General features: G+C 37.5%; 3 protein-coding genes and 1 long non-coding RNA gene across 13 annotated transcripts; 1 reads left to right on the top strand and 3 right to left on the bottom strand.

Annotated features, from left to right (window-relative positions):
• Positions 1-21,746: 21,746 nt before the first annotated feature.
• TNNI3K (TNNI3 interacting kinase) lies at positions 21,747-300,933 on the top strand. 8 transcript variants are annotated; one of them, XM_021096470.2, is made up of 25 exons: positions 21,747-21,881; positions 22,479-22,587; positions 34,310-34,395; positions 36,221-36,318; positions 55,861-55,971; positions 107,029-107,127; positions 110,880-111,018; positions 116,863-117,007; positions 117,094-117,198; positions 120,794-120,888; positions 121,487-121,636; positions 136,257-136,343; positions 136,916-136,972; positions 138,047-138,139; positions 138,223-138,280; positions 138,406-138,600; positions 139,338-139,442; positions 195,474-195,526; positions 196,513-196,565; positions 200,250-200,382; positions 213,797-213,906; positions 241,975-242,034; positions 245,533-245,702; positions 296,726-296,805; positions 300,402-300,933. In XM_021096470.2, the coding sequence occupies exons 1-25, from the start codon at positions 21,842-21,844 to the stop codon at positions 300,476-300,478; spliced, it is 2,508 nt and encodes an 835-aa protein (XP_020952129.1). In that variant the 5' UTR covers positions 21,747-21,841; the 3' UTR covers positions 300,479-300,933. The 8 variants fall into 8 exon arrangements, with proteins under 8 accessions (XP_020952129.1, XP_020952132.1, XP_020952130.1 ...); XM_021096473.2 differs by having other exon boundaries at positions 296,706-296,805; XM_021096471.2 differs by lacking the exon at positions 136,916-136,972 and having other exon boundaries at positions 21,748-21,881.
• Positions 219,471-234,468, bottom strand: LRRC53 (leucine rich repeat containing 53). Its single transcript, XM_084959121.1, is given in 5 exon segments — positions 219,471-221,428; positions 221,431-221,886; positions 225,025-225,540; positions 231,229-232,044; positions 234,381-234,468. Coding segments are annotated over 5 exon segments (3,834 nt in total).
• On the bottom strand, positions 296,928-304,727 carry LOC146402854 (uncharacterized). Its single transcript, XR_014807976.1, has 2 exons — positions 304,294-304,727; positions 296,928-303,472 (listed from the first exon to the last, which is right to left on the bottom strand). It is a non-coding gene; the product is annotated as an uncharacterized LOC146402854 (long non-coding RNA).
• Positions 304,728-319,753: 15,026 nt separating this feature from the next.
• On the bottom strand, positions 319,754-431,971 carry ERICH3 (glutamate rich 3). 3 transcript variants are annotated; one of them, XM_084964685.1, is made up of 15 exons: positions 431,715-431,971; positions 398,933-399,026; positions 395,934-396,059; positions 391,827-391,898; positions 389,895-390,023; positions 384,429-384,587; positions 379,928-380,146; positions 367,233-367,413; positions 359,099-359,285; positions 351,750-352,051; positions 346,813-347,049; positions 338,636-339,085; positions 328,962-329,093; positions 322,689-324,957; positions 319,754-322,035 (listed from the first exon to the last, which is right to left on the bottom strand). In XM_084964685.1, exons 1-14 carry the CDS (start codon positions 431,735-431,737, stop codon positions 322,724-322,726), a joined length of 4,545 nt encoding a protein of 1,514 aa, XP_084820811.1. In that variant the 5' UTR covers positions 431,738-431,971; the 3' UTR covers positions 319,754-322,035; positions 322,689-322,723. The 3 variants fall into 3 exon arrangements, with proteins under 3 accessions (XP_084820811.1, XP_084820812.1, XP_084820813.1); XM_084964686.1 differs by lacking the exons at positions 359,099-359,285; positions 367,233-367,413; positions 379,928-380,146; ... (4 more) ...; positions 398,933-399,026; positions 431,715-431,971 and adding an exon at positions 356,551-356,775; XM_084964687.1 differs by lacking the exons at positions 359,099-359,285; positions 367,233-367,413; positions 379,928-380,146; ... (4 more) ...; positions 398,933-399,026; positions 431,715-431,971 and adding an exon at positions 356,302-356,684.
• Between the last annotated feature and the right edge of the window lie 5,226 nt (positions 431,972-437,197).

The following is a 437,197-nucleotide window of genomic DNA, read 5'->3' as shown; positions in this document are numbered from 1 at the left end:
CTTTTCACTTGTTACAACTGCAAATGTTTAAATCCAAAAGAAATATTTTCTGTGACTTCAGTAGAGAAGTAGCAGTTTGCAAAATTATCCATGTTTCTTTTATCTATAGTTTCTATCTCTACATATCTTTAGACTACAAGCATGCTAGTTTCCTAAAACATAAAAATTAAGAAATAAGCAAGAACAAAACTTTTTTAGCCGTGTAAGTTCAGTAGGATACAGTCTAATTTATCTGTTTTATTTACAGTGATCTTGAAGTTATTTCTATTAGCCATAAATATTCAAATTGAATTATGTATTTGTATATGTACCTGCCTGCTTCATATCTCTCCCACTTACTTAAAAAAAAAAAATCAATAGGCATCTCTGTTTAGAGAGCTCTTATCAATACTGAGGTTTTCCATCTAGATAAATGTCCTGATCATTAACCAGATTGCTCAAGATAAAAACCTAGAAGTGATCTGTGACTCCTCACATACTTTCCCTCAACCATTTAATCCACTTCTTCAATAAGCAGTCTGCACATCGAAAACACAACCAAAATTCAATTCTCTTCTCTCACCCCTTATTTAAGCCACCATCCACTGTTATCTGAGAAAATGCAATATAACATCTTTTTGTGCACAATAAAATAAACCATCATCTGATTTTTATAATTGCACTTGAAGATAAAGTTGCAGAGAGACTGTAAAAGAAAGCTATTTTAAAAGATCAGGCATTGAGAGAAAAAGAATATTGGGGCCATCTCAACTTTGCTACAGTGATTTGATCTGTATTTATATCTCATTTTGCTTCCCCTGAAGACTGCTTTTTAGGATGCCTTTCTAATTCTACACCTCTTTTTCCGTGAAATGTTACTTGATTATAGTCTGCAATCTTTTCACCATACATGCTGGTGAAAAACTTCATCTTTTTCATGTTTGTTATATGTAATCAGCAGTCTAGTGAATTTTGCTTCCGTTTTAGATATAGGTGACATTAGCAAACTTTCATTCTAAGCCCCCATTGATGTCTAAGCCTTCTCCCAAATATCTGTGAATTCTGGAGAGCTCATATTTTCATGATCCCCTCTTGAATTTAAGCTTTCAATTCTGGTAATTTAGTTCTGTTTTGAAAGTGATTTTTCTCACAATTCTATGTGTTGACTTTTTTAAAAATATGTTATTCATTGTTTGTCTCAGACTTTCCCTCTTTTCCATACTTACCAACGTAGCCCGCTCCCTCCAGGAAAGAATATCTCTTCTCATACAAGTTGTGCATTTAGCACATTTCTCTGAATAATTGCAGCTATGGTGAGAGGTGGTGTGAGGAAGGAGGAGACATATTGGATCAATTAAAATGCCAAATTGAATAATTATGCTTATTGTTAGAAGTCCTTTGGCATCCTTATCACTCCAGGAATTTCTTCACTGACCATTTTATTGAATTTAAAATTACCATTTTTTTTTTTCCTTTTTCAGGGCTGCACCCAGGGCATATGTAAGTTCCCAGGCTAGGGGTCAAATCAGAACCACAGCCACAGCAACTTGGGATCCGAGCTGTGTCTGTGACCTACAGCCCTGCTCATGGCAACACCGGATCCTTAACCCACTAAGTGAGGCAAGGGATAGAACCCACATCCTCATGGATACTAGTCGGGTTCACTACTGCTGAGCCACAATAGGAGCTTCCTAAAAATACCACTTTAAGAGCTCTTTGTTCCCTGAAAATTCCCTTGCCCTTATATATATATATATCACATAGACTATCTCTGGAAAGTTGAATCCTCATTCTAATAGGTTCTGCTCTCTCCAGACCTTATTCCAAACACTAGGCTAATTTCACATATTCAGACACAGGATGTTGACCAGAACCTAAGGGCCTTTCATTACTGAGATACACTTTCAGTAGAAGGATTTATAGATATAAATAAACCTCTTATAAAGGTACTGTCTGTAACCTTAGTACAGCCAAAAAAGTCCTGTTGTTAGTGACTGACTGGACACCTGTTACTATAATCCTTTTCTAAGTAATAACTTCTGCTGCATATTATTGGATGATGGTTAACAGAGATTATGGGAGGAGGCTAAACTTAAAGTATGCCAAGAATAGTATTACATAAAGAGAATTTTTGTTTATAAAAAATGGAGTTCCAGTTGTGGCTCAGCGGAAAAGAATCTGACTAGCATTCACGAGGATGCAGGTTTGATCCCTGGCTTCCCTCAGTGGGTTAAGGATCCAGTGTTACTGTGAGCTGTGGTTTAGGTTGCAGGCGTGTCTCAGAACTGGCATTGCTTTGGCTGTGGTGTTAAGCCAGTGGCTGCAGCTCCAATTGGACCCTTAGCCTGGGAACCCCCATATGCCATGGGCATGGCCCTAAAAAGACAAAAAAAAAACAAAAAACAAAAAAAAGCAATGTATCTTACTATATCACCTGAGATTGAAACATCTTATTTTCTACTCTCATGAAGTCAGACTGCTCTGTAGGGCTCTGTAATCTTGTCGGTGTTTCTGCTGTAGTATTCTAGTTATTCCAAAGAAGCTACAACTTCTGAAATGGGTTCTAGGAATATACTATATTATTCTTGAAGTTGCCTGTCCTCAAATGAGCATATATTTTGAGTTTTCTAAGTAACCATTATTTAGCAATAAGATTATTAATGTGTGATTTTTTTTGTAACTTTACATTCTTGTGAACAAGGAACTCTAGAAGTTCTGTCTTCTCTCGGGTATCAACAGTTTTCCCTCTCTGCTGTATCATTCTCATCAGTACTGTTATTTTTCTAATTAAAAAAAGAATTATTTCTTGATCTCATTTCCTTCAGCTATTACTTCATTTATCTGCTGCCTTTGCTAAAATTTCTGGGTAAATTATCTGAACTTCAATTCTCCAATACCTTTTCTACCATTAACTCCTCAACCTAGTTCGGCCTTTACCTCTCTATTTCCACTCCACTAAACTTGTTCTTCTGAGGATATCCAGGGCTCTTCATTTTTATAAATACAGAAAAATCTTTGTACGGTGACAAATAGACTTGGTATCATGATAATCATTTTGTAATGACTAGAGATATTGAATCAGCATATTGTACATCAGGAAATAGCCTAGTGTTATATGAGTCCATTATACTTTAAAAAACCAAGCAAATAAACAAACGTAAAGGAAAAGAGATCAGATCTGTGGTTACTGAGGGCACAATGTGAGGGGAGGGGATAGAGGATGATGGTGGTCAAAAGGTGCAAACTTCCAATTACAAGATAAATACTAGGGATGCAACACACAATATGATTAACATAATTAACTTTCATAATTATATATGAAAGTTTTAAGTGAGAAAATCCTGAGTTCTCATTACAAGGAAAAATATTCTTCCCTTTTATTTTGTATCTATATGAGATGACTACTGTTCACTAAACTTATTATGGTAATCATTTCATGATATATGTCATTCAAATCATTATGCTAAATACCTTAAGCTTATGGAGTAATATATGTCAATTATGTCTCAGAAAAACTGGAAGAAAAATAGTCCAATATCCTTTCTACTTCTCACCATCATTTTTGTTCAGCAGCATTTGTCTCAAGTGATCATGCCTTCTTTAAAATGCATTCTTCATTTGGCTTCAAGGAACCCCACAGTACTATTTCTTTTCCCAACTCATTCATCCCTCTTTTCAAGTCCTTAACTTATGCCTCAACATCATTCTTACCTCTTATCACTACAAGGTCACAAGTCTTTGTGTTTAGGTTTTTTACCCATATTCATTCCTTTGGGATATCATTCACATCATCAATGTGCTATCAGCTCCACAATCTATGTTTCTAATTATCTAAGTGTAATTCTCAAAACTGTTAAAAATGGAACACTCCTACCAATTGTGAGCATGCATCAGAATGCCTTTTAATTCATTAAGGACTAAATCAGTAGGACAGTGAAGTTACTTTTATATTGTTTCAGATGTTACAAGAAAGAGTTTATGCAATATTAGAAATAACTTTGCTCAATAATAGAGTGAATTGTTCTATGAGATGTTAAGCTTCCTAATGCCAGAAGTATTGAAGCAAAGTGACTGGAATACAGTTTACCCAAGAGTTTTCCTAGGAAATTCTTACTTTGGTAAAAGGTAGGATTAAATAATGGCTGCTGTTTGAGTGTCCTGAAAAGCAGCATCAGAGATCTAATTTAGAGTGCAGTATGTATCCTAAGGAGTACCCTTGGGACTAATAATTGTACAAGGAAGGGAAAAGAAGCAGGCTCAGGAAGAAGGGAGAAGGAAGCTATGAAGCAGGCCCAATGACAGCCTATTCTTTTTCCCCCTTGCTTTTTAGGGCCATACCTGCGGCATATGGAACCTACCTGGTTCCCAGGCTAGGGGTCTAATTGGAGCTAAAGCTGCCAGCCTACACCACAGCCATAGCAACACGGGATCTGAGCCGCATCTGCGACCTACACCACAGCTCATGGCAACACCAGGTCCTTAACCCACTGCACGAGGTCAGGGATCAAACCCACATCCTCATGGATCCTAGTCAGGATCGTTTACTGCTGAGCCATGAAGGGAACTCCAACAGTGTTGATTAGATTATCTCAGAAGGCATTCTGGTACTAGAATTACACTTTAGTGCTATGCTGAGTGGGACTGAAATGGTCCTGACTTATATTATGGCACATCAGTCATCACTGGATATGACTTGGGAAGGAGTGTCTTGGGCAAGATAGTCTTGGGAAGGAGTGTCCAGGGCAAGATAGCTCTTTGTGGCTGAGGCAGCATCTGTGAATGGGGCTGACTGCCAAAAGGTGTCTGCTGACAGTACCCCGACTAGTAGCTGATAATAACCCATTCATTGAAGAAAAATGTGGGTGCCACACCACAGTGTCCCCACAATAACCTGTGAGGTCCAACCCCAAACCAGTGTTTCCTTTTTATGTGCAACTATTTTAATAAGACATCGCATGTTCTAATTCAAGTTGAATTATGATGAATACAAACTAGGCATGCAATATTGTACATAGAGGAGTCAATCAATGATGAAAGAAACTCTGCTTTAGTAGATATGTCAGTCATTAACTTATAGAAGCATTTTTTTATAATACATGTCACAAATCTACATGATAATCCCAAGTGCCAGATTTTACTTTTGAGTAGCTGAGCAAGCTAAAATATTCATAAATTCACAGGAGCCAGATGGCTTCCCACTGAATATGCATTTGAATGATTCCTGTACATTATTTATTCCAAGGAGTGCACAAAATACACCATCATCATAGCAGGGACTCCTAATAAGATTGTTTCAGAAGGGAATCAAGGAGTAACAGGTGTCCAGTGCTAACCATATTTGGGATTGAGCTTTAAGTCCATGTGTGTTTGAGAATTGCTAAGAGCAAAATCAGTGTAGTTAACTTCTCAGTAGTCTTTGAAATATCAGGAATCTGAAATAAGGGAGTTTCAGCAATAATGACTAACATTAGATAAACAAGAGAGTTAAACTTTGCAAAGATTTTTTTAAAAAAATAATTTGGGCCTCTAAAAATTCATTTAATAAAATTATTAACCATTTTTAAGCTGATCAATATTTGGGGAGGGTGTGTGTATTTATTTTTCTTTTGAATATGAAATCTCAGATGTGAATTTAAAATGAAAACATAGTTTCTTAAAAATATTTTGGAAAAAAATGAAATGAAAAGTTTCCGATTATTTTTAATTTTTAATTCGTATTGTTTTCCCTTCATTGAAGTCTAATTTTCTCTTTTTAGAGTTTCCTCTTCTATAGAGATATGTTTATCATTGCCATCTCTCAAGTACTTACTCTTTTTTCCTTTATGGTAAGCAATCAGAGTTGTTTATAAACCTTACTTGATAATTCCATTCACGTCAGTCAGTGAGTATCTGCTTCTGATGCTTATTTTATAGCTCATGTTCCCATGTTTCTTGTACGTCTGATTGTCTGTGATTGTCCTCTGCTCAATGCTCTCAGTAAAGTATCTGTAGTAGGACCACCAGACTCCTCCAGGGGCTTTGCGTTTGCTTTCGTCAGGAGACTGGGAAGACATTACCAATTGGTAACAATCTTAAACTAAGTTCAGCTGAGGTTCTGTAGTCTACCAGGATCTACATTTCCACAGAAAAATTATAGTGAGCATATTTATGCCCATAATTTCTTAGGGACCTTATTTTACTTTCTTTTTAATTTCTTCTGCTTTGCTTAATGCCAAAGCAGCCTTTTCCACAATTCTTTTGATCTGGAGGATAGCATGACAGATTTACTTCTGGTTGATCCTTAATCTGAAGGCATATTTTAGGGGGAGTTCCAGCTTAATATATGAAAGATCTCTAAGAATCCCCAACACTTGGGAGCCCTGGGCTACCGTCTAATTATTTGGAACATAAGACCAAATGTGTATTTTTGGCAAATGCCTCAAGGCAAACATGTATTCCATATTCCACTTATATTCCCAGGTTCAAAATTTTCTGTAAAATGGTTTATATATACTTTGTTATTATTTTTATTTCATTTTTTTGCAATTATTATTTTTATATTTATATTATTTTCATTTAGAATTTGAAAATCAATCTAGTCTCATTCATATGAAGCATAAATTATAATCTTTATTTAATCGATTTATTATTCAACATTTTCCCTACAAAGTATTTTTTTTAAGTTTCATTGAACTGTAGTTGATTTACAATGTTGTAATAATTTCTGCTGTACAACAAAGTGACTCAGTCCTACATATACACATATTCTTTCTCTTTCCAATTCTTTCCCCACATAAATTATCACAGACTATTGGTTAGAGTTCTCTGTGCAATACAGCAGGTCCCTGTTGGCCAATTATTTCATATACCTCAGTGCGCATACGCCAGTCCCAAACCCCTAGTCCATCCCTCTTTTAATAATAGAGGGAAGGTTATGTTAGTGGTGGGGATAGTACCAATAGATGGTGTATTTTTTCTAATCGACACTATGGTCATGGAATGTAATGATCACAGAAATGCTAAACGTAGGAAAGGATAGAAAGAAAAAAGTGGGATAAGGTAACCCATCTAGAACCTCATCCCTTTATTCTATATTAAAGAAACCATAGAATGAGGTAGACAACCCAGCACCTAGCAAGATGTCTATCATCGAGATGATAAACTACTTTAACACTTCTACAGAGGAGGTCGGAGAATGCATAAGCAGACAAGAGATGTGTTCAGTGTAGGTGCTTTGAGGTAGGAAATTAATCTACATAGTTCCTTTAAAAATAAGATTATAGATCAAACTGATAAATAATGTAGACCACTGTTGGGCCCACTCTGACTTCAAATTATTAAACATATGTTAACTATGTATCAGGGCCTTTGCTAGACACTAAGGATATTTTTTCTTGCTCTCAGGATTTTCTAGTCTAGCAAATGATAAGATGAGGGAAAAAAAGCCATTGCAATAACTTGTTATAAGAGCTACAATAAGCAACTACAGGGAGTTATGGGGGCATTCAGCATAAGGGACTAACAAAACTACATGGTTAGGAAAGTCCTCTCAGGGGAAGCGACATTTATACTGAGAACTAAAAGAAGAATAAGAATGGCCTGTTTATATTTCTTTGATTGTTTTTGTGGGAGAAGGGACTGGGAATAGGGGGGAGGAGAATGTCCAAGGGAATGCATTTTAACAATGGGAACAGTGTTTGTGAAGATTAGTAGGAGAGAGTGCCTTGACATAGGTGGGTCTGAAAAAGGCCCAGTCTGAAGTATAATGTCAGAGAGTCAGACTGGTTAAGGGGAATGACTAAACTTCAGGCTAACTTACAGTCTTTAATGAAAATGTCCAGGTACCTTCCTAGAAATTAAAATGCTGAAAAAAAAAAAAAAGATAGATAATCTCTTTCAGAGAAGAAGAAAGGAAGTGATGTAATAGTAGCAGTGGTGGTGGTGGTGGTGGTGGTAGTCACAGTGTGTGTGACGAGTGAGGGTAGTCATTCCAGTATTTGGCTACCAAGTGACAAAAGTTGATTCTAGAGTCTGTTGAACAGAAATAAATAGAGTCAAAAAAAATAAATAAATTAATAATCCAGTGCCTTCCTGCAGATCACTTCCTAGTAAAACTATAAATTAAGGAAAAGTGGTGATTCATGTGATAACTTTGCTTAACCATGAGTGGTTCATATTAAACTGCTTAGAAATGAAACAAAAAGAAACTGGGGAAAAGAAAGTTTACAAGCAAATTAGCATAGTACAATATTTCACAGAAGCATATTTATTTTGAACCTGAAAAAAAACATTGATTGATTTCAACACTTTAGTGTTTAATCTTGTATTTTATATTATCTTTAAGCACATACTCCTGGGAAATGTTTTTGTTTAAACATGGATAGCTACCTTTTATCTTTATAAGACGTTATCATGATCTGTGGTGAAGTAAAAATTCAGTATGCAGGTGACATTTTTATTAATATAGAATTGATACCACATATGATATTATTATATAAATTTGATTTGAAGAGAAAAACGAATGTGTTTATGTGGTTTGCAACACAGTAGAAAGCTATATAATAGGAAATAGCATCGGTAATAACCAAAATACTTACATAAATGCATTTTTTATTGCCCACAATCAGACATTAGATAAAGCAATGAAACAAACTTCAGAATTTTCCAGTAAGCGAAAACAGAGTATAGTTTCCTAGTTAAGCATAAAGCTTAACACAGGGAAAAGTACAAAATTGGATAGTGTTTTAGATTGGTTCCCTGCTCTAGCATTAACTCATATGATCTACATTAAGCCAAAAGTTAAGGTATATGAACACCAAAGGCCACTGGGCAATGTTCGTCTCACATTGTTTGTTAAAATTTAATAGAAACCCTTTTGCAAGTTAAAAGGTAAAACAAAACATCTAAATTGATTAAAAATGTGCTGCCCATTCAATTATGATATCTAGAAAAATGTAATGGGATTATTAAAGGAGCATTTAGAGAATATGTACAATTACTGCTTTTAGCCAGAACAAATGTATTTCATAACCCATTTCTGCAATTCCAAGAAGAGTTTTCTGTCTTTGGTTGTTCTTTCTTTCATGATAATTAAGTAGGTGTCTAGCACTGAATACTGCATTTCAAATGTAATCTTGATAGATAAGAAGCAAACTTCTTATTATCCTCTTTATGCCATGATGCCTCTGTATAAGCCACCGAGTTTCCTTGCCATAATGTACCACGAATTCATATATAGTTTGCATATTCTTCTCACTAATAGACACTGGCTTATGCTACTCTTCAGGTGCTTCTCTCCTCTGATAATTAAGGTTTTTTTTAGCCTTTCCAAGCTGTCTTGGTTTGACTTATTTTTCCTTTTGAAGCACATCTTTCCTGTTCCTATTTTCCACCACTGTTATTGCTTTATGTACTTTCTTTGTCATTTGGTATTTATAACTTTGTCTAATTTAATCTCATCAATTGTTAATCTCAAAAAATCAAGATTAAATTTAAATTACTTTGATTCCATTAGTTTTGTTTAATTTGTTTTGCTGTGAAGAGCAATAATAGGGATTATAATGAACATAGTTTTATAATTTCTCTGAATTCTCTTAAGCGATATAATAATTTAAATTTTGTCCAAGCTCTCAATTTATCATATGTTCAAACTTAAATAGCTATTTCTGTTCCCAGATTTTAAAAGCTCTACAAGAAGCAAAGCCTAAGTCATGCTATGTTCAAAAATCAATTTGTAGCCAGCCCCTGTAACACTTTCATAGTTAGTAATTTTTTACACCTTTTGTAGACACTCAATCAAAATCTGCTTTGTGGGGTAACTGATATTTTTGAATATAAACTTAGGGATATATATATATGTGTGTGTGTGTGTGTGTGTGTGTGTATGTGTGTGTGTGTGTGCATACTTACTTTATGGACAAGCTGTGTCCAAATCACTTTTGGAGTTTTGTTCTTTTCTAATTTAAGGGACTAATCCCAGTGGATTCTGATGTAGCTGATCATGAATAAGTCCTGGTAATTGTAGTGTTTATAAAAAGCTCCCTGAAAGTCTGATCTGTGAACTATTGCTAGAGCATCAAATATCTTGCATAAATGAGTAATGCTAGCAACTCCAAGTAATGCAAAGATCTCTTAAGATATAGGTACATTTTTAAAGAAAGATGAGGAAAATAAAAAGATTAAAAATTATTTAAATTATATTTGCATGGAATTTCAAAATGTTGCAGTGTTTTGTCTACAGAATTGGCAATGGGTTCATCTATATTCACTTTACTTCTGTTCCAGACCCGCACAATATTTCCGTTACTGAAGGGATTGATTCTACTCAATTCAGTTGGTACAATCCAATTCAGTTTAGCTCAATTCAATTCAATCCAATACAATTAAATTTATAATCTATATCTGCCAGGCACTGTGCTAGGCTGTTGGGAATGCAAAAATGAGTAAGTCATAATTTCTGCTTTTAAGTTACCCCAGCCTAATAGGAGAGACAAATACATAATTCTGTCTTCTGTAATAGGTTTTTCAATAAAATTAGGAGTTGCATTCATACGGGTTTAACTCAGAGTTGGACTTAAGAATGTTGTCAGTTCTACTGAAGAAATAAAAATATAATGTGTGTATATATGTATATAATGTATGCATTCATATGTATATATCATCTATATGCATATGTATATGTAATTGTAGTACTTACTTGCCAAATATAAATATGTTTGACTATCAAACTGGAACAGGTTTAACAGCCACCCTTAATAGCATTAAAGGATGCTGCCATGCATCTTAAAATGATTTGTGAATTAGTATATGTCCAGACACAATAGAAAACATGAGAATTATGGAATAGTTCAAAGAGAGAAATAGATAACTTTTGTGATTAGTTAATAAGTTGGCCATTATGTAGCTAAATGATATGGTTGCCTTTCAGCATCATGAGAAATGAAAGTTTCAAAAAGATGATCGTGGAGTAATTTACTAAATTTGAATTGATGACAAGCATTCATCTCTCATTCTCACATACCTAAGGCCTCACAAGTTCCAATGCTTTATAGCCCTTCGCTGTAGGCTCCATCACTTCCCCTGGATGCACATATGTAGCAGGAAAATACGGGGACAATTTTAAGTAACTGTGTAATCAGACTTAGACCTCAATTTGGAAACCTCTGGGCGGCAGTTAGGAAATGGTATCACATAGTAAGCCAACTTAAACAACTGGACTTAAGACTTGGGATTTAAGTCTGCTAGATTCCACCATGACTTAACATACCTGGTCATGGAGGTACCCAACTTTCATCATTTGCTTTAGATCTCAGGAGATATGATCTTTAGTCATAAGGTTTGTATTATGGATGGTAGGAGTAGGGATCCTTGGGCAGTGTAGAGGTGCTTCTAACAATTTCTATCACTCTAATTCATAAAAAGCCTCTCTAGTATAATTAACTATTTTTAAAGATTTTTAGACTGAGCTAAATCTAATTTACTTCCTTTATCCCCCATTAGTATGAAACTCAAGTGCCCACAATTATGGGTTCAAGAGACGAAGCAGGGTACTAGATACAATGAGAACAAGAAGAAAATGAAATAAATAATTTATGAGGTTGTAAGACTCCTCCAAGGTGCTGACACCTAAATTGAGTCCTAAAGTAGATATACTTCTTCTCATGGGACTAGTACAGGCAAGAATAGTAGAGACAATCACTCTTCATATTACCAAACTGGGAAAGTAAAATACACACTTATTTTAAATGTGTGGTCACTTCTAAAAATGGCTTTACCTAAAAAAAAAGTCTATAAATTCACAAAAATTATAATCCACTCTTGATAATCCATACTAGAGAAAGGGAGTAAAATTGTGAAGAAAACATATATAACTTCTTCATGATTCTAATTGAAAACATAATTTTTCAATATATCTTGGATTATTAAACTTGAACACTAGATGGGGAGGATATGTTATTTGGATGCCACTAAAATGAGGTATAAATCTATTAGGACATGTGTTGACTATGTAAAACTGAAAGCCCTTAACTTGGGCTTATCGAAAGTCTGCCTGGCAGTAAGGAGACACTGAAACATCATTTGCCATAACAAGTCCCCTAATAATTGGCTTCAGAGACAATAGACCCTGCAAGAAGAAACCAGAAATTGTGTGAATTTATAAGCTGTGGCTTTCTGTTAATTCACCCAACCAAAAGTATTGTCCATTAATGGAGCTGTGTGTAAATGTTGACTTTATTGTACCCCTAAAACTTTACACTAATTTAACCATAGCATTCCTTTTAATTTATATTCAAGATATTTAAGATCTATCACTTGTGATGGAACATGATGGAAGATAATGTGATAAAATATATATATGTATGAATGGGTCACTTTGCTATACAATAGAAATTGACGGAACAATGTAAATTAACTATAATGGAAAAATAAGATTATATGTATACGAAAGTTTAGCTATGAAGGGAGCCAGCCTAGCTCTACAACTATAGTGTAAATTGAATAGAATATATTTTAGTATAACATGGGTAGATTATATTTTACCATTGAGTCAATGACAGTTCTGGTTGGTGGGATACTGAGCTGGACAATGTGAGCAGAAGGGAGATCAAGAACCTTTGAGCAAATGCCAAAGGCGGATGCCATTTCTGACACTGACATGATAGCAAATGGGGAGGAGGGGTCATGAAAGTGTATAGCATGATAACCGTTATCACTGTTGCTCCAGCAAGAAGATAGAGGGGATGTAACAAAAATAATGATGACTGTGCTTGGACAGACTACTTGCTGAGATTGTTTTTGCCTGGAGGGACTAAGCAAAGGACTGGTCATATGGAATCACTCAGCAGACTCTCTAATAACCACATGTTATATAGATCCATTTTTTTGAAACTTCAAGTAATTTATCCTACCTAAATCAAATTAGTTTTCATTTTGAAGAACAGCCACAAGTGAATAATTGAGAAGTAAAAAGAAAACTAACTCAATTAAACAGAACTACTTTTGTTTCCCTTCTCCACCTGTTCTTTTCATTGTTTTTGAATGATAAACCTCAGACATGGAAATGTTATTTGCCCAAATACAACGATTAGTTATTTATTATAACCATAGTTATAACACAATGTAATTTCCTTAGTAGGCCAACTGACTCTTAGAAGGTGAGAAAGAAAGATGAAGAAGGAATGGAAGTAGCCTGACTCATGAAGTTTAGATTGTTCAAATAGTTTTAATGCCTCAAAGAACACTTTTCCAATTGATATCTAGGCTTTATTGATGTATCTTCTCATCACGAATCATGTTTAACTCTATCATAAGACGGATGCTTTATTACAGTTGCCCACTTACATATCTATCCCGGGCCTGGGTGAACTCTTTGGAGTACCTGGTACAGAACATGCTTATTGATTGAATAAATGTATCAATCCACCAATGAAAAGTTGAACTGGCAATTGAATGAAGTCCTATCAGTTTGGGAGAGAAAATTTTAGGCAATGTCAGAGGTGTTACTATTTAATTTAGATTATTTAATAAACTTGCCTCATGTTAATCCAGCAAAAGGGAAGACACAAAAAAGATAAAGATCTTTGCAATTTCAGTTGTAGTATAATGGAAACAAAAATAGGGATATTTTTCTTTCTCTAATATACTCTCACATAGATACTGAGACCAACTGTTTAAATTACTGTGGTATTGATTTTTCCATTTACTTTTATTATTATATATTCACAAGTCCTATTCATTGTTTAGGATTAATCTGAATATTACCTCAAAAAATGTTCAGATGCATAATGGTGATTTATGGTTCCATTCAACATGCTATAAATTTAGATATTCTAGTGGAAAAGAAAGGAAATTTGTTTTGCAAATAAGAATATTATAAATTATTCTTTTCTATTGCAGAAATACATTGTTTAAAAAGAAATTTTAATTGAATAGGTGTAGATAACTTATTGCTCAATTTTTCTTTTAGATAACTTTGTTTCAATATAATTAATGTTTATTAAGAAGAAAAATGAAAACTAATTAATAACTCTAGCTTATTATGTTTAAAGCAATGCTTCTTTTACTTGTCAATCAGATATAACACATCAAAAATTTAAACTTTCCAAAACTTATGCACATTTTAACAAGAACCCATACACAATGGAAGAATTATCTAGGTTTTAGGTTTAAATGAATTCACAATCCTAAATGTGATAAGAATTGTTCTAGGTGAATCAGTTTGATTTCATAGGATACATGTTCTCCGTAATGTCTCTGTTAGAATCATAAAGGTAGAAGTGTCGAGGTCAAATTTGTATTTTTCATCTTGAAAGCATCCTTTTAAATATTTATGAAGAGACTAGTATAAAATATAAATTGCAGATGCACAAGTGTAGATTGGGATAAATAAATCATATGGATCAACAATAAAGGAATTCAAAAAGAATGTAAATAGGCTTATTGAAGGAGTTTTAGAACATATCTATGTATGTGCTGAAGTGTTCTGATAAATCAGTTGAAAGATGAAGGCATTAACATTAGATTTAGGCAATTCGATAGCAAATGAAGATTGTCCACAAGAAATAGCTGAAGAAATAAAGTGTTTACTAAATCTACCCTGACATCGTGAATGAAAACACACACACACACACACAAGTGTAAAAGAAAAAGAAATACTTACTATTAGTTATGTATTCCTTAGAGAAGGTTTTTCTGTGTGTTATAAATATTCCCGGAAAAACTCAAATGGTCTTATTAAGGAATTACTGTTTTTGGTCTTATTTACTTATTATTTTATATTTTCCTCAATTTTAAAAAATTAATAGGCCTTTTTGTTAGGATAGTTTTAGATTTATAGAAAAGCTAAGCAGAAAAGACAGAGCTCCATATACTCCTTCCTTTCCTACCCACCTTTCTGCTACTGTTTGTCCTACTATTAACATCTTAAGTTGGTTTGGTATATTTGGTCACATCGATAAGCCAATATTATTTTTAACTATTATTATTATTTATTAACAATGTTATTTTAACTAAACATTATTTTAACTAAACATTATTAAATATAATAAACAACATTATTATTAACTAAAGTACATAGTTTATAGTAATGTTTTCAAGTTCTGTGTTTTCTTCCAAATGTGTAATGTCAAATGTCTACCATACAGAATAATTTCACTACCCTAAAGATTCCCTATGCTCTGCCTATTCCTCCCTCCCCTTCTTCCTTCTCGCCTAGCAACAACTCATATTTTTACTGTCTCCATTGTTCTGCCTTTCCCAAAATGTCATGTAGTTTATAGCCTTATCTGACTGGCCCTTCCACTTACCAATATTCATTTAAGTTTCTTCTATGACATTTCTTGGCTTGGTAGCTCCTTTCGTTTGTTGCTGAATAAATTTTGGTTGTATGAATGTACATGCACATTTGCTTATTTATCAATTCACCGGTGAAAAGACATCTGGGTTGCTTCTACGTCTGTGATCACTTTTAAAATGTAAAACTATATATGCACAGCCAAATCATCTATTGCCTCACTGATTACCATAGGATACAATCCTTTGAGAATCTGAAATAATCTTTTTTCCTTATTACAGTTTTCTCTTACGTGGAATTCAAAGGCTCAAAAACTTGCCAATGAGTATGCCCCTCACTTTAAGCCAGGTTAAAATACTGCTTCACGAAGTATGTTTCAAGTAGCTTCTACATTAGAACCACTAGGGGGTGCTTATTAAAATTCAGATTCCTAGGTCCTACTCCTGATCTATTGAATCAAGATTTCAGAATTTGAAGGCCCAGTTTCTTTCTTTCTTTATTTCAAATTTTTTTTATTATTATTTTTTACATGTATACATACTTTTTGCTCACATTACATGTTCCATCATACATGACTAGACAGAGTTCCCAGTGCTATACAGCAGGATCCTATTGCTAATCCATCCCAAAGGCAATATTCTGCATCTATTTACCCCAAGCTTCAAGTCTCTCCCACTCCTACCCCTTCCCCCTTGGCAACCACAAGTCTATTCTCCAAATCCATGACTTTCCTTTCTGTGGAAAAGTTACTTTGTGCCATATATTAGATCCCAGATAAAAGTGATATCATATAGTATTTGTCTTTCTCTTTCTGACTTCACTCAGGATGAAAGTCTCTAGTTTCATTCATATTGCTGCAAATGGCATTAGTCTGTTCTTTTTTATGGCTGAGTAGTAGTCCATTGTGTATATATACCACATGTTCCTAATGCAGTTGTCTGTCAATGGACATTTGGGTTGATTCCATGTCTTGGCTATTGTGAATAGTGCTGCAATGAACATGCGGGTTCATGTGACTTTTTCAAGGAGGGTTTTGTCTGGATATATGCCCAAGAGTGGAATGCAGGGTCATATGGTAGTTCTATGTATAGTTTTCTAAGGTATCTCCATACTGTTCTCCATAGTGGTGGTACCAGCTTACATTCCCACCAACAGTGCAGGAGGGTTCCCTTTTCTCCACACCCCCTCCAGCACTTGTTATTTGTGGACTTATTAACGATGGCCATTCTGACTGGTGTGAGGTGGTATCTAATGGTAGTTTTGATTTGCATTTCTCTAATAATCAGCGATGTTGAGCATTGTTTCATGTGCTTATTGGCCATCTGCATATCTTCCTTGGAGAAATGTCTATTCAGGTCTTTTGCCCATTTTTCAATTGGGTTGTTGGCTTTTTTGCTTTTGAGTTGTATAAGTTTGTATATTTTAGAGATTAAGCTCTTGTCCATTGCATCATTTGAAACTGTTTTCTCCCATTCTGTAAGTTGTCTTTTGGTTTTCTTTTTGGTTTCCTTTGCTGTGCAAAAGCTTGTCAGTTTGATGAGGTCCCACTGGTTTATTTTTGCTTTAATTTCTTTTGCTTTGGGAGACTGACCTGAGAAAACACTTGTAAGGTTGATGTCAGAGAATGTTTTGCCTATGTTCTCTTCCAGGAGTTTGATGGTGTCTTGTCTTATATTTAAGTCTTTCGGCCATTTTGAGTTTATTTTTGTGCATGGCGTGAGGGTGTGTTCCAGTTTCATCTATTTCCATGTAGATGTCCAGGTTTCCCAGCAATACTTGATGAAAAGACTATCTTTTTCCCATTTTATGTGCTTTCCTCTGTCAAAGATTAATTGACCATAGATGTCTGGGTTTATTTCCGGGTTCTCTATTCTGTTCCATTGGTCTGTATGTCTGATTTGGTACCAGTACCACACCGTCTTAATGACTGTGGCTTTGTAATACTGGGAGAGTTATGCCTGAAGTCTGGGAGAGTTATGCCTTCTGCTTGGTTTTTGTTCTTCAAAATTGCTTTGGCAATTCTGGGTCTTTTGTGGTTCCATATAAATTTTGGGTGGTTTCTTCTAGTTCTATGAAAAATATATAAAATAAATCAATAAAACCAAGAACTGGTTCTTTGAAAATGTCAACAAAATTGACAAACCTCTGGCTAGACTCACTAAGAAGAGGAGAGAAAAAACCCAAGTAAACAAATAAGAAATTAAAAAGGAAAAAATCACAATGGATACTGAAGTAATACAAAAAACCATACGAGAATAGTATGAAAATTATATGCCAACAAATTTGACAATCTAGAAGAAATGGACAACTTTCTAGAGTCTTACAGCCTGCCAAAACTGAACCAAGAAGGAACAGATAAACTGAACAGACCGATCACTAGAAATGAAATTGAATATATCATAAAAACACTCCCCACAAATACAAGTCCAGGACCAGATGGCTTCATAGGCGAATTCTAACAAACAAACAAAGAGGAACTTGTGCCCATCCTCCTTAAACTTTTTCGAAAGGTTGAAGAAGAAGGAACACTCCCAAAGACATTCTATGATGCCACTATCACCCTAATTCCAAAATCAGACAAAGATACCACCAAAAAAGAAAACTATCAACGAATATCTTTGATGAATATAGACGCAAAAATTCTCAACAAAATTTTAGCCAACCAAATAAAACAAATATCAAAGAGATCATACACCATGACCAGGTGGGATTCATCCTGGGTACACAAGGATGGTTCAACATATGCAAATTAATCAACGTCATACACCACATTAACAAAAGAAAAGTCAAAAATCATATAGATGAAGAAAAAGCATTTGACAAAGTCCAACATCCATTCCATGATCAAAACTTTCACCAAAGTGGGTATAGAGGGAACATTCCCTAACATAATCAAAGCCATTCATGACAAACCCACAGCAAATATGATACTCAATGGAGAAAAGCTGACAGCCTTCCCACTAAAATCTGGAACAAGACAAGGATGCCCACTCTCACCACTGTTATTCAACATAGTACTGGTAGTCCTAGCCACAGCAATCAGACAAACAAAAGAAATAAAAGGCATCCATATAGGAAGAGAAGAGATAAAACTGTCACTGTATGCAGATGACATGATACTATATATAGAAAACCCTAAGGACTCAACCCAAAAACTACTTGAACTGATTAACAAATTCAGCAAAGTAGCAGGATATAAGATTAACATTCAGAAATCAGTCGCATTTCCGTATGCTAACAATGAAATTTTGGAAAAGAAATACGAAAACACAATACCTTTTAAAATTGCACCCCCCAAAAACCCAAATACCTGGGAATACACCTGGCCAAGGAGGTGAAAGATTTATATGCTAAGAACTATAAAACATTAATCAAGGAAATTAAAGAAGATGTAAAGAAATGGAAAGATATTCCATGCTCCTGGATTAGATAAAATGATATTGTAAAAATGGCCATACTACCCAAAGCAATCTACAGATTCCATGCAATCCCTATCAAATTACCCATGACATTTTTCACAGAACTAGAATAAGCAATCCCAGTTTTTATTTTTTTATCAAAGCTCCTTGGCATCTACTCTGAGAAAGTGATCCACTTTTGTAATTAGGTTGTATTTTTGATAATATGTGAGATAATAATCCTTTCTCTATTTCTGGAAATCTGAGGACCGAGAAGAGTAGGGTTCAATTTAGAGTACATTAACAATTCAGGGTAAAAGGAAATAATTTTTACAGAAATGTACAGAGTGGGTGGGGAAAATATTTCCCGCCTCCATTTGGATTCCCTCCAGCATTCTTCAGGAAAGAATAGCAGAATTTTTACCTGGATCATTTGCGTATTCCATCCTTTTTCACCTCCCTGAAGGCACCCAGCAGAATTACTCCATTTCCCTCAAACCTATGACCTAGACTCACAGTCATAAAAGGGCTTATAGACAGTGCTCCTTTGGAAGTAGGAAATTCAATAACATTTAGTATTTTAGGTATTGAGATTATCATTTTCACTATTTTTAGCAAAAATTTATTGCCTTGGGGTGTAGAAAAATTCAATAGAGTTCCTGATTGGATTTTCAAAGTCATAGCAGAAATTGTAGCTTTGAAAATTAAAGCTTTCATTTGTAAGAGCCAGCCTTTCTGAGAGAATAAAATGATTTTCAAAAATTTAAAGAAAAAAATCCTAAAAATCAGTGCACTAAATTTATGTACCAAAGAAGAAATCAGAAAGATAATGCAATATGATATAAGAACTAACTTTTCCTTCATTGGTAGAGGAAATACACACACACACACACACACACACACACACACATACACACACACACACACATGCTGGTCTAAGATTTGAAGTGGTGGAGAAATAACTAAGAAAGAGAATCAGGAAAAATAGATTTAGATGTCCTCAAGAAGGTCTAGAGTCCTACCCCCCTCCCCTTCCCTGTTCCTCTGGATTGATGAAAACCATCAATTTTAGTGAAATCTGAGAGGGGAACTGGTGCATTACTTCCCATGGTGTAGCCCTGAGAGATTACAAGCCTCCTCAAGAAGACCATCCAGTACAGTCTTTAGAACTGCAACAGAATGTTTGGTGTTCAGTACCAAGCACTGAGGAAGTCAGGTGCCTAGGCCAATGGACCTTAGGGCAGCATGTCCAGGGCCAACAAAGATTTTCTGACCTGAAGGTATGGGGGTCACAGAAGTGCTGAGAGAAAGCTTATGTATCTAAAGATGTCTGACCTTCAAACAAGGAAAATGCGGAGGTTCCTGGATTAAGTAGCCAGAGACCCTCAGAGCATAGCAGACGTCAGTGGCCATGGAAACATATCCTGAGGGGGAGGTAGGAGAGTTAAATCCAGGGGAGGAGCCCAGGAGGTCAGATACCTAGTTCTCCAGCTATATCTGATCAGTATGGAGACCCATCCTCTGGAACATAGATTACCTTTGCTGAGAACAAGTGGGGAATACCAAATGTGTCTAAGCATTTCCTTCAAAAAGAAAGAATTGTATGAACATTCAACTATAATAAATATGAAATTCATACCTATTACATTGAAACTATTGCCTTTAAAAGGCTATAGTGAATGTCAATATTCAAATTTATTTATTCTAGGTATAATTACTTTACCCAAAAGAAATATATAGTTAAAATCAGATAAGTTTTTTTTTTTTCTTCATAGGCCACACCACGGCATATGGAGTTCCCAGGCCAGGGGTCAGATCTGAGCTGCAGTTGCAACCTAAACCACAGCTTTGGCATTGCTGGATCCTTAACACACTGTGCTGGGCCATGGATCCAACCTGTGTCCCAGCTCTCCCCAAATGCTACCAATCCCTTTGTGCCATAGCGGGAACTCCAAAATCAGATAACTTTTTTTTTCCGTTTATTTTCCATTACACTCTGAGTTGATGTTAATAGAAATATGCATATGCAAAGAAAAATGCCCCCATGAAATCAGTGGAAGGTGAATGAAAGAGGAATTATGGGAGACATCAATAATACTATTTAGGAGTTTCTGCTATGGCTCAAAGGGATAAGAATATGATTGCAGAGGCTCTGGTGGCTGTGGAGGCTCAGGTTCAATCCCTGGCTTGGTGCAGTGGATTAAAGGATCCAACATTGCAGCAGCTTCAGTGTAGGTCACAGTTGCAGCTTGGATTCAATCCCTGGTCTAGGAACTTCATAGGCCATGGGTGTGGCCTTACAAAAAAATAACAATATCTAACTTGGACTTTAGAATCATATTGACTCAAAATAGATTCCAGATTCTTCCACCTACTAGCAAATCTGGATTTTCTCATCCATACTATGGGAATAATACATACCTTGCAGGATTGTATGAGGTATATGTGACAAAATATATGTAAAGCATTTAGACTAGGCACACTGTACGCATTCCATCTAATTATTTGTAGTCTTAATGTTCTTGTCATTGTTATTTTATGAATTGCTGTTTGTAGAACTCAGTGTCTTAGATTCTTATCTATGAGTCAATACAATCAGCATGTGGTGTAAATTAATCACGGTCTACATTGAGAATTTCTTCTTACAAAAACAATTTTATAGCTCTAATAGAGGCCAAATTTACATGTGTTTCTGTTAGTAGCAGGTCATAGAATGTGGGTTTCCATTATTTATATATATTTTAGAGACAAATTCTATCACTAGTAACTTTCAACTTCCATTTCTTTGGCTCAGGAGAAATGATCCTGAGAGAAGATCTAGGTAATTTTAACAGTCCTTTGTGAACCCCAGATGCAACTAAATTATTCTCTAGACTTACCTGTTAAAGAAATGGCCCATCAAGGTTTGTATGAGTAGATGATCAATTGATGGATGCAAATAATAGTATGGAAACATTTACTATTATTTTTGATAGAGCTCTTTTAAATAGACTGATTAGTTCCCTTTATGATTTCACCCTTGAAAGCATAAACTATTTTGTTCTTTGTCATTGTTGCATGACATTTCATTTGACAGTCAGCTTATTTTTAGCCAGACTATCAAAGTATTTTTCAACTGCACTGTCACCGCACTTGAACTTGGAATCTTGTAAGCTGAAGAACTGCACTGGGAGAAAGAAGACATTTCTAACAAATGGGAAATTATAAATCAAGACCAACCCAAACTTGTACTGGTAATTATCTTATATCTTTAAAAGTAATATATGGTTCAATAGTAGTTATAGATAATTAATTAACATTTCACTGGAATGTCAATTTTTATACAGAGGATATGACAACATATGTGAAAGTGTTAAGATTATCTGAACTCAAATTATTTTTGTATGAAAGGCCTTTAGAAAAAAATCAGAAAATTTCTTATAATAGTATATTAGTTACTAGATATAATGTTATAGAAAAATGGAATATTGCTGAATATAGGAATTTTAGGATTATATCTTAAGTGTGTAGTATTTAAATGCTAAGAACTCATGTCTAGCAACTAGAGATTGCTATAATTATAATGCAATAAAAATCAAATGAAATAAGTCAGATATATTCTTCTATGTAAATATATCATCCAATATCAAATGGGTTCTTAATTACTGCAATTCAATATGATTGCATTTTAAATATAAACATCTGCATTATAAACTCACAATCAGTAATTTAAATTAAGTATTGTAGAGTTCAGAATAAAGAACAGAGTTTTAATTACTTGTACATTATGCTCTGTATCTACATTTGCAAAGCATAACCATTAATCAATCCTATTTGTTTTTCTTTACTAGATGAATGGAAGAAGAAAGTCAGTGAATCTTATGTTATTGTAATAGAAAGATTAGAAGATGACCTGCAGCTCAAAGAAAAAGAGCTTACAGAACTGAGGCATATATTTGGGTAAACTTGTCAGAGTTATTTCTTTGTATGTGCCCTCTAGTTTTTAGATATATGTGTATTTTAAAACACAACCTATGTAATCTCATATGTTAGTGGTCATATTCTAAGCCTTAAAATGTAAGATTATCTCTTCCTGACTATTTATATAGCCCCTAAAATGCAAATATCTTATTTCCTTAAAATATGACTTGCCTGTTCTCATCACTAAAGTTTAAAAAGAGAGGGACCTAAGGGTAGCCTTTGAATACTAACTGTTGCTGATCTGAATAATCTTCTCTAGAAGTAAATCGCTCTTGTAAGACATACTAGCGACAAATAGTAAGGCTTCTTTTCCCAAATGGTGGGAGAATATTGGCCACATTTTTCTTTTTGGACTACAAGGGTAAGTCCAATTTTAACAAACTCTTTGGTCTCTTGACATTGAAAGGTTGTCCCTTAATGAAACTGAGTATCATTCTGCCTTTGAACAATCATATAACAATGTGTAATATTGGCTTCAGGCTTTCACTGGGTTTTGTTCCATGATAACAAGATAACAAGATACTATGTGGCGTAGTATCACAACCTTGTAAGACATGAAATGTTCAGAAAAGAGGGGCAGGGCCCTTATATAACGAGCAAACTTCTGGAGAAATTGAATCTGGCATGGAGAAACTAGATGCATTTTGGAGCGTCAATTTAAGTTAGCTGACTGACTGAGGAAAAGTTCCATCTAGGCCGATTAGCCATATTCACTTATAGCTGAGTTATTCATGTAATGCACTTATGACAAAGAATGCTCTCTATTTTACTTGGCAAATAAGTAAAGCAGTGGACAAATGGCATGATATTTTTCAAAAGAAATTTCAGATATAGCAAACATACAAAGCTCATATAACCAGCAAATGAAATTATCAGTATATAATACAGTTTACATAAAATTTGTCAGTGGGTTAATAAGGCCTTCAAAGTATTCAATTTATGGTTTGGGAAACAGTTGATTCTCCATGTTATTTAGCCCAAAATGATTAACTCAGTTTTGACACTGATGAGATACCCTGGGCTGACTTTTGCAAGAATTATCACGTGCTCACTTATGGAAAACACTTTAAATTCCTGTAGAGATGTGACTGACACTCTGGTATAATAGATTTATACATACATATTAATTTTGTTGGAAAAGAGATATGAATGTAGAACTTAATCATAAGCCCTCCAGCTCTTATTGACTCAGATAAATATGCTGAGTGAAATGTGCTTAAATTGGAGATTTCCCTCAACTTTATAAAGTTAGAACCTCATTTATTTATTATTACTTTTAAATTTGGGAAGTATTGTGCAAATATGTCAAAGCTAATTTAAACAGACATGTCCTTTTAAGGATTAAGCTTGAAATGCAGGTTTTTTTCTCACACCAGAGCAGCAACAAGCAGCTGTTTCTACAGGTCCTGCGACAACTGACTTTTTCTGTATTTCCACTATATGTGATAAATGTGACCTCATTTTTGCTGATTAATATTTGGGATAAGAGGCAGTAATCAGTGTCAGGGAGATTATAGTTCCAAATATATTGTGACAGCTATATTCAAGGTGTTATTCCAGACAAATCAAATGCAAACCATTATTTAATACTCACCATGACCCTGTGTGATAGATAATATTAATTCTGGTGTATAGTAAACTAAGGACTAGAGATGTTGACTATTACCAAGATCATATGGTCATTGCGTGCTGGATTTGTGATTTGTAGTGAGGTCTGCCTGACCTTTTCCTACTATGCCCCAGTTGTTGCTCCTGAAGTTCACAATCTGGTTGAGGGGAAACACATAGATAAATAACTCACAGAAGATAGTCTATGACAAGTGCTAGCTGGAAGGAAAAACAAGATGATTTTCAAATACAAAAAAAAAAAATTATGTCTTGATTTATTCATTGGTTTTGTAAAGCATTCCAGATAGAAAGCATAGTTAAGTAATGATATATACCAAGAATGGATGAGTACTGTGGAAGGGCTACTGGAAGCAAGAACTTTTCCACAGAAAAGAAAATCACAGACTTGGAGAATAGACTTGTGGTTGCCTGAGGGGAGGGGGGGAAGAGAGGGAGAGAGATTGGGAACTTGGGGTTAATAGATGCAGACTATTGCTCTTGGAATGGATTTGCAATGAGATCCTGCTGTGTAACACTGAGAACTATGTCTAGATACTTACAATGCAGCACGACAATGGGAAAAAAATTATATATACATATATGTGTAACTGGGTCCCCATGCTGTACAGCAGGGGAAAAAAAAGTGTATTGGGGGAAATAACAATAAAAAATAAATTTAAAAAGTAAATAGATAAATAAATTCATGCATACAAATAAATTAGATTGAATTCAGTTGACAATAAAGAGGAGTACATATTTCGTTAGGTGTATGTCTATATAATATCATTTCAACATTAATTATATAGATATCATCAAAGAGTCTTCTCAGGGAATGTTTTCTCATTTCTTAAATGTTAGGAGAAAGAGTTCAGTTCAGATGATCAAAATTTGGGAGGAGGAGAAAGTATTTGACTGGGAGATGTTTTAAGGGAATTTTTAAAGTGAAAGATCTATTTTGCATGTTACCTAAGTGGTGTTTACTTGACTCTATGTATTCATTATATATTCACAGAATTGTATATTACAAAGACTACATTTTATAAGTAAATTGATAAAAAGTTTAAAAAAAGAAAACCTAACATCTTGACCATTTTATCTGAGTTGAGTAAGAAAGCTGTGTCAGTGTAAAGGGTTCACAGCCTTACTTGTTTTAAATTCAGTTTCTTTCATTTACAAGCTATATATCTTTGGATATGTTACTTAATCTTGAGTCTCATTTGAATTTGTAAAATGAGGTTAATAATAATGACCTCACAGGACATTCGAAAAATGATGTCAAATGCTGAGTACAGGGCAGTAAGCATTGAATAATTGGAGGCTTACATTATCATGATTGATTGGACACATAAGGGCAGTTTGAAAGACTGAAGTCTTTATTATCAAAAGAGAGTAACAAACAGTTTATTAAAAGTTAAGTGAGAAAGTTAGGATAAAGTGTTTTTATATCAAAAGGATGTTTTCAAAAATAAAAATGTAAAATGTTAGAACAATTCAAGATAATGCCAAAATCTGGAATATAACTTTCAAAGATTGTGATCAATAGATATTTGAAGAATTTTTCAGACTAGAGTGTTAGAAGGGTCATCAAAATGGATGTCAAATTCCAAATTCCAAATAGGGCATTTTAAGCATAAGAAGACTGGTAGTTTGGTGCTGAAGCCATTAAAGAGGCTACAGAATGATGTCCCAGTAGCCAGAAGAAATAATAATGAGGCTGAGGAGAGAATTGCACACTGCCTAGAATCCTGTTTCTCGAAGGGATAATGACCTCCTATAGTAAAGTAGCCAGCAGTTCTTGCAAAAATTTTATATTCTATGATTCCACTTCATATCAAAGGAATCAGGATCTCTAGGGATGATTTCCAGAAACCTGAATTTTTAACAAGCTCCCCAGGTAATACTTTGCATACTAAAAATCATACTTCAGCTAAAGTTTGAAAACTGTACTTCTAGAAAGATATCTAAGTTGCACTGAGAACTCTGCCTGAGGTGATATCAATGAAGGGATGAGGAACATGAAAACAGAAAGCAGGCAACTAGTATGGTCTACAGAGTCAAGGGAGCAAACAAACAAACAAAACCAGACTACTCTGCTTTCTCTGATTCCATCAAGGCAGATAGCATCATCGGAAAGAAAGTCAATCCTGCCTAGGGCAAAGTTCTAAGGATTTTCTTTTCTCTAGAATAAAATGATGGATGACAAGGAAAGAGAAGAATGGGGTAGTAAGAGTATAAGTTATTTTACTCAATGGCTCACACACTAACATTTTAAGAATAGTTGGAAAGTTTAAGCACAATATATGAGATCACATTTAATTGAGTTTCTGGGACATTTTAGGTGTTAAATCTTAGAATCCTTCTTTCTCCTTTTTTTGATTCTTTTTATAATGTGAGGAGTACTTCTGTGATAGACAGCTGTGTTATGCTGCTTGACATCAGGCTTTCTCCAAACATGTACATAGCAGGAAAACTGTATAAGTTACCTAAAAAGAAGAATTTAATATTAGAGTCATAAGTGGAGGATCACTAGGTTTGTCTGGGGCTTTTGGGTTGTTTTTGTTTGTTGACAGGTTTCTTTATAGCGTTCATGATAGATGCTAATCCCATTCATTAAAAGAGATTTTCTGCATGATAAAGCAAAGCTTATGTCATCTCAAATGCACAGTCTATATTTTGGGTATAGCTTTAACCTACAATATAGTACAGAGCAGTATAAATATTACTAAAGACAAAAACAACTAAACCGTTATCTTACTTATGCCAGTTTATAGCATCTTTGAAATGAGAGTTTGATCTGGGCAAGAAAATGAGTGGAAATTGAATGTTCCTTCATCTTCCACAATATAGTTGCATTTACTCATGACTTTGAACATTTGTTGAAATAATGGATAAGAGATTGGAAGATATGAAGAAATAGAGGAGGCAGAAGGAAAGACAGAAGTTGTACACTGGAGTACATTGTGTGATTATTTCCTCCCCTGTGGAAATAATCTTTATGTTTATCAGTATAATAGCACGTATTATCTGGTGTTGTTTTTATCCATTAGCAGGTCTGTCTAACCTCTGGTGTATATACTCACTAAAGACAGCTTTTTTTGTCTATTTAGCATTATTTATATTTGTATTTACTTGTAATACCTATTTTCATAGCACTTGAAAGGAAAACAAATTAACAGCTTAGTGCCTACCATATGCCAGACATGCTATTAAGTATTTTAATATGCATTAGCTCATGTAATCTTAAATGGAAATGTGTATATGTAAAGTGCTTTGAGCACAATGACTGGCACATGGTAAACACTCAAAAATGTTAGTTAAAAACCAATTGTCATTGTTTATGGTCACATCTTTCTGGAGTAGGTATTGCAGTTACCATTTTATACCTGAAGAAAACAAAGTTAATCAAATTAACTGGCATGAACTAAGTTATACAACCTAAATAGTTGGCTGGGGATTGCACGCAAATGTCCTTAATTTCAAATGTATACTTTTTATGACCTTAGCTTTTACTGGGAGGGGTAAAGCAGTATGGATATGCATTATCTTTGAAAACTTTTCATTTTCCCCATGCCACTCTACAATTGTACTATGTCCTGTGTATTAGAACTGTCCCTACATATGGGAATAGAAGCATGTATTTTACCATGCTGCACCTACGCCTTGGTGGTGAGTGAACCCTTCCATGATCTTTGAAAACCACTTACATGGTGGCTTTCCACATGCAACTTTTAAAAGGCTTCCAAATTAAATTGTTTTGTTTCAATGTTTTTAAGCCTTTAGAAATTTTAAAACTATGTTTTTTTTTCTGATTTCATTGCCAAGCCTTCTTTTTATCTGCTTAATCTGTAGCATGAAACATAAACCTCTATGAGGAGACTCCAAAGAAGTAATACTTTTTCAATGCTATGACTTTTCAATAAAATAAGAAGAACCCTTTTTTCCCCTCCTTTGTAATCTATTTTGGGATTGAGTAGATATACCTTGATCAATAATGGTAACATTTCCCTTTGAAATTAACATTTCCCTTTGAAATTAAGTAGGTTAATAAATGAACAAAAGCAGTCAAAAGAATGCTATGTTCCATGGGAAAGCAGTTGCAATATTTAGAGTAATTGAAAAAGAAAAAGAGAAAAGAGAAAAAAAATAGTTTTTCTGAGATGTACCTTCCTGTTTATTTTTTCCCTGAGAAGTTCCTCTGGGCCCAGCTACAGTCCATCATCTTTATCCTCCAAATGAAATACCTTTCAAAAATCTTCTTTTTCAAAACTGTAACTGGTTCTGAAATTTAGCTATTATAAAATGAATAGCTCCAGAAACATTGGAAGTGGACCTTACCTAGAAAGAGTGAAATTCTCTATCAAGGTGTTAAGTAGAATATTGAAGAACAAAATTCCATCTTATAAAAATAAAATTGAGTAAAAGGATTATTTGGCATGTTTGGTAGGTGGATTGTGCTAATTGGTAGGTAGAAGTTGCATGAGTTCAAGGAGAACAGAATTCAAGAGAAGAACCAAAGTAACAGACTGCATCTCAGTTTCAACAAAGAACTCTGTAGGATTGTGCTAATTAGTAATGAAACAAAAAACAAACAACAGCAAGATCTTAAACCCAAAAGTAGAGAATTCACATTGCCCCAAGACTGTCTACCTCTTTATTCCTTTTCTTGCGTGTCTAGGTAGAACTAGTTATGGATAATAATTTTATAAGAATATCTTATAAAAAGCTTATGAAGCAGTTTGATCTCAAACTCTCTTTCTGTCTCTGTCTGTGTCCCAGTCCCTTTCACTGTGTCCCAGTCTCTCTCTCTCTTTCTCACTAGCTTGATACCTCACTCCTACTTACTGTCTGTCCCCACTTTATCCCTCCCATCCCTTACTGCCTCCATCTTCCTTTCCTACTTTTATATCCCCCTTCTCAAATGCAAAGCAAAACAATAAAAAAGTTAAAATAATCAATACAATGCTTTCAGTGCTTTGATAAAAATAATTATTATAACAGCTGATATTTACAAAAGTCTAATCTATTTAAACCTCACAATAACACAATGATGTAAGAATTAGTATTATCCCAACTTCACCATCCTTAAGTGTTTTTACTTTATCTGCCACTATAGCTCAGTAATCATTTATTGTATGAGTGAAAGAGTGGCTATGCTTCAAATTGTTAGTTTGAAAATTTGATCCGGGAGATAGCAGACAAATATGTTCCTGGATATTTTTTGTGGCTGTATCTTGGGAACAGATCTTATTGATGATTTTTCAGCCATCAAGAATTACACAAGAAGTTATAACCAGCCATTTGAAACCTAAATTATCAATTTTGGAATCTAGCTGATCCATAAAAAATTTTTACCTTCTTTCTACTTTCTTGGCCTTTACCTACATTTCAGCCAATGAATTAATTTAAGAAATATATCTACCTAACTGAACATTTTGGCTTTGGCCAAAGTGTTCAAATGTTACTTTTTAATAAGTTTCCATTTCTGATCATGTCAAATATCTTCTTGAAAGGATGAGGTCGTGAGAAGTTTAATTGGATCACAGAACTGCATACTTTTCCAGATAAAAGGTAAAGGCTAAGGAAAGAGTTCATTATGCTACAAGAATGAGAGTAACCTTTGGGCACAAAACTACCATTTTTAATGATTAAGGACAAAATTTACTATCAGAAATATAGTCATAATTGTGACTTCATTTTAATTAGGAACTTCATTCATGCCCCAGCAAGTACTGTGAACTCATTAGGATATGTTAGGTTACAGTTTGGCATGGCAGGTGATGAAAAATGTAAGGGGAAATTAAAAAACAAATTGAGCTTAGGGTATTAGAATACATAGGTGGTGCTCAGTTGGCAGTGAGTTTGACATACACAGTTCCTTTAGAGGAGGCAAAAGATGAGAAAATGAAATATCTCTCCTGGGAATGATTGCTTTAAAATCCTGAATTTTTTAATTGCATGTATCAAAATAGAAACGTTGGACAAGAAGTTTACGGGAAGTGAGAATTAGGATTCAAATATAGTCCCAAAGTAACTCTCATTAAAAATTACCTACCAGTTATTAAAGTTAAGATAAAAATTTTAGTGTTAAAATTGCATTTGACTGCCAAACACTGTGGGGGTCTATTCTCTGTTTATTCATTTTGTTGGCATTAATGAAAGTTGTATGAGTTCAAGGAGAACAGAATTCAAGTGAAGAACCAAAGTAACAGACTGCATCTCAGTTTCAATACAGAACTCTGTAGGATTGTATACAGATTGATTCAGTTATGATTCACTTATGAAAAATGATTCACTTATGAATGGTCAAATTTAGTGTAGGATTTAGTTAAAAATGATTATTAAATAAAAATTCTCTAATATAATTCATGCTTTCAATTCTATTTGTATAAACAGTAGACATTCATTTAGTGTTTTGTTGTTGTTGTTTTTCATTTTCTTTTTATGGCCGTACCAGCAGCATATGGAAGTCTCAGGCTAGGGGTCGAATCAGAGCTGCAGCTGTCAACCTACACCACAGCCACAGCAACACTAGATCTGAGTTGCACTTGCAATCTATGCTGAAGCTTATGGCAACGCTGGATCCTTAACCCACTGAGCGAGGCCAAGAATCAAACCTGCATCCTCACAAACACTGTGTCGGGTTCTTAACCTGCTGAGCCACAGTGGGAACTCCTCAGTGTTTTTGTTTTTGGTTTTTTAATAAAGCAATGGACTTTAGTATCTTATCTTTCTTTGCAAAGCTACTTGGACCATTAGAAATTAGAACTAATACTAGGGTCTGTTGCAAGATTCTATCTAGTATGTATATTCCTAAGACCGATGCATTTAAAGGATCCAGGAATTAGTGAGTAGTTTCTATTGACTAGACTGTTGAAAACAACCTGAAATGAGCATGAAGAACAGAGGTGGAGGGAGTTCCCGTCGTGGTGCAGTGATTAACGAATCCCACTAGGAACCATGAGGTTGCGGGTTCGGTCCCTGCCCTTGCTCAGTGGGTTAAGGATCCAGCGTTGCCGTGAGCTGTGGTGCAGGTTGCAGACTTGGCTCGGATCCCATGGTTGCTGTGGCTCTGGCGTAGGCCGGTGGCTACAGCTCCGATTAGACCCATAGCCTGGGAACCTCCATATGCCGCGAGAGCGGTCCAAGAAATGCCAAAAAAAAAAAAAAAAAAAAGAACAGAGGTGGAACACATAGTAGGTGTTCAGTAGGTGTTGGGCCAGATTGATTGAGTGCATCGTCAAAGTTAGATCATGGAATAAGAAAGCAATTGAGTCTGCCTTCTCAATACAATGATTTTCAGCACAGCCTTTCTTTCCCCTCCCTTAGATTTTTGTTGTTCTCTTAATACCTTCACTGTTGAAAATAGCTTCCCCATAGTAATGATGTTACTGGACTTGTATCATAAAAGTATGATTCTAGTAGTTGCTCTGAATCACTGATAGGTGCTAGGTAGATGTTACAGCAGTAACAACTTGGTGGCTATTTTAAAAAATATGTGAAGACTGGATCAGATACTTTCTAGGAGCCTAAGAGTGAGCATAAAATGCATATATCTATAGAAATGATGGTCAAAATAAGGAAATTTTATAGGTTGTGCAGTGTGAGAGGTTGAAAAGGTAAAACTTGGTTTGCAAATTGTACTGAAATTCTATCAAGACTTAGACCAAAAAAGGAAAGTTTTACATTCACAGTAAACTTGATAGTAATAGTAATGATAACATATTGTGTGCCAGGTACTGTAGTAAGCTTTAACTTTATTTATTCCTCACAAAAACGCAACGTTATATCTATCATTTTAATCATCTTATAACTGAAAAATATGAGGCTTAAGGAGGTTAAATAACTTGCCAAATTGGAGAAAAAGGAATAAACACTATTTAAAAGACAGGAACAAGGTAGGATTTCAATCCCGGTGTAAATATCAGGACCAAATTTTAATACCTATATTGCTGATATCGGATTTTTTTCCATTTTTAAAGCATCAAAATATGGCAGGTATTGCTGTATAATATTAGAGATACAAACTGGAAAACTAATTTTTCTCATAGGTTTATTACTACAGAGGAGCTCTCAAGCTTTTTCTTATTTCAGTATTTGACATTCAGTTCATTTTAGTTAGCTGAAAAGAAAGTACTTTCTTCTCTCTTTTTCTCTTAGGCTGAAGATTATATAGTTCTTTACATTTAGCAGAAGCCTTCCCTCTCCTGCCCTACTCCAATATTTTGTTTTCTGTCTTGTGTTCTTATTGTGTTTTTCATTTGCTGGATAATGGGAGGACCAAGAAAGAAAAGCCAAAGCCACTCAGAGTTTCTGAATCACCATCAGTCAACATCTTCAGTTGCTAGCTATAGCAATAATTCTTTCCCTTTTTATTTATGGACACTAATTTCCTGCAAACTTTAAGAGAAAAATCCAATCTACTAGCTTTAAAGAGAGAGTTCAGCTCTTTAGAAAACCTGTATTATTTGAAATTATAACCATGGAGAAGACTTCTGTAAATGCATTTCCAAATCTTAGCTGCTGAGTGTTCTTTGTTTAGTACTACCTATTTAGTTGAACTTCTCCAAGACACCTATAATACAATTGGCTTTGAGAATTTAGATGCCTAGCTAAGGCAAAGGCCACATATTTCCAAGAACCATATTATTTTGTAAAGTTATTGTTCATATCATAAAATAGTTATACCATTTCCTATTAGGCTCATTTGAGTAGACATTTAAAATAGCGGTATTTTCATCAGAATTTTTTTCTGCATTGTTTATTGAGCTGGCAGAACATGCAGACAAAAGTAAGTTAAATTCTTAACTATTTTTCATGAAATCCTGGGTTCCTTGCTATATCATATTACCAACATTTGTAAAAATGACTTCTTGGAGTTTATTTTATGTCTTTATGTCATTCTAAAGCCAGCTGAGGTGCATTTCTCAATATTAAGTTAGCACGTCTATGGACTTTGCTACTGGGAAGTTGAACATGGAAAGCAAGAAGGTTAGAAGGGTGGGAAAGTACTGGAATATCCCCATGTCAATGAAAACAAACCACTGGACTTGCCATCACTAATTAAAGCATTTCACTGAGATCCTTTGATATCCCTAGAATTAGAGGCTTCTCTTTTTAGCAGCACACTAGAGAATAACACCTTTTCTTTTTCTATTTTAAAATTTCCATTAGCTTTTGAAATTCCTAACTGGGTGCCTTGATGCTAATGTCCTGAATTTATAGTACCTTTCAAGTGTAAGTACTTTACAAATGATATGGAAGGCTCATTCACCAAAGACTATGCTATCTCACTAAAGCTGCTGGAAATTTAAATAGGCAGGAGGCAGCTGGAAATTAACCTGGGAGGCTAAAATATGATATAATTTCTACTGAAAAATATCCTGGGAGTACCAGTGACCTCAAGAGGTCAAGAATTTTAGCTTTACATTTTTTTCAAAGGCTACCTATGGCTCTCTAGGGCCCTTCTGGGGCAACGGCCTTTGTTCAGACAAAAGCAAGGATTTTATTAATTGAATCACTAACACAACTTCTTTTCTCACCTGGGACTGTATCATAGTACCCTAGCAGAGTTTAGACCTTCTTTATCTGTGATATCTGACCCAGGCAGAGTACAAGGAAACTTTGCTTCAGGCAGAATTTGTATTACCTTGGGTTTGTATTCCTTTCTCCAGTCTTATCAAGTGCTATTTTTTTTTTCTTTTTGGAGAGAATTTCTTGAAACTTTCCATAAATAGATGAGATTTTTACTGCGAGAGAAATGAGTTTACTTTCAAATATCTGTGTTTTCTATTTATACATAAATTTTAATTCATCAAGGTGCCCTGAGAAGTTCAAACTATACATAGATCTTAGAACTTGTATGAGAGTCTCTAATTTAAACTTGGTCTTTCAAAGTTTTAATATTATTTTCTCTTGATTTTAATTATTCTTCAGGTACAGGTATATTCTCAATCCTTTTTCTAGGTACAAAAGAATCCTAGAAGATATATTTCTGAATTTGTAGTAACAAGAGTCCCTATTATAGTTTTCCAAATAAAAATGATAAACTAAAAGATGAAATTTATAATCACTTGTAAAAAAATTTTTTTTTCAGTTCTGATGATGCCTTCAGTAAGGTCAATTTAAATTACCGCACAGAAAATGGTCTGTCTCTACTTCATTTATGTTGCATTTGTGGAGGTGAGTACTTAAAACTCAATACATTATAAGCTATAAATTTTATGTATATGTAAGTTATATGTATATACGGTCAGTGATTTGAACTGCTTAATAGTCTATAAGATAATTCTGTTGGTACTCAAATTTCTCTTTTGCTTTGTCCCTAGAAGCCTGAAAACCTTCAGTTGAAGAAGTAACTAACTTCCAGGCAGATATTCCAATTGATTTAGCTATGAATTTAAGTCCTGTTGCACTCCTACCTTGAACCAAGTCAATTAGTTTGCTTGGATATTTTTAAAAAAGCATTTTGAGTGTTGGGCATGCTAGACATAGATTAGGTTAAATTCAGAAGCATTTAAAGCATTACCCAAAATACCATCAAGCAATTGCTTCACAGTCTGTGGTAAATTATGTGGAACGTAATAAATGCCAAAGATAAAATTTCAAAGTGAAGTTGATTTAAGTGAAGATAAGAACTTAATTTGGCTCCTACTTTATTCTGTTTTGTCCATTAATATTATCCCAAGCACCTAGGATAATGCTTGGCATATATTAGGTACTGACTTGATGAATGAATAGGGTTTTTTTGTTAATTCAAAATAGTGTCCTTTGAACTCAGCTTGTAAAAAACCACTAATGTGTAAGTATTGGCTCTAAACATATCCCTTAACCATTCCTTGCAAACTGAGTAGACTCTACATAACAGATCTTCCGAATTTAAACATCTCTTCCCAACTTTAGTCATTTCCGCCAGATTTCTCTAATGTAAATAAGCTCTTCTAGATGTGGTGTATATGCACAATGGAATTCTACTCAGCCATAAAAAGGAACAAAATAATGCCATTTGCAGCCACATGGCTGGAACTAGAGACTCTCATACTAACTGAAGTAAGTCAGAAAGAGAAGGACAAATATCACTTATATCTGAAATCTAATATATGCCACAAATGAACCTTTCCACAGAAAAGACACTCATAGACTTAGAGAACAGACTTGTGGTTGCCAAGGGGGAGGGGGAGGGAGTGGGATGGACTGGGAGTCTGGGGTTAATAGATGCAAACTATTGCATTTGCAGCAGATAAGGCATGAGATCCTTATCAGGTCACTTGTGATGGAACATGATAGAGGATAAGGTGAGAAAAAGAATATATGTGTGTATATATATATATGACTGGGTTACTTTGCTGTACAGTGGAAATTGACAGAACACGATAAACCAACTATAATTGAAAAGAATAAAAATCATTAAAAATAAAAATAAATAAAAATAAAATAAATAAATAAGCTCTGCTAATGAAGTTTTGAGGACTCCAATGAACTAGATTTTTATCTAAGTTTTTTCACAAATAGTTTATTAAATTGAATTTTTCATGTTTTTATACTTTAAAACATGATAATAAAAACACCAAAGATGTTAACACAAATGCATTGAAATACACAGCATTGATGGAGTTCCTCCTGTGGTGCACTGGGTTAAGAATCCAACTGCAGTGGCTCAGGTCGCTGCAGAGGAGTGCATTCGATCCCTGGCCTAGCACAGTGGGTTAAAGGTCTGGCATTGCTGCAGCTGCAGCTGGGATTCAATCCCTGGCCTGCAAGCTTCCATATGCTGTGAGTGTGGGCTTAAAAAAATATATACGTCATTGATACAAAGTGTTATAAGTGTAGTAGAAATGTTCACTACTAAGTAAGGCTATCAATTAATAGAAAATTTTACAAATAGCGCACAGAACAGCGGTCTGACATTTTCATACATCAGTATGACGTTTATCATTAAGTTAAAGATGGATGCTAAGTCACTTAATGTATCCGCACAATTTAACCTTTTTTCATTTTTCTCTCTAAGGCAACAAGTCCCATATTAGAACCCTTATGTTAAAAGGTCTCCGCCCGTCTCGACTGACAAGAAATGGATTTACAGCCTTGCACTTGGCAGTTTACAAGGTACAAGAGTTTTGTATTATAACAAAGGATGATATGTATCTTTGGCCATCTTTTTTTTTTTTTTTTGGCTAATTTGATTACTAATTTGTAATCATGGAAAATATTCAGAGTAACCAGAGCATTATATCACTGGATAGACTAGAGACTTCTAACCAACTCTTTGTTGACCAGTTCTAATGAAAACACCTTCTTTTTACTGCTTTCCATGTTTATTTCATTTAATTCTCACAAGAATCCTGTAAATAATGGTATTATAATCTCCAGGGTTACATGGTTAGCTAATGGTTAGCTAGAATTTAAGACCTGGCAGTTTGGTTCTCTCTCCAGAGCGCTCCTTCCCAGACCAAGCCATCTCTATGCAGAAGAAGATAAAGTTTCATTTGAAGATGGAAGAGTGCATTGACCTTCCGCATGGTTTCCTTAATTTAAAAAATATCTCTAGAGTTCTCTTTAGAACTTTATGTTATTTCTACTACTTTTGCTTTGATTGTTTGTTTCCTTACATCAATCCCTTGTTTCAAAATAATCTCAGTACCTGATCAGAAAGTAAATATAAAAGTAGATTGGAAAAGTTGGGATACTCAGTATTGGGATAGATCCTAGAGATGGTCATAAATATGAATTTATATAATATATAAATTAAATATAAATGTTCATTTTCTGATCATAGTAAGTTTCTACTTAATGCTTATTATCAGCTAAATATACTACTTTTATATACATTATTCCTTTAAGCATTAAAATAAGTGAGTTGCATATTACTGTTTATTTTATGGAAAAGGAAATTGAAGATTAAAATTGGATATTAGTAAATATTAGAATAATTATCTGAATCAAGTACAGTTGTCTCATTGTTATATTGCGTATTTTGTTCTTTCTCATTCTCATGAATCTCTGACAAGATTTTATTTCAGTTTTGTATTGCAGGTGTAGTGGTAGAGGGGGCAGGGGCACTACCGTATCTGGATCACTTTGACTTTGCTCTATAACCCTCCCCAGCTTTTGGAATGTTTATCATTGTGGGGGAAGAGAGCTGTATTTTCCCATGATTCAGATTCACATATTCCTGTGATTTATCATGAAATGCTCTAATGTTCACCCTTTCTCAAGCCCAGTCAATGCCTAGTCAGTTTTTCCAATTCCTTCTGGAAGAAAGTGTCAGTTAAGTGCTAAATTGTCTTTAATAGCTACTGATCGTCCTACAGAACTTGAATGGAGACTGAGTTTAAGGTGTAGGAAACAGTGTCTAATGACAGCTTTTCTGCTGAATGACAGGAGGTGAAAGTAGAAGAGCTCCAAGGAATAGGAAGCTGGTGATGGACAGTCAAGGCACTATTGTAAAACCATGAATTCTAAATCTTGTATGGCAGATTCTTTCTATACTAGTTCATTTTCCTAAGATTTAGCATGGCACAACCATGATGGGTTCTGAATGATTTAGTGCTTCAGTCTTAAGAAAATATATTTCTTCCACCTCTGTTTATCAAAGCTAAATTTCCATTTTTAGAGTTCCCTTTGCTCTAATTCTTCTGTTTTCCTTATATTTTACAGAAGGATATATGGACTATAACTTTTTAAGTAGCAAACAAATTTAGAAACTCAAGATATAAGATAGGGAAAAATTCTTGAGGCCATAATAAAATGTATGATTACTCTACTTATTTCTTAACAAAGATAAAACCAAATTAAATTTACCATTCTACTTTAAACGTGGAAACAATGTACAGTAGCCATTCATACTACTGCTGTAATAAGTCCAGTTCTAATTATACCTTCCCTAGACTACAGCAATAGGTATCTGATTCATTTTGGGCTGTAGTCTTCTTCTCCCCTATATTTTAATGAACTCTTACTTTAATGTTATTTTAAAAAAATAATTTCTGACTATTAACAAGAAACTCCTCTATAGACTTTACCCAGATTTTCTAATTGTTTACATTTTGTCACATCTCCATCATATCACTCTTATTTTTTTTTCTGAATCATTTGAAAGTAAATTGAAGACAACATTACCTATTGCTACTAAATAGTTCTATCTTTATTTCCTAAGAGGAAATTCACTTACATGATCAAAAAACAATTATCAAAATCAGAAAATATAACATTGATATGATACTATTTATCTAACCTATAGTCCAAATTCAAATTTGGCCAGTTATCCCAATAGTATCCTTTGTAGCTGTTTATTTTTTTGTTGTTTAGCATTGAATCCAGCATTATGTATTTTTAGTTTTCTTCTCTCTCTGTAATCTCCTTTAATCTGAAGGAGTTACTCTGCCTTTCTTTGCCTTTTTTTGATCTTAATATTTTGATACATATAGGACAGTTATTTATAAATAGTTCTTTGAATTTTTATAAATATTACAATTAAGCTTTATTCTTACTACTCACAATATGAATAATGTAATTTTCACATCTTTTTATGGGCCACATTCAATTAAACACTCTCAGATGCCAGACCTGTCTCAAAGGTAAGTATTTTTTTTACCAGAGGTGGCATCTCTGTTTCCATTAGTAAGAACAGAGCAGATATATAGCTTTTTAATGCCATGTGGTTAGTTAGCTCTCATACTTTTTTTTTTTTTGCTTTGTTTCTGTTTGGTTAAGAGATTAGATTTATTGAGGTATAATTTATACACAATACAATTCACAATTTTAAGTGTACAAGTTGGTGACTTTTAAAAATGTATATATTCATGTGCCATCATTGTTATCGTGATATAGGGATTTTCTGTCATACACAAAAGCTCCTTCATACCTTTATGCAGTCAGTTCCTTCCTTCTGTTTTATTGTAGCATTTATAATTATTTGTTCATTTTGAAATTTCACATGTTGAACTGTGAACTTTGAGCACTGGGAGTCTTTTTTTTTTTCTGATTCCTAAGTGTATAATACCTGTAAAATATCCTTGGTAAGTACTCTTGAAAAATTAGTGAGTATCCAAACATTAGTATAAATATTATTTGATATTTATTATTGTAATAATATATCTTAATAAAGACTGTAGCTTAATAGCCAGACTACTCATGTTCATATCTCAGTTCTGAGACTCAATTATGTGCATCTTTAGGTAAATTAATCTTCCTTTGTCTCTCTGAAATGAAGCTGATAGAATTATCTATTTCATCGGATAGTTTACAGTTTTTAAAAAAACAATATGCAGAATAATATGCAGCAAAAAAACCTAGCACAAAGTAAATACTTAATGAAAACTAATTATTATTGGTGAACTTTCATTGCAACAAACATTTATCAGAGACCTAATGTGTCAGCAATTTTACACAGAAAAAAAAGAAAAGAAAAGAACCGTGTTCCCTGGATACTTGCATTCTGAAGATATATGAATATGTATTCCTAACAGCATCGAAGCAGTAAAGTCTATGCTTAATATCAATGGACTATCCTATGCCATATAAAATTAGCACCTCAGAGTTCGCGTCATGGCTCAGTGGAAACGAATCTGACTAGGAACCATAGGGTTGTGGGTTTGATCCTGGCCTCGCTCAGTGGGTTAAGAATCTGGCATTGCCGTGAACTGTGGTGTAGGTCACAGACATGGCTCATATCTGGTGTTGCTGTGGCTTTGGTGTGGGCCGGCAGCAACAGCTCTGATTAGACCCCTAGCCTGGGAACCTACATATGGCGCGGGTGTGGCCCTCAAAAGATGAAAGACCAAAAAAAAAAAAAATTTTGCACCTCAAATGCATGTATTTGTTCATACATTATAATCATGAACAAAAACCATTTAATTAGTAAATAGCTCAAGGCACAGTACACTCTTTGGAAGACAGTGTTAAAACTCATGGCTGTAAAACCATACCTCAAATATCATTTTTTATAATATCAGAATATTTGCAAATTTGTATTCAAAGATGACTAGATTGTCATTAATTTTACCTGGAAATTTAGCTTACACAAAGATCAGATAAGTAGGAAGTAAAATGCCACCTCTGTCATCTTCCTTTTCTTATTCCATTAGTAGTATATATTCAACCTGCAGTTTCATCACAGGGATTTTTATATCATGTCCATTTTTAAGGATCAATTTAGTTAAAATTAGATATTAAAATCTACAAATCCACTGAATTTGGCCTATACAAGTTATAATTCTTCCTCAAACATTAAATGCTAAAAAAGAGTGATGGGCAAATCTCAATTTCTCTCTATTTGGAATTCCATAATTTATGTCTTAATAACATGTGATTGAGTGATATGTGAACTGAGATCACTAGTGCAAATTTTCATGTTATATATTAGTAAAATTTTATTATTTTTATATATAAATAAATATAAATGGAATTTCTAGTATTTTCTTTTTACACTCTAATGAATTTCCTTACAAGACTCCTATCCTATTTGCATTCCACCTTGAGGCATACTTCTATAGATGGATCTAAATTATACTTCTAAAATGAAACACATGACTTTGGGGGAAAAATTAAGACTTGTATAGTTTCATATATTTTAAATAAGGATGTTAATGAACAAAAGCTTATTAGATCATCTAGTTTAACCTCACACATACCTCTCCTTCAATACCTAGACAAACTATTTCATGAAATTTCTTAAGTCAATGAAAAGTAGCATTTTGATTAGTCAACTTTTCTTCTGGCATTTCATATGATAAAAGCAGTTGTTGAATGGGCATTTATTCCATCCTAAGGTTATCTAGAAAAATCTAATTGCAGCCATTCAGAAGAAGTCCTTTTATATATTTATTATGGAGGGGAAGGACAAGGAAGCAGGGAAAATTTTAAGCATTTATTCTTTATTCTGTCTCGGTCACTAGACTTATGTTCTTATTACTACATAACTTGTCTTTCAGAAAACTCTGTTTTCTACTCCTTGTGATTCATAGCCTAGAAACCACCGTATCTTTTTTTGCTAATTATTTTTCCTTCCTTTGCACATGTGTTTGATTGCAAAGTTGGGTTTTTGGGTTTTGTTTTGTTTTATTTTCCGACTATCCTAAATCTAGGACCTTTGGCATATGTTTCATAGTCTCTGAATTATCTATTTAGATCAAATTTTGCTACTGATATTTTGAATTGGATGATTCCTTATGGGGAGCCATTCTGTGCATTGTAACATGTTTGGCAGCATTCCCGACCTCCATTCTCTAGAGGTCAGTGACCATTTCTCCCATTGATAGTTTTGCCACCAAAAATGTCTCCAAACATTGCCCCAGGAGGACATCACCCCCACTTAGAAACCACTAATTTAGAGAGCAAAGCAAATTTATATATATATTTAAAATCCAAGCTGCATTTTTATTTAAACAAAAAAAAGTTTACTCATTAAAGATTGTATGTTCCCCAGATGGGAGTTTGTTGAGATAATAAAAATTCTCTAAATAAACAAAAAATATTCTCAAAAAAATCTCACTTTTTGTGTACTTAATGTCCAGTTAAATTACAAGTTTTTGTTGATTCTTTGAAAAGATCAACAAAACTGATAAACCTTTAGACAGACTCATCAAGAAAAAAAGGAGAGGGCTGAAATCAATAAAATTAGAAATGAAAAAGGAGAAGTTACAACTGAAACCACAGAAAGAGAAAAGATCATATGAGACTACTGCAAGCAACTATATGCCAATAAAATGGATAACCTAGAAGAAATGGAAAAATTCTTAGAAAGGTATAATCCTCCAACACTGAACCAGGAAGAACTAGAAAATATGAATAGACAATCACAAGTACTAAAATCAAAACTATGATTTCAAAACTTGCTTTTTTGTACACAACTAATTTTATTATTTTTTAATGTTACAAAGGCTTCATTTATTATTATTATTATTATTAAAGTATAGTTAATTTACAGTGTTTCTTCACATTCTGTTGTGCATCAAAGTGACCCAATCACATACATTTCATTGCACTGTACAATAGGGTCCCATTGCCCATCCATTCCAAACATAACAGTTTGCATCCAAAAAGCCTCCCAAATACCCATTCATCCTTCTCTCTCCCCTTTCCTCACTGGGAAACTCAAGTCTGCTCTCCCTAGTCATGATCTGTTTCTGGGGGTATTTTTTGTTGTTGTTTTTTTTTTTTTTTGGATAGGATCATCTGTTCCATATTTTAGATTCCACAAATAGGTGATATCATATTGTATTTGTCTTTTTTTTCTGGCTTGATTCACTTAGTATGAGAGTCTCCAGTTCCATCCATGTTGCTGCAGATGGCATTAGTTTGTCTTTTTTATGGCTGAGTAATATTCCATTGTATATATGTACCACATCTTAATCCAAACTATGGCTGAGTAGTATTCCATTCTGTATGTATACCACATGTTCCTAATCCAGTCGTCTGTTGATGGACATTTAGGTTGTTTCCATGTCTTGGCTATTGTGAATAGTGCTGCAGTGAACATAGGGATGTATGTATCTTTTTCAATGAAAGTTTCTTCTGGATATATGCCCAGCAGTGGAATTGTTGTATCATATGGTAGTTCTATATTTAGTTTTCTGAAGTATCTCCGTATTGTTTTCCATAGTGGTTGTACCACTTTACCTTCCCACCAACAGTGAAGGAGGGTACCTTTTCCCAACACCCTCTCCAGCATTTGTTATTTGTTGACATGTCAGTGATGGTCATTCTGACTAGTGTGAGTGTGGTACCTCATTGTAGTTTTGATTTGCATTTCTCTTCAAAAAAAGACCAAATTCTTCACAGGTAAATGTTATCAAAGAGAAAAGTTAATACCTATTCTAATGAAAGTCTTCCATACAACTGCAGAGAAAGGAACAATGCAAAGTGTATTCTATGACCATTACCCTGATACCAAAACCAGACAAAGATGCCATATAAGAAGAAAATTATAGGCCAGTATCACTGACAAACATAGACACAAATTCCTCAACAAAATATTAGGAAGCTGAATCAGCAATACATTAAAAGGACCATACACCATGGTCAAATGGGATTTATCCCAGTCATGCAAGGATTTTTCAATATCTGCTAATCAGTGTGATACACCACATTAACAAGGTGAAAAATAAAAACCATACAGTCATCTCAATAGATGGAGAAAAAGCTTTTGATAAAATTCAACACTCATTTATGATAAGAACTCTCCAGCAAATGATCACAGAGGGAACCTACCTCAATATAATAAGCCCATATATGACAGATCTACTTCTAACATCATATTCAACAATGAAAATCTGAAAATACTTCCTCTAAGATAGGAACAGGACAATGATATCTGCTCTTGCCGCTTTTATTTAGCATAATTTTGGAACCTATCCATGGCCATCAGAGAGGACAAAGAAATAACAGCAATCCAAGTTGGAAAGGAATTAAGATTGTCAGTGTTTGCAGATGGATACTGTAAATAAAAAATCCTAAAAATGTTACCAGAAAATTGCTAGAGCTCATTAATGAATTTGGTAAAGTTGCAGGATGCAAAATTAATACACAAAAATCTCTTGCATTCTTATACAGTAGCAATGACAGATCTATAAAGAGAAATTAAGGAAATAATCCCATATATCATCACATCAAAAAGAGTAAAATACCAGAGTTCTCACTGTGGCACTGTGGGTTAAGGATTTGCCTTTGCCACAGCTGTGATATAGATTGCAGCTGAGGCTGATTCAATCCCTGGCCCAGGAACTTCCATATGCTACAGGAGTGGCCAGAAAAGAATAAAATAAAATAACATACCATAAAATAAAATAAAATAACATACCATAAAATAAAACAAAATACCTAGAAATAAACCTAACTAAGGAAACAAGAGACTTGTACTCTTAATAGTATAAGATGCTGATGAAAGAAATCAAAGATGACACAAACGGAAAGATATATCATGCTCTTGGGTTGGAAGAATCAGTGTTGTCAAAATGACTATAATACACAAGACAGTCTACAGATTCAGTACAATCTTTATCATAGTACCAGTGGCATTTTTCACAGAACTGGAACAAAAAAATTTCCAATTTATATGGAGCTGGAGGAATCAAGCTCCCTGATTTCAGACTATACTATAAAGCTACAATAATCAAAACAGTATGAATGTGAGAAAAAAGAATGTATACATGTGTGTGTAATTGGGTTACCATGCCGTACAGTAGAAAAAAAAAGTAAAAGATTAAAAAAAAAAAAAACCACCCAGTATGATACTGATGCAAAAACAGAACATGTAGATCATTAGAACAGATAGAGAGCCCAAAGATAAATGTACACACCTGTGGTAAACTAATCTGTGACAAAAGAAAAAAAATATGCAATGAAGAAAAGACAGTCTCTTCAGTAAGTGCTGCTGAGAAAATTGAACAGCTACATGTAAAAGATTGAAATTAGAACATTCTTTAATACTGCACACAAAAATAAACTCAAAATGGATTAAAGACTCAATGTAGGCCAGACACTGTACAACTCCTAGAGGAAAGCAAAGGCAGAACACTCTTTGACATAAATTGCAGCAATACTTTTTTGATCCACCTCCTAAAGTAATGAAAATGCAAACAAAAATAAACAAATGTGACCTGATTAAACGTAAAAGCTTTTGCATAGCAAAGGAAACCATTAACAAATAGAAAGAAAAGACACCCCACAGAATTAGAGAAAATCCTTGCAAACAAAGCAACTGACAAGGGAGTAATCTCCAAAATTATACAAACAACTCATAAAGCTTTATATAAAAAAAGAAGCAAGACAATTACAAAAAAAAAAAGTCAAATGATCTAAACAGACATTTCTCCAAAGCAGACATACAGATGGCTAAAAAACACGTGAAAAGATGCTCACTGTCACTAGTTATTAGAGAAATGCAAATCAAAACTACATTGAGGTATCACCTCACACCAGTCAGAATGGACACCATCAAAAAGTCTACAAACAATAAATACTGGAGAGGATGTAGAGAAAATGGAACCCTCTTACACTGTTGGTGAGAATGTAAATTGGTGCAGCCATTATGGATAACAGAATGGAGCTTCCTTAAAAGACTGAAAATATAACTACCATATTTCCCAGCCATCTCCCTCCTGGGCATATTTAATTCGAAAAGGTACATGCACCACAATGTTCATTACAGCACTGTTTATAATAACCAAGACATAGAAGCAACCTAAGTGTCTATGGACAGAGGAATGGATAAAGAAAGTGTTGTACATACATAAAGTGGGATATTACTCAGCCCTCCCAAAATGAAATAGTGCCATTTGCAGCAACATGGATGAAGCTAGAGATTATCATACTGAGTGAAGCCAGACAGAGAAAGACAAATAAAGCACTTATATGTGGAATCTAATAAAAATGACATAAAAGAACTTATAAAACAGAAACAAACTCATAGGCTTCAAAATCAAACTTATACTTATCATAGGAGAAACTATGGTGGGAGGAATAAAGTAGGAGGATAGGAATAACATATACATGCTACTGTATATAGGTAATTAACAAAGACTGACTTATATAGCACAGGGAAATCTACTCAATAGTCTGTAAGAAACTATATGGGAAAAAAGAATGTATATATGTATATGTACAACTGATTCACTTTGCTGTACACCTGAAAATAATACAACTTTGTAGTAAACTATAATTTACTACAGTAAACTATAACCCCACATAATAATTTTAAAAATAAAATAGGGGAAAATTGCAACTTTTAAACCCTGTTTAATACTTGACCCTTACTTTAGTTACTAGGTAACATTTATACTCATAAATAAGAAAAATCATTAAGATGGATTTTTTTATACAAATACTTGTTCTTAGTAACCAAATATTTCATAACCTCTTTATAAATTAGCATGTTCTCAGTAAAAAGAGAATGGAATGCTAACTGAAGATGTTAAGTATCCTTCAGTTCTAATGAGGGTCAGCACTGTTCCCTTCAAGAACCTTCCCTGACCCTTCCCAAGTCTGGATTAGCTACTCCTCCAGTGCACTCTCTTAGCATCTTTTACTTACCTTGTACTAGAAATGATTCTGTATGTCATTACCCAGTTACTTCTCTACATTTTCCTCTAGATTAGGGGTCACAATCTCACATGCTTTCAGTTAATGAGACAGGTAATGTAAATAAATGAAGATGTTAGATAATACAGAAAAGTTAAATGCGAACTAACACCCAGAGTCATTTTTTTTTTTTTTTGAGATACAAAATGTGGTGGACACTGTGGCAAGTTAGAGAACTCATACTCTTTGTAAAGAAAGGTAGCAGTCAGTATTCAGGACTAGTTGCCATATGGGAATATCAGCACAGTACTAGAACGAATTTCAGAGAATCAGAAATTATATGAAGTTTACTAATATATTTTTTTGGCCATTAATTCATGTTTTTAGTTGTAAATACATGTACATTCAGTATACATCACCACTAATATCTTTTCCCCTTGATGCCTGTTTGTAATCTCTGATAAGAATTATGAGTACTACCAAGGCAGGGACTGGATCTAAATTGCTTATCATCTTATTCTAACCACTGCAATCAATTCTTGGTGTATATTCATCAATATATATGTGTGGCATAAATAAATGAATGATATTTATATGGTGACTAGGAAGACAAAAAGTACTTCAAAGAAGGAAGAATCTTAACATTAGACAAAATATTGTGCTGTTTTGGCCATTAGAATCAGAAATTAGGAAATTGTCAAATTTCTCTATAAGGGATATTTTAGCAAATTTGTGAGAGTAAAAAGAATAAAAATAGATTAAAAATGAATGGAGTTAGGAAAATGGAGGCAATGAATATTGACTGCTTCTTCAAAAGGCAAGATTGGACAGTGTCTTGATAAGTGGTAGGGTCACAGAAAGATTTCTACAATAGTATTTTTGGTCCTTTTTAAGGTCTTGACAGTTTGGATAAACATAAAAATTCACAGTCTGTTTAAATTTTTTAGTTAAAAAATAAAATATAAGGTAAAGCAAATTAAAGAGATTGTTATATTCAATTCGCTTTTTAAAACGGCATGTATTTGCATTCTCCCAAACTCCCGGAGATTTTGATTAGCCCCTCCCTGTTAAATCATCACTATATTATTGAAAGAGAAGACAACTATTCAAAGGCCAGTTGGAGGCAGCCCATAGGAAGAAAGTGATTATGGGAAACTGGAAAAGGATCAGCAGAGGGGATTATAAAAAAAATAGGTCAAATGCAAATTTGGAGACATTGTCCTTAAAAGAGTATAGGTACTCAATCTGAGAGTGTGTTCCTTCTCTTTTTTCTTTCTTATTTTTTGCAAAATCTCAGGCAGAGTCAAGTATTTCCATCACAGTGAAACCTTTAATAATTGATATCTTTTGTGAAGATAAATTCAGAATTATTTCAACAAGAGGCATGTAGGTGTGAACCTTCATGAGAAGTTATTTTTATACTGATTAATGGATCCTTTCATTGGAGATGTCTATGATGCATGAGGTAGCTCTAGTCCATTAAATTTTTATGCCTAGAACTAAATACATTTCATACTGAAGCCCCACATCATCCCTTGTCCTAGAAGAAAACCTAAGGTTCTTTAAAGACTATAAAACTGCTAATATTACTTTTCTCTTTACAAACATATCAGGCTGTAACAAATGCTGTGTTGGGTTAATTGGGTTGATGAAGACAAAGTACTTAGAGAAGCACATTATTAAAATATTTATTTATAATCTCTGTTTTCATACTCAGAATTTCAGTCTTCTTTCCAAACCAAATTCAGCTCTGCCTTGGAGCTTGATGTGACCCTTCAGGGAATGCTAAAATATCAGAGTTGGATAGGATATTACAGAAAACAGTTTAGCCCAACTCTGTAATCATATAGGTAAAGAAATGGAGGTATTTCATGATTAAACATCTTTGAGAACAATGTGAATTGAGACGTAAGGTGAATATTCTCTTAGAGTGAGCTCAGTCTTGGAGGCAATACATTTAATGTAAATATGTAAACTTATACTTGTAAGGATATAGGGTGTACAGACATTTACACATACATTATACAATTTTATCTTCATTGCAATTCTGTTAGATACAGCAGATATTAGATCCCTTTTTGCGAAGAGCACGTGGCCAGGGCTTGCACATGAAAGGCAAAAAATGGGGCAAGGAAGAGTGGTTGGCAGTGGAGAGTAATGTATTTTATTTTATTGAGAAAAGCAGAGGGTTCAGATACAAAACCTCAATTCAAATCCCAAGTCAGTTTTGATTCAAATGCACATTAACAGAAAACATTTTATGATACAGTATGCTAGTTTAGTTCTTGAAAAGCATACTCTGAAGGGGATTTAGGATTTAGGGATTTTTGTGAAAGTGACACCTGTGAAAGGAAAAGGAAGCAGGGTTGGTCAGGGGGAGCTGTCAGATCACAATGCAGACTTGCTAAAATCTCTATAGCCCAATTGGAAATCAGAGCAAAAATTGCCTGAGGAGTGTCACATTGAGTGGACATGGCTAGGCTATTGTACTATCACCTTTCTCAGTCACTTACTGAGGCCCTGAAAAAATCCTAATCTCAGCTAAAATGCTGCAGGAAAACTATAAAAACCTAGCTGAGGGAGGCTGCCGGCTAACCGCGCTCCTGACACACTCTCCTTTGAAGGGAGATCTGAATGACACATCTCTACATCTGCCAGACATGGGGAAATGCTCATGGTTGTATATTAAATAAAAAAAGGGAGATTACCTACCTCTACATGTAGTGTGAGCTCAATTGTGTACCTAATAACTGATAATAAAAAAATCATGTGTCAAACATTGTGTTAAATGCTTTACATTATTCAATTCACTCCTCACAGCTCTATGAGACTGATATTAATATTAACTTCACTTTTCAGGAAAAAAAAAAAAAAAAACCCTCAGCTCAAGAGGTTAAGAAACACGTTCCAAATGTAGGAAGAGGCCATCAGCCTGAAAACATTGGTTTGCTTTGCTGTGCTAGTCTTTGTTCTATCTAGTTTATGAAGGTATTATACTTAGGAAAAAGAATGAAGAGAAATAAACACACATAAATGATAAAAGTGATTTTATGGTAGGACTACAGGTTGTTTTTAATAACCTGTTATTTGTTATTTCACTTTATTTTCTAAATATTCTACTATAAAATATTTTGGTTATCTATTGAGGCATAACGAACCACTGCAAACATAGTCCTCTAATACAAAATCATTTTATGATTATCATGGACTCTCAGTTCAGAAATTTAGACAAAACATGGTGGAGATGGCTTGATTCTGTTGCACAATGTTTAGGGCCTTAGCTGAGAAGACATTAATGACTGGCAGTTACTCCATCAGCTGGGAAATGGGATCCTCTGCTTGGCTTTATGTGTCTGGTGCCTGGGCTGGGATGACTATAAGGCTGGTCTCAGCTGGGTCATTTGATTGGAGAACCTTTATATGCTCTGTACCCTTTCCAAGTGGCCTGGTCTTCCTTACTGCATGGCTGCCTTAAATTGATCAAACTTCTTATATGGTAGCTTAGAGCTTCAAGAGCAAGTTTCCAGAAAACAAGAAGGAAGCTATGTGGCTTTCTATGGTCCAGCCTGGGAAGAAACATAGCTCACTTCTGTCATATTCCTTGGTCTCAATCCACCCAGATGCAAGGAGAAGGGACACAGATTTCACATCTAAATGGGAAGATTGTAAATGAATGCTTGCTATTTTTTCATTCTTCCAGAGGACATATTTCCAAAATAATAAGAAAGTAAATTTTAGACATTAAACAGTCCCAGTTTTAGTTTTTATTCTGCAGTAGAATGAACAAAAACCTAGTGGGGTTTGTGTGTGTGTGTGTGTGTGTGTGTATTTTTCTTAATTTATGTAATTTGTTGGTAGAGAATCTTAGTTCTCTCTGACACTAATAGTTACTTTTCCTGGTTTCTTTTATAACAACATTCACTGAGCTAGCAACAGGCAAGATAGTAGATGCAGTAGAGTTTTATGCATAAGACAAAGTTGGAGTTGATACCACTACAAAAAGTTTTCATCCATTTACATAAATCTTCAGAGGTCTGTAGTACCCCCAATTCTATTCTCCTTAAGGAGACAGCTGGACCGATTTTTTTGTCCAAACTTCATTCTTCCACATAAGGAGTTTCCTTTGTTAAAAATAATTATTGTACACATGAATGCATTATAGATCCTCATTTACCCCACACTTCAGAAGGCCTCTGTGTGTCCCACTGAATAATAATGATGTAAATCTGGCTGAGCAGGAAAACCTCAGTTTCCTGGAATACCATTCTCAAGGCAAGTTTTAAGTCTTTCATTTAAAAAAGATTTGCCCTCACATAGGTTTTATATATTGCAAAGTGCAAGCCATGTGAGATTAGCTTTATAATACTTAGAATTTGCCTAATGTTTTTATTTTCTATGAATTTCCTTTTCAGGAGCTATAAATTACTCCATTAAGAAACATTATTCCTGTGGAGTAGGGGAGATATATTCAGGACCTGTCAGTTAAATACAACAAAGTACAATAAAAATTCATCCTCTCAACTTTTCCCTTGAGATTCGAACCAGGGAAACTATGGAAAGTCAAAATGAAGCATGAATCTTGTAGTCAAACAGACCTGAGTTTGTATCTAGCTCTAAAACTTACAAATTATTTAAAGTTCTGCAAGTATTTAAATTCTTGAGCCTGACTGTCATCAACATAAAGTAAGGGTTAATAATATTTTCTTCAGAAGAAAATTGTGACTCTTGAAAGAGATGATGTAGGTAAAACATTGTACATGATACTTAGCCCATAGTAAACAATTTTAAAGTAGCGATGATTTTTTTTATATTTTAGCATATTTTGGTAAGATGAGAGTTCTATTTTTATAGTGTTTAATAAAAACATATTTAAATCAACCAGAGGTCACTTTGAGAAATCCAACCAAAATACAAAAGTATAATTTAGTACTTTTAACTTTTGATCTCATCATTTGCCTATTCTGAAGGAATCATACATACTTTCTCTTAAACTACACAAATTCTGGCTAGATAAGAAAAAAATAAAGACAGTTGAGGAAAAGATGAATATGTTTATAAGAATCTGCCTGATAGATAAATATCTCATATGCTCCATGATTTTCATATAATTTATTTTAATTTAGCCTAGTGTGGTGCTTGCCATAAGGTAGGTATTCATTAATATTTGTTGAAGTAGAATATCCATCTTTTACTGATTTGTATGAGTTCTTCATGTATTTAATATACCAACCACTTGTCAGTTTTATATGTTGTGAATATTTCTCCAATTTGTCATTTATCTTATAATATTGTGTTTTTCTAATACTTCCATGTTTTCAAAAATTTTTATTTCCTTTTATTTAAAAATGATTTTATGCTTGAAATACCTTCCTTACCTCCCTGCATTTAAATGCCTGTTCATCTGCAGGGAAAAATATTTTAGGTGACGTCTTCCCATTTTTCTCAGAGATTGTGCATGTCTTTAGCCCTCACCATTTAAAGTTAAAAAGTTATTGGTGAGGTGGGAGTAAATTCCTGTCAATTCTTTTTTTCCGGAGATGGTAGAACTAGTGGACATTTCCTAATTTCCAGTACTGATTCAGAATTTTCTTATGTCTTATTCCTTTGATTATATACATCACTAACTTGTGAAGCAGAAGTGAAGTGTGGTGAGGAGGTCAAGGGAAAGGAGAAAGAAGAGCTAGATGATGGAGTCAAATCAATAATCTTTTTGAGGAGTTTCCACTTATACTGATCCCTAGACTTCCATGTCCAGTGATAATGAGTTTATTGAGCATTGTTTTGCCAGATACCTTTTAAGCACTTTATATGCATTGTCACATCAGTTGTGGGTATAGTGTTTACATGTGTATCAAATAAGGTGGATACATTTATTATCCTTTTTTTATAACCAAGGAAATTAGTGCAAAGGGGTTATATAACTTGCCCTAGATTACACAGTCATTAGCAGAGCTAGAATTCTAATTAGGAGCCTAATTCTAGTAACCACAATCTCCTTTTTCCTTTTTACCAGCTGTACCTGCCACATATGGAAGTTCCTGAGCCAGGGGTCAAATGTGAGTTACAGCCATGACCTACATCACAACCACAGCAGTGTCAAATCTGAGCCACATCTGTGACCTATGCTACAGCTTGTGATGACACCAGATCCTTAACACACTGAGCAAGGCAAGGGATGGAACCCACAACCTCATAGAGACAATGTCAGTTCCTTAACCTGCTGAGCCACAACAGAAATCCTAGTACCCACAATCTTAACCCTGCGTTTTAAGTATCTCAAACTTAACATGTGAAAAACAAAAGGTTTTATTTCTACCTCAGAAACTACATTTTCCTGATTCTTCTATCAGTTATTCTCTTGCTATATATTGCACTTGTAAGAAATTTGAACACCCAATACAATGGCACGCAAAGCCCTGCAAAGTCAGATGCCTTTGACCTTATCTCTAATTAAAAAACACCTATAATCAACACTGGCCTTAAACACACTTAGCTTATTTCTACCTTAGGATTGTTGCACTAGTTACTCCCTGCCCTTTAATGTCAGTTCTCAAAATCATGACTTGAATTTTCCCTTTTTGATATTTTCCATTTATTGCAAAATTCACCTACTTTTTCAGTGGAGTTTTCCCTGACTACTCAATTTAAAGAAGCTATTTTATCATTTGTCATATTCATTTTATAGCCATTGGTACATTATGACACTGCTGCAGGCCCACACCACAGCCATAGTGACAGGGGATCCAAGCTGTGTCTGAGACCTACACCACAGCTCATGGCAATGCTGGACCCTTAACCCACTGAGCAATGCCAGGGATCAGACCTGCATCCTCATAGATACTAGTTGGGTTCATAACCCTCAGAGCCACAACGGGAACTCCCCGCATTTTCTTACTAGTTTATTTTCTCTCTTTCCTCTCACATCTATACATAGTAAAAAATATAAGCTCCATGAAAGCAGGGGTTTAAGTGTTTTACTCACTGCATTGTCCCACTGCTCAATGTTTCAACACATATGATATGAGCATATTTATATATTCAAGAAGTATTTATTGAGTATATGAAAGGTTTATTGAAAAGGAGAATAAGCTGGTCAAAACTGTATGTGAGAAAATTTATCTGGTATAGAGGATGGACTGCAATGAAAAAAGGCTGAGTCAAGGATATAGGAGGCTATGTAAAGTGGAAGATGATATCAGAAATAAGGAGAAATGTGAGAAGTACTAGTGAGTTTATACCAGCAGAATTCTGAAACTGACTGAGTTAAAGGGACTCAAGATCATTTGGAATAGGAAAGTGCCATTCAGGGAACTATATCCAATCTCCTAGGACAGACCACGATGGAAAATAATATTTAAAAAATAATGTGTGTGTATGTGTGACTGAGTCACTTTGCTCTACAACAGAAATTGGCACAATATAAAGTAAATCAACCATATTTTAATTTTAAAAAAGTGTCATTAATATAAGTAAGGAATGCTAGAGATGACAAATCATATTGAGAAAATTATGAGGAATATTAACAAGAGCAATTTTTAATTTTTAATGATTTTATTGGTGGGCAGGATATATGGGATTTGGACTTAGCAGAGAAGTCAAAACCAAAAATGAAGTTATCACATTGTGTAATTGCCAAAGGTGGCATTTAGACTGAGAAAATGGGGAGTTCCCCTTGTGGCACAGCGGAAACAAATCCCAGTAGGAACCATGAGATTGTGGGTTCGATCCCTGGCCACGCTCAGTAGGTTAAGGATCCAGGGTTGCTGTGGCTGTGGCGTAGGCCCATGGCTCTAGCTCGGATTAGACCCCTAGCCTGGGAACCTCCATAAGCCGTGAGTACAGCCCTAAAAAGAAAAAAAAAAAAATGGCTTAGGGCTAAACTCCTAAATCACTCAATTTTTGGAGACAGAAACAAAGATGCAAAGGGAAGGAAACCATAAATATATGGTTTTAGGAGGCAAAAGATATAAGGATTTCAGGAAGAAAGAGATACTCTGTAAAGAGGAGAATAATTGACATTGGATTTGGTAAACAGAGGTTACCTTCTGAGACTGAGGAGGTGATTTCAGGACTGTGGTGAAGTCTTTAGTCTCAGATGATTTCTCTTAATACAAATCAAGAAAAGGGGGAGAATAAATACTCATTACTGAGAAGGGATAGTGTCAAAAAAAGATTCAGAGTATAAGGAGTATGGTGAACTCTGTTGGTATTTATGCAAGATTTGGGTGTACATGGCTAGAGATTATTAAAGAAATGAATTCAAAACTGTCATCAGTGAGTGTCAATAACTTTTTCCAGAAACTTTGAAAATAAAGGCAAGGATATAGATAAAATTAACTTAGCTTCAGTGGGAAAATCGTGTGTATTTTTTTTTTTTTTTTTTTTTTTTTTTAGAATGGAGAAAACATAAGTCTCTAGACTGAGCAGAAGGAGCCAGTGGAATAGTAAAGAAAGATGAAATCTTTATTTAACTTTCTTGCTAGAGCAGGTATGCAGAGTGGGGACCTTGGAAACTATAACATTAATTTTTCTACTTGAAGTTCTTTGCCAAAAGTTTTTCAATTTGTTACTTTCTTCTAGACCTTCACTTAGTGTAACAGTATTAAGAAGTCAGACTTTGTTTTTCAGTGGGAGGATTTTCTGAACCAGTAGTCTTTGGAATTATATGTATGTGCATAAATGCAGTGGCCTACCCCAGGAAGACTTGACTTTCTTGCCACGGGTGTGTCTGAGAGATCGATGGTCCAAGTGTTATAGAAGTTGTGCTGTGAATTCTTACTTTAAGGGAGAGTTAAACATGGAGACCTTTCTTTGCATTCCCTTACAAATCTGTGATATAACTCTACATTATTCTTTTGAGTGTTCTGATTTATGAAATGAGCTCTATAATAGTAATTTTTCATCAGATTATGTAGAGAAATATTTAATTTTTAATTTTTTATCAACAACTATTTTTGAAGTCCTACCGTGTGCCAGTATTGAATGCATATGAAAGGTTAATTACATAATAAAAATTCAATGAATGTTAATTTCTATTAATATTATTAAAAAGTTCTGTGTCTCTCCAAGACAAAAACACAATGCAATAATAGTATGAAGAAAGTAAGGATTACTTTGGTCATTGCATAAGTTACTGTAACTTAAATGCTCAAACAGTGCTTCAAACGTTTTCACTAAGTGTGAAAACGTTTTCATGAGTCAAGAAAGGAACTACTGCCTAATTATGTATAGGGCCCATGACACATATGTGTTAAGGAAAAGCAATTATTGAACTACCATGAAATGGTCCACTGCACCCAGTTGCTGGAGAAAACACATTTATTGGAGTGACCTACATGTAAGACTGAGTTGAGCTTGCAAGAGCCTCACCATAGGTAAATGTCTTTTCTGTCTTTCATGGTCAAGTGGTAGAAGATTGATTATAATGGAACAGCCTGTCATTTGTTCCTCCATTTCAACCATCTGAAAGCTGCTGTCTGCTTTCTCATGTGATCTTATATCAGAAATCGTACTTAAGTTTTCTTTGAGCGCCTGAACTGGCTGACAGTCAGGGAATCAATACAGACTGTTGCAGGGTGTTCAAACCTGCTATTAAGAGAAAAGTAAAACTAAAGATGTGTTTCCTTACAGGATAGTGCAGAATTGATCACTTCTCTGCTTCACAGCGGAGCTGACATACAGCAGGTTGGGTATGGCGGCCTCACTGCCCTGCATATTGCTACAATTGCTGGCCACCTGGAGGTAAGTCACACCTTGATCACCTGTGAAAACAAACCTGCCTTTTCGGATTATTGTTTTCAGATGCTGGTTTTCAAGATTCTAGGAGTTGGCTTAATTTTTACCTGCTTGACACACATATTTCTTTTGGAGATCATATTGAGCTATATAAAAATCCTCTTTTGATAGTTCAGTCTATTTTGTAACAGTGTAATCAAACATCAGTTAATATAAAGATAGTTGGATATGCAGAGGCTGTATAGTAGTGATAAATAGCATAGGTTTTAGAGTCAGGCAGCTCTTACCGTACCTTCTGACACCTCTGTTTTCTTCTTTTATAAAATAGAAATAGTGATAGGGCTATTATAATGATTAAGTAGATAATCCATATAAAGCACTTCGTAGATTACTTCATTCAGGGTAAGGACTCAAAGAAAGATTAGTCATTAATTCATTCACTCACACATTATTTGATTTATTAAGCATCTGTTGTATACCAGATACTGTTCTAGTTGCTGAGGTAACAGTAGCAAGTAAAACAAGCAATTTTCTGGAATTTAGTTGTAGAGAACAAGACAGACAATAAGGAAAAAAAAGTATTACATAATGTTATTAGAGTGTACTAGAAAAATAATAAAATGAGGTAAAACAAAAAACAGAATGGAGAAGTGGGCACCATTTAAATAAGCTATGTAATGAAGCTATTTATAGTATATATAACAGCACATGCAAAAGCCCTGAGGCAGAAAATAGCTAAGTGTATTTGAGGGGTAGGAGTGAGCCAGAGTTATTGCTGTGGTATGAACTAGAGGTAGAGTGTAGAAATGATGTTAGCTGATGATAACAAACAAGAACAGACATGTTTTAAAGCCACAGGGGGAACTCTGGATCTTATCTTAAATTTAACTGTTGAAATATTAATTTAATACATGCAAAGCAGTTTAATTTACATTATTTAATTTACTTTGCAAATCTTGAAATAATTTTTATTATCACTGCTATTTAATAGATATAAAACCAATAGATATAAAGTAATTAGTTAGAGATCACAAAGCCATTGAGAAAAAAAGCCGTGTCATTTCCTGTTCATTTTAGTCAAACTCCCATGATTTTCATGCTCTATTGATTGTAGTGACCACATGTAAGCTCAAAAATGTAGTAAATGAGTAAGTATCTATTTCTCCCTTTTGGTCATGTTGCAAGTTAAAGTGTACTTTATTCACTAACACACACACACAACTCTGAACAAATGAAGCTACATATAAAGTCATACATATACCTATAGAATGGGGATAAGTCAGCTCCCTTAAAAAATGTCACTTCAGGGATCTTACATTAATAAATATTAACATATCTCAATGGGAACAAAATAATTTCCTTCACGTTGATATTTCTACCCCTTACTATATAATCTTATTTGCCAGAAGATAAATGTTTTTGATGATATTCATCATAAATATAAGTGAATTTTATTACTTAAAAGGAGAGGGGAAATCCCATTAAAATCACTTAAATATAAATGTTTAAAAGAAAAAAGAAACCATCTGGGGTCAGTGATAAAGTAAATGGAAAGTAAATATGAAGAAGTCTTGGTAGAAGAATTGATGAGGTAGATAGACATTAAGTGAAATATATTGAACCTCTTAATGCCAGGAAAATGAAAGAATATGTTTTGCAAAACAAAATTCTTTTTGTCTAGTGCTAGGCTGATTATATTTGTGAGCGATAGAATTACCACAGGGTCAAAAGCAAGGTGGTTAAGAGCTTGGTCTCATCTTCTATTCAAATAACTGTTCTCTTGTTTTGTAAATCATAGTGTGGAAGAAAGTATCATATCTATTCTACCAGCCTTAGGGAAAAATTGACCAAAATAATTCCAAATTGGTCTCTGTCCTTGTCTTGCGGTTCTCTATGGGTTCTCCAACTTCCTTCATTAGCTGTGCTATAACATTCAATCACTTTTATAGTTAATCATGGATACTACAAAAAACAGGTATATATGCATTAGTCTTTATTCTCTTTATATCTAATGGACTAATTAAGTTTCAGATCAAATAATAAAGGAAAATGGGCCAAAAATCCTGAAAGCATCATATTCAAAATGCAGAACTTTTTTCTTTGAATTATTTCTTTTAAAGCTATTAATTGCAATAAATACCCACTTTTAATATATTTTCCACCACACTCATTCATTCATTTAACATGTATTTTTGAGCCTCTACCTTTTCCTGGTACTGTGCTAGTATATGGGAATGATATAGGAAAATATGACAGAGTTTTCCCCCCCTAAAGACTTTATAATATAGCTAGGCACACAAAATGAATACACAGGAATATTTATATAGGCAACTCAAAAGTAAAATAGCATTATAGTTATAAGTATGGAAGAGGAAAGAATACACAGGAATGTTTATATAGGCAACTCAAAAGTAAAATAGCATTATAGTTATAAGTATGGAAGAGGAAAGAGTCAAAGATAAGAGTGGGTTTGATAATTAGAAATATCATTACATAGCAAGGAATGGCAAAGAAGACAAAATTAGAAGTGTTTGGGCCTCACTGGAATTTGAGATCAAGGTGGAGTAGAATGGTTAGGGAAGAATTTATGAGACAAGGTTGGAAATTGGGCTGAACTTTGAAGAGTAATAAGAACTGAACAGAGAAAAGAAGAGGAATCATGTCTAAAAATGAGAAGGAAAAATAAGCCAAGTACATTTAGGGGAGTGAATAGAATGATAGCATGAAACAGATTGTGGAGAGTCCATGTAACATTTGAATGTTCCAAATGGACCAGACTAAGGAAATTGAAAATGGAAGTCCAAGGAATAAAATTTAATTCAATAAGCAATTATTATATTTTATGATGTACAGTCCGCAAAGCTAGATAGTATGTAAAGAGAGGCATAGAAGGCGGAAATTCCCTTTATTTAAAGATGCTTACAGCCAATAGGAATTTTCCAAAGGGAAGTAAGCTATTGAGACTCTTTTGGTAAGAGAAAGATTGGAGATAGGATAGATAATGTATTGAAGAGGAGTTCTTTGACCTCAGTATGGAATCCAGAGTGATGATATGATGATTTAACAGACAAAGATAAAGGATTGGGTAAAGGATTCAATTCTGAGGAAAAATCAGTTATCTCCAGATATGTTAATTTACTGATAACATCCAGATTTTCAAGTGGAAATGTTTGTTAGCTATTTAGTAATATACAACTAGCATTCATTGGAGAAACTGGGACTTAATGTAAGTTTTTGGAAATATTTATGATATTTGAAACCCTAACAGTAGCTGAAAGTTGGCTAAAGACTGAGTCTAAGAGAACATTCACAGAGATTTGAGGAATTATTGAACAGTGAATGAGGAGACAAAGAAAGATTGGTCAGAGTGGGATGAGGAAAACATCCCACTCTGCAGTACATATTGCAATAAGTATTGCAGTATGTATCAAAATAATTAGGGGTATAAAACATTTCAATAGATGAAACATCCTGGTTATCAAATTGTGCAGAAAGGTTGAGTACAATAGGATAAGATATATATAATAGTATTTACTTACTATACCAAAAACGTAGATGCTTATTCCACTCCTAGCTTTTAGTCTTAGTTAGCTGGCAATGTGGCAGTGGATCAGTGGGAGCTTCCTTTCATTATTAGTCACTTTCTTTTATTGCCCACCTTTTTCTTTGAAACAATAACCGATGCTAAATCTGACAGTCCTCTTTGTCTGCACATATCAAATTCAGACCCTCCATTAGTGTCTCAAGTGTGTGTCCTCCCATAATTGTGAATTCTATTAAACAATCTTACAATAAAATTTGCATTGAGTAGGCAGCTGTCTTCTTCAATAATGGAAGAGAACATGTGCCGCACCTTCCTAGACATACTGGCTGCAATTTGAGACTCAATCTTGGATTTACTTTGCTTTGAAAAGCAGGCAAACATTGCTTATGCCAGATTTCACTACTTCTCCCTGCCTGATTTATCTGTCCATCAACACATATGTGTATACTGCTTGATATAAGGCATAAGATCCTGTCAGCATAAACATAACATTAAACATTATTCTCCCCTTTGAGTCCAGGGGGCACATGAGTCATACACTCTCTCAAGCATGGAAGATGAGAAATATTAGCTAACATTTGTCACTTGGTTCTCCTGTGAGAGAGTTACCATTAGATTCAGTTTACCAGTGAGGAAACTGAGGATCACAGAAGTTAAATGACTTCCATAGGACCATGCAGATAATAAACAAATGAGATGAATAGGCCTCAAACATGATTATTGGACTTCAAATCTGTAGTCTTGTAAATAAAATAACAATGACTCCATTTGACTCTTGTGTGTACTGCTAAAACAGGGCTCACAGCCATAAGACACAAAACAAATATTCAGAAAACAAAACATGGATATGTTATTATCCAAGGCCCAGATATTGCTACATGCACAATTAACGCAATGTAAATTGATTCAAGTATAATTTTATAAGGTATTTAGTAAATGGACACCAGAACCCATGGAGATACAGTGTATGTCTGTAAGCATTGAACACACACAACACACCTACCCCCTCCATCCACACACACACACACAACACACATACACAAGTGTAAAACACTTTATACTTAGTCAAATATCTCTTTAAAAAGCTGTTACACTTTATATTTCATGCAGTAGTTTCTGCAGTTATCAGGAGACAAATCAATTATCTGCAGCTTTAGACGACTGAATAGCAAACAGAAGAGCATGTCAGGGATGATGTAATATATAATGTATAGGGATTGTGGAGTGTTTAATTTTTCACAGAAATGCATAGTTTCGTATATACTTTATGCAGATGATAGTATCATTTTCATAGTTGAATTTATCTTATTCTATCCCATATTTGAATTGTAAGCACTTATTCAAGCAATGCTTCAGAAATGCTTCCCAGTTATTTTGGAATTTATTTCTGATTTCAAGGAAATGTTGATGTTGTTCCAGTTCATTTTTAACTAAATCATCTGAATGTTACAGGGGAGAGTTCTGTTTACCAAGAAGCTTCTGACTCTTATTTCTTTTCAAATGGCTTGAGTTTTCTTCCCAAAGGCACGAAGAAGTGAATGGTTGGAATTTTAAAATGTGGTCTGTCTCTCTCTCTTTAGGGAGAAAATGTTCTCATGAGTTTTGCAACTGAAAAGTATCAGATATGCCTCCAATTTATGAGTAGGCAATAATACCTCATGAACTTCATTTAGAATCTGAAAATTGACTTAATCCTCATTTGACATTTTTATCCTCATTTTCCATATGTAAAAAAACAAACAAAACCAAAAACCAAAACCAAAACCAAAAACAAAAAAACAACTGAGGTGCGAAGAAGGTAAGTAACCTGTGCAAGGTGACAGAGCTAATCATTGGTAGAGGGGGTGTTTACATGCTGTCTAGTGTCACAGCCAACTGTCACTCATGATACTACACTGCCCTCTTCTAATTCAAACAACCACCTTTCAGCTCACCTGACCAGAATTTAAGTTTGGAAATGGTAGATATAACCTTAGAATTTAAATGTCAGGGAATTTCGTGCTCTATTCTCAGCTCTGAATTGTCTCAAAAGCTAAAGCACATGAGGATGTTCTGGTACCTATTTACATGAACGCCATTCTCCTAAGTTCTATTTCTTATCTCCGATATTTTTGCATTACATTTTTAACAACTCTGTTGAGATAAAATTCATATGCCATGAAATTTATCCATTTAAAATATAAAATTCAGTGTTTTTTTGGCACATTTACAGAGTTGGGCAATCATCACCATAATCTAATTTTAGAATATTTTTGTCACCCTAAATGGAAACCCAATATCCAATAGCCATCACTTTATCGTACAACAGAACTTGATGAAACATTGTAAATCAACTATAATTTAATAATAATAATAAATAAAAAATTAATTTTAAAAAGCTAAGTAAATCTATACTATGGAATTTTTTCACGAATAAAAGAGAATGAAGTACTGATACATGGTAACTATAGATGAACCCTGAAAATGCCAATGACCTGTGTATGATGTTGTGGTAGGAGGGGTACAATGGACTTAATCATCTTTGGTCATCCATGATTATTCATGCTTATATGTGTACTGGGCAAAAAGGTATTAATTTTATATTTTTATAGTTATTGCCAAAAAAAACTTTCAAAAAGTGGATTTGTTTACATTTTACAGTGTGAATACCTGCTTTTCTTTGCATAAAACAGCAATATTTATTATTCTTTGCCAATTTAAATAACTAATAAAAATCTTGTTAAGTTTTATTTAAAGAATTGAGGGTTTTTTAATTGATGTACTATGGATTCTTTATATTCCTTATCCTAGAGGCTCTTATTTTTATATTAATTTTTTTCCTGATTCAGAAGAGATCTTTATATATAGAGGAATTAAGCTTTGTCATATGTGTTGCAGCCTATGTTATTAGTTTCTTCCTTGATTATTTTTTATATATGTTTTCAAATTTACGAGACCAGAGTTTAAGTCTTTCACCTTGTGGCCTCTGCTTATTCCTAAGTATTTTATCTTTTTATTAATACAAATAACATTGCATTTTTTTAATTGGTTATAGTTTGTATACAGGAAAATTACTAATTATTGATTTCTAATTTTATAATCATAGAACTTATTAATTTTTCTTATTATTTCTAATAGATTTCTTAGGTAAGGCTTTTGTATATTCCTGGTCGACGATTAAATTTCCTAGATGTTATAATAAATTTGCTTCCTTACAGTAATTAAAATCTTATTTTTCTTTTTCCTAATTGCATTGGCTGATGTTTCTAGACAATTGTAATTCTTCCATTGAATGGTCTTACACTCTCAATGACACAGTTGCTTATAGCGCATTATTCTCTTAGATTGCTACTGAACTTTTTTGCTAATATTTGTAAGTGAGGTTAGACTATGGTTTTCTTTTCTTTTTTATATTATTAGTTTGCTAGATTTTCTATAACAAAATACCACAGACTAGATGGTTTAAATAACAACTTATTTTCTCACAGTCTGGAAGCTAAAAGTTCAAGATTAAGGTATAGGCATGTTTTGTTTGTTCGGTAGCTTCTCTCCTTGGCTTGCAGATGACTGTCCTCTTGCTGTGTGTTCACATGGTTGTATCTCTGTGCATGCGTACCTGGTGCCTCTCTTGCTCTCTGTGTCTTCATCTTCTCATCTTATACTGATACCAGTTACACTGGGTTAGGGAGCCCACTAAATTATGTCTTTAAAGATCCTGTCTCTGATTATGATTACATTCGGAGCTACTGGGGTTTGGGGCTTTAACATATAAATTTGATGAGGTTCAGGAAGAGCCCATTCAGTCCATTACAACTTTTTTTTTTGCACTTTAGAATAAATGTTGTGCTGGATCTGTAAAAAGAGCTAAGAAACTCTCTCCCTGTATGTCTGTCTCCATGTATCTTTCTCTGAGATTCTGGCATGTAAGTCTATGTGATTTCACACTATGCAGCACTGTTACCTTATCTCTAATTTGTCCCCAAATTTTGCAGAGGAATAAGCCCAATATGCACATCATGGGCTACCACAATTCAGGGATAAAAGGCATAGGCAAGAGCCAAATATACCAGTCTATGCACATCAGTATAAATTATTGCTTAAATATCACTCTTGTGAATGCCGTTAATGATTGATTGGTATGCTTATCATCATTCATTGGTGTTAGGTTTATACTTGGGTCTGAGTAGTCATCTGCAGTTCTGTGATGCCAAAGCTTGAGAAAGCTTCATGTCAAATGGTTAAGTCTGAGATAAACACACAGTCTGAAATAACTGAGACCTGATTTAGGAACACTCTATCTTCTGTGGCATTCAAAAGTAGATTTCCCAGAAGCTGAAACCAGAAACCCTGTGCTCCAATTATTGAATGTGTCCTCTGTTACAGAATACTGTTTATTAAAGACAAGAAGGCAGTCTCCTACTGTCTAGGATTTTGGTCTGGAGATTGAGACAAGATCATAGATCATGCATCATAATCAGTAATTTTATGGTCTCAGAAGCAATGCCTTAAGTATGGAGCAATTGTAAGGGTGATGTAAGGGGACGCTAGCTGAGTGTCACTTTTTTTGGCACTCAAGATTCTATCTTTGCCATAGATTCTAGCAACTATTATTAAACCTTAAGTATTACTTTCAGATAAAGTAGAAGAGCATAAACAGGAATGCTTTATAGGCTAATAAAAATGTAAATGAGATGTTCATCAGCTTGCTACCCTGGAAAATGATGAAAGAAACATTACTTGAGAGATTAGATTCAAAGATTATTGCTAATCAAATCAATCCGAATTAAAAAATCCCTCTGTTAGCATTCAGTATTTTTTTTATGATTTTGCCTCTCCATGTCAGCCCTTCTATACACTGAATTGATTCCAACAACTTAGGTCCTTCATACAGTAAAAAAGATAGGTAGATAGAGAGATAAAATTATTTTTATATATCATATATCATTTATATATAAATTATGTAATGCAGTGTATCAGCTGGTAGAAAAAATTTCTTTGCTAGGTATTGAGCAGTTGATAAGTAAAAACAATATATTTTGATGCATCTGCATTTAATTTCTTTTCCTATGCCATACTCCCTACCAGGTATTTAAAGGCCGAGTTTTGTTTCGTTTTGTTTTGTTTTTGCTTTTTAGGGCTACACCTGTGGCATATGGAGATTCCCAGGCTAGGGGTCAAATCTGAGCTACAGGTGCTGGTCTACGCCACAGCCACAGCAACACAGGATCTGAGCTGCATCTGTGACCTACACCACAACTCACAGCAACGTTGGATCCTTAACCCACTGAGCAAGGCCAGGGATCAAACCCGCAACCTCATGGTTCCTAGTTTGATTCATTTCTGATGAACCACAATGGGAACTCCAAAGGCTGAGTTTTCAATCAAGGTTTCTTCTGTAGCTTACTCATGTCACATCCCCAGAGTTTCAGAGCCTCCAAGCTTCCTATGTCTCAGGAGGGGAAAATTTACTACTCTTATTCCCCTCAATTAGGAATACATTGAAAGACCAATATTTTCTACCTCAACTTCAAATCCAGTAGTAAGTAGATAATAGTAAAGTAGATTGTGGGTGCTCACTACTTTCTCTCAGGGATGATTCATTCTGGGATGGTATTTAGGGAGTAGAGCCTTTTACGTGTTTTATCTTCTCCAAACGTTGTGTGAGTAATTCTCCTTGATGACTTCCTTAGGTGGATCTCAAAAAAACAAAAAACAAAAAAACAACCTTGAAAACCTTGCTGAGGTTACATGGGAGTGAGAGGCTAGAACCCCCATGACTGATTCTAAGCAGCTGCCATCTCTTACAGCTTCTCTTTTCTGAGGTGCACCTTAAAAGCACTCAGTACCCCTGCCTCTAGTCACGTGTTCTTACACAACTGACTATGGACAAATATATCTATTATATAGCATGGATCAATTAAGGAAGGCACAAGCCTACTGGGGTAACTGTGATACATAACCCCTTGAAGCATCTTTGACTTTGTTGCCTTTTTCCTTTTTTTCTGTGCCCTAAAGCAGGCTACTAACTCCCTAATCTCTGGGCTGAGCTGTCCCACAGTTACTGCCGATCTCCCCACCTGGACAGGTCCTTCCAGGAGTTGAAGAATCATTCTTATAATTCTCTCCTGAAAAGGTATATGTTGACTATCTAGCAAAGTTGGAGGAAATTTCAAATTAAATAAGAAAAAGGGCAATGGATACAAATTTTTTGTCTAGAACTACCAGGAATATTCCTGAAGTTTCCATGTGGCTCAGCAAAAATGAACCTGACTAGTATCCATGAGGATGCAGGTTCAGTTCCTGGCCTCACTCAGTGGGTTAAGGATCTGGCTTTGTTTTGAGCTATGGTGTAGGGTGCAGATGAGATTTGGATCCTACATTGCTGTGGCTGTGGTGTAGGCTAGCAGCTATAGCTCTTATTCTACCCCTAGCCTGGGAACTTCCATATGTCCCAGGTGTAGCCCTAAACAAATATAACAAACAAAAATCCTAGTGGTAGTTCCTATGTTGCCTCAATCTTCTGTACATTCATACTGTCATAATCCCCCTGGACTTCCTGTAGTAGTACTGACTTATAAGGCTATCTCCCAATCTTTTACAGTTCAGTTCATTTCTGAAAATGTACCAGGTTCTTTAAAACATGGCTTTGTTAAAATCGCTTCTCTGACCAAGAACCTTGGTAACTCCAAATGCAGCCGTCATAGGATTAAGTGGCATGAGCCAGTTCTCCTACCTCATAGCCATGAGGACCCTCTCAGCCATGGGTTCTCACATTCTTTGTTTTGCAGCCCATTCTCTAAATTAAATTAAGTACCCCCCCTTATATGCCCTGTACTTTTTATCATATCATAACCTCTTTATAGTTTACCTCTCCCACCCATCCTCAGAGTTCAGCTGAAACACCACCTTCATCAACTGCTGGATCCCTCTAGCTTGAGATGTTTCCATGCTCTTAATCAACACAGCTCTTTATACATGTAGCACTTAATACTGTCTGTTTTCATAAATGTTGTGTTACTTGATTATTATATATTTTTCTTGAGCATAGGAATTGCATGTTAAAATCTTTACAGCCCTCACAGGTACAAGTTTTGTGCTTTTTCATATAGTATACATTGTTAATAAATGTTTGTTAAATGACTAATGACAATTCAAGTGTTGTTTTAGAAATTATACAAAATGAGTAAGATTATTTCTCCTCTCAATAAATGCAGAAGAGATTCTAATGATACCTTTCATGAAGAAAGTAGCTTATGAAATCACAAGCAATTTTCCCTAATAGCTTCATATAAGTTACTCTATATGTTCTGTAAAATGAAGTTTTATGATCAAGTTTTGTCTTTAAAATTTTTCTCTATCCATTTAATACATCATTTGACCAATTTAAAATATAGGTGAGGAACTTGGTCTTCGTATAATGATGAAGCGTGATACTAACACAAGAGAGTAGTGGAGTTTAAATTTAATTCTACTACACAAAAAGGAAATCCAACATACCTGTAAGGGAGCATTCACTGTTAGAGCTGCATGTCTCTCTCTGTGACGTGGCTGAACTTTCCTAATCTCTATTCTAATCAATAATGTTGTCTCCAATCTAACAGGAAAATTGTGTTCTTTGGCATAAAATCAGTTATTGATTCATGGTCCTGTGCTGTCACTCAGCCTTACCATTGATAGCTTGTGATCCATTTTGAACTGTCAGGATAAATAAAGATCCTTGTATTATTTATATCTGCTTCCCCCCCCTTAATCTAATACTTAGAGAATCATTTATATGTCTAGACCCTCTCCAGTCTGATTTTGTATATTTTACTGTAATTGGTTGCCAAATCGAATACACAACTTTTACACTGATTGTACTGAAAAGGATTGAATGTATCATTTCAAAAAGGGACAGTGGACTGGTTTAGATGGTAATGCTCACATGAGCAAGTATGACAACACAAATCCTTGAAAATCCATTCAACAAACTCTGGAATTATTTTATTGTAAAAGCCTCTGGATTTTTTAGCTTGTTGTCTTGTTTCTATTAGATATTTGCTTCTAACTTTTCTGGATATTCCATATGAGTCTCCTGTGAATCAGGCAAACTTAGCATTTCTAGCTAAGTAAGTACACTTTGAGCACTTCCACATATGAGGTAATATACCAGGTATGGGATTACAGGGATTAGGGTAGGTATGCATTCTTTGCTGAAAATATTTTGCCATTTTACATTTCTTTCCTTTTCTGAGAGATCAAGTCTGAGCCCTCAGTGGAACTCTGGAATTGTTGAGATTGTGTCTAATTTAAGTAACTAAGCCTTTGAAATCTCTCTGAGCTTATATAACATTTATAATCGAACAAAACGCAGCACCAATATGTGAATAATGAATTCACCTTCGAAATGCTACTGTCAAATTATGATGAAAATGTTTTGCATTTTAGGCCTTAAGAGTTTGTATATGTTATGATCCAGCAAATCCACTTTTAGAAATTGATTTTATGGAAATAATAAGAAATTGAATTGTAAGGGTGCCTATGCAAAGTAAGTAAGTAGAACAAGCTAAATGCCTGGCAATAAACATTGATTAAATCAAGAAAGTATATGGGCACAGCGGGACACTGTGTAGTCATTAAACATGACATTGTCCAAGATTATGAATTGACATGGAACGAGGTAAACAAGGACATGTGAAACCTATCATATTATTTAATCTTACTTATTACTTTTAATTTGTTTTCTTTTTAGTTTATCTTATTACTATAATGGATACATTTTCTTAAAAATAAAACTTTACAGAGATGGCTACATAATTAATAGTTATATACCTCTCCCTATTCATTGTTACCCTAAGGTAACTGCTGTTCATATTTTGATGGATATTCTTCCAGATTTTTCATATATATTTTTTAAACATAGAACCATACTAAATGCTTCTGAAGTATTTTTTACTTATTGAAAAAATACTTTGGACAGCTTTACAACTGTGCAATACATTATTTTATTCTTTTTAAAATGTATTTTTATTGAGAAAGGTGTCATGCATGTAAAAGATTATGTATAAACATACAAGAGCTTCTTCACAAGAGCTTTATGTGATATTCTGTTTCATCTCCTTTCGCTAGAGTAATCATCTCTCTTCCTCTCTCTACTTACCATAACTATTCTCTTGCTTTCCTAAATTTATGTTCCTAGATATTACGTATATGTATGTATATGTGTATAACACGAATTATATTGTTCTTAATTTTTTGTTCTTGAACACTGTGTAAATGTAATCACAAACATAAAATTTTTATGACTTAGTTCTTTTTTTTACATTAAGTTTGTAAGGTCCATGTTAATTTTTATAGCTGTAATTCATTTATTTTCCCATTATTTATTCAGTTTACTCTTAGTGGATATGTGAGTTGCTTTAAATAGTTTGCTATTATAGACAATGTTGTATGATAGTTTTTGTATTTGTCTCCTAGGGTATTATCACAAGATCTTCCCTAGGACATAAATCTAAGATTAGAATTACTAGATTATAGAGTATGTGAATGTGCAAGGAATTGAACTATTTTACAGTCCTACCCAGTGGATAATTTAATATATAAGTGTTTTCTTGCTTCATATCCTCACCAGCCTGTGTATGGTAGACTTGTTTTTTTTCACCCCAAAGCTGGTGGGTATGAAATAGTATCACATTTTAGTTTTTATTTGCATTTATCTGTTTACTTATGAGATCGAACATCTCTGATATGTATGCAGCTATTAGAGTTTTCCCTTTTTGTGAAGTGCCCCTTTTATATTTTTCTATTGAAATGTTAGTCTCTTTTAATTGATTTGTACAAACTATTTTTGATGTATTATGAAAAAGAAGAATAATAGCATTTAACATGTATGCAGGGCTTATTGTGTGCCAGCAAATGTTCTAAGCATATTACACAAATTAATCTTCTTTTATCTAGGGAATGACATCATTAGTCTTGTTTCACAAATTAGGAAATTGAGATATAAAAAGGTGAAATAACTTAATAGCTAGTAAGTTATACAGGTAGTGTTCTAGCCTAGGTTATATGACCTCACAATCCATGATCTTAACCACTGTTCTAAAATGCCTCTCCTTTCTCCTTTGTGGCTACATATGTGCTACAAATAACTTCCCTAATTCATGGTTAATGTGTGTATATAATGTTCAAGAATCCCCCAGGCTCAATTTCATGAAGTTATTTTCTTATTGCTTCCTCTTTAAATTTTATGGTTTATCTTTAATATTAAGTGTTTTATCCATCTAAAATTGATTGCAGTTTATGGTGTGAAGTATGGGTCCAACTTAATTTTTTTCTATGTTCAGTTGTATCAACAAAATTTATTGAAAAGCCCCTACATTTTCCTTATTGATGATCTACAGTACCAACTCCTAGATATATCAGGTAGCCATTTAATTGTGACTCTGTTTCTAGATCTTTATTCTGTTCAGTTAGTCTATATGTCTCTTTGTGGAACATTATCACATCATCTTAATTGCTAGTCATAGAAAAAAGTCTTAGTCTATCAGAGTATTCAAACATCACAAATTAGTGCTTTTAATTTTCTATACTATCAATAGTGCTATGTTCATTTTCATTCATGATATTAGATATTTTGGTTATATTTTTACCTGTCAGTCTCATCACATATTTAGCAATTTTATAAGTCATTCCAAAGAAATGATTTCTGGCTTTGTTGTTTCTCTATTACATGTTTGTTTTCTTTTTCACCTACTTCTGCTCTTACCTTCCTTTATCTTATCTTCAAACTTATTTGAATTATTTTTTGCCATTTGTTTTCTAATTTATTAAGATGGATATATAGTTTAACTCATTGTTAGCTTTTTTCTAAAACCTTTTAAGGGTATAAATTTCCACATTTATTTTGACTATATTGTTCAAGTTTTGATATATCATATTTTGTTATTATTCAGTTCAAAATATTTTATTCTACTTTGAGTTCTTTTTGGCCCACACATTATTTAAAAGCAGGTTTCAGACAAGACACCATCAAACTCCGGGAAGAGAACATAGGCAAAACATTCTCTGACATGAACCTTACAAAAGTTTTCTCAGGTCACTCTTCCAAAGCAACAAAGGAAACCAAAAAGAAAACAAAAAGACAACTTACAGAATGGGAGAAAATAGTTTCAAATGATGCAACTGACAAGCACTTAATCTCTAAAATACACAAACAACTTATACAATTCAGTGTCAAAAAAAGCCAAAAACCCAATGGAAAAATGGGCAAAAGACTTGAATAGACGTTTCTCCAAGGAAGATATGCAGATGGCCAACAAGCACATGAAAAAACGCTCAACATCCCTGATTAGTAGGGAAATGCAAATCAAAACTACCATGAGATACCACCTCACACCAGTCAGAATGGCCCTCATTAATTAAGTCCACAAATAACAAATGCTGGAGGTGAAGTGGAGAAAAGGGAACCCTCCTGCACTGTTGGTGGGAATGTAAGCTGGTATGACCACTAGGGAGAACAGTATGGAGGTACCTTAGAAATCTATACATAGAACTATCATATGACCCAGCAGTCCCACTCTTGGGCATATATCTAGACAAAACTTTCCTTGAAGAAGACATGCACCCACATGTTCATTGCAGCACTATTCACAATAGCCAAAACAAATATCCGCTGACAGATGATTGGATTAGGAAGATGTGGTATATATACACAATGGAATACTACTCGGCCATAAAAATCAACAAAATAATGCCCTTTGCGGCAACATGGATGGAACTAGAGACTCTCATCCTGAGTGAAGTAAGTCAGAAAAACCATTTGATATCACTTGTATCTGAAATCTAATATATGGCAGAAATGAGCCTTTCCACAGAAAAGAAGATTATGGACTTATGGTTGCCAGGAGGGAAGTGGGATGGATTGGGAGCTTGGGGTTAATAGATGCAGGCTATTGCCTTTGGAATGGATTAGCAATGAGATCCTGCTGTGTAGCACCGAAAACTATGTCTAGTCACTTATGATGGAGCATGATAATGGGAGAAAAAAGAATGTATATACGTGTGTGTGTAACTGGATCACCATGCTGTACAATAGAAAAAAAATGTATTGTGGAAATAAAAAAATATTAAAAATTTAAAAAAGAACCACTGTTGTAAAAACTTAAATAATAAATAAATAAAAGTAGGTTTCCAACTTTACAAACAGTATTTTTATGTAGCCATTTATTAATTTTTTGATACAGTGATGGATTTTTTTGTATTTTTTAAATTTTATTGGAATATAGTTGATTTACAAAGTTGTGTTAATTTCAGTTGCACAGCAAATTAAATCAGTTATACATATACATATATCCACTCCTTTTCAGATTCTTTTCCCATATAGGTTATTACATAGTATTGAGTAAATTACTCTGTGTTAAACAGTAGGTCCTTGTTACCCATCTATTTTATATATAGTAGTGTATGTATATATCAGCCTCAACCACCTGTTTTATCTCTCCTTCATCTCATGTTTCCCCTTTGGTAAACATAAGTTTGCTTTTGAAATATCTGTGTCTGTTTCTGTTTTGTAAGTTCTATTGTATCATTTCTATTAGAGTCCATGTATTAGTGATCTCATTTGCTATGTGCCTTTCTCTGGCAGACTTACGTAGTGTGATAGTTTCTAGGTCTATCTGTTCTGCTGCAAATGGCATTTATGCCATGCTTTTTAAGAGTTGTGTAACATTCCATTGTATATATGTACCACATCTTCTTTAGCTATTCATCTGTCCATAAACATTCCATGTCTTGGTTATTGTGAATAGCGCTGCAGTGAACATTGGGGTGCATGTATCCTTTCAAATTATGGTTTTCTCCAGATAGATGCCCAGGAGTAGAATTGCTGGATCATATGATAGTTCTATATTTAGTTTTTTAAGGAACCTTCATATTGTTCTCCATAGTGGTTACACCAGCTTACATACCTATCAACAGTGTAGGAGGGTTCCCTTTTCTCCACACCCTCTCCAGCATTTATCATTTGTGGACTTTTTGATGATGGCCATTCTGACTGGTGTGAGGTGATACCTCATTGTAGTTTTGATTTTGATTTCTCTAATAATTATTGATATTGAGCACTTTTCATGTAGTTTTTGGCCATCTGTCTTCTTTGGAGAAATGACTCTTTAGATCTTCTAACCATTTTTTTTTAAGTAGTAATGCTACTTTTTTATATAAGACTGTATGAGATGTTTATATATTTTGGATATTAATCCCTTGTCACCTGGTTGCTTTGTTGGCAAAGATTTTTTTCGCAGTCTGTGGGTTGTCTTTGTTTTGTTAATAGTTTCTTTTTCTGTGGAAAAGCTTTTAAATTTAATTATGTCCCATTTTTTTTGTTTTAATTTTCATTATTTTGGGGGGGGTGGATCAGAAAAGATACTGCTGTGATTTATGTCAGAGAATGTTTTGCCTATGTTTTCATCTAGGAGTTTTATAGTATCTGGCATTATGTTTAAGTCTTTAATCTATTTTGAGTTTATTTTTGTGTATGGTGTTAGACAATGTTCTATTTTCATTCTTTTACATGTAGCTGTTCAGTTTTCCCAGCACCAGTTATTGAAGAGACCGTCTTTTCTCCCACCCTTTTCTTACTGATTTTTAAGAAGATTTGCGCCATGGTCAGAGAGTTTCATCATTAGTTTTCCCATTTGAAATATATTAAGTGTTTCTATATGGACCAGTGTGTAGTCAATGTGAATATATTTCATGTGTTCTTTAAATGAATATGCATTATGCAGTTGTTTGTTACCTGTTTTGTATGTGCTAATTTGGTCAAGTTTCCATGTCCTTCTTCTGGGGGGGATTATTTTATAAACTATATGTTAAAATCCCCCACTATGATTATGCATATGTTTCTTGTTTTAATTCTATAAGGTTTTACCTAAAATATTTTGATGCTATGTGTTATCAGGTATGCAGGTGGTTATAGTTTCCTGGGGAAATGATCCTTTCATCACAATGAATTGACCTTTATCTTCAGCAATGCTTTACTTTACCCATGAAGTCTAATTTTTCTCATAACATTGTAGCCATACCAAATTTTCCTGCCTAGATTGATTGGGCATATTTTTTTTATCCTTTTGTTTAAGCCTTTATAAATATACTTTAGATGTATATCTTATAAATAGCATATAGTCAAATTGTATTTTATCCTACCCAAATATTCATTATTTTAATTTAAAGATTAATCCATTTGCATTGTTAGTACTTATATATTCAGTGTTAAATCTACCAACATGTTTTGTACTTCCATTTATTCCATCTTTTTTTAATGCCAAAAATTAGGTATCTATATTTGTAACAGTCTGTTTCCTGCACTTTATTCCTTTTTTTTAACTCAGTGACTTTTATTATATTTATAGTTGTATAACCATCATCACAACCCAATTTTATAACATTTCCTGGATGCTATTCTGTTCTACTTTTCTGTTTGTTTGTTGTATGTCAAAATAACTCTCTTCATTGCTGACGCTTTATAGTGAGTTTGATATCCAGGGGTATAAATGTGCTAATCTTGTTCTTAAGATTTTTCTTTGCCATTTTTGGCCTTTAAATGCATTATAAATTTAAAAATCAGATTGTCAATTTCTGTGACAATACCTCTGTGGTTTTTTTTCATTTATTTACTTTAATCCCAAATTCAAAACATACTCACCCTTTCCAATTTCCCTCCAGAAGTCATATTTCATTACTACACCATGATTTTATTCCAGGAGCTCATCAAATAAATCAAGTCCAAGTATGGATGAGGAACCTTGAGTTCAATGACTCTACTATTTTTTTATCTCTATCTGAATTCCTATGAACTGAAGAGTCAAGTTATCTTCCTTTCGTGTACCCAGGATACACTGGTAAACTAGGCATAGATTATCACAATAGACATACCTGTTCAAAAAGTAGAAAATGAAGGCACACAATAGATAACTTGATATTGGTGTCACAGAGACCATACACCACAATAGTCAGGGAATGAAAACTGCAGTAAATGACTGTAGTGAGTTATGACGTCTCTTGGTCATTTATATAATTTTGAATTTAAGCATTAAAGTAGTAAATTGTGAATATATTTTATTTAAATATAAATGTACAACTGCCATGCCATGTATTAGCTAATATTTCATCATTCAACTTTGGAATTAAAGCATCTAAATTTTTAAAGGTATCGTAGATATGGACTAGATAAGGTCGTAGGTATTTGGCTAAATCATCTTCTCCTATGGCATTCTCTCCTTTTAAATCCTCAGATTATATTATAATTTTATATTTATCAAGTTTGGGTTATGAAAACTGACATTCTCCCATGTACTATATAGAACATGCTTCTCTGTACCTTATATGGGAGATGCATGGGAAATAATACATAAGATCAACAAAATAGTAGACAGCTTATGGCTAATTAAAGTCCGCAAAATATTTTCATTTTTTAATTTAAATTCTGAAGGAATCAAAAAGTGTCCATCTTGGCTTGTAAAAGAACATCAGTATCCCTTCTAACAGTGCTATAAATAAGACAGCAACTGGCAGATTTAGTATTGATCTGTGTTTAATTTAAACTTGTTTTGGAATATAGGGAAAGTAGTGAGAGGTAAGTGACAGCTTTGAAGAGATATATAGTCTAAAACTCTGTACAACATCACTCATTTTAAATTAAGACTTGATATTTTTCTTTCTGAATTAGATCAGGTGGAAAGATATAGAGTAAGTTCTTGTTCTGCAGAGAGGGGGAAAACAGAAATAAAGAACACCTGACTTATTGATTTTGTGAAACATGTCAAATTATTTGCCACTTTAAACATAGCAGCCTCTAACCTGAGGTGTGCTGACTGATGATGAAAACCTTATGTGTCTGGTTGCTTATGGTTATTGGCTTTTACACCTTAGGACATAACATTGAAGTTTATTTTTCATCTAGATAATTTATCAATATATGTGTGTGTAATACTGTTTATTTTGCAATTTTTATCATGCTGCTAGTGTGAGCCCAATATTTTATAAAGCTGTATATCACATAAGTAGACTTCAGCATTTTTGAAAAAGTTTGATACAGTAGATCTCCATACTGACAGTATGTCATTGGCTACAACTCTTGAGAAGAAAATATAACATAGATTAAGTCACTTGTCTATGAAAACAAATTTTATTGAGTGTTTTCAAAGTGCCAGTTATTTTCAAAGCACTTTTTATTGATTATCTCTTTATATTCTCACAATGACTCTGTAAGATAGGTGACATTGTTATCCTTATTTTATAGATGTGTAAACTAAGTCACCCTATTTGATGTGGAAACATTTAAGGTGGAGGGAACAGCATAAACAAAGTCATAGAGGCAACAGACATTATGGTGTATATGGGGGAAAACTAAAGTCTGGACTTTAAAGTTTAAGATAAGGGAGTTTGGAAGTATGATACTGGAGAGACAGGCAGTGGTTCTCTTATGGAAAGACTAGGTAGGTATTTGGCTAAATCATCTTCTCCTATGGCATTCTCTCTGATGGGGTTGGATGGCAATATTTATTATATTGCATTAAATTGAATTATTTGCTGATATTGGCATAAATACAATGAGTTGAAAATGTACCGAATGACAAAGAAAGATTTTATTCTTTTTTCTTTACATTCAAAAAGCTTTCCAAACTTTCTAGGTAATTTTACAACTTAGATTTCTGTATATTTGTTTTCATTTTAAGTTCACAATTCCATCAGCTTTAGAACAATCTTCTTAACTTTTATTAATTTTGTGAGGAGGGATTGAATAGACTCTGTCATAATTTCTGAAAAACGAAAACCTGAGCAACTCATTGGACATCTAGGGACATGGTAAGAAAGAGAAACATTTTTGAAAAGATTTACTTGTCCAGAGATGCATTAAATCCAGTCTTTGGACTACAAGAATTGTTTTTGTATGAAACATCAACTTTTAAAAGGCCTAGAACATTCATATAGTTATATATTTCAGTGTATTTATATAGCTATATCAGTATCCCAACTTTCTAAGGGTTTTTTTTAAGCACAACTGATACCTGACCTCCAGCCAATGTTAGTTACTATTCCTGATAGAAACTCCTTGAGTGGAATTACAGAATTATCATTTCAGTATTAGAGCTGAAGATTGAATCACATAGGTGATTTGCCAGAGGGCAACATGAAAGTCAAGAGAGTGCCTAGAAAGGCGCATAGAGCACTGAAATGTTAAACCCAAAGCTTTGGTGCGCTATGTCTAATAAAGAGCACACTTCTACCAAGATATTACACTTGAATTCAACATGATTTCTCATAATTCCTATCCCAGCTTTGAGCAAACACCAATCATGAAGCAGTATGCCTATTGGTAAAAAATGCGGTTAAGCTCTGGAGACAAGTTCAGTAAAGTTCCAAGTTTCAATTTTACCGTGTACTAACTGGTTAGCCTTGGGTGAGAGTGGGGTGATTATCTCTAACCCTAAATTTCCATCTCTCTAACCTAATCATGATAACAGGATTTACTTTTTATGTTGTTGTGAGGAATAAATGTAATAAAAGAGCCCAGTCCCATAATTGGTATTAATATATGCAGGTTCTGTTCTCTTTATTCAGCATAAATATGCTGATAAATTGTGATTGTGTATTTCAGTGGCAGTGTATATAGGAATTCTGTTAAAGATATGACTACCTATAAAATACAAAATAGTCCCTTTTTTTGTTTTATTTTGTTTGTGAATGCTTAACATGAGATCTACCCTCAACAAATGCTGAAGTGCACAACACCATATTTTTAACTATGGGTACTATATTGTAAAGCAAATTTCTAGAGAGTGTTCATCCAATGTAAGTGAAACTTCATATCAGTTGAAAACTTCCCATTTGGAACCCACCAACCCTTGGGAACCACTATTGTGTTCTCTACTTGTTAAGCATTTGTCCATTTTAGATACCTCATGTGGGAAGAATCACACAGAATTTGTCCTTCTGTCCTTCTGGTTTATTTCACTTAGCATGATGTCCTCCAAGTTCATGCATGTTGTTGCAAGTGGCAATTTTTTTTAAGACTGAATATATTCCATTGCATATATCTGTCTAATTTTCCTTATCCATTCATATCTTATCTTGATGGATATTTAGGTTATTTCCATATATTGACTATTTTGAATAGTGCTACAGTGAACAAGGGAGAGAGCTGTTATCTCTTTGAATGTCTATCCAGAAGTGGAATTGCTGAATCACATGGTAGTTTCATTTTTAATTTTTGAGAAATATCCATACTTCCATAGCTGCTGCCAGAAGTAAACAAGTGCTCCTGTTTTTCCACAACCTCACCAACACTTGTTATCTTTATTAAAATAGCCATCCTAACAGGTATAAGGTGATAATCTCATTTTGATTTGCCTTTCCCTGATGATATTGAGCAATTTTTATATCCATGTTGACTAATGGTATGTCTCCTTTGAAGAAGTCTTTTGCCATTTTTTAAGCAAATTGTTTGTGTTTTTGCTATTGCATTCCTTGCATATTTTAGAAATTAGTCCCTTACAGATACATGGTTTGTAAATATTTTCTCCCATTCTGTAGGTTGTATTTTCATTCTGTTGATTATTTCCTTAGCTGTGCAGAAGCTTTATGGTTTTATATAGTTCCACTTGCCTGTTTGTGTTTTCATTACCTGTGCTTTTGATGTCATTTTCAGGAAGCTCTAGGGAAGTATCAGGAATGTGTATTGGCTTGATTGTGGTGATGACACCATGAGTGTTTATATATGCCCAAACTCATCAAATAGTACACATTACATGCAGTTCTTTGTACAGAAATTATACCTCAGTAAAACTGCTTAAAAATAAAATGTTTACACATTTCCCTCTTATCTGTGTTGGTTAGGAGTGATATAGAAAACTGGGAGTAGCCTAGATAATTCTTAAAATGGTAAGATCGGTAAAGAGATGGACATCAATCACATTAAATGCTCAGGTGGAGAAAAGTTCTAACAGAGGAGAGTTTAGATTCACAGAATAGTTACAAGTCCTCCAAACAGAACTGAGGGCAGAGAATTGACCCACTGTGTTCTGGGAGATGAAGTCTTTGACCCTAATATGGCAGAGCCACTCACCAGAATCTGTCTTCTTTCTTTTTTCCTGTATGTTCAGGAAGACTTAACATCCAGTCTCTCTGGCAGTTTGGTGTGACCTCACGACTGAGCACTCAATGAAAGTGAGGTGCACCATTTCCAGGTATAGCTTCCCCAAACCTCTTTAGCTGCTCCTTCGTACATGTTTCCCCTTTTTGTTAACTAGAATGAACTCCACTCTCAGAGGAACCTTGGAAAACATTTGGTGAAAACGGCAGAAATTTCTAAACAACTCTGTGGAAAGGGTCTGTTATGCCAGTTTGTTTACCTGTTGATTATTGGTACATGATCAAGAAATAAACTTCCACTGTATTTGAAACATAAAATATGTGGGTCTAAGGGGTTTTTTTGTTTGTTTTTTTGCTGTGGCATGCAGTGGCTTGATGTGGGATTCCAAGACCAGGAATCGAACCCAGGTCACAGTGGTGAAAGTGCCAAGTCATAACCACTAGACCACCAGGGAACCAATGGGTCCAAGCTTATTACAGTACTTCCTGTTAGCTATCATGTTATAGAAATTAATTACAATGACATGGTAATGGGATATATTGAAACTTACAGTATACTGAAGTAAGACATATACTGCCCATTTTTGTGGGCCTCCTCACTCCATGGAGAAAGGAGTTGAAAGTGGTAAAGCCATGGCAAGAAATTGAGGACTATATCTCTGGATTGTGTTTAAGTCAGATCATCAACTTAGACATTGATTCTCAGGCAGGGTACAACTGGTTACATGTTCTTTGAGAGCCAGATTAAAGTGAAGGAACTGTGGGAGCCTATTACAGGACTCATGGGAAGAAGACTCTCACAGACATTAAGTTCAAGATGTTTATCAGAGCATGTTTTCAGGATCAACACCAGTAGGTAAGGGTAGAAAGTAGGACTGAGCCAGGGAGAAACTGGACTGTGATGCAGTCTCAACAAAAGCTCAGTCAGTCCCATAGAGCACGCTGAAGGTAGGATGGCCTTTGGAGTTTTTCAAGTTGGAATGAGGAGGCTAGGCTTTTATATTGGGAAAATCACCATTCAATAGACTCTGGTTACAAGGCAGCTCTCTTTAGCTAAGGGAAATCTCCAGAGGGATGTACTATAGGCCAAGCATTATTCCTAGCAGCTTAGGTAATACGTTCTTCAGACATTACAAAACTTCTATCAAGTGATCAGGACCTAGATTTAATTGATTAATTGAAAACATGTTGATAAAAGGGAACACTTGCATTAAAGTGCATACCAGAGATGATTTTTTTCACCTTTATAATTACATGCCGATAATTCTTTTTTTTTTTTCATTTTATTGGAGTACAGTTGACTTTCAGTATTGTATTAGCTTCAGGTGTACAGCAAATTGAATGTTTTGTTTTAATGTAACATTTAAATATGTATTTATTCATCATTCTTTTGACAGGAGGACAAGACCTTTACTTTAAATACAAGTCACTAGGTTGGTATTCAGAAAGCTCTTTACTGCTTAAATAACACCGAATAGATGAGTTACAATTCATTGTTTTAGTTCCTTTTAATGAAGAAAGAATTTAAAGGTATATGCAAAGTAATATGAGTATAAAATTTGGTAATTTTTTATCACTACTTTTTTATTGGTATATTTCATTAGCTTCCATTAATACTCATATAAATTTTATATATATACATACATATATATATATATATATACACATACATATATATATATATATACAAGAAAACTGGCATTGTCAGATTTGGGATGAGATATGACCGATTTTTAGAAAAGCAAGTGGTTCAAATAAGAGAAAGTGAAATTCTAGAAAGATACCCACCAACTGCAAATGTTTGAGCAATATGTCAGTAGTCTCTGCTTTGTTGTATAAGTAGCAGTGACTTTGGGAAAGGCTATGTAAGCTCCCACTCCAGTTCTTGTTGCTATGCTGATTTTCTTCAGTTTTATTGAGGCATGATTGACAAGTAAAAATTGTATGTATTTAAGCTGTACACCATGATGTTTTGCTACACATACATAGTATGCCACAATCCAGCTAATTAACATATCCATTACCTTACAATTTTTGGGTGCGATCAGAATACTTGAGAGCTACTCTCTTAGAAGATGTCAAGTGTACAATACATTAACTGTAGTCATCATGCTATGCATTAGATCTCTTGAACTTATTCATTATATAACAATCTTTACTCTCTAACATCTCCCTATTTCCTCCACCCCTTTAGCCCCTGGTGACCACCACTCTACCCTCTGTTTGATTTTTTTTTTTTTTGAGTCATTCATAAGTGAGATCATGAAGTATTTGTCTTTCTGTGTCTGATTTAATTCACTTAGCAGTGTCCTCTAGGTTTATCCATGTTGTTGCAAATGGCTCAATTTCCTTTTCCTTAAGTCTAGATAACATTTTCATTGTATATTATTTATTATTTTCTTTGTCTGTTAACCTGTTTAAAGGCATTAGGTTGTTTCCATATCTTCGATGCTATAAATAATGCTGCAGTGAACATAAATGTACAGATATTAGTTTGAGATAGTGATTTTATGACCATTGAATATATACCCAGAAGTGGGATTGCTGGATCATATGATAGTTATATTTTTAATTTTTGAGGAATTGCTCCAATTTACATTCCTGACAGCAAAGTGCTGGGGTTCCCTTTTCTCTGTATGCTCACCAACACTTAATCTTTTGACTCGTGATATCCACCATACTAATAGGTGTGAGATAATATCTCATTGTGGTTTTGATTTGCATTTCTCTGATTATTAGTGATGTTAAGCATCTTTCATATACCCATTGTCCATTTGTGTGTCTTCTTTGTAAAAATTTCCATTCAGATCTTTGTCCATTTTTAAATTGACTTATGTGGGATTTTTTACTGTTGACTTATATGATTTATTTATGTATTTTAGATATTAGCCCCTGATCAGATATATGCTTTGCAAACATTATCTCCCATTCCTTAAATTCCCCCTTAATTTTGTCAATTTTTTCTTTTGCTGTACAGAATTTATTAAGCGTGATACTGACCACTTGTTTATTTTTGCTTTTGTTGTTTGTGCTTTTGTGCCAGATCCAAAAAATCACTGCCAAGACCTAGTCAGGGCAATTTCCCTTACGCTTTCTTCTAGGGATTTTATGGTTTCAGGTCTTATGTTTAAGTTTGAATCCATTTTGAATTGATTTTTTTGGTGTATAATATAAAATAAACATCCAATTTTATTTTTTGTATGTGTATATCCAATTTTCCCAATATCATTTATTGAAAAGGCTATCCTTTACCCATTGTTTATTCTTGCACTGTTGTCAAAGATTAGTTGAACATGTATGCATGGGTTTATTTCTGGGTCCTCTATTCTGTTCCATTGGTCTGACTGTTTTTAAACTGGGTTTGATTTTCATCACTTTGTAATTTAACGCTTTGAATTCAGTAAGTGTGATACCTTCAGTTTTGTTCTTACTTAAGATTGCTTTAGCAATTTGGGCTCCTTTGGTTTCCATATACATATTGTTTTTTCTATTTTTGTGAAAAATGCCATCAAAATTTTGATAGGGATTGCATTGAATTTGTATAGTGCTTTGAGTAGTATGAACATTTTAACCATTTAATACTTCCATTCCCTGAATGTGGGATATTTTTGCATTTATTTGTGTCTTCAGATTTTTGTACAACTGATTTATGTATGTTTATTTTGTGTCTCGCATTTTTTTTTAATTACTGATTTTAGCAGTTCTTTTTTGTGTGGACTCTTAATTTAAGAGTTTCTTTATATAAGGCCATGTCATCTGCAAACAGTCAATTTTACTTCTCTGATTTGAATACTTTTTATGTCTTTTTCTTGACTAGTATCTGGCTAGAACTTCCAATATTATATTGAATAGAAGTGCCCAGAGTGGACATCCTTGTTTCAGATCTTAGAAGAAAAACTTTCAGCCTTTCTCCACTAAGCATAATGTTGGCTAGTTCTATATAGTCTTTATTATGTTGAGGTACCTTCCTTCACTGCCTGAATATTGAAACATTTTATCATAAAGGGATGCTGAATTTTTTCAAATACTTTTTCAAGATTGTATGATTTTTACCCTTCATTTTGTTAATGTGGTGTATCACATTTATTGATTTGTGTATGTCAAACCATCCTTGCACCCCTGCAATAAATTACACCTCATGACAGTATGTGATTCTTTTAATGTACTGTTAAATTAGGTTTTCTAGTATTTTTTGAGGATTTTTTTTCATGTATACTCATTGGGGATATTGACCTGTAATTTTCTTCCTTTAATGTTATTATCTGGCTTTGGTACCAGGAAAATGCTGGCCTCATAAAATCAGTGTAGAAGTGTTCCCTCCTTTTCTCTTTTTTGGAAAAGTTTGAGAAAGATTAATATTAATTCTTTGAGTATTTGATAGAATTCACCATTTATGACATCTGGTCCTGGACTTTTGTGTGGTGGGAAGTTTTTGATTACTGATTTAATCACCTTACTCATTATTGGTCTGTTCAGATTTTCTCTTCCTTTAGTAATCAGTCTTGATATGTTGTATGTTTCTAGGAATTTATCTGATTATTCTGGGTTATCAATTTATTGTTATATAGTTTTTAATACTGGTCTCTCATGTTTCATTGTATTTCTCCAATATCATTTGTACTGTTTTCCCTTTCATCTGATTTTATTTATTGAAGCTTCTTCTCCTTAATTAGTCCAGATAAACATTTGCCAAGTTTATCTTTTCAAAAACCCAACTTTAGTTTCATTGATTTTTTTTGGTCTCTATTTCACTTATTTGTAATCTTATCTTTCTTGTTTTCTTCCTTTTGCTAATTTTGGACTTAGTTATTCTTCTGAGTTCCTTGAAGTATAAAGCTACATTGTTTATTTTAAATATTTATTTTTTGTTAATATAGGCATATATTACTATATACTTTCCTCTTAGAATTGCTTTTGCTGCATCACAGTTTTTGGCATAGTGTTTCCATTTTTGTTGGTTCCAAGATATTTTTTAAATTTTCCTTTTGATTTCTATTTTGACCATCATTTTCATATACATAAATTTTCCAGTTTTACTCCTGTAATTACTTTCTAGTTTCAGACCATTGTGATCTGAAAAGATATTCATATGATTTCAGTCTTCTTAAAATTGTTGACTTGTTTCATGATCCAACACACTATCTATCCTGGAAAATGGCTCATTTGCACTTGAGAAAATATGTATTCTTCTGCTTAGATGGAATGTTCCATACCTGTCAGTCCATTTGGTGTAAAATGTATTTCAAGTACAGTGTTTCCTTATCAATTTTTGGTCTGGATGGAACACTCATTGTTGAAAGTGATTATTAAAGTTACTATTATTGCATTGCTGTCTATTCCTCCCTTCAGAGGTATTAATATTTGCCTTATATATTTGGATACTCCAATATTGGTGTGTTTGTGTGTGTATATATTTGTGTGTATGTGTGTGTGTGTATATATATCCATATCACATACTTTGTTTATCTGCTTGATAAATTGCTACCTGTGTAATTAAATAATGACCTCCTTCACCTTACATTACAGCTTCTACATGAAGTCTGTTTTGTCTAATATAAGTATAGACACCCTTACTCACTTTTGGTTTCCATTAGCCTGGAAGGTCTTTTTCCCTACCTTCATTTTCAGTCTGTGTATCCTTAAAGCTGAGGTGAATCTTTTATAATTGTTATTATTATCATTATCATTATTATTATTATTAAAGACAGTTTTTAAAGCAGTTCTAGGTTTACAACAAAATTGAGAGAAGGGTACAGAGTTTTATCAGACAGTTCTTGCCCTCACAGATGCATAGCCTCTCACATTATCATCATAACTCTCCAGAAACATGGTGTTATTATTTACCAAGGATAAACCTGTATGACATATCATAATTGCCCAAAGCCTGTAGTTCACCTTAGGATTCAGTGGTGGGATTTTACATTCCATGAGTTTGAACAAATGTATAATGACATATATCTATCTTTATACCATACAGTGTATTCACTGACCTAATAATCCTCTGTGTTCTGCCTATCTCCCTCACCCAACTTCCTACCTCTGACAATCACTGACAGCTTTTATTTTCTCTATAGTTTTTACTTTTCTAGAATGTCGTATAATTGGAATCATATAGTATGTATATTTTTAGGGTGTTTATTTCATTAAGATTCCTCCATGTCTTTTTATGATCCGATAGATCATTTATTTTAGCACTGAATGATATTCCATTGTCTGGATGTACCAAAGTTTGTTTACTCATTCATCTACTGAAGGACATGTTGGTTGCTTCCCAGTTTTGGCAAATATGGATAAAGCTACTGTAAACACCTCTATTCAGGTTTTTGTGTAGATGTAAGATTTTAATTCCTTTGTTAAATAGCACAGAGTATGATAGCTGGATCATATGGTAAGAGTATGTTTAATTTTGTGAGAAATCAACAAACTGTTTTGTATGTTGGCTGTACTATTTCACATCCTCATAAATGATATATGAGAATTCCTGTTGCTTCACTTTCTGACCAGCATTTGGGGGTGGTTTTGACCATTCTAATAGGTTTGTACTGGTATCTCATTGCATTAGTTTGCATTTCCCTAATTATATGTGATATGAAATATCTTTGCCTATGCTTATTTTATGTCTGTATATCTTCTTTAGTGAGGTGCCTGTTAAGATCTTTGGCCATTTTTTTATTTATTTTTCATTTTCTTATTGCTGGTGTTTAAAAGTTCTTACTATATTTTAGATAAAAGTTTTTAATCAGATTTGTCATTTGGAAGTATTTCCATTGTCTTTTAATTCTCTTAAAGTTGCCTTTAACAGAATAGACATTTTTAATTTTAATTAAGTCTAATTTATTGATTCCCTTTTTGTGGTTTTGTCTTTGGTATTATATCTAAAAAGGAATCATTATACTCAAGGTCGTCTAGGTTTGTTCCTAGATTATCTTCCAAGAATTTTATAGTTTAGTTTTTCCTTGTTAAGTCATAGATTCACTTTGAGTTAATTTTGTAAAGGATGTAGCATATGTGTCTAGATTAATTTTTTTGCATGTGGATCTACAGTTGTTCCAGCAATATTTGTTGAAAAGACCATCTTTGCTCCATAGTATTGCCTTTGCTCTTTTTTCAAAGATAAACTACCTATATTCATGTCTGTCTGTTTCTGATAATTTCTAGTTCATATGAAAATATTTAGAAATATATTAATACAGAAGAATATAATATCTGAAACATGACAAAAGTAGACACAAGCCCTTCTTTCCATAGTAGACTCTCAAGGCACATTTTATGAAGGTATCAAGAGCAGTAGATTGTTTTTTGTATACTTGGGACATTTCTGTTATCTGGACCGAATTTGAGATTTCTTTGTTCTTAGGACATAGGTCCTGCCACAGGTCTAAAAATGAACTTTTGATGTCTTTGTTTGAGCCTCTCCTCTGAATACTGAAATTTTGTGCACAGAAAATTCCCTGCTTCTTATATAAAGTTATTTGCTAAATGATGAATATAAAATATTTTGTGTATAGGTGTGTGTTGTGAAGGAATTTACAGACTTCACAGCTTTCTGACCTAATCATAGTAATTAAAATCTAAGCTAAAAATCTTTGTATTTTGCCTCTCTGACTTTGTAAAATTAACAACCTTGGATAACTTCTGTGATTTCCATTTCATATTGTATGTGTTAACATTCTATCAGTTCCCTGTTCCCTTGCTCTTTTAAAAGATGAACAGCTTTTCTAGGGATATCTGATCATTATACTTCTTGTGTTGAAATGTACATGTTTATTCATTTATTTTTTAATTCATGAAGCAGATGGTCATAAAGAGCAAGTCAGGAGGGAGATGTAAATACAGAGAAATAATGGGACCTTTCTTTTACAGATTTTTTGTTTTTTGTCTTTTTGTCTTTTCTAGAGCTGCACCCACGTCATATGGAGGTTCCCAGGCTAGGGGTCTAATCAGAGCTATTGCCGCCAGCCTACGCCAGAGCCACAGCAATGCCATATCCAAGCAGCATCTGCAACCTACACCACAACTCAGGGCAACACTGGATCCTTAACCCACTGAGCGCAGCCAGGGATTGAACCTGCAACTTCATGGTTCCTAGTCGGATTTGTTAACCAGTGAGCCACGATGGGAACTCGTAGATTATTAAAAATAAGATAAATCAGGAGTTCCCGTTGTGACACAGCAGAAACGAATCCAACTAGGAGCCATGAGGTTGCCGGTTTGATCCCTGGTCTTTCTCAGTGAGTTAAGGATCTAGCCTTGCTGTGAGCTGTGGTGTAGGTCGCAGACGCTGCTCAGAAATGGTGTTGCTGTGGCATAGGCTGGCAGCAACAGCTCCGATTAGACCTCTAGCCTAGGAACTTCCATATGCTGCGGGTGCGGCCCTAAAAAGACAAAAAGACCAAAAATAAATAAATAAATTAGATAAATCACCATCAACCTTACTTGTTACAAGCAGTCACCTGCCTAAGAGACCAACAGCTGGAGGTCCTTCTGGCTTCTTAGTGGTCCTCTATCCCCAGATATACATGTCCTACAGTGTATATCATTGGCTGGTTTGGGTCCAGGGCAACACATCCATGTAAGATACAAGGTTTATCACAGAATGTCTTCATGGAGTTACAGCAGAGATGACTTCAGGGAAAAAACAAACAAACAGGAAAAACTAAGGAAAATTAAAAAAAGGTGTCTTCTGCTGAGGTTATTTATGTCTGATCTTATCTTTGCCAGTTTACTGGAAAAGTGATGAGGTCTTTATTTTCAATACAAATAAACACAAAGAATTTAGATTAAGGAAGGAGGAGGGATTAGGCCAATTCCTAATTATTCTGGACGATTTTCCAATTGGCAAAATGTCCAAGCTAACCTTACCACAAAAAGACAAAGTCTTTTTGTCCATTTCTGTCTTCATTGTGACCTTGACTGGACAGGTAGGAAAAGAAGAAATCATGACGTCTGATCTTTTTATCAGTCCCCAATTAAAGATTCTAAAGAGAGGAAGGTTAGAATCTTAATAAAAATAAAAGTCAGGGATTACTGGTGTACTTCCCAACTCTACATGGACAAAATGAGTCCCTGTCCTGTACTGTAGAATCTAGGATTCCTCTAGTTTTTATATATTTGGGACTTCTTTCACCTTTCTCTTGGATAACTCCAATGCATCCCCCCAACCAGGATTTTATTACATCATCTTTTGGGGAGTCACTTCTCCTGTCCAATGTCTCATCTTTGCCCTCTAGTGTTAGATTTAGTGTTAGAATACTAGAATACAACTCTCATTATGTTAATATCATATATTTATTTGTCTCTCACCCAAGACAATAAATTCCTTACAGAATCAGGCGTCTCTGTCTCCTATGTTTGGCACAGAATAGGTGTTAGAGGTTTGTAAGTGAATGACTGGCTGACTCAGTCTGAAGTTGCCCAGGGGTCACAATTTCCTTACACCAGTTCCCAAGTCTGGTCTCTGTTTAGGCTTCTTTCCTGTCTTGATCTTGTCAGAATTCTTCCTAAGCCGAGACTCCTGGTTTCTAGAGGCTCATTGAGGTTAACAGATTGCCCAGAAGATAATCTTCTGCGTGCTAGACTATATTAGTGCATTCAGGACTCCCAACTACTAAGATTCCTGCACAGATTTAGCCCTCAGAGTTGCCCCATTGGAGCTAAACTTGCTTGCCTTTACACATGGAACAAGGCATAATTTGGATCCCCTGCCGTCTTACTTCCTATTCTGTCCTGGTTGGAAGTTGCCCTCTAGGCTGTTTACAGGGCTGATGTTCTAACCAAAGAGCTGAGGAAATGAACATTTACGAAAGATTTGCTTTAGTCAGGTCTTTTGCTTATTTTGTTATTGTATCATCTAATTTATCCTCACATAATTTTATTGATGAGAAATCTGAAGCTCAAAAAGAAAAAAAATGAACTATTTTGCACCAAATCACACAGCTATGAAGTATCAGAGTCTAAATTCTAACTCCAAAGACTGAACTCTTAATCAATTTCCTTTAGATCCAAAGAGAGAGGACCTTTGGAATGATTACTCAGGGAGGATCAGGAAGAAAATCCACTGCTTAATATATATTCATCAATATTTCTACTTCTAAATTTGGCTCTTTGTTAAAAGATTATTCTAAGGACTCATCAGTAAGATAAATCTGTTGAAAATTATACTTCCTATTATCTTTTAGCTTTTATTTTTAACTCAGTAACAAAGAAAATTTTGTTAAAAATATTTCATTGGAGACTATCACTTTTTTGTCATTTTTCCCTATCTTATGGGTTATGTTATTTACTTCAGCTGCTCTCTTGGGACCTAAAGATTATGTTTCGATGTATTGCTTTCTTTTCTCATCAGAAATGTTTATATTATTGCTCTGTTTATAGATTGGACTAGTCAATTTACTTCACATATTTACTGTTTACATAATTTGCAAATCTCAGTGAAAAAACAATACATGGAGCCCCTTGTTTAAAAAATGGGGATAATTTCAAGATAGCAACAGCATATCATTAAAATAAGTATGGGATCATTTTAAGCATGGGATCCTATGTGGCTACATAGGTTGTACACCATGATCTTGGCCCTAGTTCTCATGCAATTTTGTAAATATTGATGAAATTATTTTAGCAAGAAAATTACCAAATTATAATTAAATGGAAGACTAAGTATGGGAAATTGCATTTAAAATTGTTTCTGTTCTCCCTAATTTGATTAGAGTGTGTGTGGAAGGGGGGAAGCATACTTAGTTAAATAGTAATAATGATACTCCACAGCTTCTTAAGCTATGTGTTATATTTTGCTAGAGCTTAGGAAAATTATGTGGGTCATTCATGGTTTATAGTTGGGAAATAGGTCAAGGAAAATGAAAGCAATTTGAAATTGTGTTTTAGGTCTCTACTTCATTGCTTGTCCAATAATGAAAGAGTCACAAAACCCCTTCCTCTACACCTCCACTAATTGTGACAAAACACAAGCTTATGGAAGGATATTTCTGGAAAGAAGGCACAACTTGTTGGAAATTCTCTCTTATATGAATGCTGCATACACTCCATGATTTACATACAAAGTGTTTATGGAAAGAAATTAGGTTTTGTTTTGATTTAGTAATGGGAATTTGTCACATAGTGAGGGAGAGCTCACAACAGCAATTTTACAAGTAAAGGTGTCTTTAGAGAAGAAAAATTAATCAGAGACAGTGAAGGCTCCCTTACTGGCTTAGTTTAAATACTTTTCCTAAGCCTGGTGTTTAAAAACATCATGTCCTTTCATCCAGAAAAGAGCCATTATAGAATGAATAATATATTTATTGTGCATTTAAAATATATCACAATTTCCCAGGCTAAAATATATTATTATTACATATTTCAACCAACAAATGCCTACATTTGTATATTACAATGTTAATAAACTGGGCTGAAACTTGATTGATAAATACTGTAGCTTTGGTTTTCTCAGTATATTTTTGACAGATATGACCGAGTTTTAGTTTCTTTTTTTAATTAGATCTGTAAGAAAACAAGATAGCTTGCCCCATTATTATTGCTTTCCTACAGGCAATTTTGCAGCTATGATTATAAATAAACTTCTATTATCAAGTCTTATTTCCCAAAAGACACACACACAAAAAAATCCATCATGTGTTTTCCCTTGTGTGAGTTTCATAGTTTCTGGCAATATGTAAACCTTAAGAGTTCATGTTCCTTGTTTAGACTTTTTAAGGCTTATCTTGACTTATAGAACTTTTCATTTGTTATTCTACAAATTTTTCTTCAAGGTATTATAGTATAGAAAATGTAAAAATTTGGGAAGAACAAATCAAATCAGTAAGTGCTTACTGCTTATTGAGCATTTGCACTCAAGAATGTGGGCTAGTTTTAGTAGAAATTGATGGAAATATAAAATATAGCTTTACATGTCATCTAGGAGCTTGCAATCTGGTAAAGAAATAAAAAATTGGCATATAATAATGTACTTTCATTCTTTCACTCAATTATTTGACAGATATTTACTGAGGAGCTAATAGGTTCCAAGATCTGTATTGGACACTGGTAATTTAATGTGGGTAAAACCTAGCCTCGCAGAGCTTTACAAACTAGTAGAAGACACAGGCAATCAAAGAATCATGCAAACAAACATAAATCTGCCGCTGTGATAAGAGATGTGAATGTCACCATGGTTCTATACCTAAGAGAGGGTAATTTGGTCTCCCTTCTTCTGCCCTTTCCCTTTCAGCCTATTCAGGCAAGCTAGCCTGAGTGAGCCTTTTAAAATATATTTTATTTAGAATGTGGAAAACTGTAACTTCCACCTTTTTCTTATTTGTTGTTTTTCAGCCTTAAATTGCTCAGACATACCAGACATGCTCCTGCCTCAGAGGCTTTGCATTATTCTTCTCTGTCTAGATTGTGCTTTTTTTAGTAAATGACTATATTACTCCCTTATTTTCTTAAGAATCTGGTTCAAATGTAATTTTCTCAATGATGTTTTGCCCAGATTATCCTATTTTAAATTGAGACATCAAATCTGTAGTACTCTATAATCTCTTTCTTCCTATATTTCTCTATAGCACTGATCAACAGCCTATCATTTATCTACTTTGCTTTACTATCTCCTGTACTAAACTATAAGCTCAGCTTTTGTTGTTTTCTTTGCATTGTCCTCAGTTTGTAGCACAGGGCCTCCAGGCATGTAGTAAACATCTAATTAACATTTGTTAAGTGAGTAAGTCCATAGTCCTGGAGGTTGGGAGAAGACCTCTGAGGAACTGATCATTTAGCTTGTAACTCAGGAATTTAAGTAAATGTTAATCAAGTAAAAAGAAGAAATAATCATGATAGTAGCAGTGGTGATAATAATAATTACCTTTAGTGCTCACTACATATGTACTAAGTGTTTTACATATATTAACCCTTAATCCTTAAAAGTAGGTAAGACTATTACCTCTATTTTATGGATGAGAAGTTGATACATGGAGGGAGCCTTCTAAGTAGAGGCAATAACATGTATGAAAATTTTTTGACTGTAGGAAATACAGTGAGGAGACAGAGTGTCTGTGGGTGGAGCTGGTATAACTAGGAAATATAGTGGTCAAGGAAAAACCTGGAGAAAAAGTTAGGGGTCAGGTAACCAATGGACTTATTTGTAGAGTGACCACATATACCTAGATTCCTCAGGAAAGTGCCTGTTTATGTCTGGTGACCTGTTGTAATTAAGTGAACCCCCTTTTACTCTCAACATCTCCCTGGGTTGGATCATAAACTGAGTTAAGGAATTCTGTCCCTCTCCTAAGAGCATTGAGAATCCCTTGAGAAGTGATAATATGACCACATTTCCTTTCTGATAAAATAACTCTAGCTGCCATGTTTAAAATAAGGTGAATCAGAAAAATTTATGCAGGCAGATATATTTGGAAGCAATCATCTATAATGTATAATTGCCTGGGTGTGGGTGGTATTAGTAGAGATGGAGAGACAGAACAGATTTGTAAAATATTTAGAGGGTAAAATCAAATTAATTTGTGATAAGTTACATATGATGGGGATGTAAGAGAAAATGGTGTCAACAAAAACTCCTATGTTTCTGGTCTCAGCAACTGGATAGAGGATTTCCAGTTCATTGTAATGGGGAACAATTAAAAAATATTGCGTGTGTGTGTGTGTGTGTGTGTGTGTGTGTGTAGAATGGGAGGGGGAGGGTTTAAGATCAAAAAAGTGAAATTTTTAAATGTTAGGTACATAATAAGTGATCAAATAAGATTTCTAGTTGGTGAATAGCATTTATTGTTTGGATATGCCAGTGTTTATTCACCTGTTGATGGACATTTGAGTTTCCAGTTTTTAGTGTTTGTAAGTAGGGCTGCAATGAAGATTTCTGTATAAGTATTTGTATAGACATGTGCTTTTATTTATCTTGGGAAAATATTAAAAATAGAGTGGCTGGATCATTGGATATTTTTTAAGAAATTGGAAAACTGTTTCCAAAGTGTTTGTACTTTGACAAACTGTTGCTCTATTTCTTATTCCTAACCAAGGTTTCAGTTATTGCATATCCTCAGCAAGATTTGGTACATAAATCTTTTAAATTTTAGCTATTCTAAAAGGGAATGAGAGGTATTTCTTTGTGCATGTAATGAGCATTTCCCTAATGGCTAATGAGTTAAAGCATATATTCCCCTGCTTATTTGCCCTTTGTGTATCTTCTTTGGTGGAGTGTCTGGTCAAATATTTTGCCCGTGTTATTCTTTGATTGAAAAAGACTTTATTTCACCATTGTGTCTAGAAGGTATTTTCACTAGATATAAAATTCTAAGTTACAGGGTTTTTTATTTTTTAACTTTAGTACTTTAGAATTATTTCTCTACTATCTTCTTATTTACATTAGCTCTGAAAAGAAATCTGGGTTTTTTGTTTGGTTGTTTTTTTTGGTTTGGTTTGGTTTAATTTTTGTCCCGCAATTCATTGTGTGTTTTTTATTTTTTGTTTTTTCTGGCTCCTTTTGAGATTTTCTCTTTATCACTGATTTTTAACAATTTAATTACAATGTATCTTAGTGTAGTTTTCTTCTTCTTTCTTGTATTCAGGGGTTATTGAATTTCTTAATCTGTGTATTTATAGTTTTCATTAACTTTGGAAAAAAATTTTTTACTTCACCCACAGTACATGAAAATTCCCTGGCCAGGATTGAATCCAAGCTGCAGCTGCAACCTATGCTGCAGCTGTGGCAATGCTGGATCCCTAACCAGGGATTTGACCCTCTGCACCAGGCCTCAGCAGTGATTTGAGCTGCTTCAGAGAAAACACAAGATCCTTACCCTGCTACACCCCAGAGGGCACTCCAAAGTTTCGGCCTTTTTTGTTTATTTTAGTTTTTGGTTTTTTGCCATGGCATGGCATGCAAAAGTTCTGGGGCCAGGGATCAAACCCATACAGCTGCAGGGACAACACTGATCCTTAACTCACTGCACTACTGAGGGACTTCTGGAAATTTTTCTCCCATTAGTTCTTTAAATATTTTTTTCTGTCTCCCCCTCAATTACATGTACATTAGGCTGTTGAATATTGTCCAAATCCTCAGTGACATTCTTTTAGTTTTGTAAAAATTCTCTTTTCTCTCCATATTTTATTCTGTAGTGTTTCCATTGTTTACTGTTCAAGTTTACTGTTTTTTCTGTAATGTCTAATATGTTACAAATCCATCAAATATATTTTTATCTCCCATATTATATAGCATTCATCTCTAGAAATTTGATTTTGGTCATTTTTATGTATTTTATGCCTGTACTTAACTTTCTAAACATATGGAATATAGTATTAAAAATATTTTATTGTCCTTATTTAAAAATTCTACCACCTCTGTCAATTTGGGATAAGTTTTGATTGATTACTTTTCCTCTTTATTATCAGTCATATTTTCTTGCCTCTTTGCATTCCTATTAATTTCTGATTGAAATCCAGACGTTATCAATTTATTTTGTTAGGTGCTAAATATTTTGAATTCCTGTAAATAATCTTACAGCATCACCTTCATCCCTACTTGGATGCAATTAACTTACTTAGAAACAATTTGCTCCTTTTAGATTTTCTTTTAAGATATGTTTAGTGAAATTTGAACAGTGCTCAGTGCAAGGCTAATAACCAACTACTGAAGGAAGACTCTCGTGAGTATTGTACCCAATGCCCCATGAATCATATAGCTTACCAGTCTGAGTGGTGAGAATAGGCATTATCCCTAGACTTGTCTCACCACTGGGTGTTACTATCACAAATCTCTTGTTGGTTCTTTTCCCGGTCAAGTCAGTAGTTTCCTCACAAGCACACACTTTATCCTCTAGGGGGACTCTCTGCAGATACTTGGGGTTAACCTCTTGCACTCTGTTTTATGAACTCTAGCCACCTCAGCTTCTCCACACTAGTCCCTGTTACTCTATATTAGATGCAAGAGAAAGTCTCTAAGGAGCTTTTTTAAAATGCAGATTTGTAGTGTCTACAGATTCTAATTTAGTAATTGTGGAGAGGGTATCTATAATAAATTTTCTTATAAGCCTCCATGTGACTCTAAAGCCATCAGGATATTTAATCACTCATCTCAGTTCAGCAAACCTGGAGATCTAAAAAGATTTCATGAGGCAAGTAGATTTTGAACTAGGTTTTAAGAAATAGAATTTGGCAGACATATGTTCTGTGCTAGCTACTATCAGATGATCAAATAGGTTTGAGGGATGAATGACTTAACTGATCTTCCCTTTTCTGCTTAGCAAACTACTTCAGCGCATTCTCTCTCTATAGGTTCCTCTATCTTTCTCAGACCAAATTTATAACTTATACCTCCTTTCTTTTGTTATTATAGCCCATATATTATATCCATCAAATCCATATTTATTTTTTCTTTTTTAAAAGTTTTATTGAAGTATAGTTGATTTATAATGTCATAATAATTTCTGCTGTACAACAAAGTGATTCATTTGTACATGTACACACATTCATTCTCTTTCAGATTCTTTTCCCACATGGATTACCACAAAATATTGGGTAGAGTTCTCTGTGCTCTACAGCAGGTCCCTGTTGGTCAGTCATTCCATAAACCTCAGCGTGCATATGCCAGTCCCAAACCCCTAGTGCATCACCCCCTACCTGTCCCCTTTGTTAACCATAAATTTTTCTAAGTCTAGGAGTCTGTTTCTGTTCCGCAAATAAGTTCATTTGTATCTTTTTTTTAGATTCCACATATGGGGATATCATATGATATTTGTCTTTCTCTGTTTAACTTACTTTGCTTAATATGATAATCTCTAGGTCCATTCATGTTGCTGCCAATGGCATTATTCCCTTCTTTTTATGGTAATATTCCATTGTGTGTGTATGTGTGTATCACATATTCTTTATCTATTCCTCTATCAATGGACATTTAGGTTGCTTCCATATCATGGCTATTGTAAATAGTGCTGCAGTGAATATTGGGGTACATGTATCTTTTCAAATTATGGTTTCCTCTGGATAAATGCCCAGGAGTGGGATTGCTGGATCATACGATAGTTCTTTTAGGGTTTTTTTTGTGGAATCTCCATACTGTTCTCTGTAGTGGTTGTACCAATTTACATTCCCACCAACAGTGTAGGAGGGTTCTCTTTTCTCTAAACCCTTTCCAGCATTTATTGTTTGTAGACTGCGTGATCATGGCCATTCTGGCTGGTGTACAGTGGTACCTCACAGTAGTTTTGATTTGCGATGTTGAGCATATTTTCATGTGTTTTTTGGACATCTCTATGTCTTTTGTTTTGTTTCTTCCACTAACCTGTATATTCCTTTTGAGCAATTAATTTATATTTGATCCCCAGAACCTAGCATAGTGCTTAGAAAACTTAGGTGCTCAAAAATATTTCTTGATTTGAACTGTTGCTCCTGTTAATATTCACAACTGGGTAGTAGGTAACTATTTTAAAGTAGAAGTCAGTTGTGATCTGAATGTTTTTAGTAATGAATTGCACATTAGCTAACTTAGCACAGTAGTACATTAGCTAACTTTCACTGCATAAAAAAGTGTCCTAAAATTTTGTTTAAGCTACATTTATTATCTTGCCATTTTTGTAGCTCAGGAATCCCAGGGTGCTTTAGCTGGGTCTCCTGGCTTAGAGTCTTTCATAGGGTTTCAAGTGGGGCTGTAGTCATCCCAAGGACTGAAATTGAGAGACTTTTATGCTCACTCATGTAGCTGTTGGCAGGCTTAGGTCATCTCTGTCTCTTATCCACAGACATTGATGTCTTGCCAGGTGATCTTATTCATAGGAAAGCTCATAATAAGACATATCTGGCTTTCATCAGAGAGAATGATGGAGAGATCAAGAGAGGGCAAATAAGATGAAGTCACAGTCTTTTTATAACCTAATCTTGGAAGTGAGGTTCTATAACTATTCTATATATAGAGAGATCCTCATATATAGCCTCATGTATAGCATTACCACTTATATTTTATCAAAGACAATAACAAATATATAAAGAGGTGGATTTATAGAGGGGTTATACATTATGTCTGGAAGATATAGGCCCTATTAACCTTGGAAACTTGGCATGATTCTATGCTAATGTTATTTTATTTGGCCCAGTGTCTTTTCTTAGAATCAGGGTACCAGCAGGTAGATACAGCGGCAGGTCTATTCTCCAAAAACTAGCAACTCTTTTTTGTTGAAAAATGATTTCCAGTATGCATTCTCTTGATGTCTAGCATTCCAGTGGCACCTCCAACTTATTCGTCGAAACAGGAAAGAATGCTAAGCCCAGGCCCCCTATAACCAGCTGCCACCCAACCCAATTCTATCATAGTACCTATGCTGAGTACTTATGCTGAGTTTATTAAGTAAACATTTGAAAAAACTGTTTGAAATGTTTGAGAAACTGGAATCCCAGAACATTTTGGGATTTTTTTGGCAATGCAAGTATAACATAGCATAGGCATTTGGTATGTGGTCTCCGAAACCAGCTAGCCTGGGTTTCTTTGAATCCAGCTTCTATCATTTGCTCCCCATGTGAAGGTATTTAGAAATCTGAGCTTGAGTCCCACCCACGGTTACTTCTTGGCCCTTTATGTTTCTGAAGTCTAAACTACTTGAACAGATTTAATGTTGTATTTATTTTCATTTTTGTTGCAGGCCTCAATTATTCGTCACTCTGTATTTATCTTAGTTTAGCATGACCAGTGAAATGGTTAATAGATTTACCACCATTATCCCTACTCTTTTCTTTCCTGATAATAGGTCTCTAACTGAATGACGTGTTATTCTTTTAATAAATTTCTTATCTAGAAAGAAAATTATCTATAATCGATTTCTATACCTGTCAATTTATAGTGTTTCATAATCAGATAAAATATTTTTCTGACAGTGGATTTACCAATACCATTGTGTCACTTGTTCTAAGTTATTACAGACCAACATTTTCGATTATGTCGTTAAAGAGCCTGTAGGATATAATTGATTACCTACATCTGCCGTTCTAAAACAAATTAAGGTAGTATCTTGCAGTTCATCAAATAGCGAGTTTTCTGGCTTAATTAATGAGGAAGCTCCAAAAGAGGAGCACTAAATATCCCACCTATTATTCTTGTAACAGGACTAATCCCTGGGCCTGATACGTAATTGTTGATGTTGTCTTCTTTGTTTTTAAATTCTATCTGTTGGAATTAATTGATCATTGAAATAATTTTTAGGAGGACACTTATTCTTTTTATCTAAGAGCCGAAATCTTTATGTGTCCCTTTGTATGTTCCATTAGTTGACTACAGCTCACCTTCAAAGTGTAACTCTGAAGTTAATTTTTCAAGTAGAGGCAAATCACATGTTTTTGACAGGCGACTTGGTCTGGATAACAGAAGTCATGCAAAAACTCTTTTTCTCCTAGCACTTGCACCCCTGCATGATGATGATGATGTCCAGTATGTGCAGGGTGGGGAGGACATCAGTGGGAGGGAGCCTGACTTATACTATAATTTTCAAGTCTCTATAGTTGCAATATAGTGGAAAATGTTGGGCCTTTGGCAAACTATAAAAATAAATCTCATAAGAAAAAATGTGGCTTTTGAAATGCATAGAACATGATATATTCATAACACAGTGAACATTGAAAGCCTGTTTTCTCAGCCAGGGATTTTAAAATAAGACCCTCCACATAAGGAAATGCTGCAAAAAAAGTATATCTATAAGGAAGAAAATAGCACGGCAAGATGATGATTAGCTGGAAGGCTCAGAAAAATTTGCCCCTCTTAAAAAATTCCTCTTCTGTGAGCTTCCTTACCAGGCATTCCTTTGTTTTCTTTTTCTTTCTTGGATGACTCTTAGCTTTCCTTTGATGGCTCCCTTCCTTCTGACATTTTAGCCATAAATATCCCACAAATATCTCTTCCTACCTTACAGAAGTGATGCTATCTCCTAGCTTCAATTATTACTTCTATAAAATGATAACACTTGAATCCCCAGCCTTGACATCATGGCTTCTCATCACTTTTCTTTATTTACCCAGCTTTTCAACTTATATTCTCATCATTTCTTGAGAAGTCATAAATTTCTATAATCAATAGAATTCTTTTACTATATGTATATAAGTTGATATATCTTTAAGCTCTATTTCTACAACCTGAGAATATAGAGCATCCCTTTAATTCCTTTGATAATATTATCTTGTGAAATCATTTTCTGAGTATTTTTGGACCAAATTTAATTTTAACCCAAGATAATAAGAGAGAGATTGCATAAGAGAACCTCATTTCTGTGACAGCCTGAAGAAACTATTTTCCAATAAGTTTCTGTATTCAAATATTTAATTAGAGCTATGTCAGGCTTAAAAAAAAAAGTCATTATGAAAATATTCAGCCAATGTTTTAAGTGAAAATCTCTGTAACTACATGATAGAGAAGTCTTGTCTAGCAGCTGTAATGGTGTCAAGAAGTCAGTATATAAACTTAAAAATAAAAAAATTATTCAGAAAATAGAGCGTAAAGTCAAAAGAAGTGCTTGTTCAATCTAAAGCAATGCTACCATCTAAAATGCTAAGTAATGTAAGCCTTGAACACAAATGGATAAGCAATTATTAGTATTTTTAAATTGGCGTAGATTTTGGTAGTTGTTTGAAATTTCTAGAATTATGTTCACATCTGGATTGAAAGCTTGACCCCAATTGAAGCAGCTTGGTGCTGAATAAGATCACAGTGAACTTCCAAGGGGAATTGGAAGAAACTAGCTCTGACAAGTAATTAATCTGAGAGACAAAAACTAGAGATGATGTTCATACTTCCTAAATTCATAAAGTAGACAAAATGTCATCATCATGCTCATTTCCCTTGCAGGCTCCCTCTTTTACGGTCATCATTTGTTGATAGTGTCCATCATGTCTTCCCATCCCCAATATGCAGAGTCACATGATTCTACCATCTTAATGTCTCTAAAACCCATTCTCCATCTCCAGGCTACTACTTCTTCCTCAGATCATTTGTATCCTTATATCTGTCTTTTTAACTTATTGCAATACCTGACTAACTGATCATCCTGTTTCTAGCCTTGCTCCCTCTTTAATCCATTTACTATGCTACTCCTAGAAGGATCTTTTTAAGGTGCAAATCATAATGTGCTTTACTCAAACTTAAAAACTCTTGGTGAATCACCATATGGAAAATTTTTAAGAATCCTAAACTTCTTGTTGTAGTATATATGATGCTTCAAGATCCCTGACATATAACTTCTACTTGAAATAAGATTTAATTTTTTTTTTAGTCATCTGCAAATAATTACAAAGTCAGGATCATTCTTACTGATAGACTGCCTATGTAGCTGTCCTTGAAAATCCCTGAGTATCAACATTGACCGAGAGCTACATTCCTATAGAGGGCTCTGAGATGACACAGAATTGCTAGCTGTCCCCAAATAATAACAGACATAAGGAGAAAAACAGTATGGGGTAGTATGGTGCTTTGGATTCCAATAGGTCTTGCTTTCCCTTAAAACTGTATAATTCTTTTGTTTGTTTGTTTGTTTGTTTTGTTTGTTTTGGCTTTTTAGGGCTGTACTGGCAGCATATGGAGGTTCCTAAGCTAGGGGTCAAATACCTATACCACAGCCACAGCAATTCAGGATCTGAGCTGCATCTGCACCTTACACCACAGATCATGGAAACGCTGGATCCTTAACCCACTGAGCAAGACCAGGGATCGAACCTTCATACTCATGGATGCTAGTCAGATTTGTTTCCACTGAGCTATGACAGGAATTCCAACTATATAATTCTTAACTTTATTGTTCCTACTTCTTAAATGGTTCTTTTAATAGCAATTCCATGAGATTGTTGTGAGCATTGAGTGAGATATTTTTATTTAGCTTATAGCTTTTCACAAAGCACACATTTAAGAAATATTAGCTCCCTTTGACTTCTAATGCTTCATCCATATTGTCAAAAATCAAAGAGCAAGTGATAAAGTTGAGATCAGTGCAGGAGACTATATAAACCCACGGTGGAAGTAGTTGGGAAACTAAGTGGAAATATATAACTGGACTAATAGTGGCTAAATAGGGTGGACCCTGTGTTAGAGGAAGTCTGGGAAAAATCATATGCTACTGGAGAGAGAAGTGTGTGTGTGTTGTAGAAATAGTAGCAATAGTAGTAATAGAAGCAGCAGTTGTAATAGTGATACATGAAATGTATAAAGCAAAATGGCTAATAACTACCACTTATTGAGCACTTACTCTGATGTACCAAGCATTGTCCTAAATGCTTTGCATGTATTAACTTAATTAGTGCAAGATGATTAAAGCAGACAAAGGAGATCAAAAAGAAACACAAGTGCCATGAAGAAAAAGCAACACCTAAGAAACACTTAGGAAATGAACAGAGAGTCACCTCTATAGAGGAACAATAAGAAGTTGGCAGAGAGGTAAGGATCAAGCATAGGGGAACAATAAGAACTTGGCAACTTGGCAGAGAGGTAATGATCAAACTGAAAGATGGTCATGTCCATTAATCTAAGGGAGGATAGGAGCTTAAAGAGAAGACAAATAGTAACAAAGTCTGGAGAAATGATAAAGTAAGGAAAATACTCACATGTCACTTGGAATTGATAATTAGGAGGCCTCTGATGTCATTTTCCAGAGAAACTTCCCTCAAATGCTGAGGCCAGCCAGACTGTAGTTGGGCTGAGGAGCGAATAGAAGGTGAGGATATGTGAACAAAAAGTGTAGAATGCTCTCAAGAGAAGGTTGCAAAGTTTAGGAGAGAGGGTGGTGGTTCGATGGGATGCAACTGAAACTGGCTATTGAAAGTTAGAACTGGAAAAAAAAAAGTTAGAACTGGAAATAACTGAAGAATATCAAATCTAAATCAACTTCCATTATTAATATCTTTGGGATCATTTTGAATTCCTAAGGCATAAACTTGAGAAAACATTTTTCTCTATAGCTTTGCTAATACAGATTTTTCCACTAAATGGAAATATGTGTTATCTTCATGGTTCTGCTACCTGTAAGTCTGAATTATAAAGGTTAGATAAAGACATACAGAAGAGAAAACTGTAGCTTTAAACAAGCTATAAATCCTAAGTAAAACATCAGTGTAAGTATGAAGGAAGACTCCAAAGAAGTCATAGGAAATGAGATATCACTTAAAGCAAAGAAAAATTTAATTTCAAAGTGTATGTATTTATTGAAAGTCTACTAGGTATAAGACATTGTGTTTAATTTTGGCAATTTCAACTCTGATTGATTGCCATTTTATTCCATGTAGAATTTACCTTACTCTTCTTTCTCTTCTATGGGACAGTTATTTCCTCTTGATAATGGTTATTTTTTTTCTTCTTCATCACTGTCAATGATTTTCATAAATGAAATGGGGGGGTCAAATGGAACCAAGTCAACACATTAAAGTCATACTGTAGAAGGAAACATAAGCATGAACAATGAGGACCTTTGCTCCTGTAGACATTATTTTTTAAGTCCCTAGAATTTTAAATGATAAGATCTGCCTGTTTTCATTAGGATTAAATTCCAGTGGCTCATGTGATAAATCTTTGTACCTGGAGTCAAAACTTCTTACACTCCATTGAGACAAGTTTAGAACATGAAGAAAAAAAAAAGTAGTTTAAAATTTTGTATAATAGTGCTTTAAACACAGGGATAATTAATGCAAAGATTGAGTTGTGAAGATAAATAGTATGAGCATATAAAGAAATGATTAACATGGTAAAGTGTTTGTGAAATGTTGAGAACCTGGGAACTGAGCTTGGGCTTAGGACTGGGTATGTTACAGGCAGAGAATGAGAACAGAGGCTTTCTAGGAAGAAAGAGAAGAAATGTATAAATGAGTGTTTAAATTATAACCTGGAAGTTGAAGGGACTCTTTTTTTTTAATATATTTTTTTTTTATTTTCCCATTGTACAGCAAGGGGGTCAGGTTATCCTTACATGTATACATTACAATTACATTTTTTCCCCCACCCTTTCTTCTGTTGCAACATGAGTATCTAGACATAGTTCTCAATGCTATTCAGCAGGATCTCCTTGTAAATCTATTCTAAGTTGTGTCTGATAAGCCCAAGCTCCCGATCCCTCCCACTCCCTCCCCCTCCCATCAGGCAGCCACAAGTCTCTTCTCCAAGTCCATGATTTTCTTTTCTGAGGAGATGTTCATTTGTGCTGGATATTAGATTCCAGTTATAAGTGATATCATATGGTATTTGTCTTTGTCTTTCTGGCTCATTTCACTCAGGATGAGATTCTCTAGTTCCATCCATGTTGCTGCAAATGGCATTATGTCGTTCTTTTTTATGGCTGAGTAGTATTCCATTGTGTATATATACCACATCTTCCTAATCCAATCCTCTGTCGACGGACATTTAGGTTGTTTCCATGTCCTGGCTATTGTGAATAGTGCTGCAATGAACATGCGGGTGCACGTGTCTCTTTTAAGTAGAGTTTTGTCTGGATAGATGCCCAAGAGTGGGATTGCGGGGTCGAAGGGACTCTTAATTGGAACTTTGAGAGAGTCAACTGGCAAGTCTTTAAAGGGTAAGATATGAAGTAATTCCCTAGTATCAACGTAAAGAGCTCTGATCCATTTTTTTGTGCTTATAAAACAACCACATAATGGTAGGCACTTTGGTGTGCTTATCTTTCCACCAGTAAAGTATACCAAGTTACTAGCCTATATTTGAATCTTGCTTATTTAATAGTAATAATACTGATTTATATGTCAGTTATACAAATCTAAGTATGATAAAGTTCATTTCTTTAAAGAGTTTAAAGATTATTAAGGTATCTTCTCTATGATAAGACTTGTTTCTAGTGTACTATTTCACTAAGTAGTTTTGTTATTGTTTTGGTGGAAAAAACCAAAATCATATATTTTCTCAAAAAAAATTTTAGCACAGCAGAATTTTGTGTCCTGCGAAAATCGTAATGGGACAATATAGGTAAAACTCCCAATCACAGTAACTGGAGTGGAACAGGCACTTGGAATTTGCTAAAAGTTAATACAAAATAAATGATCAATAAATGTCTGTTCAGTTATTTAAAATTTTTATCATATGATTGAGTCCAAATTATTAATGTTTAAATTCCCTTATGATTGATAGTAGTTTTTGTTTTGTTTTGTTTTGTTTTGTTTTGTTTTACTTTTTAAGGCCACACTCATGGCACGTGGAAGTTCCTAGGCTAGGAGTTGAATTGGAGCTGCAGCTGCCAGCCTACACACAGCCACAGCCACAGCAACACCAGATCCAGATTCGAGCTGTGTTTGCAACCTACACCACAGCTCACAGCAATGCCAGATCCTTAACCCGCTGAGTGAGGCCAGGGATCAAACCCAGATCCTCATGGATACTAGTTGGATTTGTTTCCACTGCACCACAATGGGAACTCCTATTCCTATTTTTTAACTGGAAATGCAATCCAATTCAACAATTATTTGGGTGCTTATTATATACTTAGCATAGTGGTAAATAAACTAGAATCGGTTTGTGACTTTGCTGGGGCTTCATGTAGTGGAAAGAAGGTGAAGTTGAACCCTCTTTCAGACTCTGGAGTAGGGGAAGCATGGTTAAAATGATTTAATAGGTATATATTCTAGCCCAAATATTAATATGTGTGCATTTGTCCTAGCCACATGACAGGCATATTTATATATCCCAGTACATTATAATCCCATAAGGTTACTAAGAGATATACTCCACAGGATGACTTGAAATATCAAAAGAATGAATAAATGCATTCAACTCATATAAGCAACCTGTGAAATTATTGAGATAATTCTTTTGTTCATTGTTCTCAATGGTTAAATATTTCCTTGAATTTTAAAATAAACTAAATAAGGCCTACTGTTCAATTATGACTCTGTGTGGTTTCATTAAAGCTTACATTTTGACAGTTTCTCTGAAGGCCAACACTTCATAATTAATGAATGTTCAGCCAAAAAATTGACCTTATGAATGACTGGATAAGTGTGAACTTAGGAGGAAAAAATGCTTTGGACTATGTACTGAAATCTGAGAGCTGTTATCTTTTAGAATGAAAGTTCTGGAACCATGCTTAAGAAATTGGTTCTATATGGTAATATTTAAGAGCCTTTGTTGCAATAAAAATTCATGCTGTCTACTTTATTTTATGCTATATTTAAAATAAGGGAAATTGTAAAAAGCTTCATTTACCTTGATCATTTGTGACATCCTTTAAAAGTACCTAAGATTGAACTCCCAGGCATGTGAAGTCTAAGATACCAGGCGTTTGATGTAAATGGCTCCAGCATTCATTTCCAAGCTGAATCTACAAAGTTTCTACTGACAGAAGTCTTCCTCTTATCTGAGATAGAGTCAGTTAGTTCATTTACTTAAAGGTTAGTATTAATGAGATCAAGGTCACAGGAGGAACCTGATGGAAAGAAACTTTGAATTCAGAGAGACCTAAATTTGAATTCCAGTTTTGCTCTTACTAGTTGTATCACCTCAAAGAAGTTGCATAGCCTCCCTGAGACTCAGTTACTACACATTTAAAATGGGAGAGTAGCACCTATCTTTCTGCATTTTAGAGTAAGACAGAGGCAATCCACTTGTCATTTACACACTTAGGTCAGGGTCTCATGCGTAACATGCCCTCAATAAATGTTAATTGTGGTTTTAATTTTTCACTAGAAAAAACAACCTACTCTACACATTGTATATTCTACTGAACATTATTCAGCAATATCCAGATATCAGCAAAGGCATTGTTTTGGGAATGTACAGAAGCCTAAATATCTGCTCATTATATTTTTAGACCCACCAGAAATTTCAGCTGTTCCAACAAGAATTCCTTATCTCTTTATATGGCAGTTACAATCAGTTCTACTACTACCCCAGTGATTGTGTTAATTGTGAGAATAATCATGTAAAGTAACATTGTTTTAGCTCATATCTGCTCAATAGATTGTGTATTGATACATGAATAATGTATCAGACGATTGAATGAATGACCAATTTAAAACTATAGGGCACTTGGAAACAAAACTTGAGACGAGAGACTAGAGATTCACTTCCCTGCCAGCACTGACTTGCTCCATGACTTTGAAAAATTTCCTGATTCATCTGATCTTCAGTTTCTCCCTTTTCAAAACATAGTGGTTTGTTATTCAATGTCCATGACCCATTGTTCTGAAAGGCTATGATTTAGTCAAGAAGGGAACTTGACTTAGGAGGCAGTTTGTTTCTAGGAACAGAAGAGGTGTTGAAGTATATGTTCCTTGAGCTCCTAGAGCCCATCTTCATGTTCTCTCTTCTAAGTCTGATAGACTTTTGAGTTTTTTTTCCAAATGTATATTATTTTACCAACTGAAGAATAGAGACTGTATTAGGAAAATTCACAGTGAAAATGGACACATCTGGAGGAAGTAATTTCAATCAGTTCTCCAGAGAAAAGAGGCTTTGGTAGGAGAAGAAATCAGAAGGATCAGCAGATTTTTTGGCCATCTATGGCTTTCAATGAAGACAGTTGGCAATAGCTCCTGTAATTTTTTCACTTGTTCATTCATTCATTCATTCATTCAACAAATTCTTGTTAAATGATTACTATTTGCAACATGCTATGGTAGAATTAGAAGGATGAATTGGATATACACCTTGTCCTTAAAGAATTTTCTCTTTAATAAGGATGATAAGGCATGTATGCAAAATTTTAAATTATTCTAAATGGCTTGAAACAAAGTTACATGAGATTTAAAAAATAGAAAGAGGAGTTCTCATCATGGCTCACGAGTCTGACTAGCATCAATGAGGATGCAGATTCCATCCCTGGCCTCACTCAGTGGGTTAAAGATCTGGCGTTGCCATGAGCTATGGCGTAGGTTGCAGACTTGGCTCGGCTCCTGAATTGCTGTGGCTGTGGTGTAGGCCAGTGGCTAGAGCTCTGATTTGACCCCTAGCCTGGGAACCTCCATATGGTGTGGGTGCAGCCCTAAAAAAAACAAAAAAGACATAAAATATAGGAAGACAATTTCAGTAAGTCGGTCAGCAATGAAAGAAGGGAAATTGAAAAATCTTGGAGGAGAAGTCATTTAACTTGGGTTTAAACATCTGTAGATTGGGCAGAAAAGAACTTCTGACTGAGGAAATAATGTGAACATAGACTTAGAAAAGTAGGAAATGGAGTGCAGTTTGATCACACAGTTGGATTTATGAAAGAGAGTAATGGGAAACACATTTCAAAGAATACCATGATATTGATAGGACCTTGGATGCCAAAGTAAGGGGTTTGTTTTCTATTTTCTATGCAACAGCAAGCTGTTGGAGATTTCAGAGGAGAGAGATGGAAGAAAATTGTGTTTTAGGGTGGTGACTCCTGAAAGAAGAGTTGTGCATTGTAGTTGTAAAATGAATTTGAGGGGCAGATGCCCCAGTGAATCTCTTAACTGCAGCTGTCTTTGTTGTCCAGGCTGCTGATGTGCTGTTGCAGCATGGAGCTAATGTCAACATTCAGGATGCAGTTTTCTTCACTCCATTACACATTGCAGCTTACTACGGGCATGAACAGGTAAGGCAAGATGGTAGGATTTCCAAAGCCTGGGGGATCAGCTAAGTGCTCCAGGCTTTTCATGAACTGTACTAGCTTCAAAGAAAGGATATTTAAGATATCCTTTGAATTATTTTTGCCCTCTTCTTATCAGTTCCACCCTTGAGGAGCTTTTGTAGATCCACAGAAACATTGCAGCTACCGAATTATTCATTTTTACTGACTACTTTAGCACACAAGGGAGGCAGTAGAGTATGTAGGTGAGTGTGTAGCTATAGGGATCAGCCTGAATTGAAAAATTACTAGCTTTATGACCATGTATAGGATACATAATATCACTGATCTTCAGTTTCTTTATCTATAAAATGTAGAAAATATTAATGTTCCTACCTGATAGGTTTGCTGTTACTATGAGATGTTAAAGTGTTTGACAGACAGTAAATGATGTGATGATGTTAATGAGAGTAACAAAACAAATCATAAAGCCCATTCCAAAAGTCCTCTGAGAAAAGGTGACTTCAGAAACTGGGTTTTCTCTTTTCTAGTGACCTGGGATGTGGTCAGCTGAAAAATGTGTACCACAATATGTTCACATTCTAATCTGTGGAACCTGTGAATATTACCTTAAAAGATACTGCGCAGGTGTGATCAAGTTAAGGATCTTGAAATGGGGATATTATCCTAGATTATCTAGATGGACCTGATGTAATCACACGGGTCATATAATAGGGAGCAGGAAATCCAGGTGAGTAACAGGAGATGTGTTAATGCAAGCAAGAGGTTACAGTGATGCAAGGAGCCACAAGCTGAGGAATGCAGGCAGCTAGTTGAAGCTGAAAAGGAGATGAAAGCCTCCAGAGAGAATGAAACATTCTGATACCTTGATTTTAGACTTCTGAGCTCCGGAACTATTAGAGAATAAAAATGTGCCTTTGTAATCCAATAATTTTGTGGTAATTTGCTACAGTGGCAATTGGAAACTAATATATGGAATAACATAAACTGAAAAAAATCACTAAATGTGCTTTAAATGAATAATTTTCTTTAGGTATATAGTTACATGACAGATACATATTTATAAAATTTGATAATCTGTAATGAAGTAATAATATGTATAGAATGCTTTAAAGTTTACAGTGTAGCTTCATTCAACAAATAATTTCATTTGACATTCATGACAACCTTACAAACTTAATGAGAGTTACCATGCGAGTAAACTCATGCGATGGACAGACAAGCACTGTGTTAAGACCTTTATGTAGATTTTTTTCTAATTTTGTCACAAATCTAAAATTAGCTGTTATTTGCCCACTTCTTCTCAGTGATACACATAGAAACTTAACTCAGATCAGGAAACATACCAGAGTCATTTAGCTAATAAGTAGAAGAGCTGAAATATGTGTTCAGGTCTGTCTGATCCCAAAGCCCACATTCATTTTGTTATACCAAAGGGCCTCGCCTTGTCCCTCTTCTATCAGTGAGAGAGATCATAAAGTCCAGGCCATTTACTTAGATGGTAGAACTAGAATTCAAGGCCAGGTGTTGTCATTCCAAAGTCCATTAATTTTTCAACCTTAACTGATGAAAGACAAAAATTTTATATACTGCTTTCATTTAGCTATGCTCAAGGGACTCAATAGAACCAAATAAGACAGAAATACAAATGTAATTGGATGACCAAAATTTAACTGTTCATTTGACATCCCATTTTCACTCTTCCTCATTTTATATCTCTAGATCTCTAGTCTTACTCAGTTATACAGCAGAATTATACCTTTTACCTTCATAGAGGTCATGCCATTGCACTGTCTGAGGATCCCAAGCCGAAAATCACACTTTTGTCTCTGTGCAGTTCTAGTCATTGTGCCTTTATTCCTTTGCTGGATGCCGTATGCCTGGACACTCTCAGACCTGTAAAGCGTGACCTATAGCCAGAGAAGATTGCTCATTTCACTGATGTGTTGTTACTCAGAGCGCACTGGAGTGCACTGGAGAGCTGGGCAACTGAAAATGCTTTTGAAAGAAAGGGTCTAAAAGCTCAGGTGATGAAAAAATTCCATACTTTTCTGACTTCAGGTACAGACAGGATATACACAATGCACATTATTTGTAGAGTCATCTCTTTGACGATTAACCTCATCACCCAGCAGAAACATAAAAAGCTTCTCTGCATGTTGAGAGCTAAATTTGTTTACTTTCCCTGAATATATAGTCACATTCTTATAAAATTATGCTAAAATATGGATGGCCTTTTTATGATAAGGGACTCACTTTCTATGTGCACAGACAGCACATAAGTAATTTATGGATGCTATTGTCATTTGCTAAAAAATATGCTGACAGGTGAACAGTACATTCAATATATTAATGTGCCATGTTTCTTGCTCTTTGTTTATTTACGTATTTTTAAGTGGAAGAGTAGATGTTTTGTACCAAGACCAATATTTCCTAGGTATATAGTAATAGTGCCTAATAGACAATCGATTTCAAAGACAGTTTAAATCTGTCCATTATAAAGACACACAATCAGAATTTATGGAGTCTGCGTAAGTGGAAATAGCTGCTTAGGAGTGCAGGGTTCCTGAGAGTAAATGTCTACTGTTCAGATTTCCCATGAATTAAGTATTAGTCTGCCCATTAGCTGACAACTGGATAAAATACACATGTTCCACACTGGTGCTACCACTTCTGCTATCATTCATTGAGTACCAGGCATTTTTCTAAGTGCTTTACATGTAATAACTTACTTAGTCCTCACAACAACCCTTTGAGGTAGAACTGATAATCATTCCCATCTTAGCAGTGGAGAAATTGAATTTTCAAAAGCCAAATAATTTATTCAAGGTGACACAACAGATAAGTAGAAGCCTGATTTCAGAACCATTGTTCTTTACCCACTGCACTCAGTAGGAGGTTGCACCACATCCTACCCAGCTCATTTTTCACCTAGAATTTCTACCAAATATGGATCATATTCTTGAGAGGTTTCTGCCCAAGATATATTTATTTGCTGCCATAAAATAGTTTTAGAGCTTGAATTCACTTTTATGCTGATGCCTCAATGGTCACGACTTTTGAGGAGTCCTCTCATAATTGTTGTTTTAATGGCACGTATTCATCCTAACTTGTCTCTTGGGATCACTGTGATGACTTTGGGAATTCCAAGGGGAAGCAGTGGCAAGTTTAGAGAAATTATTTGGAAGGTTCCTAAGTGGATATGTAAATAATTTGAAAGGATCCCATAAATTACCTGAAACAACCCCTGGAATACTTCTAAGTTGATTATGACTTCATGTCTCTTTGCCCTTTTGGACATGAAAAACAGCTAATTTGGGAAAATGCTGAGGGCCAGTGTGGCTATCTCCCATTTACTCAAAAATCCAAAAAAGATCCCAGAACCCCAATAGCAAGATGACCATTGGTGACCTATGCATGAAGTTGCTGTGAAAATCAAGAATCAAGCAAACACTGCTGGCTCTGGCCAGAGGAGACTTTAGAAAAGATCAGTCAGAGAAGATTTTGGGTGACTTTAGAGTAGGTTATTTATGGACAAAGAAGATCTAACCCTGAAATTGCTCCAGCTTTATATTTCCTGTGAGGTGATAAAGTCATAAATTCCTGCTGTTTAGGCCAGTTAAGTTAGGATGTTCTGTTACTGCTAGGCAAAAATTATTTAAGAGAAGGCCTTAATGACATGTCTTCTTCCAAACTGCTGAAAGCATTGCATTATTGTTTGACAATTGACACTAATTTCAAATGAATGGACCTTTTAGGTAACACGCCTCCTTTTGAAATTTGGCGCTGATGTAAATGTAAGCGGTGAAGTTGGAGATAGGCCCCTCCACCTGGCATCTGCAAAAGGATTCTTTGATATTGCAAAACTCTTGGTAGAAGAAGGCAGCAAAGCAGACGGTAAGATTACGTTTAGTATTTTGCTGTCTTTTACTTTATGTGTACTTTTTTAGTTCTAATTTACTGATTTACTAAAAATAAACTTGAAGCTATTTGATCCTGTTCTCATATACTAATTTGTTCCACAAGTCATAATTTATTATTTTTAATATATTAATTAAACCTTTATGTTAATCCTTCTTTATATATTTTAGCTCAACTCTTAATGAATTAGGCATTGCAATAAAAGTAAAGGGTTTTCCTAAATTATTCCTACTTGTTATTCACTAATATTTTTTTAAATTGAGGCAAAATTTGCATATAGCAGAATTCACAAATACTAAGTGAATATTGACTTAAAGGAATATTTGTTTAGGGATATACTCATGTAAAAGCCACACAGATCAAGATATAGACAAATTTTCATCAGGAAAGTTGAACTCTGAAAAGTTCCTTTGTGCCTGCTTCTTAGTAAATAGCTTTCACCACCAAAAGCAATCAAAATTCTATTGCCAAGGGTTATTTTTTTCTGTTCTTAACATTGATGTAATTTTGTGACTACTTTCTTCTGATCAATAAGACAGTTTTGACTTTTATTTGTGTTTGTTGCATAATCATAATTTGCCCTTTTTCATTACTGAAGATTGTATGAATTTTGCATAATTTTTTATGTGTTTATCCATTCTCCTTCTAATGGAAGTTTGAATGTCTCTAGTGTTCGCCTTTTGTGAATATAGCTGCCAGAAACATTCAATTTTTTTGTGTATATGTGTATTAATAGCTCCAGAGTCAAAGGGTATGCACATGTTTAACTTTTTGTGAAATTTCAGACCATTTTCCAAAGCATTTGTACTGTTTTTCATTCCCACAGCTATATATGAGAGTTCTAGTTGCTCCCCACATCCTCCCCAACTTTTGATAATAGCATTAGTTTTAATAGAAATAGAGTGTTATCAGGTTGGGAGGACAAAAGCTTTAGAATACACAGAAAGATTTTAGAGGCAGTTAATAGAATAGAATTTCCTGCAACTTTTCTTTAATTATAAAATGAATTTTTGAAAATTGATTAAAATTATTGAAGAGAGTTCTTTCTTTCTCTTATCTTTCTCACAAATTATTTTTTGACACAGATTCACTCAGAGTTACATCCTGTCGTTAAATTCTCTCAGGCATATCCAGCATTCTTCTTTTGACCCCCACCCCCACCCCAAGAGACCTAATTAAAAGCCAAGCTCTAAGAAGTACTGGGCTTTGCAGCAGCAATGATGCATATTTCCAAAAGCGTAAGGTTGTCAGAGCTCTAAAACAGCCATTTCCTTGATCCAAAATTGAGATTGATACTCAGCCAGTACAGCTAATCAATGTTTTCATCTACTCATAAAGAAAACACAAAGGCTCCCAGAGACAACTATGGCAAGAGGCTAGAGCAGTTTCATTTCCATGTTGAAAACAGGACCATTCTATTTGAAAATGTTTGAGAAACATGGTTTGTATTGTTTTCTGAGCCAGTGTGCAATAAATCAGGAATTCCCTCTATAGCATTATCATAAACAACCTGTGTTGTCAGGATGCAAGAAATGCTGTTCCTTAGACCTTGTTTAAGCAGTCTCTTTGATTCTTTTGGTTTCAAATAGGCAGAGGTACACCTGTGTGAATCACTGAACACATAACTGTTTTTGAAACTGCCTCACTCTTCCAAGGGGTCAGGAACCATTCATATTTTCCCTTCTATTATCAGTACCAACCTCAGTTTTTTATTCCTCTGCGCAACTCCAAAGCTCAGTGGTGTCAAAATGAGTGTCATTTATGATCAGCATGTCTCCAGGATCAAAGGACTCTTCTAAAAAGGCATTGAAATGTGTACTGCACCCGTATTCCCCGTACATACCAGCATCATATGATATGGTTTTTAACATTTTCTTTCTGACTCACCCAAGCACTACATGCATGCTACTCAATCATTTAAAAAAATCAAAAGACAACATGACTCAGATTTTTAAGTATTTTTATTTCTTTCCTATGCACACTTGATATTTAAGATATTGGTTTGCACTTCAACCAATGGAAAATAATAAACCATGAGATCTTTCCTGCTGATGGACACTGCACAAGATTTATTATCAGTTAGTTCACTTATTCCAAAATATAGATAAGCCTCCACATGATTTATTTTGATCTGGACCTTGCCTGTGGTGAATGGACATAAGGGAAGAGTAAATGAATGACCCCAAAGGGAACACAATTTGAAATCTGGTATTTACAGTATGTTTCCATGGCAACAGAATGTCACAGATGAAAATAAATTCAGGTTACAAAATTAGCCAAAATGTAATTCTGAACTCATGTTCAGCATGTTTGGAAGGCTGACCCATTGAGTCACATATGTGGTCTTCTCCCTCTTACCTCTTAGGGCAATGAAAAAGGAGAAATGTAATATTTATTGAGATTAAAAAAGTCAAAATATTGCCGGACTCCATAAGGAGAAAATATTAATACTGTTTTCACAAGTTATCATTTTGATAAAATTAAAAATAGAAAATTTAAAATTCAGAACCTATTAGTTTTTTGCAATCTGAATGTTAAATGCTCTAGTTCTCTTAACACAGAACTGGATATTAGAGAAAGTCACAAAAAATGTCTAGGGCATGGTCAGTAAAAAGAAGTAATTTATTTTTAAAAAATATATCTTGTCAGAACTATCACACAGATTTGTTACTGAAAATTTACTTGTTGAAGTTCCCGTAGTGGCTCAGTGGTTAATGAATCTGACTAGGAACCATGAGGTTGTGAGTTCGACCCCTGCCCTACTCAGTGGGTTAAGGATCCGGTGTTGCCGTGAGCTGTGGTGTAGTTCGCAGACATGGCTCGGATCCCAAGTTGCTGTGGCTGTGGCTCTGGTTAGACTCCTAGCCTGAGAACCTCCACATACCTCAGATGCAGCCCTAGAAAAGACAAAAAGACAGAGAAAAAAAAAGAAAATTCATTTATGACACACTTGGAGTTGTTTTAGACAGCTAATGGGATGTGCTAACAGTGCTGGGTTAATGCGCAAATATTTATTTTATCTTTAAGATCCATAAGCAGAAATAAGAAAGATACCTATCTACCTATCCATTCATCCAATCTTTCTTTCAAAAGGTATTACTGTACACATACTCTATTTTTAAAGTAGAGGACGAGTCACCAAATATTTTCCTAATAATGATTTACATGTATTGCTTTGCTTGAGATTCCTTTATTTAAATCTCTCAATAAGATGTTAAGTTAGAGCAGAGAGTTCCTCATGGCTCAGCGGAAACAAATCTGACTAGCATCCATGAGGTTGATCACTGGCCTTGCTGAGAGGGTTAAGGATCCGCTGTTGCTGTGAGCTGTGGTGTAGTCACAAATGCAGTTTGCATCCCACGTTGCTGTGGCTGTGGTGTAGGCCGGCAGCTACAGCTCCGATTGGACCCCTAGCCTGGGAACCTCCATATGCTATGGGTGTGGCCCTAAGAAGACAAAAAGAAAAAAAGATATTAAGTTAGAACAAGTAGAATATCCTTCATACATTTAGTTTTCCTCAGATAACATAATATATACACTTTTTGTCTTTGCAAATTGGTCCAGGACAAAATAAAGAGATCATAAGAACTGAAGCAGAACTACAAGTGTGTATGTGTGTGTATACATACGCACATACATAAATGTGTATATGTATATGTGTGAGAGAAAGAGAGACTCTGAGTTTGGTCCAGATTTCTCCTGGCTTATCACTTTGTTTCATATTTATATCTTCTTTGATGGGAAGAATGTATAGGCCACTGCAGGTAATTCACCAAGTAAATAATTTGCTTTGAATCTCATTGATTGAACTAGAGAAGAATAATGTTGGGTGGAGCCAGGGATGGCCAAAGGAAAATTATAAAATAATGGGATATCGTGCTGCATTCTGCTTTACAATGTCCCCTCTGGACCTCAGGAACTCTTATGTGACCTCCTGATGCCTGGGCTCCCTACTGGTCTCAAGCATCGACTCATGGTATTGACTTTCCTTGGCTTCCAACAGAATGTGAACAAAGGAAAAGTATCCTAAAAAGGAAGATAATCAAAACAACTAGGAACATCCCTCTAAAGAAGTGTGGCCTTCTGAGTCACTCATTAATAGAAAAGATTCAAAGATTTATTTTTAAATAACAGTCTTGGGAGGACGAGTTCACTAACTTTGTTAAAGATTTCCCTTTGGCTTAAAATCTTGCAGGACAATAAAATAAGAATCACTGTTTACAAATATAGTGGCAGTAATGCCTAAATCAGTGTTTATTAAATATTAAATGGGGTTTACACTTGCATATTTTTAAATTAACTATTATATTGCCTTTCTTTTCCTTCTTATCCTTCATGGTTAAAAAAATCTTTTCCTTCAATTCTTTTGTCTCTATAGGTAATTTATATTATAGATATATATGGGAATGGATGGGGTTTGCTAAGGGGTGTTATTGTTCGTTTTGAATAAAGCATCCTGTCCACATGGACAAAGTAATAAAATAATAAAGCAAATGGCTCTGAAACAATTGATCCAGTTATTTTTTTAAAAATTGTGCTAAAGCAAATCCAGAGTTTAGCAGCATGGTCGTCACTTAGTATTACTTCAGGCCTGTAATTACTGACTATTCAACTAGATTTTAAATTATTCCAGGGCATAGACTCTATGCATTTATAGCTTATTGTCCTTGAAACTTAGTGCATTTCTAACACGGAAATTAGTAAAAAGGGAGAGTAGACATTTTTATTAAATGACTAATCTGTGACAGGCATCATGCTACATACTTTCCAGAAATTATCTCCTTTAATCCTTCAGCATCCCTGATGCAACAATACTGTTACTATATCCACTGTTACTGATAAGAAATCAAAATTTCAAATACCTAACGCAGTGCCTTGTGCATAAGGATCATTTAATACTTGCTGAGGAATGACTCCGTGTCAGTCTGGTGTTCTTATTTACAATGTTGGAAACTAAGGCTTACTAATAAAAGTGTAAGGGGAACATACTGAAGGATATCACTTAATACATAGAATCGTCCCCAGGACAGCAAGAAAGCCCGGTTTGGAATTCTCACAGTGAAGAATGGTGTCCAAAATCACACCCCAAAACTAATCCTCTGCAGACATTGCCACCCTGCTAGGCACATACCTCAACTCTAGTGTTTCTGGCACTGACAATGCAAGGCATCCAGTCTGTGGCTGGAATCATCACTCTCACTGGAAATCATATGGAGATACTCCACTGCTGTTACTTTGCCAAGGTAGAATATACTCTGATTTGTGTGTTAACAGGTCTGATTTCAGGGTCTGAAATCATGTGTTGATTAGAAGAGCCTATAGATAAGTGTCCAACCAGGGCATGGTTAAAGGTGAAAGGGTCATTATTGAAAATTAATATGCTAGGATCTGTTAACTCCAAGCTCCCAATCCTAGTATACTTTTTACTGGGAAAAAGTACTCTGTCCACAATCTGAAATTTTTAACATCTTCTGTGGGGAGAGGAAAGAGGGAATCAATCTGAAAGGAGGTACTTGTGGAAATAAGGCCATGAGTACCTTTTTGATACTTACCACGATTCCATTGTGTGAGGTAGATGTTATTAGAGCATTCCGTAAATTTATGGGAGCTAAAGGAAAGCCTGCTTAACATGATAATAGGCTATAGAATAGAATTATAACTTTTTTAATTGGTTGCACTTAATTTCCTTTATTATTATTATTAATTGGCAATTTCCAGGAGTCTCTCGGGCACTTAGGAAAGTCTCTGACACTACACGTGAGAGGGCTGAGAAATAGAGGACACCAGATAATATACCTTTTCCTTTCTTGTTGATGACAGTGAATGCTCAGGACAATGAAGACCACGTCCCACTCCATTTCTGTTCTCGCTTTGGACACCACGATATAGTGAAGTACCTGCTCCAGAGTGATTTGGAAGTTCAGCCACATGTTGCTAATATTTATGGAGACACCCCTTTGCACCTGTGAGTATTATGTATCATTTCATAGGTGCTCCAGGTATACTGTGTTTACCTTCTTCCTATTCTCAAAATGTTTCCTGTAACTCTAGGGCATGCTACAATGGCAAATTTGAAGTTGCCAAGGAAATCATCCAAATATCAGGAATCGAAAGTCTGACTAAAGAAAACATCTTCAGTGAAACAGCTTTTCACAGGTAAAAGAATATTTAAAAGCAATAGCCACTTAACAGAGCTAACACCCTAGAAACCTGAAGTTGTGCACATAAAGCAAGAATGAATAGTGGCAGATGTTACAATCAGAGAGCAAGAGCAAAGGGTGGGCAGAGGACAAGGAGCCCAAACTAGATGCACAGAAGAAAAGGTAGAGGCAGATGCTGCAGTCAGTACAACAGATGGGGCTAGAGCCAGATGCTGCCTTCCTGGCAGCAGCCACAAAGACAGGGACTGATGTTGCCAAGGCAACAGGCATATCAACATCTGTAAGCATATTGCTTCTATTCCACTCCACTCTGCAGAAAGCTGCCAAAAGGGGCAGTGCCCATAATCCTCCTTCGACAAGAATCTCATTACCAGAATTCATCAGCATCAAATGTGACATTTTTTCCTTACCACTTAAACCTTATGTGCAAATGTTTCTACCTATCTAAGACATCCATCTGTCAGCCTTTAAAAGCTTAGTCAGGTTGGCCACTGAGATACCTAAAAAGGCATCAGCTCCTTGCTAGGAATCCATGAGAGTCCTTTCAAGTGTGTGTTCTGGAAAAGCACACTGAAGGAGCAGCTGGGTTTGGAAAAGTTGCAACAAAGAGAGAAAGGGAGAGAAAATGTTGATAAAAGCTCAAGAGGCATAACTCACTAAAATATCCAAAAGGAAGGCAGATGTTTTATAAAATTTAAAACCTTGTTAATAATCTATTATTTTGCTTATATAAATAAAAACTTAGTTACCTGAATTTAGTAAACCTTATAAATATAAAATTATTTACCTACATATTACAGATCTCTTGGCTAGTTTGCAACTTCTAAAAATGCATTTGAAACTATCATGTTATTTACATAGTGTTTGTACTATGCTGGTGAATGATAGAAGTAAGAGACTCCTTTTTTCATACTAAAATTAAGCATTAGGCATCATCCTATCAAATTTCACTTGGATTTCCAGATTTTTCTTATCAACCAAAGAGGTCAGCCAGTAGGAAGGTGAAGAAAACTGCCATTTATGGAACAGTGAATATGTGCTGGATGTTATCTTATTTAATTCTCAAAACTATGTTATGAAGTTAGATTTATTATCCCTCTTTTACCAATAAGAAAGTTGAGATTCAAGAAAAGTAAGTAACTTGCCAAAGATTCATATGGCTAGAAAATCATATATTAAATGCCTGCTGTGTTTTTATATACCTTCATGTTCTAGTATCAAAATATTTTGTCTATTTTCTACACACTCTGTAACAAAATAGATGCAAAAACTCTTCAGATCATACCTTCAGTCAAAGTGGATCAGTAGAACTTGTCCATAAAGGGGACAGTTGGCAGAACTGATATGTATGGGTTGCTAGTGTCCTCTTTCCCCATTAGGTCATGCTTGTTAAGGCTGACATCTCAAGCTAGTTTCCAAATCGTTTTGCTGCTCTGTGTATATAAACTGAAATCAACTATAATTAGAGGGCTATTGTCACCTCCAGAAGATTGTCTGTGTGACAAGATTACTGAAGTGAGTTAAAAGTGTGTGTCCAGTTGTTTTTATTTTGTTCAAGTTTGTGGCTACTAGGAATAACATATTAATATTTTATTCTGTTCACTTTAAGTACTTATTTATAAAAGAGACTCTCCTTTTACATGAGGAATTCCCTCTATTATGAATTTTTTTTTATGTACAAATCACAGTGATTTGCACATAGTCAGCACTCAATACATCTGTTATTATTTTCAAATGTCTGTATGTACACACACTTTGATACTCATATTTGTATATATTCAGAACTCATCATTTCCTGTAAATGGTTTCTTTCAAAAGAGGCAGTGAGGCAATTTAAACAATGAAACATTAAAAGTATAATATTAAGGATCCTATTTATAATACAAATAACTAATAGTGGTATGATATATTATACTGAGATGGTGGCTTTTTATTCACTCATTTATTTAAAAAAGCTTTATTAAGGACTTGCCTTGTATTGATGCTGGTAGGAATATTAAGATGACAGAATCCATTTCCTCCTTAAGGAAATACTGTTGTAAGGTATCACAGTAAACAGAGGTATATCGATTACCATAACACAATATGAAAAGTGTCATAAAACTGAAATGACAAGGAAGCAGAGATAGCAATGAACTCAGCCTTTGGTTCATGAGAAGCCTTCATAGAGGCAACAACAGTTCAGCTAGATAAATAATTGCCTTTCTTTAAAGAAAACAATAATATTCCATTAAAGAAAGAGGATTTGGAGAACAGACTTAACCGTTGCCAAGGGGAAGGGGGAGGGAGTGGGGTGGATTGGGAGTTTGGGGTTATTAGATGTAAACTATTACATTTAGAATGGATAAGCAATGAGGTCCTGCTGTATGTAGCACAGGGAACAGTATCCAGTCTCTTGGACTAGAGCATGATGGATGATGGGGGATAATAGGAGAAAAAGATACACACACAAACACACACACACACACACACACACACACGACTAGATCATTTTGCTGTACAGCAGAAATTGGCACAATACTGTAAATCAACTACACTTTAATTTTAAAAAAATTTTTAAATAAAAAAGGGATTTGGGCAGAGCCATCCCAGGAAGAGGAAATAGTAAGACCCAGTGAACTATCTCTTCTAGAACAAGTCTAGAGGGAATAAAACCCCACTGTTTTCCTGTATTCCCCTACAACACTCAATACCTTACTTTGAAACACAGAACACCAACTGTTCTGTGTTTTTCCTACACCAAGAAGTTCTCCAATTCTCTGCAAACACCGAGTGGGTGTCCTACAATTCAGTTCAGTTCTGGCACTGTCTACCTGCAATTAGCATCAGATCTCACAAGACTGGCCCTCCTCCCCATCAGATGCAATTACAAGTCTAGCTTGCCACCTAAATCTATCGGAACCTTCCTAGGTTCCCCCATTCCATTCAATTCCCTGCAGAATACCAGTCCCCTTCTATGAAAAGAATTAATATCGTAGGAAATGTTTATGTTAGAAATTTTACAAAACACCTTTCTTGAAGGCCAGAATCTTTAGAGTTGTTTTGCTATATGTACTTGTTTTTTCTCTTATCACCTCTTTCTCCTCTCTCCTTCCCTCCTTCACTTTGTCTATTTAGCAATCTTACATAAACTCCATCTAGAATAGCCTGGGTGAATCAGGACTTTTTTAGTTTTCCAGTGCTGTCATAACTAAATGCCACAGACTGGGTGTCTTAAACTCCAAAGGTTTATTTTATGGTTCTGGAGCCTGGAAGTCCAAGATCAAGTTGTCAGGTTTTATTTCTTCTGAAGTCTCTATGTTTGGATTGCAGATGACCAGCTGCCTTTTGTGTCTTCACATGATTATCTCTCTGTTGGTATCATCTATATACTGACTGATCTTCCCTTATTATAAGAATACCAGTCATATTTGATTAGGGCCTACCCTAGTTATTCCATTTTCACTTAATTACCTCGTAAATTGTATCTCTTTGAATTATAGTCACATTGTAAGGTTATAGGAATTAGGGCTTCAGTATATTGACTTGGAGGGCACACATTCAGCCCATAACAGAGGGCTTCTAATTTCCCTATGTTAATTTTTTTGCAGTGCTTGTACCTATGGCAAGAGCATTGACCTGGTTAAATTTCTTCTTGATCAGAATGTCATAAGTATCAACCACCAAGGAAGGGACGGGCACACAGGTAAGACTGTGGTGAGAACAGCACCGCTTTCTGATGTATGTCAATGCTCAAGTGTGCTCTAGAAGGAGGGAGCAGTAGGAGTGATCAACCCCAAAGAGGAGGAATATTTTATCAATGACATCATTAAAAATGATGGTGCATGGTGATAATAAAAATCAGATTGACTTTTGGTCAGTTTCATTATTGCGCTAAATTATCTACAGTCATCGCACTCATCATGGCCTGTACCTGGAACAGACTGATCACACTGCCTTGCCCTTTTGTTTGCTGCTGAAGATAAACACTTGTTTGAGGTCTTTGTTCTTTAATTTTTACAAGACACTAACTTTTTTTTTGGTAATTGCAGTGGCTGTATAAATACTAGAAATTATGCTAAGCAAAAGGTAGTTTGTATAGAAGATCAACTAAAAGAAGATACTTCTTTTCCTTAAAGTACATCTTGTTTGCTCAAAGATAGAATTAATTTTTTGTCAAAGAAATCAACTCTTGTTCTATATCTCTGGCAACAAATCTATTATGTGGTGATGACTGTCTTTTGAAAATTGGGGCTCAGTTTTCTTCTTTTCTTCTTTCACAGTTTCATTCTGTTTTATTATAGGATTGCACTCTGCTTGCTACCATGGTCATATCCGCCTGGTTCAGTTCTTACTGGATAACGGAGCTGATATGAATCTGGTAGCTTGTGATCCAAGCAGGTCTAGTGGTGAAAAAGAGGAGCAGACATGTTTGATGTGGGCTTATGAAAAAGGTATACTTTTCATCATTGCATCTCTGTAGTGATAACATTGAACTGTGTGCACAGGTCATGTCAATACATCAATAATTTTTTTTTACCTTACATGACTTCTACACTCCCATTTCCTCTGGAGATTGTTTTTGTGCTACTGGGGACTTCGATCAAAGAGTGCAATAGGGAAGGCAACTCTTGGGCTGCAGATGGGCTGGAGGCATTCCCGATACTGGCGTTTTAAAAAGAGAAGGAACTGTCTTCCTAAGTACTAGAGAAACAACTGGGTAATGATAGTTACTTTCTTAGAGTACATGCAAAACTAGTCTTTATCTCTTATAGAGGAGAATTTTGATGTGGATTCAAATTTTTAAAATGAAATTAATACAAAGAAAGAAAGGAAGTATTTGTCAGATCTAACCCTGCTAACAATACCTGCATTAGAAAAAGTAAGGGAGCCAGTGTTTAGTGCTTGCATGCAACTTTGAGCTCAAAATGGTGAAAGCTTGGGCTTTGATATGCAAACACCTGGGTTTAAATCAAACCATGTTGTTTGATCTTAGGCCAATTACTTATTCTTGCTGAACTTTAGTTTTTTCATCTGAAAGATGAGGACAACAACAACTGTTACTTCATAAGACTATAAAGATTAAATGAGATAATAAGTCCAAATTGCTTACAATAATGTCTGGCATAAAGTAAATACCTAATAATTGGTATTTTAGTAATGATAACAGTGGTAATAGTAGTAATTCTTAAATAAAGATGACTAGTAATGAATTCTTCATCTTAAGGGAGAGGAAACTAGAAAAGCAGAAGGTAAAATAGCATCTTATGGCTTATTCCTCTTAAGCTATCTCTACATAAACTCCAACAGAGTTTAAATTTTCAGGATGACATGGAAGAGTATTGAAGTCAGAAAACTACAACTAAATACTATGAAATATATCAGACTTTGATGCCTGCATTATCTCACTTTGATGCCTGCATTATCTCACTAGGATGTTTAAAGTATGTAAACAAGTATTTTTATCTTTTTAAATGCTGGAATCTTAGAATACCATACTTAAAAAGAGCAAGTCCTAAGGTGGATGATTTCTTAGGCTACCAAGATGATCTAAAAGGTTTTCTGCCTGAAGTAAGACAAACAAGTCCATTAATGAAAGGAGAGATGAAATTTGATGGATAGAAATAGCTATTGTAAGCACAGAGACAAGGAGAAAGAAAAGCATACAGGTCTGAGGACTGCTAGTGAAGAAATGATATAGGAGTTACTTTACTCGAGAGAAGTGAACAGACATGGAATAGCAAAGAATGAGTTATATATAGGCCTGTTATGTTTTTTTACTTTTTTGAGTATTGTAGAAATACACACACACACACACACACATAAAGTTTGCACATTATTAGATCAATAAATTTTCAGAAACTGAGCTCACTCAGCATCCAGAGGAAGAAATTGAACATAGCACCCAAAAGCCCCACTTAAATTGTCTTCCACTCACTCCCCAGAGAGAGTGCTACTGCCTTCTTGGGATATAGGCTAGTTTTGCCTCTCTGTGCATAATATAAATGAAATGCTATGGTATTTATGTCTTTAGATCTGGCCTCTTTTGACCAACAGTTTGTGAGAGCCGTCCATATTGTTGCCAATAGCTCTAGAGTGTTCATTCTTATGTGTGGCACTATGTTTTTAATTGTGTCACTATTTATTCATTCTGCTCTTTCAGAGCATGTGCATAATTTTTGGTTGCAGGCTATTAGGAATACAGTTGCTATACAGGTATATGTCAAGTACACATCTTTTGATATTACTCATCAAAAAGATGTAACTGCCTTCTACTTTGTATAAAAGAAAGTCCAGGTAGTTTTATATTTGGGTATCAGTTAGAAAATCTTACATATTCTGAAGCCTCAGGAGGCCTTACTAAATTCTAGTTACATTGCATTTATTTGAGTGATTCTTACACAACATCTCTCAAGAAAAAGACTGTTTACAAAGCATTCTTCTTCTGGAAGACAGCTCAGAAATAGCTGCTGCAGCTAGATCTTCACAGGGGTTGACTTTGTTTGTTTTTAGTTGATTGAGAGCGATAGTTGAAAACTGGTTTTACTTTCATTTTTTGTGCAATTCCACACTTTATCAAATAGTGAATCATTGTGTAAGCGCCTAAGATTTCCTACCAAATGACAACAAAAATCCTTTAGCTTAGAGGATTTACCCACTGGTCTCCGCAACATATGCCATACTTGTCACCCTTATTTGTTCAACTAATGTGCCAGGCATCAGTGTTGCATTTCATTATTACTATGAATTTTAACAAATTGAATGTTGCTACTCAGGAGACAGATGGATGTTTTGCATATGTTCTAGGGCAGTGCAAGTCAAACCAACAAAATTCAATTGTTGCTATTTTCTCTTGCCAGAGAAATGTTGCATTGTTTTCATGTGTTCAGGGGGGATTGAAATGGCCTTGTTAAAATATTGTCAGCAGTGCACTGTTCCTGTTTTCTGTGGATAAATAAATGCTTTTCTTTCCCCTTCAAAGAGGGAGTCACCAAATTAATTGATAGGGCTTACTAAGGATTTTCGTGAGCAACTTGGAGACAGAGTTGAAAAAGCGCTAAAATTTCACTGGAGTTCTTTCCTTATGAAATAAGGAAGACGTAAAAGTGGCCGCATCATGGTTTACCCTGTACCCTCCCCAGTCCTTAGAGAGAACCCAGAAGAGAGCTTTATAACCAGGTCTGACTATTTAAAAAGGAATACTTTTGGACAGGCTCCATTTGAAAAGCTGATCATAGTCTACCCTCTTAATAGAAAACTTGGAGGCTTTCTCAACAGCATTCATTTCTGTTTGAATCTAGAGTAAATTGTGCATCTGTCCAAAACCAGATTTTTAGCTGACCCTCTCTGCTATTCTAATGTAGCACATTCAGAGGTACTTTGGAGTTCTGAAAGAATTATCTACCTATTTTCAAATATTTTTAGAAGAGTTTACTCACTGTGGCTCCCAATGGGATCAGGTATGAAGAATATTTTCCATTTACATAGCCCTTTTGACCTAATGATATCAAAATCAACCTTGGAAATAATTTTCCTTGTGACCTTGTTTCTATACAAAAGCCTGTTGGTTAAGTTTCAATATTTCTCTGCCGAACTGCTCAGAGCTTCAATTTCCAAGACTTAAACTGTTTCCTCTCCCCAATCTGTCCTCCCTCTTCTTTTCTACTGTTCCATCAGAGAGTATCCATAGTTGTCTCACTCATTGGGATTTGTCTGCCCTTTTCCTGGGGTACAAAGGACTTATATGAATCAATTTAAATTGGCCAGAAAAAAATAGCCAGCACCCTGCTTATGTTCAAATCCTCTACCCTAATCACCAGTATGGAAAACCCATTGAAAAGACCTACACATAATCTTACATCCATCGCATTAAAGATGAAACTGCCGAATTGAAAAGAACTCAGCCAATTAGAATTGAACACACAGCTCAATAGTGTGTCTGGCAGTTAGATTTGAAAAGGCTGCCTTTGACAAAGAAAAGCACTCCTTTATGTCAGGCTGTTTAGGGTCAGAAAATAACCCAAGCTAGAACAGAACTAAAAACTTCTTATTTGCTTCAGTACTGACACCAGTTAAAGTAATTTACAGAGGCTCCTATTCCAATATCTAATTACCCAGAATACAATATTTGTATACAGCAGAACCACTCTAATTCACAGTGACAGGGAGCTGCAGTTGGAGAATTAGTGAGTAAGTGAGCAAAAACAATAAAAATCAAGGCTCCTGTATCATGATATATACTTTGTTCATTCCTTTTGACAAGTGTAGTATGCTGTGAATTATTTATGGTAAATGTACCATAGTGTATTCTCTAAAAGTAATGAAGTCTTACAGTCCTGAGTTTCTTCAGTTTTCAGCCAATGAAAAAAAATAGCCAAGAGATAAGGATGAGGGAGGAGTAGAGGGAAGGAGAGGTGACTTCATTACATTTTTTGATAAATCTTCATCCATGAATTATAAATTCCCAAACTTCTACATTGAATTCTTACCTATTTGGAGTTAGTTACTTATTTTAATGAATCTAGTTTAGTGTTGGATAGGTAGAGGAAGGACTAAACAAAAGATTTAGATGAAATTTCAATATCTATGTACAATTTTATGTATATTAGTTACCTTTTTATATGTTTAGTTAACTCTCCCTTTTAAAAATAAATAAATAAGGAGTTCCCATTGTGCCTCAGCATTAACAAACCCAACTAGTATCCATGAGGATGAAGGTTTGATACCTGGCCTCACTCAATGGGTTAAGAATCCGGTGTTGCCATGAGCTGTGGTGTAGGTCACAGATGTGGCTCAGATCTAACATTGCTGTGGCTGTGACATAGGCTGGCAGCTGCAGCTCTCATTTGACCCCAAGCCTGGGAACTTCCATATGCAGCAGGTGCAGCCCTAAAAAAAGAATAATAAATAAATTAAAATAAAAAATAAAATAATAACAACTCTCATTAAATGGGAAGAAATTTTGTGCTTGTGGGGGATAATATGAAAACAATTTTGAGGCATAATAACTATGTGAGAAGCTACATACATTAATGCAAATAGTAGAAGAGAACTTATATTCATTAATCACCTATTACGTATGCATATATTAAATGTATATAATTTAATTTTCAAAATAACCCATTTAAAGTGGCGTTGCCTTTATGTTACAGATAAGAAGTGTGAGACTTAGAGCTATTAAGTCACACTAGCCGAAACCACACAGCTCTTAGAAGAGCTGATATCAGAGGTCTGTCTTATTGCAGAGTTCAACCTCTTGCCACCTCACTCTAGAATCAGGTAGATCTAAGTCCACATTCCATTCTTATTACTTAATGACCTCGGACAACTTATTTAACCTCTTTGATCCTTAATTTTCAAATTTAAAATGAGTAAATTAATTACCACTTCACAAAATTCCGCTGAAATTGTGTAAATGTCCGGATCATAGACTTTCAATAAAAGCAGTGCTATCTGTTATTATTAAGTGCATAGCAGAGATACAGTCATACTGCTCAAAGCTTCTAAATCACATGATCTTTCCTGATTTACAATATGCTTAGTGTCCAGTAAGAAATATGACATATTGACATATTAGGATAATGGATATCCTCTTTAAACCTTCTAATTAAGCATTTTATCCCTGCCAAACACCACTGGACAAACCCAGAATATGTAAAATTTGCGTTATTTTGTTGTATTTATATTTCTTATTTATGACTTAACACTATTCATTTTAAAACTTAAAATGTAGAGACTACAGCAAGATCAAAGAACTTTTGAAAATCCACTCTAATTATTATGAAAGTAATTTAAAAATCATTGTTCTAATATAAGTAAATTGCATGTAAATATGTAACATAACATTTTAAAATCTTAGTACAAATTTGCAAATCTCTTTACTACAGCAGGGTTTTCCCCCTCAGTTGTAGGGAAGTACAAAGATGCTGAGGGCATGTTTTCAATCCACCATACCATCTGATATGCTGGGTCCCTTTACTTGGAAATCTGAGGAGTATGTAAAAATCAACAAGTCCAAAATTGAACTTAATATCTTTTTTGTCCTCATTAGTCAGGTTCGTCTACCATATCCTTTATTCTTATGTCATTTAATGACATTCACTTAGTCACCAGAGACAGAAATCTGGGTTAATGACTGACTGCTTTTTCCCCCTCAACCCCATTTTCCCCATGTGCATTCAATAAAAAACTCTTATTTTACTTAATATTTACATTTTGAATCCATCCTTTTTTCTTTGTTTTTCTATCACTGTTTTGGTTCATAATCTTATCATCTTTCTCCTGATCCATTTTAAAACCTGTTAACTACTTTTTTTTTTTTTTCTTGTCTTCAGCATCTTTTGAATCCATTTTCTAACTGTAGTCTGAAAGATGTACCCAAGGTGTGAATAGAGCCATGTCATTCCCCAGCGTAAAATCCTTCACTGACACACTATCACTTGTGGGAAAAAATACTTCAGTTTATAATCATGGCATACCTGGTGCCCTTCCTACCTCTCAAACTTCATATCCAGTTACTTCTGTCATATGAGTGACCCCACATGCTACAATCATCTTCACCTTCCCTAGATCACCAACATTCACTGGGGGTTCTCTCTATGCCAAGCATGTTCTAAGTAGCATTATCTCCTTGCCTGCACAATAACCCTGTGGGACATTATCTATTCAAATGATAGTTACACAAAATCACTTGCTCCTCCCTACACATGTCATTCCATGCTTGCAAGCCTTTTCTCATGCAGGCCTCACTTTCTCTGCACCCTTCTACCCTCCCTACCCCACTCCATTCTTTACATTTCTGATTTCTGCTTAGCCTTAAAGACTAACTTTAGGGATCTTCACTTCCAGAAAGTCTCACCTGACATTCCAGCCTAGAACACATGCCCTGCCTTTAGGTCTCATTGTACTATTTGTTCATATCTATCTCTCATGTTGAAACACTCTCTCCTCTACCAAAGTGTAAACCTTTTGAAAACAAGCATTTAGGCTACTAATCTTAGTCTTTCAAAAACTTAACTCTATGACTGATTCCTAATAGCTGCTCAATACACATTTGTTGAAGTAAAATAGAGAATGAGAAGATATTTGTCATAACATTCTATTCCATGTCTCACTAAATGGCATCTGATCAGTCATAATATAGTTGATCTTTTCAAGAATACTAATTACTGCTATTTTTTTCTTGTAGGAATTTTTTGAAATATCACAGGTTTTTTTTATTAACTGCTCAAACCTAATATTCAAATTAATAGAAGATTTTTATAAATGTTCTAAATAAAGCTCTTTTTTCTATTCATTGAAACTATGAACATTTTTCCTCTGGCTAGAATGCTTTTCTTCTTCCTTTTTGCTTCATCAACTCATGCTCATCTTTCAAGATCAGCTGGAAAGATAATTCCTCAAGAAACTCACCTCTGAACCCTCCAGCCTACTGTAAAATAGCACCGTTATGCACGTTCATGGCATCCCCTACCCTCCCTTCATAGAGCTTGGCTAAGTGAAATTCGAGTGAACATTTATGTCTTTTTTTCTTTTCTACCTCACAACATTCATTACAATAGCAATTTTGACATTAAACTCCTATAATTGATACTGTTCTTCAAAAAATGTGTGAATAAACCTAATATGTGATAGACACTATCCTAGGAACTGAGATAAAAGAGCAAGTGAAACTGACAGTATTCCCTGCTCTTAAAAAGTTTGCATTTTTAGCAGAAGAGACAGGGCATAAGCAAGAAAACAAATAGAAACAATTAGGTAATAATAAGTAATGTGAATAAAATAAATAGGAAACAAAAGGGTGAGTAAAAAGTTGAAGGTCACTAGAATATAAAATGGGAAAAAGACAGACTCTTCAGCAAGTGGTGCTGGCAAAACTGGACAGCTGCATATAAATCAGTGAAACTAGAACACACCTTCACACCATACACAAAAATAAACTCAAAATGACTTCAACACTTAAATGTAAGACAAGACATCATCAAACTCCTAGAAGAAAAAAATAAGCAAAATATTCCCTGACATCAACTGTACAAATATTTTCTTAGGCCGGTCTCCTAAGGCAACATAAATACAAACAAAAATAAACCAATGGGACCTAATCAAACTTACAAGCTTTTGCACAGCAAAGGAAACCACAAAAAAAAAAAAAAAAGAGGAGTTCCCATTGTAGCTCAGCAGAAACAAATTTGACTAGCAACCATGAGGACACAGGTTTGATCCCTGGCCTTGCTCAGTGGGTTAAGGATCTGTCGTTGCCGTGAGCTGTGGTGTAGGTCTCAGACTTGGCCTAGATCCCACATTGCTGTGGCAGTGGTGTAGACCTGGTGGCTACAGCTCCATTTTGACCCCTAGTCTGGGAACCTCCATATGCCATGGGTATAGCCCTAAAAAGACAAAAAAAAAAAAAAAAGAGACAATCTATGGAATGGAAGAAAATAGTTTCAAATGATGCAACTGACAAGGGCTTAATCTCCAAAATATAGAAACAACTTATACAACTCAACAACAAAAAAACCAACAACCCAATTGAAAAATGGGTAGAAGAGCTGAGTAGACTTTTCTCCAAAGAAGATATACAGATGGTCAACAGGCACATGAAAAATGTTCAGCATCACTAATTATTATAGAAATGCAAATCAAAACTGCAATGAGGTATCACCTCACACCAGTCAGAATGGCCATCATTAACAAGTCAACAAATAATGAGTGTTGGAAAGGGTGTGGAGAAAAAGGAACCCTCCTTCAGTGTTTGTAGGAATATAAATTGGTATAACCACAGTGGAAAACAGTATGGAGTTTCCTCAAAAAACTAAATATAGAATTACCATATGATCCAACAATCCCACTCCTGAGCATCTATCTAGACAAAACTTTTATTGAAAAAGATACGTGCACCCCTGTGTTCATTGCAGCACTATTCACAATAGCCGAGACACAGAAACATCCCAAATGTCCATTGACAGATGAATGGATTAAGAAAATGTGGTATATATACACAATGGAATACTACTCAGCCATAAAAAAGAAAAAAATAATGCCATTTTCAGCAACACGAATGGAACTAAAGACTCTCATACTAAGTGAAGTAAGTCAGAAAGAGAAAAACATACTATATGATATCACATATCTGGAATCTAATATATAGCACAAATGAACCTATATACAATAAAGAAACAAACTCATGGACATGGAGAACAGACTTGTCATTCCAGGGGGAGAGAGAGGGAGTGGGATGGACTGAGAGTTTGGGGTTAGTAGATGCAACCTATTGCATTTGGAGTGGATAAGCAGTGAGATCCTGCTGTATAGCACAGGGAACTATATCTAGTCACTTGTAATGGAACATAATGAAGGATAAAGTGAGTAAAAGAATGTATACGTGTGTGTGTGTGTGTGTGTGTGTGTGTGTGTGTGTGTGACTGGGTCACTTTGCTGTACAGCTAAAATTGACAGAACATTGTAAATCAATTATAACAAAAAAAAATTTTTTAAGAAGTCACAGAGGGCTTCCCTGGCAAGATGTTTGAGCTGGTCTCTACTGGGAGCTCAACAAATATTTGGCAGGAAAAGGAAGGGGAAATAAAGGTAAAATGGGAAGGGAGAAAAAGAGGAAAGTGAAATGCTAAATGACTCAGTTTGTATATAATTTCCTTTTGGCAAAACCATTCATCCTTGTGGATTATCTCAAGATAAAGGAGGACTGGGGCATTCTTGTCTACACCTGTTGACTAAGGGACATAAATCCTGGGGTGAAAGGGGGCCTGTCCCCTTGCTTGTGATATAAAATTAAAATATCTTTCAGGGAGTTCCCGTCGTGGCGCAGTGGTTAACGAATCCGACTAGGAACCATGAGGTTGCGGGTTTGGTCCCTGTCCTTGCTCAGTGGGTTAACGATCCGGCGTTGCCGTGAGCTGTGGTGTAGGTTGCAGACGCGGCTTGGATCCCGCGTTGCTGTGGCTCTGGCGTAGGCCGGTGGCTGCAGCTCGGATTCAACCCCTAGCCTGGGAACCTCCATATGCCGTGGGAGCGGCCCAAGAAATAGCAAAAAAAAAAAAAAAACTTTCAGATTTAAGTCATGAGAAGGTGTAGCAAGTCTGGAATTGTTGTTGCCTCTGATTTAGTTGACAGTGTGTGGGACCAGGACCGTCAGAAAGAAAATCAGTCATCGAAGAGCAAACATCAGGAGCCATCCTCTGATCCCACTTCTCAGTGCTACTGGAAAGTGGGTTTATAGCATGATGGGAAGGGGGTTAGCAAAATATTGAACAAAATCTCATCTATATTGTTGCTCTGAGAGTTTTATTTTTTGAGGCAGGTATAAAGAATGGCCCAGGCTATTCCTTTGATGATCTGAGCATATGGTGCATATGAGGTCAATGAGCATTTCTTGGCTTCTGTCATCGAGATGAAATCTCCATGTTTTATACTTACTTCTGGACCCAGAGGGCCTCTGAGTCACAAAGTCAGGGAGAAGATCTTAGCAGTGGTGTCATTCACCATTTAATCTTCAAATCTAGTTCTTAAAATGATTTTCATAGAAAACTTTCTTCTATGTTCTTAATTTCTCATAGCAGTGAACAGCCTTCATTGTTTCTAAGATGAAATGGTAGGGACATGAGACAACTTTATAGGAAAGAATAATATTTGTACTTTTCCTTTTTGAATAATTATGAATCCTGTCTTGTGTACATGGCTATGATGTAGATATTAAACTGTCCAGGTAACAGCCCTTTGGATGAACTTACAGCCTTAAAGAATAATCTAGGTTTTAAAATAAAGAGCCATTCAGAAAGTTTGGATGGAAGGAAAATCACTCAAATATGAGTAACAAAAGACCACAAGAAGACAGAGAGAAAGCATGGCATTTGGGGAATTCAGACAGGACTGGAAGAGTGGGGAGCAGGAAATAAAAGGATCTTCAAGCCAGCAGAAGAGTCCCATTTGCCAAAACCCTCAGGGACATCCATGAATACTACTCTCAAAGTGCAAATCATTATTATAACTGTACTAGGCTAATAACGTAGCAACCTCCTATTTGAGTAAAATACTTGGATGTAGATAGTAAATTCTTCGATATGGGACAACATTTTATTTAGTTAGTGGAAGTTTGATTATGTCTGGATGTGTTCCATTAGTGTGCCTCTGTTATCTGGGTATATCCATTATCAGGAATTTGACTTACAAGCCCATGTGGTGAGTTCCATCAAGGCATTTTTCTGTTTAAATCCTCATAGCCAAGTTTTAGGACACTGAGCCCTAGTGGTTTTCAGGTTTCTTTGCATACACTGGTAGTTTGTCAAGAGCAGCTATAGCAGAAGAGAATTTCCCATACACATTGCCTCCACCCACAGTGAGCAGGAGGTGGGAAATCAGACAGAGATGCGTTCCAGAGTAGAGGGGGCCTCTTGGCATTTTCCTGGCAGCCTCACACTTATCACCAGCCAGAACCCAGGCACTCATTAGGCTCTTGATGAAAAGCATCCTAAAGAAAATGCCAGCAAATTGTGCCACTGTGCTGGCAGGAAATTAAAACTGCTCAGAGCAAGTAGAGCCAAGAGAGCTGTTGAGATGAAAGGTAACATCAAGGGTGTGATCACTGACTCACACAGGCGTTCAGGATTCAAGATGTGGCTTTCTGCTTCGCTAGGGAAAGTGGGAGGCCCTCTTGGCTGTCAGGCACAGTCAGTCCAGCAGAGGGGCTGAAACAGGCAGGGAGGGCGGGATTCTGTGAATTAAGGTTTTTGTGCTTGGGTAAATGCTTGTGGTTTGAGTTATTTTCTTTCCCCAAAGGAGCCTCTCCTAGGAAAAATAGAAATAAGAAAAATTGTTTTTGATTTGTTTTGCTTTTCCTAGTCCCAAACACTTAAAGATCAAATTAGTTAAGAGAGCAACTCCAAAATCACCACAGGTCCTGTTAAAGTTAGGGGCAGAGAGTGTGGAGAGGAGCAGACAAAATCTTAGAACCTAAGAATCCAGCAACAGGACCAGTGAAGTGTTGTTTTTATTCCAGAGGACGTTCTTGTTGGTAGTGCTAATTTATCCTGAGGCTCAAAGGCCATCAGCAATGGGAAAGAAGAGCTGTACCAACATGCAAACAAAGATTTTCATATGACTGAGGATAGCAGGCAAAGCAGTAGCCCCCAAAGATGCCCAGGTCCTATGCCCTAGATCCTGTGAGTAAACTGCCTTACATGGCAAATAGCAAAGGGGAATTAAGGTTGTAGATGGGATTAAGGCTGCTGACCAGCTGACTTTAAGAGAGAATAAACTAGATTTTCCGAGTGGACCCAAAGTAATGAATGACAGGGATCCTTAAAGGTGGAAGAGGGAAGCAGAAGCCAAAGCCAGAGTGATATGATGTGAGAAGGACTTAGCCAGCCATTTATGGCCTTGATGATGTAGAAAGGGGGCCTCAAGCCAAGGAATGCTGTGCCTCTGGAATTTGGAAAAGGCAAGGAAATTGATATCCCTCTAGGGCCTCTAGAAGGATTACAGCCCTGCCAACATCTTGATTTTATACTAGGGAGGACTTCTGACCTCCAGAACTATAAGACAATAAAGTTGTATTGTTAAAGCCACTAGATTTGTGGTAAATAACATAGCAGCGATAGAAATTTATATATATCAGTATTTAGAAAAATTATCTGAAGTTCCAAAAATGAGTTTCCAAGTTCATTTACAATTTGGGGGTCAAAAGCAGTGAAAAGATTCAAAAGGCATATTCATGTGTTAGGACTGTTAGGCATATTACATACATAATCTCACTTCATCTTTACAACAGCCTTAGGAAGATGCATCATCAGTTCTAATTTGTAAACAGGGATATTTTTAAAAGCAAAAACAAATCATGTCTTTCAATTCATTGAAATCCTCTAGTAGTCTCCCTTCTCATCTGCGTTAAAATCCAAACTCCTTATCCTAACCTTTAACTCTATAAAGCTACATCAGTAGTAACAAAGTCTGGACTGCTGATTAGTATCACCTGGGACTTTGAAAAGCAAATCTCAGGTCCCACTACAGAATTTTTCAATCAGAATCTGAGAGCAGAGGCTAGGAATCTGTGGTTTAACATGCACTCCAAGGGATCCTTATATGTACAGTAAAATTTGAGAAGCACTACTCCACATGATGTGTGCTTACCTACTTCTCCAGCCAAGTCTGGTACCACTCATCTTTGACTGAGATGCTCCAGCCACATTGGCTGTCTTTCATTTTCTGAACATGTCATGTTTTCTTCCATTTGGGGATCTTTGCATCATTCCTTCTTTCTGCCTGTTAGGCTCTTCCTTTAGAAATTTACTTGTTGGCCAATTTCATTCATTTTGAGGTTTCCCTGATTGCAAGCACACAGGAGTCCAAAGAAAGAGTATTAAGACTGACTCTTCATTATTTCATTATAACCTATGTCTGTGATTTAAGAGCAATCACAGATCTGCAAGTCATGAAGAGAAGGAAAATGGACACTTGCTGTTAACTCTGTAGATATCAGTTTTGCTATGAGTTTTAACAATTATGATCACATTTTTTTTTCTTTGAGGAATTTGGACTTGGAATGTTACATTTGAAAAAGCTTTTAGTGCTGATAAATATCTTAATCATTCCATCTTATGATCTTGAGTACCCTATTGATTTTAATGATTTCCGAAAGGAGGGTTTAATATGCAGGCACAACTCACAGCATATACTCTATACATTAGCTAGGTGTATTTAAACCAGTGTTAACCATGAACCCTTCGTGATGGGTAAGCACTTATACTTTTGCAGTTTCTAAATTTTAACCTTACAAAAATGAGTTCTGTTGCATTTCATAAGTCTCTTGGCAGGGTATTTAAGATCGACTTTGCTTCTTGTATAAATTAGCTACAGTAGAAGATTTTTACAGTTAAAGCCTAAAATAATATCAAAGTTCAGTTCTATTGAAAATTATTTGTCAGAGGAGCATTTAGCATTTTTATCTTTATAATAAAATGTGCCTAGTGCAATTAACAAACTCAATTAACAATTAAAGGTGGTGTTACATAATAGAAATTTATTTCTAAGTCATGGAACAGTCCAGGATGGGTGTTTCTGGCAGTGGATGGCGTTCTCCCCTCCTATATGGTGTAGAGACTCCTGCATCCAGCCAGCAGATAGAGTAGGGAAAACCTACTTCCTTCTTCAGACCTGGAAGTGATATCATTTTTGCTCATATTGATTTGATGAGAATTTATCACAAGGCCACAGTCAGATGCATGAGGCATAGGGAGTGGTTGTCCCTGGGTGGGCAGTCATTCCCAGCAAAAGACTAACTCTGTGAATGAAAAATATAAATATGAGCAGGCAGCCAGCTGTCTCCTGACACAAAAACCCATGTAAATAACCTGTTTTTATTTTTGTATTTTTTTAAAGTTTTATTGGAGTAGGGTTGGCATACAATGTTGTGTTAGTTTCAGGTATATAACAAAGTAAATCAGGTACACACATACATATATCCACTCCTTTTCAGATTCTCTTCCCATATAGGTTATTACAGAATATTGAGTAGATCTTAATGCCTTGCTATACTACATTTGCCCACCACCTGTAATGCTCAGTTGTAACAAACCCGTCTCTCTTTCCTGGTTGCCATATGTCTTTCACCTTTTTAATGGTGTTCTTGTTTAGATACTCCCATAGCGCTTGATATTTACTCATTTAGAAATTCTCATCATTCTTATTATTTGTTCAATTACGCTAAACTTCTAAAGGTCGGACCGTGATTGCCTTGTTCGTTGTATCCCCCATACACCAAAAATAGTACCTTGTATATAGTAGAGTCTTTTTTTTTTAATTGAAGTATAATTGACTTATGATATTATATCAATTTCAGGTGTACGACTTAGTGATACAATAATTTTATACACTACAAAATGGTAGTAGGGTCTTAATGAATTATTTTGAGTGAATGAATGCAGTAAGATCCTATTACAATATATTACCTCTTAAGATTCATCTTATGTTTCAAGCTACCTCTGGTCATTTTTGGATTAGTCAGTGAGCTGAATAAATCAAACAAAAATTAAGACCCTTTGTCCTCTTTGTCTTTTTATAAAGGGCATGATGCAATTGTCACACTCCTGAAGCATTATAAGAGACCTCAGGATGAACTGCCCTGTAATGAATATTCTCAACCTGGAGGAGGTACCCCCTTTCTTATTCAATTTTCCGTTGTTAGTGCAATATTGTGCCTAAAAGTAAACCTGTATTTCTGTTACCATCATTCTGGGGCTAGGGAGGAAGGCATGTCAGTTTATCTTTAAGAGAATTTATCTCTGGGTAAGGCTGAAAAAAAGAAGCCTCCACTAAGGCTACTTTCTAACTCAGCAATCTGCAGTTCCTCCAAGTTTCACATTCCCTGGACTTGATGTTTAGGAAGCTGGTACATGACTGGGAAGGCCTGGGTAAGATGAGAGCAGTCATTTTCCATTTCAGTAACCTATTAAGGCAGGACAGAGAATACTCAAATGCAGACACAAATTAAATCTACTGGAGTCTGCCTTGGATTTTTATTTTTAATCATTTTATGTACTCTAAATATTAAACACTTGCTATACAGTTTCAGTATCTAGAGAAAGACCTGGGCTTGAGCTATAGTCTCACTTGGTGTTCTTAGTAAATTTCTTTTGTCACCTGCTTCTTTTTATAATGTTTAACTTTTATGTAGAAAAAAAAATGTTCGCTACTTTTAGCTCTATAATATATTTTATTTCTAGATGGCTCCTATGTGTCTGTTCCATCCCCTCTGGGGAAGATTAAAAGCATGACAAAAGGTATTTTAATATGAGATAATTGTTATATTTTATTGCCTCACACATGATAACTCTCTATTTTGTTTTACATATTATGAATGATGACTATTTTGCAAGCATAAAAAATATTATTAACAGACCATTTTTCCCATGATTAACTTCATCTGCTATGTTACTTTGAAGGTATACCATTGAAAATTTCATTAGTATTAAAAGAATATCAAATTCTTATAGATATTTACATTTTTAGTGAAATATAAATTATAAATATTTTTGTCTTTAAGTAGAATTTGGAAAGGTTTGTCATAGGGAGAAAAATGAACAAAATTATTTTTCAAAAGATCCCATACAAGTAATACTTTAGGAACTTTTTGTTTTTGTTTTTTTTGTTTTGTTTTGTCTTTTTGTGTTTTTAGGGCTGCACCTGCGGCATATGTAGGTTCCCAGGCTAGGGGGTCTAAGCAGAGCTATAGCTGCCTGCCTACACCACAGCCACAGAAACACCAGATCCAAGCTGCATCTGTGACTTACACCAAAGCTCACGGCAACACCAGATCCTCAACCCACTGATTGAGGCCAGGGATCAAACCCACAACCTCATGGTTCCTAGTTGGATTCATTTCCACTGCACCACAACGGGAACTCCATTTTAGGAACTTTTTGAATTTATGTCACGCACAGAGATTAATACCACTGAATCAAGAAAATAAAAGATATTCAACTATAAATTTATGTTTAGCTAATTAGAATTTGATGTTTTTTAAAATTATTTTTCATTTTGGATGTTTCTTCTCAGTAATTCATATGCTTGTTTCCTAATTGGCATCTCTTTGAGGCTTAGTTTATGGATATTTGACTAAGCTTATTGTGATAGAGTACAGGGATTGACCATATAAGACTCTTTACCATGATGCTTTTAATGCAGGGGCATGGGGATCATTTCTGGTAAGGCTTTCATATCTCCAAGTAGTCAATTACAGTTGGAAAATTAAATGTTACCAGGGAATGATGTTTTTAGCTCAGTTTATATGTGCATATGTGTGTGAACATCCACGTGTGTGCTTTTTAACTTAAAAAAATAATTCCTCTTTTCAGAGAAGGCAGATGTTCTCCTCCTAAGAGCTGGATTGCCTTCACATTTCCATCTTCAGCTCTCAGAAATTGAGTTCCATGAGATTATTGGCTCAGGTAACCTAAGAAAATACTACTGTGTTTTCATTTAACGGGCCCAAAATAGTGTGTGTTTACTTGTTTCTCTTCAACAATTATAGGTTCTTTTGGGAAAGTATATAAAGGACGATGCAGAAATAAAATAGTGGCTATAAAACGGTAAGCAAGCAAATGAGAAAATTTAGCATGCGAGTAGAGTTGTGAACTTGGAGAAGCATGTGCCTGGTGTGCCCTGTTTTTGGTTCATCTGTTGACTGAAGATTTCCTGTTGCTGCCATTTCCAGTTATCGCGCCAACACCTACTGCTCCAAGTCAGATGTGGATATGTTTTGCCGAGAAGTGTCCATTCTCTGCCGGCTCAATCATCCCTGTGTCATTCAGTTTGTGGGGGCTTGCTTGAATGATCCCAGCCAGTTCGCCATCGTCACTCAGTATATATCAGGGGGTTCTCTATTCTCCCTCCTTCATGAACAAAAGAGGTATGGTCTCTGACTGACATTTTAGCATGCCACTGGAATTACAGTTGTAACACCTCACAGGCTTTCTGCTTAGTTGAGCCTTTGCCTTCTGGAATCTCTGAGTGCTAGAAAATGTGGCATTTTAAATATGGCTAATAATTTATAGCCAGTAACTGGTTTTAATGAGTAGAAATAGTTCTGTGCTTTCTTAACAGGAATCCAGTTTGAGATAAATTCAAGGAATTTCAATTCATAACTGAAGTTTTTAATAATTGGACTAAATCCAACATCCCAGTAAAATAGATATATGTAAGTTCAGAATAAAATAATTATGGGGGGTCCACAGTATTTATTTTAAAAAGTTTTAAGAAAGAATGGTCTTATACAAATCAATTTGAATTCATTTCCTAGATCTATGCATATGATCATTAGAATGTGGTTTTTACTCGGTAACTAAAGTGGATTTCATTTTTATGTTATTGCAAAGAAGTTAAAAATAATATTACGGATATTATAAATCAAGTCAAATATTTAAATAAGAGTGGTTGGTATCTGAATTGATCTATAATTAAGCATTATCTGATATACAAAAGCTATTTTTCCAGATTTGTTGAAATTTTAGCTTAACTTTCAATAAAGGAGAAAAAAGGCTGAAATGATACAGAATAACATATCACACACACTACTGATTTCTTTTAGAAAGATATGGTATCAGCTTTGAGCATTTTATCCTCATTAAATCTGCTTTTAAATCCTAGGATTCTTGATTTGCAGTCTAAATTAATTATTGCAGTAGATGTTGCCAAAGGTATGGAGTACCTCCACAACTTGACGCAGCCAATTATACACCGTGACTTAAACAGGTATTTTCCCCCCAAGTAATAAACTTTGAATTGTGTAACTGACTAGGCACCTAAGATAGAGTACATCAAAGATACATTTTAGATTTATTGCAGATCAGAGTCTTCTACTCTGTGGGTAAGGGGACAGGCTACCATAGGCTAGGCGATAGAAAGTTTTGTCATTGTCTTTTACAGAAATAGAAAGCTGTATAACTGCCTCTCAGGGATCTTTTAAGTCTACAGAAAATGTCCAGAAAGATAGTGATGTCTGTAAGATTCATCAGCTATCTAGTTTTCAGGCCAGTAAAGTCAGATCAAGAATTGAGATCAATGACCATTATAGAATGTCATGTCTCATGCAATGTCAGGTATTATAGGAGGATCTGATATAAGATTATTTGAAATGCTACTTTTGTGTTATTTTGATATTTACCTTATAATAATAAACTCAGCCAAAACACAGCAGCTCATTTACCTGGTTATCCTGTGCAGATGTTTTCATGTGGAATGGAGACTTGAAACAAACAGAATTAGAGTATTTTGGTGGTGGAACCTCAAGGGTTTTCAATTTAAAAATATATATATATACAGTGAATGCTTTCTGCAAGCAAAGTCTTACAGGAAGACTAGTACACAAAATAAAGCAGCTTTAGTTTAAGGCAGAGGGTATGACAGAGAACTCTGTTCATTTACCATTTCCCACTGCCAAAGAGAAAGATCCTTGGGCCATATCTCTGGAATCCCAAAGGTACCGAGGAGAAAAGCTGGAAAACCACCAGTCTGATAAACCACTAGTTTATGAAACAAGCCAGATTATTCAAAATAAGTAACTTTCATTTCATGATTGTCAGTAAGGTTCAAATAAATACCATGTATGTTCCTTTATATAAGGTCCTCAGTTCTGCAACTACTGAATATTAATTAACTACTCCATTCAGTCATTTGTTGAATAACTACTTGGGTATCTATTATGTTTAAAGGCTTTAAACTTGGCACAGTGGAATTTGCAAGGTGAAACTGCCATAGATTCCATCCTTATGGAGCTTTGATGCTCTAGTCAAGGAAAAATACCTAAATACATTTTAGGTATAAAATAACAAATTCTTTTAAAGATATAATGATGTTTTCTATAAAACTTCAAAAAGAAGAATATTAATTATTTCAGAGAATTTTAGAAAAAAAACTTCATGGAAGAGGTAACATTCAAGCTTGGCCCTAAAGGATGGATAGAATTTGGAAGAGATTCTAGGCTTTGGGAAGTTGTGAAGAAAATAGAAATTAGAAAATTAAAGGCGTATTTGGGGAGTTCCCATCATGGCACAGCAGAAACAAATCCAACTAGGAACCATGAGGTTGCAGGGTTCAATCCCTGGCCTCGCTCAGTGGGTTAAGGATCCGGTGTTGCCATGAGCTGTGATGTAGATCACAGCATTGCTGTGGCTCTGGTGTAGGCTGGCAGCTACAGCTCGGATTAGACCCCTAGCCTGGGAAGCTCCGTATGCCATATGTGTGGCCCTAAAAAGACAATCAATCAATCAATAAAGGCATGTTTAGGAGCACAGAATAGTTTCACTTTAATGGATGAAATTCATAGATATATGTAGTGTATGAGGTAGACTATCAAGAAAGAAAAATAAATTGGAACAAGAGCACAGAATTTAGTGAGAGCTAAAGTAGGGTAGTTTAGACTTTGTTCTGTAAACAAGAAGGAAGCACTGAGGGTTTCCTTTTATGGGAAGATTAATCCAGCATCCTTGTAAAAGATCAGCTTGAAGGGAAAGTCAAGAAACTGGTGAAATAGTTGTGGTGATCTAGATAAATAGTGAAAAGCAGAATTTCACTAGTGGAAGTGGAAATTAAAGGAAGAGACATATATGAAATATAGGAGAGATAAAATAAATTAAATATGAGAATGGTTGAATCTTAGATATTGTACGTGAACACATAGAGTTCCTCAGTCTACTTACAATTGGTTACTAGTTTTCAAAGAAAGGTCATTTCTTCCCTGTTTTTAGTTATTTCCTTTACCTCTCTTTTTAAAATATTTACATTAATAAACACATTTTTCTTTGTGTTTCAGTAACACTATTTAGGAAACAGATTTAGGTGCTAAATTAGCATAACTCAGGCTGGTGATTTGCAAGTTTTAGGAATATTATTTTGTCATCCCAACCATCTTTGAATGTTGTTAAAATAAATGAGTCATTGCTAAAAGTTTTCTCTAGCTGCAGCTCTGTTTGTGGGGCAACTAAATGTGTGCTCTGTGGCACTATGAGTGAATGTAAGTTGTTACCACCAGGTTGTAAAGCAGGAACAAAAATATAAAAGTTATGAATTAAAAGTGAAAATAGAACATATATTTTAAAACAGATATGTTTATATTTACCATTTTTTTCTGTTTCTAACCTAAATATTTAAATCGTACCAAAAAGCCTTCAAATTTTATGAAACAGTGAGTCATGGGTGTACTCAATATAGTAGAGTATAAAACTCTTGCATTTATTATTTGTGGACTATTTTCTATCAGTCTTCTTAATCTGGCAACAAAACCTTCAGTTTTTCAGGTTAACACAAACGTAGCATGCATACTGCCCAAAAGAGTTGTACCTCCTTCTCCTCAGAGGGCTTACTACAGTCTGTTTAGGTGCATAAAACATATGCCCAGGAAGCAATTTAATTGCCATTTAGGGTGGAAAATGATTAAGGACCAAAATGATTAATCAGCAGTTTTCAAAGAACTTCAAAGATCGAAGTAGAGTGGAAAGCTTCCTGGAGGATGTAGAGGTAAAAATAGACTTTGAAGGATAGGTATCATATCTTTCCTCAGTCTTTTCATAGCATACTAATCCTTGCATTTGCACAGTGCTTACAAAGTCCACTGAAAGAGCTAGAGGAAATGATGTACATAAGAGAGTGAGGAACTCAGACGTTACACTTGTGTTGAAATGACCTGGTTTCCATGTTTCTCTCTCCAGCTAGTCTGGGCATGTCAGGGCTTCAGGAGCTGCGATCTTGTTCTGTTCAACATAGATTTCCAGAAATGAACATAGCATCTTACACAAAGGTGTTTAGTCAGTGCATTTTTATCTGAACCAAATTCTTGAGGCTTTTTATAAATGTCATTTCAGAAAGTAATGGCCTAGTTGGTACAGGTATGGCTACTGGTAGAGAGGGTCTGACAAATTTGTCCATTACCTTTTGTTGTTCTAAAGGAAAGAGGCCATTTGAGCTTACAATCATCCCACAGAGAGGGGACCCTTCTATCTTTGGTTTTTCATGTAAAAGGAAAAAAGTATGCCTTTTCCCTTAGTAAGTTTCTTGCCATATGAATCTGAAAGTTAATTTCAATCTTCAGTATATACTAAGAAGAGGTTCAAGGAATGATTGAGGAAGTGGTTCTTTCCAGTGATGATGACGAGAATTTATTTAGTGTTTACAATGTGAAAGAAGTTCTTCTAAGCCCTTGTCATGTATGCTTTCAGTTAATTTCACAGCATTTCAACAATACAGTTATTATTATCTCCAATTTACTTCAAGGAAATGACTAAAGGTATTAAGTCCACAGCCACATCTTTACAGAGTTCTTAAAACTATGTTGTGCTGGCCCAACAACAACAACAAAACCAAATCAGTGGAGAGCATTAGAAGAAGGCTGGTGGTATTGGAGGAATATCAACCATATTTATCAGCCTTGCTCTATGTATTTCAGTCCTTGGGCTCAATTCCTGTGATCCAAATTATTTCTTGTATCATCTCCTTGAGCTTCTGTGTTTCTTCTTTATTTCTTCTTCTACACCCATGTCCCACTACAATGGAGCAGAGGTTGCATATGAGGTACATAGATGTTTTCTTTGGCCCATAGTATTTAAATATTTTTTAAATGTACAGCTTTAGGCAGGAATGTACTTTTCAATTTGTCATAGACCCCACCACCTATCAAATTACCAATTTATACCTGGTGCAATTTATATATTCATTTTGTGGCATTGGAACTTGCAAAACTTGGTTTATAGCTGAACACTTTAATATTGTTTACTTGGTATTAGCAGCTGTTTTCTTGGGAAAGTACGTTTCCAAGTACATTTGATATTGAAACCAAACATCACTGCAAACATATATGGATCAAAAAAGGATATATCCCTACATATAGTATAACAGCACTGTAATCAATAAGATATTTCCAACAGAGTGGCCATGGCACTCCACAGAGAGATGTATATGAAAGCATCTTGTAAACTGTGAAGCATGTACAGATGCCATTCATTACTGCCATTAATCCTTCACTCGTTCCTTTATATGTCAAGGATGGAATAACACTACAGTATTCCCATACATACAGATATTTATTTTTATATAACACAACTAATTAATTGAGGGTCTAGGTCTAGATCTGAGAAGGACAGTTTTTGAGTGACTATAAAGGAAAATACTTAGTGGTAAGTTTAAAACGGTCAAGTAGCTAATAACAAATGAAAACACTGTTAGGGGCTAAACTCATTTTAATTTTAAAGATGAATTCATCTAAATTAATGAAAATTTCAGAAAGTATCAAAAAATGATTAAAAATTTTAATAATGATTTTTAAGTTGATGTATGCATTTGCCTTCCAATTGAATAAAAAACATACAAGTCCTGCATTTTTTAAAAGAAAAACAGCAATCAAGTACAAATTAACAAATTACTAATTGTTTTTCTAATTACCTAACTATTGGGTACAATTATATTCCTCTGTTCACATAGATTATAGAGTTTCCTCTCGGCTATTCCTTTCACTTATGACTTTTCTAAGTGGTTATACAGAAAATTTTCTTTTTCTTTTTAAGGCCACACCTGTGGCATATGGAAATTCCCGGATTAGGGGTCAAATTAGAGCTGCAGCTGCCATTCTGCAGTTCAGCCACAGCAACACAGGATCAGAGCCACATCTGCAACCTACATGTTGGAGCTTGCAGCAACACTGGATCCTTAACCCACTGAGTAAGGCCAGAGATTGAACCTGCATTCTCACAGACACTATATTAAGTCTTTAGCCTGCTAAGCCACAACGGGAACACCAAGAATTTAATATTCACTGGCAAATACCATCTTGCAGAGAATTCCAAATACTTGAATGCAGCCCAGTTAATTGAGCATTGCAACATCTACAGTAAGTCTTGAAAGAGAGAGCCTTTGACACTCATGAAATTCTTCACAGATCTACCTTTGTAAATATCTAGCATAAAACCAGTTACCAGTGGCATTTTAATTTTGTCAAAAAAAAATTATTTATTTCTCCTTTAAGTGAATTGGAGTTCCCATATTGGCTCAGCGGAAATGAACCTGACTAGCATCCATGACGATGCAGGTTCAATCCCTGACCTTGCTCAGTGGGTTAAGGATCCAGCATTGCTGTGAGCTGTGGTTTAGGTCGCAGACATGGCTTGGATCCCTGGTGGCTGTGGTGTAGGCTGGCAGCTGTAGCTCCAATTCAACCCCTAGCCTGGGAACCTCCACATGCCATGGGTGCGGCCTTAAAAAGACAAAAAATAAAATAAAATAAATTAACTAATATAAAATAATTGAATGGTTAATATAAGCCAGAGTCTTTGCTTTGCCTGGAGGAGGGACAGCCAAGAGTGATAGACCATAGATGGCCCTTTTCCAGCAGAGCTTAGAACCTAAGTATTATTTCTCAGAATTTCCCAGTCTTAAGAATCTTCTGGGGGGCCCTCACTTTTAAAAAAACTTCAGAAACCCCTCCCTTGAAGGCGCAGATTGAGAATGTCCTAAACTGGACCTGAGAATCTATATTCTTAAACAAGATTACCAGCTAGTTCTTATAATCCAGGAAGGAGAAGAAACACTGTTATAGTTAGAGTGATTCTCAAATTTGGTTGCACACTAGCATCTGTAGAAAAGGAGTTCCCATCGCGGCTCAGTGGTTAACGAATCCGACTAGGAACCATGAGGTTGCGGTTCGATCCCTGGCCTTGCTCAGTGGGTTAAGGATCCGTCGTTGCTGTGAGCTGTGGTGTAGGTTGCAGACGCAGCTTGGATCCTGCATTGCTGTGGCTCCGACATAGGCCAGTGGCTATAGCTCCGATTTGACCCCTAGCCTGGGAACCTCCATATGCTGCGGGAGTGGCCCAAGAAATGGCAAAAAGACAAAAAAAAAAAAAAAAAAAAATCTGTAGGAAAGCTTTAAGAAAATCCTGATGTTACTGAAATCACAATCTCGGGGTGGGGCCCAGGTATCATATTTTAGGAAGCCCTACAAGCGATTCCAGTATGCAGGTAGCATTGAGAGCTACCTTCTAGTCTAATACCAATTACTCTTAACCATTTGCTGTACAGTCTTATCCTTCTCTGCTGCCAGGATGGAGTAAGGGAGTCATATCACAACGTAATTCTGAATGTTTCAAGAATCATTGCCCTAAATACAGTATAATCATTCATGCATTCATTTATTCATTCAGTAACTAATACCAAAGACAGATCCATAGGCCATGATACTTATGGTACAGAATAGTTTCCAAGATCCAGCAGTTTCCATGGGAGATGTGCTGTCTATGCTAAGCCATTCTGAGACATCCAGTTTATAATTCATAGTTTATAGTAGAAAGTTGCCAGGAGTGTAGAATCTTCATAAGAAGGCAAAACAGAAGTAAAAGTTTCAATATTGGACAGTTGCAGTGCACACCCAGGTCATACAGGTATTCAAGGCTATAAAACTCTGGGAGAATACAGAACTATATATAATAAGTCAATACACATACACATATATATAAATACAGAAAGACATATAAATGTGTGTATATTATAGGTCAATGCACATACAAACATACACAATCTCATGCTTTGTGATGCTTCCATTCTTTCTCATCTTCATTTCTAAGCAACTTAAGCCCAAATAAAAATGATTTGAGGGATATTTTTTTCTCAGTTTTCCCAAAGGTGAGACATATATGTTACGGATGCATAGAGGAGAAGGTAATTAATTACATGCAAGGAATGTCCTTGAGCTTAGGGCTTAGGGCCTCAGGGTTTAAGGGGTGCCTTTAGTTCTAAAATGTCTATATCCAAAATTATAATATGACTTAAGAGTTTCAAAATTTTAAAAAATTTTAGTAATCGGTTGCAGTCTATGTCAATTTCATTACTACTCTGAGTAATGGGGGAAAAACACTAAGCTATACAGTTTTCCAAGTTGAACTTTGGATTTGTTTGGGTAGATTATCTGCTGCAATAGTAGACCTCAAAGTATAAGATGATTCAAGAACAATAGAAGTTCATATCTTGATTGTGTGAATGAACAGGTTGTTGGGGTAACCCCATTTTCAACCTGTGGCATCCAGAGTCTCCTTGGAAATCATCTTCATTCAAGTGAGCATAATGGTACAAGAATATGTGAGATGGGCCAGGCTTTAGAGTGACATACATCACTTTTAGTTACATCTCATTGGTGAGAGCTCAAACAGCTATGCATGACTGCAAAGGGTACTTGGGAAATGTAGTCCAGCTGTGTGCCCAGATGAGGGAATGGATTTTGATAGGTAATTGGCCTTCTGGGCTCCGTTCACCTTATTTACACTAGTGATAACAAGTACTAGGGTTTGGGTAGAAGGCTTTTCTGATTTGCATAAATAAGTGGCACAAACATAACATTAATTGTCTACTAAGTAGTTCTAGTTTATAAACGCATTTTCACAATGTATAAACTAATACTGCTACTTAGAGGTAAGGAGATACAGTGAAAGCTATTCAAGAAAGCCTATTATATATAAATTAACTTTGAAATAATTCTTCTCATTCACTTTTTTGTTACATTAAAAATAAAAGAATGGCTTTAGGAATATGGAGACATGTGTCCCTGGACCAAAACATGGTTCATGAGTAAAAAACATGAACTATAATGAAATGTAATAGTATGAAATAGGCCATGTAAATTCAAAAACATCTCATAGTTCCATTTTCTTTATATCTTTAAGAGTGAAAATTAAAACACAGAAAGACTGATCACTATTCAGAGAACCTTATTACACCATATCCATCTGAAAGTGTTCCCCCAGCATTTAATTCTACAAATTGATCCTATTTGGAGCTTCACTCAGGTGTTGAGTCACATTTTCCAGTCTCATTCTGACATGCTTAAAGTCACTCTCTCTGTCCTCAGGTCCCTGAACCTCCAGATGAAGCAGAGTTTCCTTTGAATCTCCACTTCCTACCTATTATTTAAATAGAAATAACCAACTCATCCTCCTCTTCTCTGATATTAGACTGACCCCTGCCTCCTCACCTGATCCTCATGGTTCCCAGAGGGCCAGCTGTGTCCCAGACTCTCTCAGCAGATTTCATTTTGGCTCCCACCCCTCTCTCCTCCTCTACTACTATAATGTCCCTAAGTCCTGAGTTGTCCTTTCTTTGCACTCCAATGGAAATAGCTAAAATTTTCTCCCAGGCCCAGTTAAAATGTTCCTCTCTCAGCTGCCTCCATTAGAATGTCTCATTTAATTTTGGCTGCATCCACTAATTCTAAAAATAGTGCTCTTACTTAACACCCCATTAAGTAAATTCCCTTAGACATATACTCCCTTTAAATTAAAACAGGTATATTTAAATCAGAGGAAAAGTTGTTCATTCTGCCCACACTGTCATATCGCTCACACAAACTTAGTCAAATCTGCCACCTCTCGATGTAACTTCCATCAGAATCTTTGCCGCAGCCCACTCAGTCAGACAGATCCCTGAATCTCACATTTTAGAGATGGATTCTAAGTCACATATCCATTTGAAACAGTACACAAGATTATGTGTGTGTACAAAATCAGTGTATCTGTGTGTAAAGTGAGCATAGAATTTTGCCAAAAACAGCAATTCTGTGACAGCAAAATTCACTTTTGATTTGACATAAAATTACTACTACTCCACCCTGGAAGCTGGCCTTAGGCTTTCTCATTCCAGTGCTTTTTGTGGGGGAGTGGTTGACTCTGCTGCTCTTTCTTCAATAGCAACACAGCCATCTGGGAATTCCCAAAGCCAGGGACAGCAGTGCCTTCCCTGGGGCAGCGTTACCTTCTCTCACCCCAGGATGGAACTTGAGGGGAAGTAATGGCCCTTTTTAGCCACTAATACCTTTCCAGTGATTCCCTGTGACTGGCCGTGAACTTGCTAGCCTGCAATTTTCTAGTGTTACTGGTTCCTCACACTGCCATTTTCCATCCTTGGGGATATGGCCTGTATGACATCAACTTTTGAAAATGTCAACAAAGGCTTTTCTCTGTTCATCCCCGTTTCTTCTCTGATCTCATTCTTGGGATGCCCCGTGAGTACCCCTCTTGGAACCTTGTCGATTTCCTAAGCAGCTAACCTTTCAATAATGATATTAATGCCGCCTTGTGGTTATCTGTGCATTTCTCAGTTTATCATTTTCAATCTTTGCTTACTGAAGTTCATTTATGTTGTTGTGTTCCTAAGATCCTGGAGTTTAATAGAGTGGAACCTTACAAGGAGCTCAGAGCCAGAATTTCTGGCTAATAAATGGGGAACAGTCTTAATAGGTGGATATTTATTTTTTCCATTGATTGAATTTCTAATAGCTCTATCTTGAATTTGGCCTAGAAAAAGAGAGGCAGAAATTTGTAAAATTTCTTGCTTTGTTTAATATTTTCTGTTTCAAAATTCTCCTTGTCAGCCTTGTGAGGAAGCAACTTTTTCAGTAACGTTAGTCTTCTTTTGAGCTTGCAGCATGTAATTCTAGGAATCTGTTTGGGTGAGGGTTATTACCCTCTGGGAAGGCCACAGGATAAACCAATTGTGATTGCAGACTGTGGAACCAGACCATGCACAAATGCCAGCTCTGTTCCATCTTACCTATGTCCTTGGGAAATTTGTTTAAAGAACAGTTTTCTAATTTGCAAGATGGTGATAATAGTACCTACTTTATTGGTTTTACATGAGGAAATATATTAGCTATTATGTTATTATTTTTCTTTATTTTTCTAAAGGAATATTTTCAATATTCTTGGATGTCCAAGTTTCTATACTGAATTAAATGTTTCTAAGGGCCCATCTCTCCTTTTGACTGGAGTGCCACAGACTTTGTTTATAATATCTCAGATGACTAATTTCTTCTGGTCATAAAAATCTAAAAGAGCTAACTGGATTGCTCATCTATAGATCTCTTTATATATGTGTCAACTAAAAAATATGTACAACCTAAAAGTTGACAGTTATACTTTATTCAGTGGACAAAACTCAGAACTTAAGCAAGCGCAGCATCTCAAGTAATTCTGAGAAAACTGCTCCAAAGGAGGTGAGGGGAAGTCTAGGATATATAGGAGTTTTGAACAGGTAGTAGGAACAAAAAATTACTGTTAATAAAAGAAAACCAGGTATCTCAAGTTAAGGACTTTAGCACTTTCCTATATATGAGAAGATGCAAGGGTCTGGGCTTAGTGAAATCCTTCCTTTGATATTCACTTCAGCTAACTGTATCCTGTGTCCTGTGTTTTCATATCCTGAGGGCTCACCACCAGGAGCAGCTTCACTCTGATGACTGCTAGAGGACAGGTATTCTTGGTTTCCTTCCTGAGTTTCCTCAGGGCTCACCCACTCAAGTTGTAGGAGGCTGCAATTGCTGATGACTATGGCATCCTTTGTTTACTGATATGGCAGACAATATTTTATTTCTCATATATATAAAGAAGTGCCAGAGAATTCTAATGCTATAGTCCTGCTTTCATTGAGAACTTTCTATCCCCTCATTGTTCAAACTTGCAGCAGGTATTCAGTCTGACACCCCCATTGTGTCGATGCAGATCTTGGATAAAAACATAGCTGAGAGTTGACAGGGTTATTTGATCATCCAAGATCCTTCTCAGTGGTTGTTTTCTTGAGGGCTCATTCACTGACACTTGATACAATTTAAACATCTGAGGGCTCATTCACCAAACTTGATACAATTTAAACAAACTTGATATAATTTAAACATCTGAAAATGATCAAATTCTTGATCATTCAAGAACCATTTGTTGGGGACACAATGGCAGAGAAGGGCAATTATCAGAGGCACATCCCAGAGTTGATGCCAGGTAAAAAAGTCAAGCAGGAGAAGACTCAGTTTGCAAAGGATGCATGGAACATCTATGCCATTCTGCATCTTTCCTTCCCTGTGCTCAGTTAGCTCACCCAGCCACTCAAATCAGCTTTTGTCCTTCTCATTATGAAAAGCAGAAGAGGATGTTTTCAAAGTTAAGTTTGCCCCCTGCTCTTCCTTCAATAGTCAAAGAAAAGAAAGAATTCAGCCCTCACACCCTCTTGATTCCCAAGAGACAATCATTTTTCTGATTTCTATTTCTGTTACCATTGTGTCACTATTGTTGTCACTTGACCTCTTTCCGCCTCTGGTTTCTCATTTGCAAATGGAAATAATGCTGGCTGTGTCCGCTTGTTCAGAGATATCCTTGCAGTTAATTGGAGGTCAGGACAAAGGTAAATGGAGCACTTTAAGAGACTCTATGAGAGAAATCAGTGTATCATTTATATTAATCACATGGAACTGAGTTTCCAGATAGTCTCAGGATAAGATTTATTTTGTATCCAACTGCTGGATGTATGCTATCTGTAGAGTAGTCTGGATTACCTTCCTCCCACTGAGGAAAGGTGCTGTGGTTACTAAATGGTGTGGAGGACAACACACTCCTTTTCTGAAAAGCTTAATGTTACCTTGACCAGTACAGAAAAAAGAGCATGCAAGCCTCACAGAATGATTAGAACTCTTTAATCCTGGAGGGAGAGTCTTTGTATCAATTACATTTTAAGCCTTGTATGTGAAAAACTGTATTCTAGTCACTAAACCCTCTTTTAATGGCTTTAACAACCTGCAGAAAGTTAGTGAAAAGCATGCCTGGTGCCATAGATGAAACAGCATTAGAGCATTGATGATGTCTGGCTTCTTTTCTTTGGGGAGGGAAATCCCTTTCTCAATTCTTAAAATAGCAGTTGGCTTTCATTAAATCTATTCAGAGTTAAGGGTCTGAGGATCTTGAGTGACCCCTTTCTTTGGGAATGGAGCACATTTTAATAGGCTTTTTCCTGTCTGTGGTTCCTGAAAGATTTAGCCGCTGGCTGGCCTCCTGAATTGCTGGGATTTATAAAGGAAAGCATTGATTACATGCTTCATCTAATTCTTTCTCTTTCTTTAATTTCTTTTTTCCCATTTCTTGCAAAGAATGAGAAAGATATTCTGCGTTTCCTTCTGTTGAGGTATGGTTGACGTTAAGAGCAGGCATTTTAGCATGAACTTTTATTAACCTCTTCTGGGTTTGATGAAGTTTCTTCTTTTTTGCTTCCAAAATATGAGGCTAAAGAGCTGTTGTTTACCCAGCCAGTTCACCAGCACTGTAAGCCATAGAGAGACAACAAGGTCTTTTGTTTGTTTTGCTTATTAAGTTGAATTATTCCCATATTCTCCATCTGAAAAGGTAAATTTAGTGTAAGGCTTAACACAAGCTCTTCATTCTGATGAAAACACCCTCTCCTGCCATACCTCCTCTCTTCTTCCCCTTACTCCACTATAGCACTTCTCCTGGCTCATTCCTATTCCTTCTAGGAAGGGCTCCTCTATGTCCCCACAGCACACCATGGCACACCATGCTCTTGCATATTTCAGAAGAGCGCTCTTAAAATTGCTCATGTATTTGAATATATTCCTTGCCACACACTCAGGACAAAAGCTGTGGATTTCACACCATTTTATCCCCAAATGCTTAGCCCAGTAACTGGGTCCCACTAATAAAAATTCAACTAATATTTGTCAAATGCATGCATGAATGAATACCATTTCAAGGAGTGTAAGACTGTCATATATTAATGTTTCTTTGTGCCAAGCATTGAGCTCAGTATTTCCAGGCATTAGCTTATGACATACTCATAACTCTGTATGATAGCTTTTTTAAAAAGATAAAGTACAGAAAAGCTTAAAGATACTAAGCAAATTATCAAGGTGATACAGATAGTAAGTGACAGACCAAGGTTATTTCTCATACTATATAGTCATATAGTCCAAAACATAGGAATATATAGTCATTTCATCCCACAAACCAGGAGCAGCTCTGACTGAACAGCAAAGCAATATTTGAAAGATTGCCTTACCAAGGGAGGTGTAGTATATAAAATACAAAGCAGAAGTGAGAAGGTGGTTTTTATTTAATATTGAACAATTCAGTAGCATTTAATAATATGAAAGTCATTCTTTTGCTCAATTAAGACTGTTATTCCACAGGTCACCTACCTGGCCATTTTGTGCTGCAGATAATTCTTTGCATGCGAGTCACTAAAGCCTGTCCAAAAGAACACTGAAGGCAGTAGGAAAATATAATCAGTTATTTGACTGCTCTGATTTCCTAATTTACAAAGGTGAAACAGTAGCCAAATAAACTAGTTTTGCATTGCAGATATAGCCCTAGACTATCTGATGATTCTTAAAAAATACACTCCCCTGAAATTCTAGTGATTTCTAGTCACTACTGACCATGTAGATTTGAACCAATACCTGCTTTTTCTGAATTGATTGATTTTCCTTCTCACAGGCAACATTTTATTTTCTAACCTGCAGCATTTCTATGCCTGACTGGAATATTTTTGCATTTGATTAATGTTTTCATTTGACTTTCAATGAGGTCTCAAAACAGTTTGGCTTGTCACAGTCAAATTATTTAAATATCCTCTGAAAAGAGTATGTGGGAACTAAAATCATATTCCTGTGAACCTGAAAAACCAGTGGCGACATTTCCTGAACTTGTTGTATTTTTATGTCTAAATTAATCATTTCACAATTTTGTTTTATGTTGATGCTCAGCTTCTTAAATATACTAATTATTGAATGCCTTAATGGAAAAGTTAATTTTTAACTGACCCAGAAGTTATTTTTGGCACAAATTTGTGTTCCTTTTTTTTAATATTCCTTGTGATTTCAATAGCACAAGTATAGTATGCCTTCTATTAGGTTTTTTTCTCCCCCCCCTTTTTTAACACAAATAAAAATCCTTTTTACTTCTCAGTTAGTCTTTAGTCCTAATTACTCAGAATTATCCCAATTATGGATTCAAATATAATCAAACATTCTCTGTCTACATACAACTTATGCCATGTGAAAGAAGATATCTGTAATAGAGTGCATACAGTAAGATTTTATTTTCATACAATTTTAGAACGTATAAACTAATCTCCAGTGTCACAAAGCAGATTGGTGATTACCTCGGGCTGGATTGAGAGAGAGATGAAGTGCAAAGGGACTGAGGAATTCTGTTGCCATGAGAGAACTGTTTTGTATCTTGATTGAGACAGTGGCTTCACAGGAGCACAGGTCTCTTAAAACGTGCTGAATTGTCATCTTTAAATAGATGAGTTCTTCCTTTGAATGTGAATACAACTAGATTGTCTAATGTAAGTGATAAATGTGAAAAGTGAAATCCTTAAAAAGAGATAAGCAAAGTCATATGAATTGGTACCTTTCTAATCATGAACAAAAGGGTTTTATTTGCTCTGTTTAAAACTTTAAAAAGGAGAAACAAGCACTTGCCAAATAATCTCACTGAGGATATCAAAACCAATTCTAGCTAAAGGAGAAGAATCAACTTAACTGAATTGGAAGAAAAAAGGTTTACTCAGATGCCATCACTGAATACAAATCTGTATCACACTAATGTCAAGTTAGCTGTCTGCAAATGTTAGCATTCAAAGGACCAAAGACATTGACAGGAAGGGAGAGGAGAGTCTTTGAGACTATGCACTTACCCTCTATTTACTCTTGCTGGTTCTGGTCTGATGCAAATGATATTCAGTACCAGAATTTACTTTTCATCCAGATGTGAAAGTGCATACACTGAATGGCAAAGAAAAAGCCCAGAGTATGTATATAGCATCAGAAAACCGGTGGGATGAAGCCATTAGATCTCAAAAATTGCAAACTGGCAGATATAACATCTGGAAAGAAAAAAAAAAAAAAAACACCCTAATATCATTCAGTTGATTAAAAGCAATGTGCTGTTAGATATGCAGCATGAAACTGCATCATGGGGATGAAGCCTGAATGGCTTTTTCAGTTTCCAAAATGTCATTTATGAGAGAAGACATCTATGGGATCTAATGAAAATTGATGCTATGATTCAGGGAAGATACAATGGAAGAATTAATTTACAATCAAAATCATGAAGTGAGATCACATAAACGTAACTTATGTCTGAGAAATGTAAAATCAGACTTCTTCAAAATTAAAATTGTAAAGCACTTTTATATAAATGACAACAAATGAAAAAATATATGTCAGATAACTAGTCTGTATAAAATGTTCTCATTTGCACTCTGATCTAAGGTTAGTGTAGCCCAAATTCAGAAAATTATACTGGACAGTTCAGCATTAGTTGGGGCAAGGAAATGAGCAATGTGAAGGTTCAAGCTTCAGAAATAAACACATTGAAGGTCTTTGTGATAAACTGAATCTTCTCTTTATGACTATAAAGACTCAGAAATGTGTACAGTTCATATGGTTCTCATTTGAGCAGTAATTCATTTATTTTTGCTAAACTTAACTGGATACTAAGATTCTCTATTCACTGTGAGGGCCAAGCAGGTTTAACCATTTTAAAGAGCCATTTGTTTACTTGTAAATGTTAAAATTTTTATAGATGAGATACACAGTATGTTTCAACTATATGTATTATTCCAATTTAGCAAATACATTTAACAAATAGTTTTTGCTACAAAAACAAACCAGCACTGAAGGAAGCCGGAATTGTCTAAGTTCAAAGCCTTACTTCTTTGGATCAAATGTCTCAATAATTAGAGATTACAAATACCTTATTTTATTTATTTGTCATTTTTAGTTTATATTTTTTGGTATATCTTAAGGAGAAGTATGTATTCTTGATTTGGAGGGTTTTTTTTATATCTTAAGGAGAAGTACTGGGGAGAATAAAACCTACTGTGGTGAGAACTAAGAGAATATCTTCTGGGTGAAACAAACAGACAAATAGGCAAGTTAATTAAGACATGTGTTTTGAGCATTTGTGCAATGAAGTGATATTAAAGTCATAGATTGGTCAAGTGTTTATACAACCAGTAAACTTATACTTTATGCACAAGAGGATTCTGCTCTGGAGGCCAACATTGTTACAAAATGAGGATCTTTGGCATTTCTCAAACTGAAGCTCTTCTCTCAAAAGTTAGGCTTGGTTTGTCCACCCTAGTTTACAGAATCATTTCTTATATAAAAGAAGCTTACTTTAGGTTTGGGCTAACAATGCAAACACTAAGAATTAAGGTGGCAGCTTTAAGAACAATATCAAAAAGACCTCTATCTCAGGTGTGGCAAAAAGTCTGTGCATTTCCAAGTCAAAAATATCCAGACTTAATCTGCCATTTCCTAATGTTGTGATGGTTAACAGATTATTTCTAACCACCTGTTTCTTTATTTATAAAATAGGGAAAGTACCGTATAGCAGTGTCTGGGACATAGTAGACACTAAATAAATTTTAGCTCTTGGTCCTTTCACCTAAAATGGTTCCAAAAGTAACTGATTTGCCTGAATGTTTACCAAAGTTCCAACTCATATATTTGCTACAAATAAGAGCTGTGAAGAATTCCCTGACTTTTCACTCTCCCCCTTCAACCAAAATTCCTGATGATCATGACGCGCTTTGGGTAACTCTGCTAATCAGTGTGAGGGGGTGGAGTGGGGGGGAGGCTATGGTGAAGGAGAAAGAAGGGGAAGGAGGAGAGTGGGAGAGGGAAGAAGAAGGAGGAGAAAGAAGAAGAGGAAAGGAGGAGAATGGCAATAATGACAAAGAAGAAAACATGCAGAGGCAGTATCAATGCAAAGAAATGATAGCTTAAAACTCATTATTAAGAGTATACCTTCTAACAATAAAACCATAAATAGTCTCTCTTCTGCAGTGTCAGACCTTGCCTTAACTCAGCCGCCTGAATGAGATATGGACAGGTAAAAATGAAATACCAGATCACCAAAAATAAGTCATAGATGAATAATCAAAAGTTAATACTACCCTACTTTTGGTTAATGTTCTGTTTAATCATAGCTTCAGATTTATCTGGGGCGGGGGGAAAGAGAAATGGTTCTCATATTTGGACAATTTTCAGGGTACTTTATTATTGTATTTTGATTCTTGGAAAATTTACTATCAGACCATAGATAAAAAATCCATTCTAAACATTCTCGCTGCTCTGAGAATCATCTCTCAGGGATGTTTCCCCACCCCACCCCACCCCCAGACTTTCAAATGGACAACAGCTGGGAAATCCAAGACAGTGCAGGAGCTACCATTCTTGCTAGGAATTCTTGCACCCCATCTATTACTTTTGCATGCTGCCTGCAGCAGGCAACTAATGCAAAACTGTAACCATTCTGAAAGCACCCAAGCCACTGTGAGAACATTGTTGATGGAGACAGCATGTCCTACCTCATTGTTAGCTAAAAGGCAAGGGGATGGACCATAGATTCAGAACACCATAAGATAAATTTTCCAAAAAAACTGGCAATATTATAGAGTGGCTTCATATATAGGAGTATTCACCATGGATCAGTAGAAAGTGAAAAGAGCCCAGGTTGGAATTATTAAGGGTCTGAACTAAGACAGCAGCAGTAGCAAAAGGAAGGGATATAAGGATTAAAAATCTTTGGTGGAGGAGAATGTGGTTCAGTGGATAAAGAATCCAGCATTGTCACTGCAGCAGCTCTAAGTTGCAGTTATGTGGGTTCCGATCCCTGGCCTGGGAACTTCCACATGCCAGTGGGTGTGGCCAAAAATTTTTTTAAAAGATGCAAGTATTTTGAAAATAATTTCAACCATGTATGTTTGAAATGCCAGTGGAATAATCATACTACTTTATGTGAAATTGTGAGGAATATGCTATAAGGCATTCAGAAATTATCAGCAGCCCCACTGTTTTAGGTGCAGAAGCCCCTGTTTCAATTTCTTGCTAGAAGGGATTCACCACAAATAGGGATAATTCTCCATTTCATGTTTCCTCACTTGGTTGACTTCCTTTATTCCAAACTCTTCCCAACAACAGGCTTTGCAATTTCTATTTTCTTAGACTTTCGGATAAATACAAGTTGGTATTGTGACCAAGTACCTCCTGAAATGCTGAGTTTTCCTCCTTTATGTTATTTGAAACAAATAAATGAATTACAATGGAGCTACATTAATGAGATGTTTAGTAGAGGTTTTAATTTTGTGAATGTTGGAAAGCATAACTAAGGTTTAGGCAGTATGTAATGTCTTCAGGAAAACAAAATAAACTATATTTTGTATCTAGAATTTTGAGAACATTTCTGTTAAACCCAAACCTCTTATAGTTATTTTCCTTTGTTATACAAGCACCCTTGGCAGAAGAAATAGAACATGTAGTCCTCACAGAGATGGCAAATAAACAGCATGATTGTTATTGTGACAATTATAGCAGAAAACAGTATGCTGGGGGAGAGCTGGGGGTGTAGGTGAAAGGGAGTGGGCACTGGTATTATAATTCTTTTATCCTCAGAATTGGAGGGCAATTTTCTTCAATTTCATTTTAGATGAGGTTTCAGATAATTCAAAGAGTGAGGAGAGAAAAGAATAATGAATTAGAAAGGGATACAAATAGGGTGGTAAAGACTTCTGGGAAAAACGTGAAAACAGAAAGGATTTGAAAGCTTAAGGAAGAAGTTACTCACAAGCATTGCTCTAGATCAGCATACCACATAATTATTAAAAAAAAAAAAACTTACACAGATGTGGCACATCCATCAAGATGGAAGAGGAAAACAAAGTGGGTTTATTTTTTTAAGATTTTTATTTTTTCTATTATAGTTGATTTACAATGTTCTGTCAATTTCTGCTCTACAGCAAAGTGACCCAGTCATACATACACATATACATTCTTTTTTTCACATTATCCTCCATCATGTTCCATCACAAGTGACTGGATATAGTTCCCTGTGAGTTTACTTTAGATGGTGGAGAAAGAGCTACTGGTATTGAAGCATCTGAAATGGCTATTTCAGGCCTAAAGATGCAAATAAAAATTTCCAGGGCAATTCCTATCTCTTAGGTGATGTCTAAGCACACAACCCAGTTCAAACAAAAACAAGATGAGTCAAGCAACAAATACTAAGTTACCTTTTTCTGCTTCTTTTGGAATAGTATTTTATAGCTACAGGATAAAAATATAAACATATATTGATCGATGCATTCGTTCAATATATATTTATTAGGCTTCTATTAGGTTGGACCATATGAAATTACTCTTTTTTGGTCAAAATGGTTGTAAACTGACATACAATTAAAGATAATATTCCCTTTGAACTAATGGAGAAAATTGCTTTTATGATTGAAATCAATCAATATATATTTACTGAACATAGATTATACATTCAGGACTGCACTAGATCTTCCAAATCAGTGGTAACAAAGATTCTGAGTATGATAATCCCTTTTAGCATTAAAAGTTAGACCTCAAGGGACGTTCCCACATCTTTAGAGTCCATCCAGTGAGAAAATGCAAAACCAACCTGGCATAATGTCAATAACACTTACAAACAACTTTTCTATGTTTTACTTATTCATTAGTGTTGCATATACTTGAAAAATAACAGCATATACATGCACATAATGTAAACAATATATATAGACACGTGTATGTGTGGTACATATATATATTTAATCTCTAGACAAATCTTAGTGCAAATTTGGATTGTCAGTCTGTATTAGACAGGTTTTTTTTTAAGTTGCAAACTGCAGAAAACCCAGCTCAATCTGGTTTAAGCAAAACAGAAAATGATTTTTGCTTGTATAACTAAAAAGTCTGGGAATAGATGTGTTTTAAACAAACATGGCTGGACCTAGGATTTCAAATGATATCATCAGACCTTTTTTTTTTTTTTTCCATCTATAGCCTTTTTTTATATTGGTTTTAATTATTCTTGGCTTTCTTTTCATCTTCACCTGCTGGCCACTCCTGCAGTGTAGAGTGGCTTCCACACTACAAACACATGTCCTAGAATTGTATATCATTGTCTCGGATTGGCCTTGCTTTGGCCTCATGCTTATTTCTAAGCCAGTCACTATCTATATAGGAATGTGATGTTCTAATTGGCTAGCTAATTGATAAACCACTCCTAGAATATTAGGTGTACATGAACTTCATGAGCTAAAAGTGAGGAGGGAGAGAGATTCCTCAAGGAAAATAAAGAAGAGTGAGTGTTATCACAAACAAGCAAAAATAAGTTTTCAAAGTATGTAATCCCCAAGAAGTAACTCCAGTGCCACTAGGGACCATGGCATATGGGCTTAACATCACTGCTATAAAGATTATACAGCAAAGGATGTATGTACAACCTTGCCTTGTTCTTACAGGTAATTGGATTATTCATTTATCCGGCAAGAATTAATTGAGAGGCTCTTATGTATTATGTTTTGTTCCAAGAGATTCAAATTTGACTAAGACATAATTTACATTCTCAAGGAGCTCTAAACCTTGACAAAATTGATGAGTGATAAACCAACTATTATGAATACAGAGGAAATTAAAGAGAATATGAAAGAGCTCAGAGGCACAGTGATGCTTGAGGGGGGACTTCCAGGACTAGGAATTTTCAGCCAGAACAAAAAAATAAAACAGCAGTGACTAAAATAAGCCAGAGTAATTAGATGCTTAAGAGGGATACTGTTAGTGCCGTTTCAGTTGAGAGAAAAAGGGATATGAGGGTCAGGAGGGAAAACGTTTAATATTCATACATACCACAGACACAAACACCAATCGGGTGAGGAGGAACAGGAGCAGTTTAAAACACCACGGGGATTTTGAGAAAAATCCTATACAACATCTCAGACCACAATTTGATAGCATAACTTTTCTCAAGAACTATTTAGCAGTAGAGAAGCCAGTTTAAAAAGGGAGGGGGAAAATGTACACCAGTGCCTTTTGGTGAGAGAGAGAGGAATGGGAAGAAATTCAGAGTCTGGCAGCAATGTCTTTGGAAGTAGAGAATGAACCATTTCAGTTTCTCAGCTTATGAGGAAAGGAGAAAGCATCAGAAAAGGTTCATGTGATTTTTACAACCTAAAAGAGAGCTGACCTTAGAAATTGGATGTCAAGAATATTGAAAAGTTTTAAAATCTTAAATTCAGGATTCACTTTCTTACTTTTCAAAGTTGATGATAAGCCTTATACTAAAAGTCAAGTTTTTTTAAGTAGCGATTCTGGGACTAGCAAAGGGATTGAGTGAGCATATAGCCTCTAAGAGTTTTTTTCTTCTATACAGACACATCTATGATAGAGACAAAGGTAAACTTCCTTCTGTAACTCATTCAGACCCGTATGTGCACGTATATATGATACACTGAATGCCATATTTGTTGCTTTTCCAGGTCATAGCAATTCTGGTACTTTGTACATTCGTTTGTGATGATCTGAAGAGATTTTTTAAAGTGCATTCACAGTAGGAACAAAGATTTTTTTTAAAAAAACTTTTTATTTATTGGTTTTAACACCTAACTATGTAATTCAGCCCTTTGTTATTCACAAGTAGCATTGAATCTTTAATAACACTATCAATGAAAAGGCATGTACCTGTCTGCATTTTGTAACAAAGAGAAAAATATATAAATAGCTTACCATTGTTTGGTAAATTCTACTTCTCAGTTATGGGGAAGCTAAATAATCCATACTCCATGTGAACAAGTTAGAAAAGAGCATTTAATGAGCTACAGAGGGAAGTATTTTCAGAGTACTATGCTTATTTTCATAAATGTTGCTGGAGAGGCAATTGCTCAAATATAATTCTCCCATTAGGAGGTTAAGAGAGATAATAACAGCTTAACACAGAAGGAAATAACAAAAGAAATAAGATGTCAAATATGATCAGATCTGTCTTTGCTATATAAATTCAAACAATAAAATTGCTATATAATTATCCTAAAACTCTGCTTATTTTATTTTTTGATATTAAATTCTTCAAACAAGGTCTACCAGTACATCTGGACTTTGGATCATCCATAATATTTGCATTTGGAAAGGAGCTCGCTACTTTAAGAATGCAATTTTGGATCTATCGTTATTATTGCCATTTTAAATGATGTTCATAGAGATGATACAAAATTTAGATTGGTATATATAGAACATCGAATGATAAACTCAAGTTGGAATAATCTGAATATTCCTATCCTTCATATTTTTAGTTTATTTCTCTGTATTTTAATAACTAACTTTTATTCCATCGTAAAGAGTTATCCAAGTGTAGATAAATGATGATAGCACCGGGTCAAGTGAACTAGCTTCTTATATCAACTCTTGACGGTAATTTATGTAACTCTTAAAAGTGACAGAGTGGGGCAGTATTAAGATGATATTCCAGTATGCAACCCAGAAAGCCTAAAGGCTGCCTTGATGGTAAAAGTCCCTAAGGACTGCTCTTCCTGTAAAAGTCCCTGAGGAAAATGTAATGTAGAGAACTCTGATAAAGCGAGGAATAGTAAGGAATTACTGACTTGGAATTTGGCGCCAAAACCTACCAAAAAAACTTCTTTCTGGTCTGGGCCAAATGGAAAACTCATTTTCTCCCCTATTCTAGAGACATATTGAAGTCTTAAACTGTGGTACGTTACATCAAGCTTGAATCACTCATCATTACCCCTTCCCTGTTCCTGACATTAGTTGGCACCGTGGATCAGTATTAGTCTTGCCTGGTTTTTCTTTTTATGTATTAGGTTCAAAGAGACTTTTTTACATCTGGCTTTTTTTGTTCAACATTATTTTTGAGAACTCATGTATTTAAAACACTCTATAGTATTCTATTCTACAAATATATTTTCATTTTACTGTTGATGGGTACCTAGACTAATTCCATAATATAAGTATATGCTGCACTGAACATTCTTTATATGGTTTTTTTTTTTTTTTGGTAGTCATATGCATGCACTTTCTTGATTATTTAAGAATGGGACGGGGAAATTCCCAGAAGGGGAAATTGACACTGCAATTCTAGCCTCACGTCTCTTGAATTTCCTTCTCCTCCTGATCTTAGCCCCTTAATTCTTCACTATTTTGTTTAAGCCATTTTGTGCCTTCAAACAGACTTTTTGTATGTTTTGTATAGCTCTTCTCAGAATGACGTCAGAGGTGCTATTACCAAAAGTGGAACTCTCAAGGCACATCTTTTTAAAGTGATTTTAACTTGTCAACATCAAATTTCAGGTTGAATTCCATAGGGCAAATAGGATTGTATTTTGTCCTGAATTTCCTGAGTTGTGAAGTAACATTTGTTTCTCTCCTTTTCTGTGTTGCTGCCAAACTTTGGGTATCTCATTGCTAATTTAATTAGGAATTGCTGAGCATACAGTGGGATTCAATAGACATTTGATCAATAGATACAAAACAATAGCAAGTTACCCAAGCGTGGGGCAGGAAACATTGTACTGGCTATAGCTATCAAAATACCTACATGCCAAGTGAAAATACATCAGTGGCTTTGTTTATACAATGCTGAGTATTTAGATTTGGGGAAATTCCTAAATAATCTTCTGGGTTTTCATTCTTGTATGAATCTTTGGCATCATGTACACAACCACATGGAAATTGTGTTTCTTATTAAGAATGCTTGTGCATAGTCAATGAGGAACATAGTTGAAAAACTTGGCTGAAGCCCATACTAATTACATTATTATGGATGATGAGAAATAAGCTGAGTTTTTGTTTTTAAAGTGCTACTGCTTGTGCTTCATTTTGCCTATATCCTATTCTCATTATCATCATTTGAGTAAGGAACTGAAAATTGTTATCTTCTCTATGTGTTTTCCACTTAGGAATTCTGTCAATTAAGAAGCTGACCCCCACACCAATATCCTACTATTTGAACTAGATTGGCTACTTCCTACCTGAGCTTACATCTTAGTCCTGGCTCTAAGTCAGGATATTCGGATAAGGATTATAAGGTTAATGCCTCTCACCTAGGAACAAGGGGTAGTACTTATCTGAAAGACTTTATTAAGTATGAATTCTTACCCCCATCTTTTTTATCACCCCCAAGGATGGATAGAATCCATACATCCCATTGGCCCTAACCTATTGAGACCTACCACTTTAGGAAATATTGCAGCTTTATTTGCTTTTTTTCTTCTGTGACTATTGTCCTATATCTCTGTATCTTTTGTTCAATTCCATCAGGATTAATAGCTTAACTTTCATATCCAGTGTCTCTTACCTTTGCTCTTTCTTCCCAGCAACTTGATCTCTTAGATATTTGACACCGCTTACTAAACTCCAAGTGCCCCATCTAATTCTCCTGGCCTATGCCAGTGGTTCTCACACTACGGTCTGGAGGGCTTATCAAAGCACCACTTTCTGGACTCCATTCCCAGAACTTCCAGTACAGTAGGTCTGAGTTACAGTCAAAATTTCACATTTACCAGGTGAGACTGATGCTGCTAGTTTTGGAACCACCACTTTGAGAACCACTGGCCTATGCTGACCCCCTGGGCTTTGACTCCTTCTCATGAGTTCAGTTCCCTACAGTTCATCCCCTATATGAATCTCTTATGTTCTGGGCTCTAATTCAGATTTGTATTTATAGCCCACTCTATTCTTGCTAACTAAACTCCTGGTTCTGACTCTGGTTTTTCCAAACCCTCAAGAGCAACCAAAGCACTGCTAATGGATTAATTCATTCATTCATTCACATTTATTTATTTACTCATTCCATTATTCATTACATATTATTTAATGCCAAGTATGTGAGAGTCATTGTCTATACAAATGAGAAAAATACATTTTTTATTATTATGAAGGTTAGCTTTTAAAAAGGAGAGGTCAGGAATTCCCATCATGGCTTAGTGGAAACGAATCTGACTAGCATCCATGAGGATGCAGGTTCAATCCCTGGCCTCTCTCAGTGGTTTAAGTATCCGGCATTACCATGAGCTGTGGTGTAAGTTGCAGATGTGGCTCAGATCTGGCATTGCTGTGGCTGTGGCATAGACTGGCAGCTATAACTCCAATTTGACCCCTAGCCTGGGAACCTCCATATGCCACAAATGTGGTCCTAAAAAGACAAAAAAATAAAAAAATAAAAATAAATGCAAATAAAAAGGAGAGGTCATTGAATAAGGTGATATCCATAACAGTATGATAAGTTTTATGATAATGTTAAGCATTGGCTTCTTCAAAAGCACATGGGTGAGAGATTTATCCTGACTACACAGGAGCAGAGAAGGCTTCTAGAAAGAGAAACCACCTCACTTGAGCCCCAAGGCACCAGTTGAAGTTATCCAGTGGAGGTATACAGTCAAGGCACCCAGAAAGGGTGGAACATATACAAATAACTGTGGAAAACTTAAGAATCTCAGTGTAGTTGATCAAAAGGTAATAGATATGAGTCCAAAAAGAACATGAGGCTGAAGATTTAAGCCAGGGCCAAAATATACAGGCTTGTTTAGGCCAAGCAAAGGAGTATGGAGCTGTGGGAGGTCATTGAAGGATTTTAAGCAGGTAGATAATCTGATCCTTGTTACATGTTTAGAATTAGAAAGTGATGAAAAATACTACTCTTAGACAAATAAGCAATGATCAAAGTGAATGATAATGAGAAATCAAAACAGTCAAAACTGATATTTAGTGAAAGATTTTTTAAAACTGTTAAGTAATAGTCCTTATACAACTTGATAAGATAGAAAAGTGCCAATGGCAATTATGGAAGAACCAATTGGCACACCAAAAGGAAAAGTTGAAGAGTCTAAATAAAAGAATGAAGGTTAAAAAAGGTTTCTAGAAATGGAAAGAAAGAAACATGATTTCTTGTGGTCAACTACTAGGTTTCCAGTAAACATCTTTAAGTAATGTTAGAATAAACCAACTGAGGTAGTATTATTCCCTTATGATTTTCAAAAAGTCAATTGAATGCTATTTTGAATTTTTTGCATAGGAATGTTGACCTTTCTCTTATATGAACCTCTTCAGATTTAGTTATATTCATTAATTAGTTTTAGCTAATTATTTGCTGCTGTAACAAATTACCACAAATTTAGCAACTTAAAATAATATAAACTCATTACCTCACAGTTCCATAGATTAAAAATCTGTGTTGGCTTGGATGGCCTTTTTTTTTTTTTTTTTTTTTTTTTTTTTTCCCTCTTTGGGAAAAGAGAAAACAAAACGAAACAAGGTGCAGGTCATTCAGGCTCTTATTCGGAGGCTCTGGGAAGAACCCACTTCTAAAGTCATTCAGGTTGTTGACAAATCCAGTCCTTGGGGTTGTAGGACTGAAGCCCCTGTTTACCTGCTGGCCATCAGTTGAGCACTTCCCCCAGCCCCTAGATACCTCTCTTCAGTCCTTGCATGTTGCCCACTGCATTTCAGAGCCAACAAGGTATGTGGAATCCTTCCCATGCTTGGGATCTCTCTGACTTCTGCCACATATTTTCTGCCTCCAGGCTAAAGAAGGATCTGTGATTTTTAAGTGCTCAGGTGACTAAATTGAACTCTCCTGGTTAGACCAGGATAATATCCTTATTGTAAGGTCTGTAACCTTAATTACATCTGCAAAGTCATTTTTCTCACATATAGTTAACATATTCACAATTAAGAAAATGAGAGTGTGGACATCTTGGGCAGCCTTTTCTACCTAACAGTTCATATTAGGCCTTTCCATTTACTAAGATAAACAGAAATCACAGTGCAGTGTGAAAGATCTGTCATTTATCATCATCATGAGGAATTTCTCTGCTTCTCCCCTCTTAGCACAAAAAACTTCCATATGTGGGCCACATCAAGCTGCTTTAAGATTTCTCTTTCTCTCTCTCTTTCTTGTTTCTTTTTAGAGCTTCACCTGTGGCATATGGAAGTTCTCAGGCTAGGCATCGAATTGGAGATGCAGCTGCAGGCCTATGCCACAGGCACAGCAACCCAGGATCCAAGCCACATCTGCGACCTACACCACTGCTCACAGCAATACCAGATCCTTAAGCCACTGAGCAAGGCCAGGAGTCAAACCCACATCCTCATGGATCCTAGTCAAGCTTGTAACCCACTCAGCCACTACGGGAACTCCCTATGATTATCTCTTCTTTCTTTGTCCTCCTCTTTTGTCACTCCATTTATCAAAGTTAGCATCTTTTAGTATCAGTGAAAATGCATTTCTGTCAAAGCTGTCTACAATAAATCAGCTGTTGATTTGAGCTCTTTTTAAGCTAGTGAACATACAAGATTATGAAAGCATGATATTCTGTGAAAGCCAAAGTTAATGAGAGAATCAGTGAAGTTATTCGCTCACATTTTTGCCATCCCCTCCTCACTAAAAGTCAATATTGCATGACAAATAATTCAACTATTGCTGATGTGGTTAATATGTACTAGCAAGTCTTCAAGGGGCTTCTAAATATGCTATTAAAGCAGAAGTCCTTGGAAGATGTAATTGTATAATATCCTTTATTGCAGTTATTATGCTGTTTTGCCTTCCAGCAAGGATTTCTGCCACATCAGATACACAGAAATGTAATTCTGATACCTAATGTGAAAAGGAAATGTAGTGGCAGGTATCAATAGGAAATTAAATTATTATTAACTTTTGCTAAAATTTTGTTGAAGGGACCATTTTTTTAGGCCTTATGATTAAAGATTTGCATTTTTATATTTGGTACAATACAGGTTTTATAGTTATTGTGTTTTTCTAAAAATACATATTGGAATAGAGTTTAGCTGTATCTTAGATCTTCTCCTTCAAAATTATACACTTCTTCCCTTTGAAATACTTGTATTGGCATGTGTTATTTTCTGTTAGTGCTATAGAAAATATGAAAACACAAGCCACAATCCTTGGTGATTTGAAAGAATTCAGCAAAATAAATAATGATCAGGATATCTCTCTGTTCTTTGTTGGCCTTTTTCTGGTTCCTTTTTTTAAAGTTTCCAGAAAAGAAGAAATTTATTTTCTATAAACCCAAATCTTGTGGGGTCAGAGACTGAAAGAAACATTTAAGATCCAGGGGGATGAAAAGTATAATGCCCAATATAAAAAGCACTGTGCTCTGAGTATAGAGAATGTTACAGCCCAAGTAGAGAAAATGCCTTCTGAGACCCAACACCTTCTGGTCTCTAACTCCCAACCCCTTTCCACATTATGAATTGTACAGAATGGTACAAAACAGACCTCTTACGTGCCAGCCAGAGAAGAAGTGGGAGTGTCGGGTTTTCTAGATCTGCTAGAAGCTAGTGGAAGGAGACACCATTTATGATGCCTAAATAAGGATAAAGGTGGAGCTTTGGCATTATAGCAGCCACCTGCTCCTTTTGTAGGCCCTGTGTTGGGTGCCCATGGTTATCACCAGGGTTTTCTCCTCAGTTCCCTGATGTCACTCATCCTCATAGATCTCACTCATGACTGTGAACCACTTTATTTTCTGCTTCTGTCACTGTCTGTACCACTGCTACTGCCCACATGGCCAAAACAATAACCATACTTCACCAAATAATCCTCAAATTTCTAGAAACCCCTTCTCCACCACCTGAAGAACAAGATTATTTTTCTCTCAACCTCATCACTCAGATAATGGCTGGCTGTGAAAGCCTTATTCTTCCTAATAACCAGTCACCCTTGCTTCCTACCACAAAGTTTTATAGGTATGTTGGTGGGATGCTGAATGCAAAGCCGATGGTCCTTTTTCAGTATGGCTAGCCTTTCTTATGAAGTTTTGGCTTTAGAAAGGACCTTAGCGATCATGGAAGCTCGTTTACCTCTGCCACTAGCTCATGGACAAGATCAAGTATTCCATTTTATTCACTCCACTTCCTTCTTTCATAAAAGCTGTGTTAATATTGCCATCTGCCCTGCATTCCTTTTCCTATGAAGACTGAATGAGGATGTGCTTCTAAGATATCTTTCACACTGCCTGGTGTGTAGCAGATATGTAACTAATGTGTCTCCTTTCCTCAAGTCTCTCATTCTTGCTTTAGTCAGGTTTGCATTCTTATTTTCCCAGTCATTCATTCTGTCTAGACAATCTGTATCGATGTGACACATTTTATCTTCCACAAACCAAATTCGGAAAAGATAGACACCACACCCTAATTTTGTGTGCCCTATTAATCAAGTTGACTCAAGTTAGTCACAAGTAATATCCCTAGAATGTTAATTCTATCTTTATTTAATATGTCTTGATAAGCAAATCAAAATTCCCTTCTTTGAATCCAAATGCAGCATGGTATTATATTTTTGAAGTCCTTCAGCCTAAGGTTATAGTTTGACATTCAACTTAATAATTTCATAACCCAAATATGTATATGTTATGGTGTTGTACTTTTTTGTAAAATGCCTATTTCAACTCATCATACTTATCCCTTAATTAAAAAATCTTTTTTCGTCATTGTATAAAAGTGTAGCAGACTTCAAGAAAGATGACACTGACCTAATGCCTCCACAAGGCCAGTGGAACAAAGGCTCTCTTAGTACCAGAATTAGCTGCTGCTACATCAGATAAAATTACATTGGCACAGCACTTTGCAATGTAAACTTTTCTGTCCACTATTCATTTGATCTTCTCAACAACCTGTAAGATAGAAAAGACATATTCATCACCAATTTGAACATGGGGAAATTGAGGCTAAGAGAGGTTTTATGTTGCTTGGTAAAGGCCACTTAACTAGGAATTCCAAGAGCCAGTGTTCAAACCCACAGCTGACTAAGGATAAAGCGCAAGCACTTCACCATTATGACAAGAGTCACCCAAATCTTATTTCAAGTGCAGTGATTTTCATTCTAATCCATGTTGCCCATTTTTGGTGTTCCTTTGTTTTTAAATATGCAGGGTTTTTTATTTCTTTGGTTTTGCTTGAGGTCCCATGCATAACACTTTGAACTATGTATTCTGCAATATATAAATTATTTCATTTCATATTTCTGATTGCATTTGTGTATCTCAAAATTTTATATAGAGACTTTGAATTTTTTTTTTTTAATTATTGGCACTTGGGTAGTATAGTGACTTTACTGTGAAAGCCAGTGAGTAAAGTTGTACCAACATTCCAACTGACTCAGTGGTTATTTCTAGATACTCTAAGAAGCACACATTTTAAAGAAATAGCTCAACACCTGACTTCTGCTGGAGATGCATAGATGTCTTAGAAATTATTCAGAGCAGAAATAAAAAAACAATTTTTAAAAAAAATAATTATTGACTGATGAATATAGTAGTGGGATTCTATATGATGAATTAATTATGATAAAATAATAGAGGACCCAGGCTCCTAATCACATCAGTAAAAGCAGTTGCTACTTTTTCTTTTTCTTTTTGCAGCTCTACCTGCAGCATATGGAAGTTCCTGGGCCAGGGATTGAATCAGAGCTGCATCTGTGACCTACTCTGCAGCTGTGGCAAATGCCAGACCATTAACCCACTAAGTAAGGTCAGGGATCGAACCTGCATCCTCAGGGAGACAGCATCAGGTTCTTAACCCACTGAGCCACAATGGAAACTTCAGCTTCTACATTTTAATGATATACTTCCATTTATAGAATCTCACCTCAAAATATACAGTTAAAGTAACCATGAACTTCCAGTACTTTATTTTTAAAATATGTAACTTAATACTTCCTAGAGAGATTATATTCATTTCCCCAAAATCACACAAGTTAATTGTAAGTAGAAATTAGGACTCTGCCTAATTGTTAATCCTAGTGCTCTTTCCACTACTCCAGTCTCCCTCAATATTTGAATTTCCAAAATTTCATGAGAAAAATAAATATCTCTTAAGGAATAGAAAAATATACTTAATTTCTAACAGGATAAGAAATTTCTGTTTTTATCTGCATTTTGCCTTTGACCTCATTATACTACAATTCTTTCATCAACCTAGTTTTAGACTTTGTCCTATATTTCTCTTAAGGGCTCACCAGCTGAAATATTAAGCCATGAAAGACCAGACATATACTTGACATCTAAGACGAGAATGGAAAAAAAGAAAGCCTGGTATTCCCTCCAAGATACAATAGTATAATAGCCAAGATGATGAGATAACTGTCAAAAGCCAATAGGGATCGTGAATTGAGATTTATTCTTTGAAGACCTAAGTATACTTTTAGGGTGCTCTCAAAATCAGTAGTCTTATGAGTGATCACAGCCTGAGACTAGCTTTGAATGATCTCACCAAGAGTTTCAAAGATACTGATTTCCTTCAGTGCTCACTCATGTCCTGTAGCGATTAAGAAACTGTTGAAAAGAAAAGGTTTCTCTCCTTGACAAATGGTGGGTTATTGTGGAAGGATTTTCTTTGTCTTTATGTAGTTGTACCTTAGAGCGAACATTGCATGCTAAGTTTCAGGGCTGAAAAAGTACTAATGGTCTTCACGTTTCAATTTTATACCATAAAATTGAAGTTTCTGGCAAAATGCATAGCTTCACTAACTCTTTCAGCTCCTGGGCTCTTATGATATCTATATACTGTAGGTTTTTATGTTTGAGGATTTCTCAATGAAGAATAATAGCGTGACCGTTCCATTAAATAATAAGCATGGCTGTAAGGCCCTGTGAACAGGTAAGGTTCTATTTAAATGCTAATTACAATCATTATAAACCATTTGGGATGCAACTAAGTATGGATACCCTGAGATAAAAATCTTTTTATCTAAAAGAGAGGATAATAACCATGGGTAAAACTCGTTGGCTCTTGTAGGTATCAACCTGAGACAACCCTCAATTAGAAATTCTCTTAGTACAAATGCAACAAAGAGGAGTCTAATGAGTATGTCAGATAGGTAGCAAACATCATGGTGTGCATTGAAGAAAAACCTCCCCTCACCCTACATACACCTACATGCACCTCTTGTCCAGAAATAATGGCTTTAAAGAACTATGACTGCTGCCTGAAATTCTGCCAACACATCTATTCACTAAATCTTTCTTGATTGCCTATTATGTATCTTGCATGGAGGGAATAGAAAAATGAGTAGGAAACAATCACTACCCTCAAGAAGACAGTAGGATGGGTAAAGAAAGAATATTTAAAAGAAATAAGAGAAGAACATAAGGGGTACGGATAAAAAGTAGGGAAATATTAACATCTAGCTGTTGGAGGAGTGAGCATGAAGGAAGGATAGAAAAGGTGTGCTTTGATCTGCCCTTGAAGGATGGACGGAATTTAGGCACATAGAAACATGGAGAATAGGCATTCCATGTTGAGGGAATTAGATAAATTAGAGAACTGTTTCCTATTAATTTCTGAATACCTCTTGAGTGTATGCTATCAATCGATGGCAGGTGACTCTAGGATTAATTTACTAGATTCAGCGGTAAGACAGGTAGATGAGTCAGGGAGGGCTGGTGCCTTCAACATCTCCTAAGAAGGTTTTCAATGTTCACATTTTCTCCATCTTTAGAGAATTAACAAACAGAAGAAAAATAAATTCATTAATTCTACATTTCCTTCAAGTTATCCCAGTTAGTCTCTCCCCATCACAGGCAGACTTCTGACACAAGTGGGAGATACTGGGCCACCTTCTCCCAGTCCCTGTGCTATACTCGTTACTTAATTTCTACCTTGATTATCCTATTGCAATGGTTTTTTTTTCAAAACCATGACTTTAATTATGATCTCAAATTTGTGTCTGCAGACCTCCCCTCTGTGCTCAAGACCTAAATATCTACCTGCATTTGGCCTTCTCACTAGGATAACTGAAAGGAGTCCCCAGCTCAAAATAACCAGCACCAAACTTGTGACCACAGCATTGTTCTTATCCAGTGTTTCTTTTCTCAGAAATGGTACCATCATTTACCCAGGTGCACATTCAAGAAGTTTTAGAGTGATCCTGCATAATTCCTTCTCTCTCATTCCCAGTCATGCCAGGTCCTTTTTATTTTAACTCATAAATAGCTTTCAAATTTATTTGCTATTCTCCATCCCACTGCCCTCTTCTTAATCTGAGCTACTAATATCTTGTACTTAGTGGTTAAAATAGGCTCTGAACAGCCCTTCCCAAATTTTGGATTCCTCCCATCTATCAGTTCTCTACATTGTGTCTGGAGTGACTATTCCAGAATGTATAATCAATTATGTTTCTCTTTGGTATATTGTTGTATTAACCCCACCGCACATCAATAAATCATGCCTCATGGGTACCCATATCCTTGTGTAGTCTGCTCTTACCCCAAGTGGAGGCTTAAGCCAATCTAAATTTGGCCAAAGGGGAATTAGGAAACATGACATAAGCAGAGGTTTGGTAAGTGCTTGTTCATTGAGCCTTGCTCTTTGGAACACTGCCATTACCATGCGAAGAAACCCACGCCAGGAGTAGGGAGGAGGAGGTGGATACAGCCAGTGTAGGAAGTTGTTGAATATTTGGGATATTCAAGATTTCTACTAAATATTGTCTCACCTAAGCTCAATAATAACAGACCACATGATTTTGTACTGTTTCTTGGTCACACCCAATCTCAATTCCCTGTTCCTCAAATATAGGCCATCAGTTCTACGTGGGCCAAATAAGGAAATATAGATAACACAGGAAAAGACAGTTATTATGGCAAGAAAAACAATTCAATACAAGGATTATAACAGTGATATCCAGTTAACAATGCCACCTTGATTAATCAATTAGTCAGTTAACTCATTCCTTCATCTGTTTATTGTTTCACTTGTATAGGAACCATTTATTTAAGCACATATTGTTTACTATGTGTTAGGCATTGTAGGAGTAGAGGAAGGAATAAGAGAGGCTCTTCTAAAAAGCATTAAATAATAAGTACATAGATATTTTGGCTATATTTATAGTTGTGTTAGACCCAGAGGAAAGCACTAGTTAGTATAAAGTAGTCACTAGAAGATGTGATTTAACTTTTCTAGCCTTTTCTCAATATAGTAACCCAATACACTTCACTATATGCAGTGTATTTTGTACTTCATCCTAAACAATGCCAAGCTGTATTAAGAAAGCTATCACAGCTTCAAAAATAGTGGTAATAAATTTTAAAGAAATGGTCACAGTGGCCACATATTCTTCCTGAACTTCAAGAATATTGTATACATGTATGTGTAACTGGGTCACCATGCTGTGCAGTAAAAAAAAAGTATATATATATATAAAGAAATACAAAAAAATAAAATATAAAATATAAAAAATAAAATAATTTAAAAATTATAAATAAATAATAAAATAAAAATACTTATTCCTAAAAATAAAGAATATCATAAATCTGATTTATTAATATTTAAGAAATTAACTAATCTCCTATGATGAAATGTCTTTAATGCAAACTGTATGCGTCAGTGCATTTAATTTTAAATTCAACTTTCATAGAAGTTTGGAGGCCTTTTAAGTTCTATATGAAGTGTGTTGAGAGTTATACCCAATTTGAATGCAAGAAAACACCAGAAAAATATATTTATAGGAGAGTAATATATTACACTTTTTTTTAGTGTGCATCCAAATTATTTTACCTTTTAGTGTTATTTCCTAAAAATGCTCAAGATGTCTTGCAAAGAGAATAGAAAAGAATGTGTAAAGCTAGAGCAATATATATATTATAGTGAAATCAGTTGCAATCGATTCTTTCAGCTGTGCAATGGCAAAGGATTTAAAGTTGACACATTTACTTTGCATTTAGAATGCTTTAAGCTACATATCATCTAGTGGATTTCATAACAATGAGTACATCCTTTGCAATGGTTATTTGCTGTGTTGTAGTAGAATAGGAACATTCTGCAAGTTTTAGTCTCATCAAAACCTACTGTAAAATTTTTGAATTAATAGATCATTGAGTGCATCAAGAGTAACGATTTTATAATTGAGCTGTCATGTTTATTATTATTGTACTTGTAGCATCTGAATTGACCACACATTAAAAGTCCTTTAAAATTTTTACTTGAAAATGTTCCAACCATACATAACAATCTATGTAGGCTATTTTGTAACTTTGATTATATAGAACCAAATGTATTGTGCCTTTTCTCTAAAATTTATATTTTGACATTATGGTGTAAAAATCTAATCGTTCATTTTAAAGCATAAAATATGCATGGAGTTTTGCATGAAAAAATTATCACAATGAATGAAACATATGGCCATTTGGTCTAGCATACAAATCTTAACTCCTTCTTGTTGTACTTTAGATTGTTATTCTACTCATGAATTTACGTTGAGTACTGGGCTGATAATTCTTGAGTGATGTTGAGTGCATTTTACGTTGTTCTGCTTCCAGTGCTCATTTTAAAATATATGTATATGGAAATTAAATTAAGTTTAAAAATGTTGATTGCTTGTTATAGGGCAAATACTGTTAGTGCAAAGGATCTAAGCTGAATAATGCATTTATTCTGTCATCATGGAACTTAAAGTCTTATAAGGAAGACAAACAAGCAAATCAAGAACTACAAAAGGCATCTAACCAATCTGGAAATTATGTCAATTCTCTCTTGAACATGTCCAGAACTGGACCATTTCTCATTCTGAGCACCCCTACCATTCTGAGCTTAATCGCTCTAATCTTTCACCTGGACTATCACAGTGAGTCTCTAATTCATCTTCCTCTTTCCATTCTTGGTCCCTTCAATTCTTCATTCAATTTTTGTTTGATTGGTTGGTTATTTTTTTATTAGAGTATAATTGATTTACAGTGTGTTGTGTCAATTTCTGGTATACAGCATAGTGACCCAGTCATACATATATATAAATTCATTCAATTTTTAACAAAGCAAAAAAGCCATTTTTAAAAAGCCAAGTTATGTCACTCCTTTTCTCAGAATGTTCCAATGGCTCCCCAGATCACTAGCAAAAAAAATCAAAATGCGTTTGCTTCAAAGGCCCTACATCTTCTAATCCCTGCTAATTCTCTTACATAAACTCCTAGGACTCTCCTCCCAGTTTACTCCATTCCAGTCACAGTGGCCTCCTTTACTGCTCCATGAACACTCCAAGCTCAACCTCAGACCTCTGCACTTGCTGCTCCATCTGCCCAGAACATTCATCCCCCATCTATCCACATGGAATCATCCTCACTTCCTTCCACACTCAAATACCACTTGACCAGTGAACCATCCTCAGTCAAAGAGCAACTCCTGCCCCCCTGCAGCTTCCCCTGCTTTCGTTACTCTGTTTTTCTACACATCCCTTCTCAGTCTTTTATTTATTTAAGTAAATGTTTTGTTAAATGTTAATTTACTTGTCCAACTGTATGTAAATTCATGAGTATAGGAACTTAATCTATACCTAGCCTAACCCTAACCCTAACCCTAACTGTTTTGTACACAGTTAATTGTTGCTTGATAGAGTGCCTATTTTTTTAACTTTTACCTTCCCTTCTTTCATTGTTTTTGCTGGTGTACTGATTTTTCTCTATTTCCTTGCTATTTCCTTATGTCTTTTATATATAGAGTAAGCTCTCTTTATATTTACTTTCCCCAGTGATTTGAACATATACACCCTATACACCTTTCTAGATTGTCATCATCTTTACATTTTTACAAACCATTGTTGAGCCTTTTTCTCTGTTTTTCATGAAGGAAGTGGGAGTCCTTGCTTTTGGCCAAGCTGTGATTACTACAGATTTGCAGCCATTTCTGATTTTCCTTTCAGGAGAAACTATACTTTAGATGGTTGGCTTGAGGAGTTCTGTGTGCAGAAGGAACACAAAGAATTATCTTGTTACAAGGGGGGGACTCGCATAAATCAGGGTCATTCTGGTCCTGGACTCCTCTAAGCCTCAGTTTTGAAATCTTTAAGGGGTTTTACATTAGACTAACACTTAACTCTTTTCGTAGCCACATGTCTAGTTCTTAAATGTCCAGCTATGGCACATAACTAAGGAGAGCAAATTTTTCCTGCTTTGATATGAACCATAGTGCACCATTGGAATTCAAAGCCCAGAAGAGTTTAAAGAACTGAGTCAGTTCTTTAATGGACAATATGCAGCAACCTCTGGTGATATTTGGATGTCGTGGTGGGAAACACCAAAAAAGAACCCTGGTGTGGTACCCTGGAAGGGCTGTGCTAATGATAAAGTGTAATAAGCAGAGCTGAAGCAGCAGTAACTGTTGCACTGACATGGAACAGCCTAAAAGAAGTGTTTGTTAGCCCATGAGACATAGTTCTTAGCACCCTAGAAGTTATTAGAGAAGACCTGTCCAGGAGGTAGAGATCTTAAATTAGTAGGTGTGTTTATGTAAAGAGAGCTTATGTAGCTGAATCCAAGAACCATATTATAAGTTTGGACACTCCTTATTGAAAGCAAGGACTTTAATAGGCTTTTATTTTTCCACTCCTTAATATTTTCCAAGATGATTTGAAATTAAATACATGGAGTTTTATTAATACCTTTTCTTATTTTTATTAAATATCTTTAAAGAATAATTTCTACTCAAAAATAATTTTATTGTATCACCACTCTCATTTGAAAAAAAAAATACCTATTTTGCTCGTAGCAGTGGGAAGGTTCTGTTATACCATAATTTCTCCCTTTATGTCATTTTATTTTCTGTCCATTTCTTCTAGAGTATATCTTTGTGTAAGACCCCATGATGTATGTATAATTTGAGCCTTTAAATATCTGGTAATTTCCTACTACTATTTTTATATATTAATAAAGGTTTGACTAGGTTTTCTCTACCTCTTTACTCTCCACTGAACTCCAGAAGCTTGTAGCCAACTGCCTATGGTTATCTCCACTTGAACATTTAAAAGATATCTGAGAATATATCAGATAATGTAATTGTGTCAGCATGAAATTTCAAGGGTATGATAATGGCACTGTGGTTATGTAGGAGAATATTTCTAAGGAGATACATAAAGAAGTATTAGATGCTATGGCAACTCTGAAAATGTTGAGGTTTTCACAACTGTAGCTTTGCAACATTGTCAAAAGTCAAGGAGTGTGATACCTCCAATTTGGTTTTTCTTTTTTCTCAATATTGTTTTGACAATTCAGGATCTTTTGTGGTTCCACACAAATTTTAGGATTAGTTGTTTTAGTTCTACTAAAAATGTCATGGTATTTTGACAGGGATTGCATTGAATCAGTAGACTGCTTTGGGTAGTATGGACATTTCAAAAATATTAATTCTTTCAATCCAAGGATGTGGGATATCTTTGCATTTGTTTGTAACATTTTCAAATTGCTTCATCAACATTTTATAGTTTTCAGAGAATAGGTCTTTCACTTTTTCGGTTAGGTTTATCCCTAGGTCTTTCATTCTTTTGGGTGCAATTTTAAATGGAATTGTTTCTTTGCTTTCTCTTTCTGATTATTCACTATTAATATAGAGAAAAGCAACAGATCTCTGTATATTAATCTTTTATGCTAAGTTTTACTGAATTCTCTTATTAGTTCTAGTAGTTTGATGTAGACTTTAGGGTTTTCTATATATGGTATCTTATCATCTGCAAATTTAGTGATTATTTTATTTATTCCTTTCCAGTTTGGATGCCTTTTTCTTGACTAATTGCTATGTCTAAGACTTCCCATTCTATATTAATTAGAAAGTGGTAAGAGTGGATGTCTTGTATTCGCTCTATACCAACTTTGATGAGAACTTTTATCATGAATGGATTTTGAATTCTATAGAATGCTTTTCTGTGTCTATCGATTTGATCATATGATATTTTCCCTTCTTTTTTACTGTGATATATCACATTGATAGATTTGTAAATATTGAACCATCCGTACATCCCTAGAATAAATCCCACTTGATTGAACTGTGTGTAGTCCTTATTGAATATTGTTGAATTCAGTTTGTTAATATTTTGTTGAGGATTTTTTCATCTTTATTCATCAGCTGTAATTTCTTTTTTGTAGTGTCTTTGTCTAGTTTTTGTGTCAGGGTAATGGTGGCCTGGTAGGATGAATTAGGAAAGGTTCCAGCCTCTTTGGTTTTTTGAATTGAATAGTTTGAAAAGGATAGGTATTAATTATTCTTTATGTATTTGATAGAATTCCCATGTGAAGCCATTGGTCCTGGATTTTTGTTTTCTAGGAGTTTTTTAAAATTACAAACTCAATTTCACTACTAATGATCTGTGCAGATTTTCTATTTCTTCCTAATTCAGTATGGAAAGGCTATAAGTTTCCAGAAATTTGTCCATTTTTCCCAGGGTGTCCAATTTGTTGGCATATTACTGTTCATAGTATTCTCTTATGGTTTTTTGTATCTCTATGGTATTGGTTGTTGTTTCTCCTCTTTCATTTTATTAATTTAGGTCCTCTCTCTTTTCTTCTTGGTCAGCTGTCTAGCAGTCTAGCAGTTTTATCTTTTCAAAAAGTAACTTTTAGTTTTATTGATCTTTTATGTTCTTTTTTGGGCTTTATTTATTTCCTCTCTGATTTGCCTTTTTTTTTGGGGGGGGGCACACCCATAACATATGGAAGTTCCCCGGGCCAGGAGTCAAATCCAAACTACAGCTCTGCCTATGCAATAGCTGTGGCAACACCAGGTTCTTAGCCTACTGCACCAGGCTGGGCATTGAACCTACACCTCAGCAGTGACCTGGGCCACTGCAAGGACAACACCAGATCCTTAACCTGCTGCACAACAGTGCAAAATCCCTCTCTGATTTTTTTTTTCTTTTTATGTCTGCACCTGTGGCACATGGAAGTTTCCAGGCTAGGGTGAAATCAGAGCTAAACTGCAGGCTCATGCCACAGCAACACCAAATCCAAGCCACATCTGCAACATATGCCAAGCTTGCAACAATGCCGGATCCTTAACCCACTGAGCAAAGCCAAGGATCAAACCCTCATCCCCACGGACACTATGTCAGGTTTTTAACCCATGGAGCCACAAAGGGAATTCTATTCTCTGATTTTTATTATTTCCTTCCTTCTATTGACTCTGGATTTTGTTCTTCTTTTCCTATCCTCTAGATGGAAAGTTAGATTGTTTACTTGATATTTTTCTTGTTTCTTGAGTTAGCCCTGTTTCACTATAAATTTCCCTCTTAGAACTACTTTTGTTGCATCCCATGGATTTTGGGTAGTTTTGTCTCCATTTTCATTTGTCTTGAGGTCTTTTCTGATTTCCTTTTTGATTTCTTCATTACTCATTTTAGTGGCATGTTACTAAGCCTCTGCTTGTTTGTGTTTTTCTCATAGAAAATAATAAATATCCAAGGAGAGGATGAAATCAAGTGGTATGGGAGTCAGGGACAGAGAAAAAAGACAAACATTTTAAGAGAGATGCGCACTAGAAAAAAAATAATGAGACTAATTTTTAGAGCAATTTTAGGCTCACAAAAAAAATGAGCATTACAGAGATTTCCCATAACCCCCTCTCTGCACACATGCATAGTCTCCCACATTATCAACATCCACCAATAGAGTGGTCCATTTGTTACAGTTGATGAACTTATATTACACATTATCATTATTACCCAGAGTCCATAGTTACATTAGGGTTCAGTCTTGGTATTGTGCATGCTATGGGTTTGAACAAATTTAAATGACATGTATCTACCATTATAGTACCATACAGAGTAGTTTCATTGCCTCAAAGTCTCCTGTGCTCTGCCTAGTCATCCCTCCCTCCCCACTAACCTTGGCAACCACTGATCTTCTTACTGTCTCCATAGTTTTGCCTTTTCCAGAATGTCATATAGTTGGACATACAGTATATTGTAGAGTATGTAATCCTTTCAGATTGGTTTCTTTCCCTTAGTAATATGCACTTAAGTTTCCTTCATGTCTTTTTATGGTTTGATGATTCATTTCTTTTTAATATTGACAGTATTCCATCATCAAGGTACATCAGTTATTTATCCAAGCGTCTACTTTCAATTTTTAGAAATTGTGAATGAAGCATCTATAAACATCCATGTGTATGTTTTTGTGTGAACATAAGTTTTTAACTCTTTGGGGTATGTACTAGGGACCATGGCTCCTGGATCTTTTAGTAAGATTCATGTTTCATTTTGTAGGAAACTGCCAAAATGTCTTCCAAAATGGTCATATTATTTTGCATTCCACCAGCAATGAATGAGTGCTCCTGTTGTTCCACATTTTCACCAGCATTTGGTGTTGAGATGTGCATTTTGTTCCTTTACCACATTTGTATGAAATTATTGAATAGCTAAATTAGCATGCATTTTTATGCATATGTTACCACCAGAGAGGTAGAAATCTGTGTAAATATAAACCAGAAATGATGTGGAAGAAATCCTAGTGTATTTGGAGGAGTAAAAACTGCAAATAAACATTTGCTGGATGTTTTGTGTGTTTAAATTTATACATTTAAAAACTGCTGTTTGAAAATAAACATTTTAGATTTCACATATTCCATTCTGTGCATCTAATTGCTCAGAGAAAAGGAGGAAAAGAACAATAAAGGATTCCAGCAAGACTGCCAGAGGCAGGTGCTGGGATTTGCTTCCATGAAGTGTCTTTCTTGACTTTCACTTTGCCTTTGAGGGTAGGCACAGGCTTAAGAAATACTTCAAAGGAGTTTTCTGGCTAGCTATGTTTTGCCAAGCTGTCGTAGCTTTCTCAAAGCTTTCAAAATTATCAAATACCAACATACATCTCCAACACTATTACTTTATCAGGAAAGGACACCACAAACAGCATTGCAACTTTCAGAATTCTTTATCATGTCATAAAGCAGCTATAGTCAAACTGCAATGCCTCCACTCAAGCTATAACAAGGCAATGTCGGCATTAAGATGTAATGTTCCACAGATGCCAGTTTTAGCAATAGCTATAATAAGTGTCAGAGGAAACATTATCACACGGTAGCTCTTTCAAGTTGGGAATGTGACTTTTATCAATCTTTGAAAGTAATTGACTTCAAGTTTATATGCCACCTTAAGATGGGGAAAAATAGTTTGTTCTTACTTGTACTGTCTATAATTTTAGTTACTTTTGCTCTTTTTCTTATCTTGAACATATTTTAATTTCATTCATAGTCATCAACAGTTGCTTATTAGCTTCTAGAGGGTAGAGAGATTTCTGGGATGTTCTTTAGGTTCCTGTGAAGTTTAAAGGCTCTTCATTCTATTTGACAACTCCTACAACACTGCCAACATGGATGATATATGCTGAATGTCCTGTGTGTAGAAAAAAACAAAATCTTCACCAGCTTCTAATCCCTGAAGATTCAAAAGTGTGAAAGAAGGGTTCATGCTTTTAAGGTACTTACAGCTAAATGGAGGATGCAGAAATACACATAAATGATGAATGGTTACATTTATATAGTGTGCATATCGCTAAAGTTATACAGACTTGTTTTTTATCTTTACCATAACCTGACAAGATAGCTCTTAATGATAAGAGTTACATCTTTATAACTATAACACAAATAATTTGAGTTTTTTTTAAAAGAGACTCTTTATTAGGAGGGCTGGACTAGAGTCCAAGTCTCATTTCTCTAAATCTACTTTTCTTTCTACTACATGATAGCCCTAAGAGTTTAAACTAGGAAGCCAGATGATTATAAAACAAGGAACTCAGTAGAAACTTCAGTGGGAGAGGTGATGTGGTCTGACCACTAAGGGTAAGAGGACTGTCATCACCTGAAAGCTGGTAGGAGTAAAGACATAAGTCATGTCACAGAGGTGGCACCTACTCGCCACTCCGAGGATGGAATTACCACCATAATCACTCCTGCATGGAATGTCCTTCTGATCCCCAAGCTCTCTACTTAAAAACCTGCTGGGAGTTCCCGTCACGGCTCAGTGGTTAACGCATCCAACTAGGAACCATGAGGTTTCAGGTTCGATCCCTGGCCTTGTTCAGTGGGTTAAGGATCCGGCATTGCCGTGAGCTGTGGTATAGGTTGCAGACCAGGCTTGGATCTCGCGTTGCTGTGGCTCTGGCGTAGGCCGGTGGCTACAGCTCCGATTAGACCCCTAGCCTGGGAACCTCCATATGCCATGGAAGCGGTCCAAGAAATGGCAAAAAGACAAAAAAAAAAAAAAAAACCCTGCTGAAAGCTTCTTTCCAGCTGAGCATAATCAGAAAAAAACAAGAGTAACATGCAAGGCAGGGAAAAAAACAAGAGCCCTGGATTGTTTTGCTTTTTAATTCATTAAGAGCAATAGTTTCATCTTAGGCCCCACTCCTACTAAAAAAGTGTCTTCTAAATTTGGAGATTAGATCAACCCTTTTGAGGTATGTAATCACTTCTAATCTTTAGAAACAAAGTGTTAGCACATCTTTTATAGGCCTAATACTTTAAGGTGATTTCTACCAAAGGTTATTTGTTCCTTTACTTGCAATTTAAGATTGTTCATACATCCCCATTCACATGTCAAAAAAATGAGGGTTGTGTATGTTTTTTGTTCTGTGAGGAATGTATCACTTGTTCATTCGCATTGTCATTTTTGGTCTTCCTTATAAGAAACCAAGTAATTGAGTCTCTGATGTTGGCATTTCACTTCCTTTATTTATTTCTTTATTGAGAAAATACTCTATATCTGGTTTATGGTACATGAATTTTTCACAAGTATTGTTTCAATTTATTCTTAATTTTAAAAAAAACTCACAATGCTAAATAAGAGAAATTTGAATTTATTAAATGAATTTCTTCCCCAAGTCACTCAGTTGACTTAATGACAGAGCTGATATTTGAACCCAAATGCTCTGATTCCCAATCACTTTCTCATTCCTTGTTTCATAAATACCATCTACCAACCTTTAAGGGACTGAGTCTGAGACCACTCCAAATCAGCATGCCCCTGAAGACCAGACACTCAAATTGATGTTTTCATTTATCTCCTTGACTCATGTATAGGTTGTGTGGGTAACATTTGTAAGATTGTTGTTTCCATCATCACTGAATGTAAGAGCTATACACAAATCAAAACCAAAGCCAAAAAAAAAAAAAAAAAAAAAGCCACTAAATACTTTAGGAACAACGTGTTCTGCAGTGCTGGATGAGTACAGAATACAAAGTATCCATAACATTCTGGATAGCTTGTAGACGTTTTGAGAATAGTAATTGTTTGTCACTTCCAACCTGCATGCAAAGTCTAATTCAAGTTTAGAGATTGGTAAACTTGAATAAAATCACTGGGTGTCTTTTGACTTTGTTTCGGCTGTTAGATTCAAGAGTAACCCAGTGACATAAGGTCAATATCATGAAATATGCATATTATCCAACTGTTTAGTCACATGTCACATTTTCTTTTAACACATTCTCATTAGATTTTGTAAACACTATCAAAGCAGTTCAGCCTTTCGTGCTCCACCTTAGCTCCTCCTTCCAGTCCCATAGGTCCCTTCTACCCTGCTCTACTCTAGCACATCCACGCCTCACTTCTCTCCTTTACTGGGTCCCTGTTTTCTTCCCTCTCCATGCCCAGCCTTCTCTCCTTAGTATCATTTTCTGTCCTTTATTGTATTACACTTACTTTCTTTAACTTACAGTCCTATTTATTTATTTATTCATTCATTCATTCATTCATTTATGTATTTATTCATTTTGTCTTTTTAGAGCTGCACCCACGGTACATGGAGGTTCCCAGGCTAGGAGTCGAATCAGAGCTGCAGCTTCTGGCCTATACCACAGCCACAGAAACACCAGATCCGAGCCACATCTGTGACCTATACCACAGCTCACAGCAACTCTGGATCCTTAACCCACTGAACAAGGCCAGGAATCAAACCTGAGTCCTCATGGATACTAGTCAGGTTTGTTTCCACTGAGCCACAATGGGAACTCCTATAGTCTTTGCTATATAAACATGCATCCTCTTTGCTTTCATTAAAAATACTATTCAAAATAAATGTTTCTAAATTAAGGCAACAAATTAGAAATTTAAGCTATACCTTCCAATTTAATTTTTCTTAAACTGTTCTATATGACCTAACAAAGCATGTGCAGAGGAAAAGAAATGAATTTTCAAGGCAGCTAGAGTGGATTCTAATCATAATTCTGACACTTTTACCAAATGTGTACCCTTAAGGAAAATTATTTTAAGCTTCACAGCCTCAATTCCTCAGCTATAAGATGAAATATTAATACCATCTTATAAGACTACTATGGAAACTAAATGAAATTAGGAATTCAAAGTAACTAGCTGTGTTACCTTAGGGAAGTTACTTAACCTTTCTGTGAGTCAATTTCTTCATTTTTAAAATTGAATGATTTTTTTTATACCTGCCTCATAGGATTGTGTGTCAATTAAATAGGTTAATATGCATTCCTCAGAACTGTGCCTAGCACATAGTTATATTAAGTGTTATTTATTATTATTATCTAATACCTAATACCATGCCTAACATTGAAAAATCTCCTATAGGTAGTTCTTTTCTACAAATGAGATACTAATAAACATACTCTTAGATGATCAATTTGTCCAAAGGGAATACTGATTATATAAGAAGTTGACAGATAAGAATTTGACTGGAATAAGGGTAAAAAATGAAATCAAGGTCTTAAGTCTCAGAGAATTTATTTTAAGTCACAAATTTGGCTCTTTATTATAGAAAATATAACACAACAATGTGGTCAGAGTAACTGCGGAATTCAGTTCTATAGAATTTAGGAAAAGTCACTGCTGAATATAACCACTCCATAAAATCCCCCATCATTTTAATTCTTTCTTTACCTTCACTTCTCTAGGATCAAGAGAAAATTTAATTCAACAAGAGTTAATTGTTCACCAATAATTTCCCTGACTCACAGATTGTGCTCCTATGGAGCTTATAATCATACTTGGGACAATCACTGGGAAAGCCAGGATAAGAAGAAATCATTGGACTGGGTGTTGAAAAATGGAGTATTTATTTAGAAAAAAAAGTTGGACGTGAATTCAAACTTGTAGAGACAACAGGAACAAAGTAAAGGAGAGAGGGAAGAGGGGCCGGGGGATATGGTGGGGACAGCCACGCAGCCTTGACAAAGGGTTAGAACTAAAATAGCCCCAAACCGTCATGGCTGATGAGTTACATTTCTGACTAATACTTCTATCCCATAGGGATGGACCATCCAGTATCTTGAAAAAAGCTAACTGCTCCTCTTCGCAGCCACCGGAGAGATGCTGAACGACTCAGCAAATTAAAAAAAAAAAAAAAAAAAAAAAAAAAAACAGACCCGTTCATTTCTTTTGAATTTTCAAAGTGCCCTTGAAGGAAGGCATGTGGGATTAAGTACGTTTTTAACCTGCCCTTTTGCAGAGGCATGGGCACTTAGTCTCCCCGTGCTCACTGAGGGAGGTGGAGATAGCGCAGTAAAAGCCGCAGTGTCAGATTAGTCCAGCAGGTAAACGGTTTCCTTTCCCAAGTTACCTGCAAATCCCTGCTTCCCAAAGGATGGCAAACAAGTTCCCCTGAAGCCATACTTTTTAAAACACTCATCTGTGGCTCATCCTGAGAGTTAGAAGGAGACACTCCATAGAGGTCGAGCCCTGCAGGAGCACAGCCTCTGTTTGTTAGAGATAGAGCCACCTCACCTGCTCTCCTGGAGTTGCCCAAGTCCAGGGCTGCTCTATTTAATACAGAAAACCGTATTTATTGATAAAGCCCAGCTTGCCTCTCAGCTGTTATTTTTAAGCTCAGGCCTCCTGGGTTTGACACATGTATACCTACTTTAAGTTCTTTTAACAGAAAACTTGGCACACAAAATATCAGTGGTATCTGTCATGCTGAACTCAGATGTTTCTTCTCTTACTTGTTTTTCATATATCTCTGTCCTTTTCCCCCACTGGTGTCTAAGATTTAATTTTGACATGCAGAGATAGAGGATTGATCACAGACCTCCTGTGTCTGAGTGTTAAATAGAAACACTCAGAAAACCTGCGGCACATTCCCAAAGAGTTGGTATTGGATCTGCTCTCTTAAATGCGGTGAGAAGAGTCCTTTGACCCGTCTGGGTACAAGTGGATCTGGGTCGTCTGTAGTGGGTGCTCTTAGCATCTGAGTCTCTGTATTTAACTTGGGCTGCGGACCTGCTGGGATCCTCAGATATCAGGGAAAATGAAGTAAGTGAGGCAGGAAAATGAACAGTTATTAGGAGATCCAGTACTGACCTTGACGGAAAACAAAGCTCTTCAAATTCTTTCTTTATAAACAGGTCGTTTAATAACCTCTAACATCCTTTCAAATCCTAAAATATTGCTTGTTGTATCTTCTGGTTAAGTCACCCAAGTTTCTGCTTCAAAGATTTTTGTAGGATTTTCTGTGTTTTATGTTGGCAGACTCATGTTCTCTCCTCACATGTAAATGTCCAGTGCATATTAGGGCTTACAAAGTGGGGTTTGCATGCAGATCTTAGAGGTTTTAGTATATTTAAAAATCAGTTTGGGGAAAAGTGACTAGGAAGCAATATCCAGATTATACTGGAAGCAGCAAAAGCTGGGAACTTTTTTGATGCTCTTGGAATTGTGACTTGATTTTGGTAACCAGGACAGTTAACTACTGTTTTTCTAAACTTCAGTGTCACATATCTTGGCCATTTTCATCCTTCCTCAAAGTTTTGACTGTGTGCTTTGTAGGAGAAAATTTCCCCCCACTGTCCTCCTGTGACTTCCCCCTCAAACAGAGGTTTCACAACCAACTCTCTGGAGTCAAAACCCTCTGCTTATCCATGGTCCCAATGCATTAGAAAAATATTAGACCCTGCAAAGAAAATGAAGTCAATATAATGTTTTCCAATATCCTTCTCCCTTTCTCAATTTTAAATTAAAATCAAACACATGATATATAGTGAATCTTAGCTGTTGATTCCGTTGATTGTTACTTTCTCATTCAAAAGTGTTCCATTTTTCAGTTTGCATACCTAAGATCCCTGCCCTATTAATAAGGGTAAGCAATAACTGTAGCCATACATAGGAATGAAAATTATACCTGCTTGTTGATTCCAGGGCACTAGCTCACAGAAGCCTCACAATCAATAGTGTGTGTGTGTATGTGTGTGTGGTTAGATTTATTCAGTCATTATCACTGCTCTGTTCACATTTCATGGTGCTGAGCAAATAGTAAGTGAAGAGTGTAGAGTTTTTTTCACATTACCCTCAATAAATGGGTTTAACCACAATACAAATCTTATAATCCACCTCTTCAATCCCACTGGCAATGGGACAAATCCAGTAGCTTTAGAAATAAGCCTTCAAATATACTTCTACTGACAGACTGGAGTTTGTTTTAAGAAAAGTCAAGGTTCTTCAATCCTTTGCATTTTATTGGAGTTTTCTGTTTCCATGGTTTCCAAGAGTTCACTGAAATTAGGCTTTCAGTGTTTAGAAGTTCATGATAAGGGACTTCAGTAAATTCCTTCTTTCTTACCTAATGATGTACAAGATCAGTATATTGCTGTTCCTGAGTGATTTGGGGAGCTGCTCTTCTCTGAACTTCTCCTGCATGCCTTTTCCCAAGGACCAGGGGTAGATTCAGGTCAGTCTATATGAAGCCAATCTAGGGTCACTTTCCGGCAGCATGAACAAATAAAATTACAATTTGTATTTTTAGTGAAGGACTACCTTCAAAAAGATTAATAGAGAAATCTAAACTTGGGCATCTCTGGCCTTGGCAAGAAGGGTGCCCTGACAAAATAAAATCTAAGAAATGAGTTTTAGAGGCTTCACATTTCTTGCAGAAGAGCAACAAATTTTCCAAGGCAGGAATCCTGGAATAGTTTATGTTGAACCCCAAGGTATGAAGCATTCTTGAGCATCAAGAATATAGGTGGAGGATGGAGTTCCCATTATGGCACAGCAGAAGCGAATCCGACTAGGAACCATGAGGTTGCAGGTTCAATCCCTTGCCTCATTCGTGGGTTAAGGATCTGGCATTGCCGTGAGCTGCGGTGTGGGTCACAGACACGGCTCGGATCTGGCATTGCTGTGGCTGTGGCATAGGCTGGCAACTATAGCCCCAATTCGACCCTTAGCCTGGGAACCTCCATGTGCCATGGGTGTGACCCTAAAAAAAGAAAAAGAAAAAAAAAGAATATAAGTGGAGGCGCCCCCTGGTGGCTCAGTGGATTAAGGATCTGGTGTTGTCACTGCTGTGGCTTGAGTTGCTGTGGTGGCACAGGCTTGATCTCTGCCCTGGGAACTTCCACATGCCACAGGCACAACTGAGAACCGATAACAACAGAGTATAGGTAGAGGCTTTATTTGCTATGAAGCAGAGTATGTGATTTCTGATGTTACTGTACAACTGTTACCAGGTTTCCACATGCAGCCCAAATTGTAAGGGACCCTCAAGTGTTTGCTGAGAGTCCAGTCACCACATAACATACACAATAAGTACATATCAGTAAGTTCTCTGAACCCAGATGTACTGTCCTCACCATCTTGGGCTCAAACCCAGGACCTCCAGCAGTCACCCCTCATGAAGTTTTTAATTAATTTTTGTTACCTAATGAAGTAAGAAGCAGAGATAGAAAAAAAAAAAAAAATCAGAGCCAGAAAAATACCAAAAAAGAGGGACTATGAGAATATGTCTGGATTACCAAGATCTAATCCAGATGACATGGAAGCATTTTTTAGGAAAGGGTACACAGCTCCAAAGCAAGTATACATGAGCTGTGCCACATTTCAAGGGTCTAGTTAGCCCCTTAGATTATACTCAAAACAAATTGGATGCAGTTCAGGGTATGGGAGTCCCATACTCAGAGGTAAAGAAGCCACATTGAGTTTGCCAATGGCAAAGGTTCAGAAGGGTTCTCAAGGGAGGCTGGAGGGGAGAGAGCAGTGTAGCTGCCTACACTGGAGGTCACGAAGCCCGTGCTCCCCAGAGAGAGGTCTGTGGCAGTACAGGAGTCCTGGCCCAGCAGTAGCACCACTGCCCCACTGGCAAAATATGGCAGCAGACAGATCCAAGCCTCCTTAGCATCAGGTCTGAGCGATTGCTTGTCAGGCAGATGTGTTTGTAAACTAATGACTTTCACAGTGTGATGAGATTGAAAATGAAGCCTAATTGCTTCCACTGATTTAACCCTTGGAATGCTTCCAGGCATGCCGATAGCCATGTGTCTTTAATCATGTAAATGAATCACCTTCAGGCATATAACAGAAAACAGTGGCTTATAGGAAGTCTGGGAAGCATTGCTGTTCTGTTATTAGGTTTGCAGTTCTAGGGCTGTCATCTCTTCAAATAAGGACACAGAGAGGTTGGCCATGGTGCCCTTAAACTAGTGTTTGTTAGTAGCAACTGACACAGGCAATTACATGGTTCTATAATTCAGAAAAAAAGTGAATTAATATTTATGTGATTTTTTTTAAGTGGCTTTAAAAAAAAAAAAAAAAAAAAAAAAAACTCTTAATGGCAGTGGAGTGAGAGTTGCAAGTCACCTTGATCCTTCGAAGGCTACCAGGAACTTCAGTCTGGCTTTGAAAGAAAGTCAGAATTGGAAAATGGTCTAATAATCAGGCTGGTCTGATTAATAGTGACAATTAGTATTGGACTATAGTGCATAACCAACTGATTATGAATCATTTGAGCACTTTAGGTAAATTTTCAATACAGGCAATTAAATTGAAAAGACTCATGATGCCTACATAATGACTTCATTAAATTAATTCAGTTCTGAGGTTGGAGAAAATTTTCTTTTGTGGCAAGGAACCAGCAGAATTTAATTTCCATTCACTTTTGTTTAAAGGAAAACTGGAGAAAACACTTAAAAGATATAAACACATATACACACATCACATTGAAAACAGCTTATTCTTTTCTGAAAATGAACTGTATTACTGTGGAAGAAAGAACTGTAGGTCAGAGCATGGGTTGTACTTGCCTCGCTTCTTTGGATGAAGTAAATCTTGCCCTCAGTTATCTTGTGTATTCTGCTAAGTGCATGCATTGTTAAGGTTAAAAGAAATTTATTGTGGCGTGATCTGTAAGGGACAGATACTTCAAAGAGATAAATACTCAGTTCTAGTTACATAAACAATTGACCCAAATCATTTGCTTCATGATAAAAGACAAAGCTGGAGCCAAGTCCAAATACTGCCGTATCAATGCACTCAGGGGAACAAAGATTCCTTGAGGTGAAATGGAGTCATTCAATCAAAGCAGTGATAGTTCTGTAGAATTAGACAAGGGAAATAGAAGGACAAGAGACTCTCTAGGGCTAAGAGTGAGCTGAAATATTCCATAATAAAGGCAGTTTCTATTGTGGATTTTGATTCAGGAAGTCACTTTACTTCCAAGACTCATGTACACCCGACAGGTACGCAGTTGTGCACTTGCATTTAAGTTGTACAAACACTCCATAAGCTGGGTCTTATGTTTATTGATAGTAACAAATACTGATTTAGCAGTTCACAGTTTACAAAATTCCATGGGTGACCTCTTTTAATTTCTTTCATTTCTCTTACAATTTTTAAAGATAAGAAAGGAAGACACAAAAAATATAAATATTATATTTTGCTCAAAATCCCAGGACTTGAGCAAAAACCAGGTGTTCTGACTTTAGGTCCTTGTCCTACATACTATCCCCTGTCCTTCCTATTAAGCCCCTTTGTCTTCTTTGTTAATAATCTTTTTCAAAACCAATTCTTACATTCACCGCATTCCTTGCTAGGTCCCTCACAGCGAAAACCACTTTAAATTCTAGCTGTGGATGATGATGTCTCTTCCTTTTAGTTTACAGTTCATTTCCAGTCAGACACTATTCCCTTTGAAGGCAAAGACTGCAGTTTCTAGCACAAAACTAAGCCTCCACAGCAGGGAGAGTAAAGCTGAGCAGTCCTCAGAGGGGTGAACACCGTTACTCCATATCATTTCTCCTGCAATGCAGGACGACCCACCCATGGCCATGGTGGCAAGAAAGCCCTTTGAGCTGCTGACACTGCCAGGTTGACCCAGCACATTTGTCAGCCAAAGCAGCTTGCCTCTGAGCTGAAGCCTCACTTGACACTACAGAATCGCACATTTTTCATGACTTTCAGAATCACACTCACTTAGATTAAATCAAAATGTTAAATCCAGAAATGCTAAAAATTACTGTAAGAATGAAAGACGTGTTGACCTTTATCTACTTAACTTCCTGTAATGGGCTCACCAAACTCACTGCTACCTGGCGAGCATTCCTTGGTAGCACTTCCTCTAGGGACCCTCCACTCTGATGCTGGCGACCCTCAGATGACCTCTCTGACTCTGACGTGACACAGACTGGTAGGCATTGCTGCTGTCACTGATTAGCATGGATTCTGTCAGCTTCATCCCTACCTGTCTCCCTCCATTTATTTCACTCCAGGTAGGAAATATGGCTTAGCACTAGCTAAAAAAAAAAAAAAAAAAAAAAAGAATGGATGAATCATAAATAGTTCTAAAAATTAGTTTTCTGTGTTACTGTGCATTTAGAGAAGGAATAGGCAAATCCAAAAGGCTATCTTAAGGTGAAAAGAACATTTTGTTTTATTCCAGCACTTCCCAAAGTGCTTTCATTCTGCAGTGTCGTTTTCACAGCATCCTTTTTGACATTTGGCCCCATTTGCTGCTAGGAACTCACATTGTCTTTATGTTCCTAAATTGTCACTGCATCTTTGTTTTGTTTAATTTGCTATTGTCTCTTGAGGACACAAGAGTTCATTTTGAATGTTATTTCAGTTTAATAAAAATAATAGCTATTTATCTGGTGAGTCCAAACTTGCCAAGCACAACAATGACTTTAGTCAGGTTCCTTAGCCTTTCAAGTCAGTCACTATGCTTTTCATTAAAAATTCACAGGATTTTTAGTAAGGCAACCCTTTCTAATTGGATATATTATTGCTTTCTGCCTAGGAATTCTAAAATAGAAAACTTGAAGGTGATCCTATGTTTTTTTATTCCCTTTTGTCCTCTATATGTAAGCTGTCTGAAGATCTAGACACTTTCAAATATTTCAATGGATTCATCCTTTCTTTTGTTTTGTTTTCCGCTTTTCCTTATTATTTTTGCCCTTCAGTACATAGTACTTCAAAATATTTTTGAACACAAGTCACTTGCTTTCAAAGCATTGTACACTATGTGTAAAAACTTGCTAGCTTCTTGTATCAAGCCAGAATTCTCTCTCTGGCTTTCCAATTCCCTTATAATAGAACAGCATCTCCACTCAGTTTCCCCCCATGACTCTCCAGCATGTAGTCTCCAATTTAGTAATTATATCCCTCTTTTAATTCCTCTTACAGACTGCACACATTCCCAACTCTTGGCCTTCACCAAGATTTTCCCTGACCTATATATTTTCCCCCTTTGTCTCTGCATCATTTTCTCCTCACTACACTGTAAGCTCATAAGCTCTTTGTGTGTCTTGATCACCACTATATCCCAGCATATAAGAACATAGGAAATTTCCTGACACATGATCAGCTCTCATTCAATATTTGTAGATTTACTGACTGTGCCTCAAGTCCCACTTCAAAGGTAATTTTTTGGGGGCCATGCCTGCAGCATGTGGAAGTTCCCAAACCCAAGCCTCTGCAGTGACAGGGCCAGATCCTTAACCCACTGCTCCACAAGAGAACTCCCAAAGCTAATTTCTTTTTTAACCTGTGCTATTTTCTTTGAATTCTTATTTTACCCACACTTATCTTGGTTTTCATCAGCCAATTATAAGTTCCTTGAAGATGGAATCTGTGATTTACATCACTTTACACCTCCCAGACTGTCTTTATAATGTGAAGAGTACCATGCTTTGAGGAAAGGTCCACAGTATGACATAAGCATAATTCATCAAATTCACTGATTACCTACTATTTGCCAGGCACTGTTCTAAGATCTGAGATAATGGCCTAGAAGAATTGGGTCCTATATCCTCACTACCACTAGCTACCTAGAAAATATCTGGTGCTACGCCTAAATTCTCTGAGTTTCGAACACCTCCTCTTGGATCTAAGAGGGTTAAACTAGGTTAGTACTAATTTATCTGCCAATCATAGCAGTGAATTTTAAATATTTATAGATTGATAAGTGGTATTCAATACATACTCGCTGATTAGCTAATGTAGTCTTTACCCTTCCAAATTTATGACTGTCTATTTTAAGTTTCTTTTATTTGTTCAAAAAATTGGTGTTCCCTTGTGGCACAGTGGGTTAAGTATGCAGTATTGTCACTGCAGTGGCTTGGATTGCTGTCATGGCATGGGTTCAATCCCTAGCCTGGGACTTCCACCTGTCATGGACGTGGCCAAAAAAAATGTGTTGTTGGATACACCTATGCAGTAAGGAGTATAAGCAGTGGGCCAGAAATAAGCATGTGCTAAAAATGCTGGAGGTACAACAATGAGCATAATCCCTGCATCCTGAGACATCCTGCCTCTCATACCATGAGGCACTGGGCAACCCAGTGACCAAAATGGCTGTTGTTTCTTTGCTAGAAGAGTAAAATTTTGTTAAATACTTCACCACTCCAACACCAGTTAGCTAGTATTAGCATCCTTTTTCTTAGTAGTATAAGTATTTACTTTAGAAGAAATTTAAACAAATAAATGATTACATAAAATGTTTCCTAGACATGAACTTATTTGGGGGCTTCTCTAGATCCATGGTTTTAAGCTGTTGCCTCAAAGACTGCTGTTTTGGTAGAGGTTAAGGGAATCTGTGAGCCCTTCCCTGTTTTTAACTAGGGCAGCAGTTTCATATATTGAGAATATGCTGCTAATCGTTTTGATAACCATTGTTCTAGATAATTAATTGGAATTAAAATTAAAATAATGAATAGGATATTATACACATAATCATTTAATTTGATTGGTAATCCATGTTCAGCATGTGTTTTAATGATATCTATGAAATGAAACACTCATTATCCTTGGATAGGCTAAGGGGTTGTGGTATAGAAACTTGCCTAAATCCTTCAAGGAATCTAGTAGTACAGCATTTTGATGTATTCTTCTTGTTGAATCTGCACTTCCAGAGAGCTCCTGATGCTGTAGAGTTCTTTATCACGACAGTGTCTTTATCATAGCACGTATTAATAATTTACAGTTAAAGAGAATGTCTTTGGGGTTTTTATTTTGACATCTTCAGTTCTTCTGCATTGGGCTTTTCCAAGCAAAGTGACCTTGAACACACTCTAGATTTTGTAATAGTTGAAAAGAGGACTAAGTGTATACCACAGAAATAAAATTCATTGATGATACAAGAGACGGTCAAAAGTAACTTTAGTATAAGGTTCAACTTAGTACCTGAAATCACTTATATAAGTGGTTCAATATCATACCGTAATTAGGACTAAAAAAATAAAATAAAATTTTCCCTTTTTTGTTCATGAAGCAAAACAGTTAAGAATAGAGCAGATAAATAAACATAGTCTGGCCTATGTGCACTAAAAGAAATCCAATGAGAGCTCCTAATGCTGAAATGGTTCATTTAGAAGCCAAATGTGAAATGAGCATAAAGGCATTCAACAAGATACACTCACAAGTAAGAAGATTTTCATAAGAAAAATCTTGGGCCATTGTACATTTATTCGTAAGATATCTCACAACTCAGTTCACCAGTATGTGGGAGGAATGACCTCCCTTTGGACTGTCCCAGACTTGATTCACTTCTTGAAAAGGATGGCCTTGATCTAGCTTGAATTCTGGTTTGCAAAGGAGGCTTGAATGACCTTTAGATATTTTCCTCCTCAAGACCTTAAAAAGTAGTTTAGCCAGACTCGTTTCACAGGCCTTAAAAACATTTCTTTGTCCTGAGATTTTAGCTAGAACATAGTGACCTAGACATTTTCCACAGATTTTTTTTTTTTAACTATCTTCATGTTGGGTCCTGCCTTAAACTGTCCTTTGTGAAGGATTCCAGAAAGCTTATTACCTTGCTCTGACTCTGATATGCTCACAGATCCCTTTCGCTGTTGTCTATAAGCCACGTTTTATTAGCAAATGAGCTTCAAAGCGCTGAAAAACTCATCTCCAGCTAATGCGTTTTATTGACAAGTTTAGAAGATTTATTTAAAGTAGGATACTTTGTATACTTTCAAAATGAGGTATAAGATGATCACATTTTTTAAATATTCCCTTTGAATTAGCAAAATAAAATCAAAGCCACTAATCTGAGACGCCTTTTTGCCTTTTGGGAATCATTGAGCCTCTGTGGTAAATAAACGATGACTATCAGCCTCTTCCTTAAGAGGCCATTCAGATTAGGAAACAGTAACATTTATTCAAGATCTCCTTTTTCTTGCAGTCACAATATTCTTCTCTATGAGGATGGGCATGCCGTGGTGGCAGATTTTGGAGGTGAGATTTCCTTGAATAATCCCCAAATAACATCAGTATCTTCATTCCTCATTGGTGCTGTTATTATATGATGAATCTGAAAATGGATTTCACGCTTACAGCTCTACTTCTCTAAATAGTTCTAATTTCAATGTGTAGCATTTTTTTTCAGTTCTTCCTCTTTCACATCCTCAGCTAAAAGAAAGGAAGACATATCATATGATATCATTTATATGTAGAATGTAAAATATGGCACAAATGAATCTATCTACAGAACAGAAACAAACTCATGGACAAAGAGAACAGGCTTGTGGTTGCCAAGCGGGAGGGGGAAGGAGTGGTATGGACTGAGAGTTTGGGGTTAGTAGTTGCAAACTATTGCATTTGGTATATATAAGCAATGAGGTCCTGCTGTATATAACACAGGGAACTATATCCAATTGCTTGTGATGGAACACATGGAAAATATTATGAGAAAAAGAATGTATATATATATATATATATATATATGTATAACTGGATCACTTTGCTGTGCTGTACAGCTGAAATTGACAGAACATTGTAAATCAACTATAATAATATTTTTTATTTTTGTCTTTTTAGGGCCGCGTATGTGGCATACGCAGGTTCTAGGCTAAGGGGTCGAATCTGAGCTGTAGCTGCCGGCTTACACCATAACCACAGTAACACTGGATCTGAGCTGCATCTGCAACCTGCAACCTGCACCACAGCTCACAGCAACACCAGATCCTTAATCCACTGAGCGAGGCCAGGGATTGAGCCCGTGTCCTCATGGATACTAGTCGGGTTTGTTAACCACTGAGCCACGACAGGAACTCCTATGATAAAAATTTTTTAAAAATAGAAATATAAACAGAAAAGAAAAATTAAAATAAGAAAGAATTCTATAGGAGAGGTTTCTTTGGGTTTCAAAATGTTAGCTATAATCTTTTACCTTGGTTTTAAAATACTTCCTTTAAAATGAATTTGTTTTCTGTTTTCCTCAGAATCAAGATTTCTGCAGTCTCTGGATGAAGACAACATGACAAAACAACCTGGGGTATGCTGCTGCTCCTGTTCTCTATAATTATAAAACAATTAAAATGTATAAACCCAGCATGAGAGGAAGATAGATAAAAGCAGCTTTAACTGGAATAAATGTCATTGTCCCAAGGGCGGGGTGGATTTTTATGTTTTTATTTTCAGTAAGCCCCCCAAGGAATGATTCCAAGGCTCTGTTAGAGAAACAGATTCAATGTATATTCAGAAATGTTACAGAAAAATAAAACAGGATTTCTTTCAAATATAATTGAAAAAGACATGGTGGGCATAGATAATTGGCTCTGATGTTTAGATCTCCTTATTAAGTAATAGAGGTAACATTTATTAGGTATCCATAAAATCCAGAGTTTACCCACATCTATTAACAATTCGTAACTTTCCACTTTAACACCAAGCATTAATGTTTAAGAAAAATATAAATTATATCATCTGAAGCAAACAAAAACATACTCAAAATGTCTGTAACTAGATTCATTATCTGCCTTCTCCTGCCCCCTCCCCACAAAAAGTTACCCTTCTCTTTCTGGACTAGCTGTGTTCTTTAATTACCCAAGCTTGGACTACTTTCCTGTTCCTTCCTTTTCTTGCTTCTGCTTACACATTACTCAGTCACTTTCTTTGTTTGTTTCTATGTCTTCTCCTTTTCAAAGTTCTTCCCAAACTCATTTACCATTGCCTCAGCTCAGATCCTCTTCATCTCTTTTCTGGACCATTGCTCCAGGCTTCTAGCTTTAATCCTCTCTTCCAGTTCATTCTTTGCAACCTCAGCCAAGTGTTGGCTTCTGACAATTCATGTCTTCCTGTAAACCATCAGTGATGCTTGAAGTGTTATACCCCACTCCCAAATCTAACCCCAGAGCCCTTCTTCTCCCATTAAACATTCTCTGTGCCCCCACTTACAAGCCATCTGACTATTCCCCAGACACTTGCACAGCCCTGTGACTCAACCAGTGTCACATTCTCTGCCTTTCACCACATCCCTCCTGGAGGAAGTCTATTTATCTTTCATGGCCCAGGAAATTGTATCCATTTTAAGTGCCTTCCATAAACTTCCTCTCCCACCTCCTCCGCATATACTTTTCTCCGTGCTTTTGTAGCACTTTGTTTGCACCACTAGGTGGTACGCTTATTCATTCAACAAACATTTATCAAGGACGTACTGTGTATTGAGCATTGTACAGAGAGCCAGGACCTCAAAATACTGATAAAAGCTTAGTCCTTGATCTCAAGTAACTCATTTCCTAGTGGGAAAATCATGATAATAAGCACATAAGACTTAATGTTAGTCATAGTGATGTGACAAAGTATCATAGGAACTCAGGTGGAATGAATAGGAATAAATCAAATTTAGCCTGAGTGAACAACAGTATGAGAAAAGGCACAGGGGAGGATGAGAAACACCAGCCTTCCTGGGGAACTTCAAATAGCTTGGCCTTGTTGGCACACACATGTGAGGAAAAGAAAGCAAGAGACCAAGTTAGAGAGAAAGGTAGGAGCCACATCGTGGACCAAGTTGTATTATAAGTAGGATTAAGCATGTTGGTTTCCCCAATTAGATTTCACTCATTTGTCCAACAGATATTTATGTAACCCCTGTTAGATGCCAGACATTCTTCTAGGAACTGGGGGTATTGCAGCAAACAAAATAAAGTTTTTGTGTTTATGGAGCTAATATTCCAATAGAAGAAGGTAAACACTGAACCTATTAACAAATATATACCAGGTGGTGATAAGTGCTATGAAGGAAAAACAAAGCAGAGTATATGAAGAGAGAGTGATAGGGGAGCCATTTAGATGAGCGAAAGGGAAAAATAACACTTGATAGGAGACCTATGTGAGAGGCAGCCGAGAGAGGAGAAGAGCAGTGTAGAAGGGGGAACAGTAAGTGAAAAGGCTCTGAGGAAGCAGAGTCCTTTATGTGTTCAAGGCCAGAGTGACTGGAGTGGAATAAGCAAGGAGGAGAATGGTAGGATATGAGGGAGGTGGGAAGAGTGAGTCCTTTTTGACAGCACACAGATCCCACCTAGTACTGTAACACAGAGGTAGCTAACTGGATTTCAATCATGGCTGCACATTGATGTCACTATGGAAACTTTGTAAGAGCAACCTACCTGAATCCAATACCCGGAAATTCTGATCTCATTGGCCTGGAGTTGATCTTAGGTACATGTATCATTTTTAAGTTCCCCCAGGTGTTTCTAAAATACAGCCAGTTGAGGCTCTCTGACTGAATAACCTTTTGTTGAGTGGAATCGAATTGTTTCACCAATAGGAAGTAACATTCATTTATACTAGCAGAGTCTTTAAGCACACCTCTACTCTAGATTTATTTTGAAGGCCATTTTGTTTCTTACTAGTTATGTGGCCTTATGTAAGTTTTCTAATTACTCAGTTACCCCCCTGGGGGGGAAAAATGAGCATACGGTATGCCTACTCCCACTTAGGTGATGTCGTGACACAACACATAATCTGCTGTAGAAATGGAGGCTATTTGGTATGTGAAAGCTCATGTGGAAGAATTGCATATAAGCACCATAATCGGAATAAAGATATTCTTGGAAAGCCGCAATTATGTATGACTTCAAAATAATGTAGACACTTCAAAAGAATTATCAGCAGGCAGCACTAAACACAGAATTTCACTAAGTAATAAAAGAATACTGATTTTCTTCAGTGGGAATACAAAAAAAGAAGGTATTTGGCAAAGTTAATTGATGCGATTATGAAGCCATGAGATTTTAGAGCTGGAAGGGCCTGCCCCCTCTCTTTTGCCCTTGAGGAGTCTACAGTCCAGGAAACATAAGAGACTTCCCCAGAACTTCCCAAATAGTCTGTGGTGGAGACAGAATTTTCATCTCCTAACTCGACCACAAATAAACCAAATGTGTGCATTTGGATCCAGAATGAAAACTGATATTTATGAAAAATATATAATTGCAAGTTAAAAGAATGTAAATAATGCCATCAAAGTGAGGCTAGAACTTTTACAGAGAAACTTGATGTGTTTTATGGGCTTGCTTCCAGGAATATTTCACAAACAACATTCAGAAATAACATGACTGGGCAAAGGCAATATGACAGACCTGAGCCTGCCCTTGAGAAATCTGCTTCATAGGAATACTCTGGGCACTCCCCTAAGGCCCTTTCTCTCCTCAGTCATGAGGGCACTATTTATGGGTCTAATTTTGTGACTTTCTAAAATTACAACCTGAAGATCTAAAGAGAGGAAGCTTCATCCCACAAGGCATGATTGAACCCCAGGGAGGCATAGCCTTCTTGGATGAATCCATGGATGGCTACTCAGAAGCTTGTAAGGCTTCCAAGGGGAGAGATGCTCAGAGATAAACTAAAAATGCTGCTGCTGGCATCATCATTTTATAAGAGGCAGGATTATATGGTGACTAATATTGATGCAATGTTTTTGGAAGAATCATGGATTTCATGATCTTCCAATGATTTTTTTTAAAATTCCCTTTGCAAAGCTAAACAGCAGCAGTAAACACATTTGTGTATAAACACGCCAGCTTATTGCACACACTGACAACAGGATTGACGTGATTTTACATTTATATTTTTGAGAATATTGAAAGGACAGTAAACACATCCTCAAGAAGAGCACTGTTCTACAGTAAAAGGACCAGAACCTTAGTAAATGACTTGTGTGATGTTTCTTGACCTGCAGAACCTCCGCTGGATGGCTCCTGAGGTGTTCACACAGTGCACACGGTACACCATCAAAGCGGACGTCTTCAGCTATGCTCTGTGCCTGTGGGAACTTCTCACTGGCGAAATTCCATTTGCTCATCTCAAGCCAGGTAAGACATGCTACCACTGAAGTTGCTCTGCTTTCCAGAGTTCTGTGCATCTTCACAAATTCAAGAAACATCTTTTCCCCAAAATGCCTATTCTTAGTGGATTGGCAAGGTGAGAGGTAAAAAACAGTCTCAAATTGTTTAAAGGTTTGTGCCCAATCCAGAAAACTTAATGACCTAACTATGTGATTTTAGTCACAGGCACACAGAGTGTAGTTATATTTTATTATTAAAGTTTATGTCTTTGATTTATCTGTTGTTAATAAAACAAGCAGATGAATCTAGCCATGTGGAATATGGGTGCAGATAATGTGGCAATGAAATATTTTTTTGAGATTATGCTTCAGAAGTGCCCTTTTAGTGTGCATATGCAGGTGAGATGAAAGCAACACATAAAAAATAAGCTATTAAGATTGCTTTGTGCTTATCTCTCATTATAGAAAGGAGAATTTCTTTTCCTAATGTTGTATTACGTAGTAGATACATTCCAAAAATGGAGCTCTGTAAGTGAGCCTATAATATTATTGTTGAAATTTGTTGATAACATACATATACTCTGTGTACATGTATAAGGTGGAAGCAGAAAATCTAATCATGGGGAAAAAGTACAGATATTTGAGATTTAAGGTGAATTTTATTTGCATCTCTCTCTCCATTTTACTTGGGTTGCTCTTGTGTCTTGTCACATTGTTTACTTACTTGTATCCACCATGAGATTGAAATCTCCATAAAGGACTTTGCTTCCCTGGAACCTTAGCATGCTTGAAAAGTAGTTTTCAAATTAAATCATAAATTTTAAATGAATTATATTGTAAGCTCCTTTAAGTGGCCACCCTAACACAATATACCACTAGAGAAAAAGTCTTTTGATAGGGATGTAAGGAAAGACAAATCTTACAAATATGGATACTCATAAGTTGAGTCTTACTCAGGATCGGAGTATTTATTAGTACTCATGTGCAGAGCAAAATCATACCTCATACTCTCTTTTCAAGGTATTTCCCCCATAAAACCATATGGTCTTTAATTACACTCTACATAGTATCTAAGAAAGTGCTTTTCACAAATTATATGCACTGTGCTTAATCACCCTAACCATTCTCCATATGCTTTCATAGTTTTAAATATTGAGATTTGGCCCTTATTATAGTGTGAATGCAAGGAGTCTGTTTTGAACATTGCTATTTGTAATGTCTTCTTCTGATCTGCTGCTGCTTGCTACCTCTTAGAATTTGCTTTCTGGTAAGACTGATGAGCATATTAAAAAATCCACTAAAATTCTAGGCATATTGTGGAATTTTCATAAAGATTTGTCTGTTCCTCTCATCCCCTGTGTTAATCCATTCACCTGTTCCTGTGTATTTTACATCCTAAGTACATCTTGTATTTACCCACTGCTTATCATCATCTACCACCATCCTGGCTAAGCCACTATCTTTACAGTTTAAACTATTGCAATTGTCATTTTTTAAAATTAGGTTTGTTATAGAACTTATATAATAAAATTTACTATTTTAGGATAATAATTCAATGAATTTTAACAAATATATACATTTGTATAATAACAACTATAATCATGATATAGAACATTTCCATCACTTCAAAAAGTTTCCCAGTGACTCTTTGGACTCAATTCACTTTTCTCACCTCCAACCTCTAGTAACCACTGATCTGATTTACGTTTTTATAGGTTTGCCTTTTCTAGAAAGTCATATAAAAGGAGTCATGTTACTGCATTTATCAGTAATGTATTATTTTTCATTCCTGTGTAATATTCCATTGTATTGATATACCTCAATTTATTTATCCATTCACAAGTTGATGATCATTTGAATTATTCTCATTCAGGGACTCATGAATAAAATTGACAGAACAATTCAGGTCTTTATGTGGATGTTTTCCTTATTCTTGGATGAATATATAAGTAATTACTAGATCATGTGGTAAGAGTTTTTCCATGGTATCTGTACTATTCCGACTTCCTATCAGTAGTGTATGAGAATTTTAGGTGATCCACATCCTTGTTGGCACTTTTTTATTGTCTATTTATTTATTTATTTACTTTAAGGCCACACGCATGGCATATGGAAGTTCCCAGGCTAGGGGTCAGTCAGAGCTGTAGCTGCTGACCTATGCCACGGCCACAGCAATGCAGGATCCAAGCCGTGTCTTCGACCTACACCATAGCTCACAGCAACACCAAAACTTAACCCACTGAGCAGAGCCAGGGATCAAACCTGCATCTTCATGAATCCTAGTCAGATTCTTTACTGCTGAGCCACAACCTCAGCAGGAACTCCTTTTATTGTCTATTTAAAATAAAATATTAGCCATTTGAGTAGGTATATGATGGTAAATAATTGTGATATCATTTAATATTGATATAATAAGTATTAATATTGATAATCTTTGTATGTTTATTTGCTGCTTATATCTCTTTCTTTGGTGAAGTATTTCTTCATATTATCATGTATACTTACTAGTGTTCTTAGATTCTAGGTAGAATCTTTCATCTGCTATGTGTTCTACAAGTATTTTTCTCTAGTCTGTGGTTTTCCTTTTTATATTCTTACCAATGCCTTTAAAAGAGTAAAAGTTTTAAATCTCAGTGAAGTTTGTCTTATCAAGCTTGTAAATATTTTGTGTATACTATCTAAAATATTTGTACCTCACTCAAGAACACAAAGATTTTCTCCCATGCTTTCTTATTGAAATTTTATAGGTTTAGATTTTATATTTATAAGACTATTTAAGTTATTTTTAATGGTACAAGATGAGGGTTGAGTTTGTTATTCTTTTATTAATTTATTTATTTTTTAATATGGATGCCCAATTTTTTTCAGTATGATTTGTCAAAAAAGAAAAAAAACAAAACTTGCCTTTATCCATTAAGTTATTTTGGTACTGTTTTCAAAAATTGACCATAGGAGTTCCCGTTGTAGCGCAGTGGTTAACAAATCTGACTAGGAACCATGAGGTTGCGGGTTCAATCCCTGGCCTTGCTCAGTGGGTTAAAGATCTGGCGTTGCCGTGAGCTGTGGTGTAGGCTGCAGACAAGGCTCAGATCCCACGTTGCTGTGGCTCTGGCGTAGGCCGGTGGCTACAGCTCCAATTAGACCCCTAGCCTGGGAATCTCCTCCATATGCTGCAGAAGCGGCCCTAGAAAAGGCAAAAAGACAAAAATAAATAAATAAATAATTGACCATAAATGTGTGGACTCTATTTGGTTCCATTGATATAAGTCTATCCTATGTCAATACAACACTATATTTATAAATTTTAATAAGTTCTGAAATCACATAATACGATTCCTCCAACTTTGCTCTTTTTGTCAAAATTACTCTGGCTCTATTGGGTTTTTTGCTTTTCCATATAAATTTTAGAACCAGATTATCTATTTCTACCAAAAAAAAAAAATCCTGCTGGAATTTTGATTGACTTGCATTGAATCTCTAGACCAATTGGGAAGAATTGACAACTTATACAAATTGAATCTTCCAGTTGATGAACATAGTATATCTCTCCCTTCATTTAGGTCTTCCATTTATGTCATCAGTGTGTTTGTATTTTTCATTATAGAAACCTTACATATACCTTCTTAGAATTATTTCTATGTATTTTATGTTTCTTGATGCTAGTGTTAATGTTATTTTTTAAATTTCAATTTCAAATGGTTCTTTGCTAGTACAGAGATATAATTAATTTTTAAATAACAACCTAGTACCCTGTGCTAAATTAACTTTTCAGTTCAAGTAGCTTTCTTGTACAATCTTTGGGATTTTTCACTTAGATCATTACACTATCTGTGAATAAAGAAAATTATATTTCTTTCAAATATATTTGTCTTTTATATCTTCTTGATTTCTCACACAGGCAAGAACCTCTAGTACCATACTGAATGTAAGTGGTAAGGTATATACCTCTATCTATATCTAAAGTCTTATCAACTGTCACTATGGTTTGAACTACAGTCTTTATAGCTTTAACTACTGCAAGATCTCTTTGACCATTCTCCCTTTATTCGTCTCTTCCTCTCCAATTCCTACACATCCACTAAAAGGATATTTTAAAAATATAAACCAGATTATGTCACTATAGCTTAAAATAATTGTACGGCTTCCCATACTCTTAGGATTAAATCTCAAAGTTCTTAATATGTCCTCCAAGATGCTACATGATTCAATATCTCTGACCTTGCTCTTATCATTTTGCTTTCTATGCTCCAGTCACTCAAACCTTCTTTTGCTCCTTGAATGCATTTCATTTCCTCTGGCCTCTAGGCTCTTTCACAAGCTCAGTTTCCTTGGTAAATGCAATTAATGATGACTCCACAGAGATTACTGTGAGGATCAAATAAGATGATTCTGTGACTGAACTTTGTAACTTGAAAACTCTGCAACTGTGAGATGAAAAATAAGGACAAAGTGTAATACAGTCAAGGCTTCCTATGATTCTGTGCATGAGTGAAACTCTCATTCTCCAGGAAGCCCAAAGAAAAACTTCAAAGTCATCTTTGACTTTTCTTCTTTCCTTGTTTTCTTCTTCCTTTCATCCCTTCTTTTCTTCTTTTTTTTTTTCACTTTTTTTATTTTCAATCCCACTTTCTAAATATCTCTCAAACTTATCATGGTATCTCCCTCTCCACTGTGACTTCCTTATTTTACAAGTAGAATCCTGCACAGTCTCTTAAATGGTATCTTTGTCTCTAGTTTTCTTCACCATCTTATTTTTCACCAATTGCCATACTATAGCTAGATTTAGCTTTCTAAACCCTCAAAATTGATCATCTGGCTTCCCTTACTTAAAGCCTTCAATGAAGTTCCTTTATTCTTAAGATTAAAAAAAAAAATCTTAAAAATCCACAGAGCCCCCCATAATTATGTTTCTTCTTTCCTCCGTGAGTCTATTACTTGGCACTTGCAGCCTCACATCTACATTATAGTCACAGCAAACTATTTCATTTCCCCAACATAGCACATTTCCTCTCACACCCATGTCTTTGCACAAGTTAGTTTATTCAGAGACACTCCTCCCCACTTTTAATCATTCTAACTTTAATTTATTTTTAGATCTTAGTGTAAATATTCCTTCTTCCAAAAGTATCTTCCTTAATTCTTCAAAATTCAGTTAAGAGCAGTCCCCTCTATGCCCTAAGTTATCATTTATTACAGTATTTATCATATTTTACTCATACATTTTTGCAGTTTTCTCTACTCTGTTACCCATTGCTAAATTATAAAAAATATTTCGAAAAGATAAAGAGTCCCTCTCTCCAGGACTTTCGGAAGTATTCACTCTTTTTGGAGGGATAATATTTTATGATAAAACAGTTAAAAGACTTGCCTGAAAATAACTTGATTCCAATATCCAAGATATTTGAATTTTTAGTTATTGAAAAAAGAATTTGTTTATGGTAGATGCTGAATTTTTAAAGCTAGACAGTGACCTTGTATCAAAAAATGAGAAGATGAGACTTAATATCATTGCAGTGGTTAGGTAATCTACGAAATGTTCAGCAATAAATTATATGAAGGATCGGATTCAGTATAAGCTACATATTAACCATTTACAACAAGGAACAAATCCATGACTGCAGTGTGGGACAGCGTTATCAATTATGGGAGTAGCAACATTACACATGACTCATCCTTCTGGAGTTAGCAGAATTTTATCTCCTGGGAGAAATATATAAATAGAATGCAAATATTAGCATTGACTCCTCTGCAGGATGAGTATGCATTGAGAATAACTTGAAGTTAGGGTCTTTACAGAGAATATGTTCAAATTAACCTTAGAATCTCAAGTTTACAAAGAACTGAAAAAGCCATCACATGCAGCATCCAAAGGGTCACAAGAACAAATGCCTACAGTGTCAGGGAAACAAGAAAATGCTTGATGCAGGACAATGTGATAAACAAGAAATCACACACTCTGACTCAAGGGGACTGCTGCTATCCTGTGCCAGCCAGACAGTGCCGTTTAGGAAACATAGGAATGCCTGCTCCTTGTTGCCATATCAACTCATCTCTGTGTGTTTGTTTAGAAATCTACAGATTTTTAAATATTGGCAATCAACTCAATCTTTAAGAAAACATTATCGGGCTACAGACTTGGCATAAGTGTAACAGCATGAGTCTTGCTGCTTAACCAAGCTATATATACTTCACTGTCTTTATTTTTTTTAATAGGGATATTAGTAGGACCTGCCTCAAAGTGTTGGAATGATGGCTGGCAACAGTGAGCACTCAGTAAACATTAACTCTTATTTTTACCTTAAGCCAACCTTAAGGGCTCATCTAGCCAGGAACTATGCTAGCATAAGAGGGAAACAAAGGAAGAAGGCCTTGCCCAGACCCTCCTAGTGCAGAGGGGACATGAGAAAAGTACAATCAGCAGAGTAAATACCAATTAGAGAGAAGCAGAGCGCCAAGGATGCTCCTTGGAGGGATCTCCTGCCCAGACTCCTGATGGGAAAGGATATCAGGGAGGATCCTTAGGGTAGATGATACCTGAACTGCATCTTTAAAAGATGAGTACTAATTAACAGGTAAATAGTGGGAAGGTGGAGAAGATGTCCTGGCAGAAAGCGGTCTGCATGAGGTGCAGGGGCATGAGAGATTCACAGATAGTTCAGTAGGGATGAATCAGAGAATCCAAGGCCATCAGGAGCAAGACACATGCTGTCAATGTAAAACTAGAGCCACAAGGCGAAGGGCCTTATGGTTTTCTACAGTGGAAGTCACTGCAGGATTTTAAGCAGGGCAATAGTGCAACTCTATTATTATTTTTAAAGGATTTTTATTTTTTTTCATGATAGTTAGTTGATTTATAGTGTTCTGTCAATTTCTACTGTACAGCAAAGTGACCCAGTCTTATACGTATTCTTTTTCTCACATTATCCTCCGTCATGTTCCATCACAAGTGACTGGATGTAGTTCCCTGTGCTATACAGCAGGATCTCATTGCTTAACCACTCCAAATGCAGTAGTTTGCATCTATTAACCCCAGACTCCCATGTTCCCTGTTGCTGCATCGCAAAGGGTCTATTGGAGAAATTTGAAACAGAGGCAAGGAAACCAGGCCATCTAGAAGAGAATATGGAAAGTCTTGACTAAGATAGTGAAGAGAAAGGAGAGGCTGGTTAAAACAGGACTTGCCAATGGATCAGGTGGAAGCACAAGGGAGAGGGAGGAGTCCAGGATGACCTCCAGGCTTCTGACTTAGTCAGCAGGAGGATGATGGATACAGTAATAATAATACATCATTTCTAAGGGAAATGATGAAATTAGGAAGAAAAGAAGCCAAGCTACAAAGCCAAGCAGAGAGAGAAAAACCCGGTGAGATTAAAAATGTGCAGGTCTGACCTAGCAAACAAGCCTATCTCAGAAACATTTTAAAAAAAGAAACCAACACCCGATTCCCAGATTTTATTTCTCTCCTGGGCCTGTCTCCTCTCATATATCATGAAAAACTAAAGAAGATATCTGTCAAATATCTGCCTATATTTTATCCAATCACATTTCCTTATAACCAGGTACCCAATTTTGTGGATCACTTTCAGATTATAGTTTGGAGCCAAACAAGAGAACCTCTTATTTCCTTTTGTTTTCTTGTGTGGTGCCATCTGGTCCACAAGGAGACTCAACTCAGTGTCCTGGGATTCTTTAACGCAAGGCCCTAAATAAGTCTGGGATACAGCAGCTAATTAGGAACATCTGCCAATTTATTCTAGCAAAATATTGGTGAAACTTCTTGTTGAGGCTTTACCTCAGAGTTGCAGACTGCTGTCCAGGAGCCAAATATGGCTTGCAGACTTTTTCTGTGTTCACATATGGTTTTTAAAAATATGAATTAATGTAATCTAGAGACACAGCTATGTCACAGGCCTCATATTTGTTTCCATTTGCATTTGCTACCCCTGCTAAATATTAGATGATTATGTTCTGCTCCATATATGTTTAGGATTCTAAAATATCTTAAATATAATAACTTCAAAGTTATAAGCACATTGATGATATGGCCCGTGCTTGGACAAATGATAGGAAAATGAGTGAACTAAAGTTCTGAAACCCTATGTTTGCTATGCTAATCCTTATCAGTACATCACTGAGAAGAGTAGAGCCATCCAATTACTACACAGATCATTGGAAAGATCAGATAGTCCCAATGGATGGTGATATTTCTATGAATATAGCTGATATTAACATTCCGATACTTCATTACACTGACAAAGATTGCAATGAGAACAGACAATGGTGCAAATTAATCTATTCTTCTGACAGCCTGTAATGAGAATGGGATGTGGTTTAAAAAATTAAGCCATTCTTAGTACAATCTCAAGATTGCAATCTCATGGTCTCTCAGATGCTGCATGCTCTGGTGATACATCATTGAAAAGTGTCACTTTAACAAAGAATGGTCTTAGCTCTTGCTGGAATAGTAGAGTGTGTTTGCTTTGTCTCACCACAGCCCTACCCATCAAAAACAATGAAGTAGAATCAATTGTGTTTTTAAGAACACACATACATACAACCTAAAAAAAAATTTCTAGCAATTTTATCTTAGTCAAAACTTGCCAACATAATATTGTACTTTAATGCTCTCTTTTTGATACGAATGCCTAGATTTATAAAACATGAGAGGAAGTGATAAGTTACTTTAGGAATTCAGAAGTGAGTACCAGTTTATCCATAAGCAGTGTAAAGCTACTTAAGTTCATCATGGAGAGTTGCTAGTCACCCTGTCCACAATGGCCATATCACATCATGAACTGGGACTGATGACAGATGAGATGGTTCTTAGCCTTGTGACTTGCAGTAATTCAATGCAATATGTCACTTGGTATTAATACACAAAGAACCCCTCAAAAGAAATTAAGATCTCTTGTTTAAACAGAACAGAAAATATACAGCAATATTTTTGGTGTCTAGCTCTCTAGGTCCAGACTTAAAGGAATCAGTAAGAGTCTTAGATATGTCAGTAATAAGTATAGCAACAACAACAGCTCACATGTGTTGAAAGCCAACAATGTGACAGATGCTCTGTGCAGACTCTCTTAATTCTAACAATAACCCATGGATCATGTTGTATTAGGATAAGATATATGCTCAATGTCCTGTGCTAGTAAGAGGTAAGAGTTCATAGCTTCTTGTCCCCAAAGCCCATGCTTATCACCATTGCACCGTGCCCTCACTGCTTCATCTTACAGTTAGAGAAATAAATACTCACAGAGGCAAACTGGCTTAATTGGAATCTCCTAGGGAGTTAAAAGCAGAGCCAGACTGGAAATTAGGCCTCCAGATATCCTAGTAAAGGGCATTTCTTAGTATTCATATTGCTTCAGTTTACTGAAGCCCCCCTCCCAAAATGCTTTGAACAAAAGATAATATTATAGACTAAATATACCACCAGACCTCAATAATTTGTCAAAGTAGGTTTTAATTTAATATTACAGTAAACACTACTTTCATTCTACAATGTTCCTTGACAGGCATTATACTCTGTCCTAAAAACATAATAATGAGCCACAGATTAATTGGTATTAATCTATCATCTTCATTCATTTGTAAAATAACTATGTCCTGTATACCATGATCTGTATTATTTCCAGTGAAATTGTATTTTGAAGTAATTTATTGATTCAATCAGTGCATATCTATTGAATGCTTACTAATTGCCTGTCATTGTGCTAAGCACAGAAGACACAGTGGTGGAAGGACATGGTCCCTGACCTCAAGGAGCTTGTAGTCTATTTCCAGAGACGAGCAAGTTAATAGACAATTAAGTTTAATATAATATACTCTGTTGTAGTACAGAGTATTATGAGAGTCCAGAGGAAGGACACCCAGGAAGAGTTCATTTAAGCTAAGACCTAAATGACAGTAGACATAATGCAGGAAAAGCAGGTAGGAAAGAAGGAATCTCAGGAACAAAAGAATCACCCTTCAGAACTTACAATTGAACCATTAAACCAGTGAAAAATCCAGTAATTAATTTCCTTATTCGTTCATTTACCAAATTTTATTGAAAAGCATAACAATTTATTTTTCCCTGCCTATTATTACTCACATAGCTTGTTCAGTACCTTTTGAAAAAAAATTAATAAAAGTTAACACTCGCTGTATTGAATTCCTGTTCTATTGTTCACTGGCCTCTCTTTTGAAAGACAACCTTCACAATCTCCTTTCATATCTTTTCTTCTCTTGACAAAGTTTTGCTAATGAAGAACTTGAATCCATAAATCAACACCAAGGTGATGCAGATCCTTGAGGCTGACTCACAAAATTGTCTCATTCAGGAAAATGGGAGCTATGCTCTAGAATTGTACTCTCCAATATGGAAGCCACTAGACACACATGGCTATTTAAATTTGAATTTATATTAATTGAAATAAAGTAAAATTAAAAATTCAGTTTCTCAGTCACATTAACCACACTTTATGTGCTTAATAGTCATAAGATACCATAATAAACAGAAGAACATTGTCATTGTTACAGAAAGTTCTGTTAGATAGTCCTGCTCTAGAATCTAGATTATGAACTTTATGAGACTATTGAAAACTATCTCAGGGTAGTACAGAAGAAATAATAAGCATTCAATTAGGAGTTATTGATATTTTTCAAATATATCCTTATTCTCTTTTAATAGCAAAGTTTCAATGGTGAAAGTAGAAACCAATGTTTACATAAATCATTTCACATATTTTATGTAGCAATCAAGGTAAAAATTTGATTAATGGGCTGACAATCCCTTTCCTGAATCTGGAATACCAGAAAATTTCCCAGCTGCTAGTGTAGTATGGCCACTTAGGCAAGACTGACAAAGCAATCTCAAAGGTGACAGATTTCAATTCCATGACCCTTCATGTTGCATTGCCCACTTTCTGGCGAAGGTGCTAATGAGTAGTATTGCTGCCAAGAATGAGTAAAGCAAAAGGGAGAAGGAGATGCCAAAACCTTGTGGAATCTACTTTGAATAATGAAGAATTAAATACCATTCGTCTTAAACTGATTTTTCAGACACAGTGCCAAGACGCAAACAAGTAACTTTATATACTTGATATCAGAGTCTAAAAGAGTTTCAAAGGAGACGTTTGGCACCTGTATCTGAGTTTAACTCACTTTATGAATGGTCCCTCCCCACCCATTAGGATATGTATAATTAGTTTAAATGTGTGCACTACTCTGGTTTATGTGCTTATAGCTGCACCAGCTGCATCAGCTCAACAATATCCAAATGATCATAAGGTGAAAAAGTGGAGTTAGAAAAATCAGTGATCATTAAGCATCAGTTTGTTTGCTTATTTATTTACCTCATTCCAAAAAGAATTAAAAATCGTCAAGAATAGCTGCTGGAAAGACTCTAAAAAGCCTAGTTTTTTGTGACACAAAAGACATACTTTATAAATCATGTTAGGTTTGCTAAATATGGTTTCTATTTATTTTTTAGTAAAGTATAGTTGATTTACAATGTTGTGCCAATTTCTGCTATACAGCAAAGTGAAGAGAGTATAAATTATTACAAATGTTTAGGAAAAGAATTCATCAGTAGATATCAAAAGTCTTTAAAGTGGTTATGCCCTTTGACATATTAATTCACTCCTCAAAATACCATAAATGATCTGTGAAATTGGCAAAGTCATACTGGAAAACATATTCTTTGAAGTATTAATACCCAAATTTGAACAACCTGAAGTTGAGAAATAATTAAGTAAATCACACTAAATGCAAAGTCATTAAACTATGTTAATATAGAACTTTAATAACATGGGAAAATGCTTATATTTAATTTAGGGGAAGATGTTTACTGCATGAACTCAATGATATCAAGAATATATAAGAAATGCTCAAAATATTTTAACAATTGTTTCCTCTGAATAAAAAGATTCTATTCCTTCTAATTCTCTTGTTTTTTATACTTTGGTCATTCCCAGAGCATATGAAAATTCCCAGGCCAGGGATTAAACCCGAGCCACAACAGCAACCTGAACCACTACAGTGACAGTGCCAGATATTTAAATCACTGTACCACAAAGGAATTCCCTATTCTTTCTAATTTTAATTTTCTGCACTTCTATGAAATACAAGTATTAATTTCACATTTTGCAAAATGATATACTAATTCTGAATGATCCATAAAGCAAAATGTTATGTTGTATTGCATATAATATTGGTGTATCTGCTGGATGAAGATCTATAAACAGAATTTAGTTGGAGTAAACTTTGGTGGAAGAGAGGTAGTGGTGGCGGGTCATATCTCAATAGTCATTAAGATATAGACACATGCTTCTGACATTGCACTCTAGATGACAGGAAGCAGTGTCCTGGAAATTTAGCCCTCCACATGGGTGCAGAGCAAATTTCCTGAGGAATGAAATAGCTTCATGTGTTTTTTACAAAGTATTTCCAATGTGAAGTTCCTGAAGAGGGCATGATGTCTGAAAAAAATAAAAGAGGCTGTACCTACTGCTGATTATATTAAAATTTTTATTAAGTTACAAACTAGTTATATAACTCACAGTGTGCATGTGCACACACACATGCACACACACAACAACAACACCTATCTTGCATGGTTTAGGAGGATCGAAAGAGCTTATGTCTATATCTACCATGATACCTGAAACAAAACATGTTCAGTAAAAGTAGCTATAAGCTTGGTTTCCAAGGGAGTATAGAAATTTCTGGTTGCAGAAGAGAAAAATAATCAGCAATCAGAAATCTACAACGAAGTCCCAAGAATCGTAACACAGTGATAGGGAGTTTGAGATGAGCAATATTCAGAAATCCAAGCAGGCATTGATTGGAGAGTTCAATCAATGAGTGATATTAACTAATGATGGATTTGAAGTATCAGAGTTTAGCAAACAATACTTTATAAATATTAAAAGTTAAAATTCCAACATTCTTACAATCAATAACCAGATTTAAGCTTAAAAACAGTCTATTTTGAAAAGTGATATAGGTACTCTCAAGGGTGCAAAGTTCAGCGGCATCCTGTCTTGCTGTGTGTAGTGCAAGCTCTTTAGCTTGGTATTTATGGCATTGTATAGGCTGGTTCGGTATGCCTTTCAGTCTCCTTCCTAAAACATCATGTACATACCGTATACTGCTTGCTATTTGTCTGCTCCTTTGTCTGTTCTTTTGTTCCTGTATAAATCTCTTCTGTTCTGCTCGCTCTTTGTTGAATGAGCAAGCCAAAAAGAATGAGCAATTATAAAGATAAACTTAGAGTATCAAATTATCCACTATTTGCTTAAGGATTTAAAAAATTAAAAAAAAAAACAGCTGAGAGGCCTCTTTGAATCTCTGCTGATGTTGCACAGATTGATTTTTAATGATTTTTGTTGTTGTCTGTTCACATGTTTCTCGAAATAAATACGTGAATTTCAAAACTGACATGACCATTTGGTTTACAGCCGCTGCTGCAGCCGACATGGCTTACCACCACATCAGACCTCCCATCGGCTATTCCATTCCCAAGCCCATATCATCTCTGCTGATGCGAGGGTGGAATGCCTGTCCCGAAGTGAGTAATTTTCATTTTGTCTTAGAGAATGTGTTATGGTCAAAATCTGTCACAAATAGTGTAGCTCCAAAGTCTACTTTCAGTGTGTATTTTAAGACTGTCAAGGCGGGAAGACTGATCTGCCTTCTGCTCTTTAGTCTCTAATTGCCTCAAGAAGTCTGAGTATCTCATATTTCTTTGCTGCTGCTCTGTGATTTTGAAACGTTTCTCACAACTGATTAGTAAAAGAGAGACCGGGGTATGACAGATGACTCAGTCTCGTCTCAGCTGCAATTTTATTAACTACGCTTGAGCCACACTTAGTCATTTTCTGAATAACGAAGTTTGGCACAGGATGGATTTGTGTGGGTTTTTCACCTGCAGGCAAAAGCCCCATAACCAGTGGTCATTTTTTGAGCACTGACTCAAGCAGGAGACAGGAGACCTGGCCCAGTCCTTTCTAACTCTCTGAGTGGCTGTGTGATAAAGTAGGTAAGAACACAGATTTAGACTCCAAATGGAGGGATCAGTATTATGGAAGGAATAAGTAAAACAGGATATGTAAACAGTGGGAAAAAATTGAATATGCTCATAGACCTCAGAGGATAGAGGGCAGCAGTCATATAATCCCAGAATGAAATCCCAGACCATCTGCAGGAAAGGATTCTTCTGAACCATACCAGATTGGTGTCTACTTTGTTCTCACAGATGAACAAAGGAAGAGATTCCACAACTGCTCTCTTGTACAGTGTCTAAGGATTCCCCCTGCCAGTATGTGTGTTGTCTATTGAAATCCTTCTGCTTTGACATTAGGCCACATTGATCCTTCTGCTCTAAGTGGAGAGAATGAGTTCACATTCTTCACACTGAAGATCCTCATACATAAAGGCCCAACAGCCCTGGTTTGTCCAGTCCAGACCATCCTGGCTATTGTGGTCCATTTCTTACAGGACCTTGATTCTGATCCTTCCCAGACACTTTTTCTCTCTTCAACAGGGAGCAGATCAAATAGGCTGTTGGTATCTCACCAGAGGAGAAATAAAATAAATCCAAGTCTAGATGTTTGGAAGGAAAAAACAGATTTCCCATTCTTTTCGTAAAAGTAAAACTCAGCCCAAGTCATTACCCAGTCCTACAAGTATACACAAAAACTCTTATGAAGAAAAATGATGACCATTATAGGACATGGATGGAGTCTCTCAGAAGAAATAATAACCTCTTCCTCTGATCATTTAATCCACCAGATTATATATTTATTTGTGTAGAATCTTCTCTCACTACCAGAATGTTAGCTCCATAAAAACGGGGACTTTTTGTTTGTTCATTTTGTTTTGTTTGCTACTGTAACCACCTCACCTAGAATCATACCTTGTAGATGCTCAAAAATATTTGAGTAAATGAATGAATATCACTGTTGCTTATCAGTGCTTCAAATCCCCTAATCTGAAATTCAAATGTTTATTTGTCTTAAAACTTACATGACTTAAAATAGGGAAAAATCTTTCCTATCTTTCAGTATGAACCTCAGGCATATTTTCTAGGTATCTAGAGTTTCCTTCTGTCCTTGGGGTGTGAACTATTCTATAGTATAACATACCAAGGGAACCCCTTTTGTTTTTATTAGCCAATTATTCATGATTATAGATAAGGGACATCTGAAAGTTTTAATTTGGAATAAAAGCAAGTCATTGGCATTTCTAAAAGCATGTTGGGAGTTAGGATGGATGCCATAAGTAACAGTTTGGAAAATGAGAAAGAGAAACCAGAATAGGGCCAAAGGAGAGTATATTAAAGGTTAAAAATTAAAATACTAAGTCCAGAACTTGAGTGCTTAGTAGAAAAGCCTTATTGCTAATCAGGGAAGCCTATGAGCACAGGATCCGAGCTCAGGGCATAAGGTGCCCCAGGGGAGGATGGAGAGAAAGTAAAGTAAGGGAGTTCCCGTCGTGGCTCAGTGGTTGGCAAATCTGACTAGGAACCATGAGGTTGTGGGTTCGATCCCTGGCCTTGCTCAGTGGGTTAAAAGATCTGGCGTTGCCATGAGCCTTGCTCAGTGGGTTAAAAGATCTGGCGTTGCCATGAGCTGTGGTGTAGGTCACAGTCGCAGCTTGGATCCTGCGTTGCTGTGGCTCTGGCATAGGCCAGCGGCTACGGCTCCGATTCGACCCCTAGCCTGGGAACTTCCATGTGCCGCGGGAGCGGCCCAAGAAATGGCAAAAAGACAAAAAAAAAAAAAAAAAAAGAAGAAGAAAGTAAAGTAGGAAAGATGACTGGCTGGCAATACTTGAGCATCTCAACATTATAAATTTAAGCTACGTCTGTATTCGACATGCCTGAATCATCAGTGTATTGCCCAGTAAAGCCTTTACCTGTCCATAGACAAAGTGGTGAGGAGAAGGGAAACAATGGACTAGTTTTCACTCTTTCCTTAAATGATTATTTAGTGAGTTTCTACTATATACATCCCCAGGGATAGATGAGGACATTCAATGGAAATGTGCCCTTAATGGTGCTTAGGGCCTAGCACCAATGGAGATGAACAGAAGAAACACATTAATGATTTTATAGTTAAAAGCCAAGATGAAAGAACACAGGATTAGATTAGGATAGATACTAAAGGAACACTACCAAGTGAGGCACAGAGAGCTAGGTTGGGAAAAGCTTCCTTGAAGAAGTGACACTTGAACTGAGATTATAAGTATAAAGAGGAGTTTTCTGAATGATGGGTTGGTGAGAGAGAAAGACAGCTCAAGCCAAAAGAACATAGGCAAATTCATTGTGAGAAAAGACATAAAGGAGAGATTTATTAGTTATAGGAACCTCCTAAGGAGTGATATCAGACCCTCATTTGAAAAAAACTCATCTTTACATCTAAGACACTGAGTTCCCATTGTGGCTCAATGGGTTACTAACTCAACTAGTATCCATAAGGATGCAGGTTTGAGCCCTGCTCTTGCTCAGTGGGTTAAGGATCCGGCATTGCTGTGAGCTGTGGTGTAGGTTGCAGACCCCGCTCAAATCCCAAGTTGCTGTAAGCTGGCAGCTATAGCTCTGACCTGACCACTAGCCTGAGAACTTCCATATGCTGCAAGTGCAGCCCTGAAAAAGCAAAAAAAAAAAAATAAGATCTAAGATACTAACATCATGCTGCCTGGCCATTATTTTCTAGGTTATCAACTTCACTTCTCATTCTTTCTTTTATGTCTGGCTTTGCTTCATTCCTTAAACTTGAAGCCTATTATTGTCTCCTATGCATGTCTTCTTAGTCAAGACCCATAAAGGTAGATGAGGACAATGACTAGCCTATTGAAGATAGAAGATGCTTGTTGGACAACAGAAGTGGGAAAGTCCTGATGAGTAGACGGGATCTGATTTTGAAAAGCTTTGGATACCACAGTAGGAAATTTGGACGTGAAATTATGGGCAATTATATTTTGTCTCTAAAGTAGTAAAAGATTTGATAAATGTAATTTTCTGGAAAGTTCATGTGAGTTTGATATGAAGGATTTATTCACTGGAAGAATTAATTGTATGTAGTTCCGCTGCTGAGGCAAACACTGAATTATCTCCTACAGTGCACTGGGATAGCTAAGCATTGTTTCTTAGTGTAGGCTGCCTGTTACATGCTCCAAATTACCCAGCAATGTTTGTTAAAATGAAGATTCCGGGGCCCTATTCTAAATCTACAGAATCAAAATCTCTGAGATGGACCCTGGGACTTTGCATTTTAACATGCACTCCTGGTGATTTGTGGCCAATAAAAACAGAGAACTAGTGGGCTGAAACACAAGCAAAAGACACTAAAGTCAGAGCATCAGGCTGGGCTGCTACTGTAGTAGTAATCCAGTTGATTACAACACAAAGACTACAATGGTTACCATGGGGATTGGAAGCAGGGGTAAACCTGAGGACTACTTCAAAGGAAAAGGAACAGAAGGAGGTAAAGGACTGGATTTAGGAAATGGATGAGAGAAAAGAGTCCAGAAGAACTGTCATCAATGCCTTCTGAGTGACAGTTAGTGACCAGAATGCTTTTAGGCCCTTAGATATCAGGGATATTGTTGGCAGTGAGAGGAGAACAAAACTAGGGGCTCTGCAGTAAAATAAAGGTGCTTTAAAAATAGGAAAAGGAAAAAGAGCTACAGAGAAAAAGAGTTACCCATGCTACAAAACTGAGGGAACTGGCAGTTAGAATACAGTAAACTTATTGTGCAAAAAGTTGGCATAGATGCTCTTCTCACCTTCAAGGTGCTTAACGAAATGAAGTGGAATCAGGGGAGGCAGACAGATGGCATAAGAGTTGAGCTCAAGCAGAGAGGGGAGAGGAGTTGGGAGTTAAATCAAGAAAACTTTAAATCTAGGGAGAAAAAGAGAAAGAAGAGATAAAAGTTTAGAGACTTTTCAAAATAAAGTTGTCATTTGCTACCAATTCTGAATAGGAAAGAAAACAGGATCTAGGTGGGGCATGTAAGCAATATTTACAGTGTTCTACTAGTCTGTAAAGCTTTATACTACTGCTACATGTAGATAAAAAGATATGGAGACTTAGATATAGAGCTAGGGGAAGAGAAAATGAGTTGCCTTTGCAACCTTTTTTTCTCACTGGGAAATGTGAAATATTGTAATATTCTATACCACGAAGGTATGCTTTAAACATCTTACTAGGATATCACTAATGAAATAGAATATACCTCTATCTTTCAAACAAATGTAGCTTTGAATAAGAAATGCTTATTCTACCATTGCTTTTAAATCTAATATTTATAAAGATATTAAATTCTTCTGTGCAAGGAGGAAGACTCACACCAAACAGTAGTGACATGCTGAACTCAAGAGCTCAAACCTTGAAAGTTTACATGCTAATGGGTTATTTAGTTTTCAGAATCTTAAGTTAATAACAATTGGCAATGAAGCTTGTTAAAATTCCTTTTGTTCTGGAGCTGTTGTGTTGATTTTGAATTCCCATTTGTTCTAAAATGATTGAAGCCGAGATCTCCACCTAGTGGATTTATAGGATTTTACAGATTGTACAGAAATGGCCTCCTACCCCTGGAAAACCTTCAATTTTTTTTTTCCGTCTTAGAGAAATAACAGTTTTTTTAAGACTTCTACTTAGGATCTGGCATAATTGTCAACAGAACATTGCAAATGGTTGAAATATGCCAATATGCATATCAGCTAGACTACAGTTAACAAACAAAGCTCAATTTTTATTTTCATACCATAATTAGGAAAACAGATCAGGCACAAATATGAATATATAATCATCTGTGTAGAAAGCAATATTGTAATACCACTAATTGAGATGTGTATAGTAATTTCCATAAAGTAAACATCTAGTGTAAATCTGCTCAAGTACTTTTTTCTTATTTAATCTTTCATTTGCTTAAGGCTTTTTTTTTTTAAACATTTGCTTTCTTTTCCAGGACGAGGCACAACTCTTCTTTCTCATTTTCCTACTCCTTAGAGAAGCAAACTCAATTAATTGTCAAACATATCTTGTGGCTCCATCTTTGATTTTTGCATTATATTCAACCATGTACTTTTATTTTATTGATAACAAAGAGTTACTGAGAATTTTCCCTTCAAAATAATGCATTTGAAATGCATACAAAAGCTGGGGGGTGTTTGTGTGTCTTTCTGAAGAAAGCTAAATTTAGAAAAGGATTATTATTGGAGTTATTTTGTTCACTTTGTTCCGTTTCTAAAGGTGATGAATTAACATATTCAGCAGATGGTGGATACAGTGTAGGTTAAGGAGCAGAGTTTTAAGCTTCCTTTATTCTTCTAGGAATTAGAGGCACCTCATTTTTGGCCTCAAAACTATTATCTTCTGCCTCTGGTAAGAGGGAAAGCGCTCTACCAGTCTCCTCTGCCGTGGCACCTTCTTTATGTGCACTGTTATCTTTATCTGGTTGAATGTTTTGAACTTCTCTCAAATCATGCATATTGCTATTAATTTTAACATGTATTTCACTACAAGGTAGTCCATTTTCAGTTTTGTGGCAACTCATGATACTCAGATCCTCAGCTGTAATGGTTGCCTCAATAGAGCTTGCGTCATATAGTGTATGTTTTTCACTTTTTCCATTTTCCCAAGTTTGTTGCTTTTCTTTTGTGGTGCTATTTAAGGTCATCTGTGTGGTCTTAATTAACATACTGGAATTGGCCTTGCTTTCATGGAGCATTTTTTTCTCTTCCTTCCCTGCTATTTTTATCTCCAGTGCTTCAGCGCCATCATCTCTGGGCAATGCATTTGTGCTGTCAATCCCTTTTTCACTACTGTTGGTTAGAGGCCAGATGGCTTGAGTACTAAGAGAGGTACTGAGATCTTTGGGAAGCTCTATTCTATTCTGGTACAGGGTAGAATTTGTCCTCGTAAATGTTAGGTTGCCCTTGGATTGTGTCTGGGGAATGAGAGAGGAATCATAAGTTTCTGTTTTAGGAAGTTTCTCCTCTACATCATTTCCCTCATCCATAACACAACTTTCCACAATTGGATGTGTTATTTTGAGTTTTGTCATTAGTGTTTTTCCTTGGTTTCCAAGTTGTTCATGACTTGAGATTTGCTCGGCAAGCTGTAAAGTTTGATTTTGAGCCAAAGTATATTCCTCGTAGGTGTTAGTCCTATGTATTTGATTCCCTGGGGACAAAGAAAATCGGCTTAGCTCCGTGGTCTTGGATTTGTCCTGCTCTATGAGTTCAGTGGGCTCTGCTGCCCCCTGGTCAGTAGCCCCCTGAGAATGGCAGGATGATAAAATATCCCTTCCTGTATTTTCCAAAGTACTTGGTAAATAACTAGGAACTCCCAATTCGATGTGAGCTGCACCTCCCACTTGCTCGGTTGAGAACTGGGAGTGCAAATGCCTGTGTGCAACCAAGATGGGTGTGGCCTGAGCTGATGTTGATGGGTGTCCATCAGGAATATGACCAGTAGGATGACAATTGTCTCCCAAGGAGCTCTGATTAGCTACAGACATGTTGTTGGCATTGAGCAGAGGATCCCTTTTAATGTTTTTTCTGTAATATGGGGTCTGCTTTGGGGCACGTTTGAGAGGCAGCCTCTTTGCAGTGAATCTAACATAGCTGTTACTCTCTGGCTGTTGGCAAAAATCGGCAGAGGCTGCAGGGTTTATTTTGGCTTCTTTCTCAGAAGCTTTGGAGAATTTGTTAGGTGGCAACAAGACTTGTTTGCATTTCTTTGGGAGTTCTGGCAAGGATTTTTCTGGATGGACTTTGACTTTTCTAAAAGGATTTAAATTTAATTTTATCCTTAGACTTTGTCCTTTAATTTTCCCTTTGAAGTCAGATTGATTGGTTCTCTTCTTTTTCAGAATCTGTCGATCAGTAAGCCATTTTCCTCCTCTGTTTCTCTCCAGAGGATTACTGTTTTTGAGATCCAAGTTGGTCAGGTGGTTACTTTGAGTTTTCTGCTGTCTCCAATGGCTGGACATTTTGGATGACATTACCAAACTCTTTTTTTCTACTAAATCAGGATCATAGAAGCTAACCCTCTTAGGGGAATATGTTTTCTTGATTTTTTTGATAACCCCGAGAACTCCATGTTGTCCTCCCTCGTAAGGAATTTTTCTATCGCACTGTTAATTTGGATTTGCTCTCTCTTGGGCTTTGAATGTTCCCGACGATTTGGCTTCTTTTCTTTCACATAATCTTGAAATTGATCGCAGGGCACATATTTACAGATAAGAGAATTGTTTGGCTGAAAACACTCAGGCCTGCTCCCTTTTAACAGTCCATGAGGACCATCATATTTTGATCTATGTTTTTGTAAGATCTTTTGCACATAGTGTTCCTCAGGCTCATAAGGCTTAGATGATGAGCCTGTAATAAAATGTCTCTGCCTGTGAGGTTGTAAGCCATTGTCTCCTTTTTCTATTGGAGGCTGCCATGATTCATTTGTTAAATGCTTTTCAAGACGTGATCTTGCCAAGGCTGAAGCGGATGTTGCATATCTTCTACTAAATGTGTCACTGCTGATATCTGCTGAACAATAAATGCAGAAATTTAGCACTGATCAGAGTTTTATTAACCTAACCAAACAGATGCTTAGAAACCTTATGAAAGATGCAAAAAGGACTCCTCTGATTATAGCAGTTCTTGAATATTTCCTAATTTTTAACCAAACCCTCAAGGGACATTTGGCAGTTTAGCGTGTTTACAATGACACTCTTTATGGCCACTTTTTAATCTGTTGTGATGCTGATGTAAAAGTTGTAGAATTAGAAATAAAAATGCTCATAGTTGGACATATTTAGATTAGTTGTCAGGTTAGCTTTAAATATGAATAATAACTAAATTCTTTCAAATGGCTATAGTAATTTTTTCTGAAATCATTTCCCACTTGGAACTAAATATTAGGAAGACCATAACACAATATTGAGTAGAATTCAGGTTTCATGCAAAGAATAACCTCAACACAAAGGAGAAATACTTGTGATACTACTGGCTGCATTAAAGCAGAGATAGTATCTGTTTTACTTCACATCAATTAATAGAGTGTTCATTAAACATTTGCTAAATGACTATGTGCTTGGGAATTTGGCTTGGTCTGTGTTGCAGGAATCTGGGACTTTTAAATGATGCAAATTAGTATAATATTATGATACATATTAAATAATACTAATTACAAAAATAATGGTAATTTTTACCATTGATTGAGCATATAGTAAGAGGTAGGCATTGTGCTAAATATTGTACACTCATTATTTCATTTAAGAAACCTGATCCAGGAGTTCCTGCTGTGGCACAGTCGAAACGAATCTGACTAGGAACCATGAGGTGGCGGGTTTGATCCCTGGCCTTGCTCAGTGGGTTAAGGATCTGGCATTGCCATGAGCTGTGGTGTAGGTTGCAGATGTGACTCGGATCTGGTGTTGCCATGGCTGAGGTGTAGGCCAGCAGGTGTAGCTCCAATTAGACCCCTAGCCTGGGAGCCTCCATATGCCACAGGTGTGGCCCTTAAAAAAAAAAAGATCTATTGATCTATTGGACAAGTCCTATTATCCTATCATGTTTACAGAGAAAGAACAAGTTTAGAGAGGCCGAATGTTTTCCCCCAGTTACATGTCAGCCAAATGATATGGGCAGAACTTACCAGGTCTGTCTGATACTAAACCCTATCCTCTTCCACAATGCATATTCAGTTGAATTTTACATCTTATCAGTGTACTGTCTCATGTTTTGTGAAATGAATTGTTTTATCCAAAGGAATAAAGAAGTGTTTCTTTCAGTGGTAGAAAGAGGTGACCTCAGCTCCAACTTGCATCTAATTCTAATCAAAGATCTGCCTGCAATTCTCTGGGTGACCTTGGAGAAACCACTTACTCACTAGATATCAGGAGATTAGACTAGATAGGAACCTCATGTGGGTATAAAATTACTCTGGGGAAAGAATTTCTAGCCTTTATCACATTCTAAGAGATTTCTGTTGCTCAAAGATAAATGTTGAGAACTATTGGACCAGGTCCTCTCTGCAGTCTCCTCTCCCCCTGAAATACTGCAATTCTGTGTTTCTGGGTTAGAAGGCATAATTAGAGTAATACTGCCTCTTACTGACTCCTGTTCTGGAGCTGTTGTGGCCTTGGTTGTTTTTCCTCCAGTCTCTGTCCTTTCTAGCTTCAGTACAATGCCTGGCATGTAGCAGAATTTCAAGTCTTTCTTAAAAGTAATTGTATTGCTTTGACAAACCAGCGTTCTCTGCGTGAAACAATAGACTAGGTTTGGTTTTGTTTTTTTTCTTTTTTCTTTATAGGGCCACATTCACAGCATATGGAAAAGTCCCAGGCTAGGGGTCGAATTGGAGCTACAGCTGCCGGCCTACTTCTCAGCCACAGCAACACGGGATCCGAGCCTCGTCTGTGATCTACACCACAGCTCATGGCAATGCTGGATCCTAAACCCATTGAGCAAGGCCAGGGATCGAACCCAAGTCCTCATGGATCTAGTCGGGTTTGTTACTGCTGAGCCGCAACGGGAACTCCAAGAGACTGGGTTTTAAATGGCTAAGGGACCTCATTCTCTTTAGTAGAGGTGTTTTCCACAGAGAAGTAAAAACTCTGGACAAAGCAAAAATGAAACATCTGCCTAAGGTTTGATTCTGTGGAAAAGCTAAGTGCTTATTTCTTTATAGCATAAAGCCAATCTGATCAGGTTTCTATGGCAAATGTTTTCTTCCTTGGCCATTATTCTTTTCAGTCAAATCATCAGGTCCCAGAAACTGGTAAGACCTAAAGTCTGAGGAATGCAGTGAAATAAATTCACATCCTGCTTTATGCCATGTGTGACATAACATACGTTTCCATTCTTTTCCAGTTGTCCCCACATCCATCCTTAGGGCCGGATCCCCATGGTAAAAATTTCTTGGTGCATCACCTGTCATTCATATTCTGAGAGGAAGCTCTGCTTGTTGTAAACCAATTCAAATAAATGACAGGAGCCTCTTTACAGGGCAGCTGTCAAAGTTTTCACTGCTGAGCCTGAAAGCATTACCTTACTATTCAGGGAGAAAAAGGAAGACATTTAATTCATTGCTTCCACCTAAGTATTGACATCACCCATGTATGGTGGGTAGATGTCATGGCCAGATTCACTTGGCTCCCAACATGGGACAGTGAATTAAGTCCTGACTTTCCCTGAACTGGGAAGTTATCATCCCTGACAGCTCAGCAGGCAAAGTATGTGTCTTGACATCATTCCTGAAATGAATCACTCGCATTAGAAGGCCCATTCTTCTAACATGTCATGCTCTGGGAAGGTTGCTCACTGCAGAACCAGCATTAGAACTGGAAGGATGTTGGGAGAGAAGCCAATACTCAGCCTCCCATAAATCTTAACCACACTATTGATATTTAAAAGCCTTTTTAAAAAAAAACAAAATGTTAGGTGTTGGGTCATGACATCATGACATCCACTTTCCAATAAGCTCCTGAGGGGGGAAGGGTCTATCTAGACCTCACTCCAAACACATGTGCATACATACACACACCCAGTATCTTTAGGAGAAGAATAGACTGTTGCTACCAAGATTTTTATGCCATTTCTCTTTTGAGGAAGTCAAAGGTAGCTTCCCCTTCAGAGGGATTTCAAGCGAGTGGGATTTTCTGAAACAAAACAACTCACCTTTTGTTCTCCTTGCATGTTGTGGCAGAGTTTGTGGCTGGAATTCCCCTGGCTCATGATTCCTTAGCTTTTCAACTCTCTTTGGACAGTATCTTGTAAGCAAGCTGGCTTCATTAAAAGCTGCCATATTCCCAGGAGGCTCTGAACATCCTGACTGCAGCAATCTGCCACCAAAGCAGAAGAAAGTGCTGTCTGCCCCACGGCCCTTCCCTTTCAGATTTCTAAATGATCTGTCAAGGGCTGTGGGCTCAGAGGCCAGTACTGCTTGATGGCTGTTTTCCTCTAAAAGTGGCATTTCCTTTCTAGCCCCCATGATGGACATGACCTTTATCTCATTTTCCTGAGTTAAGTGGCAGTTACAGTATCCCTTAGCGTGGTAATTTCTTGCCTCATGATCACACAGGGATTCATCGAAGGTTCTGCAAGGAAGGTTTTCTGATGTGTGTTCGTTTGCTTTGCCTTGTTGGAGTTTCCAGTTAAATACAACTAAACCTAGGCAAGTGAGACCAACAGCTCCTGTGACAAACAGAGAGACTATTAAAAGATAACATCGAAGGAAGAAACATATAAATCACCAAATGTGAAATCCACAAACATCAAGGTTAATGGCTTAAAGGGCATCAGAATAGGTGAGAAATCTTTCACCATGTGGAACAGTATTAGTTCAGATGGAGGCTTTTCCATCAACATCATTCTGTTTTCTAATTTGGATCTTTCTTTGTCTCTGTTAAAAATTACAAGAAACAATACCATCTGGAATGTCTTTGATAGGAAAAGGGTTTTGTTTCATGGGCTGAAATTCATTCAAGATAAAATAATTCCTGCATTAAAATTCTTCTTTCTGCCTATGGGAAATGAAACTTAATTATGTCTTAATTCCATAGTCAATAAAAATGACCACATTTAGTATATACCCTGAAATTCTCATATACAGTAACCTTCTCCCCTCAAAGAAAAAAAGATCCTACAAGCTATTGCAATATTTTAATCACCTCTAAAGATTCATCCCATACCTTGGAATACATCATTGGCTTCTATTAGCATAAAGGCCACACTCCTTGGCATCCAAGATTCAGTGCAATCTGGCCATAGCCTTCCTTCCTAGCCTTATTTTTTATTATTTCTCTAAACACCCTGTTTCAGATTCTTCAATCTAGTCTTAAAAGGTACTTCTAAGCCTTTGTGTATGCTTTTAGTGAAGCTTGTAATACTTTCTCCTATCTCAGCTTACTTGATTTTATTTATCCTTTAACACCTACATCAATACCTCCCCATTTCTTGACATCTTTGCTATTTGTTTCCATCTAGCAAAGATCACCCCCTTCTATGAACTCCTGCAATAAAATGATTGACACCTAATCTCAGAATTCCTGGTACTGTCCTTTCATGTTCTCTATAGCTTATCCTCTAAAATTTACAATTTTAAATAAAATTGTAAAGGCAGTGTTTCTCAGACTCAAGTGCAGAGTCTAACCTGTGTCTACCTGTTTGTCATCTTGACAAATGGCCTCCTCACCCTCCTAGATGCTCAAACCAAAGTCTCTGAATTACACCCAGCTTTTTCCTTGACAAAGTGACCTACTTTTTTCTTAGCACTTGTCACAGTATAAAATTATTGCATTCACTTGTTCATTTGCTTGGCCACTGTCTGCCCACCCCTGCTAGAATAAAGCACTGTGAGGAAATGGACTTTTTCCATTTCAGTCTTGTTTGACATTATCTCTCCAGTCCCCACAAAGCTGGTACAGAGGAGCCACTCCAGAAATGTTCATTGGATGTTCAGAAGATTCGGTTTATGAATTCTAACAATGAAAAGTGATGAGTGGTCTAATCTTACAAATCTCCAAAATGGTGAACAGGAGAATATGGTGTCAGTATAGACTGAGTTAGGAGCTCTGTGTCCTATCAAGTCTAGCTCTTTCTTAACTTGCTGTGTGACCTTGGGCATGTCAGTCGCCCTGGAAAACTCAGCCCCCTCACTCTGGAGATGAGGACGGTGAATGAGATGATAGCATTCTAGACCCCCTGATTGCACTATGACTGGTTCTCTCCACTGCAGACCACTTTAATGAAAATGTGAAGATATTTTTTAAACTTGAAGGCAAAGAGAAGATGTCAGGCTTTTTTTTTTTTTTTTTTTTTCATTTTTCCTGTTAAAGATAAAGATTAACAAAATGGAATGGAAGTGTCTGGTAAAATCTGCCAACCTTTGTATAGTTTACCAGATCTTAATATCTTAAATCCCATTTTAATTTTTTTGATAATAATACACTCTTGGATAGTGCTATAACATATTGAAATCATGAGATCTCTATTAAAAACAAAACATTTTTTTAAAACATAGTAGTTAAGTCAGAACATTTTAATTACCAGATCCTAGAATCTGGGTTATTCTAAACAAAGGTTTTGGTTTTTAAATGTTAAAAACATGGGAATAATATAATTTTAGAAATATCACTATATCTCTTACAGGGAGTAAGAAAACTCAGGATTCAAAACTCTGTTAAAATACTTTTCTTAGGCATGTTTTCTAACCTCTCTGAGCCTTATTTTTCTTCCTATATCAAGAAGGAGTAACTAATACCATTTAGAGATCAAGTGAAATAATATATGTGACATGTTTAATACAGTACTTTGATATAGCAAGACTCAGTGAAGGGTCATTGTTATATGTTATTGTGGTTATAATTGCTGCTGCTGCCATTTAGATTGTCCTATAAGATCCTAGAATCCTCAGCTGTTAGGAAAAAATCCACAACAAATCATTAAGAGAATGCTTTGTATGGCTGATGTAGTCACTAAACCAAATCATAAAGGAAAGAAAGATCTAAATTTTCTTAAACACAGGAATTCAGCCATTGAAATGAGAGTAGGTATAATCTGATTATGGGATAAAGTTTCTCCTGTAATTGTGTCTAAACAGCGAGGAACCACTCACTCTCCCGCTGTTGATGTTAGAGCTACATCTGTATCACTCACTACGAAGGTATCGTCACTTGCTATTAGTGAGAGAGTAAGAGCAGTGAATGAAGCTTGTAGACAGGCTGAACCTGCTATCAAGAAGGTGGTTGAATTTTCACTGCCATGGGCATTGTTGCTATTTTTAAAAAGCTTTCTAACAATCTCCCAGAGTTGGAAAAAATTTCAAAATTAAAGGTAAAAATTCATTGAAGTATTGGAAATGTTACAGCATCATGAAAGCTTTGTCTTTTTTACCAGTTCACAGATTAGGAAGTGTGAAGAGGTTAGGTGCCAATTAACCACTTATTGGTTTTAAATTTGCTGAGTGTGATTATTATATATTCCTTGGAATTGTAGTGATTGATTTACAGCCAAAGAAGAAAATAGAATCAGAGGTCAAATTTTAGTTCTAAGTCTTCTTCCCACAATCTAGAGGTGTAGATTATTGACCACACTTTTACTTCAGAAAGCATAGAACCCTTAGAAGGAATAAATTGATAATATCAAAATTCAGAGTTGTTTTAAAGATGCATCTCTCTTAAAAAAAAAAAGCATCTTTAACAATTAATCAATTAAAGGTTCCTTGTTGTGATAATTTCATACTTTATAACCTAACATGTATGTAGTAATATTTATAATTTATGGCATTATTTAAGCTTCCTATCATTTTGAGAAAACTTTGGAATTTTCCAGAATTTTTATCTATCTCTACGCTAATGTAGAGTTGTTAACTTTGCAAAATCTTTTCTGAAAGATAAAGTAAAAGATACTAAAAATTACTCTATTGTAATACTTCCAAGGCAGTGTCCTACAAAACACTAATTCTATAAAATCCTTTGTGAGAAAAAAAAGGGGAGAGTTAAGGGTCAAATAAGTTTGAGAAGTGTTGCACATTATAACTTCCTCTTAGAAATTTGTAATGCTCATTAGAAGAATGAAAAGCAATGAGAAATGCTGCAGTAAAGAAGCCTGTTTCACTTTATTTAATTCAGCATTATTCAAATCTATTTACAACCCACAACAAAATGCTTATATGTGTACCTGTGTGTTTTTATTTGAATATATATTAATTTTCCCCTAGAATTAGTATTCTAAGAAACATATTTAAGGAAAAAAAAACCCTTGTTGCCCTATTGCTTTTGTCTTTTGTGGTAAATACTGCCAAGGTTACTCTTTTATTTTTCCTTTTTTTAGGGCCTCGCCTGCAGCATATGGAGGTTCCCAGGCTAGGGCTCGAATCAGAGCTGCAGCTGCCGCCTACACCACAGCCACAGTAACACAGGATCCAAAACTCATCTGCGACCTACACCACAGGTCATAGCAATATCAGGTCCTTAATTCCCTGAGTGAGGCCAGGGATCAAACCTGCATCATCATGGATTCGAGTCGGGTTCATTTCCTCTGAGCCACAACAGAATTCCCTGGTTAAGCATTTTCTAAAACAATTTCTCTTTCTGAAAGGATTTGAATTCACTTCCAAGTGAATTTGATTACTACTGGTGGTAGTTTCATTGTCCAGACCTGACACTGGTCTCCATCTATCCCAATTAAAAGTATAACTGTCCGGAGCTAAAAATCTGATGTTCAAGGGATTCACTGGAAACATGCTGTGAAATAATTATTTACAGCACATTTTCAAAATGCATCAGTTCAGTCCTGAGTGCCCTTTGCCAGCCTCTGGTCTTCCAGTGTTGGGGCACCCACCCTCCCCCCACACACACACACACACACACACACACACACACACACACACACACACACACTCCTCATCACCATGGTTACCCACAGGTACAAAAGATTTTATCATGCATTTCAAGCATACAATCATTGAGACAGATAATATGACAAATCTCATGCAGATTTGGTCTTCAGCTAATGACACCAAGCATCACATTACATCCTTCATCCAGTGAGATGTAAGGATAGCTGATGCATAGTTTAACTACCATAGAATACTGAAAGGGTTGAATATTATCCTCTCCTTAGTCAGGGGTGTGAGATTATGGCCTAAATTTATGAACAATTTAGATCAACAGAGATCTTAAAAGAATTCAAAACCCCCAAACAGGAGGAAATCAAAGCATAGAGCAGCTAAATAATTTGCCCAAGTCACACAGCAAGTAAAAGCAGAGGTAGGTTTAAAACCTGGATAATCTAACTGCAAAGCATGCACTTAAATACTGTACTACCCAACCACTATGGAGTAAGATGCATCTGACTGTCATAATAGCATCTCCACTTGTACTTGGTAACGCCCACTGATTCTTACTACACCATGGAAAGGCACAGAGATGTGAATCCTTTGAGGAAAGAAACTATGCCTCGTCATTTTTTAATCCCTATCTCCTAGCATCTTTTTTTTTTTTTTCTTTTTGTCTTTAGGGCCTCACCCGTGGCATATGGAGGTTCCCAAGCTAAGGGTCGAATTGGAGCTGTTGCTGCCAGCCTATGCCAGGGCCACAACAACGTCAGATCCGAGCCCTGTCTGTGACCTACACCACAGCTCAGGGCAATGCTGGGTCCTTAACCCACTGAGCAAGGCCAGGGATCGAACCCACAACCTCACAGTTCCTAGTCGGATTCGTTAACCACTGAGCCATGACGGGAACTCCTCTCCTAGCATCTTAATGAATGCAGCAGTACTCCTCAGCCAGTGGATGGCTGATGAAATATAGGCACTATTCCCTCATTACAGACAAGAAAACTGAAGTCTAAAAAGCAGGTTAACTTACTTAAGATCACAGTGCTGGTTATACTAGGACTAGAACTCTTGGATTATGGTTCAAGGTCCTTGCCTCTATGTTAACAGCTTCTTTGCAATAGGAAGTGTTTGCAACCTTGCTAAATCAGCTAACATCCTCCCACACCACCTATAACTTCCACAAGCCCTGGCAAGGCTCCCCAACTGCCTGAGAAAGGCATCACTTAGTGTACTTCAAGAATATGATGAAGGAGTTCCCCATTGTGGCTCAGCGGAAAAGAACTTGACTAGTATCCATGAGGGCGCAAGTTCAATCCCTGGCTCTGCTCAGTGGGTTAAGGATTCAGCATTGCAATGAGTTGTGGTGTAGGTCACAGAGGCAGCTCAGATCTGGCGTTGCTGTGGCTGTGGTGTAGGCCAGCGGCTACAGCTCTGATTCGACCCCTAGCCTGGGAACCTCCATATGCCTCGGGAGCGGCCCTAAAAAGACAAAAAAAAAAAAAGAATATTGCAAAAACCTAGACACACGTCCTCTGGCATACCTGCAAAGCCAAGGACAGTCAGCAGAGCTACATCTTGCCCTGGAAAGAGGGGGCTTCTATCCTTTAAAACCAGAGTGAGGTTGGCAGCCTTGGAATCACAGTTGGTCTCAGACAGCCTTAGCACACTCTTTGCAGCAGCCACAGATCTGGTGGATGGCTGACAACTTAGGTCCTTGACATTCCTGAGCTTGTGAGTAGAAGACTTTACGTAGTTTCTTAAGAACCGGGCAAGGGGGTAGAGATCACAAGTGCAGCTCCACTGGTTCTTATCTAAACTCAGGAGGATTAACTGCTTCAATGGAGTGAAAACATCAGGCATGTGGGCCAACCTATTTCGGGAAAGGTCCACTTCCTGTAGTTGAGGCAGGGGCCGGAAGGCATCTTTCCCAATGTAGGAAATAAAATTGTTAGATAAATCCAGATGCTTGAGGCTGTGGAGATGAGTGCCTCCAAAGGAACTGTCTGTCAGATTAGTGATCTGATTCCCATCCAGCTGGAGCCGGGTCAGGCCCCTGGTGTTTCGGAACCAAGACCCTCGAAGGGTGCGGAGGGCGTTATTGCTGAGTGCCAGCACCTGCAGACTGTGGAGCCTGCTGAAGGTGTGATCCGTGAGCGAAGAGCTGGATATTTGGTTGTGCTCCAGCAACAAGGTCCGCAACTTTGCAAGGCTGTACAGGGCGTCTTCTCGAACATCCTCGATGCTGTTCCTGCTCAGGGAGAGCAGGGCAAGATTAAACAAGAGGGACAGATTTGCGCTCTCTATAGAGGAGAGATATCCATCAGTGATGATTAAAGCCCTCGTGGTCACAGGGGCTGCTGTGGGGAAGAAAAGCACAGACTAGAAGCAAGTACACACACGTGGGAGGGGAGAACCGTGGAAAACGGAGATAATCAATACCCCCTGAGCAATCTTATCACCTGAGGAAGAACAATAAACAAAATGAAAATGACTCTCTGATTTCTCAGTTTAAGGGGAAGGTGGCTCTTTATCAGAATGATGGATTTTTATATTCTTTGTTACCATGACATGTTTATTTGAGAAACATAAACCCATCTGTTCCTTTAGATGTCAAATTTAATTCACTGTTTGGGATTATCATCGCTGATTTTTTTTTTGGAAAGTGGCTTTTCAGGCTTTCTTTCTGTGAGGCTGTGTACCGACCTGCTCCAGCCCTGCTAGCCCGAGATTCGCTCAAGAGCAGAGCCCGTATCTGGGCTTCCTAAGCAGTCTTCCACTAGCAGGGTATATTTACGATGTGAAGTCAATCATCTTTTCTCTCCAACATGAAGGTGCAGTTTGGGTGGGGGAAGTGAGAAGAAGCGTCGCTTTCTGCTTTTTAGCTCCAGGCTAAAAGTTGGCAATATAGAATAAGGATCTATATTCTCCCCAGACAACCCGAGGATCTGTCAGTGGGGTTCTCATTATAGTCCAGGCCATCTTGGCCTCCTGTCTAATATCTGTTCCCTCCAATGAAGTCCATCATGTGATGACAGGTGGTACTCAGGGCTTCCAACTGTTAAATCCCTTCACCATAATCACCCCAGAGCTATCTCTGCTCTGTCATTAGAAATCAAAGCGTTTTAACTCAATAAAGATGTATTATAATCATGAGTTATTGTAGCACATCTTTATCATGCTAAAATTGTTTTGACTGCAAATGACAGTGTCATAAAGATGGAAGAGTCCATTGTCCCTGGGAGGTCTACAGGTGATATTAGAACAATCAACCACAGGGGAAGCAAGTCACAATTCCTTTACGAAATTCAGACTACATCACTGAAACAAAGAGATTTTAAAAAATGTCAGAGACAAAGGATTTTCACAGTGCCTTCTTTTGGAAGAATTATATCTATCTCTGTAGCACAAGCAAGCTTAAGTCATGGGAGTCTTTTGTTTGGGGGTGGATATTTTTAGTGTTTATTACTGATGGTTTGAATTTTATTAATTCTGGCCAATTTGGCATTTTGTTTCTTTCATCATTTTTTGATGTGGGCTGAGGGAGTTTTGTTTTCAAGGATCCCCGGTGCTCTAGGGATTTCTGATGATGCTAAGGGAACAGGCTATTGTGTCTGTCAATTACTTCTTGTCTAAGACCAGACAGGCCCCACTCACAAGTCATCCGTTTACTTCTCTGTGTTAGGAATCTAACTTCATGGATATGGCATTCTGTAAATGAGAAGGAAGATGTGAAGGTACGACAATGCAGATGAGCAGTACTTGTTTGTCACAGACATCAGCTATCTCTGATCCCCACCCCAGCCCTCAAAAAATGTAGTGAAGTCAGGAAATCCATTTGAGAGGCTGGGAGTTGAGTGTTTTTAAGTATTTTCAATACAGATTGGAAACAGTGTACAACCAGCTAGCCTTGAAACTGTCTCTTTCCTGTCAGGAATGACAATATCATCTACCTCTTAATTCTCGTGAATTTTGCAAGTGAAAGAACTCATTTTCTTTCACTCCATCTTAACTCAGACTTGTTTCCGAAATTTTTCCATTGGCAGAGCGTATAGCTTGTTTATCTCTTTTTGGATATCAGGATGTAAATCACATTCTCCTCAAATTTCTTAATAAGGTGTCTTATTAAATTGTTGACTTAAGCAAGCAATATGTAATGAATACAGGCAGTGCATCTTGTTAGCATTTCTACAGCTCATTTACCACCAATAAAAAAAGACTACACTTTCAAAATTAGATGCACTTTGATAATAATCTGTTTTGCTGGTACATCACTTAAATCTTACTAATGCTGAACAATTGTAGTTCAGGTTTCTGATGCATTGATATTTCTGCCAGCCCATGGTAGGGTTGAAATCTGCACAAAGTATGGACAAAATAAAGTTAAATTTATCTAATTTTTTTCTTTTATTAAAAGAAGTGTGTAGCTGAATGAAATGACGGCATTCTTTCATAATAATAAAATCTCAATTACTTCTGAAGGTTTGAAAATACTTTTGGTTGAGACCACCAATTTTGGTTGCACAAAGGGGAAAATAAAATATTATTATCAATGTTTAATCCCTATAGAAGGCTCGCTCTTTAAAAGTTCACCTCTTTCAGGCCCAACCCAGAGAGCAGCCAGTACAATAAAGGCATAGCAATGAATTTGCCGGGTACACTGAATATTGCTTTTTAGAGTTATTGGTTTTATTACCTACTATATAGGTTAGCTGGTGACAGAGGGTTACATCTTTGGTGCACACCGCACATGATGCAGGGCAAGCTGCCACCAACCGTAGCATAATGGCAAAGAGTATGAGCCATCCACCTGAAAGGAGAGTAGAGGACAATGTATGTCATTATGTTGCTATTTATTATCCAGGGATTTCAGTATATTCAGTTCATGAGGCATTTGTTGATTTCAGCTTTTTAATGAGCACCTTAGGTTCTCAAATAATGCCAGATAAATGGCTAGAATCCTTAATTTGAATAGAATTTATGCTGAATTTTTATAAGCAACAAGGCTATGTTATACATCAAAGGAAAATGTAGCCATTATTTATAATGACTTTAAATGGAGTCTAATCTTTAAAAATATTGAATCACTATGTTGTACACCTATAACTAATATAATATTGTAAATTTATATATATATATATATCCACAATAAATAAACAAAAAACAAATTGAACTGTTAAAACATTTGACATAAATTCAGAGAACTTATATCCAAAGCACACTCATTTGTATATATTATTTAAAAATTAAGTTACTTTGTAAAGCACTTGATAGTTTGTTGAGCTTTTGCAAATACATTACTTAATTCAATTTTTTTAATTCTGCAATTCAGTTCGAGGCTGAAAAAACTGAAGCTCAGAATGGTTAATAAACCATCCAAAGTCACATAGCTATTAGATATTTAACACCAAGTCTTTTAATTATCAATCCAGTGTTCTTTCTAGTATGCAGAAGCTAATTTCAGGCGCTGAATCTTACATAATTAAAACTAAATTATTCTTTATGGATATAGATGCCACACTTAGAATGAAAACATTAAGTTCACAATCTCTGTCTAGCTTTGATTTCAACTGACTATACTATCTTAGATAAATTAATTTTTCCAGTTTTTCATGTTTAAAATACAAATAATAAATGCTTACCTTACAGAGTACTTTAACAGTTAAATAAAATGTTCTAAGTGTTTAGTAAATATCAAATTTTACCATTATTTTGATTCTTTCTCAGCCCTCCAATGAAATATTAACACCATTTGGATTTAATGTTCAAAAAAAGATCATTTGTTTATAATGTATCCCCTGACTGATTTTAAACAACTTGAAGCAAATTCCTGTTGTTGTTCAGTGGGTTAAGGACCCGACGTTGTTTTTGTAAGGATGTGGGCTCCATCCCTGGCCTCACTCGGTGAGTTAAGGATCTGGTATTGCCGCAGGTTGCTTCATGGGTCACAGATGCTGCATGGGTCACAGATAAGGCTTGGATCTGGTGTTGTTCTGGCTGTGGTGTAGACCACAGTTGCAGCTCCAATTCAACCCCTCACCTGAGAACTTCCATATACTGCAGGTACAGCTGTAAAAAAGGAAGGGGAAAAAAAAAAAAACCTCTACTCATACAAAAAAAGATAGATTGAAAGTAAAATAAACTATAAATAAAACATAAAATAATTAATTCTATCATTCTTTACCTTTTTTTTTTTTTTTTTTTTTTTTTTTTTTTTTTTTTTGCTTTTTAGGGCCACACCCACAGCATATGGAAGTTCTCAGGCTAGGGGTCGAAGTGGAGCTACAGCTGCCAGCCTACACCACAGCCACAGCAATGCTGGATCCCTAACCCACTGAGCAAGGCCAGGGATCAAACCGGCATCCTCATGGATCCTAGTCAGGTTGGTTAACCTCTGAGCCATTGAAGGGAACTTCCTAAACAAATATTTTTTGAACATCTTCTGTACTCTAAGCACGCTCAAGCCACTCAGGATAGAATAGCAGACAACAATAAATCTTCGACCTCATTGGGTGCACATGCTCTGGAGAGATGTAAACAATAAACAAAAAATATGAAAATATTTATTATTTCATCTAGTGATAATAAGATGGAGTAAATGGAGCAAATAAGATGGAAAAAAATTCTGATAAAGTAATATTTGAACAAAGAACTGGAAAAGGTGAAGGTGTTGGCCAGTCCAGGTGGAAAGAATGGCACATAAAAAGTCCTTAAGGGCATCATGTGCTTGGCCTGAGGAGGTCAGGTAGGCCGGGTACACAAGAGGAAGATGAAGCCAGGAAATAGCAGGGGCAGGCTGTGCATGCCTCATAGATGATGACAAAGGCTTTGGGTTTTTTTAATCTGTATAAGATGAGAGTAATTGGAGGCTTTAAGAGTGGCATTACTTCATCTGTAGTACATTTTTAAGTGATTATTTTGGCTACCACATTGGTTTCTACAGCTTTATAATACAGTTTGAAATCAGGTAGCATGATGCCTTCAGCTTTGTTCTTTCTCAAGATTGCTTTGGCTTTCAGAATCTCTTAGGATTCCATAGAATTTTAGGATTTTTTTGTTCTATTTGTGTGGGGAAAAAAATGCCATTGGAATTTTGATGAGGATTGCACTGAATTTGCAGATTGCCTTGGGTAGGTATGGATATTTCAACATAATTAGTTCTTCCAGTCCATGACCATGGAATATCTTTTATTTGCATCTTCTTCAAGTTCTTTCCTCAGTATCTTATAGCTTTCAGTGTTCAGGCTTTTCACCTCCTTGGTTAAGTTTGTTACTAGGTTTTTTATTCTTTTTGATGCAAGTGTAAATGGGATTACTTTCTTTATTTCTCTTTCTGATAACTTGTTAGTAGTATATAGAAATACAATAAGATTTCTTTATATTGATTTTGTATCCTACAACTTTACTGAATTTACTTCTTATTTCTGATGGTTTTTAGTGGAGTCCTTAGGGTTTTCTATATATAATATCAAGTCATCTGCAAATAGTGAGCTTTACTTCTTTCTTTCCAAGCTGTATGCCTTCTATTTCTTGTTCTTGCCTAATTTCGATGTCTAGGATTTCTAATACTATGTGGAATAAAAGTGGTGAGGATGGGCATCCTTGTCTATTGCTACTATTAAAGAAAATCTTTCAGTATTTCACCATTGAGTATGATGGTAGCTATGGATTGGCTACCATGTTGGGAGCATACTTTTAATAGGCAAAGAATAGAAGCAGCACAAGTAATTAGAAGGAAATTATAATAATCCAAGCAAGAGATGATGGTGATTGAGACAAGAACAAAAGTTAGTCATTCTGTATAATTTTTTATTATCATGATGTAATTTAATGTAATATATCTGAGCTCAACTCAGTTACCTTGTGCAATGGAACATGGCATGTTAGGTATTCAGGAGTTAAACAGACCTTTGCTTGCCTTCAAATCATGTTCTTGCTAATGAAATAAATACATAAATACATAATTGCAACGAAAGAATGAAAGTAAATCTAAATAAAAATAGAAAATTATTTGGTGAAATCCTTGGACACTTTAAAAAGGATGTATTTTGCGAGTTGGGCTTGAAGAGGGAAGAAGATTTCTATGGGCAGAGAATAAGAGTTAGATAATTTCATTTTGAAAAAATATTAAGAACAATGTCCTGCTTTGGGCAAAAGATATCTCGGTTTACTTCATTTAGCTTCCCTGGGCTGCATAGACTCTGCCCTATGCATACACGGTTCAGAGGCAACTAGAAAATTAGGCCATTTATATGCAAAATCTGGGGCTTTCCCAGACCCCCTTCTTCAAGGATTTTCCCACAAGTTCTAGTGCTTATGTGTAATAAGCAGTGTTCTAGGATCACCCTCAAGATTCCTGCCCCCTGGTGTACATGCCAGGAATATGCCCACCCCTCCATTTGAAAGTATATAGAACCTGTATGATGAGATATTGCCCCCATAATTATGTTTCCTCATATGGCAAAACAAACTGGGTGGGTCTGACCTAGTCAGATGAGCCCTTTAAAAGCAGAGAATTTTTCTCCAGATGGTTACAGGGGGAAAAGTTTAGAGAACATGCCCTTACTGGCCAGAAAGAAAGTAAATGGCTCTGTTGTGAAGTGCACATAGGCACCATGTGGCAAGGAACCATGGGCATCCTCTAGAAGCTGTTTCCTTCCATTGGCAAGGAAACAGGGACCTGAGTCATACAACCACAGGAAATGAATTCTTCCAGTACCAGTAGACCTGGAAGAGGCTCCTGGGCCTCAGATGAGAATCACAGGGCTAGCTGACACTGTGATTTTAATCTAGTGAGACCCTAAGCCAAGGAGCCAGTTAATGTGTATTAGACTCTGACCAATGGAAACTGTTAGATAATAAATGGTTGTTGTTTTAGACCACTACATTTGTGATAATTTGTTATAAAACCATAGCTAATATACTCTACCCTGTTGCCCGGAATTCTGTCCTCTGGATCTTCAGGCAGGCAAACCTGCAGGCTTTCCATCAGAATTTTAATTGCTCCCTAAAGTATAGATGGGGCCTGCCCTTAGGGTAAGTAATATTGTTTGGGTTTTTTTTGTTTGTTTGTTTTTTTAAAAAGATGGGAGTTCCCATTGTGGCTCAGGGGTAACAAACTTGACTAGTATCCATGAAGATACAGGTTCAATCCATGGCTTTGATCAGTGGTTAATGATCCTGCGTTGCTGTGAGCTATGGTGTAGGTCACAGACACAGCTTGGATCCCAAGTTGCTGTGGCTGTGGTGTAGGCCCCAGCTGCAGCTCTGATTCGACCCCTAGCCCTGGGAACTTCCATATGCTGTAGGTATGTCCCTAAAAAGCAAACTTAGCCCATGCCCTTCCTTTCTTCTGTGACTCCCTTCCTTCCAAAATCTACCTGTTCCTATTCACTCTCTAGTGCTTTCAGGTTACTATCTTTTACCTTTTGTCCAGAATTTGTAGTTGTTTTCTGGGGGAGGGTTGATCCAATATAAATGCTATTTGTCCATTTGGATTCTGAATACATTTCAAAGGCAGAATGATTATGATTTGCTGGTAGATTAGAAGCAAGAGCATGACAAGGAAAGAATTCAGAGATTATCCCATGGATTTTGGCTTCTGCAAGTGAAAGGATGGAGTTGCCATTTACTGAAGCAGAGAAGACTATAAATACAAGAAGTTGCATATGTGAGTTTAGAGTTCAAGAAAGAGTACTGGGCTAGATATAGATATTTGGAAGTGGTTTTTTAAAGCCATGAGACTGAATTAAATCCTCGACAAGTTAATTCTAAATAGAGAAGAGACCCAAAGACTGAGGCCTGATGTAATATAAAATTTAAAGATAAAGAGAAGTGAAACCAAAAGAGGAGACTCAGAAATACCAAGTGAAAGTGAGGAAAAAAAATAATGAGAAAATAGTGACCTCAAATCCAATTGAAGAATGTTTTAGGGACAAAAGAATGATTATTTTTATTTAGTGCTATGCCAAGTTAAGATGAATTTAGCAATGAGGAGGTAGGTCTTTGTATCCTTGACAAGAGCAGTTTTGGCAGAGTGTTATAGGCAAAGGCCTGATTGGGGTGGAGGACAGATGGAAGGAGAATAAGAGCCTTGAAATTTAGGCAACTCTTTAGAGCAATTTTGGTGAACAGAGAAGTGAAATAGTAGCTTGAGGAAGAAATGGAGTCAAGAGTTTTATTTTGTTGTTGTTTTTTTTTTAAGATGAAAGACTTAATGAGTCTGTGTATTGATGGGATTAAACAATAGAAAGGGAACACTGATGATGCAAAAAATAGATAGGAGAATTATTTTTAGAGCAATGTCCTTGAGTAGGTTAGCAAGGATAAGATCTAGTACACCAGTGAAGGAATTGCCCTCAGATAGAATGGGGCAAAGTCATCTGTAGAAAAGGGAATAAAGGTAGATTATGCAGGTTTAGACAAAGCTGCATGGTTGATGTAGTGCTGAGAACTTGAAGTTTGAAGAAAGAGAAGATGCAGAATAGCCATCTGGAATGTGAGAGAGCAAGTGAGCTAGAAGTAGGAAATAGGCTCTCGAAGCAGTAGGGAGCGTCCACTTCAGGTTGGAGGGTCATAATTTGAAATATCCCAACTGGGATAGATTTAATCCAGACTGGGGTTTTTCCAGTTGTGTCCAAAGTACTTGATAGGACAAGGCAGTTGAGGCTGTGTGGAAGGGAGTGAATATGATTATCAGTGAAGTCCATGCTAAGTAAGGAAAGAAAAGGGAGTATTGAATGGTAGTAAAAAGACAGTAACAGGAATGGAAAAAAAAAAAGGGGGAGATTAGACAATAGAAAGAATAATATTGGCAAAAACATGGTTTTTAAGGCTGTGTGATATACATGTGGAGGTGTTATTGCACTATTTTCTTTTACTTTAGGGTACATATTTATTGTGAAAAAGCAGAGGTTTTTTTTTAAGTGGTAGGATGGTATGTATGGTTGAAGTTTATTGGAGTTGGGGGTTCGAGAAGAAGTGAGCTAGAAAGAAAAGAAATAGAACCCAGAGAGTGATCTGGTGGAAACTGTAAGGACCAATAGCTCAGAGAACTTGCAGGCATTGCTAGTAACAGAGTCTGGGTTCTGGATGACCAGGGAGCTAAGGACTAAGGGAAGGTGGAGGATATGATCTTTGCGGAAGAAGAGACCAAGGAACCCAGAGGTGAGGCCACTTTAATGAGTATCTGCATGGATGCTAAAAGCACCAGATAGTAGTGTTAGCATGACAGTGAGCCAGACCCAAAACCTTCAAAGAATGAAGGAGAGTGACTCAGTGGAACAGCTGGACAAACTGGTGGCTTTTAGAGGAGAAACCATTTGGAAGTCCCAGTGTCACTGAGAAAGACACAGACTCCCACCTACCTCACCCCCACCCCCACCCCCTAGAGGTACAGGGAATATGTGAGAGAAAACAGCTTCCTCTTGAGAGAGTTCAGGGGAAGCAGTGTCCTCAGGGGAGGGCTGGATATTAAGGGAGAAATTGTTCTACTAAGAATCAAAATTAGTTGGTTCCTGCACCTGAATGTTAAATTGGGCTATCTACCTTCTGGCAGTGAAAGTTTCATAAAGGGAGAAGCGATAGGTTATATAGTCCTTAGGACCTGACAAAAGGAGACATATAATTTCTTCAAAAGAGACCAACATTTTCCATAGAGCCGTAATTATGTATATATCCCTAGCAACTAGAGCAAAGTTTGAAATAGAATCAGAATACAATAAATGTTTATTTAACCAAACTCCTCTGACCCCGAGGTTCATAGTGGACAATTTCATTAATTGTTTTGAAGATTAAAAGATTCCCTTAACCCTAAAAGTAATGTGTAGTCATGAGGCTACTATTTTAGTTTTGAATCTGAGATGGTATTTTCAAAAGTGAAACTAATTATAAAATGAGCTCCAGCAGCTCTTTTCCTACAGACACATTGTAGTGTTTGATAAGGCACTGAGATAGTTAATAGTTTTTAGTGTTCACTTTTATTCTTTCATTTTGAAGAGGAAAACCTGCCATTTAAAAGCATGCAAAGCTAATTAAAGCTTTTCCACTATTTCATTATCTGAATGTAGTTGCAAATTCTGACTTAAAACTCTTATCAGAGGGAGACTCAACATCCCTCCCAGAGCCGCAAATGAACATTCAATTAACACTTCAATACAAGTGTATTTTAAATAAAAATATACTTTATTGTTAATCTCATTCTTTGCAAATGCAAATATCCAGTTTTAAAATCCAAGGAGAGTTGCCTCCCTTTTCTTCTCTGGGGAAAAATGTCTTTTCTTTATTTACAGGGAAGACCTGAATTTTCTGAAGTTGTTACCAAGTTAGAAGAGTGTCTCTGCAACATAGAGGTAAGAACTTTAGCTTCTGAAATATGTCCATTTAAAAGGCTTGAGGAGTTACCCATAGTGGCTCAGCGGTAATTAATCCAACTGGTATCCATGAGGATAAGGATTCTTTCCCAGGCCTTGTTCAGTGGGTTAAGGATCCAGTGTTGCCATGAGCTGTGATGTATGTAGGTCTCAGACATGGCTTGGATCCCGCATGGCTGTGGCTGTGGCCGGCAGCTACAGTCCAATTCAGCCCCTAGCCTAGGAACTTCCATATACCATGGGTGCAGCCCTAAAAAGACAAAAAAAAAAAAAAAAGGCTTGCACAGCAGAAGATATTGAGGAATGTAGTTAAGATGGTGCTTATGGAAAGAAAGAAACAAAATGTGAGGGTCCATAACTGCATTCATATTTTTACCCTGTTATAATTAACAGGGCAGAGCAGAACGGACTGCATCTATAGGGATAAAGGCAAATTCAGAGTGAATTTGGGCCCTTCCAACAAATAATCAGTCAAGCAAGCTGATATATAAAAATTTGAAAATATAATAAATATGTTAGACGGTAATTATTTAAATCATTTTTTCTATACAAAACTTCCTACATACAATGAAATGTAAGCTAAAATATTACACCATTGTCCATATGTCCAGTAAGAACAGAAAAAATTATCACTAAGATTAGTGCGTAAATTAATTGGGAGGCATTGCTTTTATACCACACTACATTGCATAAAGTGATATGTGCTGGTAATGAGGCTAATGGAATTGTCTTCCCTTAATATCAAGGAGCTGTTTGCTTTAATTTTCTCTATAATTGCCTTAATTTTCTATACACCTGTTCAGGAGGTAGCATTTGAAAATAGGCAAGGGAACTGAAACATGAGCACTAATTCAAAAATAATCATATATTCCCACATGCAAATGAGTGCTGAGGAGAGGGAGATGGACAGGACAGCATCACACACAGGCTCACCTATAAGCAGATGTATGAATGGAAGGGGCAAAAGTGGAGGAAAATAGCATCAACCTGAGATCCCCAAAGTGGAGCCATCCAAGAAAAGTTTTCTTTCCTTCAATCTTGACTAAGAGTGACTGGAACCTAATCTTGTAGAAACCCTTGCCAGGTCTGCAATCACAGTCTGCAGTGAGTGGCTCTGTCTCAGGACTCTTTACTGAAATTTATAAAGAGGAAGCTTTAGTCTTTGACACAAAACTTCCTTTCTCTTCTCTTCAGCCCTGAAACATACAAAGTGGAGAGAAGTAGAAGTATATGTGGTTGGGGCTACAGCAGCCCCTACCAACAAGAGCATCTGTCAGAGATCTGGGATGTTGAGAAAGGCTTTTAAGGCTTGAGTTTCAAGTATCTTCTCACTTTGAACCCTTATGTTTGACAGAGCAAGGCTGTACCAAGCCTGGGATATGTGCAATTAGATCAGAGAGAGACTTCCAGAAACAGGAACAATGGAAGGATCTGCTAAACTAGCTGGTCTTTTTACATTGACCAAGCCACTCAGCACGCTCTCCCCTAGTGGAAAAAATACATATGGGTGACAGACATGCAGAGAGAATTTGCTGGGCTAGGTTGCACTAATGAATGGACTAGAATCAGCTTTAAGGTGCTTAAGTTGTGGAGTTCCATAAGGCTCTTTCCCCTCCACTCTTCAACTTTTTAGTCCATGGTTTAGATCAAGGTCAAGAAGCCTCTGCTCATCACATTTGCAGATATAATAAAGTTGAGAGAGACAGCAAATACTTGCAAGAAGGATTCTAGAATATTTTGGAGTTTAAAGCAGTAGGACATGTCGAATAAGAATACATTTTACGAGAACAAATACATTACCATGCACCAGAGTCAAAAAAACAATTAGTAGAAGAATCACATGGTAGAGATATAATTTAGGAGCATCATAAAGGTTAGTGGGTCATAAGCTTTTGGGAAGTTAGAATATGAAATACCTGTCTTGCATCAGAATAAAGAATATAATCATTCCTCTCTCTCCTGAGATGGGCAAACAAAATGGTACCCAGTTATCTCCTTTTAAAGGAGTCATTAAACCTGGAACACAAATTTAAGGAAGAGTGATCAGAATGGTGACTGGGTTGAAAATCATGTATGTGAGAACCAATTAGGGAAAGCCATGGATACTTATCCCAGAGAAGACAAAATTAGGATTCGTCCAACAACTGTTTTTACACATCTGAAGAACTGTCTGGTGGGAAGGGAATTGGCCTAGGTCTTAGTGGGCTAACAGATGGAAATGAAGTACAATAACAGACCTAGTTTATTGTGAAGAAAAACCTACCAATGGTCAGAGCTGCCCTAAGATAAATGGATCCAGAAGTAGTGAGTTGCCCATCACTGGAGGTTCCCCACTAGACTGCACAGCTGACTTGAAAAGGAAACACAGAAGAGATTAGATCATTGAAGAGTTTGAAGGATCATTTCCACACTGACATCATATGATTCCCAGAACTTCCTTTAGAAATATCTTGGCTACTGTATAGAACCTAGAATTTACATATATTGTGTTTTTTAAACCAAAGTCTACTGTCTACATGTCCTATGAAAGTATAATGTCAAAGCACTAATATCTTGGTTGCATTAGGTAGAGTGTATAAACAGCAAGGTTGTCAAAAATTCAAGAAAACTACTCTCTTATTTTTCTTCCCTCAGACTTCTACTTTCTAACTATACTTAAGTATTCATAACTACTTTTAAAAATTCCCTTACAACTCTATTTAGTCCTCATGCTTTTTAGACATTAAAGCATCCATCATCTTATAAAATGGATATATTATTAGAAAAATGTGCAAATCCGTTTTATGTAAAGGGGATAATTTCATGTAAAGGGAATAATTGTAAGCTATAGTTTAAAGGAACTCTGCCATGAATCTTACCACCGTAGTGAAAAATGTAGAGAATCATTTAACCATTAAACAATAACTTTCTATTTTATGAATCTGATTTGAGCCTACTGTGTTTTCTGAAAAAATAGGCATAAGTTTTATGAGCCAGCTCTCAGCATAGAACTGGGTCAAAAAAAAAAAAAGTAAATTAAGCTAGCCAGGTGTTGCCATCAGAAGCTGAAAGGAAAAGCCAGAAGCTAGCTGAGATGAATAGAAATTAAAATATGAGCAATCCTGGAGTTCCCATCGTAGCTTAGTGGAAACGAATCTGACTAGCTAGCATCCATGAGGATGCAGCTTCGATTCCTGGCCTTGCTCAGTCGGTTAAGGATCTGGCATTGCCACGAGCTGTGGTGTGGGTCACAGATGCGGCTCAGATCCCATCTTGCTGTGCCTATGGTGTAGGCCAGCAGCTATAGCTCCTATTCGATCCCTAGCCTGGGAACCTCCTATGCCACGGGTGCAGCCCTACAAAGCAAAAAATAAAAAATAAAAATAAAATATGAGCAATCTTAGAATATAAAGGTAAAATAAAACTACATACTATATATACCGTGGCTTGAAGCCTGTTGGATTTGTTAAATGATTAAAATTGCCCTCCTTCACTCAGCTTATGTCTCCTGCATCAAGTAACAGCAGTGGGTCTCTCTCACCTTCCTCTTCTTCTGATTGTCTGGTGAGCCGGGGAGGGCCTGGCCGGAGCCACGTGGCCGCTTTACGGAATCGTTTTGAGTTGGAATATGCTCTCAATGCAAGGTCCTATGCTGCCTGGTCCCAGAGGTAAGTGGTAATTTAAGTAACACAGTCAAGTCAGCTTCCAGAATCTCATCAAGCGGGTCACCTGGCTTGATTAGTGTCAACAGGGGATTTACCACCCTGTGGCAAGCTTTGAAAGAGGAACTTTGAGCCTGTTTTGCTTCCAATATTTTGACCAAAAATTAAAATTTCATCTTCTATTAATTTAGGTTCTCTAAGCTTCGGGTTGATTGTTGCTTAAGCAAGAATTGTCTAGCTGCAGCAACAAAAGGACTTTTTAAAAATATCCTGGGATTTTCTTATAGAATTCAAGGAAGAATTATTTGTGTGAGAATCAAGAAAGAGCTCTGAAGCACCAAAAATTCAGCATTCTGAGAATTACTATAAGACTCAGCAGTTCCTTCCTTCCCTATATATGCCCAAAAGAACTGAAAACAGATATTCAAACAAATACTTGTATTCAAGCGTTTATAGTGGCACTATTCACAGTAGCTAAAGGTGGAAGCAATCCAAATATCCATCAACAAATAAATAGATTAAAAGGGTGGTATCCATAAAATAGAGTATTATTCAGCCATAGAAGGAATGATGTACTGATACATGCTACAACATGGATGAACCTTGAAAACATGCTAAATGAAAGAAGCGAGGGACAAAGATCATATATTGTATAATCTTACTAATATGAATATCCAGAATAGGTGTATTAGTCAGTTTGTGCTGCTATAACAAAATACCATAGATTGAATAGTTTAAACAATGGAAATTTACTTTCTCACTGTGGAAGCTGAAAGTACCAGCCTGAGATCAGGGTACCTACCAGCACGGTTGGGTTCTGGTGGGACTTAGAGATGGCCAGTTTTCCTGACTTACATATGGCCAGTTTTCCTTCTCACTCTACCCTGACATGGCAGAGAGAGTTCTGGAGTCTTTTAATCTTCTATCAGATGGAGGGCTTCACTCTTCTGACCTCATTTAACCTTAATCACCTCCTTATAGACCCTATCTCCAATATAGTCACATAAGGGTTAGGGCTTCAACACAGGAAATTAGAGGGAGGGGAACACAATTCAGTCCACAGCAATAGATAAATCCGTAAAAACGAAAAGTTGATCAGTGGTTGCAAAAGGCTAAGTAGGGGAGGAGAAATTGGAAGTAACTACTTAATGGAACAGGGTTTTATCTGGGGGGAAGGAAAATACTTTGGAATTGCATGGAAGTGGTGGTTGCAAAATAGTGTGAATGTAGTAAATGCCACTGGATTTTTCACTTTTTTTTTTTTTGGTCTTTTTGCCATTTCTTGGGCGGCTCCCTCGGCACATGGAGGCTCCCAGGCTAGGTGTTGAATCAGAGCCACAGCCGCCGGCCCACACCAGAGCCACAGCAACGCGGGATCCAAGCTGCATCTGCAACCTACACCATAGCTCACGGCAACGCCAGATCCCCAACCCACTGAGCAAGGCCAGGGATCGAACCCACAACCTCGTGGTTCCCAACCAGACTCGCCAACCACTGAGCCACAACAGGAGCTCTGGATTTTTCACTTTAAAATGGTTAAATTTATGTTATGTTAAACTTATCTCAATGAAAAAAAAAAAAAAAAAAAAAAACCACAACAAATTTAAGCAAAGGGGCAAGTCAGAAAAAGAGGGACAAGGAATTCAGCCTTTTTCCATAGCAAATTCTGCCGTTTACACCTCCCAATTCCCAATAATTTCTTTGTCTCTCAATTTAATTGTAAAATTTCGAGGAGAGCTATATCAGTCATCTATTGCCATAATAATTCTGTATAAAACCCACACCAAAACTCAAGGATACACAACCATAAGTACTTATTTCTTGCTAATGAGTCTGCAAGCTAGTTTCAGGTGGGCTTGACTCTCAGCTGCAGGCTGTATCCAAGTCTGCTCCACATGTCCCTCCCCCTCCTTGGGCCAACAGCTCCCTGAGGCTTGTTCTTCTCATGGGCAAAGGCTAGGAATCAAAAGGACAAGCTGAACTTCACACACATTTAACGCCTTTGCTCAAACTGCATCCTATGATATTCCTTGGGTAAGTCACATAGTTGAGTCCAACATGGGTAGGGAGAGAAAATATACTCAGCCTCTAGTGGGAGGTCCTACAAAGTCATATGACAAAAGATATAAATACGAAAAGTATAATGAATTAGGAATAAGTGCTCTCTGCTATGAGGGAAAGTGGGATTGATCCCTTTGGATCATGTGGCTACTTCTGGTCTAAACAAATGTGGTTGGAGTGGAGGTGGGGTCATATATCATGTAGGTAAACATGGTTGCCAAGTGCCTACCCTAGATGGGGAGCAAAAAAGGCAGTCACTGTGAGCTTGATTGATTCCCTACAAAGTGCACGCTGCAACCCATGGAAGGTCAGAAAAGCCTGGCTTATACTCTCTGTCCTTCCACACGCTCTCCAGAGCATTTGCACATGAGCCATTACACATGTACCCTTACACACACACATATGCACATATACACACTCAAGTATTCTGTCGTCAGAGTAAACGTTTTCATCTTGAAGGTGGGGAAAGATTATCTGGAGTTAGCAAGGATCACATACCATCTCCAAATCTCTACCATTGTCTTTTTAGCCATAGTTATTATATTCCTGGTCTGACAAAAGAGTTACAGTTACAGCTATGAAGCGAAGAGAATCTGAATCATGAAGACTTTATGGAATGTCATGAAGTATCAGCAAGTTTGATTGATAGCAAGACAAACTGGACACAATTCTTTATTGGATTCTAATCTCTCCCATAATTTCATAAGGGGCTCACAGGCCACGACTGGACTGGATTCAGACACAGAATCATCTTCTAGTTCCATCTGCTCTTCTTCTTCTTTACTTGTGGTTTTAGCATTAATTCTCTGAGCAGCCAAATTTTGACATCTCCAAAGCATAGTCACCCAAGGTTTGTCCATTTGAAGGCAGAGATTAGGAGAATGAGCTGTGGAGTCAGACAGATCTGAGGTTCTGTCTTGGCTTTGCCACTTACCAGCTTAGTGACCTAGGGCAAGGAACATAGGTCTTATATGTAAAATACAGATAATAAAATCAGCTCTTAGGATTTTTATTGGGAGAGGCAGTATTGTCAAGGCGTTAGTGATTGGCTGAAAAATTCCAACACACCCAAGCAAAGGATATGGGTTCCTATAGTGTAAGTGAGTCACACAACTTACAGTGCATAGGCAGCCCCATAACATGTAAGACATAATGGGATTACCAGTTGGGTGAGTTAGAGGTGGAGGGAACACAGCTTCTGTGGCCTTCAAGAACCCAGAAAGCACACCACTACTCTTAAAACTGCCCAAGTAGGATGGGAAAAAAATCCTCAGGTTTTTTGAGATGCTCCCTTTGCTATTCTTATAAGGTTTTTTACACCTCCCTGGCCCTTTGCGACAGTTATGGAGCTCTCATGTCTGCTTGGTACAAAATTCTCTTAAAAGCCTAGCATACCCTGAGTATTTGCTGTGCAGGTGCATTGATGGTCAGTGTGTAGTTGTTCCACCCTTCTAGTAAGCTCAATCTTTGGATTGCTTAAAATCAACTCCAAAAATAAGTAAATTATTTAGCTAAGTTGTAAGATCCACCAAGATAGGGATCGTGTCTATTTTATTTGTACTTGTATCTCTAGCTAGCAATAAGATTGGAATGAATTCAATATGTAATAAATATTTGTTCTGTAGAGAAAGAATTAAATTGGCTCAAAAATTGCAATTATGAATTTGGAGCATAATTGCCAAATATGCTTTATTTTCTCTTTTTTTTCCATTTAAATAGCTATTATTGCACTTCTACTGCATACTGAGCACTATTTTAGGCACTTTTAGTAGTCATTTAAACCTTAGAAAGTAGATATTCTGGTTTTAAAAGATGAGGAAACTGAGGCTCAGAAAGGGTAAGCAGCTTTACTAAGTTTATGGAGGCAGAACTGGAATTCTCATCCAGGACTCTCCTATGCTTTCTGAATTTCTCTGGCACCAGAGGTGTCACTCTTCAACAGTTTGATATATGTTACCAATACTTGTATTTGCTGGACTTCTTCCACCTTTTTCTGGAAGTTGGTCAGGGAAAGAATTCAGCTGCTCCTCTCAAGCTTGTCTTTTCAGCATGTGTGTGTGAAAGACAGAGCAAACGCCAGAGATCAATAGATTCTTCAAGTCAAAGAGTCAAAGATCCAGCAAGGTCATGAGTTTAACAGTGTGGAATTCAGTGGCATGTTGGCTGCACATTAGAATCACCTGGGGAACTTTTACAGGTATCAATGCCCAGGACCAATTAAACCAAAATCCATGGGGGTGGCCCCCAGATGTCAGAATCTCTTAAAGTTTCCCAAGCAAGCCCAATAGACATCCAAGTGTGAGAAGCATGCCAAAAGTGAATGCTGTAACCTACCTAACCTGCCTAACCTTGTGCAACTGATGGGATAAACAAAAAAGGAACAAGAGAGCTGAGGTGAAACAGCAGCTGTGACCAAAGGAGGCCATTTGGAAAGCTGATTTCCTGTGTGGTCTCTCCAAGAAGTCCTTCCAAGGTGCTAGCACCTTCTGATTCAAGAGGTATTCTCACCAATGAATTACAGTTGCACAGGTATAATTTTTAGCCCAGCATTCTTTGTTTAAGTGGCAACAAGATTTGGCCTGTAGTCCTGAACTAATGTGTGCTCCCAATTTAGGGTCTCGGAGCTCTTAGCAATGTCTTAAAAATGGTGCATTTATGTTTTCAATTCTGAGGTTCTGAAGTTTACAACATGTAGTTTTGTAATTCTGGATTTGGTGGGCGTTTTGATTGTTGTTTGTTTCCACATTTGTTTTTAATTATTCTTTTCCTTTATAAAATATGTGTCAAGGTGAGAACCTGTGTCAGATATTTTCTCCACAGGTAATAGACATCCATTAATTCCTATTGAAACCCTAAATTGAAGAAATCTGAATTTGAGGAAGGCACTCCTTAAGTTCTGCTTCTTCTAAAATATTTTGCGTCTGTAGATATATTTGGAAAACTAAGCATGTGGCACTTGCTCCTCCCACAGGGTATGAAATCTCCCATCTTGTACATGGATTGCATCATGTAAATTTAGAAATGACAAAGTGATACACAACCTTTCAGATGTGAAAACCAATTAGTGTTTGTGTGGTGCTGGGCTCTGAGAATAGAATGCTCTGACCTAGTTAGCTGTCCAGGAGAAGAGAAGCAGAGAACCAGAGATTGGAACTGTGAAACAGATTCATCTGGAATTAATTTTTCACATTACAAAAGGGTCCATCAAAGAGTTCCTTTAAATAGAAAGCTTGTCTAGTGCCCTTAGAATGCAATTCAACTTATGAAAGTTGGATATAAGGTATAAAATTTTAATTCACACATAGTCTTTCCAGAATGCAGCAATTGTGTAAGATGATAGCACCAGGAAACTGATATTCCTAGGAGGATGAAAAAAAGAGCAGTGAGGAGGTTGTGTCCTGTTATCATTATGGAGCAGGATAGCGTGGAGTCTCCTTCTACCACCGAAAGAAATACTCCCACGTAGTCCTCTCCTATGTGCTTCATTGTACGAAAACCTCCCTTAGGTTCCTTAAATGTTCGCTTTTCTTTCAATCCCTTTTTTCATCTCCAATTTATTTCTCTTGCCAGCTCACCTCAGTCAGCAGTTCCAACACTCTGCTCATGACCACTTCAAACTCCTCCTGCCTTGCTTCTTTCTTGTTCATGAGTTTTCTTGTGATTTCGAACAATCCATGGTTCCAACTCTCTCTCTCCCCATGCCCCCGACACACAGTTAACCTCTAGTCCGTTTGTCCAAACTTGGCTGTACTGCTTCCTTTGTAATGTCTTTAACTTCTCTCCCTCCTGTCCTAGCTTTCCCATGCCCTAAACCACTTACCCCTTGACTGCCTGCATAATCTTCCTTGTGTACACCTCCAATAATATCAGTACCCTAAGTTAAAATCACTAATAATGCCACTGTGTCTCAAAAATTAAGTGATGTCATCCTGGATTCCAAAATGACCAGTGATACACATTTCCATTTTTACCTCCTGCTGAACATCAAACACTCCGGTTGTTATAGACAGAGAGTGATACATACCAACACCTATCTTCTCAAAGAATGCCCTGGGGTTTTGGGAACCATGGGGGGGGGGGCATTTTTTGGTAATCCCAGTGACTAGGGAGGTGCCATTGAAGTTTAGTGGGCTGGGACCAGAGTATTGAATTTCCTACAGTGTGTTGGACAGTCCCACATTTTATACCTTATTCATATTTTCCTTCTCCTCAAATGCATCTTTAAAAATTCCTTTAACATGGCTCTGTCAGAAGTAAGCATCTGAAAACACATTTATTTTCCCTCTTTCTTGAAAGATATTTTAGTGGATATGGGATTTAAGGTGTTTATTTTTTTTCCACACGTTTAAGATGCTTTACCACATCTTTGTTGTTGCTACAGTTAAAAATACCATTTGTGAATCTAATTGTCATTTATTTTATTTTCAATCTGCCCTTTCTAATTCTGTTAGAATTCCTCTTTGTCTTTGGTGTTGTACAGTTTAACTATGTTGTGTATAGGTTTAGATTTATTTTTATTTATTTATCTTTGAATTTGTTAGGTCTCCAAAATCTGAATATTGAAATCTTTCATAAATTTGGGATAATTCTCAGCCACTACCTCTTCTAATATATCTTTACCCCATCTTCTTTATTCTCTATGGAATTATAATTAGATGTATATTAGATCTTCTGACTTTTCCACATTTCTCAATCTCTCTTTTATTAATATTTTTTACCCTTTACCACTTGTGGAATGAATGGAGGGTCATGGTAGGATGATCACAACCTTATCCCATTTAATCCTCACAATGGTCTTATAAGGTAGGTTTCCTGGTTTCTATCTTTCAGATGAAACAGAGACTCAAATGATAAGTAATTTGAATGAAATTGTGTTAATGGTAAAATGGTAATTAATAATTGAATCTGGGCCTCTCTGTTAGTGTTTCCATTACACCAGGCTGTCTGTAGAGACTATGCTTGGCCAACATGTTTGAACTATCTTTAAGAAGCAGAAACTTCTAAGCTCTGGTTTGGCTTTGAGGATGATCAGCAGGGAGCTATCCAGAGTACTGAACTGTCTCCCTCAAAAGCTCTGCCAGGTTCAATGGAACATAGTGCACTCTCAATAGCCAATACAGCCTTTGATTAAAAGGAAATTTTCCCTTCTCACTCTGACTACCTCTGATACTAGCAACTTTACCTCAGCTTATGCCTACTCACAACATGTCTTGATAATCAGCCGCTTACATTGATATGGACCTAACCTGAACACCACAAATTCCACATCTGCTGTCTTATTCACAAGCATGCTGTGGCCTAACCCTGTCCTCTTTATCTTCCTCAATCATGTCCCTGGGAACAATCCTAACTCCCTGGCCACATTTCTAGAAACAGCAAAAACTAATCAGAACATATAAAAATATGAACTCTTTCCTTCTACATATTTGGGGACCAGTTTTGAAGATTGCTTTATTATGATTTTTTCTTTAATTAAGTACCTTGTAAAACCAGGCTTTTTTCTCATTAAGTGTCCCTCTACTATAGTAGTCAATTGAATTCACTGTATTGAAAAAATAATCTTTTTGCTGACATTTGTTGTGCAACAAAAAGCCTATCCAATGATGAGGGTTTCTTGAGTTTTTCAATCCTGAAAATGAAGAGAAACACCACCCTTTCACTCATAAACACAATGAAGGCCCAGAATCTTTTACTTGATTCTACATAGAATAGTTTTAAATTTATAAATTTAAGAAAATAGTAAACAGCATCTTTGACTTTCTGAACTGTTTTTTACTTGTGTAAACACTGTTGCTTTAAAATAACACATCTATAGTGTTTACAGAAGAACACAGTGTACATCTGAGCATCACATTAATGTCTAACCCTCAATTCAGCAACATCTTCTGGGCTTGTAGACAGAGTCACCGAACTCACTTGACTTAAGTTCTGTGGGCCTTGCTCACATTGTTTGTATAATGAGGAGGGTAAGATATTGCATGTCTAATCTAAGGAAAAGACAATTTTTTTTTCTCAGGACAGTTATCACCTCTGGGATGTATAATTTTTGTGACACTTACTTGCTGAAGGTCAGTTATCAAGCTCATTAAGGGTCTGTGCTGGAAAAAATATAAAAGCCAAAGGAGAGCAGCTGGAGTCTAAGTAAGTGCCATGATGCCTGTCAGTTGCCTTTTATCTCTTTCTTTTTAAGCTCAAATCTGCCCATAAATTTTTCTAATTAACAAAAGCAGAAAATTTCTTAATGTCATTGGGTTTGGGGTTGAGAGAGAAAATATATATCTGTGGATGTTGGTGTGAGGCGGTGAAAGTACTTGTTAAACCTTCTCATTGTGTCCCTGAATGTCATCTAATAAAGAAGAAAAAATTAAAGAAAGTAGAGAGGGGTCTTGCAGGAAACCAAAACTATTTCCATAAAGGTCAAAAAATAAGCATACCCAGCTATTTATATTTTTACAAAACCTCTTCACCACAGCCCTAGGTGCCATATCCAGAAAGCACTACAGTGAAATAAGGAAACAATTTCTGTATGCACACATATACACAAAAAGTGAAAGGAAGATGGAAAATTAAAAATTGATTGCTGATGCCTGCTGCATCTTATGCTGCTGAGATGCTCCAGATCATTAGAATCAGAAATAGCCTAGTCTGAAATGAGATGGGACTCTATGTAAAAACTTCTTTGTGGCTAATGTGGACCTACAGCAGTTGTGTTCTTGGCTCTTTTCTAGTTGCCTTGCTCTCTAGCGCCACCTGGCAATCATTTGACAAACCATGGGCGAGGCCTTTAGCCCCCCTGACTGTGGTACTGAAGAGAGAGGCTTCGCACTGAACAGAGGCCTGCAGCCTTAAAGTTAGGAGCATGTGAAAAGTGCCAATCCTTTCCTTCATTTCCTTGACTTGAAAACCACCTTTAGTTTGAAACAGCCTTTCTCCATGAAAAATGTAAAAGAAGGAACATCAAACAAAATATTCTGTTCAAAAGAAGAAGTGATGAAAAATAGGAGACTAATGGGTGAAGATATGAGAAGAACCCTGCGTATGTAAAGTTGGAAGCTTTTTTTTTTTAAGCTTTAAGGACCTGAATTATTGTCAAGCATAAACGATTTGCATGAAAAGAGCGAGTGAGTGACAAATGTAGGTTATAACGTATGTACTCTAGAGAGAAAGATGCAGCTCTCACCATGGCTATTCTGATGCTGTAATTTTGTGTTCTTTTCTATCCTTCAGCAGTGCTTGTTAGCAGCCTAAAATGGGCTCCCCCGTAATCCAAAGGGCAAGCCAGAGTGCATTTCCCTCTTCAAGCGTTTTGTAATACTAATTAACTAATTCCCAGCCACATGACTGAGAACCTGCAAAGATTCGCCCGAGGCAAACTGCTAAATAAATGGTGACAGATTTCTCAGTTTTCAATTAGATGAAATGACATATTGGGACAACGAATAGCCTGACTTTCTAATGATAAGAGTTTTATGAGTTTTTCATTTCCTGGAAATGAAGAGAAACCCTGGCCCTTTCTCCATTCACAGCCAAAACGAAGGCCCAGACCCATTCCTGCCTTCATCAAAGCACACAGATCCTGCCTTTGGTGCTGAGGTATAGTAAGACCTGGTCCGAAAATGCTGCTTTTGAGACTGCTGGTGCTCTACTGAAATGTCTGACAGGACACAGCACAGGGACTTAGGAAAACCACTGGCCTAATTAAATCTGTACAGGCAGCTCTGTGCTCTGTTCAGCAGCCCTGACTCCAGCTCTGGCCCCTCCCTCTCCCTCCTGACTCCAGTGCTTGTGCTTCAAATCTGAATCTCTTGCTAGCATGGCAACTGTTGCTATGTTTGCAGTAAGAAGAAGTGGGTGATGCCAGTGTCTCTGTAATGATTCAGATTCAAGAGCAATGATTTCTAAATAGATTTCTGAAGCAGCTTTTACAATGGCTCTGCAGCCTTTAACAGGTTTAATTCCTCATAGATTTTTTTTTCTTCTTTTCACCTTTACCATCTTTCAGGTTGACTGAATCTAACGCTCATACAATGCAAAAATGGCAACATCCTTCTTTTCGAGGCAGGAAATTTCTTGTTAAAGAAAACATTTCACAAGTTATTTTTTCTTATTATCTCCTTGAAAACTATGAGATTGAGTTTTTCCAAGTATTTAGGTAAGCAGTTAAGGCAACTTAAAAAAGAAACATGGACTCAGGAAGAAAAAGATTCCTGTGTTAACCAAAGTGGAATGAAAAACATCCACCATTAATATTTGTGATATTAGCTGATTATTTTCTTCTAATGAGCAGATGTTTTAAAAGCCTCAATTTCAAATAAGTACAAAAAATGCACTAGTGGAATGTGTTTACCTTCTGAATCCATTTCCAAAGAGATAGCAAAAAAAATTAAATCCTTGATTTTTGGCCTTAATCAGGCACTTATTTGCCAGCCAGTGTTAATGCCTGCCTCTCCGCCCTCCCCCTACCTTGCATGTCATTGGATGTTAATATTGTCTAGGCCCTAGGAGAGAGATAATAGCGATAAAGCCATGTGCACTAATAGCAATGTGAACCTGGCCAAAAAGCAAGAGAAGACACATTGTGTGTTTGGATCACTTACTGTGGGTCCAGACACTATTGTATATTTTTCTGTATGCCAGTGATATCATTCACTTACCACAACTCTTCTACAAGTTAGGAGTTATTTTTCAGTATTCTACAAATAAAAAAACTGGAGCACAGAAAGGATAAATGACCTGCCCAGGGCTTTGCAACCAGTAAATAGCAAGGCCAAGATTGAGCCTGGATCAGCCTGACTCCAAAGCTTATGATCTTTTTTCTCTACTTGCTGAGCTGTGGCAGTGGGAGACAGAGGGCTGCTGTCATACTAATCAGCTATGTGGCATAGGCAAGTCCCTTCTTGCCCTAGGATTCAGGATTCTCATCTATTCTGAGGCATGTGAACTGGGCCTTGTTACTCAAGGTGTGGCCCATAGCTTTGGCATCACCTAGGAGCTGGCTAGAAATCCAGACTCCCAGGTCCCCACACAAGCCTACTGCTCATTATCTGCTTTTAACAAGATTTTAGCAGGTGATTTGTGAATGTGTATTAAAATTTAAGAAGCCAATCTCTGTAGACCCCCTAGCTTTTGTATATTTATAATGTTGTCTCCCCTGTCTTTATACTTTTAGATCCTGCCTCTTCTTCAAGGTTGCATCACCTCTCCATATAAGCATTCCTAATTCCAACCTTATACTTGATGGAAAGATTATTCTCTCTTCTAAGAAAAGTTTCATTTACCTTAATTCACTTTCTACCTAGTATCATGTATATGTTGTATAAGTTATTCAAGGGGGATGCACATCCATTTGAAATAATTTTATACTTGGAATACACTAAAGAAAATACATTGAAAGAAATATTGAATGAGTCCTTACATTATCTTAATTGGTTTACAGATATCACATATTGCTCTGATTGCTGAATCCCATATTATCCATAATAAATACTTCAAGGCAAGCACATTCTAAGAGTTCTTTGAATATGGGTCCACAGAATCTTGCAAATAGCACATGTAAGAGCAGTTTTCAAACTTCTTCACCTTGCCTCTACCTCTTTAGCACACAAATACATAAAAGATTCAATGAAGACCAAGTTCAACTCCAAAATCTCTTCTAGAATACCCCCAACTGGCTAGATACACATCATGTTTTTGCCATCTTATCCTGTGTGTATCCCATCAGAGCATAAAACTACATTGTAATAATTGTAATTCTGTCAACTGCTCCCCTACACACACACACAGACACACACTACATACTCCATGAATTCAGGAACTGTATCTTTCATCTTTATGTTCTTAATGTCTATCACAATGCTTGGCACATACTAAATTATAGGTACATGTACCTCGAATGTATGAATGCAGACATTTTGACTCTAAAGTCTATTTTTCACTCCATGTTAGGGTCCACTGGAACCAAGAACATCGAGAAACACAGTTTTATGGTGAGATTTAAGTACTCGTGTTACCCACACTGGCAATCCCTACCAATATGACATGTCCAGGTTACCCATTTGTCCATCTCTGGAAAGGACAGTGAATTTGGAGAGTAAAAAGAACACTAGCCATTGATTTCCAGGCAATGAATCTACACTGAAGAGGAGAGACACTGAAAATAGAATAAAATAAGGAAACCTGGTGGGGCACAGACTTATTAGTGGCATATGGTATAAATTTAAATAGGATTTATGGGAAATTGGTTGCCAGATGGCAGAGAAGGAAGACTGTGAGCTTACCTCCTCCCACAAACACACCAATACAACTACTTACAGAGCAATTTTCTATGAGAACAACCTGAAGAATAGCAGAGAACATTTTCCACAACTAAAAAATATTTAAAAAAAGGAGCCACTATGAGGCAGGTAGGAGGGGTGGTGACATGACATAGTCAAGAAACCACATCCTCAGATAAGCAGGATAACCGAAAAACAGGATAAGCATAACTGCAGAAGTTTTCCTAGAGGAGCAAGAGATCCAAGCTCCACAGCAGGCTCCCCAGCCCAGGGGCCCTACACTGGGAAGATGAAGCCCAGAATGTGTTGTTTTGAAGGCCAGTGGGGCTTGCATATGGGAGCAGCAGGGGGCTATAGGAAACAGACATGCCACTCTTAAATGGCATGCGCAAAATTTCACACACTCCAAGTCCTAGTAATTTAAAATGAAGATGGATCAAACCCACTTGCTGGTCTTCAAGAGCCTCCTGGAGAGGGAGGTGGTAACTGGGACTCCCCATGAGAACACAGATGAAGGCAGCTACTGCCTTCATTCTACCAGAAGGCCACCAGTACTGGCAAGCATTATTTTGGAGTCTTCCTACTGGCCTATTAATGTTGGGCCTAGATGCAGGCTAGCACCAGCCCAAGGACCCTCCAGGCCACATAATCAAGTGCACTGGAACCCAGTTCTGCCACCTAATGGGCTGTCAGCCACTGCATGAGGCAGGGTCTGGCATCCAGCAGGGCAAAGGGCCAACCCCATCTAGCAGCATACCCAGAGTAGTTAGCCCCACAACAGCAGAAGTGTCCCACATAAAAGGCATCTGTAGAACATATAGCTCTGGTGCCCAGACAAGAGTGTGCTGCTGTGCCTCATAGGACATCTTGTACATAGGACCAGTTCTCCAAGATGGGGAAATGTTACTGACCTGCCTAATAGATAGAAATAAATACAGAGAATTAGGAGAAGTGAGAAGGCAGAGGAATGCGTTCCAAACAAAGAAAGAAGACAAAGCCTCAGAAATAGAGCAAAACAAAATGGAGATAAGCAATCTACCTGAAAAAGAATTCAATGTAATTCAAAGCAAGTATGTTCAATGAACTCAGGAGAAGAATGGATAAATGCAGTGAGAAGTTTAATATAGAGTTAGAAAATACCAAGAAGAACCAGAGCTGAAGAATATAATAACTGAAATTTAAAAATCTCTAAAAACGGAATCAAAAGTAGATTAGATGATACAGAGGAATGGATCAGTGTACTGAAAGAAAGAGTAGTGGAAATCATGCAAGCTGCATAGACAAAAAAAAAAAAAGAATTTTAAAAAATGAGGATAGTTTAAAAGACCTCTGGGACATCAAGAATACTAACATTAACATTACAGAGTTCCTCTTTCCACAGAGAAGAAAATTATAGACTTGGAGAATAGACCTGTGGTTGCCAAGGGGGAAGGGGAGGGAGAGGGAGGGACTGGGAGCTTGGGGTAAATAGACACAGAATGTTGCCTTCAGGATGGATTGGCAATGGGATCCTGCTGTGTAGCACTGTTAACTCTGTCTAGTCACTTAGGATGGAACATGTAATGTGAGAAAAAAGAATGCATATGTGTAAGGGTAACTGGGTCACCATGCTGTACAGTAGGAAAAAAAAATAATAAAAAAATTAAATTAAATTCCAAAAAACATTATAGGGTTCCCAAAAGGAGAAGAGAGAGATAAAGGGGAAGTAAATTTATTTGAAGAAATAATAACTAAAAACTTCCCTAACCTGGGAAAGGAAACAGACATCCAGATCCAGGGAGCACAAAAATCTCCAAGTAAGATGAAACAAAGAGGTCCATACCAAGACAAATTATAGTTAAAATAGCTAAAATTAAAAAAATAAAGAGAAAATCTTAAAAGCAGCAAAAGTAAACTACTAGTGACATACAAGAGAACTCCCATAAGATAACTAGCTGACTTTTCAGTGGAAACTTTGCAGGCCAGAAGGGAATAGCATAATATATTCAAAGTGATAAAAGGAAAAACTATCTACAACCAAGAAAACTCTAGCTTTCAAGGCTGTCATTCAGATTTGAAGGAGAAAAAGAATTTTATAGATAAGCAAAAGCTAAAAAAAGTTTAGCACTGGAGTTCCGGTCATGGTGCAGTGGTTAATGAATCCGACTAGGAACCACGAGGTTGCGGGTTCAGTCCCTGGCCTTGCTCAGTGGGTTAAGGATCTGGTGTTGCCGTGAGCTGTGGTGTAGGCTGCAGATGCAGCTCGGATCCCACGTTGCTGTGGCTCTGGCGTAGACTGGTGCCTATGGTTCTGATTAGACCCCTAGCCTGGAAATCTCCATATGCCACGGGAGTGGCCCAAGAAATGGCAAAAAGAAAAAAAAAAAAAAGTTTAGCACTACTAAACTGGCTTTACAAGAAATGTTAAAGGGACTTCTCTAAGCAGAAATGAAAAGATTACACCTAGAAATATACAGATTATGAAAGGAAAAGATCTCACTGGTAAAAGCAAGCATACGGTGAAGATAATACACAACACATTAAAAGGATCACCATGATCAAGTGGAATTTATCTCAGGAATTACAAGAGGAATTCATATCTACAATTCAACCAATGTGATACATCACATTAACATATTAAGAATAAAAATTATATGATCATCTCAATAGATACAGGAAAAGCTTTTGACAAAATTCAACTTCCATAAAAAAAACTGTCAACAAAGTAGATATAGAGGGAACATACCTCAACATAATATATGACACATCTACAGCCAAATTCATAATCAACAGGGAAAAGCTGAAATCATTTTCTCTGTGATTAGGAACAAGACAAAGATGCTTGCTCTCTCCACTTTTAATTCAACTAGAAGTCCTAGCTACAGCAATCACACAAGAAAAATAAAAGGAATCCAAATTGAAAAGAAAGGGTAAAACTGTCATTGTGTGCAGTTCTACATATATATATATATATATATATATATATATATATATATATATATATATATATAAAATCCTAAAAATTACCATTAGAACTAATAAATGAATTCAGTAAAGATGCTAAATGACACCCCCATAGGTGCCATGACAGTTCCAAGGCTGATAAAAGGCAAAAAAGTGGGTGGTAGCTCAATTCCCAGAAATCCCTGGCCCTTCTCTGAAATAGTTGGAATAATCCTCCCACTCATTAGCCTATGAAATTACCCAGACCATATAAACTAACCACCCCCCCCCATATTTCAAGTTGTTTTTTTGCCTTTTGATATGGACCACTTTCTGCCTATGGGATGTGTATCTTCCAGGCTGCTCTTGCCCTATGAGATGACCTACACTCTGCCTCTCTCTCTCAATAAATCTACTTCTTTTTTTTTTTTTTTTTTTGTCTTTTTGCCATTTCCTGTGCTGCTCCCACGGCATATGGAATTTCCCAGGCTAGGGGTCTAATCGGAGCTGTGGCTGCCAGCCTACGCCAGAGCCACAGCAATGCGGGATCTGAGCCGCATCTGCGACCTACACCACAGTTCACAGCAATGCCGGATCGTTAACCCAGTGAGCAAGGGCAGGGATCGAACCCGCAACCTCATGGTTCCTAGTCAGATTCGTTAACCACTGTGCCACGACGGGAACTCCAAATCTACTTCTTAATAATCAAAAAAAGTTCAGGATAGAAAATTAATATACAGAAATCTGTTGCATTTCTATACACTCACAACAAAATATCAATTAAGAGAAATTAAGGATAAAATCCATTTATAGTTGCATAAAAAGGAATAAAATACCTGGGAATAAATCTAAACATGGAAGTAAAAGGCTTATACTTGGAAAATAAGTCACTGATTAAAGAAATTGAAGATGACACAGAAAAATGGAAAGATATACTGTGCTCAGGGATTGAAAGAATTAATATTTTATTTTTTTATTATAAACATTTTGAACTTTAATAATGCTGATATTTTAAAACAAACTTTTGGTTGTGATTTCCATTGTGCTGTGGCCATTTATAGCCATTAAAGGGAAACACATATCTATCATTTAAGGATATATGCTGAATGCCAGTTCTCACTATAGATTTTTGCATTCAAATTTACAAGTGCTCTTACTGGAAAGGTTCGTAGTGGGAACAGTAGATTAACTATTGATTTCTTGCTTGAATTTAGAATCTAAGAATTAATAAAGATAACTATACTCCCCAAGGAGATCTTCAGATTCAATGCAATCTCAATCAAAATTTCAATGGCATTTTTCACAGAACTAGAAAACATAGTTCTAAGATTTGTCTGGAGCCACAAAAGACCCCAAATAGCCAAAACAATCTTGAAAAAGAGAACAAAGCTGAGGGGATCATGCACCCTGATTTCAAACTATACTAAAAGCTACAGTAAACAAAGCAGTATGATAGTGGTGTAAAACCAGACACAAAGATCAATGGAACAGAATAGAAAGCCCCCAAATAAACCCACACTTATATGGTCAATTAATCTATAACACAGGAGGCAAGAATATGTAATGGGGAAAAGATAGCTTCTTCAGCAAGTGGTGTTGAGACAGCTGGACAGCTTCATGCAAAAGAATAAAATTGGACTACTTTCTCCCACCATAAACAAAAATAAGCTCAAAATTAATTAAAGACTTAAATGTAAGACCTGAAACCATAAAACTCATAGAAGAAAACATAGGCAGTATGCTCTCTGTCTCAGTAGTAATTTTTTGTATGTCTTCTCAGAAAAGGGAAACAAAAGCAAAAATAAACAAATGGGGCTACACCAAACAAAAAAGCTTTTGTGCAGTGAAGGAAACTACCAAGAAAATGAAATTGCAGCCTACTGAATAGATAAAGATACATGCAAGCAATATATCCAATAAGGGGTAAATATAAAAAAATATACAAAGAATTTATAAAACGCATTATCATCATCTTAAAAAAAGAAAAACAACACAATTTAAAAATGAGCAGAGGACCAGAATAGACAGTTTTTCCAAAGAAGACATATAGATGGACAACAGACACATGGAAAGATGCTCAACATCACTAATCATCAGGGAAATGCAAATAAAAACCACAATGAGATACCTCCTCAAAGCTGTCAAAATAGCTGTCTCTTGGAGTCCCCGTCGTGGTGCAGTGGTTATCGAATCTGACTAGGAACCATGAGGTTGCGGGTTCGATCCCTGGCCTCGCTCAGTGGGTTAAGGATCTGGCATTGCCGTGAGCTGTGGTGTAGGTTGCAGACGCAGCTCAGATCCCACATTGCTGTGGCTCTGGCGTAGGCCTGTGGCTACAGCTCCGATTTGACCCCTAGCCTGGGAACCTCCACATGCCGCAGAAGTGGCCCTAGAAAAGTCAAAAAGACAAAAAAAAAAAAAAAAAAATAGCTGTCTCCTAAAAGACAACAAATAGCAAGTGTTGTTGAGGATGTGGAGAAAAGAGAACTGTTGTGCAATGTTGATGGGAATGTATATTGCTACGGCCACTGTGGAAAACAATACAGAGCTTCCTCAAAATATTTAGAACTACTGCATAATCCAGCAATTTCACTTCTGGGTATGTACCTGAAGAAAACAAAAACACTAATCAAAAATATATGCACGCCAGTGTTCATTGTAGCATTATTTACAATAGCCAAGATGTAGAAGCAACCTAAGTGTCCATCAATAGATGAATGGATAAAGAAGACATGTAAACACAGTGGCATGTTAGCCATTAAAATAAAATGAAATCTTGCCATTTACAACAACTTGAATGGATCTAGAGGGTATTTTGCTAAGGGACATAATCAGACAGAGAAAGACAAATACCATATTATCTCACTTTTATGTGGAATCTAAAAAAACAAAACAAGGAGTTCCCATCATGGCAGAGTGGGTTAAGAATCCAGCTGCAGAGGCTTGGGTAACTGCAAAGGTGCGGGTTAGAGCCCCAGCCTGGCCCAGTGAGTTAAAGGATCTGGTGGCACCACCGCTTCAGTTCAGATTCAGTCCCTGGTCCAGGAACTTCATTATGCTACAGGTGAGACCATAAGAAATAAATAAGTAAAATTTTTAAAGTAAATTTAAAAGTAAATTTTAAAAATAAAAAACAGGAGTTCCCATTGTGGCTCAGCAGATTACAAATGCTTCTAGCATCTGTGAGGATACAGGTTTGATCCCTGGCCTCTCACAATGGGTTAAGGATCCTGCGTTGCCATGAGCTGTGGTGTAGGTCAGCAGCTGCCACTCCAGTTTGACCCCTAGTTGGGAGCTTCCATATGCCAAAGGTGCAGCCCTAAAAAGCATAAATAAATTAAATAAATAAATAACAGAACAAAAATATACTCATAGAGAACAAAGGTATGGTTGTAGAAGGGAGAGGGTGAGAGCTGGGCAAAATAAGTGAAGAGGATTAAGAGATACAAACCTCCAGTCATATAATAAATAAATCAGAGGGATATACTATGTAGCATAATATAGGGAGAAATGGTTACTAAACTCATCATGGTGAGCATTTCTTAATGGATGTAGACATCAAATCACTATGTAGTACACCTGAAACTAACCAAATACTGTTAGTGTGTATTTCAGGTATATTTCAATAAAAGAAAAAAAGAATCAGGGTTTATGGAAGAAAGTTATAAACAGAGAAGTATATGTCCCTTGAGCTCATATTATCCCTCAGAACAATCTACTCTACAGAAGGAGTATACTTTTACTCTTTGTATATTTAAAAGGAAAATGGAACAGGATACATCTGGGTGGCTACTTAAAGATGCACCCCCCCCCCTCCACTGGCCTGAGAATAGGCTTTGTTGAAAGGGAAAGTCTTAGGAGATGACTTCTAGTATCTTGGACCTAGGGAGCCAGCCCTTTCCTCTGCTTCTAAAGGGGAAAGGGAAGAGCCTCAGGGCCTCTTAGATTTGTGTCTCCTTAGGATGGTGTCAGGATAAGGAATAGGAAGTAAGAAGGAAGAGAGATCATGTTATTCCCTGCCTACTCAATGCATCATTAGTTCCTACCTTGTTAGCATTCTGCTCACACTGATAAATCAGGTAGGAAAGTTTTCAGCTGAAAATAACAGAAAATTCACTGATAGTTTAGTAAAATAGGGGCTCATTTTCCACACATAATAAGAAGTCTGGAAGGAGATAGTTATGAGCAATGGATCTGTTACCTGGTAGGCCTTAGAGGACCCAGGCTCATTTTTTCCCTCTTCATCATCTTCAAGATATTGGTCTGTCTTTCTCATGTTTGTAGTTACTTAGTCACAAAATGACTGCAACAGCTCCACGCACCACGTCTTCGTTTAATGTAGGCATAGAGCACCAGTGTGAACCAGCATGTTTTCTGTCTTATAGTCTTTTAGCAGAAAATCAAAAGCCTTCTGGGAATATCAACAGCAAGTTAATGGTCAGAAATCTGGCCTGGCACTGGCATCAGGTAGAAGAGAGGCTCAGGAGGAAGGGGTGATTTGCTGATAACAGAAGTGGTAATTTATGTGCTACACCAGAAAAGGGTACCAACTTAGCATCAAAAATGTCTGTGTCAAATCCTGGGTCTGTCTCCTAAGCACAGCATGATCTTGGGCCTGCGTTTACTATAGTTATCATATTACCTTGCTTGGTTTTTGCAAGGATTGGAGAAAATACATATCAAACACTTTATATCATCCCTGGGAAGTTTGTGTTGTTTTAAACTAGAGCTAATTGTCCCCTGTTTCATGATTCTACCCAGAGGTGTATAAACATCTTTCTGAGGCTGAGAAGAGAAGGCCTCTGTCTGCCAGAAATTTGGATTCCTAATTCAGGCACTTTCTTCTCCTTTTTATCACTTATTCTCTTTGAGATAGTAGAACACTCCTTTTTCTCATTAAGTAGCGACTTGGCCCATAAATTTCTCATAGCTTTTCCTCACCTATCTACACGACTTGTTTGTCAAATTCAACACTATTGACCATTTCCTAGTCAAGCTGCCATTTGGATTAAAGTCAGGGCTTCTGGATGTTTTCTATCCAGCAGCTATTTACATGAAAATGACAGAAATCAGGGGAAATGACTTTTGAGGATTCCAATTCTTTTTTTGTAATCCCTGAAAACAAAACTGTAGTTAATTGTAAATGTGCCTGCTAAGTGCTAGAGCATTACATGAAAAATGGAAAAGATTTAAAGTGCTTTAGAAACAATACATCTAAATATACTGTTTTTACCCAAATGAGCATTTTTCATTCTATTTAAAAAAAAAAAAGTTTATTATTCAGGGCAAGATGAGGTTTATACTTTTTCCTTCAATTATATTTTACCAAATCTACATAGAGTGAAAAATTATGGAATCATAAAATAAGAAAAATAAAATTTGATGACAAAACACCATGTTAAAATGTTGGTCTTTATATATAAAAAATATATATACTCTTTTTCAAATAGTTTTCCCTTATAGGTTATTACAAAATAGTGAGTATAGTGCCCTGTGCTATACAGTAGAAACTTCTTTGTTATCTAATTTATATATAGTATTTTGTCTATGTTAATCTCAAATTCATAATTTATCCCTCCTGTCTTTTTTATCTCTTTGATAACCATAAGTTTGTTTTCTATGTCTATGGGTCTATTTCTGTTTTGTAAGTTCATTTGTATCCTTTTTTTAGATTCCACATATAAGTGATATCATATATTTGTCTTTCTGTCTGACTTACTTCACTTGGTATGATAATCCACCCATTATTTCATTCTTTTGTACACCTGCAAATGGCATTAATCAATTCTTTTTTATGGTTAAGTAATATTCCATTGTGTGTATATACCACATCTTCTTTATTCATTCCTCTATCAGTGGACACTTAGTTTGCTTCCATGTCTTGACTATTGTAAATAGTGCTACAGTGAACACACTGCGCGGGGTGCATGCATCTTTTTAAATTATAGTTTCTCTGGATATATGCCCAGGAGTAGGCTTGCTGGATCATATAGCAACTTCAATTTTAGTATTTTAAGGAATCTCCATACTGTTCTCCTTGGTGGCTGGGCTGTACCAATTTACATTCCCAACAACAGTGTAGGAGAGTTCCCTTTCCAGCATTTATTGTTTGGAGATTTTCTGATGATGGCTGTTCTGACTGGAATAAGATAATAGCTCATTGTAGTTTTGATTTATATTTCTCTAACAATTAGCAATGTTGAACATTTTGTCATGTGCCAAGCAGAAGAGGGAAGGAAAAGTGTCCTTGGGAAAGGAAGCAGCAGAGGCAAAACTAGGGAGATAGGAACCTATGTGAAACCTTTGGGAAATAGCAAAGAAGAATTGGATATGACTAGAGCAGAAGAGTTGTGTGGAAATTTAAAGTTGGCAGAAGTAGAAATAAGAAAAGAGCCTGGAGGCAAGTGAGTTCAATACCCAAGGAATATTGGAAGGAAGGGAACAGCTTTCCTTTATATAGCTTCCCTTCCAGTCACTAAGACCTCAGACTCTTCATCCAGTGAGCATATAAGGCTTTGGATGGGACTGGATAAAGCAACCAGTAGTCTTTGTTGAAAGTGCACTGGAACACATCTCTAAATTTCAAGTGATTCTGGGTGAGCATGATTTCTGCAGCTGTGTTTACAAAGAGTCATCAGAAAGACTCAGGTGAGTAGAGAAGATGTGGTGATACAGATGAGACATGAGTGACATAGACAGAGTAAAGCTCCACCATGAACCCAAGAATGGCCCCAGGCAGCACTGCAGAAGTGGCTCTTGGCACTCAGCTAATATGTGCTGATGACACCATGCACACGATCCTCTATTTATGAGGCTATCTCTTTAAATGGTAAGGATCCAGGCATCATGATTTTAAAAGAAAAAAAAAATGAGAAAGAAAGAAATTAACTTACCCAGAGGTTTTACAACTTGTAGTTTGCTAATCTCTAATGCTGAAAGGTGGATGATGAAACTGAGACCTACTGAGTTAACTGCCCGGCATCTCAACCATATGCCTTATTCCTCTTTATATGCATCTCCACTCCCACACCACTCCCATCTGCCTTCATCCTTCAGTGTCTAGAATAGCACCTGGCACATGGTAGTTCCTCATCAAAAGTTCATTGAGTGAAAGAACCAACACCTACCAGTGACAGAATGCTATTTATACTGTTATACGTTCCTCATTAGACACTTCATACTATGTTCTTCTAAATGGGCATTCCACTGCAGCATGCCTCACTCCACATGGAAAACTTCTCTCTTAACAAGCCTTGTGACTGAGCAGACTGCGAGCCCCCAAAGTTGGCCTTTTCTGCCTCTCACTCCGGAAAATGACTCACCATGAAAAGCCTTAGATGACTTTTGCTGTCTTATGAGCTTTGTTCATGACAAGACACTTGAAGAAGAAAACATTCTTGGCTCTTTAAAGTTGATGCCAGTTTTGCATGGTTAACAAAGACATTGTCAGAGAATTTGTTTTTAGATCAACCAAGCACACAAGTTGCTCAGTCCATACTGTTTGACTGGCCTGAGATCACAGCAGAGGTGCCTGAGGTTAAGAATTGGCTGTATGGAGTTCCCATCGTGGCACAGTGGTTAACAAATCCAACCAGGAGCCATGAGGTTGTGGGTTCGATCCCTGGCCTTGCTCAGTCGGTTAAAGATTCGGCGTTGCCATGAGCTGTGGTGTAGGTTGCAGACGCAGCTTGGATCCCGCATTGCTGTGGCTCTGGTGTAGGTCAGTGACTACAGCTCTGATTAGACCCCTAGCCTGGCAACTCCATATGCCATGAGAGCAGCCCAATAATTGGCAAAAAGACAAAAAAAAAAAAAAAAAAAAAAGAAAGAATTGGCTGTGGAAGAAAAGTTAGTATGACTTAGAGGGCCACATGTGCTTTTCTAGTTCATTCACTCAGACATTTTTTGAGCACTTATAGTGGAGTTTGGGAATGAACTTGCCTAAGGCCCCATCCCTTCTCTCTCTCTCTCTCTCTTTTTTTTTTTTTTATCTTTTTGCCATTTCTTGGGTCTCTCCTGCAGCATATGGAGGTTCCCAGGCTAGGGGTCTAATCAGAGCTGTAGCCACCAGCCTACGCCAGAGCCACAACAATGTGGGATCCGAGCCATGTCTGCGACCTACACCACAGCTCACGGCAACGCCGGATCCTTAACCCACTGAGCAAGGCCAGGGATCGAACCCGCAACCTCATGGTTCCTAGTCGGATTCGTTAACCACTGCGCCATGACGGGAACTCCCCCATCCCTTCTCTTAATGAACAAATAATTTCACTCTAGTACTCCCAGTGCTCTTGTCAGAGTGAGTCCATGGAAAGGTGGAAATGCAGAGGCACTGCTAGGGGTTGAGAACCTGATGGTGACTCTCTTGCAATGTTCCCTTAGGAGAAAAGGTTTGTTCAGTAGGCACATCCCTCTTCAGAATCTTGCACATCTGCAGAGAATTTTGCATTCTCACTACAACAGTCACTCCTTTTCCATTCCTCCTTCTTCCTTCTACTTCTCTTCCTCTCGTTTTCTCCAAACCAAACCTAAGCAAGTCTTCATTATCCAGAGGCAGCTGGTGCTACAGTGGGAGAGTGTTAATGCTTAACATCTTGTCACTTGCAAAACTGATGGAGTCATCCTTTTTGTTTCAGAGTTTCCTGCTTAGGGGTTGAAAAGCTAGATTGATGAGCATTACTAGAGAGAAATATTTTTTGAGAAGTAAGTGAAGCTGACGACACGTTACTTTACAGTTTAGCGAAATTCAGCAAATCTAATTCTATTATACTCTCAAAGTTTCACAAAAGGGAGACCTGAAAGCATATTTAAGATGAATCTTTATAAAGATTTCAGAAGCCACAACCACATCTGTAAGATTCAGATGCATCTGGTGCTGACAGACCTTTGTTTTCTTATAGACTAAAGGGAGTAAATAATCTTCCAGCAACTAATTATGTTTAAATAAAGTTATCTTGGTGATGCAGCTCCTGCCTCTTCTCCCTTGAAAAGATTGTCAAGCAGTAAAACATAGTCATGTTTTTTAATTCAAATGCTTTTCAAAGTTTACATAGCCAAGATTTACCCAGGCACACCAAAATAGAAGCTTCCTTTACAAATCAGATAACAGAGTACTAAAATACAGATTTTATAGAGCATTTAAAGCCAGATGATTTAGGCTCTTGTTTATTTTTACAATCAGGTATCAGATGTGGTCTAATAAATGCATTCTTGCCAAAATGTCAGGAGCGATTGTTTTAAGGCATTCATCTACAACTCTGCTTTTGTTTGAGGTTCACTAGCTGAAAGGATTTTATGATGCTTTTTGACAATTAGTGTCATTATGTATATACTTGTACTGAAATGTTCCTTATTAAGTCCCAGAGAAACATTGAGATGAAGGTTCATTTTAATAGAAATTCCCTTTTTTTTTTTTTTTTGCTTTTTTAGGAGGCATATGGAGGTTCGCAGGCTAGGGGTCAAATAGAAGCTACAGCTGCCAACTGGCCTACACCACCGCCACAGCAATGCAATCAGAGCCACGTCTGCAACCTATAACCACAGCTCCCATGGCAACACCAGATCCTTAACCCACTGAACGAGGCCACGAATCAAACCCACAACCTCATGGTTACTAGTCGGATTCATTTCCACTGTGTCACAATAAGAACTCCTCTCTCTGATATTTAATAATCATTCATGGATTTCCCATTGTGGCTTAGTGGTAACAAACCTGACTAGTTTCCTTGAGGACACAGGTGCGATCCCTGGCCCTGCTCAGTGGGGTAAGTTTCCGACATTGCTGTGAGCTGTGGTGTAGGCTGGTGGCTATAGCTCTGCTTCAACCCCTAGCCTGGGAACTTCCATATGCCACAGGTGCAGGCCTAAGAATGCAAAATAGTAATAGTAATCATCATCATCGTCACCATTCATTAAAGAAGGAAATTCTCAATAGAACTTATTGAGAATTTATTATATACTGTACATTCACTAATTTACTATTCCCAGTTACCAGCAGGATATATATATTTTATATATATAATCTCCATTTTGAAGATGATAAACCTGGTCAAAACAGGAAATATGCCCTGAGGTGGTAAGGAGGGAAGCTGGAGTCTACCTTAGTCTGACTAATCTGACTAATCCCAAAGCCCATGTGTACTCTTTCCAGGAGAGCATAAGAAATTCTCTTTGGGGCGTTCCTGTCATGGTGCAGCAGAAACAAATCTGACTAAGAACCATGAGGCTTGGGGTTCAATCCCTGGCCTGGCTCAGTGGGTTAAGGATCCAGCGTTGCCATGAGCTGTGGTGTAGGTCGCAGATATGGCTCAGATCCCGCATTGCTGTGGCTCTGGCATAGGCCGGTGGCTACAGCTCCGATTCGACCCCTAGGCTGGGAACCTCTGTATGCCATGGGTGCAGCCCTGAAAAGAAAAAAAAAGAAATTCTCTTTGGAACTCATGATGAAAGCAAGGTCAGGGCTATGGTTAAATATGTGAGGAGATGGCACAGATTGGACTGTGCCCACCTACTCCAAAGATATGTTGACTGAACCCTTACTACCTTAAAATGTTATCTTATTTGGAAATAGGGTTGTTGCAGATGTAATAAGTAAAAATGAGGTCATACTGGAGTAGGGTGGGCCCTTAATCTAAAATGAGTTGTGTTAGTATAAGAGGAGGAGAGAGAGGCACACAGGAGAGAGCCTAACTAAGACATCAAGGCAAAGATGATGACACCTACAAGCCAGGAACATCAAGAACTGCCAGTTGTCAGAGTTCCCGTCGTGGCTCAGCAGAAACAAATCTGACTAGCATCCATGAGGACACAGGTTCGATCCCTGGCCTTGCTCAGTGGGTTAAGGATCCGGTGTTGCCATGAGCTGTGGTGTAGGTCACAGGTGTGGCTCAGATCCCACATTACTGTGACTGTGGCATAGGCGCTGATTTGACCCCTAGCCTGGAAACCTCCATAAACCACAGGTGAAGCCCTAAAAAGGGAAAGATAAGATGAGATAAGATAAAATGAATTGCTAACTGTCACCAGAAGCTAGAAACAGGCATGGAACAGCCTCTCCCTCAGAAGGAGCCAACCCTGTCAAAACCTTGCTTTTGGACTTCTAGCCACTAGAACTGTGAAAAAATTAATTTATGTTGTTGTAAGCTGTCCAGTTTGTGGATTTGTTACTGCAGCCCTAGAAAACTAACAGGGGATAAGAGAGCTTTATCAGGCCCAACCTGAGACTTGATGCCCTGCCTGAGAAGTGATAGTCACTTATTTTTCCTTCATCATTTGTGATTCTACAGAAAACCCACCCCTAATGCAATGTGAGACTTGAAAGACATTTTTGGTGACTTCTCAGGAAAAAAAAAAGTGTTTATATATATGATTCACCAAAGTTATGGTCATATTGTAACATTTTATAATGCCCATACAAGTCACAATGACACTGGGAGAGGATGTGCTTTAACTGAAGTTTCACTCTGATGGTTGCTATTGGCAACCAGTCCTACAAGAGGCGCAAGTGAAGGCCTAATTAGGGCAGGAGTCAAGAAGAGATCACAGGTAATTGAGGTCATACACAACTGAGGTCGGACAGGTGACCACCATCCAATGTAGTCACACTAAGGAGATCAAGGTCTGAGGCAGCAGAGACAACAGGTGAGGACTGGAGACTGAACACTGATGGAAACAATTAAAAGCTGAATCTGACAAGGACATCAGAGCTAGGTCAAACAAGAAATATGATAGAATCTAAGGTAAGTCTGAGATTTTCATCTTCAGAAACCTAGTATCCCTCAACTGACTCTTCTTTAGACTGGAGACCTTTGGCTGTTAAAAGGACTGTACCTCTACCCATGCCAGCCTAATGCCAACAGAGCCACTTTACCTTCCTCATTCCCTCAAGGTGCTGATACCTGACACAGGTGAGAAAGAAAATGTGGACAAAGAGCACACAGCACTGACGTCTTTAGGCGCCTCATAGAGAATGGAGAGATCATCCACCTGCTCACAGAAGTCCTCCTCGGCAATCTTTGAGCCAGAACTTCAAGGGCAGATGATCCTTTTTTTGTAAACAACTTCAGTGTTTCAAGATTTTTTTAATAATCTAACCATTTCCCTTCATTCTGAAATTTCCTACCAGCCAGGAAAAAAAACAAAATAGCTAATGTTAAGACTAGAAAGTGAATGCTGCTGTCCACTCATTCATTCACTCACTTGGTCAAACATATTTACGAGCCTGGGGAGGGGGTTCATAACTTCCACATGTTTTGGTAAATGCTAGTTCCTGACTTGAGACAGTAACAGTACAGACAGGAAGGCATCATCAAATCCATGACCTACGATGAAGTTAAGTACCTAGAATCAAGAAAGCAAGTCCTTCCACCATGGGGACTGGTATGTGGGTGGAACTGTTTGTGTATGGGACGGGGTGAAGGGAGAGATGGAGCTGATATGAGATGAAGAGCAGAAGTAGTCCAGGCCTCCTGCTGGGCACCTAAGCCATGCGGCCTCAGCAGCAATGGCACGGTCAGCCCTGTTTTATAGACACATCATTTCCACAGCTCTGTTGTGGCCTAGATCGGAAAAGGGGCTACCTCATGGCAGAGGAAATTAGTTATAGTATTGTCAGGTTCAGGCTTTAGTTCATCGTGCTGGGTTTAAAAGAGGAATGGCAAGACTTGGGGAATATCACAGGTTACAAATAACATGGTTCCTACTTCGCAGATGAAGATGGCCTTACAGAGTCCCAATCACTATCTCAGACATTTTTTCTTCAGTAGAAATAGTGGATATGTGCCCTCCATGTCCACAGCCCTTATTACGACAGGTTAAGGCAGCTTATTCCAAGGATTTTCCAGGATTAGAAAATTCTCAGACAATATATCCTTACTGACAGTTCACACAAATGATCTCAATAATCGTTAACCACACGGTAGACGATATTTTCTTTAGCAACTTCTCTCCAAATGTGACAGCAGTCTAAAAGGAATATTTACAGTGCATGTTCCCATAAGCAGAATTACGAGGAAACCCCGATAACAGTTTGAAACACCACTGTCCCCAGCTCTGTTGTGGTAGGTTATTCATAGCATGTCCCCATTTTGGCAGATGTGATTCATTACTGTGTATCACAGGGATCATTCTCAACACCTGTGGACACTTTTTATGAGCAATGTATCTGTAGGGGTAATTCTGTTAAAGGAGGTTAATGACATTAATCCCATTTTACAGATGGGAATAAAAGCAACTGGTTTATCATATTTTCTCAGGTCAGATAGTAAATCAATGCCTCATTTACATTCATTAGAATTTTCACTCCATTCAATTTCAAACTAAGCTCCTTCCCTAAGGCACTTAATTGGCATCAAGAATTTTCTGGCATTTGCTCCTCACTGATTCTCCTGTCAGTTGAGGCCATATATGAGCAAGGCGCTGGTTTAATGGTACGAGACCTGCCAGGAAATTGTGAGTGGGTCAGCTGAGCCAGCCTGTAGAAGGTAGTTTAGGATCAGTGCAGGGGTAGCCTTCAATAACAATGGTTAGCAATAGTGGTATTAACGGAGGGCTCCATATGTGTGGGCCCTGTGTTGAGCATTATGTATGATCTATTGCTCATAACTCATAGTGGCGGCCTCAGTTAGACCGCATTTTTCAAATGAGAAAAGGGAGGTTCAGAGATTGGCTTGGGTAAGGCATACAGCATTAAGCAGAAAGAGGATTTGAGACTAGACCATCTGAAGACAGACTATGGTTTCAGTCACTAAGCCTGTGGTTCTCAAATGTTACTATTCATCAGAATCACCTGGAAGCACCTTAAAGCACAAATCACTGGGCTCACTCCCAGAGTTTGGTGTGATGCAGGGTTGAAATTTTGCGTTTCTAACCACTTCTCAGGAAAACTGAGGCTCGCGATCCAGATACCATGCTTTAAGAACTGCTTTCGGTAATATTTAGTGTGATTTGTCTTTGACTGTTGTTCAGCACACAGTGGGAAGCCATTCGCAGTTTTGGTGGAAGTCATGACCTGGCCAGAGTTCTGTTTTTAAAAGATTAATCTGGCAGCTGTGTACAGGGTACCAGAGGACAGATGGCCAGCCAGGAGGTTCCCAGCTAAGGCAAGCAGAAACAGAGAGACAGCAATAGATGTGGGGAAGTATTGCCCCACTGGAGGGAGAGAATTTGCTGATTGAGGAAAAAGGGGTCATCAGAGGTGACCCTCTACTTTTTTTGGTCTGAGTGGCCAGAAGAGTTGTCACACCATTTCTAGAAATTGAGAGGGCACAAGGGAGGTCCACCTACTTGTGCATTTTATCGCCTGTTTCCACAGAGCTTCTTACCATTTGTTCCCTTTTTCTACTGTTTTTCTTTATGAGATTTCCAAAGTGTTTTCCTCTTCTTTCCTTATAGGACCAGTGTATCCAAAGTGCAGCTGTAGAATCTTGCTCTCCTCTGATATGCTATTCTTATTTCCAGAGGACCTCTGATTGTCCACTCTCCCTGTCAACTCCTTCATAGCAAGGCAGCGTACCTCGCACGCTGCTCGAGGGTTTTAATTGATACTACCAGTCGTTAGTAAGTTTATGGCTTCTCGGTTTTCCCTGCAGCCTATCTGGGGAACACACAGTCAGTGATAGAGGCCTTATAATCCATCATGAATGGTGTTCAAAATAATACCTGTTTTTAAGCTCAAAATTGTTGTATTGGTTTTTGGTCTCACATTTTGCTTTTATGTAATTTCTCTTCCATAAATAAAGAATGCACTCTTAAAATCCCATTTACAAATACACATCCTTGAGGGAGTATTTAGTCTTCAATTTAAAACAAATTACCTTACCTTAAAAGTACAATTTTTAAAAGTCCTTAAATTGATTTTTCTAAACTAAAATAATAGGGAAGCTAGAATAATAGGAAAGAAAACTTCTGAGACTCTCTCCATAAAGTAAGTGGTTTTATAAAACAATCCCACAGAATGTATCTTTAAAAGGAAATTTGATTTTATTCATGAAATTTTTTTTCAAGTGAGGATAGGTATCTGTGATGAGGGTATATTATGGCTGAGATAAACCGAATGTTAACATTTATAAGTTACTATTCTGTTGTTAAATGCTTGTTATCTGTGCTTTGATTATAACAATTAGAACAATTCTTTTTCATTAAATATACTCACAGAATTTACCCCCTACTTTTCTTGAAAATCTGAGACCATCTCTCATGGTTGCCACAAACTTTCTTCCTTAGTCCCTCCAAACCTCTCAAGTTCTTCTTCTCTTTACCTTCAGATAAAGAAACAGTGCCCCTCCTTTCTAAAGCTCTCACCTTCCTCTCCAAGGCCTTGCTCTCCACTCATGCTCCCTGCCCAACCCCATCACTTCCTCCCTTCCTCTTTCTCAGCCTCCACTCATCTCCTTCAAACTTCTCTCTCCCTTCTGTCCCTGACACCAAAACTGATGCCTGACAACTTTGAAAAAGCAACAAGCTCCTTGTTCGGCCTCCGTCTTTAATACAATGATAGCCAAAGAGAGGAAAGGAGCCCCTGAACATGGTAAGAGGTATTTGGGTCTGGTCCACTTCAGGGTGACAAAGATAGGAGTCCTTCTGAAACATGTCTGAATAGCTGGGTGGGGAACCTGAAATCAGCCTAACAGAAGGCAGGGAAGCCCCTCACTACACTGGTCCTGGAAGTTGCACCTACAGTTATTTCATCCTGGGGTGTTTGCTTGGGGCTCTAATCTGCTCAGTTGGTGACATGGGAGCAGAGGTGAAGAGAAGCCTGAAGAGGCCCCAGCAGTCCCATGGCTGTGTCAGGGTCCTGCCAGTGAAGGCACAGTTCCACTTTCTCTGTGCCCTAGGTGAGCTCACTGGACAGTGTTCTCACAGCTATTTCTCCTTTGGACAACAGCTCAGCCTTAGTTTCAGAGCATTTTTTAGCAAATGTCCTCTCTCCATCACCGTGGGGGTTTGCAGAGATGAAATGGTGATATTTTTCGAGGTTGTATATAGTAGTGATTAAGAGTAAACTCTCCCAGGCAGACTGGCCAGGTTCACATTCCAGCAATGACATTTCCAAATATGATATTGGCCAAGCCAGTTATAATTAACCTCTTTCTATTTGCTTCCTCATCTATAAAATGATGAAAATAATAGTACTTATTTCATGATTACTGTGACGATTAAGTGAAACAATCTATGCAAGTCCCTTAAAATAGTGTCTGGCACAGAGTTACTGCTCAATAAATGTTAGCTATTGTATGAAATATATATTCTCATACAACAAATTCCTACCTGAATATAAACATGCATATATATGTGTTCGTGGGTGTATATATACATATGTGTATATGTGTGTGTGTGTATATATATATATTATATATATATATATGTATATTCCCTATTAAATGCTACTGTTTCATTTCCGTGGAGCCTTTTTCATTTCTTTTCTTTCTCCCTTCCTTAGTTTAACAAATAATTGGTAAGGACCCACTATATTCCAGGCACAGGGGATACAGTGATCAGCAAAATGGACCTAGTCCTTGTCTTACAGAGTTGGTGAATGGGCTGATGATAAGAGGGTACGAGGTCTAATCAGTGAATATATGAATGAATAAGTAGGTCAATGAATGTTTCTAGCTGTTTTTTACTTAATAAATAGTAAGTGTTTTGATCTCTGAGAATAAATAAAAATGTCTTTAAAATCTGTGCTACTCTGTTCATAATGCCATTTCTACTATGAAGCATAACCATGCCAAATCCCAGAGTGACCATGGGTCTACTTCCCACTGTTGTTCATCTTCTAAACAAGCATCTGGGATCCAGGTAGAGCAAAAAGGCCAGGTGAAGGAGATATTTCAATATCCTTCTAAAGATAGATGGTAGGGGGTAATTACTATCTGTCTCAGTTACTAACCTTCTCACTTTTCCAGCTGTCTCATGCAGAGATTCACTGGCCAGAGACTGTTCTTTTTAAAAAATCTGGTTCAGGCACTACTGTAAACTTAACGTAGCAGGTGAAGTATTCAGGCCCATGACGAATCAGGGCCAGACACAAATAGAAGGCTGTGGACTCAAGGGCTTCAAAGAAAGACATTTAAGGCAGTGCTGAACTTGGAGCTGCTGTTTGCACTTGCTAAGAGCCGGACTCCAAAGGAGGCAGCAGCTGCAAATGCATATAAATAAAGGGAGCATGTTCCTGGAGTTCCTATGAGAACCCACGGAGGCTCGGATTACCCATTCCCCAGATGGACGAGGTTTCCTTTTAGCTTGGTGTCTCATATTAAAAGGTAGACCAAGAGGTGCTTCCAGAGTGGTGCTTGGGGAATATTTGCAGTGGGAGTTGCATGACTAATTCTTTCAACACAGTGTAGAAAACTTATTCCTGAGGATATTATATATTTTAAAAATAGCATGAAAAAGAGGAACTCTGTCTTTTCCCCATATAGTCCTAAAATGGAAGCAATTGTTTTTCTAACTCCCTAAAGTATACAAGTATGGGGGTGGGTTGAGGAATCTCTAAGGAAGTAATCCCAGAATGACATTATTCATTTTCTGATTGGAATATTGAGTGATTCAAATCTGGATTAAAATTGATGGGGTTCTTCGGGTTGTCTGTTGTCTTTTTTACCCTAGCCCCTGACTTTAGTGAAAATTTTGCCTATAGAAGGAATTCAAGATTAGACTGTGAACATATAAAACCCAGCACTGCATGATCCAAAGCATCAATAGGTTCATGACCAGAAGCCCGATATTCTAACACCAAGCCCAGTCATCCACTAGATACTGAAAAATCCAAATTGCTAATGAGAGGATAGACCCTATGTGTTCACTTCACTCCAGCAGATCACAAGGCTTTCTCTAATTCAGCAATGCTGCAGGGCAGAAAAACAAGGAGCCACGGTGTGTGTTGTGATCCTTCTCCTCCCTGTTACTGGCCAGGTCACTCACCTCTGGCAAATTACCTGCCCTTTCTGCCCTTCAGTTTCTTAAAATAATAACAATAATAGTAATACCCATCCCACATGGTTGCTGGGAATATGAAATGAGAAATTAAATATATATATGTGTGTGAAATAGATGTTCTAGCACTTATGACTTTAAAAAATGCTTTTATAGACATTATCCTAAGTGATCCTTCTATGAAACTTAATGGCTTTGCATCAGAGAATTGTGAGTATGATATTCCTGTTTTGCTACATTGTCTCAGTTATGTGTCCAAGAGAACAAGCCCATTCTCCCAGGCCACAGTCCCAAAGGCAGGGTGAATGTGGAGTTCTTGCTTTCACTAGAGAAGTTTCTATGCAAAACTTTGGCATTTGGCAATAGCCCAATCGTGGCAGCCGCAAACACAGTCAAGTAATTTTCACTGCGGCATCCACAAAGACTTCGGTGAATTCTTCTACGTGAAAAGTCTTTAAAACACACAGTAACCATGTGGTACTTGGCATTAATAGTGTTTGGGGAGTTCCTGCTGTAGCACAATGGGATCAGTGGTGTCTCTGGAGCACTGGGACACAGGGAGTTTTTCTTTGTTTTTGTTTTTTGCTTTTTATGGCTGCACCTGTGGCATATGGAAGTTTCCAGGCCAAGGGTCAAACCAGGGGTCAAATGCCTAACGCAGGATCCACACATATGCAAGCCACACCACAGCTCACAGCAACAACAGATCCTCAACCCACTGAGCCAGGCCAGGGATCACACCCCAGTCCTCATGGATACTAATCAGTTCATTACTGTTGAGCCACAACGGGTGCAGTAGGTTAAGGATCCGATCTGGTGTTGCTGCAACTGCATAGGTCATGACTGAGGCTCAGATATGATTCCTAGCTCAGAAACACCATATGCCACAGGGAGGCCAAAAATGAAAAGGAAAAAAAAAAAAAAAAAAAAAAAAAAAAAAACTGCTTGGAAACATTCAAAAGAACCTGTTAGGTATGTCAACTGCCTGGTCTCTGCCCCATTCAGCAGGTTATGGAAACCAGTAGAGGGGTTACCTCTATGGGCCTGCCTGGTGTAGAAGGGGTTTGGCCCTTCCAATAGTGAGGTGCAGGCCCTCTGCACCCCACACTACTTGGACCCCAGGGCTGCTGCTTGGTCACACTGGCTGTGGCCAGAGACAGGCTAGAGTCAACTAGTAAATCCCTACAGGGCCTCCATACAACCGTTCCAAAAATTGTATAAGAAAATGCATTAACAAAGGACCTCATGCATTTTTTTTTTCAAGAAGAATTTCATAAAAGATTTTCCATTTGTCTCAGTTCCAAGGGCTGTGAGCATTCTTCAACTTAGGCTTTCATTTAGCAAATATTTATCCAGGGCCTAGATTTCTAGGCTTTGTGGACACTACAGCACATGAAACAAACATGAATCTTGTTTGCTGCTCTCATAGAGCTTTTATTCTAGTGGGGGAGAGAAGCGACAGACACAGTTTTCAAAGTAAGTGATGTAGGAGAGTTCCTGTTGTGGCTCAGTGGTAACAAAGCCAACTAGTATCTATGAGGATGCGGGTTTGACCCTTGGCCTCCCTCAATGAGTTAAGGATCCATCATTGCAGGAGTTCCCATTGTGGCGCAGCAGAAACAAATCCAACCAGTATCCATGAGGATGCAGGTTCCATCCCTAGCCTCGTTCAGTGGGTTAAGGATCCGGTGTTGCCATGAGCTGTGGTGTAGGCCGGCAGCTGTAGCTCTGATTCAACCCCTAGCCCAGGAACTTCCATATGTCCCAAGTGCAAGCCTAAAAAGCAAAAAAAAAAAAAAAAAAAAAAAAAGTAAATAATGTAGTATGTTAAAGCAGGGTTAAAGGATAGAGAGAGAAAGAGATGTGGTTTGCAATTTTAAATAGGATGGTCAGGGAAGGCCTCCCCGAAGAGCTAACATTTGAGCAAAGCTGTGAATAGAGTGAACAAGAAAGCCACTGGCCTCTAGGGGAAGAGCATTCCAGATGGTAGGAACAGCAGATACAAATCCCTTGAGGCAGGATCATGTCTGTGAATTCAAGAAACAGCCAGGAAGCCAAAAGGAGCAAAATAATCATAGGGAAGAATAATAGCAGACAAAGTAGAGAAGTAACCAGGGCCAGGTCATAAAGCAGATGTAGGCCACTGGGAGGATCTGGGATTTGCTGAGATAGAGAGGCCTGTCAATGCAGGGATTGAACAGAGAAGGAATCGCATTAAGTTGCTTCTTAAAGGATCACCTGACCTGAGGTATTTTATGGCACTGAGAGGAACAGTGGCCAATTAATTTGCTATTTTTAATTTTTTTTATTAAGCTAGAGTTGATTTATAATATTGTATTAATTTCAGGTATACAGCAGAGTCATCCTGTACAGTGTGTGTGTACAGGATCTTTCGCATTACAAGTTATTACAAGGCATTAAATATAGTTAACCTGTGCTATACAGTAAATCCTTGTTTATCTATTTTATACAATAGCTCATATCTGTTAATCTCATACCCCTAGTTAATCCTTCCCTCCCCTCCTTTCTCCTTTGGTGACCATAAATTTCTTTTCAAAGTCTATGGGTCTGTTTCTGTCTTGTAAGTAAGTTCATTTGTATCAGTTTTTTCAGATTCCACATATAAATGATAGTATATGATATTTGTCTTTGTTTGACTTTTTTAGATTCCACATATAAATGATAATGTATGATATTTGTCTTTCTCTGTCTGACTTCACTTAACATGATAATTTCTAGGTCCATGTTGCTGCAAATGGCATATTTCATTCTTTTGATGGCTACATAATATTCCATTATATATGTATATACGTAAATACACACCACATCTTTATCCATTCCTCTGTCAGTGAACACTTAGGCTACTTCCATGTCTTGACTATTGTGAATAGTGCTGCAGTGAACCTTGGGGTGCATGTATCTTTTTGAATTAGAGTTTTAATCTTTTCCATATATGCACAAGAGTGGGATTGCTGAATCATATGGCAACTCTATTTATAGTTTTTTTAAGGAATCTTCATGTTGTTTTCCATAGTGGCTGCAATTAATTTGCTCTTTTAAATCTACTGTCCATTCATACAATTATTTAATAAATACTTTATTTGGCACAGACCCTGGCCTGGGTACTAGGGGAGGCAGACAAGTTTAAAAAGCAATGATGAATGATTTAATAAAGAACATCCCAAAGAGGGCATCCAACCAGGTGTTGGAGAGGAGAATGCCCAGGACTGAAAGCTGAGTAACATTATCCAGTGGAAGAGGAGAAGGAAATACTGCTCTAGGCATAAGTGGTAATAAGGATGAGGACGATATGGGTCAGGGACTCTTCTGCCTACTTTATGTGTATGTCATCCTGTAGTCCACACAAAGACCCCCTATGATAGCTACCATTACTATCCTCCAGTGCTCAGAAGGAAAATAAGGCACAGGAAGGCTAAGTCACTTGCTCAAGAGCCACAGCCAGGAAGGGGAGATGCTGGGACCGGAAACCTGACTCTGTTCGACTCAGACTTTATGCTTCTGACCACCTGGCCACCTTGCACAGAGCTGAGCCTGAGAAATGAACCTGCAGAAATGACCAGGAGTTTAGTTCCACCAAATTCTTTTTTTCAATAGGTGTCGAAAGCATACTCTGTGCCAGACCCCAGATGCCAGGGCAACAGAGATAAATAACAAAGCCTGGCTCCTGTTCTGAAGGAGCATGCAGTCTGGTGCCACATATCAAGGCTTAATAAACACCAATATAAGGATGGCCATGCAGATCTAGCTGTGCGGAAGGCCACAGAGCACTTCTTACAGAATCCACAGTCATGTTCCTGCCAACACCAAAGGCAAGAGCAGTGGTCGGCCCAGCAGGAAATGTCAAACCTGTGGCTGCCCTAGGATTCAAAGACACATCCTCACACCAGAGTAGGGTAAGAGCCCCCACATTACTGGCAGGAGAAGAGCTTTTCAATGAGAACAAGGCACCCTAGCAGCATAATACTGCTTTGTTATTCAGGGTCTGACAGTAGAGAATACACAGAGGCGGAGAGGAAAGCTTTAGTGTTGTGTGATGAGGCAAAAGGTCCCAGAGGTTTGGTATACATTCACTTAAAACAAAACAAAACAAAAAAAAAATTGCTTGTAATTTTGTAACCTCCTTAGGGTGTTTCAAGTGGTTTGTGAAGATCAATGTTCTGCATGTTCAAAGAGTTTAGGGAGTTTTAAAATCTTCCCATTCAGACTGGCCTGTCATAAAGAACAAAGGAACATGGAATTTCTTGCAGGGATTTGACTTCATACAAGGGAGCCTAGAGATGTAAAATCAACGAAGATGGCCTTTGAACATTCCTCCATCCAGAAGGGGAAAAGAATGTGTACTGCTCTGTAGGCATCTATGTAGTTGCTGCTTTCATCTTCCATCAATAAAATTGGTTTTCTGATTTTTATTTACGTACCCACACAGTGGCCATTATTATAAAGCAGTGATTAAAAGCTTGGGCTCAGATGGACTAGAGGTCAAATTCAAGTTCGACCATTTATAAGCTATGTGACCTTGGGCCAGTTAGTTGCCCTAAGCCTCAGATGTCTCAGCTGTAGGATGAAAATAAAATCCCCTTATTCATAGGGTTGCAATGAGGGTTAAGTGAGAATATAATTTGCACAAGCCCGATATACAGGAAACACTGAATAAATGTAAAATAAACTATGTATTTTTTCTGTTTTGCCATTAGCTCATGTATTTTAGTCTTTATTATTCCTCTTCCAAGGGAACTATTAAATGAAAGACAAGTGGAGTTCCTACTTTCACTGAGATTGTGTTGTTTGGCCCAAAGGTGGAAAGCAGATTAGGAAAGCAACATGTTTAAGGTTTATCTATTGCTCTAAAGCAGAAGTTAATAAACTATGGCCCACAGGCCAGATCCAACTCCCTGCCTATTTTTGTAAAGTTTTAGTGAAGCACAGTCCTACTTCCTTGTTTGCATACTGTCCATGTCTGCTTTTATGCTACAATAGCAGCATTTGTTGAATAGGTGCAACAGAAACTATGTGGTCTGCAAAGCCTAAAATATTTAGTATCTGGCCTTTCACAGGAAAAATTTTCTGACCCTTGCTCTAGAAACATAAAGAAATAATCCAATTTCCCAAGTCACATAGCTCTGAAACTGCAGGCTTTGGAAACCCATCTCCTCATGGAAAATTATAAGGTCAGTCTTCAAGAACACATTAACCTCAACTCGTCAATGCCAGGTGTTGTGTGAGACTCCAGGGGATACAGAGACTCCTAGGCAGGGTCCATCCACAGTCCAGTTGGGGGTCAGCTGAGCTTGCAACCAGACAAATTCTGTGCCAGTGATCAGAGCAAATGGCTGAGACAACACTGAAACCTTTGTGGATCTTTTCTCCTTTCCACATGGTCAGCAGCTCTATCACAAAAGAGGAAAATACACCTCTTTTGTGAGCAGAGGCTCCTGCTGCCCTCCATTCCACTTTCCTATCTGTAGGAGAGTGCTCGGGACCACTGAATGGATGAGGACTGCCATGACTCCATGACGAGAATCATTCTTAGATTTTTCTAGCAATGATGGGGAAGGTGGAAGTGGTTGGGCAGGGAATAGGAACAAGAAGCCTTCTGCAAAGGTCACTGCTGTCATGCATGAGCCGTCAGGGGAATACAGCTCATCTTTGAGTGGTGGCTAAAGAAATGGAAGGAAGGAGGTTGACCCATGAATCAGAAGTAAGCAAAGTTAAAAATGAGTGACGTTGCAAGGAAAGAGTCATCGCTTATTTATTCATTTATTTATTCATTTTGTACTTATTTATTGGGTGTCTATTACATGACAGTTAGTTTAAGGCACTGGAAACTGAGACACAATAGTACTTAAGAACAGACAAGTCCCTGCCCTAATGCAACTTACATTCTAGTCAGGTGAGGCAGACCATCTTAGTTTGTGTTCCTCCAAAAACAGACCATGAAACAAGGATCTGAATGTTTTTGGACATGATCTGAAGAAGCACAGTGAAAGAAAGGAGAAGAAGGAAAGTAAATAAGGGGCATGTTAACGAATAAGTTACTGCTGTGTGCAGTTGAGGCTTAATAGAGTCATGTAACCAATGAGGGTATAGGACATGCTTTGGAATTTTCTCAGGGAGGATCAAGGAAGCTAGAGTATTTATCCAACCACTCTTATTCCTCAACAATTGAGGGACACTCACCGTGTGTGGGAAGGAGGATTAGCTCTGCCCCCTCCTTTAAGGACAGAGAGACGCAGGAAACTATGGGCGTATATAGAAACGTGAGAAGGTGCTTCCCAAATAAGGCAAATGGGCAGAGTTCTGTACCCACCTGTATAGGTGACAATGAATAGACATACAAGAAAACGGGGATGGTGATAAGTGCACAATTACAACAAGCTGATGGCATCAAGAATGACTAGACAGCTAGTTTAGATGTGGTGGTGAGAGTGGCAAATACAAGGAAGACCATGGGGAACAGCATGTAGCAGAGCTAAAAAGCAAGTGCAGAGTTCCTAAGACATGAACAAAGAAGAGGACTAGAAGGCCTCTGTGGTGGACGGAGGACAGGGAGCAGGGAGAGAGAGGTACAGGATGAAGTCCCAGGTGGGCAGAGGCCAGACCACGAAGGCTTCTTCAGCAAGGACAGGGCTTGGGGATGGTGTTCTGCTGGTGTGGGGCAGTCACTGAGGGATTTGGAGCAGAGACATCACATCATCTGATTCATATTTTTTAACATTCATCCTTGTTACTCCTCTTCTCCCTCTTCCCTTCTCTTCATGAATGTTGAGTACCAAAAGCCATTAGAGGGCTGGGCAAGGTCAAACGTGCCAAGGATGTAGAGCAGGATGTCTGAATCCACGTATGGCAAGAGACTGGTGCGAGTGGTGGTGAGAGTGGTGAGTGGCAGCTGCCTGGTATAAGGTTAGAAGTCAGAGGGGAAGGACAAAGGGATTCCTTAGGGGTTGGGCTGTCCAGCCAAGGTGCTGGAACCCAGGTATGGTGAGGACGATGTCCACATGGGAGAGCAGCCTGGCATGAGAGGTTGAGGTCCAAGCCTAGGAGGAAGGGCGTTGGTGAGAGAGGCACTGAAGCAATGGCCCTACACACGGAGTGTCAGCACCATGTAGGGAAGTTGTGGCCTCTGGGGTTCCATGCAAATTGAGAAGGGCATCTGCATAGGAAGGTGCCTGGTGGTGAGAGGTTGGGGCATGAGAGCAGTGAGGGTATAGGTGTAGGCAGGCAGTCCTGTGCCAGTGATTGGAATCCAAGCAGGGTGAGGAGGGCACCCACTTGGGGCACACAGGTGGGGAATATCCCAGGGCAGGGGGTCAGAACCCAAGATGGTAAGGAGGGCGTCTTTGTGGGGACAACAGTGGGGATGGAATATTGGGACCCGAGTGGGGTAAAGAAGGGCATCCGTGTGCACTGAGGGGTGGCGGTGCAACAGCAGCCAGAGGTTTGTACATTCAGGGGTGTTGATCAAATTAAGCAAATATACTAAGGATAATGGGAATCAGGTTTTTGACTGGTCAGAGAAGGGCATGTACACACACACACACACACACACGCACATATATATGGAAAGAGAGAAAACAAGGATAGGCCCTGTGATGATTTGAATTGGCAATACAGGTATGAATTTCCTATTTAGGGCTGGAGGGAGAAGTCTAAATGCATTTATAGTTGTGTATATATATGTATATTCTCTATCTTTGTCTGCTCAGTGAGAGGGCTTAGCAGCACACCAAGCACCTGGATCTTGGTTTCTAAATACTAATCTCCACTAAAAAGAAACAGGATACTTTGGAGAAGTGGGAGATTTCAAGTCGGGAACAGGGAATATACAAAATATGCCTGGAATATCTTGTACCAAAAAGTAAAGAAGTACTCAAAGAAAGAGAGGTATATATCAAAGGGACTGCTTGCCAACTATGAGATAACTTGAGCATCAAAATAAATAATAACCATAACATTATAATTCATTGAATGAAATAGTAACTTTAAGCCCACACAGATATGAAGAAATAAAGATAATGAAATTTAGATGAGATATGGGATCTCTCCCCCAAAACAGTTATTAATTACAAAGAGGAAGAGAATAATTTTGTAGTGGTGAGCTCTGTTAGACTCTACCTTGATCAAATAATCAAAATTAACAATACAATAATGAGATAAATGTATTGAGACACAATGAAAAGAATATAGCATCATTTCTGTGATACTTCCCACCAAAGATGTTTAATTTTAATTTTATTGTAAGTAAAGCTCAAATAAAGCCAAATTGAAGGATATTCTGCAGAATAACTGGCTTTTCATCTTCAAAAATGTCAAGGTCATGAAATTCAAGGAGAGACTAAGAACTGTTCCAGGTTGAAGGAGATTAGAGAAGCATAACCAAAGGCAGCATGTTATTCTGAATTAGATCCTTTTGCTATAAAGAACATTATTAAGATAAATGACAAAACTTGAATGGAGTCTGAGGATAGGTGGTGGAATAAAGTGGTTATGTTGTGGTTATGTAGGAGAAAAATCTCTCTGTTTTAGGAATACACTAATGTTTTGGGGAGATTATGAACATCAGATTGGCAATTTGCTCAAGTGGTTCAGGGGGAAAAAAGGACCAATATTGCAGCCTTTCTTTATTTTGAGTTTGCTTCAAAATGAAAAGTTAAAATATATGTATGTATTTAGGAGTCCCATTGTGGCTTAGCAGGTTACAAACCCAACCAGTATCCATGAGGAGGCAGGTTTGATCCCTGGCCTCACTCAGTGGCTTAAGGATCTGGCGTTGCTGTGAGCTGTGGTGTAGGTCGGCAGCTGTAGCTCTGATTTGACCTCTAGTCTGGGAACTTCATATGCCACAGGTGCAACCCTAAAAGGAAAAAACTACACACACACGCATATTCACTTTGGTCTTTTAATTTCCTAGGTCTTTGCACATGCTCTTACCCAGCCCTGTCCCCAAAAGTCCCCACCCCTTGGAAACCCTTACTTGTGCCTCCAGTCATTTCCTCCACATAGGAGGGGACCCTTTAGAATATGTACCATGTTTCCAGACATGAAGGCAAAGCGTACCTGTACACATCTACATTTCTGTTTACCCCAGAGGGTGGAGCCTGTGCCCATCACACGCCTATCTGCATCCCAGCACCTAGCACAGCACCTGGCATTGGGCTCAATAAACAGCCACGGAGACAGACAAAGAAAGAGACAATGTTACAGGTAAACAATTGGGAGACACTTCTAGAGCCAACAAGGTTAAGTGGGGAAAGCAGGAGATTTGAATGCTGCCTGTCCTAGGTTTGAATTACAGCTGTGTGATCCTGGACACGGTTTAGACTCTCTGAGCCCTAGTTTCCTCACACATAAAATGGGCTGTTAGGTGGAGCAAAGGTAATAAACAAGGTTTGTAAGGCATCTAGTTAAGTTCCTGGCACTTAGCAAGTAGGCAACATATTTCAGTTTCCCTTTTCATTTAAAAATAAGAATAAAAACCAACAACAAAGACCTGACATTTTGAACTCCAGCTTATATTCCTGACCTCAGTATAATTTTAGTGTATGAACTTGGATGTGTTATTTCACTTTATAAGCCTTCAATTTCCTTCTCAGTAAACTGGGAGGTGGGAGGAATGAGGAGTGGGCTTTATGACTGCCATGCTACCAAGATCTCACAGTTCTAAAATTTAACAAGCTTTCCCTTTGTTGAATAATGGTAAGTACAGACAGTGAGGGATAAGAAAGATTCTTATCCTTAAAGGATGTTCCTCGGTTTTAGTTTGGCATGCAAAGTCCAGTCCTGCTGGATTGTACAATTGACTCATTTGTACCTGCTTAAAGCAGAGGTAAATTGAGAGGTGGTAGTGTTTGGGGTTCATTAATTACTATTCGTTAATAATTTATGAGCCATCAAGGCATTAATCCATATTTTTAGTTCTTCCTGCATTTTTCCTTATTCATAATTCTTTGCTTAATTGCTTTTTCCTTTAAAAATGGGGGAGCTGAGACCTTGGATATTTGCCTAATGGCTCAAGCAGAGCTATGACCCATTGCCAAGCCTTTCAGTCCTTTTATAGCCTGGGAACACTTGCCATTGAAAGAAAGCTGATGGGTTTGATTTTCCTGAAAGAGACACTTTGCACCGACCTCTAGCCCCATTAAATACTCTGGCCATTGCCCATTTGCTGTAATGGGTGCAATAAAATTTGTTTTAATTTAGGATATGATCAAGTAGGGAATATTGACAAAGACAAAATAATGTTTTGAAAACAGCCAGGATGAAATCATGAATAAATAAATATGTTGAATTTATCTGATAAATTAGCAAAGGCTTATTCATAAGAGTCTGGACTATTTCAAAGTTAGGCCAAAGGTGATTCCATTTCTAATAGAAATGTTGTCTTTCTCTTAGGCCAGAGAAAAGGTATGCTGCCTAGAAAGACATTGCAAAGTGTAGAAAGGCATTTATCCCTTCTGACAGATCTGTTTTAAATAGATCTATTTGTTTTCAGCTAAATGCCAAAAGGAACAGCCAGATGACTCTAGTAGCCTTTTCTATGGGAAGGCATTTATTTTCTTTGTGTAAACACCTTTATTAGGGATCTCAGCAGGCTGTTTCTTCACCTTTTCTTCATATTAGTCCCTTAGATTAGTGTCAAAGAACTGAAATTCTGGTTAAATATTACCTGTATGTGCTTCCTTTTGAGTGAAAGAAATGACTTCTAACTTAGATATATTCCTCTTGAGGAAGGGGATGAGGGTGCATGTGGCTTTGATTTCTGTGCTAATATTCTTACATAGGTAACGTTGTTAGGACAGACAGCGAACAGGTCCAACAAAGCACAAAGCATATTTGCAAAGCTGTGAGGCCTCGGATGATGTTATTTTATGCAGAGTCCAAATGGCTAAATCTTCCAGGTTACAGGTAGCCCGAGGGCATTTTTAGCTGCACAAAAACTAATTGGACCAACTTGAATGGAAGAAAATGTTGCCTGAAGTCTTTAATCACACTAGTAACCTAATCGTTTTCTGTTCAACTTTGGGCAGTTTAGGAAGATGAATCCCCGTGCATGCAGCTTAGGAAAACTTGCACACGCTCTGAGCATTTGGGGGCAATCATAAACATCTCATTTAGAAAGTTCAGTGTGTGTCTCATGTTTTGACATCACTGCTCAGGAACAGGAAGACCATTGCTAGATAAGGAAAAGTTCTGACAAAAGAAAGCTGGTTCTGGCTTTCCTATAGTAGTGAGAAATATTTCTCCATGAAGAATTTATTTATTTGTTTGTTTTTAATTTATTTTTTATTGTTATTTCCCCCAACACCCTCCTGCACTGTTGGTGGGAATGTAAGCTGGTACAACCAGTATGGAGAAAAGTATGGAGGTTCCTTAGAAATCTATACATAGAACTACCATATGACCCCACAATCCCACTCTTGGGCATATATCTGGACAAAACTTTCCTTAAAAAAGACACATGCACCCACATGTTCATTGCAGCTCTATTCACAATAGTCAAGACATTGTGGAAATGTCCATTAACAGATGACTGGATTAGGAAGATGTGGTATATATACACAATGGAATACTACTCAGCCATAAAAAAGAATGAAATAATGCCATTTGCAGCAACATGGATGGAACATGAAGAATTTATTGATCATCATGCAACAGGTCCGAAACTCTGTTACTCATGACTAATTCAGTGAGCTCCCCTAATGGTAACACTCCAACATTTTGACATGTGCTGCTGTTAAATGAAGTGTATTTTAGAAGAACATGGACTGGAAGTCTAACGACCTTTGTTCAGGTTCTGGTTCTGCCTCTTGATAGCTCTGTGAGTTTATGCAGGTTATTCAGACTTTCTGAACCTGACTTCCACCTGCATAGCATTAATACCTTCTCAGACACCTCAGGAGGTTTTGTAAAAAATCTTTAAGCTAATCAAGAAAAGTATGTAAGAGCTATAAAGCCCTTTTCAAATATAAGAAATTATTATTATATCATGATGATAGAACTTAATGTTCTAGGTCATTTTATTTTCATTTGGTTGTTTTCATTTCACTCTTGCTTCCAAGCCACGTAGACTATATACGTTTGCTATAATTCACTAAGTCAAAATCCCTAGCTCTGCAAAAGTCACACTTGAAGAACATAATAAAAATGGTTTCTTGTGGGCATTCCCTTGAGGGACAGCAGGTTGAGGATCTGGCAATGTTACTGCAGCAGCTCGGGTCACTGCTGTGGCTGGGTTTGCCCCATGGCTCAGGAACTTCCAAATGTTGCAGGCGAGGCCAAAAAAAATGGTTTGTTGTGGACTATATGCCCATCTGAAATCTTCTTTGGAATGTACTTCAGTCAGAAGCAATTATGGCACTAGCAAGTATTCTGAGAATTCATGAAACACCACAGCCAAAACCATGATTCACTGCTTTAGTACCAAAAGTATTTGGCAGGCTGTAGTTTGGAAGCCACAATACTGGCTGCTTTTGAGACTTTGAATGAGGCCACTTGCACTCACCGTGGCACTGTCTGCGCCTGGCACTTGGGCAAAATGGCACCAAAATTCCCTGGAGTCTCTGCAGACACAGAATTTTCCTTATTTCCTCTTGGGCCTCCCTTAACAATATATGTTTCTGGATTAAGAGATGAGAGAATGTTTCAGGGTTTTTTTCCCCCACCCCTCAGGCATTGCAACATGAGTATTCTACCAATTTATCTGATATAAAAGCTTTTGTGAAGCAGCTCTGAATGTTCCAATCCCAACCTTATACAACCTGTCATTCAAATACTTAATGATGGGTTTATGTGAAAGTGATTTCTCCACACTTGCCTTTGCTTCATCTTAGATGGCAGTGTGGTTCTTCCTTAGGGAAAAAAAAAAAAAAAAAAAAAAAAAAAAAACGCTAAAGGAAGATGGTTCCTTCAGGCAAATAGCATGGTTCAGTTACTATATCAAATGAAATGTATCTAGACAAAAAGCTGCAAACACCAGCTTTAGTAGGAGCATAATGTGTAGCCAGGGATGCTGTGGCATGTGTGTGGGAATCAGGCTTTCAGCCCTGACCAAATGTCAGACAGGGTGGATAAGGAAGATAAAAATCTCCTGCCTAAGTGGGAACTGTGTAATCTCACTTTGCCTTTCCAACACATCAAAGCTAGTTTCACAAAGTCTACATGGTTCACAGATACCTTCGAAAGAATCATAGAATGTAAGAAATATAGGGACCCAGAACATCATGTCATGGGACCTCCAAGTGGACACCTGGCTCCCTCTGTAGCCCCCAGCACCACAAGATGCTCCAGCCACAGCTTGATTACATCCAGCAGATGGGACAAATACCGCCTTTTGGAACAACTCCATCCATTTTGGGGCAATTCTAATTTTAGGAAATACAGTATTTTGTTTCAACAATCCCCAATGTCTAAGGCTCAACTTAAAACTGAGGGGAATGTCAACCTACCTGAGGCCTGCATTGGTCCTGAATATTCAGCCGGCAGCAGCCCAGTCTAACCATTTGTCATCTGGCACAGATGACCCCTCGTTACTAACAAAGCATTCAGTAGAAACTCTGCCCATTATCTGCAGGAATCTGGCTGTTATGTTCTAACCTATGGAGTTCCCCTTCAAATTTATCTTTACAAAAAGAAATAAAGTCAGTCTGGCACTACTTCTTTTGTCTTACTGAAGCCATGCTAGTGGTTAGCAGAACTTTTTTTAAGTATACAGAAAATTTTGTTTTAATATTCCTTTCTGGAGTTTTGCCTGGAATGTTCTTTAACCCACCAGTTTAATGTGTACACACTACCTAACTCCTACTTGGAAGAACTGAAACTATGTTGGGGTGTATTTTATCTGCTAGTACTTTCCCTATTCTTCACAGTTCCTCTGTATTACATGTGTATTGATTTAATTCTCATTGGATGATATTTTTGCTTAATGTCCTTGTCGTGAGCATCATTATCTCTGCATTCATTTCAATCCAACATAGTCTCATATTTTAGTTTTGAATGCCCTTGTTGTCTTTGCATGAGTGACTATTTGCAAACAGGCTATTTTGTGCTGACAAGCCATAGTCTGAATTGCATACACACACAAAAATATGAATTGCATGTTTTAGATTTGGGTGTAAACTGGCCTCATTAGCAGCCAGTCATCTAGGTACTCTATACCCATAAAGCATGGCTTAAGAAGCAAAACATAATTTCTAAATTTTGGTTCTGCTCTTCATTCTGGATAAATTATTCATCCCTTAGTGCACCTTTTAAGAGAAAATGGCTAATAATTATGCTTATCTTTACATATACATCACAAGCTAATATGAACTTCTTTAGCCTAAAATGACTGAAACTTTTTAGCATTAAAATAAGATATATCAATATAATGTTGTAGTATACAAGAACTAACCTAAGACTATAATGTTCTATTTTAAAAGAGAAAATTTCATTCCATCCCCATAAAAATATACATAAAATTGCCATTTATTGCATATCATTCATATACATGCCTATATATAATATATATCATCCTTTTAGCATAAAAGAAGCTACCTAGGTGACCAATAATATGAAACACTGCAAAACTGAATGCTTTCCTTACCTGTCATTAGTTCACATTTACTGTCATTGAGTTCATGGGGCAGCTGCATCCTGGAAATGCCTGTTTTCACTAACCACGACTTCTGCAAACAGAGGTCCTGATGTGTCTCTCAAACTCTGGGCTTCTGTGAAACTCCTGCTGAAGTCTGGATACACATGGGTTGAGAACAACAAGTTCCTCTGATCGGGGTCTGGTTTCTTCTGCTTTGTTTGACTAGGGTGTGCTTAGTGTCCATCTGTCTGTCACCCTAGAAGAGTGGCCAGAGACAGCCTATGTGGTATCTCTTGGGCAGGAAGGTTAAGTCCCCTGGCATGAATTGCATTCTGCAACTGAATAAATAAGACAGCTCAGAGATGGACTTTTATTCTTAGGAAAACTGATAGCCTTTTGGATGATAAAATATTTATTCCCTATTATCTTCTTGTTGCCAAGACTACTGGTTATGGCACATTTTAAAAAGGAGTTAGAGTGCTAAAGAGGCTACAGGAATTAGTAGGGTAATTTTTATTTTGAAAAAATATTTTGAGTGATATTATATTGCCCAGGACTGAGTGTGCATTTAATGCTGATTGAGATCACACTATGTCCAGTACTTGAAATCACACTTTAAGCCAATACTCTTTTTCTTCTTTTTTATCATTGCTTTCCTCTAAGAAACAACATCTTCACTTTATAGCTTAAGAAAGTGAGGCAAAACATGAAGTCACTTTTAAGGCAAGTGAATTAATCAATGTGAATTCATGTGCATGTTTAGAAAAATCTAACTTTAACAAATGAACATTTTGTGATAAATTTAACACACTTTTATTATTTTAACTATTTACAAAGTACCAGCTAAGCCCCACAGGAGACCCAAAGTTGTCAGACAGGATCTCTGACCTGCAGGAGCATTCTGTTTAGTGGGGTATTACCTAGAGAAGGGAAAATTCAGGGGGAAAAAAGCGGGATTGAGGAGTTGTAGAATACACATACGCACCGAATGCAAAGAAGGTTAGATTGCAGAAGGGTTGGAGTGGTTCGAAACTGCCATAGGTCACAGGGGAAGTGCCCGGTAAGATCTTGTCACAGAAAGACCTTGTTGAGGGAAGAGTTGAATGACTGAAGAGAAGGACATCATTTAGGGAATCTGTTAATTAGATCATATAAAATTAATTATTGAGCTCCTATGTGCTGAGTGTTGAGTATATAGCAGGGAATAAGGGAGATACAATAGATAAAGCTTCCAATTTCATTGTTTGAAAGAATATGAAAATAAATGGATGAATAAACAGGATATTTTTTTATAGTTCTGAAAGAAAGAAATAGGTAATGTGACAGAGAGTGACCATAGGCAAGAGAATGGTGGTCAGGTAAGGTCACTCAGAGCGGGTGACATTCAACTGAGGCTTGAATGACAGCAGAGCTGGTCATGGGGATGACAAGGAGAGGGGTTCAGTAAACTGGGATTTGGGTTCATTAAGAAAAGCATTTCAAACAGAGTTAACAACAACAAAAAGCTCTGGATTGGGAAAGAGTTTGGAAAGTTCAAAAGACAGAAAGAATGCCAAAAAGAAGTGCTTAGCAAAAAAAAAATAGGAAGAGGGATATGAGTTGAGGTTGGAGACGTAGGCAGGGCCGGGGCCTTGCACATGAGGGTAAAGTATTTGTGCTTTATTCTAAATGAGCTGGGAAGCCATTGGAAAATTTTAAGTATGTTTTTAAGTAAAGGAATGGATTGTTCTGTTTTGTATTTTGTAAAGATCACTCTGGGTAATATATGGAGAATGGGTTATAAGGGGACAGAAGTGAAAGCAAGAAAATCAATGAGGAGGCAAATTTGCAGAGGTCCAGACATGAAAGACACTCTATGGCCAAGACCTTGAAGGAGGAGCACTGGATAGATTAGTGTTACATTTTGGAACAAAGTTAAAAGTATTTGTATTAGATGAGAGAGGTGAGAAAAACAAAGATATCAAGGATAACTCCAAGAACTGAGTGATGTGGTGCCAGTAATGACCTGGAGAGAACTGGCTTGGGACCAGGGAGTTAAGAGTTCTGCTATGGACACAGTAAGGGTAGTTCTGGGGCAACAAGGGTAGCTTCTTTGAAGATGCCAAAGTATGGATGAGAGAGATTACAAAAGGAATTACAGATATATAACTAACTGGTGGATGTGATTAGATATTAGGGTGAGGGTTTTGAGTCTGAAGAGGTAAAAACGAGGTGATTCCATTAAGCAAAATGGTAGAAAAGTAGAAGTTTGGCAAAGGAAAGGATTAATGAAGGCCAGGGATCACACAGAAATTCCCATTTGAATAGTGGGCAAGGGTACAGGCTTTAGATATGAAAGACTTGAATTTGAATCCTAAATGAGCCATTAACCAACCCTGTGCAAGAGCTACTTATAACTGCCCCAGCTTCAGTTTCTAATCTATAAAATAAGAGAAATAATTTGGTAATAATATGATAAAAATTAAATAAACGAAATAGACTATATAAATGCTTAATACATAGGAATCATGCAATAAATATTATTATCATTATCTCTTATAATTACCATTATAATAATAATAATACCTCTCAGAATGTGTTTCATTTACATCGATTATTACTAAAAAATAATATTCTGATTTTTAGTCCCTTTTAAGTAAGGCTTACAAGGATATTAACCTAGGTTTTATATTCAGTTCTCTTTTGCTTTATTTAATCATCAAAACAAATTAAGGAGTGGGATGGACTGGGAGTTTGGGGTTAATAGATACAAACTATTGCATTTGGAGTGGATAAGCAATGACATCCTGCTGTATAGCACAGGGAACTATATCTAGTCACTTGTGATGGAGGATAATGTAAGAAAAAGAATATATATATAAGTGAGTGTGTGTGTGTGACTGGGTCACTTTGCTGTACAGTAGAAATTGACAAAACCCTGTAAATCAACTATAATGGAAAAAATTAAAATATTTTAAAAATTGCAAATTATTTATGTACTTTTCCCATTTTTTTGATCAATAAACTGAGGCTCAAAAAGGGTGCCATGTCCAAGGTTACACAGTTAGGAACTGTAGCTGACCTGGAAGAGCCAGGACTCACAATAGATCTGAACTTTTCCTCCACAAGTCAATAGTAAGATAAAACCACCTTTGTATCACTCTGCCACTTTTCTGGGTATCAATGTTGAGTGAATAAATTCTGTTTTATAAAAATGTTATTAGCAAACTATCACCATGGTTTTCATAGTGTCTCGTGGAATTTTCCAGTGCTGGACAATGTCCCTCTCAAGGCCTGTCTTTGGAGGATATGAAGAGAAGTCTTCCATTCTCACCCATTGACAAATATGGTAAGCACACAGATTTTTCAGACTAAGGAAACCATCCCTAGGAATGTGATACCTATTTGGCTTTCTTTTTTTTTTTTTTTTTTTTTTTTTAGGACCACACCTGCAGCATATGGAGGTCCCCAGGCTAGGGGTCTAATCGGAGCTATAGCTGCTGGCCTACACCACAGCCATAGCAACCCCAGATCTGAGCCTCGTCTTCGACCTACACCACAGATCACTGCAATGCCAGATCGTTAACCCACTGAGCGAGGACAGGGATCAAACCCACAACTTCATGGTTCCTCATCGGATTCATTTCCACTGTGCCACAATGGGAACTCCCGTGATACCTATTTGATCATGAAGGAGAAAAGATTCTATTTTGTAATAACTAGAAATGGCGGATGCTTTAGAAATATTATATTGTAAAAGTGCAAACTTTGCCTTTGTAAGCCTTGTATAAGTCTACATTTGTCTCTGCATTTAATAATGTGTGCATAAGTGTGTAAGTGTATGCACAAGTGTAAGAGTGTGTGTGCACTTGGAAAAAATGCCGCTCTTTTCTGAAAATAATCTCCTGAATCTCATGCCATTCCAGACACCCTGTTGCTACCTTCTTGAGCCCACTGCCTCTCTGCCCCACATCGGGAAGGGAGGCAGGAGTAAACAAGAGATGAGTTTCCCCAATTACATCATACCCTTGGGGAGTGTTTCCTCTTTGGCAAGCACATGAGAGTAAAGTGCAACCCCAGCTGTTCTTTCAAAAAACTGGAGAGGAGGGGAGGGTATCATTGATGGGATCTGTTTTGCAAGGGACTGTTTTAGAAAGAATTTATAAAGCTCTTAGAGACGGTTAACAGTCTATGCTCACCCCTGGATGCCATAGGATGGGCTGGCCTCCTTGTCATTAGCTGCCATGTTAATGTGCCAGGCCTGTGATGTCCTTTTTCCAACCTCTAAGCCCTATCTTTAATACAGAGAGTTCTGTATTTAATTAGAATTTCAGCATGTGCTTGTTCATTCGTGGGGACTTCCTTTAACAATATGGAGGACTGAAAAAAAAAAGTATATCAATTAAAGAGATCAGATTTATTTTAAGAACAGGGTTTGAGGAAGAATAAATGGAATGAGGTGTTCCCGGTTCTGTTATAGGAATAGCCATAGACCCTATAGCTTTGGAATCCTCACCAATGCCCTTCATCTACAGTGTCATTACCGAAGGAAGCCTTTAAAAAACGAAGGGGGGAAAATTGTTCTGCAGATAATGACAAATGACTTGAGAACATTAAAGAAAGGAAACTTTGTACTTCTGACTCCCAGCACATGTCTAGAATGTCGCATAGTGCTTTTTATCATCAGCTTTACAACATAATTGGCCAGTCCAGTAACAGGGGAAAATGTGCACTGTGTCACATCATCACATTTTTTATGGATATAATATCATTTTGCAAACCTTTACAGACGTGACTGCACAACCAAAAAATATAGGGCACCCTTTGAAATGTGTGCTTTGACCAGAAGTCTTTCCTTTCATGGTGAAGTTTCAAGATGAAGAATTTCTTTAACTTAACAATCTGTTTCTCAAAAGGATAAGATATTGAACAGAATTCCTCAAGATGGAGAAGTAAGACCAAAGTGATGCAGTAATACAAAAGTCATGTTTTCCTATGCATATACCTACGGGATAGAAGAAAACATTAGGATACTTGAATGGAGTGAAAGCCCAATAGGCCAATAAGATATATTCAGTACCTCCCATTTGGAACATCTCATCGGACAAGAAAGAACCCTTTTATTGCCCTCCACTTCCTAAACCAGTTGTGGTATAACAGCAACTTTATGAACTGTTTCTTTACCACCCCTTCGCCCCACCCCCACCCCCACTGCCAAAGAGCGGGGCTAGAGAACGAAGATAAAATGAAGTACAAAGCTGTGCTTGAGACCTTTCACCCTTAATAACAAAACACGCAGACATGGTTCAGTCTTAAAGTCTGTGGTGAAATTTGATTGTGGTCCCTCTTAAGCTGGGTGGCTGCTCAAAGTCTGTCCTTCAACTCTGGTGATAATGGTATCAATAACAGGTGTCAGCACTCCTGCCCCACAGATTTTGCTACCCATCCCCGAAGGAGAGCCCACCCACCCCACAAGGGTGTACCCTCACAATCAGATGTCCACTGAAGTCCTATGGAGAGAGAGGCATGGAGCATCGCAGGCCAGTCAACCCACATGTGATACCTGAGAATGTTAATTATAGCCGTGAAAGGACCACACGCTTATGAAAGCATCTATCTGTGCCTGGGATGAAGTTGCAGTTTCAGGCTGGACAAAAGGAAATATATTTATTTGCTCTAAGATGTAGATTTCATTTGTGTCCACCCTGAATCAGGATTCAGTCAAGCGTACCCTGCTTCCCCTCACCTCCTCCTCCCCCCACCACAACTTCATGTGGACCAGGGCTGCCCCCACCAGAGGCAGGAGGAGAGGCCGTGGCAGCAGCATTGCAGCAGGGGCACTTCCTCACAGTAGAGTTTATGTGCTGCCTAAGAGATTCTGACAGAGATCCTTCTTATGAAAATAAATATGCCCATCAGGCTGCATATTGCAGATGTCTTGATGAAAATGCGGAGGGCTGAGTTGGTTCTGAAAACTCAGCTATCAAAGAGGAGCAAACGTAGCGATAGCTATTGACAAATGTGCCCATTTTTACAGAAGCAATGGATGGCTTCCTTACTCGGAGTGGGAAGGTAACTGCTTCCCTGCACTTGTCCCGAGTTCTCTAGGACAGCGGCCAGATCCTGAGGCACCAGTTCAATTCTCTGGACATTCTCAGGGCTATTGCTTCAATGAGCATCAAATGTCAGTAATATCCAGACCTAAGTATTGATGTACACTTAAGAATTGGACTCTCAGGGGGAGTTCCCTGATGGCTCAGCAGGTTAAGACTCTGGTGTGGTTACTGCTATGATGAGGGTTCAATCCCGGGCCCAGGAACTTCCGTATGCCTCAGGATCAGCCAAAAAATAATAATTAAAAGGACTCTCAGAGAGAAGAATAAAACATCCAGAGTCAACGTGCTGTAGAGAATCCTCTTCCTTTTCTCTCTACCATCTCCACCTTCCCTTTTTAGCCATCATCTGTTCCACACTCACTGTGTGTCAGACACTGCTCATTGTGCATTACTAAGCTTTTGACTCAGTAATATTGTTTCTCCCATTTACAAGTCTAGACACTGAGCCTCAGAAAGCTTAACACAAGTCACAGAACTAGTACATAGTGGAGCCAGGATGTAAACCCAGATTTGCCTGACATGAGGCCTGTGCTTTTAACCATCATGATGGGCCACCTCCCTGAACTGTGCGCTTCTTCACTCCACACTCAGAATGTCAGCGGGCCAGCTTGGGTTCAAATCAGACAGCACCCATCATTGATGTTCCTCTGGTCTCAGCGTTCTGTTTTCATTTTAAATTTTGCTTTTGTTTTACAATTGCATGCAGTTCACATGAGTCAGAAGAAGCCGCGTGGCAGCTGTGCATTGTACTGGGTGAGGCTCGTTAAGAAAAATGGGGAGGTGGGCTGAAAAGCCAGTAAGTAACAGCTGAACTTCTTTCCTGATGCAGGCTACGTGTCTGATCCCATGAGCCCGATGTATTTTCATTCTTGCCGGAATAGTGGCAGCTTTGAGGACAGCAGCTGACAGCATTCCACATTTACCTAAGGAGAGCTTCCCCCAAACTGACAGCAACAATTCCAGCCATGGCAGGCTTGCTTCCAATTATAATATTTTACCCTCGAAGGTCTCCTTAAATTGGCTTGTTCATACTGGTCCTATTTAATTCCTTATCACAAGTTGGGCTTTGGATTTGTGGCTAAGGAATGAATTGCAAAAGAACCAAAACAGCATGCATTTGAAGAATTGTTTTTAATTTGGTAAATGAAAAAATAAATGTATTGTCGTTGCTTGGAGGTGGGGCCTCAGCCTGTGGTGGAGACTTAACCATTATTAGGTTTTCCTAGACTGAATTATATACACTTGTGTTTGAGAGCCATGCGTTTGATTTCTTAGAATATTGTTCATTTTCTTATCTCATTATGTTATGTTACTTCTAGTGTCCAGTTCTATAATTAAAGATTCTTTGGTGGCACACAAAATTGATTCCAAAGTGTATTTCATTCCAACCAGACTTCAACTGAGTATACTTTTCTCTTTCAGACATATTGGTAAAAAAATAAGTAATGACCTTCAGATCAAGAAGCTTGCAAAAATATAGCACTTAATTATTTGCCCCCTTCTCTGCATTGTACCGAGTGCTCTGTGCTCTACTCAAGTAACTTGCTGCTGCCAGCGCCAAGGTGTCACAAATGCCATCAGCACTGTTATGAAACTGACTCAGGAAGGCAAGCCTGCCCATCATACCAGGAGCTGGCACAGTGCAGTGGGAAGATAGCTGAAGAAAATGAGAAATCTGCCCTCCACGCTCGTCCCAGCCAAGAAGACAAGAATACTTCCACCAGACAAAATAGTTTTGCCATTGAAAATCTAACAGGGGGGAAAAAAAAAACCAGGAAGGAAACCATAAAAATTCAGTGTCATAATGACTGCTTTAAACCTTGGTAAGAGAAATAACATTAGTAAAGGAAGATTGGGCATCCTCTAAATCAAGGTTTCTGGATCTCAGCACTGAGGAGAGTTTGGAGTGAATCATTCTTTGTGGGGGCTGTCCTGTGTGCACTCTGAGATTTTTAATAACTTCCTGGGGGCTTCTGCCTTGCAGATACCAATAACAGCTCCTTAAGTCACAACATCAAAAATGTCCCCAGACATTTCTAAAGGTGCTCTGGGGGACAAAATTGCCCCAGGTTGAGCACCCTGCCTTCAATCCTGAGATTAGGGGCCTGAAGAGGAATGAAAGGAATATAGTGCCTGACCCTGACTGGCAGCGTTTAGGCAAAACTGCTTCCTTCTCCTCCTTAGTAAGGTGGACTCATAGACAAATGGAATAGAAGAGACGTGCCGATTGCTCCTTCCATGTCTGTGGCAAGCTCCTCCATCCTCCCCTCACCCCTCCCAGTGAGCAATTAGGTTTCTGGAGGGCAATTGCTGTCAACAGCAACCCCACCTCTAAATCCTTCTGAGCCTTTTCTTATGACCTGTGGTTGCAAAATTGAAAGTCCCCACATGTCCTGAATAGCTTGGTGACAGCCCAGTGCAAGTCCAGGGGTAGAAGTTAAAACAAACCCTGGTACTTCCAATTAGGTGTATCTTTTTCTAGCCCCCAGCTCTTTCATTTCCCCACCCAATTATTTTGGAGTCACAGGTACTCTATCCCACCCAGCAGGTTGCCAAGGGGCTTAATGATAAGCAGGACCAAGGAGGCTCACATGATCATACAGGCAAAACACCTCTGGCAAAAACAGAAAAAAGGGGCTGGTCAAAGAGCACCTGTCTCCGTGGCTTTCCCTCTAGCCCTCTGCTCTAGCTGCTTTAGGAAATGAGCCGGCACCAGCCTTGGATACTTTGGGGTGGAATCCTTTTATAAGTTGAGTTGAAAGGAATACCTTAGAAAGTTAAAAAAATTAACTATATACATACATACCAATTTTAACTAAAAGATTCACAGTGGAAGTAATCTGAACGTGCATCTAATCAGGACAGTGCTGGGGTGAAGCAGGTGTCCTCCCAGATTCCCACTGAAGGGAGGTCAGAGCCAGAGGAATAACTGTTTCTGAAATACCCCTCTTTTAGAGAAGGATTTTCTAGAACACATTTGTCAAACTCCCTTTCTTTGTTTCCTTTAATTAACCTCCGCCTCTCCCCACACTATATTTCCTTCTGTTGCTGCTTCCCTCTGGCTCTTGTCTTGTCAAGTATCTGAAAATAATGAGACTAATGTGTCTTGATTCCTGAGAAGGGGAACCTTTTCGCAGATGCCAACCTACAGCTCACAAGCCCTTTTCAATACTGCACCTTTAATGGGGCCCAGGGATCATCGTAGAGTTTGTCTCGGGACCAGGGGGGGTTGTGTGGGTTTTTTTCTCCTCGCTGAAAAAAATGTCCCACTAATTGCTTTCTTTTTCTGGTGGTAAAAATGAACGTCTATGATCATGTTTTTGCATGCTTAGCACATTAAATTTTTTCTCTATGTGCATGCAGCACTGAGCTTACTTAGAAGATGTTCAATTAGCTATAATTGTAAGCCAAATTACTGCAGCACCAGGAGAGAGTTATTCCAACAGAGTGATTATTTGGGTTAAATTATTTCCAAAGCTGACATTTCCTTGGGAAAGAGGAGAAAATGGATGCCCGTAGTAGGAAAAAAGGGCTGGTACTAGATGATCCATCTGAAATGGCTCTGATTTCTTTCTCTCTCTTGCTCTCTGTCTGTCTTAATTTCTTCTTTTCTTCCTTCCTTCCATCCTTCCTTCCTCCTTCTCTTCCTCCAACAATAAGCATTAGCTTTGGAATCACTGGGACCTTCTACAGTAGTTGTGTGATCTTGGGCAAGTCACTTCACTTCTCTGAGCCCCGTTATCCATAATATGGTGATAATAAATATTATGTTGTAAAGTTGCTGTAAGGATTGCAAATAATATAAAGTGCTTTTTGTATAGTTCCTGGTTCACCGTAGTAGATATTGCAAATGTTGTTGTTTATTGTTATGTCATGTCATCATGCAGCCAAAGAGCTGTTCTGCAGAAAGAGAGCATGAGAAGGGTAGAGATTATTTTTTTTTCTCTCGTGGAAATAACCACCTAAAAAACCCACTTTTGCAAAACAGTAAACTGCCAAGCTCATGCTTCTGAGGCAGCTAGAGCCAAGAGCCATCAGCTTTAAACAGTGATGTCTTCTTTACATCTGAAATAAAATCTGAAGAGAAATCAAATCCTTTAAATCAAATAGAAGAACCAGAAAGAATTTCCCAAACAAGGGAGATGTTAATTCTAAAAGGAAAAAGAAAACACATTTATTGAGCACCTACAATTGCCAGGAACTATTTTAGATGATTTTAAGTGTATTTCGTTTGTCAGAATAGTTCTGGAAAGGGAGAGTGCTCTTCCTTATTTTTCAAAGGGGTAAGTAAGGAATCCAAGCTAGTACAGAATAAAATCAGTTTTCAAAACTCAGCTTGTCTTGCATTAGTGTCCATGAGTTTTTCACTACACAGTACTGCCTCCACTGTGATGGAGAAAAAGGAATAAAAATAGCAAACATTCAGAATCCAGAATTGTAGTAAAAGCCAACAAACCTGCAGTTCTGCAGTCCTGAGGAAAAAGTGGGAATAACATAGGAGTAGTTTCAGGAACCAAAAAAAAAAACCCCAGAAAACCCAAACCTTTCCTGATTACTATGGCTCATGATTGCAAAGTAAAACAAAACAAAACAAAAATCATTATTTTCTTCATTTTAATTATGGGAAAAAGTGGGCTGGAATAATCTCAAGGTTCAGAAAACATACATTGTTATTTTCTAGGCAGAAAGAACCAGAAATGATTGACAGACGCAAGACTCACCGTGATAAGCAGGAACAAAAACGTTGTGAGGGCAAAGCACAGCGATTAGAGAAGCCAAGGAGTTTCACGTTTTCCTCTCCTCATTAGCACACTGGGTAGGGATAGTGAGGAGAGATGGTGTAGCCATTACCAGTAGGATTTGAATACCTTATTCCTTCCTTGTTCTGTGTTGCTTGGAGTTACTCAAGCATGCAGACTGCAGAGCTCCCCCTGATCAATTCCCTTCCATATTTCAAGAGTCACAAGGGCAAAGATGAGCCATTTGACATTTGCAATCCCTTCACAGGGTATCAGCTGAAGCCTCAGCTGCCGCTGTAACAGACTGTGGTCCAAGACTGTCAGCTCAATTAGCACCATATGCAAAACATGATGGAGAAGCAAAATTCCTCTCCTTCCTTGGACATCCTACCTTTTGTGAGGCTAACTCGATATATAAAAAGCAGGGGTTGCACATTTCTCCTCAGGCCAGAGATACAAGGCAGCGCAGCAGCCGACCCAGTGGCAGGGTGCTAATTAAATTAGGCTTCTGGAATTAAACCACTGCCACGGGTGCCAGGCCCTGCTGATGAGGACGGGTCTCCAAAGCACTCTCAGTCTAACTTTATGTTTAATTAAGTGAGATAAAAAAATGCTATTTCAAGTGTCTGCCTTTTAAGCAATGGACTCAAATGCAGGAAAAAGGTATCTTCACTATCTTTAAAAGGTTTTGAAGCCCACTAATTTCATGAACTTCCATCTCTTTTATCTCAACTAATCAGGAAAGAGTAAGAGTCCAGCAAGACTGTGAAATGCAATAAAAAATAATTTGGATGTTGGTTTACCCTTCAGTTTTTATCCATAATAATCCATGGTCTACTTAACAGCACTTCAAAAATTAATCCACGGTGAAGAATGTTAGGTTCTTATTTCAGAGGGCTTTTTTTTTTTTCCTTTCCTTTCCTTTCCTAAGTCAAATTAGTAAAGAGAAAAAAAAAATCAATGTCAAGATTAAAGATAGGCATTCCTGCTGTGGTGCAACAGGACCTAGGGTGTCTCTGGAGCTCTGGGATGCAGGTTCAATCCCCAGCCTGGCACGGTGGGTTAAGTATCCAGTGTTGCTGCAACTGCAGCATAGATCACAACTGTGGCTTAGATCTGATCCTTGGCCAGGAAGCTCCTTATGCCTCAGGTGGCCAGGAAAGAAAAAAGATTGAGGGTAATTTGAGGTAAGCAGAATTAAAATGAATAGGATGATGCATTTTTATCCTCTTCCAAGTATGAAATGGTAGGAGGCAGAATATCAGGGAGCAGTTCTCAAACCTTAGCCTGTGTCAGAATCACTGGAGAGTTCATTCAAATGCAGATTCCTGGACCTCACCCCAGGGTTTTAGAATCAGAAACTCTGGAAGGGGGCCAAAAATGTGCATTTCCAAAAAATCCCCAGGAGATCAATATTGCTGGTCCCAGGACCACACTTTGAAAAGCACTGGCATTTTGGTTAAAGGCATGAAATTTTGAGTCAGGTGTGGGTGAAAATCTGGTTCAACCCCTTGCTGTGTTTGTGACCTGCCATGGGTAAGAACCTCAGTCTCTGTGATTTTCAGATTCCTGAAGACAATGATTCCTACCTCATAGGTCTGAGTAAAACAATGCATGAAAATCACATAGCACAGCTCCAGGCACATGACAAATGTTCCGTAGCAATCAGCCACGCTTAATACAGCATTGACCTAGAGTGGAATCAACCAAGCACCAAGGGCTAATCCCACTTCCTAGATGCTAATGAAAGGATTATGGTTTGAGAAATATAAGTGTAAGAAAAATAAACCCTAAATTAGTGTCGTGCCATCAAGGCTATATAACAAAAGAACAAGAGAATAACATAAAAAGCACAACCTGAATAAAATTATAACTAAATTTGCAGTAAAGTTAAATGTAAACAATTAATTACTGATGTCTCTAAGGAACATGTATTAGGCACCTCTTTTGGGTCACCTCAAATCTTCTTGGTCTCACCATTGGCCATTGAGGTATCCACCATCGCACAACCAACTTCCTGCAAGAACGTTTTGACCACACCTCACCTCCTCACAGGCCTGGTCCCTGCAGCCTCCAGATCACTGCCATTGGGCACCCCTGTTGTCTTAAGGAGAGATGTCCTTAAGTTCTTGCAACTCAACCTGGCAGCTAACACCTGTGGACCTACAGAATAAATATTTGATGAATAGAGATCAGGGGCAAGGAACAAGTTCTCCCTTCTCTACCACACCCCGAATGTCCTGAGGCACTGTCATTCTCAGGGCCTCAGAAGACAATTCAGTGAAACTGACTGAGCTGTCGCCCTTGAGATCAAAGAGCACCCAGTTCAACATCACGCTGAGGGATTGGCTCTCCTTCCTCTTCATCACCCCCACATTCCCACTTCCACGGGATCAAATCTTTAAAGAAGCAGTAGCACACGAGCTTTTGCTTGGGCTCTGCTTTCTAGTGAGACACAGCTAGGATACAGCGTCCAAATACATTGAATTTAAGCCACTAGTTACTCTTTAGTAGGGAGTGGTTTGTGGGATGAAGGCGTGAGCAATTGGATAGTTAAATGAGAGGAAGAATGAATTGACAAAGGAGTGAGGAGATTCAGCTGGGCTGAGATCATCATTTTAGCCTCATATCTTTCAGTCCTTTTGTCTCTGTTAAAAAACTGAGGCATATTAAACATTTTAAGAATTTATTTGAGCAAAAATCTATTCAAAGTGGGAGGTGAAAAGTCAGAAGTGGTTAAGAGCACTCTACATAGAGGAACCAGGGGCAAGGCAAGACGTTTATGGAGAAGAAACAGAAACTAAGCAAGAAGTTATTTGATTAGCCATAGCTTAGTGGTTGCCTTCCTTGGGAAAGCCTAGTTTGCTGTTTGTGATTGCTTGTGCTCAGGTTTTGATTTCCTAACCTTGAGGCATTTGCAGGTTTAGGACTTGGTTTGCTTTGGTAGGCTGCTAAGGCTTTAGAACCACCTCAGTCTGATGGCCTCCTCACTTTTTAATTTAACACTGTTTTCACTCTCTAACAGTTTCTTTTTAACATATGGGGATGTTGTGCTAACCACTAGTGTGCTTGACTATGCCCCTTTGTGAGTAACCTTATCACCAGCAACACTAGCGCTGTTAGCAGGGATTTGCTACCTGTGATCTAAATTTCTCTAAACTGATTTTTTTTCCTCTCTTTTTGATTGTTCTTATTTCTCTCATTCAGCCAATCTGCTTCCTGATTTTCTACTTTATTAGTATATTCCTATTTGGCCTTCTCATCATTACTGCTCTTCTTTTTTCCTCCTAAGATGTGCATTCAGTATCTCTGCGGAAATGACTTTGTAAGTGCCCTTCAGGAAGTTCTATCATTTGCATGAAAATGACCAGCTTCCTGGTATTGCCTGGGTACTAACCCCCTACTTCCATCCCAAACAAACTTCTCTATGGGGCTTTTTGTTCTTTCAGTTTAAGGCTCCCTCACCCCTTGCTTGGAGGTCTAATGGGTGAAATTATCTGTCACTGCCTTTGTTTTTAACTTTTCAATGCTCATGAAATATGGGCTTCATGCATTTTTCCAGTACCAGTCTCAAAAGAATAAGAAAGCAAAACTCAAATTCTGTTATAGGAGAGCCCCACCTACCGTATTATAGTTCCTCCTTAGTTACAGTAATTGCCTGCCCATCCTTCAAGCCATAGTGCTTCACAAAGAGAACAAGGAAGCTGAATAAAAAAATGAACAAAAGAGGGCCGGATTGGAAATGCACCAAGTTAGAGGCAAAAAAAAGACGAGGATGACAAGAAATGAAGTAAAGGCATGGGGATGTTAGTTTGCCCCTCTGCTCTGCAGAACCTCAGATGTGGTTTTTGGCATCCACGTATTCACCCAAAACCTTCCTTCTCCTGTATTACAAAGTCAGTGCATTTTGGGGCAAGTTCAACTGGTCAAATCTATGCAAAGCAAGCACATTTTAAAAAATTCTAGCAATTAAAATAATTGGCTAGCTAAGAAAAGACTGTCCTAGTTAATTGGTCTCCACTGAAGAAACATTAGGCTTTAGGGAAAATGTATGCTTAATAGAAGTAATAAGTTATTAATACAAATGGAAATTCTCAAAATGTAAAATAGTGAGTAGTGAAAACTGTTCAAGTTGCTTGCTAAATCTAAATTAGTTTGTTCCTTTCTCCCACACTATCCATTAAGTTGTTAGTTGATTTAAAATATGGATACAGTTCAAGAATCACAGAGAAACACCTCCTTCTTTGCAATTTTCTGTCAGATGTCTTACTACTGTATCAAAAATGATTATTCATAGTATAAGCATATGTTGCAATTAATCACAGCCATATTGTACAACAAACAGGCATGCTTCCAAATATTCTTAGAGTTCTTAGCCTGGTTAAAAAGCAGATCCTCTATCCCCTTATAATTTTAAATGATCTGCCTTAAAAGTCATGTTTTCTCTTATTTTTATAGACTGCATAGAGTTCATTTTTCCTGTGGTGCTAATTTATGGTGTTTATTTGTAAACCTGGTATTAATAACTATCCAAAAAACCCACCATGCATTTAAAAGGGGGCTATTAGTAGTGTCTCCAGAGAGAAGATGACTGGTTTGGGGGGCCCCAGGGCAGCCGCCTGTCACCCTGCTGGGAAACTCAGGAGTTTCACAATAGAGTATGCAGCAGGCAAATGAGTGTTTGTTATCTTTAGTTAAGGCTTTGTTGCTCAGTGTCTTTGGAAAAGTAGGATAAACCACAAGTGTGTCACACAGAGTCCCTTTCTCCCACATCAGTAAGGGCAAAGCCTCCTTCACACCCCCTTGCCTCTAGCCCTTACCCTAGTTTCCAGCCTGCTACTCTTTTCAACTTTTTATTTAGATCATCATCATCTCACAGGAATTTGTAAAAGTGCACAGAGAGGTCCTGTGTATTCGTCACCCATTCTCCCTGATAGAATGTGTTCCAGAATGATAGAATTTCAGTTTCCTCTGTCCCTGGCTTGCATTGAAATGGTGGGCATTTTACAAATTTATTAAAGTGAAAGTACATTTTCAGAGAGAGAGAAAGAGAGAGCACGCACGTGCAGGTAAAAAAGAGAGCCTGCCTTGCTTTACAAGTGTTTTTATATCCCCACAGCTGGACTTGAGTGGGGACCAGATTTCCCCTGCCCCAGCCCCCTATGCTGTGCATAAGGGCTGAGTGTTGTTTGATCTCATTATGGGGCATATTTGATCTTCTGATCGATTTTGGACAGGATATCTTATTTGCATGGGGAACAGGTTATATAAACGCAGGGTGAGGAATGGGCGGAATTCCTTCCCTAGTAGGGAATGAACTGAACAGCCCAGGTTACTCGAAGTGGGGGAAGGGGCATTACACTAAGACAGGGCCAGAGGCCTTGGGGTTTAATCTCCCTGAAGGGGACTTAAAGCCTACAACATCCCCAGTGGAAAATTTGCATAACTACACTACAATTTCAAAACCTGGAAATTGATGCTGTTCTACTCCCCTGTTTAAAGGGGCCTGTTACAGCCACATGAAAAGACGCTCAACATTGCTAATTATTAGAGAAATGCAAACCAGAAGTACAGTGAGATACCATCCCACACAGATCAGAATGGCTTTCATTTAAAAGTCTACAAACAATAAATGCTGGAGAGGGCGTGGAAAAGGGGGAACCCTCCTACATTGTTGGTAGGAATATATGTTGGTGCAGCCACTATGGAGAACAGAATGGAGGTTCCTCAATAAACTAAAAATAGAGGAGTTCCCAGGTAGTGCAGCAAGTTAAGGATCTGGTGTCATCATTGCTGTGGCTTAACTGCTGTGGCATGGATTTGATCCATGGCCCTGGAACTTCCACATACCATGGGCATGGCCACGAAAGAAAAAAAAGAAAGAGAAAGGAAGGAAGGGAGAAAGGAAAAGGAAGGAAGGGAGAAAGGAAAAGGAAGGAAGGGAGGAAGGAAGGAATAAAGAAAAACTGAAAATAGAGTTACCTTATGATCCAGCAATCCTACTCTTGGGCATAAATCCAGACAAAAATATAATTAAAAAAGATAAATGCACCCCTGTAATCATAGCAGCATTAATCACAATAGCCAAGACATGGAAACAACCTGAATGTCCATTGACAGATGTATGGTTAAAGATATGGTATGTATAGGTTATAGCAGTCAGGTAGCTAGACATGAGCAGAGAAGAGAGACCATGGGCCAGGTGGCAGGATGTGAACTATTCTATGTAGAATGGATAAACAACAAAAGTCTTATTCTGTAGCTCAGGGAACTATATTAAATATTCTGTGCTAAATCATAATAGAAAAGAATATTTTAAAAGGAATGTGTGTGTATACATGTATGTATAACTATATCACTATACAATAGCAAAAATTAACATATTATAAATCAACTCTATTTTAGTAAAAAATAAATAAAAATAAAGGGGACTGTTATATATCCCTAAGCAAAAAGAGGCCCTGAGGCCATCTTATTTCACCAGCTATAGTGGACAAATTGCAATAGAGTGAAAAAAATTGAAAGATACTACTCAGAAGGTAGAATAATTATTTGCTTCTCTACTCAAAAGTTTTATACAACCTAGCTGTTTCCTTGACCCATGTGTGAACTCTTCCTTGGAGTTGAAATAAGGGAAGAAATACCACTAACAAGAGCATTACAATTTTAAATGCCACTAAAAAGAGCATTACAATGTTAAATGCCAATAACAAGAGCATTGCAATTTAAAAATCTCTTCACAACCATTTTAAGACAATTGTGTTAAACCATCATTTAAGAAGCTTTAGTTGTGGAAAAAATTTGTCACAATTGCTAGTATCTTCATAGTCAACCTAAACCTTATTCTTGGGAATTTGTAACTATGAATATTTGAAAAAATACACTATCTTCCTTTACAATTAAATGATGTAATTATTTTGAAGATTGTCAAAAGTATGCCTTTTGTAATAGTAGGACTTGATACTTGGAAGAGCTTTCCCACTACAATACAAGTAGAACCTGCATAAAATTAGATTTTTTTACTGTATTGTTGAACTTGCAGAGAAGAAGGAAACACCTTTTTTTTTTCTTTTTTTTTTAAAGTAAGCTAAAATAGTCAGTGATCAGGAAAGCACTGGGGAAAAGCCAGGTTGCCCTGAGGGCAAAGGGATATTTGAACTGAAACTGGGATTAAGCCTTGCACCAACAGTGAGGGGAAAATTGATTAAAGATTGGCACATTACACTGGACCCTGAAAGAATTTTTCCCAAATTGAAATTAACTCAATACTCACAAACAAATGAGAACCAAAACACCACGAATGAAAGTAAACAGAAATAACAAGCTACCCATCCAGACCACTTAAAGATATCAGATATTAGAAGAATCAGTTTCAGAATAGAAAATAACTGTATTATAAAGTACTTTAAGAACTTAAAAAATGAAATGACATGAACTAAGAAAAAAATTAGCAAACAGTACGAAACCATCAAAAGTAAACAACGGGCAGATTTACAGTTAAGTAGTTAAAGGAGGGAGTGTTGGAATAGATTATACAATTAAAATGCCTGGCAATGAAATGAAGAAACAGGTATAGTGTTGGTAGGAGATGTCTGGTGGGTTGGGATATATGCTGAGTGATAAATGGAAATATACTGGCACTATATATCTATTTTTTCATACATGTTTAAGTTTGTTTTGCTCTTACAAGAGAGTTTGCTGTTTATTTTTTATGGCTGAGGAGTATTCAATTGTATATGTGTTTGTGTGTGTGTGTGATTTAGCTCTCCCCAACCCCTTGGGATCAACTGAGGCACCATTTTCCAGTTGTAGACTGGACAAGTGTAGAGCATACTGGTTAGAGGTACTCACCTGAGAAGTGACCTCTTGACTTGGGTGGCTCAGGGTGCACTAAGCCTTGGGAGACACATACGAGACACATGGGCTAGGAATTGCCAGGAGCACAACTTCTCCTGTTGAGAAGTGGCACTCAACTCTCCAGGCTGTCCAGAGGCTAAGTCAACCACAAATCTACCAAGACTCAGCTCCACAGAACTTACAGTTTGCAAATGGAGATTACGATTTGAAAAACAACAGCATCTAATTAGTATTGAGAAGCAGTCCCATCTAGAAATAGCCTCAGATGTGAAGGGAAGTATATTTACTGTAGACTAATAGGGTGTGATTCAAATACGACCTCCTCAGGTGACAGAGCTTGCAACTGTAGTATTGCATGTTGGAAGCCCTCATCTCTGTGCTGTGGAGGACAGAATACAATCCCTGAAGCAGTGGTTCTCTATCCTAGCTCACGGGGAGCTTTAAAAGAGACTGGTACCCAGACCTACGTCTCAGGGACTCTAATGGTCTGGGTGCTGGCTGGGCATCAGGATTTTTCAAAACCACTCAATGGATTCTCATGCACAGTCCAGGCTGAGAACTTTTGAGAACAGTGGTTCTCACACTTCAGCGGGCATCAGTGTCACCTGGTGGGCTTTTTCAAACACAGTTTGAATTCTAGGTTCTCAAGGTCTGGTCCCTGGCTCAGCAACATCAACATCATGTGGAGACTTGTTAGAAACATAGATTCTCAGGTGTCTTGCAGCCCTAATGAATTGAAAACTCTAGGAGTGAGACCCAGAAAATTCTAATTTAAAAGGTATTCTAGATGATTCTAACGCAAGCTACATTTTGAGAACTCCTGCTCCAGATGGAGCCAGTTTGGGGGCGGGGGTGTTAAATCCCATCTGTGACACTTCCTAGCTCTATGACTTGCATATGTTACTTCTGCTTTTTGTGTCTCCATTTCATCATCTATAAAATGGGGCTACCAGGACCTTCTGCACAGCATTGTAAGGCTTCGTGAGTAAACAGTAAAATGAGTAAATTAGTAAAAACATAATGTGTTAAGCCATGTTACACTAATTTAAATTAGGTTTCTGAAAATACATTTACAGTCTGCCTTTTAATCTCAATAGTTATCCAGAATTGAGATCTGTGGGGCCAAGCCTTGATTACAAAGAGTAATCACCTGGGAAGATTTTTTTTAAATCCTGATGCCCAAGTCTCACCCCCAGAGATTTAAAAAATCTCCTTAGGGGAAATTCTAATGTGCAGCCAAATCTGAGGACCAGTGAGTTAGATTTGAGTTAGTTAAGCCAATTTGTATACGCTTAGGTAGGTTTCTAATTTGTTGAATTCTACTGGAAAGTTCTGTGCCAAGGAACCACTAACATTATGGTTAGTTCCGTGGGGAGAGTTTCCATTCATTCTCAGAGCTTCTCCTTTAATCAATAACAGGTGTTTGTGTGTGTGCCGTAACAGGTGTTTGTGTACGCCTAAAGTAACGAGTATGTGGACTTTCTGCTGTCCCTAACCATAAGGCTTTGCATCCTCAGTGAGGATTACAAACAGGCAATGACAAATCTTGGGACATCTGTAATTCAGAGGACCAAAAATGTAAAAATGTTTCACTTCAACCGCATTTGAAAACTTGCATTTCAGTGTTTGCAAAGCAAGAACAAAATTAACTGTTCTAAAAAAACAAAACAAAAAAAAAGCCCCCAAGTTTTAGAGAGTGAGTTTGATTAGAAGTTCTGTATCTCTAACAAGAAAAATCTGACTAGTGAGAAGCAGCATTGTGAAATAACATAGGCTCTAGACTAAAGATAGGAGTTGCAATCCTGTTTTGTCCCCTCGTCAGTCTGTAGCCTATTCCTCAGACCGCTAGGTCTCTGCTTTCTCAACCTGGTACCGACAGTGGTCTTGGTGCAACCTTCGATCTCCAGTGTCGAAATTATTTCTAATATTCTATGAAAATAATGACCACTTTGCCTTCAGTTCACAAGTTCAAATACTCCCTGCATCCTATCCACATCAATTAAATTTGGCTTAAAGTTCAGAACAACATGTAGCAATATTACCTCTGTATTTTAGTTCTCTTACTCATTCTTTTACCAGCTATTTATTGGGCATGTGCCATGTGCTGGACACTGTTCTTGGCACAGGGAATTTGAACATGGACCAGAGCAGACCAGATCTTTTCTGTCATAGAGCTGATACTCTATTGCAGAACAAGTCGGCCTGTGTTACAGGAAATGTGATCGTCAGAACTCCACGGTTCCTTTTCCTTTCCTCACAATATCTCATAGTTTTATGCTAACAGATGTACCAGAGAAGATGGTGACGGTGTGGAAGGAAGGACTGAAAACCTGGTTAAAACAAAGCTTTTTAATAATAGTCTTAAAAAGTGAGAAAGATTGTAATAAATTATCTTATTTCTTCAAGGGGTTAAAGAGCAATTAGTTCCTTTGTGCTGCTTGTTTCCAATTGTTTGTGATTAATGTCTAAATGTCTATGGCATATGGGGGAATGGGATAGTAAGGATTAGTTTACAGAGTTAAAGAATTTGATTGCATTTTAAAAGCACAGATTGGAGAGTTCTCTTGTGGTGCAGCAGGCCAAGGATCTGAACTTGTCACCATGGTGGCTCAGGTCACTGCTCTGGCATGGGTTCGATCCCTGTTCCAGAAATTTCCACAAGCCTTGGGTGAGGCCAAAAAGAAAAAAATTAAAAAGTAAAAACAGTTGTTGCTGCCATGGTGTAGTGGGTTAAAAATCCAACTGCAGTGGCTTGAGTCACTGCTGTGGAGCAGGTTAGATTCCTTGACCCACACAGTGGGTTAAAAGGATCCGGTATTGCTGCAGCTTTGGCATAAGTTGCATCCATGTCTCAGATTCAATCCCAGGAACCTCCATATGCTGCAGGTGCAGCCATAAAATGAAAAAATAAGTAAATTGAAAAAAAAAATAAAAGCACAGATTGGCAAACTACAGTCCTCAGGCAAAATCTAGCACTCCACCTTTCTTTGTAAATAAATTTTTATTGGAACACAGCCACACACATTTGTTTAAGTATAGTTTATGGCTGCTTTTGCCTTTAAATGGCAGGGTTGAATATTTTTGACTGTATGTCCTACAAAACCTAAAATATATACTGTCTGGTTGGTACTTGAGGGAGAAAGTGTGCTGATATCCTGCCCTTTAGCACTGCATTGCTGTGTGAGCACAGTTGTTGATGCTCTGATTGTGTACTTGGACACACTCAAGGGGCACACTTCCTTCCCTAGAAACAGTCGGGCATTGTGCCAGGACTCAGAGTCCTTCCTTGAGGCATCCCCAAGCTGCATGACCTACTCATTTATTTTTCTATAATAATACAAACAAATACAAATAAGCCAAAACAAACTTTACACATTAATAAAAATTTTTGCAACTTACTGGTGAGGACTGCCATGCCTCATAACTTGAGAAACCTGTTCACCCTGTCCATAACACTACACAAGTGCTCTTCAAATTGTTTTGCTCACTTAACACTAAGAGAGCTTTGCAAAACTGTCAGTATCTCCTCCCACATTTTTTACACTGACATCTACACATTTTTATAAATCTAAATAGTAGTTACAAATGCAATTTCTAGCATGTTATAAATGGAATGTTTTAAGATTAAGTGATCACATCTCTTTCCTAAATGTCTCCCCCAAAAGTGAAATGACATCACAATTTTTTTTTTTTTTTTTTGCTTTTTAGGGCTGCACCTGCAGTATATGGAGGTTCCCAGGCTAGGGGTCAAATTGGAGCTACAGGTGCCAGCCTACTCTGCAGCCACAGCAATGCCAGCTCTGAGCCACATCTGCCAACTATACCACAGCTCACTGCAACACCGAATCATTAACCCACTGAGTGAGGCCAGGGATGGAACCCACACCTCATGGTTCCTAGTCAGATTCATTTCTGCTGTGCCACAGCAGGAATTCCAGAAATGACATCACAATTTGATATCACCTTTATCCAAGTAATGGGTGCTTGGGCATGCCACACTTGTATATACTTGAAAGCTTGCACATTCATTCTACCTGGAGAGGGGTCAGCTGCTGGCACACATCTGAGTCTCTCCCCAGGAAGTGCTTTGACTGAAGGTTGCCGCCTGGTCTAAGGTTATGCTCCCTCCTGGGAATGCAGCCAACATCCAGTGACTGATCTGTTGTGGGGACTCAGAAACCTGGTCCTCTTGCCTTCATTCTGTCCTTGGAGCTGCAGAGCTCTCCACAGGATGGATGCAGTCTCCAGGGCAACTACATCACAGCCCCCCTTTCCTTTCAACCCATTTCTGCTTCCCTCACCTCCCCCACAGCATTAATACCAAGAGTACTCCCCAGTAAACCTTCTTTGTAAAAACTCTGGAGTGTTTCCTGGGGAACCTGACCATTTTCAATAGTATGAGACTTAAGCTCTTCTTTAACATGAGGTTTTTTTCTTTTTTGTCTTTTTTAGGGCCGCACCCACAGTGTATGGAAGTTCCCAGGCTAGAGATTGAATCAGAGCTACAGCTGCCGGCCTACACCACAGCCACAGTAATACCAGATCCGAACTGCATCTTTGACCTACCCCACAGCTCATGGCAATGCCGAATCCTTAACCCACTGAGCAGGGCCAGGGATCGAACCCAAGTCCTCATGAATACTAGTCTGTTTTGTTAACGTTGAGCCACGATGGGAACTCCAAGAGTTTTTTTCTTAGTAAACATTTCCATTTATCCATGCCCATAGAATTTTTAGCTTACTGTAGTATATTTTCATGTTTGAAAGTTTTTTTATTGATCACCTTGTCATACTTCTCTGCAACTAAATTATTATATACATTAAAGTTTAGTTTAAAAATTTCTTATAACCATAAGGTTCTATATGGTAAATTTCTTCTGGACTGAGCTATCCCTGCAGTAATTAGTAATGTAGATTTAATCAATACAACCTACATGCATTACAAATTTTGAGAAATCTCACACATGAAAAGTAGAAGTGCATCTTTTTTTTTTTTTTTAATTTTTTTTTTGTCTCTTTGCCATTTCTTGGGCTTCTCCTGAGGCATATGGAGGTTCCCAGGCTAGAGGTCGAATCGGAGCTGTAGCCACCGGCCTACGCCAGAGCCACAGCAACGCAGGATCCGAGCCGCGTCTGCAACCTACACCTCAGCTCACAGCAACGCTGGATCCCTAACCCACTGAACAAGGCCAGGGATCAAACCCGCAACCTCATGGTTCCCAGTTGGATTCGTTAACCACTGCGCCACGACGGGAACTCCAGAAGTGCATCTTTAAGATGGTGATTTCTAATTGTTTTGTGTATCTGAATAAATATTTCCTGCTAGAATGAGAGTGTTCAACACCAGTTCTATTCCACTTTCTGTTTTATTTGTTTAGGTGTACAAGTACAGCATTTGTGCATGTCACATAAACAGGTAGATGAGAATGGAAGTAGTTTGTTATTTTGTGTAGCCATGTTCTACTTTGAATTCCTTCTGACTGATTTTACCAGAAATCAAAGACTGATAAAATACCAAAAATGATTGAAGTGGCTTATCAACTGACAAGTCAATTAGGTCCTCATTTAATTTCCTTAAAAACAAGAGTTGAAAACCACTTAACTTGCAGAAGGATTTACTAAGCAGTCATTAAAGTCTCAATGCCTATGTCATATTTCAAATTGTTCCTTTGCAGTTTGTGTTATCTCAGAGACGACACAGTAAAATTGGTAAATGGATGAAGAGTTGGCCTCTATTATGAAGAGAGAGTGGGGACTTAGCAAAAAGGAAGACTTTGACCGCTGGCCAGCATTCGGGTCCATCTTCTGATGAAAGTACATGTGGAGATTGACATCTGCCAAGTAGCCTTACCAGTGGATCCCTTCAAAAGCTTCATCTCCCCTCAGAGGTACAGCAACATCAGCTTGAGGGTCTCTGTGTCACATTAGTACCATGCTGCTAAACAACTGTGAGATTTCTCCTATAATATGCCCTTTAGATGGCTAGCTATAATCAGATATTAATACTACCAGGAAATATTTGACAAAAGAGACAGAGAGCTGGTTTTTATTAGATTTTGGTGCCAGCTTCTCTGTCTTAGGAGTTTCTGTGTGTACCTCATTTTCCCTCATAAAAAATGGAGCTTTGCATCATTCCAAAATATTATGTATTTAAAATATATAAGACATATATTTAAAACATATAATATATATTTAAAATATATAATATATGAGTTGCATAGATTATTAAACAATCTGAGACCTCTCATAGGAATTTCAAAAGGAATGTACATTCCCAAACATCCAGCTTTTTATTATAGAGTTTATGCTTTTTGTTATTTTGAAGAGCATAGCTTTCCTGTCACAGGGCATGATATTAGAGGGAAGGAAATAACCTAAAAAAAGGGGGAAAAAAGGTATGTTTGAGAGCAACTTTTAAAGAATTCCAGCTGTGTTTATTCCCCATTCTTTTGTATCTTTTGCTGCTGGCCGTGGTAACTGGGAGCTGATTTCAAATGGCACAACTGGGTAGAACAGGAGACTAGAAGAAAATATTACCCAAGGTCAGACTGACCTCTCTTGGGCTGTCCTTGAAGCTACTGGAATATTTCACAGGCTTGATGAATCTTTTTTTACAACCTTCTTTTCTTTTCTCAAATAACCATTTCCAAAGGCAATCATTGGGCCAAAGTTATTGATCTTAGAAGTTTTTTTTTAAGGAATTCGACTATAATTTAAATTTATAATACAAGAGTTTACAAAGCCATAGAAAACACTTAACTCAAGAAATTCAAATAACCTAATTCTGCCTATCTTTCCATTGGTTGTCTATTTTTCTCTTGAATTATTTAAATAATCTACCATATTTTTTGACCCTGGCCGGAACTATAGCTCTCTTCTTATTGATACAGATTATACTAATGAGGATTGATTTTTACTTCTACAAATAAACAAAAATATGTAGAGATTCACATAGTATATCTTAGTATCTATTTAATATGCCTCTTCCTAGAAGGAAGTGTATGTGATTTAAAAACAAATCAAAGCTCAGAGGAGTTCCCGTCATGGCACAGTGGTTAACGAATCCAACTAGGAACCATGAGGTTGCGGGTTCAATCCCTGGCCTTGCTCAGTGGTTTAAGGACCTGGCGTTGCCATGAGCTGTGGTGTAGGTTGCAGATGCGGCTTGGATCCTGCGTTGCTGTGGCTCTGGTGTAGGCCGGCAGCTACAGCTCCGATTAGGCCCCTAGCTTGGGAACCTCCATATGCAACAGGAAGCGGCCCTAGAAAAGGCAAAAAAAAGACAAAAAAAAAAAGTTTGGAGTAAGAAGACCCAAGATTGACCATGATTTTAGACAAGCCACTTCACTGAGCTTCTATATTATCTATGAAATGTGATAGCAATTTTCCTCTCTGACATCATTCCATGTGTGTGAAAGACATATATGAATGCATACAGTCAGATAAACACACACGCTGAAAAACACAACCCAGCAACCCAGTGAAAATAATTCTCTCTCTTCTACTCTATGGAGTTTAAATTTTGAGAGGAAAGGACAAAGAAGATTTTAAAAGTCTAGTCTTATTTATAAAAGACCATTCATGTCTCATCTGTAAACGTATGGTTTATTCACGCTTTTAATAATGAAACTAGGAAAACTCAGTTCAGTTGAACATACAAATAATTTGACCAACATAGTATTTGCAGAGAAAGAATTTACTTCATCAAAATATCACAAGACTGAATTTCACAATTAAACCCACATGCAGATTGTAGAATAATTTTACATTATGTTTTGACGGAATGTGTTAAATATAAAAATAATCCAACGCAATTTCCATTTAGCACATTGTACAAAACTCATTCTTCAATGGAATTAACAAGTTTACAATCTTTCCCATAAGGTGCTATGTATTCAAAGCACTCTGTAGCAATAAGGTTGAGATCAGTGAAAAAATACTGTAGAACGCCACGGCAATGCATTCAGTAATAAATGAAATTGGATATAATGGAGATGAAATCCACTCATAAAATGTAAGACAAAGGCGATCTGTGATGTGCCATGAGTGATGCTTGTCCTTGGTAGGGGGTGGGCTGAAGGACTTCACGTATACATCATTTTACAGTCATAAGAAGAATGAGTTTAAAGCTGAGGTTGTCACTTTTGTAGTGAGTACCATTTCCTAGGGAAAAAAGAAAGAAGAGGAGAGAGAGACAAACAGTAAAAGAAAGAGAGACAAAGTTCACAACACTTCTGCAATACATTTTCCAACTGAGACTAATCCTCAACACAATCAATAGTCCGTGACAGCAGTTTTCAGAGTATAGTGTACATCAGAATTACCCAGAGGGCTTGTTAAAACACCAATTGCTATGCCACGCCCACAGTTTCCAATTTAACAGACTGAGATGAAGGCAGGAATTTGTATTTGGAAGAGTTCTAGGCGATGCCAATATCCTGATCAAGGGACTACATTTTCAGAACTTATGGTCCATTATATCTTTGATCATTGAATGACTCCTTTATTTATTAAAATGAAACTCAACTATGAAGATAATGTGCCTGGTCCCTGGGCCATAGGGCAGAGAGCATGAATTGTAAAATGACTAGGGCAGCAAGTCTCAGTGTTGGCTACATGGTAGAAATCAACTGAAGAATTAAAAAAAACAAAACAAGACAGAAAACAGATGCCTTACACCCATCAAACACTAATTAGATCTGAATCTCTGGGGTGGGGCCAGGGGTTGAATCATTCATGAAAGTGCCCCATGAAAGTATAATGTGTAAGGTGGCTGGAGAATCATCTCCTTACATAATGAAAAGATGGCCAAACATATGTGCTCTTTGGGACACTGGTATATGAACAAAAACGTCACAAGGAAACCAAATTCCCAGGAGGCACACTGATATACAATTCTTAGTGATATGGGGGGCGGGTGTAATTTAGAAGGCAACTGTGACTGTTGATTTGCAATGCACTGCAAGATTAGTTCACAGGGTTTGAAATAACAGAACTTGGGAAGGTAGGCAGCACACTAATTTAATCCAAGGTTGTTTTCCATTGAATGACATCAACCAGAGTCTAGAGTCTAGAATGTTGACATATGGGCTGATGTGCTATGTTTACCTGCTATAATGATTGTTACTCATTTTACTCAGCTAAATTATTTACTACTATGATTTAAATTCGGGTGGCCCTATAAATAAGGCCCCTGGGGATGAAATGCCACAAGCATTTACCTGTCAGCATCAGAAAAGCAAGACTACAGAAACATGCAAAAACAAGGGGCATTTTGAAACAAGATTTACACTTCAAATTACACAATTACTCATCTGGCATACACAGAATGACTATTTCTAAATGCAGGTGAATAAGCATGCCATGGAATCCTTTTCTGGAAGGACTTACAGGTCTGGAGCCATTTGAGTATTGAGTATACCTGGAAGGATGTTTAGGGCTTATTTTCATAGACAAAGCCACAGATTTTAATTAAAAAACTTCCATGTGTGAAACTGGGACTAACGTTGGATTAGAAATAAAAAGGAATTTCAACAAATCCATGGGGACTGAGCCTTTCAGATAATCTTTGGTAAAAGTCAAACCTTTGGAAACTATCTACTGACTTGAATATAGACATCATGTTAACAGTGTTGAACAGCAACAGCCTCACAATCCTCCCTTGGGACCCAGCACCCTATGGAGGGTCTGCACAGCTCTTCTCAAGGTGCTCATGGTGCTACCGACCAGCACTGTCAGACCGGGAACTAGCTCTGACAAGCACAGGGATTAAAAAGGAAAAAGGTAAAAGCTAAAGTCCTGGGGAGATGCTAGGGGTACTCCTTCTCTTCCTCTCTTTAAGTCTTCCAGAAGACATGCTGAAGATATCCTGCAAAATAATAAAAAGGATAGAACTATGAACATAATCACCCAGGATGGTAGAATCCAGGCACTAGGAAATAGCAGGAACACAAGGAAATGCTAGAAATAATTTTGGTCTTTAGTTACAATCTTCCATATTTCACATATATACATCTATTTTACTATGTTTTAATATTTTAATACGTTTTACATATTTATGCTATGTATATGATTAAACTTCACAAAATTGCAGAAATGAAGACATAGAGCCCATTTAAAGGCAAATAATTGCAAAGGGAAATGAATTCTGGAAAAGAGTTTGAGCCTCTCCTTTCCTGGCCTGTCCCTCTGGCACACTCCCTGAGGGATGGATCTCATCGCTACAGAGAGCTGTGCTTGCAAAGGCAGAGGATGTGACCTAGAATTGCCAAGGGTCCCTGGATGGCTTTGGCCCTGCCTCCTTCTCACACCCCCAATCCTCCTCATCAAGGGCTCAGGGCTAAGCAGCCCAGAACTGGGGGTGGGTGGGTGGGTGGGTGTGTGTGTGTGTGTGTGTGTGTGTGTGTGTGTGTGTGTGTGTGTGTGTGTGACTGACTCATAAAAGCATGAGCCAGCCCAAAGCGGAGGGACCCCAGGTGGGGGATCTGTTTAATCCAGCAAACAGATCAGGCTTAAACTCACCGACAGCCATGAAGTCTCTCAGGCCTTCCCGTTGTTCAGAAAACATCTACCTTCTCACTTTCTCTTAGCGCCGTATGCTCTTGCTTTGCTTGGCCTCCCGTGTCGTCAGGGTTTCCGGGGAGTGTCCCCGTGTCCTGTGGACTCTGTCTCCCCTGCTCTGACCCTCTCTCTTGGGAACATCGGAGTCTGAATTCGTCAGTGGCACCCGACTCCTGCCCAGCATCCCAGCTCCCTTTCCCTCCCACCGACTCTGCCTCCCGCGGGGTTTCAGCATCTCCTCCCTCCGTAGCCGGCCCGAGCTGTGCGGCCTTCCCTTCCAGGTCTGAAGCTCCACCCAGGGCCTCGGCCTCAGCTTCCGGCGCCCAGGTCACTGTCGCCTCCTCCCGGCCCTGCGTTATCTCCTCGCCAGCCATCTTCTTTGCAGCTGCCGTTTTCCCAAGCATTTCATCCACTTTGTGCCAAGTTTCCTCCCCGGCAACATCTGACAAGGGGGAGGCTCTATTTGCTTCTGTTTGCCCCTCAGCTGTCTTCGAATCTGACAATGCCTCCCTCTCCATCTCCACAGCCACTCCTGAATGGAGAGCTTCCTCAGCCACAACCATGCCTTGCACGCTCCTGTCCCCTTCAGTGTCCCCATTCGTCATCACATCTGCCCCCAGAGTGAACTCTTTATCCGCCTCCTCCGCTGGGCCCTCATCTCTCTCTTCTTGGCTCAACTTTCCCGCCTTGGGAGAATTCCCCTCAGGAACATCTTCCAGGGTCATCACTGGGACGGCCACTGCCTCTGGCCCCTGCACAGGCCCTTCTTTATCCCTCTCCTCCCAGCCTGCAAGGCCATCTTGACCTTTGTCTGCACACTCCCGGTCCTCGCCTGCAGTCAGGAGCGGGCCTTCAGGTGTCAGCGCCTTCCCAGCTGGCTGACTTTTGGGAGCTCCTATAACTCCCTCTCCTGCAGGGCCTGGCCCTTCATCCTGCTCTGCTCTGCCCCTGTGCCTTGTGTCCCCTGCTGCCGTCAGTCCCTCCCCTCCTCCCTGTTTCTTCAGAACTGTTCCGTTTTCCAGGGTCTTTGCAAATCCCGGAGCTGCTTCAAACAAGATCACTTCTCTCTCTCTCAGTGAATCTTCTCCTTGCAGCCCCATGTCTACAGTCAGTTCAGATGCCCTCCCAGCTGCTTCGTCCTCTGAATCACGGTCCATTTCATTTTGGGGGTCTTGAGTCTCTTCCTTGGGTCTTATTTCCTTTAGGGGTTCCCCCTCTTCCCCTTTAAACTTTTGCTCTTCTTCTAAAGTGTCTTCATCCTGAGGTGCCTTTGCCCTTCTCACCTCTTCTCTCTCCGTTTCAGTTTCCCCAGGAAGTGTTTTTGGCCTCTCAGCTTTCCTCCTCTCTCTATTACCTAATTCCTCAGGTAATATTTCTTTGCTCTCATCTTCCTCATTAGACTCTGCATCCATCTCAGCCTCTTCTCTTTCCACGTCTTCCTTACCCAATTCTTCCAGGCTGTCCTCCAAAACCCCCACCCGAGTTGCCTCGGCCTTCTCAGAAGTCAAGGAATTCAAAGAGGTTTCAGATCCCATGACCACCTTCCTCTCTTTGGCTCGTTCCTTTCCCCCCAGTATGGCCTGTTCTAAACCCTCTTCCCTCTTGGATGGAGCATCTTCCATGAGTGCCATGTCCTCTAGGTCTGTGGATGCTTCCTCTTCACTATCCTCCATACCTGGCTTTGCAGACCCAGCCTCACTCATAGCTGCTCTCTCAGACTCTTCTTCCTCTAGCCTCCTCGCCTCCCTCAGGGATGCTGCCTCCTGAGCACACTTAGAACCCTGCTCCTCTCCAGAAGCTGCCTTCTCCATCTCCGTCATCACTGTTTGCATCAAGGCCTCACTTTCATGAAGACCTCCTGAGGCTCTTGCTGCCTCCGGTCCTCTAGGGTTTAAGTCCTCTTTATCTTGTCTTCTAACCTCTTCGGCTTCTGCCTCTGCCCCACTTGCTATCACCTGAGGGATCTCCCTTTCCTCTGTAAATGATCCTCCTGGTGCTGGCTGCTCAGCTGTGGGCTTCCACTGCCCCAAGGGAAACTCTTTAACCCCTGCTTTTCCCCAAAGTGCTGCAGCCCTTTTTTCTTCTGTGTCAGCATCCCTGTATTGGGGAACTTCATCTCCCTGCACTGCTTCTTTCTTCTCCAGGGCATACTCTGCTGATGCAGCTTGCTTGGATTCCTTGTTTGAGCTGAGTACTGCCCTTTCCTCCACCACTAAGTTCCTATTCAGTGCTAGAAAATAAGGTTAGAAAACAAGGTTACTTTCATCAAAAGGCAGGGAGGAGATATTACATATAATCTTATAAATATGAGATATTTATACATAATATCAAGGGGCTAGTCATATTATATAGACAGCATTTCCTGGACTCTCTGATGCCATCAACTGTAATGTGCACTATGATTTAATAATGGCTTTTCATGATAAAAAGAAATGCTATCACATTTAATGGACACATTGATAATAAAGGAAAATTGAGCATGAGAAATGCTGAAAACAAACAAAAAAAATCCATGCATTAGAATAATAAAATCTCTTACAGCAGAAATTGACAGAACACTATAAATGAACTATAATAAAATTTTTTTAAAAGAATAATAAAATCTCTCTCTCTCACACACACACACCTCTCCTACTTTTGTTTGAAATGTTAGGACTTGCAGAAAAACTATGCAACAAGGAAAATAGTGAGTACTTCATCTTCATAGAAATCATTGTTCCCCATAGCACCATATTATGCCTGTTCTCGGTCTATATTTCTTATACTAATGTGGGCATTTAGCAACACAATCATAATACAGTGCCAAGTGATCATTACCCCGTACATTACCCCCACATTTTAAAGCTACTATATCTAGACCTAGTCATCAAATAGCTCTATAGCTCAATGGAAGACTTTTCACTAAAGACATAAATTTGGGTTATAGGTCAGAATACCTCCCGTCTACATTCAGAAACTGATGTGCCTTTGCAAAATGAGAGCACAGAGCAAGACCAGACTTTGTAGTCTGGGATAATTTTCAACATAAACAACTTTCTTGAAGTATTTTGTAAGTTTTCACCCATAATTTCCTGGCAAATCTGAGTGTGCTACCTATGATATTTCAATAAATACAAATTCAATTTGTTTCTTTAAAAGCTTCAGATAGATTTCTTATTATTTAACTAAGACATGCATTTCTGTTGCAATGATGCATGCAAAATAAATAAAGGCATGGTAAGCCAAATACCCAAAATACTTAAATTTTCCAACTGCAGAATAGCACTTAGGGAGATTGAAGCTTCTAAAATGGACATCTCAATACTTTCTATCCATTTAATCTTTTTCATTTATAGAAGACACTGGACTAGGCTCTAAAAGTTATCATACCAGGGTGTCAACCTCCAAATGATACACACTTATAAAGTAAGCAAGTATTTCTTCTCATGTTTTTTCTCTTGCTTGCCTCTTTGGCTAGACATCTCACTTCTACCCCATCACCAACAATCTCCCAGAAATCTAAAGTCTTGATTTTACTCACTTTATCCCTATTCTGATACCCCATCTTGGACTGTCTTATCACTCCGGCTCTTCTCCTAATACTACACATGGCTATCTTCTGCTGACTTCTCTTAGACTCTTGCCGACTATTAAAATAAACCATTTTAGGAGTCCCCATTGTGACTCAGTGGGTTAAGAAACTGACAGTGTCCTTGAGGATGCAGGTTTGATCCCTGGCCTCCCTCAGTGGGTTAAGCCACAAACTGTGCTATCACAAGCTGTAGTATAGGTCGCAGATGTGTTTCGGATCTGGCATTGCTGTGGCTGTGGCATAGGGTGGCAGCTGCAACTCCAATTCAAGCCCAAGCCTGGGAACTTCCATCTGTCACAGGTGTGACCATAAAAAGAAGAAAAAATTGAAGACAGTAATAGCTGATCTCCATTTCCTTTGGAAAAAAAAATGTTTATTTGGAAGGTAATGTTTGATGTTTTCTTTCAAAGGCGCAACATAGAAGTTTCAGGTCTACCCGTGGGGTTGGTGTTGACTTCCATAGGTGGTCCTCAGCCTACCACAGCAATTGTTTACCAAAATCGGCATGCTCACTCAGGGAACACGGAACCAATTCATAAGAAAGAATATAGCTCACTTTATTTCACTACGGATTATTACTGGATTTAAAACAAAGTTAAATGAAAACCATGAGAAACAACATTTCTCAAGTCTCTTGTATAGTATATCTGTTTCTTTTCAAATTCCTGCTTGAGAGTATATTTAAAAATTGTCAGTTAGGAAAAACACTTAAAGAAGGTCCTCTGCTTTGCTAGGCTGACCTCTAAATTTATGGATTAATTAAAGAACATTCAGGAAAGCAGGGTAATAAAATTGCCTAGCCACCATATAATAATATACTGTGCCTGAATTCTAGGAGAGAACATACTAATGACACCCAGCTGAGCTACTACACACACACACACACACACACACACACACACACAAAGTCAGACATGCCATTCCTGAAGCAAGGGAGAAAGAATGATTGAAGCCCTTTTAAGAAATATCAGTACAAAAACATGACGTGTTTGTTTTTGTTTTTTTGAGAACCACCTCTTGGGCTTTTGAGAAAAAACAAACAAACAAACCAGACATGAGAGCGAGCAATATTCAACAAATGGGGGCAATCTGATTTAGTGGATGAGTGTGTACTTGGGAGTCAGACAGACCCGGGTGAGAGAGTCATTTCTGTCACTTAGTTGTATGAACTCCGTAACTAACACTTCTCTAAGCCTTCATTCTCTCCATAAAACGGGAATAGCAACACTGTGAGAGTCCACAATAAAATGCTTAGCACAGCGCCTGACCCACAGGGAGCCCTAACAAACATTCCTTCCACACTCCCCTCACACTGCATACACTATGTGTGTGTTTTTTTGTTTTTGGTGTTTTTTTTTTTTTTTTGGCTTTTATGACCACACCCATGGCATACAGAGGTTCCCAGGCTAGGGGTTGAATCAGAGCTGTAGCCGATGGCCTACGCCGCAGCCGCAACAATGCCAGATCCAAGCCGCATGTGTGACCTACACCACAACTCACGGCACTGCTGGATCCTTAACCCACTGAGCAAGGCCAGGGATTGAACCTGTGTCCTCAAGGATATTAGTCAGATTCGTTTCCGCTGAGCCACAATGGAAACTGACTATGTGGTATTTTCTTGCTTGAATCAGACTGGATAGACAACAACTACTCTGCCTGCATTGCAGAAGCTTGGGGAAGTACCCTAGAAATCCTCTGGTTGAACGCCCATAATGAAAAACTTGGATTCTCAAGCTCAAGGTCCTTCTCCTGTAACTCAGCCTGTTGCATGTTCAAGTGTCACCCGACCCTCTCCACATTGCCCAAGGGGGATTGGAACTCAGGAAACCAGCATAGGTGCAAATGTCTGGCTACTGCTATTTATTGTGAGTCATATGGTCTTTTTTCTCTGTGCCTTCTGATGCATCCATGAAACTGGCTGGCTAATGTGTTTGCTGGAAAATAGATTGAAGTCTCAGATACCTCAAAGGGCTTGATGTTATCATTAAAATTGGAGAGGAGGGTAATATGACCATAGGATGTATCAAATGAAGAATCCACCCCTGATACTGTCACACACACACATACATGTATTCATCACTTTAAATCATCATCCACCAGACATAGGGAAACCTGATTTCAAGGACACAGGATATTTGACTAGATATGTATGCATCATGGTCTGTTGAGTCACTCTAATTGGCACTCTTGCAGCTGGAATACTCAGCACCAAGAGCCAGGTCATCTGCTAATGGAAATGAATTCTTCCCTAATTTAAAAAAAAAAAGGGAGTTCAAATAAATCATCATGAAATGTGCCTGGGCTTTCTGTGTCTCCAACAGTTCAGTTAGGCAAATCACTTACCTGGTCAGCTAACTGGGAGGCAGGCTATGAAATGACTGGTCTGAAAATCCCTTCCAGTATTTTTTCTTATTATTGGAAGTCCTATTTATTTCATTCTAGGCACCAATGTATTCAACAAAGAATAATAACTTTCATACCTGATGTCAGCTCTAAAGCTCTCCTTAAGACCTCTCAACCATGCCCTGCCATCATATTCATTAGGCGAAAAAAATAAAGGTGGTAGAAGGAAGAAACAAGGATAGGAAGATGAAAGATGGAAATGGAACTGTCTTTTGCAAAGGATTTCTGAAGTTCTCTTCTAGGTCATGATGTGCCCTTACCTGCACCTGTGTCAGTCTCCAACCTCCCTGAGTGTTTCTCTCCTTCATCTGCGCTGCTAACACCAGACTCAGAGTCATAGTGGCAGTGGCAGTGGCGGCCGGGATCCACAGCTTCAGCTGTTACCTGTCCAACTGATTGGAGATCATATAAAATATCAAAAAGTATAAAAATATGTCCTGGGAACACTGCAAGTGGTACACTAGCACAAGGGGTTAATTTAAAAGCATTCGCATTAAAATGTGAGCCTGTTTTTAAAATGTATTAAGATTAAACAGCATTCAAGATATGATTTCAAAAAGAAAATACGATAGATCATGAAGTAAAGAAACCCATGCAAAGAAATATTTGCATTTTTTTTAAAAAAAGACAACAGACAGAAGCAGTGACAGATTTGCCATATGCACATGCAATGAATGGACTGAAAAGGAGTTTGGTTGCCTTTTCCTTTCTAGAAACATGTGTTAGGGCTTTTATAACTCCAATCATCACTGTTCTTTCAGATTTCTAAAACTACCAGAACTGACTATACTATAAGCCTTTCCTCCATTAATAGATTTTAGTGATTTGACCTCAATATTCACTGCATGTGGACAGAGCAAAGAAACAACAAAAAAAGCTATTGCATGATTCCTGTAAATTTTACAGTAAAAGCTGTAGAGATCCCTGTTATCTGCAGCTGACTACTAGCCTTGAACTTCAGAAGCACGAAGACCTAAGAAGTTCAGGTCCCATACTCCATAGTAACTGTGTCACCTTGGGTACATTCTTTGGTCTAAGACTCAGCCTCAATTACTCATCTGTCAAAAAGATAACAACTCAGTGGTTGTACTGGGAGGATTAAATGAAGTAATATCTGTAGAACATGCTTATATTTCACTCATTAGCGAGTGCCTAAGCACCTAATAAATAATAATAGATGACAATGATGAGCATGTCTATTTTAAGGGTGATCACCCAACCTGACATGATTCTAGGTAACACTGTAATATCCCCTAAATTTGTCTTTAGTTTCTGACCAGTCCCTGTCCACATTCCTGGCCTGTCATCCCATGACCCACATCCCTAAACCCCTGACATCTATCATTGTGCCACCTCCTGGCGAACAGAAGCTCACTCAAATAACACTAGACCTGGATTTGCCCTCCTTGATATGAATGTGGTGTCTCCAAAATACCCATTCCTTCCTCCCACCCTCCTTCTCTATATCCATCTCCCTCTTTCTCTACCTCCCTTCTCTCCTACTTTCTTGCTTTCTTTCCTCTCAGATATCTGATCCAGGTGACCCAAAGACTGTACTTCAGGAAAAACAAAACTAGAATGTGGTCCCTTCTTCAGGGTGAATTGCTAAGGGGTAGTTAGTTACTTACGGATCCCTCTGTGTTTGGAAACAAATAGTGAAATAGCTGCCTCACATGGCTTTGAGGGGGAGGAATGGAAAGACTTAACTATATTAACCTTAGAGATCAAATATGGAAATGAAATGAGGTGCATCATATAGTTCAAATATATTGCTTAAATTTTTTTGAATAATAGTTTTCCTCATTCATCCAACATGCCAAATAAAAAAGTTTTTTTAATAATAATACAGTTTAGAGATGACATCAACGCATGACATTTACGTCATAGCTGGGTTTTTTCAAATCAGGTCAACCTTTATTTTAGTAATTTTATAAACATAGTACATATAAGTTAAACATCATCTCACTTGCTATACTAATGCTAACACTGTATAACTAAAGAGTTTACATAAACAGTATTTTAGGTCTTTGTGTCTAAATCTGCTTGGCTGACTAAGCAATAGAAATCCCAAGGATGGCAGGAAGAGGTGGGGAGGAAGTCTGATTTGGTAACAATTACGTGAAGCTTTGTTTCATCAAAACTGATGGGACATCTAGGTTTTTTCCCAAGTAGGCCACAGACTATAAAGAAATATGGTTTATTACACAAATACTGAATCATTATGCGCTATACCCGAAATTAATATAATGTTGTATGTCACCTATACCCCAATAAGATAGTTTACAACCATAATAAACAATTAGCAGCTACTGAACCAAAAGACTATTCTAAGAAGCCAAACAGTACTTGCATAATCTGAAAATTACAACTCACTCAGAATTGACTGAAGCATGTAGTCCTTCTGTCTCAGGACTGTGATCACCACCTGCCCACATCAGCTGGCTTTGCCCTGGAGGGTTAGACTTCGGAAGTCCATGAGAGCCTGTACAGTTAGGTGCTGCCTACTTCAGATTCAGCAAGAATGGGACCCTGACATGACTTATTAGGACTTATCAAGGACTTATTAGATGTGAGATCAGAAAAGGCCTCCCTTGGTCCTGTTTTTCTCAGATGTTCTTCTGAAACTGAAACTTAAGAGCAGGAATTCAGCCAGGGTCTAAGCTTGACTGTTTTCCACCTACTGTAAAGGAGGACTATGCCTGCTGAGACTCCAGCAATGTCAGCAATGTGACCCATCACCTGTTTCCTTTATCTGTTTAGCTCTTCATCCCTCAAGGCTCTGATCCTTCACCTCACCATAAAGTTGACCATTAGAAAGAAGCAAAGGCAATTGTCAGTTCCCACAGCTTCTGTAGCAAAATGGAAGAGGCTCATACAAAGAACCTCTTAGAAAAACACCTTTTCCATTTCAAATGCTATAGGGTATTTTAAGATGTTTTTTAAACATTAAAATAATGTTGTATTGCAAGTTAGATTTTTATTATGAAAACAAATATTTAAAAATAATACACATTGTATTTTCTCTAAATATGAAAATAGCTTTTATTACCTAAAGCTAGAAAAGATGAAAAAAAGAAGTGCAAAGAAGAAAAATTACCCTGGTTTCACCACTGATAAATAATTACTAGTTAACATTTTGGTGGATTTCTAAGTATTTTTTTTTACTCTTCTCTTAGAGCATCTTGTATCCCATTATTCAGTTAGCAATATATTATAACTATTCCCACATATCATTAAGTAAGAATGATTCTTCAGTAACTGCACAGAATGTTCTAATAAGGTTTTACTAAAATTTGGTGAATGGACTGCCTGATTTTGGATATTCAATTATTTCCATTTATTTGATTTTGTGACTATAAAGCTACTTTAAATACCACTTATAATTATTTTGGAACTTATTTCTGACTATTTCCCTAAGATGAATTTCTGGAATTGAAATTGCTGTGGCAGAGAGCATATTTTTAGAAGCTTTCGATATATGTTTCTCTATGTTTGTCAAAAAAGGAGGTATCAAATCACAGTTTCACCTATACTGATGAGAGGCATTCGTCCCCATACTATTGCCAACAGTGTCTCAATTTCCACTAATTTTTTCTAATTTTGATAACTTAGTCATTGAAAAATGGTGGCAAGGATATTGTTTTCAATATTAGTAGGCAAGCTATCTAAATTTACTCTCTCTCCTGCTTGTTTTGAAACTAAACAAACGACTCCCATCTCGAAACATGCTAAGAATCCTGGACAATTCTATATCATAAGAAAGTTCTGCCAAGAACTTTTCATGTGAATTTTAGCAGAGTAAATATATATCCAAGTTCATCCCAAGTTCTCGGTCACCTTGAAAACTATGCCTGTTCATTGATCATTCTTGGTGTAGCCAATCAATGATCTTCCCAACAACTCACCATGACAAAATGCACAACTCACATCATGAACCACACAATAAAGATGATCCTGATGCTCTTGTGTTAACTTTGGCATTGAAACATGGATTACATGATTACAAAAACCCAGGATTAATTACAACTCAAGACCACAGCTGTTCGAAGACAACAATTTCAGAAGGCTAAAGTCTATTCTCCACACTGGAGTGAGAATAATCTTTTCAAAACTTTCAGCTCGTGTCATTTGTGTGCTTGAATTTTTCAACTGGTTTCCTGTCTCAGAATAAAATCCTCTCCGTGACATATCAGTATTTCCCTCTGGGCTCTTCTTCTACCACTCTTTGGCTTGTCCACTCTGCTCCTGTCACACTGGCTTCCTTTCCAAACCCTTCTCTCAACAACTACACCCCCAGTTTAGAGTCTTTGCATTTGCTGTGCCCTTGGCTTCCTGTGCTCCTTCTTCAGATGACAGGGCGGCTCACCCCTGCACCTCATTCAGTCTTCCTTCATTGAGAGAGGCCAGCCCTAAGACACTACCCCTTCCTCAAACCACCACTGTGTCTCTGTACTCCGATTTTCTTCTCTGCTAGCACTCAGCCCAGATACCCCATCACATATTTATTTTACACCTGGTACACATCTCTCCTCCTTGAATGTAAACTCCAATAAAGTGGAGGACTTTGTTACGTTCTCACCAAGAACAGTGTGGCATAAAGCAGACACCTAACCTAATATTTATCTCAGAAGAAACCTACTGAATCAAACAATACATGCTTTCACAATTTATTCAAAAATTCTATTTAGATTGTAACTCACAATACGTGATTTTCTTGTTCTTTTATCAAGACCACTCTATCCTGCCTGCATGATGATAAAATTGCATTTTATTTTAGTCCTAATGTTATTTAGGTTTATATTACCCGGTCAAGCACTATGACTACCCCTGATTCATATATTAAAAATATAAAATGTCTACCTCTATATACATTTTACATTATACTTTCCTCTGAATATTTTATTTATATTCATAATAAATAAATTACATTAATGCCACAAATTAATGTACCTGAATTGCCCCACCATTAGAACACATAGAACATTATGTGTCACAAAATGTATTAAGACAGCTTAAACTGAAAATAACAGAAAAAAATAAACACATTAAAATAACACTATGCCCTGAAATACTGAATTAACTCCCAAGGACACTATCTCATTGCAGCTAGCAAATAAAATCTTTTACTTTACCCACTTCACTGCATACAACATATCTTTTATATAAATTCACCTGATTTGTTTTTGGACCGGACAAAGCCCAATTAAGTGTGACATCTTATAAAATAGTTAGAAGGAAGCTATCACTTTATGTTATCAATCTGAAAGGTATGAAGGTATTGAATATAGTACTTTATAGAATTTTCCATTGCTATGATCTCAAGTGACAACAATTCAGATTAAAGCGTTTGGCTTAGACACTACAAAACATTATTAATTGTATGTGATTTTTTTAGCCCCTGGACTTATTCTTAATGTAATCACAATATTTTTCTAAGTCTGATTGAAAATGATTAATTCAATGCTATACAAATATGAAATAGAATGATTTACACATTATCTCAGCCCCCAGTTCATTTCAACCTAAAGTTCGAATCAGGGATCTAAGCAAAACATACACATTTCAATTTTTGCCAGACTTCTGGTCTAATTTATAAAAGCTGTGTTTTGCAGCATAGTCACCAAAATGACCTTCATTTCAAACTCTGATTCTATTCCTCTCTCCTTCGGCCACCTAACTGAAGACTCAATTACGGAGGAGGAGCTAGCCATAACCTCTTCGCTTGGCATTGGCATCAATATAATGAACCACACGTTCAAAACTTGGTTTATTTTATCTGAAATTTTCCTAGGACTATTTATTTATAGAAAGCTTTTTCAGATTGTTCATCACTTTCTGTAATCTATTGTCTTAAATATTTACAAATTTATTGCATCATTTCCTTTAGCATATGTCAAAAACAACACCAGCAGCCAACAGTTATAATCTACTAATCCTTCGGATTTGATAGCCTAATCCTTCCTTCTACATCATTCTGAATCTTTGATATGGTCTCTGTTTGGTTGTGCTCATTAATGTCTTATTTTCCACTGTGCTGTATTCTCTCTGCTTTTTGGGCTTCTGTAACCCAGAAATTCTGTTCTTTTGTGGAAAATGGGCCATAGAAAAACTCTACCAGTTCTTACACAGAAGGCAATATATTTTTAAGAAAATTTGCAAAGTTATAAAATGTTAAAGCAATATAATGGCATCACATGTACAGTAAATACAAATAAAGTGCAATTATATGTACTAATATGAAAAGATATTCAAGATGCTGTTAAGTGAAAAAAAGCAAGTTTAAACAAAATGTATCATGTTTTCATCTGTATATAAATATAATATCTGTATATATATAAAATATATGGATACATATATATGCGTATATAGATAGAAAATTTTCATGCACACAAAAAAACTTATCCACAGTTACCTACCTCTCAGGAAGAATAGTAAAGTCTGAGCAAGAGGGAGTTCCCATCGTGACTCTGTGGAAAGGATTCTGACTAGAAACCATGAGGATGCAGGTTCGATCCCTGGCCTTGCTCAGTGGGTTAAGGATCCAGCGTTTCCGTGACCTGTGGTGTAGGTCACAGACACGGCTCAAATCTGGCAGTTGCTGTGGCTGTGGTGTAGGCCGGAGACTACACCTCTGATTTGACCCCCTAGCCTGTGAACCTCGATATGCCTCGGGTGCAGCCCTAAAAAGACAAAAAAAAAAAAAAAAAAAAGGCTGGGCAAGAAACTTTATATTCATTTTATTCTCATCTGTTCTATATTGTATAAGCTTTTCAACAAATCTTTCCTAAGAAAAACCTTTTTTCAATAAAATGTCTATTATCTTTGTCCAGAAATTAAACTTCATGGAACCTACCCTAAGAACACAGTTATTAATTTTAAATTACCTTAAGTAATGAGATACCAGAATACTATTAATAACAGTGAAAATAGGGAAATAGTTGAATTATGAGAAAAATCACAGAATGGAATAAGCCATAGACATTAAACATATTCATGAAGATAACAATAACATAAATATGCTTATGGTGGAACATTAAGGATAAGCAAAATACAACATTTTATAGAAATATGACAATGTAACTGTAAATTCTTAAGTTTAGAAATAAGAAGCTAAAGCAAATGTTGAAAGTAATTTGTGTGTCATGAATCTACAGATAAATTTTTTTTTCCTTACTAGGGCCACATGTGAGGTATATGGAAGTTTCCATGCTAGGGGTTGAATCAAATCTGCAGCTGCCAGCCTACACTACAGCCACAGCAACACAGAATCTCAGCCACATCTGCAACCTACGTGGGCAGCCTGGAGCAACGCTGTATCCTTAACCCACTGAGCAAGGCCAGGGACCAATCTAGCATCCTCATGGATACTAGTGGGATACCCGCTGAGCCACAACAGGAACTCCTATAGATAATTTTTAAAACCGTTTTTCTCTATTTTCTAATTGTTATGTCATAAGCTGTTAAGGAAAAACAGACACTGATGAAGAGGTGTGGTACATATATCAGAGCTTAAGAAAGATAAATAGTGGTAGACTTTGCCATCTAGTTGTTGAACCCACTTCAACGGAAGGACAATAACAAAATATTCGAAAATGATCAATGTTATCAAGAAAACAGGTTTCCCATAATACTAGAAAAATAATAAATCTATACACTCTTCATTTCAGAAATCCAGGGAGGAGGGAATTCTCTTCCAAGTGACATGAAATTCTCTTCTTAGTCAAATGTTTCTGATATTCTATCCATCACCTAATTAGAGCCTACATCATGTGCATCTCATTTTACAAAAAGCTGTCTACTTTCATAAATTCAGGTTTTGAAGTGGAAGTAAAAGAAATAATAGTAACAGTAATAATAATGTCGACGTGTCTACTGAACGTTAACATCTCTTTTTGAACAGCACTTTGCCTAACTGTACATTTTCTAGATTATACATTGTATGTACCAGAATTGAATAATGAGATCCAAGATCAAACATTTGAATTATTTTATAAAAGGGCTTCAAACATATTTTAATAAGAATCTTAACTCATATACGGCAAAATCCTTTTGAAAATGTTGGAAGTCTTTGTGTTGTAATTCCATGGCAGAGGTTGGCAAACTTTTTTTGTAAAGGGCTCCTTAGTGAATCTTTAGGGCTTCGTGGGCCATAAGGTCTCTGTTTCAACTACTTAACTCTGGCCTTAGAGTACAAAAACAGCCACTGAGAATATGTATATAAATGAGCACAACTCTGTCCCAATAAAACCATTTTCTGGCACTGAAACATGAATTTTAAATAATTTTCACATGCCACTATACATTCTTCTTTTGATTTTTCCCAATCATTAAAAAAAAAAAAAAATCTTAGCTCACAGATCACACAAAAAGAAAAAGTGAGAGGCCAGATTTGGCCCATAGGCTGAAGTCTATCAAACAGTTCATTCCAGAGTTTTTGTCTAACTTACTTCAAGATTATATCCTTTGCCATTTCCCACTATTTAAAGTGCTTTTTATCTTCCTTCATCCCACCTTCAAAATCTTGTCTAACCTTTAAAGCCTTCCTTAAACAAGTCCTTCATGACAACTTTTAAGGTATTCATCAAATGGGACTTGTCTTTCTTTCAAGCTTCATGGCACTTGTACCTTCTGTGGTTTTATACATGACTATTGACCCCTGTCCAGTTACTTGTGTACCAAGCCTTCCTCTTAACACTATAGGAGGAACCTTCTCTTACACATTTCTTATTGACCATGACACTCCCTGCACATAGTAGTTGAACAGAAAGATAAGTATTCAACAGCCTCAATCTCTAGCTGTTGGCCCCAGTGGTTTAATAACAGCTTTTAAGTTCCTAGGATAAGAATCAGATGTTAAAATTATTCCTAAGTTTTAAAACACAGAGGGATTTTAGTAATACTAAATGTGAACACAAATTTTACCTTGGAGTCAAAAAGAAATGCCCGCCATGTTGGCAGAGGAGACAGATGGGAGGGAAAGGACCAAGATACAGGTTATATATAGGGCACAGGGTGCTATGGGAGGGCCAAACATCTGGCAAGCATAATCCCAATGCTTGAAGGACAAAATTCGGCCCTGTAACTGTCCTCCTAAAGTTGAGAAAAGTATCAGACCTCCCATGTGTCTAAGTACTGGGACGTGATTAATCCTGGGAAAAGCCTTGAGACTCTCTATGTCAAAGGGAACCGTCCTCCACACCTAGGAACCTCTAGGATCAGGAAGAGAATTTCAGAGAAGAACTCAAAGTCAAGTTTGAGTTCTCTAAGAAATTTTCCTATTTTTATCTAATTCTAAATTCCTACTGCACAGATAAAATAGGAAATCTTTAGAAACCAGAGCCACTCTCCTTGAATTCAAATCCTAATAATGCTTTGTATTAGCCGTATAATCCTTGACACCTTACATAACCTCTCCAAGCTACAATACTGTCATCTGTGAAAAAGACATGATGCTAATAGAACCTAATTCATGGGGATATTGGGCTGTTGCGAGGATTAGATGAGTTAATATATGTAAGTGTTTAGCACTGGCACATGATAAGTGATGTTAGCTACAAATACATCTAACTGCATAATGTGACTAAGAACAAGTGGCATTGCTAATATTAAATGACCTATAAATAGCCACACATACCCTTGCCTTCAGACATGTAGTGTTTTATTTGATTCTTGAGAGAGGATTACCACAGGAAGGAACTTACAGAAAATAGGAAACAGGCTATATAAGAATTATCAAGTAATTTTTAAACTGCAGTAGAAGGAAAATAGCAAGCTGAAAACACATGTATGATTACGTGACAAAGAGAGAAACAAGAAACATGAATCCCTCTGGCATCATCACAATGGTAATTTCCCAAGCTTGGCAGAATGCAATGACCAAAATCAGCTTCCATGCATAGGGACAATAGCAGGTCAACTCAAAGGCCATACTTACCACCTTCATCCACCCTACGGGGACCTGCCTTTTTGTCCTGCACTTTAGCAGTGCTTCCTTCCCAAAGCTTACTCTTATCCTTTTCCTTTTCTTCCTTGGAAACATGTTCCCTGGATTTCTCAGATAGTTCCTCTGCAATCACTCTGGTTCCTTTCTCCACGTCTTCTTCAAGAATGTTCTCCAAGTTTTCCTCTATTGGCAGAGGCTTGGTCTCTGTATCTGCTTTTATTATTTCTTGGTCTTCAATTTCAATTTCCAGAGAATCCTCAATTGGAAGGTGGGATTTGCCTGGCTCATCATTTTCACTCAACTCCTGAGAAGATGAACTTCTGACACTTTCATTCGGACTGTTTTCGGCATGAGCTTCCCTGTCTCCCAGTGCAGATTCATCTTCACTGCAACTAGAATATTGGTGACTTCTGGATGAGGTTGATGAAGCAGTTTTTATATCTACAAAAATAAAAATGAGGACATCATCAGTTTTCTATAAAGTAATTGGATGATTGTGGAAAGTATGTTGGTAATTAATTACGCTAAAAATTTTTTAATATAGTTTGGTAGATTTGATACCCTTTTCCCATATATTCCACACAATTGTCATGATAAAGAAAAACCCATGTAATCTTTGCATCTATAGAAGTCTGCAATAAGGGAGTTCCCGTCGTGGCGCAGTGGTTAATGAATCTGACTAGGAACCGTGAGGTTGTGGGTTCGATCCCTGGCCTTGCTCAGTGGGTTAAGGATCCGGCGTTGCCGTGAGCTGTGGTGTAGGTTGCAGATGCAGCTTGGATCCCGCGTTGCTGTGGCTCTGGCATAGGCCGGCGGCTACAGCTCTGATTCGACCCCTTGCCTAGGAACCTCCATATGCTGTGGGAGTGGTCCAAGAAATGGCAAAAAGACAAAAAAAAAAAAAAAAAAAGAAGTTTGCAATAGGAAGTCACATTTTACTGAAAACCAGCTGCATTGTATTTATTTTTTGAAAGCCATTTTATTGGAAAATCTTTGTAAGCATCCATTTTGTCAAAGAAGAAATTTAATAATCATTTATTTGTTCGGCAAGAGCACTTCTTTCATTATCATCTTGAATAGCCACAGTATTCTCTGTGCATAAGTTTAAATTTTTATCTACTGTAACACCTACCATTCTAGTATGTCCTGGTAGCTGGGTATGGTAAGAAGATCTATGTATTTGCATAACACCTAGATGTTACTTACTAAATATTTTGAGATAATGCTCGGGTGTGTACGTGCATGTGTGTGTATAGGTGGAGATGTCTGTCTTTTTTCTGATTCCCTAGCTGAGATGAGGACTCGTGTGCAGGTGATGTATTAAAGATGTGTGCCAGGAGAAACTCGTCCGGGCATGGGGGAAGCAGGGTAAGAAAGCGGAAAAGTCAATCAAGAGAGCTATTTCAGGCAACATCTCAGCCTCAGCCTGATCCCATGAGAACTTCTGGAGTCTAAATTATATTAGAATTTTTCCTCCCTTGAGGAAGGAGCTAGGCTTTCATACTCTGCTCCAGTAAGGGAGGGCTACAGGCCCCCCCAGGGGGGACATAAGCTTCTTGGCACTTCCAGGCTTTTTTGTGCCTGAGGGTGAAGCAACTCTAGTGGCCCAGGGCTGTCCTCTGAAGAAGACAGAGGATGCAGAAGCTGGGAGATGGGCAGAGAGAATTGGAAAAAGATTCTAGGAGATCTAGGCAGTCTACTGATACGATGCTACAGATATGCAGTCTAGAAATTTATTGGTGCCAAAAATGGTTTAGTACTTACTACCCACAAAAACCTGCAAAAATCTCCAAGAAAGTAACATACACACTGAATCTCCATAAAGAAGAGGCACCACCTAAAAGTCATGGCAGACATTGCCATGGGCCAGAAAAATACAAACCTGCTTTTGATTTTTTAACCGAACAGATCTGTGTTTATAATTGTTTTTTATAGAATATATTTTTCAAATGAAATAGCCCACACTTACAAGCTGCTTAGCTTTCTTGTTTTCTCTGTGTGCTCCCGGCTCTCTTCTCTGTTTATGTTTTTTTCTGCTTGGCAGCTACACAGATGGCTATAGCAGCTGATGCAGAGTTTAAGGAAAGAAATACCTGTCTTTACGCTTATCCTCTTCCCTCCAGCCCCAACGGCTCTCCATGACAGGGCTTAGCATTTTAAGTATAGTCACTGAGACCTATCAGAGTTTCCACAAAGATTCGAGAGATGCTACACAGCAGTGAAAAACAAACTCTAAAAAGCCTTTAAGCAATAGAACCCCTTAAGTGCAATTCCATTTGTTCTTATCTCCCAAATACCTTGACAGGCACCGGATGACCACTGTTTCTCAAAGGAATCACACACTTCAGCCACTTGTTCTTTATCTCCATTTTATAAAATCTGGATGTGCTATCTCTCTGTGGGGAATGCAGCAGATTAAGGACAGTTGTTCTCTATCTTCTTTGTATTAGTTCTAAAACTTCAGGGACTCTGATCGCCCCCTCCCTTAAGCATTCTCAACATTTGTTTTCTTAATAAGAAAAACAACTCCCATTTGCTAGTGCTTTGATCGGTGGCTTTCCTTAATTGTACCATTAGCGAGGACACAATGTCATATTTGCTTTGCATTTCCAAAAATATTCCTATCTACCATCTGAATGTTGACATGAGGACTCTCCTTTTTCTTTAGTACCTGCTATTAATTGTACTACTTTACTTCAAAAAGCTGAAACATGCTCTGGTTCAATTTTGAGTCTCTCTTTAAGACAAGAAAGATCAGGAAAATGGATGGCCTCTGAGTGGCGAGGGTACCTGACCTCCCATATAAACTCATTTCAGTTTTCAAATTTCTCTCTAACCTCATTGTATAACTTCGTTTCACTCTCATTTCTTACTCTCATTTTCACACAGACACCGGGGCAAGACTTTGCCTGCAAAAAAGCTTGAAATGCTTTAGGGCCATGGAATGGGATTTTCGGCACTCATTTTATTTATTCTCTTTGAAATAAAATTTTTGTGTAAAAACTTTTCTATAAAGGAACTTTTCTATAAAGGAAATTTGAGGGCTGATATGTAAATTGTTTTTCGTCATTAGGAGGGAAAAAGTTGTTTTGGAGGAATGTTAGAAAAAATCTCTGCCTCCTACCCAATTCCATTTGTCTCTTCGGTGCTCCCTCCAGGTACTGATGCTAAGTATCTGCTCTTGCTCTCTGTGGTAAAGACACGACCTGCACCCCTCGCCTGGGTTTTTGGCCAAAACCAGCAAGTTTGGTGACAAAGTTCCACGCCCTGAGTAGGTTCTCTGACTTTTCTTTCTCCACAATCAGTCCCCAAATCCCTCACTGTCTTCCCTGTTCATGGGACAATAACTAACTCTTCAGTAGTAACTATTCCCTCTTTTGCTTCACTACCATTGGATGCAAATGAGGTTGAGAGAAAATCCTGTTTTTCTGTAAGACATCCTAGGTGTTCCAATCATGACTAAACTGCTCGTTAACGTTGATTTGCTTATGCTACTTAACTTCTCTAAGCCTCTATTTTTTTCTCTGCAAAATGAGGATGAATTCTAATTGCTTTCCATAAATCACCGTAGAAATTACATGAAAAAATTAATCTCACCAAATCAAATACTCATTTCTCTACGACTTTCAGTTCTCCTCCCTCTCTGATACATACATGGTAAATATATTTGAATACATTTCTTTCGTGTGACTTAACCCCATACATTATATTAAGAATAGTAATCACAATATCCATTTATTGAGAAAAAAAGATAAAACCTGGTCATGATTATGCACCTACTCTGTACCAAACAATGAGGTAAGCACTTTACAAACATTTAATCCCATGGAAAAGTTATCTTCTTTTTCTATATCTAGAAAGTAAGGCCCACAGAAGTTTAAATAATAATACCAAATGTCCATTAACTATAAAGTTGTAATTTTGGTAGAATATTTCTTTTATAATGACCCAGTGTATTAAAACCAAGACCACTCTACCTGCCAAAGACCTTCAAGACAGGGGGCGCCACTGTCATGAGCCCACAAATGCTACTCTTAGCTAAATGTCCACTGTACCACCCCAGGATGACAAATGGAAAATACTTATATGCTATTTATATATTATATATGTAAAAAGATAAGGTTGTCTTTTTATAAGAAAAAAAATTTGCTTTAATTGTTATGTTTTTTCCTTTGTATTCTGGGAACAGATTTTCATTCTCTCTCTCTCACACACACACACACACAAACACACACACCACTCCCGGCCTCTTTCTCATAAGGAGCTACTTAGTGTTTACCTCTTACTCATAGGCTCTATCACCCAAAAACTGTCCATAAAAGTCTATTCTCAGCAACATGACACTTTTCCCCTCCACCTTATAACATTCATCCATGACAATATATTTTCAACTGGTGAATTAGCCCCTGGGGTTGCCAACACAAATGCAGAGGAAAGGAAGCTGTCACTCTTTTTAAACGATGGGAAGTCTCACCCATCATTCCTAAAGCAGCGTCTTCTCTTAAAGCGGCGCCAGGCCCTACACTCCATCACTCGAGGGCTGCTCAGCACAGAGTATTCATCACAGCGGCCGATGGAATTATTTGCTGGCAGTTTAAATGGGGCCGACTTGTCACAAGAGTGACAGCCTGGGCAATTGTTTGCCCTCTGGGAACAGGTGCAGGCAGGTTCAAATGAAACACATCCAAATACTAACAGCAAGATTCTTAATCATGTCAATAAAAAGGATGCACCAGTGTCTAGGATTCAGTGGTCACAATATGCTTCTTACACTTTGCAAGATGAAATGCTGTCTGGTTTTTCAATAGACTGTTTTAAGGAATCTATCATGTCATTATCATTTTTAATATACTTCTTGTTTGCTGAATGAAATCTGATTCTGATACCCTGCATGCTAAAAAGCATGTTTTTGAATAACACAGGGTCAGGTTATCAAAATAAAAAGATGGAAAAGAAAAGACCCTGGAAGTGGGAAAAAGAAACAGTAATAAGCAATGAGATTTTATTTTAGGATAATGGCAAAGTTTTAATGTAAATACCTAGAATGCAAAGGAGCTCTTAAAAAAAAACTGTTTAATAACATCATTATCGAAACAAAATAAAATGCCAATTTAATCTTTGGCTCTTAAGTTTCTTGACATTGTGGACTAGATTTTATATGTTCTGATAGCTTTTATTACATCTGTATTTAAAATATCATATATCCTCTATCTACATAATGTACTTCTATATAATGTTTTTAATAACATTCTGATAATTATCATATAGTGTAGCTGTAACTAGATACGGCACTAACAAAAACGTGTTAGTATTCTGGGGGTTAATCAAGTAATTGCTTAATATTCACAAAATATCTTTTAGGAAATTACCTCTGTGAGGAATAACAAAGAACACATAGTCCTAAGTTTTGTAGTGTAATTAATTTCTGTGTTATTAACTTGTGTAATTAATCTGAGGAGCAAATTTTAACACCCATGAAATAATAAGTGAAAAATGAACTACTGAATAATAGAGTTTCACAAAATAAAGAGCTCAGTGAAGGCTGCCAAAGTAGAAGTCTTGTGGAAGAGAAGGGGCTGAGTTGAACTAATAAGCAAAAGGCCTGGGAGTGGGAATGAGGGGGTCCAACCAGGTAGGAGAAAGGTAAATTTGGGTAAATTGAGAAAAATGTCCATTTTTAATTTCCTCTGTTTAAAAACAAGACAAAAAACAAAGAAACAAACAAAACAGAGGCTAGGGAATAGGATAAGCTGAAGTTAATGCCTCTATTTTACATTCTTAAGGAAAACAAAACTCTTTTATTAGGGGAATTTGCTTTAATTTTAGATAAGTAAACACTGTCTTACTTGAAGAAATGTTTCTCCAAAATCCAGGCTCTGAAGTTTGCATCTTGGTGCCACCACTTTCTGGCTGGTGAGTCACTTACCTAATCTCACCATTTCCAGTTTCCCAGCATGGAAATTAAAAGTCCTCTTTTTTTGAGGTTGTTTGAGGTAAATCAGATAATTCATGTAAAATATTTAACACAGTGCTTAGCACAAAATTGAATCTTAAATATTACCTACAGGATGCCTTTCTAAACATAGGGTTCCAATTATTTATTTGCAAGCAGTATTCAATGTTAAAGTTTACCTATCACTGCCAGTTATTCAATAATTACAGGTCTAAATGATTAAAGCTTTCCTTTCCAAGTAAGATACAAATACTGCCTACATCCTTGTCTGCTTGAATAAAAAACTGCTGTCTTGGAAAAGATCCATTTGATCCCAAGAAAGCAAGTTGGTTATGCAATACACAAATAATCCCCAGATATATTGAAATAAGGTACCAGCTCTTTATGAAATCAATACTTGATAATTCTCCATCATTATTGAAGACATAAAAATTTGAGTCCTTTGGGTTTTGAACCAGTTACATTTACATGTAAACACACTTTCAATCTTTTCCCAGGTTCAAGTCACTTGTATAGTTTCTTTAAAATTTGACTCAAGTGGCATCACTTTTCCATAGAATTCTTTAAATTTTTCCATGTCATATAGGAAAATAAATTTAAATCCAATATTCGCATTCAAATTGCGAAGAAAAGCTCACGTTAGACATGCCTAGAAACATTAAAAAATAAGTATTAAAAGAAATTACAGAAAATTACAGGCCTAATTTAAAGCTTTATAAAAAATTTCAGTGCTTGACCATTAACACTGATTAGTTCTTTCCACTCTAATAAAGACAGTAGCAAATCTTGCTTTCAAATTTACTGAAAGTTAACATCATTCAAATTTTTCACATTGCGCTTCACTCTACTTTGACTATCAGGAAGCTTAGGATTACATTTTTACTTCAAGTACAGTCATGGTTTCATGTTCAGTTCCTGGTAAAATTATCTTTTCTCTTACTCTAATTTCTGTTCTTTATTTTATTGCCTTGAATATGTGTGCATGAAATTTTAGATAGGTTTGCTTGAATATTTTCTTGAAGAGAATAGAACTGCAAACTAAATATTTGCTCTTGTGCTTACTAGATGACTTATTTATGCTTATATTATCCCAATATATTCCTTGAATTTAAAATTTTGAAATTTTTATATAGAATTTTGAGAGGTGAAAAAAGTGGGGGGAAATGAATAGCAATTCAAAAAGTCATCCATAATGTTATCTCATTCTAAAGCAAACGACAAAAACATATACATACTTAACTATATTAAGTTAAGAGAGAGTTATTGTCATTCCTGGCAAATGCCCAGAAAGTACCTGGGAAGATCTTTGATTTACTAAGAACCACATAGCCTTAGCCAAACCCTTTTATGAGATAAAATGAGTTCCTTCTTTGGACATTATTTTGGTAACTTAAGATGTTTTAAAAGGTCTTAAAAGTTTTAAATATACCTCAGAGGATGAGGGTTTCTTTATCTACCTGAAAAGTTCTGTATTTTCCCTGCGAACATTCAGAGTCATTTTAGGCTTGAAGATTGCAAGGGAGAAACTTTGCCAAGAGCAATAATCCTTCCATAAACTAATATGCCAGCATCCTGTGTTCAAGGTAAGTTAAGGAAAAAAATGAACATAAATAAGGGAGGAACACTGAGTAGATTCCCCTGTGCTATATAGCAGGTCCCCACTGATCTCCTCGATGTCTCATAACATGTGTATATGCATGGCCGAATCACTTTGCTATACAGCAGAAGTGAATACAACACTGTAAGTCAACTTTACTTCAATAAAATGCAATTTTAAAAAATTAATAAATAAGGGAGGAATTTTCAAGTTTTCCTTTAATTGAATAAGAGCCACTTTTCATTTTTCCAAAGTCACAAAAATGGTATGGTGTGTGTGTGTGTGTGTGTGTGTGTGTGTGTGTGTATAAAGGGATGTAACAGTCTGAGATTTTTTCTTTAAAGTTGTAACTTTCTAAGTAAAAAGAAGATGTATCACTATGAGCTTTACCTGACGCCCTGATGAAAAATCCCAACAAACTAAGGAAACAGAAAGGATTAAAAAGTGACTCCATAATTTGGACATCTGTGGAAATGGGTTGATGAGCACCCTCTGCTTAGGCAACCAGGCTCGAAGCAGTCCCCTGAAAGAACATTATCTCATTAAATATAAGAAAAAGAAAAGTAGTGAGTACACTTGCTAAACAGCCTGTGTCACATGATAAGCTAAATAACTTGCCTTGCTTATCTTCTTCCAGTTCACTCTCAGAGCATCCAGCCCCTTCATCCTTCACATTGTCATCAGCATCTGGTGCCTTCCGCAACAAGGTTTCACTCTCCTTTTCAGGGTCTAAATGATCTTTTTCATCATCTGAGGGTGACTTTGACATCCCATTCATCAGATCATCAGCCTGTCCTTCTTCATTAGCTTTCTCATCTTGTTTCTCCTCGTCGACTTCAAAATCTTCTTCATATTCTGAGAAAAGAAAATCTCCACAGTGAGAATGAAAACAGAATGCCTAATACTGAACCAATTTCCACTTTAATGAGAACTTTGACTCCATTATCCTCTCCTCCCTGGGCCTTTCTTTGCTTCTTTTTCACACTATTAGTGAACATGGAAAACTAATAGGAAATGATCAAAGACTGCAATCAGTTACATATACAAGAGCACTAAAGAAATGAAGCTCCAAATGACAAGCCTGAAACTTCATAAAAGTTCATTTACAAATGGACATCATCATCTACCATAACCAAAAAGGACAAGAGAAGAACTTGCTAGAAAACAATAAATTAGAAATAAATTAAAAATGAAGAGAACAGGATTATAATAATGAAAGTTAATTTGGAGATCCAGTGAGGTCATATTTCATAGGAAGAATGTTCAAAATATTTGGATATCAAGTTAATGAATAGTGAAGTGGAAAAATTCAATTAATCAAGCCCAAGGCCCTGAGAAGTAATACTGTGAATAACACATTCTTTGAGAGAACAAAATGGATATCACGAAAAGGCATTATGAAGGAGTCTATACGAAGGCTAAAACTGAAATCGCATGCGTTATTCATCCCGACAATCAATAAAATAATTACATTCTAAGGATAAAAATTCTTATGAAATAGAATATTCCTGTCACTGTCGTGACTGGGCTTCATTCCCTACAGAAGTGCAACACATCTGTAGCAGAAAAAAGAAACTGTCACATCAAGTAAACGCCAGCTGTCCCCTGTGGTTATAATTTTTCACCTTTCATATTTAATTGTTCCCCTTTTTCTTCCACCAAAAACTAAAAATCTTGAAGTGACAACATGCCAAGTATAGAAAGCAAAAGGATTTCATGCAGAACCAATTAAGCCAATAAACAATTATCTTTAAAATAAAATTACAGGGAAAACAAAGGTTTCCCTATTTGTCTTTCAGTTATTGGTGAGTCTGGTTTCTTCTCCAGTGCTAGGGGCCTCTTGAGTAATTACTTGAGAGCTGTCCATCCTGCCACAATGAAAGAAACTTAATTTAGAAATGCATGCCTTGTGCATATAAAGTTCTGTTAATGCAAAAAGTGTATGAGGGCCATGTGAGAAGAAAAGTGAAATCAGATTCTGCAATGAAAAAAGGCAAATAAAGAGAACTCATCACGAGAATGTTTTCATGAAAGAGATTTAATATGGAGAAAGAGAAATGTGACATTATCAGCAAAACAAAATTATAAAATAAGTGAGAAGATAAAAAATTTTACTTGTATTGCATGACATAAACAGGAAATACCAATAAAAACAAATATTTTGATTAAAATATTTCAGGCCAAGTAATAGGAGAGTACCTAACTTGGCCCAGTAAACTGTCAATCAATAAGCCTTTACTGAGAACCTTTTATGTGGAAGAGGATGCAATTGAAAGACATTACAGTAACACAACTCCTGCCCACTAAGGTAGCTCCAATTTTTGCTGAAGAAATAAGATGTAGGTACATAAGAAATACTGTAGGAATATTACAATAGTTTTTATACATAGTCCTCAGTAATGTTAGTTTAACACTACTGGGCTCGACTGCTGTGTATTTTTATGTAGGGCTTATGATTAATTATGTGAAAGAGTGTCAAATGAATGAAATGGAATCAAACAAGAATGGAAAGTCATTTGGAGATTATGGAAAACTTCCTAGAAAGAATAATTGATATTAGCCACAGAAAACACACAGAGAGAGAAACACATTAGAAACACAGAGATATTTGCTGCTGGTCAACAGATAATCAGGGGCCAAACAGTAGATGAATAAAGGGCTGTAATTCCATCAACAGTATTACATAGTGGTGAATAGGAGGGTTTTGAAATATGTGCCCAGGTACCAGTTAAAACACTTAGCCGTGTGACCTTAATCCATCTGATCCACATCATTAAAATTTAGTTTCTTCATCTGTGATATGGGTGGCACCTGCCTCACAAAGTTATGGTGAATATTAAAAGCGATAATGTAACTGGGCAGGGCCCTATGAGGCTCCTGGGCACAAAAGCCTATGTCTCCCACTGCTTTTTAGGAAATAGGCCTCACTCATCCTCCTTTACCTTCCCTGAGTTCAAACAGTTGCTAATCAGAGAAGGAAGGAGCTGCAGAGAACAGGGAGGAGCAGTCCAGAGACAAAAGTGCAGCCTTGAAGCAGGGTCCTGGTCCCTCCTCAAAGAATAAAAACAACAATATCTTGGAGTTCTTCTACAGAACTAAAGTCCCCAACGAATGGAAGATGTTAATGAAGCATTCTTCATTCCGGAAAGAAGGACTCCCAGAACTAGCCCTGGGACCACTTAACACCAACTCTGAAAAACAATGCAAGCTTGCACCTACCCTGATGCTTACCTGTGCCCTATTTTCTACTCCTAAACTATAAAAGTACTTCCTATTCTCTCCCAAAGGGGGGCACAGTCTTTAGGGCATTAGGCTGCTGTTCCTTCCTTTGCCTGGCAAAGCAATAAAGCTATTTCTTCTCCTTCACCCAAAACTCAAGTCTCCACATTTCTATTCGGCACTGGTGAACAGAGGCCTGAGTTTCAGCAACAGTAATTCCTAAAATATGCTTCGTACAGTGTTATGGACAGTAGTTAGAGCAGCTTTGATTCCGTGGTGGAGGGAGTTGGTCACAGAACAGAGGAAATCATATACAATATGTGCTTTACTGACAGCAATAGACTTTAACGGAGGCACCTGATTAAAATCAAGAAGTACGAGTGTCCACAATTAGGGCAGAATTTCAGTTATATTATTGAAGCAGAGGAGAAAATTGAAGGACCAGGGAGTCAACCACAAGAACAATCTGTGCATCCTATTTGGCAGAAGCATCAATGTTTTCTCTTAAAATAGGAAATTCAAGGCTGCACTGGCTTTGTTCTACCCACCAGGATCATCGCATTCAAATATTAGCCTTCTATTAACCATGAGCACTATATCAGCATCACAGCTCAAAGCACACCTCTGGTGTGTCACCTACTCCTGTTTTCAATATGAATGCACTAGTGGCATGCTTTCTGGATCCCTTTTCATAATTTCTTCTGTTTCCCCGTCTCATCTTCCTTCTTCCAGAGAATGTAATTAGCTTGTTGTTTACCAACCCCACTAATGAGGAAAGCGAGTCAACGTGAGGTCAACATCAATTCAGCAGCAGCTCTCCCTGGCTGACCTCCACACAGGCTTCTTGCTGCCCTGACCATCAGTGGCTGTTCTACAGAGAGCTGAAGATGGGCTCCACTGTTTCTTCTTTTTAAATGGAAATGGGCATCTAAAGTCCATTAATGAGCCAACATAGAAGAAAGATCTAGGGAAAAGCTGTATCACAGGCATAAAGTATGCTACTCATAGCACTGGCTATGTTGGTTTAAGAAAAAAAAAATGCAGAAACTGAACATGGCCCAAATAAACATAACTATACGTCCTGAAAGTTAAAACACATGAAAACACATCCCACTTATTAATCTTTCTGCTGTTGCTGTTGCTATCTATAGATACTTAATATTTTACAGTCTAAGAATAACGACTAGAAAGGCTCATGCAGAGAGGTAAACTGGGTCAAAGGGTTAGGAGTGAAATCTTTTTTAGATAGTCACATTATTTCAGTAATACACACACATAAGACCCCAAGGCTGTAACAACTCTGTAATTACTCCCTTGGATTTCTGAAGCCATTGGGCAGCAGCTGGAGAAGGTGAGGAAGAAGAGCTCTAGGATCTGCCCCATTCCTGATGCTAGCCTTCCCCAGCCAGCCCAGCCCATGGTTATTGCTCCTTTAATCCAGGCTTTGTCTCCTGGGTCTAAGAGGGACACAAAGGCAGCTCCTCCTTCCTGATTCTTTGCACAGTTTCTTGTTTTCCTTTCCTACAGTATGCATCCCAATTCTGCTACCTTCTCTGTATATGTCTGAGCCTCAGTTTCTTAACCTGTAAAATGGAGAGAGTAATAATATCTACCACATCAAAGGTGAAGATAAGATGAAATGGTGTGTGGAGAGTGCCTGACACTTTTATTGTTATTATTATTATTACATATTATTGTTACATTGTGTGTGTGTGTGTGTGTGTGTGTGTGTGTGTGTGTGTTGAGGTGGCAGGGAGAAACAATAAGAGGAGGGGCAAAAGGCAGAGGAGGAGGAAGAAGAGGAAGAGGAAGAAGGAGAGGGGAAAGGGGAGGAAAGAGAAGAGCAGAATAAGAAGACAAGAAAGGCAGACAGGCTCTAGGGCCCCAGGCCTACATCAAATGTTTTTTATCTACGGAATACTCTATCACTGTACAATCAGATAAGTTGTGCCTACCTGATGCCAAAGCATCCATTTCACCAAAACAAGGTACATTCAAGAATGAAAAAAACAGGCAAAATTCCATTTGGTGAAAATGGTCTCTCCCAGCAGAAGTAAACACAACCTCTGGACTATGTCTGAACAGAGACACACAACCTCCCCCCCCACAACTCCCCAACAGAGACCTTTGACCCTCTGGACTTTGGCTGCCCTCCTCTAAGGTGGGCCACGCAGACCTCCTTACAAAACTGTCAGGGGTTCCTCACGTGTAACAGAGCTGCCTGAAGATCAAAACTGAGTAACAACATTTAATGGATAATTTTGCAAATGTGTAACATCCACATTTTAAAGACTTAACCCAACAGCAACAAAAAAGAACCTGGTGTTGGTCCTTACCGTATTTAAATATGTTTTCTTGGTCAACTTCCCAAACATCTTGTCCTGGCTTTCCTTTTCGTTCCATTTCTTCAACAGCAGTTCTCACTTCATCCACCTCTGCGTTGAGGTCCTGAGCTGAAAAAATGACTGAAGCAGAGGCTTTGCTGCCCTCCTTGTCTCTCCTTCTTGGTGTCAGGTACTCTTTGCTCCTCCTCAGCTTCCCCTCACCCTTCTTCAGTTCCTCTCTTTTCTCACTACTCCTTTCTTTCCTGGGTTTTGGTGAAGTTGTTTTTTTGTCAAGGCCCATTGCAATAATGCACCTAAGAAAAACATTAAAGTTGTTGATTAGCCTTTATATAGAGCACAGTGGACTGCAAAGCTCTTTAAACCACTTATCTCTTATTCCAGAAAGAAACGTTACAAGAAACATTTTTATTATACCACACAAAGTAAATTAAACTATTTTCTCTTTATTAGTACCGAAATCTTGTAAACACAACAAATTCTTAATAGCTTTACCCACAATAATGAAAAAGAGAAGAAAGTAACTTAAGAACTTAGTCTCAAACTAAATCTTGTGCCTTAGAGTATATTTGTAACCTTATGACAGAAAAATTTATATATATATATAAATTTAAGTCCTTAAAATCATTTGATAAAAGAACATTCAAATCTATAAGTAAGAGGAAGCTAAGATAAAAATTATCATCAGAAGAAAGATGTCATTCCATCTTTGATAATTTATTATTCCAAAAATACAACAACAAAAGATTAACTACAAGGTGAATCTAAGAAACTAGCGTTCCCATCTTGGTACAGTGAACTAGGATCCATAAGGATGCAGGTTCAATCCCTGGCCTCAATCAGTGGATTAAGGATCCAGCATTGCTATGGCTGTAGGGTAGGCTGGCGGCTACAGCTCCAATTCCACCCCTAGCCTGGGAATCTCCATATGCTGCAGGTCAGCCCTAAAATGCAAAATAATAATAATAACAATTGATTTTTTAAGAAAGACACAGTCAAATATCATCATGCCCTTTAAGTAAACACTTCAGGAGCCTGAATGCTTATTTTAATAGAAGTGTCATTACTTTTAGAATGGCATTTTTAAGCCTATATCAAAATCTTTTGGTGATTTTTGCTAGCAGAAGCTTTTTGTTCTTTGAAAATGGCAATAATCTATAGAGGTTATAAAGTCATCCTAAGTCAAATCTGGTGAGCCAGCAGATGATCTGTTGTGAGCCACACGGGAAGTCCAGCCAGCAGATGATCTGAATTAAGGCGTTAAAAAATACCTTAAAAGATATGTTATAACAAAAGTAGCATGAATAAATTCTCCTGTAGCTTTTTCCTGTCAAGTTAAATACCACAATAGGAATTCCAATAATGATAAGGTATGCATCATTAATACAGATGACGGTCATGATCATAAGGCGAGTATTGAGCACTCCCTCTGTGCCAAGCCCTTTGCTGGGTACTTTACATACAGTGTCTTCTAGGATATATTACTCCCACAGACCAGGAACTTAAGAACTATCATCACCACTCTACAAATGAGGAAACAGGCTTCAGGTGTTCCACGACTTGCCCAAGATCACCCAGCAGGTTAGGATGGAGCTGGATTCCGCTCAGGACTGTTAGACTCCCCCACCTCACACTAATGTACACCCACATTGTTAGAAGACAGGTATAGCCCTCTCCAATGACTAGTTACACAGGCAAATGTTACCCAGGTGGGCTTACCATCAGGGCCAGTATACACACTCTCTTCACCAGAGACTAACACAATCTGAAGAAGTTTTCATCAAGGCCTGGAGACAATCCCTGCCCTGAAAGAGGTGCCTGGCAGTTGCCAGTCTCCACGTCTGTCCTCCTTTAGAATGTCACGTGTCCCCTTCTCTCCATGTCACACAATTATCAGGGAACTGAGCTATTAGAGTGGGATCAGAAGGCAGTCAAGACTTGCCAGTCCAGGAAGAATAGAAACAATAGGTAAAATCTGAAAATTGTCTCAACGTGAATCAAACCCAATGGCAATTTCTTAAGCAGAAGATTTCACTGTATTTGAGCCCTCCCAAGACAAGCAATGGCACAGGAATTGATCTTAATTAATTCTCCCAATAAGCAAATACGAGAACCCAGTTATATCACTTATCCTTTCACTATCTCCTTATAAAATAAAGCTAAAAGGATATCCACTCAAAGTAACTATAGGCTGTGAAAAATGGGATAGTAAGAACACCCGTATTAAGCATGATAAATATTTCTTGACTATACTGATGTACTTGCTTTCCTTGGAATAAAGGCGTCATGAATCTTCAGAGACTATGATTACTAGCATTGCCTTCTGTTCAAGCTGTTCTCCCCTTATCAATGGCAACACCAAATCTATTGATTTTGAGCCTCTGATATGCTGTTACTTCCAGTTTATGTTGTGACTGTGTAGAGGTTTTGATGCCTCCCTACTGCACGCACAGACTTTTTATTGCCCATCTGCTTGAGGGAATTGGACAAACAAAGTGGGTAACATCTGTGCTCTCCTCGTCACTGACTACCTATTTGACTTCTGAGTACAATTTGAGGCGTTGATTCTGATTACTAAGGCTGAAAACAGTCCTCATTCTACTTGGTTAGGCAATTCTTCATGCGTTTCACTCTAGCGACAAAAAACTACCATGCCTCTTCCAACAGTTCCCATGATTGAGGGATGGGTATGACTATGGAACCTCCACACTTTTGAAGTGACCACTACTAAGCTTTCCTTGTTTGCTAAGGACCTAAACAAGTAATTCCAAATCCGAACTCTCTATTGTTTTATTTTACCATGTCCTCCTTCTTACCAGTATTTTTTTTTTTTCTTTTTGGCCACACCAACAACAGCCAGAGTTCCCGGGCCAGGGAGTAAACCTGAGCCATAGCAGTGACAATGCCTGATCCTTAACCTGCTGAGCCACCAGGGAACTCCAGTATCTTTTTAACGAGTTAAAATTAATTTAATTTTTAACAATTGGAGGAATGAATGCATGTCCTTCAAAATAACTAAAGAAAGGTATTATTATAGATGTAACCTCCCAAAATTATACATTATTATAAGTGGTATCAGTTTCCTTAGGGGTAGTTTTCAACTTTCACTGGAGTTCCGCAGTGTTGGGGCTTCTTGAATAATCAGAATTGTCTCAAGTAGGGCAGAGCCAAACAAGCAAGGCTGGAGCACTCATCTGCCCATCCTTGCCCAATTTAAACCAGTCTGCCTCAACTTTCATCTGATCTGCAGTAAGGAGATATCAAATAACATCACACTGTTCCATTTAGGATATTCACAGATTTCATGTGAAGAAATGATTATGAAGCTGACAAAAAGCTGAAAACCAATGTCCTATGAGACCTGCACATTTTAGTTGACAGTAATAGAGCTTACTCTTAAAATATCATAACCCTGTTGTTATTATTATTGGAAAAGGTCCAAGAAAGAAGCTGGAGGGAACCAAGTAAAATCACATAAAGAATTGTATGAATGGGAAAGTAGATGTTATCAATCGGATTTTGGTACTGATTATTAAAACTCTATAGAAAGTATTTAGGACCAAACATTTATAGCAATTCCGAAAGAATGCAGTGTGTTCATGCATGGATGAGTGTATATAAACTCATTAGTTTTCCTGGGAGTTACAGGGAAATCTGTTAAATGACTGCCCGTAGATATGGAGACTGCACATTTGACTTGGAACAGAAAGGCACTCAGGTGGGTCCTGAATACACCTGGGCATTCCTACTACAGTGCCTTAAACCATTCACTGTCCTACTTGCTGGATGACTCTTTTATACCTCTTCTCTCTCCTAAAACTTCCAAGTCCTTCCTCCCTCAGCCTTAACCTTGGCTGGTAAATTCCTGTTTGACTAGAAAACAGAAACAATCAGCAAAGAGCTTCCAGTTGGTCCCAACACATCCAACTGGTGTCTCTCTCTGCCCTATATACCATTTTATTTCTCTTACCATAGAAAAATGTTTCCCTCATCTAAGGTTAACACATCCATTTGAGCCCTAGATCCCATTCTTCTCTAGTCTACTCAAGCACTGTGCCCCAGCAGTGCTTCTCCCTCTATGTCATGTTTGATCAATGTTTTTTCTAGTCTAGGTTATCAATCTTATTTATCAGCTTTTAACTGTGTTATCATATCTCCCATCTTAAAAAATAATAAGACCCCTCAGATCCCTATATTCTCCTTCCTGGCTGCCACCCAATTTCCATCCTTTATAACAAAACTCTTTAATATGAGTTATTTATAATCTCTGGCCTTAGCTGTCATCCAATTGCTTCTTAAACCCCCTCCAATCAAGCTTGCATTCCTACCACTCCACTATAATGCCAAGATCACCAACAACCAATATATTACTAAATCATGCTCAATCTTTACTTGCTTCATCTATCCACCCATTCTACCCAGTTGATCATGCCCTTAGTCTATAAACCTTTTGTTCATTTCCAGGGCATTATTTTCTCTGGGTTTTCTGTCTAATCACTGGTATTCCTTCCTAGGATTTTCCCTGGTCCCCCTTTACTTCCCTTACCTTTGAACAAAAGTGACCTGGATCTCATTCCACAGATATCTTTCTGCATTCCATTCTTAAGCAATCTCATCCCATCTTTAAATGGCGTCTGTATGCAAACCACTCTCAAATTTCCAGCCTGGACGTCGCATCAGACCCCACGTTCACAGATGCAACTGCCTACTCAACATCTCTACTTGCATAGCTCATACATGTCTCAAATTCAGTATGTCCAAAACCAAAGCCCCCTCATTCAATTCCAAAACCCACATCTTCCATAGTCTTCCCCATCTCTGCCGGAGTCCAGCTCCAGCAGCCAGGGTGTTCCTGCAGGGATGGACGGTGTCGGCGGATGCACATGGAGACAGCCTCTTTGTCCCTTCTTTCAGGGCGCTGGACTGCTCAAATTTTATTGGCATAAGTGGTTGATTATATAGACAGTTTTTTAACTACAGATTACATCATAGTGTTAAAAGTACATTGGTCAGCTTTTAGATTTTGTTTTTCAATCACATGGTACAGCAGCAATACGTCATGTTTTAAAATCTTTAGCCTAACTAAATTTAGTGAGGACAATTCAAGGACAAACAGGCACAACATATCATGTGGGAAAGAGGAGACCCAGCACCATCCATCTCATGGCCAGCCAATTCCCACAAGCCGAAGAAGTTACAGACACAAAAAATCTTGTCTTCAGACTAGTGTCTATCTTCAAAGTGTCCTTGGCAGAGAGACAGTGTGAGAAAATACAAATCAACTTAGCCAGCTATCACTAAAAGCTTCTAAAATGAAGGACAGAACTCACAGCTAGGTTTCTTTTGATCATGAATAATATGTGTCTAACGTGTATAAACTTTATTAAAATCCTAACTCCAAAGTTTACTGTATAACTGGTTAGTAGACAAACACTATGTTTTTAATTAAGTTGGATTTGAATAGGGAAAAGTCCTTCAGGATGAAATTCTTATTATGTTATTGTTGTAATTTTGTTAAATCACAAATTACCACAGGAAAATAAGAATGGAAAATAAGAATAGTAAGTAATTAATCAGGAAAGACTGAGGAAAACTGAATAACAAATAAAACAACAGCAAAGACTAGGTCACCCGAGAAACAATCCATGTTCTCCAGCGCAGACACGGAAATTGTTTTCCCAGAAAAGCCCCAATTCTTCCCCATCAACATTAACATGAGAGCCGTGTAACCTGAGGCCTGTCCTCAGATTGCACTGTACAGGCAGGTCTCAGCCTGCCCTCGGTTTTTCACGTACAGGCAGGCTTCAGCCCGCCCTTGGTTTTTCACCATACAGACAGGCTTCTAACCTGCCTTTGGGTTTTTTTGCCGTCAGGCAAAGTCCCTTCCTTGAGTTCCTGCATCTCCTCGGCTCCCCGCACAGCACATCTCCGTACGTGTTAACTGGACAGCTTTCCCGTTATTCAGGCCAAAAACTTTTTAATTATTTTTGACTCTGCTCTTTATCCCATTCCTGTATCCAATCCATCAATAAATCCTGTAAACTCTACCTTCAAAATACATCTAGAACCCAATCACTTGTAATTCTTTCTTCTATTCTCTCCCCTCTGGATTAAAGTTGCTTCCACCCTTCCTCCCACCCTCCCTAGTTATTTTCCCCATAGAAGCTATTGTCAGATTATGACAAGCCATTGCCCAAAACCAACCTTAGAGGCTTCCCATCTCTCTCAGAATAAAAGTCAATCTTTGCAATGACCTTAGGACTCTACAAAACTTGACCCTACTGTCTCTCTGACCTCATCTTCTATTCCTGTCCCATTCCTTATCTTTGCTCCATCCACACAAGTTTACATATACCAAGCATAAGCCTGCCTCACACCCTTTGTATGCCCTTTTCCTCTACCTATAAAACTATTTGGAAAAGGAATCTTTTTTTTTTCCTGGTTTCTGCTTAAAAGACATCTTACCAGAGACGCCTTTATTTACAATCATACATAAAATAATACTGCCCTCTGACCCTTGTCCCGCCTCATTCCCTATGCCTCATCCTTTACCCTGTTTTGTGTTCATCACACTTATTAACATCTGACATACACTAATTCATTGGTGTATTATTGGTATACTGGCATGGGTTTATTGATGTGGTACCTGTTCTTTCCCTATCAGAAGAGGTTCCATGAGGACAGGTTCTTTGGTTCCCTCCCAAGTTCTATCATGGCATAGAGTCAATTCTACATGAGGACTTTCAGGAAAGAAAGAAAAAACTTTAAAAGGCCTGAGAGCAAATCTCCTGATTTCAAACAGAATATCTAATATGAAAGCTGATAAATATCCATCAAAACTGACCTTTTATCATGCATTCTATTATCCCTGAGATTGAAATTAGGTGCATGAGAACAATCACTGGGCTATATAATAATGCAGGCACACCTTTAATATGTATAACCTATTTTCTCCAACTATATAAGCCAGTTGCTTGACACATGTTTTGGGGCTCAGCCAAAAATCAGTTACTACAAGGATTGAGGGGGGAGAAAAACCTCTCTCCTTCCTTTCAGATACAAAACTGAAAGCATTATGAGGAAAGGAAGAGAAAGAAAAGAAACAGAATTTGAAACACCACCAGCTTTTATCCCCACTATATAATCCTTCTGGAAACCTACTTTATATCTTATACTTTTTAAAACAACACACAGGACTGTGATAAACAACTTTTACTTAAATATTTTAGGATCATCTACAATGATATCATTCTTAACAAACTGAGGTGAGAAATACATCAATAAAAGCATAAAAAGAAAAATGTACAAACTTGCCCTCTACCAAAGGACATTTGTTTCCGTACTTGTAGCAAGGAGATGATCTCTCGACACACACAAACCCAAAGTAGCCTCTTTTGCCTCCAAGTCTGGAACCTTTTCGATGCTTATATTCACAGCAGGAGCTTAACCTATTCACCTGTATCCCATTCAGGAAGAAGGTGAGACTGAAGGGAAAACCGTGGTGCCTTTTGGAAATAAATTGAAAGGTCTCTGGAATTGAAAAGGGAAATACATTAGTGAAAGCAACTGACTTTGAACTAACCTGTTCTAAATCACATTTTTCTGTTAGATAAGTACAATATTAAGTTCTATGTCTCCTTTTTAAATTGAGGACACTTTTTAAATCAAAAAAACATATTCTATTACTTGTTTATATAATAAATACTCCAAAGCATTATAAAATTCTTTGACTTGTAATAAAATAGTAACACCTAAAATTATATAAGTCCTTAATATGGCCAGGCACTACGTCTGATTATCTTGGGTGTTATTATTTCTCAACAACTCTATGAAGTGGAAATGTTATTATCACTAGCTTCTATAATGTGGAGATTTAGGTTTGGAGAAATTCAATTATTTATTCAAAATCATACAGTATGTGGGAGCAAGCACTTGAATCCAAACATCTCTCTAGATTCTATACCTCTATCTTGCTATGTTATCTGCTGATAAAATACATGACAAAAGACTACTGTGAGCTCAGTAATGCTTTTTTTCTTGGCTGCATTCATGGCACGTGGAAGTTCCCAGGCCAGGGATCTAACCATGCCACAGCAGCAACCCAAACCACCACAGTGAGAATGCTCGGTACTTAACCCACTGAGCCACATAGGAACTCTCAGTAATACTTTTAAATAAATTTCTATTTTTAGTTGTTACTTGAAACATCCTGAAAGATATATAAATGAGGCCAATTTATTCCATCTCCAATCTATTCTCAGCTCTGCCTGATTTGAGACCCCTTCTTGATCCCAAACCCACCCCAAAGTCCCACCAATAAATTAAGTATCCCTCTTGCAATCAACAATGTTTAATCATTCCAAGTCTCTATAATGATCTTTGAAGAGGTCTCACTGTAGAGGTCCCAAAACCCAATGCTAAGAAACTCTATTCTACAGAGTGACTCAGAAACCTGCTTCTCATTACACTTCTAATGTCACTTCTTATACAAGAAGCCTCCTTGGACAATTCCAATTCTACCAAAATTAGGCTTGACAATTTTTCCTCTCTGCTCAGGACACATTTCCTATTGTTGAACTTACTACAGTATGTTAAAATATGGCTACACTAGTGGTTCTCAAGCATTAGTGTGCATCAGAATCACCTGACAAGATTATGAGAACACAAACTGCTAGGCTTTCCCCCAGAGTTTCTGATTCCATAGGACCCAAGAACTTGCGTTTCTAATATAAAAAAGTATATAATATATATAAACTGAATCACTTCACTGTATAACAGAAATTAACACAACACTGTAAATCAACTATACTTCAATTAAAAAAAAAGAATTTTCATTGCTATCAAGCTACCATGTGAGGCTCACACTGCTAGTCCAGAGGCTACACTTTGAGAACCCTGCTCTAGGTGTTTGTACTCTTCATGTTTGTGAAATCCATGAGAGCTTAAATCTGTGCAACTTATCTTCATTTCCCCAGAACCCAGGACAATGGCCCCACTGTCCCAGATGGCCCCCAATAAATAATTAGTGAATTGTTATTTTAAATTATTCTTTCATAGTCATCTCAAAATGCTGTGTTGATACCACATTATGACCCTAAAAAAATTTAAATCAGACGCAATTTGCACTAAAAAATAAGCTTATTGCAAAGGTATTTCTACCATTTATACCTTAAGATTTGTGATGTGAAATTAAATAAACTCGGAAAGAGAAAATTGGCAAGTTAGTGTCTGGGGAAACTAAGATACAATAGATTTAAAAATCCACCTGTTTTAATGATATATAGACTTTTTTTTTTTTTTTTTTTTTGTCTTTTCTAGGGCCACACCCGCAGCATAAGGAGCTGCCCAAGCTAGGGGTCTAATCAGGGCTATAGCCACCGGCCTACGCCACAGCCACAGCCACATCAGATCTGAGCTGTGTCTGCAACCTACACCACAGCTCATGGCAATGCCGGATCCCTAACCCACTGAGCGAGGCCAGGGATCGAACCTGCAAACTCAGGGTTCCTAGTTGGATTCATTAACCACTGAGCCATGACGGGAACTCCAGATATATAGACTTTTAAGTGGTAACTAGAAAGCTACTGCCCTTATTACAGAAACTTGAGGGGGACATTCATGTAATATGATCCATTCTGCTGCAGCATCCCACCCTGAACTCCCTAAGCCCAGGAAGAGAGTAGAGCCAAAGAAAGGCTGAGAATGGGCACAGTTGATCAATTTCTTGATGTGACTACCCTTCCATTTGGTACCCACATGTCTGGAGAGCACATTTATCTACTATTCCATTTCTTCTGTCGTTTCTCAAACTTATTGAACAAGAATTGACACCTTGGCTTTATTCCCTTTTTATTTATAATTTTATATTTTAAAATTTAGTGACACTTTCCAACCTTTACTTCATGATTTCTGTATGGAATAGTGAAAAGACTATAGACCGGAAATCAGAAGATTTTGGACCATGTTCCAGGTCTTCACTAATTAGCTGAGTGTGAAGTGGGTAACTGGGTGGCGCCCTCTACTCCACTTCCTCACCCACTCCCCCTACCATCTGCACTTTATAGATGAGATGTTTAACTTTGCTGCACTTCAGACTTCTCATCAAATGTGTTCTCCTCCCTCAAGAAGTTAAAATTTAGCAGGAGAGACAAAAATCAATGTATCAGACTTCTAGAGTGAGGTTGCCAAATCCTTTTACTTAAAATTTTGTCTCTGAAAATGCATCAAAGACTTAAACCGAGCAGCAGTTATTCATGGCAAGGTACTGAACTTTTGGTAAAAACAATGGGAACCTGTGGCATCCTTGCCTGGGGCTGTTCCCATCACCCTCTCCAGCCACTATTTCATCAACATAGTTCTAGCAGGGAAGAGCAGGCCCTAAGTAAACAGCAGCTTCATTGGCAGCAGGGGCTGACTTGATTTGGAGCAGAAGACAAAAAGTCTTTGGTCAGTGGCATTACCAGTAATAAGTAGCAATCTTGGAGGCAAAGTAACAGGGAGGGTCAAAGGTTCTGCTACACTGAGACTGTAGTTCTAATTAGGGCAAGCAACAGGTCAGTGGACTGCCAGAAATTTAACAGGGAGATACAAGCAATGAGGCAGTCATCGACACATTGCAATAAGCTTTCTACACATCCCCAGCTAACTGGGAATGGCATGGATTGGAGTAGGCCAAACCTATTCACACATCTTTGTCCTATTGGGAGCTTGAACCTGTACAAGAGAAACAAGAGAGGCTGGTAGAAGATAAAAGTTACAACAGACTTGAAAACTGCCTAAACTCTGAGTGCACTCTAGAGCCCACAGTAGTGAGTTGCATATTGCCCTCAAAAACTTCATGACCACCCAGAACCTCAGAATCTGAACTTATTTTGAAACAGAGTTTTTGTAGATATAATCAGGAAAGGATCAATATGAGAGTATCCCAGATTTTTTGTCTAAATCCAATGACTGATGTCCTTATAAAAAGGGAAAGGACACACACAGATACACAAAGAATGACATGGGAGGACAGAAGCATAGTTGAAGTGATGGAGTTACATGCTGTGAAACATCTAAGATTGCTGAGAATCACCAGAAGTTGAAAGAGGCAAAGGAAAATTCTTCTAGAGCTTTCAGAGGGAGCATGGCTCTGCTACGACCTTGATTTTAGACTTCTTGACCTCCAGAACTGTGAGACAATAAATTTCTGTGGTTTTAAGCCACAAAATTTGGAGACATTTATTATATCTGCCCCAGGAAACTAATAAACCTACAAACAAATTCACCATCAGAAGCTGGGTGTGATACTGGCTCAAAGTATTTGAACACAACTTCTAACAAATCACTGGATGATCACTAAATTATGAAAACACAGAGACACTCCTAAGAGATAAGCCTAAAAAATAAAAATGGAACTAAAAAATAATCTGAGCAAAGACATCCTCGGCTAATACTAAGGAGAGAAGGCATTTCACAGATCTGTTCTAGATAAGTTACCTAAAAAAACCCCACAAAAACAGCAAGAATAACCTGCCAGAGGGAAAAGTCAGAATCCAGAATGCATAGTTGCTCTAATACATGATTTAAAATGTTCAGTTTTCAACAACAACAACAAAAATCAAAAGACATGAAGAAGCAGGAGAGAGTGTGACCCATTCTCAGAAAGAAAATGCCATCAAACCCCACCCCTAGGAAGCTGCTCAAGAGAAATGACAACTGATGTCAACATGAAAACTTGTCTTTGTACTCATTACAGCATGATGTACAGTAGTCCCACAATGGAAATAATAAAAATGTCCATCAACTGGGGTGGATGAGTAAAATCTGGTATATCCATGTAATGGAATATATTCCAGTGACATGAGAAGAGAGCAACTATTGAGAGATGCTACAAATGGATGACTTTTTTTTTTTTTTACAGCTGCACCTGTAGCATATGGAAGTTCACATGCTAGGGGTCGAATTGGAACTGCCCATGCCAGCCTATGTCACAGCCACAGCAACACCAGATCCGAGCTACATCTGTGACCGTAGCTTGTTGTAACACCGGATCCTTAACCCACTGAGAGAGGCCAGGGATAAAACCTGCATCCTCATGTTCTTAACCTCCTGAGCCACAACGGGAACTCCACAAATGTTTAAAACCCTGTGCTAAGTGAAAAAAAGACACAAAACACCACTTACTGTATGATTTCATTTATAAGAAATGTTCAGAAAAGGCAAATCTATGGATACTGAAAGCAGATCAATGTTCACCTGGAGCTGGCTAAGATAGGGAGGGTTAGTTGTCAACAGGTAGGCACGAAGGAACTTTTTGAAGTGAAGATGCTATAAAACTGTGATAATAGGTGCACAGTCCTATAAAATTCCTAAAAATCAGTGAACTGTACACTTACAAATGGATGGAATGTAAGTAACACCTCAATAAGGTTATTTAAAAAAAACTTAAAAAATGTCAATATATGATAACAAGTAAAAAGCGGTTCACATTAGTCACAGGACAATGAAGTGCTTCAGTTTTCCATGTAGACTAAGAGCCAAGAGAAAAGGATAAAAACAGAGGTCAGCTGAGAAAGCTGAACAGCCTTCTTCTGAATCTTAAAAGATGGGTAAGATTTGAATTTAAAACACTCTTTTGAATTTAAAATCTTTTGTCCTATCGCAGACAAAGGAAACTGCACAGGAAAGACAGGATAACTGCGTGGGGCTGGGGGGAGGTAAGGGAGACAGTGAATGCACAAATAGCTACAACCAGATCAGGTTATGGCAACACAAGAAAATGGAACAGAAAAGGAAGGGATTATAACAGAGCCAGAAAAAAAGTTACTTTGTTCCTTGTATCCACATGAACCCAAGAGGCCAAGGTTTGCCTTGTTTGTAAGGTAAACAAAAACGTCTGTGAAAAACTGTACTCTTTACAAGTAGCCAAAATATTCAGTAATATAATAACAATCAATCTGTGGCCTGATGGCTAAAATCAAATTGCAAGACATCATGAATTACTCTGATAATAAAAGATGCACTTGCCATGTTTCTAAATAATTAATTGTATTGTTATTCTCATCCAAAAGCAAGAGAAATTAATGAATGCCACATTTTTAATGAGTTTACTGCTCCAGGCATAACGTTAAACGCCCTTTTTTAAAAACAGAAATCTTCTGAAAACCTATTCACATTTCACTGAATCATGCAGTGCTTTGATTTGTAAAAAGGGCAGATTCTTTTCAGTCTAGCTAAATTGCTAAGACTGCTGAACCACAAGTCAACTCTGAGCCACCCAACTTTTCAATTTTGAACAATTACTTTTCTGGCAATCAAGGGCAAGCTGAGACAAAATTATTGTGTGGACAGGATTCAATTATTTAGGTCCCCATTCCATCCTGTTATTCAAGACTGTCCAATGATATAACAAAAAGTCAGTCCTGGGATCAATATGCATGCAAAATAACACTTAGCCAGTACCACTCTCCCATAACCTTTGGTTTTGCAATCTTATCACAGAATGTATATCATCTCTGAGATAGTCATGCAGCTAAGCCTTGTTCTTTCTTCATTTTATGTACCGCATTTTCCAACAGTCAAATAGCCATTACATGTGATAATGAATTCTGTTGAATAAAGTGTGATCTAAGACTCAGGAAAAGTTTCATTATGTTAACTCCAAATTTTAGACTATAGCTAATTTCAGCAATTCTTTGAAAATAATAATTTAAAGTGATACATTAAAAAAAAAGGGTATCTAGTCACTATCATCAGGGGTTTCTTATCCCTCAAATTATGAAAATACAGGGAACTCTCTGCTACTGAGAATAGCTAACTGGGGCTGGATAGTACTAAACGACGGTCCTGCACCTATTCAAGAGGTTGGGATCTGCTCCTGACCCTGCCCAGAGCTGGACATGTGACCTTGGGAAGCCACTGTACCTCTGGATTCTTCTCACTTTCCTCATTTACAAAATGGAAGGAACAAGGAGTTCCTGTTGTGGCGCAGTGGTTAACGAATCCGACCAGGAACCATGAGGTTGCGGGTTCGATCCCTGGCCTTGCTCAGTGGGTTAAGGATCTGGCATTGCTGTGAGCTGTAGTGTAGGTTGCAGACGCGGCACAGATCCCGCGTTGCTGTGGCTCTGGTGTAGGCCAGTGGCTATAGCTCTGATTCGACCCCTAGCCTGGGAACCTCCATATGCCGCAGGAGCGGCCCAAAGAAATAGCAAAAAGACAAAAAACAAAAACAAAAACGAAACAAACAAACAAAGTGGACGGAATGAGCTTCAAATGCCAGGTCAAAATGAAACAAAGTAAATCATCTTTCAGCCAAGCATATAAAATGGGAAAAAAAATAGTTGAGCATTCTCCTTTAAACGTTATATATATTTTTTATAAAGAAAAATGTTTTTTTATTATAATTCATTATAATATGTAACATTTTACTTTCAGTTAAAACCAACATTCAAGTGTTTATCCTTTCTTGTGTTGGAAGATTTTAAATGTTTTATCCCTGGAATTTCCTGGTGGCCTAGGAGTTAAGGGATTTGGCAGTCACACTGCTGTGATGTGGGTCAATCCCTGACCCCAGAACTTCTGCATGCTGTGGGTGTGGCCAATAAATAAATAAATACTTTATCCTTAAATATATGCAATTCTCTTGAAGTACATGAATTTTAAAAAATTAAATAGTCACTGTTTTTGATTGATGAGGGAAATCAAAAAAGTCAAAAGTAACAACTCCGTCTTTGCCCCCACCTCCTCCCTTAACCTCTAAGTCCCTATCAAGATTATCTAAATATGAATAGCTTTTAATTAGTAAAAACACTATTACTTTCGAGACAAAGTGTTTTAAGCAAGGCAATTGCAAATATAATCCTGTAACAAGTCTTTCTTTGAACTGCTGTTCCATAGAACTAAATATTGACAAAAACCTACTTCGATACAATTATGTGAAACCTTTATATCCAAATATAAAAGTTATCTTATGCTAACAAACATGGATTTATCATCAAATGAAAGTGAAAATGTACTAAAAAAACATTTAGCCAAACCTTGTACCACATTATTTAGGTGTGATTCACCCTGAAGTTTATTGGGTTTGTGACTTTTATCTCGACATACTTCTAAAGAACAAATTGCCAATCTGGTATTTCCCTCTTAGAATAATGTATGATATAATTCACCATGGCAAGCCAAATAGTTAACTTGCAATTTGGGGGACAGTTTATTCGTGCAACATTTTAACAGTCATATATCTCCATCTCAAAATTAATCTGTTACTGGGTTAAATCACTCCAAATTCTTTCTTCCACAATCTGCAAGAGTAATTGCTGCTTCAATTTCAATCATGGAGCAGTAAATCTGGATTTACTCTTAGGCAGCTGGCTTATAAGTCCCTGGATATGCATAATTTCATAGAGTGATTGAAATCATTTTGACATTACATCAACAATAGCTTATCTATAGCATCAATTGCAAGTAATTAAAAAATTCACATTTCATGTATACCTTTTTCAAGTAGTTTGCCTTTGTAGACACACAGGTTTTCCCCACCACAGTGCTGTTGATAAACTTTTATTTCATCCCGGAAATCTGAGTGATCATGAGCTAGGTGCACATTTTTCCCCAGATAGATCATTGTAATAGCTGCATTACTTTGCAGTGGTGTTTTATGAATCCTTCTTGAGTCCTAGGATCAACAAAAAAGGGGGCTTATGAACTAATTACCTTCTAATCAGAGTGCGATGACGTAATACTAAAAATAGAAAAGGCTACTTGTATGTACCTAGCAACAAAACCTTTCAAAACCATCAAGCCTGTTGCAAAATAAATCCCTTTAACAATTAGAACATATGTACACATTTTGGTTTTGTATTTTTAATGTGATGCTGGGGATGTGGACCAAGTTTGTCACTTTTTATTTTAGGTACGTGTCTGTGTTTTACACACAACAAAAATATCAATGATGCGAAGAGGACACTATTCTTGGCTCTTAGCTGGTTCTCATATAAAATTCAAAGTAAATTAATGAAATTTTATTTTATTTTATTTTATTTATTTATTTATTTTTTGTCTTTTTGCCATTTCTTGGGCTGCTCCGGCGGCATATGGGAGGTTCCCGGGCTAGGGGTCTAATCGGAGCTGTAACCACCAGTCTACGCCAGAGCCACAGCAACACGGGATCCGAGCCGTGTCTGCGACCTACACCACAGCTCACGGCAATGCCGGATTGTTAACCCACTGAGCAAGGCCAGGGACCGAACCTGCAACCTCATGGTTCCTAGTCGGATTCGTTAACCACTGCGCCACAACGGGAAGTCCCTGAAATTTAATTTTAAATTTAATTTCATAATTTCATTCTAACCTGAATAGACATTAACTGTGATTTAGCCATTGTTTTTGCAATCGAGCGTTTACCTTTATATTTGAGCCCTGACAACATATCCTTCCCTGAGCTTATTCTATGTGAAAGGGAGAGGCACACATTTGAGTCCTTCTGTGGTTACTTACCCTGAGGACCAGGAACAATGTATATTGTAGACCCGAGATTATCCAGTTTCACAGGAGGCATTCAGTTCAATGACAAACCAATGTTACTAATATTACTTTTAATATCAAACCATGTACTGAACCAAAAAATACCACCTCATAAACGTATCTGATAATCTGTGTCATTGGCCAATCTAAATTCTTTGTAAGATAAAGAATTCATTTTAAATTCTTACAGGTCAGAGACAAAATCCCCAAAGACTGGCTTCTTAGTTTATAGTCTAAGTATTTTCTTAGTTGTGAATGAGCATAGCGTTTGCCTAACCTCTAAGAAGAAGACAAGGAAAGAGAAGCAAGAAAAGGAAGAAAATGTGGAGAAAGAGGAATGGCTCCTCGAGAGGTTTTAGGAGGTTCTGGTAAGAACGCTGTAGGCAGGCTTCAAGAACTATGCAGATGCCAGGCATTACTTTTCATCTATTTCACTTTTCTAAAAGTCAATTTTTAGCTAAATGAAAAATGTGAGAACAACAACTTTCAGTGAATCTAAGGCAAGTATTTGAGTTTCATTTCACTGAATTACAGATGCCTTAGAAGCACACATTTTATTAAGAACGACAAAGCAGCAAAAAAAAATTTTCCGAAGGAACTACTAAAATAGTTCCATCTCCAAACCCATTCCCTTCCACCTCAGAGGATTTTTTTTTTCCTCCTTCAATTCTCTTTCTCTGAAGCCAAAAGCAGAGGACGTGAATGTGATGAAATGAAATTCTGCAAACAGTCTGAAAAGTGGAAATGAGTAGGAAAGTCTGAGATTTAAAATTTGAGCAAATTGTCTTGCCTGTGGACAAACAGGCTCCTATATAGAAAAATAATCAAGAGAAATATTTTAGGGAGTTCCCATCATGGCGCAGTGGTTAACGAATCTGACTAGGAACCATGAGATTGTGGGTTCAATCCTTGGCCTTGCTCAGTGGGTTAAGGATCCGGCATTGCCGTGAGCTGTGGTGTAGGTCGCAGATGTGGCTTTGATCCTGTGTTGCTGTGGCTGTAGCATAGGCCCGTGGCTCCAGCTCTGATTCGACCCCTAGCCTGGGAACCTCCATATGCCGCGGAAGCGGCCCAAGAAATGGCAAAAAGACAAAAAGACAAAAAAAAAAAAAGAAATATTTCAGGAACATCAGGAGACATGAAGGTAAATCAGCACACTGGATCATTCTTTGCAGATCAGAAACATCTCCCTGAGTCACAGCTGAAAGCAAGGGGATGATGGCAGGCCTGGCTCCTGGCTGCAAAGCCATCCTCTTGCCTGAGCACTGTAGGGTTATGACATGCATGTGTGCAGCCCAAAGCACAATCACTGGCCTAAGGTTAATTAAGGGCCAAGCTCCCACTAGGGCATTTCATGATATGATGGATTAAATAAGAGCATCCCATTTTGTTAGGCAATACTTTCTTAAGCGGCATGGATTCAGAGGTAGCCTTGTGAGCTTCTGGGAGCTCAGCACTATATAAATACAAGGTAAGAGTGAGATTTGAGTGGAGGAAAGGCTTCCTCATATGTACAAAGTGAAAAACTGGATGGAGGAATATTTAAAAATAAAGGAAAGGACAGCTCTTCACCCTTTTGATTTATCTTATTGATATTTTTTTCTGCTAATGTATATTTCTGATAGCAACATCTCTTTTCTCTTGGGTCTGATTGCTTCATTCCTTTTTAAAATATTCCCCAATTATTGCCACCAAGTGACCTTTTCTGGGTTCTAATAGAAGGCCCCAGTGACAGCTCATGATTAAATACATGCACTAAGAAAGGAGCAATTGTTTCTTTCAGTTGACTAAATTGCCTCTATATTTACCATCTTCCAAGGTTATAAGGATCCCAGACTGATGAATCTTTAACAAGGTTTCATGGCCCTTTCTGCTGTCCTCAAGCAAGTATCAAAACCTGCCATGAAAAGTCAGTTGCATTTCAAGAACAGGAGCCAGTCTCATGGCCCTGAACAAGTAAAGGTTAGTTCACTTGCTTGCTTGACCAGCTGCTTATGACTTTCCTCCTCATTTCTTTTCAGATTTCCCAGGCAAGCACAATTCAAACTGACAAATAAATAGCAAGCCTATTGAGTGGTTAACCAGTCAACCATTATATATTTGTAATATTTAGCATTCAGTTGATACATTAAATTTTCACTGGCATCTCTTTATCCCTGCCTAGGTCTGTGTGGGAGGTGAATTTAAGAGATCATATAGATGTCAAAGAGAATTTTTTTTTTCCTCTCTTTAGGGCTGCACCTGCAACAAATGGAAGTCTCTGGGCTAGGGGTTGAATTGGAGCTCAAGCTGCCAGCCTGTGCCACAGCCATGGCAATGCCAGATCCTTAAACACTGAGTAAGGCCAGGGATCGAACCCACATCCCCACAGACACTACTTAGCCAAGCCTTGACAAGCTCTGGACAATCATAAAGTCTTACCTGGACCCCTGTAATAAACTCCTAGGTAGTATGCTATTTTAAAAAAGAAAGAGCATAAGTTTGAACAGTTCTAGGAAAGCTGGGGATATATGGTCACCCTACTAATTGGTCCCCATAGTTTTAGCCTGATGTCCTTCAAAATCGCCCTTCTCCTGGATGTCAAAATAATTGACTGTCACTAGATCATGTGACTCCCCTGCTTAAAGTCCTCTAAGGAGTCCCCATGTCCATGGGATAAGGTCCAACACTTCTCAGACAGTAAAATAATGTCTTGTACTCTCTAACTCCTGCTATCTTTCAATAATTTCTTGTGTTACATCTAAAGGTCCAGCAACTGAACTAACTGTAGTGGCCTAAACATGACCAACATGCTTTTAATCTCAAGGCCTATATGACTGCATGTCACATGGCATTGAAACTACTTCCCTGCATTCCTCTCTCTCAGTGGATAAGGACAGTATCTTTCTGATCTTTCTGCCCCTGTGTCTTGCCAGTGTTGACACCTAAGAAGGGCCTAATAAATGTTGATCTGACTGGACACAGCCATGGAACCATCAGGGATTCCACATTCTGTCCTTTGCAGAGACAAAAGCTAAGTAGGTGGACCCACCCTGAATCTGAAGCTTCCTACATTTATAGGAACTCAGTAGCTACCAAACAAGAAAACCGATTCATGATCTGTTAAATACCACTTTTGTGAATTAAGCTTGATAAAAGATTGACAAGGAGTTCCCGTCGTGGCACAGTGGTTAACGAATCCGACTGGGAACCATAAGGTTGCGGGTTCAGTCCCTGCCCTTGCTCAGTGGGTTAAGGATCCAGCGTTGCCGTGAGCTGTGGTGTAGGTTGCAGACGCGACTCGGATCCCGCGTTGCTGTGGCTCTGGCGTAGGCCGGTGGCTACAGCTCCAATTAGACCCCTAGCCTGGGAATCTCCACATGCCGCGGAAGCGGCCCAAGAAATAGCAAAAAAACGAAAAAAAAAAAAAAAAAAAAAAAAAAAAAAAAAAGATTGACAAAAACCCTGGCCATAGAGAGTGTCAATCATACTCATGTTGAGTATGATTCAGGTCTTACGGAGAGGTAGTTCTGACACAATCCAGAGGAAGAGCGCTGCAGTGTTCACACCCCAATGGTCCAGGAAGCTGCCAGTGGTAACAGAAACCCATCCTCCTTACTCTGCTCATTTGACGCTGATCTCCCTCTTCTCTCTCGCTGGTTTTAACTTGTGCTCTCCTTCTTTGCACCCTCTTTTCACTTTACTCTTGCCTGGTTTTCTTGCTACTGTGTAACCTATATCCCATGCTAATTCCTGACATGCCCCCAAACACCTTGATCCTTCTAGAGGTATCTGAGCTCCAGATCTTGAGGATGCTGAGTTGACACAGGAGCCTTTCCTTCCTCACCTCCCTCAACAGAATGAATTCGTTGATTCTGTTAAGAGCTAGAAATTTATCCAGCTGGATTGTGCTTTTGGTGAAAAGGCTCTCAAGCCAGACTCTCTTAGTACCGTGGTCTTCCCTGACACTCAGAAGTGTTTTTTCAGTTCTTCTTTTCTTCTAGGCTCTGGTTTCACAGTGCCAACTGCAAAGGTATTTTGACTGTTGAATTGACTTCTTATACTGCTTTTGAAGTCCTTTTTAGATATGTCATTATCAAACTGTAGCGCGAATTTTAAGCAAAAAATACTGTTTAAAAGAAAATGTTTGTCTAAAATAAATCAAGCCTATCATGAAATATGTTGCATTACCATATATTAAAATCATGCTGATGTCTTCCTTTTTAATTCTCAAATCTTAGTCTACTGGTGAGAAGAAAAAACAAAAGTAAAAATTACCAAGATAATGCACTGACTAGAAAGAAAAATCTTCTAAATATTTCTTTTGGAGAAAAAAAATACCATATGATTTCACTTATATCTGGAATCTAACATACGGCACAAATGAACCTTTCCATAGAAAAGAAAATCATGGACATGGGGAAAAAACTTGCAGTTGCCAAGAGGGAGGGGGAGGTGGGGGAGGGACTGGGAATTTAGGGTTAATGGATGCATAGCACTGGGAAATGTATCTGGTCACTTATGATGGAGCATGATAATGTAAGAAAAAAATAAGGTATATATGTATGTGTGACTGGGTCACCCTGCTGTACAGTAGAAAACTGACAGAACTCTATAAACCAGCTATAATGGAAAAAAAATCATTAAATATTTCTTTTAAAAAGTCAAACAAAAGAAGGGTGCAATTTCTCCCACGAAGCCAATATTTGTTAGGCTTTATTTGTTGTTGGAGAAAAGGATCTACCTCTGAAAGGGATAACTGATATGCATAATATTTACCTAAGCTAAAAAGTATAACAAAAAGTTAAATTTTTTGCATGGATAACAAAATAATACCCACTTACAAACACAGTACTAATAAACATTATTAGTACTAATGCCTGCCCTAATAAGCTTCATAATCTGGAAGCAGAAGTAAGAAATAAAAGTCCATAAGTATGTATTCTAAGCAGAATATATTAAGGGACATAAGAAAGGTCATAATGTCCTTTTGAAGGGATGAAGAGATGAAATCCTATTACTATGTATAGAAATGTAGTGTAGAGCATAAAGCCTTTAGGGGGAGCACGGAAAGGTGGGTATGAAAACACATTCTTCTTATCTCTCAGGCACCCACAGGCAATTTGTAGAAAAAGAATTTCTGGCAGAAAGTAATTTTTAAAAAGCATAGACCTGAGATGGGGAAGTAGTGGACCAACTGGCTGAAGGTGTAGGAGGTAGTTCAATTTGGCTTGGAGAGGAGCAGAGAGAAAGCTGGAAAGGGGCCAAACCCTGAAAGCCCTTGAATGCTAGCTTGTCCTTTAATTCTGATGTTTTTACATCTGGGTCCTTATTGACCCTAGGACACTCCCTCCCTCTGGGCTAACTGGTTTCCAGAGATAGTAAATGACTTGCCTGGGAGACCGTTTATCATGTGCAAACTAACCTACTGAGAGTCTGTATCCACCTTCCTCCAACCTCTAATACTCTGCGCCAACATTCCCCAGACCAACGACCAGGCACCAGACAATTCAGGACAGCCCAACACCAGAGCCTGCTAAAATCATTCATACCATCCATTCCTAAGCCTGCTTACTCTGCCTCACCCATTCCTTCTTCAGAAACCACAAGAGAGGTACTTTCTCACCTTTTTTCCCACCCCATACTGGACAACCCTGGTACTTCCCTGGGTGTCCCTGCATGGTCTGGTGTGATGGTTAATTTATTTATCAACTTAGCTGAGCCATAGGGCCCAGATATATGGTTGAACAATATTCTGGATGGCATCCTCTCTAAAATACATAGACATGTCCCTTCCGCTTGAGAACTGTAAGTGACAAATTGTCTTTTCAAAGGCAGTTGTCTCCTGATCTATAGGTCTCAACATACCTGAATGATAATAAAACTGACATTTCCAAACAGTCAGCCAGAAGAATAACTCGCTTTCATTAGGAAAGGGGAAGCTAGTGAAAGGTTTCAAGCAGGGGAGAAACAAGTTGGGAGCTATTCTGCAGTTTAACATCATTACATAGAATCTATTACTGCTGAGATGAGCTTAACTCTGATTACTCTCTTCCTCCCCTCTGCCTTTAACCCTCTGCTCCCCTATTCAATCTTCTAACTTCCTACTCATCTTTCAGGCACCTGTAAATTCATAGAGATTATCTAGAGTCTAAGAGGTATATATAGGGGACCTCGAACAGATATGGGGAAAGCCACAGACTAGTTCATGCCTGGAGAAGCCATTTGCCTTCTCTTTCACAAAAACATAGAAAAAACTAAACTTCGTTTTATTCTTTTAATTGATAGGCATAATGGTTAAGTAGGTTCTTATTTGAAAGTCTGTATTTTCACATCTATAAACACTACCTCTAGGACCATCCACATTTTCAGTGGGCTGCTATGTGGAGGAGGTGACCCGAAGTCCTGAGCGAAAACACAAAAATCTGCAGATGGGTGAGGTACACCTCAGAGCACAATCTAACTAGTCTCATAGATTCTATAAAAGCTTTATAAAGCTCTTCAGGTGTTTCTTACTGCTGTTTTTTCTTTTTAGGACCATACCTGTGGCATATGCAAGTTCCTGGGGTAGGAGTTGAATCGGAGCTGCAGTTACAGGCCTACACCACAGCCACGGCAACACCAGATCTAAGTCACATCTGCAAAACTATGTTGCAGCTTGTGGCAACACCAGATCTGTAACCCACTGAGCAGAGCTAGGGATTGAACCCACATTCTCATGGATACTAGGCAGATTCCTAACCCACAAAGCTACAATGGGAACACCTCTGTAGGTGTTAGATCTCCACATTATAAAGCAACAGGGCATGGGAGCAATGTGCTGAGCTGTGAGATCTACACTCTGTCATTTGGCTTCATGGATCTTGGCCCAAAGACACAGACCACAGAAGCCAGGTCCCCTGTTCCATACACTCATAGAGGAATAGGTGGCGGGCCACCAACAGGCCATATTTCTTTGCCCCTTTCTTTCTCTTACCTCTTTCTTTTAAAAGCATTTGAAAGATGCTTTGGGATGGTAATCATAAAATGAAACAATGAATTTAATGTAGAAATCAGTCATGACAGCCTCTCCTTAAATGAAACCTTTCTACAGAAAAATTAATATAAATCTAAATACTAAAGTAAAGTGCATGATGTACCACACTGTGCCAATTTTATTCTGAATGCTAGGACCTAGGAGCTAGTGACAGATCCAAGAAACATCTAGAAAGCTATGGAAGCCATGTGGAAAATGACCATGTTTTGAATAGAAAGACAAGTGTCAAGGTCTAAGCCTATGGTGATGGCTAAGTGTAGGGGTGAAGATGAAAGAGACACAAAGGAGCAAGAGAAGAATTAAAGGTGAGAGCAAAGAACCATGAAAGTAAAGTGCTATGGAGGCAAGAGAAGGAAGTTTCAAGGAAGAGGCAAAAAATAGCATAAAATGTTACTATAAAAAAAATTACCATGATATTACAACTAAGATGGTAGAAGCAAGTCTACATATGCCACTAAAAAAAAGATGTCATCAGGAGTTCCCTGGTGGCTCAGAAGACTAAGGATCCAGTGCTGTCATTGCTGTGGCTTGGGTTCAATCTGTGGCCCAGGAACTTCTGCATGCCATGGGCATGGTCAAAAAATAAAAATTAAAAAAAAGTGTTATTAGAACCAAGCTCACTTATTAAAGGAACAGAGGTTTTCAGATTGAAATAAATGCAAAGCACCCATATGCTACAAAACACATTGAAAGCCTAAAGTTTTAAAGACACTGAAAGACCAAAAGTAGAAAGAATATATATATATTATTCCTATAATTCATATATATGTTATTATTCCTATATAATATCTAAAGAAAATAAGAATTGCTATTAGAGGAGTTCCCATCGTGGCACAGTGGTTAACAAATCCGACTAGGAACCATGAGGTTTTGGGTTCGATCCCTGCCCTTGCTCAGTGGGTTGATGATCTGGCGTTGCCGTGAGCTGTGATGTAGGTTGCAGACGCGGCTCGGATCCCGCATTGGTGTGGCTCTGGCGTAGGCTGGCGGCTACAGCTCCGATTAGACTCCTAGCCTGGGAACCTCCATATGCTGCGGGAGCGGCCCTAGAAAAGGCAAAAAGACAAAAAAAAAAAAAAAAAAATTGCTATTAGACAAAACAGATGTTAAGGCCAAAAGTAATAAGCAATAAAAAGGATCACTGTTTTAATAATAAGGACCCACTTCATCAGTAAGATAAAGTATCCTAAATTTGACAGCATTTAACCAGGTATTCTCAACATTTACAATGAAGAACTTGACATAATTACAAGGAGAAATTGATAAATCCACAACTATAGAGAATGAATTATCACTAGAACTCAGGGATAGAGACCAAGCAGATTAAAAAAGAATGCTAAGGATGAAAAATATGAACAATACAACTGGACATTTCTTATCTATTGGACATTTATAGAACTCTGCTCCCAACAGTTAGAGAATCATATTCTTTACAAAAACTGAACATATATTGGCCCTCAAAGCAAGTCTCCACACGTATTAAAGAACCAAAATCATACAAAATAGGAATAAGCTGCTTTTTAAAAACAACCTTCAGGAACTCCCTTTGGCCTAGCAGGATAAGGATCTGGCATTATCACTGCTGTGGCATGAGTTCAATCCCTGGCCTGGGAACTTCCACATGCCAGGTGTGGAAAAAAAAAAAAAAAAGATGGCAAAAAAAGTAACATTCATTGAACATAAGAGGTCTAGGATCTAAAATACATCAGGAAAAGAAAAATGTCAATAGAATGTAAGACAAAACTAAAGAAATCTCCCAGCAAGCAGAACAAAAAGGCAAAAAAGTAGAAAATAAGAGAGAAAAGCTAAGAATATTAATGCATCAGTGTAGTAGTTCCAACATCTCAAAATAGGGATTCTAAAGAGAGTTTGAAAAAAATAAGACCAAGTCAGACTGCAGACTTGTGAACTTAAGAGCCAGACATGCCAAGGTCTGTCAGAGCCAGGACTCCTAATGACCCCTGCTGGGTTTCTAACCCGAATGCAGATGCCCAGGGGGAGCCAGCTCAGATGCTTATCTGCACATTGCCTGTTATGACCAAGGATGGAGAATTTGCTGCTCTCTCCTCTGTGCCCTGCTACAGAAGCCCATTCATCTGACCACATTCCTGCTGGATGTCCAGTGTCTGGCTCACATGAAGACATCATTAGAAATTCCCATTGTGGCTCATCGGAAATGAACCCAACTAGTATCCATGAGGATGCCAGTTTGATCCCTGGACCCGACCAGTGGTTTAAGGATACGGTGTTGCCCTGAGCTGTGGTGTAGGTCGCAGACACGGTTTGGATCTGGTGTTGCTGTGGTTGTGGCAAAGGCCGGCAGCTGTAGCTCCAATTCAACCCCTATCCTGGGAATTTCCACATGCCATGGGTGTGGCCCTAAAAAGCAAAACAAAAAACATCATTAGATGATGCCCTGACTCTGGTGAGCCCCATTTTCCTAGGACACACTCATGACATGACCTCTCCCACTTCCCCACAGGGGGCTCTTAAAATTGTCAAGGAACCAAACCCAGAGACTTTACTCAGTATATTTTCTCCCGAAAATACTATCCTTTCATTACAATGCTAGGTTTGAGCTCATTTCTGAAGTTTTATGCAAATAAGTAACAGAACTCCAAAGGAAACCAGAGACTCAGTTAACAAAGGTAGCAGTATAGTGGTTGCTCTGAGAAGGAGTGGACGATATGACAGGGCAGGAATAGGGGGCTCATCATATGACAAAAGCGTCCTGCTTTGTTGAACAGTAATGGTGTATACATACTGTTTACGTGTTGTTTAACTTATTTAAATTTTTTTAAAAGTATGACCAGGTGGAGTTTATCCCAGTAATATATATTTAACATCAGAAAATCAAATGCTGCCATCAAATAAGAATGATGAGGAAGTCACTGTTTTTGCAAGTAGAGGATAGTCATAGCCTTCAAGAGAGCCTGTTTGTTGGCCTGGTAGAGACCAATGCCAGCATGCAAAGAATTCAAAGTCAGGTAGTAGATTGGTAGATGCTATCACTATCACTGCTCCAAATATTCACTGCCCCTCTCTATGAGAGGGTGATGTTTCTACCTTCATTGCTGCCACACCCATGGCATACGGAAGTTCCCAGGATAGGAGTCAAATCAGAGCTGCAGTCGCAGGCCTACACCACAGCCATGACAACACCAGATCTGAGCCATGTCTGCGACCTACACCACCGCTCCAGCAACACTGGATCTTTTACTCACTGAGCAAGGCCAGGGATTGAACCTACGTCCTCATGGATACTCGTTGGGTTTGTAACCCACTGAGCCACAATGGGAACTCCTCATGTGTCACTCCTGAATGCAATCTTAAAAGCATTCCAGTGCTTTGCTGTCCACAAAGCCAATATAACTGAGACAGGGACTACTCATCCAGTCTGGGTGCCAGAATTACAGGTGACCCGCAACAGACAAAAATGAGCAAAAGAACTAAACCTTTATTGTAAACTCACTTGCCTGGGCTTGTTAGCTTAAGCTACAGTAAACTACTCTCCAGAGAACTGTGTAGTAAGAAAGGAGAAAACAGAAGTCTCTGGCTGCAGACTGTGAGGAAAGGACTTAGTTACTTTCTATAAGACCTGGGTATGTTGAGAGATAGAGATGAATATTAGAGGAAGGAATAAAAATCCAAACAGGAGGAGAAGGACAGAGAGGAGAAGATAAGGTGTCATGGCAGTGGAAAAGGATAAGATCAAGGAACAAGGTAGGGGGTGGGCCTCAGAGCTGAGGATACACCACTCAGTCAGAGACCATAGCAAAGAAACAGAACTGGTGAAAGGTGAATTGAAAGGAGGAAAGGAAGATAGTCTCCATTTTTGGAGAAGGTTATTGGTGAGGAAAGTTACTGGTGAGTTAGCGAGCTGCTGGGAGGGAGATGCAGACAAGGGGTAAATAAAGCATTCGAATGAGGCTAGTATTGAAGAGCCACATGCGATATTGACACTTCACTCCCTGATTCTTCATCAGTGAAGTGTTGCCCAGCCATCTCGTTAATAATCACAAAAATTACATAGGATTGCTATTTACTGGATACTTCTACCATAAAAATTAAGAGATCTTTGCCTTCATACTAGCCTGTATCTTTCTAAAGTGTAACTGGCCTTAGGACTATTTTCTTTATCAGTATTTTGAGGAATGAATACAATAAACTACATTTTCAAGAACATTGAAAGGGAATCTTTTCTAGATATTATAAAGTAACTTGCCAAAAATCATTAAAAATGAGCTTTAACAATTATTTTATATGGTAAATTAGGGTTTTTAATATATTTAAGTCTCTGAATTTTCCCAAATTAAATGTTTAAAATACTTGCCGACAACATGAGATTGAATGGGCACATTAAAGGAAGTAAATGATTTGGAAATGGGTACAGTATAAACTAAATTTGAGTACAAGATTTACTTGATTTTTTAAAATCAATTACACTAAATTACTCAACTGAACTACTCAAATATTTGGTTTCAGATTCATTCCAGCTTATAATTACTACATTTATAAAATTATTAGATTTCTTTATGCAAGGCATTTTGCATTCAATTTCCCTAGGTTCTTTTACTGCATATCTAGAACTCAAATAGTACAATGTATATCAGTGCTAAAATAATAAAGGAAAGCTTGATTCCATAATCACCCTAGTAAAGAGAGGTTCCAAGCCATTTGGAGCAGTGGTTGGACGAAATCTTCTCTTTCTCCATGTTTCAGGTCTATTTTCCCTTGTGATTTTTCCACTGGGGGGAGGAGGTGAAGGAGGAATAGGCACCATGTAGTGGTTAATGGTCGGAAATTGATATCGATTCATTGCCTGGGGATTGTCCATGGAGTTCCTGAACTTCATCACTGCCTTCTTGCCCTGTAATCACATTTCATGACATGAGAACCAGTGAAGTGGAAGAGGTGACCCAACATAACCCCAGATTAAAGACAAGACTATGACTGACACTGCATGTAAACACGACTGATAGCAATAGGCAAATTCTTCAATCTGTTGGAAAATGGCATTTTGTAGTATCCATAGCAAATTAAGTTTTCATGAATTTTTAACCATAAGTATATTTTAAAACCAAACATAGAGTGATGGCATTTTTATAGTACTTTTGAGATTTTCCTACAACAATCCATTAAATCAATGGGGACCCAATACAATTAAGCAATTTAAAATCAAAAAGTTTGAAGTGTTGTACGTTGAGGCAGGATTGGATAGTTGTACTTTATTTATATTGATTTCACCCACCCAGATGTTATAATATTCCTTGATAATATGGTTTCAGGGAAATAAAAACCCAGACTCTGACCCAAAGACTCTATTCAGCTTATTTTCTCCTAGAAATTCAACTTGTAGGAATAAATCTCACCCAGATAACTACACAGGAACACTTATGTAAATGTGTACACACACACACACACACACACACACACACACACACACACGCAAGTGTACATGTATGCCTAAAAAATTTAATTGATCCATCAAGTCCATCAATAGGAAGATATTTAAAATTTGCTTTGTTCTTATAATACATTCTTTCCAGACTTTATAAAGAATAGTCTGGATCTATTCATACTGAATCGTAACATAAAAATGTCCATGCAGTGTTATTGTGCATTTCTTTTAAATAATTTATATTTGGATTTTGATAAATCAGAGATGATGAAGACTTTGAACAGAGGGTTGCCTTCGGGATTTGGATTATTAAAAATTATTATTTTCCATTTTATATATCTTTGTATTATTTGCACGTTTAGTCAACATGTACTATTACCCTAATGACTAAAATAACCAAAGATAGGATCAAAAACTATGTTAAATTTTTCAGGTATATGTGAGTCTGAATTTTCACCAATTGGTAATTTTTATATATCTGAGGTAGTTTTCTGAACTTTAAGGTATCTTTACTCATTTTTATCCATTTTAAACCAATTTACTTGGTATTGTTTGAAGTCCATTTTCATCCAATTTATTCTTTATTTTGAGATGCTTAAATTGTGATGTTATTTTTAAGAAAGGGAAGTCATTCTCCAAACATTTCTCATTGCTAAAAAAACAAAAGCAGGTTAAGCAAAAGCATCTGTAGTCCATATTTTGATTGAAAACAACATTTATGTGAAGAGAAAGGGATTTAAATAGATATTTACCAAGGGGCTTAGAATTGTTAGAATGCTTGACACTGCAGGTATTATTTATGTTCTCATTTTTCTTTTCTTACATTTTCCAATTTTTGTGTGATGGTGTGCATAGACATTGTAATAACAAATATAAATTAAAGAAGTGAAAATAAGATAATAAAACAATAAAATCAATGAGTCCAGAACTTTCTGGACTTGGGGTTTTAATTTCTAAGTACTTATCAATCAATAGCATGCCTTATTTGGAAATGGTTTAGTAAATTAAAAAAATAATAATAATCCTCTGTTTCTTACCTTGCTTTTTTACCCCAAAGCATCTTGGATAGCGTCCCATGCTGGTACAAATAATTTCACCTTATTTTTAAACATAATGTAATATTCTATAACATTTTAAAACAATAAATTCTTAGGTATCTTCAGTGTTCACTATCGTCAATATTATCCTATTAAATATTCCTGAATCTATTTCTTTCCACGTGTGTGTTCCTAGGATAAATTCCTGTATGTTAAAATGCTTGAGCATGTTCACTTAAGATGTTGATATTCTCATATCAACATCAAATAGTTGTACCAATTTCTAGTCCTATCAAAAGTATATAAGAAACTCTCATTCTAAGGATAATCATTTTTCAATCAAGTTATTATTTTTATTCAATTCCATCTCAACCAACCTGTTTGGCCAAGTTGCTTTGGCCAACATCAAAGATCCTCATTCCTCATACTTAGAAAATTTGACCTGCTTAAGTCTGTTGCACCTTCAAACAATTCCCACATGCATATCCTTTACTCTTTTAGTGGGTGCTCACTACATACTCAGCAATCATACAGACTAATGTTCTTTAGGAATTCTTTGTCTAACTTTATATCAAATCATTTTCATCATCAACACCATTATAAAAATTGCATGTCTTTTCAGGCAGTATATTTTGTCTATGTACATCAAACTGTAAGCTCCAGTAAATTAGAGGATTTGGTCTGCATTGATAATTGACATATCACCAATGGCTGGAGCATAGTAAGGGTCCTATAAATTTCACTGGATGAAGAGTGTAAATTTAGCTGGTTGAAATCAACACAGAATTGATCTCAATCTTGTCAGTGCATGTAAGCTACCATTAAGTGCCTATCCCTTACTCACTAACACTCTGAAACTTGGAAATGGTAAAAGGCCCTGTGCGGATTTAAGGAATATATCTCCCCAGTGGCTCAGAGAAAATTTGGAAAATCACCGGAAAGAAAAATCGTTCCCTACCAGAAGAACTTGAAATTACCTGATTGAAGTGCTCACATATCTAACAGAAAACTGAGTCCAATCAAGTAGAGTTAATAGAAATAGCTTAGAAAAGAATTTAAAATCACCTTGGCAAACATGGAAAGTGCCCATTTGAGTACTATCTGGGGGAGAGGAAATACCACCCATTGGACTCTGAATATTTCCAGTCCTAAAGGCAAAGTTATCCCTGGAGGATACACAGGGCTTTAGCCAAAGACCTTTGAGCTTTCTGGTACCTTTGGCAAGCTCATTCCTAAGATGAGACAGGTGCACCAGGCCCTCAAAACTTGATGCCACTGACATTCCGTTCTACCACACCCCTCATTCTGATTCCATACTCACCAGGCAACCTTCTCATTGTGATCTGGCTTCCCATGCAGGTCTGTCCATGGGGGGAAAATGTACTGCTTCTACAAGCTTTGATTTATTGGCTATCTGGTGAATTAATGGCCCCTAATTATGATTTGATTACCTATTTTGATTTACTATCATGAGAAAAATGGGCTTGTCATGTATTATTTTAGTTAGCCTGAGACAATCTCTCAGGGCCTGACCATTCCGGAACACTAAGCTAGTCTAGGAATGGACACTACAGCTACTAAACAGGAACTCTCTAGACATTGAAAGTGGAGACCAGATCCTAGAAAGTGCAAACCTAATTGGCTTATGACCTAACAAGTTTCTGCCTAGTTCTAAGCAGTCTTCCCTAGACGAAATGCCACCACTTTTGGTTTAACTTCTTTTTTTTTCCAAGAAACTGCTATTAAATTCATTTTTAATTTTGTGAAACCTTTGTTAAGGTTTGTAAAGAGTACTTCACAAGCTGAGAAGCATAGTAACTGGATTAAAATATTATTTATGATATTAGGGTTATATTTATACATTTAATGTGAAAAATAATCATTTATATCTGAATTTCTTCGTGTCAAGGTTATCTGTCAGCTTTAGATAAAAAAATCTTAATTTCATGTCTTATGCTTCATAATAATGAATGTATCTAAATTTATCCATTTGAACATAGTTACAATTGTACTTATAACCCTGTTCTTTCTTAAGCTGGCAAATGTTTCTATGTGGGTTTGGAAATACAAACAATACCTCCCCTAATAACCAAATGTCCCAATTATCCTTCCCTGTTTAAGTAACTCATATTTTATGGCTACCATACCTCCTTCCTGTGCTCTCTTAAAGTAAGTGAAAATTACCTGAGATGTAACCTTGAAAAGGAAGTGGAGTCAAGCATCTGCATGTGATTAATTCACGAATTTTTTTAAAGATGGACATTCTTTTCCTTCTATATCCAAACTTCTCTAGAGTCAAACTTGAAGCAATTTCATACACTGATGGTAAAGTAAGTCAGCATGCAAATGCAAACCTATTCTTGGAAAGTTTCATTTTCTAGGTTTCATGCATTTAAAATTTGGAAGCAGTCAACACTGGGTCTATTCTGATATAAGTCATACTTAGCTATAAAAAGTTCCTTTTTGTTTTTCACATAATCTTTCAAATTAATGAGAGATCATCTTACATTATTACATATCTATTCCTTACTTTTTCCCCAATTACACAAAAATTATAGGCCTTCCAATTAATTAAACAAGTACATAGTAAGTACTTAATGAGCGCACAATATAAATTTCACTGAATAGATAAATTGAATCGAGCAACATTAAAACTGTGGTAATCCAATATTCTAATCAAAGATAAAAAGAATTCTTGAAGAAATAACCTTTACCCCAATGGGAAATGGAGCTTCATTTTCCAGCAGTGTGGTTTTTGATCTAGACCCCGATGTTACCTTTGGAACAGTTCCTACTGCAGGAGTCCTGGGAAGAGGTTGTAATCGAATTGGAGGCTGCATATTTCCTGGAGCAGTGTATGGTCGAGGGGCTGTCTAGACAATTAGGGGGAAAAAAATTCCATTTAAATTAGTATCTTGACATGTTTCCAGAACCAATTAATAACTCAACAAATTGCCTAGAGTAATTAATGGTGCTGTTTTACTGAACAGATTAAACTTTAATTATGTCCTTCCATTATACATACCCCTATGACCCAAAGTATTTGTTAAAACATATGGTGTGGAAGTCCTTCTCATATCTAAATGCCACAATTACAGAGTGTATTAGATAAAGGAGGTGTTCTCTGTTAGGCTCCTGTATTTTATTTATACTATAAACTCGCTGACAATACGTAATTGATTCTGTGCATAGCATGGCTTTGCTCAATTAAATGTTAAGTTGACTAAAGTTCCTATTTTAGAGATCTAAAGGGTATGATTGGAATGAACTCATTTTTGTTTAAATGTTCTCAGTGTTACTGTTCAGGGTTCTTGGCCTTCTTCATCAATGGAAATTGTTAAGAGACCAGACAGGAAAATTCAGGCAAGGCTTTATTGGGGGTCCCGCTGCAGCAGGGGAGAAGGAAAACAACAGGTTCCCTTGCTTGTTCACCTGCTTGGGGTGGAGGGGGTTGTAAGCTGGCTCCTTTTATGGCATGGGGGTGGAAGCAGGCCCAGGAGTCGGCCAGAGGGGTGGCTGAGGTGGTCTGCCCACCCTTTGGTAGGGTTGTGTGCGGGGGGTGCACTGTACCCTGCTTTTGCTTTCAACACTCTGCTTTTGCTCTCAGTTCTTCAGAAGTGGCAGTTGGGCTTTTAGTGTTTTTTTTTGTATCTTCTTGTCCATAATTTGTCCCAAGTGTGCATGTATACAGTTATTTTTAGACCCTTCTAGTAGCTTTGTATTTTGTTGCTCCAGGAGATGTTTGTCCAGGTGCAAGCATTGCAGCCACTGCCCCAAAGAGTCCCAGATCGTGACCTCCCTCATCAACATAAATTCTAGTCTGAGTCCTTGGAGTCTAAGATTGGTGCTGAAGCAAAAAGCAAACAATATGATTCAAAAAGAGGAAAGGGGAGTGCTTAGCTCTAATGCATCACCATTTAGTTAGCCTCTTCCATGAAATATTAGGAAAACAAAAATGAAAAATAGTCACTGGCAGCTTTGGAAAACACTATAAAGATGGCGATGTTTTCCAGGCTGCGTATTTTCCATTTGCCCCTCTTCTTTGTCTTCTCTGTTCCGCTCTGGCTGCTGGGAGTCATTTCTTTATGGACCACACCAACTACACCAACTTTGCCAGTGAAAGACACTGGCAGGAGGTTAAAAGGTAAGAGGGAAGGAGAATGGAACCATAATGCTCCTGGACCCTTCCCACCAAGGTCATGATGGTACAGCTGGCTCCCTCTACCAAAGTCCACAGCTCCTGTCAGGAAGTCCTCTCCCAGAACCCACCTGCTGGTTCTGGTACCCAGTCCCTTCATTTCCCCCTTAGGTCTTTGTGGTGTGGTTTCCCATTGTGCTCACCCCAGCATGCTTTACATCCCTAGTTGGTTTTCCTTAAACCTCCTGCATTTTTGTAAATAGTTTCTTTATTAAACCCTTCTTAATTACCCTATTTGTGTGAGCCATCTGTTTCCTGCTGAGACCCTGACTGATGTATTTTCTAATCAAGAATGCACTGCAGAGAACACCAAAAGTGCCAGTTCAGAACATTAGATGTGCCTTTGGGGGCACTGACAGAACATTGTAACTTTAGCATAAAGATCAGCAATGTTTCAAAAATGGAAAAAACAAGATGCTTGGCCCAGTTGTTCTATTGCAATAGAATAGTAGAAAATCTATTAAGAATAATACATGCAAATTTGGTTAATTGGGTATGAGAAGGACAGTATATAAATGATTCATGAATAAGCTTAATTACAATGACTCTAAAGAATAGTGACAACAAAAATTCAACTCTGGAAATGTATTGTATAGATGCATTAAAAATGGTGATAGGGCAGCTCCCACCACCAAAAACTGGTCTTAATGCCATCTCCACAAGCATGTCATATGCTGTTAAAGCTCTGATCTTGTTAAGTCAACATTTGTTGAATTCCAACTCTAAATGAAAAAGTAAAATGAGTAACGTAAGTAAATGAAAAAGTAAAAAAAAGTAACATCTAATGGCAACACAGGACAATTAGTGCCAAATGACCACTGAACACTGTCAAAGAGACAATAACAACAAAACACCTGAGAACTAACAGAACCGAGATCTAAAAGTTAGTAATAAGCCAGTGAGGCTAGTAAAATTAAAGTTTCACAGGAACAGTTATATCTTATCCAAATGGATGAGCAAGAGAAGAAGATGAACAGACAAGAGGAAGGGTAAATTTGAACGTCCAAGTAAGAAGATCCAATTGTGGGCCAGACATGGGAAGGGTGGCAAAGATGATATCCCCCAGTATCTGTTTTCCCTTCCTCATATAAAGAATATTCATTAGAGAACATGACTATCACAAGTAAAGACCATATTTTCTAGCATCTCTTGCAACTCTGTATAGATGTATGCCTCCGTGTTGGCCAACAAGATGTAAGGAGAAGTTATACGTGAAACTTCCAGACCATGCCCTTAGAAGAAATGTGTCTTCATTTTCCCTTTATCCCCTTCTCTCTGGCTGAAATATCCACAGGTGATACACCACCTTGGCTTATGTGAATGAAGGCAACACATAAATTTGGCAGATCAATGACACAAAAGGAAATAGCTTTTGAAGACTTATAGAGTAGAGGTAGCACAGGTGCTGAGGCTCAGGTGTGTGTGTTGGGGTAGGGAGTGCATCCTTATATTAAAGTCATTATTTTGGTCTCTGCACACAAACCTAGACAGAAAGCCAAGTGGACTGACTAGAGGAGTATTTGATTTAAAGAAACAGGACAGGAGTTCCCACTGTTGCACAACAGGATTGGCAGCATCTTGGGAGCACTGAGACACAGGTTTGATCCCTGGCCTGGGGCAGTGGGTCAGAGGATTCAGCATTGCTGCAGCTGCAGCTTAGGTCACAACTGTGACTTGGATCTGATCCCTGGCCCAGGAACTTCCTATGCCATGGGGTGGCCAAAAAGAAAAAAGAAAAAAGAAACAGGACATAAGCCTCTCTGAGCCAAAAGGTGAAAGGTCTTAAAACCTACAAAGAGAAATCAAAACTAGAAGCTTTCTGAACAAGCGGATCAGATCACCCAAAAGAATTCTTTTGATCTCTGTCAAACAGATATGCCTTAAGACTCTCTTCTGTCAAAAAATTCAACTGAACACAAAAACATTAAATATAGGATTCAAAAAGCAGGTTACTATAAACTAGAACGTGATCTATTCGCTGCTGCCATCTAAATTTTACTTTCCCACATTTGCATACAGTTATCATTCAGCTAGATGAATGTGGCAGTCAAATGTTTAACTGATTACATGTATCTCTCAAAACAAATCTGCACCATTCAACTAACAGCTGTGAGCTACAAACTGTAGTAGTTCACATCAGAAGCCACCTTAAATTTGCTATATTTTAAACTGTTCGTAATACATTTTCTTGGAGTAAATACGGCACTTTAGCTTAACATTTTCAATACTGTACCAGGACGTGAATTGAAATTGACTACCTGGTGATTACTCAGCTAAGCTGAGCATTTCTAATTTCTAAAGAAGATCTCTGGGGGTGAATTTTCTAAGCTTGTACAAAATTAGTTGAATGACTTTCCACAGTTTTAATGGAAGGGTGCCGCTAAAAGCCTACATGCTATTTTGAAAGTTTAGGTGCAATTAGTGACCAAATGCAATAACTATTCACTGAATGCTTTCCTTATTCACTCAAGAAAGTTAAAAGAGAAAAACTGATGGCAATATCCCAAAAGGAATATCATTTTCTTCTTCATGGCACCTGGCAGTCAGGAGTCAGATTTAGAGGATACATCACCACACTGGAAAACAAAAAGAAGGACCTGAATTTCTGTAAAATGGGAGCTACAATTCCAAGATCACAATAGGTATCCCTTATAGGCAGAAGCGCCGCAGGGGGTGATCAAGTGAAGAATCCTGGCTTACCAGACAGAAAGGTTTCTAAAGTGCTGGTGCCAGTGTTTCCTGTAATTTTTAAATTACTTTCTCACTCCTGCCACATTAAGATCTCCTGGATGTATCATAAACTACTTATTGAGGCTGTTCAGCTGGAAAATTGAAAAGAAAGCCTTTCAAGGGTTTTTCCTCTCTGAAACAGGTGGGAAGATAGAAAACGGCACTTGATTGTTTCTTTTGTTTCACCCAGGAAAAGCTTTTGAGAGTCTAGCAAAGTTGCCACCCAATCAAAGAATTATTTGTGTACATATACATTTAAATGAAGCCTGGAAATACAACAAAGGGAAGACAGTTGCTTTTCATAACTTGAGCTGTTCATCGGGAAATGTCAAAACATATTTACCTTTTGAAAATGTCAAAGCTTAACACTTTATGTGATGAATCTACTTCAGCAATCTGTGAAAGCATTGCAATTCCTCTATAAATATTGTGCAATCCAAAAAGAAAAATCCATGCTAACAAGGAAATAGATTAGGCCACACAAAGCAGGAATAAAGATGTAATCAAGCGATTCATTTACAACCTAAACCATCGACCTCCAGCAAATATTTTGCAAATCTTTTCCTGTATCTATATTGTTTCAAGCTGCCTTACCTTCCTTCATGCAAATGCCACTCCTAGGTTATAGATAATAGAACTGGAATGAAATGTCATTGCGAAATTTCTTTAAATAGAATTTCTATACTATAATTATTTTTAGAGTATGTGCACACACTTTTGATAAAAGAAGTTCAAATATAAGTATCTGGCCCAACATGTTCAGTATCACTGAATTTGTGTGCATAAAGAAGTTTACAGAGAAGGTGAGAGTAGAAGAAACAGCAAGAACAAATCCAGAGGTCAAAAAATATAGAACATATATGGAACACCAGCAGTTCAATTGTGCTACATTGTAGGGTGCTAAAGGGTAATTGTGAGGAAAAGTACTAGGAGAGCTAAATTGATGTCATATCTTGGGGTCTTAAATGTCAGGTGCAAGAGTCTGGGCTTTTCTATAGGTGACATAGAGCCAGTGAAGGTATTTGGGCATGTAAGAAAACTCATCTAGCAGTACCAAAACGGATTTGACAGCGGTAATATTGATTGAAGGTGAGACATTCAGTAGAGACAATGGTGAACGGATAAAAGACTTGTGTTTTCATCCAGTAAGATTCCTAGAATGATACCCAGAGAGTATTCTTTCTGAGCGTAATAAGAAATCATAAATTAATTAGTTGGCATGGTAGAGGTTAGAGTGTTGAATATGAGTCACCTGTGTTATTGGACAGGAATGCCCTTCATCAACCAGAACACCATGGCTGCGGTTCGTCTTGGGACCAAGAGGGGGGTGGGGAGACAGGATTGGCATGTTATTTTCTATAGTCCATCTTGTGTTTTCTCCCTAGAATAAGAAAATAATTTAACAAATTAATGCATGATTAGTAATCTAGTTAGTGCCTGTCAGAAGTACTTCCTCATTTTTTTCAAAAGTGTTCCTTCTCAGGACCATCTTCTCCTAGCCAGGAGACGTTTCCATAGCTGGACTTGGGAGTTGGGTGTGGCCGTGACAGGCGGGAAACTGGGTGTGCTTTATCCAAAGAAATAGCTGTCCTCCAAGTAATAGCTACAAATGCAGTGTGTCCTTAGTTTTAGCAAGAATATTATTTAAGGAGTTCCCATTGTGGCTCAGTGGAATCGAACCTGACTAGTATCCATGAGGACATGGGTTGGATCCCTGGCCTCAATCAGTGGGTTAAGAATCTTACAGTACCACGAGCTGTGGTGTAGGCCAGCAGCTGCAACTCTGATTCGACCCCTAGCGTGGGAACTTCCATATGCCTCGAGTGGGGCCCTAAAAAGAAAAAAAAAAAAAGAATATTATTTCATCTGCTTTAAGTGGATCACTACAAGAAGTACTGTGTCCCTCACTTTTCTGATGGGCAGAGACTACAGGAAAGTATGACTTGTCTGCCTGAAAAATAATTAAATAATGCCATCCACAAAGGGTTATATATTACATAAAGGGGACCTAAAACATAGGTCTTTTGCCAAGTGCAGCTATAGGTGAAAACTGTTACGAATAAAAATTATACAGGGAGGAAATGGAATGTCTATGAGGAATTTCTGCCAATGCTGTAACATGCCCATGTACCTGGTTAGTGTGCCTGGAAATCTGGGTGAGAGTGAATAGAGTACAGTTTCAGGCAGTGCTAGTCACCCTTTATTTCCAGTACCCGTTTTCTCCATCAACATTTCAGCAGATGAATTATAGAACTCAATTTATCTGCTGAGAATCTGGAACTCAAGTCCTTGATACAGGACGATTGGCAAAGTTGATTTAACCACAAAACTCCACACACCAACTTTTTCTGATCTTGAAAAACTGACGTATCTTCTATTAATTAACAACGCTTTTGTGTGGAATAACTTTTGACTAGATAAAATAGATTTGAGTCTATCAGGCAGGAAGGAAAATTACTGTTTCCTATGGCAAGTTATTCTACAGAAGTTTTACGAACATTCATCAGTTTGTGAAACGTGTCTTAAGCCCCACATTTGTTAACACAACACAGAAAATGAAGAACATCACGCGGGTTTAAATGGCTCAAGAAACTGAGTAAAACTGCCAACCTGAACTGAAACCTTGCAAACATGCCTAATTGAATCTCTCATCTCTTGATTTAAATAAAGTAGAAAACAAGGAATTTTAAAATGCCTTCACAACATGTCTGAATCTTAAGCTTTTGATTGCTAATGCAGATCTTTCCTACCATATATTTTCAAGGATCATGTTCACATGACAATCTACCATTGGATAGTTCTTAAAATGCCCGGTTTCCCATCACACTGGGAACGTCACCATCTATTTTTACCTTCCTATGACAAACAAATCTTTTGGTTTCTATCACAAATCAACAAAGTAAACACAAAAGCAAAATTCCAAACTTGAAAAGAATGTCTTAAAGTTTTTCTTTGAATGACTTGTGCCTTATACGATTTCTCTTACATGGCAAATTCCTATTTTGTCACAATCTTCCATAATAATAGTGGCCAAGATTTAAGCTTGGCGGAACCAACCTTTGACCTCAATTATGTCTTACTCCGTAATAAATTGCCCCCATGGAACTTCAATAATAATAGTACCACTGGCCTTCAAAATCATGAAATAATATTATGAGGTAAAAGAGTTACATTAACTCCTTACCTTAAATCTCTGAATTCGCTCCTTCCTAGCCAAGGTCTCCAGTTTCTTTTTAATTTCAAGCTGATGGTAACGCTAAGCATATAGGAAAGAGCGGAAGAAAGAATCATAACAATTATAGCAAAGAGTTTTTTAGGGGAAAATAATCCCAGCAGCTCACTATATTCTCAATGACCCCTCTTGTCATTGAGATGAAAAAGAATCACCTGTATAAGTGTGCAAGTGGGAATATAAATTGGTACAATTCTGTGGAAAGCCAATTCCTAACATACATTAAGCAGTTAAAAGTGTTTCTACTTATAACCAATAAATTTCACTTCTAAACCTAGGGCAAAATCTGAATAATAGAAAAAAAATGTTTTATGCACAAGATGCTGTCTAAATGGTTTTTTTGTTTTTCCTTCAAAGCAAAAATTCAGAAGCAATATAAACTTTAAAGGGAATGGTTAAGTACATCCACACAATTGAATAAAATTATTAAGATAAGGTTCATAAAGATTTGTTTAAAAAATGGAAACTGCATGTCATGCCGTTAAAAGTAGGATGCAGAATTGCACAGAAATATGGTTGTATTGATCGAGTTCACACTGGGTGCCCGTCCTTGTGCTGGGCAAGTGCTTTGGGAACAATTCCAATTGCTAAACAGGATCATTTTACCAATGAAGAATTGGAGGCAGAGAGACGATCATGAACTTGCCTCTGGTCACACAGCTAGTCAGTGGTAGAACTGTAATTTGAACCTTGGTCTGACACTAACTTCCTGTTTGGCTTTTTTCCCCAAAAAAAACCGTGTTCCTCTCACAACATAGCATGTTTTTATTATGTCTAAATATGACTAGGGGAGTTCTTGCTGTGGCGAAGTGGGTTAAGAATCTGACTACAGCAGCTCTGGTAGCTGTGGAGACACAACAGGTGGCTCGGATTCAATCCCTGGTCCAGGAACTTCCATATGCCATGAGTGTGGCCATTAAGTTAAAAAAAAAATATATATATATATATATATATGAATAGGCAAGAGACTAAGAGGAAATCTGAGTATATTAACAGCTGTTATCCCTGAGAGGAGAGATTACATAGGGTTCTTTTTCTTTTTTATGATCTCTTGTGTTTTCTGATTTTTCAGGAATATATTAATTATGTAACTTAAAAATAAACCTCACCTAGGAGTTCCCATCGTGGCGCAGTGGTTAACGAATCCGACTAGGAACCATGAGGTTGCGGGTTCGGTCCCTGCCCTTGCTCAGTGGGTTAACGATCCGGCGTTGCCGTGAGCTGTGGTGTAGGTTGCAGATGCGGCTCAGATCCCGCGTTGCTGTGGCTCTGGCGTAGGCCGGTGGCTACAGCTCCGATTGGACCCCTAGCCTGGGAACCTCCATATGCCGTGGGAGCGGCCCAAAGAAATAGCAAAAAAAAGACAAAAACAAACAAACAAACAAACAAACAAAAAAATAAACCTCACCTAAATGATCTGCTTACAATTTGCTTTAAAATCATTCAGATCCATTTGAAAATATCTGATTTACTGGCTCTTTTAAAAAGTGTTTTTTCTCAGATCTTGATCCCCTCCTGCTGTCTTGGGACTCTGCAGACTCAAATCATTCCTTCCTGGGTATCATCAATCCTCTTCTTAAAACCTTTTTTCTCTCCTTCTTTCCTCTTAACTCATCCACCTATCACTAAACGTTATTAAATTCACTATCCATCATCTTCCATTTATTCTCAACTCACCACAGTCACCCGCTCCCACCCTCACTCTTCTTTCCATCCCTGAAACTACTTTCACCAAGGCCATTGACATCTCTGTCCTCCAGGTCAAAGGTGATTTCTTTTATTTTCCTAGTAGTCATCTTATTTAACCATTCTTCAGTTTGTGAGACTCTCCTAGTTCCCAGGCCACCATTTGATCAGGTTTTCCCACCACATGAGGCTCTTTTCTGGCCCATATTGTTGTTCCTGATCTCCTACAATGCACACCCCAAGCCGGAAGCCTCGGAGCAGCTCTGGGTGCCTCCTTCGCCCTCCTGGTCCAGATCTCCATGGACAGCTGCATCGCTCCAGCATTTCCCCTCCTGCCGTCAGCCCACACCCTCTGGCAACAGCTTCCTAATTGACCTCCCACCTCCAATCTTTTCCACCTCATTAATCCATCTTCCACATTTTTAGCAACATCATCTTTCTAAAACGGCTCTGCTCATTTATTTCACTCCCCTGCTGAAAAATGTTTCATCGCCTCATCACCTACACTCCAAACGTAGCTGTGAACGGAAAGCCTCCAGAAACGAGGCCCCTACTTATTGGAGAGTATCACTTCCTGCCACTCTTTCAACCAACCGACAGTGCAGTCTGGCCTCAGTGAGCTTTCCTTTCCATCCACAAGGTCCCTTCACACCTCTGTAACTTCGTACCCGATACCTGCATTCTCTGGAATGCCTTTCTCGTGCTTGCATGTTGAGTCTCACTCTAGGTTCAGTTCAAAGTGCAGAACCTCTGTTCAGCTTCCTCTGACTCTCACAGAGACAAGTCATCATTCCCTGCTTTTCTGAGCTCAGTCTGTTTTTTCCTCTCTTCTAGCATTTGATCTCTTTCTACAGCATTTTTTTAAAAAATTGTATCTTGCGGCTACATCACACAGCCCCATACTGGTACATGGTAAGCCTGCAATTAATGTTTATTGCATGAATGAATACATGAATATTAATACAACAACATTAGTAAACAGCATCAGCATAAACTGATGTGAGGCAAATGTGACAATTTAGAAATATTTTATTTTTAAATTATATTAAAATATATATAATTAAATATTTTACATAATAACATTTATATAAGATATTTACTTCAAACTTTAAGAATACATAAAGACTCTTGGATCTCCCTGGTGGCTCAGAGGGAGGATCTGGTGTTGGCACTGCTGTGGCAAGTGTTCAGTCCCCAGCCCAGGACTTTCCACATGCCTCAGGCGAAACAAACAAACAAAATACATATAGACTCTTTAATAATAGCATATTTAACAATTATTATGTGTCTGTTATATGAAATTTTGGAAGACCAAGGTTCAGGGATTCAAGACTAATACAGAAATTGGTGCCTACTAATTAAGCTTGAAATTATGTATAGATTAATTTTACACTACTATTTTCTAAACATTAGTTGTGAAATTCCAAAAAATACTTTTATAAGAAGGGAACTGGAGTAGGGTCATAAATAATAATTCTATGTAATTCATGCACATGATATAAATCACAAAATGAATTCCTAAATTAACAGATCATGCACATCTGAAGTAAATGCAATACTTGCTCAATTTAATAGTCACATAATAACAAGTATTTTCAGTGGCAGTACACTTCCTATTGGCTTACTGATGATTCTACAGTTGTTCATAAATGTTTACTGCACCTACAGGTCAATGGTTTTATGAGCCGAGTTTTCTGATTTACGGCTACATGGTCAAATCAAGAAGTGACATGCTTATTCACAGACATTAAAACTGTGTTGATGCATGACGCTGAAAGTTCCATGGAGCAAGGCTAAAATAATTTATCAAGTTAGCTAGATATCCTACTAAAAATACCATGTCAGATAAAAAAAAAAAAAAAGTTGCTGATGCTTGGGTTGTGAATCTAGGCTGACCAATTTGACCTAAAGTAGGAGGGACAACAGATGTTTCAGTGACTGTTCCCTGAAACGTAGCATACGCCCTGAGCTTCAGGGTCTTAAAAGAATAACAAATCTGAAATAATTCATGACAGTAGCATTACTGATATTTAAACAGATTGTCACCTTTTTTTTAGCAAATGGAAATTGAGGTACAGATGGTGAGGTCTGGTATGTTTTAGAGTAGCCATTACGGATTAAAAAATCTACACTTGTTAAATTAAATATCACAAAATTTATAATAATGTCCATATTCTTCCCTAACTGAAATGGAAAAATGCTTACTTCAGCATCTTGTCCCCTCACTACCTAGATAGATATATTTCTCAGATGACCTTGTTCCACTCCTTTTAAATGAAAAATAGGAAGAACTCCTCTCCTTTGGTACAGAAAGTACTATTAATTATCATATTAGAAAATATCAACTGTAAAGAAAACAGTTAATACTTGTACCTCCATATCAAGAACCTTATGGAAAATAGCCTGGGCTAAGCATTCCCGGATGTATTTCTGGTGATCCCTCTTCATGATATTTAGTTTGTATTCCTTTTCAGAAAGTATTCTTCCATTTCTTGTGATCTGTCATGAATAAATAAAACATTACATAGAAATACAAAGTAGAAAATGTATTGTTAGTTGCCTATAGGAGAGAGCCAGAGAGACAGACAGTCAATCAGACAGACGGAGAAAGAGGCAGTGTCTTTTAAGCCTAACGGAGTATAGTACCATGGTTGATAAACTTTCATTTATAATGAATATTTCATGAGGTAAAAAAAGAGAAAGGCAGTTTCATATACCCATCATTGTGAAAACACATACAGGTGGTGCTCTTGACGTTTAAAACAAGGTTTTCATTACAGTAACAACTTTCCCTTGATGGAACCCAGGTGTTCTTTTCATTTCTCTTTTTTGGAACACATTTGGGAAGAAGGGATGGGGTGCTACCTTGAAACAATGAATAGGAGCAGTGATCACAGGACTGATGATCTCACAGGAAATACTCTGAAGGGCAAAAAATGTAAGCTACAGAGGCTCTGATCAGTATGTTTTTAAAGTAATTTGTTTCATTACTCTGTTTTCACACTGTTTCTTCCACTCTCCAGCCCAGAATTGTAATTCAATTTGCTGTGATTCAGGTATTTTCAGATTATGCACGACTGTAAATATAAAATAATTCAAATTGATTTCAAGCGATATCATGGCCGAGTCCCAGGAGTGGTAGTTGCTGATTTTTTATTTACATTTTTCTTTTCCTTTATTCCTTTCTATGGGCATTTCTGTTGTATTTTCCTGCATCTTCTCTAAACTGAGGATGTCATCCTTCCTGAATATTCATCTTGCTCCTTTTCACTTATTTAAACTCTGTTCTTTCACACCTAAAGTCCACATACTTCTTAATTTTGATAACTAGCTTTTTAGCACTGTGGTTGCAACTTATTGGAGTGCTGAGATGAGCTAGAGTTGTAGAGCTGTGTACAAGTGACTGGTTACTGATCATCTTTTGCGGGGGGCGCACCTGCGGCATATGGACATTCCCAGGCTAAGGGTCTAATCAGAGCTATAGTTGCCGGCCTACACCACAGCCACAGCAACACGGGATCTAAGCCATGTCCAAGACCTACAGCATAGCTCACGGCAGCGCCAGATCCTTAACTCACTGATCAAGGCCTCGTATCAAACCCACATCCTCATGGTTATTACTTAGATTCGTTTCCACTGAGCCATGATGGGAACTCCAGATCATTTTTTTTTTTTATGAATGCATTTTCTAATAGAAGAAAGGAGTGTGGTTGTAGCAAGTGTGCTTGGAATTACAAATCACTCAGTTACAGTTTTTGAAATGTGTTGTCCATTGGAAATCATGGCACATCTATCCAGTTGGGAAAAACTGTTGGGAACATCCTATGGCCCCCTTAGCACTGCACTTGCTATTGTTTGCTCCTCAAGGAGCATCTAATCTCCCCAACTAGGTGCTCCTATAGGGCAGAAGTTCTTAAACTTGAACCAGCACCTGAAGAATCACCTGGAAGACAAGTTTAAAAAGATGGATGGACCCCACCACACAGTTTCTGACTCAACAGATCTGGGGCTCTAGAATGTGCATTTTCTAACAAGTTCCCAGGTGACACTGAATACTCCTGATTCAGGGACTATGTGTGAACAACCGCCTTAGAGAAAAGAATGTATTCTTGTTTGAATTGCCATGCCCATAATCAATGTGCTTGATAATAATAAGTGCTAGTTCATGATGTTGATAAATAAATACAAAATCCTTCCCATTTAGTTATTCATTCATTATTTTTGGCCACCTCTGCAGCATGTGGAAGTTCCCAGGCAAGGGATCAAACCCATGCCACAGCTGTGACCTGAGCCACAGCAGCAACAGTGCCAGATCTTTGACGGACACTAGGGAACTCCAAGGTGTTCCCATTTATATATGAAGCTGAGACTGTTATCCAAAGAAGTAGTGTTAATAGTAACCTCAATAATCACAACCAGCATTTATTACACATCTCTAATAGTCACAACAATCCTGGGGGCTGGGTATCATTATCTTTATTATCTTCCTTCAATTGAAGAAGCTGGAGCTGAGAATGTCAGGGTGCATTTTGCTGACAATTCTGCGTAGTAAATGGCAGAGCAAGGTTTCAGCCAGGTCTGTCTGATAATAAAGCCCCAGGAGACAAAAAGCAAGTTCTCTGAGATCTACCCAGACAGAGTGCCAAGCACATAAACAATTAGAAATGTAATGCATATCCTTTCAACTCCATGGCAACAAGAGTTAAGGAAACCTACCATGTTTTAAGAAAGTAAACAGCTAAAATCATTAGTCACACTTTTCTATAACCATACTCCTTACTTCGAACAGAAAACTATAGCATTTTTAAAAGGCTTTCTCATTATAGACATTTAGAGAAGTGGAAACTTTGTGGAAATGATAGTTTTGAAGCTAATGAAAGGCACTAATTTATCAATAAACCATTACAGAAAATGAAAGAGTTTGTAAAAATTTAAAGGCAAAATTTTGAACTGTTTATTTCTTCCACGCCATATCCTGCGATTATTAAAAACAATATTTTTTTCTGAGGACAGTAAAATTTTCTCTATCCTTATTCCCTAACCTCCCTAATAGTTCCTAGTTTGTACAATAAGTTCAATAAATATGTGATGAATAAATGAGTAAATAAACAAATGAAATATGCTATTGAAAACTCATAGGGATTTTTCTCAATATAAGTTGCTTGCCTTAGCATCATCATGACTTCTCTTCCTATCTTTTGAAAAACACAGCCTCAAATAGATAAACCAGAGCCTTGGAAAGTAAGTAATTTTTCTAAAGCGAGGGAAGGGAAAAGATGTCACCGATAAGCTCGAAGAGGAAACCAGAAAATATAGAGAATTATGGGACTTAATGAAACAAGAGGGCAGGTAGAAAGCAAACCAAATCTTACCAGCCCTGATCTTAAGAGATGCCGCCTTATCCTTGTGTTGTTAAAATATCCAGCCAGGTGTTTATCGGTAAGGCTATTATATGCTGCAAGTAATCTGGAACACAAAAATGAAACCATAAGGATTTGTAAAGTGTTGCTTGATAACCAAGGCAATTCTTGACCCTATCATCCCCCAACTGTACATTATCATTCTCTCATCCAGCCAGCCAGTCATTCACATATGTGTTTAATGAAAAGGTATTGTATGCCTACTGTTTTCTAGGTTTGATAACAACTGGGAGACAGTCCTGATGCTGTTTTAGCCCATGGACAAGTATAGAAATAAGACATGAACAATTAAATTGGTTGTGAAAAATCCAGTAACAGAAATATGCAAAAAGCCTTAGGAACACAGATAAGGAGACTAACCACCAACTCTGACCACTGAGAAAGTCTTCATGGAAGAAGTCTGATGGAAAAGTAGGGGTTCCTTCAGAGGACTCTGCAGCCTCTTGCTACACACCCTAAATTCTAGGAACTCAGATTTACTTGTGTCCCCTGAACAAATTCCCTCCTGTCTTCAGGATACAAGGTACATACAGCCCCTCTACAGGGAAGGCCTCCCCTTTACCAGGTATTAGCTAATGGAGAACACCTGTGATGCACATCTCTTCTCCCAGGAGACATCCCCGACACAAACTAGGTGTGCTGTGCTACCTCTCACTCTGCTCCTCTAAGACCTTGAGATCCATTACAATATCCGTCCATAATGCATATCCATTATACTATCCATTACAATACTCACTACATATTCATATAATATGTTATTGTTCATTCCTTAGTCTACTCCTGTAGGTTCACAAACTGGCCCACACACACGGAGAGCAAGGGAAGAATGAAAAAGAGGCAGCCATTGCAGATTGGAGAGCGACACGTTTAATAAGCAGGAGAACTTACCTAAGAGGCTTATCTTGGGCAGTTGCAAGACTAGTAGATCTCTGCACTTTCCCACTAGAATCTTAAAAGTTTATATAGAGGCCTGACTGGGCCCAGTCATGTATAAGGTCCTGATGGTTTCAACAGCACATTACTCTCTCAAGATTGCACCCCTGAAAATGGTTCCCACTGTGGGAACGGTGGGCAGAACATATATTCCAAAAACAGGGGAGGGGGGAGGGGCCTCTGACTTCCCAGGTCCAGCCTGAAGTGGTTGCATGGTTTCAATGACCTCCTCCAACACCTCTGCTAGATTTGAAGACCAGGATGGCAAATTATTCTTGGTGTCCCTACTGATGTTATTTATTATGTATCTCAATAATGATGTGTTCAACACACAAAGGCACCATTTTGTTTGGGGTTCATTCTTAACTGGTACAAATTTCTAAGTTTAAGCTCAGCAGTTTATAGATTTAGACATTTTCATTAATTCCACATTGAGAACCAAAATACTTTTTTTCATGGATTTCTGTTGATTTTTAGAGTCTTTCATTTTTTCTTTTTATTGTTTTTTCATTTTTAAAAGTTTTATTCAAGTATAGTTGATTTACAATGTGATAATTTCTGCTGTACAACAAAGCGATTCAGTTATACCTGTACACACAACCATTCTCTTTCAGATTCCTTTCCCATATAGACCATCACAGAATATTGGGTAGAGTTCTTGGTGCTATACAGCAGGTCTCTGTTGGCCATTCATTGGCGGATAAACTGTTTCCTTAGTTACATGCTATATACCATGGTAGATGGTCAATATAAGTCTATAAATAAAAGTTCGAAGCTATTTTTTCCAAGTTTTAACCTATCCTTTATTATTATCTTACAAAAGTAGGTACACATATACATATGCATGTAAATATACTTGTATGCACACATTATACACATACATAAATGTGAGTGTATGTATATACGGACAGACACAGAGACAGAAACAAAGAAAGAGAAAGAGGCAGAGAAAGAGAACACACAAGCCTAAACACAGCTCTAATATAAAGTTACCCTAAAAAATGCACACCCTATTACCTGCAACCAAGATTTATAATCTATACAGTTTATAAGCAACTGATCCTTAACTTAATCTGAGACCAGAGCAAGGACCAAGCAAATGTCATTAGCAACAATTTTATTTAGCTCTTTGCACTGGAGATGGTATCAGTGACCTTTTCCAGTCTCTTTTCTCCTTAATGCCCATCTCAGGCAAGTTTCATGCTGTCAAACGGTAAGGAAAGTTTAATTTTGTCCTCAAAAGAGACTGGAAAGCAGTCACAAAGCCCGGGAGCCAAGGTGCCACATGAGAGTTGCAGACACATGAACAACTGCGGAAACCATTATTTCACTGGGCTTACGCAGAAAGACAACCTGAGGGCTTCAGTAATGCACATACAAAACCAACTCTGGATAATGCTTTGAAACCATCTTTTAAATGAACTGTCTTGGTGTCTTATAGTTCATCAAAGGTTTCCTGTCTCCGAAAGGTCAATGTTGTATCCCTTACCCTTTCTGAATCTCAGAATACCTTTTCAGCAACTCATTTCAGAAAGGTGAGCAGGTGTCTCTCAGTCCTAACAATCATGATCCCACAGTTCACATATTTTTAAGGTAAATCATTAGACTGTGATCATATATCGTCTTCTGTCTGTTTTTCAAGCATACGTTTTAAAAAAATCAGTATTTTGGGAAGAACTGTGAATACTAAAACCTTGAGTAAATAAAGTAGGGTCAAAATGTTAGGAAATGTGGGAGTTCCCATCATCCGACTAGGAACCATGAGGTTGAAGGTTCGATCCCTGGCCTTGCTCAGTGGGTTAAGGATCCAGCGTTATTGTGAGCTGTGGTGTAGGTTGCAGACACAGCTCAGATCCTGCGTTGCTGTGGCTCTGGCGTAGGCTTGGCAGCTACAGCTCCAATGAGACCCCTAGGCTGGGAACCTCCATATGCCGTGGGTGTGGCCTTAGAAAAGGCAAAAAGACCAAAAAAAAAAAAAAACCACAAAGTTAGGAAATGTGGACCTCAACTTCTCTATTGACTGTATAATATTCTGTTCCTTTAATTCAAATGTTGAAACCTTTTTAATACTTAGGTCCTTAGCCAGTATTAAAGGACCTAAGGTCCTCTGGTACCACCTCATTCTAATTTTGCTCTCTCAGGCACTTACTGAAAGAGCATGTATGTGTGTGAGGCCCCTCCAGTCTTACTGACAGGTGGACTAGATCTGGGTGAGTTGAAACCTTTGTACAGATCAGTTGTTTCACCTTTCCCTGTTTAGGAGATTGAAAGTCCCTAGTTGGGATGCCATTTGTAAAGCATCTTCTTCCATGACTATGAATAATAACCAGCTGGGTGCATCCAGGCTCAGTCATTTATTTTTTTCAGACAATGCCCTAATTTTTTTAACTGGAACTTTAGTTAAATGAGTTGTTTGATAACAAGAAACTAACCTAAATTATATAAAGATTTAGTAAAATGGCTGTTATGGATTGAATGTTTGTTTCCCCCTAAAATCCACAGGTTGAAACCCCATCCCCTTCTATGTGATGGTATTTTAGAAGGTGTGGCATTTGAGAGGTGACTGGGTCATGGGAGTGGAGCCTCCATGAATGGGATCAGTGCCCTTATAAAAGAGATCCCAGAGGGCTCCCCTGCCCTTCTACCAAGTGAGGACATAGCAAAAGAATGGCCATTTATGAATCAGAAGGCAGATTCTCACCAGACACTGAATCTGCTGATGCCCTGATCTTGAACTTATCTTCCTCCAGAACTGTGAGAAATAAATTTCTGTGGTTTAAGCCACCCAGCGTATGGCATTCTGTCATAGCAGCCTGAACAAACCAAGACAGCAGCTAATGCAAATATGTCCAGTATTTACATAAAAGTGTCACCCTGGAGTTCCCATCGTGGCGCAGTGGTTAACGAATCCGACTAGGAACCACGAGGTTACGGGTTCGATCCCTGCCCTTGCTCAGTGGGTGAAGGTTCCGGCGTTGCTGTGAGCTGTGGTGGAGGTCGCAGATACGGCTCGGATCCTGCGTTGCTGTGGCTCTGGCGTAGGCCGGTGGCTACAGCTCCGATTCGACCCCTAGCCTGGGAACCTCCATATGCCGCAGGAGCGGCCCAAGAAACGGCAAAAAGACAAAAAAAAAAAAAAAAAAAAAAAAATGTCACCCTCATTCTGCCCAGCAAGCTTCCTTCAGGGTGATGGTAGTAATCCTATGTCTCAGGCACAACCGTAGTCTGTCCCATCCTTTTCTCTCTGCTTTTTATGTGCTTCATATGGGTTTGCAGCCTCCCCTTGCTTGTACTCAATTACAAGAGCTTTAGTGCCCCAACCTCACCTAGATTTAGTAGCATTCTTCTGATGTTTCTGCCTTTGTCCTCTCCACTCACTGCCACCGTTTCTCTCTCTCTCTCTCAAACACACACACACACACACACACACACACACACACACACACACACACACTCACACACATTTCTTTCTTGCACTCAGCACAACCCTGGACCAGATGAGGTCCCCTCAGCTGGGCTTGGGATTGTATTGCACCTTGAGTACCCCAATCCCTTTGTAAGTTACTGTCTGCATCTGTTGTCAAAGCTGGACTTCCTGGTCACACTATCTCAGTCCTGTGATCCTCTCTTGCTCCCGTCCATGAGATCAACAGCTGCACTGGTCACAGCAACCACCAGGTCACTGTGACACAATCACTCAAAAGCCATGCTCTTCAAACAAAGGCCCATAAATAACTGGCCAGACTAGTCTAACCCGTTGGCTTCTTTACAGGACAGATGAGACTATTTACCCAATCCCTGTGCACTGAGTGGAGAACAACCCACTTTCGGGCTCAATGCACTGTGGGAAACTGTCCACCAGGAAACAAAACATCCCTGTCTCTATGGTGGTTCCTGTTTCCCCTCAATCCACACCTCCCTGTCCCTGCGGTGCCTGAGTGTTAAGGAGCAACTGTTGAGTAACTAGGAGTGCCACCTGCCCAGCTGCATCCTGATTTTAGCACTTGACCCTTAAACCTCTGCCTCCCACCATGTAGATGATATCATTGGGGCTCTGAAGTAATAAAATCAATTCCTATCAATCCCTCCATTGGCCTCCAAAGAGTGAGTCTATCCCATAAAAACCCAGACTAAAAGGAAAGGCATGGTAATATTAATCACAAACATCTATTGAGTACTGATGATTTTCAGGACATTCTCTACAGCACCAGGGGCTTAGGGATGGCACAGACACTGCACTCACAGAGTTCCCAAGCTGGTGGGGAGGTATGCATGCACATACATTGTGTGTGTGTATGTGTGTGAGTACGCACTTGATTTCTTTCTGTCACAGGCTAACTATTTCACAGTGGTTGCTGAGTATCTGAGTGTCCCCATTGCCAGGCACTGTGCCCTCAGCTGGGGAAGGAGTGTAATAATTCTTTCCAGTTTGCAGATTACAAAGCAGCTCCACATACATAGTCTCATTTGTTTTCTTTTAGGCCTCTGGAAAGTGAGCAATAGCTAACTCTTACAGCGCTTCCATCTTCCTAACACGGAAAAACTCCAAAAATAGAGTATTGCTTACTGTGATTCAGTCCAAGGTATCTATCTAGGATCACACTGATAGAGGAATCTCTTGTCGCTGGTAGTGTACTTGAACCCCACCCTCCTCTCCCATCAGGCCAGTCCCCACACTGTCTACTTCTGTGGACAGAGAAGGATGTAGTAGTTAAGACTCCAGCTCCAGTCCAATCCTGGTTCCACCCTGACTAGCTCCACACCTGGGGCCAGGTGACTTAACCTCCCTATGCCTTGACTGCTCTACCTTTTACAAAACACCCAACAGTAGCATAATTCAGCCAAGTTCTCTGCCACTTTACAACAAGGATCAGCTTTCCTCCAGTTTCCATATTCTTCACTTCTGTCTGAGACATTGAGACATTATAAGAATGGCCTTTTCCATCTATATTTCTACCAGTGTTGCAAACATGATGTCCTATGTTACACTTTCATATCTTTTTTTTTTTTTTAGGGCCACATCTGAGGCATATGGATGTTCCCAGGCTAGGGGTCAAATCGAAGCTGTAGCTGCTGGCCTGTGCCACAGCCTCAGCCATGTAGGATCCGAGCCGCTTCTGCGACCTACACGGCAGCTTGTGGCAATGACAGATCCTTACCTCACTGAGCAAGGCCAGGGGTCAAACCCAAGTCCTCATGGATACTAGTTGGATTCATTACCACTGAGCCACAGCCGGACGTGATATGCTATGTTAGAAGATGGATGCTATCTCTCCAACTCTCTCTCTCTTTTTCTTTTGAGTCCTCTCCAGAATCATCTTTAAAAGTCTTGTTGCGAGAAAATGTTTGTAAATCATGTATCTGATAAGGGGTTAATATCCAAAATATATAAAGATCATACAACTCAACAACAAAAGCAAAATCAAAAACCCAAACAATTGAATTAGAAAATAGGTAGAGGACCTGAACAGGTATTTTTCCAGGGAAGACATACAATTGGCTAACAGGTACATGAAAAGCCATCAAATGCCATTAGCCATCAGGGAAATGCAAATCAAATCCACAATGAGATATTACCTCACATTTGTCAGGATGGCTGTTGCTGAGGATGTGGAAAAAATGGAATCCTTGTACACTGTTGGTAGGAATGTAAATTGGAGCAGTCACTATGGAAAACAGTATGAGGTTTCGCAAAAAATAAAAAATAGAATTATCAAATGATCTAGCATCTCAATTCTAAGTACATATTCAAAGGAAATAAAATCACTATCTCAAAGAGGTATCCGTACCCCCATGTTCGCTGCAGCATTATTTACAATAGCCAAGATAAGGAAACAAGCAGCCTTCAACAGATGAATGAATAAAGCAAGTCTGATACATACTCGCTGGAATATTATCCAGCCATAAAAACGGGGGAAATTCTGCCATTGTGGCAACATGGATGGACTCTGAAGGTATTCTGTTAAGTGAAATAAGTCAGATGGTGAGACGAATACTGTATGGTATCATAAGTTGATCTAAAAAGCCAGAGAATAGAATGGTGGTTGCCAGTGGCTCAGGGGTGGGGAAAAGGGTGAGATGTTGATTAAAGGGTACAAATTTCCAATCAATGATGAATACATTCTAAGAATGTAACGTACAGCATAGTGACTTTAGTTAACAATACCATATTGCATAACCAATATTGCTATGAAAGTAGATCTTAAAGGAGCTCAACACAAAAAAAAAGTGGTAAATTATTTGAGATACTGGAAGCATTAACTAAATTTACTGTGCAAATCATTTTACAATATATACATGTATCAAATCATCACATTGTATACCTTAAACTTACACAATATATTCTCTGTCAGTTATATCTCAATAAAGCTGGGGAGGAAGGATTGGTGTCTCAAAATTTCCTTCTACCCATTACCAGTTCCAAAACTGTTTTCACATTTTCAGATAGTTGTTATAGCAATACCCTGCTTTTTGGTACCAATTTCTGTCTTAGTCTGTGCAAGTTTGTAACTGAATAGGTTGAGTGACTTAAACAACAAGAATTTATTTCTCACAGTTCTGGAAAATGAAAGTTCAAGATTAGGGGGCCAGCATGGTCAGGTTCTTGTTGAAGGTTCTCTTCCTGGTTTATAGACAGCCACATGGCACAGAGAAACAGAGAGGCAAATTATCTGATGCCTCTGGCTGTAAGGGCACGAATCCCATCACTAGGGTTCCATCCTCATGACCTATTTTCCAGAAGCCCCATTTCCAGATATCATCACACTGGGGGCTGTGATTTCAACATATGAATTTTAGGAGCATACAAACATGAGGCCAGAAAAAAGGCATAACTGTCTCCATTTTGTAGATGAGGGAAATAAGACTTAGGTCAAGTCTCTTGCCAAAGATTATGTAACCTAAAACCTGTTCCTGATAATATACACCAAGTCACAATGAAACACACTCATAAGGACTTGCTAAGGTGGAGATGAGGACTCTAGGTATAATAATGGGGAAATGTGAATCATTAAAGATTCACAGAGATGTAATTCCACCAATTTTTAGTACAGAGACAAGAAAACTTTATATAAAAATTCTTCGTATGAAAATTAAGAAATACATTACTTTCATTCATAATTAGCCATATCGCTAGCATAAAAACAATGTACTGAAATCTTTAAATCATCCTACTCTCCTAAATACATATATATATATATATATACATTTCTGCATTCAACTTTACACTACAAATTTCCTGGCAAACTTGTTCAGAGAGAATATAAAGAATATTTTTAACACAATCAGTTTAATTTATCTCCAAATTATGACTGAACCTATCTGAATTAATGAAATTTGTATTCGTTTACTATTGCTCTGTAACAAACCATTGCATACTAGAAACTTAAAATGACACAAATTTATTATCTTATAGTTTTGGATATCAGAAGTCCAATGTAGGTCTCAGTGGGTTAAAATTAAGGTGTCAGAAGGGCTGAATTCCTTCCTAAAGCTCTAAGGAGTATTCTTGTTTTCTTCCTTCTACATTCTAGAGGTTGCCCACATTCCCTGGCTCCTAGCTCCCTTCCATTGCCAAAGCCAGCCAAGAATTTCTTACTATGTCATCTCTCTGATTCTAGCTCTTCAGCCTCCTCCTTTCCCTTCCCATTTAGGGATCTTTGTGCTTACTCACACTGGGTCCACCCTTATTTTAAGATCAGCTGATTAGCAACCTTAATTCTGCAACCTTAATTCCTGCTTGCCATGTAAAGTAATATATTCACATTAATCTGAGGATTAAGACATGGACATCTTTGGCGGCCATTTTTCTGGGGACCACAAGGTTTTCTTACATACATGCCAAACAGTAGGGAGCAGAAACAATGGGACACTGAATGTGATGGTGACTGGTCTGTGATATATATTGTTCAGGGATTAATCACGTCAATGGTCCCTGCTTTCAAAAAGTACACCTCCCAGATGGAGAAAGGCTATTATTGGTGCCACACTAAATGGACAAAACAAATGGGAACCTACTTTGCTGATCTAATTTTCATGTGCCAAATGAAAGCACTAAAACAAAAGAACAAGAGATACATCAAGGAGCATTTCAAATAATTTATATTTTTTTTCTCAATAAGGATAATCATATAGAGGTAATTTGCTTTAGGTGAATCTAATATTTGAAAAGAGAGATTTGCTCACAGTATGTAATAACATTCATGTCAAACACTATTCAGCACTTAACATATGTTATTAAATTCAATTACACAAAATATTTAGAAGAAATTTTCCAATTACTATGACATACCATTGATTATAACCTGCAAAAGACATTAGTAATATGCAAATGTGAAAAAAAATCACTTTGTATTAATGAAATAGATTACTGTTCTTGCTTACTACTACGTATACACAGATGCATCTGGGGAAGAGAAAAAAATAAGGCATAAAGAAGAATATGGCAGGGTCCCTACTGTTAAGAACCTCAAAATGAGGTTAGAGAAAAGGATTTTATGCATAAAACAATTAGAAAGCATATAAAAGTATACTCAAAAGGCACTAGCAGTGGTGTGTTGGAGCTTGCTCATATCAGCTCTCATGAGATAATGGTTAAAATTTTAGGAATTCTGAAAGCTATTGTTAGCTTGTAATTGGCCATCCTGGGAGCATTTACACCACAGAAATTGGCAAACTCTACAAACCAGGGCCCTTTTTTCTTTCTGAAAAGCCAGTTTACCAGCATACCACTGACTAAACTTAAAAATAAGTGACAAGATATATCATGTGGGATAAATAAAATAATTCATTATATGAGCCAACATACAGAAGTACCCTGTACATACTTTTAATCCAGAAATTCATCTTCTGTGTGTAATATCTGACTAAAGGGGCTCATATTCCCACTCAACTCTTTCCTATCCCTAACAAAAAGAACATAATGCCTCCAATAAATACATTGACATTTTTCAGCAGCATTTCAATCAAGAAATTTTACGCAAGATATCTTTTTTCATCATCACAAATGAAAGGTTCAACTCACCTACCAATCTGGAAAAACTAATTATACAATTTTATGCTCAACAGAATCAAGTGAGATTTAGGTGAGTGAACACAGTTTTATTACTAAGGATGAGAAGCCTAATGGAGAGGTGCTTTGCTTTTCAGAGGTCACTAAATATGCAATTTGTAGAGTTTGATAGTGTCCAAAGGGGGCCTACATCAAATCTCCACTGCCAAGCAGGCTTCTAGCCAGACAAAATGTTTCCGTGACTCACATATCCAGAGCTTGTACTGGGAAGGCAAGTAAACAAATCACAGGATATTGTGGCTTGACTGCTTTTATGACAGTTAACACAGAATCAAGCTCCGGCCACCAACCCAAATGCCTCTCAATGTCCACCAGAAAAGATTTGCAAGAATCCCCTGAGGAGTTCCCATCATGGCTCAGTGGTTAACGAATCTGACTAGGAACCATGAGGTTTCAGGTTCGATCCCTGACCTTGTTCAGCAAGTCAAGGATCCGGTGTTGCTGTGAGCTGTGGTGTAAGTTACAGACACGGCCTGGATCCCGAGTTGCTGTGGCTCTGGTGTAGGCTGGTGGCTACAGATCCGGTTAGACCCCTAGCCTGGGAACCTCCATATGCCATGGGTGTGGCCCTAAAAAGACAAAAAAGACCAAAAAAAAAAAAAAAGAATCCCCTGAATTCCACTCAAGCCACCCAAAACAAGTTGAAGATTTTGAATCTCAGGAAGAAGAGTCTTAGCAAAGTTCGTAAAATCTAAACTGAAACACCCTCTCTATCTGAAGGCAGTACTAATAACCAGAAAAAAGCTTCCTACCAATAAAAACTGCATGCCTGTAATTTAAAAGTGAGGAAATTTTAAAAACATGTGACCAGACATCTTAACTCTTAAGAGGTGTTGTGATTTTCCTGTAATTATTTAAGGCAAATAAATCTCTGTCAAACACTCTGTGCCCAAAGTAAACTTGATGAGATTTTAAAAGAATGAGATTTAAAAAGGATGAGATTTGGAGCCAGAGGCTTGAGGTCAAATTCTAACTCTATGCTTTTAGGAGCTCCTGTCATGGCGCAGTGGTTAACGAATCTGACTAGGAATCACGAAGTTGTGGGTTCGATCCCTGGCCTTGATCAGTGGGTTAAAGATCCGTTGTTGCCGTGGCTCTGGCTTAGGCCGGCAGGTACAACTCCGATTAGACCCCTAGCCTGGGAACCTCCATATACCACAGGTGTGGCCCTGGAAAAGGCAAACAAACAAACAAAAAAATTCTAACTCTATCCTTTTAAAAGAGGTTTGACCCTGGAGAATTCCATCTTCTTCCCTTTACAATTATTATCACTGTGAAGTAAAATGGTGTGTGTTTCTTGCAGAGGATGATCTATTATTGGTCTGGATATAGATTTACCCGGAGCCACCACATCCTTGGATTACAGAAATTCATATGGAAAGTTTTAGTCAATACCCTCTGATTATACTCAGGAAATAGAGGTTCTAAAAGTAGGCATGACTCATCAGTAAACTCAGAGCAAAGGCCTCACAAAGAAGATGAGAATGTCACAGCAATTCCCATAGAATTGTCCCTAGCCTTTCCTAAGGTCCTTGTCTTGCTACTTTCCACCAGAATTTCTTTCATCCATGTTTAGTCACTCCATTTAGATTCATATAAGATTCTTCCCTGTATACTTCTCACAAGTTGTGATGTAGAGCCATGCCCACAGTAAACACTCAGTCAGAATGTGCTGAATGAATGACTCAATCAGTTAATAGAAACAAAATTTATTGATCCAATTCCTCAACATATACACTTTTAAAAAAATCCATGTGTAAGAATCACAACATTTCTTCTGCTTCAGGATAATTACTTAATCTATAACAAAAGAGATTCAAAAATATGCTTTACATATTTGGGGCTTTTTTTTTTTTTTTTTGTCTTTTTGCCTTTTCTTGAGCCACTCCCTCAGCATATGGAAGTTCCCAGGCTAGGGGTCTAATCAGAGCTGTAGCCACCGGCCTACACCAGAGTCACAGCAATGTAGGACCTGAGCCACGTCTGCGACCCACACCACAGCTCACGGCAATGCCAGATCCTTAACCCACTGAGCAAGGCCAGAGATTGAACCCGCAACCTCATGGTTCCTAGTTGGATTCGTTAACCACTGCACCACGATGGGAACTCTTGGGCTTTTTTTTTTTTTTTTTTTTTTTTCGATGCAGAATGTTCAGTGTGGATGATCTTGCTGACAGTATTAGTTTTGTTGTTTTGTTTTTGTCAAATAAGTCCTTTTGTAGTGTGCCACAAAATTGCATTAGAGGAAAAAGTTCTAAGGGAGGCAGGAAAACAAACAAAAAAGTCTAAGGGAGGCAGGAAAACAAACAATCAAACTTTTGAAAAAAGCTGAAGACCAGTACAGAAGAGGAACTGATTTAAGGGTCAATTATTTTCCAACCCTTAATAAGAAAACTCTTTGCCAACTAAAATTAAACCGTGAGTCTCTGCTGCCTGCCACTTTATACAGGGTGACTAAACTGATATGGTATAAATGATGTTATATTATATTCCTCGTTTTTTTTGTTTGCATCCAAATCTGCCAGATCTCAGCAGGTATGCTAAATATTGATTTATAATTTCTCTCAGCTTATTCTAATGACACCAGCCAGATGTGAAGCATAATATTATTTTATTTATGGCCTTAATATGATGGTTTGGAGTGACTAGTAAAGACAAAGCTAGTCTCCAAACTATGCTGACTGCTGGCAAAATAGTTTTGCAATGCTCACAGATGAGGCAATAGGAAAACAGTATATGGGGACTCAGTGGGCCTGGGACACTAAGGGTGTCTAGTTCTTTACAGGAACTGATTTGAGCCTCCAGACTCTTCTTTGGTGACTTTGAATAAGAACAACAACAAAAATGTGGCCACTTAAAAAAATATTCATTAATAGAAAAGTAATATCCAAATTCAGGGAGACAATGAAGCTGTTTAGAGGGAAGGTGACCAGTAGAAAGTTCTAGAAATCAATACTTGTATCACTAGAATTTATAGATCCTTTATCTATCTCTTTGTAGGGTACAGTAAACACTCTATACAATATGCACTGTATATTTTAATTCTCAAAACAACCCTGCAAAGTATGGTTATCCTCCCTCTTCATGGAGGAGTAAACTGAGAAGTAGAGGTTAGATAACTAGCTTACAACTACCTAAAGGCAGATTTGGGATTCAAATCAGGGACTGTCCTGCTTTAATCACTAAACTGCACTGTGTTCTACAAGGTACAACAGTCCTGCAGAGCCCAGGTTAGAGAAGGAAGGACATGAGAGATATCTGATAAGTGGAATGGTGAGCCTGTGAAAGATGCTAAGGTAGGAGCTGAGCGTAAGTTCAGGAACGATATTTTGGCTCAATAAAAGGAAAACTGTTGGAAAAATCAAAGGAAGGGTGTGTTAGATGGTATGTCCCATGTTCCTGGGACTGCATGGTTTCGTGATAGCAGTGAAGGGTTTTAAGCAGGGAATGGTATGACCGGATTATTCCAACTCTCCTTTTAACACCAAAATCCTCTTGCTGTGTCTTGAGGAGGCAGAGGTTTTGTTGAGAGTTTGCCCTCTCTAGTCTGATTTCCTGAGCTTGAATCTTAACTAAATCATTTAGTAGATGAGCAATCAGGGGCAAAGTACCTAAATTCCCTGTGCCTTATATCTTCCTCTGAAAATGGAAATAATAATAGTGCTACTTCAGAAACATAAAGAGCATCAAAGGAGTCAGTATGATAAAGCATTAGCGATTTACCCAGCACATAGTAAATGTTCAATGAATATCAGAAGTTACCACTGAGTATACACCTCCCCTCCTATCATCACTTTATTTTATTTTTTTCTGTCTTTTTAGGGCCGCACCTGCAACATACGGAAGTTCCCAGACTTGGGATCAAAACAGAGCTGTAGCCACTGGCCTATGCCACAGCCACAGCAACACCAGATCCGAGCCTCATCTGCAACCTAAACCATGCTCACGGCAATGCCAGATCCTTAAGCCACTGAGAGAGGCCAGGGATCAAACCTGCGTCCTCATGGATACTAGCCAGATTTGTTTCTGCTGAGCCATAACAGGACCTGCTATCATCACTTTAGACCCAAGCTGGAATAATACTATATAGGTAAAACTAACTACTTCTTAAAAACTTCCACCAGGCGTACTTTCTTCCCATATTTAACTTCTTCCATTGGTAGGAAAACCTTCCTCGAGGAGGCTACACTTAAAATCTACTTTTATTTGTTCCTCAAAAAGTGGTTAATCATTACTCTCTTGGGGAAGGGGTCATATAAATCAAAACACTATCTTTTGGAAGTTAGAAAGCTAGGGTCCTTAATTGTCTTTTGTTTATACTATTAACTCCAGGGGGGCATTGACTTTGTCCTACTCACCAGGGCCCAGTGTTCCAGTTACACACAAAAATGGAACATATTTTTTTGAAAAAAATAGACCTTGTTCCTTTTGAAGAGCCTTGAATTCTTTCTAGTTGTAAATACCCATTTTGAGTTAACAAGTCAGAAAATGGCAGTCTTTTAGAGAGGATCTGAAAACCCTCCATGCTGTCCTACTTATAATGGAATCAGAAACCCAAGTCAAAGAGGTAACTTTGGAGAGTGGGTACTATTTCTTGAAATCCAATATGGAGGTAATCATTTCCTCTGTTCCATGAAGATCCTATTTGCTTTGACTACATTAGTCCAAGTTAAGACACAAAATATTACCAAGTAGTAACGCCACTCCTTGATGTCACAGCTGGTTACATTTGGAAAGCCTCTTTTTTTTCTTTCTTTTTTTAAAGTGTTATTGAATACAGTTGATTTACAATGTTGTGATAATTTCTGCTGTACAACAAAGAGATTCAGTTGTACACTTATTCACATCCATTCTCTTTCAGATTCTTTTCCCACATGGATTATCACAGAATATCCAGTAGAGTTCTCTGTGCTATGCAGCAGCTCCCCTTTGGCCAGTCACTCCATATGCCTCAGGGTGCCTATGTCAATCCCAAACCCCCAGTCCATCCCTCCCATCCCCCTACCTGTTCCCTTTGGTAATCATAATTTTTTTCAGAGTCTGTGAGTCTGTTTCTGTTCTGCAAATAAGTTCATTTGTATCCTTTTTTTAGATTCCACATATAAGTGATATCATATGATGTTAGGCAAGCCTCTATTTTCCTTTCTCACCATCTAATGTGAAAATTTCTATGGAAACTCCTATTCAAATTACTTCTAAACAAAATTCAAATTCACTAAAAGAATATTGAACTTTGATTCTATGTGCTTTCTGATGCCCAAATCTCTCAAAGCCAGTTTTATGTTCACATTTACTATTCAGCCCTTTTGCTGGGTCAGTGACAATCATGGCTGACAACTCTAGGCAGGGAGCTGACCTATCAGTGAACAACCAACAAATACCTAATGAGTCAGTCCCACAAGCAGGTGTGCACTTGGCAAAAAACGATGCTGTGTTTTCTAAATGTACTTCTGGGGACATCATAGGAAGGAAAAAACTAAAATTGTACTAAAGAGTTTCTGTCAAATCTCTGATTTATGTCCACCAAAGTTTTAGCCCGTTTCACAAAGGCTGGTTCTTTGGACATGTCATGCCATTTCTAGTCATTTTCCAGACCATGTTAGCAGTGGGTGATCCACTAGCCCTCACCCTATGGAATCAGAAAGATCCAGTTTAAGTCTTCTATTGCAACATTTACTCTATGAGTTTCAACAAATTGTTTAAACACTATAACCCTCAGTTTCCTCCTCTGTAAAAGAGGGGGATAATATTGCCTTAACCATAGAGCTTCAGTTAAATATTAATAAAATAATGCCAGTAAAGCACTTAGCATCATTACGGCATAATGCTTAGCTTTGTTTTATTCTCTTATTTTTTTTTCTTTTTAGGGCTGTACCAGTAGCATATGGCAGTTCCCAGGCTAAGGGTTGAATCAGAGCCACAACTGAGGCCTATGCCACAGCAACACTGGATCTGAGCCACATCTGTCACCTACATCACAGCTTGTGGCAATGCCAGATCCTTAACCTACTGAGAAAGGCCATCCTCATAGACATTAGTCAGGGTCTTAACCCGCTGAGCCACAATGGGAATTCCAGCATTGTTTTATTCTTTTTTGTTTTTGTTTTTTTTTTGCTTTTTAGGGCTGCAATTGCAGCACATGGAGGTTCCTAGGCTAGGAGTTGACTAGGAGCTACAGCTGCTGGCCTATACCACAGCCACAACCACATGGGATCTGAGCCACGTCAGTGATCTACATCACAGCTCATGGCAATGCCAGGTCATTAACCTACGGAGCAAGGCTAGGGATGGAACCCGCACCTACACGGATGCTAGTCGGGTTCATTACTGCTGAACCACAACAGGAACTCCCAGCATTGTTTTATTCTTAAATGAACCACATATACATCTGCCTTTGTTCTAAAATGGGTAAACACACTGTGCTTTGTGATCACAGAGGAGGTACCTCAAGACTTGAGAGGAGGGGAACAATTTAAAAAAATCAGGAATGAAATGAAGTCTGAGCTAGTAGAAGGAAACCTAATAAATGCCAGGCCATGTAAGGAAGGGGTGAGGGAATTTATATCAAGACTGTGCTACAACACTGCTCGTCTACTCTACTCCAACAAACTTAAAAAATAAAAATAAAATAGTAAAATATAAACGAATGAATGAATGAATCTTAGCATCCTTTGGTGGGGGGTGGAGACTGTACTAGGAATAGGGAATATATGCAAAGGCCCAGATATGAGAGAGCAATGGGCCCAGCCTTTACCCTCCTGCCAGAGTTTTCTCCTGCCACAGGTGGAGCTCCTGTTTCCATGTCCAGTATGTGCGCAGGCACACGCGCGCACACACACACACACACACACACGCACACGCACACACTTCCAGAGGCCCTGTGGGACACATGGAGGATTTCACTGGGCTTCAAAGGCCAGAAGATAAAACTGAGAGGAGAATGGTCAGCACACCTGTGGCCAGACATGAGATTTATACAATTATTTTATACAACAAATACAAAGTGCTTATTAGGTAACAGGTTGTGCTGTTGTAAAGTTATGATGCTGTACAAGCACAGTCCCTGCCCTCAAAATACTTAAAATTCAACTGAGAAAATAGAAGCATACTTAGAAGATATTGCAGGTTTGGTTACAGATCACTGCAATAAATAGAATATTGCAATAAAGCAAAAATCATAATAAAGTGAGTCACACATTTTTTTTGCTTTCCCAGTGTATAAAAATATTATGTTTATACTATGTTGTAGTCCAGTAAGTGTGCAATAGCATTAAGTAAAAAATTAAACTAAATAAATAGCATTTATTAAAAAAAATACTTTATCACTAAAAAAAGGCTAGCTATCATGTAAGCCTTCAGGCAGTTGTAATTTTTTTGCTGGTGGAGGATCTTGCCTTAATATTGATGGCTGCTGACCAATCAGGGTAGTCATTGCCAAAGGCTGGGCATGGCAATTTCTTAAAATAAGACAACAGAGTTTGCCATATCAGTGGCAATTTCTTTCATGAACAATTTCTCTGCAGCAAGCAACACCGTTTGATAGCATTTTACCCACAGAACTTTTTTTCAAAATTAGAGTCAATTCCCTCAAACCTTGCCCCTGTTTTATCAGTTAAATTTATGTAATATTCTAAATCTTTCACTGACAGGAATCTTCATAGCATCTTCAACAGAAACCACTTTCCATTTCAAGAAACCACTTTCTTTGCTCATTCTGAGATGTGACTCCTCATCCATTCAAGTTTTACTCTGAGATTGCAGCAATTCAGTCACATCTTCAGCCCTCACTTCTAATTCTGGTTCTCTTGCTAGTTCTACCACATCTGCAGTTACTTCATCCATTGAAGTCTTGAACCCCTCAAAGTCATCCCTGAGGGTTGGAATCCAACTTCTGTTAATGTTGATATTTTGACCTCTTTCCATGAATTATGAATAGTCTTAATGGCATCTAGAATGGTGAATCCTTTCCAGAAGATTTTTAATTTACTTTGCCCAAATCTATCAGAGGAATCATTACCTAGGGCAGCTACAGCCTTATGAAATGCATTTCTTAAATAATAAGATGTGAAAGCTGAAATTACTCCTTGTTCCATGGGCTGCAGGATGGATGTTGTGTTAGCAGACATGAAAACAACATTAATCTCATTGTGCATCTCCATTGGAGCTCTTGGGTGACCAGATGCATTTTCAATGATTATCAATGCATTATCAGCCATATTTTGAAAGGAATATTTTTCTGAGCAAGAGGTCCCAACAATGGGCTTAAAATATTCAGTAAACCATGTTGTAAGCAGATGTGCTACCATCTAGGCTTTGTTGCCCCATTAACAGAACACAGGCAGAGTAGACTTTGCATAATTCTTAAGGGCCCTAGGATTCTCTGAGCGGTAAATGAGCACTGACTTCAATTTAAAGTCACCAGCTGTGTTAGCCCCTAATAAGAACATCAGCATGCTTAGAAGACAGGCCTTAACTTCTCTCTAGCTATGAAAGTCCTCGGTGGCATCTTCTCCCAACATAACCTTGCTGGTCTACATTGAAAATCTATTGTTTAATGTAGCCACTTTAATTAATTATTTTAGCTGGATCTTCTAGACAACTCGCTGCAGTTTCTACATCAAGAACTTGCTGTTTCACTTTGTATTTTTATCATATGGAGATGGCTTCTTTCCTCATGAAGCAAGCTCTGCAATCTTCGAACTTTTCTTCTGCAGCTTCTTCACCTTGTTCAGCCTTCATAGGATTGAGGATAATTGGGGCTTTGCTCTGGATTAGCTGTGTCCAGTTTGATCTTCTATCCAGGTCACTAAAACTTTCTCCATATCAACAATAAGACTGTTTCATTTTCTTATCAATCATGTGTTCACTAGAGTAGCACTTTTACTTTCCTTCAAGCATTTGTCCTTTGCATTCACAACCTGGCTAACTGTTTGACGCAAGATGCCTACCTTTCAGCCTATCTCAGCTTTCAACTTGCCCTTCTCACTAAGCTTAACCATGTCTAGCTTTTGAATTAAAGTGAGGGTAGTATGACGCTTCCTTTCACTTGAACACTTAGCGGCCACTGCAGGGTTATTAGTTGGCCTAATTTCAATATTGTTGTGTCTCAGGGAATAGGGAGGCCCAGAGAGATGAAGAGAGATGGGGAAGGGCTGGTTGGTAGAGCAGTCAGAACACAAACATTTACCAATTAGGTTTGCCATCTTATATGAGCCTGTTCATGGCACCCCAAAACAATTACAATAGTAACATCAAAGATCACTCATCACAGATCATAACAAATGTATCACAATGAAAAAATTAAAATATTGCAAGAATTACCAAAATGTGACGCAGAGACACAAAGAGTGCATATGCTATTGGAAAAAACGGTGCCGATAAACTTGCTCCATGAAGGGTTGCCACAAACCTTCAATTTGTAAAAATAAATAAATAAATAAACAAACCCACAATATCCTTGAAGGGCAATCAAGTGAAGCTTTATAAATAAGGTCTGCCTGTATTAGCAGGATAGTCTGATGTGCTATAGTCATAACAGTTACCATTTATTATGCCCGGCATGCATGATTTCATTTAATCTTCAAAACACCCTCAATGTCGGATTTTTTAACCCCATTTCACAAATAATTGAACTATGCTCACACAAGACAGGTGTCCCAGAAGAACTAAAATCTGAACTAGGTCTTAAATGACAAGTCAAGGGTTGAGGGAAGGAGTAAAATGTGAATGAGGCAGAAGTACTGTCCAGATTCTGCTCAGAAGTGTGAACATCACATACAAAACTTCCCAAAGAGAGAGAGCACAAATTCCTGGTACTCAAGTTTAAACGTGTTAACTGTTTATCCTAGAATTAGTGCAACCACAGAGAGTTGCATTCTATAACAGCAGTAAATAGTCAATTAGGTCAGTTACATATTATCTGTCAAATAGGTTCTGGTGGGTTGTCCTGGCTTAGAAACCTGATCACTATTTATACTTGATCTTGGAATATAATCTCATAGATGCAAAGAGCCCACTTAAAACAACAACAACAACAACAACAAAAACCCTAGCCACTAATGAGGGTAACACCAATAGAATCACCATGTGTGTTGGGTGGGAAAGGGTAATATCATCAACCTTCTTTAAAAATCTCTTCATTCCTCTAAAATGTAACTCTATGTGCAGTAGTGAGATTTAAAATAGTCACGGACATCTGGTCAAAGGTTAAAGAGGTTGACTAAATTTTAAATGATTAATCATTAAAAATAGAATATGCATAATATTTCACCAGTCCTTCTAGCATTTGTCAATGTCAAAGTAATGATGCAGTTTCCTGAGTTTGTCCTGAATTCCTGAATTAGAAAAGTAAGTATTCTGGAGAAGTACAAATGCTCTGGGTCATAGTTTCCATTTTTATTAGAATTCTCAGTTGTTCAGATCATGGTTTCTCTAAAGGGGTAACCTCATTTTAGGGGTTATGAATAGGTGGGTCAGTGCTAATTTTCATTGTAAAAATTCATGAATTTAAGAACAGGTTACCATTTAAAATAAGTTTAACTGAACAAGAAAGTGATTTATGGACTAAAATTCCTTCCTCATCTTCCCTCCCAATTCGTTAGGGCTATCTCTGCTTATTTTGAGCTATGCATTGATGTTGATGGACTTTGAGAGTTAAAGCTCAAGAAAGACTTAAGGATGTGTTAACTAGTCTTATTAATCATTTCAAAATATATATGTATATAAAATCATCACCATTTCACACCTTAAACTTACAGTGTTATTTGTCAATTATATCTCAATCAAGCTGGAAAAACAAAACTAGAGAAAAAAACAAAGAGACAAAAAAAAAAAAGACTTAAGAAACATAAGCTTTGCACAAAGATCAAAGTACATACACAGGAGCTGCCATTCATTGCATCTCTAATATGTGCCAACATTCCTACAGGGAGGTATTTATTGCCCCATTTTTTTTGAAAAAGGAAAGTGAGATACAGAGAAATTAACTGTCTTAAGTTCACATAAGGCACAGCTGAGATTCAAGCCTATATCTTTCTGACTTCAAAAATGTTCCTCTCTTTCATATTTTTAAAATGAAACATTGATTTTCCTTTTGGAATTTCATTCCCTTTTCATTTAGAAGAACACAGAAAAATAAGGACAATTCTCAGACAGTTCGAATCCTGCAAACACTCCAAACCCTTGTTCATGTCCTATTTGAAATGTTCTAGCCTTGGAGCTGAAATAGCTCAGTTGGGACAGCGATAGACTAAAATGCCCACACTCCCCACTACAATTTAATTTCCTTGGGTCCCTTCTCCTAGCTTCCTTCTTGAGCCCCCCTGCTCTCTGTCACAGAACTTTGGGATGTGGTTCCTGCTCCATGCTCTTGCATTTGGCCTTAAAACCTCAGACATTTTTTTCTTCCCTAAATCAATATCCTCACCATGGACTACAACTTCAAACTCCTATCCACAGACTGAAGCCTGTGATTAGCCTCACCCACTCCCTCAGCCTACTTCAAATTCTGCAAGATTCCAGCCAAGGTCAAGGCTCTAAGTCTCATTTGACTGAGTGAAAAGGATAATTTGTAGGAAAGAATTTCACCTGATAACCTTAAATAAATCTATAGGGATTGTTGTGAAATAGTCATTTACTGGAAGTTTGAGAAAGAGATTCCCATTTCAAGGAGAAAAAATACTCAAACTCATTTTTATAAAGGTTTAGGAGATGAACAAAAATAAATCTGAAATTACTTTCTGATTTAGAATTGAGGGCAAAGATCTTTCCGTCAAAAAAGAAAAACCCTAGTGTATACCCCTGGTGTTGTATCCAAGGTTCCAAAAAAATGAGCAAGAAAGAGTAAATGGAAGTTAGAGACAAAACCAAATTTGAGGTGTCAACTTCTCAGGCCAGGCCAGCTTTTGCTTGGTTTTATAGCATCTTTGCCTGCACCTAAGAACATGCCAACTAAATAAACAAGGAATGCTGCTGTCTTCTCTTCACTTATTCAAAGTCAGAACTGGCTGCTACTGCCCTGGCAATGATAATCCTGTTTTAGAGAATACTTTTTATTTTCTTTAAATATGTCCAGGTATATTAAAGTCTTCTCCCAAATTAACCTCCCTAGGATGCCTCATCCAGTTAATCCAACTCTACATCTAGCTCAGAACTTGAGTATGCACATTCTTCTGCAGAAAGCTGGCCTTACTCATGTGTGTTGTATCCAAACTAACAGACCCTATGTTTGCATATTAATACCTACTCTGTACCAGGTACAATGCTAAATGCTTTGAAGTATTTCATTCAATCCACACAATAACCTACAAAGCAGACATAATCTCCCTAAGAATGAAAAACAAAAACAAAAACAAAAACCAATCAACAGATGATACAGAATTTATGTAGGGTCAAACAGCTACTATGTGGCAAATCTGAACTCAGACTATACACATTCCGTGCCAGACAGCTCATCGTTAAAGCACTGGGCTGGACACTGTTGACCAGAAGCCATTCCCAAACCCTTCTTCCTTGCCTATCACCCACAGAAGTTAGGAAAGTCAACTCTCTTCTTTTCCACTCTCTCTTCTAACAAGGCATGTTCACTGATGGAGTTCTGGGCAACAAATGTAAAAGAAAGTCTTCTGAAAGGTTTTGGAAATGTTTTCCTCCCTGATTAAAAAAAAAAAAATAGGCTTTTCCATCATGGCACAGTGGAAACGAATCTGACTAGGAATGATGAGGTTGCGGGTTCGATCCCTGGCCTTGCTCAGTGGGTTAAGGATCTGTCATTGCCATGAGCTGTGGTGTATAGGTCACAGACACAGCTCAGATCTGGTGTTGTTGTGTCTGTGGCGTAGGCCAGCAGTTGTAACCCTGATTAGACCCCTAGCCTGGGAACATCCACATGCCAAGGGTGCGGCCCTAAAAAGCCAAAAAAAAAAAAAAGTTATTTTTTCACTCATATTTTCCCTTTCTGTTTGGGATGGTTTTATAAAGATACTATGCATGGATATAGGGTAGTCATCTTGGTACCACAAGGCAAAGATGAGGAAAATTGTGGAGATAAGGACTGTGATATTACGATAAAATAAAATCACCTACCTTTAGACTACTTGTGAAATAAATAGTTAAGTATTGCTATTTATTTTAAGCAATAGAATAATGGCTTGGTTTAAGTCCCTACTCATTTGGTTTTCTGTTAACTAAACATATTCCTGACTGATACCTATAAATTGCCCTGCTGTCCAAGGATGGCAAAACTCAATGAAGGTCAGTGACTTTTACATCTTTTTTAAAAACTCACTATTCAGGTCTTTTCAAGAACTCAAATGAATTTCTGGAAGAGAGTAAACACTGACTATGGTAACTCAGTGACTAGCACTTACTGAGCCAAGACCTGGGGATGCATGAACAAGCAAAATGTGTGGGGAGGTGGGGTCTCACCCTCAAAGAGTTTGCAGTTTACAAGGGAAATATGAAGACAATTGGAAGGCCACTAGGTAAGTTCCTACAAGGTACTTGCTGGTAGAACTTTAAGACAGTAGAGTCTACACAGATATAGAGAACAGACATGTGGACTTGTGGTTGCCCAGGGGGAAGGGGTTGGGGAGGGAAAGATTAGGAGTTTGGGATGAGCAGAGGCAAACTATTATATATAGGATGGCTAAACAACAAGGTCCTACTGTATAGCATAGGGAACTATATTCAATATCCTATAATAAAGCTTAATAGAAAAGAATATGAATAGGAATATATATATGTACAAATGAATCACTTTGCTGTACAGAAGAAATTGACACATCGTAAATCAACTATACATCGATAATTTTTTTTTAATGTTAAGAAAGAGTAGAGTCTTCAAAACAGCTTTTTAAACAGTAGAGCTTTCTCAGTATAGCTTTTAAAATAGGAATAATCCACAGTAAAATGGTGAAGAAAGAAAATGACCAAAATGCTAACTATGATTATTTATGGATGGTAGGATTTCAAGAGATTTTTATTTTCTTCTCAGAATTGTTCTGCTTTAAGTAGAAAATTTTCAAAATACAGATAAGTACAAGGAGGATAATAAAAAATCTCTTATGTTGCTAGTACCCAGAGATTTGAGATTCCTTCTAAGTCTATTATTCTAATTTACAGCAGATTAGTTTTATTTGAATCTAAACAACAGAAACAATATTATTGTAAATATCTTAGAGCAAGCTATGAAGAGAGACAACTTCTTAAAATGAGAGCCACATAATATTCACAAATATGAAATATTACAATCCGTGACAGAGAGAATGCCAAATTAACTGCTACTATAAAACATTATGATTCAATTCAATTTAAAATCCTTAGTTTTTAATGCTGTTTCATAACTACTATGCGCAATTTATATTGTCTGTTTAGTTCCCTGCTGTGTCTTCTCTTGTTTCAATATTTTGCCTTAAGAATTTTCATTAATTTATAAATGTTTATTACTATTATAAGAAAATAATAACAGTCACAGAAAAATGGATCACCAGCTTAAAATGTTCAATTTTCTATCCCAAGTAGTGTCAGACACTGAGAGGTAGGGAGTAATTTGATTACTAATCAGACTTAACAAAGGAAAAGCTCAGTACTTACCAGTAGAGATCATTGACTTATTGCCTTAATTATTTCTCCTCTCTAGTCTTTTAATCATATTTTCCATTTGCTTTGATTTTTATCTCCCTTTTGAACTTCTGGCTTCCAATCTCCATTCCCAATGACCCTCATATTGTTAAATCATTTATTTTCAGAGACCATACATTTCTCATAAAAGCCATTTTCATCTTTATCAGGAAAAAGTTAAAAAAAAATAAAGCATCAGGAGTTATATAGAATTAGTGTGCTAGGGCTGCCATAACAAAGTACTGTGGACACGATGGCTTAGACAAAAATGTATTGTCTCACAGTTCTGGAAGTTAGTCCAGCATCAAGTTGTCAGCAGAGTTGGTTTCTTCCAAGGGCCATGAGGCAAGGATCTGCTCCAGCCTCTCTCTTTGGCTTACAGGTGGTCATCTTCTCCCTGTACCTTCACATGGTCTTCTCCATACATGTGCATGTCTGTGTCCTAATCTCCTCTCCTTATAAGGACTTCAGTCATATTAGATTAGGACCCACCCTCACTGACCTCATTTAGCTCTTTAAAGACCCCACCTCCAAATACAGTCATTATCTGAGGTAGTGGGTGTTAGGACTTCAACAGATGAACTTGTGGGGGAGAGGAGAGACACAATTCAGCCCCAAACACAGGCATAACCAGAAAGGTGATCAATTTAAGTATGTAGCATGGATTCAGACAAAAGTAACAAAGAATATGTTTCCTGGGTACAAAGAAATGCAAGCTGCTGCATTTTGAACCTGAATTATCTGTGCTGATAAACAGGAAAGGCTGAGTGATGATCCATCTAAACAGCCAACAGATACCTTCTTGACCCCACCGTGTCTACATAGGCAGTAGGGATGGAGGAGAAGAGGATAATGAAACTTTCCAAAAAGAATTCCCCAGAGCACAGAGCAGAAAAAGAAACTGTACCTCCCAGTAATTTTCCCATAGAACAAAAAAGACTTAACTCTACAAAAGGAACAGGAGAGAAGTCAACAAGATGTGAACCCAACAGACAATGAGAAATTATTTAAAAATCCAGATTCCTACATTACACTTTGAAATGTTCTTCACTATTTTTTTTAACCCTTTTTAGCCACAGAATAAAGAAGTTCCCAGGCCAGGGATCAAATCCAAAGCTGTAGCTGCAATCTACATCATAGCTGTAGCAATGCCAGATCCCTAACCCACTGTGCCACGGAGGGAACTCCTACAATGTTCTTCATTTTTAAAGTATGTTTCTTGTGGCTCACTATAAAAGCAATGATTTGACAACAATTTTGAAAAAAACTTTTAATCCTCATACTGATAGAATTTCTGTAAGGCATGATTTTTCAAACTGTGTCTACTGAACTTGTCACATCTTTTCCTCTTCTCTCTGGAAAGACATTAATCCAGAAAAGCAAGCTCCCAGGTGAACTGCTTTAATCCAAATATATTTTCTGATACAAAACTTTGGAGCAATGGTGTTGTCAATGAAGGATGTGTTCCCTAATTGGGACTCCTGCAAAAAAAGTGAGCTTGGCTAGTGAAGAAACAAGTGGCTTCTGCTCAGCCAGAAACCACGATATAAATGGCATCCTATCATACATTTGGGTTGACATTTTTTAGTCAATACAAGATAGGAATGTAAAAGTTATGCTTAAAAATCATTAATGTAGGAGTTCCTGTTGTGGTCTACCAGAAACGAATCTGTCTAGTATTCATGAGGATGCAGGTTTGATCCCTGGCCTTCCTCAGTGGGTTGGGGATCCAGCATTGCCGTGAACTGCACTGTAGGTCACAGACATGGCTTGGATCTGGTGTTGCTGTGTGGCTGTGGTATAGGCAGACAGCTGTAGCTCTGATTCGACCCCAAGCCTGGGAACTTCCACATGCTATGTGTGTGGCCCTGAAAAGCAATAAAGAAATAAATAAATATCATTAATTTAATTCATAAAGTACAACATACATGGTTTTGTGTATACCACATTACTCAGTATTCTTTATGCTTAAGTTTGAGAACCATGGAACTAGACCAAAGCAAGGAACGAAAGAAAAATCAAAATCCACTGTCTATACATGCAAATAATTCTCTTTTGAGGGCATGAAATCTTGTTTAATGCAATCAGGAACAATAACTGATCACTTAAACAAAAAATTAAGTTAATGAATAAGTATATATAAATATGTTTACCTTAAATAGTTTATTTAATTGAAAGCATAAAGGTATGTCTTTCACTATTTTTTGTAGTGCCAAGGATTTCATTCTTTTCTCTTTTTTTTTGTCTTTTTAGGGTAACATCTGCAGTACATGGAGGTTCCTGGACTAGGGGTCATATCGGAGCTTTAGCCGCTGGCCTACACCACAGCCACAGCAACGCTGGACCCTTAACCCAATGAGTGAGGCCAGGGGTCAAACTTAGGTCATTCCTCATGGATGCTAGTCAGATTTGTTTCCTGTTCCACAGGAACTCCCCAAGGACTTCATTTTGAATGACTCAACTGACCCTCCTCTTTCCTTATCTTTTAAAAAAATATAAATCATATTCATAAAATATCATTTGGGATCTCAAGTTTAAAGAAAGGTGGAAAAGACACTTGCAAACCAATATGAATGTGGAATGCTAAATTTTTTTTCTTTTTCACAAATTTTATCCATACCTAATTTAACAGTTTATTTTAAACTGATGGACATTTATGGAATCATCCCAAAGGATACACAAAGTATACACAACTATTTGTGTAGCAAAATGAGTAAGCCATTGGACAGAAAGAGTCAATAATTCAGTCTATGCACTACTTCTCTTGGTCTGTACCAAAATTAGCAACTAAAGTTTAAAAGATTATTTCAGTAGTATATTCCAGATTCTGAAGTTTTTGTTGAAAATGGTATTGCCAAAAATGAAGTCTTGAAAACATATAAACACTCCAGGTCCAGACTATTTGAAGCTGATTTTAGAATTGAAACTTGGGTCAGAGTTTTATTTTCTTGTCTCCCTGAAAAACTTGAGGTAGTTATTCATAATCAAAATTACTTGGGGAAGTCTGTACTTCTTGCAGCTAGAGATGCCTTTCTTCAGTAAAGACTGAGAGAAAGTGGGGGCTGCTCCAGCAGCCTGCATTTGGCAGTACCCTGTGTTCTACACCAGAAGTTTATAAACTGGGATATGTACCCCCCCCCCCGGGTTACCCAGAGACTTTCCTAGGAGAACCCAGGTAAAGACTGTTTTAGGGGAATCAACTTTTAGACCCTCAGGTTTCCTCTCGACTCTCCTAAAACTGGTCTGCATAAAAAATGCACCTCCAAGTCATGTTAATCCAGCCTCCTTCCTTTCTGTTTTATAATCATCTTTCTACTTTCACAAAAGAAAGGCAGACCTCTCACCACATGATGTCTTATTAGCCTGTACTGAACTTAGAAAAACACCTGTGAAATAAAAGGGCAATCTGAAATAGTATGCAGATGTGGATACAATAAATGGTTTTTGTGACTGAGCAAAAATAACACCACAAGTCGTTTCCAAGTCTTTGCTTCCAACGCAATTGAAGGAGGACCTAATTAAGGACCTTCTGTAATTTGAAAGATCATTAAAAACATTTTTGGGTGATAGAGCACTGTATTTTTTTTTTTTTTGCCTGTAACTCTGAAAAAAAAATCAAACAATTGAGTGCTATTGTATATATATATATATATATATATATATATATATATATATATAAAACCCTTTCTGTTCCAATCTACCTATAGTTTGTTAAGCAAAGGGATAAGAGGAGACATCTCAACTATAAAAAAAAAGAAGACTTTATAACAAAATGATCTGCAAGGAAGTCCAGACAAATGAGCATGTTCAGTTTACCTCATTTAACCAGAAATAATTTACTCCTTGAAGTCAAATTGTTAATATTTAATAGGAGAGTGAATAGAAACAACCCAACTTGAATTCAAATAATTAATTACTTCAAGTCTGAAATTCTGTGTCCCAGATACTTTTGGTGGTAGAAGTGAGTGGTAACCAACAAACATACTAAGAAATGCCACTAGTCATAAAAAGTACTACACTGTTTGCTAAGAAGGGAGAGACACCATAATAAGTCTAATGAATGTTCATCACCATATATAGTTGTAAATTGTGTGTATGATAAGAACTTTTAAGATCTCCTCCCTTAGCCACGTCCAAATTTAAAATATAGTATTATTAACTACTGTCACCGTGATGTACGTTACATCTGCATGACTTATCTATTTTATAACCAGAAGTCTGTGCCTTTTGACTACCTTCACACATTTTTCTATCTATTTTCCGTATCTATCAGTTCATTTTGTTGTTGTTGTCGCTGTTGTTGTTTTAGATTCCATGTGTAAGTGAGATCATTTGGTATTTGTGGTGATTATTTTGCAATATATACATACACTGAATCATTATGTTGTATACTTGCAATTAGTATAATGTCATATGTTAATTATATCTCAATTTTTAAAAATAGAATTTAAAAATACTGTGTTGGATTTTTTTTTTTTTTTTGTCTTTTTGCCTTTTTTCTAGGGTCGCTCCCTCGGCATATGGAGGTTCCCAGGCTAAGGGTCTAATCGGAGCTGTAGCCACTGGCCTACACCAGAGCCACAGCAACACGGGATCTGAGCCGCGTCTGCACCCTACATCACAGCTTACGGCAACACCGGATCCTTAACCCACTGAGCAAGGCCAGGGACTGAACCCGCAACCTCATGGTTCCTAGTCAGATTCATTAACCACTTAGCCACAACGAGAACTCTCGTGTTGGATTTTTTAAAAGAAAGCAGAGACAAAGTGCAATGGACACTCTAATTGTAAACGACATGGTAGATTTATAAGCTTTGCCACTCTGGGATATATATATCCACTATCTGAAAATTGGCAAATTTACTGCCAATTTGTACTCTGTCTTTAATAACAAAGGACTGAGTTATCAGGGAGTACCATTACTCTTTCTATACCATACTTCAGTATACTCTGTCACTACAGCAATACCTCTCTACATTAAAAAGGTAAAAATTGATAAATCTAAACACCCCAAAATCTTATAAACCTTGGAATAATCTTTCCAAATACACTTCTGCATTTGTATTTTGTCATAAACGATAACGCTTCCATTCTTCTAGTTTCTCAAAGCAAATTTACAGATAAGTGTGACTATCTCTACTTAGAGCCAAGTGTATCTTTCACACAGGGAGCCAACTGCACATGGATTCAGTGATGATCCTTTGAAGGAGTCAGAAGAGCCATGTCATTTTATCCTCATGCATGACTGAGGGGTATAAAATCCCCATTCCACCTCTAGGACTAGTGCACAACGTACACCCACACAAACAAACAGCAACTCAGGATGAGATTTAACAACTAGAGGGACTATCAATTGAAATTTTCCACTCTAAAACAATTTCATTAGAGATGGCAGTGCCAGAAACGGTATTTTATAGTTGACTTCCCCTAAATTACAATGCAGCTCAGAATCAAAGACTCTATTATAATCTTTGGCAGAAGTTTTTAAGACCATTTTTATTTACTCCAAACTCTATCTGAACAAAGTCAGCACAGGCCCTTTGCAATTTTTACGTCAAGTGTTTCATGTTGTGATTAAGGAAGCAGTGGAACTCAAAGGAAGCACCAAGAGAAAGTATCAGGGCATCCCTTATTGATTGGGGAATTTTAGGGATTTAAAATTTGTTTTGTTGTGCAACTGCACTTTATTGCCACTTTATCCTTAACATGTAATAAATACGAACTGCTTCAGTAATGATGGAAAAGCTTTCTCAGCTTTAATGAAACCTTTTATTTGCTACTGAAACTTTTATTATTTCCAAATGTTAGCATAGACTAGAAAAACAATGACTACTTACAGTGAGGCAGAATTTTGGCAGTTTGAATAATTTTGTTCTTGGGCGAATTTTAAGGCAGAGTGGCTATACTTATACTTTATTGTTTTCAATTATTTTTCATGAACTAAATATACATACATACATGTAGACACTATCTCAAAAGTATTTTCTAATTACATATCAAAATACTAGATGGCTAGGTACGGCCATCACCTGTCAGAGGTTGGTCTGATCTGGGTAAGAATTTCTATGTACTTATGGTTCCCCCGATATCTCAGCGCTTGAACGTGAGAGGCAGTGCGATGTGATGGTTAGTCACAAGGTCTCTGAAGCTGGACTCCTCCACTTTTCATTCCAGCCCTGACTCCTCCAACCTGTGAAACCTTTGGGAACATCTCAGTCCTCACTTTCTTTATCTGTGAAAATAAAGGTGACTAAAATCTGCCTTGTGGAGCGGGTGGGAAGATTAATGAGCTATTTCTTGTAAAGCAGTAGACTAGAGCCTGGCACATGGTAAGTAGTTGATAAATGTTTCACCCTAATATGGTTTTCTTTTGTGAATCCATCCACCTCTAGACTGGATGAATTGTCAGGTGGTATCATTCATTCCACAAACATGTTGAGCATTTCTTTATATAGGGTACTGTCCTAGGCAAAGAGGGCACAAAGATGAATGAGATACTGTGCCTACAATTTTAGTGCAAGATGACTGTTGCATCTTAACATCTTTCTTCCAGAGTACCATGAAGCACACTCTCGCTAGAGCACATATATTCCTTTTTTTCCAAGCACTTGGAACTAATGGACCTTCAGAAAAATTTCATTTCAGTTCCTGAAATCTTAATCATGCACAATTTAATAAGCAGCTACAGGTTTTTCCACATTTGAAAACAGATGATTAAATGGTCTAATCAGATTCTCACTTAGCCAAAAACTTGAAAAACATAGGAAGACAACCATGACTGACACATTCATTTTCTTGAATGTGGACACACTGCAAAGAGCAGCTGCAGAAAAACAGTACCGTTTACATCCCAAGGACCCAGGACAACTAAAACTGCACAGGAGTTCAGCATCAAAAGGTTCAAGTCCCTAAACTACATTCAACTTGAGATAAAATAAGAAGCTTGTTTAGGCACAGATACATCACTTTCCAAAAAAGTTCTGGAACTGACTTCCAATATGGCACCTTATATGCCTTTAGTTTTTTTTTTTTTTTTTTTTTAGTTTTGTTTATGTCTCACATTCAGAGAATTCATTAAAAAGTAAAATCTTTAAGTCTGACTATAAATCCAAAGCACAAGGACTAATATGGTATTTCAGACATCACGAACTCCAAATGATCTTAAATATGTTGTCCTCTGCTAATTTGCTGCTCTTGAAAATGTGCAATAAATTCAATTAAAAAGGAAAGCATCTTCAAATTAGTTGCAAGATCAACTAGGATATTATCTGGTTACAAGATGTATCAACATAAAAAACCATCTAATACGCATTGCATTGTTTAATTCAGAAGGAAATTGGATATTCTCTCTTCCAATAAAAGGGCCAAGACGTTGGGTTTTATTTATTTTTTTCCAACAGTCAATAATGACTGTGTTAACTTTCTAAAATAGATTGAATAATTGCCAAAATAGGTCTTCTGAGGAGTCACCCTGCCCAAAGCAACGGGAAGGTTATGTGTAAACACACAAGCACACATCTTCCTTCTTCCTTCTTGCTTTCCTGCATCCTATCACCTCCCCTGGTCACAGTACTTCTAAATATCCACTATGATCCTTTTGAGACAGGGCAGTTTAAAATCCTGACATAAGGGGCACCCCTCACAATGAAACCTGCCTTGATATTAAATCACCTCGCATCTCATTTGTATGGAAGACGCCACAGCGAGAATTTATTTCTGAGCCCCCTTTCTCCAAAAGAATGCCTATTTTGGTGACCTCCACTTTTGCATTTAAACACGTATCTTCCGCAACAGAGGATCCTGTTGATCCCCGCTAACATCCCTGCTTAATGTGTGCGTTTTTCACATCCATTTTTTAATCCTTCCAGAGTGAAAATTTCAAAGGGGGCGAACATCAGTGAAAGGAGCGAGGAAGGGGAGGGAGGAGATACGAAGCCTGGGATTTCTGCCATCCTCGCTGCGACCCAGAATCCGTATTATTTTCCTCCTCTCCCCAGCCCCCTCTCTCCCGCTCTCGCCCCTTCTCTCCGCAGCAGGAGGGGGGGCGGCGGAGGGGCCGCTGGCTGCAGCCGCCACCTGCTGTGGCGTGGAAAAGCTCCAGTTGTCACTTACCCAGCGGGGTGAGAATGGCTCATTTTTGCAGGATCCTTTTTGGACCCGCGGCAGGTGCGCAGGGTGGGTGCGTGGGGCCCGATCACGCTGGCGCCGCGACAGTCGCGCTTGCGGAGCGGCTCCGCACTGCGGTGGCCGGTGCACTGAGGTCGCCAGCGCGCAGAGCGCTGGGGCTGGGCCGCCGCCGCCCCTGGGCGCCCAGGCTGCACGCAGCCTCCTTGGCCCCCACCGGCGGCGGTATCCACAGCCTCACGGTTACTAAGGCGGGAGGGAGGGCGAGCACCGAGGCTCTGGAGAAGGCCAGTCGCTGCTGGAAAGGAATCTGGGGAAGCTGGAAGCGAAGCTCTGCTTCCAGCCCTTTTTCTGGGCCCAGATGTGGGAGGAGACCTAGGCCCCTACTCTGTAGTTCTGAGGCATGGGTTCCCTAGGCACCTGCGGTGTGAAAACACACACACACACACACACACACACACACACACACACCCTGTTTAAGCTGGTATGCTTCCTGCCAGGCCCTAGGGAACCAAGGGCTAACTGGCAACTGAGAGGAAGGTAATTAAGAGCAGGGAGCAGCTACAGTGTGATACCTTGGTTTCCAGTTGTGAAACAGACCCTAGATTGCAAGTTCAAGGGTAAGAAAGACGCTTTGGGTTTTGATTTTGTTTCTGCAACTGCAAGAAATTTCAATGGACCCTCCCTGGAAAATCCCCATTCTTGCTCCTAGCTGAGGTCCCCATTTCAGAAAGGCCAGGCTGACAGTTCTGACATTCAGAAGGTGGGAAAGATGTTCGATGAAGCATGCTGGCACCCAGAACTGAACTTCTATTTGAACCCAGTTGGGAGAATGCAGGACTTAGATGAAGAAGTCTGGATTTACTTAGGAGGGCCTTGGTGTGAAGGTCATTTAAAACTGGATTCAGATGAGCTATACCTACTCCTGTTTTAGCTGTGTCAGGTTCTTTGCTGGGTCATTTGATCTCTGACCTCAGGTTTCTCATGTAAAAGTGAAGGATTAGACACATCCATGGTGACCGAACTCTCTGTGGATCTCAATTCTAGCTCAGACTCACAAGAGGGGAGGGTGTCACCTCATTAATGACATTCTGCTTCCCCACACATCTAAAGGCCCACAGAGCTTGTCAGAATCCGGTCTCTGTGGCATGACATTCAAGACCTTTTGTCATCTTTCCCCTGCATCCTTCATCAGTCTCACTATGGCCACTTTCTCTACCTCTACTATCCTAGTCTCTAGCAAAACAAAATCTTGCACTATCTTTCTCATGGAAACTTGCTTCTACCCTGACTTCCTGACAAACTTCTATTCATCCTTCAACACTTAACCTCAAACCCTACCTTCTTTAACGTCCCCAAATGTTTTGCTGACTTCCACCTCTGGGGCCCCATTCTGCCTGGACATAATCTCTGTTTCACACTCACTTACTGATCTATGGCTGCCTTTTTTACTTAAACAGGCACTTCTCTATTTCATGATGTATATCTATGTTATCTTGCTGCATTCTCAGAGGCAAACAGCAGTTCAGCAAAGTCTGGAGTGAGTATGAATGAAGGAAAAAAAAACACCTCTTCAAAGTGGTAGCATTTTTACTGAGTATTTGCTAAATGCCCTCCCCAGCCTTTTATTGCACTTACTAATTGTGCCACATCTCATTTAACCCTCACCTCTACTCTCTGAGGTAGGTTTTCTCCCCCATTTCATAAGACAAACTAAGGCACAGGGAAGTTCATTATTTTGCCTGAGGTCTATAATAACTCCTACATGGGAAAACCGGGATTCAGATACAAACATGCCTGGTTCCAAAGCCCATAAGTGTTTTTAAACATTTAAAAATTCCTTTTCCCATAACTCCTGTGCATTGCTGCAGAAGGCAAATTTTCTCTACTATCAAGAGTTTTCTGACCTGAAAGACCATGAGTCATCCCAGTGGAGACAAAATAGGAATCAAACTAAACAGCTTAAGTCCTGAGGCCGAGGACTCAGGCAGCTTTGAGGAACATATGGCTAGAGAAGCTAGAGAGAAGCAGAGGCTGTCAAAGAAGGAAGAGGTGAGATATGAAAGTGGCATCTTATGCCTAAACAAGGAAATTCTAGAGATACCTAGTCACTGCACAGTCATAAATGGGACTTGAACTGGCTCTTCCTCAAAATGCTTACCCTCACAGACTGTGGTTCCCATTGGAGGGTGTCCGTCATGATCATTTTAACTAGATTTCACCTGCATCAAAATTGGGAGGGAGGTAGAAAGGACTAGAGAGAGATATTATAATTTTCCCAAGTGCTACCAACCCCTAAGGATGTGTAAATAGTATAATCCTATACAGGTACTAGTTGTTACATATTAATTCGTTTGTGTAAATAGAAAATGGTGTTCTCTCACTGGTAGAATGGGAAAGGAAATTAAAATACACTATTTAGATACTGAGGACTCTGTAGAAAAGATCCCTGGCATTCAGCTGACAGCAAGGTACCCTCAGCAGCATGTATTAATTCATAAATGGGGTTTGAGTTCTCCACCCCTGTGAGCTGCACAATTTCACATCCCTGATGAAAACTGCAAGGAAGCTACTAATTTTCACTTCAGAAAATGCTCACTGTGAAATATATTGGGAATTTAGCCAGAAGGAATTTTTATGTTAATTTTTAGTGTGGAGAGAGGAAAAGAAGAAGAAAAGAAAAAAAAAAACTAAATTAAACTGTTTCAGAGACCAAATAGTCACTGGAGTCATTTTCATTTTCTCACAGGAAAACAAGTTCCCTGATGTCCCCAGTAGTATCATAAATTTATAAAAAGATTTTTGTTTTGTAGAAAGACTTGTGTAGTTGGGGTTTGGGGGCAGGAGATTGATAGAAGCAGGAGAGAAGAAAGACAAGGATCACTCCTAGGGTGCTGTCGGATCTCTGCTTTGGTTGAACACGAGCTAGACTTAGGTCACAGATCAAACCATTAGTGACCATCTCCTAGGTCAGGAGTGAGAAATCTATGGCCCAAGGGTCAAATCCAGGCCACTGCTTGTTTTTGTGCAGCCCACAGCTAAGAATAGTTGCTACATTTGTAAGTGGTTGGGAAAAAAAAAAGAAGAATAACATCATAAGATATATTAAAATTACATGAAATGCATATTTTAGTATCCATAAGTAAGGTTTTGTTGGAAGAATCACACGCTTGTTTTTGAATCACCTATAGCTGCTTTAGTGCTACAAAGGCAGAATGGAATAGTTGCAACAGTGACCTTATGACTCACAAAATCTAAAATATTTACTATCTGGTCCTTTACAGAGAAAGTTTGCCCACCCCTGGCTTAGATTGTTACTGCAATCAGAGAGATAATTTTACCCTCTGGACTTTGAGAACAGATAATACATCTTTCACCTTTTATACCAGCACCAACCACAGTGCCTCTCAGAGTACATGCTCAAAAAACAAATGAAGGAATGAATAAACAGGAGGAATAAGTTTTCCTATGGGTTTATCTTTCTCCCACATATAAAGTCAGAGTTCCCTGGTACCTCAGCAAGTTAAGAATCTGACATTGTCACTGCTGTGGTGCAGGTTCCATCCCTGGCCTGGGAATTTCTGAATGCCATGGGGATAGCCAAAAAAAAAAAAAAAAAAAACCAATCAAGTCATCAAGATTTTCTCCTTGAACATAACAGATACACATGATGACTCTGTGTGACACAGGGTTCCCTTCTTTTAGTAGCATCTTATTATTCCCCAGCAGGAAGTAGGTAATGTAAGCATTTCATCAGGACACAACTATCAGATGGTTAAGTTTGCAAGAGAGCTTCCTAATTTATTAACTGTTACTAACTACTGGCCTTCCTTAACCAATAGAAACTGGTAAGAGGTCAGGAAGAAACTCAGGCCAGGCTTAACTGGGGCTCCTGCTACAACAGGAAGGAGTGAAAACAAGCAACAGTTTCCCTTGTTCACTTGTTGCTTCCTTATATGGGATGAGGGTAGGGGGGGCGGTCCAGGAGTTGGGCCAGAGGGGTGGTCTGCCCATCCCATTGGTGGTGTTGTGTGCAGAGGGCATGCATAGTACCCTGTTTTTGCTCTCAGCTCTCCAAAAGTGGCAGTTGGTTTTTAGTCTTTTTGTATCTTATTGTCCATAATTTGTCCCAACCAGGCATGCACCTGGTTATTTTTAGACCTTTATAGTTTCTTTCTAATTTGTTGCTCAAGGAGAATTTTGTCCAGGTGCAATCACTGCAGCAAAGGGTCTCAGTTCCCAGGTCCCAGCCTGACTCAGTACCTTACATCCTCCAATGTTAGCTTGGGACCTTCAAAGCTGTAGCACTGAGAAGGTGGAAAATGAAGAACAAATGTACAAGGATTTAACTTCAAACCTGAATTGTTTTCCAGATTTCCCTAATAAGCCTCCCTAATTAGCTTAATTCTAGTGAGCCACTTAGTGAAGCATGGCATTCGGTATAGGAATGGTTGAGAGGGCATGTATAAGGGATAGAGTAACAAACTCAATGAGACATTCCTAATTTAGAGTTCTAAGTACCCAGGATAGGTGAGATGTCTCCAGATCATTCTACCTGTATTTCTCAGCTGAAGGAATCTACAGACAGATTGGAATGGGGCAGTCAATGGACTTATTTAGTGGCCATAGGAAATCAATGGTATTTACTATGCCTGAGGTCTCAGAGATGAGCAGAGCTCCTGTCTGCCCTGACGTTTGAAGTCTACTGGCTACAGAGATGTGCAGACAAAGAATGACAAAGTAAAGTGCCAAGTGCTGTGATGGAAGTACACATGAGGTGCAATTCAGGCGTGCCTGCTGACTAATGGTCCTCTTCTACCCACATCCCCCATTTCCAGCCACACACCCACTCTTTGTGATCTTGAACGTCACTCCTCACTAATCACATTATTGTTTCATCTATCCTTGACACCTTGATTAGTCCTCACCATCCTCTCCCAGAGATTCCATGTCAGGAGAGGGAAAAGGCTGGCCATGATGGAGAAGAGAAGAAGAGAGAAACAGAGGCTGTTGTGAAGGCATAACCACAAAGAAGCCTATGAGAGGAATAAAAAATATTTGTGTTTTTATTGTTTTTAAGCAATTATATTGAACAGTTTTAACTAAAGAAATCCCCGCCCCCCCGCTCCCCCCCGCCAAACCCGGGCTGAAGAGGCAGCTACGGTGCCTGACAGCAGCTTTGCTCGCCCCACATCACCCTTCTTGTAATCTTGTAGGAACTATGTGCCTTATGTGCTTGCTAGCAGCTCTGCTAGCAGTGCTCCAAGCATTGCTTATCAGTTTCATTTTTGTAATCTTGTTTGCTCAGCTTCTTAGGCAGAAACACTGTCTGCTCGAGGAAGGGGGAGGGCCAGGCGGCTTGCAGGGGAAAAACAAGACTTGGAAGTCTGTTGTATAAAAACTATCCAGAACAAAGACCTGGTGCTCAGACACTGGAGGCGACTCCTCTGAGCCCGCACCGGTGCTGAATA

This window comes from Sus scrofa, chromosome 6, assembly GCF_054392235.1.
Source record: "Sus scrofa isolate SSC_HxYL_T2T_F1_AM1 chromosome 6, Sscrofa_HxYL_maternal_Yorkshire_Landrace_v2.0, whole genome shotgun sequence".
In the NCBI taxonomy this organism is placed as follows: domain Eukaryota; kingdom Metazoa; phylum Chordata; class Mammalia; order Artiodactyla; family Suidae; genus Sus; species Sus scrofa.
This window is presented reverse-complemented; position numbering and strand designations above follow the sequence as displayed.

Bases quoted from the DNA above. Each gene is read 5' to 3' on its own strand.
- TNNI3K (XM_021096470.2), top strand. From the start codon at position 21,842: ATGGGAAATTATAAATCAAGACCAACCCAAACTTGTACTG. The intron at 120,889-121,486 runs GTAAGACTGTGG...GTTTTATTATAG, and splicing joins AGGAAGGGACGGGCACACAG to GATTGCACTCTGCTTGCTAC. The intron at 136,973-138,046 runs GTATTTTAATAT...TCCTCTTTTCAG, and splicing joins GATTAAAAGCATGACAAAAG to AGAAGGCAGATGTTCTCCTC.
- ERICH3 (XM_084964685.1), bottom strand. From the start codon at position 431,737: ATGAGCCATTCTCACCCCGCTGG. The intron at 359,286-367,232 runs GTATACATGAAA...TTTCAATTCCAG, and splicing joins AGGCAAACTACTTGAAAAAG to AGACCTTTCAATTTATTTCC. The intron at 329,094-338,635 runs GTAAGTATGGCC...ATCTCCAATCAG, and splicing joins CCGTAGGGTGGATGAAGGTG to TTGGACAGGTAACAGCTGAA.